This window comes from Catharus ustulatus, chromosome 8 (assembly GCF_009819885.2).
Source record: "Catharus ustulatus isolate bCatUst1 chromosome 8, bCatUst1.pri.v2, whole genome shotgun sequence".
Taxonomy (NCBI): domain Eukaryota; kingdom Metazoa; phylum Chordata; class Aves; order Passeriformes; family Turdidae; genus Catharus; species Catharus ustulatus.
In genome coordinates this window covers 21013019-21465135 of record NC_046228.1, presented here as the reverse complement: position 1 = coordinate 21465135, position 452117 = coordinate 21013019, and the positions used below count along the sequence as shown (strand labels likewise).

The 452117-nt window shown below is 38.4% G+C and overlaps 4 protein-coding genes across 8 annotated transcripts; 1 reads left to right on the top strand and 3 right to left on the bottom strand.

The window, feature by feature from the left end:
• Positions 1-24583: 24583 nt before the first annotated feature.
• ADK (adenosine kinase) lies at positions 24584-299775 on the bottom strand. Of its 2 annotated transcripts, none has more exons than XM_033066656.1 (11): positions 299667-299775; positions 284654-284728; positions 265048-265101; positions 228756-228834; positions 175316-175488; positions 170117-170225; positions 102780-102950; positions 70404-70439; positions 64246-64360; positions 42881-42967; positions 24584-25760 (listed from the first exon to the last, which is right to left on the bottom strand). In XM_033066656.1, the coding sequence occupies exons 1-11, from the start codon at positions 299720-299722 to the stop codon at positions 25636-25638; spliced, it is 1080 nt and encodes a 359-aa protein (XP_032922547.1). In that variant the 5' UTR covers positions 299723-299775; the 3' UTR covers positions 24584-25635. The 2 variants fall into 2 exon arrangements, with proteins under 2 accessions (XP_032922547.1, XP_032922548.1); XM_033066657.1 differs by lacking the exon at positions 299667-299775 and adding an exon at positions 291266-291367.
• Positions 299776-299841: 66 nt separating this feature from the next.
• On the top strand, positions 299842-319620 carry AP3M1 (adaptor related protein complex 3 subunit mu 1). Of its 3 annotated transcripts, none has more exons than XM_033065478.2 (9): positions 299842-299938; positions 308577-308852; positions 309875-310046; positions 312357-312494; positions 314455-314540; positions 314842-314975; positions 315656-315863; positions 317185-317329; positions 318587-319620. In XM_033065478.2, the coding sequence occupies exons 2-9, from the start codon at positions 308580-308582 to the stop codon at positions 318685-318687; spliced, it is 1257 nt and encodes a 418-aa protein (XP_032921369.1). In that variant the 5' UTR covers positions 299842-299938; positions 308577-308579; the 3' UTR covers positions 318688-319620. The 3 variants fall into 3 exon arrangements, with proteins under 3 accessions (XP_032921369.1, XP_032921368.1, XP_032921367.1); XM_033065477.2 differs by lacking the exon at positions 299842-299938 and adding an exon at positions 299977-299994; XM_033065476.1 differs by lacking the exon at positions 299842-299938 and adding an exon at positions 300035-300183.
• A 3782-nt stretch (positions 319621-323402) lies between these two features.
• Positions 323403-381448, bottom strand: VCL (vinculin). Of its 2 annotated transcripts, XM_033065474.2 has the most exons (22): positions 380962-381448; positions 360333-360403; positions 354242-354392; positions 352316-352424; positions 349828-349950; positions 349421-349581; positions 343478-343568; positions 342570-342717; positions 341570-341723; positions 340401-340576; positions 338144-338334; positions 336611-336810; positions 335842-335970; positions 334653-334802; positions 333967-334075; positions 332668-332970; positions 331963-332087; positions 331479-331664; positions 328426-328635; positions 326131-326334; positions 324835-324939; positions 323403-324154 (listed from the first exon to the last, which is right to left on the bottom strand). In XM_033065474.2, the coding sequence occupies exons 1-22, from the start codon at positions 381127-381129 to the stop codon at positions 324008-324010; spliced, it is 3411 nt and encodes a 1136-aa protein (XP_032921365.1). In that variant the 5' UTR covers positions 381130-381448; the 3' UTR covers positions 323403-324007. The 2 variants fall into 2 exon arrangements, with proteins under 2 accessions (XP_032921365.1, XP_032921364.1); XM_033065473.2 differs by lacking the exon at positions 328426-328635 and having other exon boundaries at positions 380962-381447.
• Positions 381449-430581: 49133 nt separating this feature from the next.
• PLAU (plasminogen activator, urokinase) lies at positions 430582-438948 on the bottom strand. The gene is made up of 11 exons (XM_033066762.1): positions 438845-438948; positions 437182-437292; positions 436561-436603; positions 436285-436389; positions 435582-435747; positions 435231-435316; positions 434926-435115; positions 434175-434329; positions 433093-433233; positions 432370-432518; positions 430582-431543 (listed from the first exon to the last, which is right to left on the bottom strand). The coding sequence occupies exons 2-11, from the start codon at positions 437239-437241 to the stop codon at positions 431349-431351; spliced, it is 1290 nt and encodes a 429-aa protein (XP_032922653.1). The 5' UTR covers positions 437242-437292; positions 438845-438948; the 3' UTR covers positions 430582-431348.
• Between the last annotated feature and the right edge of the window lie 13169 nt (positions 438949-452117).

Below are 452117 nucleotides of genomic sequence, written 5' to 3'. Positions count from 1 at the left end.
CTACTCCTGGGTTTTAGTACTCCTTGTGATGGTTTTCAAACTGGACTTCACATCCAAACATCACTTTTCACCCAAGCGTAGCATGACAAAATACCATGGGATCCATCCCATGGGGTACCACGCAAGGGAGGGAAAGACAACCTACCTGAGATCTGCTCAAAAAGGCACAGCTAGGCATTCCCCATCTTCCCAAACTTGAAACATGACTGTTCCAGAGGTCCCCTCAACATCCTCTTCTCCACATCTTGTGGATGATATGTTGTGTTAGGTGTCTGTCTGAAAAGTTTTCTTAAAGTATCTGTTCCTGAAGAATGAAATATAAAAGTAAAATAATGAAAAATCTCCTTAATAGTGGATGGAAAATGACCTTCTACAATAAATTATGAAGGCCTTCCCTGGATGATGACTAGCAGACTAGTAAGGAAACAAAGTTTCCACAATAAAAAAGAAAGCATTAAGGTTTAGTGCAAGTTCTTTCAGAGTCACTTGCTGGAGATAGTGTGTAAGGAAGCTCTTTGGTGATGTTTCAGAGCACTGTAAAATTGTATGACCTACTTACAGAAAGCTACCGGGTGAAAATAATATTCCAGCATGTATCTATCACACCATAACCATTGACTGAGGTTTTAGACTTTTACCTGCCAGATGCAGCCTTTTAAACATAAAGAGGGAAATTGAAATGTGTAGTGACCTAATACTTGTTGGAGAATCCGTCAAGGTTCATGTATTATGCAGGACCAGCCTGTGATTTAAAATAGTTTTAAAATTATTGGAAATGTTATAAATCATTTCAGCACAATTTGTAGCACAGCATCACATTTGCAACACTATTCTGAATGTTGTGTCAACATTTCCATCAGAAACTTTTTTTTTTTTCTGGGAATTTTACAACTTGGTTAATGGTAAAAACATAAAAATAATTTCTTGAAACTGAAACTTGGCATGGTTGCATCCCAGTTCAGGAAACAAAACATTGGAGAAAACTTGATAATCTGTTTGGCCATTTTGAAATTATGAGTGTGTCATGAAGACATAAGTAATAGCACAGAGAAAAACCATAAAAGTCTCTGGTTTAAATAATTCCATTCTTTCTACTCAATTTAACTCTTTTAAAAAAAAATTAATTTTATAGGATAATATGTTGTTGGATGTTGTGTTCTGGTTTTTAACATATTCAAGAACCTTTTTTTTTTGCAGAGAGGCTCCTATGGATCTTGACATTTACAGGTGTACCTGATATTATGTAAACTGTGACATTAAGCACACAAACCTCTTTATACATGAATCATCATCCAGCAAACTCAGATCCACTATCACTGTAAATTATACTATTTTCCAAAATTACAACTTCAAAAGAGCTACATCATGGTAATTTAGTGCAGTTCAGTTTGAGATAGTGCATGTTACACTGAGAAACCTAAGTACCTGTAATACTTTGTGTCTAACTAGGAATGTCTAATATGTTGTTGTATTTTGGTTTGTCATCTAGATAAGAAATAATTTTGGCTTATTGTATGAAAACACCCTCAAGCCTATATTAAAAATATCTATGGAAAAGTAATAAGCCCATCAAGGAGGTTAGTGCAAGCAATAAAATTTACACCTTAGTATGTCTTTTATGGGCAGACTTTGTGGGATTTCTCTCCCATAACTCCTACAAACTGATGAAGTACAACTAATTCCCCCAAGTAGTAACAGGTGTCTAAACACTCATACTTTGAATACACCCATTCCACCTGCTAAAAACATGTCCTTAATATTAAAAAAGAGTATCTAAAATCAAAATAATTTTCCCATGCATTCTTATAGAAAGAATTACTTTGGCCCACTTCACTTTGTTCTATTAGTATCTTTGCTTTCATCATGTTTCAAATAATCTTATTATTGGGATTTTTACCCCATACACTGCCCCCATGGAAAAAGATACATAATTGCACATCCACATTGTAGAGTATGTAGTAAGCATATGCTTCTCCTCAAAAGTCCTTAGAATTATTCTAAAAATGCATTAACATTGCTATTTTTGGATCACAACTGAGAGAAAGCAAGAAGTTAAGGGCTCTGCATGGTCCAAGTTAAATTCAGTTCCCAAAAATCAAAATCTGAAAATTGCTGTATGTATGGCTGTGGTGTAAGACATGCTGGAGGCTGCTGCTTAAACGAAGCCCAGACATGTGCAGAACAAATTCATCAGTGTACAAAAAAGAACACCAAATTAGAGTTTGAACACTTGCTTGAAATCAGGAGGAAAATTCTTGTGCATGAAATTACTGCCATATTAAGAATTTCCCTGTGAGGGCTTTAATCACTGATGCAGTTCCATTAGAACTAGTGGGGCTGGTACATATTTAGAAACAATTATGTAGTTGTCCATGTTGGTATGGTGACAGATCCCTATTTATCTTTGGAGCTGCTGGAGGGTAAAATCTTGGCCCTCATCAAAGTCTGGCAAAATGTCCTATGACTTCAACCAAGCCAGGATGTTCCTTCTATTATTACCACACAAAACCACATATTTGACTACAGTCACCTGGAAATTGCATCCCCTGCCATATGCTGAGGAAAGAAATGACCTTGGGGAGAAAAGTCATCCTAGGAGTGCAGCAAGTTTTGCCCCAGCCTCTACAGTCATCCTGAGCACATCCCTGCCCATGAGCTGAATGTGTAAATTCTGTACCTCCACCACCTCCTCTGCTTAGCTCACCTGCCAGCAGCTTCCCTGCAACCCTAACCTTCAACCTCATATTCCTTCTGGACTAAAACAGCCTTTTCTTTTTTTTTTATTTTATTTTTCACTTGTGATATTTTTCCCCAGCCTTTTATATTTTAATTTAATCTGAACAATTAATCCATGAAATGAAGTCTACTCCTCTGCACACAAGCAGAATCCTTCTTGGTTTATGTATGAAGATATGCATTGCTGCACACAACAGAGCATCACAGCCCAATTTAAGCACTGTAGATTATAATAATATATACACTCATATATTTATATACACACAAAGTGAGTAACCTGTGGGCATATTTTCTGATCATCGCTGTCTCATCTATTACATTTAATAAAATTGAATAATCATATAAAATAGTCTCCTGCTGCCATTTTACTGATTTGGGTGCATTTTAATTCCTGAAACTAGCAGATTATAAGGTAAATGCTATAGCAGTTTCAACTCAGGAGTTGTAATTGGCATAATACTGTAATTTGGAAATAAGTGTTTGTGGTAGATCAGCTGTCATCCCACAGGGATGGAGACAGTGACTGTTTATAATAAATCCCACATGTTCCTTTCTACTCTGGCAAATATACCACACTGCTATATCAAAGTACTTTACAACTCTTAATGAATTAGTTCCTGTAAGACCTTTGTTAGGTGAGTGAGTATTATTTTTCTTGTTCTCCAACCAGAGATAATACCAAGCATAAACCAAAGTGGTTAGAAGAGGACACTGGCCTCAGGAAAAATCTGGGCACCTGAGTATTTAAGGGCTCTATTCCAGCCACAAGAGATGGAGTTTCAGAGGTCCTGTGCTAGGCAGGGAGAAGTAACTGCTGGCCTGTTAATGCACACTTGAGACCTTTGCAGGAACGTGTCTTTTTGCTGCATTAACTGTGCTACATGTTAAAGAAGCAATGGGATGTACAGAATTTGGGAGGAAAAGGCTAAAAGCGAAGAAAGGAAAAAGCAGGTGGCTCTTAGACACAAGAATGATGGTGTCATTCATATACACATACAAGTACCTCATAGTACTTGATGTGGAGGTTCTATTTATGCATGATAAAGGATTAGTAAGTGATTAATAGATGTTTTAATAAGTGGCAATCAGTTGTTATGGGTCCAATGGGTCAATAGGGTTTTTTACAACAATAGCTCATCATCTGAAACACCCTTCCAATGTATTTAACATCTATATGCTTTACATTGAAACACCTGCTAATCTTGTGTTAAACCTCCCAAATGGAATCTTAATATAACGTGTGACTCAAAACAAATTTGCTGGAGAAAAAAGGATTAGCACCTAGGCTCCACAGTAAATTGTTAGTTATAGCAGTACTGGATTTAAGTTTCTCCTTTTGCCATGTAAAAGGCACCGATATGACGGGAAGCATTTTGCTGCTGAGTGCAAGAATGATATTTTCGAGGCTAATCCCAAGAGGAGGGCTGGGATATTGCTGGACTCTACCAACCAGCATCACTGAACTTGATACAGCCTTGTGTTTTTATACACATTTATGGTAATACCTGGTGAGGGCAGCTGATGAGATAAAGGATGAAATCGAAAATGAATAAAGATCAGTTTGCTCAGACGTAGTGAAAACTGCCATAATCAGGGGCTGCTCAGGTCCTTCTTGCTACTGTCCTGCTGTTTTTAGGTAGTCTGGTGAAAGGGGAGGATGCTGATGTTTGCAGGGGCCATTTTAACACCTCAGCTTGTCTTTGTGAGCTTTAAAGTAATTAACTCTCCAATCATTACCGGTTGACTTTGTCGACAGGTTTAGGTTTCCCTCCTGCTGTTCCCTTTGGGGATATTGGGCTGTCACTTTATGAGAGGGGGGATTCATTTTAAGGTTCACACCAAATCCCTTTCACAGCTTCCCAACAGTTCACTGTGTTTTCCATACTGCTGGAATATTCTCTTGTCTCTGTTTTAATGAACATGACTTATACAACTTTTTCCAGATCCAACTGGATGAGCAGGGGGGAGGGAGAATGGGGGAAGCCTCTCCAAGAAGGCAGGTAACACACTTGCTAAACCGTTTAGACGAAAAGAGGACCATCCTCTGTACTCAGAAGTCACTAAAAGGGACTGCAGAGGCAGTTTTGCTAAATAAAGTTACTTTGAGCTGCAAAGGGATTCTGACAGTCCTTAATGTTACTGAAAGAATCCTCACAACTTCCAGCTGTGATATGGGTGTACTATATTATAGTTCAGTTTTAGCCAGGGGAAAATTTCCAGATCTGTAGTTGCTGCGATTTTTTATTGATGAAAGATTGCCAAGAAACATGGTGAGAAAAGGGTAGGAGAAATCTTGACCATATTCTTGTTAATCCTATTCTCATCCAGTTTCCACTATACATGTTTTCAAATCCTGATAATAAACTGAAGAAATATTAATGACCAAAGAGCCTTCTACCAGCCACATAATTTGGAGAGTTCTGATGATACCCAAGTCTTCATGTACAACAACACCAGAATTCTAAGGAATGTCACTGATAGGCACAACAGCCACTTTTCAAACTCAGTGGACAGGGAAAACCCTCATCTACTGCAAAGCTGGCTGGAATACTTCTCCTTCGAACTTCTGCTCAGCATCTCCTGGAACACCAGCATTCTCACTAAGGGTGGGAGATTGGGAAATAATCCCTGTGTCAAAACAGCTCTGAAATTGCTGAGCCCAGGCTTAGGAAAACCTTAGGTCTGCTCTGCAATGCTTGGAAATTGAGCAACATCCACTCTAGTCTTTTCTTTTTGCAGCTTGAATCAAGAGGAGTTTGACTGGTGTCAAGGACCACACTGCTATCTCCAGCTGGATTTTTAGTGGTGTCTGTATGATGTTTTCTTTACTTTCTTTGTTGGCAGCATTAGTTGTGAGGTTCCTTTTCTAAATAAAGCTCTGACTGCACAAACAATTTATTTCAGTCACTTCCCATAGCTGCCGGTATTGCAGCAACTCAAGCTCTGTTAGCTAGACCAGAAGGCCTGTCAGAGTCAGGTGGCAATACACCACATCATTCCAAATTCCCTTTCAGGAACCTTTAGATCTACTCAGTGCTCCTTTAAAAATCGCCACTGGCTTGCATGTGTTGGGGCTCCCAACCTGACTAGCTCTGGTTGTTAAAATATCGTCATGCACAGAAGGATTTTGTATTAAATGTCCTTTGGGAAGGAAAATCTGAGTGAAAAGGGATTTTGAGGGCAGGAGAGACTTGTTTTTCTCTGTCAGGTAATATGAAAATGTGAAGTAGAAGCTAGCAAGAACTAAGGTAATAACATATCAGTGTTGGAAATGTGAAGTGTCTTCTTCATATGTGTAGAACTACACAAACTGTCTTCTCAGAGGTACACAGGAGAGGTAGCTGATGATTCATCAAGGTGCCAGTTGCATTGTCCTTTGAATGAAGCCCTTTGCTTATTTAATTAAAAAAATTAAAATTAAAGAAAAAGGGAAGTTCTACTTCTCAGCTGATGGCAGGACCTGGGCAAGCGGTGAGTTTGTTTCCTTAGCGCTGGCCAGAACCCCTCTGTTATCCTGATATTATTCCCCTTTGTTATTCGATATCCCACAGTGCCAGCTAAGTCAGGAGTTGTCACACTCCTCACTGGTGCAGCAGGATACAAAATAGCTGGGGGTGGGGAAGAAGACTGGAATGGCTAGGAGGTGGAAGGGAAAAGGCCTTTTTTTTGTGAAAACAGTAGCACCAGCTGCATCCTGCAAGTCGCTAAATTAGCCAGTCAGTTGTTTTTCTTTTAATTTTTGTGTGAATTCAAGAATAGGTTGTGGATGTCTTGGCAACTCATGAATGAGGCTCTTTATGAAAGAATTCACCTTGCAGAGGGGCTGCTGTCAGATGCACAAGCCTCTTTCCATTAATTAAGCTGCAGAACATCCCCTCTTTTTTTTCCCCCATCCCTCTCAACGCCTGGATAATCAGACCCTGTGTCTTTCCATAACATCCACCACTGCCTCTCTCACTCCTCACAGTATTTCACCCACTCTGTTAATTCTGGGCTGCCAGATTTTTTTTTTTTTTTTTTTTAAACACAGCTTATTGCTGCTAAGTGAGATATCATGCTGCCTGAGCTAATAACTAAGATGAATATTCTGCTTCACTGCAACTAGTAGCATTCTCTATGCATTATCTTCAGCTGAAGGGCGGCCTTAAGAGCAAAGTTGGATATTTTCAAAAGCTCAGCTGGGAGTTAATCAACTCTCATTGTTTTTCGACAGGAGCTGCATGCTTAACTTGCATCCAGTGAGTCATCCCCTGGATTGTCACCCACACACAAACAGCCCCACAGAAGGTGCAAAGAACTTTTCAGACATGCTAGAAATGACCTGCCATTAAAAGTGTGTAAGCTAAACTGTGTCGGGTTAGGGAGTGATTACAGATGTAATTATGTCTGAACAGACAGTCTGGGGAGAGAAGGTGGACCTCAATTAGCTCTCAGCTTTGCTGTGCTCTGGACAAGATGTGTGACTGGAACTGAATGATCTTAAAGTTTTTAGTGGGGATATTTAGACATTCATGTGTATATGTTTATGAATTTACACACCTGCTTCAGGGAATAATCCCAAATCTTATAAAAAATGAGGAGCTGACTACCATACCTTAAATGTTTGCATGTTTGGGCTTAATTTTGTACAGCTGATCTAAAATCCCAGTCATTAGGAATAGAAAAATAAGTGTATGGTATTAATGACAGGCTGTTATAAATGATCTGCTCGTTTTCCTTCACTTCCAAGTAATGCTGAACATTAATTTCCTGCAAATGAAGCAATCTGAAGTAGAGCACACCAAATAATTAATCTTTGGAAACTCTGGACTAAATTAAAATAATTTGAAGTTAAATAAAGAGCTCATCTGTGGCCCCAGTGCTCTTTCTGGGAAGCAAGGGATACATAAAAGAATCAAAAAGAAAGCAAATACTGAGTTACCTAACAGAAAAGGAATCTACAAATATATATAATAAATTCCCACATTACATCATAAAACTAACTTTCTCACAAATGCTATCATTGCAAATGCCAAGGCACATAGGAGACCTTTCAATTAGTAGTAGAAGTGAATAAGCAAGTGGGAAATTATTTGCATTGGACATATGCATTTTCTATTTTGGGGCTTGCTGACCTGTTTGGATTTTTTAAAAGATATTACCAAATTATCTATTATACTAGAGGTCTCCTTATATTGGGTGTGGTAGAATTTGAAATATCATTTAAATGGTAAACTAGAAATTCTCTTTATTAATTCATGCAGCATATTAAAGAATGAGCACTCACAATAAGCTTTATGCTTTTATTAGCAGAAGTTGACTTTTTAATTCAATGCTGTAATTTGGTTAAAGTTAAAACATAAGTAGAGTTGAAGAGTTATCTTTAAATTGAGAATATTCAGGTATATAAGAAAAATAATTCCATCTTTACTAGATTCAGGAAAAATGAATGTCTATATTTCAGAATGGACAGTAAATAAGCCTACTAGACCTTTGTTTCAGAGTTTCACTGGTCTTATTTTTTTCAATCTTTCCTTAACTGCAAATCTACAGCTATCCCAAACTACCAAAGACAAATAGTCTAATGGGAAATAATATGGGTGAAGAGATGAAATACAGTAGTGGGCAGCAGGATCTTTTGAGTTTTAAAGGCATAGCATTGTATCTAGACATGCTGAAAGCTCCTTGCTACAGTTTTCTTGTTTGTAAAATAGCAAAGATATTAGCCTGCCTCTTGGCAAAGCTCAGCAATGCTCCTGTCTGTATAAATGCTGAGGATTATTAGAGAAGATGTTCAGCTTGGGAGTGGGGTTCTGAATATAATGATGAACCCACTCAATTTCAATTGCTGCATATGAGCTTCTTTCTTTTAACAATTAACCTCTTAGAAAAGAATTAACACTGAGTTTACATGTTGACTCTATAGACATTGGATAATTGCTTTCAAAAAAATCATCTATAAGTCCAGGAAATTACATTTCTCCTTTTGCTTCTAAAATTACAAACTTCTGACTTCCCAGCTGGTAATGCAAGCAATCAAAATCAGGTCTCTCGAGTGCAGTTGCATGACACACATGAACAACAATCTCATTTCATAAAGAATTAACCCACAGCCAGCTACATTAACTGGCTCCAATTCATGCCACAAAGCCTGCCTGATCCAAGCACTGGAGTTCCTGCTTTACACAGGCAGAAACGTACTGGTGAAATACCAGCAAACCTTTTTGGAGTCCTACCCTAACAAAGCTCCCTGGCAGAGGGAAAGAGCTTGGAATGAAGCACCAAACTGAAACCCAGAAGCTTTGGCTTCATTTTCTGTCTTTGTTACAGGCAGGCTGCCTATCAGTAAGGCAGTCACTTAACCTCTCTGAGTTTCATCTTCTATCATACAGAGACAGTAATACCTCCTTTGTCTGTCTTTTTGATCTAGAGTATAAAGAAAGTGACATTATTCCCCCCCTCCATCTCAGCTAAGACATCTAGGCACTACTGTGATTCTAATCAGTAACAGCATTAACTACTGTTTAAACAGAAGGACCTACTTCAGTTTGAAATTTCCTTGATTTTATCTAGTTAAAAATCTCCTCATAATTTCTCTGATTTTTTTTCCTTCCTTTTTGAGAGAAGGTAGGAAGAAAGAAGTGACTTGTTTTGGGTTGATGATTTAGTTCTGTAAGTGCTCCAAGTATAGGGTCATAGAGAAGAATCAGAGAACATAGATCCAAATGAGGAAAGCTTGGTAAATTTAATTTCTTTCATCGGGACCTCTCCTTAAATTATGTTCTTCAGAGCTTAAAGATGATGTGCAAATGAAAGTCCAGAGCAAATGTGTAACTCAGTTGTGTCCTTTTCTCAGTGAGCTACCTTAAAGTGATGTGGGTGGAGGTTCCCTCAATACATTCCCAACATTTCAGGGAATACACACCTTGCAGCTTTCTGATATTTTTTCTTGATGGTCACTCTAAATCTTTCCCTAATGTGTTTCAAGCCATTGCAACCTTAATTACAGTCCTAAATCAGCTGTTCTTAGTGTTTGCTGCAAATGGGTATTTAGGTAAGCAATTGCCATATTCCTCACTAGTAACTGATTAAGCAACCTGTAGCCCCTTTCCTTTCTGTTTTGAAAGTTTTTAATTGAAAGATTTGAACAAACTACACCACATGCAGTAGTGCCAAAGACTGCTACTCAAAGGGTTTTATGGTACACTGTCCTGTCTAGAGAAAGGTTATTCCTACATCCAGAAGACTGACTTTGCAGACACATGTACATGTGTGTGTTTGAAACTTCTAGACTGACAACCCTTCAAATCCAGTTGCCTTCTCTTAGGACAAAAACATGAACTTTATTTCTTTGATTTGAGAACTGACATCACTGTGATCTCCATTATGAGTATAGCAATATTAAAGTGTGTTGTTCCTTACAGGCAGGACTGACTGCTTGAGTTGAGTGACTACATGTTGACCTTGGGGGAGTTGCAGGGGTATGTGTTTCCTTGGTTTTTAAATTCATCTTTTCCAGGTTGTGGGGAAAGAAGCTTTTAGACATTGCAAAATACATGTGGATTTTAGCAACAGTTGATTTCAGAAGCATCTTATATTTTTCAAGACTGTTTTATGAAATATGAGGCTTAGTAGAACATTTTTTTTAAGATCAAAAGATGTGACAGTTCACAAAATATGCAGTGAAGGAATAAAATCATTCCCCACACATACCAAGAAGCACCACTGCCTACCAGAATCCCCTAATAAAGGTTCCTTTAGCACAGGTCCAGCAAATTTGCACATACTCCATGCTATGCACATGCTTCAAGACAGACAGGTGTCTGCCAGTGACAAAAGTCTGTCTTCTCTCCTGAAGAACTGCAATGGAGCAGAGCAGTCATTGCTAGTTCAGCACAAAGGAGGCTGTGTGTGATGTGCAGCCCAACTGAGGGGCTTGGGAGGAACTCAGTGAGAGCTGGAGCTGGCAGGTTCCTCAGGCCTCCAGCCTGTGCTCCTGCTTCTGCCCAGCCTGTCACCGTTCCAGGTACAAGGCTCTGTCACATGGGCAGCCCTATGGCTGGGTGTAAGAAAGCAGAGTTAATATTTCCTATGGCTAGACAGAGTTAACCCTCCCCAGAGACAAATATGAGCACTTGTGACAGAGACAGATGAGTTACATCCATTCATGGAAAGAAAAACAATCTTACAATCATGCAACTGAATTGTTTCTAATTAATTAATGATCTATATTTCATACTGCTGAAACAGAATCTGAGACACACGAGAAAAAATTCTTCATGTGGCCCATCCTAATGGTGCCAAGGGTGTTGAGACACAGATTCCCTTATTAAAAAGCTTTTTTGAGCTTGTAACTCATCCCTTAGTTTCATTTTCTTGTTGCTGGAAACACACAGTGAAAGGCTGGTACCACAACAGGGAGCAGCAAGGGTCAGTGCTCCCTGCACCCCAAGAGCCAAAGGGTATCCCAGGGCTGGCAGCCAGGGAGCAGGGAAGGGCAGAGCCCAATATTTTAACTAAAAGCCAAACTCACCAGGCAAGTCAGCAGGTCCCAGGTCAGGCCTGGCAGGGTCTGTACTGGGTCCAGTGATCCTAGGCAGGGCCAAAGTCAAGGCCAAGCTGCAGAGCTGGGGTGGGCACTGGCCTGGCTGCAGCTGAGCTCCTGCTCCAGAGCCCAGGGCTGAGCTGGAATGGGGCCCTGGGGCTGGGCTGGGGTGCTGGGGATGCTCCAGCTAAGACTGCTCAGGGTTGTTAATGCTCTCCCAGGGAGATGCACTGCACCTTCAAGTTTTCTTGGTAACTAAATGTCATGAGCAGTGCCATATATTGGCCTGCCAGATAGAGCAGGACTTTAATGTAACACAAATAATAATCTGATCCTACAAACCCGTGTATATGTCATTGAGATCTTATTACAGCCTGGGTAAGAGGATGCTGGGTGTTTGCACTGATGAGGCTATTTCAGTATGATAAGCTGCACTAAGTGGGCTCAGTTTTGCATCAGTGGAGTGTATTTGCATATTGCACTGCCAGGGAAAAGAAAACCTTACATTTTGCAAGAGTTTGCCATGTACAAAAATGCCACTGCAAATATCTGAGTATGTGAGCAGGTCCCATGAAGGCAGTACTCCATGGAAGGTGCTAGCAAGCAAGGGTATGCGACATTTCCAGGATTTGGGATGTTCAGTGGAAAACTCATCTATATACTTTCAGGACTTTTTACAATATCCATTGCCTTTTGATTTATAGCATTTCGCATGGAAAAAGACTGGCAAATATTTTCGGCTATAAGAATTCAAATAGACTTTTGAAAGAATCATTATTAGAACCAGCCTGAACTCCAGCCAAATATTCCTATTCTCTTTCACTTCAACTCTTGATATATGCTTTCCTGCAGAAAGGAAGCCTGGAAAAAGTGGGGCTTTTTTCCCTACCAGTTGCTGATTTCCAAGTTTGGTGTTTGTTCACTTACTGTTTTTGTTGTTAGGTTTCAATTTTTTTTCCATTTTATGGGCTTTGAAATAGACAGAAGATGGCAAAATGTATCTTATATTTTCAATTCTATTATGTATTTTGCATTTTTGCCTTAAAATTCTCCTGTAAGTCTAATGCAATCTTATTCCTAAATTAATACAATTATTTTAAGCCAGGACCTTGAAAAGCTGGCACTACATGTAAAAATCTAAGAAGATAACTTCCATATTTAAAACCAAATTACTTCATAACTCTATAAAATTGTAGAGACATGCTCATCCAAGCATAAGCACACATATTTTTGGTGCAATGATATATGCTTTATATATAGGCTATTAAAATAATGTAAACAATCTAAACAAAGCAGATTACCAGCAAAACATGCAGTAACAAGTTTAAGATTCCAGTTGTGTTCTCTAAGTAAGCTGTGAAGAGTCATAACATGAATAATTTCTCTCTGCTCCTACAACATTTGTGTTCAACACTTTATCTACCGAAGTGATTTGGAGGACGGGGGAGAGATCCCAAGGCTCCAAGATTGTTTCTCCAGTGCTGGGGTGTGAATGCACCTTTCACTGACGCTGGACGAGACTCCCACATCCCTTCAAAGAGCAGCTCTGACAGAGACACCAGTGTGGAGGGTGCCCTGGAGTTTAAGCAGAACCTCTGATTTAAACCAAGAGCCCAGTTGAAGCACTCATCCCTCCCTGGGCCATCCTGGAGCAGACAGAGGGGACCCTCAGCTCAGGCAGGACTCTGCCAGCGCAGAACAAAGTGTTACCTGCAGGCACCTCAGGGGGAAGGAATTCATAAACAACCTCACCCAGGAGCCGAGAGTGCCACAGTAATGAAAATGAAAGTGATTGTAAACTGTGTTAATGCATGGGTAATTCTCTCAGCAAATAGAACAGAAGGCACACAAACATTGCTTTGGTAAGTGGTGTAGAAAAAGCCTGTCAGCTATAGGTGTCAAATATACCCTTTGTAGTTTCACTGAGGTATTTTGCAGCAAAACAATCAAGACAAATATGTAGATCCCAATTATGGGACAAGAATCTTCTTGCATTGTGGTGCTAGGAGTTCCCTGCCAGTTTGCTATGCAACATTCAGGTTTTTTATACTGTGCTGGGACTGAGAGATCAGATCCCAAGTAAGATCCCAGTCCTGCTGTCAGGTGTGTTTGTGTAGCCTTGAGGGCACAGGGGCTCCATGGGTGAAGTGGAATCCCTTTCCCCCCTTAAACTGTACATGTCCAAAAAGACCTTCGTGTTTAGTTTGGGTGTATTTTTTTCTTTGTATTCCTATTTTTAGTTTTTATTTTTGTTTGGCTGCAACGGTGTGCTTCACTTTTGGCTGATCAGCTTCTGTGCTTTAATATTGATGACTCTGTAGCTGGACTCCTCAGGTGCTCATCAATCTCACATTGTGCCCAAACACAGGGTCCTCTCCATCCCACACCCACCAGAAGGTTCATCAGCAGGTGCTGAGTAGCCTCATGATTTTGTCAGACCCCCAAAGGTTTGGAAAAATAATTTGCTGGACCACCAGGCAACAAATAGCAGTTACATCTGGCAAGCCTAAATCCAAAGGCGAAAATTATGGGATTTAACGCCATCAGGGACCATTCCACACCACATAGCAACTTTCTGACTTATTCTACACTTCAGCAAGGGCAAACAGAGAGGAGGGCCCTGAGAGCCCCGAGTCCCCTCCTGGCTGTCTGGGCTCAGCTTGGAGCCTGCAGAGCTGAAAGCTGCCCCCCTTCCTTTGCTGGCCTTGGGCACAGCCAGGGCTGACACCCCTTCCTATGGGACCTGGTTCTAAGCTAAGTCCCTTCCATCAGGCCCCATCTGAGCTAAAGCTCCTGCTGTGCTGCAGCCATGCCTGTCCCTGCCTTTGGACCCATTGCTCTGACCTGGAGCTGACTTCCAGCCTGGTCTCAGAGCTGCTTCTCATCAGGAACATGCCTGGTGTTCAGAGGGCAGTGCCTGATCCTTGCTCCCTGCACTGGGCCTGCCTTGCTTGGCTCACCTGGGGGGCTGTGGGACAGGTGAGACCCCTGCCCTGCTGGCTGGGTTGGTGTGCTCAGCTTCCAGCTCACCTTTCCTTGCAGAGAGCCAGCTCTGGCTGCTTCCTGACAGGCTGTTCCTCTCACAATCTCCACAGCTTTTAAAGACTGATGATCTCAGCAAAAGTGTTAACCCATTTTCCTTTACAGAAGAGCAGAAATGGTGGATTCATGCAGGAATCAAACCTACCACTAATGATACTGAACCGTGGAAGGAGAAAATGAATAGTCTTACATTGTTTCCACTCTTCCAGGGATAAGAATGCTGGCCTGGACACTTTGGGTGCTCTCCTTCTTAGACCTCCAAGCCTTCCTATACACCTATAGAAGTGTCCTGGAAATGATACCATGAATTTACAAGCAGAAGAAAATAACTTGTGTGAACACTTAGAACTCTTGGAGTTCAGTCGGTCTTTCAGTTTTGTGCCCTTCACCCCAACATTGTTTCACACAGGTGCCATGAGGAGTATCACTGCACAAGCAAGTGGCATGAGACTGAAAAAAAATGTTAAAAATTGCTCTTTGAACAGTCAGTAAGACAGATGGGATCTCTGGAAGCTGTGGTCAACGCATCAGGATCTTCTTTTCTTCTTCCCCTTCTTTCCGCTCATGCCTTCCTCCCTCTGCCCCTGCTGATTTTGCTGGAGACTCAGCCCCGTTCCTGGAAGAAATCCATTTGTGCTTACTGCTAAACTCTGCAGCAGCTGCTCAGACCTTTTCCTACCACTGTGTTGTGATGCAGTCATGATTTTACCAGAAAAGTGGTGTTCGCCTGCCATGAACCCGAAAGAGTTCAACACTGATTAGGAAGGAAGGCTGGCTGGCAGGCAGGCAGCATGACTGACTAAGCCTGGTTTCCTTAGGAACCCGGACTGAAAAAGTGAGAAAGTAAGAGCATGTGTGTTCTGGTAGGCAGTGAATAATCCATTAAAACTCTTAATTAAAAATTTAAACATGTGTCTGCTAATTACATCACCCTTCTCCTGCCCTCAAAAAGCAGCAAATGAGCATGGTTGCACACCTGCCTGTGTGTTTATTTCCTTAGGATGCTGCTCACTTGCTCAGAAACACAAATACCAGCTCAGGTAGCAGCTGCCATTGCAAAAACATTCTGGAGAAAAGTGATGACAAATATTTTCTTTTTGTTAATGAATGGCCAAACTGTTCACAGAAATCCTGCTCACTGTTGCTGCACGTCCTGAATTCGCTGATGTTTTTTACATACCAATCCTGATGCTATGAGTTCTCATCTCAGGCAGGGCTATTTAATGCCAGCAATACATACTTGACTGAACAGCTACCTGAAGACCTGTGAGAAGAGAAAGAGATGGGCTAAATGTTTTTAAAAGCAGTCTGCAAGGATACGGAATTGGGCATTGGGCATAAGGACATGGGCATTGTCTGTAAACTCCAAACTTGCAGAGAATGGTCTGCCAAGGCTCTGGACTCTCTGGAGATTGTGAATCCTGCAGGGATAGTGTGGTGCTCCACATCTGAAGCACACATGGAGTGAGGAGCCTTACCATAGCAAAGGCACAGCTGAGATTAAGTGTTATCCACACAAATGGGCACTCCTAGCAAATGGAACCCGCTTCCCCCTCTGTAAGTCACCCTGCAGTGAATCTCCTCTGGTATACGTAGCCTCTTCAGCTGCTCTGAGTTGGCTGGGTTGCAGCCACTTGACATCAGGCCACAGCCTCTGATTTGGGAAGGCTGTTTTATTCACTGCCTAGAGGAGTAGGATCATGTTCAACATTGCTGTTGTTATTTATTACAGTCATGAATTTGGCAGGAATTAGCCAGATTCTGGCAGGTAGCGTATGTCTCTGTATATCAGAATAACTGTGCTGTCCTATAGTGGGTACACTGGGTGAAAAATCAATTCCCTGCTTTTTGGCTCCTGTCAAAACAGCAGAGGCCAGAGCAGGAGGGCATGTGTGTCCACTGGCACACATATGGACACTCTCACCAGATGCTCATCCTTGAGACCTGCCTTCAGACCATGGTCCTGCTGTGGCACAGACTGCTGAACCTCTTAGGGAAGGGTCCAGCTGGGATGTGGGTTTGTTTCCTGGGGGCACTGAGAACCTTACTGGTACTTCTCAAGGCCCTCTTTGACTGACCTAAAAAGGACTCAACAGACAGCAAGAAACTCTGAACTCCTACACCCCGACACTGTGCATCACTAACAAAGCACTGCCTCAAGAATGAATGACCTTATGAGGTTATCTTTAAAGTGATATTTTAATGCATTCTCTGACTGTTTAAAAGCTTCACAGATGATGTCTGGGGATGACGTACTGGAGAAGGCTTCATTATCCTCAGGGGTACAGGCAAGGAGACGGCTGCTCCACTGCTGAGTTTCCCATGCTGAGCTCACATTCATCCAAGATGGCTGGAGCCAGGCAACTCAATTTAGGGGCTGTCAGAATCACTGGATGATTTTTCACTGAAGTGAAGCATCTGTTATTGCAGGGTAAAGTTATTAACTGGCCCTTCCTTTTAAAAAATGGAGGATTGTTAAAATCTGAGGTATATGCAGAGTTTAGGATGCCATAGGGCAAATCTAGGAGCGTGTGAAATCCCTAAGCAAGGTTAATTGGCTCTAGGCAGAAGTACGGGGGCTGGCAGGATTGGGCTCTCATCACAAGGGAGGGAGCCCAGAGGTGCAATTCAAAAGAAAGGCCTGTGTTAACAGGGTATCAGCTCCCAGTCCCAGGCTGAAATTCCCTGAAAGCTCATCTCTGCTCCTTTTGCCCTTCCCCAATTTGACAGGAGTGTGATGTGAGTATCTGTGTGGTTTGCTGGACAGCACTGCCCTGCTCCGTGGGGTCAGGGCAGGGGAGCTGGGATGAGGGAGAGGTCAGTGAGGCAGGGTTTGACACAGGCTCATCCTCTGCTAAATGCCCTCAGGTCACTCTGCTGGGCAATGCTCACTCTGCTGACCAGGCTGAGCTTTCTGTGTTGCTTTTGCCCGGCTGGAAGCCGGTAGTGGCAGAGCCCTTGAGGACAGCCTGAGGCACTTCACTTGTTTGTCCTCTCCAGCCCAGACTGATGGCACAGAGTGGAGCAGCGTGGTGGGGAGAGCCAAGGCACAGGCACAGGGCCTGGGTTTCTGCAGGTCAGCATCACCACCCTGCGTGCTGCAGTGGAGGAGAAGCACCCAAAGCTTACACCAAAACCTCTTCTGGGAGTGGGAGGATGTGTCCACAGCTGCGCTGCCCAGACAAAGCTCAATTACGTTCCATTTGTGTAAAGAATGAGTGTGTTCAATCCAAAAAGAGTAACAACCAAAAAGTCATTTCATTGAGTAGCAAGATCATCCACCACTTGGGAGCACCCAGAACTATTTACAAAATGTTTTCATACTTCAACAAGGAAGAGGCTGCATATTTCTGATTGTGGAGCAGAAGGCAATCCTATAATAATGCCTCATCTTTACCAATCATTCCAAATTATTCACATGAAATATCCTGCTTTCTTTTTTGGACTGTAATGAAGCTCCTGTTGAACCAATTATTCACTAGCTATTCATGTATTGTCAAAAAGGAAATCGCAGAAGCTTTGTCATTAGGAATAAGATTTGATTGGCAAGACACATAGCTTTGGGGTGGGTTTGCTTATTCCACCTTTTTGCTCTCAAGCCATAGCTTTCAGCTGGCAATTTCCACTGCTATAATCTGATGGAAAGTGATAAAATGCATCAGACTGCAGTACTCAAATGAGAAAACACTCCAGATTAGTAGGAATATAATTATGTTTTTCATGACATTGATTTTTTATTTTCTAACTGATAAAAGTAAACAACTAAGGGGAGGGGGGGGAGTGCCAAAAACCAACATTTAGACTTTAGTGGGATAATTAACTCAGCAATTAAACATATTTTGTATGCAGCATTTGTCCTCCAGAGCACACAGCATATGTGACGTTTGTCCTTCATTCAAATTCTTGCTTCTTGCAATCTTTTTATTTCAGGAGTGGCAGCCAGTGGGAGTCCTGCATGAAGGCCCCTTCCATAACACTTGCCTTTTAAAGTTGAGTATTCACAGCTAGGATTTGGAATGAAAGGGGCAGCCAAACAGAATTGTGAAATGAGCAGAATTGAGAGGCAAGAGGTCTGTGCAACAGGAATTTGTGTGTGTTTTCTTTTTGCCAGTGATGTTTGGAGGGAAAGTAAACCAAGCCCCATGTGATGCTTTCTGCCCTGTGTGCTCCCCACCAGCTGCACAACTCTGCTGTGACTGAGGCTGCAATGGCAAATGCCCTGTGCTTTGCTCCCACTTGATATCACAGCATTGGGATGAGCAGGTTATATCCATGGAAAATTAAAGAGCAAGAATTAAAGCCAATTAAATCAAAGAGGCCAATCCTAGGGCTCCCTGCTGGTGTAACAGAGTTGATTTCTCACTACTGTGTGAAATACAGGAAGAGACATAAGCAACAATGGATTGTTAGAAATCTCACTGGCCTTTTTAGCACAGGATAGCTCTTCTGTCCTCAGTTCATCAAAGAGTGAGTGTGTCTTCAGGGAAGCTGATTTTCTCAGAGTTTCTCTCCTGTGATACAGAGGAGATGTCCTTCCCACTGCCCCATCTTTATCTCTTTTAGAAAAATGAGGTCATTAGGAAAACAGGATAAATAAAACATACTCCTTGTGACTTTGTAGGCGGGATGAAGAGGGACAAGCAAACACTGTGTCAGGCAGAGGTGAGCAGATCTGTCATGCTCAGGATGACACTGTACTTCTGCGTGTCAACAAAAACTGCAAAGCTGTAGCTGATACTGTGCAAGTTAATACCCAAGCACACTACAATTATCTTTTCTCTTTGAGACAACAATATGTGAGGCTTTCTTCAGGGCAGAACTCTGAGCCTCAGGGAAACTCAAATAACCTCCTACTCTGTGAGACTCCCATGGCCCAATTTAAGCTGTGCTGCTGCTGCAGGGTAGAAGGGCTAACTTCTGAGCTCGCATAAATTTCTATAGTAAACACACTATGACAAGTCATTCCAAATTAATTTCTTCCTTTCCCAAGCTGAATTTGCTGGGTTATGTGCTAAAATCTTGTTTCTTGCTTTGTCCTGAAATGTTGTGGTGCATAATAAACATCAAGTCTCAAAAGGCTGTCTTACTGCTAATTTCAGGCAATGAAATATATTACATACATATTCCTATTACATGCAAAACACCCTGTATCTGGAGCACAGCCTACCCCAAATCCAGAATGTTCATCTTGTGAAATCTGTCACCATTTATGGAATGCAAAAGTTGCACTGACAAATGCTTTTTACTATCAGACATAAAATGTGTTTGTTATTGTACTGACCTTGGGAGACAAATAGGGAAGCTTTGTCCTTACCCTGCAAGACAGCCACAGCAGCTGGCTATGCTTTAGGACAGGCCAGACTAAAATAGGTCTGTCCATGTGAGTGGCTGATAGAAGAACCATGGAAATCCTGCAAGTTGAGTGCCATTAATAGACCCCCAAGTAAGTAATATCTCTGAAAATGAATCCCCAAGTTAGATCAATGATTTAATTTATAATTCACTGATCCACAGATATGACAACAACAATCTAATCTTTTGAAAAAAGCTACTGTGATTGGTAACTGACTCACTCCTTAAAAAACCCCAAACCTACTCTTTTTATAAAGCTAACTGGGGCAGGAGATGTGTTTGAACTCTGCCTTGTCCTCTGGAGGGACACTGTGTAGCCAGGGCAGCATGGCCTTCTCATCACTTACATTTGGTAATTACCATCACAGAAGAACAGCCAGCAAATATAGAGGGGATGAGGGAATATAACTATTCCCAGGGACCCAAAAAATAGGTGTGTTCCAAGTAGAGCAATTTTTAAGTACAGTGAAGTGTTACTTCTAGCATGGATATGAAAAATAATAGGTAGAATGAGAGGTGATTTTCAAGCTGAACCTTTTTTGAAATATTCTCTCATATACTGTTATTATTCCACAGTAATGCTTCTTTTAGGGCAATATTTTACACCAATGTTACCATCTCCATGGCACCACAGACAGGGAGGCTTTCTAAGCACACAATTTCTCTCATACTCAGTTTAGGAGCTCTTCCATTTCTTTATGCATTTACACTGCACCACTGACTTGAGATATTTGATCCAGAATAATGATAATGCTTTGCTTTTCTTCATTCCAGCCCTAACTCAACCTCCTTTACAAATGTCACTCGGGAGTGCCAGGGCCTTGGGAGGCAGAAAGCCCAGCCAAAACTTGTCTGTGAGCACCTGGCAAAGTGAGGACCTGAAGATAGATGCACTCAATCCTTCTCTCACTTGAGAGGCAGCTCAGGTCGACATGACTCTAAACTTTGGAGATGATCTGCCTGCTAAGCCACAGCACATTTGTGATTTGCGGGTTTCCAGTTTGACTTGGCTTCATTTTTTAACTTTTGCATTTGGCAGCTGACGGCTATTAACTGTCACACTCCAATAACCAGGGGGTAGTTAGAACAGCATTAAATATTTGCACTGTGCAGCAAGGCTATACTTCATCTCAGCACACATGAATCCCGTGCTCTTTTCACACTGGAAGAAAACCCACCTTATTGCTATTCAAATCTATCCGTCTCCCTTCCATACTGCCATTACACATGCAAGGCTCGTCAGTGTCACTGACACAAAAAACCCCTCGTGCTTTATGCCAACACCAGCGACACCTGAAAAAAAACCCAGATACAAAGGAATTACTGTTTTTAAGAATTTTGTTTATTTGGTCTTCATTTTCTAATAAGGTCACTTATTCCATGTCTTCATAAAGGTATTTCTCCTGCCCTGCAAGGCTGCACAAGGAGCAACTTATAGATAGTTCTATATGAAAAGTGGGTTTTGGTCACTGAGGTTTCTGAGGTTTGTCCATTTTGTATGTCCCTGGTTAAATTATGAAGCTTTGTTTTGAAGACAATTCCGGCCCCCCCCCACCTTCCTCCCCCATCTAAACTGCCATTTTGAGTCTAATCTTTTAGGAAATATCCTACATAGGCACTCCTTGTGGTGCGCTTTTAAAAAAGCAAAATTTATTTTGGCCTCTGCAGGAAGCATTTAAAGCACATAATGAATAATGTTTGACACAGGAGTCAGTTAGCAGTCATTTTAGATTAATAACACTGCCCAGAAAAAAACCTTGCAGGGGATTAGACCGAGGGAAAGATGCTTAGGCAATAACCTCTGAGCCAGCTGGTTGCTGAACTATTCACAATAGACATAACTATCTCTGAAGGTCTTAAGTGTGAGAATTATCTCTGGGAAGAGAACAATGAGTTAGTGAGATATAAAACAATAGTCTCATGCTCTAACACAAGCAGTTAGCACTGCACATGTTCTCTTCTCAGTTAATCTGCAAGACTTTCAGACAGTAGCAGTTGGTGCCCAAATTAAGACTTCCTCCTTCCCTTTGATCTTATGTAAAAACTAATGAATTGTATAATCTCCAACACCTCTGAAATCCTGCTGGTTAAAGGGAAACTCTCCCTACCTTTCCCATGCCTGTCTCAATTCGCTAAATGGGAGCTATATTTAACAGCAGGCCAATCACATGATCACTGAAAAGGAACAGCACAAGGATCTGTAATCCTAATGCTCTGGAGCTGTGATTGCTATAAATCCTTTGCAGAATGATTTCCTTTAAATCCCAAACATGTCATCACACTTTTAATTAACATTTCTTTATAAAAACTGTGGATAAGACCCTTTAAATTAAAGATTGTTCCCAGACTTGTCATCTTAAAACAGTGTGCATTTCTATTGTCATTTTCATGTAGCATATTTTATTTCACTTTCATATAAGGAAAGCTTTTTACTTCCCCTCTCCCCTCCTTTGCCTCTCCTATCTTAACCCTCACACAAGTAGTAACAGCTAGCCCTATTTTTCAAGGGTAAACAAATAGGTCTACATTAGTTCACACACAAGAGAGCATTCAAATATTCAAAAATCCAGCAATGAGCACAGGCAGAGATGTGGCTGATACTGCCCTACTAGAATTATTATTATCACTTTCACTTCTCATATTTACCATCTAATTGAGCTTATCATCTTTACAGACAGAAAGAGATTGAGAGAGGAAAGTGATTTGCCCAAAGTTAAGACAGTGGATCACCTGCAGAAACAGAAACACAGCCTTTATTTCCTGATTCCCAGCTCATCATTCTGTTCAGCTATTTAGCACATGGCTTTCAGAATACTGGACCTGTTTCTTTGCCTGTAAATCTGAGCAGCATTGCTACACACCTGGTATTTAAACAAACCTAAAATGCTCAATGCTGGGCTCAGGAGATGCAGTTTTATTTCCAGCAAAGGGAAAGTTTTATACAAGTGAGGGATGCTTTGGTTGTTAGCTAGTAGGAAATGGATTTCCAATATTTGTCTTCCTGGTAGTAACCCAGGTAAAAATGCTGTGTTTGAATAATGGCTCAAGTTCAGTGACAGAGCCACTTTTGTCATCCCATCTGAGATTTGAGACCGTGGCACACATCACTGGCAGACAACTCTTTCAATGATGTTTTTATGAAAGCTCAGTTTTTTAACACACCTCTATGTGGAGTAAGCTGGAAAACAGAGGAAGACTATTTGTGAGAGAGAATATTAAGGGTGACAACATTATCCATTGTACAGATAAACCTCCCCTTCAGCAGTAATAAGTAGGAAAGCAATACAGATCCTGCAAAAAATCCAGAATGAAATTGTCAGGCAATCTGACAGCACAATCTGAAACTATTTAGCATGAATTAGCAATATGTTTCTAAGTATCTATATAGCATCCAAAAATATCCATTGACAGATACTGGAGAAATAAAGAATGGCTAAATAGAGCAGGTCAGACTCTGATGCCCTTCTATGAATTGGGTAGCAGTTTATTCCTCAGCTGCTCCCACTGGCTTCAAATTAAGCTTTGTAGCTGACACTCAAAGCCAAATGTCAGGAGCCCAAGCTCATTGAACAGATCAGTGGAAAAGCTCAGAACAGAACCTCTGACTTGCCTCTTGCATCCTGAACTGAAAACAAGGAATAGAGGAATGCAGGAAGGCAGGAAGGCAGGAAGGAAGGCAGGAAGGAAGGAAGGAAGGCAGGCAGGGAAGGAGAAAGTCTCCACAATGTTATGACTACTTGCCTTTACAAATCCTCATTTTCTTCACAGTATACAAGTGTCTTGTAGTTTAATTGGTAAGATAAACAATATTTACATACTTATATTAATTTTAAATGACCCATAATTATCAGTCCAGAACATTGGTAAAGTTGTTTCAAAAGGAATGGAAAGTGTCATGGGTGTAGAGCAAGAGGAACAGCAAATTTAACCACCACTGGGGTTTTCCTTACTGACAGGCAAACTCATGTAGTAAGAGTGGTGTGGCATATGTGACCATATATTAAAAGCAGGGACTGCAACACATCCATCTTCAGCCTGTCAGTTTTTCTTGATTAAAACACATCCCATGGATACATCAAGTTAAGAAATTAGAAATTAACTATGGGATGTAAAAAATCACATTCTTCTGATCAACCCATAAAGCCTGAAGACCATGCACATTGCAGATTCTTAGTTTTATTTCCCACTCTATTTTCACTCCAATATATTAATTTCTCTTCCTCTCACCTATGCTAGAACATGAGAAACGTACAGCCTAAAGCTCTTTTGAGAGCAGCACTATGGTGAAACCAGAGCAGTCGTATTTGCACGAAGCTGTTCAGGAGCAGGGTGGCAGAGACAAGGTCTGTACGTGGAGCCTTTCCCAGGTGTGAGGCAGGGGCTGTGCAGAACAGGGACTCACCGTTCAGTGCCCTGCGCTCGCGGCACTGCAGCTCCATGGACCCGCCGGGATCCGCACAAGTCGCTGGCTGATGTACTTCCAGGAATCCCACACCAGGTGATCTCTAAGCTGACAGAGCCTCTTGTCCAATGTGTCAGATTGGACATTGGACCCAATAAGGGAATTGGGATCTCAGCCTTCATTCCTCTCCATGCTCTTTCCAATACACAAACTGCCATAACAGCATTCAATCTCTGTGCATCCTTTTCTCCATCCTGGGAAGCAAAGTGTGAACCCTGCAGTGACTTAACGTTCTTTGGTGAACCCTAACCTTTAATTTTTCATCTCTTCTGTGGTACAAACACCAATCTGATGTTCCCTCTCTTCCTTATTGCTGAGATCACCCTTGAATACCCACCTGGAGACTGAAAGTCGTGTATAAAAGATTGAGATTTAGCAGGTACTGTGGGTTAAGCACCCATGTCTTGTTCCCTTTTCAGTAGGATACACGGAAGACAGACAGACACATACCAAAACAAAACCAGGAGTTACTGTATGACAATTTTTTATTTATCAGTATCAAATTACATAGCAAAGTAATGAATGCAGTGTCAGATCATCTTTTTGAATACTGTAAATACAAACAAAATCCACCATATTGCTTAATTATCCAAAGTAAATTAAAAGTTTAAAAATGTGCGTTTCAGAGATTCCATTTGGCATATCCTGTCAATATATCCTGCAAAAATATTTCTGTACCTCATTTTCATTATGTGTACCTTAATGCAGCCTCTAGAAAACACACATGGAGGAGATAGGATCTATCTGTATGTTTATTTTCATCACCAACTCACACATCTGTCCTGAAATCACTGAAAGTACCTATCTGCTAGCTCACCTGACAGATAAAAGTGACTGTACCTATAGACCTAGAGATGTACTGACAGATAAAAGTGGCCAGACCCAAAGCTACTGCCATCAGTGCAAGATGGCTGAATGCAAGATATCACAACTGTGGATCAGGTCTTGAAATTACTGACAAAACAGTGATGTACTTTCATGGAAGCTGGACTATCTGATAGCCAGATCTTGTACACTCCAATATGAATGGAAATTCCTGGGACGTTTACACCACTCTTTACACAGGTCTGACTCTACTAGATAGATAGAACAACTCCCTGTTTATAAAGTTAAGTTATGAACAAAGTCAGGTCTGTGGATTTCATGTAAGTTGAATAGCATTTGGCCACAGCTGGATACAAACTAGATAATTCAACAGAAGTACTTTAATGGTGTTAATCAGCAGTGTCATTTAAATGGGACTTCCTTGGAAACTGTGTAAATAGAACACTTTTTCCTGATGGATGAGATAATAAGCTTTACTTAGCACTGTTCCCAAAAGTTAAGACTACTGAGACATGGTAGATGTATGAAATGGAAAACACCATAGAAATATATATCTTGTTTAGAATACAATGAACAGAAGTACAGAAGCGTTGATGCAGGTACTGGAAAGGTAAGGAAAGGGAAAGAGGAAAAATTTAGGCAGCAATCCCATGGCAACACAGAAGTTACTCTTGATCCCTCCAATTCACCACTATCAGTGGAAGTCAGGCTTCTCTGGGAAGGTGCAACCTGAACGCTTGATAATTACGCTGGCTGCGTAATGTCCAGCCCGGATGCACTCAGTCACCGGCCGGTCATAGACGAGCTGGGACAGAAAGCCTATGGGACATAGTGGGAGAGAAAGAGAAGGAAGAAAATGGTCAGATTAGTTTTTTGAGTGTATCAGTTTGTTACAGGGCAAACCACTGAAATCCTGGCCTGCCTGTACGTATCCCTGCAGCCTGGCCAGTTTAGATTGAGAATTGCACTTGAATGACCTGCAGGGCTGGAGTGGTGCCGCTGCAGCTATTTCTTTGTGAAGTCTCCATTTGGTAGCTTCCAGTAAATTAAAGATTATCAAGATTGATCATTATTAGTGTTCTCAAAATGATTTTAACAGAATTCTTGTTCTCTTCTTTATAGAGATAACCCTTTACTCCTCAAAGAACATTTTTAAAATGAAGAGGCAGTTTTCCCTGCTGAAGAGAAGTCCTTCTGTTCTTACTGACTACAGCTACAGCCCCAACACAACTGTGTTCAAGCTTCTTTCCAAAAAGGAGAAAGGCATGTAATAGAGAAACATAATATTCAGAGTTACAGGTGCTCACAGTGCAAGGAAGGTGAAAAACTTTTACCTGATGAGGAAAGTTAGATGACATTTGTTGCCTTTGATAGTGGGACATTTAATCTAAAACTTCACAAGAGTGGGTACCCCTGAGCACGTGCAGATACCCTCCAAACAGCAAACTGTGCAGAGAACAGAACCAGGCACCTCTCAGAACCAGGGCATGTGGCTCATGGCTTCAGCTGCCACAGCCTGGAATGCACAGCTTGGAAACCCAGCAATCACCAGGAGCTGAGTGCTTTGAAAACCTGAGCACCTCCTAAATGAACAGAGCTAGGCAGTCCTAAAAAGCTACTCAGAGAAATTTAGTACAAGTAGCACCAGAAGTTTTATGGATTGAGTCCCTCATTTCTGAAGCATTTTGTCTTGGCTGAAGCTATTGTGATCAAAAGCATGACAGAAATTATGGCAGAGGTGAAATATGTATTTTAAATTTGGAAGAGGTTTTCAAGATGTGAGAAGTAAACTTAGTATCTCATAATTTAAAACTCTGTCATTTCAGAGGTAATATTTTATTCACTTTTATCCTGTTTTTAATATGTTTCAGATGTATCTCTCTTCCTCATCCAATCACATAAGGAAAGTGAGACTTGCCCAAGAAAATCAGAATTCTAGCAAGCTGAAAGATGTTCTTTTTAAAGATTTCATCCACCATTTCAAGTTTCTGTCATGCTCAGGCTTTGGGCCTTGGCAGTACAAATGTAGTCTTGAAACCATGTCTCTGCTAAGTACTGTGTAAAACTCGTAAGTAGCAACTTCTGACATATTACAAATTTTGATTCAAAGCTGATATGTTTTGCTAGCTTGCTTCCATATTCACTTTCTCTATTCATCTGGGTTACTATTGAGAAAAGGTTCCACACTGTATTGTGATGTTGTCATTTAATCTGTGCTCTGCTTCTAAATATTTCCTTTTTTTTGGTACACTACAGCATAATTTTAGAAGATAATATTTCCTCCTATGCAATGATGTCTGCTCTTTGGAGATTAAATATCATGTAAAACAAGAAAAATAAGGTCAGATTAATGAAGGATAATATTGGTGAGCAAAAGACCTGTTTTCATGAATTACCAATAACTATCTTGACTGCTTGGTCATGACTGATAGTGAAAAGAAGCCTAATTGATACACAGTTTTTCCTAAACTGCACCGAATTGGAGAAGAGTTTGAAACCATAAAATCTATAAATCAAACACTTTTTATTGGAATAGGAAGGCCATAGAGAGTAGGCAGATTAATTAAAAAGGGAGAAAACTCATATGTTTCTGACAGCAATACTTTTCTGGAGAACTACATATAGGCTGGCATTTCACAGATATTGACTGACACTAGCTGGAAAAAATGACTCCTTGACCAACAAAGGGTAAGTCCATAAGCACGAATGAAGAAGACAGGAGTTATCAGTATACAAAGATAAGAATCTGAAACAGGAAGAAATTGTGCTGTGAGTGCTATCACTGATGGCAGTCAGCGATGACAGACAACACAACTGTGGCAGAATGGTCCAGCTGCAATAGTTGGGTAACAGTTGAGAAATTCAAACAGCATGCCTGGCAGAAATCAGATAGTTTCTGAATAACAAGATGAAAATGGTCTGCTCTCCATTAAATTAACATGCATTCTTAGGAGAAACTTTCTTGGATACATGGAGGGTGTCAATCATTAAATTTAAACTGCCAGGGAGGCAGGAGCTTGCCAGTGTGCTTCTGGGTGGTTAAAACTTGAGAGAAAGTTGTAACCATATGTAAAGGAGGCTGTTCAGACAGTCCATTTCTGACTCAGTATGTATGAAGATGCACTGGGCAGGTCTCCAAAGGCAAACATGGGGCTAGTTTTGTGCAGAGCATGAATTCAGAGAGGTTTATACAAGAAAGAACAACTATCCTCTACATTTATGATCAAGGCATCTAACATACATGAAGATGAGAAAAATCCACAGAGCAAAGCACCATAAAACATGAATTACTTTTCAATATCAACTAGACTGACACTGTCATCACCTCCCAGGCTCATTGTAGTTTCAAGTTAGTATGAGTCTTTTGTCTTCAGTGAAGCTACTTCTTATTTATTCTGATCTAAGTGAAAGCAGAGTCAGGTGAAAAAACATCTTGTTCTAATTGGGGATAGAAATGAGAGATCTCTGTGATTTGAGAGTGTTGCAGAAATGACATTAAGTACAGCTGTCATATATGAGATATGTAGAAACTGCAGTGGGGAGTTTGCCCTCAAACCATTCTCTTGTCTGCTGAGTTTCTCTTAAAAGGTATGTGTTTCATAGATGAAATGGAAATAGCAGTATCTGACACAATATCGCATCGAATGACAATACAAACACACATATCACAAACACAACTACATCACACAGTAAGACTAGGCAGTTGGCAAAGCAGACCCCAAGGGAGCACCAGAAAGCAGTATTGTTTGAGCAGAGAAGCAAAGAGCTCTATCAGGTTGGCTGCCTTAGCTGCAGAATGTTCTTTTTAGTTAATGCAGTAAAAAGCAACATGGTCAGAATATAACTCAGAGTTTGCCTCCCCCAGTGTATAAGGCACGGTGATGCAAACCCCATGAGTCATACTCTCAAGGCATGGATTCAGATCTGAGTTCCAGCTGAAGAAGTTACTCCCCCATCTGTTTTTCACCATGTTGCTTTGCTGCTGGTATAACCTGATACCCTGTCAAAACGAGCCAGATCACTTTAAACAGTAGCTGTGGAGCAGGGGATCTTTGCTAACCCAGCTGATTGAAACTGAAGTGGGTTAGTGAGCCTCTAACAGCCCAACCAGCTAGCAGGGCAGTGGAGGGAAGATGAGAAGCAGTTGAAGGCTGTAATCTCTTAAGGTGCCATGATTGGAAATGCAAGAAGATAAGTGAAAATGGCTTCAGACTTATTTCACACTCCTCCTACAACTTCAGAGACCAAAAGGGTAGGATTGAACTCTGATCCTGTATCACAGGCTGGGATCACAGACCTAGATCACCCCAGCACATACTAAAGTAGCTCAGCTTCATTTCTGTATGGTCTGAACCGGTCCCTGGCTATCACTGCAATGGAGTGCAGAAAGCAGCAGCAAATTTTGGCTACACCACACAGCCTCACTCAAGTATTTTACCAAAACAACTTCAGGCAATACTGTTTACCATGCTCTAACTGCAGCTGCTCTGCAGTAGCATTTCTGCACTGCTGAAGCTGTGGATGGTGTTGCACTACTCTTGTCACACTAGAACACAAAGGCAAGAGCCAAACTCGAGGCTTTCCCATCTGCCTCCTGCCCCGTTATCCAACATGCTCTTTCTGGAGTAAGGGAAAAGGCAGTTGCAGGATGTCTAGCAGGCCACTTTGATGTGATGAGCCATCTTGGTAAGCTTTCAGAGTAGACTAGAATGCCTTTTGTCCTTCACAGGCATGGACAGTAGCCACCATGGCGAAGTAACCACCTTGCACCTACTAATGATGAGAACTCTGGAACTGGGTCCAATTCATCCCACTGATCTTCCAAGAAAAAAAACAACTTTGTTTCAAAAGTTCCTTTAAACCTTGGAGTGGTAAAAAATGTATTTGCATTCTTAGATGATAGAAGAGATTATAACACACCAATAGCTATTTTTGGCCCTTAATTAAATCTTTTCTGCTTAGTAGAAAAAAAGCAACCCTGGGATCACTTTGCTCTGAAAAGTGTGCCTGAAATAATTGAGTTAATCTTTACTATCTCCAGCTTCCTTACTATATATTGTCAAAGACAACATTTGTAATTGTTAGGGCTGCAAACAGAAAGAGGGACGGAAAAGTGAAGTTGCTTTGATCCTTTTTGTGCACCCAACCAAATGGCAAAGTCCTGTAAGCCAAGTGCCAGAAATAGGGCTTGAGCCCCACAGCCAGACCCAAACTGAGGCCCTCACTGAGACCAGCTCAAATCTCTTTGGGGATGTCAGTGTAAGTTGAAAAGACACAGCAAGACAACCCACTGACTGACACAAAAGGTGTTGTCTTCACTCTGTTACTCCTTAGAGGTGAGTGGCAATTAAAAATTATTAAAAGAGAACCAAGTCGATTTTCTAGCAAAACAGATATTTCAGAGGCAATTTCACTGAAATGAGTGATTTCTTTGAAAGTTTTATTTTCAGATTATTAGCGGTAATTCTGAATGAACATTTAGCACTAGTGCAGTCGAGCAGGAATGTGGGAGTCCGATAGTGGAGATTTAAAACAGTTCTGGTCTGCTCCAGTAATGGTTTAACAACACTTAAAAACAGCTCATATTGAAGCCAAATGTTTCATTTCAAATTGTACACTTGACAATTAATTTTAATGACTGTTAATTACTAATGCTGGCTAAAAATCCATTTATAGCCTCTGACACCCAGCTTCCCCACTATTCGTCTTTCTGCAGTTTCTCTCACACTTCAAAATTATAAAATGCCCATGGCAAAATTATTTTTTTTAATGCAAGAGAGAAAAGCTGAAAAAATCCAGTTATCAAATGCATCAATTACAAACAACTACAAGCTGACCCTGAGTCAGAGCCCCTTTTTGCTAAGTGAAGTTCCCAGACAATTCTGCTTCCAGATGAACCCTGAAACATATAACCTATGCTAGACAGGCCATTCACCATCAAAATTGTCCCAGCTACAAAAAGGATCCTGACCAGTTTAGCTGACTCCTCTTTTTTTTGTATTTAAAATTTCTACAGCCTAATTGGTGAACTGCACTTTAAAAAATGGTATTATTCCACCATGGGGACAGTTGCAAGCACCTTTTCACACTCTTGTTCATATACAGAATTTATCACAGTTGCTGGGACTCTCATCTATTTTTAAGTGATCCCACTAGATTTCCAGGCCAGGAGTGTGGGAAGATGCAGTTTTCAAGAAATATTACCCAGTCCATGTAAAACCTTGCAGCTGATATGATTGGGGTTTTTTTGAGGTCTTTTAGCACTGTTGGAGCAGGGTAATGTTGTAGCACCAGCCTGGTCAGTACTAACCAGGTGATTGGCAATGCTGCTGCCAAGAGCCAAGCAGCCACCCTAGATTTTGTAAAAGATGTTGGCATCAGTTGATTCTGCAATGTAGTCACTGAACGACTGTACGTCAACATGCTGAGGTTTCTCCTTTTTTAATTTTGTGGCAGATGGTGGATATTACAGCCAAGAACTGTGGTAAGCCAGAGGCCCTGCCCATTGCTATCAAACCAAATGTTGGCTATTCTAAATGGAAACGTTTTTGATTAAGGGTGGGATTTGGCTTCTGTTTTCATGTCTTTTGGCACTGTGGTCTGACACATCAGACTTACAGTATAGAAGACAAATTAAATGTAAGCATCTTCAAACACTCTATATTTCAACCTTCAAGCACTTTAGCACTTTCTTTCTCAAAATTTACTGTAAAAATGATTCCATACATGCATATATATATAAATACAAATGTATATGCATAGAAACGTGTGTCTTTTTTTTTCTCCCCTAAAATGAAATGGCCCTGTGCTTATACAGAACTGTAGTGCCAGGCTAATTACAATCGAGAGAAAAAAGGTTACCAACCCTTCCGTAAAAATGGCCATTTAAGATGTATATCTAACAAGTGGCAACCTTGAAATCTCTCACTGGAAAGAACATTAGAAAATCCTTCTTGACTATACCACTGGAGGAAAGTTTTAATAAAAACTAATTAAACTACAAAAATCTCAAGTGGTTAACTGATTTTAGGGGCTAAATTTCTGGCAATTCTAATTATCCTCTTGTGGCTTCACTTAGTGTTTCACAACCATGACAGATGACAATGAAAAACTGCAGTTAAATTCATCCTCCCTGACACCATGCTAAGCACTAGCTTCTCCCTCTCCAAGTAAAATCAATACCATGTTTGAGTAAACACGTTTACAGCTTTATTAGGATGTCTTGCTTGTTCTGTAACAGCGACTTGAAGCTGTGGTAGCAAATCGACTCAACTCAGTTAAACCTAGAGAGCTGAGTAAGAGGCTCATCGATAAGGTTGTTATATAAATAAACTGCAGGAGACCAGAAAGCTGGAACAAACAGCTTGGTAAATGTCAATATTTTTACTTCCAGAGAATGACAAAATCATGAGATCACGACTAAAATGTTTCAGAAGTCTATATTTACTTTATTTATAAAATGGTCACGTGCTAAAAGCATTTCACTGCCTGTGTACAAGAAACTTATTCTTTTATAATCAGCAGCATGAATACTAAACTGAGCATGTTTTAAGAAACGCAGTGATATTGGTATTGCTATGCCTATCCCTCTTGTTTTCCTCTTATTTATGGATACATTTTCAGTGCATTGAATTTCTGTAAGGATCACTCAGATGGGTGTACATCTTCCTCAGTCTGAGGTTATACAGTCATTTATGGACTCAGGCAAATAATACAACTTTGCATTTACTAGACAACTATGAATAAGTGAAAGGCGTTTTTTCAGTTTAGCAGCCTTTTCCTGGAATGGAGAGGAGGTGTTGAATACACAAAACAAAAAAAGAACACAGTCTCTAAAGCTTTAAAGCATTACATATGGAAAATGTTAATGAAAGATTTCTGCAGAAATGTGACGATAAAAAAGAAGAAATAAAACTTCATTACATCCCTGTTACTCCATTAGGAATCAGTTACTCAAGGCTGAATAATTTCATTGCACTGCACATGATTGCCACTGTTTGGCTCTACTGGGCCAGCTCACTGCAGCTCAGAAAACAAGGTGTCATCGCAGTTTCATAGTTCCCAGGGCCTGTATGTGCTCAGGCCCACCTGAGACTCCCTCTAAGGAAAATCAGCATTCCTTTGATGCTTGCATCCCAGTAGGAATGGTGTATGCAGCTCTGTACTCCCGAAGGCTGTGTCATGGATTGAGAAAACAGACCCTGAGGTGAAGCCTGCTTAGATTGATGTGAGTTTTTCTATCACTGCCCTGTGCCTTGACTGCACACTGTCCAACTGCTGAGAGGGAACAGCTCAATGCTGGAGCTTTGTTATATTTTGTTATAAATATAAGCAGTATTTTATACTCTGACATCCTTCCACATTAATCATCCTCAGTGGACTGTATTTATAACCTGTTGCATATCACTTCTATTAAATTCCCCAGCACATCTTACTGTCCAAGAAAAGAATCATTTCAGTCTATAATACGCTCCAAGAAAGATGTGATAGAGGAAAATGATCACATAGTTATAACTTCTCATGGTTTGGTCCTATTTTTCATTTTTAAGTTCACATGATGAGCGTTGGGGAATTTCCTCTAGGATCAGAGTCTGGTTGCCTTAGGCTTGTCTTTGGCAGCCTCCAGGGGAAACGTGATTAAAAACCCCCTCCAACCTTACAAGGAGTATCCAAGGCACTGCATGTGCCAAACCAGAAACAGGTATTTTCACTGGAAGTATCTTCTCTATTTGAAAAAAAAATACTTTCCATGCTGGTATTTCTTTTGGTTTGTCCTAAAAGCATTTCCTAGAAGTGTTCTTCAAAATCTAAAATTCTTCTTAGCAATTTTTGAGACAGAAGAATGAAATAAGCTTTCTTCTATTAGTACCTGTGGAAAGTTTCTGAGTCTCAAACCAGATCTGTTGCACTGACACTAAATGGTGCCAATTACTAAACATACTGTGTGGAATAAGAGGAAGAGAAGTGCATTAATTTACTATAGATATAATAAAGTTCTAAGGAGAATAAAATGGAATAATATGTCTCATCCTCTACTCAGTTTTTAGCATATATTCAAGTGCAAAAAAGGTTGCACAAATGTAACTTTATAGCCAAGATTCATAAGCACAAAAGTTAGGAGATTTGAAGTTGCATTTGCAGAACAACCATCTCTCAGGAGAGTTTTATTTGCAGGTGTGCTTCCACACAGCCAAGCCAGCAGTATGTAAAGAGCATCAAAAAGCAACACCCAGTGCAGTGGGAATATGGGAGCTAGGCAGCCTGTGAATTTCCTGACTTTTGTGGGCTGAAATAGCCTACCCTAGCATTATATTCATAATGCTCCTATTTTAATACAGTGACACTTAACATCTTTTGCCTCTTTAAATATCTGTTACAGTTCTGGACTGATAGCAGAAATTTGCTGATCACCAATAACAGTAATGTCCCTTTCCACTGGGTCAGAAAGCAGTGTCAAATCAACCCACAAGCACTGCTACTACCATTGCTCTTAACTCAAATCACGTTTTTTCTTTTAATTCCTTTTACTGCAATCTTGCCATCTTCACACGTCAAGTACGAGCCCATTGCAGCGTGGGGGAAGTGAACAAATTCTGGGAGACTTTGCCATGTTGTTATATAACAGAGGAACTGTAAGTGAGAGGGGACCCAGCTTGTGAGCACCACGGCCTGAGAAGTCCTTATGGTCATTGTGTCCATGTCCTTAGCACCCACTGAGGCATGTTAGATGTCAAACAGACAATGTATTTCAGTGTATTTTTGTATTTCATTGGGTGGTGTTTTATCTCCTGCGAATATAGCATCAGCTTAATCTGACACATCATTTCTTAGGGGACTATATCCTGCCCTGATTCCCAGGGGAATGTTCTTGATGATCCAATCTGACGAGTGCCTCTGTCTCTACTCAGAATACATTAAAATAACACAAAAATATTGCCAACAGTCTGCAAGCAAGGTAATAGTAACTCATTAAAGTAATTTCTAACCTTCCACATGAACGTTTTCTTTATCATTACATGATTTTCTAACACATGACACATTAACATAAAATGAAATGTTATGAGGGTAGGCATAGTAGGCATGACAAAGTATTTTAAACGGTGATGATTTGCTTTGAGGCGTTAAGTCAATTTGTAATTGTCCCATAGCTATTACAGCAAAAATTGGAACTTTGTAATTGGTTTTGAAAATATATTTTTAACACAGTAGGTTTGTTTTTTAAAGAGTACACAATCTATTTGACGTTTATTTTTCACAAAACCTGTCCAGAATGTCACTGAATTTATGGTGAGGTAAATTAGGCCTTTTAAAAGCCAATTTTGCAAAATATTAATCCTCTTGCTGTGTACTGAGGCTCCCTTAAAACTGACGGTGTCACTGACAGGAAGAGAGACACAGAGGCTAAAGGAATCAGCTCCTGCTTCAGCCTAATTAGAAACTTCTGAGGATTTTTAATTCCATACACTGATCCTTTTAAGTGGATATTTTGCTTCTACATGTTATTTAAGAAATGACAGCAAGTATACCATGCTTTGCCTTACTTTTATTCTACTATGTCTTTTTCTGGATTGCCTTTAAATGGAACAGGTGAAAATGTGAATTACTATATTTACATTACTATATTATAAGAATACATATGTAATGAAATGAGGAGGAACAGTTAGAGACCAAGAGAAAGGTAGCAATTAAAACAATGAAAACAGTATAATCACAATTGCACTTGGACAACACATGCAAACAGGTTTATGTATAATGTCAGCACAGAAGTGGGTATTCTTTCCAAAGAAATAATTTTAAATGGAAATTGGTAAACAAAGTAGGGAATTAAAAAGAAACCAGAAATATTCAATTTTTTTTTTCTGAGTGATACCTACTTTTATGGTTTTGTTTAAGTAGCTGCAATTCAAACTGTTGCAAATTTCGAAAATGAGCCAATACTAATGTTGAAATTACTAGCAACTGGCTACACTATTGATCAGAATAATGATGTGCCTCTAGCTGAGAGTGAGAAAAAATCAACTAGGAATGTATAATCTGGTATCATATAAACTTTCTAGTTTGTAGAAGGTCAGTTACAGAGATAACGTGGTCCTCTAATAGGCTGGGTTTATGTGGGGTGTTTATCTGACAGAGCTCTGAGTGCCATCAGAACACAGGGGTGGTAAGTCATGGACATGCTGACAGGTTATCCCCCAGCAAGCAAAGATTGATGCCCTCTCTGCAGCTCAGCTATTATAGTCCTGTATGCTGTTTATAAACCAGGAGTAGTAAAGATGGGAAAAATGGGCTGTCAGTCAAAGTGCTGATGACACTAAGTAAGTATTTTTATTTCAAAGCTTCCTATCTCATCCACCATGATCTCAGTAACAACAGGATTGCTCAGAGGCAATTAGCCACCAATGTTGTTCAAATGAAAACTGAGTGCTGCTTTCTGTTACAACACTTATCTTTACTTCAAAGAAAAAAACAGAACAATTCAAAGTAGCATCCCCTCTCTCTTTGCTGGTAAAGATAAATTTTGTAGCAAAAATCAGCCATTACAAGTTACATGCACATACATATTTAATTGATAACACCTAAAAAATATCCCTTGCTCCCAGCTGGCAAGTAGCTCTGCATCTCAGAGTACCGGTGCTTTCAGAAGGGAGTACTTCACAGCAGCGACATTTTATCCACTGTATTTCTTTCTATCAAATGTGATTAAAAAATGATGACAACTTCCCAAGGTATCTTAAACAAGTATAAAAACCTTATAAAAATTAAAGACTGCTGTAAGTGGATGAAGTAGCTTCTGATATCACGTTTCTGCTGTTTAGTAAAGAACTGTTCCCAGCTCCTTGTACTCCTATTTCAACAAATCTGGAATGTTCTAGGGGTGGTGAATACTGGAGGGAGAGCAGCCCTTACAGCATAGATTTATACAGAGAGGAAATACAACAAAGAGAAATACTAATTTTTAGTGTAAACAAATTCTTCCCCAGTCTTCAAGAGCCCTAGAAATCCATTAAGCAACTTTCTTTTTAATATAGTCACAAGCTTACTCATAATTTAGTGTTCTGAAAAACCATTCAAATCTGTCTCTGCTGAAGGCATTATCAGATCTTTGCATGTTTAGCACTCCTGGAACAGCCATATAGGAACCATTCATAAGAGCTTATTTAATTTCTCATATGTGCACATGCCTCTGTCCCCACAATGCCTGAACAAGAAATACATAAGGGACTTATTAGACAGAGTCATGGGTACAGTCCCTCTTTGCCCTAGAACAGATTTATTGCAAGAAGATGGAATTCCCACTCTTTGAGCTTAATTTTAAAATTTGGAACCACCAACATCACCCTCCAAAGGTCATGAGTTTGGATTTCCAGAGGAGCAGGAACTGGCACCTTGGAACTTAATACCTACAGGATTAAAACTCATAGGAGCATAACACAACTTAGGTGGGAAGGGACCTCTTCAGGTGTCTTGCTCCAGCCCCTGGCTTAAGGCAGGGTAAACTCAGATGATGTCAAATCCCATCAAGATTACTTTTTTATTTTAAAAATCATTGGATTCCTTCCATAAATGATGGATCCTACATAATAACAGCATAAGAATTATTATACTGGTTTCAATTATGTTTCTATTTTAATCAATATTATATTTGTTTAAATCCACCAGCTCCAGCCAAGGTATTCCAAAGCTATCCCAGTGTGTTCAAAAAACAAAACCAGACCTTTTTTCAAAAGGTTTCTGAATCAAACACTTAATAGTAGAGGAGTAATGATGACCAACTATTCTGTGCACTATATATCCTCTGTAAACCTGTGTTTTTATTTCTTGTACTGTAGTTTTATAGATACACATAGATGTATATGTACATGCATAATATATTCAAAGGATGTTTCACATGAAATATAGTATTTCAATACTTCAATAATGTAGAAGTATATCAAATATTACTTAGCTCTGAAATCAAAGCTGGATGTCAGTCTATCAAAAATCATTTGCATTTACCTCAAGAACAGAGGCTAAAATTTGAACAATGTGAGAACCTTTAGGCAAACTCCTACAAGTTTAAGGTCTTTATCTAATTTGTAGAGACATTTAGATTAAGATGGAAAAATAATGCTTGGAATTAACCTTTCTATTAAAGATGAGGAAATGGCTGAGACAGTTTGGCTCAAATAGAATCAGAAAGAGGGAAGTATCCTCAGTAAGCCCCGTGGTCCCTAAAGAGGAGATAAGGATGCCATGAGGCCCACTCACACAAGGACACATGAAAGAGGACGTGCTGTTCTCCCTGTCTCTACCAGAGTAGTTGTCTGATAGCTGAGACAGGAGTTGGCCATGTCATAAGGCTCATGCTGGGCTTCACAAGAAAGAGAGAAAACTGCTTATTCTGTAAGAACATGCACCAGAAAATCGTGACTGTAGCTTTCAAACTCTAGCTAGCAGCTTTATGAGATTCCTCAGCACATGAAAGCTGCCAATGCCATTTTTAAATTGACAGGTGGTTTGAGCCATTGACCTCCCCTTTGATACTGACAGAGGCAAATTGCTATCAGCTCCTATCTGGCACCGTACAATGCTTAATGAAGAGCTCCTTCTACCTTGGGATTTCTTTTCCTTCAGAATGGTATAACATCTTTATAACATGGTGATAAGCAATACCCGCTCGCTGCCATCATTCTGTCACTGCCTTATCATGCTACTTGAAAATGATTTGTGGTTCCATTTCATACTCTAGTACTTTTCATGTAGTGTATGACTAAATCATCGCAGATTATTAAGTCAATATATTTATATTGATGGAACCTGAAGAAACATTGATTTTACACCTTCTCCTATTCATTTGTTATGAACTCTGTACTCAGTTCCAGGGACGAGACAGATTCTAGGGGAGAGATTTTGCAGGGAACAATGGCAGCAACTATCAGAACAGATGCTTATTGTTTTCATTAGTTACGGTGGCAATGACAAAGGGGAGTTCAAACAGAAGGCAGGCCTGCTCTGGCTAAAGAGAGCAGGATGGCATAAAGGAAAGCACACGATGCTAAAACTGCCCATATTTCAGTCTATTTATTGCCATTAAGTACGCTTTGGTTATCATTACTGCAATGGTTCAAACTGGGGCTGGCTAGTAATAAATAAATGTTAATTTAATGAGCAACAGAATGCTCCCCAAAATCTACAAACTAAGGCTGTAATTCCATTAAGAGGACTCTTGTGACATAAGCCATGTCAGCAAAGCTCAAGTGATTTGTCAATGTCATAAGAACCTGGAGGTGGAATTGCAACTTTAATTTATGGGTATTTCAGGGATTTATAACCAAGTATCTGTGGTACTCCTGAACACCACAAGAGGTGCTGAGATTCTACAAAGCAAACCATTATTGCTTAAACTTGTAAAAGGTAGCAGTGTTGCTGGTAAGCAATAAAAGCAGAACTGTGTTAGTGTTGTTTAGAGAAGTGTTTTTAGCATAAAGGTACCTGCAGCAATTCTAAAACCCCGTTTCTTATTCATGCACTGCACCAGCCTGAGTGGCAGATGACCTGCTGCCTGCAGTAAGAGGCAAGAAATTCAGTGATACTCCTGGTGCCAACTTAATAAAACCACATTTCAACTGAGGAATGTGGTTTATTTCTTGCTGCTAGCTGTTGGGGTGAGCTAGTTCTCCTCAGAGGCTGGCGGCTTCATGTTCAGAAATGCTGAACTTGTGAATCAACTGACAGAGCTACAAGTGCCCAGAAACTTCATGTCTCTAAACTTTTTCTTGACTTTAAGATCTCAAGGGCCTCTGTAATTAGACTGGCTCTAGTAAAAAAAAAAAAAACCCATGGTTTTTTTTTTTCAACATTTACATGGAGAAACATATGAGGGGTGATTTGCCAAGTTGGCATAATTATTGAGAAGGAATTTCCCTGCAATCTGTGAGTTATACCTCTGGAAGAGAACGCCTCTGTGAAAGACCTTTCAAAATATGATAGAGTCTAACAAACCTGACCTCCTAATGCAAAACAAATCTTGTTTAATGGCTTAGTTCTCATTATATCCCACGTTCTCCTCTCAGCCAAAACACCTGCTCCAGAAAAACCACTGTTCAGTCATGTTAATGTACTGGTTCCAGAGAAGTATGGGAAACTTTGCCATGGGAGTCTTGTTATTGTTGAATAAAAGAACCAGTTTTCCCAGAGGGGATATTGTAACACTGAGTGAATATTTTAGTTAAGGGACTAATTTTGAAGCATTTTACTACAAGGACACTAAAATCAAAACATTACATGTACTGTTGCTTAGGTAGTAACAATTGATAAAAACCTAAATCAAAGAAAAAAGCAGAAAAGCACTGAAGAGAATATAACTTTCCTGTTGTAAAAATTCTGTCAGGACAGTAACACTGCAGCTGGCTTGGTGCTAGATCCAATGCTAGAAGATACATGTGTTGAGCAGCATTACCTACACTACTGCTGCTAAGGAGACGTTCAAGAACTTCTCCTGTTCCAAATACACATTTTGAAAACACATGAAAAATGTGGCACAGATAAAATACAGACATCTCCCCCAAATGAAACACAGACCAAATCAAAGCCTTTCCAGTCCAGTATCCTATTTCCTACATATGGGAAGGAAAATTGAATGACTCCTTGAGGGAGACCACAGTACACTAAGACTAGAATCAGCTGTGTATCTAGACTGTTATGAGCCCAAATTCATCCACCTGGACCAAACTCAGGAAAATCTATTCTCCGAGGAGGATAAATGATGAATTTATTATTTATGGTGTGACAGAGGAGAACCAAGATATCCCAGAAGCCAATGGAAGAACTATGTATATTCTAGCTCCTGTTGCTTTGAGTCACAGGAGAGAGAAGCATGGTGCAACAAGAGGCTGAGCTCACACACCGACCCTCAGGTAAGTGTCTGACTGCAAGGACAGCTCAGACAGATTTGCCAAGGCTGAGCTGACTTCCATTCCAGAGGGAAAATCAGCTCTGGTCCCTTCTCTGCTAGTGAGGGAGAACTGTGCAATGCACTGGACTGCACTCCACTTGTGCCCCAATAAAAAAGCATTTGCTGCTTCAGCACTGTTTGTGGGGGAACTGAAGATAATACACATCCATAAGCAGGGATACAGGACTTTTGTTAAGATTATCCCAAATGCACAGGATCTTGCTGTATCTTAACACTTAGAAGGATAAGGGAGAGTCAATGTTTTTGAGTATGTCCCTTTACCCTCTCTTACACAGCTGAGCATTGTCCACATCACTTTACCCCTTGGAGAAAGAACTCTCACAACTGACCCAAGATCAGCCTGACAGGATGTGCCCCAGCTCCTTACACTGCTGGTGGAAGGTAGTGGTTTGGAATAGAGACTGATCTGGTTTATATCACCCTTTCCATTCAGGATATTCAGATTAAAGTCAATGTTTTAGCCTTTCTACAGAAAACCAGCTGCTATGGCAGTACCAGGGAAAAGGATGTTATTTAAAGAGGAAGGCTTTTGAGAAATCTATTTTTTAATTTGATCTATTATATTATAAAACAGTTCTTAAAGTCCTGATTATTTAGTTGCATTATTCTTCCTGCAGCTAATCTAGGAAAGAACAAAATTAGGATTATTAAAACAAAAGTCCTGATTTCAAGAGGCCTAAAACCAAACAATGGAAAATAAATACAATTTGAGATAAACATGGCAAGACCTTTTCTCTCTTTTTTCCCTTCCCTCACAAGAACAGCAGCTTTCTGGCACAGTTGATACACAGAGCAAATGTATACAAGGACAAGCACTTGAAGATGATCTTATTTATGTTATAGTCACTGTTACCTACTGGTTCAAATTTAGTCTTGTTTGTGATTTAGGAACAATAGAGAATGACAAGCATGCTCTAAAAGGTGTATGAATAATACAACCTAATGTGTTTCCCTCTACTTCTGTCCTTTTTGATTCATGAAAGCACTGAAATAATGAGTAAAACATTCCTATTCTCAGACAGTTTAAATATATACTGAACATTTATCTTTGCTTTAAATGCTGTATTAAGTAAGGATGGAATTACTCACATGCTTAAGATTAAGCTTATGTTGAATATTTTCTTGAAGTGGGACACAATTCTGAAGCTTTAATTTGGTAACACACTGCTTGTTATCCTCTTCATAGCTACAAGACTGAGCCCTGCAATTCTATTTATAAAGTCTCTTTTGTAATATTTCCAGTAAATTAGTGACTAATGGAGCCCCTTACAGCTACTACAGACTGGATATTAGAGCCTTCAGGATGCAATAGTGCATCACAGAACTACATGGATGAAGGTTACAACAAATGACAGAAATCTTGGATTAGATTGAGTTTTGGCTTATATTGAATAATTTTTTTTAAACAGGCATAGACATAACATCCTCTTTTTTCCTTAGAGCTTGCGCCAAAAAAAATAGTAAGTTTGCAAATGGATATTAAGCAATGCCAGAGATTTTTGGGGTTTGTTTTAACAAATTAACCCTTTGCGTTCTTTTCTGATGTCCAAATAATTGTATTGGAAGCAGATGTTCTACCAAAATTTACATGATCAGAGACATTATGCTCACTTATTAACATACTGTTTAATATTCACTACAACCTGTTTTAAAGAACAACAATGTGTTAACATTTAAGCCAGGAGGGATTTCTGTACACTGTATAGTACTTGATGCAGCTTGTTTATGCAACAGTCTGACAGATACAATTAATCTCATGAAAACGACCAGAATACAGCATCATGGCATATTATTTTTGAAGTAATGGAACACACTTTCCCTTTCAAAGTCAGAACTTAATTAAATCATATAACTTCAGGATGCAGAGAAAAGCTGTAAAAGAATGAAGCTTGTTCTGAAGGACAAGCTGAATGAAAAAATAGTAGATTTTATATAGAGAGAATAATAAGATAATCTCCAAACAACAGAAAGAAGTAAGAAATACCTCCAACAAATGCATCTCCAGCTCCATTGGTATCCACAATTTCACTCTGATCACTCACCAACACAGGGAAAGTAGTCACTTCATTTTCTGTAGAGAAAGGGAAGAATAAAACATGAGTTACTTGGGAATCTGACTTTGAAATGCACAACAAACAGGGAAAATCAAAACAGTTCAAAACTATGACCTTTAGCATGATAATTCGGGTAAAAATAGATTTGGTTTATAATTCTGTCTGTATTTACTTCATCAGGATATGGGAACACATTCAAACAAGCCATAAGTTGTGGCATTTTCATTATTTACTTCCAGCCTCATTTATTTTCTCTACCTCCTAATACTAAGGACAAGAGAAAAAGACTAAGGGAAAAAAAAAAGAAAGAAAATTAAAAAGTAAATCAGAAGGAACAACATAAACCACCTGGGCATATGGACAAGACTGAGAAAAATCCATCCTACCAAAACCAATGTTTTCTGCTAGTGGCAAGAAGGTGAGATAGCCTCCAGAATGGCCAGTACAAGGCTCCAAAAGATCAACAGAAACTGCTGCATTGTTAAAACCAGAATAGATGTGAATTAACTGAAATAAAGCTGTGAAATAAAAAGCAAAAACAAGCAGAAATCAAAGTGCTTTCAAATTGCACCTTTTAAAAAAATCCATACACGCAAGAAGCCTTGCAACTTGCCATCTGACTAGGTTTGGTTTCAAGATTTCACTCTCTTCTTTAGTATTTATTTTAAAAACCCCAACTATTTCCTTCAGCTCCCTGCCCTCTACTGGCACTCATTAAATGCATTGCAATAGGTGGATACTCAGCATCTTCACCTCCAATTCACTGCCATACCACAGTTCAGCATAATTACACCACTTAGGTATGATAACTTTAGAGTTCCAGGGTTATAAATTTAATATATGCCACTAATTAATCAGCTATGGCTTTCCAGGTGGTAATGTCATAATGACGTGATAAAAATATAATTACCACCTTGTCACAATACCTTGTTAAAGTGTAAATTACCCCTGTAACAGAGCCAATGGAAGTTCTGCCTCTGGTAGTCAGTATGCATTAAACTGTCTCAGAGCAAACAGATTGTCCTTTGGCAGACAGCAGGAATTACAAAAAGGGGAGGGGGAAGAAAATCCTGTCAACCAGTGAAAAGAAAAACCATCAGAGCTGTTTTCTTTTAATTTTTGGTAAAAATAGAAAGAAAATGGGAAACAGAACTTTCAGTAGCTGAAACCTGGAGAGGAGTAGTTTCTTCACTGTCCAGCAACAGAGCAGATCATAAAAATCACTCTTACACTGACATACACAGTAGCAAACAAGGAAACCTAGTTTGGAAGGCGTATAAAGAATTCACAGTCTCAAATCAGGCAAGTCTGTGTATGCTGCAGAGGTACCAGAAGGATCCTGGTTTCTGTGAAATGCAGTGTATCAGCTCTACTGCTCTTCACCATCTGCTACTAAGTGAACCAGGCAGATATAATGATGCTGCCTCCAGAGGGAACTGTTGGCTGGCCCACCAGGAGGGGAGGGGAGCATTAGCAACAACCATCCATGAGAGGCAAAGGAAAAAGGGTAATGAAAAACATAAGATGAATATTCCAATTAAAGAACAGGTTTCAGTCAGTTCTCAGAGCATCCTACTCTCTACCCTGTTAAGAAAGCTATTTAGAAATGTGCTTCAATGCTGTGTTGTGCTCTTAAGATAAGTCTTCAAGAGCAATGTTTTTTAGTAATTTTAACAGGATTCATTTGAATTGGAAATCATGAAAGAGAGGTCTTACATTAAACTCTGCCAGACAAGCAGAGTGTATTCATCCATTTCACAAGAAGGTATATTGATTTGCTCTAGATAATACTAAAACAATGAACAATGTGCTAAGTCTGTTGAGGACACATTGTAATAAACTAACCTGCTCCTTTCTGAGGGTGCATGGGCACACACAGATGTTCTACATTAAATGCACAGCAGACAATTGGATATGCATACAAATGTCTGTGTTTGGGCACAGAGAGTGAATAATGCACATTGTATTTTGAAAGCTGTAAATGGGGTGTGGCATCAAGTAAGATTCTATTCAAGCAAACTAGCACAAATGAAAGTTCTCATCATCATCTTTTTCCTTTCTTTTCCTCTGTCTTGACTTCCTCCCTCAGCTCCCTCTAGTATGTGCCGGTAAGTATTGCACCAGAAATTCCTATTCTATTCTTTCTGTAGTAAATACAATTGTAAGTAACTGACTCATTCTAAAATCCCAAATACATTAGGAAAATCTTCTGGTGTACAAATTTTTTAGAATTTTTTTTCTGGTCACAGTTTTCCATGTCTACCTGGGTAATAAATTTTCTTTCTGTAACTTCCAATATATTTTCAAGCAGAGCAATAATTGTGTATTTTGAAGTACTGAAGTTTAAGAAGGAGCATGGCTTTGGAGCACATACTAAATTACAAAACATTAGCATCTGCACACATCCAATATGTTTGATGTTGGCAAATTATCTTTCTTTAACCTTAGAGAACTTCTACCATAACAGAGTCAACTACACTACAGCTGACAATAGTATATACTGGAAGATCAACAAAAGAATACTGAGGTTTGGGTTTTTTATCCCTTTCCTCTACAAATGAAGTCAGTTAGAATTAAAGCTGTCATTAAATTACATTGCAATGTCTGTGTAATAGCACCAAAAGAGCTAATTTCTCTTACTGATCTGTTTTGTAGCAACTAAACACAACAAGATGAATCACGATGAAGCAGAAGTCTCCATTCTGAGTATCCTTGTTTTTGTGAATTTAATGTTTTTTTAATTTCATTTTTGATCCATTATGTTACAAAACTCCCAAATCCATCATAGCAAACATTGAGACACCTTGGCTAAGTGCACTGGTCATCAGTGGCCTTGCTTTTCAAAGTCAGTTCTCATTTCATTCATCATTCTGAGAGCTTATGAAAGAAAGAATAATTACATAAGTGTTTTGAAGTCCAAGTGCTGCTGCTCTAGGCATAAAATCCTGTGTGGTATATTTATGTAACAAATATCTTCTGTGATACAACATATTCCACTTGGATATCATTTCCTGGAAGCCCAGAATTGTGAGTGCAAATTGCAACAAGGTGACTACAATTAGGGACATATCAGAAAATAAGCTTTAATGAAATCTAAAATTCTGGGGCTTTGATTCAACTTTCAGTGACTTTACATTTGTCAGGAACTCAACTCTTTCAGAATGACATAGAAATAATCAAACCCAGACATTAATGTGACTTCATAGACTGAAGATATGGTAAGTTCACAGATAAGTCAGAAGGATACAGCTCATTGGTAAATGGAGTTATTGTTAATCCCTCACATTACATATATGAAGAGGTGAAATCTCTGTTTTCCTAGGCAAAGATACATGCTAGCATATCTGGCTTAACATATTATTGTAGGTAAAAGTCTGGAGAAATAATAACTGAAGAGCAATAGTAACTGAAAAAACCCAGTGCTCCTTCCATTCTAACACTCGTAAGCTCCCAAATGAATACAAGCCTATTTCACAATGTTAGCAGAAACAATCGAACTCCAATGATAGGTGTAAATACTATAGGTCTGTCTCCAAACCAAATTAGAATCACAGACTACATGTCTACTCGTAGTACAGTAATAAACACCAGCAAGCAATCATTACATCCAATTAGGCTGAGTACTTTCCTTAACTGGGTCATTTACCAGTCTCTCTTGCTCTTAAAAGTAGATTAAATGTGTAAACTTACGTTTAATTACCTGTAACAGAACTCTTATGGGCAACATGTTGGAGTGTCCTTAATTTTAAAATAAAATGAAAGGAAGAAGGTAGACCTCAAATATATACAAAAAAGGTCTAGCTATTTCCTCAAATAATCTTTTGATCCATGGGTTGGTAGTGGTAGTACAGATGCTTACAAGATGGAGTCACATTCATGTTTCTTTTGTGAACTTTAACTTGTAAAATAAAGGAACAAATGTGGAACAGAATTCTGTCCCATCTCCTCCCCACCTCCACCCTCCCTAACTTTCTTTAGATCAGGGGCCAAAAAAAAAAAAAAGATAAAAAGAAAAGAAAAAAAATGAGACAGGAAGAACTTAACAGAACATAGAAACCTGAACTCAAAACCTATAAATGTGTCTGGGCAGCTGTAAGGTAAGAATAAAGAAAAAAGTATTTGAAACCAGGCCATGTTACTTAGGATGATTTTTAGCTCTCACCTGCCTCCAGAAGGTAAACCCCAAAAGGCTACAGGCTCTAAGTCTCTGTATCTTCTTCAGCACATCAATACATCTTTAAAAACCCTCAGTATAGCAATACTTTCTCCTGTTTTGTTCAACAGTAAAATTACACTGTTGCTCTCCTTCACACAATGATACTACAATGGGTAATGTACATCAAAGAGATGCTGCAGCTCCCCCACCATCAACACAGCACTGTCCAAAGCTACAAGGCAACGTGGGGCAGGGCACTGAACCCCAGCTAGCAATCCCCCAGACTTGCAGTGATTATGTACTTCAAGCCTGGCAGAGCTGATGCAACCTGTCCCTTGTACGCAAGCAGAATGAGATCCTGCATTTTCAGGCTGGGACTTTCAGCCAGCTCTGGATGGACACTCTGGCACTCCTGGCACTTTGTGGGCGAGTGTTCAGCTGGCCTTGTTTTGCACCCCAACACCTCCTCCCTCCACCATCTAGGTCTGTGCACTGTGGGCCTGGTGCTGTAGCTATGTAGGGCTTGTCAGAAAAAGAAGGGATCTCTTTGTGCCATTCAATGCAGATACAGCATGACAGGCAAGGTTCAAGTCAGCCACATGCTTTGGGATCTTTCTATCAAGTATTTAATAGTACACAACAAATGATGCTGTATTCTGTATGTACCCAAGAAATCTTTATAACTAACAATGTAGAAATTTATCCTTTATTGCTATAATAAACAAATGACCCTGAACAAGTTACAGAGCAGTTGTCATTTATAAGGCTTTAATATGTCTGTGGTATGATACAGGTAATACAAATATTAATTGATTTCCATAAGAAAAAACCCAATTAATGGGTCTCTTTAGCAATGGAGCTAAAATTCTCTTTGCAGTTTGCTAAGCAAAAGTGTTGATCAGGATGCAAAGTGCTGTCCCTTAGAGACAGCTAGTTCATTTTCAGTAGAAACAGAGAAAGAATATGATGGCAAAGACTTCAAATCTCCTGTGGCTCTAGTCATAGTCCCACAGATACCCGTAGGGGAAATGACAGTGTGCAGACCCCATTTTCCTCTGTCTTAGGAGGTAAATGAGACTTGTCTTCCCCTTATAGCTCTCATCAGACATACAAATTGTACCATTATCTGGTCAAGAGCATTTTGATTCAGAAGTCCTATTTGTAGCCTCTCACTGAAGTGTGATTCATAAGATTAGAGTTAATAGGGGAAAGAAGGTTCATCTGAATCAACTTGTACACTCATACACATCAACTATTAGCAATGATGTAAAATTAAACACTATTTTTGCATGCAGCGTGTATCCTCTGAACCTACACCCAATTCTGTCTGCAATCCTGTTAATTCAACAGCAGCCATTTTAAATAACTCTTGATTTATACCAGCACAAGATTGGACCCAGAACTCTGTATATAGTTACAACAATTGTAAGAAATGCAACAGCATTGACAAATGGCTCATGAACATCTTCTATAGGCAAAACATGGTTTGTTTACTTTATTGAAGGTGTGGGGCACGCTTAAATGTCATTATTTTCTATATCATCACTGCCAGTGCCAAGAGTTAAATCTCTACTTTATTTCTCATATTAAATAATTTTTAGCACTAGTAAACAGAACACTCTGCTTAAAAGATGGAGAAGCAAGAGGTCAACATAAAATACTAGTTCTGCTTCAGTTTGTTGCTAATAAAACATCTTAAAAATATATATATGTGCATATATATATATATATGGAAAAACTGCCCTAAAGAACAAGCTGCTGAATTTTTCTGGCATGTGTCACAATGTTTAAGGTTTAGAATGGCAATGAACTCTGTTGAAAAAGCCTTACAAGCACACAAGAGTATTGCCATTTGCCCGCCAGGCACTGATTTCAGAGGCAGCTGAAACGGCGCCCACTGAACTGCCAGGAATGCACTGCTCCAGCTCAGCATGGCTGCTGGAGACATAAGGTAGAGCTCAGAGCTCAAACCTCTCCTCTAACTTCTGCCCAGCCTCACATAGGGGTTGAGGACTCGGGAAAGGGGGTGAAGTCACAGGCATCAAAATCAAGAAAAGGTTCTGCAGGTATGCACTGATACAACACAATGGCTGTCTGGAAGTACTGTGAAGAGCAGGAGAAATCAGTCCTGCAGACAGGAGAGATGGCTTACAATAAACAAAGCCCATAAACTGTACGATCCTGGTCTCTGTGAAGAGCAACCTCTACCACAGTGAGCTGAGCCACACCAGTGAGCACAAGGTGACACAAAACCACATCTGGCCTTGGACATTAATCAATGTAAGTATCTCTCCCTGCATGGTAAATCCTACATGTACTGCTTTGGGCACTGTGCATCTTACTTGATCCTCACATGTAAAAAATCAAGCCATACCCTTCCACCATTAATTTTTGAGCTGTGTATGTGAGTTAGAAATACAAACAAATCTATTTCTGTTTGTAAATAGATAGCCAAGGCTTGTAATCACACACAGATGATGAGAGCTGGAATGCCAATGTCCAGGGTAAGGAATGTATCACAAAGGTGTGTCTGGGTCACAGTGACATGTTTGGCTCACAATGTTCCTCAGCATGGCTGTGGGGACTGCAAAAATGAAACATCTCTCAGCTCAGAAACCAGACTGTGTGTGCACTCACTTACTGTTTGCACTGACCAACACACCAACAGGAAACATCTATGCTTGTACTCCACTTCAAGGTATCTACAGATGTGTTTTAAACCACTGCACAGCTAGGCCACCAAAACACTGTCCTATGGGAGACTCTTGACAAGTATCAACCTATAAATCACGTCAATGCCATTCCTACTCAAAAGCTTAGCATGGCATTGGCTAAAAACAAAACAAAACCAAAAAGAGAGAGAGAGAAATACACATTATAATTGGATTTTCAGTAGGACAAAAACTGTATTCTGCCTCACATTTTTCATACATTAAGCATATTGCCCTAGCGGGGTAAACACACCTGTCAAAACTTGCAAGCTTTCTTAGCTATACCTCAGTTTCAGAGTGGTGAACACAGAAATCACATCATTTAAATAAATGCCATGTTACATGACAGCTTTTTTTATGCTACATGATAATCTGAGAAGCATGGTTTGTCAGTGGAGGCAGAAATGGGCCCAAGGCACTTCTATTTCACTTGAGCATCAGTAAGACTGAAAAGAGAAGGAGTGAGCATTAGGTCACTACAGAGCAGCTCTGAAGGAGATTTTTCTTCTGGGAGAATTTATATTTAGTTTCATAAATAAAATCAGTCCATTGGAATGACAGAGACAGCCTTCCCTAGATATATTACTAAAAATAAGTTAATGTATATATCTGCTTCTCCTTGAAAAAAAAATTATTTGTTACTAGCTGAACATTGATGAGGTAGCTATACCACAAAAATTCTGCAGCACTGCCTTTAAAAATTCAAATTACATGTAGAAATTTCAATTTTTCATCCTTTTATCTCAGAGCTCAGCTCTAGAATTTTGCAATATTTTTCCTTCTCATTCTGAATTTGTAAGCTTCCTGTTTCCTTTAATTAAGATCTCCCAAGGCTACTTATTTATTTTTGAATAAAACACGCTTACTAAATGAATTTTATCAGAGTTTAGCAGGTTTTAAATCTATTTAGAAGATGTCACTTTAGTGGAGGCCAAAATTTGTTCTAATGTCAGTGAGAAAATATCCTACTTTTAAAATGCCAGTTGAAACAGAGAAAGTCTGCTGTTTTAAATGGAATTCTTTTAAGGGTTATACCAGTTGAAGATAAAAATCTGGCCCAAAATGAAGGAGGTTATTTTTCTCCCACATTAGTTGCAGATAATTTCTTAGATAATTAAATACCCCAAAAGTATGATCTCTCTAGTATCATATTATCAGTTTAAACGCATTACCTAACCATTGACATAAACAGGATGGTAAATCTACCACCTTTTAAAAATAATGTGACCCACATTTTGATGTAAATTATGCACCCCTGAATTTTTACAATTATTGACTACACTGTGGATTAAATTCATTTCCACACAGTGACTGTAATAGCAGCTTTGACAAAGAGTTTCTGGCAGGAGCTTTTGGATCATTGTTTTGTGTAGGAAGGCCTTTAAAGCATGGCAGTCCCATATGTGCACCCATAAAGGTAACCCAAGGCTTTATAGGGCATGCACTGTCATTCAATGTAAAACCCAACGCCACAAAGTCAGGCTGCTTGACAAATCCAAAATAAGTAACCTAGCAGAAAAACAAAAAATTTCCAGCCTCTCTTTCTGCAGTGTGTTGTCAGACTCTGCTATCACTCCTGGTTACTTTTCCTTAGAGTATTATTTCTCTAGTATTAATTTGCTGAATAATTCAAATTTAAGTCATTCCAAAATAATACCCCAAATGAAACACTTATCTTTTTAGAAGCAATAAGACATTTAAGATTAATCAAACATCAGTTGGTGCATACAGGTCATGATCTCTGTAATATGTATTATTCTTGTATTGTCAAGATGACCATCAAGATATGTCTTAGAAGAAAAAAAAAAGTCCTGCTCTGAAGAGTTTCCAATCTGAAAAGCAAGGTTGCTAAGCAAGTAAATAGATGTGTATAAGCACAAAAAATTGACATTCTGCTGATACAATTAAGTTATAAAAAGTTATGAAGAAAGGCAAGAAGCAGATACTACTTTAAAAACTGCAGAGGTAAGCAGGAAAATATTCTGGTTAGCCTACAGAGTGAGATCATTTGAACTGCAACTCAAAATGTGGGAAAAAAAATGGAAAATGCTTGTTATTTGTTCCTTTTAGAAGCATTTCAGTAGAAAACATATACTTAATGGCTATTTAGACAGTTTCACTGCTTTTTTTGCCAGTTTTTCCTGGAGGAAATAAAACCAAATTTAAAAATGAAAGATGTTAACATTTTTAAAGAAAAACTTTCCTTTTTCTGTGGTAACAAAATTAATACCTGTAACTCTCAACTTGCCAAATCCATCCTTTCACCAAGCTTCATCTTTGCCTAATGACTCTTCCTCTTTCCCCACATCCTTCACCATCACCTGTTGACTCTTGCTGATTAGAGCAATGACTGAGGTGTCTGCTGCTGACCAGGAGGCTAATTGTAGCCAGTGATCCTAGCACAATTTGGATTTTTTATGCTAACAAAAACTTAGAAGGCTTCACTCTTCTTCCACATAACTACAAATCAGATCTGGTGGCTGCTTCTCAGTGGCAAGAGTTGGGAGCAGGAAGGAACAAAGCTGCTTGGGAGCAGACTGATGTTTGGAGCAGGACTTTCTGCTGAATGCACTTGTCAAACTCAATCTTTGAGCCTGTATTGATTTGTTCATCCAGCCTCTTATTTCCTTTCTGTTTTAATTCCTACATACCTGCGCATTTGCACATTCAGGATGAGACAGGAAGAGTGGTGCTCTTCTGCTGTAGCTCTAAGCCTTCTGAGCAGGTCTCTGGTTCCCTGTTAACCCAGGGAGTCCAGCAGTGCCCTGCTCCAGGGACACAAAGTCTGTCCCTCCTCACCATGGATCTGATTCCAGCTAAGGCTGTGCTTCAAGCCTAACCTATTCCTAGAGTTTGGCTTTGGCCTTGAAGAGCCAAACCTCCTTTCTCTTTGTTATCAACTTCCAACATACTTTAATTTTTGTATACATTTCTCTCAGCTATTTGAGATCACAGCTTCACATACTCTCATCGTCTAAAGCAGGGCAGTGTCTCCTCCAGAAGCCAACACATATCCAGTACAGACATCTAATATGCTTTACTTTGTCCCTCCAAACATCTGTTTTGACTGCACACACACAAGACCATTTTATGTTTTCTGTATGTTACTTTTCACAACAAAACAACTCTGCCCTGATTTTTGAAATGCTAAGCTATCTAGACAAGCAGGAGATCAAAAACAATTCTTAGGTTCTTTTATCACATTTTGTTTTAGACAAATAAAAATATCAATGCAAAAAGCAGATATTTATATTTCATGATGTGTCAGAAATTAAAAGAAAATTGCATTTTTAACTTTCTACTAACGAAAGTCTTTTACTGCTCACAAAAGGATTTTCATATTTTTGTAGCAATTTACAGCAGACAATAGGTATTGTAACCTAATGCACTGTAATCATGTAATTTTTGACCAAATTGCTGTTGATAAATAATGCAAGTATTAGGTTATGAAATTTTTTACAATTAGGTGACTAAGAAAGCTGTTTATTGCTTTCCGTTATACCCTCTGTTAATAAGATCGTTGTTGCAGATGTTCATGTGTGCTGCATTGATGTTTAATGGTGCATGATGCTCTAGGTGGTTCCCATAACCTTGCTTTGTCTACTATGAGCTGACTCAATTGATATGATAATAGAGAAAAGAGGTCTGAAACAAGCTGGGCTGTACTGGCACAATTTGCATAACCTTTAAATTTGCCATTACTTGATAGCCAACTGCTCCTAAAAATTCTTATTCAGTTGTCAGCGACGACAACGTACTGTACAAACAGCGATCTGCAATTGGACAGGTGCGGAGGGAAGAGAGGGCATCACAGTTTATTGCACTGTTGTATTCTATCAAGAAATGTACTTATTATCAAATTTATAAAGCCAACAATTTGGAGTAGAGTTCTGCAGTTCCATTTTTGATCAATTGCTATTAGACACGACGCATGGCCTGGCATCTTTTCAGGTTCACAGTACAATATCACAGTGTCACATTACAAGGGACATAAATATTTGGTTCCATAGACTCCTCTCTGATTTAGTTTTGACTGCTAATCACTGGGGCAGGCAGAAGAATCAGGGCGGATTAGGAGGGCAGTGGGGGGCACAGGGTAGTGGACTACAGCAAACAAAATCAGCATATGCAGCCTCCCAAACTTTACATCTGGTCTCGGACTACTCTGTGCATTCTTTTCGAACAAGCATTAGTGTTGTATCATTCAGGAGGTATAGCCAAAACATAACAATATAAAACCAGTCCATGTTTACCCTATTCACTAAATCTGCTGTCTGTATATACTCTATGCCAGGTCAGCTTACTTTACTGTCTTTATTATTCATAACAAAGAAAGCAGTTATGGAGAAAATAAGACAGAGTCTACTTTCATTCAAATGGGATCAACTACATAACAACATAAACATTATTTTTGCCAACCAGAGGTTTATATCTTAACTGCCACTTCACAATCTATAATAGGCCAGGTCACTGGTATCAGACTGACATGCACAGTCTACTTTTCACATAGGGCATTTAAATAATTTCTACTTCACATTATGTCTAAAACCTACTGTGGAAATCACTGAGCTAAACTGATCATAAAATCTCACAATTCCACTTTTAGACAATTAACCATTTCAAAGCATTCCAATTAACCTCCTACATGCCCTCAATGTTCATTCTAGACATTTTGTCATCTTACACAAAATAAATTTCAAGCCCCTGAAGTCAGGCAAAGCAGGACTCATTCAAATCTCCCCTTTGTCTCCTTTTTCCACTAGCCAGTATCTCTGTTCTGTCCCTCCTGGAGCAAAGGATTTGTTTTCCATTCAGCCATCTATTTCCCACAACTTTCACTGTCTGAAATTGGATGCTACAGCAGAGAAACTTCTAATCAAAGGGTCAGTTCCTTCAGTTAATTTCCATCCAGGGACACCATACATACTCACATTTTACTCTCCTTCCTTCTGTGCAATTATTCTGTAGAGACTATTTGAGCAGGTGAAGATTAGGGGCTTGAAAACATAAGTTCCACCATTTATGGCAAAAGCATGACATGGATAGCTACAATTTAAACTTTTCTACAATGTTCATTCAACTGTAATCACAAGATGGGAAATAAAATCTCTAAATTAAAGATGATGGGCTACCAGAGTCTGTAGGGCACCTTCTGAGTACAGATTCTGCTGTTCAAACTCCTCTGTGATGATTTGTTATGAAGTGAACTGCTGCCTAGCAAAAAAACAGGCTAACACTGCCAAAATAATGGAAAAAAGTATCTCCTAGAGGGGATAAACTGCCTTGGTGCCAGTGGTCAAAGAGTGCTGTTCTTTGTGCCCCTCACTTCTACCACACCACAAGAGCACACTTCCAGGTATAATGTGTTATCAAATCTTTTAGCTTACACGAAACTTGCTTTCTCTATAATCTCTAGGTAGACTACAAAAATTGAATCACAGATTCCAGACAAGGTACAACATGCAAAAAGACACACGGATCAGTATAATCCATTAATATTCATGAATGTTTTAAGTTCTCCATGACCATAATCAATAGCCAATGAAGTTAATGAGATCTTTCCATTGATTTCAAAAGACACAGGGTTGAGCCTCAGAGACAAAAACATTGCATTCTCTCAAGCACTCCAGCTGATAACACACACTTTGATAATTTGCCTCTTCCCATCCAGAATTTCAGGAATCAACAAGTGATGCTATCTTATTTCAAACTGGTTTTGTGGAATGAGCAATGTACCATGATAAAGGTCCATACGGAGCATATAGTATCTTTAATTGAAGAGCAGCCAAGGCCACAATAGTTACCTATGTTGTTAACACCAGTATGAAATCCATAAATGAGACAACTGTTATTTATTTAAGGAAATACAAAAAAGGGCTGAATGTATCATCCTCCCAAAAGGTTGAGATTTTGTTTTGTTTTAACTTTGGGCCCCAGAAAGCAGTGACTCTAACTCTTATGTCTTCTAACATATGCAAGCTGATCCAATAGATTTAAACATTGATAAGCAGAGTTTTTAGTTCAAACTGGCCTTGACCTTGGGCAGTGTGACATTATCTGAAAACCATTAATGGTCTGAAACTAAAGGAAAAGCTCATTAATAAAAGCAAAACCATACAAAGGTACAAAGGCAAAACAAAAAACCCAACAATCCCAAAACAACAAAAAAGGGAAGTTTTATTAAAACTATTGATCCTGACCTAGGGCACTACAGACATTGATCTTCCCACATCTCCACAGGAAAAAAAAAAAGTTAAGCCAACAAATTATTGATCTATTATGAAACCTGCTGAACAAGCCATACATTTAATTTCTTACAATGAAAAAAATAATCACACCAAATTAGGATATGGAGAAAATCTATTTCTCAAAAATTATTGGTAAAAAATACTGTTGGATTAATTTAATAAAACAAACATCCTGTTAGTATGATTCAACCCTAAATGTTGGGAGGTGAGAAGTGCATGCACTGTAAACCTTTAAAGCACAGGTTTCAGATTTCAACTCATTAAAGCATATGTTTTTAAGGAGAAATGGCTGGTATCCAACACTGAAAATTGCAGGAACATCAAATGAATGTACAGAAAAGGACAATGATGAACTTTAAACTTAAAGCATAAATTTAATTATGCTGCTGACTGTGGGTACCTGTTCTGGGGTAGCATCTCCTGCCCATATAAACCATTTCTGAGGGAGCTCTACAGTGCAGCACCTTCTTGTGAGATATTTAGATTCACTTGGGATAGTAAAAACAAAAGTTGAATGGGAAGAATGGCAAAAGTGTCCAAGATTAATGGACTATAGAATTCTTTGTCAATCAATGTAAAAAAAGTGCCCATTTAAAAACAATCTAGCTTTAAATACACAATGATGGGCTCTAAACCACAAAACTACCACACCATAAAGAAAATTTGAAGTAATAACAGGTAATTCTATGAAAATGTCAGATCAATCATAAGTGGCAGCCAGAAAAACAAGCAAACTGTCAGGAACTATTAAGAGAGAAACACAAAACAAAGAAAACAACAAAATCAAGCCACTTTGTAAATTCCTCAGGACCTTGCCAGTTGAGCATTCTGGTCTCCCATTCACAAAGACTAAGCAAAAAGATGCAGTGAAGGTTGGCTCAGAGTGTCAGAATTATGGATCAAAAACAGAACAAGTAAACAGAATACAAAAAGAGTCTGGAAAAAAGACTAGTGCAGGGGAGATAAGCAAGAGCTCTTCAAAATCAGAAGTAAAAAGATATTGTGCATGGAATGATTATGGACTGGCCACTTGGGTCTGAATCCAAACAAATAAAGGATTTATGTGTTATGTATTATGTGTTATTTCTTTACTTAACACAGACTCTGTGGCACTCATTAGCACAAAGACAACATCTCTAGTTCACAAATCACCAAGTAACATTTTGCTGGAGTGTCACATGGAACTATTACTCCAGATTTGCTCTGGTTTTATCCTCTTTTCCAAGTTCCCACTGCTGTACACTGGCAAACATCACATTACAGACAGACCTTTGGTCTGTCTCAGTCCTGCTTTTACTCTTTCACTCTGTATTGCCACTCCAGTACCATATCATTTCTACTAACTAAGCACTGGATTTGTCTATTAATGGAAGAATGCTTTTTAGAATTACAGTATAAAAGCTGAATTCCTAAATGCATATATCTGTATTTGAGAAACAAATACAGAAATTCTTCCGTGGAAGAATAAATACAGTCTAGTTCTAAGAAATGGAGTAGGGGTCCATATTTATTGTCCCTTAACAAACATGCATTTTTTCACAGCCTAAGGGGTAATTCTTCCTCAGAACTGTAGAATGTAAACTCATTGCAGCACCTAAAATTGGAGCTAGGTTTGATATTCCTTACTACTAGTGATTATACTCGAGAAAGGGATTTCCCATCTTCACTCTCAGTTTCTGGGTTAAATTGGTGTATTGACACAGTAGACTAGAGAAGACATCCTTTTCCCAAATCAATATGAAATTACTGAAACACACACATGTGCCTATTTAAATATGCATATACACATTCCATGAAGTGCAGCATTTGGTACACTTTTAAGTTGAGTCAAGATACCTGTATCCAGGAATTTAGGTTTTAATAATGTGTTTCACCGGTCCAATAAAATGCTCAGTCTCCCATTCCCATGCAGCATAAAAGCATGAGTGGTCTCAGTTACAAAAAGGTATTACCAGCTTTGCTATTCATTAATCCCTATCAACAAATGTTAATTATTAATTTAGATTTTGTGGTTTCCTAAGACACAAATAAACTGATTATTTTGGGCTTTCTGGCTCACTTTTTAAGCCATTAGGGAACTAAAATGTCCTTTTGTTACTAAATCCACTTTTGTTTTAGAGATTTTTCTTTCTATATTTGAATATAAATGGATAGGGAAGAGTGAAAGCAACTAATTGTGTAAAAAAGAGAGCACAAGGCAATAAAACTCAGCTACTGTTTCCCTGGGTTCAAGGCACTGCTCCGGTTTGTATAAATGCATAGAAAGCCTAGTTAACAAAAAAAGGGCTAGTCAAGGTTTTTCTGTCTGGAAGGCCAAGCATGAAAGCTCTAACCAAGGAAAAAAACCAAAACATATTTTCTTAGAGAAGAACACATTACACTCAGTCACTTACAGAAGAGGAGCTGCAAACAGACCCACCATAAAATGTCAGCAGTGTCAATAGTATTAAATCTATGTTTTATAGATGGGCTTACAGGGTAACATGCTGGTGTGTGATTGCAGCACAACCTGACACAGAAAATCTTCTGACCTCTGTTTAGAGTGAGCTATATGCTTGAACATCAGCCCTGTTTATTCCCCTCAACAAAGCTTACCCCATCATGCTATTACGATCTAAGAACAGCTCTTCAAATCTCTCATTTCCACAACTGTGATAAAACTTCTTAAAGAAAAGTTTTTAAAAAATCTCCTAAAATACTTAAGATCTAGCACATACTTACAATGTAAAAGGAGTTTTATAGTTCACAAAACATACTATCATTTGTCATTATTTTAATTTAGATCAGCTTTTAGCTCTATTCAAACATAGAAACTTTTAATTTATGAGCCTATCTGCATATATTACCATAAGAACAGTTGTACTGGGTGACACCAACATACAGCTCAGCATTCTGTTTCAGGTAACATGTAGAGGCAAATGCCTACTATTTCTTCAATATCAAGAGCTTGGTAGGCAGGCTCCAAAATTTGGTAACATTGCAATTTTACTGTGACATATTAACTTGGCTGCTGCACTGCACTGACTTTAATTTATGGGCGAGATCAAACAACAATGATAACAAATAGAAATCTACAAAACTATTTCTGCATGCACTATGTGGTAGGTGCGCTAATGAAGTTTTATGATGAACCTCTCTCTTTTTACCACATTTGCCAGGACTGCTAATAGATTCCCTGAAATATCTCAACTAACGCGTCCCAAAAATGAAGATTTAAGTGGTTAGTAAGCCTGACCTGAGCTGGCTTTAATGCTTGAATCCATAGAAAAATCCATTTTTATTGCCATAGTCTAGCAAATGAGGTTATTACAAACATGCCCTTAACCAGAGGTGGTCCTGCAAACATCAAGGGGGAAAAAAGAATGGAAAATTCTATGTTCACCCCTGAACATGCCAGATTTCATCATTCATAACTTGAAAAATGCTGAAATGATTTTCTTTAAATTTGGATTGTTTTTCTTTCCTCTATTAAAGCTATAAAACAAGCCAAGTTTAAAGTTTGTAGCTTTAGCTGTTCTTGAATTATGCAAATATTTCAATATAAAAGCATTTTTCATTGCTGAACTGATTTTGCTCAGAGTTTCTGGAGATTTCCCTTTGGGTCAAGACCAGTCATAAAATGTATCTGACTAAAAGTAATTTGTTTAAAACTGTTATGAGCAACTCTGTAAAAGGGATAGCTTTCTGACAAACATTAGAGCACACACATAGATAGGACATATATGTTCCTGCCAGAGCTTGTGATTTTTGGTGTATTTCTTAAAAGTTCCAGTGGCTGAAATCAGGAGACTGCACATGTTCATTAACTTCCCCTGCTCTCTGCTTAGGTATTTCTTGTGGTTACAGAAGAAAATCTTGAAATGTGAAATGTATCCTATAAGCTCAGTAAAACCTCAAAATTCAGTTAAATCCAGAATCTCAGGCCTGCTAAGAAGGAAATCATGGAACAAGGCTGTGGTAGTGGGATCAGAGTCTTGATAGCCAAGTAATTCCAGGACATCTGAGGAGCATCTGCTCAAGAAATTAACCCAATACTGTTCCTCAAATAAACTTTTTTTTTAGCAAGTCCAAAGATCCCACTTTCAGTTACCAGGCCCTTTTCCTAAGCGTAATCCTCAGAGCTGAAAGGTTTAAGGTTTTGTCACAGGTGTCTCTCACAGGCTGGTTTTTCCAAGAGAGTTTTATCAAAATTCAGTCATGTTGGGGATTACAATCTTTTTGACCGTGCTCATTCTTAAGGTCACTGAGAAGGTCCAACACCTCCAAGTTTTTCAGTAAAAAGATGAAATTCAACATCATCAAAAAATGCACTTCTGGCTGCCCAGAGAGGTTGCAGATATTCCCAGCCCTAGAAACATTAAAGGTCAGGCTGGACAGGGCTTTGAGCAACTTGTTCCAGTTGAAGATGTTCTTTCTCATTGTGGGGGGTAGGACTAGGTGACTTTTAAAGGTTCCTTCCAACCCAAACCATTCTACAATTTTATGACATGGAGAGGAAAACCTCATACCACAATCATTTGCTTGTGCTCAGTGGAGTCTTAGAAGGCGACAGTTAATTCAGTCAACACTTCATCTGCCACAGCTCCTGTATGCCAATCCTAAACACTCCTTTCCTTCCCTCTTAAACACACTGATCACACTCAGCTTGAATTTGAGCTTTCCTCTTCCTTGCACTGACAGAGAACAGGCAGGAAGGGGAAAGAAAAGGGGCCTTGGGGCTGGAGTACTGATGGAGCAGATACGAACAGACAGCAGGAAGACCCAATGCACTCCATGATAAAGACGGAGAAATTTTTCCTCTGAAAACACAAATAATTCTGACAGCCCAAGAAAGTGGACTGACAAATGGGAATGGCTTGGATTGAGACTGCCGATGCAGTTTTTGCTGTTTCCATGATCTGCTCCAGCTGCCTGGACCTCTAAAAGCCGTCTGTCAATCCATACCTGACTGCCCACAGCTTGTGGTCTGTTTGAGGTAATCCACCAGTATTTTTGGTTGACATTAAAACAATGTTGTATAAATTGCAGCAATTCATAAGATGACTAAAAATCTTTGTAGTATGGCTAGGCCAGATTTTTGGAGGAAGATGTTTTTTCAGCTGCGTCAGTCTAAGCTCTCTCTCTCATATGCAAGAACTGTATTTTCCAATCTGTTTGATCAATCTATTCTTTTGGTAATAAGCTGTGCCTTTCTGCCCTGTGCTCTGCTCCTAAAAAACCTGTTGATACTTCCATTCTCTGGAATGTCCAGGAATCAAGAACTGTTGCCACAGTCCTCTCTACATGCAAAGACCCACATGTATCTGGCCCTCTTCACAATATATACACCTCTACCCTGCCCCAGAAAATGCATGTCACATTCTCTGCCTGTTCATGAACAGCCTGGCAATCTGCAACAACCCTTTTTATCCAACTTATTTCCTCTCCTTCCAGCCCAAACAGTATCCAAGTATATGCCCTCACTATTTCCATAACCCGATCCTCATCTGACCTACACATAACTCTTCAAAGAGGTGCACCCTCCTCCTGCAACCCAACCCCATGGCTGCCTTGGCTTGGAACGTCCTTAACAGAGCCTCTGACAGAGCAAACAGAGCTCTGTCACAGATGTCCTGACAGCCTCCATGCTGCCTGTCATGTTTTCCATGCATGGGGGCAGGGGGAATGGGAAGGAGGATGGGGGTGGCCATCTGGCTGTGACTGCTCACAGAGCGCAGCCTGATCCAAGCCAGACACGCTTGGCCCTCCTGGTTGCCAGGGCACTGCTGACTCATACCCACCTTGCCATTGGCCAGGACCTTCAGGTCCCTTTCCACAGTGCTTCTCTCCAGCCTCTCCTTCCCCACTCTGCACATACAGCCAGGGCTACCCCATCCCAGGTGCAGAAGCCAGCACCAGCCCTTGTTAAACTTCATATGGTTGGTGATTGCCCATTTCTCTAATTTGTCAAGGTCTCTCTGCAATCTGTCGAGGTCTCTACATAAATATGTTGTTCAACATAATAAACATGTTGTTCTTATTATTGTTAACCTGGACAAAATACAAAGCAGAAGGTATGAGCAAGCATACCCAAATCCACAGCTGACTTTGCAAACACTACCTTAATCTAGGTGCAAGCGCTTTGAGACTTTACCCTTCCCTCAGAAAGGCAAGATAAACAAGTACACACAGCCTGCTTTTTCAAAAATTGTACTGTCATGCATTACAAAAAATAAAATAATTTTATACTGGTAAGTCCTAAATGTAGTAATTATTTTAAAGATAATTTAGAAAATTTTATACATTCCACCGCAGGTTTTAATCTAGACCTAGTTTGTTCTGAAATAAGTGTGTTCGCAGCACTCTGTGACATTCTGTGGTATCATCATATGCTAAATTAAGGGACACATTTTCCTTCTTTCATTATTATTTTAATGTGAGGAGGTGGGAAAAAGATGGTCCACACCAAAGGAAAAGGGGGAAAACAATAACAAATTGTTATCTCTTTCGAGAATTGCCCCACAGGCCAAACATTTTTATGTTCTTAATCATTATTAAATGACTTAACATGACACACAGAGCCTGGCGAATGATTGCATCCTGACACAAGAACGAATTACAAATGAAATGAAAGATCAAGCTGTATTAGAGGACTGCCTCTGGGAAATGAAAATCTTTAATTCTCTTTTATTATTGACATTTATTTGGCTGCCATGAATAACAACATAGCAAAGAGATTCAGCTATGCTTGTGCATTGAATAGCTTATCCCACAGCTCAAAACTGCCTTAACATTTATCATGTTTGCTTTTGTAGCTGACACCATTGCATACAGTCTCTATCCATCTCACATTTATCATGCATATAAAGTGCATTCTCTAATTTAAGTTCATTTCATAGCGAACAAACAGCTAAGATTAGCAAGTGTCAGTCCTCAAATAAGCTCCTGGTTGTACAAATATCAAAGAAGGGATTAATGGATTTGTTAACAACTCCAGTTTGAAGAATAAAAAAAGTTCTCAGTGAAAATTAAATAAGAGCACAGGAGGGTTACATATAAGATTTAGGTTTACTACATTATTACTAGCTCATGTATAAAAACATTTTTTATGCTGCTATTTTTCAGTCAACTGTACAATACTCAAGTGGAGTGCCTCCACATGGGCCATTCACATTAGGCAGCAACTTTCTAGAAGGAACGCTTCCATCCTCATTCAGTGAGATACACGTACTCAACTCTCAGTGATTGGTTTCTATTTCCTTTAAAACAGTTTGTAGCTAACAAAACAGGGGGAAGGAGCAAACTATTGAAGAAACCATTCAAACTGCTGCTAGGAATGATCTTTATAGCAGTGATACAACTGCTTAGTGCCTAGCCCTGAAGCCACAGTCTGAAACCAATTCTGATTTTGAGGAAAATATTCTATGAGTAAGCACCAGTCCCTCAGGTGCAAAGCTTCCTCTACTTCACTTGATTTCCAAAGGAGGAATTCAGTCCAGCCTAATAACTTACCTTGTGAAGGAATGAACTACTAAAATGGCTCGCCACAGCACATGTTTTTAATAGTTTTATTTAGTCTAGAAGCATAGGTGGACAGAACTAAAGAGACTGTCAAAAGGTAGGCAGTCATGTTTATAATGCTTAAATCTATGTGTCGTACATCATCCGTTTAGACAGCAGAAACTACTTGTAGCCCTGCTAGAACACCTTTTTCCCACGTACTCTTTTGAGAATTGAAGAGCAGATGACTGAGAAAAGCTAAAGTGAGACTTTCTGCTCAAAGCAAAAAAAGCCTGGAAATTCACTTAGTACTGGATTTCACTTCCTCCTCTTTGCAAATGTTTAAATATACTACACTGTTGCACAGCTGTTCTCAGCAGGCACAGTGTATTCTTGTTTGCAGCAAAGATGGCTACACTGATAAAATCTCAAGTCATAAAAATCTGAGTAAAACCAACTGGATCAATATTTTAAATCTATATTATAAAAATGTTCAGAACTAAATTATCAGGCATTCTTGTGAAATAATAACTTCTTAAATTCAGCCTCTTGAAACAATTAAAAGCATAAAAGATGAGAAACACAGAGTGACATCAAAAGGCAAATGCTCTGACTACCATTTAAAAATTGTAGAACCACAACTTGTAATTGATTAGCTGGAATATTTACTGTGAGCAACAAGGGAGATTAGAAGAAGATACCTGTAGCCAGTATAGTGTCATCTTTGCCTTGGGTGAAGACTACGATTCGCTGCCTTTTAGTGTTCACCTTCGGCAGGGCTTGTGTCTTCCGGGCTATCTCTTTAATGTCTTCAGTCTATTAGGAGAGAGAAAGAAAATTCTTGTTACAGCATACTGGAGTGGTGAGAACTTTATTAGAAGATCAAAGATTTATTTTCTTACAGCTAGGTATAAAATAGACTTTACTGTCAGTAGAGGAAGATTTTTAAAAGGTGGAATACTTCATTCTCCAAAGGGTTTATGTAGTACTATGAAACCATTGTTTTCAATCTTGATAATAACAGTTCAGCTATCCAACCACTGCAAAACTGCAAAGCTAACAAAGGAATTACAGAGCATTTCTTAATGAGCAATTAGTGGGTTTCTTTGCTGCTGACTGGATTCTAACCATACCTATCAAAAAATTAAAGATAAAATTGGTAAGAGAGTACTTCAGATGAACTCTGAGGCTGGTTTTCATCCAATTTAGCCAGGTTTTATACTGTTGTATTACCTCTGACTTCAGCACACTTACAAATATTTTCTCTAACTTCCCTACAGTAACTGGTCCCATCAAGCAAACTGTACACTGTACACCTGAGAGAGTGTGCAGCCCAGCTCCCACTAGCTGGTTGCATAATTGAGATGCAGGGAAGCAAAGGGCAAAAGGTATATTCAGTGGGGCACAGAACATGATTTTCCAATTTTCTAAAGAAAGGTTCACCTGCAAAAGTTTCAGAAATCTTTGCTTTAAAAGGATGTTGTACTTCACTGTGCATGTAGCTAGGAACAGAGAACATGGCAGACTGAGTCAAACCTCTCATTCATCCAGGGTCTTACATGTCTGGAATGTTTAAATTAATAACACCGCCACTTGCCATTAGAATATTGTAATTTCTATTCTCACAGTTGCCCTATGATCTGAAACAAAAGGATTTCGATTTCTAATTGACTTAGTTTTCAAGCTAATCTATAATAGGTATTTCTGTTATTTCTATTAGCATCAAACCCTTTTATAATGCCGTATGGGAAATATTGGTTCTCAGATTTATCTCAAGTCAGTAAGTTCTACACACTAACTTCGGTGTACGCAATCTATTTCTTGCCATAATACATTATATATATGTATTTCATTTTTGAGTATGTATGACTGTAATTATTCCCCTTGCTGTTTACTGTATCCCACTTTTCATATCTGTGTTAAGTAACACTGTTTTTTCCCCCAGTTTCCTCTTTGTACAAGGAACTGTACTGAAACATGGTAGGGCCTAGCCTTGAATACGTGAAAACAATAATATTTTCTGCATTGGTTTTTGTACTCTTTGTTATGAATCCAAACTTGCTTTTTAACACTATTACTATTACAGACAGAGAATATGTCTGGGTTATATATTTACTAGCACCCCTTTATGTGAAAATTCCTACCTCTTCTGCAACACTTTCAGCCTCTCTCTAATTTCTTCCCTAAAGTGGGTAATCAGTGAACATTCGGCAAACATGGAAATAGTTCCCCTTTATTTATTGGTCTCTTCACCTCTTTTTAAAATTCTCTCATACTTTTCATTTCCATATATGATACTCTCACTTGTGTAATTTTTTCCCTCTGCTTAGACAGCTAATAAAACTTTTAGAAGGCAATGTCTGCTAACAGAGAAGAGAAGAACTGAGGGCAGTAACAGGGGCCATCTTACCACCAGTTCTCAGAAGGCAAAAAGTCTCTTAAAGATGCCACAGAAAAAAATTGAAATTGTTGCTCTTCTGTTTTGAAATGTTTTTTAAAGAGGTTTGTGAACAGTAGGTATCAGCTGGTGGCACAAGCTGCTGAGTATGGGATGGATGGAGAATGCAGGCCTCCAGGTGGGTAATACACAGGCTTACCAAAGCCCTGCCCTACACAGGTTAACCTCAATTCTGAACTACTTCAGGCCTTGGTTATTAAGAGATCCACGAACCAGAAATTGCAATAAAGCGTCATGAAGATCAAAGCAAACATGGGAGAGGTGTCTAGTTTTTGCTACGTAGGAAGTGGCTGCTAGTGAATTTATTAGGCACACTTTCCATGGAGTAAAGCAGGCACAGAAATCAAAGAGTTTGAATATATTTGTACAATGTATTTACAGGCACGATAAATTTTAAAAGGAAAATGATGAAGTTATAATAGGAGAAAATGGCATGATCAAGAGATGATTTCTTCAGCTTAAGGAAGAATAAAGATTAATTTAGATGAAGAAAAGAGGACCCCAAGGAAAGAGATTAGTGAAGAGTGATGGTACAGATGAAATAATGTAGACAGGGAAGAAAAGTAAAAAGCATATATGTTTTCAGTAAGAACTTAATATATAATAAGCATGTAACAGAAGAAGCAAAGTTTTTAGGGAGAATAGGTAATTTTTTCTAAAAAGCAAAAAATTCAAGACAGAGAGGTTTGGCCACATCTGTCTGATTGTGCAGACTTTAGAAATAACTGAATAGTGTCTGCTGTGCAAATTATCTTGACCATTTTTAGCCAAAATTGCTTCCCATACTAATTTTTTTCAAAGGAAGATAATAAAATCGAGCTTCAACATGAATGTTAAGGAGGCTTTAACTTTTGCACGGTTTTTTTTTTAAGGTACAACCGTGACATTTTACAGTATGTGAATATTTACAGCTGAAGACTGCAGAGGTACTAATGCCCCTTATTTCATTGTCAGGCAAACATCATCAAATGTGGCCATCTCCAATTTCTCTTCAAAATAAATAGCAAAAATGTATAATCTTTGTTTAGCAGATTTTACCTGCCCATTTACTGAGTCTTTCTTACAAATCCTGTGCCTACAGACATGGCTGAATGAGACTTCACTGGTTTGTGGTCCTAAAGCCTCTATACACACCCCAAATTCATGGGATACTCCCACATACTCAGTTATATACTTGAACTGATTTAACAAAGCTGACATACAAATCTCACTAGAGCATGATTTGCCTGTTGATGCTGCACCTGGAAAACCTCACATGTGGCATTTATTGCAGCAAGTAAGTGGGATATATGCATGTGAAGAAAGCATATCAGATATCCCAGGATCAGACAAAGGCATGTGGCAAACTGCATCCAGTTAGAGCTGCTATCAAAGCTTTTCTGACTTCTACCTCTGAACAGACACCCAATGGCTGGGACTGCCACAGCCCTGACCTAAACAAGCATAATTCCTTTGGAAACAGTGGACTTGTGCAGTGTAGCTCATTAACTTGAAGACCTAAAGCTGGTCCAGGGTAACAAAACTCTCTCTAATATCATTCCCCAATGAATATGGACTTAGAGGAGACTTCTAACGAGAAGTTATTTTGCTTGCATGGCAGCTGCTACTAACCCCATAGATATTTACCGTCCCATTCATTTCATTTACTTGGGTTGACAAGTAGAACTGCACCCTAAGATATATGTTTAAAGTAGTATTTTGTTTTCTTAATTTCTACATAGAAGAACCAGGAAGTTACCTTTTTGTAAAAGCAAAATCTCATAAGCCTTTGTTATTTGAAAATCATTAGAAATGTCATTAAAATATACAGTATGTATATATATACACTATAGTTTTAAAATGCCATAAAACACGAAATTCACCAAAAACCCCAACCCTACAGTGATGCTCAGAAAGAGATAACATCAGAAGTAATTTTCTATTTTTGATTATTACAGATAAGTGTTGGTCAGGGATAAAGTAAAGGAATAATGGTCATCAAATATCATGATTGATTTTACACAAATACTTTGTATTCCAGCAAAGTACAATGGAAAACTAACTGTGGGAACGGTTCAGCATAAAAATTAAAATTCCTTTGAATGGAATTTCCCTTACAAAGCAAAAACCAGATCTGTATCATGGAGGTGTTGTCTCTCACCTATAACAAGATTCCATTTTTTCAGAAAAGATGTGTATTTTACTGAAGTTCTCTTAATTGTAACTTTTTTTTCAAAAACTGTTTCAGATACATTGAACTCATTCCATGTGTAAAAGATGAATTTAGTATACAGAACTGTTGGAATTACTGAGGTAGAACCAAAACCACAAACAAACAAACAACTAAACAAAAGAAGCTAGTTATCAATTGATTCTCTATGCTAAAAGATTTCTGATTAAAAAATAAAAGCCTTTCCAGGTGGCAATTCAAATGCAGCCACCAGCAACTTTTAATCACTTCTATGAAAAACATCCTCTAGATTTTTTGCCCTGGTCAATCAAGTCCTTTTGTTTAATTTGCCATGCTTTACCAGTTTTCTATTCTCCATATAAAAATCAAGCTTTTGAGAGTTGCTGGAAATTTTTCTTGGTTTTAATTGAAAGGCTAATTGAAGGTCTTAGAGTTCTTTCATAAGATGCTTTACTATCAGTGTGATTTTTTTTTTTTTTTGCCTCCACAGCACAATAGGAAAACAAAACTGTGGACACTTATCAAGTTTTACTCCTCTCTGTCAGCAAACTTGATGTGTGAGTCGTTGCCAAGCAAGGGAGTAATAAGAGATAAGATCATAATCATTGTGCACTTTACTGATATGCTGTAATCAAATGTGGCAGATTTAGGATGTTCAGGAGGAACTGTGCTAAAATCTCTAAGCAAGCACTAATGGAAAGGTTAATACGATGGTAGTTAGCAGACACCAGCAAAAGCAGTTTGTCACTAGAGCTGAATTTAAACCAGGCACATTCAAAGTCTTTAGCTCAAGGGGGCAATAAAAATATAGAATGGGTAGACTTAATACACTACTTCCTTTCTTTTTATTGTCTAGCTACCAGAGGGTACCAATAATTTCTTATGCTTCATATTTTGGAGGCATCTGTGAAATTCATTCATTAGCATAAACTCAAAGTGTATTTTTATGCCTAACAATACAGATTATACAAATGAAAATTGACAGTGATAAAAAGTCTTGATTTCTACAAAGCAGCCACGTGAATTTGGGAAACATAAAATGAAATGGGACAGCCCACAGTTTTAATAGCTAAAACAGTGATGGCATTGATGTACCTGCTGGTGTATGGTTCTAAAGAAATCTAAATTGTAGAACAAAAGCTGTCAGTCTTTCCCTCTTTTTTATATGCAACCAACCACACACAGAAGTGGCACATTCTGTAAGCGGTGTGGTTTGAATTGCGCGGCTTCTATTATTTATGCAAAATGGGTGTTGAGCAGTCAAACTCCTCTCTATTCTTCTACACTGCAAACAAATCAATTAAGGTGGGTTTTATTCCAGGGAAAAAAAAAAAAAAAAACAACCAACATGTAAAAGGATTTATGTGTGTTTGGTTCTGCAATTTAGATTTCAGTAAGATCACTTACTATCTGCAAAATTAGCACAAGCCTTGTCACATTAATTATAGTATTTAAAACCTGCCTGTTTGAATTGGTTAGAGACCAATAGCTGATGGCTCTTCAGATTAAGCTATCTGAATGTAGCCAATGGGAGGTACTAGTCAAATAAATACCTAGAGAAGATGAAGTCAAAAGCTCTGAAAATCACTGTAAAATCAACAGTGTTTACTTCAAGAAAGTAGAGGATCAGGCATTTTTAGAGCTCAGATGGAAAACACCAACTCGAATATGTTTTGATACTCATTTTCCACACTACCTTTTCTAAAAAGCAGCTGTTTGTAGAAGCATGGTTTACATTAATCAGTACCTAACAATTTTATACACAACCTTTCTAAAATTCATTTGCATAATGATAATCCGCATATGGCAGGGTTTAAGTTATTTAAGTGGTGTTATATTTCACTATTTAGTCTTGCTTCACCACTGCTTTAGCAGTGAATCCTTCTGGAGTGTAATGCAGCTAATGAGGTAGCTTTTTAACTGAACAAACTGACAGGTCCCATATCTGCAGAGGCAGCTTGAAACCGTGCCCAACCTCTCGGCTTCCCAAGAGGCTTTTCAAAATTCAATAAATAACATCTGTAGGCGATGTTGGGTGCAGACCTAGCAGAGTGCGTCATAACACTGAGCTGGCAGAACAAAGAAACCATGACGACTGCCAAGTTTCCATGGCAACCGCTGCGAGGCTTGGAGAGTATAATAGCACATCAATCATTGTCCAAAAGAACTTCATTATCAGCAAGAAAAAAACCTTTAGGATCTGTTTAGTGTGCAATTGTGGGTTAACTCACCTCAAAGCCTTGCTCTCTAGCAAAAGCGGCAGCTTCCTGAAATAATAAAAAAAAGAACAGTTAATTATAAAGTGCTGGATAATGAAGAAATAACACATTTTGAAACTCATTCAGCCAGTTTTCCTTTTACACCATTATCTCAATATAGCCATATACAGTTGTTCAATTCTGATAGTCGCACCAAAAGCTTCCCCCTCTTCCCTCAAGCCCAACAACAGTACAATGTCAACACATTTCACAAGTTCAAATAAAGAAGGTACAGTATGTTTTTTTCCAAGCGAGGAAAGTTACTTCTGCAGATAGGACTTGAACTAGGAAACATCCCTCAGACATAATTTTAATTGAAATTGTATCATAACTCTGTTTATGTAAGGCACTTCATGGGATATGTGTTATCAAGCCATTTAAAAAAAGTCATTTGTCATCTACAGTGCATTAAAAAACCAGGATCACTAAATGTGTTCAGATCTTTGTGGCAGAATCAGATGAACATGTAAAAATACTCTGATTTCTTAATCACTGCTTTAAGCAATTTAACTATTTTTAGTTAACTTTTCCTGAAAGAACAGAGGAAACATCATGGTATCAGAATGTCCTCATGCTTTATTTATGTTAACTGGTGCAATTAAAAATCTGTTTTGAAATAAAACCAAGGGGATGGAAGACAATAGCAATCTTTTTCCCTTACTCACTATCTTAACATTGGAAATATTGCAGAAAGCCCTTGAAGTCTTTATGTTTTAACTTGCATTCTTCCAGATTATCCTTGCCAAGTGATATTAATAGAGAGATAATCTTGAGCCAAAATGGTGAGTTGATCTAAACAGAAGTAACAACTCTACCAAACCAATCCTGTGTGCCTATGAGTGCTTCAGAAAACACATAGCTGTGGACCTACATGATCTGTCAATTTGGGGGCAATAGAAGAATTTGAAGTGGGTACAATTGATTATAACAACAGTAAGTTGAGGTTAATAAAATGTGATAAGCTGAAAAGCACAACTCCTCAGGCTGCTTCACTGCAGAAACATAAGGCTGACCGGGTTACCCTTAGCTGATGTTGACAGAAAAACTGAATCATGGTCCTGACAATTGGGTGCGGGCAAGGTTAGCCACTTTGACAATTTACTTACAATTGAATCCCTTCTTGTACATCACACAGTCAATGACATTTGCTAGCCTGGCTGTCAAGAAGGAGTGTAGGGTTCAAAGATATCATGCAGTGTTTTCCTAAACCAGCATGTGATTAACAAAGCCTATGCTCGTATGAAAAAAGGAGCCTTGCACGCTTCCACTCTGAAGTGATGCACTTACAATGAACTGCAACACAATCAAGAGAGCCTCAAATGGGACCAAGACACAGAAAAAAAAGTAAAATAAGCTAAATAAGGGAGTGATAAGGGGGAAGAGAATAATAAACTGACTAAAAATTATGCCATGTGGCCAAATAATTTTTTAACCTCAGGTTTTTGGTCATGCAACTGAAATCAGAAGTTACACTGATCTGTCCGAAGGGATTTCTTTAAAATCCCAATACCGCAGGACATTAACATCTGTGTTAAACCATTGTCTGGCCAGGAAATTGGACACTGGTACATGAAATAAAAACTCTTCCAGTGAAGTGGTGCTTTCTTGTGTGGGAGACTTTGAGAGAATTCATCTTAATTTTCTGTACTGGGGCATCCATGCATAGCACATGTGTTTTGGAAGACCTGGCCCTTCCACAAGAAAGGATAAACAATTGCACATTTATTTAAAAGTATCTCATCTTCAGATTCTCCTGTAAGAGCGTCATCTTTTAGCCTGGTCTGCTGCCCAGCTACATGAATAATGGCAGCCAGCATAAAATCATAGATTTTCCTGCAGTTGACCTCTAATCTAAGGGTGCCTGAACACGCCAAAGAACAACAGCAATCTTAATTTTCTTCTCTCCTATCAACTGAACCTTAGAATGACTCCTAAGCAGCTTATTTCAGTAAGGATTGTGCCTACAGTCCCCTAAAAACCAGCCTCTCTCAGAATGAGATCCCTTTAACAATTAAGGCCTTTCCGGTAAAAAGAATTAATAAAGCTCAAAACACACATTTACAGTTGGGTGTTTGCAAAACGCTGAGAAATGTGAGGCAGGCTGTGATTGCCAGGGACAGTTCAAAGTAAATTAACCAGATAAAAGCGATGAGAACCTTTTAGTATCTATTCACAATAACAGTGAGAACAGGAAACAAGCAGAACCCATCTGTGCAGCCCTAGGGCACCTCATACTGAGCTTCACGTCTCTAATAAAGTAGTCAGGTTAAAGTCTAAGTGGATGTAACATGTGGAGACTGCTTGGGTTACAGCGGCCAGCCGGGGCGTTCCCTGATGCAGGTGATAATCAGTATGATAATCACTGTATTTACAGGCTTTCCATTTTATATCTGACATTGAAAATCACGAAGAAGGAGGGATTAAGGAAATAAACAACCTACACAGAAGCTTTACTGCTCTCCAGAGAATGCAGCATTTTCATTCATGCGTGACATGCGACAACAGCAGAGCAAAACAGCGACAGAACAGAATTTTCTTAGGAGGCTTCATTTCACATCAGGAGTTCTTTCAGTTTTGATAAACTTTACACATTATTCATTCATTACTCCAACTCAGCATTTTCAGAGCTGTTTTCTGTTACTGCCTACAGAACATTTCCTAAAACCCTCACCCCACCTTATCACTGTTTCATACTCAATGTATTAAAAACTCACACTCCTTTTTCTATACATTTTTTTACTAACTGTGACAGAAAATTTATTGTTGCACCACCTAAAGTAGAAATGAGATTTGTTTCTGTTTGTGAAATGTCATTTGGCTCATGCTGTTTGGGGGAAAAAATCCTAAGTACAATCATGCTGACAACACCTGTGTGCAATGCTCCTTAATGGGAGTAACACGATGTCACCAAAGTTAACACACACCCTCTCTTTGCACAATAGTGAGCAGTTTACACAGGAAAGAGAGATTAATTAAGGAGATAACAATAAAAAAGACAACTTCCGTTAGTGCTGGCCTTGCTGTTATAACTGGCTTGCTAGCTGAAAACTATTTCCATTCTTGCATGTATTTTACTGCTCTTGGAGTTCCAGCTGAAAACTATTTCCATTCTTGCATGTATTTTATTGCTGTCTGAGTCCCAGCATTCAGTAAAAGGAACTGTTTATAATCTACACACAGGCTAATTTTAACAGGACTTGTTAAAATCCTGAGCCCTTTTATCAGCAGCAGTACAAACTATTTGTTTGGAAGTAAACAGAAACATACCCTCCAAACACAGAATCCATCAGCCTCTGCAATCCTAGGAGTAACATATAATCCTATGTTAGCTCCCTGTGTTAGAATACTTTTATGATTATAGAGTTAAGATTGCTCAACTTCAATAATTGCATGTTCAGTTTGCCATGAGACACAGAAGGCACACAATATATTGAATATTCTTGATGCAACCAATTTTTTTTGTTGTTAGCACCAAGGTTTTATGATTACTTGATCAAATTACAGCCAAAATGGTAACAACATGCATAGGGGGTTAAAATTAATTCATGTAGGCCAACATAAAACTCAAGCAATTGCAATGAACAGCATTTCAAACTATGTATTGCCAAAATTAGCTGATAAAGGCTGTTTCAAAAAAACCAGCAACATTACTATCTACAATATGCATTTTAACCTTTGTATGGAAAAAAAAGAGCACTAAAAACTAAATTTGCATTTCATTGCCGAAATCAACATTATCTCATAAAGAAATGATAAAACAGCAGGACAGCAATGATACCCTTGCACACTGAATGCATTTCCTGTAATTGCACAAAAAAGCAAATGCAGGGGACCCTGAAGATAATCCCTCCCCTGCCATCCTTCCTGGCGGGGAAAACATCTCATGGAATAACCTCAACTCACATATTACAGTACTACCCCTGGATTTGATTTACTGCTTTTAATTGGGAGATTACCGACAGGTTTTGAGGGAGTTCCTACTTCATTAACTGTAAACTTCCTGACATGCCCAAAATACACCCTATTCACATTTTCAGGAATACCATCCTCCTTCCTCTGCACAGCAAGTCTGTGACGCAGAGGGTTCAGCCCAGCCCACGAATCAATGCAATCTCAAGCCTGCACACACACAGAGCATGTGTAACTGCACAGGAAGGTCCTTGCAGCTCACTGCAGAGCAGAGTGCAGAACAAAAAGAAATTAAGAAGTAAACTTGTGTGGACTCGCTCAATGATAAATAATAAATGACCATGAGGACCATATACTTTGTGTCTGCATTAGATGGGACAATTCCTACTGGTAACAACCACGTTTGATTGTAATTTGAATAGTACTTCCAACACTGTACCTTAAAAGCTTTGCTAAAATCTTCTAAAATTACTTTTAAGCATTTCCTTCCTTTCCTACATTTCAGAAGTATGGATTGTTAGTTTTCTTCTATTTACATTGTTTCCTTGAATACACTGAATGCTACTATTGCCTCACTCAGGTAATTCCCTTTTTCTTCAGTATAATAATTTACTACCATTTATCCCACTGCTGAGTTCATCTCCAATCCTGGTGTAAATTTGTGCTCTTTGTATCCTCCCTTGCTTTTCTACAGATTGTACTGTTTGTGGCAACAAAGTTACTTTCACAAATCTCTAACATTAAAACCCTGTTATCTAAAAGGAATGGGTGACAACTGAAATAAACAAATGAAGATATAGGGAGGATTTTGATAGAAGTGATGCCACAACTTCATTTGGTAGGTCTCAAAGTTGGTTTAGATTGATAATCTTTCTTAGAGGTAGATGCTGAAGATTCATATTTCTGAAATATATATATTTTTTAATGATTTCCTAAAGTACAGCAGACTTGTAAAACAAAATCCAAAACCAAACAAAACCAAACAAAAAAAGAGTGTATTATTTGTCTGTCTGCACTACAGAGACATGAGTTTTTGTTGTAATACAATCACTAAGATTTGTAGTTTACCTTTCCCTAAGTAGGCACATTTGTCCTTCTGCCTGTCCCTAACAAGGAGCTTTCTTATACAGAAAGCTATATTCTTGTTTTCAGAGCTATATTCTTGTTTTATATACATCATAGGTACTGAGAATCTCTGATTTCAGTGGCATCTGTTGTGCCCTGTAAATCTGAGTATGAGGCAAAAACCAGATACTCTCTTTTGTTAAAATCTCCCTTCTTGTTTTCTTGGAAGATAAATAATGAAGAATGAATTATCAAGATCACCATGTTCCCTTCTTTTGGTATTTCCTTCCTAAAAAAATTGTCACAGTGCAGGAGATAAGATAGTTTTTAAAAAAGAGATCTAGTGAGCTGGGCCACGCCATGTTTTCTACTCTTCCAGCTTCAGGCCAGTTTATACTAAATATGACCCTGGAAACAGGGCTTAAGGCACAGAGAGGACAATGGATTTTCAATTGTTGCCTTTGAATTATAACAAAGATGTCGTAAGTACATCCAGTAACTTCACAGCAGAGCTGGTGCGGTGTTCTTTCATCAAATCCACGTATTTAAAGCAGCTCATGAATGTGCAGCAATATGATCTCTCTTTATACCACTTTTTCATGTATATGATTCACAAAACCACACTAAGATAAATCTGATTTTATTCCCTGTACCAATTTTAGGGAAATAATAAATTCATATATACACACAGTGAGAGGTATCACAGCAAACCCACAGTTCCTAACATGGTGAATTAACAGCATACAAGAACTACAAGTACTTTCATGCGATGCAAATAGGGGTGATGTCAAAGCAGTGGTAATGACAATCATGACCTCCCTAAGGAATTAGAGGTAGATTCTGCTAAAGACTGCAGATCAGCTGAAAACATGATTTCAACAAACGGCTGCTATTATTCTGGTACTTAAAATGAATGGATGAAAAGTCTACAGGACCCAGTTCCAGCTGGATCACTAACCTTTAGTGCCAACAGTACATTTATTGTAGTTAGAGGTAAGATACATGTGTTCGTCTTCAATCAGCGCTAAATAGCTATCAGTGCTTACTCAAAACACTGCAGATAGTCCTACCCAGTGTGTTATGTCATTGTAGTGTGATTTAGACAGCCATTACTTTAAGGTCAGCTATTACTACATTTCACTGTGTAAAGGCAATACAAGCTCATATGCCTTTATTTAAAAAGGCCATTTATAAAGGCATTAAGGGCTCAAAGGTAAATGTAATTTCATGCTTTTTCTTTTTTTCTTTTCCTCAGAGATAGTCGCTTTAATGTGGGTCACACAAGAGTTTGAGAACAGAGGACAAAAGAATCACACACTATATTTTCTGAAACAAATGGTGAAATTCTGCTACAGCTGAGCAAGTTGGTGCTACACTTGGGGATGTGTTACACTGATGTAATGCTTCAATATTATTTTTGTTTGACAGCACAGAGGACTAATCCTTGGTTCAGTCAGTAGTGTAAACCTGTTCATGTTTTAGAGATCAGTAGAAGTGGTCAGAGAATGGACAGACCTCTCACACAGCTTGAGAATCAGCACTGAGAACCAGTAAGTATCCACCCCTTGCTGGTTATTACTGAAAAAACCACAGCTGGCATAAATTGGATGGGCAGATTATCATAAAAGAGCAGTGAGGGGTTTTTTACCCCACTTTCCTTTTCTTATGAGCAGTATTAGACAATTTTTATTTTTTTTTAAAGGATAGATGGTGAGAATTCATGTCATATCCTAAAACATTATTTCAGCTTGCTCCTGAAATTCTAAAGACACTGGTAAATAAATGTACACTGCCTACACCCAGTAGCTGAAAATATAAAATAATAAGAATCAATTCAAGCGAATAATCAGAATAAGTATAAACACCATATGGGGTTAAAGTTGTAGTATTCAGAGGGAGTTCTGGCAGAGTACCAGAGGGTTTTGTCTGAAAAAGCTTAGTGTGAAAAGAATTGAGAAAGAAACATATTTCCTGTCCTGCTTGGGTTCACCCTGGAGTGTCTGTATCACGTACAATTCATTAATATTCAAGCTATTTATTCTCCTATTCAGGTTACTACCAGAACTACAGTTCCTGCCAGAATCTTCTGTGGAGAGAATCACCGTGAGTCAGAGCTTAATGCCGTGACAGGGTCTGCGGCGGCTGCAGCAGGGATGTGCCTCTGAGCCATTTTGAAATGTTATGATGGATAAAGTGCTATTACTTACATCTCTATCCTACATCCTCACCTAAAGAACTGAACTACTTATGACTCTGTATGTGTCTTTCTCCTCACATATTACAAATCCAATTAGTGAACAATACTTTACACCATTTCTTGATACAAACATGTCCATTTCTACCTTAAAAATAAATGCATCATCATCAGAAGTGAGAAGAAAAACAGACACCCTTTCCTTAAGTACCACTGAATAGAATAAAAATGAAAACAAAAATATTAATAGCTAGAAGATAAGAGTTTTATTTGTATATACACATAGGAGATGTGTGGGGTCTTTTGAAGTCTTTAATACTTTTCATTGAATGCTTCCAGTGCTAACTTTCTGGCTGGAGGGTGACAAACAGAAATAAAAGATTTCATCATTTTCAATGAGGCCTTCTATGATTGTAACCACTCAAACTAGCCTGAAATCAGACAAGACATTCTCATCTAGCAATTTCAGATGAAGAGAATAATCAGATACTCTGCTAAAAGTGCTAGGATCCAGCAGGATTGTCTCTCGTTCTGGTAAAAGGTTAATGTATTTTTAGCAGCGAAATTGAGTTGTTTTATATACTTTGTTTAGTGTGATGTCATGCACAGCCATTTAGAATTATAACTGAGGCTGTTGCATGGGGAACTCAGTAAAAAGCAATCGTTGTGTCACACTCTTCATGTGCTGGGCTTACTCTGCCTGTTAACTCCAGCAAAAAAAATAAAGTTGCTCACTGCAATCTTCAGCAGTAACAGTAAATTTTAATTGATCTTCAAATTACGTATTTTACCCTTTCAATGACTTTCAAATCCAGTTGACTTTAGGATCCTTACTGGAGTTTCTTGTGCCGTTTAATGCAAATTCAATGATATCTAGGTTCAAGATACGAATACTAAAGATGAATTTTATTTTCTGAAATTTTCAGTTTTAGCTAAGTGTAGCTACTTTACAGAAGGAAAAACCTAGTTCTCAGTCTGTGCCAGCAGTGCTCTCTCTCAACATGGTCATTACATGGAAAAACAACATTTCAATCTGACCACAGTTAGATCACTGTGGTCCTGAGTGAAGAACATAAGCTCTAATTCCAGATGAGACTAAGACACTATTTATCATCTTGGACAAGTTGCTAATTTCTTGGATCAATTTTTAAAAAATCCATTGAAGGTAGAATTTAATTTTTTTTGACCATTAAGTGTTTACAGATGAGGGAGTTTGGTAAAGTTTATTTTTCTATTAGAAGCCATCCTGAACTCAAGACAGGCTCAAACAGATCAGAGATCAAAAGAATAGTCAAATAATGAAATTAAAGGGATATGATTCCAACATATTTTAAAATGGTATTACACAAGACATGCAGTGGTTGAGTTTGGGAGGGGCCTCTGCACATCATCCACAGAGTCAAACCTCCACTCCTCAAGCAGTGTCAGCTAAAGCAGGCTGCCCAGGACCACTGGGTTTTGAATATTTCCGAGGATGGAGTCTCTACAGCCTTTCTGGAAAATCTGTTCCAGCATTTGACCACCATCACAGCACAGCTTTTTTCTTACGTTTACATGAAATCTCCCATAGTTGAATGTGTGCCTGTTGCCTCTTGCTGTGTCACTGCCCACTGCTGTAAAGAGCCTGCCTCCATTGTATTTACTGCCTGCTGTTAGTGGGCACTGATTACAGCTCCCTCAGCCTCCTCTTCTGGAGGCTCAGTCTCCCCTCATCATAGAACCTCAGTCATCTCTGTGGCCCTTTGTTGGCATCACACCAGTGAGTCTGTCCTTCTCATGCTGGGAGCCCAGAACTGCACCCAACACTGCAGCTACATCCCACCAGGGCTGAGCAGAGGGGAGGGAGCACTGCCCCACACCTGCTGCCAATGCTCTCCCTAACGCAGCCCGTCATGCTGTGCTCCTTCCTTATGCAGGCACATCACTGCCTCATATCCTTTGTTTTCCACTGAAGTTCTGAGGTCCTCTTTTGTAAAGCTGCTCTCTACCCAGCTGATTCCCAGCCTGTCCTGGGACCAACATTCCTCCCCAGGTATGAGGACCTTCCATTTCCATTTGCTGAACTTCATGAGATTCCTCTGTCAAGCTCCCTGAAATTTGATATTATACTGTGATTTTTCTTGAAGAACCGGGGTTCAGAATTCCTATGACAAATGAAGCTACAAACACACTGAGCATACCATTTTTCTTTTAAGACACCACACTTGGAAAAAAAAAAGGAAAAAGAAGAAAACAATAAAAAGAGGTAAAATAAAAGGTGAATGAATATGCATTAATTACTATAGGAAAAAAATTTTGAAATTAGATACTGTAATTATGGAAAATTACATTCCTGCATCAAAGATCAGTAATCTTTCACCTAATACATTACAACATAATTATGACAACAATTTATTTGTCAAAAATGCATTATAAAAGTTTAGCAATCCATTACTCCATGGATACCTGCACACAGATCCCCTCCTTTCAGTGTGATCATTTGCCCCACGATGCACTGGATAAGCAGCAGTAACACTGATATGCTGATAGTGGTGGTTCACAGTGGATGTATTCATAGTGGTTCTGCCTGTAGGGTATTTGCCTTCCCCGTTAAACCAGCTTTTTCTACACACATATATACACATACATGATTTTCACAAATGAAAAAATGACAAACTAAATGTGATCTCCCTCTCTGAAATTCCCTATGTTTCAGTTTGCCATATGCACCCATTTTCCAAGCCCTTCCCTTTAAAACAGTGGTTTTCACAAGCAACTTTATTCACTAGACCTTCAGCTAGGAAAAAACAAGGTGCCTGCAATGGAATCCCAGCCAGTAAAATATAACCATTTATTGGCACCTTCAAGTTTTCTGAGCACTTGAAGATTATGAAGACCTACAGGTATAATTTGAGATATACTGGTTATAGCAGCATTCAAGTTAAATAGTACTGATAGATCTTTTTGTTACTACCAAGTTATTTTACCTTGTTAATATAGTTGCAATAACTTATTATCTGTTTCTACTTCAAGATATAATTTAATATATTCGCTAGTTATAAAATATCAAATTATAAATACATTTTGTTTTCAGCATAATGACTGAAGTTGTTGTACAATTTGCTATGTTCATAAGCTAACACAGATAACTGTTAAAGCCAAGCTGAAAAATAAAATTTGGACTCAGTCCACACAGAAGAGAAATTAAAGATTTGGTCAACATTTGAATAAAAAAAATCCTGAGTTTCAACTCAAGAGCTCTCTAAATCTCTGCTAAGCAAGGACACTCTCCTAGTGGCACCAATTGTATATTCTAAAGGATCATAACAATCTATCATAGTTTTCAATCAATAAAATTTTATAAACTTGGTACAGAATGATACAAGAAATTACAATTTCTGATTCCGCCATATGTGCATTCTCCACATACTTCCAGACTCAAGGAAAATTTTTTAAGCCTCAGCTATCTTCAGAATAGTTACCATTTAACCTCTAATTCTATGACTTCAAAATGCTACATTTATTTTAGGATTCGTCTCACAACTATTTTTTAATTACTGAGATAACAGATTGACATTAAATTTTAGTATGCATTTATATATTTGTTAACCAATAGTATATGCTTAGTATATGTAGGCAAATGAACCTGAAATTGCACCTGATACTTTTCTTATTTTATACATGACAAGTGGAAGACTACAAATTATTCTGAAGTTGAAATTTGTAGTTATAGTAATAGTAATTCAGTTTTGGACAGGTTATTTTTAGCTAAGTACTTGCTCAAGCCCTTCACTGCAGATTTCTCACACCTCTGAGTGTTTTGAAATATAAATAATCTATTTTTTCCCTCTGTCTCTAGCATTACATTTTTGTTTAAATATAACAGAAGTTATTTCAATCTATTTAGTTTGACTCACACTTTCCAACACAAAGAATTCCTGTGATTTCTTCCAAGATGCTGTGTCTCTTCCATTTTATGCAAAATTTGAAAAGAGCTGTAGGGTTAGCTCAGTGCTGTTCTTTTGTTCAGATGCATTCTGATTTGGGCTTTAGAAATTTACTTCTTTCTCTTCCATTGGTAATAAATTTTTTGGCCAAATACCAGATAACAAGTGAGTGGGAACATTCCAAAGCAGTAGTGCTATACTCTCAGAGCAGAAGTAGTGGCAATAACAGCACACCAGATGCTGCACTGGAGGTTTTTTTTTGAAGACAGTTATTTATGGATTTTATGAAGAAAAAATAGGCTGGGGCCCCTGAAAAGTGGCACAGATTTGTAGAATCTCCTTGGTTTGAGGTTCATTTTTTTTTATAAAGAGCTACAAGGAATGTAGTGGTCACATAATATACTAAAACCTAATTATGTTATGAACAAGTCAGAACAGATATCCAGCACTAGCAAACGTGCATACAATTTCCTAATTCCTTACCTCTTGCCAGGTTTTTATATCATGCATGCTCCTCTTTCATTCAGGTTAATCAACTCTTCTGAACTGTGCTTAAAGAAGCCACATATGATACCTACCATACCATGTTTTGAAAATCACCATGCTCTAAAAGGCATTTTGATCTTAGGCTCAGACCATGAAAATGAACAGTTTATTTGGAGACTGCATGGCTTACATGGCAAGCAGCGAACAGTTTGCAGAGGATACTGTGCTAAAAGTGTCACTTTTAAAAAATAATATTGAAGCAGTTCTTTACAAACATGGCACTTGTCCAAAGCACATATGGAACATAAATATAACTGTAAAATTTTATGCACCAGATTTGACCAAGGTCTTAAGTGCTAATTTATATTTTCTCCATTTTGCTGGAAGACTAGCTGCATTTGATAAAGCTACTTCATAAGGACTCTGTTCTAACATTTACACATCACACATCTGGACTTGGAAAAGGATTTTGAGAAAAAGAGCCAACTAATGCAGATCTTGTTTATGTTATGTGCAATTACTCTTGTGTCATGAATCTCCCTGGGATATCAGAATGTGCTGAAGACACCCAAACAATATGTACTTCAAATAAAAGTGCAAAAGCCTGAGTGTTTCTGTTCCTATCAACGATCTTGGTACACACACAACCATGAGAGAAAATTAATGGTATTTGTATTTTCTAACAATATTGCATTTAATTTTTATTAATTATTTGTATGTAATTAGAGCTGCCCTCAGCATCTGAAGATCTCCATTTGGATTGTTTTTCTCTCACAAGTTGCTCACTGCAGCCAAGGGAACTAAGTGATGGCAGTTGCAACACTCAATTCAGTTACATAAACACATCTTCCTTGCCAGATTCCCCTGCGGTGTTCCCATTTCATGAAGTCAGTCTGTAGCATTTAGTAATGTACTGTACCAGCAAGTTTCTTTTCATGTCACAAAAGATTAGGTCCTCTGCTCCTGGCAGCAGAGCAGCATGTGTGTGAGCATCACACAAATGGAATCCACCCCACACCAGGTGGCTGCACCAGCAAGAGAACAGAGAAGAAATACAATACTTGACTAGCTACAGAACAAGAACTGGATGTCAGATTTTAGCAGGAGAAATACAGCCTTCACTCAGAAAATAAGGCAGATTTATTCCTAAGCCTGTTGCAGTGTCAACAACCATGAGTGTATGTTATACCTTCAACCATACACAAGATGCATGTGCTTCAGTCTGTACTGAGTGTATTTGTCAGTAATAAATAGTGCTCTGGCCAGACTGCCCCTGTAGATGTAAACAGTTACACTTTTTAACATCACAGCTGGAACAAACACACCTCTGACTATGAAAGCAGTGTGTGGTAAAAGAGGTGACATAGACAGAGTGACCTAATCCATCACACAGCCTGTCAGCTGCAGGGATGAGGGACCTCTGGACAAAGTTCCCCCCACACCTGCCCATCAGTGTGAAGTCCATTGATTTGCCAGGTCTCACCTTCCCCACGGATAGGTCCCTGCTGAAGGCTAGCTGGGACATTAGAGAGAGTGGCTGTGTGTCTCTGCAAGGATCAGGCACAATACCAGTCTCTGGGCATGTTTATAGCAGGCAGTGGAACATCACAGAGGTCTCAGAACTACCTGAGCTACCTGGCTGGGCTGGTAATTCATGCAGAGTCATACAGCTGAACGGACTCTTGAAGCACCAGCAAACTGAATTATCCAGTTTTGCAGGTTGCCTGTCCTGGGTCAGTTCAAATGTCATTGGTTGAAGAGTATACCTATGCACTTCAAGGATTAGTTGTAAATTCCATGTGCTACCTAGATAAATATGAAAACACTGAGAGTTTTTTTCTGAGAAAGAAACATAGGAGAAAGGAAAGAATCCAAATAAAGAAACTGGAGAGCTAGAATTACTTATTAATGGTTAAGAATTACAACACAATGAAAGAGGCTTTTTTGATCCTTTTACACAACTCTCAGCCAACACTGAAGCTGTGTAAAAAAGTTTCCTTCCTTCTTTCTAACTTAAGACTTCATCTTCCTTTGGGGCTCTCTGATCAGATTAAAGAATCTAAATAACAGCACTGCACTGTAAAGCTGGAATCTGAAGCACCTGGTCTACATGTCCAGTTCAAGGGTTTAGGGAGGTTGGAACAAATTACTCTTCCCTACAACCACAGATAAATGTAATACCTAACAGCACCATGTCCACATCCCTACCCAGCAAATTGAGATTATTTCTTTGTGAGAATTATTCTGACACTACACAATGCAAGGAAGATAAGATCAACCACTACATGAATGCAGATCAATTTTACTTTCACATTTTCACATGGAATTGCTAAAGGCTGGCTCCAAGTGTTGACATGTTTGCTCAGTAATTCATGTGCCACACTTCTCTTCAGTTAAATAAGAAAGAAACACTCCTGTTCTAGCATAAGATTGTCCACAAGTGGATACAATACAAATCTGAGTTGAAGCTGTTGTGCTTAAAATGATGTGCTCGCAGTTCAGATTAATGTTTCAGTGTAGACAAGTCTTTATCAAAGGAGAATGACTGAAATGGATTAAGTCTGCAGTCCTGCAACTGCTTTTCTTCAAGTATCCACACTCATAATTGTTATACATATTCAGGTTAACTCACACTGCCAGACATGGGAAAACCCAGCTACAAAACAGAGCGGTCTATGTGCGTGGTAAGAGTTTTCACCTTTTACTTGCCCACAAGCCATACTGAGGTAACCCACCACTGCCCCAGTGCTGACTTGGGAAATCTAGTACCTGGCTTCTCAATTCTAATGGTTAGCGAGCTGCACACCAAGGTATAGAAGTTTCCACCTAAATTCTTCATAAATCTGCCATTCCTAAAGTAAAAGAAGCAGTAAGTAAAAATCACACCACTTCCTGTGATGTTATTTTATATAATACTAACAACCTGTAAATAGCCAAAGGATAGTTTTATTTACGAGTTAGCACTTAAAATCAGAGGAAGTGTCTTCCTGAATACCACAAGTTATTTTCTTGAAATATTGCAGATAAGTACCAATATTTCACAGAAGACTACAGGTTAAGTATATACTAGTGGAGTTTCTTTTGATAGGAGCCAGTGAAGCTTTTCTTGCAGCTTAGTGGCAAAGGATTTACAGTACTAGGTATGCTAACAACCCAAGATCCATTTGAAACATAAAATGTTCTGTAAATAGTATGTTAATAATATAATAAAATGTTCTGTAAAAAATGTTCTGTTGCTGTTTGTTTAGAAGAGAGTGTGACACTCTCAACTTCTTTCAATACTCGTGCAGAAAATAATCACAGTTCAGGTGGCATTTGGGTATTTTTGTATTTCAGAACTAGCAAAGAAGTCTGGTGACATGGTCATCGCTATGGTAACTATACTTTTGTAGTGAACATTGAAGTAAGTAGGTACATAAAACATGTATAAGTTGTCACTCTGTAAGTTACTGTTGCCCTGGGGCTGCAATAATTTCCTTCCTTTAAAATCGTTAAATCTAGCCATAAATACTTGGTATCTCTCAATGTCCTATTATTTCAATAAGATGACAAGGCTCCTCGTACATAATATAGTGCAAACACACAAGCACATCAATTTATCAAAACAGGAACTTTCTGAAGAAGTAATTTATTGGCCTGTAAGTAGCAAAGTATGAACAGGCTTCTGGCCTGAATAAAGAAAACCACTTCCAGGTTTGCACTCAGACAAGACTGAGCTCTTATGGGTTTAAAATGCTAAGGCAATTTCTCCATCACTGGGAAATGCAGAGCTATTTCCAGGAAGAGAGCTACATTGGATCTTCTCAAGTTTTCCCCTCATTCTTTATTTCCTCCTCTCCTCAAACAATCCACCAATTGCTGAGATGTGGAATTAAAAGACAGGCTGGACCCTGCCTCCTCCAGCAAACATCAGTAGTGTGCATAAAAAGGTTTTGGTCCCTCTTCTGTGTTCTGCTCTTCAACATAAAAAATGTTTGACCTAAGGTGGTCCTCCTTTTGTCCCAGCAGAGCAATATAACACCATTGTTATGTCTTTCATGCACAAGCTTGTTTTGGAACAGTGAAGCCCAAGCTTAACACGCAGCTTAACACAAGCTTCTCACACATAGCGACAATGAACTGATACTCAGAGAAAGGAAGCACAAGTTGTCTTCCAATTTAGAGCAGCACTGACTCTGCTGAGCAAGGGACTGGTCTGCTCATGGCTCAGCATGAAGGCAGGCACCAATAGGTCAAGTGGATCCCTTGGGATCATTTCCTTGGCTTACATTACATGTATGGCTGAGAAGTCTTATGCTTCAGAAACAAAGGGAACAGTGTTCTAGGACAGCTGCATCAGATCATCATATCGAATGGATTAGGATGGCCATGGAGACTGGAAGGCCAAGCCAGCTATCAGTGATGAGGGAAGTGCAGCTGAGTAAGTCTTTTACAGAACATATACTAGCGTATGCCCAGCAACTGGCAAACATCAACAGACACCCTTTTAAACTAGAGAATCCCACTGCTGCAAGAAAAAAAGAGAAAAGGCGCTAATTTTATGCATGATGAGAAAGCATCCACTTTAATGTATCATTGATTTTCTGGTCATCTGTCTAATGCCAATACATTAAGTCCTGTTTTTCACTTAAAGCAAATATTTGACCTCTGTTTGCTATGAAATATATTTTATCAAAACCTTATATACTTTGAATATACTTTCTGAGTGTACAAGAACTTTATTTATGAATCCTTTGACAACTAGGTCCTTTACCACAGATACTCATTGGCTATATCCCAAAGGGTTTACCAAATGTCATAAGTAATTATCGTTTGAAATTCGACATTCAGCCTGTATTCAAAGATGGAAATTTGTACACAAACTCTTCACAACTACTTTACCTAATTATATCTGGAGGGACTACAGCAGTGCTGGGAGCTCTAACATGGGATCACTGAACTGGTAGTTACCTATCAGTCCTTGCCTCATGATTTTATAGGCTGTAACAATTTATCACTGGGAAAGAAGCTCAAGGACTGCTTTTTGGTTTCTTACTTTTAGATGGACTGTCTCTAATTAACTACATCCCTAATTTAAAAAAATCATGTGGCCAAATCCACTTTTCATTAAAGTACCCCCATGTCTCTGCTGCCTTAGCTACACTGCACAGAGGGAACCTGAGACAGAAGCTACAAGTCTAGAAAGGGACAGTAGGGAGCATGATCTCCATATTCCTCCAGCAGTAAATTCCTAGATCAACTCAGGCCTGTAATGTGCAACTTCACACTAATAAAACTGCAAATCACCCCCTCACAGGCTTCATTCAGCAGTACTGCTCTCACTCCATTGTGCTGTTTTGCTAGTACGGAAGGTACACAATACAGGTTAACAGGCAGGTGCATTGTTGCTGTTTGCTCTGTTACATTTGGAAATCTGTTCTTATGAGTCAATACCAATAAAAACTATTTAAGGTTGGTACCCCTTGAAAAGAATACAATTTTTGCATTGCTGTGTAATCCTTGGTCTTTCGTTTGGAGTCAATGTATGATGTTTTTAAAAAGCCATTATTATAATGATGATAATTTTAACAATAGCAACACTATTAATAATTCATAATAATAAGGACAATAATAATAATCTAGGATGAAAATTTACATCAACTCAATATCCAGTAAAAATCAGGGTATGAACTGATAACTTCAGAATTAAGACCTGCAAGTATGCTGGAAGAATTTTGCAATCCACAGCTTGAATATAAACTCAGAAAACCCAGGGTTAGGCTGATACTGAAAAAAATTCAACCGTATTAAAAGGTAGACAAGCAAGTTACTCAAACTTTAATTCCTGCTTGTCTTGATTCTACGAATGAAAACACTCAGGAAAAAAGTCCAATGTTCTGAAAATGTAATTCCCAGCTAATTTACTTCTCCAAACACTAAAATATTTAGTAGCAACAACAGTTATTCTACAGTTTTACTAGAGGATGCCCTATCATTAGTATTCTTAACAGCAGGACTGAGACACCTCCCCAGTACACAGTTCCTTCATGGAGCTCCTGTGCTGACAGAGGACCACGTTAACAAAAAGCCACCTACTTCTCACAAATCTTGCATCACACAATCCCTGCCACATTAAAAACTAATGTGGAAATGCAGGGAAGCCCAATCTCCTTTCCCTTTGCTTCCCTGCATACGAGTTAGGCATAATTCAGTTAATGTATTCTTAGCCCACAAGCCTTCCCTCTGTTCTGCTAGAATTCAACAGTTGTTTTAAAACATGGGGACTACTACTAAAAGTTGCTGGAAGTATTCATGCAGAAAGCTGAAAAGATTGACAGTGAATTTTTTTACTTATATAGCAAAGACTAATTTGTATTTTACGCTGTTTCAGCACTCTTTAACTGTTTTCTTCAAAATCACTGGCTCAGTGGCACCATATGGAGCATGTTGAACTTAAGGTACCAAGAATGTGTCCAAGATATATCTCACTCCAGTGTGTTAAAACATTCCACCCTGCAGCTGTCATTATAGGAATATAATTCATACCCTAAAGTTTAAAGAAAAACAGTGTAGCTTACTATGCTTACAAAAATACAAGATTCTTTTGGTTCCAAGTAACAGTCAGTAAATGGAAAACAGCTAATCTTAAATACTGCTGTCTTAAATATTTGAAATTTTAACTGATCATGGGCTGCTTTAATTGCGCGTGATATTTAAGACTGAAAGTAAACAAAAAAAAATGGAAAAGAATTCCTAAAAAAACCATAGTAAAGGGACTTGTATATCCAACCTTAGCACAGACCATCATTACTATCATTTTCCATTCACTGGATTTATTTTAGAAATTGATATATGAGATTACAAAGAGAAAACCTTAGCTACATTTTGTAATGGCACTGAACAAGTGTATCAGTGTTATGACATTTCACCTCTCTCTGGCCACTACTTCTGCAGTCTTTGTCATCTCTTTAAAATGCAAGTTTCTCAGGACAAGACATACCTCTTACTCTGTTTTGCACAGTATACAGAACTGCAAACATCAGCTATAAAGTTAACTGCTGTAATAATAAGGCTGGGAGATAGGCAAGAAAAAAAGAACACATGATGGTCTCTTAGAAAATCTGTCTTGGAATGGACACATGATTCAAATAGTCAGTTCCCAAGACAGTAATGCAAGATGCCTTAGAAAAAGATCCACAAACTCCCATTTTTACATGCCAACCCATCATTTAGTCTGTATATGGTATGTTTCAGATGAAAATATTTTAGAGAATTAAAACATTGTATTGATACAATTTCTCATGGGCCTTACTCTGCAAAGCCAGGAAGTCATATGAGGCTCAGGGGAAAATGTTTCAGCAATCTTCTAAGGTTATCTCATGGTAGCTTACTGATAAATGGCAAACTCCTGTGTAAGGCTTAATAGCCTGCAGGCTTCCATGGGCAGGCAGTAAGCTGTGTGTGCTGTGCCACCCGCAGCCAGCACTGCCAGCTCCCATTTACAGCCACCAAGGACCAAGGGCACTGATGCACACCTGAGCACTGCATGCCTTGTGGCTCCAGCCTGTATAACAGGAAGGAGAGATTTCATATTTGCACAGAGCTTACTGGGAACATGGAAAGGGTTTTTGCAGGTTAGTTCATTACAGTGAGATGGGAAGCTGGGGTGGTTCAGAGCACAGAAGCTGGCCCTTGGGAGACAGCAGTAACTCAGACTCAGTAATAAGCACTACCAAAGACCTCGGTATGCTTTCATCATAGCTGAGACAGGTAACATAAGATTCACACAACTGCTGGAAAATGTGGAATTGAAGTAGGAAAACACTGAAGAGCTATACAAAATTTGCACTCCAGGCTGTGGCTGGGAATGATGTGCTTGAATTCAGAAAAATGAAATGCAAGAAATACACAAGAAAAAAGATTATAAGCTGCACCTGATTATAAGCCGCACTTCCAGGTGTTGGCAACTTCTTGGGTTACAATCCAGTGTGATAAAAGGTATCTATTCTATCATCATCTGTTGAGGGTGGGGACAGTGATCCTTATCTCAACGGCAGATATTCTGTTAATGGGCCATCCATTGAAACCAGGCAGGGCATTGTTCTTTGTCTTTTCACAACCCATCCTTGCTCCAGCGAGTCATTTTCTGCTAATGGCCATTGAGTCCCACTGTGTGACTGATTAAACTACTGCATCCCGTTGGAAGTTGCTCCAGCCAGGGGGAAGAGCCCAACATTTCTTACCAAGATAAAAACAGAGGTTTTGGGACACTAAGGAAGTCCCTTTCTCCACTGGACTCCAGAGGAAAACCGGATTTCTCCACATCACTACTGGACCTTTAGAGGGAAACTGCACCTTCTGCAGGAGCACTGCTCCAACTGAGCCACATCTGTCACTGCAGGAGGATGCAGCCACCATTTAATGGGACTGCTACCAACACCCTGCCTGACGGGGTGTCAGGTTGTACTCTGACTTTGTCAGGGTTTGGAGTTTGTTTCTTTGTAGTACTGTATTTCTATTTAAATTTCCCTAGTAAAGAACTGTTATTCCTAATTCCCATATCTTTGCCTGAGAGCCCCTTGATTTCAAAATTATAATAATTTGGAAGGAGGGGGTTTACATTCTCCATTTCAGAGAGAAGCTCCTGCCTTTCTCAGCAGACACCTGTCCTCCAAACTAAAACAGCAACTTTTTGTTCTTTGTCCATATATAAGCCGTACCTGGTTATAAGCCGCACTTTGGGTTCGGACCAAAATTTTAGTCAAAATGGTGCAGCTTATAATCGTGAAATTACTGTACTTAAGGAAGAGCTATGAAAAGGTAAGCATTGCAACTTACTCTGATGTCAATTTAAATTAGTAATGGGGTTTTGGAAACTTAGCATAGACAAAATTAGCTAAATTTCAAATAATTTTCAAGATGAATTGGATATATTTCAGATCTCCTTTTGTGTATTTTATTTACATGAAGAATAATTTTTCTTACTTGTAATCCCGACAAGGATTTAGTGCAGAAGATCTTATTAACAAATGAAAAAAATAGCAGCACTGAAAACATTTTTCAAATCTAATTAAAAAAAAATTAATTTGAAACATTTCTACATATAAGTTACCCAATTCCCTGCATCTACAATAACACTCAAAATCATTACAACATCATTGCCTGTACAAGATATAAAAATAGAAAAAATAGGGGGTTTGCTTTGTGTTTCATCATATGAGATACATTTCTAGAAGTTGTTATTTTGAACAGTATCCATAAGACAGAATGTCTGTATAGCATACTCCTGAATTCAGCACTTTCCTGGTCTAATAACATTGCTCAATAATCTATTACCTGCTCTCTTCCCACTAAATCTATGCAAATGTCCTCCAAAGTAGGTAACTTCTGTTAATTTATGTTGCAATATTTCACACAGTGCATTTTTCAAATTCAAGTAACAATAAAGAGAAACTTATTTATGAATAGCAGAGGTGAAGCATGGTTAAAAAGTGATAATTGACATTTTTGTTGCTAGAAAAAAACAACTCAAATGAAAGAGGCATAAAACAAATCCGTATGGCCTGAATAAAGACCCTCCCCTAAAACACTTGATATCTTTACCTTAAATGAAAACATAACTTTAGGACAGATTACCTTGTCACTTCCCTGCAGACTCAAAAATTATCCTAAGAACTCTGCTGAAGATGATGAAAACACCCTTAACACTTTGATCTTGATTTTAGCTTGTTCTACTTCAAATATATACATGTACCATTCCCCCTGGGACAAAGAATTCTTGTTTGAAATATTTAAGAAACTCATCTGCAAGTAAAGTTAATATGGACTCCTGAAATACAGGTTTTCCATGGGGTCTAAATAATGGGTCCAACCTCCCATCATTCTACACTTCACAATGCTGCTAAGTGTGTCCACCCACCACTCAGAATGCTTGTTCAGAGAAGGGTTACAACTGGCAGCAGAAGCCTATGTACTTCTGCAGTTCTTTTCCTGAGTTTAGATTCTAGAAGCAAGGAATTTGGTTCCAGATGATGAGAACTCTTTTTTGAGCAGTGAGATTCAGTAGTGTGACTCATTATTGTAATTCACATATACCAAGATGCAACTCCATCCAAATCTGGCATTTACTTTGATGTTCAAATCAAATGCATAGTGTTTGGCAACTGTATATGCAGAATTTAAATTGACTGATCCATTTATCTGAAACTGGTATGTGTCCAAGACCACTCACAGATGCAATTCTCCTGCTCTAGTAGAAATTCCAAAAGGAAAAAGACATGTTAATCATAGCTGCTCCAAAATAACACATACAGCAAATATTGTGTGTTAAGACCATCTGACTGCCCATCCATGTTTCAAAAGAAGTTAAGAAAAAGAAGGTAAACTGATGGTAAAGGATATCTGTAATTCCATGAAATTTCAGATATTTTTCCAGTTGCAGGGAGATCCTCCTTGCAGAGCAATCAGAACTGCCCCAACAACACATTTTATGGCTACCACTTAATTTCTCATGAAAATTCCAGTTATTTTTTTATTTAAAATAGTGTTGCACAACCTGGAGAGGTTGACAGTCTGATAGACAAGATGAATATGCCCTGGTCTCTCAGAAAAACTCTGGAGCAGAAATATGCTTTATTAAAAGAAATCCTAAAAATAACCTAATTCTGTGAGGTCTCTTACTTGCCAGGGATCAAAAATAATGTCCAGAGCTTGGCATCTCAGATTTTCTAAAACAGAATCTTTCAGAAGGGCAGCCATAGAGAAAGAGAAACAAACATGCTGTTGATTGGTGCCTGCAGACTGTTAGACTATAACAAAACGAAGAAGCAGAATTTCTCAAGTTCTCAATAAAAATAGCGAATTTCCCTTGAATTGAGATCCATGAGCCCTCAGCATCAGAAAAAATTAAAATAAAATTCCCAACTCCAGAAATACTTGGGACATTTTCAAACAGCTTATTCAACTAGCAAGACTATACCTTGACAACAGCAAAGCAGGTTGAAAAGTATCACAAAGGAGAAGTTAGCTGGGGATCCTAAGGATTTTCCACTGGAATGTGTACCATCTTGCCACTGCCTTCAAGTGAGTTTCTCCAGTGCTTAAGGTTTTTGGTTATTGAAAGCACAGCCCAGCTGGGGCTGAGCTGCAGCCTTACTCAGCTGGTGGGACCAGCAGCAGATGCTTTGCAAGGTGGAGAGGAAGTCCTCCTCCTTAGCTGTGGGTGAAGCAAGAGACTTTCTACTTCTGAAATTATAGCCTTCAAATAATGTAAATTGAAGATAACGAACACAACTGTTTGTAGAATTTCATGTTCAGAGAAGAGGGTTCCCCTCTACACTGCTAGAAACATAACCAGCAAACAAGTTTATGTGTTTCAAAAGTTCTACTGCTTAGAAGTATTAGACTACTACAGTTTTGTCCTGCAGAGGGAAGCTCCTGCACCTGGAAACCACCTCAGCAGGGAAAGCAAACTGACTCGTGAGTGCTCTTTCCCTGATGTGATTGCATGTGTTGCTGGTTTTGACACAGAATATGAGGAATCAAAAAAGGAAAGTCTGAGGACTTAATCAGCAGCATTTTGACAATGTTACCTACCACATATGGATTAGCAGTAGTTTTACTAAAGCACAGGTTTAATGGATCATTTCTAAACTAAAAAAAAAAAAAAAAAAAGTCAAATGTAATGACTAGGAGGGATAAGTTCTGTTAACTTAGAACAAAAAACTTAAAGAGCAAAGCAATTTCTCCACATTGCTTCCCTGGGAGGTCAGTACTTAAACAAATGCTATTATAAGTCAGAATATGACCATTAAACCTGAAAATATAGCTTAAGGACATACTTTGATGTGACTGCAAAATTCTCACCCAAAGGCTGTTATAAATGCGGTGGCTTAAGTTTATAAATAAGACAAGGTTTAAGAGATCAATTAATGCCTTTGGGAAAACCATGGATGCTTTCATCTATCTTTCAAATATTTTAGGTATGCTGCAATATATATTTTTCTATTTATTTTACAAGCTTATTTCCTGCTTTTAGGAAAAATCTGAAAAACATTTTAAATTAGCAAAATATTTTTGCAACCCTTACATATATTTATGCCCCATTGCATATACTTCATAATACAGGGCACAATTAGCTTTCAATTCAATGTCATTGCCTCAACTCTAAATCATAATTTGAAAATAAAATAGAGAGTTAAATCGGTAATAGTTTAGCATAAATCCATTCTAAATACCCCCAATGTGTATGTTAGTGCATGAAGGAAAAATCTCTTTGCATTGATTTACTCATACATAGCAACTTTTCTATAGTCTTAAGGAAATATCAGTGGGTTAAATTTATTCTTATAAAATCTACAGAAGGAATCCCAGTAACAGAAGATTATATAGCTAATTGGAAAGAAGAGAGGGTTCAAATGCCTAATTTTGCTCTTCCTTGTTGAAGCAAGTCAGAAAAATGAAACTAGCTAATAGATTTATAATGAGATGTGAAACTCTCTTGAGGGAATAAAAATATTGTATGAGCTATATAAACAGAGTGAAGGAAGGTGTTGACAGAGAAAGATAACATGAGAGAAAGAACAAGGCTGAAACTGCAGTTTTGAAAAAATAGTGCTAAGCAATCGTACAGAAAAATAGGTTAACATAATAAAGATATTGCCAATTCTATTCCAAAACCCCCAACCATATTTTCAAGATTCTGAACATCAGCATGGACCTACTACTGTCTCCTTAACTATCCTTCCCTCTTCTTCCCTTTCAAGAACTCTTTGTTCAGACTCAAATTTCTAAGTACAGGAAGCATCAGTCGATACTATGAAAGCATCAATATATACTCTTTAGGTTAAAACTGTCTCTTTTATATAAACACCTCTGTCCAAGAACATTTACAGCTAACACACAACTTATCCATGCATAATAACATTTAAGTCAGTCAATGGCTGTTTCTTTGCTGAATTGCCTGGGAGACCCTAACAGCATTGGCTGCTTATATCTGATGAAACAGAGGTTATCAGGCTTTCTCTTTAGAAGTCCTTTGTACCACCATGCATTACCCTCTCATCTAATCAGATCTAGTGATTGTGTTGTCTGAGAAAGCTGGACCAGCTCAGTGATTAACAGCAGTCTGGCCCACAGAACCCACTCCTGCTCTGGATGTAAAATTGCTAAGTCTGAGTAAAAGGGGTAGATGACATCATGTGATAAGGGCAGGTGAGAGAGGCCTGCATCAGCTCACACTTAGATGCATGGGGATAACATGGCAGTGCAGGTTACAATCCACTGCAACAGGGGGAGAATCTCCAGCACATGCTGGCATAAGAGGCTTTAGCATAACTTAACAATACTCTGAATTAGAAACTGGCTACATCTCCCCCAAATAGGGCTTGAAATGTGGAGGCACTGAATAACCTTAGCTGGATTGAAAAAAAAAAGCTTTATTGTATTATATTTTTCACCTACATTGTTATCTGCAAATATCTCTGTGAAATTGCAAAGTTCTGAATTTGCACTGATTTAATGAAGTTTTTGTGAACACTTCAGCCTCTATTCTTCTTTTTTGTACAAACTGCGTAACTCAATTTTATTCATACTCTTATTTTTGCCCTAGTGATCTGAGTATTAAAAGGCATATGCAGTTTACCTTTAAAAGGTTTTCAAGACATATGTTAATATCATACTGAAAACTGAAAGCAAGGTTCTGCAGGTCTTTTCCTCCAGACAGGTGAGTTTTGTCCAAAATGTATTCAGCAGCTGAAGACATTTCAGGACACTTAACTGAAGAAAAAAGTTAGAATTCAATTTTGCTTGTTCCTGGCTCTGCTCTTGCTGTATGACCTTGGGCAAAGAACCTTTCAATTGTCCACCTGTAAAACAGTCAAGACTACACACCCACCTTATTGGTTTATTCTGAGCTTTAATGTTTATGAAGTGCTATGAGATGCTCTGGGAAGTGCTACAAAGTGAAAAGGGTTATCAATCATTGTCAGTAAAACACAAGCTGCTGATATACAGTGGAATCTGCCTGCCTCCCTCAAAGGACATGTTCTGTCTTGTGCTGCATGTTCTCCAGTATTCACAGTCTTAAAAGTGTCTCAACACTGCATAGCATAAGGAAGGATAAATATCCCTAAGCATTCTGAGAGACTACCAGAAAATATTTTTAGTTTTAAGAAGTGAAAGTTGGAAAGTATAAGCTTTGCTTCTAAATACCTGCTTGTTTCCCATAACAGGAAACAAGAAAGACGTTTTTCGAGATATGGTTCCTAAATTGCTTAAATAGCTAGACATTAGCTGAAAGCAGCACTAAATATAAATTTAAATACTTGGCTCTCAATTTTCCTTTCATTCATAATGTACTAGGTAAACTATACTAAAATAATTACTTGCTTATTACTCATGAATTTCAGTGCAGCAGCTGAGACAATATAGATAAATAAGATGATTAATTGAGACAGAATGAATCACAACAAAATATGTTGTTGTAAAAGGTATGGTTAACTCCGCAGTGATTCATATCATTTCAGATAACAGGGCTTTTATCAAAAACGGCTGCAAGGTTGGGAAATGATTTAAAAGCATTTTATCTTAGAGAGCCACTGCAGTTCACATGGGAGGGAAAAAAAGGAGGAAAAAAAAGAGAGGAGAGAAGAAGCAGCAGATTCAGTGTCTGCAGCTGAAATCGCCTTGGGCTGTTTCAGCATCCTTCCCACAGCACATCTTTACAACATGCCACTGACATTATCAACCTCCCTTGTGCTAGAGACCCTCTCATTTTTCAGATGGCCATAATATATTAGATATTCCACTACTGAGAAAGTTAATTCTACCAATTAAGGAGCAATATTACAACACCATAGCCGTCCTATAATTGAAAACACAACACCTACTGCAGGAAATAAGCATCAAAAATCTACAAAAACATCAAAGAAAAACAGTATTTATTTTTCTTCCATTCAGAGTTACAATTTTTAATTCCCAGGCTCTCTCCAAAGACCTTGCAGAAATCTTAAACGTAGGATTTATTAAAAAAATACTATCTGTTTACTGCAGTTTAGAAAAGCAAACACCAGCATAGCTGACCTTAAAAACCTCTACCTGTTAAAACAGAAGGGAAGATGAGATGTCTCCTTACAAAATTTTTTCCCATGTGTATTTAATAAACTGGGTCAGAATATCTGACTACGATTTTTAACTGAACCACAGACTCCCTGTAGGGAACTGTGCAAACCTCAGTCTCTCACCCAGCCTAGGAACTGAAGATAATTACCCTCACCTGTGGGGCAAGTTTCTGACAACGGAAAGCACAATGAAAAAGAAAATACCTGTATATAGACAGAAATGCAAAACACTAACATCCAACTTAATGCCATTTAAGATGATTACTCTTTCTGTAAATTTAATTCCAAGTGAACAGAGATGTAGAAGGTAAAGGCTGAACTCTTAAGGATGACAGTTTGCCCACAACCAGTGACTGAAAATAACCTCAATATAGCCCATGTCCAGTAAGAAAATGTTTCTTGAGGCCTCTTTACATAACATAGATGTAAGTTAGCTGTACTAAAATGAACCTCTTTAGGACTCTCAGTTTCAAATACCATCTATTATTTGCCTTTCAATAATAATTTCCAGCATTCAAAAATAATTATAAATGCTTACTTGAAAATACTTCAAATAGAAACATCACTTAGTGATATTTATGGCATGACTAGCCATCCTCTGCTATGCTCCTCAATTCTTAGTCCCATCTGATACTGAAAAACAGACTGAAATGTTGGTCTCCCTTTGATTATTTATTGAAAGTCAAACAGTACTTTCCTTCTTTCACACACCAAATTACATCTGCTACCTAATTTTTTCCTGACTCCTATTTCTTAATTGTTTCCTCAAAATCAGACAACTCACCAGCATGAACGGACACTCGTGGTTGTGGAAAGCTATCTCCTAGGTCTAGAAACAGTAGGAATTGCACTGTGTAAATTCAAATCAATTCAGTTGTGCCATTATGAATGCACACTAGTTTGAAGAGAATCACCATGAGGCTCATTTATCTTACAGAAGTGATTATGTCTCATTCAAGATTCTTCTGGGCTGTGGGCACATTCCTAAGCCTGCAGGTATCAATCTGATCCCAGCTGATAATGCAGCAGAGGAAATCTGCAGGTGGAACTGAAGGTTGTTCTCAGTGTCATTTCCTAATGTAATATATCAAATTATGTGCAGTGAGAATTTACAGCAAAAGGAATAGATAAATTTGTTTGGAAACAAATGTAAATCCTAGTGTGTTGAACACAGTTTATGGCAGAAAACTTACCAGTATTTCCATTCCCTTCCTCAGTTAAAATAAGCACAAAACTACAGGCTGCCTGCAAGTTCAAAATAAGGAGCACGCTAATCTCACCAAAATCCCATCAAACCCTCAGTTTTATATTTACTGGTTTTCATTGCAATTGATGAGATTTTTCCATGTTACTGAAGAGACTTGCCTTCATAAGGGCTTACAAAGGATATTAAAGGTTGTTGTCCAAACCACCTATATTTGAAAATATTTTAAATAAAGGTGGCACAATGTACCATTCCAGTACAATTATGAAGAGGAAGTGATGACAAGACCCAATTGATATCTTGCTCCATTCATCCCTTTAAAGCTCAGGACTTCTAACTCTAGAACCACCACCACTAAAGCCACTGTCTTTGCTTCTCATAATGCACAAGTCTTGTACACAACCTGCTTTCTTTTCAGCATACTGCTGTCACACCAGCAGCAATTTCTCAATGGGCTCACAGATGTTCTGTCTTTGCAAAACTTCAGTTTACCATCCTGCATTTAAATTGTTCAGACACTGGGTGTTTAGAAGTAACAGCTCGTTACACTGGAGAGCAAGAGGATCATTTTTAAAGAATAATTCTTATCTTAGTTTTCTTCATTATTTTGTACTTCAAAAAAATTCACGATTTCTCTTCTACATAACCTCCTCAACCTCTACTGATTGCTGTACACTGACCACCACAAGTTACATCAGTGGCTTATAGCTTTTGTTGTAAAGCATTAGATGAAAAGCTCAATATGTCTATAACTCCAAAGTTTCTAATTCTGAAATTTTTCAGTGATGCCCTGCCTACACATAGCAAGAGAATCCAGAAGATCTTTACCACATCGATATCAATAAATATTCCTTTGAGTCATGAACTGGTGCCAGATATGAAGATCGATCATGTGAAAGCCTTGCAGTGTCCCTTAAATTCTGAAGAAACCGCTATCCAGGTGCATATGCAAAAATATACAGACTGTTTCCCCAAGGCAGCTCCTTTCCTGTGATGCCACTGTAACTCTTTTGGGGAGACTGGAAACTGAATTCAGATTCCTGTGCTCATTATTGACTTTGATGGGTCAAGTATTCCATGTACATCAATGTTTAGCCCTGGCCAGGAAAATGCCAAGTGATATATACAAATTCAGTCTTCTTCACTTGCCTAGAATAATTGCTGTGTAGGACACTTTTACAACTCTGTGTAAAGAAGTTGCCTTCAAAGCTTTCACTCTTTTGACCATTCTGTTACTGAAAGTTACTCTGAGTTGTAAAATATGTATTCTAAGGTGAGCTTTTAGAGCCGAATTAAGCAGCAACTTGTGACAAAGCCGTTTTCATCAGGAGATAATTGACCTTATTTGAGAGTTAAGCATCCTGAGGCAAAGTAGAGTGTGCTTAATCCTGGCAGGTTAATTATCCAGTGATTATGGTAGCTTGGAAGGTATTACTGCTAAGAACCATTTGCAAAATGACACTATTAAAAAAACCTTAATTTAATAAAAATTAAAAGCAATGACAATAATCAAGTTCTTCAGTCATGTATTGCTAGATAATGACTGCAGAATGGCCCTACTTGGTTAGCTGCAATGACCATATAATTATTCTTTTTCTGAATGTTCTGTACTAAATTTGTCATATGAAGTACCGTTAATAAATAATAAAAAAATCAAGACAAGATGTTTAGGTAGGTTATAAAAGAGATTTAAATAAATTATCAAAACACCAGTGGTCAGTGCTGAAATTGATACATATATTGAGCTGTTACCACAGCATTCAGTGTCTAAACTGCAGTTAAGGGTATGCTGGCATTTACATTCAAAACTAGAATATTTATTCTGAGAGGTTTATAACTTGCCCATTTTAATTACCATCTGGCTGAAACTTGAAATAACCAATCTCCATTCAGATGTAAATTTTTAAGTAGAAGATGTAATTTAAAATCACTTTGCCAATTGTTTTTAGTTTAGGAATGGCAGCAATTTGGAATTTTGCTGCACTTGGATGTTTTTGTATTACTCAAAAAATAAATAGATCAGTGCTTAACAATAGAATTTTATTGGACTATAATGGGAAGATAAATATAGGGAAGAATAAAATTGTGTCTAAGAGTATTGTTTGTACTAATGAAGTAACAACAACACAACATAGTAATGCCTTGTTTATTTGTTAACTTATACACTTACTCTGATGGAAAATGTTAAAAAAAAGGCAAAAGGAAATCACAGCAAATGGACAAAAATTTGGTGTTGGCTAGCTGAAGTGGTTTGTGGCCCATCAAGATATACACAAACACAAAAAAAATCGTGAATGTGCTTGTAGCTGAAATTCATATGGGAGGAAAGAAAAAGCACCAAAACCAAGGGCAGAAGCTAGCAGAAGGCAGAACATGTCAGACTGAGCTCTGAGTTCTGCAACTACCATATGCAGAGAGCAGAAATACTAACAATGAGAAGACACAGAAGCTACTCATCAAAGCTAGAAGTACATCATGCCAAGAGCATGGTTTCAAGTCACACAGAAAGGCAAGATAATGAACCACTGCAAGCAGCATTTCAACAGCTCCAGAGCAGCAATAACCAGCAGGAAGCTGAGACTAAAAAATGACCAGGGTTTCATGATTAGTGTAAGTAACAAAGAGGCTGGTACTCTGAAGTATTATATATGTTGTACCACCAAGTTTAAAGATGACCACTTAAGTTTAAATAGTAATCTTTTATCCTGAAAGACACCAAAATTCAGAAATAGTATACAGAAAATGCAGGGAGTCTTTCAACTTTAACAAACACAACAGCACTACACAATATTTTTGACAGCAGGTGAATAATACCATAACAAACTGAAATGACAGGAGAAATTAACCTAGTCTGAACAAAACTTCTGAAAAGGGAGTGCCACCTGTATCACGGGCTATTGCTTATAAAATACACAAATGCACAAAAAGTACCAACCTATGAAAAATAGCACCTAATGAACCACTACTATCTGAATTATCCCAATAGGTTAGTGGAGCAATATTAATGTAAAAGACCCTCGCATTTTAATCCCAGAAGTTTCTGTGAAGGGCTTCTACTCCAAAATTATCTAAACTTGGTATTACTTAATCTGTGAAATCTGACAGGAAATCTGACAGGATTCTATGTTGATATCATACTGCTATTAAATAAAAACACTCAATATCATCTTTGTGAGGACTGTATCAACAAAGATGTACGAAGGTAACAGTTGGAAATAGTAAGAACATGTCTGGAAAATACTTTTTCTGTATAGTTAACTTTAGCTAACAAGGTTTCCCTTAGTCCACTGCATTTAAAAACATTGCCATTTTCTTTGTTTTAAAAATAAGTATTTTTAATTTTTTCAAAGTCATATATCTGTAATGATGCTAGCCCCTATGTGGACATGTGGACAATAGTTTAAAAACTGACTTGTGTTGGGGCAAGTCCCTGCGTCCCAATCAGGAATAACCACTGACAGGAGTAAGTTGCTTTTCCATTATTTTCCTGTACTCATATAGTTATCTTGAGTGACAAACCCACATTTCACTTAGGTGTGTCACATATTTCAAGGCTTTTTTTAACCTGTTCCTGCTGAGAAAACTAATAAATATTTAAGAACATTTTCTACAGTGAAGAAAAATCAAAAATTATGAGGGAAATCTGAATTAATTTGGTCCATTAACATGGACTTCAGGCAGCATTTTATGCAATCTGTCTGCCAACTTAAACAACAAAGATAAGCGTTCCTTTGATGGGCTGCCACTCCATCTACCATAAAATCAATGAGAACCTTTTAAATCAACTCTCTATTTTTCAGTTTTCTCCTCCCACTTCTCCCCAAAGAGTCATCTTCATCACAGAAAATGCTATTAATAGCAGCATTATGGGTAAGGAATCAAGTTACAGGAGCTCAGTGGTAGCTCTTCGTATGTTTTCTTCCAGCAGAGTTAAATTCAGGGTGAGGACATTATGCACATGGACAGTTATTACACAGCAACATGTTGGGCATTTCCTGCTAGAATGAGCAAATTGTAAACCTCTAACAGGTCAAGTGACATCTTAGGCATCTACTGAAATACCCCAGTCCAGTGACCACAGATTTAACTTTCTAGTGATACCTCACATGGTCAAATTCCCTCTATAAAAAAAGGAACACCATGAATCACAGAATCATCAAGGCTGGAAAATACCTTCAAGATCATCAAGTCTAACCTCTGACTGACCATCACCCCCCAACTAGATCTGCAGCACTAAGTGCCACGCTCAGTCTTTTCTCAAACACCTCCCAGGGATGGGGACTCTACCACCTTCCTGGGCAGCTCATTCCAGTGCTTGACAACCCTTAAAGTGAAGAAATTCTTCCTGATATCCAGCCTGAACCTCCTCCTGCCCAGCTTGAGGCTATGTCCAGGGAAGCAGGCTCTGGGACACAAACACCTAAGTGCAAGAGATACAAATACTCCCATTACTCCCTTAAGACTTACCGTTTCATTTCCAAAAAGAACATCCACGTAAGGCATGACTTTCATCATCGGCTCCTTGTAGAACTGGCTTATAAATGGTGCAGAAAGATTCAAGCTGAAGATCTTGTTGTTGGCAGAAGCCTGAGTAGCCACTTTTAATACTGCTTCTGGTGACACTGTCAGGAAGAATCCCTGCAAGCATCAAAACAAATCAATGTATGTTACTAATTTTATATTAGGTAGCACAAGAAGCACGCTATTTCTGTAAAGTCTCTCCCAACCCACATTTGTCATACACGTGCACAGATAAAAACTTTTGGGAAATACTGCCTTAAAGATATCAAAGAGATGACAAAGAATCTGCATATGCCTAGAATCACAGCCTTTCAAAATGAATTGTAACTCCTTACCTCCGCATTCCATGGACTACACTTTCCCATGGCAGCTACGACTAATGTTCATATCTTAAAATGTGATGTGTTATAATTATACATGCCCCTTTACAGTACTAGAGTCAATCAGACTGTGCTGCTTAATTCCAAAGTCCAGTCTGATGGCTCTATACACAGCTAGGAGATTAAGGAGACCCTTACCTTGAACATTAGTACCTTGTTTACAATGAAAATGCTCACTTTGTAGTACTTGTTACTGCTTTGCAGAAAAAACCTAGGGGTTTTCATGCTTCCACACAGGGATTTTATTTGCCCCCTTCTTCCAAAAGTACTTTTCTTCACTCAGAACATCAACGTTTAGGTAGTATCAACTTCCAGAAATCACTACTTGTCTTAACAAATTGTAAATGTTGATTTAAGCGCTATGAACAAGGTTGCCATTTTGAATTCAGCATTGCAGATGGTTACACGTTCCAGTAAAGATCCCCTACAGTTTCTACTAATCTACTAATTAAACAAAGTCTCAGACTTTGCACTAATTAAACAAATTCTGCATGTTTTGTTTCTATAATTCTAAAACTTATTTTACTAACTGTTCTCTAAACTCAGCGAAGAATAGTAATTTTCAAGCATGAGGAGCAAGTGTTAAACTTAAGGCCAGAGATAATATGTCTAAGACACAGAGAGAAACAACTTTGAGGAGTGTCTGACAAATAAAACACCATCTCAATCCTATCTATAACATCACCACCATGACACTCCAAAAGATACAATAGTGACACAGTCTTATCTTCCAGTTTTCATCCATATGATTATGCCTCTGAATCACAGAATAGCTATATTTTCATCCTGCATACTTCAGTTATCAGATCATTTTAGGCATTCTAATCACTAGAAAAAATAAGTCTACAGATTAAAGACTACTTTGAGAGTATATCTGTTTATGTCTCCTTACTCCACAATGTCCAGTCTAAAAGACACATGATTGATTTCAAAATCTGGGCATGATTTGCTAGTTGACAATCCAAGTCCAAAGGGCACAAGAATCTTATGCATTTTGTGGAGCTAGTCAGTACCCTGAAGGACTGGAAGCCTATAAACATCCAAGTTTCTTTGCTAATTTCACATTCCAAAGAATTAAAATGAACAGTTTATATAACTTCTCATCTCCATACCAATCTCTACCATCTTTTAGCTTTTTATTTAATGAACAGAGAGATGGATTTTTTAAAAAAAAAACTGGGTTTTTTTTGGTTTTTTTTTTAAACTATATTTTTTTAAAAAACTGTTCCAAACACAAAATTAAAATCTCTCAAGGGTGACGTGTTGCCAGCTCTGGATAGACGACAGATTGCTCTACAGTGGTCTACATAAATAGTAACCTGGTCAAATAATTAGGCTTCTTACCAATTTTTGGCTGAAAACTTCAGCTGAGGTAAAATACATCTGATTGTAATTTAAGGCACAGAACACTATCCCCATGAGATTTAACTCAGGCCTGCATCCAACTCTCTTTTCCTTGGAAAAGGCAACATAAAAGTGCTGAGATACAGATAGGAGAGTTTGCTTTTTAGATCCTGCAAAGTAAAGGCCAGGAAATCTCAAAGGCTACACCTCTGTCTTCTGTGTTTCTTAAAAATCACTTCTGCCATTTAGTTGATTCTTCCATGGTTTTGTTTATATTTTTATTTAAATAACTGTTTGACATTAAAACATTTAGAAATTAAGAGTTCTGTGTATGAAAACTATTTTCTGAGTGTAACATTTCTTTGCAAAACAAAATTGTAGCAGTAAAATCCACACAATGGACTTAACAAAGTAGGGAGAAAATAAAATTTGAACAGATATGGATTTAAAGAAGCTTAATTCAACCTCCCTCTTCAGGTATTTAAATTGACTTTGACTCTACTTTTAGTGGATTTCCATGCAGCTATGACCAGTGTAATTACAGTTGCCTAAGCTTAAATTATAACCACAGAAGCCACTGGCCACCCTATTGTGGCATGCTACAATTGTGTACAGGAACTAATTCCCCTAGCAACCCCAGGCTTTCTTATATCTCACTGGGATTCAGAGCAAAGTTGCCGTGTGACTTCCTTAGAAACTCAGCCTGCAGGCTCTTGCAGCTGCCACTGTTTTTGGTCCAGACAGATGTATACAAAAGAATGCCTAAGCCAACTGCTCTTACCTACTCTAACAATTAACTGTCAGCCAACATTAGCTTTGAGTGGAAGAATAAGATTATCCTGTATCACCAGTATAAAAGACTTTGTATTTCACCAGTAGGAAGTTCTATTCCCACTAACAAGAAGGTTAAGAGGCTCCTCAGAAGGTATTTTATACCCACCTATACACCTTAGACTACTACAGAGAGTTTTGGGGTCCTATTTACCCTCAAAACCCAAAGGTACTTAAAAGAACCATGAGGAAAATACCCCTAATCAAAGGATGAGACAATTAACAAACAAATTGCAACAGTCTGGAAAATGTACATTGCATAGAAAAATGAAATTACTGTGTATGTATCTATCTTTGTGAAAGAGGGGATGCTGATGTGCAACCAGCTCAATAGGAGCCAGCAATGTGCCCAGGTGGGCAAAAAGGCCAATGGCATCTTGGCCTGTAGCAAGAATAGCGTGGCCAGTAAGAATAGTGTGGCAGTGATTGTCCCTCTGTGGGCACTGGTGAGGCCACACCTCAAGTACTGCCTTCAGCTCTGGCCCACTCACTTCAGAAAGGGCATTGAAGTGCTGGAGCGTTCCAGAGAAGGGCAGCAAGGCTCGTGAAAGGTCTAGAAAACTTGTCTTGCAGAAATGGGCAAGGAACTCGGGATTGTTTCCTCTCAACAAGAGGAGGCTCTTGGGGGATCTCATTGCTCTCTACAACTGCCTGAAAGGAGCTTGCAGTGAAGTGAGCACTGGTCTCTTCTATGGCTACAGAGAGGACAAGAGGAAATGGCCCAGAGCTGACACAGGGGAGACTCAGATTAGGTACTAGAAGGGATTGTTAGGATAATCAGGCACTGGAACAGGTTGGCCAGGAATGTGGTGGAGTCACCACCCTGGAGGTGTTTAAGAGGCACCAGGATCTGGCGCTGGGTGATGTGGATAAGTGGTTTTGGTGGTAGTGCTGGGTGGATGGTTGGACTTGATGGTTTTAAAGGTCTCTTCCAACCTTGATGATTCTATGATAGAAGGACATGTGACAATTGGGCAGTGCAGTCACAGAAAGTGAAAGACAGGAACACTGTATACTAAGAAAACCTATAAAACATTAAAAGCTATCAGATATATTAGCAACACAGAGCATTCCTTTGGCATGTGCTGACAGAGTATAGCAGATGCTACTGCTTCATGATGTGCTACTATTTTCTGCTGCTCAAAATGTAATGAGTGTCTTTTCTGTGCCAGGAGGAAGGTACCATTGTACCACAAGCCAGAGAGCAAGGCTGAACCAAAATATACACCAGGAAAATAGGATGGTAGGCTGAATTATATACATGAATGATTGTATGTACACATGCACAAAGCAATATCATTCCAAGGCACTGAAAGCAGCCCTTTTATTTAAAGACATACAAAGGAAATTTTTATTTCCTTTAGTGGGGAAAACCTCCATTTTCCTTGTGGGTAAAAAGAAACAAAAAGGAAGAAATAAGAAAAATATATTCATGTATTGCAGACATATGGCTATAGGAGATACAGCCACTTGTTTGTAACTTAAGAACTTCTAAAATTCAGTAAGATGTACACAACAGCAGAAGACAAAGTCAACAGAGAATATCATGTTAATGTCACTTCTACAATATTCAGGAATTCTTTGATGCACCTTATAAGATATGCCAGGGCACTGTGAATATTGGATAGTCTTTCATATTCATGTCTTCTTTTTTTGTAGACACTAGCATTACCAGAAGGATTTGGTGAGTTTACACACCAGTAATTTGTCTTGTAAGCCACCTCTCTCATTTTTATCACACACACAGACCCAAAAGGTTTCTTCTGACCTACACTAAGCTCTTACAGCACCAGCTATAGCAGATGTGAAGTCAGCAAATTAAGGGTGTCAGAAGTGTCAGCAGCACAGAAATAGAGTGTTGAAGAGGTGACCTCATGAAACCAGCACAACTCTGGCTTTGGTGAATGCAATTCTGTAAAAGGTGTTCTGTCCAAGCTGAGAAGCCTGGCCTTACACTGAATTCGTGCTCACAAATTTGCCTGGATTACATATATAAAATGTTTGCACAATCAGGATCAAGTTGTTTTTTTCCTGAGTATTTCCAAACAAATGCAGGGCAAGATGATAACAAACAGCCTTGCAATTTGGTATTTATTACTGTTTAATAGTAAAGAAGCAATATTGTCTCAAAAACATGCAGTTATAAAAATTAGGATTTCTTTCAAACCTACTACCTGCTAAAATGCATTTTTTTCTTTCTAGCTCTTTGACTTTCTTTGCCACTCCCATTTGCAGAGTGGATTACATGAAAACAACTTTACCATATGAATGACAGGATTTTGAACCATGGTATTCTGAGCTGATTTGGGAATGCCATTTGCTAACAATGTAAATCAATAAATCCTAAGTGTGAATCAAAATATTTAACTTTCAGAAAAACAGATACAACAGTCTGCTGCCATTTAAGACAAATTATATTCTGCCAACAGGAAAGGAACACATCATTTAATCCAAAATTATTTTATAGCAAGCATTTACATAAAAATGCAATTATGATGACATCACATTCTCATCCATCTAAAGGGTGGAATTTTTCAGCCACACAGAAAGCTTGACAGTTATGTAGTGACAGTCCTGATAAATACCATGATTCAGGAAAGCCCTACAGAAATCATCTAACTTCAAGTGTGCTGGCAGTTCCAGTGAAAGACAGTGAGTGAGTGCTGAGGTGCCAAAAAAACTTGCTCCATTACATGACAGACACAACCAAGTCAGAGCTTTTGGACCTGGTTAAGTCTTGTGTATTCTGCACACAAAGAGAGCTCGAAGGCACACACTTGGGCAGAAGAGTCATCCTCAGCTCTGCTCTGCCATCAGTCTCATCTGCTGCAGCCTAACTAAAGTACCAGGGCTTGGAAAGAGTGAGGCTGAACACATGGCAATTCCTGAGCTGGAGAATGAGCCACTAGGTAACTACTCCAGATGGAATAACTTACACAAGGCTTCCAGGTGTCCTTACAACCAGAAGAGTCTGAAAGACTTTTGTGTTCCAGCCTCTGAACTGCCTGAGCACAGATGGGGTGCAGTCCATGTCCCACCCACTGTGAGACATGGCAATGAAGTCATCTTCCCTCAGAACAAGAACCAGAAGGAATCTTCTTGAAGAGCAAAAAGCTCTTCATCTGTCTTAGTATTTATGTGAGTTTAAAAGAGCAGGGAGCAATTTAAAAACTAGCTTCAACATTGAAACATCTGAGCACATTACTTGGAATGTGCAAGACTGTCAAGTTAGCAGATTTATTGACCCCTTACCTCTCGAATCTCTCAGTTTTGAGCATTTATACTTGCAACCTGTTTCTGCTTGAATTTATTGTAAAATTATTTTCCTTACTGAGCTGCAACAGAATAGTCATGATGATACAGATAATAAAATACTCACAGTATGGGGGAAAAAACCCTCCAGAAATAATTAACAAACCCCTACAAATTAAATAATCAACATGACCTTTACTAATAAAGGTGCTTGTGGCTTTAAAGTAGCGTTTTACTTTCTCTAGAAAGGACAAAAGCTCTTTACAACAATCCACCTGGGAAACATTCGGGCTGTAAATTAGTGAAATACACAAACGTTATTTTAATCTATGTACCTGCTCTTCCTGTAAAAGGTAATTTAGGAATTCAGAAAGTACCTAGACAGTATCAATTGCATTTCTGACCTATATTTTATCCCAGTGATAAATCTGATCTCAGTGATCAGCAAGCAGTTACTTAGTGAAACAAAACCTGCTGCTTTTTGTCCAGTTCCTACTGGAGACAGTTGTTTTAAATCAGGAAGCAAGGACAGCAAGAATGCAACAATTTCTGTGAGTAATTGTTTTGGCTTGTTCCTGTATGCCTTGTTTATTTTTATGAAAGTATTGCTTTATAACTGGAAAATGACTAAGCCATAAACTATTGTTTTATCATTTTGAGTGGCCAGTGTTTCTGTTTTCCATAAAAGCCAAGTTTCAAACAGTTTTCAGGAACATAGGAAAAAACCTAACTGTCAGTAAATGTGCTTATATTGACCGTGACATTTTCCTCTATGATGGTGCCAACATGTCAGAAGGAGAGGATTGCTTTCAGACTTGAACAGCTTCTTTGTTGCTGAAGTGAACTCTCATTGTTGCCATATTAGTACCTATCAGTAGCAGAAAACTTTTAATATCTGGCATTGCATGCTAAAGAAAACAATTATTTTATGCATATATTACCAACGTATTTTTAATTTTAACCAGTTTGGAAATATTTTTCAATTCTGATTACTATTGTTTAAACTTAGCACTCTCCAGGAGTAGTTTTAAGCCATGTTAATGACAAAATAATTGTGTGACTTTACTCAGGAGATGTCGATGAGTGTAGATGAGAGCTTTAACAATGAGGCACAACACATGGCACAACACTGCCAGAGAGCAGTAACCCACTTTTGGTGTAGAGAAATGTCATCCCAAATAAAGAAATTCTCTATTTCCCTGAAAAGTACAAAGTTAGTTAAGATCTTAATTCGTCTCACCGAAATGAGCTTAAGAATTTGGTTTGGCAATGCTTCCCCAAGTTGGCCGCTCTGTGCAAAAACAAAAACACCTCTCAAATATGCTCATTCAAATTCAGTGTATAGTTTTACATGAGTTTATTAAGCTCAGGGAGTGAGATGTATACGTTTAATTATACTGAATTTTTAACAAAATTTTGAAGGAAGTACTAAACATCATCTGGGAGATAGGAGCCCAGAGATTTTATTACTTTGATTAATAATTCAACCGCTTTTGCCTCTGTTTATCCACTTGCAAAATAGTTATAATGATAAATACACCTCCATTGGCAGAACTAGTGGGAGGTTTAATTACTTAACATTACTGAAATGACTGAAATTTTGTGTTGAAAGGTATTATAGAGTATAGGGTATTACCATCAATAAAATATAAGTAAATCAAGCCAGCTATGATAAAGAGCAAGTCACTTCATTTCTCCTAGTATCCCAGAACCACTTTACCACACTCTATTTTTCGTTGAAAATCAATTTAATCTTTACTGAGAAAGCCATGTATCTTAAAAAATTGTTAAATTCCTGATTAAAGAGAGAAACCATTTCTTTCACCTTTCATCCTTCTAAAATAACTCTTTATTTGATTTGTCTAACTCGTCTATTAATATGAGGATAATTTTGTGTTTAGACCAGAAAGTAGACTTGGACATAATTGTTATTGTTTAATTAAACAATATCCAAAAGTCTAAAATTTGGCATCAATATTATTGATGACATTTGGAACAAAATAACTGGTTTTCAATCTTAATTGCCAAAATTTGGAGCACAATCCCAGGATCCTTGTCCTAGCAAATAAGCACTTCAAAAAGCATAGAATAAGGTATGGCTAATTTAGCCCTCGATGATAGAGCAACATTTGCTTTTTTGTATATGGTTAGTTCCATTAATATAATGTGGCATCTCATAAATTATGTAAACATCAACCATATGTTGAATTCATTGAAGTTTGGTGTGTACATAATATTTACAGTATATTAGTAAATTGAGAGAATCTATGTAACTACAAATGCATAGAGAATTTCTAATTCTCTAGACAGTTAATCCTCAGTTCGAAAGCTCTCTAAGTAAATACTTTAAACAAGCCCATTTCTTGCTTATTAAAATAGCCTTGAACAAGAAGAGAACAAATAGGAGTATTCGCTTAATTAAATGTGCTTCTATCAGCACAATGGTCTGTTTTATGAATATAGGTTAAACAATCAGAGTGAAACAATGACTGATATTAGTAGATAATCACCACTGACTGACTGGGTGTTAAAAGAAAGAAAAAAGTCTCACCAAGCCCTTGCTCTATACCAGTATATACTGCTATACCTGTGGCCTCAGTGTCATGACCCCAGGTGATGCAGAGGAATGCAACAGTCACATAACATAAACGAACACAAGAATGAGTCCAGTGCCCTGGACAATAACTCCATCTCACAGATTTCCCTGTCAACAATGTGGCTGAAGCATGATTCAAAATGTTGCACTTCAATTCAGGTTTGAAAGCAGATACAAGGATAATGAAATATAGGTATCTTTCTCCCTAAGCACTCTAATACTGAAACACTTCAGCAGAAACCTTTCTTCCCTCCCCCAGCTACCTTTGAGATCTTGCAATTTATAAGAACATAGCAGCATGGGGATTAAATATTAATCAAAGTCATTACCATCATCGTTAGAACATATTTCAAGAGCCCCAAAGAAAGAGCATATTATTTCACTAATAAAGATCGTATCATCAGAAATATGTAGCATGGTAGGTATGAAGAGGAAAAAAGAAATGATCAAGTGGTAAGTCAAAAGATTTCTGAAGCTTATAGCACTATTCCAATACTAACTCATCCTTTAAATGAGTCTGTTTAAACAAGGCAGACTCACCAGGGGCAAAACTAAGTTCTATACAGAACCACAGACGCCCACAGTATATTTAAAAATTGTAACTTTGCTGAAGGAAAAAACCAACCTACGGAAATAAAATAAAATTTAAAAAGAGGGATTCAAACTCCATCAATAGATAGTGAAGTTCTGGAGCAGCTCCAAAGCTTCAGCGGAGATCTGAATTGTTCTGGTGTGCAATAGAGCTTTCCAAAGCACAACCAGGGCACCTGAAACCAACACTGTTCACAGGATGACTTATTCTTTGCATTAAAGAAAGGACCAGCCTTATGAAATACTAGGACTTCCATTATTTGCAAATTAATGTGTAAATGATTAATAAAAAAATATACCTCTCCCAGCCCTCAAGGTACTTCCTAGCTGATTTTAAAGGGCCTGCACATCCTTATGCTCACTTTCATTTTTAAGCACCACTTTTGCGTAGAAGTAAGTGCATAGTGCAACAAAAAGCTCAGGAGAGCTAAAAAAATAATTGGCATACTAATAAAGGATGTACTTCTTTCAACTTTCAGCTTACCAAGTTATGAGAAAGTGTGTTAAGTATTTCTTTCAAGTATCACTCTTTTCACAACTCTATCCTCTGAACCACAATTCCAACAAAATGTCTTTCACAGCAAATATAACATTTACTATGAACATGCAATTAGGTCCTAATCGCTTGGATTAATTACCACATCAGGGTTTACAATAAAACATTTATTGCTCACACTTCCACACATTAAAATTAATTATTTAAAAGAACATTAATGTTATTGCTTAGCCTTTTAATTTTCATTATAGAAAGACTCTTACATGGCTTTGTTTCTGAACACAAATAAATGAGGGTCAGGATCTACGCTAATTCTAATAATTATTAATATAGTTGAAATGTGGACAGTTGCTAAGCTCCAAATAGAGATACCTTCACTTAAATTAATTTGGGTAATAATAACTGCCTGTAGAACACTTTGAATACAACAAGCTAGGTAAGTGCTTTGCATTAATTATTGTAATCTGAATAAGTACTTTCTTCAAATTCCAAGAGCGAGCAGCAAACATCCCTAATTATTAGCTTTTTAGAGTCAAATAATACTTACATTCAGTTTCTGTTTCTAATGAACTTATAAGCTCATACCTCAGAAACCCACTTTAAATAGGAGGACCACTACTGCAAGCAGGGAAAGTAGTGCAAGTCTTTTACTTCCAGATCTTATAACCTCAGGGGAAACTTCCCTGCTAAGACATTATTTGCTGTAATGACATTATTTTTGTAATGTCATTATTGGGGGAGTAAGAGACTTTAGTAGGTGCTTCACTTTGCACTGCTATTCAAGATGCTTGAATACCCTAAATTTTATTTTAAAATATTTTTTAATATTTTCCCTGCTTCTCTACCTGAAATGGACTCCACTCCCATCACATTATTTGCCCACCTTCAGAGAAAATCACACTCCAGATATAATGAAATATGACAAAACAAACACTTTTTTTCAATTTAATTAAGAATACAATCTTTTAAAAAAAGTTTTAGATCAATAAAAGATCAGGTTAAATGGTCAGCCTATGACAGACAACTACCCTTTCTTGATGCAGAATATCAGTGAGTTTACAAGTCAAATGATTTTGAGAAGAGGAAGCCCTGAAAGTCAATGAGCAAATACCTGTGTTCCAAGAATGTGTGACAATCCCTTGAGTTGCCTTGGAAGTATAAGGCAGCCAGGGAGCTCCTCACTCTCCAGGAGCAGCATCTGAGTTCAGCAGGACACAGGTGCCTTGTGTGGATGCTGTGCTGTGTTTAACACCAAACATTCACCTGACTGTGCACTGACAGCACTACCCATCTAAAATGTGCCATTAAAAGCACTCCTGTGGCAGGGTGGGGCTCAGGGAATACTGACTGAGGCTGCTCAGATGTGCAACATGATGAGATTTCCCATAGTAGGACTATGTGCTGCTAATTTTAAGAACACTGTGCAACGTTACACATTTTTTCTGAAACAGCAGAAACATATGGGCGCTATTTTTTAATGTATGGCAAAAAAATGGATTTTGTAAAATGCCATGTAAATGAGAATTTACAGTTACAAATCACTTTACAGATAAAAAACAATAGTGCAGAATACAACTATCAATTAAGAAATCACTGCTAACTAGTAATTTAAGTGACTTCTTTGGACTCATGTAAGTCTCCAAAACTTTTACTTTATGGAAACAAGGTTATATTCAAGGAGAAACTTCCAACATGGCAATTCTAGTTTTAGAAGTCAGACCTAACCCCCTAAACCAATGACTCTTCTATTTGTTAGTGCCCAAATTAGTTTCTGTGGTTTAATTCAATTGGTTTATTTTTGAAATGTTGAAGTGTATAGGGAAAAAGAAGAGATTCATATGAGTTCATGTTCTTAAAAATGGTATTTAAAATTATATAAATCTAACTGCTTTTGAAACTCAGGCGAGTTTCAAAAAGAAATTTCACATGGAAAAAGAATTTTCATGACAGGGATCAAACATTAGAACATCCATGGAAGTATTCAAAATGACTGACCATAAAGCAACTGTAAATTTCAAATTTGCTTTAGCAAACCTCTAGGGGTCCATTGCAATGTGAATTAGTGTAAAACACTATGATATACTAGATCTATGTGTACTTGAAATGTATGGACAAAATTATGTGGAAAAATCATACCGTTTCTGATGTCCCATCAGCTTCTAAAAAGTATTTCAAAGCAGAGCATCCTAGGTGGTACTCTAACAATCAGAAATTAGCTATTTCACCCTGAAACAAACACCACAAAAGGCATACACTTTGCAAACAAACCACGTAGATGCATTAGAACACCTTAGAGTCTGAGATCCTTCTGCAGCCCTTCCTCTTCACATGGAGCATCTCTGAATTCCAAATTATGAACTCAATGTGATCTTAATAATGCCTACAACCCTATATGTAGACAGTCCTTTGAACAGGAATGAGCTCTGTTACAGAATATTAATCAGAATATTAATTTTGAAAAAATGTTCCCTGTTCTTTTTTACCCTTTACTTGAATCTTTGCCCATTCAATTTGTATCCCTGAAAACAGAAAGAATAAGAAAAATAGATACTAAAACTATCATAATGTATTTAACAGTGTTAACTTGTGTGCTAATTTATACACTATAACCACAATTTCTGGATTAGACTATCACTGAATAACTTTGACATATTTGAGGCACATAGCAAAGACAAACACAAAAGCACTCCTTTTAAAACCAGCATTTGAGCTCATGTTTCAGTGCTTTTATAAGAAAATGAAGTTGGAATCTCTCAAAATCACCTACTTAGTTCAGAGAGTTTAAATCCCTTCCTTATGCTAGATAAACAGAATTTCTACTTTTTAAACTTCCAAACAAGAACATTTTGAATCTGTGTTACAGAATAACCTCCTTTTAGGGAATGAAAATTATTAGTCCATGTCAAAGTAACATGCAGCATGCATTCTTCAAACATGGAAACATGGAAAGTGTCTGTCTCAAGTTTTTGCATCTCTATCAATGACATTTCATTTCATTTACAGAAAAGTCAGATGATTCTGTACTTACTGGAGCTTTCTCTCTCTTCAAAACAGCTAACTGTGGAAATCAAGGATTTCCTTTTTACTCCTGTCCCTACAATACCTCCTCATCAACATCTATGGTCCAACCCAGTCATGAATCTAGTAAGAAAACAAAGCTAGTAGAGTGGTATCAAACACTTCTGTAAATAATAAGAAACAGAAGTGATGATGGTACCTTGAAACCAGCAGTCATGGATAAATTCTTCACATTTCTTCAATTTTATGATGTTTAGAGCTCTAATTTTCTTCAGTAAAGGGAGTCAAGATACAAATCAGTCATTTTCACAAAACTCTGCCCTGGAGAGCAGTATGTATATGATACTATTTAAAACACCTTCTGCAGAACAAAATTAAGCTTAAGAAGTTTCCTTCTGAAACACGTTCAGAACTGGTAAAAATGACAGAAAAACTTATTACAACAGTCATGTTTATCCATAGAAATAATCACTGACAATCAAAGGGTTAAGTAGTTGGCGATGACATGAACAATAGAAATTTTTTTTTTTACAAGATTCCACCCTCATTCCAATCTCTACCAAAGCATCAATTGTAATTATAAATTTTCACTAAAGATGTCAGATTCTTATGTTAATCTCTGCACAATCTGACATTGCCATTCTTCCACTTGTATAGATGTGAACAGTTATCATTTTGTTTGTATGTCACCACAGACAACATAATCAATAGTTTTCATATCTTTCTGTTCATACTTTTTGATAAAATGAATTTCGTGAGTGCTGCTTACTTTTGTTCCACTATGAAACTTGTTACTGCTTGAATAGAGAGTACTTAATCTCAACAATAAACATTATAATGTATGATGGAGCAGTCAAGAGAAAAAAAAAAGTTGCAGCGGTTTTTTTTCAGTCCCCAATTTAACATAGTCTGTCCTTATCAAATTAATATCTAACAACAGTGACACGAAAGCAGCACAATGGATGGCTTTGTTCACTTTATATGTACTAATCTGAAGCACAAACTGCCTTTCACTCCTTTTCCTTTTATGTTCTGTAATTCTGTAGTAAGGAAATCTAATTTCATCAAACTTGAAGCAAAAAATTATATCTGGAAATAACTGGTTTATAAAATATTATATGTCAGCATCAATGATTTAAAGAAGATACCAAAAAGACAGATTGCTTTTTTATTGTTTCCATATGCAAAGAAGAAGGCTGGAGAGCTGTTCTTTCTGACCTGTCATTCAGGTGAAAGAACCATGTAGGCACATTCAGCTCTTCCTGCAGTTCTACAGCACAACTCTCTCACCTCTGAGCTCAGTCAGCACAGTTGTTCTGTACCAGAAACAGGCAATGGCTGCAAATGACACTGATTGAAAAATTGTTTGTCATAGGATAGTGGCTCCTGTGCAAGTAAACTTGATCCTTACTGTGCTGAGGCATTTACCTGCTCTTCATGGATGCTACTTTTAAAAGGATAATTTTTAAAATCAGTCACCAGAGGCACAAACTGAAATGCAAAGAAGGAGAATAAATTTCACGCTGCCATAGACTTTACTCCAGCATTTACAAATGAGCACCACTGCACCAATGGTGACACTGGTCTGGATTTTTATGTTTGCTGAACTTGAGTTTAGACTAAACTGACTTTCTTCATATGCAGTCAGATGGGAAGTTTCCCTTCCAGGCACCAAAACAGACCAAACTGCTCCAATAGCAAGAACTTCTTTTGGATATAATGACCTAGGTAAAGTTTGAGGCACTAGCTTCACCAAATGAGTGCTTTAGACACTTAATACCCAACAAAGAGCATCCAGATCTTCTGCTGCCAGCACTCAGCTGATTTTATCCAGTGTGAACTAGAACCAGTTAAGAGTTGGCTTCATCCACACCTTACCAGCTTACAACTGACATACATAAATCATAGAATATGCTAATAACAATTACAGTAATTTCACGAATACAAGCCGCACCAATTTGACTAAGATTTTGCTCCTAAACCGGAAATGCGGTTAATAATCAGGAGCGGCTAATACAACCTCAGAAGTGCCAGCCAGAGTGCCGAGCCGAGCTGCTGCAAAGTCGGCATTTTGCGATTGTTACAAATCGCTACTCTGTTGCACCGCGGGTGGAGCCTGGCTCCCTGTAGGCAGCACGGGGGGGGCGGGGAGAGAGGCGGGAGAGCTCTCTTTCCTCCTCTGCCACAGCCCAGGGGAGAAACGGGGGGGGGGCCCGGCGCCGCCATTGCCGCGGCCCGGGGAGGAGAGGGGGGACCCGGGCCGCCCCTACCGCGGCCCGGGGAGGAGGGGGGAAGCCCGCGCCGCCATTGCCGCGGCCCGGGGAGGAGAGGGGGGACCCGGACCGCCCCTACCGCGGCCCGGGGAGGGGGGGGGAAAGCCCGCGCCGCCATTGCTGTGGCCCGGGGAGGGGGCGGGAAGCCTGCGCCGCCATTGCTGCGGCCCGGGGAGGGGGGGGGGAAGCCCGCGCCGCCATTGCTGCGGCCCGGGGAGCCGACAGGAGCCCCGCGCAAGCCATTGCTGTGGCCCGGGGAGCCGACGGGAGCCCCGCGCAGCCATTGCCGCGGCTCGGGGAGCCAACGGGGCGCTTTGTCCCCGCCCGCCGCCGCCGCGGCAGGAGCGGGGAAACTCCGTCCCTGCCTGCCGCCGGCGCCACGGGCGCGGGAAAGCTCCGTCCCTGCCCGCCGCCGCTGCCGTAGGAGCAGGGGAAGCTCCGTCCCTGCCTGCCACCGCGGGGCAGCGCCGACCCGGGGTGACCGAGCCCAGTGGCAGCGGCAGCCGGCCCCGAGCTGCAGCACCGGGCTGGGCCACCTGGCCCCGTCAGCGGCCCCTAGCGGGCCGAGCCTGCACAGCCTTAGCTCAGCCAGTAAACCCCGCCCTCCCGCGGTTCTGTTACTAATTGCACGTGGGTCCTCGCTGCGAACGACAAAGCGGCTTATATTCGGGTGCGGCTTATCTATGGACAAAACCCGAAATGTTTGCCAACACCCAGTGATGCGGCTTATACTCAGTGCGGCTTGTATTCGTGAATTTACTGTACGTTTAGTCAGAAGTAATTACTGTTAGAAACTGCAGGCTGGCCTTGTCTAGAAGCAGAGAAATTTCATGAGTCCCCCTTGAACGAGAGACTCAGGCCTGTGAAGCTTATGCACTTAACTTTGTAAACCCAACAGGACTCAGGTGTAAGTCTAATGCACATCCATAACCTTGGAGTAATAATACTTCAGGCTGCTGAAACAGCAGACTTCAGAGACCGGTTTGCAGCACAGCAGTACTTCTGTATATGTGTAATAAACAATCTCTGAAGCGTCTTCTGACCCTATTTGCTCCTAACAAACTGCATTCACATGCACAGGAGTTGCAGAAGTCCTCCTGTGAACTTGCTTTTCTAGCAATTTGCTCTCCACAACAATTGCTTACAGCTCATGTACCCTGCCATATCCCTGGCCACTCCAATCTTGGAACAAAGGAACTTTAGAATATTCATTGCTAGTAAGTCTCTGGAAAATATTCAACAATTTCAATACTCTGATACATTTTAGAATACAGATATTTAACACCACTGATGATTACCAATTTTCCTCAATTACTACCAGAATCATTCTATGAGGACTCTATTCTGAGAAGAGGATACAGATGACAAGGAGAGTTTTGAAACTTATATAAAACATCTTCTGGATGTCTGGCATTTTGACAGAGCAATACTTTGTCTGCTCTTCTGACTGCCTGCTACAAATTGTGCTCGGATATTTTTCTTAAATATCTTATTTTTCAAAAGAGTGTGTTGTGAGGAGACGTGTACCTTGGTTTTAATATAGTGAATTATGCATCTATTCAGAGATCATGCTCTCCCCAATGAACATCCAAGCCTGCTAAAAAAGTCTGCCAACATACTGTGAAGATCTGGGAAATGGCACACCCTCACAAATGCCAGATGTAATTCTGCCCACAAGAAAAGTCAGATGGATTCCTCCAATAAATTCCTACTTCTTTGTCTGCCTCTTGGTTGATATATGATACCACTGCAGATGTATCCAATTTTATTAAAATTTGTCCCATCAGTTCTACTCCAAAAGCAGAATTTTCAGAGTTACCCTGAGTTTGTGCACATTTGTTACAAGTTGTTTTTAAGCTGAAACCCAAGTGTTAAGCTTTATTCCATTTAGTTCAGCAAGGTCCCTATCTGGTCAGGCAGTTTTCTGTATTTGTGGGTATAAAAAACAACTGTATTTTTCTTAGAGTGCTTGGATATTTGAGCTCCCATCCCAGTAAATTTTTCATTCAGCCCTGAAACTGAAATTATTCTGTTGAATTCGGCTAAATTTAAAAATCTTTGTAAATAGTGGAGCTCAAGATACAATACATCCCACGGGACTTTGTGCAAGCCACAAAGATCTCATCACAGCTAGCTCTTCAAATCCTAGCAGAAGCTTTGCTAAAAAACTAAACTGGAGAATAAGTCATTAAGTTTAAAACTTAATATTGAAAGCTTTTCTTTAATGAGTGGCTAATAAAGAATTTCACTATGGAGATACTGATAAATCTATAATTACAGGTATCACTCAGTTCCAAAGACATCCCTAATGTTAATGAGTACACTAGAAATTCACACAGTTGAAAGCCAAAACATTTGTGTCTATAGTCTTTGCTCAGTTTGTCACTAATAAAACTGAGGACTGCTCTGAAAACCTTTTGTCCAAAAAACCCACCATGTATTAGAAAAGCATCCACTAGAAAGTTTAATAAAATGACAATTCAAAGTAATTCTGAAAAGGCTTTTTGAATGAATATTTACTATAATTTAAGCATGATAATTTGCAAGTACAGTAATTTCACGATTACAAGCCGCACTGTTTTGACTAAAATTTTGCTCCCACACCGGAAATGTGGCTTACACTCAGGAGTGGCTAATATGTGAATAATTTTCTGACATTTCCAACCCCGGAAGTGCAAACCGAGGTGCCGAGTCGAGCACCTGCCAGTAAAACCTGGCATTGTGCAATTGTTACAAATTGGTTACTCTGTTGCGCGGTGGGTGGCTCCCGTCCCCGCCTGCCGCTGCCACGGGAGCCGGGGGGCTCCTTCCCCTCCTGCAGCTGTGGGTGCCAGCGGGCTCCATCCCCGCCTCCCACCACCGCCACGGGTGCTGGCCGGCTCCATGCTCCCCTGCCACTGCGGTGTAGTGCTGGGCTGGGGCGAGCAAGCCCAGCAGCAGCAGCAGCCGGCCCCGAGCGGCAGCGCCGAGCTGGGCCACCTGGCCCCGTCGGCAGCCCCGCGCCCTCATGGCCCGAGCCGAGCCAGTAAACCCTGCCATGCCGCGATTCTGTTACTGTTTGGCAGTTTTGTTGCACGCGGGTCCTCGTTGCGAACGACAGAGCGGCTTATACTCAGGTGCACCTTGTGTATGGACAAATAATGAAATGTTTGCCAACACCCAGAGATGCGGCTAATAGTCCGTGCAGCTTGTAATCGTGAAATTACTGTAGTCATATATGCTGGAGAACAACTGCATTTGCTACATATTCAAGATTTTCCTAGAGGGAACATTGAGGAGGCCAAGTCAAAATTTTTTGAACTGGGAAGTATTAATACTTGATATTGAGCTAATATTATAAAATCTTACACTGAATTACCCATAAAGACTGATGAAATAACTCCACATAAATCAATTCCCCTCCTTTCTCCACACCCTCAAAATACAGATATACAAATATGCTGCTTGTTCTGCACTGCTTCATATACATAAACTAAGCTTTTAATTCAACCTGTCTTTCTGTTGTATTACTATGCTTTAGAAAAGCTTGTGTTTTGTTTCTAAAAATGATAGTTTTGGCATTATGCCCACATTACTTAGGATTCTGAAGATATTGTCCACAGTCATCCTCCCACTTCCAGTCATTCATTTTGCAACTAGTGTTTGCAGAAGCTGATGATCTAGAAAGTCCCTTGTGATAAGATGTTTTTACTCCACTTTCTCTATTCTCCACTGAGGGTAGTAAATTCTATTCTATTCACATTTAAAGGAGTACAGAGTATAAAAGTTAGTGATGCCCACGGGAAGATACTTTTCTGTATGGGACAAAGAAGAGATGAATATTGTGTGAGAAATAGGGAGATAAATTTTAACATAAGTGTGAATATTAATTGGGGTTATCATTTTTGCCACTGCAGTGTCACAACTGGCCTTGTGATAGATGACTCTTAGTCTGCATATGAAATTAATATACACTAAAAACTTTATTAATGGAAGTATTAGTTACTCCAAGATGATAACACACCTTGGATCTAAAGCAGATACTGCTCAAGAGCACACTGTGGATAACTAAGTATTGTTACATGAGGACCTTTCTCAACTGAGAAAAATACAATAAAGATTCTAGACATTTCAGTTCTTACAGAAAAATGTCTAAAAACATATTGGGCCTTCCTGCAGAAACAGAAAACCTCTAAAAGGGGCCTTCAAAGTTGGCAAAATCAGTAAATTTAATCTATCCACTTTCTTCTGACCTTTAAACCTGACCTGAAAAAAGTGTTCAGCAACATAAATTTGATCTCTAAAGGCTGCTGCAGATCTCATTTTCTGCTGTTTTTCCATTAGGCATTTATGGGACTTGCTGGTGTTACAGGGGACTAGTAAAATGTCAAAGTAATCCTGCAGTTCCTGTGTATGAATTCAGCTTTTCCCTATGAGATGACAACATTTTTTTTGTCTGCCAGGGTTTTTTCAGATACTGGAGTATAAGACTAATACCATAGGTGTGACGTTATTTTTTTTTTTCATTTGGTAACATTAACCAGATCTAGCAGTTCAAGTGTTGAAACAAAAGAATTCTTTCCTGAGCCAATAAGGTGGCTTGGTGCACATCTGCACTAATTGAAATCACAGCATGGTTTTTCAGGACAGGAATTGTATCCAAAGCATACAGAGGATTTGAAGATCTTGGTTGTGTGTTTGTACATTCTCACAAGTGCAGAGGAAACCAGCTGCTTCCATTTATGAACTGTGCTGATACATGTGCCTCAACATACCAGTGACATAATGTGCAACTTAGCAAGCTAAAGATTGGCCAACTGTTTTAACAAGGAAAAGGAAAGGACAGGTACAGAAGGCAAGACAACAGAAAAGAATTCATAATAAAGACATCTAATTTTCAAGTAACACATTCTATAATTTATGCTGTAATTCTCAATGATTAGAACTAGAGGATAAAAATAACTGGTTATTACATCATCCTGTCCTTTCTCCACTGATAAGGGCCCTTGACTTCCAAGTTCCCTTCTCCCATCTTTTTGGCTATTGAACTGGTTTTCCATAACACAGCCACCAACTTCCAACCCAGATTCACTTTCCACTCATTTTATGATATAGTAAATTTTGATGTAAATTCTTCTTTCTGAAGTGCTCTTTTTCTCTTGACTTTGCTAACTTTTCCATTTTAGATACTATTAGCTAACAACTCCTTCAGTATCCCTTTTGAAAAATCCCGTTCTACAGTACTGAACATGGTTCTACAGGTGGGTTTAACATATCCTTACACCACCTCTGCCTCCAGTCTGTTGTAAGGTATCATTACGAAACACATTTCAGCTAACAGTGGAAGGATTTTTTTTTCCTTCTCCTTTCTCAAATAGAGGAAGTCCTGCCTTATTCTATCCAAGCTGAGATCCCTAATTTCAAACCACATTCTCAATTATTTTTTAATGTTGTCACCTGAATTCTTCTAATAGTTTCTCCATAAAATTTCTTTTACTTATTAGTCACACAGCTTAAATTGAGCAGACGTCACCTTATTCCAGCTGTTTTTGAAGAAGGAATACAAATAATTTTCCATTCATCACCTTCCTGAATCAAATATTCAGGATTTGGCTTCTCTTCCAGGCTTTGATACCAATCTTAAATCAGATTATCTGTGAGCATGCACTCTTGCTACACTTCACTTTTGAAACAATTTGCTACTGCTTTTATCCCATTCTGTCCCACAAGCAGGTGGACAGCTTCCCATAAGCTCTCCTTTTCCAGGGCCATTATAAAACTTTCAGCACTGGAGATTCTGGGAATTCTGGAATACTCAGACCAACATCATTGCAATATTCTTATTTTTATGCGCTGTCCCTACTGCACACTCTGCAACAGGAAATATTTCTTTGAGTAGCATCCCAGCAGGGCTTGGATCTGTCATTGGGCTCCAAGGCACTACAACAATAGGATGAAAAAAGAGTAAGTTTGTATGAAAAGTTTATAGAGAATGTTCGTGAGACAGAGAGGAAAGAGCACAGTTCTGACTGTGTTTTACTCCGTGGAACTCACATAATACTGAGTCAGTATGTCTATATGCTGCAATTGTAGTAAAACAACAGAAGTTATGGAAGGGGAGATAGCTGCAATTCTTTTGCTAAACTGCAAAAGTAAAAATCACTTGTTATTGATTTAGTCCTGGAAAATCATAAAAGCATTTCTATTCAATAATTAAATACTGCACAGCAGAGGGAGTTATACCAAAGACATTATTACAAGAGAAGTAAAATTTAGTTCAATCAATGAATTTCAGTGTCAACAGAAGAAAATTATGATTGTGATCACATACAGTCATAAGCATTCCTTTGGAAAAAAAAATCATATAATTAAAGGTGCTAGTTTCCACATCAAATTCCACTTTGGATGTGGTTAAATTCCAGCTTGGTTAAGTATTTCCTGTCTATTTAATTTCATCCTGTAGATCCAGCTGCACATAGTTATTCCACACTTCCTGTTCTAAACTATCACACAGTGCCATTGTGAGTTATTGAGCTTCATTCTTTTTGATTCTTTATATGATGTATCAATTACATCATCTAGAAAGTGCTTTGAGACTCTCTGAGAAGTCACCAGAAATGTCAGGCTGTATCTCTAACAAACAATAGGTAGTGCAAACATTCAAAAACCCCAACTTTTAAAAGGTAGTATAAGTAAAGTAAGAATTGCTAGATTATGCAAATTATTCAGAGTGACCGAAAATAAAAGCCAAATAAAAATTAATTCCAGACAGAGTTTTCATCATAAAGATGCTGCAGTTTCTATGACAGTATTAGAACGGAAAAAACCAAGGAGATTTAGAAGTAATCATACAAAATTTAAAAACTGATAAATGTATTTTTCTGTATTTACTCCCTTTTGCTTTTTTGCATTATATAAATAGGTGACAAAACACAAGTATGCCCTGTCAATCACTCAGTAATACCCTAGCACTCTTACCAGTTCACAAAGGACCAGAGAAGCTGAGTCCTCAGATAACACCTGGTCTAAAAGCCTTAAAAGTATTTAAAAATACTGATCAATATATAAAACTGCACCACATATAATCCCCAAAGGAAATCATTTCACTTTCATGTTATAGTAAGAAACAGAAATAGCAGTCCTTGACTGTCCAGATTCCACAGACTTGATAAACCTGGACTTACTAAACAGGTTGCTGCTATTTACAGTTTCTAATTTGGGATTCAGTCAAATAATCCAGTATCAATTGTTTGTACTATTCTTCTACTTCCTCTATAAGTCAGGACAACTAAGCCTCTCCAAACTGAAATCTGAAACCAGGACCGTTTGACAATCAAAATGGCACAAGCCATCCTTTAAAATCTTATATGGCTGTATGTGTGGGAAGGAAAAAGAAATAGGGCTTTAGCCATGGATGTGGTAGACATGGTAACAGGTGGCACTCAAGCCCATGACCAGAATTACTGGTGATTCCAAGCATTCTCCACAGGCACCTCAAACATGCAGCACTCCAAGTCTGTGCATGGAACAAGAAAAACATTTTTGGAGGACATGAACGTATTGTCAGTATGGATAAGCAAAGCAACAACACATCTGAACATCTGAATTAAGAATAAAACATTCATCCATCCACATGGAAGCTGTCCCATAACTCTTTCATCTGTTCCAGCCTGAATAACAAAGAGGATAATTTACCTGAAGATGGTCCTAATTCCCATCACTTCAAAACCTAATTTCTGATTTTGGATCTGGAACGTGCTTTAGGAGTTTGGGTCAGGCATGTTGGGAAGTGATGTCCATTTCTGCACTGAAGCTTCAGTACCCAAGCCTCTGTGACCACATGGACTCTCAAGAGCTCAATTACCAGTGATGCAACTTCAGCAAACAAAACCCTCTCTTGGCAGTACGACAGTGATGAGTAAATTCCGTGACACTCACATCAATCTATTGCTTCAATCTTTCCCTTCCTAAAGACTGACTGAGATTCCACAGTAAAGTCCTCAGGGTAGAGGACATTACCTTAGACATCACCTGCAATCACACAATCTGCTGATGGGCACGTGATTCTTGTGGGGAAGTAAAAAGGGCATGGATGTAACTTCAGCAGAATGCAGCCTCCTGATGCTGATTGTTTATTAAAAGGAATGAACTAGTTAAGACAGGCACCAGGACATCACTGCAAGAATTCCGCATGAACATTTTATATAAATAATATTCTAGTTGGTAGCTACCTTTTCCCCCTGTAACCGACATATAGGATCATAGAACTTATTCTGGTTATAGAGTACAGTACTTATATAAGGTCTATCTACACACCACTGCCATCTCCTCAAAAAACCTAGCAATAACAGCATTTTTTTATGACATTCTAACAAAGAGATTTCCTCATTCAAATGGTTTGAGCCAAATTAATGTGTCTCAAAACCTAGACAAACACAAAGAACAAGATATGCTGCCTGTGGGGTATCCTAGGCATAGTGCTCAATCACAACCAAAGGGCATCAAACAGTTTGGACGTGGTAACAGTACTGGTGGAAAATCCATTTCCTACCAATACCAAGGACAGCATGTTAGTAAGACTAATTAGTAAGACACATTAGAAAGACAAAGACTTGCTATGATTCCTTCAGCACATTGCAGACTAATGACCCACAATAGCAAAAGACCTATTGGTTTTACAATGCAGATCAATGCTTATATGCAGTCAACAGCTTTTCTTGACTTCCGTTATACAAATTACAAGTTGCTCTGGAGAAATGGCAACAGCACACTAAGTAAATGTAATTTCTCTTTTGTTTACACTTCTGTAAATCATAGTACTAGAATATCAATAAAGTTTCTCCACTCAATTGAGGAGAAACGAAAGAACTTAATACCATGAGAAGTTGCAAACATGGAAATACCTGTCAATTAATCCATGAATGTAAAAAAAAACCCTGGACACACAGAGACACAACCTGGGAGACATCAGCTAAGCTATTTTCACATTCATCCTCAAATCAATTTTACTGCAGCATACACATAATGTTTCACATCAGGATAAATTATAATAAAATTTACTTTATTCTTTCTAAATGTATTTGCTGATGTAGAGAAACATAACCAAACAATGAGTCTCCATTTAGCAATGGAAACACAGAAATTATATTTGCTTTTTTATTAAAATAACATGTGAAAGATGTATTACAGATTGAACTTCCTTTTGGAAACTTTAGCTGCCCTGGGAGACAACACAGCCTATAATATTTCTTTACTAAGAATATCCATAATAGTTTTGGAAAGGTCTTAAAATAAAATCTAAAATATGCATGAAATATATGTTTTTCATGAGCTCTTTTTTTCCCCTGTCTTTTCCTTATGAGCTCTAAACTGCCAATTTTAATGTTTTAATATTTAATTCAATTCACTTAGTCTTCTCACCCTTTGCCTTGTAGGGCTTAGGAGAGAAAGGTTGAAAAGTTAAAGAAAAGGGGAATTTATCTAATTAAATGGAAATCTTTTAATGATGTTATGAAACCACTCACAGCAATGTTTTAGATTTGCTCCTGCTGTTGTTTGAAGCTGTGGTGTTAAAAATGCCCTGGTTAGAGTTACAGACTGTTCTAAAAAACTGTGAGGAATTTATGTAGGATTTAAAACAGACACATGCTTTTAAAGTCGAGAACCTTCAAATACTACAGCTAATCCACACAATAATTCAACAACCAACCATGCTCAAATTCCTAACAGATACCATATGCAACCTGTAATAAAAACTGCATCAAGGTATTTCCAGCAATAGGATAATTTCATTTTCCACTTAAGAGCCCTATTTACTTTTAATTAACAAACTCTTATAAGGTGCATGAAAATTATTCTACCATTTTGCATACAACACTTATACTGAAATGGTTTCTGAAGATACTTTACTTTCTGAAGAGTTTGGGTTATTAAGGAGATTCATTATGAGAAAATTACCAATCATTTATCTAAATATACTTGACAAACATATACCATTACAATGCCTTTTCTTTTCTGTAACTACAACAAAAAGAAAGGACAAAGTGACCCATCTGGTTCAGAAGTAGCAAAGGTATAAGTCAAAAAGCAATAAGGAAAGCAACCTCCAGAGTTCAAAGTCATGTATCCTGTAATGGAAAATGGTGCTTTGACAATATAGGAACACACTGTAAGGATACACTGAATTTAATGGTTTAGCCTTTACATTTTTCTATCTACTTTTTCATTCTAATATCCCCTCTCTGAACATCCTCTTCTCCTCCCTGAGGATTACACATCTTCTGGAATTGGACTTTCTCACAGGACTGTGGTAATAAAGCTGAACCCAAATTCCTGTAGTAGTTAAAAAAAGGTACTTCATACAAATAACAGGATGTAATTCCTCTTTTGACTGTCTCTTTAGTTAAGCAATATATTTAGCTGGCTAAATAATTAGGCCATTGCTAAATGTGAAGATTTTTCAAATGTGAATCTAATTAGCCTAAGTAAAGAAGGTATTTCATGGGAAATTATTTTTTGCCTTCAAGGAGATGATTCTACACTCAGTGAAATTGTGTCATCTTATTAACACACAGCTTGTCTGGTATAGGTCATGAATGATTTACTCCTGTACTCTGTTCCAAATTACAGATTCAGTAGCTCTTGAATACTAGCAATCTCTACCAAAATTCTCAGGATTTCTATTAAAATGCTAGATTTCGTGGAAGCAAAAATTTGACAGTGTGAATGTATTTTTAAAAACCAGTACAGCATTCTATTATGTCAAATGAAAAATTTCTTTAAATAAACAAATTAATTGTTCAATACTATGATGAGAACTTGACGCTCTTAACTGAGGAGGTTCAACTTCAGATCAGTGAAGTCCATAACTGCTGACAGCCACAAGATATCAGAGTACCAGAAGACAAACACAGTTTCCCCTCCACCCCCCATTTCCTTAAACATTTAAAGAATATCTGACCACTATCAGATACAGAGTATTTGGCTAGGTGGATTTCAGCACTGCTCTACTCTGATGGAATTTGTTTTGCAGATTTGAGCAGTTGAAAAGATTTTAATGTATCCTTGTGCATAGCAGCCTTTTACTCTATGAACAGATTATAATTCAACACAGCACAGCTATTTAATAAACACAGCATGTACTAAACAAAGTATTTAAACTCTTCAATAAAATACCAAGAGCTCAGTGGTAATTCCTAAAGATGGCATAAATAACAATATGACTATACAACTCCAGAGAGAAAAAAAGTCTTGCACTGTCCACCTGAGGTAATCATAGCATTCTGCAGCAACATAGATTCCTCCTCATGGGAGCATAGGAAAAAAGGAAACAAAATGAATAAACATGACAAAAAGTTAGCTGTCTTGATAAAATCACTTCCATTTAAATTCACTTGATAACTAATGAAGTGGCCTAAATTTTGTGTGCTCCCTACTGCTTCTGACTGGCCACACGGAACAATTCACAAAGCCTTTTTTGGACTGTAGAGTATAATTTCCTCTGTACTAACACTTAGACAAACTGCAGCAACTTACTAGTGTTCACTGAGTGGAAGCATGATCACTCCATCTTCCTAAGTCTGGTGTTCAGATCTCTTAAAGAAATTATTTGGGAGATAATGCTGTGCTTCAGCTGTGACTTCCCCTAATGAACTGCTTTTCAGAGTCCAAACTAGAATTAAACAATTCTTACTCTTACAAATTAAACATTTCAATTAAAGTATTTCTAAATTATTGCTTAATTCTAGGTTTGAAAGCTGTGTTTTTAAGTATCTGTACGCTACTCAAAAAATGGTGCTTTGTCTTTATTTTCCTGAAGTTGTTTTATGAACAGATGAAGGAAAAATGATCATAAAATGAAGTAATTTCTAAAAGCAAAATTATTGACTTCAATTGAAATGCTTTCCTAAGATTTTTAATTGCCCTAAATTTGTGAAAAACTACCCAGGAGATCAACAAATTCATATCAATGAACTGCATTATACTATTGAGAGAACCCTTGGCCTCAAGCCAGGGAGAACAAATAGAAAGGGCCATTTTCACTTGGCTGCAAATTATCAAAAAGCTAAGAGAAAGCTATGCAGTTAAAGTGACATGTTTGTATGGTGGGAAAAAGATCAAATATTGATCGTCCAAGCTGAGGTAATTAGAGCAGTTGTCAAGGAGATGTGATGCATGTCGTTAGCCCTACAGAAATGCATCTTTGTTTTATATTGAGTGAATTAGCTGTTCAGCAGTTGGCAGTGATTTTTTCTTTTCTTTCTTTAAAAGGCTATACACCATTCAGTAGCAACATATTCTCACAAATCAGATTTTTAAAAAATAAACATACACAAATAAAAGCTTCTAAATACTGAAAGTTTTTCTACCTAGACTGTTATGGCTATTTTGTCAAATGCATGTGTAAAACATGCATCTTCCCATGCTTTATACCAGTGTAAAACCTCCAACTGTAAATGGAGAGAAAGACACATGGCATGGAACTGAAGTACCTTTTTAGGTTTTATTAGAACCTTTCCACCTCACCCAGGCAGCAAGTCCTTGCAGATTAATGTCAGTCCACAGAGGATTGGAAGCTCACACCATTATGGACAGCACAGGGACCCATCTGCTGGAGCTGGTGCCACTCACACATTTCATTCGGCAGTGAAATGGTGCCCCTTGGCCAGCAGCGAGCCCGCGGTGCCGAGATCTCCGAGTGCCTCCCCTCTCTTCCAGCAGCCAGAGCCCAGCAGAGCCCAGGCTAGCACAGCACCTTCTGCCATGGCCCTGGCTTTGTCAGAGCTCAGCCCTGGGACACTTGTGCCAAGGAAGGCCAGAACAGAATGTGGCACCTTCTAGAAATGCACAACTCTGCAGGGTTACCAGACTCTTCACAAAGACATGGGCCAAACCAGCATCTGCAGCTCTGCAAACTGGATTTATACATCCCAGTCATCAAATCTGTATCTATCCACAAGGAAGATCATTAGGGACAGAACATGCAGCCTTTGTGGCAACTGCATGGGTCTGGTCTAATCTCTTCAGACAAAGAAGTGTTGTGTCTGGTAGACATTTACTAAATATCTTCACCTACTGGCCTAGTGACAACCCCCCCCCAATCCAATTCCCCCAAAAAAATATCCCTAAATGACAAAAGGCGAGATGTACAAAATCTCAATTCACAACTGCAAAATACCAGGAAAAACAGCCCATGTGACACCTAACTGGGAACTTAATTTGCTATCTCAGGGGTTTCCCTTCAGTGTCATACAACTATTTAAATGGTTTCGTACTTCCAGTTGTACAATTGTCCTTAGTTGTGGACGGCTTTGTAAAACTTCCCACTTGGGTCAAAATTTGTCAGTGCTGGATGTCTTTTTTAAGCTAAAATAATAATCTTTCCAGGAAATGTTAATCAGAGGATTTGAAAGGAAGGCATGAAGTAGCTCTGACTTGAATTCAATTCTCCATAGGATGACAAACATGTGAGGACTATGCTTTATCTTAATGTGCTGCTAAAATATTTTTTTGAATAATAAAGAGTGTACGATATGAATTTGATCAAATCCAGCAATTTATTTTTCCAAAAACAAAGTCACCTCTCAGTTCTATCTTGCAGACATTTCTCTCAAAAAAATCTGGTCTGGAAACCATCTGAATAGAGAGTACAGCAAACAGCCACCTTCCAATAGAATACTGAACTAAGCCTCAAAGCCTTGCTTCCTTACTATGATGATCCCAGATTTTTATTTTTAAATACTTATCACCATTTTAAAGCTTCAATAATGATAGATTTTCATACTGTTTTCAAGAATTCAAAAAATTTTTATAAAGAGAAAACAAAACACAGCTGCTCAATCCACCAATAAAAAACCTTCAGCCTATTAATATACAAAATGAAATAGCCTGTCTTTACTGCTTTCCCATGTCTTTAGTTTATTCCAAGTAATTCAATAAAAATAACTAGCTTTAACAGAAGCAGACCAGGTACTGGAGTTGATACTTTTTCACAAGCCTCTGTTCTTTTTAAGCAGAGCTGTACAGAATGCACAAATCTTTTGCTTCCGTTGGTCATTTACTCTTCCCTACACAGAATCAGATTCCTGGAATACCTATTTGCTGGAAACAGAACACATTTTCACCATTTAAGTCAAATACTATCCTTCTTATAAAAGACAAACTAAAGTAAAATCTTGAGCCTAGTACAGTATTTCATTGGTCTGGATGCCATGGGGCTCCATAACATGGCTATGCTTTATAAAGATCTACTAAAAAAAAAAAAACAATCAGATGTGAGTTTGAGAAATTGGGAGCCATCGGACTGTATACTGTTAAGGAGACTTGCCTGTGTGACCATCCAGGAGTCACTGTGGCAGTCATACCCACAGCATCTCTGCTGCACTGAGGCCCTTTGCAGCAGGAGGTTCCAATGGGACTCCCTGTTCATCCCACACACGGGCAGACAAGGTTTCCTCACCAGCTCCATTCCCAGGCTTCCCACAGCAGAGGCTCAGATGACCAAATCCTTCAAATAGTTTAATCTTGTTGCAATAACTAAATAACACAATAACAATTAGAGCTGGTGCCTCTAAGCAGGGACCATGGACAAAGGAATGTTGGGTTTTTATACCCTCAGTCCAAGCATGGGAAGGTCTGGGGTCCTCAGCTCCTGCCGTGTCCCTGAGTGACCGTCCCTGGCTCAGACACGGCTCCCTGAGCCCTTCATCTGCCAAGTGTTGGCAGCTCATGACCTCTTGGTTGGGCTCCCACCCAGAGCTCAACCTGCAGCTCCCACTGCAGCTGCACCCCGAGCTACTGCCCTGAATGTGCTCCTTAATATCCTGCCTGATAAATACTGAAGTACCTATTTCACATTTGCATTCCCATCATAGCCAAACTCAGAAAAGTCTTTTTCATTCTTTCTGTCATTAGAATTTGGTTAAAAATATGATGATACCTAAATAAAAGCTATCCCTCAGATGATGAAAAATTGCCCAGAAGAAAAAGTTCTTGTTTAAATTGTTGCAGAATTTTATTTCCTTACTATGTATAGAAGGAAAATATATATTTTTATTTGCCATTAGAGTAACAACTTCCTTAGTTCATCCTAATGGAGCCCCAAATTTGATACACCATGAAAACCAAAATAAAAGCAACTCAAAAGGCCAAACAAATTACTAACCCAATAACCACAGAGCACAGCTCTAATATTCCACTTTCTTATATCACATACTTGGTCAATACTTGTTACAGCACAATGATTCAGAGTAGTCTTGTCCTTCTAAGACAACATTTTCACACATACTGCATAGTGTAAGGTGATACTTATTCTTAAAGAGACACCAACATTGTCCATCAGGAGCAACAGTGGTAAAAGAATCATGCCACTAAGAATATTTTATAGAAACTGCCAGCTAAATGTTGAAAAATGCTGAATTTTTTATGTAACCAACTGCATATTTACTATCTTGATCAATAATTAAAGTATACTTGTCAGAATACATAAACAAGAAACGTGATTTCAAATACCTTCATTTATTATGTTTGTTTACTTGCTTCATTCAAAACCTGATCATATTTACTCATCACTGAAGCTAAGAGTTTCAACAGCACAGTAAATACCACACATTGTGTTTAGCATAATGAGACCTTTAGATCTGCACAGTAATTCTGTTTCAGTACCAGTGCTGAAATTAGGATTCGTCTTACAACATAAGTCAATTTTTTGGCCAACAAAAATGTTGTTTCAAAAACAACCAGCTCTTTTATTAACTACAGGCACAAGGCAGTTGGCCTCTGAACAGGAACAAGGGAAGGGCAGAATTTTCCTCTTCATGTCCTGCTCACAATAGTAGACCTTTAATCTTATGTGCTGAAAACTGCATCAAGCTCACAAATCTCTCAAAAAAGAAAGCCCAGAAATGTGCCCTATCTCCATCTGCTTAGCAGCAAGGACAGACAGTTCAACAGCTGCAGGAAAGAAATCATAAAGTGGCATGCACTGCCCTTTAGTGGTTGTAGAAATCCTCACCCATAAAGTACACAACTGCTACATTATCACTAAGAGGAGCATACCTCACCGTGCTTTTCTGAAAAAATCCCAATATGTGCTTCCCAACTCACATTTCTCAAGAGCATGAAAACCACTGGTCTCATTTCAATGAAACAAATACTCCAACAGAAAAGGATTTCAAGGGATATGTCTAAATGTGCCATGGTTTCTGACTCATCCAATTGCAGAGCAGGATAAGAAAAGAGTAGACTTGAGAAAACGGGAAAAGAGAAGAGTTGAAATTAAAGAGCAAAAATTTATTTATTCATCCTTGTAACAGTGGACACTCTCAAGGGCCTTTAAAAAAGATACTAACTACTTCTGAAACTATTCTTGATGACCATCAGTATTACCAGGCACCCAAGTAGCTGTAAGTACTGAACCCTAAAACTTCTCTTTCACATTTGTTTTCCACTCATGCCTTTAGATGGCCAGTGATAATTGCTATTTGACTTTAACAGAGTATGTAATGCTTCTGTATTCTTCCACAGTTATTTTTTGTACCACCCACAATTCCAAGATTGCAGGAAACAGCAGCATGAACTCTGAAAGACCTGATCTCCTCTGACTGTCTACAGGTCAGTGGTTGCCACAATTTCCTCTGGTTATTGTAAAACATTGAAAGGTTTAATAGAAGTTTAAAGCTCATTTGAGGGAAACACTACCACATCTAGTAAAGAGGGAAATGAATTTAGCTTAATTTTAAGGTCTTCCATGGACTAGTTGGTCAGTCATGACTGTCATGTAAATTTTATGTTCTACATGTGAACAATACTTCAAAAGTGTACTAAAATGTTCTAACATAAGGGATATATTTATCATGCATACCAAAAATTCAGTTCTGAAAATAAGGGCCTTCATATCAGTTATCCAAGGAATTAGTATTGAAGACTACTGAATTTTTGTCTGAAATCTTTCCTTAACCTTGCACAGGATAAATGAGTGAATGCCATCCTGTATTTTCCTCAAAGCTACAGTGAAATAATGTTTTTTGTGGAAATCCTAAGCGTGCATTCAGAATTACAGAAGATGACCTGTTGGCCCTGAAAATACCAAAATTGAAGTATGTTGCAGATAGAGAACATGAAACTGCTGCATCTTCCTGATGATTCTTGTACTTCAAAAATGGTCACTTAAGTCTCAATAAATTTATTCTGCCTTTATCAACATAAAGCCACTCAGCAATTCACAGAATACCACAAAGTACAGTGAAGAAAACAAAGAGGTGTATCACATGCATTTTTTGTGGGGAGAAAAAAGAGGGCTGGAGAAGGACTGCGTGTGTCAGATTATAAGTTATGACTACACAGTATGAATTTGTTTATTATATTATTAGGATGGCATACAATAAAAAATATCCACTTTTCTAAAAAAATGTGTTATTTCTTATTGTTCAAATAAGAGCAGATTAGTAGTCAAAGTCTTGGCAAAAACATTTCATATTCACTCTGTGACCATGCAGACCATGGCACAAATTCACAGGCCCTGTAAGGCAATTGTCACCTGATTTCTTTTGGTTTTTCTATGGATTTTCCCATAGTGTTACTCCATGGTTATTTTACAGTTTTGAGTATGGAATTACCTTCTACAGTAATTATTATGGATTTGGTAAAAAGGGTATGCACTGAGAATCCAGTGCAGTTGAAAATTCTGCTAGCTGTTTATTTAGTTACATATCCTGCCAGGAAAAGACCAAATAATACGAAAGTCTTCAAACTATTCTTGTATCCCATGTGACCGAACACTAGAAAATGTTTTAACTCCATTATGTTAAATTAGTGTTCTAAATCTACATCGTTCTACTGCCTTTTTTTCTTACATATCTAATACATGCTACCAAAATGAAAGGCAGTTTTATAGTACTTTCCCAAAGAAAGAAGATGCATTTCCTGTTTACAAAGGAAAAAAAATTATACTTTTACAAAACTTGGATTTTCTCCAGCTATCTCTTGTACATAATAAAAATTTAGATTTTGCACAAAATGGATTTTTAACAGCATAGCTTGTTCAAAGATGGAATGGAATTTTGTTACTTTTTTTCTCTTTGAACATCTTCAAAACTCAAATTAGTAGAAGCAGCACAGTGAAAAGTAAAGCAGTTTTCTTCATGCATTAATGTGCTATTGACCAGCAAATCAAGTAAGAAGATAAGACAGAGCAGCTAAATAGTCTTTAAAACAAGCACCTTAAAAATCATTATTACTAAAAGTAATTATTTGTACTTTACAAATGTATCCATTCAGTTATTTTCATCATTTTTACAGAGGTAGCACAGTGAGGCTGGACTCATTCTGTTTAAAATCTGCAAAACCTGGCATCCACTGTATTGTACTGGATACAACACTTGTGAAACAGAGACAGCCAGTTGGGAGCACTAGACAGAAGGGCTTTGGCAGAACTTAGTTAATGAATCCAGGCCATGACATCCAGTGGAGCACTTGGAGCACCTAAAGAATAGCAAGGAGTTAAATTCTACAAGCTTTAAGTTATTACGGGCTGCTTTCCAAAAAGCGTGACTTGCAATACTTGAGCATGCAAGCCAGATTTCATTTCTGGCTCCATCTCACAATGCTGTAATAGTTTAATTCAGTTGAACTAGAGATTCTCTTTTACTATAAAAAATAAGAGCTAGAACAATATAAGTGTTTCATTAACTGCAGCAAAATTAATTAGCAATTGATGAGAGAAAGGAAAATCAATAGTGTCCTGCAGCAATTCTGCATCTATGTTGCTTCTTGCAAATTCTGCTGGCTGCTGAAAACCACCCAATGATAAAGGATGCATTTTTAAAAAATAACATATTATTATATTACGTATTATAAAGTTATATTATATATATAAAAATTACATCACATCATATAATATATATAATGTATTATATTTGTTTATATATAATATATATTTTAATATAAAAGTACAGATATATAATATAAAAGTATATATTTTTTATTATCTTTATCTAAAATATGTGTTAAGTCTAGTGTATATGTGATCAGGAAACAAAGTCTTCCTTGGCTTTCTTTATGACTTTGCAGGCTCAAAGCACCAAATCTAACATTTGCTAGCATAAACATATAATGAGATAAAAATTAAATGTTATTTCTCATGTCTAAAAAGTCATTCTAAAAATTACAATCAGATTTCTATTATAATAAGGAAAAATTTGAAATTGCATTCAAAAGAAATTGCAATCTGTATCTGAAGTAGATATTACCCTGGTATCTTTAGGAAGAACAAAGTTTGAGACTCTGAGGGATTCCAGTTAGAACAGAAAGACAGACATCTCTGTGTGTACCTGTACACATGCACGGAATAGATCTGTACTCTTGCTCATATGGCCAAAAGTTCCTGATGGTGACATCTCTCATACAGTCATCACCTCTTAGAAGCACTGCCCAATTAACTGGTCTTGGGACAGCACAGCAGAACTTTGATTTTTAATAATGTTACATATAATTGGATTTTTACAGAACATTTTCTTGGAAGATGCCCCTAATCTCTTCAAAAATATAATTCATAGATTCCTTTCTGAGCACATCATAATGAAAAAAGGCAGGGATGGGACCCATGGGTATATCATATATGTAGCTACTAGAAAATACAAATGGAAATTTTGGTTGAAAAAGTTATCCCTGGGGCAAATTGTCAACAACAAGGCAAATCATACTAATATTGCACTTATAACAGAGCCTGAGAAGGTTTCACAAGTGTTACTGAATTAAACCAAACAGCAAGTTTCCACGCCAAGGTTCTGCAAAAAATTCTAATTGTACAACCAGGAAGCAAGGTGATTTTCATGGCTATAGACTCAATATTTCATATCAAAGACAAACTTTCTCTCATTCCCCTCTTCCTCCTAATAATTCTGGAGAGAACACTTACATTTTGCAATTAAGAGAAGACTCATATTACTTGCTTCCAACTTTGTCACCTTCCTCGCCTTTCTCATAATCTGAACATTCAGTCACATTGAAAGCATTGACACCACACCAGTGCTGCTTTGTAAGAACTTTGTATATGCACTGAGAACGGCAGTGAAACAACTCACTTTTTCGTAAAAATGAATCATAAACTTTATTATTTACTACTACAAAGTGATGGACATTTGAAGTGCAAACATCTCTAATTTAATTTATTTAGCTCTCAAATGTCCTAATGAGCTTGTGCAAAACCCACTGCTTTGTTTTAATGAAAAAACCCTAAGGGCATCCTAATAAGCCAAGCTTTTTATGATGAGGTAAGAGGTACAGCACAAACAAGCGTGGGTAAAACACCTTCCTCCTGCTTTTCCAGTCACATGCCATTTTCTGCTACCTACTTCACAAAATAAGCCCCGAGATAGTAACTGAAAATGACTGAAGAACATGTATTGCAGAAAATCTGTTGAACAAGAATGAAACTGATTGCCATTCTTAGAAAACTGAATAGGCAAAAAATACAGAAATTACCTGATTTTTTTCTCTTCTTTTTTTTTCTTTTTTTTAAGAATTAGTGGGCACTCAAGTCATCTGCCTCTAAAGGATGAAGAACTTAATTTATAGTTCTAAGAAACTGCACTTTTTTCAGTTGCATTTTAGTAGTTTAAGCAACAAAACCAGTTCCTTATGTGTAGAACAATAACAGACTGATTTTGCTGAAGTTAAATAAGACTTAGCCCAACTTTCACAGAAACAAAAACAGACCATAAGGCACATTTTGTATTTTGTTTTGCATTATGCTTCTTAACCTGAAAATATACAGGAAGAATTACAGCCCAGAATTTCCTCATGCAAATACATAAACAAGGTGAGGAATCTTCCCCCTTCCCCAATCAGAAGTTTAATTCAGTCTCAGACTGAGTGAAAGAAGCAGGTTACAATATCATAGTTAACAATTCATTTAAATAAATTTAAACAATAATTACTCCGCAATCATCACTTATTTACAAACATGTAAATGCATGTAATGTAGTTATGTAATTAATCATAAAACAAATATACAGTATATAATATTGTAATTAAGTATAGATTTATTAATGACACATAACACTTGTAACTAATTAATGCACACAGTTAATCATTAAGTATCCTGCTAAGTGCTTATTAGGGTGTTTCTGCCCATGGACATCTGATATTTTTTTTTGTCAGTTGCCTGATATCTTCACATTTCAAAACAGCAAGGAACATAAAGGAAGGTAAGACCTCTGAACAAATTATTTTGTAAGCTGAATATTCAGATTTCATTGTGCTACTGTTTTACAATTGGACATGACCCAACAGGTTCTGCCTTGGAATGCTTACAATCTAATAATTTAAAATCTCAAAAGCAGGAAGTTCTGCTAGATTCAGATAGCTTCTATTTTTTTGTTAGAATAGACATGTTTTTTTCTTGTAATATATATTTGCATACAAAAGTAGTTATTTTTCAATGCCAAAGCCTTTTATGGACTGAGGAAATTTTCTCTACACCAGAAATGCGCACTAACTCATGAAACCCAAAGCTTGCAAGTCATCCACACTTGACATATATAGAATTTAGGGTAGTTGTGCATCCTGTGCAGATGGGCTGCTGTTTCCTATTAATAATTTTTTATTATTTATTCATGTTGCGGTAATGTTCAAAGTCTCTTATCTAGATTGCAACTTCATTATAGTTCAGGTGATCTATACATAAAGGCTGGCTCAATTCCTACCCTAAAATTCTAACTTCAGAAAAACTGCAAGTGAACAAGATACAAGGTACAAGCAAAGTAATTAAGAGCACAGACAAACTTCCTATTAGTTACCTACTGTTTTTATAACCTCCATAAATTCCCTATTGCCTTTCCATTTCCTCCTCTGTCACTGTAAATAATGTAACAATTACGTCTCTTTTCTCAATTTCATGTTTTAGCTACAAGAAAAAAGATTTTTAAAAAAAGAAACATACTGCACTGAATCAGAATTGCTCAATTTACTTAGTGCAGCATTCCTCCCAGGGATAGTTGTACAAATCTCTCACAGATATTTAGCAGCTCCTGGTAGCTCCTCCTGTTCAAGAAGGGATGATGGTTATTGCCATGTATGCCATGGATATGTCATCCCAAACTCTGGAGTTTGGCCACTTGCTGTTCCTGGGGTCTTCTGAACACAGTCCTACCCCAAGAACATTCCTCTGCCTTGCCCCTCCAGGGCACACCCTGCCTAAAAGTTGTTTAGGGGGTTACACTTCTTTCATATACACTAAGGTTTGTTTGGAATGTTTTCTAAGTGTCAGCTTCATCACCATTAATATTTTTGCTGTGATTTCACATTTTAAGCTGAAAACCTATCTTCTGTATTCCTCACTTGCCCATTTTCCCCCATCACCTTGCTCCTCCATCCCTGTCTACAAGTCCCCTCTTTCTGCCTTTGTTAGTCAATAACTTGTCAGCATTATAAAACAGTACAAGTGTCTGGAAAGAAGAAATGAAGCTCAAGGATCGGGAGTACAAAGGTATCCAAACATATATTTGTATTTCCATCGGCTCTGACACCTGCACATGAGACAGGGCTTGGTTTTAACGTGTTTTCCTGTAATAGCAGTGAAAGCAACAAAGGTCCTCATTACCTAATCTCACTGGTTAGTGAAATCTTTACTAATATCTTAAAATATCAGACAGATATTGGAAAATTTATAACCAATGCATCACATACCCTTTATCAAATGCAGAAGACTGGATCATAAAAGATTAAGATTTTTTTATTTACTAAGTGAATAATTCTGTAAGCTTTCAAAATATTTCAATTAAATCAGTGAAGCTTTTAGCAGAAAACTGGATGAAATGCAGTTGCTTAGTATGTTTAGGTATAGCTGCTTAGGTATGTTAGGTAGCTTTTTTTTGTTTTTAAATTATATTTCCAATAATGATACTTATCCTATATTTTTTAATATTTTATCATGAAGGGAACTTCTACTACTGCAATTACTGGAATAAATCTTGGTGGCAATAATGTGTAATTTATATGACAGTAGCTACATGATAGATGTCCAGAGTATCTGAGATCAAAACACTGAATCAGTCAAGAGCACATGCATGTCATTATCTTAAGAGAAACAGTATGCTCTGTTTCTACTTCTGAAGAAATGATTCAAATTTCAATCCAACAATCTGAAATTTTACGTGAAAACAATTAAGCTGCTTTTTCACTATGAGAGAAAACAGACATCATGAATATCTAGCAAGCATTAATTTCTACAGTGGTTTCTTGGTGTTTTAAGGATTTTTTTTTGTTTCAAAAACAAACAAACCCCCTGAAAAACCAACAACTTCATGATGAGCAAAGGCTAACAGATGACTAAATTTATCATGTTCAAATTGCCCAGAGAAGTTTATCTTGACTGGGACCCTGAAGAAATAAATACATATACATTTATGTCCCAGTTAGAAAACAGGATATCAATGCATTGTGAGCAGTGCAACACAATCACTCATACAGTAATAAAGGCACTATAAACAAAACATATTAAAACTTTCTAACAGAAACCAATAAATGTGTGAAGCACAATAGATTTTTTTTTTTTTTAAGGAAGGAATGCATGCTGTGGGACTGGCACATTGATCTCTCACCAGCTGCAGAGCCCCTGGCCAACCTCAACATAAGACAGCATCAGATGAGTAACAGGCACTTATCAAGCCTCTTTGTCATGCCCTTATGGTTTTAAATCCCTGAGCTGAGACAGGACAATAAATGAAATAGAGTTAGAATTATATGGTTGATGGTCAAAGACACTGATAAAAATGGCAAGTCCATTGAGCAGTGATAGCTTCACATATACAGACAATTCTACCAGTGAAACATGCTTTAAAGCATGCTTTACAATTTCAGGGACGCTATTTCACTTTAACTATTATAGGTATCTTTCTAAACCACATGTGTAAATACAAGCCACAGGCATATGCTCACTTTTCAAAAGGAATTCAGCGTACCCCAAACATTTTTTATTTCAGTAACAATTGAGGTGCAACAAAACAAGAATGCTAGTAATATTACCAGTGGAGGTGGAGGGCAGGCACTGATCTCTTTGCCCTGGTGACCAGTGACAGGAGCTGAAGGAATGGGCTGAAGCTGTGTCAGGGGAGGTTTAGGTTGGATATCAGGAAAAGGTTCTTCATCTAGAGAGTGGCCAGGCACTGGAACAGCTCCCCAGGGAAGTGATCACAGCACCAAGGCTGCCAAAATTTAGAGTTCATTGTTTGGACAATGCTCCCAGGTACAAGGTGTGATTCTTGGGGTGAACTGCGCAGGGCCAGGAGTTGGACTTGGCTAATTCTTGTAGGTCCCTTCCAACTCAGGATATTCTATGACTGTAGCTTTTGCACATCTCAAAGTGGAATGTTCTGTTGCCATTACAGTGAAGCATCTGAAATTAATTTTGGATTTTAGCTTCCTTGTGCTGAAGATTTTTCCAATCACTGTTTTTTGGCATGGGCTGATGGGCAACATGTACTATTTGAATTAGTGTTATTAATTGTATTTGCTCTGCAAAAATAAATATTTCACCCCAAAAGAAGCTCTGCTGGATGAAATAACGGAGCTTAAATAGAGGGTAGTCTGTAGCTCTCCATTTTTTCTTATATAAACTGCTCTATTTTCCACATAGCTGTGCATCAGGTGTTCACATCCATATTATTCTACCCAAACTCCAAACTTCTATGTTAGCAACTTACTAGTTCTACTGAAACCAGAAGTAGCATGGAAACAAGGAGTGGTAGCACAGCTGCTCCTATGAGCTCTATACCCAAGAAAAGTTTTGCTACAGAATAACAATTTATTATACATTTTTTAATGTTCCAGAACATTCTGGAAAACAAGCCACAACTTTCAATACTGAGCACAGCTATAATTTTGCAAAGATACATCCAGTCCTACCTCTACCAATGGCCATAAGTGGACACACATAGGGAAAACAGAGAACAAGGCATGCTGCATTTTTCACTTTCCCTGTGCAATCTTTCAGCCTCCGGCTGTTTCCAGCTTAAAAAATTTCCTGAGCTGTCTTTTCTCATATAAGGCAATACTCTGTGGATCCATCTTTCAAGAACTCATCTTCTAAGCAAACATTTTGCATCTACAAACACCTTTGCCAAAGCTGTACCACATGTCTACTACCTGTATTTATTTTGAATCTGATTTCCACTAGCTTGATTAAGTAACACTTTAATCTCACCTAGTAAGAGAGTGAGTGAACAGTTGATTCTTATTGTGTCCTCTTACACCATGAAAGAATTTTTCAGCTTCTGCAGTTTCCTCCTTTCAACTGTTACTTTTCAAGAAAGTGTCCGTCATTCCTCCTCATTCCTTATCTTTGATTACTGCCTTTCTCTGAACTCTTTCCAGTTCTGTTACAACTTTTTAGAATTGACAGAATTACCACCATTACCCAAGGTGTGGATTTCTCTGATGACTTAATGAGATTTTGTCTTCTGTACCTTTTCCTCTGGTCCTTGCTTTATGGTTCTTAATTTTTGAATTGGGTTTTGTTAAGTTTGCTTTTGTTTTGTAGTCCTGTTGGCCAGCTGAGAACCATGCATTCCTTCCTAATGCAGACAGAGCTGGATATTCCTCACCCATAGGTTCGTTGAGCCCTTCTGACAGCATAAATTTGATTTCCCTTTGCAGAAGCCATACTGACTTCTCCCAAGTGAATTATATTCAGCCAGGCATTCATTAATGCTGTTTTATTATAGTCTCTACTAAATTTTCCTAGTAAAATCTCCATCTTACATGCATGTAAATTCCCAGAAACTTCAGGGATTGCTTGAACAACAGAATTATCTCTAATAATCTAAACTAAAATGTTGAACTACTTGCTAGGAAAAATATTAATACAGAGATTCCTTTGTGTATGCTTAGAATCCTCAGACAATATGTTCTAAAAGACATACCTTTTTTCAAGGAAAGGAAATAATAGATACGTTTTTATCTTGACCTCAGATAAGGTGGTAATGGATACAGTTGTCAACCAAACCAACTGAATTTTTATAGCCTAAACATATTTTCAGTTTTAACTTTCTGCCCCTCAAAATTACTTCAAAAAATATCTTTTCAAAGTAGGGATATGACTGATAAAAATATTTGCTACCGATGTGAACTGAATCATACATTCTTCTCTATATCAACAAACAGGAAGGGAACAATTTGCCTCTACATTCAGCTACCATACTACCTATGAAGCTTGCATTTTCTGGTAGAAGAATGAAATGTAATTATATAATCTCTGATTGCTACAAAGCTGTGGCTTAAAGTCATCTGTATTTATTAAACAGAAAGATACTGGGAAAGTCAGAAACAAACATGACCAGGATAACATCTATCAGTTATCAATAAGGTAAAAACCACCTAAAGGCTTACTTAACAACAGCTCTGATAAATCAAACCAGTAGTTACCAAAGGTCTTCTCCAAAAAATACTTCCTTCCTCACAAAAGGAATTTTTTGCTTCTCACATGGTGTTGCTGGCAGTTTCACGCTGCTCATGATTTCCCATGGTCAGATGAAGGCTGATGAAGCCTGCTTTGGCTGGGGAGCTGGCTGTGCACAGCAGTGACCCAGCTGGACAAGTTCCTTGTAGCAACCTAAGTGTCTACCTGTTCCATGTGTCTAACTGCATGGGATCTTCTGTGCACACCAATGGTTATCACAGGACTTTTAATTCCATTAAGCTCTCAATGGAGGCTCTTGCAATCTAATTTTCCATGTGTTTTGTGTTAGTCACATTTGCAATTACCCAGGTTACCCCCACCTCCTCATTACTCCTCATTACGTTATTATAATTGTGACTTGACTAATTGAAACCATAGGTGCAGTTTCAGAGCAAGACATAATTTTCCTGTAATAATGCACAACTCTCCCTTCCTTCCTTCCTCCAGTGGAACCATGGGAAATTCAGAGACAACACTTTTCAGTAAAAAGCTTTTAAATATTGATCATATGCAAAAAGTCTACTGATGAATTGAGGAATCATCACTTTCTTACCCTTCACGTCTCTGTTCCTCAAAATATCAAGACAGAAATGTGATGAATAGACTAAAGACATAATGCCATCTCAGGAAGGCATCACACAGGAGACACAATGGAGAAAGGACATCTACCTTTGTATCTCACATAATTTTTGACTTTCCCAGGGGGTGGATGAGAGCATTTCAACATATGCCAGAGCAGTGCTAATTGCTGCTCTAACGCATGGTGGTTGCCTTCTTTCAACAGCTGTTCTACAGCACAGAACACAGAGTTGAAAGTGCTCCATCCTTTCAGGCCCAGATGCTCCCATCCCCTCCCCCCAGCACACTTCCAGTCTGCACTTTGGGAAAGCCGTGGGGAAAAGCGGCTCAAGGGGCTTGTTACACTGCCTTTGAAGCTGAAGATCTACTGCAGAATGAATGCACCACCACAGACCTGCCCTAACAGATAATGCATAAACAAAGGCAATTCCAGTTTTATACAGAATTTTTTAAAAAAACCAACACAACAAGCAAAACCATGTAATATTAATGTTATAGAATTATGCCAAATAGCAAAATTATAATAAGCACATTTCTTTGAAATCTTTCAAATTTAACTTCCTGTGTTTATAACAGTTTTTATTCAGATACTACAACACCATCTACCCATACCTAAATAAAAAGGTATTTTTAAGACTAAGTAATACATTAGTATTTTGGAAATCCAAAATAATAAATTACAAGCATAATTGTATTAGAAATGGGAGTCAATAAATGTGCTTTACACAAACATTTTTTTCATTGTTAAAAATGTAAGTGTGATGGCGACAGACCACAATTACTTGCACACTTTTACTACCAGCACTGCTAGGGCAAGTAACTCCTAAGCTCTACCTTCCCCTACTGCTCTTCAATATCTCTAAACCATGACTAGTTTTATAGAGAAATGTTTGTGGGTTGCTCAGTGATTGGCTTAAACCCCCACATTTATTTTCTGTTTCTTTCACTCAGCTCAGTTCCCTGTTTCACCTCAGAGTGCAGCCCGACAGATTATATTAGTACAGAAGTGAAAACATGAATTCAGGACAGGAAGAACATGCTTGGGATACACTCTCCATAAGCAAGGTACAGAAAATTCCTAAATTTCTTTAGACATAGATACACTGCTTGCTTCTTGTTCTTAAAGATTAAGACTTTATTGTCTGCCATGGAAATGCAGCAAGCACTCTTAAAAATAATGAATTTGCACATAGCTATACAACCACACTATGTCATGTAGCAATTTTTTTTTTTTTCAATGACCAGATGAATTGATACAGAATTCACAGCTTAATTACTGTTGTGGTGGGTGCAGACATTTTTCTAAAGCAAACCACCTATATGACTGGCATTTGGCGGTGGACAGAGAAAGTACAAGTAGACTGCACTGCTATCCCCCCTCAGCTAGGAGGCTTTCAAAGCCTGCTGATCCTCAGGACAATCCTGCTGCCCTCCCTCCACTCTGCTCCTTCACACCAGCCACAGGCTCATGTTTTGCCATCCCTGAAAATTACTCACACCCAGAATCATGTTTCCTTCTGCTTCTTAATGCTGTTTACTTCAAGTTGGAAGTCACTCTTGGGGATTCCTGTAACCTCGAGTATTTACAGGTTAATTGGCCCATGCATCTCTGTTTTTTTCTATGCTTGCAGAACCCTGCTTTAGCTGCCATCCCTGCCTGGGGTGTGCTCCTCCCTGCTGGCTGCACAAATTTGGATTCCTGCCTTCCCATGCAAACCAAAGGCCACACCTCCCAAGTGGTCAGTGAGGAAAAAATGCATCACCTTCTAATCCTCAGGCCCTCCCATATCAGAACCTATTCATCACACATAAAGTAAAAATTACTATTATAATAACATTCACAAGACCAGTGAATACACTTCATCCATAGTTCTAAAGTGACGGCAAACAAATATGGAGATGAATGCAGTTTGGGAAGACAACATCTAAATTCAGACACTGGAACTGGAGTGGGGAAGAACTGAACTCTGAGATTTCTTAAAGCTCCCATAGTCTGAAACAGATTTGCACATGTAGTTTGTACACACAGGGTACATTCAAGGTTTCAAGCTGACACTAGGTTTTCATGGACAAGTTTAAGTATTAACTTCAAACCATTTCTTTAAAACATAAACACTAAAAAAATCATAAACACTGGAAAAGATAGTCTTACAAAAAAGGAATATAGTATAAGTTGTTGCACATTTCTAGTTAAATGCTGAATGCTTTAAGCACTGTTAGAAACATAAAGGCAACATCATTTTAGTCACTAAAAGAGGTGTGGAAGTTGTTCTCATCTCCAGTATCTGAGTGCTATTATGCAGTATATTTTGGAACGTCCTTAAAATGAGGCAGATCGGATTAACTGCACTCACAGGCATCACTGAAACCATAAAGCAAACAGCAGCTCCAGCCAGAGCTCTGAAACTATTTTATAATTCTGAAATTATCACTATCGTGTACTTAGGACACACTTGCTCACTACATTATTATTTTACAACTAGTTCCCCCAGGTACTGGTAGCTTTCCAGATAAATTAACTTATAATATGTTATGGGAACATTGTTATTTCGGGTCAACATTTTCAATATGAACTCATTGTCTCCATGAAGCAAAGAAATATTATAATCCATTAATATCTCTTTCAACAAAAAGGATGAAATCTTCCCCTGGTTATGCTGATAAACACTTTGGTGTCAAAACTAAGTCTCTTTATCATGATAACCTAGAGTAATGGTCTGCTGCTCCAGGCACTTTACTTTACAGATGAAAAATCAGTTCTACTTTCATGGAATTAGATTAATGCCATAACAGGAAATACTTCTGGGGCTGAACTTGCTTCATGCCTTCAAAGCTGGCTGTAAATTTAAAATACTTCCTGAACTCAAAAGATAAGACAGGAGAGAAGGAAAAAGAAAAACAGTGAAGTGACCTTCTTTCTGAAGAAAAATATTGCTTCCTGAAAAAGCTGTCGAAAGCTACTTGCTAAGGGCATTGTGCCCCAGAAGGCCCAGGGCAAGTCTGGTTTAGTTGAACATGAGGATACTGGGTATATATCAGACACTTGCCATAAATCTGTTCCTTCCATAATCCTCTATGATAAACTTTTCTTTTTTTAGTCATCTTACTTGGCAAAAGCTGGAGTAATAACTTTCTCAGCTTCTCACAAATACAAAACAGCTTGCTATTTTATGTACAATATTTTTCAAGGATTACAGTTTTGCAAACTGAAAAATGCTGACCCCAAGCCTGAAAATTGGATTTCAATGGCGAAAATGGACAACAAGCAGCAAATTCAGTAACATCTTTATACATAAATAGCCTTACAATAAAAGATGTAAGGCACTCTTAAGAGGAATTTAACGTTTATAGGAATAGAACCTAAAGTCTTATACAAAGTATTACGATAAAGGCAGACTTTAGGGAATTCTGTGGTAACTTTGTCAGGACAGGGAAGGTTTTCTTTAGTTCCCTTTCCCATTGGACAGTATAGACTAAGGAGTGTGGTATACATTTGATGTGGTATATGTTTAAATGCATGTAATATCACATCATTAAAAACTAAGGATCATATATCTTAGCAAATTTCACAGTTAAGTACTAAATAACAGTAACATCTATGTACTCAGAACCTTGAGTCAGAAAATCTGAGGAAGATAATATATGTGATTTCCATCCATTCTAGTTCAACAGTTGTGCCTGCTTGGGCCAACATTTTTATGGATCATGTAATCCTTTTTGCCCTTTATGTTTATTGCACTCAGTACATTCCAGCAGCTGGAAAAAAACTCCACTGACTCTCTTGGCTCCCTGTTCACACTTCCCCTCTGTAACATTACTGGTCCAAAGATGCATGAGTTTAAATCTCTATTCCTGTGCTAAGGCACCCTTCACTTGCTCATGAAGCAAAATTATTAGTTCGAAAAAGTAAACAGAAAAGGAATTTTATTGACAAGCTCAAACCTAAAACCAGCACAAAAGGGAGAGTCAGCTACCTTCTTGTAATGATTCATGTTCAGGCTTCCATGCCAGGTGTTGAGAACTGCATGCTATTTCTGAATGCCAACTTCACCTCCAGGTTCAAACAGGTAAATAAAGAGCCCACCCACAAATCACCACCAGCCTTCAAAGGTCGTACCACATCCACAAGATGCATAGCCTGCAGCTCACTACTCTCTACTCATCTCTAAGCATCAATTTAATCAGTAGGAAAAACTACAGAGGTTTGCTAAAGATGAGTGGGAGGTGAGAGAATGCTGTGAAAAGGGCACATAAGTAATGCAACCAACTGAATTTTATGACAGAACTGTGTAAAGCATGCATTTACACATTTCTGAGAGATCAGCTTGAAGCTGAAACACACACACAGCTGTTCAAATGTTCAGAAAGACTGTAGCAAACCAGATGCTTTTCTTTGTAGATTATAACTGAGCTTTTCACAAATTAGAATTGGATACATTATTCTGTTAGTATTTTCTGTAATACAAGACTGGATGCTGAAAAAAACCAGCACTGCAGCAGGACCTAACATACAAACAACTCCACCTTTGACCTTACAGTAGGTTAAAAAGTCCAGGAAACAGAAAGCAAAAAACCTCAAAAATCTATTTTAAGATCTCCCCACTATGAGCTGCACCCTAAATACCTATTATTACCCCTGTATAAAAAAAATCCATTCATAATACCCAATTCTCAGAGAGATTTTTTTTTTTTGAAGGAATTAAATATTGTCACAAGTGCTCTTTTTGCTTTTAAGTCCCCAAGATCAAGTACTTCCTCCTGAATACCTTATGCTATGGCAGACACACGCTGCAATTCAGGGACAAACAAGTTTAGCACCAGGGAAATGCAGGATTTCAGACTGGCCTTACTCAAGTAAAATAGTACTTTCATAAAGCACATCTGAATAGTACTGAAAATATCCTGAAAGAAATTGCAGGTACATTGCACCAGTTAATGCAACAATAAGACTACCTGATTCTAGGATAAAGCAAACTTGCTGAACAACACATCACTGGCATTTAACTCCTTTGAAAGCTGTATTGATTGATGAAGATTGTTAGGGAGACAGAACTAGAGCTTAGTCTTGTATGTGTTTTTCCTGTCAATGTTTTACTCCTAAGACATATGGAGACCACAGTATTCAAAGGGAAAGCATAGTATCACACCTGCATATTTATCTTAGGTAGCCTTATGAGCAGAATATGATTTTTTCCACTGATTTCTAAATATTTAATGCTGATGCATTACTAAAGAATAATAAGAGCATTGACTTCACAAGAAAGTGAAATTAACTTAAATTAACAGTGGTTTCATCTATGAAGTGGCAAATGTATGAAAAAGTCACAATTAAAAGTAAAGACAGGATATTACAGTGACAACAGAAACACACAAAAAAAGAAAGCAATAATAAAGAATCAGTAAACTCATTTTCTCCAGTGATTTTTTTTTTCTTCATGGGTTGGGTTTGGCTTTCCTTTAGAGATGGATTTGTTTTGTTTTATGGAAGACTTGCTGAATCTGAGACCTTGCATTTTCTACAAATAAATCTGAGAGTTTGATGTCAGGATTGCTGATAAGTAAGGTTCCTACAATAGGCAGGTATTGTGCTCTGTGATGCTGGTACAGGACACCAGCACTCCAGAAGTGCCAAGTTCCCATAGAAATATCTACAAAGCTATAGCTAATATTGCACCTCATCTCTCCTTCCACAACACTTCCTTGCATTCACAGACATCTGTTACTTTTCTCTTTCTTTTCACAGCACTGACATTCCTCTTACTGCAGACTGGGCTGCAGACCACACATGGAAATACTGAGGCTATACAGGGCATAGGTCACTTGAAAGAAGAACAATTTGAATCTACTATATAGAAAAATATGAATTAAGGACATCCATTTCAGTAACCTATTCATTTGTTTTTCCAGAGTTAAAAGCATCATTATGAAAGGATTAAGCTCCTCTGTGAAATGGATATGCCACGTAGAAACTTCAGTGTAAGACTTTAGCCTAATCTATTTTTCACATGTGAAGGAAATTTTTAAAAATTAACATTACTCCTCTTAGAATGTTGCATGTGTTTAACAAAATGCTGCTTTCTTACACCTACATTCACCAGAAATAGAGCAAACATTTCAGTCTTTTCATTAAAAAAAGCCACAGAAATACTGCTGTCCTAAACCTCAAACCCTCAATTTAATAAAAGGAAAGCTTTTCAAGCCTAAGTAGAAGCTGTATCTTTTACTCCTTGAATCTCTCACTGTGAAGTTTATTACTTCAATTATTGTAATACATCAAGTATAGAGTAAGACAAGATCCATAAGCAGAACATGTGATCACGACAGGCACCAGCTGTAACACTCATTCATCTACTGGTGTCTGTATTTGTTACAAAAGGGGTGGAAGACTTCACTTGAGTGAGCTCAAACAATCCTTTTCTGTCCCACATGGATACCACATCAATATCCACTTTTGTGAGAGACTAGTCTTCCAGAAAATATTTGTTTTAAAAGAAAAGAACTGGAATACTCAATTTGTTTGGTATATTTAAGAAAATACTCTCCAGATTTTCCCCTGAGAACATATACTTGTATTTACGAGCAGACTTGTACTACAAACAGTGATTCACAGGAAAAAACAAATCTTGAGGTGGCTAACTATTAGCCCTTTTTCTGGATGGATTTTTTTTTTTAGTATTTCAGAGCTCATTTCTGAGTGTGAACATTACCTTTTGGAGTGTTGTGCTACAGGGGTAAAGGAAGAAGACTGTCAGCTGGATGCATTTTGCTGCAGCAGAAATGTTTATAATGCAATAATATTCAACCTAGAACAATTCATCTCCTGCTAATGTAACTACTCTGAATGTGGATGCTGACAAGCTCCATGACGAGACTCCCAATTCTTTCCCATAGAATTATGTGCTTCAAAAGGACTGAGTAGCTTTAACATAACTGCTTAGTAGACATGTGGGATAGTGTTTCAGCTCACCCTGTGATGAGCCCCAGGCAGCTGTCCCACACCAGGTTCAGTAATGCCAGGGCACAGCAGCTCAAGTGCTATTCTGCACACTGTGTGTCCGCCCTCACTCAAGGTAAGTAACCTACAGTGACCAATGTGAGAAAACCTGACCTAGCAGCGTAAATGTGCACAGTGTCCTCGGACAGTAACACAGGGCCCTTCTAGGGAACACTCGGTCTCACTGCAAACATTGGACATTAACACTTATTTCACACCAGGTTGGGTGTGCAAAGGTTATGCTGACAAATGTATATTTGTAATTCAAGAATAGAAATAAAAAAGGCGTGAATGAGTTTTTGAGGAGGCAAAACAAATTAGCAGATCTGTACAGAAAAAAAAATTTAGAACAGGCTCTCTTTAGACAGGGCACAACACAAGTATGGTTTTACTGAGGTCCCACTAAGACCATATCCAAAGAAAAAGAAATTAAGTGGGCAGAAATATATCCCGTTCACACTTCACAGAAGCCACACTCAGACTATTTAAGAAACAAGCAACCCTGCAAAAGAGCATGCCACAAAGCATCACTGAATGGCTACCACATCCTCCTCCTCTTCCCACTATTTCCTTTTGAAAGTATTTGCTGATTACTTTGTTATATTTATCTATAAATCTAACCTTACAAATAATAAGTGATGTGCACAAACAGCCTGTATGAGTCAGACTATTTGGTGCTATGAAAACATGAAATTATTTTTTAGTCTCATTTTGAGCAAAGCTACAAGCAATTGCTAGGGTTAGGTGTAGGAGGGTGGCAGTGTGATAAAATTCTTTTCAGGCTACAACTGATTCTTTGCAAATGAGTGACTGTTCTGGCATTAAGCCATGTGTAGCAGCTCACATTTTATAATTACCAAGTTTGTTTTGCTGTTTTGGGCAATTGTTTGGTGTTTTCTTTGTTGTTTGTTTGTTTTACCTTACTGCTACTGGATGTACAATAGTCTTAGGCTTTTTAAAAAGTCAACACTTTTGGGAGATACCCACATATGCAACATTTTGTGAGTTGTCTAAACAACATAAAACAAAACCACAAAATGACTTGGAAAAAAAACCCCTTCGCATACCAATGCATAACAATAAGGAAGGAAGGAAGATTGATATTCTTTTTTTACATATGGGATTTTCAACTTCCTGAAAGCTAAACAACAAAACCCACTTACAAACAAGCAAACTGCTGATCAGAGAGTCTTTCAGTTTGCCCTCTTCTTCACCAGCAGCAGAACCAGACATACTGACTCAGGCCTTAAGGCAAGGACTACTCTCACATGCTGGTAATTGATTCATTCATTTCATCTTTACCCTCCCAAAAGCTAGATGAATGATTTTCTTTTCTTCTATCTTTTGGTCTCCAATTCTCCATCACTATTTAAGAAAAGAAAAAAAATAATCAGATACACCCTCAAAGTTTACTTTTTTGAGAAAAACTCATTGCTCAGCAATTGCAAAAAAGTTAAATCCAGGAAATAATTCTAAATAAATTATGGTCATACATCCTCAGCTGAAATACAGTGTTCAGCTCTTGGGAGTCTGAAGCAGGACTCTGTGATTGCAGGCAGACCTGGTGTATGAAACCAGAGTAAGGTAACCACAACTAAGAAATTTAGAGCCAGGATGCCACAATTACGTAGCATTATATAATTAAAAGATACTATGTTTTATATGAGATTGAAAAAAACTGAAGGATAATTAATACAAAAAAAAAGAAATACAAATCTATGTACACTAGCTATATTAGGGCCTATCCACATTGCAAAACATATATACAGCAAACTAGACCATAATAGAATTATATTCATTAAGGTTGGAAAAGATCTCCAGGATCATCAAACCTCATCTCCAACACAGTTTGTACTCCATGGTAACTCACAGCAAGACTATACCTGGAGCTTATCCATGTTTTTAGAATGAAAGGACATCTTGCTGCTCCCTTAATGCAGTGCACATTCAACACTACTCATGTTAACAGCAGAGTGACTGCCATGCTGCTGTTGCCTGGCTTCTGCAGGCAAGCCTTAGGACTCCACAGCCTTTGCATCAGCCTATTCCACTGCAAAAGTGTTTCCTCACAACCTGCCCACACTAATGAGATCCATATGGGGTCACTGTCCTTTCGCAGAACTGCTTACTCCATGTCAACAACCTCATACAAAATCACTCTTTCTAGAATCCACAGCTAGCTTCAAGCTTCAGGAAGGATACAGAGAACAATTGCTCTGTGTCTCTGATACTGATCCAATAAAACTACCACATGGCAAGTTCAAAATTTAAAAATTCTACTTCATCCATACACTACTTAAGTGTATGACTTGTTACTCCAGGAGGCCACAGAGGGAAAAGTTCAAAAACTTCTTTATATGTTAAATATACTTGTAGAAAATTGATAACCTCAAGAACTCTTGAGCACATGCCTTTAGCTGAGAAGACCCTGAGCTGCAGATTACTGAAAGCTGAGAGTGTATTTTGTGCATAATTCCCTACAGGATGGCTATGATCCCCTACTCTTCCCTTAGCACTTCCTGTACTCTATCAGCTCACTCAAGAGTTGTAAATGTTGCTCTTGCTTTGTTCCACAGTTTTATTTCTCATTTACATTTCTGTTTTATTCCGTAGAAGAAAATACTTTAAAGAAAATGAACAGTATCTAAACCCAGTTTTATATATGTTTGATTATCTAATGAGAGTGATATTAAAGGAAGGAAAAGAGTCTATGTAATAAAAAGCATTGATTTAAAGTAACTAGAAGGGCTGAGCCTAATTCTTGTTTTGGAACTTAAAAGGAAAATCAATGACAGTAACTTGGTCCAAACCATACCCGAACATTTGTATTAAACTATGTCCCTGTTAGTTTAGAGAGCACCTTAAACTATCAAGATCAATCAGAGCATAAAGTACTCCTGAACAAACCATTGCTCAAAGTAGCCCAACTCCCATTTAGCTAAATCCAATTGTCAATAGTCCTGCTATATCCCAGCTGGAGCAGCATGGCCACCTCTGAAAGCAGCCTTATCCAACTGCTTTCAAGCCAGCCATAAACAGCTACAACTGCATGAAATATCAGCTTGAAAAGTGATAATAAATGTTGTGCATTTCATAGCAAGTTAAGTACTTTTCATTATTTCTGTCACGTACACCACTTCTTGGAAGAATTCACTTAAATCCACAGGAATTTCCCTAACTAAATCCATTTTGACAAAGCACCAACTTGAAAGTGTGCTTGATTTTGCATCTGACTTGTTGTATCTGAAAATTTATTTTCTGCAATGAAATTATTTTTGCTTTCTTTTTTAGGATTAGCTTGCTGGAGTCAGATGACAAGTTATATTTTTATTAAACTCACTAACATTTATATTAAAAATTCAAATATCCATTATGAACATACGACAGTGTTGAATAAAATTTTAATAAAATTTTAATTAGCAATTATGCAGCATAGCCAACATAATGCATCAAATATTTGGGTAATCTTACTAGCACATCCTCTCTTATAAAAGAGATATGAGATGTATATAACCAAAGTATGAGCAAAACTGGAGAAAAATTACACTTAGATTTACAGCTGCATTTGAACCACCAACCACAGGCACTCACATTAGCACAAGGCACATCAAGCACTGCTGGTCTGGGGCTCCTAATGCCAACAATCACTGAACTTTAACCACATATGTCTCCAGAAAATGATTTGTTTTCTTTATTGTGCTTAACCAATGTTACCCTCTTAGGAAAACCACACTGTAAACCGAATGAGGTATCCCACATCCTAACAAAGTATCTTCAATATGTTGAATAAAAACATGAGCAGCATTACCTATGGATTCTAAACTCTCTTATAACATGCTCTTGGCCTCTTCTCATTTTATTTCCTTCTATACTGTGAAAAAAGTCACACCTCCTATGTATGACAACTGCTGCAGACTGCACCACTACAGCTCTTTAGATGATTTATGATGTCCATGACTCAGTTTTAAAGGCCCATGTGACTGTGGGCTACCGAATCCTGCAGCTCATCAGCAGGAGGGATTCCAAGAATGACAAGATGAATTTTTATATTTTACATCAAATTACGGCAAGCAACAGAAATCTTCCATGTGACACAAGCAAATTAAACTATAAAATAAATGACAAAGTATAGAGAACATTATCTTGAAGGAGATTTAAAAAAAAGAATCTCTGGAGACTAAACCAACCATCCTTGCAGTGTAAGCCTTCTGCTTCCATACACTTAAAATCCAGGATTTTTTTGCAAAATGGCAGCAATCTTTTAAATGTGGCAAGTCAGAGGGAGTAAAGATGACAAAAGAATGAAATCCAATTTTTCTGGTCCATTATTACCAAAACAGCAGAGAGTATCAGGGGGTTGAAGGATCTGTGGTACTCCATTATTTGAAATATTATGCCAAACAAGGCTATACAAAATAAGACAAAGGCAGATCAACCATATGTGTGCTATTTTACAATGAATTTTAGACAAAACCCCACTTTATATCAGACATTACAAGCTAAGAGCTTTTGAAAAACAAACAAACTATAAAGTTCAATATAAAAACCAGTGTACTGAGAAATTTTGGGAAAGCTGTTTTCTCATCAGAGGTTTTGGTAATGAAAAAATTTTATGGCAATTACAAAGCCAAATGAGTCATTAATAATAATCCTTAACATCTGGGAAGAACTGGGTAGTTTATTATAATATATTCTCAAACATTTGTGGCAATAAACATTACACAGAAGATGAACTCACAGTGTTTCACAGGATTTCTAAAAGCTTTTCATTGTTTTTAAACAAGAGATTTTAATTTGGGAACCTCTTTTATGCCTGCTCTAAAATTTCTTATGCATTTGTCGTATCAGGCAAATATTAACTCCCCCTGATTTGTACAAGGCTTATTTTTGAACCATCATCCATTCCAGGGCAGTCATCATTTCTGAGGATTGCTAGGCAAACTTGTCAGTGAAGGCAAACAGAACTGCAAACAAATAATACTCATGTAGAATTCACAGCTAACATACTTTATGCATTTCATCAAAATTCCATATTTAGCTAGAGCTTTTCAACTTGAAAGGACTGGAAACACATCCTAGATTTGGCCCAAAGTCTGTACAGGATTTTAGTGCAAAATTTTGCCTAATTCATAACTCAGTTTTTCAGTGTATTGAGGTCATAATAAGTATTTAATCTTATTTCATCTAAAATAATTAATGTACATAAGCAAAACATAAGAGTACACACAAAGTAACTGATATTTCTTTTTGTTTAGCTGTGGGCTACTGCTGCCCTTCTGGTACAGATGAGTCACTCTGCAACACTAATTTTTTGCCAGTGGCCATATCAACAAACCAAAGTTATTATTTTGATCTCTGTTTTCTTGCTGTACTAAAACCAGAAATTGAGTTCCACTGGACATTTTAAACTGGCAAAACCAAAACCACAACCACATAATTATATTCAAGGTTTTTGGGGTTGTTTTTCTTGTTTTAAGAGTCTTCCAGCTTCCTGCTACTGGAAGCGGTTTTCACGAATTCCATGCAAAGATATGTATTATTTTCTCTTAATTTTAAACCTAGCCTATTGTTAAATTGAAAATTCAAAACAAGACAGTACTGTAAAACTGATGCAGTATTAAATAGTGTCTACTTACAATATTATGTTGGTGACTACTTTTAGCATTATAATATACACAGTACTAATAAGACTGAAAAGACAAGATGATGACTGAGCTTAGATTTTTGGGAAAAAAACCCCTCTTACTGTAACAGTACTGCCTAATTATTGCTAGGAGGAGGAAAAAATTACTTTCAAAGTTCCAACTGATTCATCAGTTGCATATGCACTGATACATTTATGAGTAAAAAAAGAGCAAGCAAGAGCAACATCCAAGGTTTGCTCCATTCTAACCTAATGGGGCTGAAACGAGGATAATGGGAAGAAATGTGGAAATACTCCTCCTTTCTGGCAAATGTCACTCAGCACCAAAATATCCTGAATTCTGTCCAAACGTTTGAACTATTCCTCTGTATGAGTAAACAAGGAGGCAAGGATGACTCTGACAGCAGCTCAAATATATATTGACTGTGATACAATTAGAGCTTTTTAGGTATTATGACCATTTATAGCCTACAGCTAAAAAATGGAATTCATGTCCTGGGTAACATGCTGGGTGTTGTCTTCTACATGTAGAAGTCTAAATTCATCCTGGAATTTTCTACTTACTTAGATGTTATTACATTGTACCATCAGAATTAAAACATTCGCCTTTAGGGCAGATGTTAATTGTTGAGTGGCTTTCTAATTGGTAACACAAGTTTAAAACAATTACAGCTTAACAAAATCTATTTTCAAATCTAAAACCAATAGTTTGAACAGTGTGGAAAACAAATTAAATGCTCTACCATGGTAACATGGTAGCTCTAACATGTAAGTTGTATTCTACTATATTATCACAATATTTCTGAAAATAAAACATTAAAGCACATATATTCTTTTTATGCAAAAGAGAAAGACACTACATTATAACATGCCCAGGAGAATTTCTTCCCCAACATCTAAAGATTTATACTTTTCTTTTTAACCTCTGACGCCTTTGTCTTATTTTTCATTATTGTTTCCATTTCAGTTCTCACACTAGGTCAAAAAGCAAGAATGAGAGGTGCAAGCCACAAATCTTTTGAAGTTAAAAGCTGCAATAGTAAATTATCAGTTCAAAGTCCCTCCTAGTCCAGTGTGGCATCCCAAAAGCAGCCACACGTGGATGTCTAGACAAGACTAAAACAAGAGAAGCACATACAATACTCTTCCAGCTGCCAGCTATTTTCAGCAGAGAAGATTTCCTACAGAGATCTGCAGCTGCAGAAGTGAAGTTCTCTTCTGACACTCTTTCCTGTCAGGTCAGTGGTGACATGACTGCTAGCGATAAGAAAATCAGCAGACACAATCAGATTATCCATTAATTAGTGAAAAAGTCTCCACAATGCTATCAATCTATTACTTGGTAATTTCTAGATAGAATTCTAAAGCGGTTTTGCTGCTCTACCCCTCTCCTCCAACCTCTGATGTCACTTATCAACAGAGCAGCCAATAATTCCATGTTTTTAAAAGAAAATTGAAATTAACTTTCTTACAGATGAGATCAATTCAATCTAGTGCTGTAAAAAACCCCAACAAGACAATTGTTAAGCCTGTAACTCTACATTCCATAAAATAGGATATTTGGTTGGGGAGCTTGACTGAAGTTTAACATAAAATTGATACAGTAGAGTGACTGAATAAAGCAGAGAATATGCCTCCAATTACAGGGGGGTTTAATAGCCTTTTCTGATATCTATCTACTAAATCATAATATTGTATGTTTTCTGTTGTTACTTTTACCACTGTACAACACTGGTACCAACTCTGCAACTGAGCAGATTACTATGACATTTCTACTCAAAAGAAAAGAAAGATGACACATGCTTTCAATTTTACTGACATAATTTTATCATCATACGGATAAAACTAAGTACTTATTAAATTCATATTTTGAAGGTCTGTAGGCTTTGTGATAGAAAGAAATTCAATGTTTTCAAGATAATTAGAATGTGATTATTTTATTTGATATATTTACCATTCTAATGTTCAAACACTTGACTCTGCTGCAATACAAATTTCACGATATTTCACAGTCTAAAAAAAAATTTAACATTATCTGCTCCTCTTCCATGAACTACATTTTCTACTTCTGCTGTTACTGTGAAATGCATTAAAGGCAGGTCACATGATTTCCCTCATGTCAACAAATGATGGCTCAATTAGGCAGATAAGAATCTCCAGTCCTCAGCAGAAACTCTCTTCAGCCCATTCTCAGCAGTATAAAGAAGCACTTAGGGACAGCACTGGTTCTGGGGAATGAATACTTGCTATCCTTTATATACACACTCATTGAAAATTTCTTTCTTCAGCAAAAATGAGATCCCTCATACTGTTGAAAATTTCAGTCACTTCTGGTTTGTAATTTTTTTTCTACATTCAGTTGTAGTTCATGATTAAAATAAATAAAATAATGAGGAATTTAAATTTTAGTACATTGCTCTATTAATTCTCAATTGGAATTTTTCCTCTTGGAAATAAGCTATCTTAATAACTAAACAAATAAAAAGTATTTTGTTTTTACTACAGTCCTCAAAGGACAGGGGAAATGTATATTTAAGGACCAAAGTTCATTCTTACCTTATTTAGCTGTGATCAATGACAGTGTGCACAACTGTAAGTGCCAGTATAGTCCTGGGTGCCCTCAGAAGATGACAAGGAAGTCTCTGCTTCATTCCAATTACTTACACAATCTTCCATATCTACTACCTGCCACTGTTTTGCTGAATTTCTTTACTTTAACCCTACTGTGAAGAGAAATTGATGAAAAATACTGTGGTGTCTCATGTCAGGTTATGCAGAGAGCAAGACAGAGTATTCAGTACCGTCCTCTTTCTTCCATTTCTTACATTTGCCTCATTCTTTCAGATTTTATAACTCTTTATAATGCTTAGCCTTTACTTTTCACAAAACACCTCAATGTTGTTCAGCATCAATTATACTCCATATGGTCTTAAAAAGACATGTTCAGAGGCATATGCTGAGGCATATTTCATGATAAATACTGTTAACTGCTGTTTCCCACCATTTTCAAATTTGCAGGAAAGTATTGTTATATTTCATCTGGCAATATCATAGTTGGCAAAAACCATTAGGAGCAGTGGCATTCTGCAAAACAACTTCCCTACCTTCAGCATAAAAAGTGGTAACAAGACACATCTCATGTACACATCTTCAAGGGTGAGAATTGTTAGCCATGTACTAACCATGGGAAACCTTGTGACGTAGTTTTGCAATATTTATGGACCATGAGGCCTGAGTATTCATGGTGAATACTATGGCCAGGTGTTTATCAAATTATTTTGCTCAAGCAGTTACACTACTTAGAAACATAAAAAACCACACTATCCTTAACCAACATATTCCTGCCAATAGAAACATGGTGCAAGTATGATTGGGAAGGTGAGAGCACTTCTGCTGGTGCAGCAGCTGTTACAAAGTGGCTCCATATCAGGGTGCTTATGCCAGAAAGAAGTGTAAATCCCCAGGATGGTTTTCCACAGCAGCTGCATCAGCAAAATCCTTCTATTATGGAGAAACGCTAAGGGCCCTTATCTTTTGTTTAAGTCAAACCCTTGCAAGGATTAGCACTGGTGTTTTTAGCTTGTTCATATTGCTAAAATGTTGTTTTATCTGTCAAGCACTACCTGCTACCATGATGGTCTGTATATTCCTTAGACAGAAATAGTGTCTCACATCTACTTCTCTAAATTAAAAAATATTCTTCAAAAACAGCACTTACTACTTACTCAGAGAATGCAATATTTCCTTGAGCATTCTATCCTTAATTAAAGGAAAAAGAAAAGAAAAAAGGAGGGTCTTCTTTCTTTTGACCAAACCAGACAGTCTGAAGCACATTTACCAAGGTGACCCGGTGCACTGCTGATTGAACAGCAGCCTGACAACCAGGAGGATTAAAGCCACACCACAAAAACTTCTCAGTAGCTCCCTTCAAATGAACTTCCAGAGCCTGCTTTTGGGATCAGTCAACTCCTGTTTCAAATAAACCTGATAACAAACAAAGCTGGCAGGACTCAGCCCTTCTGCCTCCTTAAGGGCCAAAGAATTTATCACAAAGTTGTAAAAAGCCCAATCTGCAAGGCATACTGTTTATGTGTTTAATATGTTAACAGTGAAAATCCATGCAGAAACATTTTTGCAAAATAGTTTTTTTACTCCAAGTACACAATTATCAAGTACAAGGTAGCACAAAATTTTCTTGACAGACTTTTAGGATATTGATTAGCTATGCTGTAAAAACATTTTTACTTTCTAAAAATTGTTTGTTTCTTGCAGAATCAAAAAGTAGCCTACAGGTTCCTATCCTGTTATTTCAAAGCATCCATAGTCTACAGTGAAGATCAATGCCCCTCATACAGTTTAAGTTTTGGGATAAGAAGCAGTATATTTCAATCCCCTTGCATTATGTACATGCATATTTTAACACTCTATAATTTCACTGCAAGTTACTGGCTTTGAAGTATCATGCTCAAATGTTATCACTTCAGTGCTCACTTCAAAGCAAATCATTCATCATAACCACTGGAAGAAAAAAAAAATAGTTTTGTATTTAAACAAATGCACTGTCCTTATTACACAAGTAAACAATAAATGAAACTGTAATTTTCACTTCAGACCAAGTAGTGAGCTATCATAAATAGCTGAGTTCTAAAGTTATGCACAGTCTTGGTTGTTAAAAAAATAAACTTTCTTCATGTAAAACAGAGTCCAGTTGCTGCAAAATTTGTGTGTTTTTTTAATGTAAAAGTTGATTACATAGACACAAGACATATTTCAGGGTTATGTAAAATATAACATTTCCTCATGGTAACGAGATCAAGTCCTTTAGAAGAAAGGAGGAACCTCACATTCCAACCAACTGTACACAGAGTGGTGACTATGAATTTATGATAAATTTTGGTAGAAAAAAAAAAATCCACAAATTTCAAGTTTTGGTCTTTAGAACAGTCTTTAATTATTTTTTTTAATGTTATCAGAGAAGTACTGAAACAAAAATCAATACAACATAGTACCAATATTGATTCAAAGCTTCTCATGCCTTGATTTGATGGTGCTTTAGTTTGGAGATTTTGCTCTAAGAAAGTTGACATGGTAACAGACAAAATTCTTATACTCTCATAAGGAGAACATCGAATAAAGCCTGACATGCAAGAGAAGCTACAGTAAAAACTTTCCTTCCAACTGACTCACTTCACCACTTAAGATTATGAAGTCTTCACTTTTTAATTTACATTTAAATAAGTGTGTTAAATCTGTCCAGACTTTACATATGACTTGAGAGTCAGTGTCCCTAAAGGCAGAGGCACCTGGGAGCTGAGGTCTCTGCAGTGAGCTGTGGGTGGCACAGCAGGTCCCTGTCCCTTGTGAACACTCAGCACTCCCCAGCCTGCTACAAAGCCTGATTCAGTCTTTGCAGACAAGTACCTTACAACCAAGAGACTGATTTAGTATTTCAACAGATTTACATATTCTAATAATGAAATAAAAGCATGTCCTTTCCCTTCTCCTGCCTCCTCCCCCCACCCCTGACTCTAAAAAGCAATATACTTTTAAAAGGGTAATGCAATCACAACCATTATGTCAATGAAAATTACACGCTGGGTTTATCTCTGTAGGTATCTGTCAAACACAAAGCGTGCACAACATCTTTGGAGTAATAATGATGTTTTATCATTTTAATTACAAACACTTTGAAAAAAAATCCCTAAAGCGTACCAATTGGGGTGGTCTGAATTAACAGTAGCTTGATAGCCCAAGGGTAGCAAAAATAGATTGAGCTACCAAATTTCATAGTAGTTATAGCAGCTGTCTTCTTGCCTCAGGGAACCTGGGTATTTAACAAAGCAGACAGCTTGGCATTGGCATCTGATTAGTAATGTGGGTTTTGTTGGACAGAATACGCACAGTTCTATTGTTTCACTGTTTGGTTCGGAATTCGGACAGCTATGGCATCATTTAGTTTTTATAGTTAGTTTCTGTGTATTCACTTGCAGATATTGTAAAAGGTTATTTTCTCACTTATCACTTGCTCCAAGTAGGGAATATTGTCTTGAAACGAGCAATGAAACATGACAGGATTTAAATGTCAGGGTCAGTTGCCTTGCTATTTCTGCACCAAAATTTTGTTGAAGCAACTGTGTAAGTTTTTCTAATTGGGCAGAAAAGTGAATAAGGTGAAATCCTGTTCTCCCCTTATCACAGAATTATTTGGAATTCAATATAATTGTAAAACATCATTTATTCTAGCCTAACTTTATAAGGAAAAAATTCTCTTCACAAAAGAAGTCTCAGAGGTAAAATCCAACTATTGGGGTTTCTGGAAGATGGGGATTGATTTTTATTTTTCTAATCCCACAGCAGCCTGACAGTTTGGATAACTACTGGGGTAAGAGAATCTCTAGTTCAAACCTAATCTGATTAATAGTAAAAAATCTCAGTTAACATGCTTTATCTAAAAAGGTTTGATCTGGGGACATAACCTTAGCACATACAACAATATTACTCCGAGGTTTGTGTTTGAACTTCATACAGCCAAAAAGACCCCCCACGTGGCTCCTCTCTCTTTCATTCTTTAAGTATACATCACAAATTATTGGGGCTTGTTGGCAGAGTTCAAATCACTGAACTCATTGCAAATAGTCTACTTCAGCTAGAAGTACATTCTTTTACTCTATCAAATCCATCTGAGGTAATAAGACTTGATGTTTTATTCAACAGAGCTGAGGAAAATTGTTGCACAATAGGTTAATTCAAAATGGCAGCATAGAAAATGCATCTGTCAGTGGGGATCAAATTACAGGGCAAGCTCCTCTCAATGCTTAGAAAAACAAGTCTGCAGTTCTACAGATTATGTGCATGTGTGTGTTTAAAGGGGTGGGAAAGGAGCTAAATATCTGAGCTAACCTCCAATTAAAGTCAATCATAAAAACAGCCAATTTAATGAGTACGGATTTCTTTGGGTAATTATAACACCAACCACTTTTTTTCTCCCTCTCTTTTAAATCTGTAATTCTGCCTTCTTTTTATTGCTTGCTTTGTCATTAATCGCCTCAGGAACTTGATTTCCTAGCAACAGACTCTGCCACCAAACATTTGGCTCCTTTTCAACATTTTCTTTGTGAAAAATGGCACTGCTATTGCCGCCTGGCTGTTGCAGCTAGACTGGCTGTGTAAGTGTTCTAATAAGGCATTCTTCTAAAAAACCACACCAAAATCACATGATAAAAGGAGCGATGACTGAACTTCACTAATTACTGTGCTGAAGAATCATATCTGCAATTTAAAGGCTACTGGGGTAGGAGGAGAAGGACTGAAAAGGAAATATGTATGTTCCTCAGTTTAAAAAAAATAATAACATAGAGGTGAACATTTAGAACTAAATATTTTTACTATGTTAGACAGATTCTCGTTAATTTTATCCTATGGAAACAGGAGGTACAACCTCCATGAAAAGCTGATGACATATTTTTCTGCATAAAGTACAAAGCATTCACTTCGAAGAACGGCATTTTGAAGACCAAATTTCACAACAAAAAATAAGAAAAAAATTTTGAATTCAGTTTTTCACATAAGTTACTTGAGAAAACACTAACAAAATAGTTTAAGCATGAGAAAGTATACCTGAAATGGTAGCATAATGCACTCCCCTTCCTAAATATACTACAGGATGACACAACATGTGGTTGTTTAGACAAAGGTTTTTTTGCATTTTAATCAAAGAAATAAAGCTGTAGATTTCTGTATTTATGAGAAAGAAAGGTTTTTTTTCCCCATATTTGTTTTGGAAGCCAGTAAATGGCAGATTTGCTTCTTGGTTAGATAGACTCTATCATCTCTCCACAACAAATGCATCCCACTTCAGCTATGACTTCCAGAAAACACAATGCCTCAAGATGGTAGGTTTCAGGAAGGGGATGTTATCCCAGGCCATCAAAAAGGGCCACAACTAACTGTTGCTATCTGCACCTTCTTCCCTGTGGCTAAGATATTCAGTATGGTGCTTTCCTGGCCATAAAACATATTCATCAGTGTGAGAAACAGTTCAGCATGTCAAGTGGCGTAACAAACTGGTGCCAGAGCACCACGGCAAAAATTATCAATGGGAAACTCTTGTGAAGTTATTCAAACAAGTGTCCTCTTTCATGGATATTTTGCTTCCTGCCAGTATCTTGTTTCCTATGATGCACACACAGACCTAGCACATCTCAAAGGAAAAAGCCTATCACAATCCTTTGTAAATTATCATACTTATCATAGCAGTGAATTACAATAAAAATGCATTCCCTGAATACACTTCTAAAAGGAATAGACAGTACAAAAGAAATTTCATTTATACTTACATTGTTATAATAATCAGCATTTTTTCTCAAGCAGAATAGCCAAACTCCATGTGAAATACTGTAGAATGTTATTTAAGCTTTGCTACTCATTGCTGGCATCAAGCTTATGTTTTGACAGACTCATGTTGAAACCAGATAATTCCTCCATCAAGCCCACTACACTACCACAGTAACTCTCTGCTTAGACAAGCACTTAGGTATTAAAAGAAAATAAATATAAAAATACCACGGTGTTTGTTGAAACAGACCAGGGTGGTTGGAGTTTTAAAATTTTCTCCAGCAGATAGGTGTGTTGCATTGGGTTCATTATGATTGGCTGTAATAAATGATACTTCCTCCTGGAAACTCAGCCCAAGTCTAGAATTCCTGATCTTCATCAGAACTGTCATTATCATCAAAATAAACTACACTTGATATTAGCTTTGAAAGTACAAAAGATGTGAAGGTGGTAAATGCAATTCAACTGTAGGTTAACAAATCTAGGCAGCATTAGAAAATTTTATACTCAATGTGCTACAAATGAAGGGCGTCATCACTGAGAAACTTCGAGTATTTACTATGCAGAAGTAAGAGAAGAAAATAATTTGAACTTTTACAGAAATTTTATGAAATACAAACAGCCAAAAAGCAAAGATTATTTTGGCTTTTGGAAGCTACTCTACTGATCCATTCAAGATAAGACTCATGTTACCACAGATTGGGAACACAAGTGCAGTCAATTCTGCTATTTCAGATGCTTAGTAAAGCAAAGTGCTTGGGAAAGAAAAAGAAACTAAGCAAGAAAACCCAACTGAAGCACAGAAGGAACTTTCAAGACTAAATACATTACTTCAGAACCAAGAAAATCAAATGGCAGTGTTCTATCCACCTCTTAATCACCAACTGCAAACATTAAACAAATGCAGGTGTTGGACTGAAGGACAAACTGAGTAAAATCAAATAAAAGGCTGAAATAAGGATGGCTAACTGGAACAGGAAAAAAAAACATATCTGGGAAGCCACCACACTTGTAAACAATCACAGGGAGAAAGTTAAAATTCAGCTGTCTGTATGAGCAAGCTGTATGTATCAATTGATACAGTTAAGATTTCACAAGTCCAGCTTTTAATGAAGGAAAGAATTTTCTCCTTTCCCATTTTCTTCCCACTATGGAAGAACAAATGCAAAATTTCTTACTTATATACAGTAACACAGAGTTACCCATTGGAGTCAATTGAATAAAATTCTCAATTTTTTTCTGTTCTTCTAAGTAACTTTATCAACAGATTTTTTTTTAACCAAAACCACTGACAATAAAAATATCTTTGCATTTCAGGCCTTTGTAAAATAGGTAAATTACCAGCTATATACTGCAAGTTTCATTAATAATGTCAAAATGTTTGTGTGCAATGTTAAAGAAACTGAACACCAGCAATTCCCACAGATGCCTCTTAAAATAAGACAAGGTGCACAAACACGGAGTTTTATCATCCAGGTTTGTAAGATGCAACTCTGACACTTTACAAATTATTTCCAAAATGCACGTCCTGACAGCAAGCACAATTCACAGAACAAAAAAAAAAAAAAGGAAAAAAAATTAATTTGCCCGTTTCTCCCCCAAATTTATTAGTTTCATGTTGTGTCCCATTCACAGTTCCAGAGACTGAATGACAGTGTTTAGTGCTATCATGACTGACTCTCAACTTATTGTGAAATAAGGGAAATGTCTGAGGAAGAGACATCTTCCAGCCTCAGTAGGAACCAAATAAAATCCCTCACAGTGAATTCTAATCAGACACCAGCAGCACAGCTAGCTGATCCACAGTGAAATGAGTATGACAGACTGGAAGATATTGTGTCAATGGTAAAAATTACCACAAGTATAGGAATTATATCTGGAGAAGGGAAAGAAATTGCATAGAGTTTGACAGTACATGCAGCCTATCTTAAACGATACAAAATAGAGTAATTTTAAAGGATTAAAATACACCTTTAAAGTTTACCATCTTTGAGAAAGCTGGGGCAGCCTCTGTATTTTGCTTCTATCTGTGATTTACTGGGTCCTATTCTCTGCTAGTCTTTCTCTAATTTGTCTGCTGGATCTGATTACCAGATGGCTAAAATAAATGTATTGTGTTCATTCATAGTAACAGAAGTTGTCTTTAAGGGTTCTGTCACGGCTTCACTATCTTCTCCTTTGTACCTACTCCTCCCTCTGTGAATTAATTAGATTTCAGAGCTAAGTTTCACATGAGGGTCCTTCTGCTGAATGCTGCATTGAAAAGCATATTATCTATTCTAGGAAGCACATTCAAATGACCACAGGATACCAGAGACCTGTCCTAAAGCAACAACTGGTCAAGTTCTGCCCGGAAAATAGATTGTTTGATAATCTCAGGACATGGATTCCCAGAATAAGTATCTGCCACTGACATATACTCTAATGCAATCCAAGAAATAGGTGACAGTTGGATAGAAAGAAGGAAATGAAAAGCAACACATGAACAGTGCAAAGTCAAGGAAGGTAACAAGACTGAAGTGAAGACAGACATGACAGACATTAATGACTCAGAGCTACCCTCTACCTCAGGAGTGGTAATTGCTCACTACATGGCTTTGCTTAATCTGGCAAATTACTACAAACCTACAAGTAAAGAAGCTAAATGAAAGAAAAGGACACGAACACTGTAGCATGAGGAACCATGGACGGTTCTCCACTGTCTCCTCTCCTTCAGTGAAGTCACATATGCAATCTATCTAAAGTGATAATACTGTCCTAGAAATCTGAGTTGAGCCCATCCTTGAGTGCTTTTGCTGTACATGTGAACAAGGCTCTTCACTCAAAACATCTCCTGCTATCATACACTTCCCTAATCTGACTTTCATATTGTAAATATATAATACCATTTATTAGCACTTCAATGTAATTTATTTATCCATTATCACATGCACATCTTGGATCTTATTTTCAGTTAAGTACAATAATTGTCTGTCACCTAGTCAAAGTTTGGGTGTTATAGAAGTGGCATCTGAGAAAAACAGCTTTTAATATAAACAAAAATCAGTGTAGTGAATCACCTAGTCAAAACTTAAGTGATCAAACTGACTGAACACAGAAGAGTGACTTCAGAACTAAATAAGAGGAAGACTTTATCTTAAAAAATAAAAACCTGTTTAGCACTTTGTGTGATATTTTATAGTTTCCTGAAGCATCTCCACTAAGTTAAAATTTTCCAAATTGTACATTGGAAGCTTCATCGGGAATTATACACAAACAAGGGAAAATTAAAAAAAATACAACCCCAAATTGGGTGCAGTAAAACTTTTGGGAGTATTTGTCATTCTTCTTGATTTAAACTATACTCTTAGCCTTTCAAAATTTTTCAGCCAACAGCAGTAATTCCCAAGCATGGCATTTGGAAAATAAAGAGCTCAGAACATGAGAAAAAACAGCAATAAAAAATTAGTAAATAATACACCTACATATATTTTAACCACAGCACAAACATATGGTCATAACAGCGGGATTTTTTTCCCTTGTACACTGAGAAGGTTGTAAGTATTTTTTGACAGTTATAAAGGGGCAGTCTAGGCCATACACAAGAATCAATAACAACCATGTAAAGCCTACAGCAATGCACACTAACTGGCTGTAGGAGACATTAACACTACCTAAAAGAAGTAACTGTATTTTCAATGAACTTGTTCCTCCTGGATAATCAATTTTTTACACTTCTTGCCAGCTGTTAGCACATAGCTCAGGTAACAGAATGGAAACAGCTGTCATACAGAATCCAAATATTACATGCATGTTATGAGGTTTTAATCTGTCATAGATGTTTTATGTTTGTTAATTTTGATCAGTCATATCAACTTGAGAGCAAGATGAAAACAAGTTCACCACTGCTATTTAGGCAAGACATAATCTAAAATACATTTATCTGGCTTGATTCATTCTGAATGGTAAAAAAAGAATACTAATTGTAAATCTACTATAGCCCCATCCTCAAACAGCCCTTTATTCCACAAGCAAGATTTAATCATTAAAATCAGTTTGCCCCCCCACCCACATTTAAGAGATTTGTCAAAATCATTGTTTCTGAAATATTGAGTTATAAGGTGCCACAGTAATTACTACGGAATAAATAGCAATTAAGATTGTTCACACAAATAAGCTCAAACTGTTTTTAGTGAATAATTATGCTAATAGTGTTTTTCTACATAATTCGTGCATCCTTCACAACAATTTACTAGAAAATGTGAAATGTAAATTTGATGCATTACTACAAAAGCTCTGAAAATATGTTTAGTTCTTATGATTTTTCCCATCATTTTAAGTGAACATACAACTAAAACATACTTCTGTATTTGTACATCTAATTTTGAAAAAATCAGACTATGCTGAAATTTAAGCAGTCATTTTCTTCCCCTGTCTTCCTATAAACTCATTCAAAACCACATACAACAGACATACTCATTACTTAAACTTCAGGATACTGTAACACAAACTTTAACAATTTGAGAGACTGAACTTACTGCTATATAGTAAACTTTGGCCTTTTCCACCAACTTCCAGTTCTTCTCCAAATCAAGATGCTTCTCCTTCTTGTAGCAATTAGCAGCAGCAAGGTTAGCTACAAGAGACCTGAAAGCGATTACAGAACAAGGTATTAGACTTTCTGTAAACACCACTACTGCAAATTTCTCACAGTGAATATAATTTTGCAAAGATCCTAAAGAACATAAAAGTGATTAACAAAGAGCACCACAGGCCGCGTATAGTTTCTTTTACCATTCATAAAAAGTAAATACTATATTTATATAATAGATTAAATATAATTTAAATCTTATATTAAATAATGTATTCTAAATCCAGCTACATAGTTTAGGTAACATATCACTTTTATATTGTTCAGGTGCCTTCACTTGCTTTAAATCAACCTTAGTTTCAGTCTGTTATCAACTCCCCCCATATGATTTAGCACCTGCAGATTTTCATTAAAACTCCTCTTGTACCTAACATCTAAAGAAAAGTAGTTACTCTAGTTTATCTTCTGAAAACTATTTTCCCTCACTAGAAGCAAAAGGTTGATGGATATGTAAGTCTTGCCAATATAATTTTCCAATGAATAGTTATATTATTTTAAAAGGGGCTTGTCTGGGTTTTTTTTCCCTCCATTAGGTTCATATTTTCCTTTAGCAAATAAAAAAGGGTCAGCTTGCTACTTTTAGATGATGAACTGTTAAAAAAACTTTGGTTTAGCTGTGGATTACTGGAACACTACCAAAAACTCATTTGTACTTCCTTCTTTCCTAACAAGTTATAACACGAGCTGTGGGACACAACTTCCATTACCAAGAACAAAAATACTTGTATCACATTGCCTCTGTTACCTCTTGCCTCATGCAAGATTCATTATATTTTAAATCGTCTTCTTCACCCACTCCATTCAGCCTTTATGACACACAAAAAACTTACAGATGCACTCCTAAAGAGAGGTCATAAAAAGACCTCTACCTCTCCACTATGGCTACCATGACCAAATTCTTCTATGCAATTGCATTATGAAAATGCTTAATAACATGCAATGTTTAGAGAAGGGGCAGTGGGAAACAGACTATTTCCATGCTAGCATACAGAGCTTTAAACATAATTTATAGAATTTAATTAAGTCACTGGATGCCCTTTTAACATTAACATATCATTATTTTGTGATATCTAAGTGCATTAGCTAGATAATTAATGTGAAATTACAAATACAACATTTGGCTATTGAAAGCTTTGGCCTTCTCAAGGTGCATGCAATTGATGTTGTATGCATCATCTTCTTCCATACAAGTGGCTCCCACAATCCAGAGACAGCAGTGGGAGCAAACTGCTCATCTGCTTTCACCAAGGTGTGCTTCTGCCTCCAGGCTCATGTTCAGGTGTTAGGAGGTAAGAAAAGGAGACATTCTTTACTCAATAAAAAACAAACAGAAGACCAAAAGAAAAATTTTATGGCAAGCAGCTCTCCTAGTAAACTTCCTGAAGTACTCATCATCGACAATCCTTGTCAGTTAAATAGATCATGTATATAAAATGACAACAAAGTTAGACTAACTTTATCTGAATAGGTCAGAATTACAGTTCTGTGTTGTTTCATCCCATGAGCAGACTTGGGGCTTCTCTCTTTAATTCTAATATCTAAATGCAATGAAAACTTATGTACATTTGGAAAAGAAAAAAACAGAAAAAGTTATGAACAAATACACCAAGCCTCTACAGCATTACAAGTAACAGGGCAACAAGTTTCATTCTTCATGAGTATTATCATTTCAATGCCAAGAAATCCACTGGAGAACCAAGTGAATCCAAGAAAGACATGTGCATAACTGTGGTAATTCTCTGTAAATCAAACTTTAAAAGCAAATTAAATCTTTCAGTTTTGGCAAACCCTAAATATCCATCAAGGACATAGTTCGAAAAAAAAAAATCTTGTCTGTCTACGTATGTTGCTAAGTGAAAAGCAATTATGTTCCAGAAAACTGAGCAAAGACTTTCTGTATGTTTCCTTTCACTTACCACATGCCCCTGAAACTGTAAACCCAGCTCTGTGTGTCTACATCCAACTGTAGAGATGCTCTGCACATATGGGTAATAAAAGATTGCTACACTGACGACAAAGCATCAAACTTTTCCAAATTAAAACTGTAAGTCTGACAGCACTAAGTTAACATGTGGGGCACAGACTAGGTAATTTTTTTTTTCAATGAAATACAGTAATTGGAGACAGCCAGAGTGCTTCAATTGAAACAGCTTAATGGAGACACTGTGCATGTGGTTATTTCTAAGCAGAATGCACAAATCAAAGTCATAGACTATTACAAAGCATAGGTATTAGTTTAGAGTTTAATCATGTGTTAGGATTTTCTTGAAAAGCTCTGAGAAAACAAAGCATATTAGTATTGCTAAACTAGAGAATGCAGGGTGGTAATCACACATCAGCTCAGAACCCTTTCCTGCAAAAAGCTAGACAGAGTTAGCAGAAGCAAGAAACATATCAGGGCATCTGGAACATAAATATACACAGCTACTTCCTAGGAAAACCAGGAGTGCTACTAGCCAGCTCCTTCAAAAGAGACAAGAGAGCTGAAGAAGGAAGTTAGCACATATCTGAGCTGGGACAAGAGATTAATCAATACATAGTGCTACCAACTGGGGCAAAGTTGAAGTGATTCTTACCAATATGGAAAATGGTAAAAACCAAAGAACAATCAGAGGGTAATCAAAGACTGAGAACAAACTTGCTCTCACAGGATAGACAATTACACAATAAACCCCTTTGCAGCAACCATCAGCCATTTAATTCTTCTCCCAAGGAAGATGAACTCCCTGCCTCTCTCGAGCATTGATTGAGATGAAGCCACTGTCTAGTACTTAAGCAAATATTTGACATTAAGAAAAAAGAGTGGTTTATGCTAGCAAACCAAAAATACTGCTTATTAAGTCAAAGAAGTATTTGCAGACCTTCTTATGAACAAATTTACCTAAACTTTTAAATTCCATTGAGATGCATATGTTTTTCTTGAATTCATACTGTGTACCTATTGACAGTCTTGACTTCAGTTTCCCATCATGTTATCTAGAAAATGATGATTGCTACAGGATATATAGACAGACACTATGTGCCTGAAGAGAGAGAGAGAATCACAGAGAAAAAACATCTTTATTGCTTTTCTTCTCTTTGAAAAACTGAATATGGATCTTGGAGACGAAGAGGGACGTATGTAGACATAATTAGTGTCAAAACTCCAGATGAAGATGAATGAACTCCCTTCCTCCATGGAATATGTACATTCATTCATGAGAGTAAGACATTATGTGCAACATTAAATTGGGAGGGACAGGTTGATAAGCTGGAGGACAGGGCTGTCTGTCATTCAGTGCATCTTCAACAGCCTGAAGAATTGGGCTGGCAGAAAACTCGAAGGTAAATACAAAGCCATGCAATTATACACAACATTATAGGCTGAATGTTGACAGGATACCACGCAGTTTTCCCAAGAAAGACTGGAGATGCTGGTGAAGCAGGCTTGGAACATGAGTCAGCAGTGTCCAACACACAGCAGGTAAATCACATTCAGGGGGATACGAGCAAACATACAGCCAGGAGGACAAAGGAAGTTACGTATCCAGAATGGAGGAAAATCTCTTCTCCACACCTCATCTGGAGTTCTGTGTCCAGCTTTGAGTTTTCCATTACAACACACTGACAGAGCAGTGATTCCAGCAAAGGGCCATCAATATTATTAGCATGCTGGAACACTTAAATGCAGAAAAGCTTTGGGTGAACCTTATGAGCAGGTACCTAAGAGGAGAGTTTCCTGCTTCCTTCAAATATCTAATGGTAGTTGACAGAGAAGATGGAGTCAGACTGTTCTTGAACACAAGAAAGAACAGGCACAAGCCAGCAGAAGGCATACTTCAACTGGGTACCATCAAAATAACTTCTCCCATAAGAAGCAATCAAAAGTTTGAAGTTTGCCCAGAGAGCTTTTGCAGTCTTTACCCTTTGTGATATTCAAAACCCAGCTGGACACGGCCATGAAAACCCAGATCTACCTTTGAAGCTGGTCCTGCCTTCTGCAGGGGTTTGTCTCAGATGTCTGCTCTAATTAAAATGGTTCTAGCGTTCTACATGCTACATGGAAAACACTTTCTTCTCGGATTCTCATTTCAATTCATGTTGCAGTCTTTTCTAATTCTAGCCAAAACATTCACAACCTTCTCTGGAAGTATGGTGTGGACTTTAATTATTATAGGACTGCTATCTCACCTTAATAAATTGTACTAACTCCTGATACTGCTTTGAAAGAAAAAGAGCAGGTCCTCAGGATCAATGGCATTGAAAGCCACAGAGGGAAACCAAAAAGGATAATGACAGATACTTTCGTCTTATTTTGAGCCAAAAAGAAAATATTCTTCAGGGTAACTGACACCATTTTCATTACTGATTCAGTATGTAGTATCAACAAATGTAAATGCGGTCAGAAATCAGAGAGGGTTGATGTGTGCTGCTATCTTCTCAAAATTAAGGTTAACCTGATTGGCCGGCTTTGAAGCCTCTAAAAAATTTTGAGAAGGTAATCAGCAAAGAAGTAGAACACAAGTTCAAGAGTTCTGAGTAAAGGGCAAAAGACGAAAGCAAAGGGCCATGGTCACGAAAAACAAATTTAAAAAGTAGCAAAAGATAAGAATTTCTCAACAAAAAAAAAAAAAAGGCAAAAAAAAGCTTTTTTCTGTATATAATGAAATTAACCCTTCCAATCTGTCTATATGCTGACAGCTATTCTTGCTAAACGCAGTATCACCTGAAGTATATTCCACACTTGCCAATCAACTATAAGCCTTATGCACCAATGCACACAGGCTGCATAAACATACTTGTTAACCAGCTGTTGTCTCCCATTTATTTTCTCTTCCCAGAGCAAGTGGAAGCTATCAAGTTCAGAAAGCAGTAGTATATTAACATTTCCCACTTTCTGGCCATAATACAACTGCTATTCTCTAACAGTATATTAATACTGCCCAGCCTTAAACTATGGCCCAGGCAAGCCTGTGTTGTCTCAAACCTGTGCTAAAGCTTTATCATTCAAATCACAATTTTTCAAGTCGGGATACTCCAAGCAAATTAGCCTACATTCACTATGCCAACTGCATTTGTATCTTCAGAAAATATCAAAGCTCCTGACCTGTTATCACTAGTGATGCAGGCAGCACAGGTTCCTGTTGGCTCTTCACTCTGCTCATAATAGTGGGCATCCACATGAGCTTCCTCAGCCTTCTTCTTCAAGATCTCTCCAAATTTATCTTTGCCGATGCACCCGAAGAAAGTTGCAGCTTTGTGAGGTTTCTGAATCATCCACTGCAGATTGGCAGGAGAAGAAAAAAAAAAAAAAACAAAACACCACAAAACAAAAACAAAGTTAAAATATCTGGTATATTATTTTTGCCATCTTTTCTCTCCACTCACCATATTTAACTCTGTGCCTACATTTTGACTTATAGAACACTTGTATGCCTGAAGTAAAAAACATCTTGTACAACAAAGGAGGGAAGAGCAGCAAAGAAAACAACATTTACCCTTAATGATCCCACTGAGCCTGTAACACCTAAATAAAGGTTTTACACCTATACAACCTAAACACATCTAGCTCATTATAAATAAAGTAGATTAATATGTCTTTACAAGGTATACAAAAAGAAGTTCCCTTGCTCAAAGAAGTTGCCTCTATACTTATATTTAATCAAGCAACATATGGTATCTTCAAAGAAAACTTGTAGAAAATACAAAACAAAAAGGAAAAAATAGCCCACAAACTCCCCCAACAAACAAAATAAACAAATAAAAAGAGATAGCACATAAGAAAAACAAGAGAAAAACATTTGAGAAACATAAGCAACATTATGCAACATTCATAATATATATAAAAACTAAGTGGTACTGAAAATAACCATTAGTGTCTACCATTTAATTGCATGCAAAAAGGAAATGCTCCCTCTTTACATTGTTAAACCACATATGAAAGTATCTTATCTTTCTTTACTAAGAGCCCTTGTGCCACTGGAATTGTGAAACAAGAGAGTAGATGCACTATGTTGCTACGGTGCCAGATTATTTCATAAAGCTTCCCTTTTATTAATAAAAAATGTATCATTCAGCTGTAAATGTAACTCCATTTTGTGCTAAGTTTAAAAAAAGCATTTATCAGCAATGTGAAATCAAGAGTGAATCAAAAAAACAAATGTGAAGAAACAATCATAGGCCCTACTCTGCTGGTGGTGAGTCAGCCAACTGAAGTCATTACAATTCACTCTAATTACAGTCAGAAAGCTTATCCACTCAATCTATAGTATGAATTAAAGGCTAGAGCAATTTTCTGCTATACTAAAACCCTACTTATAATTGTTTCCTAATCAAGATTTAAATAAATGATAATGTCTCCATTACAAAGCAGCATTAGTGGTAGCTGTGGGTTGTAGAAAGGTCAACTAACTAAGTTGCAAAGACATACTTAGTCACATCTCATCAAGAGAGGAAAAAAAAATAAACCTTTAGTCATGTAAAGTCTTTATTATTAAGACAATGGTGGACGAAAGTTGCAAGGTCTCTTTCTTACAGCAATTTTGAATAAAGTTTAAGGAGCAAAAAGATTTTATCATCAGATGGTGGCAGTTAAATCTCTCATTCATGAAATGCATACGCTCTGCTTATCCATTCCACACCACTCTAATATAAATTAAGAAAACCCCTAATAAGAGAAGTAATACATTTCATAAAAGGATCTCAATGATATCCTTGTAGTTGACACACCTTTGCACATACATAATACACATTTTCACAGTGTTCATTTAGGATGTCTCAGGAACAATAATCCTTTCTATTTGGAGGTATGATTAAGTGAAACAGATTATTTAAAAAGATGAAAACTGCTGTGACCAACTGTAAGCAAATATGGAACAAATTTCCATGTAGGTAAGAACAGAAGTACCTGAAGCATTGTACCCCATGCTTCACTGTCACAAATAACAAGAATTAATAGAGATCACTATGAACAAGATTTATCAAAGAATCAAAAAACATAAGACTTCAAATCGCATCTTAGGCTTACAACATTTTATCAAATTATGTTACTTAATATATAAGTCTGGCAACATTTATAGCAGTAGTAACTAATATTTCACATAGAATTCCCATTCAAGTATCACAAGTTTTGGCTATTTGGCACCAGCTCAGTTCACATTCAGATGTGATACATGCCATATATAAGCTGCCACAATTGAGATTTTAAATTTAAGTCAAGTTATATTTGAGAATCAAAAGTCATGATCCAGACTTTCCTGAGCTGAATCTCTGTATGTGGTGCAGATAATTTCTTCCATCGGCAGTTCTATTCATATTCACAATTATTTTTAAAAAATTAAAATATTATATAGTGAGAGGATATTCCCACTGTATAGGTATTGTTTTCATTTGAGTATATGAGTTAAGCAACACTGAGGAAGATGGGAAAGCAGTTCAGCAGTGTTTCTGACCCTCTCATCACACATCTCCAGTCACCAACACTCCTTTGAATGATCTGCTGTTATTCCTACAATAATGGCAGTGAGGTGTTGCAGAGCTCCTCCAAGCTGATACTCCTCTCCTCAGCTAAAAGGCTACATATCAGTAAGGGCAAAAGCAGGCCTCACATTACAAACTTGATGAAACTGAAGGACAGCAGTATCTCTGTGGTACACCACTGAAGTTGCACCTCATGGAATGAGCTGCAGCAGGCGTCTTTTGCATACAAGCGAAAAAACAAGAGAGGCTCTTCAAGGCAGACACTTGAGGACTTCTTTTTAATTTCACCCAGGCCTGGATTTTAAGTTTGAATAACCTGATATGCAAAAACAGGCTTCTCTGGGCTAGTTCACACGCTGTTGTTATTAGTGACTCGGGTTAAAACACTCTAAATGGGAATGGGAGTCAGTCATGACGAGATGTTTATCATTGTGAAGCAGCCATGCAGCATTACAGCCAGTATCATATGCAGGCGAATAACAAACTGCACATATTAATGCCAGGTATATGGTTCTAGAAACTGAAAATTAGTTTTATAGATTTATGTGAAATACAAGATTTAATTGAATGAAAAAGACTCTAGATAGAAACAGAAAATGACCGAGCTCAGCAGGAATCAGCATAATGAGTTAATTATCCAAGGTTTGGCTAGGCAGAGAGGCAGCTACTAACAAACTGTATTGACAGTCTGGTCAGGAAAGGTTGGCACCTGGCCACACCATGAATCCTCACCAGCACCCAAGGGAATTTGAGGCTGCTAATGGACCAAAGACAGAAGTGTCAAAACTAGGAACTTATCAGGAAAGAACAAGACAGCCTCAGGAGTGGGATACCACAGAGGAAACTCAAGGAGTGGTTTATGAAATCTAATGTGTTTCTCTGCTCTAAAGTTTTCTTCTGTCAACACAGTTTGGACATCAGGTACACACAAGGACAGGCCCTGACCTTTTCCGTTAACATAAACATCTGTGACAGAGAAAGGAGCACAGGAAATAGAACACCTTTCAGACTTTCTCTTGAGTTAAACAGATTGTATTTTTGTTGTATGCACTCTGATAAATGCAAAGAAAACTTTCATTTTTTTTTAATATTTATTCCTTGCCTTTAGCATAAATCTGTCTTAAAATTCAGCTGATTTCAAAATAAGCATAATCTAATATGAGGTTACCATATCCCTACAGACACATTATTTCTTACTATCAAATACTGAGGCCAGCACTTGCAAAAGAAGTCAGCACCCTGGCTGCTCCAAGACACACCAGAGGGTGACAAAATACTTCTCTCCTTATTTTCATGGGGCTAACGTGAACTCCCTTGGGTTCACAGTAGTAGGACTTATCTGTTCATGTGGGTTTTGATGCTCAGAGTTGAAGAGGATGAACTCTCTGGCAAGCTTTAGCTATCAGAGAAGTTGTAAGAACCTTTGTCTTCCAGGGAGTGGGTGGTAATTGCAGAGAACAGTACCATCTTTTCTTGCAAGATGTTGAGATGCCAAGAAAAATTGGTAACAAGAAAAGCTTCTGAAGAGTTGTGACTTTGTGAGACTGCCTGGAGTGAACTATGGTCCTACTCTTTCACATCCTCAGACTTGAAGATGTGGTACACCTATTTCCCACTTTTGTCTGAATTGAAAACGGCTTTTGGAAACAACCTTTCTCCTGAATTACAGAAGCACTCCTAGAAGCACTTCTAACACTAGAAGTGACTTGACTTTGACTGGATACTCAGTGCTGTCTTTTGAGAACCAACACCCCCACAACAATCCGTCCCTCCCCCCAAAAAAAAAGAAAAGGCTCCTTCATATTATGTGAAAGAAAAATCAGTGGTCTTACACAATTTGAGGAAGAGGAAGTTCTTAAATTTCAATTTTCCAGGCTTACACTATTTTTCTTGAGAATGCCATGCTTGTGCCACAGGAGCAGAGTCCAGTATCCCTTATCACAACACTCTATCTGCATTTAAAGCTTTTCTTTGCTGTTCCTGCAAAGTTCACTGTAGAGGAGGACCCTACTAATTTACCTCACCATCTTCAGTTGCAAAAACACTTTCCCTGCAAAAGGAGAGTTTTCTTCTGCTGGGTCTCGGTACACATTACCGTAAGACTTAAAAAAGAAACATCCTACAGATGAATCTTATAGACAGAAGGGTATAAAGCTGCTATAACAAAGATCCTTCAAAAATTATTTCATTTAACTCTAACTCTCTGCTTTGCTGTAAGTGCCACCATTAACTGGACAACACTGATAACTGGAACAAGGAGGCTGATGAAGACACTCACAACCACATTGTTCTCTGTCTGAGCTCCTGAATTAATTTTTTAAGTGGCAGCTAGTAGTGCATTTCCACATCTGTCAGTCATCTTAAACAAGCAACGCCAAAGCATCTAAAGCATTGCTTAGACTGACGTACCTTCTGCACATAGGAGTTTTCAGCTGTGGACTTGAATCCTAAATCCCTAGGAACTGACAACACAACAGGAAGCATTATGCCCCTTCACAGTGAAGGATCTTCAAAACTCATTAACACTGAATACAGACATCTGAAGTGCATCTGAAGTAGGTTATTTGAAGCTGGACTCTTCTCTGCATGACCTGTCAAATCTGATCTTATTTTAAATTGCAGTTCACAGAGGAGAGGACTCCAAGGACCTAAAATTAGCTAAGTTTAACATGCCTGCTGAAATTTAAACTAAACAATGTGAGCAACTACTCATAAAGTGTTCTTTTTAGTAAATCAAAGTAGGAATGGAGTATCTTTTATTTTCTGTTCTAAATTTTTTCGTGAGTTCATATACTTTCCAAAAGATGTTATCTGCCTGTTATGCCCTTCATCAAATGTGTCCCTGGTAGTCTAACCACCTATATATATATATAGTCCTTTAAATCCCAATCCATTAAAACCCCTTTGAATTACTTTTAGGAATATTTTAGATGCTAAAGGAAATTAAATAACTCATCTTAGAAGGCCATATAAAATGAGAAAACATGGATCAAAAATCAAATCATGTATCTTAAAAATTCAAAAGCCCGATAATATGCAAAGCAATCCCCAAAAAGGACAGTTCCAAGTGAGTGCACTTATTTCTTGTGTATGATATGATACACCTAGGGCTCAAAAGGAATGCAATAGCCTGCTACCATTACAAATACTATGTCATTAAAAATCCCTACCGTGGTGGGGTAACACCCAGAAACTCTCTCAATTCTCCCTCTTGGAGGAATAAAAGGGAGAATGAGAAGCACCAACACTAAGAAAAAAAAGGCAAGGCTCAAGAAGAGATGATGCAAAGACATTGATTCATTATCTTCCAGCAGCAGATTGATGCCCAGGCACTGTCTAAACCCATGGCTACCTGGAAAAACATCCTCTCCCTTCCAGTTTTATTGCTGGCCTGGATTATCTCCTTGGTCAGCTGTCCTGACTGTGTCCCTTCAAAACCTGTTTCCCTCTACACAGTCTACTTGCTGGGGGCAGTAGAGTGAAAAAAAATAGAGAAGGACTGGATGCTGTGCAAGCATTGTTCAGCAATAGCTAAAACATTGGTGTGTTAAATAACACTGTTCTGGTGACAAACCTAAAGCACAGAACCACATGGGCAGCTATGAAAAATTAACTTCATCCCAAGCAGACCCAGTATACCTATCTCCATAATCGCTGTTAGGAGACCACAACAGCAAGAGCCTGGAAAGCAGATGAGTTACTACAGTTTGCTCCAATACCTTTGCAATATTCTTCCTTTCTCTTATTTTCACTGATGGATTTTTAAACACTGCAACAGATATTAACACATAATGGCCATATAAGAAAAAAAAAAAAAGCTTATCTTTATAAAAGCAGGTCTGTGTATAGGAGTCCCATGTCCTGTAATTCTTCCATTAGCTGAAGTTGCCAAATCTTGCATGAGGAAGTGATATTGTTAAAATGCATGACAATATCCTCAGGCAACTCACAGTCAAATGAGATAAAAGTGATATTTTTTTTAAAGCAAAAGACTATTTAAAGCCTTGCACTGTGTCTAAATCTTTTTAGCATTTGGTTCACCATGTGCGATACAAATCCCTGCACAGGAACTTCCATTAGTTTTAACATGGTGCCACAAATGCCTTTTGCTACAGTTTTTCAAATTAAGATACCTATCAAAATATTAATCATCCAGGAGCAGTACTTCTACATTTAAAAACAAATTCAACAAATTGCCTCTTATAAAAAAAAAAAACTATAATCCAAATAACTATTTTCAGTCCTGCTATTCTTCTGTATTCCATTTCCTATTTATCATTGCTCTTCATCTGCTTGTTCACTGTTTTATTTTTAGTCTAGCTTGTAAGCTTCTGGTTGTACAAGGAAATACAAGCATACTTTCTGTAATTAAACATGCAGTAGTCATATTCCAAAGTTTCAATGTGAGCAAAAGCAAGTGCTCTTTTTTACTGCACCCTTTAAGTAACACTTAATTCCAATACATCTTACTCCATCACACTCCTATGCTGTATTTATAATGTTACAGTTCTGCCTCAAATACCTAAAGTGCTGCAGCCTCTCTTCTGAAGGTCAGTTTATGTTATCTGAGGCCAAAGGCAGAATGTTTCCTGCAAGGCCTTACAAGGCACACAACTGAGACACAGCTGGCCTTGTGTCCTTTTCCCATTTGAGGGGCAGAACCTGAGACATCAATGACTTCCCCAATGTCTGATCTGATGTGTCAATTCCTGTCCTCAAACTTGCAGTCTCCCCTTCCCAAAACCAGGTAAAAGATGACTTACAGAACAGGGCTGGTCACACCAGTTCTTCATCACTGTCACAGATGAAGGCTACCACAATAGAAAGAATTCCAGATTTACTGGAACTCTTCTGCAGCTATTTCAGTGTATACAGCATTTAGTTAAAAATATCAATATTGTAAAGTTGTGCATGAAGTCAGAATTAAGAGTATCTTTCTCAATAAAAGAAATAAAAGATACCAACATCCTCCTTGAAGACTGGGTGTGAAATAAAAGTGGCAAACAAAGTACAACATAAAGTCTTGCTCCTCTCTGGTCAGAAGCACTGGTGTTCATATGTGAATAGAAGGATATAAAAAACATGAAAATAGAACATCTTACTCAGGCATAGTAAGACAGACTCACCGGGGCAACTGTAAGGTACCGTTAACAACACCTCAGCCTACTCTATTTGTAAAGAATTAGGACTTCAAATAGATATAAAAAACTCATAAGGAAATTCAAAACACCTTAAAATTCTCCAGTGTAAAACACTGTATATGTATTTAGGTAGTACTCTATAAGTGAAGCTGATGTTGCAAATTGACATTTTTAGGATATTTTGTGTATGATTTTGAAGAGTAACACAAAACTCCCTTTTCAAAATCCATGCATATGTCAGCCACACTTCCCTGATAAATGATGTGCAGTCTCAATGAATACACCCACACTCAGAAAAGGACAACAAAAAATCCACAAGTGAAGAGACTTCTTTCATTGTCTGGCAGCATAGAATTCACATAGCACAAACTGTAAACAGCTGCCTATCAGCTTCTATCAGCAACAGTATCAAAAACAGATGGCAAAGGTCAAGTCAAAGTTTATTGACAATGATGAACTTGGACAACCTCTATTAAATTACTTCTTCCTTTAAGGTGTATGTGATCAAAGCAGCAGAGAGATTTTCACTCAGTCACATAACAAGCTATTTGTTGAGATTGAAACATCTGGTCAATATCTTCTAACACTGCAATTTCATGCACAGTTAGCAATAGGGTACATTTCTTTTCTTCTTCTTACAGGGTCCATAAGGGTGGCACATATGGCTGATCATTTCATTCAAAAAGGATTCAATTCCAGGCATTACATACAATTGTCTCTATGCTTTATAGTATTTTTAGTCTACCTACCATCGTTTTCCATCATCACTGCTGTCTGCTCTACTCTTTGCTGTAAAAGCCCACAAATATGACAGAGCACTTAAAGCTTAACAGCTTTTGACTACTGGAGTTAGAAAGCAGTTAAGGCAAGGGAGTTTTTAAAGTGGCAGGTCTTCATCTATCTGTTGTCAAGAATTCCCACTGCATTAAACTATTTACCAAAGCTCTCGTAACACAGATTATAATTTTTGTTGCAATAGCAAACCTTTCATTTTTAAGGCATCCCAGAGCAATTTGAAATCACCCTTTTTACTAATTTATAAATTATTATACATTTTACAAACACAACATACATCTTATTTCAAGTAAATGTATGCTAATTATAAACATCTGATGAAACATAAATCCTGTTTCTCAATCTGAAATAGGAAAAAGACACAAAATGCTATCTACCCCAAACACTAAAAAATGCTTGCCTTTAAAATTATGCATCCATGTTGCCACAGCAACAAGTACTGGATAATGTAAAATGTTCTTCACCCTTCCATTTCGAAATCTTTTTGGTCAAAAAACGAAGGAGGGCTAGTTGCAAGCCTGCCTACACAAAGTACATTTCAAAGAATTTGTAACTACTACTAAACAACCTTTATTTTTATTCAGTTAATGTTTGGTTTCTACACCTTGTTCCCACAGTGACTCACTCCAAGTAGTAACTGAACCTTAGAAGTTTACCTAGCAGTTATAGGAAGACACCTTTATAAAGTTAAATGTTTACTCTTTATAATGATGCATCATGCACAGATGTTGCACCAAAGGTACGGCATGGGCCGGGAAAGAAGGTAAATAATCTCCATGAGGGAAAAATGTACAAAATGCTTGAACAGAGATATCCCTCAGAGATGTCACTGAAGATGTCTCAGGAGTGTGTTGACTTTGGCACGATGGCATGTCTTCAGGAGATCTATTCTGAAGAAATGGGATATGTAACCTAGATCTAGCAGCAACAACAAAAATCAGGACAGTCCACTAGAAATGGATGGGTTTCATGTAAACATCAAGATATGGCTTATAGGTAATGAGCATCTTTTCAGGTTGCAAATATGAACCTATATATGAGCCTGTCACTCCATGCCACAAAGAGACAATCCAGTCAGGAAAGCAGCTAATCACATCCCTTAGCACTCAGCATTGGTGTAGAAATTAAGTAATTAGCCAGATTCTAACTGGGTTTTTTAATAAAAGTTCAAAACAGGAAAGGTTTCAGGAACTCCAAACAAATTCAGAAGTGATGGGATTAGCTCTACTGAATTGCAATATTTTCTCAAAGAAACAGAAAACCATCACACCCAGTAGCAAAGAGTGTAAATTCAGCCTTCAACTTTATTGTGTCTATTCAGTAAGGCTTATAGCATTGTGGTGGAGCATTCCATCTAAGTTGATATGGAGCTTTTTTCTTCCAGAGTTAATAAACAAGCTTCTCCAAAAGAGAGGAAGAGAAAAGGCGTTTTAAAAAAAGATTAAAATATGGTGTCTTCCCTGTTACTTCAAGGCTTTCTCTTACGGCACTAGAAGCTCTCTGAATGACTGAGACATTGGAAAGGTGTTGAGTCAATCCTTTTAGGAATTTGTATTTCAGGATTGGGCTCTCCTAATTGTTGTACCATATACTTCATCCACAGTTCCACATGGAAATGCTCCCCCTCCATGATTCAATATTCTTAAGGAATGATCCCTCTTCTAAGAAAGAAAAATTTCTGCCTCAGGACAGGTAAATCCCAGAAAATTCCCCAAGTGTGACCTCCAACCACATTCAGTTGGAAATGCTCTGTGTCCACCAAATCTGTGCCTGCAACAGACCAAGCTGAGATTCAAGAGGAGTGCTGGGTCCACAGTGTGCATATGAACAATGCTTTGGAGGAGAACCCATACGTGCCCTCACAAAATAATAAAACTGCCATAGTATTCCCAATAGGAAGTACTCTCTCATAATTAGAATGTTTTGTTATGGAAGCAAATCCATTAAGTTCATTGCTATGTGTACAAATATAGGTGCCTTTAACAGTTCAGAAAAAGAACAGGAAACTTTGGATAAAGAATTCACTTTCACATTTCTAATTACCTTTAAGCTTTTTTATTCTGGTATCAGCTACATACAAAATCAAGACAGGAGATAAGCTACACAACTCCTTTCTTATTGTTTCTTGCTACACTAACATGGGGAAGTCTGCATAAATTGCTCCAGGAGAAAAGGCATGGAAATTTTGTAGCCCAGTGCTAAAAACTTCTTCAAGCACTTGTGTGAGGTGCTTCTGCCAGTCACTTAGGGGAGAGATGCTGTGTGGCTCCTCTGCTGTAGTTCATGTCAGCCACTCACATAAACAGATGGGGCTTTATTCTAGCCACCAACAACTGAACAGCGAATAACTTATTTTTACTATATCTTAAGCATATAAATACTGTATTTTGTCAGTTCCAATCACAAGAATCTCCTTTTGTAAGTTTTGTCCATAATGTCTTCAGATTTGCTGCAGTGGTAGAAGCAATACCTTTACCAAATTGATTTAAGAGGGTTTCTATTTGCTACAAACAAAGACATCCCATTCTGATTCCCAAGATATATTTTAAAAAATAGCAAAATAGAATTACTTATTAAAGCTTTTCATTTCTTTTAAACCAATGTATTTCTTGCCTCATGGTAATTTTTATATTTTATTGTAACAAATCTATTTAAAAAAAAAAATATTTTAACTAAATGTATCACAGAAGTCACATATAATTATTTGCAGTTGAAAGCAGCACTTGACACTACCTGTATTTCTTTGCACATAACTCAAACACTCCAGTAAGTCGAAATAATTTTCGCAGAACAGATAATTTAGTTGCCAACTCCTGTGTACTTCTGAAAAAGAACTGCAAATTGCTCTTAAATTTGTTTTTTTCCTGAATTCAATCACAGCTAAGGCACTTGACACTTGACTCCCACGAGCAGCTCTGCCTCAGCACTGAACTCCAAGATCTAATCTGGCAGGAGTGGAAGGCAGAGGAAAGCTCACAATTACTAGAATTCTGGTTTGATTTTAAAAAGAGTTAACTTTTTGGCAATTTGCTTAAAAAAAGAAATCAACAAAAGCCACAGCATTGTACCTGATGAACTTCATCTTATCTTTTGTACAACACGATATATTCACATCTAAAATCAAAATCCACAAGAAAGAGGAAATACATACACCAAACACTGAGAAGATGCTTTGCTGGCAACTGCACATTCCTGATCTGGTTAATATTCTTTGTGTCAGGTGCATTTTGAAGTTAACAACTTCCTTTTCCAATTTCTTCTGAGAATTTGAAAAGCCCTGGCCCACTTGGGATCTCAATTAGTTCAGTTTTTACACGGATGTCTTGTGATACTCGTGGCAACTGATCCTTTAACTATAGGCAAACACAGTATCTCTGAAAATGTGTTTGTTTCTATCCCCCAACTTCACAAATTTTGAATTTTTTGGCAGGGGGGCAAGGGGTGATCTGTATTTTGGAATGCATGCTATTGATGAAGATTGTACTATAAGGGTGAAATGTGGATTCAAAAGGCAATTTCAAAAGGCAAGAGTTGGAAGGCCTGCCACACAAGAAAAAGCAAACCCAAACCAAAACCCAAGAAAATCCTTCCCTCAAAAAATAGAATCAGTAATATTTCCAGAAGGCACTGTTTTCCAAAACATACTCTAGGACTAGAGTAGCTTCTACTAGTATCACAGACAATAACTATTATTAAAAAAATTTAAAAATTTTAAAAATTGAAAAAGCTTGTGGCCAAAATTTGGTGTGATATATTCTGGGCTGGTACATGTTATAGAGGACAGTCCAATGCTATTGAATGAGACAGAAATCCTCAGCTGCATTGGTAATATAAGAAATTTGGTAAATCTGATTTTATAATAAATATGTCATAAAATATCTCCATCTCAGCACATGTAATAGTACATGTACTTTTTAAAGAAATATTTTTATGTATGCTTTATAGAAGAAGATCAAGAACAGTCTAAGCAATAATGTCCTTCAGCAAACTATTGTCTTCTGTTCAGGGGGCATTGATGCTTTCAGCAGGTAAGCCAACAGCCCCATATATCCAAATTTTGCTTGCACAGGGTGCAGCCCATGCCAACTGTGAACCCCCAACATCCAACATAGGAGACAGCTCATACTTCATGTGAAACCCTAACTGTACATGCGTTATTTAATTTCAATCTATAATTAACTTTCATTACTCCAGTATTTTGTATCATTTTCTGTACAGAACAAAATCTATTACAATGAAAGTTTATAAGTATGACTGCATTTAACTTCACATCCATGGAAAACTAAAATCAAGGGATTTTGGACTTTTTTATAAGTACCTTGAGATACTTGCCTTCTCAGAAAGGCAAAAACTGCAACATCATTTTAAGGATCCCTTCTGGAGTTTTTTTTATCTTATCATTATTGTTAGCTGCTATATTAATAGTAATTACATCATTAAATGATTTCCCAAGGATAACAACTTGTAATTCCATCCATTTATTCTCTTTTGAGGAACACAATAGATTAGAAGGCTGTCAAAATGATAACCTGACATAACATGCAAATTTGCTTTTTTTAAATACAGCATGCAAGATTTGGAACTACTACTTAAAACAGAAGCACTGAACTAGCTACAGGCACAGAATGCATGCTTCAGGCAGACTCTGTAAAAAAAAAATGCTAATGCATTAGAAGATATGACTCAAAAACAACAACAACAACAAATCTACCTAAGAGGAGAATCTGTCAATAAATCAACTAAAAGATAAGAACAAATATCAATATTGAAATATACCAACTGAAATGAACATAACACTGTTTCCTTTATGCAAAAGCTAAGAAGTTATTATACGAAAGGTTAACTCATTAGTCCCTATTTTTAATTTTCCAGAACAAATCCCTAACTGTTTCAGATACTTTTAACCTAAAATCCTATTTTCTGCTCATACTTCTTTTGATGGAATGTGATTGATAGCAGGGGGATTATACCAGTATGGATTAAAAGAGAATTTTGTCCTATTATCCTAATTCTGTTGGTAAATTGTTCATTGCTTTACATAGTGTACTACTATTCAAAATTAAGTCCTCAGGATGGAATCACATTGCTCTGTTAGTTGGCTGTGAGGACAGTAATGAGTAACCATAAAACAATTTGAAACCGAACAGACCAGATCAATGCCAGATGCTGGTATGAAAGTTTTCCTATACATATGATTTCAAAGGCAGCATTCACCACTTTTTATTTCTAAGAAAATACAAACACACATTTCTTTTTGCCAGTTGAGGTACAGAAGCTCCTTTTATTAAATCAAAGCAATTTATTATAAAAAAGAACCAGTTGAAATTAAATTAAACCATTCAGATATTAACAACAATTATTTCTGCAGAACCATTATTTTAACAACATTCATCCCTTTAGTAACATGACATAACCCACACTCTGAAAAATGCCATATTAATAAAACCAATTGGGGATAATACAACTATGTGATTACTCTTACTTTGAGGCAGTCCAGAAGGACTGGACAAATTGCTACTGAAAGCTAAAAGCCCATGACTGGCCAGTAGCAGCAGTGGCCATGTTTATGAACAGCAGATATCCAGGTTTACAAAGAGCATTCCTATATTCACAGTTTATTTGAACACATTTCAGTGTACAGCAGGGCCCTATGGATAGATGATAGGAGATGAGCAGGATGGATTCCCTCTCTAGGGCCTCACTCTGCAGGCAGAGGGAATGGATTGTGTACAGTCACCTCATCACATCATCTGACTAGAGACTAGTTACTATTACCACCACTGCTTCTATTTCTACCATGATTATTTACTTTTTCTTCTGCCATTTTTAATTTTACTATTATTTTCCAGAAAAACAAATGCAGCTGTCACAAAATGACAGGCTGATTTTTGTAAGACCAAAATCTGTTATGTACTGGTTTTCAGACTAAATTAAATTTCAGAGGAGCATGACCACCATCACCAACTTCTCAGAGGGCCTGACAACTATTTACATATAAATTTAGCCTACAAAGTCAAATATTTCTAATGATGAAATGCAACATGGTAATGAAAAGTCTTCATTTTCAGATCTTTACAGTTGTCTCCTGGAAGTGCACATCCACTAGATTTTTGCTATACAAATAAATTACAGAGAGTAGACAAGAATTTCCTCATTTTATTTCTACAAACCACTTAACAAACCTTGATTTAAAAGGATCACTTGATCCTACCATGGACAAAACACAAGGCAAAACCTAAACAACATCCTCCTTTCAAAGCATAAATTAGAAATGAACCCAAATTCATCTAGTTCAAGTTGATATCTTCAATAGCTGCTCCTATTCCACCACCACTCCCAAACCAATAGAAAGTAACAAAGGAAACAATTAGCTTACAGCTAATCTTTGTTGAAAGACTCTGTGTCACTGCCTGGTGTGTCTAAATCCAGATTTATTAACTCTTAGGTTGCTTCCTCAAACAGCAGAAAAAAATGCCAAAGTGAGGATTCCTTCTGGATTTAGTAATACTTAAGGCTCACCCTTTAAAACAGTATTTTTGATGTCTTGTCTCTCAACAACTCAGTTGCAGCCCCAGCATATCATCTTCTAGAACTTTTTATGTGAGCCAAAACAAACACTCAGTTTTTCCAAATGTTATCTGTTAAAATCCCAGTCTAACCCACTATTTTAACATTTTGGAAAGGTTAGGATGACAAATGTAAGAAAACAATGCTGCTGCAGTCATTCCTGCAATTAAATGACTTACAGCATTAATCATGTCAACTTTTTCTTTCTTTCTTTCCTCTGCTAAAAGCCAAAAGTAGAATTCTTAAGTCAAGAAATTGTATCCAATGTCTTTGCTAATCCATTTTAACAATTGCTCAAGCCAGAACAAAGATAGTAACGTTAAAAAATGAGAGCTAGAGATACGACGAATCTTGGACTGCTTCAGAATGAAGTTTTAAAAAGATAACTCCAATAGTACTGTAGGCTGCACATTCAGAAGATACCAATGTACAGAACTGTAAAAATTGTTTTTACCCTGACCTTACCAGAGATCACACACATCTAGATGACTCGCAGTGTTACAATAAGCTAACCTTCCACTTCCCCTCCTCAGAATAACAAAGCCAAACCAAACCTCCAACAAAAAACCAAACCAACCAAACAAACTGATAGAGAAGTCTAAGCTTACTTACAAATGCTTCAGATTCCTTAAAAACCAAAACAAACACAGTAATCCCCTTAAATTGTTACTAATTTGTCCACATTAAGCCAGTTTGCACCTACCATGTTTAGGATTAGCAAAATGCATTTCTGTACACTGAGGAAGAACTGAAAATGAGAAAAGACATTTCAGGCAGAATTCTACAGTACATCAATGAATTGTGGCAACTGGCAGTGTGCAGTAACAGATCCCACTTAGAGAGCCTTAGTGACTTCTATCAAGTGTGTAGAAATCCACTAATTTATGGAATTCAGACTCTGCACATGAAATTTCACAAACAAAAATCCTGAGTTTTGCAAAGATGGAAACTACCTTAAAATAAAGAAGCAGTTATAACTATAGCACATATGGCTGAGCATTATAGAGTCACTCAATATTTTGTCACTTTAACAGCATAAACACATCTCAAGATGTACCTTCTTTATTGTAACACACAGCTATTGTACAATCACCTCATTATAGCAGGGGATTCCTTCTTACTCACAAGTGTGTCACTGGAAGGCCATGCTGACTTAACTAATTTCCCCAGTAAAAAAAAAATCTACTTTTCTGTCTGGGAGAGTACACCACCCCAAAGCTTCCTACCATAGCTACCTGCATAACAACTGCAAATTGTTCTACCTTGAACGACCTATTATTCCAAGACAAGGTCTCCTTGAATTGTACTAATGAAACAAATGTACCTGGAAGAGAACCAAGCTATTGTTACTATTACATGGATAAAATTTATTCAGTCAATCACAATAATTTGCTCCTAGGCAGGCATGTAAAATAGTTCTGCTTTCATCAAGACACACAAAATCTTCAGCATCCCCCTGGATAGTTAAATGAAAGATGAGCACTGGGAAGCCATTATAAAGCAATTTTCCATCCCTATGTTTTCTATCAAACTCCAGTGAAAGCCTAAAATTTGGTTGAGAAAAGATGGTAGATAACAAAGAACTCAAACAATATTATACCAAAAAGAAAAGAGATTCTGCATATTCAAACCAAGCAATAAATATTATACATACAAATATGTGCTATTTATTGTATTCTGAAGACAATGTCTACCACAAGGCACAGTAAAGATGAAATTGCACCTTGTATTTGGAAAACAAAATTAAAGTTGACCATCTGGAAGAATTTTTTCACGGAAAGGGTTATTAAGTATTGGAATGGGCTGCCTGGGGAAGTAGAGGAGTCACCATCGCTGGAGGTATTCAAGAAACAGCACAGCAATTAGAGCTACAGTTTAGTTGTTGTGGTGGTGTTAAAGGTTGGACTCAGTCTGGAGGTCTTTCTCAACCTTAATGATTCTATGATTCTAAATACGCAGTCTGAGATCTGGTTCACTCAGTAAACCCTTCTACATGAACACTAACAGAAGCTATGATTTGTCTTCTAAAATTGCAGGGTATACTACCTACTGAGAAAAGAAAAAACATTCAAGCCAGTCTATCTACTCATTTTTTTGTTTCAGATCATGCTGCACTCAAGAAGGCATTCATATTTATTTTCAGATATTATTTGAAGTAACAGATGCATGGCAGAGAGAACAGGTTACAGAATTTCCAGAACAGCCAAAATAACTGGCTTAGTTTGTGCTTGATAGTGGGGCTTAATATATAGACAAACAAGAAAACAAGAACTCCAACTACTCATAACTATCTGACTCAACATACAGAGCATAGGAAAAAACCAAGCACAACACTATTAACACCAAATGGAGCAGCAGAAGGGGTTTGAATACATACCTCAGTGGTTCTCTTAATTAAAGTTCCCAAACTATTTCTGTGAGTAATTCTTCATGAGGTTACTATAAGCATGTTAGACATCAAAATGGCTAGCAGAAACAAGTCAGATTTTTCTTTATAAGCAACGTTCCAAAAAAGTGTCATTTCAGCTTATTTAATTGCACAAAGTAAACATGTTCCTTTTACATCTCACAGAACCAGAAGCCAGTACTTTTGTCATGCTATACATTCACCATACTTGTACAGCAAATATCCGAATTTAACTGATCTTCTAATAGCTCTGCCTCGGCAAATCAAGAGGTTTCAGCAAAGAATAAAGTAAACTAGTCTATCACACTAATAGTTTGGTTTTTTTCCTGTGAGTCTAATGATCACATTTCAGTAACCAACGAACCAAACACAGTTTAATTAATTCCTTTACTGCATTAGGAAGTTATTCTTGTCTTGACATTCTGGCATAGCTCCCATTAATGTTAATGGAAGTTATGCATGCTCATCACAGTGATAATGAACTCTTTCCAATACATGGTATAGAGTCTGCAGGCAAGTGGGAAGATGCTTTGACAATAAATTGCACTTCCCAACTCCAAGACAGAAAACCTCTATGCTTCAGACCCTGGGCTATTGATTCACAGCAGAGAACAGCTCTAAGTGGGGACAGTCATCCTAACTGCTGGAAACTACTTCTGTTTGCTTACTCTGAACAGCTTAACTCTTTCATTTGAGAGCCACACAGAGAAATGCAAGAGCAAGATTTTTGTCCTAACTTTAAGCTATTTAGATATAATAGCTTAAGTTCAAGGCATTAGAGAGTATCCAAAGAAGGGCTGAAAAGACGGTGAAGAGCCTTGAGGTGAAGCCAAATGAGGAGTGGCTGAGATCAATGGGTGTGTTCAGCCTGGAGCAGAGGAGACTGAGGCAGACCCCACTGCAGGTACAGCTTCCTGGGAGGGGGAGAGGAGGGGCAGGCGCTGATCTCTGTTCTGGGGTGACAGGGACAGGATTTGAGGAAATAGCCTGAAGCTGTATCAGAGGAAGTTGAGGTTGGATGTAAGAAAATATATCCTTCACCCAGAGGGTGTTTGGACACTGGAACAGCTCCCCAGGGCAGTGGTCACAGCATTAACCTGACAGAGCACAAAAAGTGGAAAAGTATTCGGACAATGCTCTCAGGCACAGGGTGTGACTCTTAGGGGTGTCCTGTGCAAGGCCAGGAGTTGGACTTTGATGATCCTTGTGGGTTGGTTCCTTTCAATTTAGGATATTATGTAATTCTGTGAACTTTGAACGTAGTAAGAAAACACAACTTGTAACTTTGAAGAATAGGAAAAAGTCATATAGTGGGACAAAAATTACAATATATTCACGTGGGTGGATTTGCAGCTCTGAGAAACCAACTTCAAGTGCAACACACAAACAGAAAAAGATCTTGAGGAAGAAGTACAAGAGTAACTGGCAGGGAAGTAGCTTACCATATGAGAAGTCTGAGTAGATTTAGATGTCATAATGTTCTAGACACAAAATTAATTAGTTTTAAGAGTTTGATACTGAATTTATTTTGGCTAATAGAAGCTTACCCGCAACTATACTTTTTTTTTTTAACTGCAATTTGTGCTGTCATTTTGTCCATTTATTATTTCTTTAATCTGAAATACTGACAAGAGTAAAATGAAGTTATATATCAGGTGAAAAACTGTGTTTAGATTTCTTAAGTTTAAGTTTTCAGAATAAATTGTACCTAATAGATTTTTAAATATTTCATAAAACCTGTAATATCCATGTTCAATTTTACAGCTACAGTCTGTATAATCTAAACTCAAGTTATTTTTAACACTCTGAATAGAACACTGGATTGTTTTCAGCCACAAAAGAAAAGTTTCTTTGAAAGACTGCCAGAAATACTTCTGTAGCTGATATGTAGCTGACACATTAACCTGCTAAATGTTTGTGGAAGTACTAATGACTAAGCAAGGAATATCAAAGAGAGTGAATAAAAGAACTAACAGCTGCCAGCACTTGGCATTTCCATTCTGCTATCATAGCTCATATGATTGGCAAAGGAAGTTACACCCACTTTATAATAATAATACCACATTTGGCAAAGACTTCTAGATGGAAGTGTTCCAGCACTCACTTTTCCAAAAGGTGTTGTATGATTCATTAGAAAGATCAAAATAAAATATACTACTACTGTAACTGCAGTACTGCAGAGAATTATAAAATGAATGCATCCAGATCAGCAGTCTGCTAAGATATATAATCACTATTATTTTGACACGGATACACAATTTACTGTCACCTGATTTTGATCTCATTGAAAGCATTCAGTTTAAATATATATTAATGGCCAACTGACTTGGTGTTGAACGTTACTGAAGAATGGATTTTTGGATATTATGATACTATGAGAATCCAATTTTAAATAATCAATTCTACATTAGTAAAGATAGGAAAAATTAACATTTCAGTCGACTATTTATTAAAAAAAAACGTGAAAATTAATATATAAAAGCTACTTACAGCTTTCAAAATCCCCCAAAGATCCCAAGTAGCACAAAAAGCAAGTTGGATTTTATATCTTACTTTTATTATTGGTCTAGTAAGTATTCAGCGTAAAATGAACCCTGTAATGATCAATATTCATAACTTATGTTAATTTTGCCCAATATGCTGTGATCATGTAATTTCCTATGTCTTCAATATTTAATAGATTTCAAGTACTGACTGTAAATAATAAAGTGATATTTAGAAAAAAATACTGATTTCAAAATATATTGATGGTAATGTGTAGATTACAGAATCATTACTATGATGATGACAGAAGTATCATTATAAATCAGAAAAAATGAGACAAATATTGACCTTAAATCCAGTGGGGTTACCAAAAAATCTAATTAGTCAGCCATAAGTAGTTTAACAGATTAGGCCAATATAAATACAATTTATATAAAATGTACACTCCCTACTAATACAAGGAGTTTCTTTTCAGCAGGTGAACGTAAACGCTATTGTTCACATAAAAGTAATTTAAAAACTAAAGTTTTGAATCTAAACATAATAACTTTTAAAATCTGAAAATACTAGTTCAACATGCTGTTACAAAGTTCACAAAATAATGCTTCCTTTAATCCTTCTTTGTGGAACTTAATTCAGAAATACTGTCTTCAGAGTCTTTATCTGACTTAAGATATAAACACAATCACAGTAACATAAATATTTAAGCAAATGAATAAAGCAATTCCTGGGGGGGTGGGGCAGGAATATATGTTTCATGTTCTGATTTTTCAACACTCTCCTGTTAGCAAGCAACAGTCTAGGGATCTCTTATCCTCAAAAGCACTGTCAACCCCATGAGCTTAATTAGCTCTTGACTGGGATGAGATGGGAGAGTAAAAATGAGCTACATATACAGTAATTTCACGAATACAAGCCGCACCAATTTGACCAAAATTTTGGTGGAAACCCGGAAGTGCGGCTAATATTCCGGGGCGGCTAATCTATTAACAAAATTCTAAAAGCTGCCAACACGGAAGTGAGAGCCCGCGGCAGCCCCAAGCCAAGCTGGAGCCCGGCCGGCCCCGGCTGAGGTGGGAAAGCCTGGCAGAGGCGGGGCCAGCAGTGTGGGGGGCGGGCGGCAGAGCCTGAGCCAGCAGGGCGGGGCAGGGAGGGCGGCAGAGCCCGGGCCAGCAGGGCGGGGGAGCCCGGGAGAACTGGGGCTAGCAGTGCAGGGGAGCATGGCAGAAGCAGGAAGGCCGGCGGGTGGGGCTGCCTGGCAGCGGGGGAAGCCCAGCATAATCGGGGCCAGCAGCGTGGGGGAACCCGGCGGTGCGGGGGCCTGCAGTGCCGGCCAGGGCGAGGAAACGCGGCGGCGGTGCAGACGGGAGGGGGCGGCCGGCGAGCGTGGTGGCGGCGGCGGCAGCCCTGCCGGTGGGGCGAGCGAAAGCGGCGCTCGCGAAAGTGCCGCCCGGCGAGCGAAAGCGCCGCCGCGAGCCGCGACCCGCGACCCGCGAAAGCGCCGCCGCGAGCCGCGAGCCGCGAGCCGCGAAAGCGCCGCCGCGAGCCGCGAACCGCGAGCCGCGAACCGCGAGCCGCGAACCGCGAGCCGCGAACCGCGAGCCGCGAACCGCGAGCCGCGAGCCGCGAACCGCGAAAGCGCCGCCGCGAGCCGCGAAAGCGCCGCGGGGCGGGCGCGGCGCTCGCGAGGCGCGGGGCGAGCGAAAGCGGCAGCGGGGCGGACGGCGAGCCCGGCGGCGGCAGCCCTGCCAGCCGGGCGAGCGAACGCGGCAGCGGGGCGGTGCTGACGGGAGAGGGGGGCCAGCGAGCCCGGCGGCGGCGGCAGCACCACCCGGCCAGCCCCGCCGAGCCGTGGTGCTGAGCTGGGCCACCCGGCCCCGTCGGCAACCATGAGCGGGCCGAGCCTGCCTGGCCCTGCCCCGAGCCAGTAAAGCCCGCTATGCCGCGATCCTCTTACTAATTGGCCAATTTGTGAAAGCTGCGCACGGATTCTCGCGACGAACGAAAGTGCGGCTAATATTCGGGGTGCGGCTTATCTATTGACAAAGACAGCAACATTGTCGAGGCACCGGGGGTGCGGCTTATAATCCGTGCGGCTTGTATTCGTGAAACTACTGTATTTATTCTACACTAAGCATTTGTACCATGCATGATTGCTAATGTAAAAATTGGTAAAATGATAATTCATATTCACACACAAGGTCCACAGGAGATGAGAGACAGCTTTACCCCTTGTTGAACACACCTAAGGAAATGAGTCAATCCCTCTTTCCATTTAGAAGTGACCAACTGCCTCTTGAGTAAGGCAAAACCATGGTGAGGTTACAGAGGACTGAGTTTGATGGCTCTGGAAGACTCTGCAAGGCACAGTAAGGCTGACACAGAAAGGCAGAAGCTAGCTAAGCAGAATCAGATGATCAGGCATGTGCTGCAGGGAGGGATTGGCAGCAGCTCCCACCACTCACCCCATCCTACTCCCACCACTGCTGCACACTCCAGTGTGCCGTTCTCATGCCAGTTCCAGCAAGGGCTTCTCCCAGAAAAGCAGCAGCCACTCCATGGGAATGTATTTACACAATATTTGTTCATGATACTGTGCCCAACAGCTGCCTACATTTTGCTTTCCTGCTAGTTTTCACCCACACTTCACACACCTTGTTTTCTGCCTGAGTTCCAACACTGCAGGACATTTTGAGCAGGGAGCCACAAAATTTCAGGTGGCAGCTTTACAATGAGCATTCTAAAATAAAAGCCATATTTATGTACCCCCACCAACTTTTTGACCACCATCCCAAACCCTGAAAAATCAAGAGTATTTCCTGAAATAATTTAACTCTTAACAATCATTTTAAAAATAGAAAAATGTCTTAAATAAACCAGTGAAGATTTTACACCATGCACTACCAAGTTTTTATCTGTGCACTTAGGAAAGCTTTGGAAATGTTTATTCCAAAACAGATAATAACATCCATTGCAAGATAAAAATTATGTTGCAGATTGAAAAAATGAAAAATAGCAGAGTTCTACTAAGGAAAACTATCAATCTGCCATTTAATTAAAACTATTACAAATTTACATGGTTGATGAAGTAAGAATATGAAAAATATACACAAAAAAAAATCAAAATTTCAATACAGCTACTGGAAACATGACCAAGTACCTCAAGTATCATTTCTCACAGAAAATGTCTGCTTTGGATACTTATAGCTTTTTGCCCACAGGTATTAATTGGCATGTAAAAAATTATACGATACAATAGATTGACTACTGATACAATAGACTGACTACTGAAACATCATGTACTCCCAATACAGGGAGCAAGAAATAGCTCAAACTTAAGGAAAGGCAAAACATGACATAGGTAAATGAAGAAGTGCAATGTGACTTCAACATCATGCAAGACTACAGGCATTCTTCTTGAACAGCTGAGTGAAACATATGGAAGCAAAAGTGAGAAAAAATGCATGGACTTCCTAAGGGTAGATCATGTCAGACAAATATGACATTTGTCTTTCATATTTAATATATCTGTGCTTGACTGAAGTATTTGATTTAATGCTGTAGAGGGAAGTATTAATGAAGCTGCAGAAATAGAAACTGGTAGTACACAAATCTCAGGAACTAACAGGCAGTGGTGCCTGGCAAAGGGTTATGCTGAAATAAGGATCATGAGGCTTCAAGCAAGTTATTGCTGCAGCTCCTCCAGGATCAGTCCTAGGACAGATTTTACAAAACACTAATAAAAGACACCCCAGAACAGTACAAATCAGATTTACTTACAAAGAAGCTCAGTAAAGAAGAAAACAAAAAAAAACCCTTACAGAAAAACAAAATTACTTTGAGACCTATTGAACTATGAAAATAGAAGTGGTGTGAAATGTTTTCACATGAAATACAAGGTCACATGCTAAAATGCACAGTAAATACACAGGTTTATTTTTTGGAGAAAGATCTGGACATAATAATTAAGCAGAACCTTAGACAACCTGAGATGCCCTAAAAGACACTATTTCTGAAATTACAATAAGTAAAGAAACAAAACAAAAACAAACAAACAAAAAATGGGAGGCATTTCCAATATAGAGAGTGAAGCATTAAGTCAGTTGCAAGCATCCCTGTCAGGACCACAAGCAGAAGCAGTCTGATCACTCTTTTCAGAACAGAAAAATAAAACCTGAATATAACCGGGAGATGATAAGAACAAAGAAGGTATAAATGGATTCTAAAATATTCTAGCCTTGTGTAGCTTAATAAAAAAAAGGATAACAAGGATTTTATACTTCAGATGATACATCTATCTACAGTGAGATTACTAGGTCAGTGAATGAAGGGAATGCAAAAGGTGTTGTTTATCTTGACTTCAGCAAGGTTTTTGACAGCTTCTCTCACAACATTCTCAAATGATGAAGTATGGTCTCTGTAAATGGACCATGAAGTGACCTGAAAACCACCTGAGCTTCTAGGCTGAAGGTACACTGAAAATACCTTAGGTCCTTAGAAACTTTTAATTAACACACATTGAGAAGAAGTAAAAATAATAAAGGAAGAATAAAAAAAAAAAAAGAAAAATCAACCAGCTTCCAATTTCCAGCCCCCCCCACACCCCAAAAAATGATCAACTTTCCATGAACACCAAAGTTTAAAATTTTTATTAGAATTTTTAAAATGCCTATATTGGGAATGATTTCTGCAATTAAAGATAAAACCCTAAACAAATAAGCACCAGCTAAGAGATGATAATTTTCAAATGTAAACCTGCAAAAATGGAAACATTTAGAACAGATTATGTCACCTCTCCTTGAATTCTAGGTCTCATGATCACTGTATGTAAGAAGCCTATCTTTTCTTGAATTTATTTCACTTTAAATCATCTTCAGTGCCCCATTAACTCTGGCATATCATAGCTTCTGAGCAATTGATTTTATGGCAGCAAACAAGCAAACACACTTCCAAATAAACATTCAAAACCTACATAAGTTGAGGGGTTTTTTTTGGTTTTTTTGTTTTTTTTTTTTAACAGATTAGCAGGTTACCCATTTAGTATATGACTGTAATAAGGAAGTATCAAACAATTTATAGCATGGAGTAATAACTACTAGTCATTATCAAATGTTTTGCATACACAAGAAAATAAGTATCTGCGGACTTCATTTTAAAACTGTCTTCTACTGAAGGGCATTCAAATACAGCAGTTTGTGGAGTTAGCCTGCCTTCTCATTTGGCAGTTTTCAGTTGTTATCACTAAATTTCCTCTCTTGCAAACAGCAGCTGTCCACACAATACACAAAATTGCATTGTAATTATTTTGAAATGGCAGGATTTTCTTACACATTTGACCTATGCTGGCATTCAACATATGCTCTTTATTGGCTTTTAAAAGTCAACGTACTTGAAACGTTGTAAATGGACTACTGTAAAGTTAAGTGAAAATCTGAAGGTACTACTTGATCCTAATACCCTTCTGGTAAGCCTTCACTAGTCCCTGATCTTAGAAAATGAAAACACAACACAAAAAAACTCCCCTTCCCTTCTCATTACACTTTCATAAAATACAAGTAACAAGCAATTTCTGAAATGGCCATTGCAACAATGACATATTGCTTCTGAATTTAAAACTTTGATAACAAACACTTCAAAAAATGCTGAGGCATCTACCGTAACATACTTTTCCAAGGAGAATACATGGATACTTCAGTTACAGATGACGTGTTATTCACTTCTGCTAAATCAGAGAATTAATTCTGCCAAATACTTCATTTGGCAACATCCTGCATGGAAATATGTCAGAAAAGCAAATATATTAAGAGCCATAAGCAAAAACACCCTGCAAGTCAAGGAAAAAAAAACTACCTTGGGGGAAAAACAGAGTTATATTTAACTGCTAAGAAGCCATGGGACAACTATATTTCACTTGAACTGATAACACCAGAGATGTCTTTTTTGACAACAAACATATAGAAACTGTCAGTTACTCTGTCTAGCAATCTTTCATCTCATCTACAATTCTTTGTAGCCATATTTTCAATCCTAAAAGAAGGAAACAACTTCACTTTTAAAAATGTTTTGCTTTACTAGAAATAGCTTCTGTCAGGATTTCTTCAGTGTGAATCCACACGGAAATTTTCAACTCTATATGCCTAAATAACTGAAGTTTGGTATTGAATATAGTGGCTGCCATGTTCAACAGCATTAGATAACTCCTACATCTATTGACATGGATTGGAGATAAAATACTGAATGTCAACACTGAAAGCAAGGTGCTCACTCAGCAGCTCCGAGTGTTTCTGTGTGACCATTTAACCACAAGAGAATATGAAATCTTTCATGAGAAGCTCCTGTTCTCATGTACAGCATAACCAATGATAGTCTCTGACACAACTGAGACTGGCTGTATCAGTCTCCCTTTAGCCAGCAGGACAGAGGATTTAAAGAACTGGCATCACAAAATTCACTTCTCATTTAAATAGTTATGGTTCTTCCAGCTTTATTGTTAAGAGAGTGGAGACAGAGGGGCACGCTCTAATCATTTCATACTCAAAATATATCTGCAATTCCAAATACAATTTCAGACATTTACTCAGCTCTACAGAAGACACCTAAATGGTTCACAAGACAGTAGTCAAAACTGGAGATGGGAAGAACAGTTAGATAGCAGAAATGCCCCTGTACCCTTGTGTGAAGATTAAAAGACCTACCAAACAAAAAGCACCGGATACATAAGAATGGTACTTTAGGCAGAGTCTGCAAAGACCACGAGAAAAGGCAAAGGGAAGCCAGGAAGTGGCAGCCATCAGGCTCTGCCTGTTGGTCAGCTACCTGGAAATGTGCATTTCCATGACTCCTCAGGATACAGACATCTTAAGTAAAATCTAGCAAACGTGCAGTATGAAGATTTCTGAGGTATGCCACCTAGTGTTATTCTTCTAAATTATAAGAAATAATAAAAAATTATTATTAAAAATTCCAAAACAAGTGGTCAGCATTCTTTGTAAAACTCAGAACCATTCAAAAAAGTGGTCAAGTCAATTTGGTTTCAATCTATGATGAATCTAAAATTCTTTTTTACTTAGTTCAAGAACTGAAATCAGTAAGTCCAATAGAACTGTATTTGAATAATTTTCTGTGTCATCAGGTAACCATAACCAGAATTAATACTGTAAAAATAATTTCTTTTTTAATCATCTTCAGAGCTAGCTCCTGTTCTGGGCAAATGCACAATGGTAAAACCCCTAAAAGTTTCTCTTTTTGCAGTAGCACTGTGGGTTTCCTATTGTTCACATTATAATATTCAGTGCAAAGTTGAGAGACTCATGATCTTATGCTCTCTTCAGTTCCTTCTCTACTGTAACTATACGAGTAAGACACTTTTTATCAGTCATTCTCTGCATTTCTAATGTTTAAGACAAAAGTACTCTAAAACAACATGAAGATCTTAAATATAATGTATTTAATCACTTTGATCTGGAATATGGCCCTCTTAGAAGAAAATAATAAGACAGCTTTCTTGCATGCATAAATAGATATCCCTACTGGATTTTACCTTCTTAACTGGCACATGAAAACCATGGGTCTTGGAAAAATAGAAGAAATAAGATTTACTCTAACCTGTATGCAATGTTCTTAAATAATATGTAATTTTACTACCTTTGAAAATGTTAGTTAAGAAACAAAATTGATAAAATGAAAGTAAAAACTGCATGCCACTGTTGCAGTTTTGCACTGAACTACCAATAACACACACGGAGAAAGACTGGTGTTGAAAAATTACTGCCTGCTAAAATGGATTTAGTACAAACCAGAATGCATAGTATAAAAGAAAATTGATCACTACGTACAGAGTGCTATAAATGAACACAGGGTTTTACAGATAAACATTAACAGGGTTCCTTCCCCTTAAGAGCATATAATTGAACTCAAATGGGATACTGTGAATGACAATTAAGGATTGTGAAAATGAGCAGAGACATTGTTATTGAAAAGATGGATACAGAAAGAAACAACAGAGACTTGCATACTCCCTGCCTGATTCCCTGCAAAAGCCATAATTTGCACACTGCTATTGTTCTGATGGCTGTATGGATTTGTCCAAAGGAAGGATTACATACCTGTAATTTAAAGGGTAGAAACTGACTATTAGAATGATCAGGTTTGATATTTCTTTTATTAATACAGAACACTAACAGAAAAGATAAGAATTCTATAATCTATGCAGTTCACTGCCTAAGTATGGCAATATTTTTCATCCCAGAACAAATGAACATAGTTATAGCTTGCATTTTGTTTATCTTCTGGTTGTGGTGGAACAGACTGAAAGCTGTTTGACACACTCAAGGAGATCAATATAGATGAGAAGACAAATGACCACCAGCTGGGTAGAGTACATCACAAATGCAATACACAAAACCCAGAAGAGAACAATCAGAAATAAATGACATGAAGTAGGAAATGGTCTGTCAAAAGACAATTTTAGCACAGTTCTCTTGAGGGTCCTGAGGCAGTTCACAGATTAATTCATAGAATAAAACTGTATGTGAACCTTTAGAAGTAAATAGGATAGCTGGGGATATTCCTTTGTCACTGGCAACAGTGTAGAATTAAAAAAACATCAAGCGCCAGGCGAGGTCATAGGCACTCCAAAAGACAAGTGAAGAACATTTTGATGCAAACACTGCAGTTCAGAAAAATCAAGTAGATGCTTTTCGTAATTTTAGTAACATAAAGCTATTCTCTATTCCAGAATCCATTCCAAATGTACCAGCAGACAAAGAACTGAGAAGATGATCAGAGACTTTCTAATAAATTACATAAAAAGGGATAAATTCAAAGTTTTCTTCTAAAGTTAGATACTAGACTGAGAGGAAAACTTTGAGGGAGCAGATGGCCTGCTTGTTAATACACATGATCACCACTAAAGAAAAATCCTCAAATACCCCAAGAGAGGACAGGAAAAAGGTAAAGCATAGGTAAATGTACAACCATCAAACCAAAAGGGCAAACCTGAGCACTGAAGCAGTCAAGTTGTTTGAGAAGTACTTGAATAAAAGCTGCTTTGGGGGTTGTTTAGGGTTCATTGCTTTGTTTGGGTTTTTTGACAAACAGGAAGAAAACTTGAAGTAAGTAGGGAAGAAGAGAAATACTGATATAGCAACAAAAAGTAGTTCTTTTCCAATAAAATCAACCTAACTTACAAGCTAATGTTCAGGTACCTAACAGAGACAAAAGGAGATGTATACAAGCATCTGAAAATTTTTGAGACAAATAATAAAGTATTTTTAACTGTTCATTAAGTTGTTGAGTTTCAAACGTCATTCCTTGACACAAGAGGAAAATCACCTATTTTTGAATATCCTCATTTCTTATCCATGCGATCTGAAAAAAGGTGTCCACCCACATGTAACAATATTACAGTACAGAACAATCCAACCACCAAAAAGGAAAAAGAACACTGCTGTAGGATCATCCAAAAATCTGCAGTTGTCACTTATGATGCAGAAGGCAAAAATTAAGATGAAAGTTATGTATACCATTATAAAACGTTGTTAGTATCTCTTTCTGTAATTGTGTGCAGATTTTCACACATTAACTTTTCTCCCTAATATCCAAAAGAAAAGTATTGAAAATCTTCTCATCTGAAAATAGATACGTATGAAGAAAACAAAAATTCATCAATAGTTATCTTAAAGATAAATTAAGCTAGAAATAGCATTCCATATTTAATCTGCCCTAACAAAGAAACATCTGAAAGGGATAGCTAGGGCCAAACACAAACCCATATGTTTAGGTAGCTAATGCTCTTGCAGTGCACCTTCATAAGCATTTATTCTGTTAGTGATAGTGCATCTGTTTCTGTTAGAGCTTCTGGTTTAGTAACTAGGAATTAAACACCACGAGAGTCACATTTAACTACACAGATGGGCAAAAGAAAGCTGTAAAGTGGAAGCAAGTATGCATTACTGAAACATGACACTACAAGCAGCAAAAGTAATGCTCTCAACTTTTGTAACACCATTACAGTCAGTGCAGCATCTAAACATCACATCTCGCTACTGCTCTTGCTTTAAGTCTTTTCACGTAGCATAGGTCCTGAAATAACATAAAACTTGAGGAAAAACTGGAGTGCTATTTTAACAAGATTTTCAGTAACCCAGATTATACATAATAGAAAGTAGATGTTTAAAGAAGAAAGGGCTTAGAGGTGCCACTATACCAGTATTATTTTTCATATATCTGAGAGAGAAAAACTGCATTTGGTTTGTGATTCCAGATTGTCTGATCTCATCATAGAATTCCAACCATAATGCAAAATATTTACTTCAATGTAGAACTGTAGTGTACCACTTAAAAAAAATTTGAAGCAGGTATGACCAATTTCTTCTTTTGATAAAATGCAGTGACAAGCTGATAGAAATTTGTGGATTAAAAACCAGTTAATACACAAGAGTGATGAAAGCAATGCTGTCATTTGCAATGTTTTTGTTTATATTTATATTCTTTTTGAAAAGAAAAATTGAAATACGAGCAAGTTTTCAATGAGTTTTACACAGAAAAATTGAAGAGAACACAATACTTCTGCTAGAAGCAAATCACTGAGACAAAGAAGTGCATTTAAATTAACCACCGAGAACAATATACGTATTTAGAGGAATGGGTATTGAAATGTCAATTCCTTATGCTATTTAAACATGTAATAAAAGCAGGCTAAACATTTCAGTTTCATTCATAGAATCTGTTTTACAGCATGCTACATAAAGCGAATCTAAATCTATCTCTTAATTGTAGCAGATGCAAAATTAGTGAAAGCATATCCTTTAGTTATTACAGGACTACACTCATGTCCATAAATACTGGTTTCAAGTGACAGCTGTATTATGCAAAATCTTCAGCTATAAGAACCCTGATAGAAGCCTCACTGCTTTTATTGGGTAATAAAACGCAAGTCACTCCAGTGGAACCATTAGAAAAAAAATTTTAATATGTCATTAACACTACCTCATAAACTAAATTGTTGATTTGAAAAGGGTATGAGGCAAACAGCCCACATTTCCTGCTGGACAATTTACACCTAAGGATGCTGTAGCACAGTACTTGCACTTTTTACAAGATGACTTTGCTCCTGTTCTTATGCCACATGCACTGTATTGGAGGGACTTGTCAGGAAATTTAATTTCTGGAAGTAATGTAACCCCTAGCATTGGACAAGCGCTGAATTTCCCTGTAGTAGCTGCATTACTGACGATAATACTCCTTAGGCCTACATATTTTCCATTTCTACTGTGGGTTTTCCATCTGAAGCTTAACAGGATGCTGTTGTAATAAGATTTTCTCTAAGCATACTTGCAGTACATATTGTATCATTACCTTATACAGGTTTATAATACTTTTAGGTTTGAAAATACACTTGTTTCCTTCACTAAGTATAATTCCTTTCCTCTTTTTCACTCTTTCCCAACAGTTTTCCAAGTCATCTATAAAACTCGTACAATTTAGTGAGAAATACATTTTCTTGGAATTTTTTGATGTTTTATATAAAAACATAGTAAAGTCTCAATAGCTTCTGTGGCCTAATTAAAAAAACACTTTCAAATATGGTATTTGCAACATTTCTACAAACACCCAGACACAAACACAGGAAAACCTGCCTGCTCCACGCATGCGCATACACAAAAAGAAAGCCAGAAGCTCTATTTAGACTTCTGAATTTTGAAGTACCTCCGCTACTTTTAAAATTGTTTACTGAAGCTAAGAGTCCACTCAATGCAGTGAGTTACAGAAAGAACTTATAACATTTATGTACTTGTTTAGAGCTGCTTCTGAACCTCTGCTCCTGCTAACGCGGTCATTTGAGTGCACTGTGTCTCAGCTAGGACAGGCTTAACCACTTCGAATCATCTTCCCAGGTGGATACCACAGACTTTTCACCTTCCTCATTTAAAAAAGTGTATTGCACATCCATTTGATGCACACTGGTAAATGTGTATTAAACCTACAAGTCTTCCTCTATTTGTCAGTATTAATATTGAGTTTAATATATGGAAAAAAAATCCTATGAATAACTATGACGCCTGAAAACAAGCATAAAACTAAAATAGCTTTATAGTGATGAAGAAAGTGTTCCATTCAACATCTATCTTTTCGTTTTTATGTTCCAGATCCCACCATTTCACAATTCTTGCCACTAATACAGCTGATTATGGTAACTTAAAATATTTTTCCATCTTGCAATTAAGAAACTATTAAATACTGGGACATGTTAATAACTCTCTCTCATTACCACATTAGAAATCATTATTGTCACCACACAGTATAATGTAATGCTGGATTAATATAGTGGAAAATTGCTAATCATATAATAACATTTCAATGTTTTTATTACATTAGCAAAACTGATTAAGAATAAAGTGCAAATAATAAATAAGACAATTTTACAAGCAAGGAGAAAATTACAAGCAAAATGACAGCCCTGAGAATGCTGCCATACCCAATAATATAAATATCAATTATGTTATGCTTCTGGCTAGAATTTAAAATACTTCAGAGTTGCTGATACACAGCACTTTTGGAAATTAAATCTATTCTTCTATGTCTTAAATAAAACTATAAACTGTTATGGTCTTTTCTAATTGCAGTGGAATTTGCAACCAAATGAGAATTATTTTAAATTATTTTAAAATAATTCCAAATGGGAATTATTTTAAATCATCTACAATTTTAACTCCTGTTAAATTGTACATATTTTTAAGCACTACATTACAGCAAGAAAGTTAACAGATAATTTCAAGTTTTGGCTAGGAAATAACCATGTAATTTTTATAATTCCCTGTAGCATATTTAGATACTACACTTCTGACTTCGCATGCATGAAATGGAAAATGCCAACAGGATCCCATTTTTGTTAACATCCAAGCAGTTTTTTTTCCAAGAACTTTCAAGCAACCACAAACACTACTTTTAATTTAAAACATCCTTTTTGTAGCATGCAAGTTCCAAAAAGCATGATGAAATATGAGATTACAACACAAAAGCCTTTCCCTTTTATCAGGCTTCATCTTGAATACTCTTACAAAGTATGAAAGATTTATTATAAATGGATTCATTAGTTATTTAAATATTCTGAACAGTGCATATTGCTTCAAAAGCAGTTAACAGCATATATTCAGATGCTTCTGTAATTCCTTTTGAAATAAAGAATGCAAAACAATTGTAACACAACTTCTACTAATTCTAGCAATTCTACTGTAATGCAGCTCACAGACTCATGAATTTGAACTTAATCTGAATAAAGTATAATTTATCTGACTAAATCTAAACATAACTAGAACATTTAAAAATAACAAGATACTTTAAACCTTTATTCATTTCATAAAGATGTTTTTGAAGTACTAAAAAGAAGACAACATTGCAAAGTGTTTCATTTTCTACCTCTCGGACAATAACACTAACCTAATAAAAGTGAAATTTTTGTATCTGCTTGCTTCCAGTTTTGCTGATAGATTCATATTAAATTCCAGTGCTAACGTTGTTTCCACTGACAGTACACTTCACTATGTACCCTCAGACGCTGAGTCCAGACAGTTTTTAGCACTCAGTTACTCGAGCTCCATGGAATGCCAATAGCCACTGTGTATTGTTCCCTGTTGTTAAATACTCTCTTTTCTCACTTGTTTTTAAATTAGAGAAGTAAGTGGATCATGAATCCAGTAGATTGGGAATCTCATGCAATTGTGCAGAAGGGTATCTTTGACAAGACTTTTGTCAAGACTGCTCATGATGAAAATGCATCTTCTCATCAGAGAGACAGACCTGAGCACATCCAAGAGTTTTGCTGCAGATCATCTACTTAGGCTGTTGAGAAATGGCAAAGGACTTTGTGAATAAGGGTTTCCTCTATTCCCAAGACTGCAGGGACTACTTCAGTATTCCTTGGACTGATTACTGGTTGTCATAGAATGGTTTAGGTTGGAAGGGATCTTTAAAAGTCATCTAGTCCAATGCCCCGACACATCTTGAAGTAGGTCAGGCTGCCCACAGCCCCGTCCAACTTGACCTTAAATGTTTCCAGGAATGGAGCACCCACTACTCAGAGTTTCATTCCATCATTCTAAAAATTTTCATCCTTATATCTAGTCTAAATCTATCACCTTTTAATTAGAACACATTATTCCTTGTCCCATCTCTACAAGGCGTACTAAAAAGTTTGTCCTCCTCTTTCGTACAAGCCTCCTTTAAGTACTGAAAGGCCACAATAAGGTCTCCGTGGTGCCTCCTCTTCTCCAGACTGAACAGATCCAACTCTCTCAGCCTTTGCTCACGGGAGAGATGTTCTTCCCTCTGATCATCTTCATGGTCCTCCTCTGTGTGCAGCACCCGAGGTGGGGTCCCACAAGAGCAGGGGGGCAGAATCACCTCCCTCTACCTGACGGCCACGCTGCTCTTGATGGAGCTCATGGTGCTTTTGGCTTTCTGGGCTGCAAGTGCACATTGTTAGCTCATATCCAACATTTTCTTACACTTCTATCAATTTCCTTCTTACCCTATCAGATTTGGCTCAAATGGGTAAAGCCTCTTAAAAAAGATGGCTCTTGAAAAGTTTTTGGTGTTTCATAGGAAGGAAAGAGTATTCACTGACAAAGGCATAGCTGAGAGTGTGAAGCATCACAAAACACTAGTGAAACTTCATTTTCTGACAGAGGAAAAGAAAAAGTTTCTCTATATTTTTGTTCTTTAAACTCACGGAGATACGGGTTTTCTATTAAACACTAGAAACATCAGGTATTTCCAAATGTGAATATGTTCATGATCCCTACATCCCGTTGGGAAATACTATGTTGTACACTGCTAGGTAACCCTGACAAATGCAGAGGGAGGAGTAATGGGATTACAGCTGTCTGTAGAATTAAACCCTGTATGTGTCAATTTTTAAGTTTTCAACTTTGAAGATCCATTCTTGCAACACCCAAATTAAAAAAACTGAAATACAGATAAACCTAACTTAAATGTCAAAAAAGGACATTTGAAGTAAAACTAACTTTAAAATTAATTGCTATTATTTGCTAGGTGATATTTTTAATTTTATGTTCCAATTCATTTTCCAAATGAGATATTTGAATACTCATCTCTCCTTCATTTCAGTTTCATCACCAAGACTTCTTTAAGAAAGAAACCCCAAAGCTCCAGAACGGAAAAAACTTACCCCGACATTAATGATATTAAGTTATATTACATGAGCAGAAGCATAGTATCTGCAGACTAGGATTAATTCCCTCATGAAAAACTGGAGTAATGCAATTAAATCCCTAACTTATCAAGGTGGTTTATATTTTGGCATGGGTTTTTTACAGTTTGTTCATTTTTATCTGAAGCACAATCTCAAAACAATGTTCCTCTGAAGAATGAGGTGATACTTCCTCAAATTCACAGGAACAAGGGAAGACTTAATAGCAGGTACATAGCAACTCATTTATTCTTACAAAACAGATTTGTAAACCAATCATTTTCTATTTACTCAGATAAAAACAAGTATTTAAATTATTGATATAATACATTTTTTGTGTCCCAAAAAATTTTGTTTTTTGTCTCAGTTAAAATTTCAGAGTGTCTAGAGATTCTGCCCTCCTATAATTCAAAAGCATTGATTCAAAATCAGTTTGCCCATATAATCCCTGTTTCAAAATCAGAGGTTCAATAAATCCCTAAATTATTTTGTCATATAGAAGATGGATGTTTTCAACTTACACAAAGAAAATATTACACCATAAAAAGCCCAACACCCAAACAAGTTGGAACAGACATTAAAAGCCTGAGTTTACAAACTGAAGCAAAGGTATCCTAGCAGGATTCCTCACCTTAACTGCATGATGTCTAGGTAATGCACCACATGCCACAAAGAAGATCAATTAGAGAGATGAAATTGTTACAACACCTAGACACACACTGCACTGAGGACAGCAAGTTGGTACACAGGGAAAAGCTCTTACTTGTGCTCACAGGGTATTTTATTTCCTATTAAAGAAACATCAGTGGCCTTGAAAGTGAAGAAAACATCTTTGAACAAAAACATCCATTTGTTTTGTTTCATTATCCAAAAATCGTAAACATATGAGTATATGCAAGTTCAGTTGTTATGATTAAATAATTATGATTATGATTAAATAATTCTGCTCTAGTATCACAGATAATGTCTGTAAGGAGCAAGCTGACCCCAAGCACATTTTGGAGAAATTTTATAGCATTGTGGATCAATTCCAATTGTAACTCTGAGTTGTTATTGGAAGTGTTTGAAAGACAGGTTATTTCTTCAGATAAAGCTGACTTTTCTCTTCTAGTACTTCCCCTCCCACAATCACCTTCATGAGAAATTGATGGGTGCACATGCAACGCAATATACTGAGAGACAGGTATAGAATGAGACTCTAAAAGGTCAAAGAGAAGTAGGTGAAATAAAACTGCCTGACAGCATTCTACCAAGCAATGCTCCACTTCCCAAGAAACAAATACTTTTACCTTCTAGCCCAACCACAGAGCTAAATATTTCTAAAGGTACAAAAACAAAATCCAAAAGAGCCCAAACAACCCAAACCCAGAAGACTTATTTTCCCCTCAGCTGCCTTTCAGTCTTGTCTGGACACTTTACTATGTTTATCTTAACTTCAGATGCAAGAAAAAAGGCATCTTACTCCATAGAAAGAATTAAATAAAAATGGTTGTTATCATAAATAGCTAGTGAATAGTTACCTGGATCTCAGTTACCACTGAAAGTTTACAGGTGGTTCAGAAGATCTGAGGTCACAAATTTTCCTTGCAAGAAAATTTCTGGGGCCTGATCACCAGAAAAAAAGTCTAGGCCATATTCCAAAATGATATAAAATCCTCAAAAAAATATATTGCTTTACACTGACTTGGCTTATTTGGCCTCTGATAGGATGCATACATTAGAGTTCATACCTATAAATTACTTCCTTCTGCTTCTAAATTTGATTATTTATTTCCAGTTGCAATTTCCAACAGTTCCCCTGTTTCTGTGGAGGACAGTCATCATGGGAGAGGTAGAGCAGTGAGCTTTGAAATTTAGCAGCATGCTCTGTAGCCAGTCTCAGTATGCAAGAGTGTGCAAAACTGCAGGCTGGAACTGAAACTTTCAGCTGAACCTTAAGTTGCCATGTTCTGCACCAGAAAACATTACTTCAAGCTTTAGGTTCTTTCCAGGTATACGATTGCTAGTTGGAGTAACAAGCTTGCAAATCTCAAATGAAAGACCTATATCTGTCACAGTAACAGCAGACTTGTAGACAATAAAAAGCAAATTTTAAAAGCTCTGTCCTAGACTGAAGATCTTAAGCTGTACGTAATTTTTAATGAAGTGTGACATTCAACTAACTTCTAGCAAAGGTTTCCTCTTGCCATTAGTTCTACACTAAATTCAATCCAAATATATTGATTTTCATTTACAGTAATTTCACGATAAGCCACACCAATTATAAGCCGCACTTCCGGGTGTCAGCAACTTTTCATTCTTTGTCCATACATAAGCCACACCTGATTATAAGCCGCATGTTACAATACAGAGTGTGATAAAAGGTATCTACTCTATCACCATCTGTTGAGGGTGGGGGCAGTGATCCTTATCTCCATGGGAAGTATTCTGCTAACGGGCCATCCATTGAAACCAGGCGGGGCAGTGTTCTTTATCTTTTCACAACCCATCCTTCCTCCAGCCAGTCATTTTCTGCTAATGGCCCATTGAGTCCCCCTGTGTGACTGATAAAATTACTGCATCCCATTGGAAGTTGCTCCAGCCAAGGGGAAGAGCCCAACATTTCTTACCAAGATAAAAACAGAGGTTTTGGGACACTAAGGGAGCTCCTTTCTCCACTGGACTCCAGAGGAAAACCGGATTTCTCCAGATCACCACTGGACCTCCGGAGGGAAACTGCACCTTCTGCAGGAGCACTGCTTCAACTGAGCCACATCTGTCACTGCAGGAGGATGCAGTCACCATTTAATGGGACTGCTACCAACACCCTGCCTGACGGGGTGTCAGGTTGTACTCTGACTTTGTCAGGGTTTGGAGTTTGTTTCTTTGTAGTACTGTGTCTCTATTTTAATTTCCCTAGTAAAGAACTGTTATTCCTAATTCCCATATCTTTGCCTGAAAGCCCCTTGATTTCAAAATTATAATAATTTGGAGGGAGGGGGTTTACATTCTCCATTTCAAAGAGAAGTTCCTGCCTTTCTCAGCAGACACCTGTCCTCCAAACTAAAACAGTAACTTTTTATTCTTTGCCCATATATAAGCCGCACCTGATTACAAGCCACACTTTGGGTTCGGACCAAAATTTTAATCAAAATGGTGCGGCTTATAATCGTAAAATTACTGTATGTTCAGATTCTTCAGAAGCCTTTGATGCTTCCTGCACTGACTTAAAGGAAATACACGATTATTTCACGTCTGCATACCGGCAATATCCGATAACCTCCTGGGGTTTCATGTGAATTCAAACTACCATGGAGAAGAACGCAGAAGTCTGAAAGACTCCATACAAGACAGCTCACACAACAAAGATGTCACTTCCCATTATAAGGAATTACCAAATTTACTGCTACCGACAGTAGCAACAGCATTTGGATCCCTGAGCTGTGAGACAAACAAACAACGAAGACGACTGTGGCAAAGTTGTTTCCATCTTTTTATTACTCCTCTGATTACAACCCTAATATTAGCTCTGTTAAAATTAATGTTCACCCGCATTCAAAGCCAAACTAATGCAAAGGCCAAGTGGAAGAGCTCCACAAGAATGGCACAAGATGGGCATTTCTTGGAATTGTCCTTCAATCTGCTTCTAAAACAAATTCCTCAGAAGTGAAAAGCTGTCATTCAATGGGAAAGATACCAAAGTATCAAGTGTCTTTCTTTTTAATCTTCCCTTATATCTAAATTTTATTTCATACTTCTATGCTACATGTACTATTATTACCAAAAAAAAAGAAAAAAAAAAGAAAAAAAAAAGGCAAAAAAAGCATTCTCCTTGAAAGAGATGCAATTACCTACACTTCAAACATAACTCTATGGATCCCATGTCCGGCCATAGCATTCCCAAGCATACTCCAAAACCAAAGCAAAGAAGGACCAGTTTAGAACTGTTTATAAGATACTCTTTCCATAAGGACAGTGGAGACTGCTGCTTGTTGACAGAATAAGCAGCACCTAACAAATTCTGTACTAACAAAATACCAAGCACTATACGAAGAGACATCAGCTCTTGCCTAAGCAGATCAGGAAAATGAAAAAAACTTTCTAGTAATGGCATCTTGCCACTGCAGTCCAGGTCTCACTGTTGTAAAACGAGGGGTGTTTCTACTTTTCTGACAATAACCTGGAGTGGCTCCCTTGGAAAAAGGGATGCTCCCTTCTTCAGATCAGAACAAGGGAAGATTACAGACTCCTAAGAGGTACAGCGAGCTTGTATTAGAGAACAAATCCAAAGCAAACACTTGCAGAGATCTCAGGGTGAAGAGGAAATTGCATAGAATTTATCTAGCGACAGAAGCCATTTCAAGCCTCTAGACTACAAAGCAAAACCATAAAAAAGCCCTAAAAAGAACAGAATAGGGTGGGGTTTATTTTAAAACTTTTTTATTTTAGCTGCCGCACCCATAAAATTTAAAATTATAGCTTTAGGACTGGGAATATTTGGTGCTGTTTGCACACTCACAACAAAAAAGGCCTTGAAAGAGATCATGGAAAGTGGAAGAGGTCACTTCTTATTAAGTCAGACACAATATAAAAGAGGACTTCAATGTCAGTGGTCAGAGAGTAGCTCAGACCACAAGTTAGAAAAAAAATTTCTCTCTTTCTTGTGTCTTCGATGGAATAGATTTATATTTTAATAGGCAAAAGCCTGCTTTCAGCTGTCTAAAACCGTCTTTAAAAATAGACAATTTTCATAATGCTAATTTAATAATAAAAATCTGACAGGAACCCAAGTCATGTGATGGTCAAATTCTTCCCCTCCTTCTAAACCTTCCAGAAAAGAAGAAAGAATAATTAAAACTCATCTTGATATGACTAACAAAACAGTTTATCCATATGTCTCAAAGAACAGATAGGAAGAATTACAAGATTTAAAAATTACAAGAGTAAAAGAAAAACAGAGAACCCAAAATGCCAATTCACTCCATCATGTCGCAATTAAAAAACAATAATCTCACACGTTATTGCTTGCTTGACTTGGAACACACACAACTACTATACCTAAACATGGATAATAAAGCATGCCATGCCATTCTCCATTTTGTAAGGGAAACTGCTTTGGAATTTAATTATTAATCTTTAAATTGATTCTAAAATTTAACTTGGCCACAATATTTAACAAAAGCAAACCTGGATACCAAGCTTGTGCTGTCTCACTAATTGCTCTTTAGAGCTTTTTTCATTTGCAAGAAAAATATTAGGCTATTGATACAGGGGTCTCTCGGAAATGTAGCTTCTGATGACCAGGTCACAGCCACCTAATCTTAAAAGTATCTTAATTCTCAGTATCTTCAAATCTTTGAACTGTATATAAGAGTTAAATAAAATACCATTAAAAATATCTCACAGACACAAGCCTGCTTTTTTTTTTCTATTTGCATATATATTCTGAATTTGTGTGTACAGTCAGATTTTAAAACAGAAACCTGCTTTATTTTTAGCAGGGCAGTTTTGAGTCATCTAGTCTAAAATTCTAACACAGTTAGATTGTCACAGAAAATCACACTTAGTCTACTTCACAGCAGCATTCCCAGCATAAAGCTCAAATTTACATTATGTATGTAAATTTAAAAACTGTCATTGCTACAGTTTTTTAAATCATGTTAGTTCTTCTGAAAAAATTATATGTGTCATACCTAAAGCCATTATCCAACCAAACCAGAAATAGTGTAGCAGAAAGAGAAAATTTTCCTTTGATTCCTGCCAACTTGCTCTTATTTGTGACCCATCAGTCTCAGCTCATTCTAGACCTCTGGATCCTAGGATATGCTTGGTGGAAAACAAGGCATGCAGTTTCTTACAAAATTACTGCAAAGAATTTAAAAATTAGATATATCTTCACCAATAGTGATGGCAAAATTTGATAAGGTGCCAGTTTAGGGGGGCATGGGCCAGATTGTAATAAAAAAAATTAAAAAGGTTATGAACCTAACTAAATAGGCAGACAAATGCTTATGTGAGACTAATTATTTGAGAATAATTTATTTGGTAGAAAACCAAGACTTTTAATGTATCATAAAGCACGCAATTGTTTTAAAAATGCAATTAATGATACAATTAACTGTTAGATATAATTATAGCATAGGTATATTTCTGCAGTGTCAATGTCTTTGCATTTATTTCCATTCAATAAAGTTTTGAAAGTAGTTGAAAAGTTGAAAACACTTCACAGTGACTTCAATAGGCAATCCCTAAAGACTTAATCATGCGTTACCATCTTATGTCATTATTAAGATGGGAGTAGGGCAGATTGTTATAAGCAGCAATAGCTAGCAACTTCTCACAGCAATTTTAAAAGGTAATGCATGTCACCATGTTATCAAGGTAGCTGCATTTCACATGTAATAACCATTACCAAAATTAATTAGGGGCTCAATTACTGCAATTAGACTAATGCTGAATCTTGGATTAACTCACTCATAATGAAGATATTATACAGAATATCTTTAGGTATATTCATAAACTGAGGATGCAATAATCTGAGATCAAATTCCCTCTCACTACAGTGCAGGGGCCCACACAGACATAGCTGGATGCCAGGGAATGATCCAGATGAATTTCTGTAATGTGCATCCCCCAGGGAGGAAGAGCTGATTTCCTGGGTTCTCAGCTAGGTGACCAGCTGTGACTCATGAGAAGGAACAGATTTCCACAGGAGAGTTTAGTGGTGTTTAACCAGCAGCCTACCAATCTCTTTCCCAGGAACCCTTGCCCTCCCTGCAGGAACAATTTACTGGCTCATGACGTATCTACTGAGCTACCAGAGGTGACAGCCTGGCAAATGAAAATAAACCAGCACCTATGTTCTCTCAGTATTCCAGCCTGCAGGTTGTAGCAATTCAGCAGCTGTTAAAGAAAAAGCTGACCCATTTTGAGATGAGAAATGCTAAGGCCACACAAAAGTTAGCTCTTTTCATCCATCACACCCACTGTAGTCTCTATTTGTACACAATGTGTTTTAAAAACTTGAACGATGAATACTAACAATGTTAAACAATGTCAACAGGTTTCCTTTTCCATTTAACAATAATCTACTGCAAACTATGGAATTAATCTACAGTCATGAAGAATTTATTCTATAAAAGACGCATGAAAAAGGCAGAAAATCCTAGCTAATCTTAAGAGTTCCAGCGAGCTCTCAAAAGCTGCCTTTAAAAACCAAAATCCATTTATTTTATTTACAAACTAAGAATATGAGATTACTGATTTCAGGCTGTACTTTTAAAAGACAGACTAACCAACTTAATTGATCCTACAGCTCACTTATACCACTACAATGACAATAAAATAAAGATGTATTCTTAGGGTTTAAAAATAAGTGACAACACATTAATGCTATCATTAGGAGAACAAGAGAAAATAATTTTCTTGAATTAGTTTATTTTTCAGACTGTAATGTCATGAAGAAACTCAGTATAATTGGGTGTAGTCATTTCACTTCAGTAGGATCTCTGAATTTCACTCTGCTTATAAAGGGGTATGTAATATAAAGTATGTCTTCTATAAGTAAATACCATTCTTGCCCACAAAGTCTGCATCTAACTCCTAAAGATGCCTTAGTAAATCAGAATAGTCTTCTCATAAGAAAAATAGAACAAATAAAACTGTGTAGAAGCAAACAAGTTAAATACTTCAAACATTGTTCAGTTAGCCCTGACAGTCCTGTGAGAATGGAGGAAGAGTGAAAGATAGATCCTTAGGAGTAGGATCTCACATAGCAAGGAAAAGGATGCAGAATGCAGCTATTACACATAAAGGACTCTTCCTCACTCACAAGTGGAAAAAAACCCTCAGTTAAAAGCAGAACACAAGCACAGCACTTGAAGTGAATAACTGCCAGCTTTCAGTACTTTATGGGTACAATACAACAAGAAACTAAGTGGAGCTGCTGCATATGTTTTTGTGCTTTAACAAATTCAGATTGTACATGAGCCATATTTTTCCTCTTCAGGTCTTGTGACCATTTTGAATGGAATCCCAGCAACGTGAGGTAAATATTCTGGTACATTTTCTACTACAGTTGAGATGACAACAGGCCTAATCCATCCAAATACTATTTTGCAGCAAGAAAAATAAAACTGTGAAACTCAATACATATCAATGAGATCAAATTTTACAAAAGTTTTTGGTTTTTTTAAGACTAGGTATACATACCAATAACAAGATAACCTACAGGTCTACTCTTATGGTCAGGGTGTAAGTGAATTGCTAATGGAGTAGTCCTAGGATTAAACTTCTCTATTGGGAATTCACTGCATTATCCTGTATCTTTTCTTTGAACAAAGTAGCACATAATGCTAGTCAGTGCAAAAGTCCCTGAATCACAGTCTGCTGAGGTGATTGACAATTTGCCCCTTTGAAATCATGCTCAGAATCCTAAAAAAAGCACTACTGTAACTCCTGACAAATCAGTCCTTACCTCTGTGCACTGTTAAAAAAATTAAGTAAACTCCTGTATTAAATTTCTATTCTGATAAACCTCTATTACCTGCATCATATCCATAAGAAAGAAAAAGATATAGTAATTTATTACAGGTCTACAATGTAAGTTAACAGTAATCAAAAGTAGAAAATCAGATATACATCCTCTTGAACTGAGCACAAATCATTGATGGAAGGAAAAGAATGGTTTTAGACAAGAAACCTGTAGACACATCTAAAAATGTGTAAAGAACTTATACCAATACATTTAAACTTTCTGAGGCAAGCACGAGATCTCCAGGAATAGTATATTATAAAACCTACATGGAGTTCTTAGCTAACAGCAAGATTGTCAGTGTTTGTGTTAAGACAGGGCGGGGGGAAGTGTACTTCCAACAGGAAGCATTCCAGAGATGTGCAAGAAGCCTCTGTAACTTGGCATTTCAGATTTCCAGGGCAATTAACTCCCCACTGTATCTCATCACTTAACATTAATTAATTGCTAAAGATGTAGTTATGTAACTTATTGAGCTGCTAAGGATAAAACAGCTCCCGAGCTCCCAAGGCTTGAGTGGCACGCCAAATTAATATCAGTGAAGCACAGGGATTTACCCTCTCTTCTGAGACTGCCAAATCACGCACTCGTTCTCCTTCCAGTGTCATCTAATGGGAGCAGATCACATAAATGTCAGTTAAGCCATCAGCCCACTGCTGCATGGAAAGTTTTATGGGGCAAAAGGCTCTGAGAAAGCCCCATTGTCATTCTGCACACAAACATGTTGGAGGGTTCACATCATGGTACCTTTGGAACCAGGTCCCCTTATTGTGGCTTACTGATACTTCCAGATTTTTGCTTCTTCAGAGGAAATCCCAGGCTGTACTAATTACTGCATTAGCTAGAAGACAGCTTAATTTTCAGGATAAGCACAAATTAGGGAATATGTTAATTAATACCACTCATATATAGCATGTCTTATAAGTTAAAGGTGGTGTTGGCTCAGGGAAAAACAGAATCAAAAACTGAGTCTGAGTCCCCTCATTCAGGTGGACGTTAGCTTAGAGACAAGTCTAAATTCCTGATTTGCTTTTGAAAAATCTGAAAAAGTTTTACAACTTCAGAACATGATGTTAACAGAGCTGAAGAGGCACGTAAGCTGAGTCCAGCAGCAGGCAGATGACCCAGAAAGAACCAATTGCCACCATTTATATAGTGCCTTTTGACTCTATGTGGGTGACTGATGTTTGATTACTCCAGAATATGAAAACAGTTTCTAATCATTTAAATAAATTACACTTTTGGATGGAAGAGCAGAGGCTGCATATGTATGCTAAAACTCACTCAAGCACACTGAAGAAGAGAGAATTTCAAAGTTCTATCTGAATGGATTTAGCAGTAATGTGATGGTACAACTCCTTTTCCTGGTTTTCTGAAATACGTCACATCCAAAATCACTTTAAAGATAGTCTTCCTACAATGCTGGCCATGATGCTGCTGGCCAGGAGCAAGATCTGAAAAAGCAAGTGAATATGGCTCTGGTACATCAGACAAGTCCAAGGGACCAGCAGCGAACCACTCAATTCCACACCAAAGTGATGCACATAAGGACACTTGTCTTGCAGTGCTTAACAGTTACCATCTGTCTCACAAAAAAGTCTGTTGTCAAACTGACAATGGTGTAACTGGAACCATCTCATTTTTGAGAGGACAGATTTAGGAACCTAGCATTGCAGAATCTGTAAAGCTGCCCTAAGCTCTTTGAACCATCATTTTCTGACCATCCTGATATTTGTTGAAATTATATTCCCAGGTCTATAAACATACACAGAGTTGTATACAGCTACTCCCAGTGTACAGAAAAAAGCCTCGCTATCAGCAACCTCAACAAGTCAGGTCCTCCAGTGCACTATTGAATCTTTCATCATCATCTGATCCATAACCACATGTACAATGGACGGGCTTCCTTCACAAGCACAAGGAAAGCTTGACAAGTTCCCAGCTTTGTAATCTGGGGGGAAATTTGCTTACCTTTTTGCAGAGTTTGTCATTAGGATAAAAAGATTTTGTTGCTTTTTTTGAACTGTCCACTGACCTCTAAATAAAGCCCTGAAAATCATCTTAGCTACAGCTGAGTGAAAGGTCTGGCAATTTTCTTTAAGACATTAAAAAAAAAAAAAATCTAGACAGCTCTCAAATGTTACAAAATTTCTCTGACATGTGTACTGATCAGTTGAGGCATTACACCAGTTTCCCAAGCTGCATGTTTTAATTCTGGTGAGGAAAGGCTGTCTGCTCTGTAACAAGCAGGGACACATCTCTGTGATGTTCGACACAGACTGATTTGGAAACACGCACGAATGACAGAACACGTTTGAGAGAAAAGTAGCTCAGCAAACTCATGTCACTGGAATGTGGTATTGTCTGCTGTGACACTATCAACAGGACATCATCTCCGCCAGAGTGGGAATAGCCACTGCTTATTTCCAAAGAGACAAACTTAAATGACTGTTTTTGTTAGCTCAGAGGCATGTTTTGCTACTCCTTCAGCAAGTACACATCTCGTTGGTTAGGACTGGTCACACAGAGCACTGAGGACAGGTGTTACAGAAATGCACATAACTGGCATTTAAATTTTAGTAAGGTATAAATACAAAAATTATCTGTGAGTCCCAGCTCTTCGTCTGGTTTATCTTCTTTCACATGGAACAGGTTTGAGAAGCAGGTATGTGCACTTGCAGGACAGGACATGGTGCTGACAAGAAGACCACACTGAGAATGTTATCCCAGGACGTGGTACAGAAAGAAGCTCACACTTCAAGATTTCTTCCTGAAGAGAAGGTAAGGCTATTACCCCTAAGTTTATTAAACCAGACCAAACAGAAAATGGTTTAGAGACCTTTTTTGTACATTTTCTTAAAAGCTGGATTAAACCACTGAAAACATTGGAAACACATGTTTGATGGGGCCAACAAGCCCATATGAGCAGAGCTGCTTAAGGAATGAAAATGAAGCTGCTTAAGGAATATCAAGTGTATGGCCAAAACTAACTCTGAGGAATTTAACATTCTGGTCCAAATGGTTCAGAAAGCACAAAACCTACCTCTCTGAACAAAATAAAATATTACCCATTTCCTTTTGGTCAACAGAAAGATACGGAACACTAAATGTTCTTTGCTTCACTATGGAGGAGTAAGAAGTTGTTTAGGGGACTGACTTGCAGTTTCTAGGAGTGTTAGCCCAGAAAGCGTTTTTTGAGAAAGCTATTCATTGTTTTCTTCATTGTGATTTTAAGTGCACAATTAAGCAGAACATTTCTAGTCAATGGCATGATTTATTTCATTAAAAAGTGACAGTTCCTGCAAAGTTGCACCAACATGAAAAAACTGAAAGCGTGCTTGAGGTGACCCCTCTGATAGCCTTTCCATTATCTCTGTCCCAGTTATACATGTTCAGCACATTCTGAGGCCTGCTCTTAGGCCAAGTCTTGCTTCCTGCTACGCCACCATCTAATCTACTGCAGAGAAGTAATCCAGAAATTCTCACAAGTCAGGAAAGGATTACATTCATTAGTTATATGCTCATTTATACAGAATGATAGAAGACTGAGGAGGAAATCACTAAAGGACCGATGGATTGCTGTGTTATGGATTGTGTAGATTATATTCTGTAAATGCTGTTTAGCCAAGGGTACTTCTTGGCAAACAGGTATAAACTTCATTTTAAAAGCATGGAATCAGTTGCAATGGAGCTACTTAGATGTTTACAAGACTACAGCTCATGTTGCTAATAAAATGCAGTTCTGTGCTTGCAAGTATTCTTCACACATAAATTTTTAATTTTACATATTATTTTTGGGTTAAGCATGAGGTGACCCAGTAGACAGACATGTTTAATATAAATCCAAGGTTTGGTAATTACTCACATTACAAGTTGTAAAAATTTAAAATACTTCTAAATCTTTAGAGAATACCGCTTTTTATAAACAAGCATGAATTTGTTTGCTTTTCAAAGCTAAATTCTCAAACTTATGAGTTCATTACATGCTAAAACGCACAATCCCTTTAGATTAACAGAACAAGTTAATCATAATGGAAGAATGAAAATTTGGATTAATTTACAAGCCCTTGAAATAGAGGATGATATTCAAAAAGTGTCATACTTCCCTGACGTGAATTCAAAAGTTCAACATAATTTAGCATATTATTCTCTCAATGTTATCCCTCATTTAAAAGTCACTCCAATCAACACTTTATTAAGAGTAAATAAAGACATACTCCAGTTTAAAGCCAAGCTTCTTCGAGTATCTAATGACAGGATGTAGACTTTTCCCAAAAATAATGTACAGCTCATAAACAGAAAGATTACAATTAGATAGCAAGAAGCAATGCAGAAACAAAAAGGGAATTATGATGATTTTCTCAGGTGTGACTATACAAACATAACTGTGAATTCCCAAGAGTATCTATATTAAAGCTTCCCAAATTTTCTAGTTTACATTTTCCCTTTACCTGCCAGTCCTACCAATTGAAGTTGAAATATGTCAAGCTACATAGCTTCCAAGTTGACATTGCATCAGCAGTAATAAAACTTGCGTAATGAGAATTTCACAATTCTACCAAGGATGAACAAACAACAGAATATACAGGACTGTCTAGTTGCTAAGTTAAATCCACAGCAATAGTAGAATTGCTAGAATAGAAATAAGCTATTAAGAATAGGACAAAAACCAACAGCACCCATTCTGAGGATGAAGACTGTGGGATTCTGTGTAAGAACTTCCAGAGAAACAAGAATGAAAATGTGCTGTTTGTTGCCAAGGTCATGCAGTTTGAAATCCAAGTTATAAAATTCTATGAAATTAAACCTGAAATCTGGCACTTGTGTTAGAAAGATAAAACTTCAAAGACTATTTCTTGCAGTTCTAACCTCAGCACTCTAAAAGCAAAAGAAATGCTGATAAAAATCATGCAAATACAGTCTGGTCAGCAATACTTGCCCTCTCTGCACATGTAAGCTATTTGCTTTTACATACTTTAAAGTCACGAGGCCTATTAAAAGACACAGACTTTTTTTTCCTTTCCAAATCAATGTCTATTGTTAGATGGGCACAGGTTTAACTAAAACTACAGAAGGAAGCTGAGTAGTAATAAAACACTGTCTCTACAAATCTGAATTTAGTTTGTTGGCAGAACCCTAAAACAATACATTATTTATGAACTTCATGCAGTTACACGTATGGATATTTTATAGATTTAATATAATGGAGCCAATCATTTGGAGAGATTGCAAGAACTCAGATTAAAGCAAGATGTCACATATCATACTATATATAAAGCCAAAATTTAATGAGACAAGTAAAGGTCAGAGAAGCACACTGCAGTTTCCATTTGATACCCCTACACTTCTTGTTAAGCATGCATCACAACTTCAAACATATAGCAAAATTAAAACTTAGTATAAAAGGATAATTCTAATGTCAAGCAAACAGGGAAGTTAAACTTTGGTTTCTATTCCAGAAACTAAAGGATTGCAATTCAGTCATCCTCTTTAGTCCTCATTTTCCAAAATATTATCAAGCAATTTTTAGTGAGTGATGTCTGATCAATTGAAATTCATCAACAAAGTTATCAATGTGTCTTATTGGTGGGTTAAGGGAAAAAAAAAAATCACCCCAACAACTAATAGTAACTTAGCACCTTTAGGAGCACATTACCTGCGTTTTTACTAATTATCTGGATTCCATCTGTTTTCTGTATTGTACTGCAGACAGGAAAGCCTTTTTTAATTCCTTTTACCCTCTTCCCATTTTTTACATTCTGTGTCTATTTTTCCAGCAAGTATTGAAGTCTCAAACAAAAAGATACTTCAAGAAGACCTTTCTTTAAGGTCTTATAATTCCTTAACCTGTCATAGTTAGCCATCTTTATTTCACAGGTGAACAAATTTACATGCAAGAAGGATTGGAGTTGACAAGGAAAGCAGAGTGGTAAGGAAGAAACAAGAATGGGACAGTGAGGGAATACAAAATCAGAGCAACATGGGGATTTTTATACTGTTTTTATCTTTCTATATTACTCATCAGTTTTTCTCTCAGTTTTGTCATTTCTCTCACATTCTGTCTGCACTTTCTTCACTTCTTTCTGTCACCATTACTCTCCTAATATTAATTAGTAATTCCAAGGCATAATTTGCTGTTAATTTAATCTCATTAAGGAATGACTAAACTGTTGTCTCATTTATTTTATCCTTTCCATTTTTATGCCTGCTACTGTCATTTCTGGAATACATCAATCACTTTCCCCCTGCCTCCTTTCATATCATGACTCAAGCCATGATAATAATGATTCCCTAACTCTTTCCAGGATCAATTTAAACAGCTTTAAATATTCCAGAAAATGTGACCATGAAAACCTTTAGTACTGCTCTTCAATACTTTCACATTGTTCTTGGTACTCTCTTTCACCATTAGCAGGTATTTTTAACAAATATTATTGTACTTATAAAAGTGCTTATATAACACACTTTTGAAGAGTGTGATATTTCTGATTTTCTGCCCCTTTGTCATTTATCTTCCACCCTCTCAATGTTTATCCAATAGTCTTCTGTATTTCTTCTGCAACAGAAGAATTTTTCCTTTTACAAAGCTTTCCCTGTAATGTACGATGTGACTCTGCTTCCATATTTCATTTTGTGGAAATATGTCTTCACCATTGTACATGAGAAGCATTTCTACAAAAACAAACAAACAAAAAAAAAACCCCAAACAAACAAACAAAAAAAAACCAAAACAAAAAACCACACAAAAAAACACCAACAAGACCTTTTCTATATGTCCTTCATATGTCCAGACCTTCCACTTTTTCTGACCCTGCTGAGATACCCTGTCCACATAAAGCTTTCCTTGGGCAGTTGATAGGGCCAACTTTCTGATTTTAATGACGCTCTCTAGCTATTGTTCAGTCCTGCAGAGTGTCACACACTGTCCTTCTGCTCTGCTGCAAGACAACATTGAAAAAATATCAAGATGCCCTTTTGTACCTTACCAGCCAAATTCCTCCTTCACGGCTGCACTTCACATATTCGCTTTCTGTTAATATGCTAGAAAAAAACCCATAAATTTTAACTTTGCTCTTCACAGCTTAACTGTAATTCTGGTTAATTCTTTGTAAACTTCTAAAATCTTCACTTCCTTTATAGCTGATGCTGCTTTAAATTGTAGTTCCAAGCCCCATGATTTAAGCGTCATTTTCTTCACAGTTTTCTTCAGATTCAGAACTTCTTCCTATTGCTTCTTTCTGTGATTACTATCTCAAATTTTTCACACATGACAAATAGAGTATTTCTAAGACTTTTTTCTTTTTTTCATAAAGAAATTGCCTTACCCTGCTCAGAAACAGAGAGCATTTCTTGCGTAGACCATACTACCTTTGCAGGTACAACGGAAATATCCAAAATCTATGAGCACATGTAACAGATGATGATATGTTCATACACCATGAGCAGATGATCACCAGATGATCACCATACACCATGTAAGCAAGCATCTGACAGGTTTATTTTTCATTTTTAAACACATTATATACTCTAAAGTTTGCCCACCCAATGCCTTTGGGTATTTTTGTTTCCACATAGTGTTGCTTTTCTGACCTTTATAGAGGGTCTATCTATCTGAAACAAACAATTCCATAACCTTGAGCTGCTTCCTAAGTTCTTCCTTTTTGTAATCCAACCATTTTTTTAGTTGCACTTTTCCTATTACACTCCTTAGTAATAAACACTTCCCACGCAGAACTCAACTTTTAAAAAAGCAATTTGCCAGACTTCAGGGCCCATTTTTTTATTTCCAACCATTCTACTCAGTTGCATTTCATTGTAGTCAGGCTTCCAGAGATGCCTTTCTTTAGCATGTCATTATTTCTCACCAACTTTTAAACAGCTGGAGCAAACTCTTTAAGGTTTTAACTCTCATTTTATAGCACACTTTTCCCATAATGTTGAGAAATTAATAAGAGCTGTATTCTTAGGATTTCTTTCTCTCATCTTCTCACAGAGAATCCACATTCACTCCCAGTGTAGCTGCCTTGGCACTCTGAACTTATTTATTGGTCCTTTATTTCTCAGTCACCAGATAAGCTTCCTGAAATAGTGTTTATTATTCTCCCACTGCTTTCAACAAATTAATACATATTTAAGTTGGCTCTCTCTAAGGTTACTTACACAGTCATTCTCTCTAATAAGCTGATAAATATTGCAGCAAAAACTCTTCCAGAATTTCTAATTTAATTTTTGGTTTACATTTCAACTACTTTTTTTCTATCATTGCATTTTTTTTTCTTCTGCTAAAGCTTACAGAATAACAGCATCTTTCAACATTTCCAGAATTCACTTTTTTTTTCCCTCTCTCTCACTCTCCCATCTCTCTTTTTAAAGTCTTTTAGTGATGTGATGTTATTCATGCACAACTGTTTAAGTTTCAATCGTGTTTGAAACAGAAACTAGGAGATGACAAACCTTCTGGAGAAAAATACAATTCCAGATGGCAACTGGAGCTGAATGAGGCTCCCAGCTCTGAGCCAAGATAAAGGAAAAGTTCACTGACAAAACCTATCTGTGTAAGAAAGGCACATTGACACAGAAATACCTACATTTGACTGATTTAAATTTCACCTATTTCCTTGACTCTATATGGGTTCTGTGTACTTCATAGTGTAATTATTGAACAATACCTGGACTGATAGATTAATGACAGTTATAGAATGAAACATAGTTTACTAATAAATCAGCTAATGCCACAGAGGTCAGTCACTTCAAGGAGAGATGGTATTAAAATCCTTGGCTCTTTGAACACTTCAAAGTTTAGAAAACGCTGAGTTTATCAGTTATCAGAAGCAAAAAAATTGGCTTGACCCCACAGCTAAAAAAATAGCTCAGAAAGCCAACTGTATTTTACAAAAATAACCATTTCAGAATGACAACGCTACATACATTAAAACATATGCAATTTTTTTTTAATCCAAAATATTTTCAAGATATTAGGGGTTTCATAAAATGAAAACTTGAGTAAAATAGCAACAGCTATTTTATAGAAAGGAGCAGTAATTACAACAGTATTTTTTTCCCTTTTGTGAGGGGGGTGGTGAGCAACATTTATTGTAATTTTTTTTCTTCCAAATGTGCATTTAATGCTATCTGGCAGTCAGTTTTAATTATATAAAGAGCATCAAAGTTAATATGCCAGGATCGTTAACAAGAAGGTCCTAAGTACCATTTGTGTATTTTTAATCAGAATTTTTGCATCTCTCAAAATATGAAAATGTGCACCCAGGTATATGCTTGACAGTGGTGTGACAAAAAGCATACTTTAGTTATATAAAACCTAATATACCTGAAACCAAATTCATCATTACTGTTGTTCATCCCACCCATAGCCAGAGACATTCCTGTTGTATAAAAGAAAGTTTTATGCTTCGGTCTTTTATGGACAAACTTTGAAGTTCTTACAGGATAAATGTGGTTAGAATCACAGAACAATGCAGACTAGACAGGACCTCTGCAGTTCTCCACTCCAACTCAGCAGTCAAAGCAGAGACAGCCTCAAATTTAGATCTGCCTGACCAAAGGACTCATCCTGGTATGTTATCAATATCTCCAAGCACAGAGACTCAACAACTGAAGTGTTTAAGCACTGTCATTATGACTTTTCTCAGTGTAAGATTCCTAACTGCAGCTAGCGACCTTGTCCTCACCTCTTCTCCTTCCAGCACATATTTTTGACAAAAGCTTTTCACTCCTGATACACTGGAGCTGTAGCTGTAACCTTAGCAAAACACTTGTGAAAAGACTAAAAAGCACGACTACAGAACAAGTCAGACAACACTATCAGCATAGGCTGAGCAACAGAATCACAAGCAGCCACTGAGCAGTGGGCATGAGAAACAGACAACACAGAGCAGATTCAAACATAACACCTGACATTATCAATAATTCTCTGCTAAAGGAAGAACAAACCTGGGCCACTTTAACGGAATTTTGAGTGGAACCACCAGCATGATATTCTACTTTGAACTTTTTCACAAGTTCTTCGAATCTGTTAAGAAAAAGTAGAGAAAAAAGTTAAACTGTGCAATTTTTTTTTTTTCTAAAACAAGACATGAAGATTAGAAGTAGATGACATCACATTACTTGAAAACAAGAAATTCACATACATTGACTGTTACACATAATGCAAGCTGGAAACATTCCTTCAGCGTTTGTCCAAATCACAATGCAAAGTGTGACATCAAATTCAACTCTCCACCTAAAAGCTGAGAGTGGAGTAAACACTTGGAGGGAAAAAATTATCTGGAGCATAAGCTTGACTGTAATGAACTGTTAGAGTGGTAAAATATATGCTTGAAGAAAAATTACATAAATGAAGATATTCAAATACTTATTCCACCTCATTAAATTTTACATTCTGTTTCTAGCTTAAGAGAACATTGAGGAGATCTGGTGCCTAGTTCAAAATTAACTTAAACCAAACAACAGTGCTATATTTTAAGATCTCATATGAAAGAGTGTATGTTGACAGATGAAGAACGTTGAACAAATCTAGCTGTATGTGAAAAAACTTGGTAACAGAAAAGGTGAACTTTCAGACCCTTCAAGCCATACTACTATGAAAATAGAGAATTCTCTGTCAACATTCAGGAGTATATTAGGTTTGAATACTAGAACAAATATTTGAATTTTTAACAGAAGTATCTACCCTCATATTTCAAATCCCACTTTCTGGTTAAAACCCAGTGGACTGTAAGGCACTGTTCATTGCCTAGAATAGGTGTTGCAGCTCTGATCAGAGGATACAACCACTCAAGAACCATCTCCTCTCTGGTCACAGGCTCTAGAAAAGGGAACTAGAAAGAGGGATTTATGGAGACTGCAGAGAGCCTATGCACAAATACTGCATCATGCCTTTAAATCCCAAGCTTACTTCAAAATGAGTGGCTTAAACAGCAGGATAAGCAACCTCAGAAGATGTTAGACTCAGAAATACTTCTGCAGGCAAGTCATTTGTTTGCAGATGTGAGATTCAAAATACCTCCATTACCCAAATTAACAGCATTTATTTGTCTTTAATGCCTATTAACTTCACCTTCAACAAACAGTTGCCCAGTTAGATGTATTCCAATATATTTTAGTGTGTTTAGCATCTTTTTAAGGAGTGACACATCTTTATTTCCATCACAGTGCAAGTTGAATGCTATCCACCAACCCTACCCTTTCTCTCCTCCTCACAACCCCAATCTTCTTATATTATGCAAACAACAGCTCTGGGGATAGATTTGTCAAATAATGACTTGTTTGGTTAAAAAGGTTTTTATTTTCAATACCATCTTATTAATAAGAGCATTTTTCTTTCTACAGTACTTTCCATTTAAAGTGTTTGAGTAATGAGCTACTCACCCCTAGTGAACTACCAATGGGCACACAATTAGAAAGAATCAAGAACTAAATTACTACATATGCTTTTCACAGTTATCCACACTACTAATTATCCACCAGTTCTAAGTCAAGCAATTGAAACCTTAAATGATAGCAAGTAGCTGAAAGTGGGAAAAAAAATAACAAAACCCAACAGGTTTCTTAACAATTGCTTTTCAAGCAAAGACAAACCATCGTGAACCAATTAAGTATTTTGGCAATATTTTTTCTTTAATCTAATTGACATTTTTGCCTTCTCACTCAATTTAAGTATGTAGTCTGGAAGTCACATTTTTTTTTTTTATTCCTGTATATCTATAAGCATGCAAGTTGATATTTTAATTCTTTTACCTAAATGAACTTCAAAATGTTTCCATGTCCACATTATTTAATGGCATGTTAAACCTTGTAAACACAGCATACTTCAGCTGAGCACCTATGTAAGCAGCTCTATGTCTAGGTAAGTATGTGTTTAAATAATTATTTTGTAGTTCAAATAAAGGATAAAAGTGGCACTATCTGAAGTTGGAGGAAAAAAATTGGAAACTGCCATAAAATACCATCTGTATCATAAAAATTTCAAAGTGACAGCTATGTAATCTAATAAATAATCTGAAGAAATTACTTACAATTACTTAGCACAGTAAGATGAATTATTTCAGATTGAACATAAAAACACATAACTCATTCTTTTCAAATTAAGATGGTGAATTTAACATCTCTAAATATCTGTTATATAAAACAATGAGTTCATACAGCTGCAAGAAAAGTAGATTTTGCTGGTCATTTTCCATGACACATCAGAAGGACAATATAAATTCTGTTGGTTTAATCCACAAGAGCCTGAATTGCATCAAGAATGACCTCAAAATTGAGAATGCTCCCAGTTTTTTATCTCAAGATGGAAAGTCAGATGGACGTTTTTCCAAATGTCAGCAGATGGCACAGGCAGTGTGTGAACACATCCTTTGTCACTGTGTGCTGCCTGCCTCACCTGCAAAGAGAAGAATCATTCCAACTGTAGCAACTGCTCCAAGGCTCGGGAATGCTGCACAGAGCTGCTGTGTGTGCTTCAGAGCTAAGCTGTTATCACACTTAGGATAATTCAAGAAAATTAGAACCTTATGAGCACAATGGAATATTATTTTTGCTTCATGTTCTGTAGTTGTTGGTTTTTCTGTTTCTAAGGCTGTTCTGTGTCTGAGAACTGTGACCCTTTTCCTGACCTTGCAACATACCATTATCTTAAATAACAGAATAATAAATCCCACAATCGGCACCATATAAAGGGGCCCCTATTTTTAGTACCATGAATTTGTCCAGCACATTAAAGCATATTTTAACAAAAATAGGTCTGCATTTGCAGTAGTATATGTTTTCAGCTGTGATACTGCTGATCACCCCTAGCACTGACCAAAGAGGATATGTTAATGTTTTGCTCAGTTACAGTAAAGGTAGTAACACTTCTGTCAGTTGCTTTTTTTCCCTTTCTTCAAAAGAGAATGTACTCCTAATTGAACTTGATACTGAAAGGTGAGGCTGTTCACTAGCCTCACTTTTGACAGCATAAATGACTATTAAAAAAAATTAGAAGGTGGTAGTAGAAGAAGCTATTAGACAAAAGAACCCAAACAAAAATGAGGCTATAATCTGCCTTTCTGCGTTTTTGGTTTTTTTTTTTTTTTAATAAAATATACCTCCTTACTTCAGGATGGAGGCTGATTTTCAGAAGGCACAGACTCTTTCCTTACATATGCCATACCATTACCTCAAACTGGAGACAGCTGTTAGAATTTCCCCCCAGTAAACATCACTGCTAACAATTCCACCACCCTGTTTGACTCTCAGACCATCCATAACACAAGCATCACTAGCCACTTTCTCTGTGTGCTTTTACTAAACTATGTGCAAACCTTACACTATTCCTTCTCATAGCACCTCTTAAAAAGCATGATTTACTGTACTGAAGAGAAAAATGCACTCGCTGTAATATCTAATCCCTGCAGACACCTGCAAAGACGATCTGTGTCAGTTGCCCCTCTGAGCAGCAAGAGCTGAGGCCTCTTGCCCTACTCTCCCACAGCCCCTTCTCAGTCTACGCAAGCAGAAGTTGCTTCTCTACATTCTCAAGGCCCTGCAGAGTGCTATACACTGAACATACCATCCTTCATTCGGTACATTCAGATTTACAACAGCCTCCAGGCACAAAGCTGTCAACAAAAATAGCTTTTCTCTCACTAACCCATGATATCATCCAATGTCCAGTTACTAGAATTTTCTGACTATTAGCAAAACTACTTTAAATCTTCCTTCAAACTATCTTTCACCATAATGTCATAAAAAAGTCATCAGCAAGGCTGTGTGATTTCCCGAGGCTACTCTCCAGCCTAATAACTGGCAATCCTCTCGTGGATCAATACCCATCTCTCCTAACTTGCTTTATACACAAATTCTGAGGGTTTGGGAGCTGGGACTGTCTTCCTGTTACACAGATACACTCATGTTCCACCATGGTTCCAAAATCAGACTGGCAAGAAAAATAAGCACATAAAACATTCCCTACAATCAAAAGCAAGCAACACAAGGCAGTAGAGCTACCCTATGGAAAATTAAAGCAATTCAAGTAATCCTGTTAAGTTTTATAATTTATATTATCAAAAACCCTTTTTGAAGAGTAAAATGGCCACAGAATACCAGTCTTACATTGAGAGTGCACCGGAAGAAAACATTCCTGATGCATATAAGCTAGTAATCTGCAAGAAATGGGGAAAAGTAATCTCTTGTTTTTCAGCAGAGTAGGTTGCCGTGGATATCTTTTGATATATCTGCTTATTACCTAAGATGTACTCAATAGCACACATCAGCAGGAGCTACACATAAAAAAATCACCTGCCAAAAGCAGTTAGAGAGAAAAGTAATTTTTGCCCTTTAGAATGACAAATAACCAGATAATGACAGCCTGAATGTAAGACAAAAATCAGGTTATTTTGTATAACAATAATAAAGTATTTCCATTGGATTGTATATTTTGTTTGGTGTTATAAAAATCTTCAAAACCACTAAGATGGAAAGCTCTTAAATAATCAATAAAAGGCTGCAAGCTGCATGTAAGTCTGTAACTGCTTTTCTTTAAAGGTATGCTGGGGTTGGGGATGCAGCCATTGCTGATACCTCTAAGACAGGGAGGTGGACAAGGATTTGGTATGTTTTTAAAGTACTGGATGAATTTTAATTAGATTTTAATTAAAAATCATAATTAATAGTGATTCTGACACCTTTGCCAGATATTTATTTTTACTGGCAAGAAGCACTCATATTAAGACATGGCAATAGCTTTAAATGTTCAGCTGTGAGGAGAACCAGACTAATACGCTGACAGTTAGATGTTTGATCCTTTTAATTGCATTTTTTTTTAAATCTACTTAAATCTTCAAATTAAGCAACCTTTGTCCAATTGCCTATGAAATCACTCCATAAATTAAAGAAGAAAGCATGTAAGAGAGCAAGAATCATATTTTACAACCTGTTTTAGTAATACTAAAAGCTCAGTAAAACTACAAGAACAACACCAAATATTATTTCAATTTTTAAGGAAACCCTCAAGGAATAAAGCAACACAAACACTGAAATAATGCCAAACGTGCATCTTGATTGTTTTGCAGGGCATGGCAGAAGTAGTTATGTGTACATCTGGACTAGCCTGTCATCTGTCACATTCTCAGTTTCATCACAGCCTGGGCCAGTGCCAGAACAATGCAGGCAGCCACACCACCAGGCAGATGGGGCACATGTTGTTGAAAGACAACCTTCCCTGGTCAGTGTTAGCAGGCAAGCTGAAGCCTTCATAATTTCATCCTAAGAAAAATCTAATTTACATTAAAGAAAAAGGTCTAGTCTTGAGATTCAAACATGATAATTAAAACAGAGAGTATTATTTTCAAACAGAAATAGAAGGGAGAATATTTTAGAACTAATTCTGTGGATAAAAAGACAAGCAATTCATATTTTAAATCTCTAAATATTTCTCTACCTTAATTGTATGACTCTGTGTTCAAAGTTAAAACCCTAGAAAGGATAGTTACGTATATGAACAATTTCATCCTTACTCTTTGAGATATAAGGAATTAAGATTGAGATACAGATATAATTGGTTGCTCTTACTTAAAATTGAACCTGAAAGAGCAAAAATCCCCTTTTGAAATGAGGCACAATCACAGAGGTACATGAGAAAACTTCGTAACAGCTGCTTGGCAATGACTGACTTTATGCAGAGCTAGTTCTCCTTATTAGTTTGGCACAGAATTAAAGAGCTTGGGAATGGGTAAGGGAGTAAAGGGGAAGAATGAAGCATGCTAAGAAGGAAGTATTGCAGACAGGTTAGCACCATAGACATATAACACAACAGAAAGCTAAATTTGTTAGGAATAGGACTGCCACAATTGAATGAAGCAGATCATCATATTTTTCTCCTTTATTTACTAAAGTTCACAGAACGGTGACTCTTCATGGAAGCATTTACTGCTGCAAACTAGAATTTCACATAAAGTATTTTACTAATCACCTCATCCAAACAAACACCAAATGAAAAAAGTCAGTAATTCCAACCAGGTTAGGATTATGAGTACCAAATGTTAATATATGAAAGAAGAAAAAAATGCATAGGCAAATTGCAAGATTCATAGCTTTGAAATATTTTACCACAAATGTTAGTGAGGTTGAAAAAAATGCACTTAAATGTCAGTTTGATAAAAGCCAAAAGAACATTTTCCACATGTGTTTGCATTTAGGCATATTGAAACAAGATGGAAGAAGTAACAGTCATTCAAATCTAAGGTTAAAACATCAGATCTTAAGATCATGATTTAAAGAAATTTCTCAAAGTTGTTTTTTTTTTTCAGCAGAGGCAAATTTATGCAAGTGTCCTTGAAAAGCACCCCCTTATTCAAGATTATCTGGATCTCTTCCTCCACATTATCTCAAAAATATATATAACTATACTCAGAAGTATCAGCCACAAAGCAAGTTTTTCTGTTAGTATTCTACAATGGTGTAGGCAAATGAAAAAAAACAAATCCCACAACCCCCACCTTATACCACTAGATTATTAAAAGATCACACTTCTGATTCTGTTACTAAACACTACAAATACATACACTACAGATACACTGAGCACCTCTTCAAACCTTAAAATTTGTGTATAATATATAATTACTGTAACATCCCTCCCTCTATTAAGTTTCTATTCAAAATATTTTAACAAGTTTCATGTAAGAGGAGGAATCAAGAACACCTAATAAAGAAATTCTGTCACTTCAATAATTCACGACAACTGCATGCTTTCCTCCCACTGTCTTTCTGAAGGAAGACCTTCCAAAACTACAGCCAAGACTCAAACATTTTGTGGATACATCGAGGGATTTTCACCATAATATTTGTTGCAAAACACCACAGGCAGAAACAGCTCTCTGCCCTTATGCATAGCCAATAAGGATCAAAAGGCATTGCAGGCAGGGAAAAAAAATGTAGCACTCAGCTTCTTCATCCTTGGATGCACCAAAGTCTGTTCTGGAGCACTAAGGAACAAGATCATTTCCTTTGTTATTCCTCAGCATTACATTTACACTTGCTCCCGATATTCCCAGTATACATCTGGCAGCTTGTGTAAAGAATACTACTTCTAAAAAAACCATGTCATTTTCTGTTTGCTTCTCAGAAGTAGCGTGGGAAGAATACGTGCTTTATGAGACCTACCAGTACATTTTTCATGGCCAAATTTACTTGCTAACTAAACAGTGAAAGGGCAAGTTGTTGATCATATTACAAAGCAGTGAACTTAATCCTTTTATCATCAGCATGTTTGATCTACAATAAAAATGCAGGAACAAAAGTAAACACTAACTGGTTTTGAAAGTAAGAATAGATTTACAAAATTAAAAGCAAATTAGAGATCATAATCCTAATTATGCAACAAATACAAGAGACTGCAATAGCTGCTTCCCACTTGGCACAGTAGAGACCAGGTGTTAACTGTCAATAAACCTTTAGTGAATCCTAATTGAAACTGCTGTTTCACAAGCATCAACTTACTCCAGCTCACATCAAAGTGAAAATTTGTTTAACTTCATAAAGTATTTGCCAAGAATATTTTAATATTAAGAGTATTTAGTCATCAAGAGATCTGAGACCGTATCTTTGCTACAATTTAGATTATCTAAAGCTGTAATACAACTCACATTAAACTGTAATGAAATGACAAAAAAACCCACCAAAAATCCATAGACACACATGGTAGACAGAAATGTTTTACCATAGAAATTTTACAGTTTGTACTTTTATCTGTAAATGCATAAAATTGTAAAAAATGTGTTAGGTGCAAAGTTTAGGTTCCAATTTAGAGCCAATAACACATTAGAAAGTTTTGCAGAGCTGTTTCAAAACCAATTATAAACTAATTGTTTCCATGCATCATTCAGATCAAGAAATATTTAATCTAAGTAATATTCTCTATTAACACGAAATCCAACATAATGGTGACAGTTGTTAACCACAACCTAAGCCAATGTTTTTTTCGTTACAATAATATAAATGGTTCATGTCAATGCAACTACACTGCTAAAACATCTCTTTTTTTTCAACCTTTGTGCTATTTCAAATTCTTGAAATTAGTAGCCAGTTAGCACATTTAAACCAGGAAAACATTAAAACAGATCAGGGGATAAAGTAGACCAAGAAGACAGTATGCATCCACTCTAAGCTCCTATTAACATGCAGTGAACTCTTATCACTTTCCTCATGAACAAATAATGAGTGCAGAAAACCCTGCTCTGAGCACAACCATCAGTAAATAGCAAGAGATATTTCCTGTTTAGTTCTCTTTATCCTCCCTGTTTCTCAGTACAGTTCTGTCTTCAATATACATTAAGACAGTCACCTACTGATAGCCAGAAAAATCTTCCATGCTACTGCAGTTAAACTGACTGATAATTACACAAGCTTATTTATAGGTTTTGACCCCAACACTCCTGTCCCCAGTGAAGACACTTGCCAAATTTCTAAAGTGTCAAATAATTTATCTTGACTCAGTCCAAACCTTGTGAGTTGATTAGGAGCAGTAAACACTGATAATATCAGAATCATTACACTGGATTAGTTTTGAAGCATTTTGTAGACTGACCAAAGCAACATGAGAAGATGAGTTTAAACAATATAACCTGAGGAGTCAACACCTGCCAATATTACCAAAATTTATATCTCAATAAGGTAAGAAAAAGTTGTTGGGTTTTTTTTTTTTTATCTCAGTACTCCATTTATAAAGCAAGAGGAAACCCAAACAGTTAAATAATCAATGGACAGTAAAAATAATTAGCTAAAAAGGAAACATCCTTTTGCCACCAAAAGAGAAAAGAGTCTTCAGATGTGCAATCTGATTTCCAAGAGAAAGTTGTGTAAACAAAATAAGACAACTGTACAGATGGTAAGTGGTGTTAGAAATACCAAAGGTGACAAAAGACTTGATACTCAAGCTATTCTCTAAAACATTCCCTTTATAGAATAGTCATTTGGGAGTCTGATATTCAATAGTTTGCCCTAAATATTTGCTTTTTTTTAAACAAACTAATCATCTGCACTACCGAAGTCTGAAATATCAATAACACAAAGACAAAGCAACCAGATCAACAGCTTTGATTAGCTACTCTTACATTAATTTTTTCACTTGAGTATTGATATTTTCATCTCCAGAATAAAGCCTCCTATGCTATATCAACACAAAACCTTCAAACCTTGAGGGAATAAGCTGAAGAAGAGACTACAAATTGCACACAGGAAAGTAAAAAAAAAAGAAACATAGTCTTCAGTAGGGAGAAAAGCAAAGATGCTAGTTAGTCCTTAAAAATAATACAAAATGATAATGAATTTGGAGTTCTCTCAAAAGCACAAGCTTTTTATAGTGTTCCTCTACTTAGGAATCTTTTCAGGAGTTTCCTCTAGAACTAGGTAACACATTCAAATTTTAGAAAGTCTATGATGTTCTGAAGTAGGAAGCAACTATATTTTCCTCTCTGTCTCTTAAAGGTGACTGTTTTCAATTAACCTTCTTCCTCAAAAATGTTTCACTATTATACCATTACCAGGTTCTTCATAAGTCTTCTAGTTTTTGAGATTTTCATATACATGATAATACAATAATAGTAACAGTGAGTGCATGCATATTCTTACAGGGAGATTAGTCTCCATTTCAGCACATTTTCTAGCTGAAGTTTTAGTTACTTGACAGAGTATCTCCTGCAGAGATTAGCCTATTATTATTTGCTACAGACCCTCTCTGAAAGCAAGCCCATTTTCTCCAGATGACTCATTAACAAGCACGACAGAATGAAGTGTTCCAGCCTGAAATGCCAACAGCTAAAAATAACTCATCCCACAGCCTATGACAATTCAGTCCATCTCCTCACTCCATAGGCACAATCTCAGAGGGTCACCTTTTGGGGGGGAAAATTAGCATATGCAATGAACTGGGGAGGGCAGAGCAAGGCACAGGGGCACCAACCTAACAAAGAAAAAAAAATCCAAAGCTACTGCACAGCTACAAGGGGATAGTATAATTTCAAAAATTCATGTTTTACACAGCATAAAAAAGGCTAATTTCACAGTAGAACAATTCATGGACTGAAAGGAAAATTACAAATACTTGACACAAATAAGATAACCCTCAGTTTTGCTCTGAAAAACGTAATTTTGACTTCCCCTGTCTGCATGGACCCTGCCACTACAACACTAACAAGACATGTTTGGTGACACCCTGTGTTACTCTTCATGCACTTATTAAGAAGCTTATGGTCAGCTGTCAGCTTGCACAGAACCCCAGCAGCTCTTTTGCTGAACAGTATTTCTAAAAAGACAGCATTTTGTCAAAGGAGATGTGCATTAAAGAATTTTCATCCACTCTCAAGATGGCTGCAATGAAGAAGGAAGAAACTCACCTTCTTACCCTTAGGCCTGCAAAAAAATTAATCTCTCTTTATGAAGTACAGAAATACATTACAGACCGTGAAATCATAGACTGCCTTATGTTAGAAAAAAACTTTAAAAGTCAACTAGTTCAAGTCTCCTGCAATAAGTAGGGACATCTTTACCATGAGCAGGTTGCTCAGAGCCCTGTCCAACCTCACCTTGAATGTACTGCAGGATGTGGCCCCTCTCCTGACCCCTTCTTGTGCGTCGTTCCTGTGCTGAGGATCCCAGAACTGGATGCAGCACTCCATGTGAAGTCTCACAAGGGCAGAATCTCCTCCCTCCTTGACCTGCTGGCCATGCTGCTTTTGAGGCAGCCCAGAATGCTGTTGGCTTCCTGGGCTGTGTGCCCACCATAGCAGGCTCATGTTCAGCTTTCCACCTGCTCATGACCCCAGATCATCCTTGGCAGGGCTGCTCTCAGCTCCTTCACGCACTCCCCAGCCTCTATTGATAGCAGGGGCTGCCCTGACCCAGGTGCAGGGCCCTGCCTGCATTGGGCCTTGTTGAAGCTCATCAGGCTCACATGGACCCACTTCTTGACACAGAAAATCCCACGTGGATCCCCAGTAGCCACACACCAGTGAAGGTGATTTTCCTTGTCTGGAAAGCCACTGAAACAAAACACCTATGCATAACTACCTGGTAATTAACTGTCTCACCGTTACCACTAATTTGATAATAACATTTTCTTCACAAACCAATTCTTAAGAAAAGATTGGAAAAAATGGAGTTTAATGGAGAAATGTCTAGAAACAATATGGACAGCTGAACAATGACTCTTCAACACAAATACTTAATAATGCTTGCTGTAGTTCACAGTCTTTCCTTCTAGTCTCAAATACTAGTAATTAAGCCTTTGAACTGACTAGATGTGACACTGCTTTATTATTGAGAACACTTGGGTGTATTACACTGATGTTGGCATGGCTGAACTGCTTGCAAAACCACATTTGCTCCTATACCCAAGGCTGGCCAGTGGTTGCCACACTACAGCAATAGTACCCAATTCAAAGACAGCTCAAATGTAGTTTTTGATGGCCTTGTGAGATGATCCACAGGGAGCATTATTGAGTAGACAGCTTAAAGATAGTGTCACTACCTACAGATGGTGGGTGACTCCCCTGCAACCTTGAATATGCCACTGTTCACAGGCAAAGTCAAACTTTTTCTAGCAGAAACTTCTTAGTTGTGGCATAGGAAGAATGTCTCCAATTGAGCAAGACTATTTCCCTCTCCAATGTTTATTTATTAATTCTGCAAAATAGTAGAAGTATAAAAGCCTCCCTACAAATGCTTTCTGACATTAGAGAATGCAAAAAAAACGACATTGAAAAACCAAACATATTTATCTTCTCTCTAGGTAAGAATGACTGAAGGTTTTCTGCAACAGAGCCATTATTTGTATCAAGACCATATACAAATCAGTAGCAATGGAAGCATATAAAAAAAAAGTTGAACTGATGTAACTTACATTTTCTCACTTTGAAGTAAGAAATTCAAATGAAATTTCAACCAAGGTGAATTAAGACCAACAATTAAACCCATTTTATATATTCTATTTAAATCCTTCAAAACCTAGGCTTTTAAAAATATGTTCTTAACAGGTTATAATAAAAGTCACAGTCAAATAATAAATTTAAAATCAGACTCTACAGTTTTAATAAGTAGTTTGATATAATGGTGAACTCTAATTTGTTTGCTTTTCCTAGTGAGTAGGAACAAAGCAGCTTTGAATCACAAACAATACCCTGCAGTCAGTAAAACTCATGAGGTATTAATTTACAGTTTCATCTGTGATCAGTTAAACTGAATGTGAAATCTTAAACATCTTTTAAAAAAACACCACAAATAGCTCAATAAGATATTTTTTCAACAGTGCTTTAACAAAAACCATACATTATTAACTACTATTGTCAAAATAGAGCCAAATTAAAGTTGTATTTAAAGCCTGCATTCTAGTAACTATACAATCGTGAAAGATGCTAGTATCTAAGAAACTGATACAGAGGTAACCAATAATCTTCAAAAATCACTTCACTGACTTTTAACTCATACAAGAATAATAATAAAAGCAAAAGTAGTATTAAAAATGCAAAAAAAAACAATTATCAGAAAGAAGTATGTGTGTGCATATACATAAAACCCACTGCACATATGTATGCATGTATCTAGATCACAAGTCAAACACTTGGGAAAAAAGAATCGTGTGAAAATTCAAGAAGTTACACAGAAGACCAGAAATCAATCTTCCAGGAGATTGTTCAATTCTGCTGTACAGAAACCTGTACAATTTTCACTCTCTTTTCATTCATAGGCACATATCCCATCTTCCACAGTGTATGATGCTCTATGCACAAGGACATCTTGTCATTTCAGAGTCACCTTCTGTTCCATATTGTGCTCTGAACAGTACTACATAAAAAATAGTGTATGATCATATTGTCAAAGACCACTGGCATGGAGATACCTGCACATTATCAAGACTAAAGAATTTTGGACAATCATACTGCTGACAGCTGCTGTCACCTCAATGGAGAAGGCAATAACAGCCTGTATAAAGATGAATGGTCAGTTTTACCATAAAACAAGGCAAATTACTTCAAATCACTTTCAGGGATAATGAGGAGGCACATCCACACTGAAAATACTCCCAAAAGATCCCTTATGTGTCATACGATCATCACATTGTTACTGGAACTGATATTAACTATGCATTTGTTAACTTGCAGAAAGAACAAGTACATCCACAAAATGAAAATATAAGATATTGCCGGACAAAGATACATCCTGAAGACACAAAGTATTTAATATTCAGAGAAGTTTCAAAGACCCTTTCTTACCTCCTCTTTCAGTTTTACATGCAACAACACAGAAATCAGACTTGGTTGGCAAAGGTTATTAAGCTAAATCAAGTTTGTACAAACTGAAGAGCTCTAAAAGGCTGACCTGAAAATCTGGAAAAAATGAACTGAAGCTGCTGTTCATCTGAACACATGATTATTTTAATATGCTTTAAACTTCTAGGACAAGAAAATGCAGCAGCAATGGCAATGACAATCAAGGCATCATACACCTCAAATTAAGATTTTAGAAGACAAATAACTCTATTTTCCCAATCCCTTAATGCAAACCATCCAGATTTAAGAATTTAATGCATGCATGTTATCAGTAGAAATCTTGAATGTGGACAAACCAAGAGCTTATATAGCAAAACAAAATCAGTCCTGGTCATGACTTTTTTTGTTCCTGAACAGGCAGAATCACAAAAAAAGTATTTTTTCAAATCACTTTCTTTGAAAACATGCATGTTATCCATAACAGCAGGCCTGAGGATAGCAACCACTATCCATGTGTTCTCTTATTCCAGTTTTCAAGTAACAGTTTCCAAAATATTTTTCCCAACCTAATTGCCATCCTGCTTTTTTCTCCAATAAAGATACATCAGAATGTAACTTACTGTCCTCTGAGCAAGAAAATTTAACTTTGTTTATTATTAAATTTAATTTCTATTTAGTATTTTATTAAATACCTGTTCAACTCTCTATTTCTGAGGAGCACAGAGGCTTTTAAGTGATCTCATTTGCAGTCCTTGTTTTGTTAGCTGAGCTGTCTCTTCTATTTAGAAGAATTTTCTATTTGTCTGTTTAATGTCTTTATTTGGGAGCCCTCTTGGAAACCATATTAGCTCTGTGTGGCTTTTTACTGTTCAAGGTAACTGCATCCTGCAACTCAATCTTTTAGACAGTCTCCAGGTGGCAGATTTCAGTCATTGCTGGGCCCTGCACAAGGAGAGGGAAAAGAGAGTGCACAGACGGCTCCTTGCCTCATTGATAAGGGCAGCAGATAGGTCAAACTCCTATGAAGAGTTATATACGGATAAAGCCATTAAAAGTCTGAGCAGAATTTACACATTTAATTTGTAGTTAATCATTTCAATAACATTAGAAGTGAGGCAACTGCCTGTATTAGATAATTAGGTATAACATTCAGAACAAGCACCATGATCTGCTTAAATCTATTATATTATCAGTGGTTTCAGCTTGTAACAATAATCTGTTCACAAAGAACTAGATTCAGTTATACTTCCCTCAGGAAAAATTAAATCTTCTGTACCACATTATTGATAAGAAAGTATTTATGTACACTGTTTGGCCTAGTGACTTTCTGTATTTCCCCCTACTTGAATGCACCAATTTTTTGGTTAATGCAGTAAATCTGTTGTATTAAATCTGAACCTGATTAATGATGCACTGTATCAAGCTAAGTAGAATTCAATTAGTGTATAATTGATTAGTGTGTAATTGGAGCAGAGCTCTAGATTTACCAACATTAATTAGAATGGCTTATTACAGATAATTTATGTTATCATAATATAAAACAGAAAATAGAAGTACTTGGTTTATCAAGAAAGCTTAACTTAAGATCAGGTGGACATCCTCAGATTAGAGAGCATACAAACTAATGCCTGTGGAGCTCTTCAAGACACGTAAATCATAACAAGCTAAGTCTTTTAAAGAAAGTTAAATTGCTGATTAACCTTTTACCCTGGATTTCCTAAGCAATTAGACTGTTCATACTAATTTACTATAATAGACCATTCTAACAGAAGAAGGTACATCTACAAAGCTGCTACAATTAAACATCAAATCCTTTCAGCCAGTACATAATATTGTCAGACTGAGAAAAAAGGATGATTATTACTCTCAAAAATGACAAGCAAACCAAAATCCACCTCAAAAAAACCAAAACACCTTTAAGGTTGAAGTGAAGGTTGAAGTGTACAAAGCATATGCATTTATTAAAGCAGAAGAAGGAAATAAGCAGCAGCAACTCAGCTACCAGACCTCATCCATATTTGCTTTAAACTCCTTTGGATGGTTACTCCAGTCTAGACAGAGGGAAGAAGTGCACATTCCCCTGAGTACACTGCCACAGTAATTATGTTCATTATCTTGCATGCTAACAACAAAGATATAATAATCTACCAGTGAATAATTCATACATTGCCAAGTCCCTCTATGATGTTCATTACTAATGGCACTACTCACAATGCAAGTTAGAATGCAATGTTTAAAAAGATGCATTTACTATATAAACAAAATCTTGCAGTCATTTTTACCTCCTTCACCACGGCCTTCTTAATTTTTTTCCCCATCCCTGCTCTCAAATTCTGTACTGGTCCCTCCAAAGTATTTTTATAAGGTAATAAGTAATCTAATTACACACATTATTTACTCACACAGCTTAGCAGTGCTGCTCTCTCCATATACAAGGTATTAAGTGAAACATAGCGAAACATAACAGGAATAAGCATAATTGATCACAGTGTTCTGATTTAGTTTTTGCATACTTGGGAAAATCCATTCACACTAAAACACAAAATCAGATTTCTGCTGAAGATAATATTGAATTAGTGCCTGTCAAAAACATGACTTTGGCAAAATCACACACCAAAATGATGAAACTGATATGAAGTTAATTCAAAGCATATGAATCACACTTCAGGACCAAAAAAATATTTAGCAGAAACAGTTGGTTCTCAGGCTCCCCTTGCACATTTCCACAGCCATTAACAGAGGATGCCAGGTAGCCCAGCCCTAGGAAACCTTAGGCTTAAGTAAGGCACAGCACTAACTATGGAATGAGCCCCCTGTAACAAAGGGCACCTTCACAAACCTGGGTCTGTGCTTGGCAGCATTAAGAATCTAAGATAAGTCACAAAAAACTCAGTACAAAGACATTCAAATTCAGTTGCACAAAAAGCCATGCAAAGTTTAAGAGCACCCTGTGGACCAGAGGTCCCAGCTTACAAGCACGAATGAAAGAACAAATGAATGCACTTCTTGCCATTGAGTAATCCAAGGTAACAGAATTAACTGCCTCAAATGGCTAAAAATTTCCAATAACTTAGTCATCTACACTTGTAATCTGCTATTTAAGTTGTGTGAAGACTGTTATACTCCAAGTTAGTGCAATTTCACTTTGATTCAAAACACAGTGTACATTTCCACATGGCCCAACTGTATTTGCTGGCTCCACAAACTAGCCACAGGACTGACAGTTTACCCAGAATATTACCACCAGTTGTAATGGTTTAGAAACAAAAAGAGAGTTCAAGTTTTACTTTCACACACCTCCCACAGCTGTTGCTCCTCAGGGTAATTTCACTGATATCTTTTCGAGCTTTCTAGTATACTGAACTTCCTAATTTTCCTAATCAGCATCTTCTGAATCTAATATGCTGGCATATCATTCTCACTTATTAATAGGAAAAGCCTTTTATTTTGAAGGTTTTATTAAACAGACATAACCAAATCTTGCCAACCAAATCTTCAAAGTATACAAAAAAAGGAAAGAAATGCAATTGTTAAAAATGTGATGGTATGTGGAAACACATTTTAACAAGAACTCTAGAAATATTCAGGTATGTTTGATTTTTAATAGGTTACAATGAAATGATTCCCTGAACAAACTGTGATAGCCCTCTTATTTTTTTCCCAGCACTACTGTCAGTCTATTATATACTTTATTATACAAGTACTCATGCTCCAGTTGGTCTCTAAATAAATCATCCTCATGTAAGTAAGAGAAACTAGTTCCATTCTTAAATTATGAAATTTAGATCAATTTTCTGGCACTTTAAATCAATGTAACTAATGGTCCAATTTCAAATCAATTTGATGCATGTAATTTACAATAAGCATGCACATCCTTCCTCTGAAAGGCTAACAAATGAATTTTACAACGACCACACCATGACTATGATAGGAATTCAAACAAGTTAAGAATGCTCAGCTATAAAGAAAAAAAACCCAAACAAAGCAACAAGAAGACACAAGCCTCTACCTCCAAACCTGTGAAACTTAGCACACGGGCAGCACATAAAAGGTCAAAGTGCTGCTTTCACCACAGTGATCCAAATGTACTGTCTGTACTATCCAGCCTCTCTCATCCACAGAAGTAGGTCATTTTTTTCTTGCCTGGCCTATTGACAATTTGAGACACACTGGTGTCTGAAGTTTAAGAATAGAACTGATTTCTCTCTCTCCCTCTCTAGTGATACAATAGCAATACTCACCAGAAATTCCATTTCACTGATACCTCAAGATCTGGTAGACATCGAAAAACCCAAAACTATGACAGGCTGAGGAACAGTCATCAAAAAAATTCAAATCCTATACATTAGAGAATCCATCTAGATGCTCAAGTTCTAACCTCAAAAACAAAGTCACAAAACCAATTCCAAAGAAATAGCTTAGTAGTCTATCAGTTAAAGAAAACTGAAGATGATTTAATAGGCTTCAGAGCAAACAGCAAGAAAATGAAAACTAAACCTCAGAGAGGACAGTAGATGCATCATCTATCAGCTTCCTCCTCCCTTCTCTCAAAACTCAAATCACTTTCTCTCATTTAAGTCAAGAGTCAGAGGGTGGCAACTTCCAAACAATGTTGCCATTTCATTCACTACATGGTGGTACAGAAGCACAACTATCCCACATCTTTCTTTTGCTACTACCAACGATTTTTTAAATGTTCTATTGCTATTTAATATATAATCTGTGAACTTTGCTTCACTTAATTGATTTTTCAAGCAGCAATTACTCTCACATCTTAGTATTGCAAATGAAATTAAAAATAGAAATGATACCAGAAAATCCTGCAGTGTTGGTAAAGTCTCTATTAAAACAGTTTGTGCTAACCCTAAACGTAGAACTTAAATTGAACTGCAAAAAGAGGAACAGCCAACTATTACAACTCCAAATTCAGTTCCTGAAGAGCAAACTTTTTATAAATCTTAACTGCATGAAAACATCCCTAAGCTAACAAACAAGCATTATTAACAGCCAGTACACACATTCCAGTCCAGTCCTGATTTCTGTCTTTTCTGTAAATCCAACATTGGTTGTTATTCTTTTCCAAGAACAGTGTGAACTCTTCACCACATCTTCAATCATTTATTCTTCAAATAAGATAAAAGCTTCAAATGCATTAACAGCTATGATCTCAGCAGCTGCAGTCCCACATTTGAAAGGTTTAACAATGCCAACATAAGCATGCAGATAGTTTGTGGATAGTAGTGCATTGCCTCAAGAAGTCCTAGATCTAAAACTCATTTCAAGTTCCTATACGTGGAGCCATGATGGAGCCAGACAATTAGCTGGCTTTAGGAGTAGCCACACATTGCATGAGTATTTCAGGGCAGCTGTCACACTAGCTCTTGCCTGTTCCCAGAGCCTGAGTTCACAGCAACTGAGGCAGATAAGGCATGCTCCTGGAACATTCTTTTTTGTTTTGTCCAAAAACAATTCAGTTTATGTGCTCACAGAACACTCCGCAATGGTAAGTGAAATAGGTGGGGACAGAGGAAAAAAATTAGTTCAGAAGAAGAGGAAATCCAAACTAGATGCTAATGTCAAGGCACCTACAGAACATATTATTTCAATCTGTCCAGACATCACCCAGATAAGTGGCATTCCAAGTCTGATTTCCAGAGCTGCAGTAACCTATAGGTAGCATTATACATCAGGCAATCACAATACTTCCCCTCATCTCCCAAAACCAGCCATAATCTCACCTTTCCACTGCAAAGTACACAGAGCAGGCAAGGTTATAGCAAAGTATCTGCTCCCAAGGTAGGGTACTTGGAGCAAATGACTTCCACTCTATCAGCACCAGAAAGGATTAGGCTAACACTACCTTGCATCCCTGAAGACCAAGCCCATACTGCCTCATTCCAAACCCATATTTACATGATGAAAGAGCAGGAAGAAAAAGCAAGTCCAAATGAATTCTTCTTTCTGCTAAGAGAAATTGAAACATCAAGCACAATTTGGAAAGCAGTAAACATACATCTTGGCTAACAGAAATTTGCATATTAAGGTATAATATGCTAAATACACTAATTTTAGGTTGTTTAGAAACACATATAACACTTTGAAACAATTTTTCAATATAAACACTAGTTGAAGTCTGCACTTAATTCAATCAAATGTTCTTCATTAGGATCAAAGTTCATCCAATTCAACAAAGTTGTTTTAAATAACGCCAAGTACTCAGAGACAAGTCTGATGTAATACGAGAAATTTCCCTGCTCTGTTCCCTCTCATTGCATCTTTGGGTGCTTAATGCAAAATTTAACACCTGCATATGCCCTTTCCTACCTCAGTTTATTAAGGACTTCACAAGGTAAAATAATTCATTTCATTAATTGTCAACATACTGCTTGCAGAACTTTCATTTCTTCATCCAACCAGCTTGCCAATTTCAGCATGCTTCATCTTAGATCAGTTTGCATGCCTTAAACTTCCAGACTGGTTTGATCTTGGTTAGCTTCACTTTTATATTAAAAACCACTCTCCAACAGTCTGCATTTTCTCCCTATCAAGGCTGTTGTCAACTCTGGGACAACATCCCTAACGCTGAAGTTTTTATGGCAGAGGAGGCAAGCTGTTCCTGGGAGAACGCCAAGATTTCCACCCTCCTCTTACTTGTGCATGTGCCTCCACACAGTGAAAGACAGAGCTCCCCCAGACAGGACCAGCCACAGCAGAACTGAAACAGGACAACTACAGCAATTCCATCTTACAGAAAAGCGGAACAACAAGGTAACAAATTAAAGCCAGCTTACAGATTTAACACAACTAGTATATGGAAAACAGATGAAGAAACCAGGATATATTACAAGAAAAAAAAATTAGAGGAGCAGTATAAAAGGGCAGTTTTCACCCTCCTTAAAATGCATCTACTAAGGATTCTTACTCTTGCAAGACAAAGAATTTGAATAGTATCCCAAGATGCAAGAGGTGACACAGGGCATTAAGGTGTAACCCTGAGTTCTAACTGCTTTTACATAGGAGATTGGAAAAAAGAAATGACAGTTGGGAAAGAAAAGTTTAAATACATGAATAACTGGGAAAAAAAAATGGAGAAGGGACTTCTAATAATCAGCAAAAATTCATTAATTTACACTACAAAGATATTGGAACCCAAAAACATAAGGCCTGGACAGACAGTATCTTTTAAAAATTGTGTTTATTTATCAAATGAAGCTGGATGCTCTCAAACAATATCTGCTTTACACAATCTATCACAACTACTGTACATTATAAATTTTGAAAAATACATATATTACTACTACATCTTTATGTTGAACACCCTATCTATATTCACAATCACACTGACTAAAACATGAGTTTGTGATGTGTTACTTCATTACACTCAAAAAATGAATCTCTAGTAATAAGAATTTAAGTGAGGCAGACCTATGACACACTGAACATGAGAACCCCATGTGGAAGGTACCTAGGATTTCATATTCCTTCAAACAAGGGTTCATTCTGCTTCACTGTTCCATACAGAAGCTGAACAGTACAGCAGCAGTCACATAGTAGAACATAATGACTCTTCCACATGGAAACCAAATAATCAAGGAAAATAAGCCTGAAAAACTGAAATGTATCTAGAATCACATACCTAGCTACAATGATTCAGAAATTTCATTCCAGTTTGACATTGACACTTTTTTTTACAGCCTGGTCATTTTTGAGCCTATAGTAAAACAAGAAGAATTTGAAAAAACTGAGAGAGGTGAATAATGTAATTTTTTTCCCCCACTGTTAAGTAACATTATTTTATAGTGACTTACAAAAAATGTGTTATAAAGCATGATCAATGAAATCATAAAATACATTAATCAAATTCCTTTAATACTTCACAGAGACATGACATTGTCCAATAAACATCCACAGAAGACTTCCAATTTTTATTTACAAGAACACAGATTCTTGCAGGTATTTCATCTTGCAGATAATTTTAGTCTGTCCCAGGAAGAGGGGCACAAAAAAGAATGCAAAGGTAATTTTCCCATTTTTTCTTTCTGAAACACATCATCTTCAGGTATTCAAGAGATACAAGAAAAACAAAAATATATCACAATAAAAGAATTCATCTAGCTTTGTACATGGAATAAGATTATCATTCAAGATTTTCACTTTTAAGCATTTTAGGTCCTTTTCTATGCTAAGCAATTTTTAAAAACTTCAGCCAACTGGAAATTAAAAAAAAAAAAAAAAAAAAAACAGAACAGGATCTAGCTGCCCATTTGCTTGTATCAAGTGGGAAGAGTTATGTATTCTATTAAACTATTTAAACATAAAAAGGGGGATTCAACTAGAATTATATCTTTCCTCAGCCCTCAGTGCAGGAGGAATGGGTCCATTATTCAAAATCCTTTTAGATAATGTCCTAGACATACTCAGGCTAACACTTGCATCTCTTTTCAACTTCTACTACCTACAACATCTCCCTGCTTCAAGTAAGTACAGCCTTCAGCCCAAGAGACACTCCAAGTAAAAGATCAATGCCACTGTCATAAAAAACTTTCAGATGAAACTCTAAAGTATGTTGGTCAGCTCCCTGTAAAGTCCTGCATTTCAGCTTCCAGCAGGCATACTCCACATCTTCTCTTGCACCCCTCCTGGCCCCAAGAATCTCCATTTACACCAAATAGTATTGCAGCATGTGCCTAAGCCTCTGAATTTTTTCCCAGACTTCTCTCAGAAATTGTCAACACTTCAAGCCAGCTCCTCACAGTTTAATTCCATCCTGCCTTATCCCAACCCTGTTCTTGATCAGAGCTCTAGAAAGAGAATTACCTTCTCTTTGGGAATTTAAGATACACAACATTACCTCACATACACTTACTGTCACCTCAGAAGTTTAAGTTGCCTTTGATTATGTCTGTACTAGACAGGGCTAACATCTATAACAGCAAGTGAAGTTTACACAGTGAAAGAGTTGATGGGTTGAGACAGAAAAGAGAAAAATTAATACAAATCATATGCAATAATTGTATCAGAAAAAAAAGACTGAAATCTATGCCTGTTAAAACAGACTTTGGGACAGGTTGTCTGACAACAAAAAGAAGCTTTAAAAAAAAAAAAGGAAGTTAGCTACTCTCATATTAGAGAATTCAAGTAATAAAATGAAAATTAGAACTCCAGGATAGACATAGCATAAACAAACTAAGGTGTTTCAGTTGCAGCTGGAGCAAGCACACAACTTCTGATTTCAACAAGTACTGAACATATCCAAGAAGCAGCCTCTTAATACACCTGCTGTAGGTAAAACTGCTAATAAAGAAGCCTGGTTTCTTACCAACGCATATTCTATATTTGCTATACCATCAGTCTTACTTCTCTGCCATGTTCCTGAAGCCCTATCACAGTGCCTTCTCCCCCTGATTCTTCTCCCACCTTCTCCAGCCCAGCTGTTTGGCTGGTGAGAAGGGAGGACCTGCTGATTTGTGGTTTCCTGCATTGAGGTTGACTGGGCAATGCCCATAGGCTGTTCCAGTCCATCAGGCATGATCCTGCTGCAAAAAAATAAAAAGTCTGTATTCTACACCCCTTTCCCTACATGCAACTCTCTTATTTATCAAGCCCCTAACTCGCCTGAGACTTTCAGTAACTTCTTATCCTACATATTTTCTCTTCCCTGTCAAACAAGGTTCTCATATTGCCCGCTGAGCTCAAGAGTTATTGGAGACAGACACAGAATTGCTCAATTGGTAAAAGAGGCAGGCTGTAAATACACAAGAAGGTGTCTTGCCAAATCTCATAATTTCTTCTGAAGTCAGGACTGACAACAGCAATAGTTTTCTTAGGTTCTAGGGACTTTCTTTCTTCCCCTTCCTCTTCTCTCCCAGGCCTCTTAAAAAAATTTACTCCAATTGCTCCAGACAGATCGAAATATGTGAATGAAAATGGAAGGCAAATAAAGAGCAAGTATAAAAAAACCCCATTTTTAAGCCATCTTATAAGAAAATTGGAGTGTGTTTTCAATTGTTCATAGCATATTCAAGGATGAATTTCAAAAATTTCTAAAGCCCATTTTAACACTCAGATCTCTAGCTTATCAAACTGCAATCTTTAAAAGAAAGCACACCTTTTCAAGTAGTTATTTACTTCTTGAAATGCAAATTTATAGGAAAAAATCATTTTCTCCACCCTCAAAAAAACATGAAGGGCTTTCAAAAGCTGATTTACCTTCTCATTTATACAAGGTAATGCAGTATATTTGCATAAAACAGTCAAAACTTTTTTTTTTTGTAATGTAATAGGTAGCTAACTATGTAACCCCTGCCGTTTTAAAAGACAGTCCCCTCGTTAGGAAACCGTTCAAAGTGACAATTTCAGTAACTCAGCATCTCTTTCTGGATAATTAGATGTATTATGAATATGCAGATTTCATACAGCTGATTGGCTCAAATGTATCCCATTCCTCAAGAACATCACCTTCCCTACAAACAACTGTATTAAGCAAAGGCAGGCTGTCATCCAAACTTGTATTAAACATTCATCTGCAAAGCTCAAATACAGATCACTCCAGACAGAATTACACGTGCCCAGCTTTCAGGAAGGTACAGGTTGTGGATGAGTATTTTACTACTGCTACTGTGACCTCTATACATCGGACTTTCTTGCAGCAGATCTTCACAAAATCTTTTGGGGGGGATAGGGGTGGAGATTTCATGCCATCCACATTATCACAGAAAGAGAGTTAAATAATATAACAATAGCACCATCCAGTGGCTGTATCTTCCCTTTGAGATATTCATCATTCATAACACTTAGTGTGAAGCCACTGAATCAATTGTAAAACAGGTAAGTAGGGTACTTCCACTTGTAATCACAGTTTTTTGAGCAGCCCTCATCCTGAGAATATAGGGATCTTGTAGAAAATGCTGTACTAGCAAAGAGTTTGAGAAGAGCAACTGCACATACAAATAACTGGGGGCGGGGGGGGGAGCGGAATACTGAACAGATTAACAAGCATAAATAATAACAAGTGTATAACTTGCCAATATTGCAACATCTGTAATTCAAGTTTATTCCAAACTGAAACCTCCTAATATATTCACTGAAAGATGATACTTTGACGCAAATTAGGTTGCTTCTTTTTGTTTTTTAGGCAAAAATTGTTCAGTGTCTTCTCAGTACACACTTTAAAATTAAAGACCCAAACAAAAAGACAACCCCGGCCATTTCCACTAAAAATATACTTGAACAACAGTACCCTGTGTATTTTACACCCTCTAGGTTTTTTATTCATATTAATTTGAGATTTTCCCTTCTATTTACTCATTTGATGTCCCATTTCCTCAGAAAAACAAGTATTTTATATATTCAGTACCAGAGTGGTAACCTTTAATCATGGTAAGCACCTGTGGGAGAGCCAAAAGAAATCCAATAAAATAATAAAGGGGGAAAAGGCGGTTGTACAGTAATTGCCAACTGCAATAAGGAAATATTGGTTTAAAAGACATACGCAGGGTGTTTTTCTCAGAACAGACAGCAAAGAAACAGCCACAAAGTTTAAGAGTTCAGTGTCCAACACTTCCAGCTTAGGAAGGATTCCCATAAAATACATCAAGCACCAACACATGTATTTGGACAATTATGATGGAATGATTTTCTCTCCATTGTGAAGTGGGATATTTACACTGCAAAGTTTTAACAAAGCTGTTGTTTGTTTCTAAACGTTTGCATAGCTGCTGCTGGAATTTTAATCCAAACTTTTTCTTAGAATTCAAGAAATCTGTACAGGACTGTGTCAACAGATTTTGAATTGGTAGGCTTATTCACTGCTGCATACAGACTGATATATCACTGTTGCTGAGTGCTAGAAACGTCAGCTCAAGGGATCACCTACTTTTCTAAAAGTTCTTGTAAATTAATTCAGAAGTTTTTCTCCAAATAACTTGCCACTACAGTTTAAAATCACAGTGTTAACTGCTGGAATTGCGGAGTCTGTTTAAATACTCAATTTCAACTTAATGCACCCAACATATTTTTGCACTAACACTGAATTTCCCAAAATATTTTTTCCCATATAGTGGAAGATTGTGATTCGGTTTTCCTATCTTTGATAGTCCAATAATGCACCTGCAGACATCCCACAGAACTAAATCAAGAACAAGCAAGATAGGAGAACGTATGCGTATTTAGGATTTTTTACACAGATCTTAGAAATAAGTACAGTCATTTCACGATTATAAGACGCACCATTTTGACCAAAATTTTGCTCATAACCCGGAAGTGCGGTTTACATTCAGGAGCGGCCAATATATGAACAAATTTTGGAAATTTCCCAACCCGGAAGTCCGAGCCCACAGCAGCCCCGAGCCAAGTCGGAGCCCGCCTGGCCCTGGGCGGTGGGGCAGCGGTGGCGCAGCGGCAGCGCTCCTCGGCCCCGGGAAGCGCGGCGCTGGCAGCGGCCGGGCACGCCGCTCTCCCGCTTCCTGGTGGCAGCAGCAAGCGGGGCCAGGGCCGCTCCCTGGCAACCGCTCCAAGTAGGGCCAAGCCAGTAAACCCCGTGATCCCGCGATTCTGTTACTAATTGGCAACTTTGTGAAAGTTGAACGTGGATCCTCGCTGTGAACGAAAGTGCGGCTTACAATCCAGTGCAGCTTATCTATGGACAAAGAACGAAATGTTGCTGACACCCAGAGCTGCAGCTTATAATCAGGTGCGGCTTGTAATTGTGAAATTACTGTAATTGAAATTAAGTAATGCCATTATATCAGCTACTGTCTGTAGCTCTCTTGTTACTCCCCTCACAACCAGAACCAGTGACATCAGTTAGAGTCAAGATCAGGCCAGGACTGACATACTGGGTGCAGGGTGGTTCAGATGCCTAGCTGGCACAAGGAGTTTATGTCCATCACCTCCCACACACCCCTGCACTTGCCTGTGTGTTTCAGCTGCTCAGCAGAGACACTGGCATCTGCAGCTGCAACTGCACCAGCTGACTCATGGGACCAGAAGGTACCACTGAATCCCTTGCAGCAGCTGCACTCCATCTGTGATCACCGGTTTGGGGACAGAAGCTGCAGTGTGTGTCAGTTGCTGTTTCCATTTCTTGTAAACAAGGTCACCTGATCATACAGCCACAACAGCATCAGTGCAGGAGACCCCCTTCAGAATAAGCAGATGGCTCCATCACTCAGGCACACAGCTTCTGAGTGTGCAGCAAGTTTCCCACACAATTTAGAGCCAGCTACATTCCCTGTTTGCTTTGGCCACAAATCCATAAAATTACAATCTTATCTGGTACAAAGGTTCAAGAATAAATCAATTTAGATGTCTGAGAGACGATTACACGATACAATGATTATTGAGCTATATAAGTATGTAGATCAGATATTTCCTGGCAAGTCTTCAATGATATTCATGAGCAGTAGGAAAGCAAAACAAGTTTATCTCCCTGCAAATGCAGAACTGCACATCCATACCGGACACATATACTTAAGACTGCAAAGCAGGGGCTTCCAGATGTCCTGATTAAATCAGAGGGTCGACTTGAGGTCATGTATTCCATCACACTACTAAAATGGCTTAAGTCTTAATATTTTCCTCATACTACAGGCTACTCTGTCTACTCTATGCTTTTGGTGTAGGGGTATATGAGTGCACAGAACCTTACCCTAGCAAAAACACACGTTTTCTTTGCACACAGCCTTGTTCTACACTGCCCTGGCTTCCCTGCTCAGAACCATTGCCCTTTTACCCCCATCACAATTCCTATGCATTCTGTAATCCACCCAACTCCCTCTACACTGTTATGGGCAATAGCTCTCTGTTCCATCCTGTAAGCAAATTCTTCAGTAAACGAAGCATCACACCATTACAAATTGTGTAGTAAGACTGCACTGTCTCTTCATGACATCTTACTACTTCCAAAGAGGAGGCCAGACAAATATCTGCGAGGAATGACAAAGATGCATCTCTAGCTGGATTGGGGGATTGAAACTAAATGCTCTCTTGAGGTCTTTTTCTACAGTTCTATGAAAGGAAATGCAATTAATGGGCAGCTACTAAATTATTTTCACACAAGCCATTTAATCTGCTCTGATAGATGACCACCTTTAAAATAGCAGATTTCACATTCTGAGCACTAATTGGTACTCTTGGGGCTAAGCTTAACTCAGAAAAGACTGAATGGGCAATAGAGACTTATCTATTCTCTCAGTTGCTGACAAATGATACAGCTTATTTTATGTTTTATTTGTGGTGCTTACATCTCTAAATGAGGATACTTTTAGAGCTAAATTAGCAAAGAGAGTGATACTGCATTAACTGCTTTGGAAATGGAATATCTGATATGATTCTGCCATTTTCATAATAGGGTAACAAGCAGGATATCAGTGGAAATTCTCTGGAAAGTCAATTCTAAAGAGTTTGACTAAAAAAAAAAAAAATTTAAATGAAAAAATTGAAGTCCCAGCACAGGAAAAATTTATACCATGTTATTCATTGCACCCAAATGTCAGAACAGGCCTATGCTACAATAAAGCTCATTACCTGACTATTTAGGAAAAATGCTGGCATTATATTTTAAGTCTCTCATGGAATTATGACAAAACAATACACAGAAAGTACACATATTTTATTAATTTAAAAAGAGCAGGCAAACACAAGTGCCACCCAGAAATAAGCCCTATTCTTAAAATCCTAAGAAAAAAAGCCTGAAGCTCTTCAAAAATCAAATTAAATGTCTCTGCATTTGAAAATTCAGTTTAACTGTATCGTCTGTTACAGTAATTTTTTTTCATGAAAATGCAAAAATATTGGAAGTTTAAATTCTCCATTTACTCTCAGGATTATAAGAAACAAATACTAATAACTAAAAAATTAGTATTTTTATTCTCTTTGGCATTGGGCAAATTTAGATAATCATACCAGCAACATGTTAAAAACCAGAACAAAACCAAAACTGAGTTTAGAGAAGAGATGATTACACTCTTATTCTGGGTTTTGCAATTTCACCTAACCAGTTAACATTGAACAGTTAACATTCACCCCACTTAACAGTGAACATGGAAGTTGTTTGTGGTCTGTGTCACAAAAAAATCCCACACAAACCCCACCTTGCTCAGGTGTATTGCATCTCAAGCTCAAACTGCATGCACATGGAATACACATTTCTTACCTCCACTGCTTTTAGAAAGCCCCAATGAAAGTGGTAAGCCCTCTCACCTCAAGCTTAGAAGTGTTTAAGCAAAAAGATAACAGTGCACTGTCAAGTCCTTTCAAGGAGTTGAAAGCTTTAGACATTTCACACCTTTTACAACAGGTTTCAAAGAGCTGCCACCAAGGTGGCAGCTGCTCAAAGCGCCCCCTCGGCTTGGCTTGGTATGCCCGGCACCGACCGCACCCTTTGCCGGGGCTTTCAAACAGCACATCCTCTTCAACAGCTTTGATGTTATGTCATTAAAATCAGAACAAAATCCGAATTACAACTGGATCTGCCAAGAGAAGATTATCTGAAGGTTGTCCTTCACACACAGTATACTTAAGGCAAGAAAATTAATGTAATTCCATAAAATGGTTGGGTGGGTATGAGCTTTTATTCTGATTCTGGTGCTATGTCTAGAGGACTGTGAGCAAAAGACATGTAAGAAATACAGTAAGAAAATGGATTAAACACCCCATGTTAAATTCTCACTCTGTTTCAGAATATGCAGTTCTTGCAGTGTAGCTTTCAGCTTTTAGTTAAATAATTACTCCAACAGCTAAAAACCATCCCACAGCAATCTTTAATACATTCTCTAAGAGACACCAAGACAATATATCTTCTAATTAATAATTTCTAAATTTTAGGAAAATCTCAAGTTTTGTACTACATTGCATAACACAAAAATCAATACTCTCAAGACAGATCTTGTCCAGTTCTAAACTGTGCAACATAGATGCAGAAACCTTAGCTATCTTAGCTAAAAAGCAACAATTCCAGGAGATTCTGCATGTTCTGTAGCACAAGACTACACCTTATTCTAAGAGTGCCCCTCATTCTCCATTGGAAAGAAACCACTACAGTGACAGAAATATGCATCAGTATTGGAAAAAAAAATCATTCTTCATATTCAAAACTCAGTCTTCAAATACATCTGCTGTTGCACACAGTCCTGTCACTACTGCATTAGCACCACACTTCATCAATACCAGGAGTCAGTGCAGTTGAAACACGAACATCATTTTTTAACGAGTTGTAAAAACAAGAAAAGTGCCAAGAGAAGTCATGAGGGAAGTCTCCTTCTGGACAATCATATGTTACTGACTGCCAAACTGCATTTCTTGGAAATGAACGCCAGGAGGACAGGAGGGTGCAGCCATCCTGTGCTGTCTGTGAAGCCTTTGCTACGAGCTCTCAGTGAGAAGCAAGACAGAGATTGACAGGAGTTGATTACTTGAACCTTCTGAGTCTGAGAGTTCAGCTCAGGACTGTGGGTAGTTTGCTCAGTCTGTGAAGGAGGGTGAGCTCATGAACAGGCAGCAAAAGGAAAAATGTTATTTCCTTGCTTTAAAGCATGTATGTCTAGCAGACACTGAGGAACAGATATCACTGTCAGGAATGTTATCAGGAAGAAGAGCAACCTGGCCTCATTAGCTCACTACACAGAAGAACCAAATAGGTGGTCCATGTCAGTCCACCTATTCCTGAATAAATTGCCAAAGTAAGAAATCGTTATGAGAGATCAATTTAACTCAATAACCAGCACTGTGAGAGTTCCTGTAAGCAATGAAATTTGAGCTGGAATTACCATTTGTAATATTACAAAACATATTTCCTTTGAAGGATCTTTTGATATCTCTTCTGTACCACCTATGATACAGCTGTGGTACTCAAAGCAGATGACACAAGAAAACCTCTACTGAAAGTAAGAGAAGAAAAATTAACATATGAGATTAAGAGCAAAACCACAGAAGAACAGTGAATCTGATCAGCACTAGGAACTCATAAGCAAATAAAGTTTGAATCCTTTAGCAGCTGTTTTTACACCCCGTATGTCACATATGTGACAAAATATTTTGGATTCTCCCCTGCCTTTCATATCTATCCTTCTCTTTCCCCTCCAGCACTCCTCCTTCCCACTGCTATGGAAGTGTTGTATCACACAAACAGCCTCAGATGAGCATCTCAGGCTACAAAACCAAGCTCCTCAGAGGAACATAAGCCTTGTTCTTAACTGCCAGCCACAGCTATTATCAAAAGTTTTCTTTTCTTTTACATCAAATAAGCACTGTGCCATATAAGAATGAATTGACACTGATTTCCAGGAGCTGTTTAACAATAGAGACTATTCTAATAGAGGCTTTAAAGCCACATAGCACAAAGTTGGGTTTTAATGCACTATAGACACAAAAGAACACCAAGAGAAGCAGGAGGCTCAATTAAAACACTGTACTAATATATAAGCACAGTTCAAAAATACTGATGCAATCTGCTTACCACTCTGTACAAGTATTGTGTTGATTACTTATTTAACATCTCCAACAGCAGGATGCAAAATGAAATTATACAGTAAAACTAACTTGAAATATTTTATTTTTAATTTAGGCATATGTAAAGACTGCTCCATGAAAGAAGTTAAAAGTATTTCTGCTATGATTTAGAACCTTAATGTTCAGAAATTTTACGCAGGACTGCCTGTTACTGAGAATTTCTATATTTCTATACTACTAATTTTCATTGGTGTTGTAATTCAAAATAATTGCATGAAGGGTGGACGTGCAGAAAAATGAAGAAAAAAATTCAGAGAGAGGAAATCTTTAACAGAAATTCTGTAGCTAACCATAAATCACTCTTTTTGTACATCTGACTCAAGCTTTTATGTGTGTGTGTATATCTCACACTGAAGTGATAAAAGAATTCTACAGAAATAAAACTGCAATTTAAAGTAGTTTCTACAGAGGGAGCCAACAACTCAAGGAACTGGATTAAGAAAACATTCCAGATCAGCACTGAGCTCTTGCCAACCATCAAGTTCATTCCTTACATTTACAAGTTTCTCAAATATCCATAGCACTACATCCAGATTCGCATTCTACAGAATTCCCAAACACCTAATGAAAGTTTAATTAAAGAGGTGCTTAATCACATGTCATGGAACAATCAGAGTCAATATAAACAGAATTTTATTTGCTTTGGGAGAAAGTGGCAATTTAAGAGACTAGTCATTATAAATTACTATTTATTTATTTATTATGAAGACAAGTTTAAGAGTTTTCCTGTGTAAAAATCTAAAAACATTTGATTCTGTAAAAACGAGTATCAATTGCACAGTAGAGATTTTTATTGCAGTTTTCAGACAAAATTCTACACCAGGATACAGGTCAATGAGATACTTAATCTTAAAAAACAAAAGAGAGGAAGAAATCTAAAAGTTGTGTAAAGGTAGGAGCTGGCAAGTTTTTTCATTAATCTGGGCACCTTGCTATAACTGCCACAACAGTTTTCCACATTAATTCATTGCCAAATCATATTTCATAATATATAATAATCCACTCATATGTAATTACAAGTGAGGTATATTATATCAAGTAACCCAACAGCTGTGACAGATTCATATATCACCTCATCCACACAAATCACCTATACTGTCAGCATATGCTGAGAAGGCCAACAAAAGACTTAAAAGCTTCATATTTCTCATATTTTACTCTCTCTTCCCCCTACTTCCACCAATTTTCTACCCTCTTTTTTAGCTTTGAGGGGAAAGAAGATGGATAAAAACCAAAGGTATTTTAGAGAGACTTCAGCCCAACAGGACAAACCCTAAAGCCAACACATAAGGAAGGATTTCTGCAAGTGTTAGCGAAGACAAACCGCCCCCTCTAGTGGCACAGAACACTCGGCTGTTCCCAAAAGCTGCATCCCTTTGGTGACCCACAGTTCATGTCTCTCTCCCTGCAAGCTGAGCTATATCAATGACACACGGTTGCACTCCAGTTGTGTTTGGAGTCGAGTGCCTCAGCTTTTGTACTGAAGTACTGTGATAGACAGTGACTAACACGGGGTAGCCCCCCACCCCCAAACACAATGAAACTGCTCTTCAACATTCCTGTGACATGGTTCTAATCCCTTTGACATCCTCTAGCTCTCTAACATACCTAGACTACTTCTAAATCCCTACTGTAGATTTCTCTACTCTTTCCCAAGCATCGGAGGCCCCCTGCAGTCCCCAAACATCCCTTTTATGACTCCAAGATTGACCCTTCTACTTAAATATATATCATTATTACCTAAGCAAAACCAGAAAATATAGACACACCACCTCCTGCCAGATGTTACAGGTAAATCAAAACTCCATCAGTCACCCAAACAGCTGCCCTCAAATTTAAGAGTCCCTGTCTCCCTTGTTCAGTTTCACTATGAAAAATAGCAAGTACGCAGGTAAGAATGAAATCCCTCTCAGCTATCTTGAAGCAGGGCAACACATCTGCGCTCTCCTTTCTGACCAATACATCAAAAACTGACTGAAGAGAAAGAAAGCTGATATTTATCTTCCTCCTCACTTCAGTGTCTTGATCTCTGGAAAAAGAAAGCTTATAAAATCAGAAACAATGCAGATGCCACATTTCTTACTCTCTCCTTCAACTAACTTTCAAAAGTGCCCCATCACAGCCAAAACTGCCTAAACAAAACAGTTTATAAAACTGTTCAACGAGCAGTCAGTCAAAGCAGCACTAAAACAAGTGTTCTGAAGCGTTGCTTACAGTTTCAGTGGTACTACTGAATTCCAAATAATGTTTTTAAAACTCACAATGACTATATTTTAGTTGCATATATTCATACAAGCTAGTCACACTACCAAAATTTGGCCAACAGCCCCTAATTTAATAAAAGAAAATAATAGTAAGAAATCCCAACTCCTCTGTCAACACTTAATCTACACAGTGAAGATGGACTGTCTTAAAGTATTCCTGCAAAAATATCAAGACAACATGGATCACAAACCATCACTTGCTGCACCTAGCCTGAATTTATTCTCCTAAAAAGCTTTTGATAAGGAACCATAATTTAAAAAAAATTAAAATCAGCCTAGGCAACAGCATACACAAGTCTATACTTGGCTAATATGACCTTCAGTTAAAGCCATTCAGTCCAATTCTGAGAATTAAAAATAGAAACAACTCTTGTAACAGGACCATACAATGGGTCAAAAGAAATATTTCTGTTTGTCTCAGAGTTTATATTTTTTTGTTGTTCTCAGGAGGAGAAAAAAATATATGCAGCATTAAGGTTACACCAACCTTATTACATCTGAGTTTCCTTAGCAGCCCTGCAGGACTCAGAGTTGAGGGGGGTTAGTTGGGTTAGGGAAGGTGGGAAGCATCTGCAGGACATCCCTTGAGCCACAAACACATACTTCCCTTGTAAAACACCAATGCTAACTGAAGGTACCACCATTCCCCCACCTTTGTTTTTCCCACTGCAGAACAGCAAACTGAAGACAAGTGTGTTGTTCATATGATTCCCTACAACATGGGCATGCTTGGCTTGATAACCACTGTTGATGGCTCTAACTAATCTGCTGATTTTACATGAAAACAGGTTGAGTCATAGGACAGTACCCTCCACCCTTCAGGAGGTACATTCAGAAGCTGATTGGGGTGGGGAAGGAGTAGGTATTTCCAGCTAAATTCTGAAAAGAATGCATATATGCACAAACTTAACAGCTTTAGTGCTAATAAATTCCAGTTAGACAAAAGAAGAGTACACAAAATGAAAAGAAAAATTCAGAAGGCAGCTACAGTTGAAATTTAAAGCAGGAAAAAAAGGTGATCTTTCATACCTTAGCGCTTAAAATAGAAGTTAAGGACGATGCCATGTCTGTAAACCAATGCCAGTTTAGTGGCTGTGCTTATCTCTCTAGCTAACTAAGACTCAAGGACTAAAGGATTAAACCAAGTCAGGGTAGCAGGTTCAGTTACCTTTGGAGATAAGGAATTCATTACTCCACAAAATTTATGTTTTTATGAACAGTTATACAGAAGTATTTCTGAGAAACTGAAGGACATGTGACAGTCAGAGAAATCACCATGATAAATTTTAGATGAAGAATGCCAAAAGAAGTCTTCTTTACTACTAGGGAAGACAATATAAAAGCTGCTGGCATTTCAAAGACTGAAAGATAAATTATTTCAGCTAGGAGGATTTTGGCACTGAACAGTAATATGTAGAAACTAACTTTGTATTTGACTTAAAATGTTAGAACAGGGTCAGGTGAATACCTTAATTATAAGGGCACTGAACCTAAGAACAAGTTTGTATCAGCAACAATTACCCTACAGTTAAGTTGTCGTGCATGTTTCCTAAAACTGGCATTTCTTTTAAATATGAAAGTCTAATTAAACGTCAGAAAAGGTTAATTCATCATCTAATAACTCATCCATAAGTTAAATCAGAGAATTTAGCTTGAAGGACTGAAAGTGCTGCGAAGTTCAACAATGTGCAATCTGTTGTGTTCACATGGTCCAAGGAGAGGAGTACACAGCATTAGATAAGTTCCAAAGGTCTCTCCTGAAAACAACGTGACAGTGACCTACAGGAGTTTTCCCCTGGTCAAGTATCCAGTGACATTCAAGATGACAAGATGAGTGGCAAAAGCATGTTCAACCTCTTTCATTATACCGAACAACATATAAATCATCTCAGGAGCTACTGCAGTGTGTACAACGAAACACCAAAGAAAGGTTTCTGTTGCAGCTGATCCACGTAAATCTTGACTTTTACTGAATTTTCTGTATTAAACAAAATATAATCAAGAACTACTTTAATAAAATTAGTTCAATCCTCCATTTAAGAAGTGACTATGCTGTAAACATATCAATAACAAACATGCAATTAACTGACATACAATGTACCTAAAATAAAAAGCTGAAAGATAACTTTACTTCTAACATCAAAAGGTTCAGTTTAATCAGTATCTATTGAACAAATAAAGCTTGTGTACACAGTACAACTTGTACTGTCCAAAATACAGCCCTGCATGTGATTTACCTTGTGTTTAACCCCTCTGCATGCCAGTACTTTTAACACTTCTAGCTCATAGCATCCAAAATGGGTTAATGGGTTAATCATAGCTATGCTGCCCATCAGTGTTCTATGATTAGAGAGTGTGCTGTGCATAAAACCAATCTTATCTACTCTTCAAAGGCAACGGCTGTTGCCTGTCTTTTGCCTGGAGCTCATTAAACAGTTTTAATGTCACAGGTACATTAGTAACTGTAGTAATCTAAACTAAATGTCTTTTTCCATCCTCTGAAAGAACATGGGACATTTGGTTAGTAATTCAATCACTAAAACTAAGGCTTTTGGAAAAAATTCTTTTCTCCCATAGGAATTAAATCCTTGTTATAAATTTCTACTGCTTGAAATCTAAAAACAAACTTTTAACATGTGACAACTTGACAGCTATAGATACGAATTTCATCTGAAACAGGTACACTACCATACAAGAGGATAAACTGCCTAAGTCTCCTGGGTATATAATGAAATAATGCAAAATAACACTAATGTAATAATGGAAACAGTAATGTGCAAGAGCCTAAAGCGTAAAATAATAAGGAAAAAATAAGGGGTGTTCTTTTTATAGCTAAGCATGCAGATGAACACAAAATGGACCAAATTCCCCACTATCTCTACCCTGAAAACAAGAAATATAAAAGTCAACCTACAAATATGTATCTAATTTAGAAATTAACATAGTCATTTAGGATGATCATTTAAATGGGGTATTTAAATTGCATTAGAACCAACTGCAGCTAATAAAATAATTGTTTTAAGAAAATAATGTAAAAGATTTTTAAATCTCTTTTTGCAACAATTTGTCTCCAGACAAACTTTGCAATTTACAGGAGACAATACTAAAGAGCAAAAGCTAACATTTTTACTTGAGGTATTTAACAATAAGACATGTATATACATTAAAAAGTACATAGGTAACATGCATGTATATCACCACAAAAAAGCTTACAGTTCTTTGTGCTTCTCCTCTGCCAAGATTTGGTCATTTGGCTTCAGCCCATACCTTGGGGGAAAAAAAGAAAGAAAAAACAGAAAGGAGTTACTCATGTGAGAATATGGCCATAAAATGTAGTTTCATAATTTCAAATTATTAAACTATGCATTTGTCAATTCAGATACCTCAAGTACCGCAAAGACAGTCACAAAACTTTCTAAAAACTTATTACATGTTCATAAAAGTAAATTTAACATCACACACAAAACTTTGCTTTATATCATGGCTTCAAAGTCTAGTGGATACTTCGGCTATCTACCAAAAATCACTGTATTTCATACCATGAACCATAAATTGATCTTATAATTTGAATCTGAGAAAACACAAAAGGGAGGATTACAGACAACAGAAACACTAAATGTGGTTGTAATGTTTCTTCCTGTATTAAATAAACTATTAAAATAAATACCAAAATAATTTGTAGAGAAAAATACCCTTTAACCACAAGCTATATAGGAAAACTTCTGCAATCCATACAAGCGACTTCTGATAAAAGTGAGCACTTGAGAGAAAGAAACTTTCTTTGCTACCTTAACCTAACAGTTGATTTAACAGAATAGGTTGCCAACACTGCCTGATCAGAGGGAAACAAGAATGCAGCCACTGCCAGGGCAGCCTTCTGCCAGCCATGCTGCAGCCTGCACTGTCACTCACTGTGGAAAACCTTTAAGGAGTGACCTCACTTTTGTTCTGCCTCAGAGCAAAATCTTCTGTCATCTCAAAATAAATTGCTACAGTATTCTGTGTAGTTTGGATTTTTTCTCTTGGATTTGGTAGGTTTTTTGGTGGATTGGTTTGTAAGAGAGTCACTCATCATGGAAGCAGCTAGAAGTGTCCATTGGACAGCTCCGCAAACAGCTATCTGCTCACACTGCAGAAGGTTCCCACTGTCTCTCTGTGCTCTGTTGTTCCTTGCTCTAGACAACTGCAGAACCATAAGTTAATCCTGCAAAGGAAAGATTCTGGTAACAAACAGCTATACTCACGCTATCTTGCAAAACAATTTCTGTTTATAACAAATAGGCATATTCTCAATTATTATGGCACTTTCTGATGATACTCTCTGAAACTTGTATTTTCAGCATCCATTTAAAATGCTGATGCTGGACACATTCTGAAGCTCACTAGTGCTCGCTGCATGCAGACATACAAGACACTGACTGACTAATTTTTATTGTTTACAAACACAGAGACTGCCCCAGGTTATTTGCTGCAGTATCATACGGACTGGAATCCATTTATCCATTTTGCTGCTAAATCCTTGGTGTAGACACTCCCAGTCAGGATACAGTGAGGTTCATCCATGTTCTCCTCCCAAGTGCAGGGCTCGTGTTTGACTCAGAGTAAGCAGGGTTTTCTGTACAGAATCAGGTCACTTGTTTTAATTGCCCAATCTTCTTCATACTTTACCATCCTGTCAGTCTCTAAGACACCAATTTTTACTGTTACAATCTTACATTTACTTCCAACAATGTTTTCTGTAATCAACAGCATCAGGTTCTTTTTCTTATATGGAAAAGGGTCTAGCCCAATACCAGTCTCTCCATAATGCTGCTACCTTTCCCCAATATCTCCATTTATGATGTCTTAATAAGCATTTCATTGATAGCAAATACTCATGTATCAGAGAAAATGCAAGGAGTTTCCAGGAAATTCTAAAAGGAACATCTTTCAGAAGTGAAAGGACACTATCTCTTCTTAAAAAACTTGCAATCTGACTTAAAATAACATCAGGCTTTTGTCCAAAGCATTTATCTGTCATAGGCAAATACACTAATATGCAATCCATTTTGCAAATGGAGATAATTTTGCCCATTAGCAAATATACCCACAGAAAGTCACAGACATTCTTCACTAAAAATTAAGCTGTGTGCTTTTCCTCTTCCAGTAGTCAGACTACTTCAGCTTCAACTGAATAGAACAGAAATAAAATCTATCTTTGAGTTTTTCAAAGCTTCCAGAATCCTTGTTACTACACTTGGGAAAAACCCAAACAAACCCTGTCACTACTTAACTTAATAAGTCAGCTACTACAGAAATCATGTAACATAAGGGGAATGCTGCTCAACAGATGTGTGATTTTGGGTTATGTTGCAGACATACCACAGAGGGGCTGGGAGGGACACAGTTGCTACCCCTAAGGTTTGAAGAATGGTTCCTTTGGTGAACCTTAGCTTACACAGTATTTTTCACCACCACCATCTTTACTATGAAAACGTTTTTTTAAAAATCTTTTTCCTTGATTCCGACATTGCTTTGATAGCAAGTTGTCAAAGAAATCTTCCCACAAAGGGGGACATGCTTGTAGAGTTCAAACTTCTATCAGTAATTTGTGCATTAAGATATATATCATATTTCATACACAGCTCCTGAACTATTTAATAAATTTAAATGTGGAACTAGCACAGTAAGCAGCTTACATAATATTTTCCCAACATTTCTTACTTCATAGACAAGATTGATAAGCACCAGTTGGGTCTTCCCAACTGATGAAAGTTAGATTTGTCAGAATTTCTTTAGAAAACATTTAGGAGTAACAATACTAACAATAGCTAACAATACTAACAATACTAAGTGCAAAATTGAAGCTAGATAAGCAGTCAAAAAATTTAAAATAGGACATTTAAACCATCTAAGTAACCAAAACAACAAATTGTGTACGTATTGCAGATTTAATTGCCCAATATTAAACTAGTGAGTAGAAGAAAAGGATATATGCTATGGAAGTAAGCAAAGGAGTGATCACAACTTCATTTTTTCTACTCTGAAATTCAAAGTCCAACACATCCTAGAACACAAAATAATTATTATTTGTCTCAACTATCCAGCTATAAACTGTGATAGTTTCAAAATGTTAATACTCTATTCAGTACTGCTTGAGGTCTTACTTCAAAAAAAGGGGGCTTCAGAGTAAAAACTTGCAAAAAGGTCTACAACCTGACTGTAGGTAAGTGTCAAAACACACAGTACCTTTCAAAATTATACATTTAAGCTTTGGATTTGTCCTTCACAAACACTTCATCTATTGCAAGAGCAGTCAGTGTTCCAGACACCCCCCTGAGAAGGGCAGCTGTCCATGCAGCTGGGCAGCAAAGGGCTGGATTGCAGCAATTACCACAGTGCCCAGTTGCCCGTGTGCACGGAGCTCACAGCTGCACTGCACACCCGGCCTCTGAGCATCACAGCTGATGGCTCCTGACAGCCACACACCTCACTGCACCCTGGGCAAAACTTCCAGGTTTGACAGCAGCTTCTTCCCCAAACTCAGCTCCTCATGAAGTTTCTTCAGCCATAACAGCTTGGTTTAACCTCTAGATGTCATGGTACCATGGTTATTCCAACATAGTCAATTCTAACCAAAGCTTAAGTGTCCCAACTCCTGATTGGTGTTAACTAAATTATAATTCCATCATCCATCTCTAACGGCAGTTTAAATTGTAAGTTTCACAGTGCCATACATTACCTTTTTGTGTCAAGATAATCCTTTTAGACAGTATTCTTTCTGACCTTACAAAAAGACATGTTTACACATTGAACTTACAGGACAAATAAGCAATCTCATGTGCCTGGTTTGTACTTCATCAAGAAACATAGGTGCAACTAATTACAAATTTGCAACTATAGAAATCTCAAATATTTTTCCTCTCCACAAGCCTGGAAATAAAGCAACAGACACAGATTAAAACATTATTGCAGGCATTCTGAGGACATGGTATTGGGGAATCAGATGGTGTTGAGGAAATGTACTCTAAGTATATCTAAATATACTCAATGAAAAAAATGCCAAGGCCACTTGGAACAGCTAGAACAGCTAGAAGTACAACTCTGACCAATACATTCTATTTGGTTACAGTGGCAAAAAACAGTGGCATATTCTTAGTTTCTTCATGTACATGACTTGCCTAGCATTCAGCTGCAAGTTTATCACCTCATTTTCAATTTCTGCAGAAATGTATCATTTTTATTATATGCCTGTTTTTCATTTTTTAAGCACACCAGAACTTTGAAGTTCAACTTCTGCAATGCACTTTAAAGATAATTCTTAAATAGTAATCCTACAACTCCAAGATTTTTTATTTCCCAGCTCCTAATACAAGACAGAATGAAAATTCAGGTACTTGGACAGCAACGAGCATTTTTACAGTAATATTTTTAATGCAACAAACAGCCATAAGGCACAGTTCCCTTCAGGCAGCATCCAATTTCACAAAGCCTTAACCAAATTAAAAGAAACACAGTCTGCACTAAATATGCACTGCTGATAAACTCCAAACATATCAAGTTCAGATCTACTCTATCGAAAATTTCCTGGCAAGATGGTAAAATTCACCTGTCCAAAAGCCCAAAATGAAACTGCTGATGAGCAAAGAGGTTTAAAAAATAGCAATAGATCTTCACAGCTTGAAAATTAAGTCACCTTTCAAAATTTCTGACTTGAATCCACCAATCTAAGCAAAACCTTCTATAGAAACAATAAGTACAGTAATTTCACGACCATAAGGTGCACCGGACTATAAGGTGCACTTTTTTTTTGCAGCGAGGCTCCATCCCCAGCTCCCTCCGTGCAGTTGCTGGCCGAGGCTCCGCCTCAAGCCGGCAGCCATTGGCCCCGGGGCCCGCCTGTACCCAGCATGGGCGGTGTCACGGGACCCCAGACCCGCCTGTATCCAGTGGGGCCGGGGCATGGCCGCCACCCCTCCGTGCTGCCTCTCCGGGGCCAGGCTATGGCCAAGGCCCCTCCGTGCCGCCTGCACAGGGCTGGGGGGTGCCTCTGGAGGGGCTGTGCCGCCTGCACGGGGCCGGGGGGTGCCTCTGGAGGGGCTGTCCCGCCTGCACGGGGCCAGGGTGTGCCTGTGTAGGGGCCGTCCCGCCTGCACGGGGCCGGGGCGCGCCCGCCGCTGCTCCGCCCCGCCTCCACCTGGCAGCCATGGCCCTACCGGCTCCCCCCGTGGCTCGCAGCTCTCACTTCCAGGTAGGCAAATTTTTTGAACTTTGTCCATCAGATAAGGTGCACCAGACTATAAGGCGCACTTCCGGGTTCCAGGGAAAATTTTAGTCAAAAGAGTGCGCCTTATAGTCATGAAATTACTGTAATAATTGCACAGATATCAAAGTGAAAAATCAGCATACATATATATGTGCTGCTTGGGCCAGAAGAGCCAAGATGAAATGCAGACCACCCACAAGAATGCATGAAAAACTGTGTATGGATGACAGTAATATTCTGATTGCTATTTTCAAGAATACTTGTGAAGAAGAGGAGACTAGAGACAAAAGTATTTTTCTGCATTAACCATCAATGTGAGTAGTCAGCAAAATAAACTATTTCCATTATAAGAAGCTAGGACAATAGAGCATCCCAGGAAGCCCTAAATATATATCTGCACAGACATTCCTCTACTTTGGTTGATGTATAAATAAATACAAACTTCTTGCCTCAGTACATGGCTCTGACTAACCTTGCTCACCTTTAAATGCACTTGGGCTTGCTATTCCATAAGCTTATGGTATTTCACATGCTTTGATGCACTCAGTGCTTTAAGTATTCCCCAGATTGATTAAAAATTCAGTACATGAAAGGGCAGATTTCCAATGTGTTCTTTGAACTTTACAGAAAAGTCATCAAAAAAAAGAACACAGTGTGATTTCTCCATCAGACACCTAACACCCATTGGTTGCATTAACTGGACAAGACAAGTAGATTTTATTTATACTAGGCTATGCTTCATCAATAAAAGAAGAAACCTTTTAAGGCAGAAGCATTTCTTCATAAATTTTCAAAGAAGTCATTAAGGAACCTTATGGATTTCTCTATAGTCTTATTGTATTTCAGATTTATCTGAAGAAGGTTGCATAAGAATGATTCAGCAATTGTGTTACTTCAAATGCCAAGTGATGTTAAGGCTACCTTTACTAGTCTAAAAAAAAAAAAAAAACGGAAACACCACAGTAACACAGTCCTTTTTCTTTTATTTTTTTCTTAATTATTCATCTTGTCAAAACTAGAACAGGCGTCTTTGGGACAGTGTGTTCACATGTCCTTTTTCAGAGTATATTGACTGATTTCTATGCAGTTCTCACATCCCACGAGATCATCCAGGTCAGAAACACAGCCATGTGTGAGCCTGCTGCAACAGTGCATCCTCATGAGCATTTACAGGCCAATGCACACAGCAAGCCCAGCTCACAAAATACTTCCAACACATCAGATTTATGGGGGATGGTACAGAAGGTCAGCCTGTTTCTCAAGTTCCATCTGCAATTTATCAAACAGAATAAGTAATGCTGCTGTAAGTGCTAACTCTATCTCTTCTGACTTGATCTATACACAGATCAAAAAGCAGTAAGGAAACTGCTTTTCCTACAGTAGTAAAATAGCACTTGAAGCATTTCTGTATTTGTGACAGCTGCTTAGAAATTTCATTTAAATCTAATGTAGCCTTACTTTTCCCATTAGCCCAATAATCTTTCCCATGCACACAAATACAGTGTGAGTACCATGGCTTGTATGTGTTTGGATCATTACTTTGAGCTTGCTAAACCAGATTCTAGGGCTGTGAATTTTCTAAATCCAGACGAAAACAAAAAAATCCACAACCCAGACCACACCTGGTATGTAAATATAGTAGCCCAATTCATCATGGACCAGATGAAACCAGTTAAACCAAATTAAAGTTTTCTGTAACTGGCAGATACAAGGACTTTAGTCCAAATATTTAAGACATGTTTTTTCCCTCCATTTAAAAAAAAAAAAAAATACAAACCCAGACAGTAAAGGCCTCTGATTCATATTCTGAAGTCTTGCTGTCTTGCCTGACTTGGACTGGTTTTACTCCACCAGTTTAATACGTTTACTTTTTTTTCCCCCTGTAGATTCCATTGTTGCTTAATCTCCCAGTTTCACCATCTGAAATGCAGCACACTCTCCATTCCCTCAAGGTCTCTCCCTCTCTTTAGCCTCTCTCATACTCTTTAACAGGGCAGTTGGTCCTCCCTATATTTTCACATTCCTTCTTGGCCTCAAGCTGACAGCAAAACTGAGACCTTTTCTACACTAATTCCCGGGTTCAGTGACAGTTCATCATTATTCACTGTTACTTAGGGATGATCTTGTAACAGGTTAGAGCATTTTAGAAAAGTTCTTTACTGAATAGATACTGCTTTGTTGACAAATCTTAAAGTCCAGATTGCCATCTCTGCAAAACTGAAAGAGTAAAGACAGACTGTATTATAGCAATACCACCCCAAAGAAATCCTCTTTCAAAAAAAAAAATTCTAAATTTTGCACTCATACCAAAAAAAAAAGGAAACTGCTTAAAACACCTTTCAGACATTCCTTTGGGAAAATACTAGAACTGTGAGAGAATGCATAAATCAGATTAACTTCAACGTGGATCAGTGCTAGACCCAGCACTATGCCACACATCCATGAGTGACCTGCATTAAGTACAAAAGCTACTGATGAAATCCACAGATGACAGCAGACTGGCATGGGTATGCCATGACAACAGAGCATTCTAGCAGACAGACAAGACTTCAGAAAAAAAGTCAAATAGGTAAATTAAAAACATAAAAATAAGGGTGGGGGTAAAGGCATCCCACAGAGTAGTAACTTAGAGGAGAAAGGAGGTATTATGAACTGCAACTAATTCAATCTGAGCTTCCAACTCATACCAAACATTTAAGACAGCAATGAGCTACTACAACACAGAAATAGGAATGAGTAAACAAACAAAACAAAATTAGCAAAAAGACCCCACAGTGAGCTGTCAGTCTCACTAATTATTTCATTTTCTTCCACTTTCAAACAGAAAAACTTGTAGCCAAAGTGTTGTGTTTCAGAAGAATAAATGTAGGTAGGAGTAAAGCACACACTAGTGGTAGTAGGAAGGAAACTTGAAAAAATAGCATAGATACTTCTATCTTTACCTTCTACAGAATGTAGAAAACAAATGACTTCAGAGAAAATAAAATACTTCATATTTAATAGAAAATAAATTACTTCATAGTTATCAATGATAAAGAATCAAATTTGGTTTGGGAAAGGGCGTGTACATTGACTGGCAGAGAATTATACTGCTTAACTAAACAAAAGCATCTGCTTAGGGAAAAAATAAACTGCAATTCAAACCACGGGTACTGGGATTTCACTTTAAAAAGTTCCAGACTTTAAACCTTGCTATGGGAATAGGTATGTCAGAGCTGAGAGAATGAAGGACCATCTTGGAGAACCCTTGGAGCAAATTTCTAATGTTTTCCTTTTTACTCAGTTCCTGTCCACTATTATGACTGGAGTTTTAATCAGGTTGCAACACTCCCTATACAAACCCCTCCTTTTCAGAAAAAAAGTTGGAATTTCTGAGTGAAAGGGATTCAAAAAAATAACAGCAGATCTTTTTTTAATACATCACTTATTATAATAAAATGGATTATAGATTTAAATGTCAACATTGGATTAGCTTAAAATGACACTACTGAAAACTAAAAGACAAAATACAGTTATTCATGTCATAAATTAAAGCATTTTGTTTCCCCAACTTAATGCATGGATATGATTACTACTTTAAATATAGAAAATACTAAGTACAATTTTTTTAATGTTTTTTTCTTTCATCCTTGATCAATATTTTCCTAGTTGTTTCTGAATTATTCAGTATAATAAGGTAAGGCACCCCACTGATAATATGGTTGGAAATCAGGACTTTAATCAGCTATTAATATTGTAAGACAGATTTAAAAGGCTTTTGAAATTGAAGTCAAAACAATAATAGGTTTAAATGATTAAAAGGGATTAAGAAAGCCAGGAAAGTTCAAAGCCTGTTAATCAGCAGACTGTGAAAAACTATGATCATTTAATAGGGTCAGCCCTATCACTCTGGACTTAAGCATATAGAAGTAGCCTTGTCAAAACAGTTTCCTTAACTACAAACTAGGGAGCTAAAAATTTAAGACAGCTAAACACTTGCTGTATACAGATATAGAAAAATGTTTTTCAGTCATAATTTCTAAAATATCTGACTACAAGTATCATTATAAAAGCTGTACACACGCTATAAATTTTTTTTAATTGGTACTCTGAATTCCAGATTCATTCCACCAGTAGAAATACATTTTGTTTACCTTTAGTAACTTTATCAAGGGATAAAATATTAATTCAATTTGTGCAGAACTATAGATATTCTCCTTACAGACTGAACTCTTAACATACTCCATTACTATCGCTCTTTTGAGACTTGAATATTTAAGTCACTTCTTTAGTTTTCCTAGTTCTTTTTGCATTGTTCCTGTTCTGAAATTATCATCTAACATTTACATACCTATTTTCTTCAACCAGAAATAAACATTCATTTGCAGTTTAATTCATGTTGATTATGAACACAAACCAGTTTCCACAATCATGTGTTAAAGTATTATTTGCATAAAACTTACTGAAAAGCACCAACAAAGTAACATGCACATAATCTAAACTGAAGGGCTCCTTTTCTTTTCCTAGTTACCCATAGTTATTTGCTATTATCACTTTAAAATTTATTGTTCAGACCAAGTTCTACAACGGATCCTGTCCCCACTAGTACTGAAAATCCCAAAATACTTCCCCTGCTCCATGAGGAGCTCTGCTTTGAGAATTTTATGCATACACACACACATATATATATCTAATTCAGAGAAGGCACGGTAGTGTGGTTGTTCATGTGTCCCTCAGATTGACCTTTTTCTTCTAAATGTTGATGATTTCTTCTAAACAAAGACTCGCTGTTTGCCATATCTGAATAGCACTGCCATTACACTTGAAATTACACTTGAAAACAAACTCTTCATCGTCTTTTCAGAGAAGGCAGACTTTTAAAAAGCCATCAGGATGAACTTCAATAGTCTCTACATCTACAATAAATACAGGTTAATACTGAGAACACACTGACAAAGGCACGTTGCTTTTTACACTGCTGCAAACACAAGACCATGCTGGGCTCCATTAACACAAAGTACATTTCATAACCAAATTACAACTCTGTCCCCGTACTAGATCCAAAAAGAATATATGAAAATAGAATCTCTAAAATACAATTATTTTAGTGTCTCAGTACAAAGAAATAAATGCCACATCAATAAAAATCAATTAGGACAGAGCAAATGACATTTATTCGTCAGTGAAGACCTCACAAACCACAAAGTCAGCCCACAATATTACCTCCAAGCAACAAAATCCTCCAAAAGGAAGGAACTGAACGTTCTGAGGCTGTGTTGAATTTTGATTGATGATAAATACTTAACTGTCTTCAAAATGCTAAGAACTGACCTTGTCATCATTCACAGGGAGACATTCACAGAAAAAGACTGGTGTATCATATTTAATAAAATCCACATTTTTCCCATTTAGAAATTACAAGGAAATAAACAGCAAGTCTTACATATCAGTTAAAACCTCTCTTATTCCTTTAAAAAATATAGTTTAAAATGTATTCCATTTGCCTGTTAGACAACTTATCAATGTGTTTCTGCTTGTGACAGGCTAGGCTGAAGTACTAATTTCATATTATTATTGCAGCCTAAATGAGTCTCAGTGCTGTCTAAAAGCTACATCTCTCTCACCATCTGTCTCTGCACCCAAGAGCTTAATACAGGACAGTTCAGCTTACAGAAACTTAAATAATTAATTGTCAGGGAATTCGTGTACCTTAATTTACCTTCTCTACAAATTATTTTTAACACTGTTTAGAGCAAACAGAAAGCTACAGACAAATGTTACAGCTACTGTGAAATTTCAGCAATGCTGAAAGAACATATCCAAGCCATTTAAGTTACCAGCTTTCTAAGAAAAAGAAGCATATGGAAAATGGCAGGAAAAGTTTTTTTTACTGCACTGAAATTTTTGATTTTATCCTGAAAAATGGATGAGCAATACCAAGATGGAAATCCAGGGAAGTGTTCTTGAGAAATTAAGCCCTTGCTCTGCTGCCACTGAGGCATACCCAGAACTGCAATTACTGCTTCTGGGAAGAGCTGTTCCTCCCTTTTGCCTCAAGACATTGCCACTGCTTAGTATGTATTAATTCTTCACCCACAGTGGTACCTGCAACATCAAGTCCAGACATGCAAGGGTCTGGCAGAGGAAAAAGAGACTGACTGAGGTATTTGGACAGTTCCTGTCACTTTAGGCCCAGTTGAGTGTTTTGTCTCAAGACTGGCTGCAGAATTACATACAGAACTTGACATGTCCTGAGGATTCCATTTAGAACTTCACCTGCTGTTAACACTGCCCCATATGACATCACAAGCACATTTCAAAACAGCTTCAATGAAACACACTGTAAGATGATCTGGCAAAAGGGGAGTTATTGCAATCAGATTTGGGGAAAGATCTTCAATCTCTTTTCTACACAGTAGCTATACAAACAAACAGTCAGGAGATGTGAGATTCTGGAACACTTTGTCTCTTTTGCAGGGAAACCAGGGAAATATTAATGGTGGAAATCAGAAGATTTATGTTTGTAACTGTAGTTCTTGACACAGAACAGCTAAGGCATGCTAGCCTGAAGCCATGTAGGACACCAGTCTTAATATTCACAGGTGAGACGGTATGCAGCCTTTACTTGGAATGGTCTGGAAGTGAATTTGGGTATAGTTTCATTTCTAATGGAGAAAGCTGACTGTACACTTCCAGACTATAGTGACAGCCTAATGTTACAGTAATCTTTACTGGCTACCTTCCTACCAGTGGGAAGTTTCTGTTATTTAAAAAGAATAAAACCCAGCCTCAAGACTGAAGAAATAAATAACTTCAATAATACAAGAACTGAAAAAAAATGTTCATGGTATTGTTTATATTTCTGTGACTTCATGCTACTGTTCACTTGTTACAGCTTGTCATGTCTGACAGTCATATGCTCTCCTTCACACTTCGTCCTGTGCACCTCAGATTCTTACACTGAAACTTAAATCACCTTTACTGTCACAAAACAAGGGAAGAAATAAAAGAAAAAAAATTACAGGAACAATCTGCTAAAATAATCACCAAAAATTGTTTAACCACTAGCTCCCTAGTATTCATGTGCCATAAACCCACAAGTTTCAAGTAGAACTAAAAATGAAAATAATCCGTACGCTAACATATTGAAGAAAGGAATCAAAGGTCTGTAAAATTAAAATAATCTGTCCCCAGCTCTGCATTTAATCTGAATTTAAAAGAGAACTACAGGCTTCATAACATCCTGAAGTCTACAACACAACCAGATATCCAGTAAATTGGAATACTGATGATTCTGCCCTGACAAAAATAACGTAAAACACCATTTAAAACACCACAGCTAGTTTACCCCACTACAGCTCTTGGCTAAGGGAAAACAAGAACACCAGTAATTAGGAGGAAGACAGGCTGCCTCCACCCTTTCCCTGTGGCTACAGCAGACACCACAAGGCCAACACTCCAAAAAGGAACAGGACAAGAAGAAGCAAAGCACACAGCAGGCCTGGGCAGAGTTCTGTGCTGAAGAACAGAGGCACAGGATCAGGGATCTTCAGTGGTATAAGCACCTCATACCTTAGGTTACAGATACCTGTAACACTGATGTGGTATCTGCACTTTGTTCAGGAATAGCCTGATGAAATAGCAAGTTACTAAAAAGAAATGTTAACAATTAGTATTTAATTTCAAAAGAAAGGACAAAGTCTCTCTCCTTGATTAATGTAACTTGGGAAGAAAAACTGTTGAGATTGCATATTGCCTGACGTGAATGAAGCAAAACTAATCAAGTAGTAATGAGTAGGATAATTTACTTAAATATCTATTTGTTTTAAACTGAAGTTTTTAGAAAGATAAAGGTATTCCAACCACCTCAAAAAATGTTATCACTAAAAAGCCATCTCTTCTAAAAGATGACAGATAAATTTCATCTAGAGTAAAAAAATCTGAGATTATTTCAAACAATCACTAATTTTTGACTGGGTTTTTCTATTCTTCAAGTCACAAGTGATCAACCAGTTTCACTTTATTATTGTAGTAGGAAAAGCCCTCTAATCTGTAGTATGCTATTGAAAATTTTGGGTTGGACAAGCAGGATGGGAATGGAAAACAATATTAAAATCACATCTTAGGAATCTGTAACTAAAAAGAATGCCTGAAACCGTATCCAGAGCATGAATCATAATTTTTGTTTACTGTATCCTAAATAAAAATCAACCCTGTAATCGTGCAATCTAGAAACTCTAATCTGCAAAGCTTCTCAGTACAAACAGCAAGTAACACTTCCAAAGAGAAAGTTTTACCATTGAGTTTAGGATGGATTCCAGTTCTCTACTGACAAGACCCAGTTTTTTCCATCAAAGATATCTTCAACAAGGGTCTTTTCATTTAATATTATTGCCTAATTAAAACCAGAGACACTTTGTTAATTCATAGACCTCTTTCACTTAAAGCTCCTTGTTTGCATTGAAGAGGCAAATGGAACCCATTATTTCATCATTTGCCTTGTAATGCAAGTCACAAAGTTTTGTTAAACAAATTTTCACTTGTAAGCGAAGTGGAAAACACAGATAAGCTCTGTGTGCGTGTGTATCTGTCATGTGCTTAAGGTTATTCTGAAGAAAACAATTAGTCCATTAACTAGATACATTCTACTGACATGCATAAAATCTGCAAGTCTCCTGAAGAATGGGAAAAATAAAAGAATAATTCATTATTTACAGTTTATTACTAAACAAGTATTTAAGAAAGTGAAAACACATAATAAAGACAAGAGTGGAATATTTCCCATTCATTAACATCTTACATTCTATTTCACAGATAAATATGTAGTTAGAAGCTCCTCTATAAACACTGCTCAAGCTCTATATTTCCTGAAAACATCAAAGCTCTCCATGCAACATTGTCACTCCTTAAAGAGATTTTTCAAACGGTCTTTTCTATATGGAGTGTAACTAAAATCTTTCACTCATTTAAACTACATATTCTACTAAATGCGCTAGGAGAAAGCATTAGGGTTGTAAAAAGCTTCAATTGTGTTATCAGGAATACTACCAAATTTATAGACATATTAGTATGAAGAGGACCTTCTTAAGACAGCTATCATTACTGTAAGTTTTTGCAAGCAAACACTGGAGTTTTTATTATTTACCAGCAGTCAGATGATGCAACTGGGCTCAGCAGTTTCAACAATGTTCCATGTTCAGACCTTGAGATTAATTAAATGGACTTCTACAGATACAACTAAAACCACAAGATAATAATACAGCACTCAGCTGTTCATCTTCTCTGCCAAATGACACAATGCACAGATACTTTCAGGATTAATCTTTCACAAGAATTACTGAAACAATGGACCAGCATACACCCAATTATCTTCTGCAGAGGGAGGGGCAAATTTTCAGGGAGAGGTTTTAAAGTTTTTACTATTACTTTCCATACCTTCATCACTGTACAGACAGTATACACTAAATCCAAAACACACAGCACTGCAACACCTACTAGAAAGAGAATTAACCCTGCCTCAGCCAAAGCCAGGACAACAGGCAACACAATTCCCAGCTCAAAGCAATACAAAACCTCATTTACCTCTCCCCAAGGGCTGATGAAGAACAGAATTTAAGTTAACATTAATGAAATTGAAAAAGCTGCAAGTCTGAAGAGGGGAAGGGGTCCCCACTTAAATCTAGCAGCAAAGCCCATGTTTGCAGCCTGTGCATTCTTAGATACTGCAACCTCCTAGTACAGAATCACCATTTGTCCTCATTTTTCAAGCCCACTCCAGCATTAGTTTTGGGGAAGGGTTTATTTTGCTTTAAAGGCAAGTTTGGTGAACACAGAACCACCTCTGATTGTCTAAAAGCTATTTAGACCCTTGGCCACTTCATGAGAGTTAACTGCATGAATGGTTTTGATTTTTTTTGCTATGCAATGTTACAAAGGCTTCTGTTAGACAGGAGCAAAGGTAACAAACTGAAAATGTTGAGAATAACACAAGCCACAGTTTATACAGACCAATCTAAATTTAACACAAGTAAGCAGAAGTTTTTCGTCATTGTCAACTGAAGCTGCCTTGCAAACTTTTTTTAAATTTATAATCCAAATTGCCACAAGAGTGGAAAAAAGATCAAATATGTACATCTTCTTCACTTTCATCATGGCAAACACTAAAATAGCTTCACACAAGAATGTTTAATTTACTACATGTTAGCACTGTTCTATTACAAAAGTTTGTGCTCAACTAATTCATCAACTTCTGCCAGTACTTTGCAGTGAGGAAAGGTAAAGGATGCTCACACATCTTGGGACCTCCAGGAATGACCCAACCACTTCCAGTGCTACAGTTAAGTCCACAGCACAATACATGAGATCCATACCCACACTTGTGAAATTATGGATCACAATGACAGCACTTCTTCCTCCACTAAGATATTCTATTTTCATATAGCAACCATTATCACCATTCCAAAGACCCCATTCATTCTTCCTTTCCTGTTTCTTCAAACCTGTTTTTTCCAATGAAGAGGAAAAATAATATAAACCCTTTTCTTGACTTACAGATAGTTTGTATTTACGCCAGAGATTGCAGGGAAGAGAACTAAGGAGCAGATGGTAGAGGGCATGACAGTTATAAAAATTCCAGTCTTTACTGAGCATCCTCAATGAACTTGTGCAAAGATTGCCACAGATCCCAATTTTAGGGGGGAAAAGAAAACTAATACTTGTCTGCTTGGACAACCAACAAGTAATCACACAGAAACTTATACTCCTGGACCATGACAGTGATAAAATAGTCAGTCTGCAGGTTATAACTATAATGGAATTTGGCAGCCCAAGTGGTAAACATACCTCAACTGATGAGATCACGGCTCTGGTCAAGAGCCCAGAAATTAGTGAAATACAGCAATATGAAGCTTAAAACTTGCTGTGATAAATAGAACATATATCCTAATTTTCCCCTATATCTCGACTCCTTTTCAAGAAAACAGACTGAAAGATATTTACATGCTTATACAGGTGCTAGTAATTATAGATATTTCCCTTGACTTCCCTCTTCCAGTTAGGTAAGACAGAAGGCTTCATATATTGAGAAGTTTCAGGACTGGTACAATGGTTCTGTCAATGTCGATTTGTTCTGTCAGCACTGATTCTCTTCTCAGCTCATGCAACAAGAGAAGATTTATCCATACCATGAACACACATTTCTCAACCACTAAAGTGCACTTGAGGTGACAAGTAATGCCCAGACCTCTACAGCCTAATAATTAACTATAACTAGGTAAACTAAATTCAGTGTCAAAAACTGAATATTTGCAAAACAGAGTGCTCTAGGGAGAGCAATAAAACACATGCCATCTCCTAACTTTCAACAGCAGAACATTGGAGTATTTACAGGAGTCAGCAGTACAGAGTTTAGTGTCTCAAAATGTCATTGGCATGTTAATCAGAATTTCTTTGCCCATTTTAGCAGAGTTTAATATATGTAGTGTAGATTAAATTATTTTTAAATGCCTGTCGCAGTTAGAAAGTAAAAGAATCATTCCTGTTAAATGTCGTGGGTAGAAGTGACTACACCAAAAGCTTTAATGAATACCTGTTAGGAAAGTTATTTTCACAGATTAGCATAGCTATAGTTAGCAGTTCACCCACAATGCATTAATTCTTCTTCTACTCCTTTCCCTCTCACCCCTAAGAAGCTGCTCTTTGAGCAAGTATCCACATCTTGATCAATTAAACAAAGACACTCTTAGGTAATGGAGTTGATGCAAATGAAAAGGAGACCAAAAAAACCAAAACAAAACCACATTTCTGATATTTCTTTCATGCAGACACTAAAAAAAACCCAAGGACATATGGTAGACTATATTTATTTCAAGACTTCTTTCCAGCTCTGTAAACAGAAACTAAAGTGGTTTGTGGCATCACTGGTTTTCAAGAGTGCCATCAACATCGCTAACACTTTTCCAGATTGTCTCCCTGAAGAGAGGCAAGAAACAGACCCAGCAATCACAACTGAACAGAGGCTAAAGCTTCTCAAGCTCAGGTAATGCCAGACTGCTGATATGGTCTGAAAAGCTCAGATGGGCATAGTGATGTTCTGTTGTGATATAAATTAAAACGGCCTCTCCTAGGAAAGGCTTAAAATCTAGGAAAGGCTTAAAGCCCTCCAAAACTTGTCAAAAGAGCAAAAGACATTGGAGATCAGATTAAACCAAAATCCACTTTGAAAGCAAAATGTCATGGCTGTGCTAACAAGCCATGGCAAAAATACCCACCCAGCTCTTCAACACTGCTCATTTCCTCAAACCAGTATTACATAGCAGCAAACTGTTTAAATCTGCAAGGGGTAGGATTGCATTATATGTTTCTTTTCAGGTTTATTTATAACATGGATTGTTATAAACAACTAAATATTATTAAAAAGACCACTTTTTATACCTCCTTATGCTGTTTCAATTTGCACTTTCCTAACAGAAGTTACAAAAATAACCTGTTTACAGGACTCATTTTAATACTGTAATTTCACTGACAATATACATCAAGTCCTTTATTCTGAACAAAGGCATGTATTCTTCAAACTGAATGTATGAGAGGTGGATAAAGTAACAGAAACACTGTAAAAGTTAAAAGTATAAAATTGTTATGGGGTGTTTACCTAAACTTCTCTTATTTTCCTAAGCTACCTGCTGGCCTGATGGCCCCATTAAACATTGCCATCCAGTAGAAGAGGTAAGAAACAGACTCAAGTTTGCCAAGATGCCAAAAGTTGACACTACATGGCTAGAGATGGGTGCATGTCTTGTTTGACAAGAAAAAAGAGAGACTACAAGGATCAACAATTTCTCTTTCAAATGTTTCACAGTCCTGAAAAGTTATTGCACCTCCCTGCAGCATTTGAATAGATAATTTTATTCCAGTAGTTGTTCTACAGCTACAATTTCTATTTTATCTCCCTTCACAAGCTGAGGAAGCGTGGGATCTGATTCCCATTTCAGGAAGTGTTGCAAAAGGTAGTTGGACCTGGAGTAGAAACACTGTTGAATGGACTTCTCTGCATACACTGTCAAACAGGGAGAGGGATAGCAAATTGGGTGTGGGAGGAGGTAAACAAGCTCCTCAGGTTTGAGGTTATTACCAGAGCTATCCCATTATCAGCAGATTCCCCGTGAAACTGCTGGGAGAAGACTGCTTATGGCTTTCAATAATGCAATACCCCACAAACACAGTTTGGCAGTGAAGAAATGCTCACAGAGTATATGCTGCTCCAGGAGATAATTTAATTTGTCTGTCAGGATTCAAATTTGAGTACATAAGGCTTCTAAATTTTAAATTAAATTAAATTCTGCACAGCACATCACATCCAGTGAAAAGCACAATGCATCCTGAAAAAATTCAGTGCTGCAGTAGAGATCCCATCATCTCTATTATGTCAGCAATTTATAAGGATTAGTAGGGGAATATTGTTGAGCTGGGAGTAGGCCATAAGTTATTTTTAGAGACTGGCTTTCAAGTTATTTCAGTGGAAACATGAGGCAGAGAATTATATGAGAATAATTTACTTTTTTAAATATTCAAGACAAAGACCTGATTTCTAAAGTTCCAGGTGTTTGAATTTGACACAGTCCATTACATTCTTGTCTTTTGTTTCCAGCTTACATGGAGACTTTCACTTAAACAAATCCTAAGATAAAATTCGACTGATGAAATATCAATGATAAATTTTTGCTATTAAAAGCATAGTATTTGTGGCTGAAAATACATACTCAAAAATAAAAAACTCTGTACCTGTTCTTTATTTGGTGATGTGAAACCTAATTTTGATGCAATATTCCCATTAACAAAATAAAGAACAATTAGAGGAAAAAATTATTAACACTAAAAACTAAAGAAAAAATTGCAAGCACTGTGAAAGATCAAATCAACTTACAAAGCAGAGAAAAAAAGGTAACAATAAAAAATGGAGCCAAGCAGAAAGATTTAAAAGAGCAACTGCATTTTACACCTCTGGAAAAGATAGATCTCTAAGCTGATTCAAGAATGAGAAAGCCTAATGCCAATTAAGCAATCCAGCAATATGGTTACATGGGTGGTAGCATAACAAGTAGGCTTAAGCAAGATAACAGACAACCTGATAAGAAGCAGTCCTGTTCCTGACTGATAAACTGGAATATTTTTTTAAAAAGGTATATTTGCACAACTTTTCTTGGTGTGTTACTGAAATGGCCCATCACTGAAGAAGAGTATAGCAACAGTAAATCAAAAGTAGCACATGAAGATTCATGCAAGAGCTACCTAAATCTTGATGAAACTGATAACTCCTTCCAATTAAAAACCAACAAACACAGCATGAGGAGACTAAATAAAATGATAACAAACCATATGAAAACACTGAAGGTTTTCATGTATACCACCACCACCACAGTTTTGTAGAGTAAGAACAATTAAATGACAGATACCATGCTGCCTACTTCCAGCACAAGGCCAGAATCCCAGAGATCATCATAAACACAGCATTACACAGGCAGGTAGCCCTCCAATTATTTATAGGCATCATTCTGGAAATAAAACTGACATTTAAAAAAGAAAGGTATCAATGCTTACTTGTCAAGGAAGTCCTTGTCCACAACTGCACAGATATCAAGCAGAGGATTTCCCATTCCAAACAGGACATTTTCACTGTAAGAGAATCAATTATTTCAAGTTAGCTCTGCACTGGTTTATTGTGTCTAGTATATGTAAAGACATTTTTTCATTAGAGAGGAAAACAAAAAAATACATATTTTGCCCAGCACAGTAAAAACACAGTGACCTGGCATACACAGAGAATCAAATTTGAGTAGAATCCTATAGTGATCTTTGATCAATACACAGACTGCAATAATAAACATGTTATTTTGTTACTATATTGTTAAATTAATATTATTATTCTGTTAATGTTCTGCTAAACTGTCACTTACTCAGATAAAGAATTTAAGCAGCATGCCACATTCTGGAGTTTTAAAGGATGACACTCAAGTGGTAATACCAAATTTTAGACAGGGGGAGCATCACACCAGGGTAATAAGAATTTCACTGAACCCACTCAGTTGTTGAGTACAAACAAATAATTAACAATTTAAGTATGTTCTAATAAACTGCAACAAAGAGACTACAGATTCTACATTGTCAACCATTTTAAACAGTGCAGCTGTCTATTGGTAGGTTGGATGCACTTTTTAAGCAATTTTTCATTGCCATGACTTCCTTCACATAAAAAAAAGATATAAAAAATACTGTAAACTGTATTTTTGAGAAGGATAGCTTTAACTTTTTTTTAGATTAATTCAGAAACCATGTGTTACATTTTCCTGAATAGTATGTACTTGGGTGATAATGCAGTAATACCAAAGGATTAGATACGTGGCCTAGTGTCAAGTAGGAGTGAAGGCAGCTGTTCTCTAAAACTACATCCAAACCCATCACATTCCTTGCCAAACTAACACCTACTGTCTCCAACCAGCAAGGCACAGCCATGCTCCGGCTACCAAAGGTAGCTTCACTATGACCACCTATACAGGGTTTGTGTGGCCAGGTTTTGGTAGCCAGGGGACTACAGGGGTGGCTTCTGTGAGAAGCTGCCAAAAGCTTCCAGCATGTCCAGCAGAGCCAATCCCTGGTAGCTCAAAGATGGCCACTGGCCAAGGTTGGGCTAATTAGATATGATCGCTACACCTCGGTGATAACAGATTTAAAAAGAATGAGAAAAATGTTATTGTGCAGATGTAATGCAGCCAGAGAAGAGTGGAGTGAGAACATGTGAGAGGAACAGCTCTGCACACACCAGGGTCAGAGGACGAAGGGGGGCAGGAGGTGCTCCAGGCACCCGAGCTGAGGTTCTCCTGCAGCACACGGTGAAGATCATGGTGAGTAGGATGTGCCCCTGCAGCCCATGGAGGTCCATGGGGATGCAGAGATCCCCCTGCATCCCATGGAAGAGATCCACACTGGAAAATGTGGGTCCCTGAGAGGAGGCTGGGACCCCAACAAGAGGCCTGTGCTGGAGCAGCCACCTGGCAGGGACCTGCTGATCCATGGAGAGAGGAGCCCACACTGGAGCAGGTTTCCTGGTAGGACCGGTGACCCTGTGAAGGGCCCGTGCTGGAGCAGCCTGCCCTTAAAGGACTGCACTCAATGGAACAGTGACCCATGTTGCACTGTGGAAACCTTGATACTGAGAGACAGCAAATCATGCTTTAAGTATCCTAGTTTTTGTAGCTTTAAGGACAGTCCTTTAGACCCCGTTTCACTGTAAATGTGGAAGAAGCTGCTTCATGAAGATGAAGCCAGAAATCCAGCTCACTCACAACTGGGATAGTTAACATCTGCTTAGTAAAAACCTGTAAGACTGACTAAATACTTTTGTCAGTGTGACAAATAGCACAGTTAGAACTAGCATAACCATAAGTTACAACTGGCTAGAAGACAAGAGCAACAGACAGATGACAGTTCAAAAAACACAAGGATAAAGGGAATTGCAGTTGAAGTCACAAGACAGAACATTCTCTCCATTGTACAACCTAAGTATTGCATAAGTAGTACTGTAGGACAATGAATGAAGTCACAACTTTTCAAGTGCTGAATGCAGATCTGTCCCAAGCTATATGTCCCTGTACTTAATGTTTACCTGATTCTCACATTATATTAAATTCTACATATCAATAGATTTATAATTACACTTATAAAAAAATATATAATGGATAACTTCTGCATAAGACAGGAGCCAGCACTTTAATGGTCAGTATGCCAGAAAACAGCAGCTGTATTTAAAAAAAACAATCTGAAATACAGCTGACATGCAGAGGTCACTGCCTATGAAGAAGTTACCACGTTCAATGGAAAAGCAAAATAGAAGCTACCAAACATTCAAACAGCTGTGGGCTACAGAATCTGCAGGTCAATGTGTTCAAAGCAGCACAAGAGCAACTTTGTGCAGAAGCTCTATGAAGTCAATAACATGCATACAAACTCCTCACATGTCAGCAGCAGCAGGAACTAGAACTTTCAGTGCCATTTAATCCAGGCAGCTCTTTATATGACACATAAGTCCTGCTCATTCTCAAGCCTTCCTTCTCCCACAATATTTTATAATCATCTCCATTCAGCTATTCCAGAGGCTCTATGTAGGGCACCATTTGGAACCAAGTTTTAAAAGCCAAGGTAGCTATCATTAGACTGGTAAATTCCAAAACATTCCACTGAAACTTCTGGGCAAACTATCCCCAAATTCAGTACAGCTGTTTCTCACAACTAAATGTACAACAGCAGAACTTGACAGCATTTTAAACAGATAAAACTTTGAGTAAATTAACACTGATTGCTGTGAATAAACCAAGTTATGTGTTATAAATTGTTTACCTATTTTTGCAAATAACCTAAGCACATAAGACAACATATACTAATCTCTAGCTCTGTGTCTTCAATTAATACGTATTTCTATATTTTTGGTTCTTTCACCTAGGTGTTAGAATTACATAAGTCCCATGATACTAAAACTTCCATGCTCAAAAATATATATTAACATTCCATTGGAAAAAAAAGAAGAAAAATCCATACAATCATTAGTACTGGGGACTGGAATTGTGTCTGTCCTTAACTGCCACTGCATTTGACAAAAATGCCTTCACGAGCAGAATGGAAAAGTTTAAACAATTTCTAAGTCACAAATTTTTAAAAGCCAACAAGCAGATATTTAAGAGGCTGGACTCCATCTCAGAGATCTATTTAAACATAACTGATTCTGTGATCCCCACTGTGATCAGCATTTTCCAATACAAGCTTTGTGAACCGATCTGGAAAGTCCTATTGCTACAGAGGAAGACTTGACTGGGTAAATTGTTAGCATGTTCAACCTGACTAACCCAACACTGGCTACATTTAGTGCCATGCAAATCACCCTTCCCTTCTGGAGGTGCTGCAAAGTTTCTGCACTGTTATATTATTGCACTTCTTGTGGCACTGCATGAGGTACACAACTACTTGGCTACAGTTTAGCAAAAATTAGTTGGTTTTTTTTGTTGTTTTTTTAATCTCATATACTCTGTAAAGCCATGTAAGCCTCTGCAAAAGCATAAAATAAACCAAACATTCATGACTCTGAAGAATGAAAAATTATGAGTCTCCAGAGGAAAAAAACTGAGATATTAAACTGGTACATTCTCACCAAGCTGAAACCTTTAACAGTAAATTTGAACCTTATAGGCCTTATGTTTGTTATTAAGTCACACTGGACATCAGCAGTGGTTAAAATTTCAGTGATTATTTCCAACCAACTAGGGATAAAACATAGTGAGGAAGCAGTAATAATTTCCTGAAATTTGATATTTCACAATACATAAGTTATTTGGGAACACATCTCTGTCACAGACACAGAACACATTTCTGCAGTCCCCAGCCTCCTTGACTCTTCCCAGTCCTTTCTCTTTCACTGGATTATTGGTATCATTCAAAAAGAGATGTTCTTATTTAACCCAACAAACCTACTACAAAAAAAATCTGGAGTTCTTCAAGAAGCAGGTGACAATTCCTTCACCTGCACAAATTAAGGACATAAATAATTGACTATACAGTCAGCATCTCTGTGTGTATATGCATACAGACACACAAAGAACAAAGTATATATATGAACAAGATATATACTTTTTAAACTCTATACTACGAATACTACATATACTACTATACTACAAATACTACTCTATACTACAAATCCAAAAGTTGTTTGGACACAAAAATACACTGTCCATTTAGCATGAAAAAAGAAAAAAAAAAAAGAACAGTAACTACAGAAAACTCTGACGTACATCATATTTACATTCATAACTATTGACAAGCAGCAATATATTTTATGACTTGGGCTTTTAACTTAGGACTACATGAAGCTGGAGTAGCAATTACAAGTTCAAGCAATGTAACTCATTAAGTTATAAATAAATCTTCACAAATCTTCACCTGTTAATTAGGCTCTGTGTTCAGACATTACCAATATGACTGATTTTACATAAATGGCCAGTGTTTCACACCCTACTCTTATCACAAATGACAGAAGTAATAAAATTAAACCAAATAGGATAAAAACAAAACACACCCAAACAAATAAAGAACCAACATCATCAGTACTGAGATACCCTTGAACCTTTTTTAAGGTTTTTTTAATTTACTGCAATTGAATGATCTGGAAAGCTGTGTCCAATCTCATGCTCTACTGCTGCAGGCATTTTTAAAAATATGGTCCTGATTCAAGTTGGCTGCTGAACATGAGCAGTACTATATCCAACTATCACACAATATTGTTATCATCCCATGCTGCTGCGCACTTCCGTGAAGAGCAACATCAAAATATCAGTGAAAGCTTATTATTAGTTACTGGCACAGAGACAGAGGAATATTTTGGGCCTTTGGATACTGGCAAGTCAGAAAGCCTTAAACATGACTGAGACATTTGGGTGTGCAATTGCATGGCAGCACGCTCTGTGTCTTTTACAAATACAGATATGGTATTATAAGATTTAAAATATTAGTATTTCTAAAGGGTTTCACTATGCCCTTTAAAGCAAGGCAAAACAAAACGTGTTAAGCATATCCATTTCAGTTCAAAAACCCATATAACACTAGATTTGAACTAACCAAAAGTTATTTCTATGTGTAGTTAAAGAAAAACAGCAATAGTACCAGATTTATAGCGCTTGACTATCTATAAGCTCTGGACTAAGAGCATCCTTCTCTCATCCCACATACCCCTGTAACATCATTACAAGTGGGATGATACTTACTGTTAACTGTAACTCATCTAACACAAAAGTACCTTAGAACTATTATTTCATCCTCCTAGAGTTCAGACAATTTTCTTGCATCACTGGTCAGCAAATCACTTTAGCATATAGACCTTAAACATACAAGGTGACCTGCAGGACTGCTCACATGCTTTCCCAACATAGGTCTTAAGCAAAGACAATATTTGGTTAAGTTATTTACACTGATTTAAAGGAACATCTTCAGTGAAGATTCCATTTATTATGAAACTTTCGTAGTCTTCTCAAGTGACGCATTCCCAGGTTCCAACTTTGAAAACAAGCCTAAAAGCTTTGGCCTTATGTAAGCAAGGCTGCCGCAGAAAAAACTGTTCCACCACTACCCAGCTCCTCACACAGCTGCACTAACTCCACAAGCTCCAACAGTGAACTACCACTGCAATTTCAAAGTTACCGTCTCGGTCAGAAACAGTGTAAATGAAACCTGATACACCGAGTTTGGAGGGTGGAGAGAAGAGATGGGAGAATTGCCTTGAATTACTAAATTGAACTTGGAGTCTGTCATTTTAGCTATTTCTTTAGCAGCCGAAGACCTGATCAAAGGTTACCGATTCACCTCACAATACAACCTCATCTTAAGATGAAGCCTTTGGGGAAGAAAAACTATTCACCGTAACGACTTTGACTGGATGGTTAGTTACGGGTTTGTCATTCTCCAGGCTTTGCTGACAGGCTGGTACCACCACAGCTCCAACAGCCTGCCAAGAGCCTAGCCTGCTCTTAAGACCCTGCTTCTCGTTATTGGGGTTTCTTTTAAAATCTGGTTCCAGTCACGGCAAGCTACAGCGTGGGTTTAAGGTCCCAACGCGGCTGCCGGAGCCCCTCGGCACGCGTCCTCCCACGCCCACGGGCGGCACCGGCGGCGGCCGCCCACGCCCAGGGGCTACCTGTGACAGCGGCACGGCCGCCGAGCGACGCCGCACGCAGCCCCCGGCCACCGCCCCGCCGAGCACCTGCGGGCCCGGCCCGGCGCTGCTCGGGGCTCCCGATGCCGCTGGGCACCGGCATCGCCCAGCGCCGGCAGCAGCCCCGGCCGGGCGCGCCCACCTGCCCGCCAGAAGCCAACGCGGCGCCCCGGGAGCGCTGTCCCCACCGGGCTGAGGGGGCCGGCAGGGCACCGGCGCGGCTCTCCCTCCTTCCTCGCCCCAGGGCAGCGGGCGTGCAGCCGCCAAACCAACTCGTGGCACAGGCAAAGGGATGGGACCAAGCCGCCTTGCCCCGCACGCTGATTACACAGCGGGTAGAAGAGCCCGGCTGCGGCGGAGCATCGCGCCGGGCGCCCCCGCCCCGCCAGTGGGAGTGCATCAGCACCCGCCGCTCCTTTCTCCGGGACGCAGGGCTGCGGGCGCTGCGCGGGGCTCGGCATTACCTGAGAGTGGCCATGGCTCCACGGCCGCCCGCGGCGGAGCCCCCTGGCAGCGGCACCGGCACTGTCGCCTCTCCGCCCGGCGCCCGCGCCTCAGCCGCGACTGAGCGCCGGGCAGCGCTCGGCCGGCCCACCGCGCGCCCCGCCCCGCCCGCTCGCGCGTCCCGCCATTGGCCGGGCGAACGGCGGGGGCGGGCCCGGGCCCTGCGCGGCGCGAGGAGCCGCGGGGCGCCGGCCACGGGCGCCGAGCCCCGGTTCGGCAGCGCCCGGTACCGAGCGGCGCCGCCCGCCCGGCACCCCCGGGCTCCTCGGCCGCCATCTTTGGTGCGGGCGGAGAGCGCGCGCCTCCCACACACCTCCTGCTGCTGCTGTCCCCTCCGCCAGCCCCGGCGGCGGCTGTGGGAGACTGACAATTGATAAAAAAAAAAAAGTTTAGTGGCGGTAGCACAGAGGTGCGGGGCTCCAGCCGCACCGCCCACAGTAAAGATGGCCAGCAGAGCCCCGGGCAGCGCTGCCCCGCGGGTGTCACGGGGCCGTGGGAGCCGAGGGGATCCCCTGCCCCGGGTCCGCCCTGGCCGCGGGCTGGCGCCCTCCTCGACACAGGACGGATACACCCTCGACACGAACGCGTTCCCATTCTTTTTCTTTAACTGTGCGTTGGGTCGGACGCGAAGCCGCCCCGAGTGCCCTCCTGTGAGCCTGCCTCCCTCCGGGGCCGGGCCGAGCGCCCGAGCACATCGCCTCACGCCGGGCTGCCGGAGTACCTGGCAGCCACCTGTGGAACGCAGCGCTCCGGGCGCCCAGCCGGCCAGAGGGCACGACCGCCGACACGGGGAGAAAAGGGCAGCCCGTCATTGCTTACCCCCCTTTCTTACTCGCCTGACACTGGCAGAACTGCTCTATCAGAAAGGGAAAGCCGCGCTAAAGCCAGGTTTCTATCGTCACTCCTCATTTGGCTGTCAAAGTTACTGCCACACTGTGCAGATTTGGCACTTTGTTAACTTACTACCACCAGAGAAACACTGATTCATGAAACTGAAGTCAATAGGTTGTTTTTGCCAAAAGTGAATCCCACGCTGTCAAGTACTGCTGTGTCACCTCTAACTAAATATTTAAACTTCACAACTTCATAATCCTGTGGTTATTAGTCCGAAGTTTCCCTTCCTTTCTACAAAATGAGAATATTGTACTCAGAAAAATTAAAGCCAAATTTTCCATCTATTTCTGATTTTGGGGTCTCTCAGAGGAGATGATGCCAAAATATGACACATTGATGAAGGTCAAGGACCTGCATTGTCACATGAAAATAACAGGAACACTTATGTTCAATATGTGATGTAGGACAAATCTCCTAGGTTCTCTAAATCAGACACTCAAAAACAATCACCACTTACTGAACTCGCCACAAAATTCTCATTATTGAAGTGCACCAGGGGTCCTGAAAAGTCAAATAAGAGTGGGAAACACATCCATCCTCTTACTGTTATTGCAAGACAAGGTGCAAGAGGTCCTCAAATCCTGAGGGAGGATTTGGAACTCTATTGAAATGCAAATACATAGATACATAATGGCTGTATTCTCTGATTCATGTTGAACAATTTATTATGCCTAGTTTAACAGTTTCAGTGCTTAATAGCCAAACCTCTGTTTTGTAACCTAGAAGGTGGAGGAGGAGGATCCCATCACCAACAAATAGAACAATAGCTACATAACTTGCTATTGTATATAACTAGAGAATGCAACTGTCTTCTTGGTTCTATCACTGTATTCAAAATAATAAAAACTTTTTTTTAAATTTAGTCGTCTGATTTCAACAAGCACATAAAGGTATGTAAAGAAAAATAGATATAATACTTCAACATGAACTGTATTTACAGTAATTTGCAACATACAGCTGCATATTATGAATAGTAAGCTACAGAGTAAGAGGCCAAATGAGGTGCCATCAAACGTTTCTGTATTTCACAACTTAAGCAGATTTTCTCTAAAAAATATTAACATATTTTCGTGGAATAGCATGTATAACACCTCAATATAGGTCAATAGCATTTTATAAGCTTCCAGCTACTCCCTATGCCCCATCAACTTGCTTGTGCTATCACACACTCACACGTTCTACTGCTACTGACATCTTTGAGACACCACCTACCCTTACTGTCACTTATCACTGGGCTTTTAGTCATTTGCCAGGTCATCATAACCCTATAGACATCATAACCCCACCTAATCAAGTGAAGAAACAGCAACCAGGGTATCCCTGGAAAAACGGTCAGTTATGACTTAGGGTCATTCAGAGATTAACTTAATACTCATGCCCCAAGTTCAACTTGCAGTCCCATCATGTATGTGCTGGGCAGCCAGCCTGAGTTTGCTCAGCCTTCCTGACTCCTGACCTTCCAAACTCCCTCTCCTTGTATGGGGCAGCTGACCTTGCCTTCACATGTGATTTGGCCACAGAAATCCCTAAAAGAAACACAGAATTCACAGCTTTTGCATCTAAAAATATATAATGCCTGACAGGGTCTAGCCACAATTTCTTGACTGCTTTTGTTACTATACAAGAGAGAAATCTTCATGACCATATAGTTTCCCTATATATTAACAACTTCCTCAGGTGATTTCACTAACATGTTTCCTTTCAAGCACACTGTGAATTCAAAATAAACCGCCCCCACCTGATAACATAACAGGCAGGCATGAGAGAACATTTTAACCTGTACCTTATAGAAGTGATCCATGAAACTCTACATTTATACATTATATATTTGTAACTTGAGTGTCCAAGAGCTAGGCAATCTAGGCCTTAGCCTTGGACTAATGTGTTACCTTTTACATCACAAACAATCGGTATAAATCTCACAGTTTATGAAATAGAAATAAAAAGTCCTCTATTAACCCTCATATTTTCACTCAGTTTCTTCAAAGTACAGAAGCAAGGCTGATTTGAGATAAGCTACCCATCTGTTTGCAAGACAGAAGGGTGACCTTTCATGCAATAGCCCCAGCAGACATTATAAAATGGGACTAGTGAGCAGCAAGTCCACAAAAACAGCATTTTGCAGAGCTTGCAGATATCTTCTATTATAACAGTTGTTTTGGGAACTTTTCTATAGAGAGAATTTAATATCTTGCAACATAAAATAAGATGCATTTTAGCTTGTATGGGTTCTACTTGCAAAATATTAAAAATCTTTTATTATTATAAAAATTCTGTGACATCATCCCATTTCATGTAGCTTCACAGTGTTCAGCTGTAAAAGCAAAGGAAACTCTATATATCTGCTAACTCTTCAGCATATTGCAGACATCTATACTTTCTTCACTTTTATTCTAATCAAATAGCATAGCCCTTGAGACAGTTACAACTGCTTTGTGCCACTGAAAAGGAAAAAAACCCCACAACAATCTTTCACTGTAAATGAAATCCCAAGGTAGTATAAAGCCAGCAAGTAGCTTTATCTTACCATATCCTTCAAGTGCAGAACAGCTTTTACTGTGGTCAAACAATCATTATGGAAATTATTACAGTTCCCAATGGGAAAAAATTCCTTTCCCTTTCCTGAAATCTGAGTAATACCAAAGACTTCTCTCCTTCACATAAAATGTGTTGATATTATATAAACAATAACATTTTGTGCTATTATATGTTATATGAATAATACATTTTTAAGAATCAATTTATGTAAATAAAAAATGAACAGCCTTGAAAAAAAAGGTTGTGTTCACATTGTATCTGCAAATTCAATTTACTTTTTTCAAGAAGATAAGGTTTTCCAATATATTGTCAGCAAACAGTAATTAATGACCTTTAGATAGCAACCCATTCCCTGCTTCTGAAACTGGTTTTGTGAAATATTTGTGTACCATGCCTGTGCAAGTAACTACTAAAATTCAATATCACAACCTTGAATCACAAGCCAGAATTCTGCTCCCAAGCTTTCCACATGAAATATACCTTAGCAACAGCAGAATAAGCCAAGGTCTTGTTCTACAGAATTTCACATTGCTGCACTAACACCATAGTCAGCTAATTCTACATTCATTCAAGTCTCTTTCCTGGGCATCTTCTTTGTCTGTTTATAAGCAATATTAGTAGATCCAATGAGGTGAGTAATCCTACACAAACTCTTCCTTTAGCTGAAAAAGAAAGAACTCCGATCTCAGGAAAACTCATAATTTCAAGATTCAAGATGAAATAGGCCAATTTACACTGTCTCCTCTCTCCCGGGTAATCCAGCTTGCAAGCAGACCCAGGGACAGGGCTATTCCCAGTGACTGAGGGGAGGCCTCCTAGCAAGGCAGAGCTGCACCTTTCTGCAGGGTATGATGTCTGAACTACTTTTGTGGGTGTGACTGCCGGCCAGGTGGGCTGCGGGTAACATCAGTAAGGAGAGAAAGGGAGCTTGTCGTCCAGAGAACAAAGAGCCTTCACACAACCTCCCCTTTCCTCAGGTTACACACTCCCTACCATAAAGCAAGGAATTACTTCAATTAAAAGGATGAAACACCATAGCAAGCTTCTCCAAAACAAGAACACAAAACTGTGGAAACATGACACATGCTGTGCAAAATCCCAGAGGGTTACATCAAAGGCCAGGTGAAGACACTTGTCACCGGTAATCTGAGAGTTACACATCAGAACAATGGAAACCAGTGCCTGCACTGTAAGAGCACAGTAGTTTCCATGCTGCAGGTCATTCCGGTTTTGGCTATATTTCTGTCAACACAGCTTGGAAGGGAAGGTAACTGCTATTGCATCCTAAATAAAATGAGGAAGGTCTGTTGCTAGTGTCCTCATGAGTACTTGTTTGTCTGATTTCTAAAGGGGATTAAATATTCAACTGAAGAAAAAGTCTACTGCTTTAATTCTGGGAACAAATGCAGCAAACTGCTTGAGTTTCAGATCTTTCTTTGACCTGAGGACATTACAAGTACCAACATGGAAAGCATACCTGTATGTGCAGATACAAGAAACAGGAAAGTAAGAAAACTATAACCCATATAGTCAAAAAACTGAAATTAATACAAATGAGGAGGAAGGTGAAATTAAAAAAAAAGATAAAACATAAAAGAGAAAGAAAAATTACTTACTAAATTCTAACTGAAAGCTTTGTCACAGCTAACTTAAAATATTCTGAATCTTCTTTTATTCATAAAGAGTTGATGAAAGAATAAGCTAAGTTAAAAGTCAGCTTATGAAGAAAATTAAAAGTGCGTTAAATTAGCAACATTTTTTACAGCTGCTAGTATCAAGCTTTCTCAAATCCAGTGGAACAGTAATGACAAAGGACTGCTTTTGATAACAATTATGCACAGAGTATTTGATAATTTATTCTTAAAAGGAAGAGATGTCTAATAGTAACAGAAGAGGAGGAATACTGTACTTTGTACTTCTAGTATGAACTATCTGCCAAACTCAATGCTTACATTGTCTTCAGGTAGATAAAGTGATTTGTTCAAACAACTAGCCACGTCATGACTATTCAATCAATACAGCAGCTGCAGAACAGCCAGAAGGTCATAATGCAGCACAGGGGACTTGACAAGTTTTTGTGCAGAGGAAAAAATGAAATATGGATATGTATTTCTATACAGACACATACATATAAGCTCAAACATTTCTAGAGAAAACGTCCGAATTCTTTCGTAACAGAACCAGGCTGTTAACAGAATCTACTTGCGGTTTTCACAGACTTCCCTAACAAAACCAAATATAAATGGACACAAATCCTTAGTAATTCTCCTCTAAAGTAACACCTCATGATGTTTCTAGCAAGTTGATACTGCCACTCAGTGACAAGCCATTTGCAGTTTTGCAAGCCCATTTTCTGTTCAAACAGTGCACTTTACACACATACAATGATATTCTACTTCACACAGCAGAGATGCAGTCAGAAGCCCAAAAAACAAGGCAGCACACATTAATGGCCTTGCCTAAAGCCCATTGGTTTGTAGTGGGGATTTGCACCCGTCAATAAAGACAATGTAAAACCTGCCGCCCAGCAGATGAATGTCAGCACAACACATTGTTGAGCTGGGAATGCCAGTTTGGGTCTCGGGCTTTGTGTGCTGCTTACTGGGTGGCAAAAGCCAGCCATCCTATACTGCATTCAAACTAGTATAGCTCCCTGAACCCAGTCAGCTCTGCCTACCTCATGAGGGAGCAATATTTGCTTTTCTTTATCTGAAAAGATCAAAAGGGTCTAAAAATGTATCCATGAAACTTCTATAAAGCCATTTTGAGAGAGAAAATGATGACCAAAAAAAAAAAGGAAAAACAGGGAAAGGAAACATTTGCAACTGTTGATGAGGTATGGCTTGTATTAAATTTTTTATGTCTTTTTTATTATAAATTGTTTTTGTAGTAGTCACAGGAAAGGTTGAGGTTGATATCATATGGAAGGATAAATATGGTACAACCATTCTTGTTGAATCCATTAGACATGGTCTTCTGAAGACACTGGAGAGCCTCAGATCTCCATGTTGAGAACAAGGAATTGTTTTCTACAATCTCCTCAAATTCTTGGCATAACAAATACAATCTTATTTAGCCCCAAATTTTTCAAGTGATTTTTCACTTCTTTACTAATCTATAGCAGTGCTTTGCACTAACAACTGAACCTCGTTACAAATACAGCCAAGTCGTGGAACCTTGACCAGTCTAGTACCTTCCTTTGCAGCTTTTAAATGCCACAACAGCACTCAGCCAAACACGTTCTTGCCACTATGTTCAAACGAGTGTTGAGGTTTGCCAAATCTAGTCCAACCACCAAGTGCTTCACGAGTTCAACCTGTGGCACAGAGCACACGTTAACTTTATTTGACCGCCAGTTAATTACAGCATTTCTCCTCTTATGAAACAGAGTTGGAGCCTATTTAAACTTCGTCTTGAAATAACTTGCAACACAATTAGCATATGCAAGTTCTAACAACATTCCACGTGTTTTACCTATCATACCTTACAGGAGTAGTATTTGCAGTTTAGTCAGTCGTTACCAGAACACATCACCACTGCCTTTCATTCCACTGCAACCTTTACATTTTTAACTCAGTACACCAATAATATTCTGAAATTTTAATTTTTTCTCATGTTTCAACTTAATGTTTCCTTTAATAAACTCTGCAGACAGAAACATCACAGGTGCCAGTTTCTTGCCTCATCTTGCTTTAAGGCCATGGAGATAACTGTTGCTTTTTGACTACAGCCTTATCTTGCCGCCTACCATTTATTTGCTTTCAGAGCTCAGTTACATCTTTCCTCTTCGACTATCTGCAACTGAATTTGTCAACCGTTATTAAACTTGAAAAGTCACTTGGTTGCCAAAGAAGCAAGTACCCTGACTTTGACAAATTTAATAGGATTAGTTCTTTCAACAAGGACATCAAGACTGTTCTCATCTCAGTACTAAAGTACCTCCCATTTATGCTATATTTGAGCTAGTTATTAGTTATCAGTTATCACCAAGATAATTTTGGACCTTTCAAGTCTTATGTCATTAATTCTCTTCATATACTGAAACACTTGGAAAGAAGTCGGCTATATCATAATTATATTCATATCTGAATAATCCTGAGAAAACCTGGAATGGCACCAAAAAAACCTGCTCTACAGCCCTCAGTACTCAGAGTTCTCATTTTGACTGTGCATCTTCCATTGAGAAACCTTACCTTTTTCTGCTATGACATTTAAAAATAAATGACTTATGTCTGTGCAGGCCATCATTCAGATGGGATTCAGTCAGTGCAATTGTACTGTGATCACAGAAATGAGGAAGTGTACTAAATCGCACAGATCATTTCAATATGAAAATATTTTTAAAGATTCATGTGTCTTGAATAAAATGTAACTGCTAACGTGGATTTTCAGTTTCCTGTCCAACGTGGACAGAGACCTGCACGAGTATTAATCGGGGCATTTTTCAGAGGCTGTTTTCCAAGGGGAGGCAGACGGAATGACAACCCCAGCTGTGCTCTAGTACGGGGGCCATCGCTGCGGGCAGCGTTCCGTTTCACCGCACCCCATGCAGATGCTCCGCAGCTCATTCGCACTGACCGACCCGACCCCAGGGCACAGCGCGGCCCCTGCCCGGCTGCGGGGAGCCCGGTGCGGCGGCGCCCCCGGGCACCCGCCGGGCCCGGGCAGCGACACCGCGGCAGGAGCCGGGGCAGCGAGGCGGGACGGCCCCGCCGCCGCCTCCACGTGCGCCCGGTGCCGCGGCGGGACCGCCCGCACCCCCCGCGCCGCCCGGCCGAGCACAGCCCGGCGCGGCGGGACCCTGCCCGGGGATTCTGCCCGCACCGCGGGGACGGCACGTGTCTCGCCCTCCGCCGCGGGCAGCACCACCGACCCTCCGCCACCCGCAGGGCTTTCTGGAGAAGCAGAGCCCGTCCCGGCACCCGTTACCTCAGCTGCTTCTGCTCCAGCTTGAGCTTCTTGGCTTGCGGCTCCCCCGCTGCCATCTTCGCGCTGGGCGGCGTGCGGCGCGCTCCGCTCCCCTCGGCCCGCCCGCCTGCCCCGGCCCGCCCCGCCGACCGCGCCGGCACCGCCACCGCCGCCGGGGGGCGGGGGCGCCGGGACGAACGTACGGCCGCGCCGGGCGCCTGACGGGGCGGGGAGCGGAGCCCGCACCGCCCGCTGTCCCTGCCCAGCCGCGCGCTGCCGCGGCGCCGGCCCGGGTGGGTTTAGCGCCGGGCTCCTGCCGGCTGCCGAAGCCGAGCGCTGCCGACCAGCGGTGAGGGGCGGCCGTGGCAGCGGGGCCGGCGGGCCCGGGGAGGGAGGGGGCCGTGCTCGGGCGCTCGGCGCAGGCAGCGCCCCGGCCGCCCGCGCCTCCGCCGGGGGGCGGCCCCGCGCCGCCGCCGGGCCTCGCCGCCATCTTGGCCGCTGCCCCGGGAGCGGGACGGGCCGTGCCGGGCCGGGGGAGGTACGTGGGGCGCGGGGGGCCCGGGCCGTGAGGGAGTGGGGCGGCGCGGTCCTTGCTCGGAGGACCGGATCCCTGCTAGGCGGGAGCCGCCCGTGCCTGGTCCCGGCCGCGCTGGTTGGCCGGCGTCGGGCAGGGGCGACATCCCCGCCAGCGGCGATACCGGGAAGCTGCCCCGCAAATCCAAGACTTTCATTTTAACCCGCCCCCGTTTCCGTCCTTCGGTACCCATTTAAATACCAAATCGTTACCGTGTTTGATTACCGCCCCCCTCCCCTCCGTTGTTCTGGGCTCTGACGGCGGTGCGGAACCGCCCGGCGCGCAGTGAGCAGGGTCGCCTCAGAGCCCGTAGCGGGGCTCTCAGGGGCGCAGGGATGAGGGGGCTGCGCGCCGGGAGCGCATTCACTGCGGTGTCAGGGCAGGCAGCGCAGGGCCTGCGGGAGGGCCGATGTGGGAGCCGCCGCTCGCGGCAGAGCCCGCAGCAAGGCCGGCCCGGGAGGGGCTGGGCGGGCGGGGAGCGGCGCCGGCTCACCTAGCTCGGTCTTCAGCAGCATAGCTGTAGCCGTGGTGTTTCTACTCGTGCTGTGCTCGCTTCATTAGCAAGGGGCCCGGTGAGTGCGGATCTGCATAATACGCGTTGGGAATAAACCCGTTATCATCCACCCCTGTGCGCTGCACATCGTTCCTGCCCTGTTCAGTACCCAGCGGCAACTGAATGGAGGTTGCCGCTTCTTTTCTTTTGTTTCAGTTCAAATCTGCTTTGAATTAGTAATGCACTTACCATCTTTCCCGTACGATGAATGGTTCGTACCCATTAAGTGTTAATCCAACTGGAGGAATAGTGTCACCAGTCGATGTAGCTTTTCTATAACCAACCAGGCAAAAAATCATACTTGGATGATGAAAATTTGTGTTCATAACAAGCAGACTGCAGTATAGGAGAGAAAAAGGTATTTTGCAAGAAAAGCAAAACCAACTTCAGTAACTCATTCAGTGATGGAAACAATGTTTTACAAAGGAACTGACTATGCCAATCACGAGAATGATTCTGCTGCGACAGTTCCCAGCAGGTTTGAATCGTACATAGCTTCTCCTTTATGTATTAAAGAAAAAAAAAAGGAGAGGAAAAAATAAGAAGAGGAAATGTCTGAATGATATTTCTCTGTAAAAAAATGTCTTGGGTTTAATATGTTCCGTGTTGGGTGCTAACTCAAAAACAGAAGCAAACTTTGTACTTTTGGAGGAAGAAAGGGGACAAACAGATTCTTTACTGTTTGTGTGCACATATCTGAAAATTCCTTGCAAATGGCATATCAAACTTGAAGAATATTTCATGCCCTCTCATGTTTGATTTTGCTGGTTTTATCCAGAAATTAAATTTTCTGTTGTGCAAGACAGCTAAGTCCCAGTTATTCTTGCATATAAAGATCTCCTTACATGCAGAATCTTTAGTATAAACCTTGTCATAAGGATTCAGAAAAGAGAAATTGAAGTCCTTGAGGTAGAGAAGTCTGAACAGTAGATGACTGGTAGCTGTACTTCATGGCTGTAATAATGGCAAGAAATGAAATGTCGATTTGTTTAAAATGTTAAGTTCCTTCCTCTTATATCCCTTTAATTTTCCCCATCTTACAGCTTCACATCTAACTTTTTAAAAATTGATACAAAGAAGTTAAATATTTTTTATGCTTATTTAACATAATGTATGAAAGGTAGCCTTTTAACAGGAGCTTCTTAGAATAAGAGTATTCATGAGACTCGTTCATACAGGATAAAAGAATTAGAGTGCTGCTTTGCTCTGTCTTCTTGGAGGAGAAGGAAGGTACAAGTAGTTATATGCTTTCTGTCTGCCCTCTGTGTTTGGACTGGTTGGGGCAGAATGCACATGTTAGAGAATGCACACAGCAGAGTTCCAGTGGTGCTTGCTGGCTCTGATGGAGTGTTTCAGTAGTGCATGGCTCTTTGGCACTGTGCTTGTCCTTTCTGGAACCTTGAGTGCCTGTTCAAGGAGAGCCTGTGAAAGAGAGCAGTATAAAGCTGGTAGCACTGTTGATCTGGCCTGTCAGACTTACTGGAGGAGTGAATTGGGAGAGCATGGTGAAAAAAACATCTTCACAAAGAGCTACTGAGTTTGGGCTTTGATTTCCTGTGATTGAATCCTGCTGCCTTGTCCATTTAGAGCTTTTCACGGTTTGGCTGGAAGAGGAGCCCAGTATTATCAGTATTTTCCTGAAAATACTGTGGACAGTAAATATGTGACATGATACTCACTTTATCTGTGTCCATTCGGCCCTATCTGTCTATTCAGTACTGCTTTCAGAGAGTGAATTCTTAAGTCGTCCCTTAGTAGTCCTAAAGCTACTGATTCAGATGTAAGTTGTGTTCGAAATGTTCCCTCTCCAAGTAAAAGTGTAGTTTTAGCAATGAATTTTTAATTGTTTTGGTGTAGGTTTTTTTCTAAGGAACTCTTGCTTTTCCAGCTTTTACAGCAAAGCTTTCTATTCTTGCAGGTCCCAAAGGGAACTGCAGCTATTCAGAATCTAATATTTTTTGATTATTCAGAATCTAATATTGTTCTGTTGACAAGAGATGGAAATCTCTTACCAGCAGTTAGAAGATTTATTTTGGAACTATATTGAACAGAGGCACCATGCAAGTGTATTATTGGAAAGCTCATCAGACAGTAGATGAAGTGCTGCACAAATTATCATGCAGGCTGTAATTGCTACTGGTAAAAGCACAGAGGAAGTTGCAAATTTTGTTATGGATACCAAACACTGATTTAAGACAACTGCAGAGTATTCTCAAAGGACTACTTCCTTTTAAAACAATTTCAGAAAGTTACTAACAGTATTTTAAATGAGAGCAAAGATAAATAAATATATGCTGAACATCTGGGAAGCAAAGCATTTAGTCTTTAATAGGGATGATCTTGCTGATAAAATATGTCTGAATAGTTGTACAGACACAAGTACTTCATGGTGTTGAGTAGATACAAAGTTTTGCTTGACTAACAGAGCGGGGACAACAAGCACTTCTTAAAAAAGGTTGCAAAAATGTTTTTACTTTGATATGCAGATACCTAAGCTGTGAGCGTCTTATATGTAAAAAGATTCATGACATTTGAGCAGCATCGTTAACACACACAAACAATAATAGAAGCATTAAAAACCCTGTGAAATTATAGAACATTCATGTTTTAGTAAACCTGAGACTTCCAGATTTATCATCTTGAATCACAGCTAATAATGATGTGTCAGGTTGGTCCTGCCAATTATACAATATTTCACAGCTGACATGTTGGCTGTGTTGAAAGTGTTGTTCAGGTATTTAATGGGACTTCTCTTTATTAGGTTTGCTGGTTTGAATGCTAGTGAATGGGGTTGGGGAGGTCAGGAACACATTTGTGGCATGTTTTGAATTTATGGGAAAAAGCTAAAGTACTGACTAGCTCATTGTGACAAAAATACTAGCTTTAAAATAGAAATAGAACTGCCTATTTTGGCTTATTTCTCCAGATTACTGTAAGCATTTGATTATTTTCCATTCACTTGTCACTAGAAGTTCATTTCCACAAATACATAACAGATACTCAGACAGTCTACCCCCACTAATCCTTCCACCCTTCAGAGCAGCTGTGCCAAATTCAGGGAACACTGAAGCTGTGGAATACTTTCCTAGTGATGGTCCTATTTGGAGCTGTTTTCAGTAATTAGTACTAGTTCTAAAGGGCATTGCAGAGGTCAGTGATAAATTCCTCACTTCATGGTTTCAGAGCTTTGAATGTAACTCAGCTCAGTGTTATGGAAAAGCAGCTGTTGACAGTATTTCTGCATTAATTACATTTTAGAGTACTTAATTGTAGTTAAAGACAAGCATGTGCAATCAGTCTTTTTTCCCATGCTCGAAGCCTCTTTCTTGCCAATGAGCTCTACTTTTGTCTTGTGAGCCTGCTGTGACTTTAGTCCAGATGTTTCCGTGCCAAGAATTTGAAAATCAGTAACATTGCAAATCCAGATTTAGTCAAAAGGAAAGTTTGAGAAATGGAAACACCTCGATGAAGGCAATTAGTTAAAATACTGGGGTTTTTCTGTGTGGACTTCAGATTCTGGTAGGATGGAAATAGCTGAGAAAAATCGTGGAGTTTTGCATGTCAGAGGAAGGATGGGAAGTCTGTGAGAAGCTGCAAAATTGCAGGGCTGCTTGTTGCTGCAGAGCCTGTAAGGTGCCTTGCAGTCAGGCAGTAACATGAAAGGCTGTCAGTCTACTGAAAATGTGCTTGAACAGTTTGCTTTGGCCTAGATGCAAATAGTGATCCACGGACACCTTCAGTCTGCTCTTAGGTAGAGCAGAGAGATGGGAGGCATGTCCTTTAGAATAGTCCTAGAAACACCTTCAGTACCTTACGTAGAGTGGTTTTGTGCTGATGTCTCACAGTGGCGTCTGCATACACTGCTACATGGGGAAGGGTCTCCTGATTCCTGCATTCTGATGATGTACTTTTGCTACTGTTTTTTAAAACTTAGGAATTTTGTTTCAAGACTTTTACCCTCAGAGTGCTGCAGCTCTTAACCCACTTTGCTGTTGGCCTACTGATGTGAGGAATTTTAATGGTATTGGATTGATTTCTTATGTTCAGCATTTGTCAATCTTTTTTTGCTTTTCAAGTCTTATGTTCTAATGAGACAAGAAAGTAAGGTACTGAGAAATTAATTCAGGGATCTCTACATGTCTGAAATGAAATCTGGCATTCAAAAATAGAGTAACAGGGAAATCTTGTATTTGGAGCAATGTAAGTAATTTTTGTTAAATAATAGTTTATATATCTTGTATTGACATTTTTATAGTGTTACCAGTTCTAAGATATTCAACATAAAATCCATCTTTAATCAGCTGGTGCCAATTGCTTGACAGTGTATGGGATAAATCAAATTAGTCTTGTGTATAATAGACTGCTGTCCTCAGTGCTATAAGAGTGTCTTTATTCTAGTCAGCACTGGGAAGTGTACCAACTGAGCTGCCCCCTGACTGACAGGGCAGGGCTTGTGCCTCTGGGGCTAGCTGCTCTGCACTTAGGATGCAACAGAGAGCTTCAGTTCTCCAGAGCACTTCAAATTAGCATACTGCTAAAACTTGTGAAGGAAGAAAGGAGTATGTGAGAGGATTTGAAGGGAAGTCTTACGCTAGAAGCAGCACATGTGTCATGGGAAATCCTGTAATTCCTATCTTCTTACATCAAAGGTAGGGTAGGCAGCCAGGTGGGATCCTGGTCCCTTGGATCAGTTTGCTACTCTGGTTCACCACAAGACCACACAAACATCCCTATGAATACAGCTGGTACTGAGGCAGCTTGGGGCAGATGAGTAAAGAAGGGCAGTGGCCAAGTGCTACCTCCCCTTCTGGCTACCCATGCCCCCCCTTGATTGCATTTCACATCATGGTCTGATATCCTCAGTGGAACTTAGGGCAAAAGAAGGGGCCCTGCTATTACAGTCTTTTGGTGCAACAAAGAGCTTGCTGTGATTGTGTGGTCTGCTGCACAGCTGTGCTTGTTCAAAGTATATTGTGACAAATGCAGCCATTTCTGATCTGTAGATGAATAGAATATGGATGAACATTAACAGAAGCACAACTGCTGGGGCTTACAAACACTGTCACACGTGTCTGACACTCTTTGTCAGCATACCATTGGAAGTTGCCTGCTGTCCAGGATAGCTCCTCCAGAGCAGGCTGTGCATCAGCTGCTCTAGAAGTGGACTCTTACCAGGGCTGCTTGTACTGGACTCTCAGATGCAGCTTTGTGTGCATTTAATAGGAAATGGGTCTGATATTTGTTAACAGTTATGCTATTGTATCGATTTTTAAATGTACAGAGGTCTATTCTAAGCTTTATAGCTGAGCACCTTCATATGTGTGGGCAGCCGAGGTGTTGAACAATACTGACATTCAGTGGTTGATTACACTTGCTACCATTGTGTGACTATCCAGGAGATTTTCAAAGGCTTTAATGTTCAACACTGGCTAAATCCAGAACATGTTTACTTGAACTGGATTAAAGCAATTGTGTCAAGGCTCCTTTATAAAAATGCTGTGCTCACAGTATTAAAGTTGTCTCTTTTTTTAACAAACTAAATTAGATATTAATTTGGTCCAGGAGGGGGATAGTAGAAACATGCAATAACACTTTGTAGCTTTGATTCCTTAATCACTTTTAAGCAAATTTGCAATCACAGTTTCTAAAAGAACTTCCCTTTACATTCCATATTGGCTTAGCTGAGTATTTTTGTCCACCTTTTGACTATTGGTCTTTTTTTGTCAGCTACTAAAGACAGCATGCTCTTGGCAGGAGGTATCTGAGACCTGGCATGGCCCCAGCGAAGATGAGCACATTGCTGTCATGCATGTGAAGGAGCAGCTGGAGTTTAGAATTTGAAAAGCTGGATCTTTTCAAATTCTAAACTCCAGCTGCTCATGCTGGATTTGGGCTCTCTTCCCACATCTGCTGACTTAGGCAGAGGGAAATAGCATGCTGACAACCTTCTTGAGCTGTCCTTTTTCACCGTCTTTGGTGAGCTTCGGAAGACATATGTTTGTTTTGTCAAAATCTGGAGGGCCAAACTATTTTTCATTGTTACATGTGTATTGGTAGATGACTTAGTACTCTGGGTAGTGTAGATTCAGACACAGCAACACAAGCTCACTCTGGGTAGAACTAAGTGCTTATTCCAGTATTTTGGAATGAGATTTAGTCATACAGTGTTTGGACTTGTTAAAATCTCTGTGGGACTGGGCCATGTGCATCTAGAGGCTTCCATGCTATTTTTACATTAGTGTGCCAGAGTTAACAGAGAAGGAGCAAATTTCATCTGCATTTTAGGACAAGATCCTGGCCAAATATGGTAAAAATAATGAAGACCATGATAGGTTTTTGGTAGGTGTGTTTGGCTTCTCTTGGACGTGCAGAGTGGATGACAGTTTCAAGGTGTGGATACCCGGTAATTGTCTGGTCTCTCCCCAGTCATTTTTTAATTCCTCCAATGACTAACTTTCAATTCTACATTTCCATTGCTATAATCTGCCCATTTCCACCACATGCCCTGTGCCACCTCTAGCACTCTCTGACAGTGTGAAAACCTGCATTAGGAAGCTGATCTGACCAGACATTCCTTTTGCTGGGTCAGTTTCTGACTGGACCATTCTCCTAATGTAGATAATTGCAGAGCCACAGACCTACTCAAATCAATACCTGAGGGGCAAAAGGGGAGAACAGCCAGTGCCAGGGGCAGCTTCTTCAACTACAGATGGATTTATGCTTGACATTGAGTACCAGGTTAACTTCACCTTGAGAAGCTGCTGTTGGTTTGTTTTCCAAGCCTGAGTTTGGACTGGAACTTACTTTTGTAAGAGGATCATTATGTTGCAGGTCAGCCAAAGCATTGTTTCTGTCTCATGTAAAGGCTGAAGTGATAAACTGAAGTCTGCTAGCATTTGTGTCCTCTGTAAATGCAGAGATAATAGTCTATTCATTTTACCAACTACTTAGTTCACTTACTATGGCATTGAAAGTTGAGATATAGACTTGGAATTATTTGTTTTAATAGGCACATAAGCTTCTTGCCCCATGAATAAAATGAAGGATCAGTGGCTGAGGCATGGTATTTGTAAATGTTTAAAGAGATAAGAAAAAAGTTACATTCCTTACCTGCAGTTCATACTCCCCTATTAAGTAAGTTTTTAAGTGAAAAACATTTTATGTAAACATGTTTCATGCATGCCAAGCACATTTGAGGCAATTTTATTAATGAAATCAGATTTAAATGGCTAGTTTTGTGTACTTTTAATGAATTCCAACCCTTTACCCAAGTGCAACTTGGCATAGATCTTAAGACTAATCTGCCAGCAAGTAAAAAGCACTTTTCTAGTTCAACAGCTGAAAGCTGACAAGCTAAAGAGCTGTATCTTTAAGATAGAGCAATTCTAAATTATGTGGGCAACTGCCAGGTCAACTGCAGTGCCATAGGAAACTTTCTGTGCAAGTAACTCTTTCACGTCGGCAAACACGTCTGAGCGAGTGCCAGCTCACGGGAATCAGCTTTTCTTTAAGAAATAAATTGCAAATATCACATAGGGATGAAAGTGGGAAACGAGGGTACTTTCTTAATGCTCGCATTATGATATATATTAGCAACTTAGTACAGCGCAAATATTTTTGGTGGAATGTTCTTCTAAATAAAGAAAATGGAATTCAAGGAAAAGCAACAAAGTAGATACTTTTCCTAAATTCACAGTGCGTGCTAATAAAGAATGACCATCATAAGAGAGGAAATCTGGAATAAGAAATGTCAATCCACATACCCTTTTGTTTATTCTAACTTCTTTTAATGTGTTTCCAACAGAAAATGATCCACAGCCTGTTTCTTATAAACTGTTCTGGTGATATCTTCTTGGAGAAGCACTGGAAGAGCGTTGTGAGCCAGTCTGTGTGCGATTATTTCTTCGAAGCTCAGGAGAAAGCAATCGATGTTGAGAATGTGCCTCCTGTCATCTCCACTCCACATCACTACCTCATCAGCATCTATCGGGATAAAATCTTCTTTGTGTCTGTCATACAGACAGAAGTGCCACCACTCTTTGTAATTGAATTTCTGCACCGAGTAGCAGATACTTTCCAGGTCTGACACCATTCAATGATTTTAAAATTCAGTGTCTGAAGGGGGCCTATGGGGAAGCCAAAGAGGGATTCTTCGTCAGGGACTATAGGGATCGGACAAGGAGAACTGAGTACAACCTGAAAGAAGGGAGATGTAAGCTAGATATTAGGAAAAAAAATTCTGTTCTGTGGGAGTAGTAAAATAGTGACTGGAACAGGTTGCCCAGAGAGGTTGTGGATGCTCCAGCTGTGGCAGTGATCAGGGCCAGTTGAATGAGGCTTTGAGCAACCTGATCTAGTGAGAGGTGTCCGTGCCCATGGTGGGTAGGGGGGGGATTGGGATCACCCCTTAACATTCTGTGATTCCATGATTCTAAAATAACTTCAAGGGATGTTTTTGCATAAACTTCTTTTAGAGAAAGGTAATAAACCCTTCTGTCAGTGACTTTTCTGTCTGCAGTTTTACAGTCAAGTATTGGTTGATAGAGTTGATCAGGTTTATAGAATACAAAGGAAAAAGAGGTTTATTTTGTGCACTCACAAGCACCAGAACCCAAATCCCACTTTGTAAATGCTGGGTTTCTTTCTGTAAGGTTTTGTACTGTTCGTGTTATGTAGATGGGAAGAAGGAGCATGTAGTCAGGCAGCATGCACTCTGTAGTGAGGAAAAGGCTGCAAAGAAGTCACTTCTCCACCAATTTCACAGATACTGTATGTAAAGGAAACACTGTGAAGATTGAGCATTGCCAAAAGATAATATCTGTTTTACAAAGAGTCTTGTAACTGGAGATGTGTTAATGTTCACAAGTCAAATAGTAGTACATCACATTCCATTATTTCACTGTTCGTGCTTGTATTTATTTTCAGTTAGGTGATAAATATAACATTAACAATATGATGCCATCAGACTATAGAAATAGTTTAGGCACTAAAATGCTTTCATATATTGGAGGGTTTCTGTAAGAAAAAAATAAACAAACTTTCTTTTGCAAAGCATTCTAACGAATAAAAATCCTCTCTCCTGTAATCTCTGAATTTGTTTAGGATTACTTTGGTGAATGTTCTGAGACGGCAATTAAGGACAATGTAGTAATTGTGTATGAACTTCTAGAAGAAATGCTAGACAATGGCTTTCCACTGGCAACAGAATCTAACATACTGAAGGAGCTGATTAAGCCTCCCACAATTTTGCGCTCTGTTGTCAACTCCATCACAGGTATGAAAATGTATTTCAACAATGGCTGTTTCAAAAAAAAGCCTCATCATTCCTCGTAGCTAAAAAGTAATATATTAGTGTGAATCTGTAAGGTGAGGGCACTGTCCTGCCAATTCCTATCAATAGGAGTTTAATATAAACAACTCCCTCCTTATTTGCAGTTTATGCCTGGCCCCTTTGCTGTCCTCAGAGGCACTGCCTGGTTCAGCCACAGCTGCTGAAGTCCTTCAGGGACAGCAGCTCCTAACAAAGTCAGGACATACTGGAGACAGGTGCTCTGGGATTGGTACAGAGCTCACCCCAAGCCTTGAATAACTGAGGGGCACTGGAGAAGGTTAAGCATTTTGTAAGGAATTCTTACAGGAAGGTATATAATAGATACCTAATAAATCCTTGACAGGTGGGAACAGATAGCATGAAGGGAAGTAAATAGCCTGTCCTCATCCTCCACCTTGCTTCCACCACCAAGCACATGGATTCATATGGATTTGATTTCACAACTGATTTCAGGCTGTTGTAAATGGGTCTGTCTTGCAGTGATGAAGCCAAATGTCTGTCAGCTGAGCTGGTGGAATCTGCTTGTCTGGCAAGAGGGTGCAAGGGAGGTGAGCCATGAGGTGTCACATGGGGGCAGAGAGACGCGAGACGGTTGCTTGTACATTGTGTTAGAGAAGGGGAGTAGTTGGGCTGCAGGGCCACACACATAATACTCAGAAGAGCTGGTCTTTAAGGTACTAGATATGGCTTAGTCTTTGAGTATAAATTTCATCAGTTTTAATTCCTGTTATTTGGAGTTTAGTTAGATTTTTTAAATGTGGATTGGGATGCTAGTATCTACACTTTTGAAACATATGAGACGAATGGACTTGATGGACCTCTGTAAGGAGAATTAAGACTCCTGAAGCCAAGGGTTGCAGCATCAAATCCTCTTGTTTTATTTAAAGCCTTATTAAAATTCCCTAGGAGCCTAAAGTGCCTGCTCAAGGCAGCCTGCATCTTGTCACTGTCAGCAGCTCAGCACTGAGCAGGTGGAAGCAGCAGCCTGGGAGGTCTCCTATCTACCTGGCCTGGCAGCACTGATGCACCCTGCAAGGCTGCTGAGGGACAGACGCAGCAACTGCTCCTCTTCAGAGATGCAATGGGAATAAAAAAATGCTTGGAACTCCTCACCCCTGCATTGTAGCACATACACAGCTGGACTTTAGGAAGGAGTTTTTTTTGAGTAACTACTTCTACTAGTTCAAAAGAATGAAAACTTCTGTTTTCTGCCTGCCAGGCTAGGGCCTGCCCAAGCAGGTTTTGTAGAAATGATACCTGCTGGCCACCAGCTTCTCAGTGAAGCTGTTTCAGGTGGCAGGACACACTACCATGTTCATTGTGCTAAAGGGTACAAGTCAGCATGAGCTGTGACCCTGTCCCAAGACCTACTTCTAGCAGAGGGAGTTGTTTCCACTCTGCTGGGATTCTGGATCAGTCACCTAAGCCTCAGAAGTGGTAAGATCTTTTTTTTTTTTTTGGTCTTTTTAAAAGTGTCAATTTACTTTATAATTAGGTAGCTCAGGAAGCCTTCCTCTCATGCTGGATGATATTGAGAACCAGGAGCCAAGCATGGTAGGCAGGGACAGTGGCATCATTGGTTGGGAGCCCAGAAGTTGAGGCAACAGGTCGGGGACAGGATCAGATGATAACAGGTCATCTATATCTCAGTGATTGCCAGTGACATCCATCAGAATGGGACAGGTCAAGCCAGAAAGTCCAGTCTGGGCCAGGGTCTGGGTGGATTTGACACATGGTTACATATAGACATGGCTGTCACGTTGATGCAGGGTAGCTCAGATGAGTACCAAGGGTACCTCAGCCTAACACCAGCTCCAAGCAAAGATTGTAGGAGCCTTTCCTAAGGCTTCTTACACATATTTCTTGCTAATGACTCTTACTTGTTAATCAGCCCTGAAGTCATACAGCTAAAACTCTTAGGAGAAGGGGACAGCAGGCTTAAAGTCCTCACAGGGAGTCATGCCTTGAATCAGTGGTGAAATCCTCCACAAGATCTAGCCCCACATCTACTCCCAATCAAACCTCCCGCTGACTTGAGCACTGTATTTTCCTGTGCAGGATGCCGTCTGAAAGCTGTTGAGTCTGGACACATGGCTCCAGTGCCTTCAGATCACCTCACGGATAACATTCTAGGCGTCCAGGCTCTAGCCTGCAGTTCTTGGGGGCAAGCCTTGCCTTGATTTTTAATTTTGGCCAGTTGAAATATTCCTTTTGTAATGAATTACTGATTTTGAGTTCCTTTTCATTTTTAAGGCAGTAGTAATGTGGGAGACACACTTCCCACTGGACAATTATCCAACATTCCTTGGCGCAGAGCAGGAGTAAAATACACGAACAACGAAGCCTATTTTGATGTCATTGAAGAAATCGATGCGATTATAGACAAATCAGGTAAGATGCCTTGCAAACTAATATTTATTTCTTGAGTGTGTTTACATGCAGCTAATGATGTTTTAGAGAGAATACACTCCAACCTTCTTTTTTTTTTTGCATATGTTTTATATACATGCATTTATATCTTGGGTAGAAATATTCAATTTAAAATTATAAGCTTAAGTGTATTTCTTCAGTTCATCTTAAAACAGCAACATGCTCTGGGCTGCTTTGAGAACATTCACAAGAAGTATGTTTTCTGTTTGTATATTGATTATCTCATAAGAGATATAAAAGGGAAAAATGTCATGAGAAAATTATATCCCTCCCATTGTTCTTTCAACGATGAAGGCCCTCAAGTAAGCAAGACAAAATCCTTCATTAGCTTTCTGGATAGCAAGATAAACTTGGTGCAAAGTAGTTGGACAGTATTGTTTTCCTTATATTTAAACAGGAACCAGATATTAGGAAGCATAATAATACTCCTTTCTTTTCTGTGAATGAAATGTGTAATTTTCAAATACAGAAGTCTTTATTCTGAGATTTAACTTTGAGGAGGAACCTTATAACTTGTATGCCAAAACAAAGGAAAATAATTACACAAAAAGAAAACTGCAAAGCTGTGGGCAGGAACCTGGTGTTTTGTTCAGTATAGGTGCCAGCAGTTAGCAAGAGTAAAGACTGCAGGACACCCTTTTGTGGTGGTATGGGGCAGGGAGCAAACCTCTGATTATTCATTCAGTGCTGCCATTGTAGCAGTGTCAGTGTTGGTTTGGTTCTGTACACCACCTCAGCAAATGCTTTAGCCATCATTGAAGTGGATAGTCATCAATAGCTATTGTGCAGCTCTTACTCTCCCCATCTTGAAGCTAAAAGAAGGCAGCCCTTATAGGGTCCTTATGGAACATGCTGATGGCTGTTGCTGTCCTAGCTGTCCTTTGGATTCCCAGGAGTAGTGTGAGGGCTTAGGCTGGGAAGGTACAATCAAGACTGTGGTGAACTTCTATGTGTACTTCAGGCCAAATCAGTGAGCACTGAGTGTTTAATTTCCTACCAGGACCTGCTGCAGTAGTCATAGCTACTCTTTCTGCTCTGATCCCTTGGGGACTAGCAATGCAAGAACCCTTCTTTATAGCCTCACTAGGACTAAGGTAGATGAGGTTGTTCCCCTAGAATAGGGAAGTTATCTTGTTTCATAGGGATGTGGTCGACTGCTTTAACCTGAAACAGGATCTCTTCTTTTCAAACAAAGTATAAAGCCACCATTTCTCCTTTCTTCTGCCAAGATAAGCCAGTTTCTACCTATCTTCTAAAATTACCTTTGCATGTGGAGCTAATTAATTAGTCCAGAATCCTGCTTATGCCTTTCTGTACTTAGAGGGTATTTCAGGAAATGAGTATTTCCTGGCTAAAATGCTTGGTACTTTTGCTTGGGGGTTTGGGGTTTTTTGCTATAGATTTATTTAACATCAAGATGAATATTTTATTTCATTGTTAAACAACCTTTACTTGTGAAAGCCAAAGTTAGCTGGAACATTATAGCACCAACTTACTGCATTGTGACATTAACTGTTTTGATGTGCTTCAGCTTCCCTGTACCACTACACAACTTGCTAGTTTTCTGGAGAAAACTAGTACAGGGATGAAAGGTACAGGGGTGAAAGAAAAGATTCAGGGCTGGTGTGTTATGAAATTTTTATTTGCTTATTGCTGGCAACCAGTTCAAGCACATCCAGTACAAGTCCTGTGTAACAGCTGGCACCAGTATAATTAACCAATTTGGGACAGGCTGTTTGCTCTGGCTCTGTATTTTAGTAAGCTAGCCAGGACACAGGTAACTGGAATGACCTTTCTTAGCTGGGCTTGGCATGTTGTTGAGTGTTGTGCAAATGTCATCTGTGCCCTCTAGCTGCACTTCACCACATCTGTTAGGCCTTTCATAATAATGTTAAGTCAAGTGTCTTGTTTTTCCCTGCAGGTTCCACAGTCTTTGCAGAAATCCAAGGTGTTATTGATTCGTGTATTAAGCTCTCAGGAATGCCAGATCTTTCTCTGTCTTTCATGGTAAATTCAGCCTATATTTTGGAATCTTAATTGCTCAGGATTTATTTTTCTTAGTTAAACAACTTTAGGATCACTGTCACTATTTCATGTGTTATTCATATGAAAAGTAACAAGTTTTGCATTACATTGTAGAAGCTGCATTGTTCAGTAGCTGGAATGTCTTTTGTCTGTGCATAAAAATACCCTCACAGGAGCTGCTGTACTGGGTCAGATCAGAAATCCATCTAGCTCAGTAACATCTCTCTGATAATGGCTACTCAGAGTAGCTAGATGTCACTTACCATTTTGCCACTCCTTCCAGAACCCAAGGCTGCTGGATGATGTCAGCTTCCACCCGTGCATTCGGTTCAAACGCTGGGAGTCTGAGAGAGTGCTTTCGTTTATTCCTCCCGATGGGAATTTCAGGCTGATCTCCTACCGCGTCAGTTCCCAGAAGTACGTTTCCATTCCCTCACTGCTTCTCCAGCTACACCACCTGCTGCTCTCCACCTGAGGAACAGCACATTCCTCCTTCTCAGGGGGAACATTTGCATTGCTCTGAAGTATGTGCGCTCAGGTTTTGTCTCATCTCTTGCTCTGTCCCTACTAAAAGAAGAAAACCATTTTTCAGTGACCTGCAGATACTCAGCAATAATTTTTCAGTGGAGTAAATCACACATGACAGCAATACAGGACTATTCAGTCCTAGTAATTGTTGTTGGTACTAGATGCTTTATGGGTAAGTCTCTGTGGACATGGAGGATTCTGAGCTTCATGAAGAGAGTTAAGCAAAAAAAGTCCAAACTGCAGATCTTTGCCTGATCTGACTAGTGGCTCTTCTGAGATTTGACTCAGTGAGATTACTTAAAAAAAAAAAAAATCCCAGATTAAGAGAGAGTAGGACAAGGTATTTGGAAGAAAATTAAGTAAATATATTTTTCCTGTGATTTTCTGCTGATAAAATCATTTCAGCAATGATACTGAAGAGCAGAGTATCACTTCACTTGTCACTTCTCAAATAAACCAGTTCTAACTTGAATACCTACCAGAAACACAAGAACCATTTATGAGAAAGTGCTTTAATTTCTGGCAAAGAAGTAGCCAGGATGCATTCAGCTACTGTCTTCTCTTTTCAGCTTGGTGGCAATTCCTGTATATGTGAAGCACATGATCAGTTTTAAGGAAAATACTTCATCAGGAAGATTTGATGTTACCATTGGACCAAAACAGAATATGGGGAAAACAGTAGAAGGAGTTGTCATGACAGTTCACATGCCAAAGGCCGTACTTAACATGAACCTCACTGCTACACAAGGCAGCTATACATTTGACCCAGTTACTAAAGTAAGTCTTGAATTTTTATTTATTTAAATATTGTAGATGGTATTACTGCAAGTCTCCCATATGGCAGAATACTGGAACAGTGTTCCACATTTGGCAGAAAACTGTGTTCAGCATAGATTTGTTAATTTAAAATTTACCTTTAAAATTTGCTTTTCAAACTTAGATACACACCAGCTCTGATTTCTGACTTTGGCAGATCCTTTTCCTTCCCTTCCTCTCTTTTCACACTGATCTTTAACCAATTAATATATTTCCTTAGTGGATGCAGCAGTATTTTGCTGATAGTTTCAGCCATGATATATTTTGCAATAAATGTTGTGAAAACATATTTTTCTGAAGAAAATGCACTACCCTTGAAAATGGGTACACAGAAAAACTGTCAGCAAGAGATGAGAAAAATTTCTTCCAAAAAACTTGCCTGAAGATACACAGGAAATAAAAAGTGTCTGAAAAAACTTGTCTTGGGCTCCTGAGTCCTTGCCTCTGAGTTGGGGTTTGAGACTTATCATAAAGTCCCTGAAACCTTTTAGTACCCAGGAGCCATTTGCTGATAAGCAGTTTGAGCCAAACCATTCTGCTGCCTTTAATACCCTACTCTAAGCTTTCTGCTGCCCTTGGAATATCTGAGTCAGCAATTGATTAAAATTGTTAGGGAAAGCTCTCCAAGTAGCAGTTTGTTTCAAAAACAATAGACCTTGATCATTTTAAAAGAAAATCACCTACAAACAAACTTAGAGTGTGCTTTTCTCTCTGCAGAAATTAATTTTACTGTGGTTTTATCAAGAGCTGGGATAACTGGTGGATTGAAATTGCAAAAATTTTTAAAAGCATAGAGAATTTAGGTTTTTCTGTATTTATGAGTTTATGATAAGAATAAACAAACCACCTCTTGTGGGCGAGTAAAGGACCTGCTTGGTTCCACGTTCCTCCAATGAGTGTTAGAAACTGGAAAACAAGTGAGCCTTGAGAAAGTTAGTCTGGCTTAGACATCTCCTTTGGTCCAGTGCCTTGCTCCTACCCCCCTCATTCTTGTGTTTATGTTTCTATGGTCTTTGTGCTGGTTACTGTCTTGGCTTCGTGGATCCAGCTGACCCAAGGGACATCAGGGTAAGGGAACAAGATGTTCTCAGTGCACAGACCCAAACTAACTGGGTGAAAAAAGACCCCTTACCTGCAGGAGCCTTCTCCCAGCTAGTGAGGTAATTCTCAGGGCTCCCAGGCTACTGTCTGTATCCAGCCTGCAGACTAAAAGCTGGGCATGAACTTGACCTTACGAGGTTATTCCCTAGGATATTACTGCTATTCTCTCCTTCTTCACAAGGTGCTAACATGGGATGTGGGCAAAATTACCCCTCAAAAGCTACCTAACCTGAAGGGCATGGTAAACCTGCAGTCTGGAGCCCCCAAGCCAGAGGAGAACCCAAGTTTAAACATCCAGTTTAAGATACAACAGCTTGCAATTTCAGGTGAGTGGGGAGGTAATACATGAAATTGGTGCTGGCAGAACAAGTTGGTGTAGGAAATTAAGTGGGAAACTCTTAATCATTTAATTAGATGCAGATCTAAAGTCAGGTTGGTCCAAAATGATAAAGTCTGATTTACCCAAACCTGACAGTTACCCTTGCTGGAAGATTTCTTTGCTGGGAATTGTGAATTCCCAATTGTTTTGCTCAAGAAAGACTGTGAGAATGGATTTTTCTTTGTTGACTGGTGCATTAAACATGCAAACGTATCCTTTTAGTGAAGATTAATGGATGATGATTTAGTGTGTTGCTCCTGACTTGCTTTAGTCCTGTACCACTAAAGCTCTTTCTAGTGGTCATAAAAATGTATTAATTTTGAAGAATGCCCTTCTTACTCTTTGCTTCTGGAGCTGGTTAGTTTTTCATCTTTGAAACAATCTGCAAGTAAAAGCAGAATAAAGCGTATAGGATAAGTGCAAAAGTAAGTTTAAAGCAGACAAGGCCTCAGTCTGCAAGTTGTCCCTGTGTAAAATGCTTTTCCAAGCAAGCTTTGCAGGATTAAGGCTCTAAGAGTGCAAGAACTCACATTCAGAGAGGAGGAGGATGACTGAAGGCAGTTGATGAGAGTTGGTGGTAGTGCACGTGGTACCTTTCTGGATAGGTACCAGGCTATGGTCTTTCTGGGCCCTGGACTATATGGAGTAAATAACAGTTCCTGTGTAAGAACAGAATCTTGCAGTTTCCTCTTAAACCAGCTTAAATCTAGCAAGATAGAGCTGTTCCAGTGGCTGGACACCAAAGACAACAGACCTCTGAGAAATCACAGAACAACCTGAAGCTGGAGGTAATTAATAGCCACTGGCGTTCCTCAAGGAATAGCAGAGAGATTGCTGGTTCTTGCAGCTACAGCTTGGGGTGAAAAGAATTCTGAAATTTGTCCTTTGCTTCATCTCCATGATGGGAAAGCAGTGCAGTGTACAGGAGCTGTGGAAGATAGACTTGGTTGTTCCATAGCTCATCTCTTGGAAGGAGGATGTTGGCTTATGGAATAGAAGAGAAACAAGGTGCTGCCCTGCCTAGAGAGCTGTGATTAGGTGACAAGAATGTTCTCATCTACTGCTTCAAACCAGATGAAGTTGTGAAAGAAAATGAGCTTCCTAACCAATCCTAATGTGCTTCAAGACAGCTGGATTTCTAATCAGACCGCTGTGCTTCCTAGAATTCTGCTTTTAACTTTGTACTTGTCTGTCTTTTTTTCAGGTCTGAAAGTGAATCGCCTAGACATGTATGGAGAAAAATACAAGCCTTTTAAAGGTGTCAAATATATTACAAAAGCAGGAAAATTCCAAGTCAGGACATGAGATGATGCTAAGAGGAAATTCCCCTTAAAATAACAACTGCTTAGTGACTTATGTTGGTTAGGTGCCAATTAATTAATTAATAGACACTGATTAGTTTGGGATCAAAGCATTTGTGCACAGCAGCTCTTAAAATGAAAGCATAGCTTAGTTTTTCTTAATATGGCTTTAAAATAAGGTACTTTTTTTTCTATTATACTTTCACTCTTTTTTTACTGAATTGTTGTGCTGGTGAATAGTTTGATATGGACAACCCACAGAATGTTGCAAACACTACACTGCCAGTCAGATACCAAAGCCCTGAAGTCAAGCACATTCTGAAGGCCAGACAGGCCACTGGAAAAGTCTCCTGGTGGCATGTTTTGCTGCTGGAGCTGCCTGCAAAGAAAGCTCAGTTCCACCCACAGCCAGCTGCAAGCTGGCATTCCACAAAGCAGCATGTAATCCCTTCAGAAATAGAGAGCAGCAGTGAGAGGGGCAAGGGTCCTCCCGGGGCCTGCGACATTCAAGTGTCACTCCTGAAAAAGCTTCCGATGAAGTAAAAAATAATTTCTGTGTTGTTTACAAGAAATCGCCTTTCTTAAGAAGCATTTGCCTTAATCAGCTTTCATTTCTGCCATCTGGAGATGAGCTGATAAAAATAACATCCTGCATTAAATCTGGGAGGTGATTGTTGCTTCAGTAATCCACTTTCTTTCCATTCAATCTCATCATCCACATAATTTTTTTTAAGAATACAGTTGCAGAGAGTAAGATCTATTTTTTATGTGAAGCCTTTGCTTTGATTTAGATGTTCCACTTGTTTGAAGTGGATGCCACCAGATCTGTGCAGTGTGTACCTTCAAGTGTAGCTTTTTAGATAGCACAATAGAAGTATCAAGTGTATTTAATGGTTGTGTGCTTTAATGTTCTGAAATAAAGGGAACTCTACTGCAAGTATGTCTCACCTTATGAAATGTTCATGCTCTTGTAAACGATTCATGATGCTCTGAAGCAGGAGGTATGTGATACACTATTAAACAATGACTATTTGCTACATCTTTACTGAACTTGATCACTGTGCAGCTGCTTAGAGTTTTAAAAGGCTGTTAGGAGCACAACAGGTAAGGTCCCTTTCATATTTCTTTTTTTTAAATGGAGGACAGCCAGAGCAAAGCTGAACTTCTTTTTGTATACCAACAGAAACATTTCTCTAAACCAATACATACTGCAGAGTAGCTGTCAGGTTCCAAATCATGCATTTGATCAGCATTAATTAAGGGTGGGATACTGGAGACCCTCTGTTCCTCTAACCTGTTTGGTTTACAAATCAGTAAGTAGGTAATAGCTTTGCTTCAGATAAGAGTAGGGACCAAAGTCACTTAGTCAAAATTTCAAATACTGGGACAAAAAATGATCCATGATCCTGGAAAGAGGAGAGCAAATCCATCTGAACCCTGGCAGTAAGTCAGGAAGAAAAGAAATAAGCATACAGTCTCTGTTTGTAACTTTGAGAATATCATTAGGGTAAACTTGGCCATAAACAACCATTTTGAAATTCTAAAATTACAGCAGATAAAACAGCACTATGAAGACCCAGCATCTAATAAGACCTTCCATTTATGTAGGCACACCCCTGGTTATTAAAAGCTACCAACTTTTTAGTCTGCCTTTTTCGATTCATCCTTCAGTTCAACACTCATCCTACAGTTCTGCTCTGTGTTTCAGCAAATGGCATCCTTCAGTTACTGTAATTGTAGAAGAAATCTTGTCTTCAGAGGTAACTGGTAACATCCTAACCTGAAGGCACATTAGCAGCCTGGAAATGCTGTCCCATGGCCTTTCAGAGCTGACACCCTTCCTGAGCTAGGACATGAAGTGCCAGAGCTCCAGTCCTGACCCCAGTGCTGCTTCCCACATGTGACTGAACAACCGCACCTGCTCGAGCACCTGGGGCACCAGAGGGGCTTGCACAAAAGCTGTCGTCAGGGGAAAGCCCAGCTCATCACTATAACTCACTGTCAGCAAGAACTGCACTCACCTGCAGGAAACCAGTCTGGGCACAGAGATGTGTTTTGTCAAGTAGTTTTTCTTGTACATGTGCTGGTTCTTTCTGTATCTCCAAATAGAGGAAGCTCAACTGCAGAGCGGGGCCTGTGTTCCTGGTCTGTTTAAAAAAAATGTACCAGCACATCTCTGAAGAGTAGAGTTTAGAGAATCAGGATATCATTAGCAAGGAATTACACTGCCACGTTTTAGTCTCCCCTTCTCATGTCTAGCTCTGGGAGTGCTGATAAAGGTGGTTTCTTGTCAGGGTCTCATCTTTTTTCAGATATGGAAAGAACTGTGTGAAGAGTACAAAACTGAATTTTACCAATTATTACTAAATGCCAGGTACCCTCTGGCACTATGGAGCTATGTTTGGTCCTACAGCACCAATAAACATTGGTTCCACCAGGTCAGAATATTGTGGGCTGGTAGAAATTTTTAGCAAGAAAAAATGTTAGTAAGACGTTCTTACAGTGATAGAGTGAAGGAAATACAACAGTGATTTCACACTAACCACCCTTGCATTCAATTAAAGAGGTAAAATTCACATTAACAAGTTGCCCGTCAGAGTACCGGTTCTTCCCTTACTGACAGAACCAGGCCAACCCCATTTCAAGTTTTCATAATACAGCAGATCACTGTCAGGCCTCAGGAAAATCTCTTGTTCTCTCCCACTGAACACAGCTTCCAGTAAATTCTTTAATTACTAGTTTGACAGGCTCAAAAGACAAAAAAACCTTTGTTTACTGTTCTGCTGTTTGAGAAACTTTGCACTTTCTTTCTGTTCAGAACACGTAGAAACAACTGTTCTTTTGCTTTAGCTTTTTGCTGCTCTTCCTGTTACAGCATCATCCACTGTTGTTACCATGAACACTCAGAAGCTGATATTTGTACAAATGCGTTTTTATTGTTTTAACAGAACCAAAGAACGGTTGAGAACATTAGACTATACAATACATTTTGGTTTATAAACAAAGTTTTATAGTGGTAAAACATTTCTAAGTGACATTCATGGTCTTGTTCAAAGTTTTGCTGCACTTCAGACAAATAGTGTTCAAAAATGCAGTAATTGCATAAGGTGGACAAGTATCTCGGCTTCTACAAACAGCTCGAGAACTTAGAGCAAACATTCTGGAAGAATATCAAAGGCAACCATGATTCATAACTCTCCTGCAAACATTCCTCAATAAACAAAAAAGTGATCTTTGGCATAAACAATTATGTATTAAAGGCATTAGTAATATTGCATTAATATCATTCAAGCAACTAAACAGTGATGCTAAAATAATCATAATTAAAAAAAACATCTCACAGAGAAGCCTGGATGGTGGGAGCAGGATGGGGGGATGTGAGGAGCATTGAAAAGCAATACAGGAAGACTATTTAGAAAATCCCTTTAAAATAATCCCTACATATTCAGTGTTATGTACTATTAAATAGAAATTACTACATTAAAATTATGTTAAAGATCTGATAGAAACCAACCAAATGCATCCAGGTTAAGGCTCTGGCACCCCTTCCTTCCTCTTCCTGTTGCAGATAACTGCAAGAAGAGAATACTAAGGAAAGATCCTAAGTACCAAATATTTCATAATACCCAGACACAAGGAGCAAATTCAAGACGAACACACGCCTTCTCTTGCTGAGGTCAGTTTGAGACAGTTGTATTATCAACAGTTTAACTTCCCTTTTTAGGTAACAGTGCAATGAAGGGGTGAAGGGGAGAAGGTCCAAGCATAGAATAACTGTTGCAAGCAGGTAGAGGACAGCTGACTGTGCTGTGTCTCTTCCTTTGAGCTGTTAAGACTGAGAAGTTTTTCCCAAGGACACTTCTATTCAAGCTGGTTTGATTGTGCAACAATTCTCAGCAAATTAGGAGGGTATTATGAGGTCAGTGCTGATTTGGGCAAAAGTCTGCAAGTATTCCTTGCAAATGTAGAAACTCATTCTCAAACAAGTTTTCTTTTCTATGGGGCAATTAAATGAATGCATATGAATATATATATATGAAGGCATATTTAATTATGGAAGGATAAAACTTCACAAGTCTATTTTGTTAAGGGGAGTGGGGGGGGGTTATTGTTGCTATTGTTTGGGGGGTTTTTTTTAAGATAAAGTAACACTTTGTTCAATTCAATTGAAAAAAAAAAGATTTTGAGACTCCTAACTCCACAAGCAGTAAAAATAATGAGGTATGTGCAGCATTAGGAACCATCATTTGCTGGTAGCCACCAGCTTACCTAAAGAGGGTTTCATGTCCCTGCAGAGCTCAGGTTTCAAAAAGTTTGTGCATTGTTGGAAAGAAGAGCAGTGAGGCTAAAAGTATTTTTAAACTGGATATCTTTATCTTTTAATTTTTACCTTGAGCAGCTGGAATAACATTAGATAGAGGGAAGAGGGAAGTAAGAATAATTGCATGTGCTCATTTGGTTTTCAAAAAAGAAAGCCAGCATGTGGCATTTTCTAGTCCTGGACATGCATCTAAATTAAGAGAACCAGGATTTTTCAGCTCAATACATTGCTGAATTGAGCAAGGGAAGAGTTCCATGATTTAAGATCTCCAGCCATAAGGCTCAAGCTGTCAGCAGTGTGCCATTAACATCATCTGCAAAACCTTTCAGTACAGTACAAGAGATCTGGAATGCCTACCTAGGGTGACAGGAGGGAGACAGAGACAGCTCCAGTTTCTGTTAAAGTACTGTTGCCAGGCAAGAATCAAAAGCAAAAAAAAAAAAATAGTATTTCAGACATGGAGTTTTAATCCTCAGTTTACAACTGTTCTGCTGCCCCACCTTCCCTCTTTTAATCAAAAACTTCATATCTTCCATCATTTCTGCATGATTTTAGAATAGCCAGATAAAATCCTGTTGGGAAGTTGAAAGTTTCTGTATCCATGATTGTCCCTAAAAACCTGCCAAGTAACCAAGTGTCCTAAACTTTCAAGATAAGCTTAAAGTGAGGTCCATGTTTTATATCGTCACATGGAAACTACTGGACTATACAGTGCATAAATGAAATGTTTCTGGGAGTACAGAATTCACTAAGAAAATCTTGAAAAACAAAAAAAATTATAACAACTGTCTCCTGTTGGCAGCAAATTGGAGGTGTTGGATATCAAATGTGTTCCAAAGACATTTGAAATGCATTATCTTATAATTCATACCCTTAGAATGGGGCATTAGCATAAGCTAATCTTAAGCTCATGTACACAGCACCTTTTGCTGTTAATATATCTCTTCTGTTTCCAAAAAAAGGCATTTTAAGTTACAGAAAACAATACTAACATGGCAAGTATTTACTGATACCATGGGGTCTTTCTGACCCAGCGAAGAGTGAATCCAGCGTCTGTTCTTATCTTAATGGATGCTGCTTCAGCTTCTCTCACAGTTTCCTTCACAGACTGCATGAGATTCTGGGCATTATGAACCAACATCTCAGTTGCCTGTCAAGAAAAAGCAGCATATTCAATGTTTCAGTAAATACCATGGTGAGGACAGTAGCATGTAAATTCTTTAGGCACAAGGACTCCCAATACAAATGCATTAAGTCTGCTGCCTGATACTAGGAAAACAAAAGTGAAGTAATAGTCTCTGGGAACCAGCAAGCACTATCCTGACTCAAAACAATTTTCCTGTTCCTCACCGGGTATTTGTGCAAAATCTGAATACAACCTTAATGTAACTAAGTAGAATAACCTCTCTCGGAAGCCAAAGCTACGGGATTTCTCCTGAAAAGATGCATTGGGAAGGTAACTGAGCTGCAGGGACTCGAGGTGATGTTGGAAAATGAACGTTTCCCCTGGAATCCACCCGAGGGCGCCCCTGCCCCTTCCAGGTCCAGCCTGCCGCGTCTGCGAGTCCTTCCCTCGGCTTTTTACTGGGCAAAGCAGGAGATTAACAAGCTGGTCATGGCAAAATTGGAACCCGAGTAGCTTTTTGGCTCGTTCTTCTATTAAACGGCAGCATTTGAGCCAGAAACCAAGGTGTTGTACTAAAGTTACCTTCCCTAAACAGCTGAGGTGAGGTTCAATATCAGAACACATCTGATACAATAAGTTGTATATTTGTCCCCATAAAGTGATCAACAGTTCCATGCTACCGTCACAGTCTTGGCATCTCTTACCTGTTCTGACTCTTCATCACTGATATTAGTTCTGCCCAGCATGGTAGCTTTGACAGTGGAGAGAATTTTCAGCTGTGTACTGATGGTTGGGATTCGCTCACAGACCTAAGTAACAGGGATAAAAACCACTTCATATTGTAAATTGAACCAATACTTTATGCATCCCTTTTTTTCAGATAAACGTTTTTATTTTCTTATACTATTAGAAAATGAATATGCATAGAGGTGATCCTATAACCTTCAAAATTATCTGATAAAAATTGGTAGGATATTTGAATCTTATTTTACCTGCTTTGGAAATATTTGGGATGGAGCCAACATTTTTCCATTTTTCCTGATACTCCTAAAATGTCTGCTTGGTTAGGAATAGCATGACACATATATATATTTGGCTGAGACTGAAAAACTTAAAACTGTTGCATTTCTGGTACTATTCTTTGATACAAAGGAATGAGTGAATGAAATATAAAACAATGCAGATTTTAGACAGATCAGTATTTGTAGCACAGTATTTTTTCAAAAGTTCTTTCAACCTCAGATTCTAACTTGACAGAATATATATTCACATAAATATATATATGTAGAAGAATAGTTTGTAAGGATAGTGCAGAAGGCAATATCTCCCAATGAATTACAGTTGTACTGATTGCCAAGAAGTGGAGACAGCCTTGCCTGTCCAGTGAGGATGGGTGTTAGAAAAGAGTGGGTCAGCTAATCAAGAGCAAGTTGCAGTTGGAGCCTAAGAACCAGGGTTTGCTGCAGTTTGGGATGGAGTCTGCTGGGTGTGCTGTGAGAAGGAAGGGACATACAGTTGTGCAAGGGACAGACAAGGTAAGATGTTGTATGAGGGAGAGGTGCTGGGTATGGGACACGTTGGGGTTTAGCCAGCCATGCAGAAGGAAATTTGTAGAGGGAAGGAGTCAGTACTGTGTGGAGCTGCCTGTAAGAAAAAGAGTCAGTGCTGTGTGAAGCAGTTAATGAGGAAAAGAGCCAGTGCTGTGTGGAGCTGCCTATGAAGAAAGGGGTCGGAGTTGCCTGAGAGAAGTCCACTGAGAGAAGGCATAAAAAGTTTTTAATAAAGGACTGATGATGGTGTCAGTCCAGTCCATCTTGACATAATTGCTACATACATATATATATATATATATTCCCATGGGACCTAAAAACACAGACCTTGACAAAACTTTGCAAGCCAAGGGAAGGTACCCATGATTTCCTGGCACAAGTCCTGCGCCCACCCCCACTGAGAGGGGCACAGCAAAAGCAGCATAGGAGGCACTGCCAGGCCCTCGTTACCTGCAGGAGGTTTGTCCTGATGCGCTTGTCCGTGCACTGCTTGGCCACCTCCTTGGCGAGCCGCGTGACCTCGTCGGACGCCTTGGCGATGTCCTTGGCGCACTGGATGAGGGCGCGCTTGTTGCCGCTGCCACCCCGGACCAGGCGTGACATCTCTGCCATGAGCAGCGCCATGCGCTTCGCCGCCGCGATGATGTCGTTGCCCTGCACAGAACAACATGGTCACTGCTGCTGCCAGCCAGCACCGCACGCTGCGGTAGGAACGCTCAAAGAAGGTGAGGATGGAAGAAGAGGTTTCTTCAAGGAACAGGGAAGTTCTGTACTAACTACAGTGTTTCTGACTTTTTTTTTTCTTTCAACTCAGGGAAAAAAGCTCACTTCAAAACTGTAAAAAAAGTTGTAAAGTGTTAGTTTGTCCATGGAATGAGTTACTGCTCTGATGACTAGATTTTAGGATAAAGTATGTTATTAGCGTTTGGAATTTCAAATTTTCCCCCAAAAGAGACTTCTTTTAAAGTTAAAAAAAAAATGTGCCAAACAACCTGTTAAACCAGTTGTAGTCGTAACAGTTGAGCATGAAATTTTCAGTGGCATCTGAAACTGAAGTTGTTAAAGCACAGCTATGCTGCTAATAATGCTAAAGGATAAATGGAAGAGAATCTGACACATAAAACTTTTGTCACCAGTAATGTAGAAGTGAGATGCAATTTTACTTCTTTAAAAGCTATTCCTTGAAAATAAATCGTTTTGATATAATCTCTCTATAAAGCCTCTAGGAGGTAAGAACATGGATTATCAAAAGATAATCTAGCAATATTTCTTATATTAAAATCAAGATTTCTTATACATGAAAATTTAGTCACAGAAATACATCTGAGAAACATTTGATATGTGAATTAATTGTGAGCAACGCAAACCCATTTCTTACGCACTGTTCCAAAGAGAAACCTAGTGCAAGGGAAAACAAACCTAGCTGATTCATTGTTAGTAGTCTGTCAGTACATTTAGTATATTTCTCTTATTCCCCTTCATAGAAAGTTGTTAGTCAAAAGAAAACTATTTGGTGCTTTGAAATATTCCTATTGTGTGGATGAAATAGTTGCAGAGTGAGTTTAAGTATTAGCACATGCTTTCCCTGGAATAATCCCACAAGTAATGACCAATGAAGTTCAGGGCAAAAAATTACACATTGAGAACCCAGCTGAGCCAAGGTATCCTCTGTCCTGTGCACACACTTCTATGACTCACTACAAGCAAGTTGAAGATGATATCCCAGGCATTTCACAGATACAGTGACCCACACAGCTGAGCTATTCGTTACCGTGGCCTATTAACTAAACAGTTTGCTACTATAACCAGTTAGGATATAAATGACATAACACAAAGCTTTTCCATGTTTTCACGTAGAAGGATCAGTGTTTAACAAGTTATCCAAGCACCAGAATCTGAAAAGGACAAGAACATTTTTAAAGCCCTTTTTATTAAATGGTTTAGTATAACTAGCTAGGTAAGTACACACACACATACATATGCACACTCCCCTAACGTTTGTTTGTTACGGGACACCAACCTTATTTTTTGCAGCATGCTATGAAAAGTGCCCAGTCTTGCAAACATTTGTGCTTAGACAGAAGACAGGCTACTTGTGAAAGTCTGAACCTCATTAGATTTCCACTGGTTTCATATAGACAGGATCTCAATTCAGCAGCTAACAGCATTCAGTGCAGCTTCTTCAGAAAAGAATTCTCTCAAGACCAGCATTTGCAATACAGCCCAGTGCAAGCCAGCAGTCAGGCAGTCTCTTCCATAAACACTGCCATACAAAGCCATTCCTTGTTGGAAGGGATGTTAATTGACGGCATCAATTTGAGGCCAAGCACAATAGACACCTTAAATGACTTCTTGAATTCTGTATACTTGGCTGTATCCGGAAGTCATCAGGAAACCATTAACCATGGCTTCCCAGGTAGCCAACGTGAATGGAAAAAGGAACCCAAGGGGAGGAAGACAATCCCTATTTACAATTTGAAAACTGCCATAACAAAGAAGACCAGGCAGATGCAAAGGGAGAGGAAGTCTTTGAATATTAATAAGTGACCCCAATCAAGCTTCAATCCGGCACTGACAAACAGATCTAGCAAACTCGTGAAGCCACTCTCAGTCCTTAAAATGAAGTGCAGACACACTTATTCATTCAGGATGGCGGGGCCCAGCAGGGATCAAGAGTGGTGCAAATGTGTCAGCGTTCCAGGTGGCCGGATGCACGCGGATCAGTCCCTGGGGACTCAGGAGTACCTTACTAGACCACTTGGTTGCTTCCCGATGTAGAGACTGAGCAGCAGCCAGAATGGGCTGGTTAACGGGCTGATTGGTTGGCATTAACAGCAGCTCAGGCTCGTAATCATCTTCAATGTCATAGGGGAGAGTGAATTCAACATCTGCATCATCCTCCTCATCTACATCTACACCAGCCTCAGCCGCTTCATTAATCACAGTCACATCAGGCTTTGCAGGTGGCAGCAAGGGTGGAGAAACAGGGGACAGTTAGTACAAGAAGCAAAATTTGGTAGAAGAGCACAAACTCAGCAGTTTTAGTGACCAAAACATCCTCTTGGCCTCTCAGGATCTGACAAGGCAGCTCTAGGATCAGGTCAAGGGGAGGACAGGAAGGAATATCAGATTAGCAGAAACAAACAAACAAACAAACAGTTCACCTGTGAACCAAAGTTACCAAAAACAGTAAGAAGTTACAATTCAAATATGCAGCAACATTTTCCATCTGAGCATTCAGCTTCTGCAGACAGAGGCTGACCCACAGAAAAACATTTTACTGACAGGTGAACAATTAAATGAATGGCTTTTCTGCTCAGTGAAAGCCCTTCTGACTGCACAGGAGCAGGCACAGCAGCTGATGACTGTGGTGTTGGTGCAGATACAAAGCTTTGTATGGAAGCCCATTCATATGTGTGATAAGAGCAGATAGCAGCAGAAAAGCCACTGACACTGCTTGCTGTAGAGTAAAAAAAGAGATGGGATGGAAGACACTGTAGAATCAAGTACTGAGGTACCACACTGAACATGTAAAAGAGCAACACACGGTTGGAAAAAAAGAGATGATGTTGAATGCCATAAATATTACAATTCTTAAAGAAGACTGAAAATGAATGAATTAACAAAGAGGATTGTGAAGCATGTGATACTGTTTTGCCACGATATGTTGTATCCATTACCTTAAAAAAAAAAGGGAGGGTTCAAACAAATAATGTTAACAAATAAAGTTCTCAAGGAAGAGGTATAACAATATAGGCATTAATAAGACAGCAATATTTCAATACCAAAGTAGTCTACACGTTTACTAACTGTCTTTCTTCAACTAAAGCCAAGTGTGATAAAAGTAAAAGTACCCTTATCAAAAGCTGTCTATTTGCAACTGTGTTTTGCCTAAGATATAGCGTTTTATATCAACAACAACATGCAAGAATTTTGGAAGTTCTAACACTTGTAAGGCCACATCAACTGACCTTCAAAGGCAGCTTTTATTTAAGTCTTAATCTAATGAAAAGTATCTAAATACCTCTCATTTTCTGATTTATTCAAATGAGGGGGAAGCCAGGCAAACTAAAGCAATAGAAATTGTTCAGCTCATGTTCCGTGAGAAAAATGGAGTACATGAAAGCCCAGAAGGCACTCAGTGAAGAGCAGATTTGTAAAGAAGGAGAAAAAACAGATTTGCATTCTTAGAAGAAAGAACAATGTTATCAACATTTTTTTAAAGACTAAGTACTTGTTCACCCACTCCTGCCACTTTACTACAGGTAAAGTACCAGTAGACTGAAGTGATCAGCAAAAAGGCAAAAGACAGTTGACACACAGTCTGTTGGGACTTGACATAAGCAAGACCTCATAGTTGTTTTTCCAGGTCTAGGCCGTATTCCTCAATTCCATCAATCCTTCTTCCAACTGACCAGGTGAGTATAGAATCTACAGGTGTTTTTTTAAAACTTCTTCACCCCAAACAGACTGTGAGAAAAACTGAGCTCCTATTGCTAAAATGATGCTGCTAAAAAAGAATTGGAAGGACAATTGCCAGGCTAACTTACTGGGTTTTTTAGTCTCAAATTAAAGAAACAGCAATGAATACAGAGTTTTATAATCTAAAGTCACTGAGCTTTGAGGTCTTTCATAATCAGCAAGGACTTTTAAGGTCTGCTGCTTGCCTTTGCATTATTTAATTTACAAGGCATATAGTATATATATGGTCAAAGCATTTTATTACCTACTCTGTATTGTTAAGTTACCAGTTCTGTGATTCCAATGTCAAAACACTTTTAGGAAACCAAGATTAAAGCTTTTAGCATCAAAATTACCTTCTGAGATCACTAATACATTCCAGTAATGTCCCTTTAATAATATAAAAATGTGTTTGGTATATCCAGAAGTATGGGGAAAATAGAGCTTTGGATTTTGGGTAAGAGACACCCAAACAGATTTGCAGAAACTTCTTTTGTATTTTATTTGTGCTTGCAAAACAGACATTCCTTTAGCACAAAGCACTGAAGTTGATTCTGTAAGCCATTCAAGTTCATCTCCTTACCACCTAATTTAGTGCAGAAAAGGGTGAGATTATAAAAGCCAAATTCTGACCCTTAAATTTAGCTAAATCTGTGAAGTTCTTACTCAGCACTCAGCTTCTGCCAGAGGAAAAATGTAGCTCTTGGGGGAAGGAAGGAGGAAAAAAAGCAAAATAAAGTGATATTAGCATTTATGTGACCAACAAATTCACACTTCTTTGTGATAGCACTGAAATGGGAAGGAAATTCAGGATTTCAGCCTTAAAAGCAAATGTGACTCACTCTAAAAAAAGAATGAGACCAGGCCACTTATATGTGTTCATTTTTCCCATCATAAATGCATCAGATTAACTGCAAACTACCTTTGCAGCTTCTTCCAGAATTAAGACAAACCAGGTCATGATTCCTACAGCTGGGATCTGCAACATCCATATAGACTTTTCCATACAGATTTTTTAAAGTCACTTAAATATAGCAACCAGCTTGTCAGCCTGCACAAGCATAAGTATTAGTGACTCTAGGCAATACCAGCACCAAGGATCACAAACACCTTAGCATACAGGGCATATTTGTGTTCCCAGGGGTGTGTTAACAAAGCAGTCTAGCAATTCTAAGCATTGTTGACCCTAGTTCACTCTGATCTTGAAAGGGTTTCTAATTCCTCCTACAGCAGTGTTTTTACTACTTAGACACTGTCATAAGACAAAACACACTGATCTTGAAAATAAAATTAAAAGAGAACCCTTTTAGCACAAAACACTTACAACAATTTCTTACCTTGCTAGACCATTTCCGGGCTTCATCATGCAACTGTCTAGCAGCCATCATCATGGGCTGATTGATTGCTTCTCCTGCCTTTTGCTCTGGGAACTCTTCATCCTTTTCTTCAGGTGGTGGTGGTCTGGGTGGGGGAACCTCACCCTCTGGTAGCGGTGGTTTTGGAGGAGCAAGTTCATCAGTCAGCTAAGGAAGGCAAACATCTTATTGAGTGCAATGAACGAGAGCAAAGGTGAACAATGCTGTCATGGCAAGACATGGTATGACCTCAATTTTTCAAGTGCTTCCTGTTAAAGAAAATACCATGTTTTAATCTTTCTTTTGAATGCTGGATTGATATTTTTTAGACTTGAGGCTACTTGTATGCATGGCTGGCCAGACAATACCTTTTGTTTCTAAGGAATAATAACCTACCTAAGGAATTTCAGTGTAATCCACACATCAATGACTACTGTGTATTTTATTACAAACTACCTACACTTACATGAAGGTGCTCAAGGTCAGGAGGAGGAGGAGGAAAATCTGGTTCCTGAGGCTGGAAGGCTTCTCTGACTTTGGCCACAGCTCCCAGAATTTTGTATCCAGAATCCAAGAAACTCTTCTGCAAACCTGAACAAAAATTCCATTACCAGTTTAATACCAATTTAGTAGAACTTGGTAATATTTAGAACACTACTCCCAAAAATTACTTCTATAATGTACTGTGCCAAGTACACTTACATGTGTGTTTAAAAACTACCAAATTGCTTACAGCCAACTTGCATGCTCGAAATGTTAGTGTCATATGCAACATGCATACAATAAAGCCTTGGCTGAGTAATAATCACTATCAACAGTCAAAGTAATTGACTGAACAACTTTTAGAATAAAAAAAACTACTTAATATTTTCTTATATAAAGTAGTATTACTTAAAACTAGTAACAAATGCTTTTAATTAAGAACACAAAATTGCATATCATACTAGAATGCTGAATCATTTTCCCTTGAATATGCCAAAGGCCTTTGATTGCATTTTAGAAAAGCAGGATGCAGCAGTTAATGGTGTGAACTTGATTTCATCATTCTGAGAAGTGTACACCATATTTACATAAAAGGAGATACACAGCTGTATAAGAAAAAATGAGCACTACTTCACATCATTTCCAGTCAATAAAAGGCATATCTTAAATTAGCTGACTGAATCCTTACCAGGATCAGAAATGTTGCCTGCCACAGCTTTAGCATCCATTACCATGGGTGATATAGTTTTGCTCAGCTCATCAGAGGCTGCTTTAACAGCCTCCCTAAATTTAGGGTCTTCAGAATTTTCCACCTCCCGTTTTGCAACCAGCAGGATGCGGTTTGCTCGTCTGGCAATGCTGGTGGCACCAGCTACCAGCATCTGAGGTTGCATGTTGGCCATTGCAACTTTACATTTATCCAGGTCCTTCTTAATGGCTTCTTCTGATGCATCCAACAGAGATTTAGTATCAATGGCTTCATCCACCAACCCTAGAATAAAAGTTAAATATATTTAATATTCTAGTTTCATCTGTGGAAAGAGATATTTGGTGTTCCAGAGACAGTTCAAAACCAGAAAAGTATTTTAAAACTGGGGCATGGGGAAGAGCAGAAGAGGACATGGAAATCAGACCAAAGTACTACTTCAATTTAACTTCTGATTCTGTTGTACCTCTGTGACAGTTACCATGGTGAAGCTTGCTAATGACACCCCAAGCTCTTACTCCTCTACCATGGAATGCTTCAGTCAAGAACTGGCTTACACAGTATATGCAGCAGAGATTCTTTCTTCACACTAAATTTCTTTAAGCATATTCAGTACTTTTTGCACTCTCTCATTCATTCCAAAGGAAATATCCCTCTGGATGTGCTTTTCACATAAGGGTGATTCAGCAGTGAGATTTAAAATACCCAGGATTTAATTACTGGGATGAAGGAGGAGATAGTACACAGTCAGCTGCTCAGCAGGTCAGTGAAAAGGATCTGCACTTGGGAAGGACTGAAACGTTTCAGTGCCTCAGCAGGATCAGGAGCTTTGTACTTTTCTCTGTGTTCATTCAGCTGTTACAATATTTTGAACAGGTTTTCTTTCCTTCAGTTAATTATCTGTCCTATTTCAACATGCCAAGATTACACAGAAGAAAACCTCAAGTTGTCATAGTGATATACTGCTAGAAAAGTAACTGCAATAAAAGTGATGGTATTCTGATTTTCCCAAAAAAAAAAAAAAAAGAACTAAAGCAGGATTTGCTTTTCTACAACTCAGTATTAACAGGTAAGAAGCCATTTTGTAATCCTTAACATATACATATATCCTGTAACATATACATATTCCTGGAATCAGAGAGTGCATTCCCACTTAATTTATTTTTAATCAGTCATTATTCTTTGCATGTTTCATTTTTCATTAATCCAAGCAGAATGGAGAAAAATCTATACAAGCTAGTTAGGCACAGGTAGGATCTTCAACAAAAATTGCTACTTTACCTGTCATTTTTTCTACATTATCAATCCATTGATTTTTCATGGTCTCAAAATGTTCATAAGCAGCTTGATTTCCAGGATTTCTCAGGAGGATACGAGCTGCTGATACTACCTGCCAACAGAAGACATTTTTAATTTTCAGTACACATCAACATTACACACATTCTTGAAAATGCTTTTTTTTTTTTCAGGACTGGATGTGTAGCTCCACACTTGAAAACCTAGTTCATTAATTTTACTGCAACATACAGCTCCTTAAACATCTACCATACTTCTGAAATGAGTTGGCCCAAATACTTTTTTCTGGAACTTCAATTACATACTAATTTATCTTAATGATAAATTATCTTGAAACCGCTAGAGTACAATACTTATTACACTACCAACATTTAGATAAAAGTTTATTTTGGGGAAAAAAAACTATTTTTTCCACTTACATATTTGACTAAGCTTCAAAATCATTTTGTTTCAAGTATAACCCACAGACATTTCTGTGTAAGAGTTGAAGAATAAAATATGTCATTTGATCATTTTGTTCTACTTAGTATCATGTATAGAAATAATTGCCATTCCCCTTCTAGGAGTGTCAGTACTATGTTCCTTGCTGGTATTAACAACTTTCTCTGACAACAGAAGCATAAGGAAAATTGCCCAGAAGTCATGCCCAGCCCTTCAAACGCAGCAAGCACCTGTGGGGTGAGTTCCCTTGCTGATTTCACTGTCGCCTGAATGCCCTCCACGGTAGTTTTATTGGCAGTTCCAACTGCAGCTGCTTTTTCTGCTGTAGCTCCCAGTCTAGCAGCATGGTTTTCAAAGTTTGCTGCTCTTTCATCAAACACCTAGTTGTTAGAAGAGGAAAATAAAATATTAAAAGAAGACCTAATGTCCTTAACAGAATACAATTCCTTCAAATTGTCAGAGACACCTTCATAACATCCTCACTTAACTCATCCTAAGAGGATGCAAAAGGACACAAAAGCTTTGAAGGCATTTGGTTTTTTTTAATCTTTACATTACCAGACTTGCTCCTTTACTAACTCAATGGGACAATTAAGGAGATGTATATACACTTTATAGCTTCAAGGTGTGAAGTTCCGTAATTCCTGATGACTACTGCTGCAAGAAGTACTCTAATAAAACTATCTTAGCTCAGAGATTCATCTTCAAACTCATAATATGAAAGTAGCTATATCTGAAAGATAAGTAAGGGGATTTACACTAAAAATTCATACTGGAAAAAAAATTCCTTCCTTTTACAGTCCTTAGATATTCAAGAAACAGAAAAGAAACTCTGACAAAAAGCTATCCTGCAATAATGCTGAATTCTTCAAGGCCTTGGGAATTACTTTGATTATGTAGCCAAAAACCAAAATAGCCAAACAGAACTGCCAGACACATTTTAGGTACCTGATGTGCAGCCAGTGGCTTCCAAGTACAAGAAACAATATCCAGCAAGAGAACAGGTTTAATCTGTTGATTAATTCTGGCATGAATTTGACTATTGTAATCAGTTTATGTAATGCTGAGATATAAAAATCCACCCCTTAGTGTGTTAGAGATTTTTGCACAAGAATTCTGTATCCCACTGACAGCAATGTGGTACCAACAACAACAATGTAGGGAGACATTTTTGCCATTTCCTGAAGTCAGGGACAGCACTGTTGCCAGGGTTATACCATTCAGTCTCCACATGTCTGGACAGATTTGCATAGTAATCATTATGTTGTCAGAATTAATAAGCATATATCACAAATTTGAGAAAAAAATACCAATTCATTTTTCAGAACACTGATTTATTTTTCAAAATACCAATTCAGGCAAAATTAAAGAATAACTGAAGCTTTATATGGAAAGAAAAGACCACCTGGGTATACTTGCCTCATCTCTGTTGGGAGCATCAGAGGGAGCAGTGGCTGCTACTGCTAACAATTTAATAGGAGTTGTGGTGTCACTAAAAACATCAGAAACTTCCTGGGTCATTGCTTCTTGCATCCGTGATTTAAGATCCTTCAAAAAAGTGGAAGCTCATTAGCATGTGAAAAAGGGATATAAAGTTGTAGGGGTTCAAATCCCATAAAACCTTCTCTTGGGAAAAAAAAAAAAAAGCCTGTTCCAATGGCTGACATTAAGATAAAATTACCTTAGAAGTATGACCAATTACAGTAATTTCACAACCATAAGGTGTACCGGACTATAAGGCACAGCCCCCGGGAGTCGGCAAATTTCCCAACTTTGTCCATTACATAAGGCGCACCGGACTATAAGGCGCACTTCCGGGTTCGGGGGAAAAATTTAGTCAAAAGGGTGCACCTTATAGTTGTGAAGTTACTGTAGTCCCCTTTTACGTAAGGTTAAATATACAAAGCTTATATACCACTCCTTGAAACAGCATTAGAAGCTATGAACAGAATGATTTGACACTTTGCCCCTCAAATTTGCAATGCTAGCATGCTATTTTCTTTTAAGAGAGACTCAAATTTTCCTTCTAAACTGATCATCTGAAATTAACCCCTGTGGCATGATAGCAAGGCCTTTCTAGAAAGTTTGCTTTAAACACCTCAGCGAAGCAAGCAGGTCTGTAGCTGCACTTCTGTTCCCATGCATGCCTCCCACACTCAAGGCTTGCTCAGAGGAGTGAAGTCCTTACCTTCAGCGAGTCCTGGAGCTGAGCAGCAATGGCCCTGGCCTGGGGGGACTCGCCCTCCCCTCGAGCAGCCAGATCAGCCAGCTGGGCAGAGAGCTGGTCCACGCGGTCACACTTGGCCAGCAGGTCCTGCCGGTACGGGCCCATCATGACGTTGGCCAAACGCCGGCCTTCGGCAACCAGCCCGCGGATGGCAGCCTGGCCTGCAGGGGACAGGGCATTGGCACTGTGCCACAAAGAGTGGGAAACCAGAGGCACCACCCAGTGCTGCACATACACGAGCACATGTCAGAATTCTCACGGTTTTAAGAACACTTGACTAGGTGGCAGAAAAAGATCCGCGCAGTTTATCACTGAATAATTACAGCTCAAAACCACAGAGGAATTAAACTGTCTCCAGTTTCTTTTTCCTTAATTCAGTAACTCTGGCTAGAGATACATCCTTTTTAACTAGAGTGGTCTGACAAAAATTAACCAAGGCAGTTGTCAGGTATTTCTAAATAACTGGATTTGTTGACTCCAGCAGAAAGCACTTGCAAATTCCAAATACTGCAATTCATCTCCACATCATTAGAAGGTGAGCAGCAAGAGCGGAAGACAAATAGACAACATAACTTAAAAAGCCAAATGCCCTCTCCCAGAATTCCAGAAGCCATAAGTAAGAAGTGTCAAGCAGTCTGAATTGGAAGGGACAGTGGGGATAGGGAACACCTTACAAAGCCTCCACAGTATGTTGAAAGCTTTTCTGTAAAAAAAAATTATTTTTAGCATGGGTAATTTCCTTCATTCCAGATGCTTCCTGATCATTCACAGGAACGTAATTCTCTGTTCTTTCAATATTACAATAGCATTATTCTTTTAAAAGAACTTATCATGTATTAAGTCCAAAGACCTACTGAAGAATAATTTTAAACTAATGCTAACCCACAAGTAATCCAAGTTTGTGATCAAGCTTAAAATTACTGAGGAAGTTGTCACAATGCCAGACTATTCAAGAATCAACTCAGCACCACTGCCATCTTTTATGTTCTTAATTTACTGTTCTTATGAGTATCCTGCCAAGTGCCAGCAACTCCTGAACCACCGTTATATGCTCATCGAGAGCATACTGGGATTATCAGATCCCCTTTCTCTGTAATTATTAGCAAGCTGTTTAGATAACCCAGAAACCATACATGAAGTGATACTTTTAGGTCAGATTTATGAGTGTTCTTCTCTGAAGGACTTAATTACTCAATTTGCTGGAGTAGGTATTAATTCAAATTTGAGATACAGTATTTGCATAATGAGAAAAGCAAGAAGCAATCTTAAGTTTGTCTTCTCTACATGTTCTTCCACTCTTTAGGAATGAACACAAAGAGAATCGTGGACCAGCTTAATTCTGCAAATGCAATCAGAATTTAGATATAAATCTTCAAGTCTCCACACCAGTGAAGATTCAATGCATCCTCAGCATCTCAGGAGCAGTAGTGTCCACCACAAAAATTAGTGACAGGTTTAATTGTAAAAATGGGGGAAAATCAGAGAAACACTTACCGACTCCCCGATCAGCAACTGTAGGATTGTCTATCCACCTTTGAGCCTGTTCAATCTTGCCCTCCAAATGGACAGCTGCTTTAACTGGCCTCGTATTAGCTACAGCCCTGTTTGTTTTGGACTGTAAATTCTGAAGTGATGTAGCTATTTGCTTAGCCAAAGCACGGGCCTCAGGAGAGTCACCTTTCCCACTAAGGATTAAAAATAATAGAAGAGTGTAGTCATATAAACATCATTTACAGATTATCTCAAATTCAGCAGGAGGACACAGTATTTTTAAATAAGGCTGGTATTTTTAAATAAGGTTCAATTTGACACTTGGGTTGAGAGTCTGAGGAACAATTCTCTACTGTGGTACCTGGACATTACGTACATTCAGCACAGCACTGAGGTGGGGGAAGGCATAGTACTGCCATTGCCAATACTGGTGTAAGAATTGATTTCCCATTGCTGTCTTATGAGCAACTGCAATCATGCCACACAGATTATAAGCAGAAGATTAAGCAGCCACAGACCAAAGGCTATATATAAACTTGACAAAGGTAGCACATTAAGACCTACAGCAGCTAAACCTCAATAAAAACTTGATTAAAGCATCTAACTAATGAAGTAAGAAAAATATTTACTGCTATATTGCAACCAGCCATAGGTGAAGATGACAGTTTGTACAATAACCGTTTCTCCTCTTCCATTGTCAACCAGCCTCTTTGCAAAACTGAGAAACAATTTCTGAAAGTCTTTTGTACAATTTGCAGTTACAACTTAGAACACTGACAGCAATGGAAGTGGTAGATATTCCACCTTGATATTTACTAAACTGCTAAGCAAAACACAGTGATGACATCCATCTGCATAAATAAACTGATATTTCTTATTAACATGTTGTTTTGACAATACAAACAAGCTCATTTTTGGCTTCAGCTTCCCTCTCAAATATGCCACAGGCAGCAGAAAGAACATACATCTATGTAATACATCTCTGGCTACCTTTTTTTTAAGTACAGTAAATTCACGAATACAAGCCGCACTGCGTATAAGCCACATCTCTGGGTGTTGGCAAATATTTCGGTTTTTGTCCATAAATAAGCTGCACCCGAATATAAGCCGCTGTGTCGTTTGCAGCGAGGACCCGCGTGCAATTAGTAACAGAACCGCGGGAGGGCGGGGTTTACTGGCTGAGCTAAGGCTGTGCAGGTTCGGCCCGCTAGGGGCCGCTGACAGGGCCAGGTGGCCCAGCCCGGTGCTGCCGCTCGGGGCCGGCCGCCGCTGCCCCTGGGCTCGGTCACCCCGGGTCGGCGCTGCCCCGCGGTGGCAGGCAGGGACGGAGCTTCCCCCGCTCCTACGGCAGCAGCGGCAGGTGGGGACGGAGCTTTCCCGTGCCCGTGGCGCCGGCGGCGGGCGCAGACAAAGCACCCCGCCTCCTCCCCGAGCCGCGGCAATGGCTGTGCGGGGCTCCCGTCGGCTCCCCGAGCCGCGGCAATGGCGGCGCGTGCTTCCACCCGCCTCCCCGGGCCGCGGCAATGGCTGCGCAGGGCTCCCGTCGGCTCCCCGGGCCGCGGCAATGGCGGCGCCCCCCCCCCATCGGCTCCCCGGGCCGCGGTAATGGCGGCGCGCCCCCCCCCCCGTCCTCCCCGGACCGCGGCAATGACGGCGCCCCCCCCCCCCCGTCGGCTCCCCGGGCCGCGGCAATGACGATGTGGCCCCCCCCCCTCCTCCCCGGGCCGCAATAATGGCGGTGCAGGGTCCCCGTCGGCTCCCCGAGCCGCGGCAATGGCGGCGCGCCCCCCCCTCCTCCCCGGGCCATGGTAGAGGAGGGAAGAAGAGAGCTCTCCCGCCTCTCTCCCCGCCCCCCGTGCTGACTGCAGGGAGCCAGGGCAACACAGTAACACTGTAACAATTGCGAAATGCCAGCTTTTACTGGCAGGTGCTTGGCTCGGCACTCTGGTTGGCACGTCTGGGGTTGTAAATGTCAGCAAATTATTCACATATTAGCCGCCCCCGACTATTAGCCGCACTTCCGGGTTTCCACCATAATTTTTGTCAAATTGCTGCGGCTTGTATTCGTGAAATTACTGTAAGCTAGTGCAAGCTAGGCTTTGAGATAGAAATCACTAGGCTGAACAACTAACAAAGGTTTATTTTAATGATGATCAATATTTAATATTTAATATTTAATGATCAATATTCTGATCTTGCTCAGCATTTTGAACTGCACAAGAAAGTCAAATAAAATAATGGTGATAAAACAAATACTTACTGCCGTCGCAGATCTGACAGCTTGGCTGTCAAAGCAGAGATTTCCCCCAAGGAACGAAGGATATCATCTCTCTCTTTAGGCTCCTCACATAGTTCTGCAACTTTCCTTGCTTCATTCATAATTCCCCGAATATGCTCTTCTCCTTCACTCCCCGCATTAGGATCTGCAAGCCAATTCTTAATAGAAAGAAGTTGTGTACAAGTGAAGACAAAAAGTAATGTTTATCCTATACATGCTTTTATAGAGAAAGAAATAGCAATAGAGCTCTCAAAACTTTATTTAACAGACAAAACATCTCAAAAGCAATTTCTGGTTTTTAGGTACCATTAAATTATTCTATTGCCTCAGTTTTTCTGTTTTGAAAAAAAATGTTCGACTAGACAAAATCTACCCAAAGATTTTTACATTCTCTCTCCTCAACATTTGCGAGCAATATTTTAGAAGCAAAACCGAATCACTGCCTTTAGGAACTGATGATGTGACTTTCAGAAAAAAATGAAAACAGATGGTCTTGAGCCCAGGGTGGTACTCTCACAGAGCTCTCTCTAATAAGTCCCATTATCATTTCATTTGATACATATGTAATATTAATGTGTCTTTATATATTGATAATAGACACATTTAGATAAGGTGTAGATATAGAATGCCCATTATTTGATGACCATCATAATCATCACTGGGTAAGAGACTGACCATTGAGGGATATTAAGAGTAACAAAAATAAAGGATCAACTGAAAGAAAAAGTAGTTTCATTAACATAATTTCACTTGTCATTAATATGAAGTTCTAAATCCTGAACTCCACTCCTAAAATAGAGCCCAAAGAAAGGGCTCTGGTTTTATGCACAAATAAGTCTGTTCAATCTGAAACTCTTCTATTCTTTTCTTTAGTCAGATTAGTTAATATGCAAATTCATGTTCCATCATTTTAATTTAATAACCTTGAAATTTCTAGTACAGCCAAGTAAGTTACCATAAAGGATCATCATCTGAAATAAAACTCCCCATATGCTGTAAATTACTGAATTTAAAATTTTTCTTTGTTACAACAAGTAGCCCCTCTATGTTCTTCCTATCAAGTAACCATGTTGTGTTCAGAAGCAACTACAGCAGTTCAGTACACCAGCTCTTCATCACATTGTGAAGTATCTGCTAATCACTAGTGGTACCTGAGCAGCATCAATCTTCTTAGCAATTGCCTGCTTGGAGTTGGTCATAGCCTCCAGCTTGCGGGCTGCATTCTCCACTTTGGCAGTGAGCAAGTCCAGGCCCTGGGACACCTGCTGGGCTTTCTGCATAGCCATGGGTGTAGCACCCTGCCCTCTGCCCAAGACAAAAACAGCACCACAGATTCAGCTCAGTATTTTCTAGTGAAGAGGGAGCTGTTTACAAGTACTCCCAGGAAATATTGCAAGCAATACAGTATTTATTCAGATTTCGTTTCCTCCTTAAGGAAACAAAAAACAGAAGAACAGAAGAAGACATAAAAACTAAGAGTGTATTTTCCCTATTCCAAAATGTGACATTGAGCATCCTCAGAAGAATAAACTTTTTTTTAATTATCAAAAAGTAAAGCCATTTAAGGATAGAGTTCCATTAAAGTACCCAGGACAAGGCCTCTTCTATTCTCATTTACAGACTGTTGTAAAGAGTCAGAATCTGCAAGAGTTAAAGCCTCGCCATATCTAAGTGAGGACAGCAAAAAAAATAAATAGGAAAATAAAATAGCTTAGCTGCCTCGATCATGTGGCACACAAAGTTCAGCAGAATTTGCAAATGAAGGATAAATAACCACCACATGTGATCTAACATCCCAGAAAACCCCTAAAAAGTAGAATATCCATGTATCTTACAGTAATTGGGGTATAGCCTCTTTGGAGAACAGACTTAACAGGAGAGTTTAACATTTCCTTTCTGCCCAATTTGGAGGAAGGTTATGCATTATACAGCAAGCAAACTCAGAATTATCTACTTGACCATTTCTGATCATCACATTATATAATTAACATTTCTCTTATTAAAACATTACTCTTATCAGAGAAGAACAGATTAAAGTAATAAAGGTAAAACACAGCCCTGGTCTGCTTTTCTACAGGTTAGGAAGTAACAACTGCAGAAAAAACTTTTTAATAGCTCATGGGAAGTGTCCATGCCAAGTAAGAGCTTTACCTAGCCCGGAGGTCAGCCAGCTGATCAGTCATTTGCCCCAAGGTTTTGCACGTGCCCAGGATCTCTCTGCGCTCTTTGCCTGCACACAGCTCTCCTGCTTTGCCAGCTTCATCAAGGATCTGCCTTATAGCCTGTTCACCAGCATCCCCTGAGACACAATGTCAGTCAGTACAACAAACCAGACAGGTTTTTTTCTTGACAGGTACAAGAAAACTACTACATGATATCATGTCACGTGAGCTGCATTAGGTTCAGTCATGAAAGTACATTCATCAAACACAGATATACACCAAAAAACAATTTACATCAAACTTCTAAAATTGTATTAGTTTGGCTTTGATTTCAGAGGAAATCCATCTGATAAGGTCTTTCAACATCCAAATGGAACAGGCCTTTATCAAGTTCTTTTTACTTTAAAGACATACAATGATAAACAAACCCCTTATATAAGTAAAGGTGATCGCAATTAAGCATATTTATGGCAGATTTTCCTACTAAAAATTCTATGTCAAGACTGAAAAAACACTGAAAGAGATTCTGTTAGGGAAATCTCAGTTCATAAAAATCTGAAAATACAAGAGGGATCTTAAATATTAGCCATGGCTGCAGTTAAGTACTGTTCAATTAATAAGTCTTTGGGTTTACTGCTGGAATTCAAATTAAGAACATGTATGTTCCATAGAATACATATCTTTTAGACCACTGAGAAGCAGTAAAGCTTCCAGGTCATTAGACACAACTTGTTCAATTCCCAGTGTCTAAAGAAAGGAGTAAATATAGGCTCCTTCAGAATTATCCACTATGTAAAGGCTAGTAACAGTTAAAGACCATTTTGTCTTAAACATCAGAAACAATAAGACCTTCAAAAATCAAAATATTTGATGCTGCTGTTTGTGTTTAAATATTACCTGGAGGTGCATTTGGATCTCTCAGCCAACCTTTTGCTTGATTCATCTTTGAATCTATTAAGGCTAAAGCTCTCTTCATGGCTTCAGTGTCCTTTACAAAAGAAAAATCAGCAAAATTATTCTCAAAGGAAAAAAAAAAATCAAAGTACAAGTAATCAACACAACTACAGCTGACAAAGGTTCTATAAAGCAGAGTCTACTTATAAAAACACATTCATATAAGCAGCTCAAAACCCATTTTCAAACCAGCAGGTCATAATTGCTTCTTTCCAGTTAGAACAGACATTTCATTTCACTCAAAATGCAAAAATTATGCATGCAATTTTAGTGGGTTTCTATTTCTTTCTTTACTAGTGCTTTAATTTCTAAAGTTGGAGCTCTAACAAGCACACATCTTGGAGTTAGTTCCATTTTACATCAGGGCACATAGAAGAGTTGTGATGTAATTGGAGTATCCATATCTGGAAATTGGCCAGTGAATTTTATTACTTACTTCAGTGTAAGAGGCTGCACATCTGCATTTCTCACCTGCTCTGCTGCTTAAAGTCCAACAGTAACTGTTCTCAGGAAAATAACACTACCAGCTAATTTCTGAAAGTCTCAGATATATGGAGCTGAATGTCTTTGGAGACAAACACAGGTATTTACACATGATTCATTAAAACTCTGAAGTCCTCTGCATCAAAGAAGCTGTTTCTTTCCTTATTATGCCACTACTTTCCAACACCTCTGGCTGCAGAGCAAACAACTTCCCAGTTCTGATTTCTCTACAGTCTGTACATTGTTCATGTGTCATCCCTCCACTAGAGGCCACAAGTTTTCCATCTTACATAAATGGAAGGACAATGAAAACAGTAACAAGTACCTAAGTAAGAAGCTGAGGAAAAGCAAAACCAGTTTTTTACCACACAAACCATTTGAAATGCATTTAATATCCCATGATTGGTGCAGAGATGATAAAAAGAAGCCTGGTTCTCACACAGCATCTGAATCAGACTGCCCATGTCCAATGCTTTTCAAGAGGAGCCTACTACCATCAGTATCTTGATATAGCATGTGCTATCCTGACAATGCTAAAGAAATACCACCACATTTTTATGGAGTTGTTCATTCTGCACACTTAGTTTTAAAGATACAATGCTGAATATTTTGACATGTTGGTCTGTCAGCTATTCGTAAGGTGCTACTATATAATCCAGCAGTCAACTTTCTAAAATGTCATGTAATGCAGTTGAATGTTTTAAAGTCTCTCAGAACACAGCCTGAGAGAGAAAGCACCAAAAGCAGAATTATTTTCACCTGGATGACCGGGTTTCAAATCTAGAAACTGAGTCTCCAAATTTAGTTAGGACCTATTTGAAAAATCTTCCAAAAGGCAGGATATGCAGCTAGGGGTGGGAGATGGGCACATTATTTCAAAAGTCATCTTCTCTATAGCTCAAGAACTGTGCATTCAGTGTATGATAAGAGACAAGCAAATATTCATTGAATATTCAAATGTGTACATAAATGTTACTACCTATGAAGGCAGATGTTAGTGTTTTGTGTGGTTTATATCGGGCTGAAGCCACTTGAGTTTGAAATGAATGGTCTAGGTCAGGGCTGTCTACCCCAGAAGTAATTTGAAACAAGGAACTAACTGAAGTTTTCAAAAGGCAACAGATGTTTCTTATTGTGTAATGAAATGACAAGAGTGGGAGGAGAAAAGGAGTCGGGGAAACTGTCTTTTCCCCTCCCTTTTTACTCACAGGCTTTTGTGTTGTCTCAGCTGCCTGCAGAGTTGCAGTTTCAGCAGAATTATACAGAAGCCTCTGAATCTAAAGTCTAATATCTGAGGACAAAATCATGGGTGTTCAAGCTTTTGCACTCATGATTTTGTAATTGTCAGCACTGCTCCAGCAGCAACAGGATCCATCTGTCCTGACATATGAAGTTACATAACTGGATTGCTCTGCAGGGTGAGTCTTGCTATCCCTGTGTTCCTCTGAACTCGTGTTGGCAAAATACTGTCCCCCTTTTCCTTCTGAAAAAAATCTGGTCCAATCCTAGCAAAGCAGTTGAAGTGTTTCAAGACAACTGCTCTTAAAGCACCCATTTCCCATCTGCACAGCCCAAGGAATGCCTGTCAGCTACGGCCAGATAAGGAGCTTTCACAGCAGTGAGCTGAGTAATGCAATAGAAAACTAGAATGTATCCTTAAGTAGGTTTATTGGTACAGCACTTCTGTGTCTGCTAGCGCTGTGTCTGGCGTCAGACACTTGGAAGGCAACAAAGGTGAATCCATACTGAAAGGTCTGGACTTACCAACCAATTCAGGCTATTAAGAAAGAAGGAAGACAAAAGCACTCAATCTGAAAAAATACAGCAACTTACTAAAGTCTCACTGCTTAAAAGTGTCTTGACAGTCCTGATTTCTGTAGTGGTTTAAATACTTTATTCCTCCCCTAAACAGCTAAATATGTTTAAAATTTAACTCTTTGGGATTGTCTAACAATGCAAGCATGATTTTTTTTTTAAATCCTACTGCTCTTCTGGAAAAAAAATTTATACAGTTTTATCAGTAAAAATGGATTCTTGTGCTCCTCTCCCTGCCAATAGTTTCCCTGTTACCAAAAGGAAATTCATTTTAAAATTCAGCACTGTTACATTTCCAGAAGAGATATACAATTTCAGTTAATCAAGTTAAACAACTAGGGCAACACTGTCTGAAGGGAAAAGAGCAAGCTGGATTTTTTCCAAACCAATTCCTAAAGCAAATATTATTTAAGACACTTCTGCGCATAATTTCTGGCACTACCAAGAATTTTGAGTTTATTCAGAGAGCAGGTAGTATTGGCTCTGCTATGCAAAACTGCAAAATAAATCCTACACAACTCCTTGCTGGATGTAAAACACAACCTCTGACTCAATAAAGTGGTCTAGTCTAAGGATATCTGCATTTCATGACCAAAGAAGGCAATGCTGGAGGAAATAGGCAAAGCCAGTGTTCTGGCAAGATAGATAGCTTAGTCACCATTCAGGGTTCAATCCTGCAAGATATTAGATATTTCTCAGCTTCTTACAACTGTTAATTCCCTCCAATTCCACAGAAATGAAATATGTTTGAATTGAGTATTACTTCAAAATCATTTCAAAATAAACACTAATGATATACAAGAGAAAATTTAACTTCTCTGTAAAACAAAAAATTCAAGGAAAAAACTTCAAAGCTATGAATGAAAAAATAGATACAATTTTTTTCCCCAAGATTTTATCCAAGAATAGTATTTCCATTCTAAAGCAACCTACTATTTTTAAAATCCAGTGTAAACAGAGATTATTGCAATCCAGTAATAGTAATGGGCAGAGTCCAGAAAGACCAAAGTAGTTTACCTACAGCTACAACTCCCACAAAACCTCCAACTTTGGCTCCACACCTTGCTCATTCTCCACTATCTCTAGACAGGCTGTGATAACTCAAGGTATAAATAACTCAAGATGAACAATAAACATAAAATAAAGTCCAACATCAGCAATAGCATGTACTACACATACAAAAATACAAGGCTGGGCACCCCCAAACACCTTAATTTATTCCAGAAAAGCATGAGGAAAATCCTCCCTTTGACCACCAGGCACAAAATGCATGCAACAGTGACCTTAACTACAACTAAATAGCTCCTTCATCTCCCTCCCAGCAAAAAAGAAGTAACTTGAAGTGACATAACTTGATTGCTCTGCAGGCTGAGTCTTGCTATCCCCCAAGTTCCTCTGAACTCATGTTGGCAAAATACTGTCCTCTTTTTGTTAGATATGTGTGCAAATATAGGATAAGGTATGTAATAGGTGGCTATTAGCAAACAAGCTTCTGCTTCTTCATTCCACTGCATTTTTGAATTTGAACGCTTTGTCATCACTTGATTAATGCCCAGTGCTACAGTTCCAAATCATCAGCATATCTTAATTCAAAAACAAAATACAATTAAAATTTTCTCAGTTCAGAACAGAATGATACTTTGATTATACTAATCCACACAACATATTCATGTATTAAGCATAACAACCAAAATTTTCCATTAGGAAATGCTGCTAATATACCAACTGTTTTCTTAATTAAATCCTTTATTAATCTGCCTCACCAGCAATATGATTAAGAATTTCCTAAGCCCAAATTGCCAACTCTTTCAATAGACATTTTTCTTTACCACAAAAATTTCCAAGTTTGCTGTGTAAGCTAAAACTATTCATATTTCATTAAATACAGGAAAGCTTAAATCCAAAAATAAAACTGAATTGAAAAATACCCATAGAAGACTGTACTGAAGGAAGGCTATGGGTAAAACACATAGACAAAATTCCTGACTTAATAAAGCTTTCTGGATATGCAGAAAGCTCATTCCTGCATGACTGGAGCATTTATTTGTCACTACAGACTCATAAATTGACATAAAAGCATTCAGCAAGAATGTGCTGTAAAATCTTGCCCTAACTCTAATCAGATTCAGAAAGTCTTAACGCAGATCAGCTTGCAATTACCATTCTCAGTGACAGCCAATGCTACACACAGCTAGACAGAGCTATTATGATCTTTTTAAAACTGTGTGTACATCCATAAGTATCAATGCCAGTGTCACAGCTGGCACACAGAGAAGTTGCACAGCACACAGTCTGCACACAGCAAAAAATCCCACAGACATGCTTTTTTTGGGTTTAGTACAAGGTAGAGGTGGAGGGTGTGGAAGAAAGCTTACCTTCTAAAGGTGAGAAAAGGGTAAGAAACAGGACAACAAAAACAGAGATGCATACAGTAGTTATAATAAGGAAGTGATAGTGACAAAATAACTAAAGAGGCAAATTAAGGGTCAAGTGCCAAACAACATAGGCCAAAGTGATTTTATGTCCTGGTTACATCAATGTTAGATTTCCTGCTAGACTTTGTTTACTAACCAATCTGGCTTCAGGTCTCAGTGAGTTTTTTATGACATTTATGCTTATTTGTTGCTCATAGCATTAACACTTGAAAAAATACCTTCAGCAATTTACTTCCAAGTACTCAAAAGAACTTGGCAGGAATTTCAGATATGCAGCTGCATTTATTTGTAAGCCCACAACACTTATGATTCTGTCTGTCAGACCTGCTTTACAGTCTTCTAGACACTTCAGTAGCTTCAGCATCACTTCAGAGCAGCATTTGTCTCCAGGTAAGTGGTTGCAGTTACTCACACAGCTGAACACTGAGTTGTAAGGAACCAATCCTGACCATAAGCCAGCTTCATAGGCATCTCTTACCCAGAAGGCCTCTTCAATCTAACAGATTTCTTTGAGAAAAGACGAACACCTCAAATTTACTCCCACATCCAGAATAAAAATGGGGCAGGGAGAAAAAGGGCAGGTGTTCATAGAGGAATCCCCCAAACTGACTAAAATTTCTCAATTCCAAGCCTTTTGCACAAGGAATATGACAGTAGCCTATCTCTTCTAGCAGGACCTAGAAGGAAAATCTCAATCTCACTTATGGATGCCTAGCTACAAGACCAGTTGAATGTACAGAACGATAACTTTCATTATAACTCTCCTATGTCAAAATTATTATGTAAGGTAGTTTATACATAGGGAAAATGTCCTTCTCTGAGTGGGATACACTATATTCCAGGACTTCCTAATGATGCTGAAACTAAAGCATAAATAAAACTGTCTTCTGTTTGACCACCGAGTTGCACTAAACCACCTTCAAATGCCACACTAGTTGAACTTTGCTTATTGAAAGCTCATTTTGAAAGATACATGAATATATTTATCTCTGAATATATTTGACCTTGAAGAGATTATACATTGCAATTACACAGTGTTGCAAAACTGATGCACACATACATATTTCAGTGGTCTCAAAAGCACAAGTTTAAAAGGGCAAAACACAGTAGACATAAGCTAGGCTTCTACATACAAATGTAGATATGAAAATACCTTGCTTGCCCAGGCATCTTCATCCCACGAAGTGAGTTGCAATACACGAATTATTTCATTTATCTCCGCACTCATTTTCTCTACTGTGAAATTGCGATTTTTCAAGGCCTCTTCTATTCCTTGGCTTTTAGAATTTTTTGTGGTTACAAAAATCTTCATAGCTGTGAAAACACCAGAGATTAGAAAAAGGTGTATGCAAGACAAATTCGTGGTTAAGTTAACCCTCCACTGTATTTCTATGGAACATTTTCTTTTGCATGGACCTTTTTATCGTAGTTTTAATGCAAGAAGCACAGATATTTGCAATTGATTAGAGATGTCAAGGTTAATTTTAATAAACATAAGCCATTAGAACACCAGTTCAAAACAGTAATTCAGAATGGTATTAAAAACAAAGCAAAAAATACCTGAAATAAGTACTGGCAATAGCTCCTTCACTGTATTCATGGAATTCACCAGCATAACCCTATGTTCCTGATGAGTTAATTCCTGTTGTCTCTCATCAATCATTTTGGCCATCTTTGTCATTCCTAAAGGTTAAAGTAATTGAACATTGAAACACTTGAGATTTCTAAACACAAATAAGGCATAATGATTGAAGAAAACTATATTGAAGTTTAAAACTTTTGTATTAGCAGCTGTTACTTTAAACACATTTCAGATACTTCAGAGAAATCACCTATTCAAAACCTAGCCACTATGTAAAGTAGCACTACTCAAAATTCTTTATTTAAAATCCTATTAAAAAATAGGAAAATACTTGAAATTACTGTTTTAGGACATGAAGTCACATAATGAACAGTGGAAGCTGATTTAAGGGAGGAGGAGGGGGGAGGGTGTCATCTTTTCTGTTAAGATTTGATCCATGCCTTACGTGAAGGACAGGAAAAGGAAACACCAGGATTTCGTTTGTTTGCTTGGAGGTTCTAGCAGAGGTCAAGAACTGTATTTATTTACACTTCATATTTGCTAGAAATATTTCAGTACCCTAGAAGCCTGAAAATAATTCAATTTATTCTAGAGCAGATCTATTTTCAATAGCTAAGACTTGCAAGGTTTACCACACAGTGCACATGGAAACTTCAGAGACAGCTTCATAAAAACTTAAGATTATTTAAATTGGTGCTGTTGTGGTCCTACCCTTTCTCCTCCAGGGTATAAAACTGGAAGGAAGTTGCATACTCTTTGACTGAATTACCTTCCTGCTGGTTAGCAACTTAGGCATTTCAACACTGCTTTCATCACATCACTGAAGAGTAGTAGGATCCTCACACTGACAGCACAGAGAGGCAAGCTGTGCAGAACCACATTTCCTTTTAAATGACAAAAGCCTTAACAGGTAATCATGTTCCCCTCTCTACTTCCAGCATAAAACCTATAAGCACTTCCTTGACTTTAAGTGTATCTGCTCATACTGTTATTCATACAGCACTCACATGAAAGGTTAAGTGCAGATGCCCATTAATATAACCACAAGGAACAAGGACTATGGGTATTATGATTTGTGGGCATGGGCTGCAGATGTTGAGCAGCAGCCAGTTCAGGCAGAGACAGAGCTTCTACAGCATTCCAGAAGCACAAGGCTCACTATTTATTCAGAATACCATGAGAAGATGATTTGCAATAAGAGTAACAAGCCTACATTTCACTCTAAGAAACTAAGACACTTACTCAAGATCTGTCATACATATACAGTAGCAAATTACGTCTTTGAGGTTCAGTGAAGAGACCCAAGTGCTTGTAACTGAGCCCAACAGTGCAAACTGAAGTTAGGGAGAATTTCCATTTTAAAGATATATAAGATAATAACCACAGAGAAACTAGAAGTGTATATATCAGTAAGGCAAAGAAAAAGTTTCAGGGATAGAGAAAATTTCCTTTTGTTTTATCTTTTCCTATTCAAAATGAGGCAAAAACTATTTAATTGAAGGTAATGTCTGATGGGAAATAAAAGCTTAGAGAACACTATACCTCTATATGGAACTTAAAAGTTTTTCCACATCTAAACACAAGGTCAAGTATACACATGTTAAATAAAAACAGGATAATGTACAAACATGCTCTGTGCCATGACAGCTTAGTCATTTCATTTATCACCTAGCCCCATTACACATGTACTTATAAAATACTAACTAGATTCCTGCTGGTTTTATATAAGCATTCTTTAGTTCAGTGTAATCCACATCTTCCTACACCACCACATGTTGATTTTACAGAATGCTTTTGCTAAATACCTTAGTTACTTCATGCTGAAGCTAAAGCATTTCAAATAGCAGATGACACAGATTAATGGCAGGCTTCCTCTAGAGGAATACAGAAATAGAGACAGCAGCTCCTCACTCACCAATCACTTCCACCACTGAAAGTGTGAGTTAGCACAGTGAAGTAAGGAGCAGAGAAGGAGCATCAAAGAGTAAACAGAATTTCCATAACAGCTGGGTTTTTGTTTTATACTTCCAGACAGCTATTTCTGCAACCTCATTAAGAAGTTAATAAATGGCAGGTAGCTTATCCTATTCCAAGAAATTCCTACTGGGCCTAACTATCTCAGCCAGAGCAGACATTTTATCAGTTTAATGGATTTTATATCTGTGAGTGCTTAGTTACACAGCTTTTTCTTTTTTTTTTTGTTTTATCCTTACTAATGCATGCTTACTTCCTTCACAGTATAAGAAATGTGTATCATCCATGCACACGTATCATTTACCAACATATTCTGCATTCTTAAAAGAGACTCTGAAAAGAAAGTCATACTTTCCAATAGAAACTTCCAAATCAACTGCTTTACCATTGCCCCAGTGTTCAAAATTTGGGTGAGGAAGGTGCTGGAGGGAAAACAAAGTAGTGGATAAGACTATACTTAGTACATTTATGAAAGTCTGGAGCAAATCAAACCTGGCCCTAAGTTCTTCGTGTAAGTCACCAGATCCTCCATTGTCTCTACCACTTCTGCCACAGTCAGATATTCCAATATTCCTTTGCAGACACGGATGATTTTACGGACCTAAGAGAGGAACATTCCATTATTTCTTAGGTAAAGCTAAGTAACACTTGAATTAGAAATGCAAATCTGTTACTAGAACAGTTACAGCATTTGCTAACATGACAAATGGGCAATTATCAAGGTCTGAGATCTTGAATAACTTACCCAAAATGCCATTAGTCCAGTGCTGTCGTGGCAAGCCAATATTTAATCACCTTTCCACTACTCAGAAATGCAAAATCCTACTTCCAATGTTTTCACTTTGTATGATAAATGAAGGATGGCATTAAGAAAATAGGTTAGAAAGAACTGAATCTATGTATGCTGTCATGCTTGAAGTTTTTCATTGCCATTTCATCAATAAAATATTCAGCTGAAATCACAAAGCAAAACTACCTAGAAAGCAGACTTCAAGCTTTTAGAGGAAGTATCATTCACCATACAGCTTCACATATGGATAAGGCATTACTGAGCATTCCAGCAGGGAAGACCGATCCAATATCTAAAACTTTCCAGAAAAATCTGTCAAGGCTGCATTTCATTTACGTCTGGACCTCTGCCTCAGCTTAACTTTTTTTCAGTTCACATTTGATTCCAAAACAATTCTCAGTCAGTAAATCTTCTAACCTCTGAACCACATTACTTCTGACATCACTACATACAATCGTTATGGAAGAACAAGCTAATTAACATTTAATTTGTATCAACCACATGCAGTGTTCACCACCTAGAAAAAAAACAACAGGTTCCTCTGAAACTCATTTCAGTTTGTCCCAATGTTACTTAATACTGAAACATAGGACAGACACATGCCAACTTCAGTACTGGGGAAAAGTCAATCATTCCTGACTAATGGCTTTCTTTTCATTGACAAGGAGTTGTCAGGTGAGTCCCACAAAGCATTAACTTCACCAAAGTCCATTTCCTAAACACTAGAAAGAGAGATTAAAAGCTATTAACCTCCTTGAAAGACCTGTAATGTTTCTATTAAAAACCATTTCAGAGGAACATGCTAACAGTGCCATGAGCTGGTTAAATGAGACAAAGATAGCAAAGAACAGCAAGAAGAGTGACAATTCCATAGGTTGACAAATTGTTGCAGAATTAGGATTGACATAATCTCTAAAAGCATGAGCTTTATTTCTTCATTGTAGCATGATCTTGCTTATTCAGAAATGAGCAAGACTCCACATTCCCAGAAAGAGTATCAAAACTATGATTAGCAACCAAAAAATACCCAAAACATGATATTTACATTTCCTTGCAATTATGGCTTTTTTTGTACATATGAGGATGGACAAATAGCACTTTTGAATCAGTTTTTGGCTTGTGCAGCAGCCAAAATGCAGCAACTGTTAGATTTATCAGAATACATCTTCTGCCTGACTAGCCAGACAGTTCAAATTTATATTACCTCTCATGCCCCAGGGCCAATTAAATTGCCAGAGCTAAAAAGCCAGACATGTTAGAAAGTGGCCAAGGGTTTTTCAATGTAGGCATACAGAAAAAATACAAGGATCAGTAAGAAGAAGGGTGAAGGGAACACAGAAAAGCATCAGGAAGATATCAGACAGTTGACAAGATCTGGCCTTTTTAAGCAATAATCACAGGCAACACCTAAACATTATGTCATGCAAAAATGCTCCTAACAAAACAGAGCAACAAATCTTAAGCTCCTTCTGACAGAAAGGAATGCAAAATATGCTTCCAATCAAGCTAAATGGTCAAAACCTCATTCATCTATTTAATAGTTTGGTTTAGCTTATTTAGTTAGGAGGACATTTTAATTAATAACACTGTTGTGCAGGCACTTATGTCAGTCATGCTGGGATTCCTACCTCTGCTTCATCGAATGTCAGGAGCAAGTCTGATGTTCCAGAAAGGATTCCTCTCGATCCATCAATGAGATAGTCACGAGCTGGTACTGAGTAAGGATCTGCTTGCAGCATCTGGGCTGCCCGAACCAGTTTGGTGCAGGCGTTCTCCACTCTGTGGAAAGCCAGCAGACAACATTTGCTGATCAGCCTCTGTCTGTATGACAACAGGCTGGAGAAAATGCTGGATTTATTTTTAACTTTACCATCTGTAGCACTGCAAACAAACTGATCATTCTACACATTTATAGTTTAAAACGCAAGGGTATTTCTTCTATTTTTTTTAACAAAAAGTTACAGCAACCACACAGCCCAGTTTCTCAGAAATCACACAGTCTTCCCATGTAGGGAATATCTGAAGTACCCCTTACAGAGCACACAGCACAGTGTTTATTAAGGACAGCTCCCAACACACCAAAATACCTTACATTCTTCAATGGCAAGGGCAGGGAACAAAACAATTATTCTTTTATGTTCACAATCAAAGTAACTGTTAACTTTTATCAGCATTATATAGGCATTGTAATTCAAGTAACAAAAGCCATTAATAAATATTAAATGACACCTACACATTAGGACAAAATAACAGTTTTAAGAAAGACACTGTGCTCTGCTCATTGAAACTGTAGTCTAGGTCTTCAGAATGTTAACACTCACAGAAAGAGCATTTCAAATACACACAAAATGTAGTGGTAAGGTACAGTGTTCAAATGCAGCTTGCAATTCCACACATAAAAGCAGAAAGATATTTTTGCAAGATATTACAGTATGTAACTGCAGTAACACAAAAGGTATTTACAATAATAAAGTGATGAGCTCTGAAATTAGGTTCCATCTAACCACTTAACATAATTTTAAAATATCAAAAATTGGAAGACTGAAATATTTTGATTTTATTCTCTTGTAATTACATGGTGACACCTTTGGAAAATAAAAAAAAAAATCAGACTTTCCTTTCACGGTAGCTAGGCTACTCATGACTAGTTATTGACTACACTGACTGCACTTTCCTCCACTGTGTCCCATTTCATTTAAGTGTAGTGTAATACTTAATGCTCTGTGCATGTGAATGCTATGTGCTCATTCAATAACATGAGGTTCCAACAAATATAAAAACACCTATTACAGCAGTGCTACCTCTCATGACCACTTTGGCATGCTTGCCACATAGCCCATTTTCTACTGACCACTTGGGCACACTCTTCTATCATACTTTTATTGAAGTGGTTTTGGAAAGTTAGACTTAACCCCTTTCCACCCCCCATGTTCTTTGCTAACATAAATATTAAATTCAGATGTAACATTAAGTTCTAACAGGTAGAAATAAGACCCATTACAGGAAAACACACTTTTGTCCGGAAACTAAAATCTTCAGCTAATAGCTCCCTAGAGCAGATCAAATTGGACCAGCTGCACTACCATAACCTGCTCTTTTTGGAAGACATCTGCTCAGCATATCAGATGGCAAGGACTTGTAACCTAAAAAAGGCAGAAGGACTTCAAGGCAGAAAGTGGAAATGGTCTGCTCATTACTATGCAATGCACTTAGTTGTGTTATCAAAGTCAACTGACTTGACTAAATTAGATTTCTGTGCTTGCTTCTCACATTTATTCTTTTCAACTCTGCCAAGAAAGGGATTAAACAAATCACCTATTCAGCAGCTCAGAGCTATAGGCACAGAAATACTTAATTTCCCACAGTTTAATTTAATGGTTATCTGTTTAATACTAATAATTATCTCAAGGCTGGCTTTTTCATTTTTTAAGAACTAACAAATGTATATTATACTAGAAGTCACAATAATTAATGAAAATAGTGTTTCTGGATATTCAAAGTTTTCTTTCACAGTTTTAGGGTTAAACCTCTTAAAGGCAAACATGAATAGTATAATGCCTATTTTATATAAACTTCCCAATACACTCAAAATACTTCAGGAGTGTAAGCAGTGGTATTTGAAAATCAGACACATTTCATCCCCTGCAAAGCACACATGCTAGGAAGCAAAAGATTAGGAAGAAAAGGTATTAATTTACTTCCATTAAAAACACCCAACGAACCAAAACAACACAAACAAACAAAGCCCCTAAAAATGCAATGAACCACTTGTTCTATCACAAGAAACAAACATGTTCAGAAGTTTTAAACAGAAGTTCATTGCTATGGTGAAGTTTCTAATCTGTGTATTATATCACAATATTTAAAAAATCAACAACACATCTTTCAAAAAAGTATGTTCTTGAGGCAGGATTACAATGAAGCTATCTTAACACCAGCCAAATTCTTTGACACTGGTAACGATATTTCTAACCATACCACTTTAGGTAGTCAATCAACTTCATCACTGTTAAATGTATTCCTTACAAAACACGAGGGAAAACAAGTAGCTTATGCTAAACTATCATTTTAGTTTCTGTTTTTCTGTTCTGTTTTTCCCTGAGTTCATCTTCCAGTTTAACCAGTACAGTTTCGATTACTTGCAGTTCTAGAAATATAAAGTAAAAAGTTAATATTTTACACTAACAATTTGTTAATGCAGGTACCAGCAATGCAGCTACAGCTTGGCTACCAAAATAATGTTAACATAGAATAGCAGTATTGCTTGATTTGTTAAATGAGCTTGTGCGTGCAAGTTAAACAAATCTTTATTCTCAGTGTAAACAAATAGTGTAACCTTATTCTTTGCCTAGAGACTGCAGTTCTTCACTTCTTTACAAGAGAAGCTGAACAAGTAACAGGAACACATTGCAAAACATGTGATATAAATTACATACATTACTTTACTCCCTGGTGATTAAGACAATTAAGATAAAGAACTCAGCATTTTTTAATTCTAAGTCAACAGTTCCAATGTGGTTTATGTCAGTAGCAAGTGAAGGGATGCATGATAGCTTTTCAGCAGCCAGAAAGTTAGTTTGTTGCACAATCATACTCCTACTGAAAAATTTTACAGATTACCATAATATATATTTATTATGAACCCTCAATGCTAGTATCAAGTCTTTCAAAAGAGTAAACAGATCTCTCCATCCTCCAAGACTGGTGATCCTTTTGAATGGAGGAAATATGAACAGGGAACGCAGTGCTAGCACATGTGCACTGCTTCTTACCCATCATTCATGCACCAGTACAAATTCTGACAGAGCACTCCCTCAAAAAGGAATGCCAACTCTTGAACTAATACTTTAGAAATAAAAATTCCTTCTCAGAAAAACAAAATCAAAAAAAGACCCTCATCTGCTTCAATTCTTGCATCCAAATTCTGTCCTTCACAACAGTAAAAGATAAGGCTCTTTTTGAAGTTCACATGTGACTACCATTTGTCCCCACAACCAAGATATCCATGACAATACACTCCCCATGTTAATAAGAAACTGTTAACATGTACTAATTCATTTTGATATAAACTCCAGATTAACAAAAACCGACAAATAAAACACGTTATCATTCATAAAAACCATTAAATGATCCCAATTCATGTTACTATATTTAGGACAGCAAGTACCCTGTCAAGTGAGTGTCATTACTCCAGCAGAGAGCTTTGATTCTCATTTTACATTGTATCACAGCTCATGCTGTCATGAATTGCTGCAGAAAAAGTTCTTGTACCCAGCATAAAGTGGTACTGTTCAGCAGTGCTTGTGTCCTATTTCTACAGTAATTTAATTATTGAAGTCCTGCACATTTGCATACAATTCATCAAGAAGCAAGAAAAAAGCTTTGATCTCATTTCATGAAATAAACACTCCCCTCAAAAAAATCGAATCCCCCTACAGCCACACAAGATCACACACAAGGAACACAGCATGATAAATACTGTGGTGGATTGTATCAAAGGCCCATTTAGCTCAGTATCCTGTCTCCAGTAGTTGCTGCAAGTAAAAGCCTAAGGAAGGTTAGGAACAGGATAAGCAATTATCATACTTCCTCGAGGCACTCTCCCATCCTTCAACTATTTTCAGTTCTTGGCACTTCCTGCAGTTTGCTTATTTGATGACCCACAATGGACCCCTCTAAGTACTTAGCTATTAACGTCCAAACCCACATAAAGAGTTTTAACAGTACACAACTGGCTGTACAAAAAATTTCTTCCTACTGTTGGCTTACAAACTGCTAGCTTAAAGCAATTCCCCCATCAAGTTCTGTACAGGAAAAACACAAGTTTTCACCTTCTCCTTGCAACTCATACTTCCTTTGACATTGTCAGGGTTTCAATCCCCTCTCTATCACTTCTGCCAGGCTGAAGAGTTCCAGTCTACTCAGCTTTGCCCTCATACAGAAGTAATTCTATGCCTTGGTTCTCCAAGCCCTTCTATGAGCTTTTCCAGTCCTACTACAACCTTCCAAAAATTGTGTGACTATCAGTACACGCAGTATTCAAGCTGTGGAACAAAAATATATAGTGACGTTTGGATCTCTCATTCATTGATGATAAACCTAATGTTCTATTTACTTTTTGACCATTATAAAGAGATAAGGATGCTCTTACCAATGTACAACAGCTCCAAGACCTTGCTCACTATTAGTAATAGTCAGTTCAATCATCCTATCTGCCATTAGACTTGCTGCTCTCCCAAGCATGCATAATTTCAGATATTTCAAATTAATTTAATCCACACTTAATATCAAGTCACATCAATTAATAAGGTGCTGTAATTTCCAAGAGTCATCCATTAACCCCTCTGCCCTGCATAAGACTTGGGGTCATCACTAAGTACTTTTGCCTCACAAGTCAGCCTGGTCTCCAGAACATTTATTAACATGGCAAAAAGCACAATCCTGACCAAGAGCTCCACAGTCCTACTGATTTCCTCCTGCCATCATCAGGGTTAACCACATCTTTTCTTCCACTTTCAATTTTCTCTTTTTCATACAAAAAAATTCTCTAATTACCCTGCAGCTACTTCACCTTCTTAAAAGCCTCTAGATCCTGTTAAGTTTAGAAATCACTGCATACTGTATTACCTAGACTACCCCTTCCTCTGTTTGTCATATTTCTAAGAATACCAATACATTTGTAAGGTAGAATTTCCCCCCACAGAAACACTGTCAATTCACTCAAAGCACACTATATATAGGTGAGGTGTCTCTGCTCTCTAATACAGAATTTCTAGTCATTTATTCCAAAAGTACATCAGACCTATACATCTGTTCTCCAAATTTCCCTAGAAAATTTCTCAGGTTGTAGCATCACTTTGATTGACATACTGGTGGTCTCCATTGACAGACTACTTCACTAATAATTCAGCTACTTCATTCTTGAACTCAGGTGCTAATATCACCTGGTCCTAAGCATTATTTGAATTATTCATTTTGTCAACCTACAATGCAATAAATTAAATCCTTATTTATTGCCTACCTAAATGTTCTCTTTAGACATCACCTTCCTCCTCCCTTTCATTATTTTCCCAGTTGCCTCAATGCTTTCTTGTTTTGACTGTCTGCCTGTTTGATGTTTGGAAATAACAGTAAAAGACTCAGTAATTCTGTATACACTGGACAATGCTAGCTAGCATAGAGGTTCCTACAGGCAGTAAATTGTAGGGGAAAATTACTTCACTGGAAGTCTGTCAGGTGGCAATAAGCAGCTTGGGAATTCCACAACAAGGGGTGATGTATCATTTTTAAGGCTTAAGGCAACAGAAGGAGAATTGTCCTTTAAACCAAGACATAGAATTAAGAATGTCTGCTGTAAGGGGTCTTAATGTCTACTAACTACACTATCTGCAGTAAGTCACTGCTCTTCAGATGTCTTAGATTTCTGAGCAGTTATGCTATCAGCTGACTGACAAATACACATTTTCCCATCAGCCAAATAAATAGAAAAATATTGAGATACCACATTGACACTTTAGGCAAACCTACAGGAGCAACAGCTAGGTACCATTACTACCCTGATTAATTTTTATTACTATTTTTAAAGAAAAAAATACAATATATATGTATTCATATATACAGACTGTAACAAGACAAATCCCTGCTGCCAAAGAGGTTGTTCTGACATTGGAAAAGGTTTCCTGTATGCACAATACAAGATTTACAATTAAATCAGTTTACTTGATAAATGCTGGTGGCATATCCCTTTTCAAGATCTGGTCTTCTGTTGTCTGCACAGTCTCTTTTCCAACCTGCAGGAGAAAAAAGACATACTTAAGAATGAAAATTTCTATGTCAAGGCCAGATAAAAGCAAATAGTAAAGCAGCAAAACTGGTTTGTACTAATGACAGTTCCTTTCACCAGGCTCTTGTTGCTGTGTCTGTCTTTGAGATCACTATATATTGTGCTTAACTTAATGCTTTAGAAATCATAAGTTGCTTCCTATCAACATCTCTACTAAATTAAATGGGGGGACACCAACACACACTTCTCCCTCTTCCTACTCTTCATAGAGACAATACTATTTTTTCTGCACTTAGTCGTAAAAACTTAATCTCTTAAGTTTTTCCTCTGTCCTAATCTTCACAAGACAGAAATTAAATTCAAAGCTAAAAAAAAATTATCCCCTTTTTCTAGCAGCTTAGTCTATTAGAAAAATGTAGTTAATTACTGAGAATACACCCTCCATCCACACCATCCTTTAGGCAAAAAATAATTATGCAGAAGCCAATAAAGAAAGAGAATAAGATCTGGAGTTTTCTATACACTAGCTCTTGTGTTATACAATAGAAGTCTTTATAATTGGTAGCTGACTCTCTGAACTGTGAGATCACCAACTTGACAAAATATTTCCAGCTCCTTTGTTCACTGTATTTTCCAGCTGAATAAGCTATTCAGAAAGGCATCACAAAGCAGAAGGTCTTTAAACCAGACACCACTTGGTGTTAAGAGCTGCCAGACCTGCTCAAGCTAGACAAGATAGCCCTGAAAATCCCTGATCAGCTGGTGCTGAAAGATTCAGTGGGTTTGGACAGAAGATGTAGTGTGTCAGTATGCACAGCACTTGCCAATTCTAATAGTGTACAGCCTTCCAGAACCACTGTTTCCTTGCAAATTTTTGCTGCTTGCCAAAAACTGTGTCCTGGTCTGCTCCTTTTCAGAGGAACTTCACAGAAGTACATTGGCCTGAGTATTTTATTTGCCTCAAACAGACTCAGCCTAGCCTCCTTCATTTTTATTTTTTTTAATCTATTAGTACTACACTCAGAATTAGTCACACAAATAATTAAAAGTAATCAAAGAGCAAAAAAAGTTAAAAGATCTTAAATTTTGTGGTAGGTTTCTGTCCCTTGTGCTCACAGTAGGTTCACCAACTGTCATGCACTGTCCTAGTGCACAGAACTGCAGTGTTGTTTTGACTCCTGAACTTCATGGTAATGCCTCAGGAGCATGATTCTAAATCTATCTCATGACCCACCAGAGAGTATGCCTGCTTTATTCTAATTATTTCCATTGCACTCAGGAAATACATTCTTTATATTTCTCCCAAGTTGGCATGGATACGTGCACAATCAAGATAACACAAAAAAAAAAAAAAAAAAAAGAGTAATTCCCAGTAACTCTGGATTACACATCATTAGATAAAAGATTCTCACCAGGTAAAAATGAAGAGCAATACTTTATTTACAGGAACCATGCCCTCAAGATTTATTTTCCTGAAACTGTACCAACCTGTATATAGTTTGTATACTACAGAAGTATAACTTCAAAGAAGGCAAAAAAATAAAGCTTACAAGGTGGGTGGCACTTCAAGTTGAAGGTCACTTTGATATTTTATATTGGCCAGGCGTATTAGACCATACAAAAAGCATTTCATCATTCAATCTAGAAAGGATAAGTATCTTCTACAAAGGGATAGATCTAGGTTCAGTAGTCAAAGAAGGATTATCAACTACTTGTAGGCAAATATATATCTATGTCTATAGATGCACATATATATACATAGACATTTTTTGCTCTAGCCAGTAAAGTAGCTATATAGCCATCTTTAGACTTCAAATGGAAGTAACATATAGGATAAGAGTCAACTCCTCTTCTGTTTGGAGGTTTTCTGTAGAGATTTTTAACTTCAAAAAACTGTCCTAAACTCCAGTGACATTTATCTTCCAAGTCCATCCACATCCTCACCACACAGAAGGGACACAAGACTTCAAGCAGCTTCAATAATGCCTCAATTAAAAAGGCCTACTACATCTATAGTAAAAAGAACTTTCAACCTTGTTTGAAGCACCAACACAGAATACACTCCTGAATCTGTTTAAATATAAAACTTTGTTTGTGTAGCTGTTATTTAACTTCTCCAGTTGTTGCTCTTTGCAGTTGTAGCCAAAGTATAGAAACTGTAGAAATGGCATATAAAAAATAAGTATACTCCACATAACATTTAACAGGAAAAGTCTCAAAACAAAGATACAGTCACAAGCAAAAATACATATCCTCAAAGTTTAGTGGGTTTGCACTTCAACTTTCTGGTTAGGGGTTTTTGTTGCTTTGTTTCCTACTTAGTTTTCACAAGATCCTGTTTCTTCAGATTGAACTCTACATGGCCTAAGCAAGTTTTGGACACACTGCAGTGTAACACACGGTAACAACTACCCTCTCCACAATCCAATACCAAGAAAACAAGGTTGTTGGTTTTTGGGTTTTTTTTGCCTCGAAGATGTAGTATCCACCATTCCTTATTTCAGACAGGTAACTTGTCCAGCTTCACACTAATATAAAACAATTATATGAGAAACACATTTTATTTTTAGCTAACAGTATACATATAGAATAAACAACAGGATTCCCACTCGAGTTTTAGATATTCTTACCTCCTAAGGTGATCTTTCCTTAACTTACTGGGAAGTGACAGTAATACAGAAGCTTCTGCCATTACACAACATTGGAGTGGCACCTACTCATGGTTCCAAAGAAACTGCCCTAACACACTAAAATAACCATAATTTCAACACTGCACGTTACAGAGTAAGGAATGTTCCCAGGCAAACCTTACCATAACTGTTTCTCAGTTACAACTTCTATCCATCCGTATTCATTTCCAAACTCCTTGGAGATTAGAGACAAATCAGTTGAATAAAGAGTGAGCAACTTTTCCTTGTTGCTCCCTGCTCAAAAAAGCAGGGAACAAGAGGCAGACAAGTCAAGAAATGTAAAGGAAATGGGGGAGACAAAAGTCAGAGAGCATATACGGCTACTGAAGAACTTTCTAGGAATGTAGCTATAAGCAGGAGGAAGAGGTTGAGATTTCCTGCTGCATTTAGCTTTTAACCTTGTTCATAAGTCTCTTGCAAGCCCTATTTGCCACTGATTAGTAGAAAACCAGTATGCTTTCAGCTTTCTGATGTGGAGAATTTTCCTCTTGGAAAAGAAAAGGTTTTCATCAAGCCAAGTTTCTTCCTTATAAGCAGTTTTGCAGTTGTCATGTCTGCTTCTACTGCAGGAAAAATAATACAAGGTGCCTTGCCCACCTTCTTAGCCTGCTAGATATAGCAAACAACAGCTGTTCAGTGAGAAGGAGAAACAATTTCATCTTCTGTAATTCTATAAGAGTTTGTTTAAACAGACAAGCACCCAGTAATATCTAGCCCTTTTTACTTCTGCAGCTTGAAAGTAAAAAGTGTATGTATCATATCAAATAAAACACACAAATATTTAAGATGGGAGTCCAAAGTTTATTGTTTAAGGGTCCTTTTACTTTATTTCTTTTTTAAACTATGATTCTTTTGAATACCTCTGTTGACAATACCAGTTTGACAATTAGCCAAATGCTGGAAGGGACATTTTCCTCACAGCTTATACGATTTCCCCTGTTAAGAGGGAAGATGACCTTAGAAGCACAAGTTCTTGCAATGTTCCAGAAGCTTCATTTAAAACATCTGTCATTTTAGCAAGGAGCCTGAAAATATTCCCTCATCATCATCCAGTGAACACATAACAGCCCTGGCTGTTACCCCCATGTCTCCCCCAAGAAATAAGCTACAGTATGAGTTTTGCTTGACAAACTCAAGTGCCACACAAAGTGTATACTGCAAAATTAACTTCACCAGAGGACAATTCGACAAAAATCCACTCCCTGCTTCATGCATTTTTCCACGTCTTGCAAGCTTTCAGGAAGGACTGTGACAATAGCAGGGGCATTAAATCTCAAATCAAAAACGTCTTATTCATCAGTTCAGTCCTATCAAGTTCCCTGCAACTTCTTTGCCAATTTATTTTTCACACAAACATCTAAAGAAAATTAAGTATTTGCTTTAATCCTGCAGTGACAACAGTCTCTATACTGCACAGCCACATCTAGAATCCACCTCAAAATGGAATTACCAGGACTTTTCACACATCCTACATTTTAACAAAGTATAACTGAACTAGATCTCATGACTAGAAACAAAGAATCAAGCTAGAAGCAAGCCAAAATTACACCAAATTTATGCTAATTCCTTGCTGGCATAGATGACATTTATTTCAGTTTGGACTGAAAAAATACAATGTGGGCAAAGAGAAATAAATCTTCATGAAAGAATTTTTAATTCATGTTACATACTGAGGGGTCTTACTCGCACATGAGGAAAGTGAGATTCATGATATCCAGTTGTGACTCCTATGCCTTTCAGAATTCACTCCTTGGACAAGGCTTGCACAATGAAGGCCTAGAAATGAGGCCCTTTACCCCATACTGATTCAGAGACCAGTTTGTCTCAGTGGCTTCAGAAGTGGCAAGGGCTCAGTAAATATTTTACAATTGCTCAGTTTTCCTTTTGTGAAACCAGACAGAGCTCAGTTACATGGAAAATGTTTTGGAAGAAGCTCTGACAGGAAAGAGAAGCAAAACAGGACTGGGCTGTTTACCTTTGCTCTGGTCAGTCACAGTATTTTGATTGCAGCCCACACTGTCTTGACTTACACTGTCAAGATCAGTTGTTGGTATTCCAATCTATTTTGCTCAGCTCATTTAGAAATACAGGTGTTGGAGCAAATGTTTATCATGCCCTAACCCTTGGATGCTACAATCCATGTGGTAAATCTCTCAAAACAGGATTGTGCACATCCTGGCTGCACCAAACTTTGCCAGATGAAAGTCAAACAGCTTTGGGGTACACAATGCAACTGTTTTGTCTCATCTGAACTTACAAGTCACTCAAAAATTGTCATATACAACCAGCTTCTAGTAAAGACAGGACTTTTGCAAACTCTGAACAGAAAAGTCAAGCAGTGTTGAAGTCTTTTTCAAAAAATCAAAGGGAACAGGTTTACAGGTAACTCCTCACAATCTCATCCTTCTCATTTAATACAACTGAAAAAGTGAATCTTAAACTACAACTTTTTTTTAAATAAACCTTTGTTTTTCCTTCAAAGGCTCTCATAAGGCTTTAACAAAGAAAATTTCCAATTTCTTCATCATTCCACTGATCTTATTTATAATTCAAAGCAAGATATGTCACTTGCAATTAGTGAGTTTACCACTGGTTTAAGAAGCTTTAGAGTTTTCTACTTTTCTGTAGGGGAATAGGCCAATGCAATTAGGAGATGGAAAAAAGTCTAAAGAAACATGCAGCTAAATTCTCCTTGTGACTCTTGCCTGAAGTCAGGCATGACACTAAAGAGGACTGCTGAATCATAGCCTATTCACTTGTCCTTTCAGCCAGCAGTGAAGCTGTGTCCTGACTCCTGGTTTTCTCCTGATTGCCCTGGAGACTGCATTCCAGCCATAGCAGGGTACAACTCCAAAGTCATCCGGCAAGCAAATTAGAACACACCAGCCATCTGGTCCCCAACAGCAGCAAACTGACCTACCTGTCTGCATTGATGATTAAGAAAAATTTAACTGGTTTAAGGCTGAGGAAATCCTGCTGTCCAGATAAAATACAGAACTATAAAACAAGAAATATATGGAAAATAGAAAGCAACATCATTTGGATAGTAAAATACTTCATGCTGCTAATACCTACTAACTCTGTTACATTATAGAGCTGAGGCCTGGATAGTTTGGCTAATTACAGGATTAACAGATGTTAAGTAAACACATCCTGATTTATGTGGTATTTTTTACAGAACTACTATAATTTGGAAATTAGTTCTTTTATCAAAAGAAAAGTTTATTTTTCCAAACCAGTACTTCAAGTTAAAATTACTTCAGGACATTATTACTCTACTTCAGTCAAATAACATAATTCATGTAAGTCCTCTCTGACCCTTAGGTATTTACAAAACTCACCAGGAAAAATAAGATACAGCAAGTGTAGTCTGCAAATGAGATTGAGAGCTGCAAACAGCTACCTTTACAAGAAAGCCTAAAGACAACACCAAATATAAGACAGCATGCAGACTCCAAAACCTCTTCCAGCTCATTTCCACATACTCAGATCTGCAGCCAAGAGTTTCAGAGCACTTAGCATAAATCCTGCTGCAGGTATATACACATATTAGTACTGTACTAAAAGACAACATGACTTTGGAGCTAAGTCTTCTCATTATTCAGATGCTAGTCTGAAAAACAAGAAACCCAACAATATGATTTTGCTGATAGATTTCCACCATCTTTAACAACATGCTAGTATCTGCATGTTGCAAAGGATTTGGATGGATTAGGATCTCTGTCCTGCCCCAGTAATTGAGATGTATCCTGTCCTCACAGCATTCCAAGTGTTAAGTCAAGTAGAAGCATTCAGAAAGTTTACTAATTTTGAGCCTTTTTGGCCCTGTTGGCAAGAGAGCAATAACAAGAAGTGTCACCATAGGAAGTGTGCAGATCATATCAAACAGAAGGCATATTTGGTTCCAGATACAGCAGGGCTGCCAACAAGAATCTGTGATTCTGATACAGATAAATATTGTACTGTAGCATCTCCAAAACAACCCAACTTACAGCTGAGTCTACCCAGTCTGTTTTTTCCTTCATCAGAAGGATAAAATAACTTATTTGTTACACAGATCACAACATAGATTAGTATTCCATTTATCCACGTGTTGGCACAGATATTCAAGAAGCTGAAAAAAGCAAAGACAAAATGTGTTCTCTATTTCTTCTTGAGTAACTTTCAAAGGTAGAACAGTAATGCAGTTTCTACTCTTCTGCATCTGAAGTTTACTGCTGTAGTAACTGACTATATCAGCTACAGACAGATGTGCAATATAAGTGCCTTAATTTCCCTTTGTCATTTAGTTAACTACAAAATCTGTTGTTATCTTTTATAACCCATTTTACTTGTTGAAAACACTGCTGATTTGACAGGCATTACTACCTACACAAGGCATTTTAATATGCCACAACTGAAAGTGTAGGATAGCTACCAGGCCCTGAACCTTAGGATCTTCATTTATTATATGCTTGTACTGACTTCTGAATACCAGACTGTTCAACACTGATTTTCCCTCTAACACAGGAACAGTGGCACCACTTCCCTTATCAGCTCCCTTCTAGAGCATCAGTGGTTCCAGAGAACAGATTCTTTTTTCCTAAGTTCATGGCAGGAATGGTTTCCAGCAGGAAAACAGACTATATAAGCATAGGAAAGAACAAAAAAAAAACCTAATCTAGAATTCCTTTACTGATAAAGAAATATTTTTCACTATGTTTTTAATATCTTCATGTACTCACTAATATATGATTGAAGCAACAAACTCACAGCATTAAATCTTTTGACATAAGCTCTGCCACAAAAAATGTATCCATCAAGACAGATGCTACACAGTGTTTCATAGAAATTATCCACCTTCTGTAGCACACTGGACGATTTGTTTTGTTAAGTCTCACTTTACTCGATTAACAGCTAATTCTACTGTGCACTAAGTTCATGGTGTAAATCATTGCTCACATGTTAAATGCAATCTTTTAATTAGCTACAACATTATCTAGTTACATTGAAGAGAACTTAACTAGATATGGTAGGCTGTTTTCCAAGGGATAGTACTCATTTATAGCACCATTGAAAATGTGTCAGAAACTTGATATCATGTGATTATTTTTCAGCTTGATTTTGCTTTCAGTGTTCAAGACCACTTACACCAGCTCTGCAAGGAATTCAGCATGTAGAAGATTCTACTTACCTGCGGAGTCACCACAAAGGATTTGCAAAGTATTAAAAAGCAGCCACTCAGCAGAAAGAGCTGCTAAAGAATATTAAAAAATCAAAGTAGTGTCTGATGCAGCATTAATTCCAAGTTACACTCATTCAGCTATTAGAATTAATTTTTAAATCTAATGCTTACTATATGTTCATATAACAAACCATTATCACTTTTAAAAAAGCTTTAAAACTAACTAATTTCAATAACATTTGCTATTTCTTTATTGACTCATACTAAAAAACAATATACTTTGAAGAGACTAAGGGTTTGGGGCTTTTGTAGTAAAAGCTTATAAATTATGGCATAGAAACAAACCTTCCCAGTGTAGTCCAAGTGTTTTACTACGGAATGACATAACCAATAAGAGTAGTGTAATCCAATTACTAGTTGTCATTGATTCTCTTGAGAATTTTTATTATTTAATTAATTCCACAGATCTAATTTCTCTCTCAGAACAATTACTACTTTCCATGCATCTAGAGTAGAATTTACTCTTAGCCACTTTTATAGTCAGCATTCAGCTGTTAAAACCTATTTTCCACCATTTCTCTATGCTCACCCAATTAAAACATTACAAAAGCATTACTGCTACTCAGTTGATTCTGCACATGCTTGACAGCATAGACAGGCTTTATCAGTAGTAGCTTCACATTAGAGCTATACTCAATTCTCTTTTGAAACCATGAGGGAAAATTAGGCAATATAAGCAAGCAACTTGAAGGTTACAGTCTAGTGTCACATAAATACATAGGCTAAAAAACTGCTTCTTTAGTAAAGTTCCCATGATTGGAAAAGCTGGTCAAAGCCTGGGTTCACCTCTTGGCATATAAAAGGAATAAAACTAGGCACTGTTAGTTCAGAAGTTTTAGAGAAGCAAAGCCTCTATAAACTGATCTTAAAAACAAATATTTAGATTTGACATTTAATCAAAAAGAGACATGAGAAAGTTCAACTTCTTTAAAACAGTGGGGGTTTTTTTCTTCTTCACTGCAATTTGTTAGCATTTTAGAACTCCATCATGCCAGGCACTCTACAAACACACAATATCATCCATTTAAAGTACAACAGTGCCACATTAACAAGGCTGACAAATCAACTCCACAATAAGAAAAACATATTAAAGGGTCACCCATTTCTAACTGTTAAAATCCTCTTACAAGTTTAACAGACATTAATGAAAAAGTCTTGAAACTTGGTGAAAAATATACTACAGATGAAGTTTCAGTACTAGCTACAATAATGTAGTTAGGAAAAGAAACATCAGTATTGCTGCAAATCCAACTAAAAGTAACTCCTATAACAGGAAGCTACACTTGTCCCCAATATTTTGTCCTATTTGAGGAAGGTGCTCAAAATTTAATAGCAACAGAGTAGAACTTTTCTAAACAATCATTATGCTATGTTAAACAGAAATAAAAGGATTTGGGCCATCTAGCAAGCTAACAGGAAAATCTATCTGGAGAACGGAATTGCATCCAGTTGTGAAAGCAAATGCTAGATCCATCAAGTACACAAATGCCCTCAGTTTATGACCTCCATCGCCATACAGTAACCAGGTCAGTTTTATATATTTTGGTGATGCTTATAACTAAAAAGCCACATGCAGAGAAGTTTGCAGTTTTGGACAAAAAAAGTGCAAGACAACTACATAAAATTCTGCTGCAACATTGTTTTGAAGTGTTAGTGACCACTTCAGGTTCACAAAATATCTTTAGCATTTCACTACTGAGTAACTGGACAGCAGGCCAAATATTCCAGCTATAACCCCCAGCCCCTCTCCAAATTGCCAGAGCAAAGTTGTTATGCAAGAAATTCACTTGCACTTGGACAGCTATTCCATGGCTTTGATCTACAATCATCACAGATGTCAAGCTGGTAAGAGGAGAAAAAAAAAAATCAGATCAACAAAAAGAGGTCTTCCTGGTGCATGGGCAGTGGGCTAGGCTCACCTGGTCTCAGCTCAAGAACCACTGGAATCTAGCCTGAGAGCCAAGGAATGCAGGTTTTGCCAGCATTGTACTAAAGAGAAATTAAAGAAGTGCAATGCTATTATTTTTTTTTTTAACTCAGAAAAACTGAAGTCTAAGTGAAACCTACCTAAAATTTACTGAGGTTCCCACACACCATGCTTTGATTCTTTTGAGAAAAAGGGAGTATTTTATAGGCGTGGCAAAGACTCAAAGAGCACTTCACTTGCTACAGTTAAGTGTTTTGGCAATTACTAGCATTTGACAATCCATTTTTTGTCATTCTATCAGGGCAACCTAAATAAAAAGTGACCTTTTTGCTGTTACTCTGCAGTTCGAGAGAAACCCCATTTATTCATCTCTGTTGTTCAGCACAACTATTGTGCTGCAAAAGCTGCAAAGACAGCTAGGCTTGTGAAAGTGATTTTTACTGTAGTCCAAACACTAGTCAGTTTAATTTGTTAGCTCACTTTAAAACCTATAAGAGTTACGCAGTAATTTTAAAGATGCAGTAACAGAGCCCATTAAACACTTGGAAGAAAACTTCTTGACAAGCGTAAAAACAGAACCTTTTGAAGACTTAGCTGAAGGGCAAATAGACACCTGTATGTGCATTCAGAGGTTGAAATGTGAAGCACCTTTTGTGATTTATCTTGAACAAAGTTACAAAAACCCCTATGATATTGATAGCAAATAGACACACCAAAACAAGTTAAACTTCCAGTAACTTCCATTTGGGTCCTTGATGCAGCAATCTTTTTCTATTGATAACTCTTTAGATAAATAGTCAGTGCACCACACACTTTAGTATTAAAAACATGAATGCCTGTTAGCAACTTACAGAGTTACAAGAGTTTAAAGAGGAATGGTGAACATGAATTAACACATTAATTTTTTCCCTCAGTTATGTATTACAATATCCCATTTTGCACTGAAGAGCTTAACCATTCATTGCTTATGAACAGTTGGGTATCATTTACAAAAAGTCTATTTGTTCTAACTAAGTTTGTAACCACCAGGAAACTATTACTCCCAAAAACACTCACAACATCTCTGTGCCTCTCATGTACTGACTATCAGACTAGCTGAAGTCAGTTTCTGCTCCTTCTGACAAGTATTTGTGCAGGCGAACAAAACAAAACCTGCCTAAGAGAACAAAGTCTTATTAACGCTTCCCTCATCTAAAACAGTTGCAATATTCAGCCCCTTCCAAGTTCATGGAAAGTTTGGAAGACAGAAGAAGCAACTTAGCTGAAATAAGTTCTAGATTGCAGCTTTTAACAGCTCCCGTGCTTGACAGGAAGAGTCAGACTTCTGAAACTGAAGAGCTGATAGCAGGAAAAATGGTTGAAAGATGAGAATGGACAGGAAAGTTGATAGGGACTTTCCTGGCTTAGCCTTTAGCAAGCTTCCCATTTTGATGCACCCATTCAAAAAGAAAGGCTGAGAGCATTCATTAGTTTGCCTCCACAATGACTTAACTAAGGTGATCAGAGTACCTCTCATGAGTTCAGGGGTGCAGAACTCACCACCGTTTCTCATACTGCTACGATGGGACTTCTGTGACTATATTCATTTATTAATTTAATGATCACAGCTGTTTTCTTGCATGCTTTTCAGCATTTAAGGAGGGGCAGGCTTGTGTCTAGCTCATGCTAAGGTTCAGCTACTAAAATGAAGTTCAAACTGAATACCATTGTATTTTACCATTCCCACAGACACAGGTTAAACATTGAGCAATGAGACTGGAACAGCTGCAACATACCCAAATATTTTAAGCTGTATACACAGATATGTGAGTATAAAGCTTGCAAAGTTCACCAAAGCAGTACTTTCTCAGCTCTGTTAGTCTTAATTTTATTTTTGCACCATAGTATCTGAGGAAAAACGTTAAGCATGATGCTTGCTGAAATGAAACCTTTTTAAGCCATCACAAAAAAAAAATCAGTTTAATATGAAAACTGCTTGTTTGTGCTTTTTCTTTCACAGACTGACCTCTAATTATCTTTCGTTGGCAGGTACGGACTGAGGAGTCAAAGGTAGGAGGTGCTCTGCTGTTAGGGAAGAATTGATTGGGAATGCCAATGAGAGATGGAGTGACCATTAGATGGTAGAATTAAGAATCCTGAAAGGAAAAAACTAGACAAATCAGAATCTGAGTCTCAGAACCAACTTCAGCTTCTTCAGGGACCTAACTGGAGAAATCATATAGAATACCCAGAAAAATAAATTCTAGAGAGCTGACTGATTTTCAGGGATCACCTACTCCAAGCTGGTTCATCCTGATGAGCAGGAAGACAAGTAAAAGTGGCAGGAAGCCTGCCTGAATGAACAGTGCTCCTGCTAGGAGGAGCAGAGACATTAGCTGAGCACACAGGGATGGGGTCCATCCCAAAGCGTATCTAGAGCTGAACCTAGTGAGGGGCATGAAAGACAAAAAATGCTTGTGTAAATACAGCAGTAAAATAAAGACTAGGTAAAATGTGGGCCCACTGTGGGTGTCTGACCACACCACAAAAAATCATGTACTCAAAGACTTCTTTATATCTGTCTTTTCTGAGAATATCTGCCTTCAGCAACCCCAGGTCCCCAAGACATCCTGAGAGCTGGGCTCAAAAAAAAATTTTTATTTGCTGAAAGAAGCTCAAGTTACATTTGCTATTCTGTGGGTGTAACCATGGATGCAAAATGCAATGTAACATTATTACAATAGGTCTCTTCATAAGTATCCTAAGCCAACACCAACAGAAACAGCTTGTTTCTTTTCTCCATTCTTTACTGAAGAAACCCAACATGAATCATCAGTTTCCTACCCTACGCATGAAGTCAGAATACTGGGAAACTGTTGACATGTTTCCTCAGTGACAGAAACGGTTAGATATCATCATCAACCAAGAGTCAATGAGTTGGCAGTTTCAGAAACTCTGGAAAGGCTTTGATAATGAAGAGGTTTTTGGTTTGTTGCTTTTGTTCCCTTTCATTAGCTGCTATTGTTATCCATTGTTCATTATTCATGTTGCAAATAGCTCTCCTGAAGCATCAGAACAAACTGACTTCTGAATAAGAGGTATATTACAAAGTGAGTTGTTCAATATATTTGACACAAATCTTTAGTTCTAGTCTCAGGTACACTTTATTAGGCAAAGTAAGCAAAGGAAAGGTTTGCCCCCTCTATTGATTCTCTAGTCAAGTCTTCAATATCCTCACAGATGCACTAGGGCCTGATTTACTCCAAGGACAAACTAGACCTACTTCCAAGTGTTATACCCATCAGGTCATGCCCCCATTCCCCCCATCTCCCAGGTCAGTTTTGAGCTGCTGGGACTCCAGGCTTGTGTTTGTAAGGGATACTTATTGCTGAAATAGGTGTAACTGAAAAGATTCAGCCTTCATTTGATCATTTCATCTCCCCATGCAGCAAGTCATGTTGTATCCACAAAGTATGTTCTGAAATGAAGGTAGTTGCAATATTCATTCATCTGGTCTATTTCCATGGCTCAACACAAGTTGTTACCCTAGACTCCAATTACAGGACAATATTTAGAGTAAATTCTCACCTCCCGCAATAAAAATGAAGGAAGCAATTAGACAACTAAATTACAATTAATGTAATGGATAAAATTTAACAGTTATACAGTTACCAAAAAAGACTTTACTGTTCAAATTCAATAACAAAAATACTCCTACAGTTTTGTTTAAAGATAAATGTCAGGAAGGCTATCAATTTGCAGAAATTAAGAACTCTGGTGTAGAGAAGTTGTGTATCAAGAACTGCTTCCCAACTTTCAACTAAGTGATAGACTATAATTTATGCCACTAAAGAAAAAATATTACATAGCAAGATTTCTTAAAGTCTAGGTTGCAAATCTGACTTGTTTTTCAGTGTGAGTAGTATCAAGCCAGTAAGACTTAGCAAGACATTGCAGTCAGAAACAGGAGTTTAGCAGAAATACACACAAGTCTTCAACAGAGAAGCAAGGATTAAAAGCTACCATTCATTGTATGCAAAGCCACTACCAAAATTAAGCAGTACTCAAGGTACTCAAAACTGACTACTATTGGCCTACTCTTGCCTTTGAGAAATCATTTGGCATCATTTCCAGTAACTAGCATTGAGACCACATCTGCTAACACTTTTAAAACCACTGTTTGAATGTTTAAAACCACCCCCCACCCACTCCTCTCAAAGATTTGTTTCATCCAAACTTCAACTATATTGGGAAGGGGAAAACACTTCCAACTCACTCTGTTCTGAAGGTACACATACACATTTCTGAACCATGTTTCGTTTGGTTAATTTCTTATTAACCTCTAAAACAAATTTCATATCTACAGTCCAATATCACTATGTGGAAAAAAATATCACCTTGTTTCAAAGTACAAAGAAAAACTATCACTCTCTAAAGTTACAAGGTACTGTAAGAAAGAACAAATTGCTAAAAACACCAGTCCTTAACATGGGTTTAACTCCTCCCACACTGGTGTAATTGACTTGCGCAGAAAAAAGCATTTACTAAGTTTTTCAAAGCAGGAGTAGTGTTGACCAGATTCTTGGCACATGGAATTTTTTAGTCCAACTGCTACTTAAAGACTACCCATTCCACAATAATAGTCTCAGTTTTTATGTCCAAAAAAGCAAGCTGCATATGAGGAGACAGTCACCATTTCAATGCACGTTTAAAGGAAGAGAAAACAAAAGATTGCTTTTAAAGCTGATGGAGGAGACTGGAATACATTAAGGATCCAAACACAATAACAGAACAAAGATATTATTCCATTCAAATCAGAAACTAATTAATCACATATGTAAAGATGATTCCTAACAGATAAAAGAAAAAAAGTTTATGATGTGCTTTTGTTATTACAAAGCTGCTTTGTCTGATTAATCACTCTTCTCCCAGCCTCTCCCATACACACACCTAATGGGGTTTATCCATCTTCTCAGAGCATATGGCCACAGTTCCCATAGTATATCCCACAAATTATGCCCAAAGAAATTGCTGTACACTGAAAAAAGGATGTTCTAATAAAAAAAAGGAAAATTTTCATTATTTGTCAAATACTAATCACCATTTGCTACTACTCACAGATAAGACCTAGAAAGCTGTAGTGAAAAGACATTCTCTCATGAGAGCTTCAAGCCTATTCTAGTGCTCATTCACTTGTCACTAAGTTTGAGTTCTGTAGAGTTCAGATGATCTGCTATTTTGACCAGCTTCAAAATGTAACAATATAATAAACTAGAAATAGAGAGGCATATATCTATACATATCCCATGACAAGTTACAAAGATCAAGGAAAAATGCAAAAAACACAACCCTCTTGACAGTCATCTTTTGTGCTGTGCAGAAAATTCTGCAAGGAAAAAAGCTTATCTTCTTCCTTTCTTCTCCATCCTTTTCCAAGATATATAAACATATTGCAAGCTAATTTTCCCCCTCAAAAAGAGAAACACTACACACAGTTCACAACAGTTCACTTCTCTTTGTAACCTGAGTAGGCAAGTCAGTTATGCCAAAAGAAAACTTAGGATGATAAAGCTGTTTTACCATTCACTCTCCTCAACAGTCAGACTATTTCTCCTCATTCCAGGTGTTTATCCATGTATTTGACTTTTGCTGCTGGAATCATGACAAGGATTTCAAGGCAAGCTGCATTCTTCACAAATTCATTTAAACAGGTGATTTCCAAGCTGGTGGTTGGCAGGTGTCAGTAGGCAATTTACAGCCTGTCCAGGGAAGATGGATAGCCCTTTCCAAATGTCCCTGCAACCCCAGGCAACTTCTCACCTGTCACAGGCCCATGGATATGCAGACAGAACATGCCAGTGGCTTCTGGTGATTGCTGCTTCTTCCTCTGCTAAGATGAGATAGTGTAGCTACAGCAGCTGAACTAAACACAACACTCCCACAGTTAACTTCTTTGTTTGGTTTAATCTTTTTGTCTCTGCCAAAGTATTGGTATCAAGTTCCTTCTGTTTTAAGAGCTGTCTGGGTAGTTTTAGTTTTGCCAAGATGGAGTGGGCTTCAGCTGGTGATAGTTTAAAGAGACTGACCTCCCAACTTTAGGAGGTCACAAAACCTTTGACATACATGACTTTGACCCAGTACTACAGGGTCTTGTTCCCATCACGTACAATCTCAGTCAAGCTTACTCTAGACTGGATTTATTTACATCTTAAAATAGTACTTGGCACAGACCTACTTAAAGGAAACATCTGATAAACCCTGACTATGAGACAAGAGATTTATAATTTAACAGACCCTTCCTGATGATCAGCCTGACCTAGTCAGGTCTGACCTAGCTAGTCACAATAACAGATACAGAAAGGTGTCAGTAGTGCTTTATAAGCCTCCAAACCTCAGTAGGTAAATAAAGCCATATCATAACATCCAACAATGACACCTTATCAAGAAATGTGATCATCAACACTTTAATAGAGAGCAAAGCAATTTTTCCCATTAAAAAAAATAATATAATGGTGACTGGATGCATATTGACACTTGTGAAACATATAAAAGGACAGCACAGAGGATGGAATGGCAGAAGTTGCATCAGCAAATAGACAAGCACTGTTTTTTCAGAGTAGATCTCTGTTCTGAAGCATCTCAGTCACTTCATTTGTTACCACTAGTGTCTTAAATCTTCAAGTATGAGCAATTCATAGGAGTATCGCTTTGCTCAGATGGCCCAAGCTCTATGAAAATGAAGGACACAAAAACAAGGTAAGTCAAGCAATTGGTCTCAGGTAAAGAAGGTCAGATCTTTCCAACCACTGACCTGGTTCAACAGCCCAGACTCTAAAAACCAACACCTCCGTGAGCTGCTGAGCCTTCTCCCATATTTTAAACTGCGTGCTTCCCAAGTCCCTTCTGCTATCTTAATTTTCATGCAGAGAATTACAACCCAATCTGTCACACTCAGCAGCTTCACCCATGGTATTGTTGGCATTCGGCAGAGCAACAGCAACACAGCTCTGAGGCAGCTCTGTCTGAAACAGCAGAGAGAAGTGACCAGAGTGGGCTATGCCTGTACTGACAGAATGCCAGAATCCATACAAGGCAGTATGGAGCTTACAGAATAGAATTTGCTTTCTCTGTTTGGCAATAACATGTGTCTGAACAAAAATGTCCATAAATTCACTACTGAAAAAAAACATTTTTTTTTTCCTCCATGCATAAAGCCACATAAATAATGTGTGTGATTGGTTTACCATTTCTGCATCATCATCAGCTATCCTTGATAAAAATCTTTAAAGTAGGTTAAAAGTCTGATGAGCTCTTAAAAAAAAAAAAAAAAACAACAAGAAAACTAAACATCTGGGGGGGAAAAATAAAGCCTGAAACAACTAGAAAATCTCCACATGGTTCATTTCCTCCCTAGGAATTCTGACTAGTTAAAACTCAAAATTTCATTTCACTCTCCTCTGAACTAAAAGGATAGTTAGCAAGCTCAAAATTATTCCATACCTATTAGGTAGCCTTGATTATTACCCACCACCAGCATCACTTCTGGTGGCTTACATCTTATAGCTAAAAGAAACACTAAGTGCCAACCTTCGCATAAGAGGCACACATCCACTACAAATATGAGCCAATAGAAACATTAGGACTTTCAGTTAAAAGAAGGACCAGTTTAGCACAGTCATAGTCTTGTGGTATCTGAAGCCTCACCCTCAAATTCCTGGCTCCAGAGTTATCTGTGTAAAAAAGCTTCTGATGCTTACCTCCACATTATATTTTTCACAGGCAAAAAGGACTTGACCCCACAGTTAAGAAATTTCATCAAAATACTTCTAAATAATTCAAGACATTGTGCAAAATTGTTCCCCAACAGAATAATCAAGATGCAGTGGAAGCAAACTGTCACATATTGCAAACAGAATGCCAAGTCATTATTTGGTATTTTACTACAAGAATGACTAATTTGTAAAGATTTAGTAATTTCATTAACTTTAACAATGACTTGGACTATTTCTTCTCCAGGATTACTTTACAATTAGGTTCTGACAAGGAAGCATCTCCATGATAGGTCTACTTGAGTGTGCAAACTTCACATTTAAAAAGCCATGTAAATTAAGACAGCTTCAGGCAAACTTTAAAATACAGCATAACGATTAATGACAGAAAATACAGAAATGCATGCCAAAGCTAAAGCTCTCTTATAGAGGTCTCTAGCCAGGGCATTGAGGAGGAGGACCCCCTTTTGACTAATCTAATAGTCCTAATGTAAGACTCTCATATCAATCAACCTCTGTTCCATCTTGATCTCAGGAATGTTCAAGTTATTGCACATGGGTCCTTCCTTATAGCCATCTCCCAGCCCATTTCCTCTCACAGTACATATTCCAGGTCTTCCACAAGAATGGGTCTCAAAACTTCAAACATTGCTACCAGCAATTACATACAGACACAACAGGCAAATCAATTACATACAGACATGATAGGCAAATCAATCAAATATTTTCCCAACTGCAGAATCCTTACTATAGGTTGGGTAGATGGAGAGTAATACTGCTGTATATGAAAATTTATCACTAAAAACTCCCTGCTCCTCAGTGCTTTTCTTAATGTACTTAGTGATACTCACACTACACTAAGAACCCTGAGCAGACAGTAAGCAGCACTAGGAGCCAGCAGCTACAGTTCTCCCTGGCTTGCGTTGATAACTCCATCTTTGCTGTCACCTGGGAAGCCACCAGAAGGCTCGTAATTCGAGAACCTGCCTGCACAAATTCTCCTGCTCCTGTGAAAGTGCTGTTGCATAAATCACCTTTACACTTCAGAGTGATGCACTGGAAACAGAGCTCCAGATAGGAAACAAAACTTTAATTCTGCATTTTTCCTAATGTAGACAATGCTGTATTTTAACATATCAGGGCATCTTGCTGGTAACTACCATCTCAGATTACACCACCTCTATTAGCTCTCTGTGAATAAACACAGAAAAAAAATAACTTGACAATCTTTCATTTATCTAACTAGAAGAAAAACAGGCTTCCAAAACAGTCCATAATGAGAGAAGAGGTAGGAGTAGCGAGCTGCAGAAGGAACTTAACTCTGTTTCTGCATTTCTCTAATAAATGAGACTTTGCCAGATCAAGTCTCTTTTGATAGAAAGGTGGTGTGGGGAAAAACTGTCACACAACCCAGTGTTACAGGGTTAGCTCAGAGAAGCAAAGCATTATTCCAACATCTTCCTTTCAGGGAAAAGTATTTCATACACACAGACTTCACACTCTTACAGCCAAAACACGTATTATTACATCTGTGAATTGCTGCAGAACAATTGTTCTTCATAAAAAGATAAGTGTCTGCTATAGTCAGCAAGAAGCACGAGTATTCTAGACGGTCTGTAATATTTATAATCATGGCGACCAAGAGACCCAGTTACACTGTAGTAAACTGCAAAACCTCAAAGTGGCAAGTTATTCTAGCAGCAGCAAGTACTACAGGCCAAAGCGTTCTTAACACATCACGTACATTAGTCATCCTGACAGCTTCTTATGCCCACAAGCCTCATGATTTCAGAGCACTAAAACATTGGTTAACAGTGACACAGTATTTTAACTTGCATAGCCATTCATTTTAAGGCAAAGTATACTGGCAAGGGGTATTTCTTGACAGGAGTTACTACGGAATTTTATAGGATACAAAATGAGTAAGTAACCTGTGATGTTAAAAAATGTATCAGTTCAGTATCTGCAAACAAGCTTAACAAAGGTGCAAGGTAAGTATTACCGGGTAATTCTTAATGTAGTAGAAGAGTAGGCAATGTCACAGTGCTTTCTACATCAAAGAAAATATTTCTGCCCTGCAACAGTTCGTTATTCTTTTGTTGACTATAAAAGTGCTAATACGACTAAAGCATTTCAAATGTATTAGTCACTTGCACTTCTCACACTGCAATGTCCATACTGCAAGTACTCAGATCTTAAAGAGATAAGTTATACATAACAGCTTTCAAGAAGTCGAGAGAGTCAGGCCAAATTTCCGTTACCTTTAGCAAAAGGTAAATCATACTCGAGGCTACGTAACACGAACAATTTACAGCTCCAGACTTTGCCTGGAAGCCACAGGTCTGTCCCGCCTCAGCTCTTGCACTGACAAGGAACGGCCAGCCTGCACCAATTTAAAAATGAAACCCAAATGGTTGGGAGGTTTGGGCTTTGTTATTGGTTGGGTTTGGGATTCTTTGGATAGGCTCACGACAAGTAAGTATTTTGCCTTTTATAGCGCATACACTTAAAATAGGAGTTTCCTAGGCAGCAAAGAACCACAGAGCGTATCAGAGCCATCTGTGAAGCGTTTCGGGGCGGGTATGAACAGTAGCAACTACCACGCGAACTGCTCTTTAATGTGATGCCGCTCCTCAGGTGGGCAAAGGCTTCTTGGCTTCAAGACGCCGAGCAACTCGCTGCTGGGACAACTCGCCGCTGCCCAGCACTGCTCTCCCGGCTCCTTCGGCGGCCGGAGCGGGAACAGACGAAGGCGGCTTCCAGGCGGGAGCCGCAGAGGTCCAGCCAGCGTTCCAACTTAACCCTTTCCCGGGCCCCGGCACCGCGCCCAGCCGCTCCTGGCGGGGCGGGGGCCGGGACACCTGTCCGCTACAGCCCGCGGCGAGCGGGCGCCACCGGACTCCCAAGTTGGCCGCGGCGGCCAAAGTCGCTCCCAGGAGAAGGCGCGGAGGAGGCGGGCCAGCCGCCGCTACTCACCCGCACCAGGTTGCTGACAGCGGCCTGCACGGCCGACACGGGGGCGGTGAGGTCCGGGATGGCCTTTCCGTCCACCTCCCCCTCCTCGTGCATGATGACCAGGTGGGAGATCTGCTGGGCCACCGGCTCCAGGATGCTCTCGATGGTGCGCGTGTGGAAGACGGGCATGGCGGCGGCGGGGCGGCGGGGCCGGGGCCCAAACTCGGCACAAACTCCGGCAAACTCTGTCCCTGCGGACTGGCGCCCCACAGAGAAAGCCGCGGCCTCCGCGCAAAGAGGAAAAGAAGCAAGAACAGGAAACCAAACGACCGCTCCGAGCTCCCCTCGTCCAGGAGCGGAGTGCGGCACACGGAGAAGTGGTTGCCGACTCAGGCTCGCGGAGGCGGGACTCGAACTCGCTGCCCTCCAGCCACCCACTGGCAGCGCCCACCGCGCACTGGCGCCGCTCCTCAGCCAGGCGGCGGCTTTTCAACCGCCACAGCCCTCCCCTCCCGCGGCTCCCGCCCCCGGCCGCCTCTCCCAATGGCCGAGCCGGGGCCGCCGCTGCCAGTGGCGCAACGCCGCGTCCATCAACATTCCAGAGCCTCCTTCCCCCTCCACCCCCCGTCCTTCCCGCACCACCCGCCTTCCCAACCCAGCTCGGTTGCGCGGGCGCTGGTTTCCCAGAGCCCAGATTACGTCAGACATTCTGGTGTCCATATAAGGAGACGATTAATGCCGGGGTGCCGGGATAGCGGGGGGCGAGGGCAGTGGGATTCCTGCGCCACGCCCGCCGCCGGCGCAAGTTCCCTCCTTTGGGCTGAGGCGGAGCGTCACTGCCGGGCTGGGCGTGTGGGGCTGGGCACCGCTGGGACGGCCTGGCCGAGGGGAGGTGACGCTCCTGGCCGGAGCCGCTGTGCCCGGGCGCTGCTTGGGGCGTGCGGCTTCGTGCGGGGAGCGCGTTCTCTCCGCAGCCGGCCCTATGCGGCCCGCCCTGGGCGCGGCCCCACACGCTTCCGCCCACACTGAGGGAAAGTGGCGAGAGGTTGCAGGCGTCGCTTCCCGCCCGCGCTCCCCTTCAGGTGGGGAGGGCTGTCGCTGCCGTCCCGCTCCCCTCAGGGGCTGAGGGGACATGAGGGAGCAACGCTGAGGCGGCGGCGGCGTGAGGGGCAGCACGTACGGGGAGAGTGAACCTCGGCTTGGGTTTTACCGCTGTGACTGGTGGTAACAGCGGGAGCTTGTTTAGGTACACTTAGGTGAGCGGCGTGGTATCGGGAGGAGTACAGACCGTAGTCACAGAGGACATAAATCCTCACTTTGCCATAGCGCCGCTGCCGGAGCACAGCTCCGGGGTGCGAGCGCAGCCCGCCCTCAGGCGCGCCCCGGGCACGGTGTCCTGTGCCACTGGTAGTACTTGTGGTAAAATAAAATAAAATAAAATAAAACGTGAGTAAGGAGTTACGCTCTGCACTTCTTACTTTCTTTGATAAACTAGTACAGGTTCACGTTTGGAAAGTTTTTGCTGGGTTGTAGGTGTTTTAATCCTTGTGCTGCTATTTTAAGCTATAAATCAATGTCCCTGTCAGGCGAGGTTGCACTCTGAAGTGTTCCAGAGCAAACAATGTGTTTTCTGTGCAGTGTTTGAACACAGCCACTCCTACCAGCACACACAGGGACTTACAGAAAGAGCAATTAAATCAGTAAGGCTGGGGTGAGCTCAGGGATCTCTGTAACTTGCACCAGCGTTGTCATGGTTGGAGCTCCAGGGACAGTTACAAGTTGTAGGCCTAAAACGCTATGAAAAACACATTTTGTGCAAGGCTAAGAAAACAACACCTTTAGCTCAGAAGTATTTTTGTTTTCTTTTGTTTACTGTTCTCATTTAGTGTGATGGAAATTGTGTTTCTCTGTGTGTATTTATTAAATCTCCAGTGGTAGAAATCCTCGTACTTCCACATTGTACAATCCCACTTGGTTTGGAAAGAGGTATACCAGTAGGCTCAATAACAAGTAATCAAATTATGCTATTGGCATGCAAAACATAATTACAGTATCAGTCTTTCAGCAGTAATGAGTGTTTTAAGTTACTTGAATTGTAAGAGTAGCTTATATTGTTTGCTATTGGCATACACATGCCTAGCAGTACCTCTTTCACATACTGTGGATCAGTAATAATAAGAATAGATAAAAATCCTTCTAAACAGCAGTGTGCAGGATCCAGGAATTACAAAAAACATTTAGTCCATGTCTAAATATTCTGCTAAATTCTGTTTTATGGAAGTATGCAAACTTAATAAATCCCACATATTTAGGCATTTGTGGAACTTGTGCATAAGCAAAGCTCCTTGATTAAAAATAATTGCTTTAGATTTAGGATTGTGTGTACTGACTTATGGCTGAAATATGCATGTTTATGCACATGACTTTCAGGGAAAAGTGTTATCTGATAATTTTAAAAGGCTCGTCTGGTGGCTCAAATAAGTACAGTTACTACAGGCAAATTAGAATACAGAGCAGGTGGAAACTTTTGGTGACCTCCTGAAATTTTTCAAGCCTACAGCACCAAAATCTGTACTTGTATTTGGGATGTGTTGGTGTGGCTGCCTAATTTTTGAAGCCACATCCAGCAAAATTCCATGCAATTAACAGCAATATATGTAACACTGTTTTTCTGGTTGTTGGGAGTTTTTTTGGTTTTTTTAAAGTACTAAATTTACAGAGTTTTCTCTTTCCTTTGCAGTATTCACAACTGATGTCATATGAGTGGCAGCTTTGAGGCAGGTAATTTTTTCAAAAAGTTTCTTTCCATGATGTTGTTTCCCCAGGTTCAATATTAATCCTTAATTCATTGGGTCCTAGTAGATGGTTAGAAAGTAATGATAGATTTGATAAGCCCAGGATGGAAATGTGTGATTTCTTTTGTCCTCTTCCAATATGGTATTGCCTATCAAACAAAACCAACAAAGGGATGCAAAATCTCCTTTCCTTTCCACACACTCCAATTGTTAGCATTATTAAGAAGTAGTATCTTTTATTAGTATGAGTGATGACCAGCATCTCAAGTAAGTTAATGCACTTTCAATGACAGGCTTAGCTTTTAAGGCATTCTTTCCATGTCTTTTAGTATTTCATACAAACTCAGGTAAGTCCGGTTAAACCCATTTCTGCAGAGAACCTGATGTCAGCAGACTCTTTTGCTTACAGAAATCTCCATTGTCTTTAGGGGCATAATGTGTCTCTGACCCAAACGATCAAATAAATTCTCCTTTTTTTACAAGGCTTTTAACGAAGCAAAGAAATTCTCTTTACTTCCACTGAAGTAAGTGAGATGCATGAATACAGAAGCAATAGGCTTGGGTGGAAAAAGGGAGGACACTGTGCGCTTACAAAAAGCGTAGCTGCAATGCAGCCTCTGCCACAGTGTGTTTTGGGGAGTTCTGTATCCCATGCTCAGGGTACGTGGCACTGCAGCTGTGGTGGGAGCAGTGTAACAGCTGTGTGCAAAGTGCTTCATGAACTTGCAGTTGTCTGCAATTATAAGGTGTTTTGCTAGTATTGATACTTTACTGAAGTGAACGTGTCTGATTAGCTCGAAGCAGTAGCCTCCATTTTACAGTAGTTATTTTCAGTACTAGGTACCTCAGCAGAGAAGAGTTATGCTTTCTAGGCAAATACACTTGGCTATGATTAATCACTTTTCCCTGGAATCATCTGATCTTGTTCCTTTACTGCACTAACTTCTAACTTTGCTGAAGAAAAACTAATTAGCTACCTGAGGAAATTTGCAGAAATGCTATATTCATATATTGCATAAACTGGATTGTATAAATGTCTTGATCCTATGAAGATTTAACCTTATGTTGAAATTTAATAATATTCTGAAATTTAATAATTTAATAATTATCACAAGCTGATAAGAGAATTATCTGGAGAATTGGAGGCTACTGTTGATCAGTGAACATTCTGCATTTCCCTCTTCTCAAGCATTAATTCTGGGTAATCCAAGGAGTAAGCAATGGATGGTTGAATTTTAAGTAAAAAGGTTTAATGTCCACCTTAAATGTTAAATTTGTCATGAGTTTGTTGTACAATGTTATTACTATACTAATAGCTCTAGTGTGTAGGTGACTGGCACAACAGGAATAAATGTCATGCTAATAAATGACAGCCTTAGAGAAAGAAGGCAGATTACTAAGGTGTTTGACAGTGTAACTTCACCACGATGGCCTGTCAATGTGCCTTGCTATTATTTAGATGACTTTTGCCATGAAGCCAGGTTAGGTTCTGTTTAGTTCTGCATCTTGGCTGGCTGGCTAGGAACTTCAATGACACCAACACTTCAGAATTTTTATACACTGACTCATCATCAGTCACTATCTGAGCTAGATGGGAGCAGCCTATTACAACTGGAAAATTTACATCACAGTTGTCATCCAGCTCCTGAATACAAACTTTGTTCCATCGTTCCCAGCTGCCCTTCTATAGCTGTGTTCTGTTGCTGTGCAGACATAGTGGGGCTTAGGTCAGCAGAGAAGGCTGCTACCAATTCCCTGTCTCCTGCAAGGGCTTTCTTGCTAGAAGTTCTGGGAAACCAAGAGTGCAAATATAGTTCATGTTTTTCATCTTTTTGATTATTCTGTCAACTGCACTGAACCCAAAACTTTTTTTAACTACACTGCATTTTGAAGGGGTTTATTGTGGAGCAAGTATCGCAACAATTGTAACAAAAAATTCAAGGAATGTTTTTAAGAATGTGAAATATGTAGAAAAGAAAGGTAAGCATAATAAATACATATTCTTGTGTATTTATTCTAGAAATTGCTAACCAGGAATGAGGTTCAAAAAACCATTTTTCTACTTTTCTTCTAAAAAATTGCAGTGAAAATATATTATCATGTACATGTAAAGCACATATGATAGTGTATGTACAGTTAAAATTATACAGTCTATTCACAGTAAATGCAAACAAAAAGTCTTTCTACTTTTTTGCTAACATTGCTATTAACCTACAGTAGACTTTGGTGTTTCATGGAGCAAAAGGTGGTTTTCAGAAGCTTGATTCAGAGCTTGTCAATATAATTCACTACCTGGTAAACAATCCTAGTGCTTTATTTGCAGTAGGTGACCATTTTAATTGTCTAAACATGCGTTTTGCAAATAGGGATTTTGGCTAATATTTATGTCATTTCTACACATGGACACAAGGAAATTGAGGCAAATAAACCGAAGATGTCAAATGTGTTTAAGTTAATAATATTAAACCTCACGTGGATGTTGTCATTTGGCTAAATGGCCTTTGCTGCTCCATGATTGCTTTCCAAGAACACGCTTTGTGAGGGCAGTAAGGCTCTTGTTATCAAGTAGTTCACAGAGCTGCTGCATCTACCAGCTGGGAATGTGGCACCTAACGTCTTTTGTGGTCTTGGTGTATTTCATTAAAAAGAAAAGGCTGGTTTAAATTACTCCTGTTGATCAGTTTAAACTTCCTGTTTTACTTTGCACTTATATGGACAGATATCTCAGGTGAGATGCCTACAGTAAGTTCTCGTATTTTTATCTGCCTTGCAAGAAAGCATCAGTCCTTTATTAAGTATTTAATAATACAGGTATGTTCGATTTCATTTCAAGCACCTCTGTATCCAAATCAACCTCCAAGATGATGTAAGCAATACTTGATTTTTGGGGGGCAGGGGTGCAGTTCATCAGGGCCTTTTCAGGGTTTTTTCCCCAACTTCTAATATTAGGTGCTTGTACGTATCAACTCCTTTGCTAGTGGTTCCTTGCATTGGATTCAATTTACTCAAGTATTAAAGCGTGTGTGTGTTGGGAAGTGTAAGTTTGGTCTGAAATTTTAAGTGTTCTGCTGGTTTGGAGTCTCATAAGTCATTTATTTCCCTATTGAAGGATGAGCAGACTTGGTGGGTTCTGCAAATCTTCGTATGTTCAAATTCACCACAAAGTCAAAGCCTTTAGAATGCTTCTTAAAAAGCCACTGGCTGAAATTGGGAAGTACTATATGGAGTAATAATGAACTCTTTCTATATATGCCTGTATGTGATTGGTTTTTAACTGCATAATTGTAGAGATCTTTAACATTTTCATAGATTCTTTATGGCTTATATAATTATCTGATTTAATGTGCAAGCTGAAGATTTGTAGCCATATATTGGTAGATATAGGAATTTACTGGCATCAGCAAATAATAAATGGCCAGATTAGACTTCAAAGAGAAAATGCTTGATAGCACTTAATTTTTGTATCAGTTTATAAACTGCCTCCATATACAGTGGAGGTATAAATCCACAGAATAAATATACTTTTTTGACATACTTTTGAGTTTCTTATCTGTGTTGTGTTTGATAATACGTCTTGACTAAAACTAAGACACTTCTGAAAGTTCCTCAGAGGAGCTTCAAGTAATTACAATAAAGAAAGACAATTAACCTAATGCAAAAATACTTCCTTCTTCCTGCCCCCAGATCTTGAACTTGCAGTTATTTTCATATAATTGGACCTTGTACTTAGTGAAATTTCAGTAGGACTCATTGTAAGATTGCTTTGTGAACTTTTCTTCTCTGTTCCACATAAAATGCAGTGGCATTACAGAAAGAACAGTGTGTATTCAACACTGGCAGTCACGATTTTAAAGATCACTAGGATTGTAGTGAGAGTTTTATCTTTCTGCAAAGGGAAGAATCCATAATGGCATCAATTCATGCTACATTACTGGGCTTGGAAACCCTGTTTTCATGGCATGTTACATAAATTTTGGTTTAGAATCTCTTCAGTATACCAAAAACATGATCATCTTTCTCTTAGTCTCCTCTATAGCTAGATTCCTAGCTATTAAAAATCAAACTGTGAATCTCTTATCCATAGGGAAGATCCCTGTGCTTTGCCTTGCTTTCTTGTAGATGTCAAGCATTAGTGGCATTTTGCCCCATTCCACAGGTGACATTGCCACATCAGTACTCAGAGATAAGAATGAGAATTTCATAAATCCTGTCCTAAAGGAGTTTGGCTATAAGCTGTTTGTTCTGTTAAAATGTTTTAAAATAGTTCCTATTTAAGGCATTGTATGCAATACAATAGCATGTATTCAGTGTACTTACACACTAACAGTTGATTAATAAAAATTGTAGCATTTTTTGAAATTAGAAGCTGTTTGGGTTCTGCTGCCTTGAAGGTGCTGAAGGATGAGAAGCAAAAATTATGGGCTATTAAGTTTGCTGCAAATGCCCTAAAATGCCAGTAGTGAAATGAAATTCCTGCTTTGGTTTTGGGCTCTGTGTATAGAAAAATGTCTCTGATGCCAGGCAACAATATTTTCCATGTGAGTTCTCCACTGTTTCATACTGTGTCAGCACTGCCAACTCAATGGTAAAGTTTGTGCAAACTAGTGCTAAAAAAGGGGCAATAGCCTCAGCAGTGTCCCACTGTGCAAAGCGTGCTGTGCTTGTGAAATGTTGCCTCCTGAGACAAACTTTCTGCCTTCATCACAATTCCCCTTGCAAAGCAGTTAGCCAAGCCTAGACTCACATTTTTCACTCATACTGTATTTGATTTACATCAGCTGAAGGAAATGGTAATGTGCAACAGTGACTCTGGAATTTAAACACAAACCCACAAGGGATCTCCATGCTGAAGGCCAACTTCCAAATATGGGAGAAGAGAAGCAGCCGTAGTAGCCTGGGAAGACATCCTCAGCACAGCAAGGGACAAAATAGTTGGAAGTATATGAGCTTTTTGGAATTTGTTCAGAAAGGTAACTGCTGTCATGTTTTAGTCAAAGTGATGGAATGAAATACAAATACTGTGTTTGCAGAAAGAAGCATGGTTTATGTTAACTGTCTAGGGTCTGAACAACAGAAGTGCAGCTATTTTTTTCAACTCTATTTTAAAGTATGTAATAGTGCACTTACTCCAGATCCAAATGCGTATCTAAACTCTGCCAATATCAATCTGTTAGGATCACAGTTTAATCAGGAAAACCCATAAGAAAAACATTTGTGAGGAAATTGCTGGGGCTCAGTGCCAGGTCTGGTTGAAATTCTGCCAGAATATTTTCTCTCAATAGAAATAAATTCACCGATATTTAGGCCCCACATTCTGCAAAGTCTGATTCAAAGTCTTGAGAAGAGCTTTTAATATACATATTGCCCCAAAGATGTAAAGGCTCAACAGATTCTCTTTGCTGGTAGATTCACTTGTATTTAGCTGTTGCAGATTTTTGAGGCTTCTGATTTCTGAGCAGCACTAGCTGCATGTCAGCCAGGCACATAGAAAAGCAGTGACCTCCAGGCCAAAAGAGTACAGAGCCAAAGCAGCAAGGGCAACTGACAGAGTAGGGGAGTGCAATGTGGTTCACATTTGTAGTAAACAGGGCCACTGTTTACAGAATTCTCTGTAAGTGGTACCCTTGTTCACTGGGTATACAGACATATGTATTACAGATAAGGCTTAAGACCTTTTGTTAGCACGAGGATAAATCTGGCTTTAAGAAACAAACAAGGAAAAATGAGCCAAAGTCTTACAAATTGAAATGCCATTAGAAAAGGTTTCCTCTTATGGATGTGGGCTTCTTATAAAGGATAATAATTTGTAGGCTATTTTTCCTACTGATTGTGAAAGAAGTATGTATTTTCTAGAATAGCTCAGGCAAGAATGGCTGTGAAAGACACAGGGCGCTTGTTGTCCTGGGACTCTGTCAAGGTGAAGGTGGGAGTAATAGATTCTGTTTTTCTTTTTGAACTCCTTAAAGGAAAAATCCTGTGTTCTGTCAGCAAATAAGAATTGATTGCAATGTGTTTCAACCTTTTTGAACTGACTCTGCTGTCTAAACAACAATTGAATTTGAGTTTCTTTATGGTTATATGGTGGTCCATATAAGAGTATGTCATTAGGTAAAAGCATCAACAGTTTTCAGTTGACAAAAAGTGCAAGTTGTAGTGGAAAGAACTCCTAAATTTCAAGTCACAAGTCTCTCAAATTAGGATTGTATGTTAAAGTTGAGTCATAGTGATTCTGCTACTGTGCCATCAGTAAAAGATTTATCAGGAGTGCTACTAAATGACACCCTTGTCTTCCAGAGCTGTTCAAAACAGGAAATGTAGCAGCTTGGATAAAAGGATAAAGTTGGTTTTGCCTAGCTGAAGAGATTTTGGACATTATTCTGTAAGAAGATATTGGTGTGGCTGCTGTTTGGCAGATGTGTTTTATGCCTCAAAAGGTTTAAACCCCAATGCTTGATTTGGTTCTGCTTTTCAGCCTCCATTCCTGTACATGATCATGGAGTCCAAAAATTAATTTGCAATTTAAAAGATTCCTCCTCCCCAGTACATTCTAAAACTGTTCAGACTTTAGTTGAAGAACTAAAAAAAAATTTAGAAAAGAAGGAGCTACATATAGCTGTAAATTACAAAATAAGGGGTTCTGAATGTTAAGTGCTTATAACTTCAGTGTAAGCACTTATATATTTTCACTATATAATCATCAAAAAAGTTATTGATTCCAAAAGCTTATATGGAAAAAAAATTCAAAAGCTTTGTACACATTCACAAATATACCCATCAGGGTCTATTAAATTCATAGACACACTATTTCTAGTTTAAATCCCAAGCTTTAGATTTTTAGCTGAACATATGTCCTTTGGGAATTGTTATTTTTTTTCTTTCCTCCCTTTTGTACTCTTTCATAGACATTTACTGTTGACCACCATCAGAGTCAGGATACTGTGCTCAATGACACACATGGCCTGACCGGGCATCTTCATGTTCCTGTGAAATGGTTCTACTTTAGCACCTCTATTCATGAAAGAAGGACCAAAATTTGTGTCAGGGTAATAAGAAATTTCAGGGTGATAATGTGTGATATGAGAATAACTTGTTATCTGCTGTTGCTGTTACATCCTCTTTTTTGTGAGTTGGCTTTTCCTCTCCTAGAATTGACTGGTCTCTGTTGCAACAAAGATATATATTGTATAAACACAATACTGTTCCCATTTGATAATTAGTGATAGTGTGAGGAAAAACAATCCATGCTGCGTCATCATATCCTGGCGCTATGAACAACCAGTGATCTGAGGAGCAGAGCTGTGGATCAGGTCATGGAGTGGGCTTGCATCTAGTCATGGGGCAGGGACTGCTTGCTGAACAAACTTTTAAATGCAATGCATGCTTTTATCACACAAATCATGAGCTGTAAGAAAAGAATTGTACGTATATTAAATATATGCACATTATATATTAAATATATGTACATAAATACCTCTATTAATGCATGTACTCCCATGGATTGATTAATATGCTTATTGCAAAATGGCTAAGGTTGGGAAGGGATCACAGATGAGGTCATCTGGTTCAACCTCTCTGCTCAGGCAGTCTTCACAGAGCACATTGCACAGGATTGCGTCCAAATAGTTACTGAATATCTCCAGTGAGGGAGACTCCACAGCCTTTCTGGGTAATCTGTTCCATTCTTCCTCATGTTCAGGTGGAACATCCTGTGTATCAATTTCTGTCTGTTGCTTCTTCTGTTTCCCAGCACCACCAAGCAGAGCCTGGATCATCTTTTCAATACCCTCCCTTCAGATACTTACAGACAGGGGTCTCTTCTTGAGGCTGATCAGGCCCAGCTCCCTCAGCGTTTCCTCATGAGAGAGATGATCCAGTCCCTTAATCATCTTTGTCACCCTCTGCTGGGCCTGCTTCAGGAGCTCCACGTCTCTTGTGTCATGGGGAGCCCAGAGCAGGACACAATGCTTCAGATGCCCCTCATTAGAGTAGAGGGCACTCTAATCACTGAGTAGAGGGGCAGGATCACTTCCCTCAACCTGCTTGCAATGCTCTTCCCAAGATGCCCCATGATACCCTTGGCTTTCTTGTCCACGGGGGCACACTGCTGGCTCATGAACAGCTTGTTGTCCACCATGATCCCTGAGATCCTTCCCTGAAGAGTTAGTTTCCAACAGATCAGCCCTTAGCCTGGACTGGTGACAGTATTTATGGCACTCTCTGTGAAATATTTTCCTTGCATCTCCTTTATGTAAGTTAGGAGTAAGCTTACAGCATCTCTCTTAAAACAGAATCCTGGAAACAACTTCCCATGGCTTCATGCAAGCCTATTTTCAATCAAAATGTCTCTAACTAATATAGGCTAAAAATGCCATGTGTCTTTAATTAGGTTTGCATTTCTCTTGGAGACTGGGAGCAAAGGCAGAGAGAATATAATGCAATAGAGACTGGGAAAATTAGATCTGAAAATGAGGTAAAGAAAACAGATTCTGAACACAGGACTGAGATGGAGAAAATTTATTTTAGGAACATAATTTAGGCATTCTACTGACAAGACTGCTTTGAGTAGCTGAGAGATTTAATGAAAGGAGCTTTTATTTTGTCCATGAAATGACAGTGAAGGTGCTTTCTATATTTTAATTTCAAAGTAATGATAAAGGAGAGGAAAAACATGGGTCAAAACTGAGGCACATTTTAAGAAATTGCACATGCACACACACATCTGAGTACATACAGTTCACGTGTTCACAACAGAAACCCCTTGGGATGTCAACTTCCTTCTGCTGCTGTAGGAAACCAGTACCTCTATAACTTTCAGGAAGAGTTTAAAATAATATGGCTAAGTACATTTCCAAATGTGAATTTGAGCAGGGAAAGCCATTTGCTACACTACGTGTTGTCAGGAAAGCTCTGTACAGGCAGTGAGTTTCTGAGGACTAACTGTGGTCCTTGATGGTTATGAAGTGTACCACTGTGGCAAACTGCTTTCCAAATCTTGCAGCGGAGTCAATCCTGGAACAAACATAGTAACCTTCACCACTGGACACTGATGTCTTGGTCTCCTTTTAACTGTCTCATTGCAAAATACAGGAGTGTTAGTTAAATAGCTGAAGTACAAACAGAATCATGGTTTGTGGATTTGTGAGGCTCAAACCCTAAGAGCAAGTGCCCTTTAAGTGGCTATAGAAAGGGCTCCAATACTCTGGGGACCCCTTTGATTGTATGTCCAATGTACAATGCCAAGTGATATAAATATCAATTGCCACATGTTATGATAGGAAATAAACCTGCCAATGAAAGAGCAGATGTCATTGCATGAGGTCTGTCTTACATGGAATAGGAAAGAGATTATTACATCCATGACACTGATCAGGGTTACGCAGCAGATAGTAAGATCATTGAATTTGTGCATTTGTGGTTAGGCTGTAAGAAAATTTAAGTTCTATTCCACACTAGCAAACAAATGTTTGTTTAGTCTACTTAAAAACAACATTAGTCTTCTTAAAACAACAACAAAAAAAAAGTGAGTGCAAAAAGAACATGAATGTATTTTTAAAGAAAGAATTATATCCCAGATGCAAAAATCTAAAGCAGATATGCTGATTTTCTAGTCATGAGATACGTGTCCTTTTTTTACAAAGCCTCTGGTGGGTGGAAGTAGATGAACAGAGATGCTGTGTGAGTGGAGGACCACTTTGCACTGAAATCCAGCAGATCATATGGAGCCATGCAGCAGGCTACTCCACGGACAAGGAGGAAGTGGAAACACTGCATCCTGGCTGCTGCCATTCTGCTGTCTCCGCCCAATAAATAGGAATGAGTGGAGTTGCAATTCAGATTGTGTGTCTGAAAGAATATTAAGAAGTCATTTAAAAAAGAGCAAATAAATCTAGAAAAAAAAATACATTTGCCCCCAAAAAACCCCCAAACCCACCTAAAAATCCCCCACCAAACTGAACACACAAACAAACAAGAAAAGCAAAGTCCACCTGACCCACAAACAGCCCAATAGGCTGAATCTGCATAGCTTAGATCTGTCCAGAGTGTCAACAGTCCAGGGATGAAGCTGCAGGAGGTGCATAAAGGCAAGAACTTGGGAGGTCCAGGAGCAGAACGAGAGGGAGTGTGGACATGCAGAAAGCAGAGAGAGAAATCCTTAGTAAATGCACAGTAGAAGAACAACAGCTGCCAGAGGCCAAGGGTTGAGGTGCTTGTCCCACAAGAGCTATGTAAAGAATCTTGCCCAGCACCTGTCCATAGTGTCCCAGGCTCAGCCATTCTGTGATAACATCAAAAGTCACTAATATATATTAGGAAAAAAGAAAAAAAGATAAAGAAAAAAAAATGACAAGAAAAAATGAAAGCAAATAAAAGGTGGGGAAAAAAAAAGGAAAAGAAGACAACAATGATAATGATGACATTCATTTGGAAAGAGTCATTTAGGAAAGATTCAACTCTGGCACAAGCTGAGACCAAAATTGAGACCTAAGAAGCAGAGTAGCCATTATGATAAAATAATTTGGTTTTTTACGGATAACAAGACAACTTAGAAGTGCATGCAAGCATAAACTGAGTTATATTCAAAGTGGTGATAATTGCCTCCAATGAGCTATGAGCCTGCTATAAACTGTTAAATACTCTTAAGTTATGGCTTACTTTGAGACATTTAAATGTACAGACACTGCAGGAGCATCCCAGGGAATTAACCATGCAGCTGATAAAAACTACAGAATGGAGGAATGTGCTTCTTTGCTTCATATCCAATGCGTGTCTCTCCTGCTTCTCCCAAAATCAAAGGAGTTTTGTTTATTTCTACTTTACTATTTCTTTCTACTTTTACCTTCTGATCTCTGTAGACTGAATTTCAAGCAAGTCAATACATGGGAAATAAGGTGTCACTGCCCCCCTCGCCTGCAAAATCAAACAGATGGCAGCTGACACCTTAGAAATGTATTCTCTCACAGGTGCCATGGCCAGAAGATGGCTCCTAAGTGGGGGAGAGGTAATTTGGTGCTACTGCTACTGCTACTGCAAATGTTTCCATATGTATGAAATGCACCAGAGCTTTATGAAAATCTCCAGGCTGTTTCTCTTTTCTCTTTTGTCTTTCCCAGCTCACATCCTACAGCCACTCCGAGTTCAGACTTCTTAGTATTCCAAAAGCAGAGAAAGATACCTTCATTTGAGATAAGAAATAGAAAGTACGTACAGTAATTTCATGATTATAAGCCACACTATTTTGACTAAAATTTTGGTCCAAACCCAAAGCGCGGCTTATAATCAGGTGTGGCTTATATGTGGACAAAGAACGAAAAGTTGCTGTTTTAGTTTGGAGGACAGGTGTCTGCTGAGAAAGGCAGGAACTTCTCTTTGAAATGGAGAATGTAAACCCCCTCCCTCCAAATTATTATAATTTTGAAATCAAGGGGCTTTCAGGCAAAAATATGGGAATTAGGAATAACAGTTCTTTACTAGGGAAATTAAAATAGAAATACAGTACTACAAAGAAACAAACTCCAAACCCTGACAAAGTCAGAGTACAACCTGACACCCTGTCAGGCAGGGTGTTGGTAGCAGTCCCATTAAATGGTGGCTGCATCCTCCTGCAGTGACAGATGTGATTCAGTTGGAGCAGTGCTCCTGTACAAGGTGCAGTTTCCCTCCAGAGGTCCTGTGGTGATGTGGAGAAATCCGGTTTTCCTTTGGAGTCCTGTGGAGAAAGGGGCTCCCTTAGTGTCCCAAACCTCTGTTTTTATCTTGGTAAGAAATGCTGGGCTCTTCCCCCTGGCTGGAGCAACTTCCAATGGGATGCAGTAATTTTATCAGTCCCACAGTGGGACTCAATGGGCCATTAGCAGAAAACGACTCGCTGGAGGAAGGATGGGGTGTGAAAAGGTAAAGAACAATGCCCTGCCTGGTTTCAATGGATGGCCCATTAGCAGAATGTCTCCCATGGAGATAAGGATCACTACCCCCACCCTCAACAGATGGTGATAGAATAGATCCCTTTTATCACGCTCTGTATTGTAACGTGCGGCTTATAATCAGGTGCAGCGTATGTATGGACAAAGAATGAAAAGTTGCTGACACCCGGAAGTGCGGCTTATACTCAGTGCGGCTTATAATCGTGAAATTACTGTACTTCCTCTGTACATTTTCCTAGGAGCATAGATTCTTACTCAGGCTTTCCACAGGAAGGTAGCAGTTGCCATTGCACAGACCACTAACCTCTCCAAGTTCAAACAGACTGTGGTCAGTCCCGATAGTTTCAGAGAAAGCTTTAAGAAACCCCACTTAGGAATTCCCACCCATGGTAGGGGACTGTGGGTGTTCTTTTTACCCCAATAATGTGGCAGTGAATTCTTCCTGTTACTTTTGTTGTAACCTGATATAAAGCAAACTCCTTTTGGACATGAAATAGTGCTGGATCAGAATTTAGATGCATTCATTCCCCTACATATGAAAATCCCATTAGGGTGGGATTTCACAGGCGGCATGATTCACATACTGGCAAAATGACATACATAAGTATTTGGATTTACGAAACTGATCAGCTCACAAAACTCCCACTGTAATCTGCAAGAAGTACAGATACAACATAACGATTTGAGTTTTTGAGTAGTAAATATTCCTATCTTTTTGCTGCCAAAATTTACAGTTATTAAAAAAATGGAAGTATTGTTTAGCAGTAATAATATCAATTTATCTGCTCGTGGATTGATCTCCATGGTTGTGGATTATCTATTTTCTCTGCAAGTAATGGTATTGCTTATAGCTATTGGTACTCTTTGCAAGTTCATTCATCTCTGTATTTTTCAAAGCATGGTTTAGATATTAGCTAATATGTAGTACTTTCTTCTGAGGTTGGCATGGGATAAGTCTTATTTTAGAAAAGAAGGAACTGGGACCTTTTTAAAAATAAACAATTTTTCCTTCTTTAGTAGGGCCTGAAATTGCTAAGTCATATTTTTAGGCTTAGTCTGTACTGGCTCTTTTTGAAATATTTGAGAGCACTATCTCTATCTGTTTTTATTTTGTTTAATTTGACATTAACAGATTAATTACATATCAGACTCAGAAGTGTCAAGAAGTGGTCTGAGAATTAGTTTCACATTCCAATCCTTTTATGGGTTTTAGCCAATGGTCTTGGATACATCTATGAATAAGCACCTGATTTGCAACATCCCAAGGTGTTCAACACTGTTCTATTCTGCCAGCTCTGGGTATTCTAAGCTAATTTTTTTGACCTCTGCAGTAGACTCTCAGCTCCAGTAATATGCATGGCTGAGAATCAATTTTATCAAATTCTTATCTATAGGTGTTAGATTTCAGATAGAGACGATGTGATGCTACTGCTTATGTCTTTTTTTTCTCTGAGCTCCCATTCTTGAAATGTTTGGCATAGTTAAAGCTTTTTTACATGGGGGTGATTTATTTGCTCTGTGTAAATTACACTGTTGTAACACTTCTGCATATCTCTTAAATGTTTATATGTTTATATAGTTTTATATGCAAACAAGACCAAAAAAAAATGTGGCGCTTATACCTCAATCTTCCATAGTTTCTGCAAAGACCATTATTTGACCCAGATTTCCTAAGTATTTGCCCAACTTAGCAAAATTTTATCCAGGTCCTAAGCACCCAAGGAAATAACTTCACTGGAATCCTCATGTCACTGAATTAAGTAATAGAATGCACACATACTGTAATAGAACAAGGAATTTACCCCTGAACTTCAAAGAACTTCTGTGACCAGGAAAAAGATCTGGAGACTATGTCCCTCTTTTAGCATTACCCAGACTAATGAAACAGAATTATATTTTTAGGTGTGTGCACATTATTCCCAAACACATTCAGTCTAGACTTAAACACTCTTGACAGTCCAGAGGTGCTCCTGGATATTGCAGAGGGAGCTATGAAGCAGAGCAGAAACTATCCTTGGATTGTGTACATAAACACTTGTAATGTAACTTAGTCTGGTTAAAACTAAACCAGCTTCTTGAGCCAAATAAATTTCTTCTTCTTCTTCTGTAGAAGTTGCAGGTAGTAGCTCAGCAATAGGTAAGGTCAGCAGTGTCTGACCACAATAAATAGTGCTATGGTAAACACAGTGCACAGTCTGTGCTGGCTAGAAAATTGCACAGAGCTTGGTGTGCTCGAGGTTGCTTTGTGAAGAGCCATAAAGGAGTAAGTAATGTATGGGAGGCTTTACAACTGTGGATGGAAGTTGGGGAATATCCATTCAGTTATGAGTGTTGCTGGTGAGTTTTAACATCTTCCACAGTTATCTCCCAGGGTTTGCAAAACTTTCTGACACTCTGGAAGTTGAGAAGCAGCTCAAGTAGGACTCTCAGACAGAATTTATATAATCTGTGATATTCCAACATACTTTTTGGTGATAATAGTCTATTAGTGTTGCAAAACTCCTATTAGCATTCTGCTGAGAGATTATCATATCCCCTTAGTTATGTTTAAACCCCTGATAGGAAGCACCAGAACAGCAGTTGAGGGCAGTGCAGCCCATTTGCTAACAGTTGTCACAACATGCAGATTAGAGATGTAAACTTTTCCTAGCAGATCGTTTATGCAGTCTCCCCGAGTAATTCTAGGAATAGTCTGCCCACTTCGAGTGGGACAATATTCATTTTCTATTTGCTGAAGAACTGGACATACCAACTAGCACACAGAAGACCAGCAGAAACACCGTGGAAATTGTATAGAGTTACTATGAAAAAAATCAGTAAGATGGTGTAAACTAATATTTTATTTATGTGTTGTCATCTGTAAAGACACAAAAGCCTTGCCTTTGTTTGGAAGTAGGCCTGCAGACACTGAGGCAGAGGAAACAGTACAACTTCCAGTTCTGTAGGAGAGAGAGCATCCAGGTGTTTTTCTCTATCCTGGAGTCATCTCTGCTCACACTATCTTTTGCCCTTTTTCTTGTGAGTTTATCTTGTGCAGGAACACCAGAAACTGTGACTGTGGTTTGCAGATCAAACAATGCCCTATATTTCCTATGATCTGCAGTGTTGCAACAATGCGACAAGGTCAAGTTTTTGAAGAGCAACAACACAGGGTGTGCAATTCACTGTGAATGAGATATGAGTTCTCAGTTCAAAGTATTTCTATGAAGTAAAGACTTTTACAAAGAAGTAAAAATAATTCCTGTGTGTAAGAGCTAGTTTTAAATCCCCTTCAAAAACAGATCACCTTTAATCTGTTCGGAAATACAGTTGATAATTCTTTCTGGAGACTCAGTGACAGGCTCCCTTCACGCCCTGTGTATCATCCCTCCCACCTAGCCCACTGACTAATCTACTTGTTAATAGCTCGCAGTCTGAAACAAATTCATCACTCACATCTGTATTGCTTAGGCTGTAGCTTTCTCCTGGACCTGACAATGGTGGTGCAAAAGAGGCATTAAAACTGAATACAAATGCAGACAACTCTTCACACCCACCAACTTCAGGGTCAGCCAGATAAGCTTAAAAGGAATTCCCCTGTGACCGCATCATCTTCAGACACTCAGTAGTGGTTCTTGTTTGATTGCTGGAGTGTTGTTCTCACGCTTTGCTTTGGAGAGGCATAATTTTGGCTGCTTATTATCTGATGAAAAAAATCTGCTTTCATTACATCAGTTTAGGTAATTTTCTAATCACAGCTAATTTAACATTCAGGGTTTTTTTACTACAATTTCAGTTTCTGTCTTAGCATTTATATTACTATTAATTGAACACTAGTTCTTGAGTTTTCTAATTATTTCATGTCATAAAAACTCTTAAATTATTATGCCTAATTCCCGTATCTCGTCTGGGGGGAAAGCTCAGAAATGGGGCGCTCTAATTCTAAAATCCCAGACAGTAGTTCAAGTTACAGCCCTTAATTAAAACTCTACTCTTAATTACAACACTATTTAATTTTTCAGGATGCAACTGACTTTCTGTTGTCCCCATGAAATGTGGTAGTACATTAATGTATTTACTTTGCATTTACATCTTTATTAGTGGCCAGCACCAGCCTAGAAAGGGATTCAGAATTTTCTTCTATTTAATGTCAAATACTTTTGTACTATGGATAATGTCTATAAATCTATTGCAAAGGAAGTTACTGGTAATCTGGTGCCTTCTGAGATTTAATAAGCTCACAAATTGTGAGATTATTAAACATACCTTATTACAGCTTGGGAAATGAGCTTTTCTGAGACTTTCAGTGCAGAATGCTGGAGTTCATCAATATGAGCTCTACTTCTGCAGAAGTTCCTGGTTTTCATTGGGGCCTTTAAGGTCCTACAGTGCTTCCCTTAACAAATACTGTCAGGGAAGCTGTATTACCTTCTCCATCTTCAGCTTAAAACTGTGTGATGGCTAAATAGATAAACTTGTATGGTATATATCAATCAATTTTATGATGGCTTTTGGAAATATTTCTTTGAAGTGTCAGGCCATTTGATGGTAGAAGAGAGTTCATACTTTTTAAAGGACTGTCTTATAGTGCAGTTCAGGTCCAGAAGGAATTATGAAGTGGCTTTGGAATGCTCTGCATTTGCACATTGGGACCTATCTCAAATCTTATCTGCTTATAAATAAAATGCTATTTTTGACAGCTACTTATACATATTTTGATTGGAGAGCGAAAGCCAAGAAAAGTTTTCTTCCTGTTCATTAATTCCTTGCAGTAAAGCACTCAAGTTAGGAGCTCAGATTAGGAAAGATGAAATGTGACAACCCTTGTAGACTGTTTGCAGCCTTGGTATTCAATCAGGATAGAGCACATTCTCAGGTGATGTGCATATGATGTGCAGATACTATAGGAATAAAAGCAGAAGATTTCAGTTTTTCTCACCAGTGTTCATAGGTCTGATTAGGAATAGTCCTTAAACCAAACCAACCAACCAACACCCCCTACCCTCCCCACCCCCTCCAAAACCTCCAAAACACACACACACACACAAACACACACACACACAATCCAAGCAGATGTGCTTGGGTTTTACCTTTCACTTTCAGAAGTAATGAAACTCCTAGTATAGAAAGAACCAGGTATATTTTGCTTGGGACAGTGGCTGTAGTGGATTCATACACAAATTTAACCCAGGCTTTGGCTTGAAGCTATCTGAAATAGAGCATCAACAATTAGGAGGCTGTTGGATTTTAAATTTTGTGGGACACTGAGTTATTACACAGAATCCCTAGATTACTGCAATCTTTTGAACAACCACTGATTCTAGTAACATGTGTAGACAACTCAGGAAATATTTCCTCCAGATTTCTTGCAAGGGCAGTGCATGCTTATTACAAGCTTTCTCCCCATCAGCACCAACTGTGATAACAACTTAATACAGTTGTCAGAAATGTTCTGTATTTCTGTATTTCACTTGCTGTCATACACAAAAAGGAGAAGGATTAAAAAGCAATAAAGTTGAACATTGCTAAAAAACCAAATAAAATCCAGTTTAACAGCAACTAAACCCACAATGTTTTTACCATCAGGCGTTTTTTGTTTTAGTGAAAAAAAGAGATTTGGGATCTTGTAGCATCAAATCCTAGCTTTTCATTCCACTAAGTGATCTGTGAAAATACTTTCTGTGATCTAAAATAAGACATGCAGACCGGAAGCATAAAGATAGCTTTTCTGTGGGAAACCAAATGCAGATTCTGGGCTCCTTGAGTCAGGCTTTTTGCATTGTTTATTTGGAAAGACCTTGGTTTCAGTTGTTCTGTCAATGTAAGTCATACAAGAAGAAAATTCTTCAATGTGACAGCTACATGGAAAAGAATTCCTTTTCTTTACCCTGTTTCACTTGTTACCAGCTGTGTAACTGGCCAATGCCAAATTATCTATCCTGTCCCTGAGAAAAGCCTTGAGGCAATAGTTGCTAGAGATATTAAACATTGGTTTTTTCCTTTTCTTTTGACATAAATATGATGTTTGTATGCCTTCCAGACTAATCTATTACAAAAATTTCACCAAGATTTGCTGTTATGCTGATATGCTCTGCCCCTGTGAAAAAGTCTATATATCAGAACTGAGTTGCTGTATTTTTTCCCTGAAATGTTAAAGACTGGCTCAGGGTCAGGAATGCCCATCAAATAGAAGAGACAGAATAGCCTGTAGTTCCTTTTGGAAAGCAATGCTGTCTTGCTGCCATTACCTCTGCCAGAATGTTACAGGCTGGAGCTCTAGTGTCTCTCATATGGCAAAGTGAATTGTTGCCTATCAGTTACATCTGCTGTATGTCATAATAGTTGTGGGTTATTTCTTTGGGGAAGAAAATGAAAAGTGGGAAAATGAGGCATCTGTTAAAATTCCTAGAAAAGTACTTCTTGGTTGGTACAGAGATCAGGGCCCTTGAAGACCACTCAGGAATTGGCTCTAATTCCCAAAGCTCAGCACCACACAGCCCTTCAGTGGGCCACGGGTCTGATACAGTGCTGAGAGCTTATAGAGGCTCTGTGTGAGTGAGGGGTGTGCTACACCCCTGCTGGGCATCAGGCTGAGGAAGTGCTGGGGAGGTCACACTGCCACTAACTGTAGGAACAGTGTGGGTATGAGGAGTAGAGTAGGGTTAAACCTGTACTGTATTGGTGCAGTCTCCACTGCATCATGGTGTAGCTTCTGAATTGTGAACAGTCAAAACTGCCCTCCACCGGTTTTCTGGCTTCCTCACTGAATTGGATACAGCTAAACTATGCTCTCTCTAGTGATTTTCTTGATTCTTGCAGTTGTACACTGCTAGGATATTTTCTTAATCTGCCACATTCCTGAGGTAAATAAATCCTTCTTCCCACTCTTCAGCCCTACTGTATCTTCCTTGATAGGGAATCTTTTATGTCAAACCCAAAACATTTTCATAGCAGATCTCATAAATGGATGGTTATATACTGCTGTGGCTCTTTTTCTGTATGCATACATTTAACTTCCCTACAGTATTATCAGAGCAGGAACCAAATCTCACCATGTGATCTTTATCTGTACTGCACCTTTTTTCTGATTCTTGCAGAACTAATACTAGTGTGCACAGTAGTCCAAAATATTGCAATTGCTTTGTCTTATCTCTCAATGGTAATGGCAATTTCTGCATTAAACAGAATTACTGTTGTTAATATTTTTTCTGATATATAAATACCATGATTTTATGACCCCAGTAGCCAAATATTGTTTAAATTCAGATAAGTTTGACTCAAGAAATTTTAAAATCTCATAAGACTGAAGAAATTTGAGAATGTTACATAAATATATATGTGTGTATATATATATATATATGTACACCTTATACAAATTTACAATATGTTGCTTCATTTCACTTTTAAAGAGTCATCAGCAAATGTGACTGTCCCAGTGCTCACTGGTATGATCCTGTGACCAGCAGGAGGGAGAAGCATGGCTTAAATAGAGACCTATGCAGATATTTTCTTCTCTTCTAGAAAGCACAGCCTGCTGCTCCTACTCTGTGATGTCTTCCTTATAGTGGCATATTTCTTGACATTACCCAGAGAGCACTAATATTTCTTTCAGGTAAAATAAAAACCGAGAGTCCAGAGTTTTGTTGTCTCTTTGCTGCTCCACTTCTGATGTTCTGTCTATTTTCAGACAAATCTGAGCCTCCATGGCTGAAGCAGGTTTAGCATTTGCACAGCTCAGAGCAATGAGTCACATCTTGGTTCTGTTCAGTAAAGTGCATAGAGTACATCATGAAATACAAAGTTATTTCCAGACAGGGCCCCTCTCTGAAAAATGTTAACAGGTGGAAGCCCTAGTAGATAACTTCATGTCTGCTCTTCAAGAGAGGGTTATTTTTACCACCAGCCTGAGTTTGGTGAGTGCAAGTGTACCATGCAATGATATACAGAAAGCATTTATAGCTGGAAGGCTCTGGAGTGCCGTGTCCCTCCCCATTTTTAAAGCAGACGAGGCAAACAGTCTGATAATATGTATGCATTTGTGTATTCATAACACCTACATGAGGACATGATTTAATTTCTAGGCACAGAAATAATTTGATCACTTAGAAAGAGAACTAGGTTAGGAATAGAGAGTACCCAGTACCAAGTCCATTGGTGCTTTGATAAAAAACAGTGTAAAAATATTTTTCTTTAAAATGCAGCTTATCTTTGTGAGGTGACTCACAGTAAGTTTACAGCCATGTAAACATGTCTAGCATTTCATATGCTTTCACATAAAAAGTCATCTAAGAAAAAAGGTATTTTTCTCCATTCATTTTTTGCTTGAGGAAAGTTTATTAATTTATAGCTTCTCAGAAATTTTTGCCTTTTTTCCCAGTGTCTAGCTTTGGTTTTTTACACTTGAATAAACGCATGCCCATGAAACTGAGGAACTCTATGAAGAAATCTGAGCTGGTAACTGAGTGCAAAAGTCTTGTCTGTTGGCTGCTTAGCTGAGGAAGAAGAGATTTGATCACTTGTGGAATTCCCCCTGCCTCAGCCCATGTGAATGGGCAGTGACCTGCATTCTCCCCCTGGCTTGGCAGCTCTGGTCAAGACTGTCACAGTGACTTCAGTGCTTTTGGCAACACTGTCTACTGAAGTACTTGGGGCCCACCAGTGTCCCCTGTGAGTGTGGGATAGCAGTGTCTTGTAAAAGCTTAATGCATTCCCGGAGTGCTCCTGAGAGGAAGGATTCCGGCTTTGCTCAGGTCCAGCTCTGTGGGGAAGGACTGTAGGAAGGAAAGCCTGCAGCAACAGTGTAAAATGCCAAGTCCCATTGTGGTGTAAACAGAGTTTAGGTTTAGAAATTAAGAATTCAGTGATGAATCACATGAACTTCCCACTTACTGAATACATTACAAGTTTTTAGAAAATTCTGCATTAGTAATACTATAAAAATCTGCTTTTATTGGATTATGGATTGCATTGCATATCCACAATTGAAAAAAGGAAGGTTGTGCCCCCCCACATGCTTCTAGCTAGGCCACTAGTATCTCTTATTGTAGGAGAACTGCTCTGTGTATTTTCATGTCTTGGTCTTTTCTGAAAGACCCAGTTTGCCAGAATGCCAAATAGAGGCATGTTTTTGATGAGTATCTTTTCTTTAGAAACTGGGCTGAGAGCCACAGACTTGCTTCCAGTGAACCACCAAACCTTCTTTTAATTTGATGACCTCAGTTGCTGTTGTATTTGGATGAACCCAGGCAAGTTTATATGTGAAAGTGTCTGTCTTTATTTGCTAATCCTTTGAGCTATTCAGTCTTTTAAAATCCTTGTCTTTTTAGCCTTAATAGGGTTACATCTCTATCCAGACACTTTCTATATTCTGTTTTCAGGACTTCAAAAAGCATTTCAAGGCTCTTCCTGTATTTAAGATTATACTGATAACTGCAAAGAAATTTTTAAAGCAAAGATTTTTGCAACACGGACAGCATACAATAATATTTTTTATTCAGGTATAGATGTGCTCAATAACTAAAGAATATTGCTTGCATATATTAAAATCATCTTTTCTAAGAAAAGACATGAAGCATGTAGTCAGGTTATCTGATGTCTTGCTTAAAAAATTCTCCACCAATAAAACATGGACTGAACATGGACTTGCAGAATGTCCTTTCAAAAAAGGAGAAATTATTTAATGATTTTCAAGGTTACATAACTGGAGTCTGGAATACAGGACAATAGCAATGGACTGGAATAATGTGCCTGACTTCAGAATAGTCGGTGCTTGATATAAGCAGGGTTTGAGATGTGTACAAGAAAGTTCTGTGCCATGGGCTCTCAGAAGTTCAGCAGACTTTGGCACTGCAGTTTTCCTTCCAGACCTGGGCAGTCTGTGGTCACCATTTCTGCAGAGAAGTGAGAGTTTTCTGAGCCAAGCTGCTTCAAACTCTAAGTACCTAAACTTCTCAAAAATTACTTCTCTGTTTATGATTAGTTTTTTTTCAGTTTTCAGTTCTTATTTTGTTTCATCTTGAAACCAAGACCTTTGATGATTTCAACAGCCAAAAAAAAATTATAAAGAAACAAATGTAAGTATGGTTATTAAATCTGGGAAGTTCTACAGACTTTCAGTGATGCTTAATATGTTCTGACAAGTATCCACATCTTTATCTTAAAACTTGTTGAATCCAGATGGTGATCGTTAACTCAGCTGAATTTTAAGAAAGATAGTGCATGAAAGGGATTATTTTCTTCCTTTGTTTTTCTTGGTTTTAGTTAAACAGAACATAATATATGTTTGCATTAAGTTCTCAACAACAGAAGTTGCTGTCTTTTACTGAACAAATTGCAACTTTCAGCTACTCATGGAAATTGCTCATAGAATACTCTTTGAAGGTCATGGAGAGCCAAAAGTAATCAATTATTCTGGAAATGGTATCTGGGAGAATCTGAAATTGCCTGAACTTGTCAGCATAAGGGACTCTGTGCTTGCTCAGTGTGAAATAAAATATTCACAGCTACCATGAACAGTAGGAGATACAAGATACTTATTTTTTTCTAAACTTCATAAAGTATTTTAGAGCACTAATATTGATGCTGTACTCTGGTAAGGTGGAAGGGTGGCAGCATCTATGTCTTAATCTGCTCCCAAATTACTAGGTAAAATCATTCCTATGTCTTAGCAGATATTAAAAATGTATTAGGAAATATCAGAAATAGAGAGGCAGTTCAACCTTCAACAGAGTAGGTCTGCATTTTTCTGTGGTGGAAGACAGGGGTTCAAAGAAATTACCCTTAACCTTTTGGATTCCAGAAAGAACTGCACTGAACATGGACTTGCTTTAGTTTAAAATCCCTTGTCTGACAACTGCCCCTCCTCCTGCAGGACACAATGATGTTTACAGGTCCAAAAGCTACAATATCCTATACAATCTGAAACAATTCTCTGCACTTACTGTCGTCTCTATCATGGAGATGGATGCTAAAAAACTTGGCAGTTTTCTCTGTGAAACACAGTATTTTGAATAAGTTTAAGGTTTGCTAGCAGATGCAAACAAATTCCTGAGAAGCAGAGCCTGACCTCTCTAGTGTGATTTTTTTCTTCCTGTGTCTTATTCCACAAACTTTGAGAAAATGCTTCCACTTATCACAAAGACTCCCTTGTCCAGAGGAAGAGAGAATGCCCTGGTTTCCATGCACCCTGAGGGGCTCCCTGAAACACCCCTGTGTTGCCCTGTCTCAGTGGTGTCCTGAGAGCAGCCCGACAAAGCAGAACATCGGATTCGTTCCAGGCACTGCTGGCTGCCAGCTCATTGTAGGACTAACTTGCAAGGAATGTTCCCCTTGGCAGGCAGCCTCCTCCAGGCATCAGTGCCAAATGATATCAACCATAATTGTTACTATTTATGATTTTTCTAGTTGCTTTTATGAATCACTGCTAAGACAGCTAGGTTATTCCAAAGCTTTGAACAACTTGTTCGGTGGAAAACCTAATAATATGTAAAGGATAGTATGAATTACTTTGAATTGAGTCTACAATTTTTTGAGCTGAGAGATAAAAGCATATTCTCCTTGAGCTGGGAGCTCCAAATAAAAGAAATGCTGAGTCTTAGAACTCCAGCACTGACACTGTCTTGCTATGTGCCCTGGAGAAGTTTCTTGAATGTCTCTCTTTGTTTTCATTTACTTACACTTTTCTCTATATTCTGTTAATTTGCACTTTTCCCCAGCTGATTTCAAACTAATGTAAGCAAGCAGGTCCACATGTAAATAAATATTTCAGCACTGAAAATAGTGTCATCTCAATGCAATGGGTCTGACAGTGTGTAAAACCCTGAGCTGCTTGGTGTGTGGATGAAATATATAGATAAAAATGGTAATGGTAATTCTATTTAAAGTGCAGAATTCTATTTTTGCCTGAAACTAACACACAATTATAAATATAACAACTCTGTCTCATTTTGCTTTTCCCAAGTAAGCAAAATGCAAGTATATATTAAATTCCTGAGGTGAACAATGCTGTAAGTGCCCAACAGCTCTGATTCAGGTTTGCACTTCCATAAACCCTGGGCATGCTGTCACAGGCATTCTGGAAAATGTTGAGTGAAACAGCTATGCATGCACAGTAATTCTGGCATGTCCTAAAAGCAGGTGACTACTGTGCAAGTACAGTGTCATATGAATGCAGGCAGTTTTTATCAGGAATTCCCAAGCAGAAATTTATTTGTCCTTTTCTATGTGTTATGACTAAAGCAGGCACAAAAATCTGTTTTCTCTAAAAGAGAGAACATTGTATGCAGGGTGCTGGGGGTGGGTGGGTTTGGATGTCCGCGGTAACAGCAGAGGAAAATAAGTCTAGTCTGTGGTGCTGAGGAATAACCTTCTGTAGCACACATGGGCTAGGAGAGATTTCTGTGGTAGTACTTGAAGGTTTGTGTTTTTTCTCCACTTTTTGTGGTTGACTGTGGGAGAATACAGTATCCACCTCTTCTTTCATTTCCAGTGTGTTTAATGCCTCTGCAGTGATGTTATATAAATAATACTGCTTTTTAAACTTCCATACTGTTGCTGAGTGTCAGTAATACTTATGACAGAGTTTGAGCTTTTCATTGCTTTTAGTTGTTATTATGTATTTAATTCTAAATATAGTATTGCATATTTCATTTTGCAAATGAGAAGTACCTATCAAACATCACTGTTTATACTGGCAAGCTTGTGAAATATACTATTCAAGCAAAATATAATGTTTTTAGAGATATCACAGGAGTGCAAATTCTAATGTGGGCATATCATGCAACTGCATATATCCCCAAAAATGTGCATTTTCAGCAGATCACCCTAAGCTACATGAGGAAATGGACTGTTAGCCAGTGTAACAGACAGACCACAAATATGAAGCATCTGGAGACCCAAGCAAGGCAGCACAGTTATGTTATGCCATCAGAGGTCATGACACTTGTACAGAAATAGAAGGGCTGGTGGCTTGGAAGCAAGAGGCAGAAGGTTTGAGCTGATTAGGGATGCCCTGCTGATGCCAGTGTTTCCTCTTGCCTTCAGACAGGCACTGTGGCACAACAGGCACAATGCTTATCCTGCTTAGAAAAACAGGATATTTCTTGGTACAAGGCATGGAGACAAGTGGAAAAATGTTGAGGTACAGTGTGTAGGTCACTCCGAGGAAAGGAGAGGGTAATTTTTTTCGTGTCTCAAATAGAAGACTGAACTCTGGGGAAGTCACTAAAAAGCTCTGAATGTCTGCACGGGGGCAGCAAGCAAACTCTCTACAGCAGCATTAGAGACTGCACCCTCACTCCTGGTGTCCAGTGCAGCAGTCTCCCGCTCACATTGCAAAGATCTACAAGTTCAGTTGTTTGCTCTCCTGACCCAAGCCCATAAATGCACAGAAATATTTTTTTATAACTTGTTTACTTTATTCCAAACTCTAGTTAGTACAAAACTCTGAAAACACGGTTTTGTGGACAGCCTATGAGATGCTTTATTATGATGTAGTTTCAGAGATGGGAATCAAAGGATTTTTGGCATAACCCTGCCTAGAAAAAGTTGTAATACAACTGGGAAATCTTCATGTTGTGTAGACATGAATTACAGATCATTCAGAATGGGTCTAGACATACTGGCATTTTTAGTAGTAACCAACCATGAACTTGGTTTTAGTCATTCAGGTTCCTCTTTCTTTTTTTAAATCTTTGTAATTCTTAGAAAACAAAATGCAGCCAGGGGAAGGATGGCAGGGAAGTAGTGGTTCCTTTGGTCAATGCTACACTGTAATGTTTTTTTTTTCCTGTCTTTTCTAGTGAAGAAAAGGCTTTTCAAGAACTTTGTTCCTCCACCCCGGTAGTAATGTTTCAATTGAATTACCATATATGTTAATTTTCAGCAGTCATCTGGCCCACCCAGGAATGTGAGTCTTGCATTTTCCCACTGATCTTAGAACTAAAACTTTTCCGTATTTTAGCTATACTGTCAAAGTATATCTGTAGTGTAATCTGAAGTGCAGATCTGTCAAAGGGTCAGCCATTTAATTATGACTAGTTCTTATTTATCAGTTGTTACTGTAAATGTTTTGTCTTCCATTAATTTTCCTCTGCCCTGAAGAAAACAGGCCTCATATCGCAAGGTGTTGGCGTGTGACATTATGTACAGTCTGTTCAGGTGTGTCTTTTTCCCTGATAAAGAGAGTCTTTCTGCTGCTTTAGGCCTTAGATGTTCTCTGCTGATGGCTGGGACAGTTTTGAGTGCACCAGGATAGCAGTGGTCAGAGCAATGATTTTGCTTTAATGGTGAATTTCTGAAAAGCCATCCAAATGCCATAGTGACAGACAACTTTGAAATACATATTTAGCTTATAAACTTTAAATGAAGAGCCTATCTGTTGTTCCAGAGCAAGAGAAAATCTTTAGAAATCAATTGTAGCAAAGCAAAAGGTTTGATTTATTGGTCTTTCTCACTTCTGCCTCTCATATGTTGTTCGTAGTAACCACACTGTAACAGAACATAACACTCTTTTTTATTATTATTTTGGTTTTTCTTGAACTATTATGTTCTTTATAGAACATATGTATCCTTTTCCTAACGTTTCTCACTAGTGTAATTTCTCTTTGCATCGTATTTCATTTTACTGTAAAATTATTTGCATCAGAAGTGCAACGCTTGTTGTGCCACAGCGCTACTTCTTGTTTCCATCTCACAGCCAACTAAGTAGAAGTAAAAGGAGAATAGGCAGGATACAGACTAGCCTAAGTTTCTTAGGTTTCTATTCAAAGTGTATTTGGAATCCTCATTGTGACAAGCACTGCTGAAACGTGGTGGATTTACTATGGTGATGGGGAACTGGCATTGTTCTGTTGCACTTGGTTGCCATAAATTGTTGTTTTTTCTAACACAACACCTTTGTACTGGTAATGCTGCTGGGCTGTCAGGGGCACTTTGTAAAGAGCATCTGCTGGAGTCTCAATGGGATGTAACACATGTGGCTTTGTAGTCATTAGTATCTAGCAGTTTTTAGCAACCTACCTGACTGCATTTTGGTCAGTAGAAATGTATGTTTAAATTTATATATTTTTAAATTAATGATAATGTCTTTGCTTGCTCTTGATGATTTAGGTATTTTCTGCACTTTAAATTTTTGAACTATTGTCTAGCAGGTAACAACAGCAGTTAAATACAGCATTTTTAGAGCACAGACTATAAGGCACAGAATTCCAGCCTGGAACATCTGGCTGATAAACTGTGTTGTACATTAATCAGCATGTCATGGTGATCAATGACAAGTGCTAGGCAACTCCAAAGCAAATACATCACTATTTCTGTCTCTCCAACCAGAGCCCCTATATGTGCTGTAATTTGCTTACACCCAGTAAACTGTAATTTCCTAGTTGTATGGAGAAGCATACAATTACCAATGGAGAATGGTTCTGAGGGGAGAAATCTGAATGTACTTCGACACTATAAGTTGAAACATTTTGAAATAATGTTCATAGTTTGGGAAATACATTTTCTCTCAATTAGGAGATACTGGTTTTCACATTGATGAGACAGCACAATAACTCTAAGTGACATTTTCTTCCAGATCCTCAGAATCAAGTTGTCATGTGGTTATTGTCTGATTAGAGACTTGGTGCTTGTAGAAGGAGCTCTACTTCCATTTCATCCAGGAAGGCAAGCAACAGACAGCAAATAAGTGTGTGTGGTACTTGGACATGAGACGTGTGCCTGTACACAGATGTCAGATTAAAGTAGATGGGTAAGACCAGTAAAGGTAGCTATAAACCCCCAAGCAGTGAAACAGAGCTGCAGTTTGTTGTTTTTCTTTATGATTTTTGTTGCTCCCCAATGGCTGAAGATTTCTTGCTATGTGAGGTGTTAGTCCTGGCAAAAAAGAATAGAGTTGATATAGCTCTTTAGTTGCTGGGTGCTCTTGTAGTACTGATGCACGTTCTGACCTGTAGAACACAATGTTTCAATTCTGATTGTAGGAAAAATTCAGAGTTCTATTAGCTCTGATTTTATATTTTGTCTGGTAATGGGCCATTGTGTTTTTCAGCCACTCAGCAGTGCAATGCTAATTCTGGATGACTGATGAGCAATGCTAGCTCATCTAGCTAAGTTTACAATGCTTTTATGCTGAGCTGGGGCTTTCTAGGCACCAGCAGAACTCCTTTTTGTTGCTGCCTTGTGTACATGCTGCTGGGCTGCAGCAACACCAAATTTCAGATCTAAAACTCTTCTGACTGAAGCACAAGTAAGGAGTAGAAGTCTGGAAGAGGGAATGTTTCAGTTTTTGAGAAACTTTATTGCCTCCTTCAATGACCAATTAGATAAACTCGTTTTTCTGGTGGAAAAATGCTGCAAGTGCTTCTATTATGTGGATATATTTTGTTGGTAAGGCCCAAACTTGTAAGGAGAGCTAAACCATGTGATGGCTGGTTGATTACTGTGGTTAGAGATGGTACTGGGGGTATGGGAATTTAGAGAAGTGCAGCACACAGCTGAGCCTGTTGTGGCTGGGGCATGAAGTCAAGGGCAGTATGTGTCAATCTGCTGAAGGAAGTAGAATGAAGGCATGTTCATGAGATATAGAAAAGGGAACCAACCCTATAAGAATTTTCTTATTTAAGGTTTGAGTCACACCACATTGACAAAATTTCTTGCTCATCTCAGTGGTTCAGCTGCTATTATGTCTGATTTTGAGTGTGCATGTGTTGCAATGTCTAATGTAGGGAGAAAAAAAGCATTACAATCACTTATGTATCAAAAATTATTTAGAAGGTAATGATACTATGGAGCCTGATGAGAGCTTTCAGGAACACTGAGTTCAAGGACTACAGACATTTGTAAGTGTAGTTAATAAAAATTACTTGGAAACATGGACGGTGATTAGACAAAGCAGCAGTATAAAATTTGCTCCAAATCAAGAATCTTCCTCTGAATTTCCTAAGACTCTCCTTAAATCTGTGTCCATGGAATTGATGTTGTCTCTCTCCTAGGGATCTTCAGCAATCCCAAGGGATTACTTCAGGGTGAGCTAAAAAATGTTCTTGCATTATTTACCAATGACTCACTGGTAACCATCTGCCACTCCTCTTCCTTGAGTAAATATTGGCAAATGTTATTGCTGCAAAAACAACAGTCAGCTTTACATCACAGCTTTCTCAATACTGGCACAATGGCTGTGCCAGGATAAGGTAAAGTGCTGTTCTGAAAGCTTTAAAAACCTTCTGGGGTTTCTCACATAATGCCAGTCAGAGTAACCCTAAAACTGTGCCTTCTGATGAGGGGAAAATCAGGACTAGGGTCAGGAAATCACAAAGAATCTATTCCTCAGTTGTTGCAGTTGTGTTAGAGGACTTGATCTGTTTTACCTTGGCAAAGAACAGTTTTATAGCTGGAAGAATAGAGCACAGACAGATGATGGTTCTGTGGCGCCTTTTGGGTTCTCATCTCTGGGAGAAGTTTTTGGAAGCTAATGATGCTGAGTGTTCTTGCTTTGTTCTGCAGGGCCGTGAAAGAGGAAACACCCCTCATGTTCGTTATTTTCGTGCTGTGAGATGCAGTTGCATTTAATTTCTATTTTCAGCTTCTACTTCATCTTCATTGCAGAGTTGTGAAATCCTCTGTGACCTGATGCTATATATAAATTACTCAAAAAGTGGCATCATGATATAAAACAGCAGACAGTACTTTTTTCCTAGTTCTAAGAATTGGCCTGGTTTTTTTCAAAGAAAACTGGAATGTTTTTGCTGCATTCTCACTCAGTGATCTAAAATTATATCTTCATTGATTTGGCACTTACCAGCTTTCCCAAATAAGACATTAAAATATCCTTAATGGATGTATTTTTGTGGCTTAGTAGCTGACTGGCTGCTGCTGTTTGCTTTCAAGGTAACCTTTCATGTTTGCTACATTTTCAGAATACTTTGACTGTGTGCCCAAAACCACCAAAGACATTCATCCTGCCCTATCTAACTGCAAAGGCTATTTCAGCCTCTCTCATGAGCAAGTGAGGTTGTTGTAAGAGGAAGATTTGTCTAAGTGGTTTTTTTCTCTCTAAGCTGGTACTTAATGCACACCAAATCCTGTGCCTTGCTGCTTCATGGAGGTGCCTTGCTAAACCTGGGCAAGTTAGCTTGGCTGCTGGAAGCAGTGCAGTTATGTGAGTGTGTGTGTCTTCATCCTGGCTAAAATCCTCAGCTTTCTGTCTGGCCTGGTCATTCTGAATAGAGTATCAGTCAATGAAATGATGCCTAGCCAACAAGAGGAAAGAAAATAGATTACTCTTTCATATTTTCTTGTGTTATCCTGGTAGATTCTGGTGATTGGGTATTGTGTCCTTCCAAGCTGGCTTTTCAATGAAGAAGAAATCACATGTGGAAGTCTACCACATCCTCCTTGCTACACACAAGCCTAGAAAATAAGCTTTTCTTCTAAGACTTAAAACTTGCTTCCATACGAAGAAAAAAGATACTTAAAAGACAGCGGTAATATTGCTAGCTAACATGTAGACCTAATTTGTGGAAATTAGTTCTTCAGTACAATTACTGGTTAATGTGAAAATTCTTAGAAATAGGCAGGAGATATTTAAAGACTGAATTATAACCTGCTGGTTGACTACAGCTTGAAAAGTAGGGCTACAGACATGGTGTGTGAAAAGCCCATTTAAAACAATGCTCTACCATATTTAGAATTCTATAGGATGAAAATTCACAGTAAATATTCATAATCTATATTCAAATATTAGATCAGGAATTTAGATTGTCCTGAAATCTTATATTTTTACAAAGGTATGGGAATTATTTTCCTGCTTTCATTGCGGAGGGAAAATATCACTAATTTTGAGAGTTTGAATGATTCTGCAAGGCAGAATTAAATATGCTGGTCTAGTTCTCATTTGGGTGAGCATGTAAAAGTGAAATGCAAGTGTTGGTTGTCTTAGAGTCACTCAGATTTGTCTTCTGTTTGCTTAAGATTCCCTGCAGATTATCTTTAAAATAAATTTATTTTGAATAATCTCAAATACAGTTATACAAGATTCAAGTATGGTAATATTGTGTGCAAATCCCTCCTCTCACCTACCCCACCATCCTGTAAAATCACAGGCTTTTTTTTGTGTGAACCATGGAGCTTTTTCACTTATTTCTTTGTGTTGTTTAAGGAAACACCTGAGTCATGACATTTATAATTACAAGTTCTCATAGCTTTTCTTATTCCAGTTTGGATGAATGTTATTATTTCTAATTGAAGACACCATTACATACCATTGGTAGTTCACAAAAAGCCTATTCAGCTTGTTCTGCAGTACAGTATACTTGTTGACTAGGCTACTTGTTTTAAATCAGGTCTCATCTCTGGCCATGAAAGAGATGCTTAGGTGAAGGAAGACAAGAACATTGCAGGTTCAGAATGGAGGCCTGATTTTATTTTCTATACTTGACACACAAGCACCAGGTGAGGACAATTCAGTTGATTTAATTGCTGTGCCATGATCTTTCCCAGTATGATAATAAACATTTAGCAGCTTGGTGGCCCCCTCACAAAGTTACGTTAGGAAGGACTCTAAGATTTCCTTTGTTGGGGTCATGGATGAAAAGCACCTTTCACTTCTATGTACACAGAGAATAGGAAATAAAATAACACATCTGCTGCACAGCATCTTCTGGCATCAACATTTGCCTTCCTGTCATCATGCAGGTTTGCATCAGAGCCATTTCCCAAAGCTGTCGTTATCCTACGCCCACTGAGATCAATGTCTATTGAAGGAAAGTGAAGACAGCTTTCGTACTCAGAGCTTGCTTTGATTGTTGCTATAAAAACTTGTAGTCCCTACACAAGAATAACCACTCATGAAATCTAAATACTTCATTCCTTTTGGTTTAAATGTGTTTTAGCTGGTTTGTTTAATTAAAAAAAAAGTTACTTACGGCTAACCATGAGTGTCAGAATGTCTTTATATTAATATCTATCTTTACAACCAATATGCCATTTTTAATGTATTAACTCCCCTTACAGATTCCAAATGTAGAGTCATCTCCCTGCACTTCTCCTTTGTGTTGGAATTACCTGTTTTAGTGAGTTTTCTTTCTTCATACACCACTAAGCTTAGTTTCCTTCTGAACATACGAGCAACCAGCTAGGTACAGAATACCTGACACTGTAATATTGTTCACTTCGATTAGTAGTGCAGCTTTTGCAGAAAATTCAATCAAAGCATCAATTTTAGACTGTGATGATGATAATAAATTCCCTATTTAAAAGAATTTATGCTTTCATGCTTTTCAACATGACATTTTAATTAATCAGTAAAAGTGCTAAAGAAATAATGAAGTGGTTTGAACCAGAGAAAGCAACTGTCGTCTGCTAAGTACTATGTGAAAAAAAATAGCAGGACTTACCAGATGGATGCAAAAATTAATGTGGCTTCCCTGAGTTTGTGGTTTTCAGCTTTTTTATTTTGTATTTCCATTTGTCCTAGGAATGTGTGACAAAATGAAGTAACACACATCATGAAAGTCCAGTGCAGAAAGTTAATGCTTAAGTTGTATAATTACAGTCAGTAAGGAATGTGATTTGTAAGTATAATTAGTTCTTACTGAATAGTCTTCCACTATGCCTTGAAATGGGAGTCTAGTCCAAATGGGAATACAGATGAGAACCTACACAAGGTGTAGCCCTTTGATTCAGTCATGGCTTTGAGAGACAGAGGAGATGAGTTATCTGACTTTTCATGATGTACAGGGCTTCCAATCCCAGTCAGTCTCAGAAGCAAAGCTGGAACCAGAGGCATTCCTCCCTCAGTCAGTGACTGAGCTCCATTTGTTGCTTGGAGCAGAGGAAGGTCACAGTCAAGTTGATGACTTGTTACTAGTCCCCATGAATCTGGCAGTGTTGGCTGTTTGCTTCTGGTAGATTCCACTGGAGTGCAAGCACTGTCTAATTAGACATGAAGAGATTTGCTGAATTATATTCCCTCTGCTCATTCGGTCGATGCTCCGAGCAGGAATCTTTTAGCAGATTTTGACGCTGATTCATGGGACTCCAGCTGATGAGGGAGAAGGCTGTGCATCTGGTGTGCTCAAGGTCATGTCATGGGCTCATGTGTTTGTGGGAAAGCACTGAGTTGCAGGCAGCTGCCTGGAAAATGTGCACTGCTGCCACGTCAACTCCTTCTGAAACACCATGAACAAGGCACTGCAAAGATCCAGAGGAGAATCCCAGCGCTGCAAATACATGGAATGCACACTGAGGCAGAAGTGTGAAAGTGCATAAGCTGAGGTCTGATTGAGTGAGTCATCACTCAGAGCAAAGAGACTTGACAGGTCTGAATGAGGAAAGGCCCGGAGGGGCTCTTCAGAGAAAAAGCACTGTTGCTACCACAGTTCAGTTCCTTACCAGCCTCGTGCTGGAGCTGCAACCTAGCCTTCAAACTGCGACTTGCAAATGTTTGCAAAATATAAACTGCATAAGAAATTCATTCTTGGGTGTTTTGTAGTTCTGAATCTCTTGCCTGAGTATTGTCTTTGCAGGAGATTGATTTTGCTGCAGTATATTTCTATTTCACAGCAAACTGGACTTTAGGGTAAAGCAAGTTGCCAGATTCTGCCTCTGGAAGGAGTGCATGGAGCCTGTCAGGTTCTGTGGGAGCTGCTGACATTGAGATGAGGGCTGAATATTTGGGCTTGATCCTGAAAAACAATTTTAAGTCCTGCTGTTTTATTCATTGGGATATAATCTAGACAAACAGGATTTGCAGAGGATTTTATTTCTTATTTCATGTGACATTCATTAGGATGTATTTTATATTTGGTAAAATAGTTGTTTGAAAAATGATGTGCAGCATAAAAACCATCTCTGAATTTGGCTCCAGCTGGGGAAAACACATGCAGAGGAGATGGAAAAAGGCACATAATGAGAAATCTGACCTTAACCTACTCTCTTGCTGGGTTTCATGCTCTTTAACTCAAGAGATATCCATAAGTAATAAAATTTTTAAAACATTTAACTCACATTTTTGAAACACTTAACTTAAATCACCAATACATTTGGATAAATATGTTTAGCCATTTCTTTGCAACTAACAGCTGCCATGGTGTTTGGTTCTCCAACATTGCTGTTAAAGCAGTTGCAGGCTAATTTATTCTACACCTACCTGAGTCTTGTCAGTTCTGAGTAGTCAAGCAAGTCAACAGCTTAGTTTTTATTCCTTTCCTGTCACAGAGGCAGAGAAATAGCCCTGCTGCTGGGCTTGTTCAAAGATGAAATTGCTCTGGAGTCTCATTAATATAGTGAATCAATATGTTCTCCTGGACGGGCATGTTTTATGTACTTAGTCTCTCCTCCCTAGGAAGACACTATTATTTAGGAATTGAATCTATCCAGCAAACTAAAATTAAGCAATTTCCCCCCTCTCTTTATATATTTTTCTGGCTAAAAAGTATTCCAACCAGCATTCTAAATTATTCAAAACTCTGTAGTCTGTGGAATTTTCAATCTGATGGAAACAGCTGAAAAATAAAAACCACATGCTCCACTGGCTCTGCATACAAGAGTCTGCATTTTAATCCAGAGCTGCTGCATATGCTGTAGCATGTGCCTCTATCATTTGGTGTTGACATCTGCATTATGATGAGAGGAATTACTCAAAGCCAAATTACTATTCAGTGTGGTAGAGTGAAACAATGGAAATGAGATTGCTAGAGGGGAAAATATATGCAACAGCTTGTATAGTTAGGGAAGAAAATTGGATTCATTTGCTGAAGCACTGCTTTCCTCTTTAGCAGAGTTTAACCCCTTTACAACAGCAAAAATAAAGCTGTGACATGTTTCATGACAAAATTAAAATACTTTTTCAAATGATAGAGTTGTAATATTTATGGACCAAATCAGAAAATATCCTGTAAGTAGTAAATATTTTGTTTAGACATTCATCTACACTTCATTGGTACAGTGGGAATTATTTGCATCAAAAAGGTGAAATACAGCCAAAGGATTACTACCTTTCCTTTTACTAAGTTGTAAATGCACTGATTTTCCTTTTTTTGTTGTAAAAGGAAATTTTCCTTCAATGAATACATGTGGATCTTTAGTGAACCTTGCCCATGCATTATGAATATTCTGCCATGTATTGGTGAGCTTCATACCTCAAGCTCAGGATATTAATTTCTGTCCCCAAAATAATTTTCTTCCTTAGCAAACCCAGCCAGTCTGACTAATAAATACTGAAATACAGTATAGAAGTAGTGATTGGTTTCTACAAGTTTGTGTTGGTCTATACCTTTTTTTGAGGTAGAGTCCCAACCTTCTTCAGCTACCCGGCCATTTAAAAGTCCTAATAAAATTTCTGGAAAGTCATCCATGCCCTGTACTCTACTTCTGCAGAGAGGTTATGGATTCCTTCCTGTACTTAAAATTATCTACAATAGCCATAAATTAAAGAGTTTCTCTCTAAATTTTGGTCAGAATTCCAGGTTTGCCCATCAAATCTCACAAAACAAGATGTTTAGAGCACACCATTGTTTTATAACTCCTGAGCAAAATTTGCATCCATTTTTGAAAGGTTTATGGCAAAGTGTAGCTCTATCCTAATTGCTGCCTCTGAATCCCCCCTCCTTTTTTTTTTTTTACATTGTCCAGTTATTTTACAGGGGACTTTCAGTATGTCAGGTCTGAGAGGTGAGAGTGTTCCCATTTAATTTCTTTACTTCTTGAACTGTGTGCCAGACCAAACACTGGCATGTGGACACATTTTAACTGGTTGCTAAATAAGCAATGGATGCTTGTCTTCCTCCTTGAGGGCTGTTTGCTTACCTGCAATTTAACTTCACTTCTAACTGGTTGCAGTAACATCCTTTATATGCGATTACAAGAGCTCACAAAATTCCTTATTGACCACAGAGATAATTTTAAAGAGACATAAAGAACTAGAAATTCAAATTTAAGACCTGGGACAAACTGAATAATGGTTTTAAGACTGACTTTACTTTTATTAGTGTTAGATTTGTTAATGTTTTGAATCTTCATTTATACAAACAAAACCCCCTTATTTTCCAGCAAGAATGATGGGTTTTATCAATGTACATTTTCAACAGAAGAAACAAAGTAATTGTTACAATTTAATGACTACTTGAGAAAGAATTATGATCACTTATTTGGGAGTGGGGGGAGGTGGAGAGGAGCACTGGGCTGGGCTGGGCTGGGCTGGGCTGGGCTGGGCTGTGATAAAAAGAAAAGACAGTAAATAACCAGATTCTTAAAAAATCTTTTACTCATGCGCCTTTTTTCTTCTAGTGCAATTCTGCACTTTCTTTGGAATTTTGCAGCTTTCTTTCAAGGGGAAGCAGAAGGACAGGCACTGATCTCTTCTCTCTGGCTGCCAGTGATGAGACCCAAGGCAATGTGTCAGGGGAGGTTTGGGTTGGGTATTAGGGAAAGGCTCTTCACCCAGAGGGTGATTGGGCACTGGAACAGCTCCCCACAGCAGTGGTCACAGCACCAAACCTGCCAAAGTTCAAGAAGTGCTTAGACAATGCTCTTGGACACGTGGTGTGATTGTTGGTGCTGTCCTGGGCAGGGCCAGGAGTTGGACTTTGATGAACTTTGTAGGTCCCTTCCAACTCAAGATATTCTATGATTCTATGATTATAGTAAGAAAATTTGTTCTATATATATTTACATAGTATGCCTCTTAATGTAAGGTAGACATACTTACCCAGTGGATAGAGAAATGTTGCAACTGTTAAAACCTATTTTTAGAGATGGACAAGCATAGAAGCAAAAAGGCAGCACACAAGTTAGAGTAGCTCTGTGGTGAAGAGACCAGGAATGCTCTCCAAAGAGTGCGGGAAATATACCCCTGGCTCTTGGAATGTCTGGAACTACTCCTGAATATCTGATGCTGAAATTTGAGAACTGAATATTTGATAGCTGAAGAGTGATGTATCTGCACTGTGTTCCAAAATATCTGAGGAAGTTATCAGCTATGAATAAGAAGTTATCATGCTTTGAAAGACCCAGTAAGCTTTGGTGTCAGAGAGCTAAAAAATCAGGAGCTGCCCATGATGAAAGACACTTGGTAGAAGAATTAACGTATGTAAGCCAATAAGGATGTTTGCACTAAGGTACAGAATTCTGTTTTCATACATATGCTAGAAGATATCAGTTCTCTGCACTTGTTTATCCCAGTGACACATATTGAGTATCTCCCATTGCTGTGGCTTTAATAACCTTCCTGCTGGAAGGCTGCCGCACAGAGTGCAGCCTGGGCAGTAACAGTAGGAACTCCCTTCTTCAACAGGGCCTGGGACTGGCAGCTGCTTAACTCCCATCTTTTGCATGAGAGAGATCTTTCCTGTGTAATGCAATCTTGAGTTTATGTAGCATATGTTAATAGGTCACATGAATCTTGTTGAGGAAATTGATTACTTGACTGTTAGCTCTCGTTTAATTCATAACTGAATGCTCTAGAAAGACTTTCATGTTGAATTATCTTCACATTCTCAGGTAGAATTTATCCTTTAAGAAAAATTTTAAAAAGCTATTTACTTTAAATCACCAATTTTTGCAAAAGATATCAATTCTATAAATAATTTTTGAAATCACTTAAGATTATGACAATTTTTTGCTTCTTCCTTCAACTTCTAAATCAATACTGGTTGCCACAGCTTGGTCTCATTTGCTGTCAAAACACGATACATCATATATCTGTAGCAGAAATAACTCCAAAAGGAATGGAGGATTTGGCATAATTTCAGAATTTAAGTGATGCATAAGGAAGATCAATAGTAACCTGAAAACTGGTTAAGTTTTTTGTGCTGTGCTCTTGTGATAGTCTAACAAAGTAAGTAACAAACCTATTTAAATGTTACAAAACCTGTTTCTAATGAGGGTGAGTAATTTGTGAGAAATGCAGCATATCTCAGCATTCTGACTGATGTCATGTTTGTTTGCCATCTGCAAAATGAGATTAAATAAGTGTTCTGGTTTTTCATTTGCTTCTGTTCCTGTTCCTGTGTCAAGAAGAAAATAATCTTTAATCTTTAATGGAATGATTAATTAGAATTCTTTATCTTTGCCATATATCTTATATTTCTTAAAAATATGTTTATTTGATAATTTAGAGCCTGAAAAAGTTTCTTCATCTTACAATTTTCCGGTCATGGATGCTTTAACAGTTTCTTGTTTCCAAGGTGCAGAACAATAATGTAATGGGTCATGGGTTTCCTAAAGTTTGGTGACAAGTGATAACACAAATCAGACAACTGTAGCAAAGGGGTGTGCAGACTTGTTTGTTAAACACACTCAAGTGCTCTCTGGCTGGAAGCTCTGCTAATCTTCGTGTTACATCTATTTTGATATGGTAATGCTATTTTTACTTTCAGAACAGGGCAACTTCTTGAACAAATTGATAAGATTTGTCATTTTAGCTGTGCATTGATTCTTGAATAGATCACAATAATTAGTCAATGTAAGATCAGTTGTGTTCTGGAAATGTTGATGCAGCTTCTGGTGGCAGCATGTTTTCAGAATTCACTTGACCGTGCTTTGCTTCCCTGCCTGAAGATGTCAGTTGTGAAAAGTAAATTGTAAACAAATTTTTACCTATTGTCTGAGTGTGTTTGCATTACCTTAAGAAAGTAGTTAAGGAATGAGTAGAAACTGTGTGGGTGTTGTCTTGAAGACGAAATTTCAAACGTCCAAAATCCAAGAGATTAAACCAATCCAAAGCAAATTCACTGTGTTGTTCTGACTCAGGACAGCAAAGTACTTCTCTCTGTGTGTAGCAAGTGACAGAAGCGGTCGGGAGAAGAGTCAGCATCTCTCAGGCCAGAGCAGCGAGTTTGCTCCTGCTTAGACGTGGCCACACAGCCTGAAGTCAGTATTTTTATAACAATATGGGAATTACTGCTTTCATAAGCAGGGGTTACAGCCTCGCACCACTGCTGATGCCCGGGATGTCCCCTGGGGAAGGCACCATCCCCTCTCCACGGTGTTTGTATGACAACACGCACGGCTACCGCAGCCTGGGCTGCCCGGCTGTGTCCTCGCACGCCCCGCTGGCCGGAGGCTTCCTGCCATCCCCATCCCACCGCTCCCATCCCACCGTCTCCATCCCACCGTCTCCATCCCACCGTCCCCATCCCACCGTCCCCATCCCACCGCTCCCATCCCACCGCTCCCATCCATCTCACCGCCCCCATCCCGCCGTCCCCATCCCGCCGTCCCCATCCCACCGCTCCCATCTCACCGCTCCCATCCCACCGCCCCATCCCACCGCTCCCATCCCGCCGTCCCCATCCTACCGCTCGCATCCCACCGCCCCATCCCACCGTCCCCATCCCACCGCCCCATCCCACCGCCCCGATCCCGCAGCGAGGCACGGGCGCCTCCAGCGGACCCGGCCGCGTGGACGCGGCGGGAGATGCTCCCAGCAAATGCTCTCCAGCAGCAGCACTTGGCGGGCGCTTTTTAATGATCCAGTGCTTTAGAGCGGCTCAGGGAGGATCACTGTCAGAGCTCCCACTTAACACAATTATAACTGTTACTCTTCTTAGGTAAGATTTAGTATTGCCGCGTTTGCTTGTGCTTTGTGTGCCAGGTTATCTTTGCCTGTGCTGTTTCAGTCGAACTCGTGCTTTGTTGGAGAAAAATGGTTATGTGGTATAGCACACTGTTGCAGGTTCTTCTTAAACACTTTTCCCGCTGTTTCCATGCCTTCCACGACTTCCTGTGAACGTGACATGAAATAACTTGCTTTTGTTTGATTTTGGTTTTGGTTGTTGGGGTTTTTGGTGGTTTGGGGTTTTTTTTCCGTTTGTTTGTTTATGTTTTGTTCACGAAGTAACTGTGTTTGTTGTGGCAAGGGGTTCTCATAGGGGCAGCATTCCGGTCATTCTGCTGCTGTTAAGGGTGCTCGCATTACCTGAAGTCTAGGTAGATCAGGAAAATGCAGAATTACAAATGTCAGTGAGGACTCATAGACTTGTCTGGCAGGGTCACAGAAGTGCCGGGTTATAATACGTAAACGGCTGAGTAACTTCTGTTTGTCCCACGCTCACCTTTTATCAGTACTAGGGTGGAAGAGGGCCAAAGGTTATGCTATAAATAAAACCACTTCACTGTGACTAACATGCTCAATGAATTAATTGCCTGTGCATTGGCTGCGAGCGACAGCGTCTCCTTTTCTGAGGCTGCTCCCCCATCTAGCGGCAGGTCTGCACCTCGGCTGCCGGGAGAGGGATAGAGATGCACCTCCCCGGACCTCACTGCCCGCCTTAGCACATAACTCATGGATTTGAACAGCAGCAAGTGCGGCCCATCGAAGTTGGAGCCTATCTAGACCAAGCAATAAGAGATATTTAATTTTTCTGCAGATGTTCATAAAAGCTTTAATAGAGAAGAATGGGATTTAAATCAGGGAAGCTGCCTTGTCTGCTGGAGCTTTGTAGATTTGTGAGATTATTTCATGTAAAATGAGAGATGAGGCTGGCCCAAACAGTTATTACTAAATCTGGAGATAAGAATTCAATCACTCTTGTAGACCATTCAGTATTAAAGGTGTGCTTGTCAGTGCTATATTTACATTCTCTTTTTAAAACATTATTTCTCTAATCACTCACAAGTCTTCAAATTGATCTGATTACCTATACCTTTGAGCTGAAGACTTCTACATTTCTTTTCTGTAAAACTTAATGTATAAACCCTGTCCTGATGCATCTTTGTTTCCATACCAAGATTCTGTTACTCAAAATACAAGGCTAAATGTTCTGTTTGGCAGGCAGGTTTGTTATTAACAAAAATTAGCCATTGGTTCCTGTGCAGTGATTCTAACAACATGGTTGGGTTACTGGTAACCTTCTATGAGAAAGCTCCTACAGAAATGCTCCTTGCCAATGGAAGAGCCTGGAGACTGTAATGTTAGTTGTAGTGTCCAGGCAAGTTTAACAGATACCAGACAAAGAAAACCCAATAATTACCTAGCGTCTAATCTTGATCTTCCCTACAGAAACTAGAATATACCAGCAGATATGGCTATTTTCTCATTCAGGTTGAATGCAGGAGCTCAGATGCTGGAGATTTGGAGGATTCTTTGGGATCAATTCAGTAAAATACATTACATACATATAAAAACTTCAGGCCTGGACATTAATGTTTAGTAGGAAAAAGCGTAGCAGAAAATCGGTTGTATTTGTGAAACTTGAACCTTGTTACCGCAGTCTTTGTAGCTGTAAAATTGTCCCATCAGGAAAAGATAATTAACTTACTTGAACTAATGTAGTGAAAACTATAATACTTCATTATACCTGTATACTTGTCTCTTTATTTATGCTGACACAAAGTCTATCAGTGTGAGTGCCAGCACAGGTATGTATAGCCTGGCCCTGCAGTCTGGCATGTTTTCGTTGAGATTCTGTATCTGGTTCCAGAGAGTTCTTTAAACATTGTTGCCTCCTGGCATTTTCAATGTATTAATAATACATCTTTCTGTTATTATTGCAGGTTTGTTGATATAAAAGACTGCTGACTAGATCACAGTCAGGTGACAAGCTTTGGTTTTAAGCTTTGCCATTCGAAGCACCCATAGAGTAGCATCCTTGGGAGGCTGAAATCCATTGCTTCTTTATCTTCTTCCACCACTTACCCATCTTATGTGTTTGACAGCTCTGTTGCCTCTGAACAATCAGTATTTTTCCTGGCCATATGATTGTTTTCATGCTTGAGGAGGACATATGTGTATGTAGCCTGGTTTCAGCTACAGAATATAAAAAATTCTCTTATTTATCTCTCCAGGTAATCAACAAAAGACCTCTTGATGCTGTGTGTAGTAAAACAAGACTGTTGTAAATAGAGGACACAGTTCATGTAAGACAGAGTGTTCTTAGAGGGCAAGAGATTTAATATTTAAGATAAACCTAATTGCAGTTATTTTAGATGGAACTGGGTTGTTCTGGAAAATATTTCGAATTTTTCTGTGTATGCCTAATTTGAAATTAAATTAGCAATTGCTTGTTCTTTAAGGGGATACATAAAATGTGATGTCAAATACACCTGCTCCCAAATGCAAGGTGTCTAAGGAAAATAATTTCTGAGATAAATCTATTCAATTTGAATGGCAGCTGCATAAACCCCCTTGCTGTCCTGCAATATTTACTCATGTACGGTCTAGCAAGTTCTAGAGCAAAATTTGACTGAGATGGTCACAGGCAACTGTTCAAGGCAGTCTTTCATTTGCCTGGGGCTGCTGTTAACACAGCATGTAAGCACGTAAGCATGTTTAAAAATAAAAATATTATCCAACCACACAAATTTGCAATGTGTCAGACTTTGCAGGTGCATTTGAAGATGAAGGAGTTGGAACATTAGTGAAGATTTTTTTATCTTGGGTGCTAACATGCTGTTGTAATGCCAAGTACATGCTGTGATCTTCGTGGAACAGCTGCAATTTCAACAGCTGCAGTGATGTTCTGGTTTGTGTCACTTGGAGATCTTTGTTTTAACTTAGGATGAAGTTTTGCGCCGCAAGGCATGAAAATTTAGGGAAGAGCTAGTGGTAAGTAATTCTTAACAACTACTGTTGATGTTATGAATTTACTACACTTGAAACATCCCAGCTGTGACTAGCAGAGACACTTTGGTTCATTTCTAATAGATGTGAAACTGTCTGTGGGTGTGTAAATGTGTCCATCTGGTTTTCTGGAATTATACTGTCACCAAACAGGCACCAAATCCCAAAGTGCTCAAGTCTGTGACTGGCAAAGTCTCGTGATTGCCTGTAATTTTCATCTTCTTCCTAATTGCTTGTTACAATAATACTGAGCTTTGGGAGATTTTATCACACACCCAGAGGCCTCTAGCTCTAAGCATACTGAGGTAATTCGTGTGTATGATGCCAAGTCATAGCATTACATACAAACCACTTTTCAGTTACTCAGTAGAAAAAATAACATTTCCACTATCCAATGGGGGATAATAATTTTACTCTCTTGCCAGTTGCACGTTATTCATTGACATTATTTTGTCCAGTGGGACATGGAAACAATTAATTTTATTCTAGTCATTTCTAGAATTACTGAAGAGTCACTGAAAAGTTTGCTCAAAACTATAGTTATTAGTCTACCATTAAGAGGTTTTCCTTTAATTGTTAATTCAGAAATCCAGACTGTTTTCTCTCATAGGACCCATTTCTTTCTTTTTTAAAAAAGATGGGTAAATTGTGTAATATTATTTCTAAATTTCCCTGCAATATCTGTATTTTCATGTAGTCATCTCAGTCACTGAGCATGTTCCTTGATTTCATAATAAAGCAGAGAACCGGAGGTTAGATGATTTCTCAAAATACGTTTCAGTTGCATTGCAAGAGCCCAAACCAACTGTTTTATTTCTGTTTAAATTTTTCTGGAAAAAATTCCAGTGGATGAGGCTCAACACAACTCAGTTCCATTTATTTCATTCTTCACTACTCTTACCAGTAGAGTAATTTCATAATATTTCAGTTCAGTTTCCCTTCCTGCAACCAAGATTATTGCTTTTCACCCCATCTCCGGAAGACGCAGAGAACAGTTTATTCCCTTCTCTGCTTCAGCCTTTTCCATTTTGAAGAAAATGTCCCTTGTAGATTTTGCTTCTATGGATAAAATAAACTAAATATTTTCAATCTTTTCTCCTTGTCATGTTTTGGACCACTGATTACTGTTGTTGTCTCATCAAGAAGAATGACACTTAAAACAAAACACAGCTGAGTGTTTGCCTTGTCCTGAGGTTTGCAAACTGTGCTCTGAAGTATGTGTCAGTATGTTCACAGTTTTTTAGTCAATACTGTTGACTTAAGTCCAGCCTGTGGTCTGCAATGCCTTCTGGATCTCTTTTAATACCAGTCATCACTCATCTACTTCTGTGCGTTTGGTTATTCCTGTTCGTCTTCGTTGTCTTGTTCATTTTCAGTGTCTCTGGATTGCTGCATTCACTCTGGATCCTGTTTGGATGCTGGTATTCTCACAGCCTTTTCCAGCTTCAAAGATCATTAGTGTATCCTACTGGGCAGATGCTGCCTAAGTCTGAATGAATCAACTTGTTGGCTGTAGCTATGGATGTGCACACAGAACTGCATACTGCTCATGTGGGTCTGCATTGTTTTCATGCTTGGCTTTTGCGTCTGCATCTCATTTAGCTGTTCATTAAGTCCATAGTCCCTGTTCCTTCAAATTCATGCATTTCCATTTCTCATAGTTCCATTTCGTTCACATGCCAAAAGGTTAAACAGCACAACCCAAGTTCTGTTCAGATTGTCCACTTGTATACTGCATGAGATGTGATGGATTTGGAAGGGTTTGGCAGACCAAGTTTGAATCCAGATTTTCTCTTCAGTATGTAGTGTTTCAAATATGTCACTTTTTAAACTTCAGCTAAGATGGAGATATCTGAAACTTGAAATTACAAGACTGATGGATACAGAAAGATTTTATTCTCTTTTTATAGATAGATTCTGTACTCATTAGGCCTAAAATAAGAGCTGTGGTTAGGTGTCAGAAGTGAGCCAAAGGCTTAGTGACAAAATAGTCATGTTGGGTTTTTAGTTCAGGTTTCAATATGCACAAACAAAATCCTGTCATGCATACAATTCCACATGGAAGTGGTGTAACACGTGATGATGTATTACATTTCCTCATTCCTTAGTTTATTTTAAACTGATTTTTTTTAAGTGCTTTGAGTCATTTTAGTTTCACTTCCATGAAGAAAGCTTCAGCTATATAAGGTCAAGTGGTCTGTTTATTCAGGATGCATCACTTCCTTCTCAGAGCTGACAGGTTAAACAAGCTTCCTATGTGCCCTGGACACATTGGATACTGCTTTGTCCTCTTTATTTGATATGTTTCTTGTGTGGAAGTACTGAAGATAAGCAGGAACTTGAGATCATGTTAGTCATGCCTCTAAGGCTTCCGAGGGTATGATCTCTTCACTTGGGCTGATGCCCACCTCTGAGCTGTTTCTAAATACATTTTGGACTCCTATACTGCTCCTCTCTGTTGCCAGCAAATACCTGAAATCAGTGAACCATTCTAACTAAAACTAGCTTTATGATATTAAATTTTATCGTGCATGTATGTTTGTACCCAGCAGATACCAAATATCTTCCAAAACCATTCTCTGGTCATGCTCTTGTCATTCTGCAGGGGTGTTTGCCAGCCTCCATGCACACTTCTCTAGGCTATTTCTCTCCATCTTCACCAGCACCTCAGCCTGGATCAACACCTGCTCACTCTTTAACATGGAAAGAGAATATTTCCTGTGGAGTCTGTTGCAGGAAGAGGAAATTTTGCAAAACTGTGCTCTCATCTTCATCCTTCATTTTTCCAGGCTCTGATAACTGGCCAAGCAGCTGATAGTGTAGCTATGGGGCCAAAATCATGCTGAGAACATTGAAAGAGACTCTATAAAATGGTATAGCAGCCAGAGCAGAGGAGTACGTGTAGTGTATGTTTGTCTAAAGATTTTTGTTGGAATAACTTATCCAGTATAAAGAACAAATAAGATTGCACACCCAAACATCATCTAAATCCTCTCTGTTTTCAAGATCCTGTCTTTATACTTTGCCTAGAGTTTCCTAGACTTCAAACTGAAGGAGACCTAAAGGCAAGCTTTATTTATCACTCCTTTTTCATTCTTACTTATATTCATAATTATGGAAATAAGTTGAAATTTAAATTATGTCTCTGCGTAGAAAAAGCCTAGAGAAGTTGATGACAAATGTGCTGTTCATTGCAATGAAATCATACACTATGGCCATAAAGGTATTTATATTCTCCACCTGTTGGAGATTCACTGATTCAAGTATTTTGATAAGTATTGATGTGGAATACTGAAGTAAGAAATTTGTAGCATGCCAAAAGATGTGCTTAAAACCCAATATATTTTTGTCTACAACTGTATTACCATTGCTTACTTTGGGCATGAAGTATTCACTGCCAGCACTGGTCAAGCAGTCTTGGTAGCTGCTGTAAAAAGAAGCAGTGAGGAAGTGATTTTCTTCTCACAGTCTCCAGTCTCCCTGTCTTTCACATGAGATCTCTAACTCATTCTTCAGAAACAATGCAATTGTAACCAACTCCCCGCACACACTTTAATTAGGAGTCCACAAACTTGCCCCGAGTAGCTCTACCACACACACTGGCTCGTTCTGCTAATAAATTTGTTTGCAGATCCCAACCACAAGTTATATTGCCTAAGAGTTTGCAATCCAGCTGTGTCAGTAATCATTTGGTGTTTCAGTAGTGCTTGCTGTCCCTGTCCAGCCCAGGGCTATCAGGGCATTAATCACAGTACAGTCACACGCTTGTCAACTCTCGCTCCTGACACCTCAGAGCCAGGCAGACCTGTGGGAAAAGGGAAGTACTGTCCCACCCATTTTATAAAAGGGACTGAAGTAGAAGGATGCAGGACTTAATAACAGGTCTGCAAAGAGTGGAGATGTTACGTTACCTAGTTCATCTGAACTTGAGTGTCAAGGACCAGACCTTACCAAGGTTCTTGTTCCAATCATTCCATCACCAGTGTGTAAAGTTCATGTACCCAGACTACACAAAGCTACAGCTGTAGTATCCTTTTCACAAACACTGATGTGCTTTTTGGAAAAAGAGAATTTAGTTTTTAGTATATCAAATACTTCACTAATCAGGAAGTTCAGATATTTGTATTTTACTAAGACTACAGTCAGATTGGAACTGAATGACAGTTCTCTTTTGAGTTGTGCCTTTCTATTTTCCAGAGAGGAGAAACACACATATAAGAAGGGGTTTTTTTAATGATATTTAACATCCATAATACAAACAATAAGTTAAACACAGTAAAAATAATTAAATAAAGCTTGAGGTTCCAGCCCTCATACAAATTATTAAAATCTATAAAATAATCCAAATATACAAAACAAAGGCAAGTTTAAAAAAAAAAAAACCCAGAATAAGTCTTGGAGAGAAAAAAAAAAATCACTATCATAGAATATCAGTTGAATGAATGGAAATAAATTTCTGACTTTTGATGCCTGCAGCATTCAACAAATTCCAAGTCCTTAAATCTTCTCTGGTTAGGTGTAGAGAGGTTGCATAATCAGACTTTCCAGAGGACCCAGACACCTTCAATGTGTGATCTGGAAGTCCAGCAAGTTTCCAATTTGCCTTCTTGCAGGACAGTTCTTAAGTTAAATATGTTAAGAGTTTGTAATGCTGACTCAGCTACTACTGGGGGTTTTTTTCTCCACTATTTGATGCCAAGTCTGATCACTCTCTCAGTACTGGTCTTAACAGGTTAGGTGTGTGGGACTTGAGACTTAGTATTATTCAGTACAATGAGGGGAGATTTTAGACTCCAGGTCACGTATAAAATGAATACTTGGAGTTAAGTAAGTTGAAACTGTATCAATATTTCCAGAGCAAATGCTGGTTTATAAATGAAGTAGACAGCTAACTTGCTATGCATAGTACTGTGCATGGGAATACTCATTTAAATGTTAAACATGTTAGCTTCCCACTGAGTGGTTTCCAGGTAATTCAGAGTAGTAAGATAATATATCAACCATCTCTCTGCCTCATGCCTCAGGAACACTAGTGTGAGTGACTGACCACACAAACATTCAAAATGAAGGCCTCTTATGACATTCAGGTCTTCACTGTCCTGGTGTCAACCTAGGCTGAATTTTGTTCACTTCAGTCCAGCTGTAGTAAAAAGGTCACTTTGGTTCAGGAAGAAGACGACTCTTGGCATCTAGCCCATTCATGTTGGAGTAAATCCAGTTAAGGTATTGAGTAACTCTGGTGTAAACACCAGGCTTGTTTTCCTTTGCACAGCCATCTCCCCAGCTGACAATTCCATAAACCATCATCCTGCCATTGTGCTCACAGACCATGGGGCCACCGGAATCTCCCTGACAACAAAGAGAATACATTAGGTCATTTTCTGCAGATGGAGCCTTTGATTATTGCTTTTCCAGAGTTAAGCAAGCTAGTAAGGACTATGAGCTAAAGCTTTGATCTTTGAGAACATTGCTTAGATGGAACAGAAGGTTTGGCATCTGCTGTGACTTGAACAGTCTCCAAAGCTGAGGAGTTCTCTAGCTCCCCCTATCAGGATACCAGGAGAATAGTTACCTTGGAAAACCACCCTCCCTCTCCATCCTAGGTTTATAAGCACAGATATTAGACTGATGATACAAGGTTCAAGGCCAACATGCCCAGTTCCACATCACAGAATCGTCTCCCTGTGCATAAGGTACTTTTACACTTGAGGATGCTTGTTCTTTTCAGTGGCTCCTTTGGCCACTCTGCTCAGTAAGGTGCAGGGAAATAAATCTAGTTTTGAGGAACCTGGAGGAGCTCAGTGTCCCCTGTAATCTACCCTTGCAAAGCTATAGTTTATGCACAAACTGAGATTAGAACAGTTTCTATATAGCTCTGATGGATATATATCAGTTATTGCTTGAATAGATTGAAAAATCAGGCCTTGAGGAAAAACAGTGGCTAAGATAATGCACTTCTTGCACCTCCAAAGGAGGCAAGGCCTGGAGAGGGGAACACCTAACTCTGGGTTCCAGCTTTATTCCAGATGTTTGGCCACACTCTAGGTCAACTCCACCTGACATCGTAATTTCTGGTTACATTACAGACTCTTGGTAGAATTACAAGATCCAACTGATCCATACAGTAGTGTATGTGCATTTGAAATCATTTAGAAAATAAACCAACCAATTTTACCTTGCAGGCATCCGTCTGCCATCTGGGATCCCCAGCACAGACCATGTTGTCAGTAACTCTAACATAGTCATAGTATTCATTTTTGCATTTTCTCTGTGATATTAAATTCACAGTGGCTGACATCAGTCTTTGAGCATAGAAGATGTCATCTGCCAAAAAAAGTGTATTTTATTATTTTCACCATCCAAGGCAAAAAGAACCAAGAAACACCCCATAACACAATTTCTGCACTTAGAACTTCAATGGAGAATGGTCATGCTAATCTTACTCCCACCTTATGCAAACCTTTTTGGTTTGCTTTTACTGTTAATAAAAAAGTTTCAAAGAGAACAAGTGTCCCAAATACAAAATATGAAGTTGAGTTTTTAGAGAGAAAGAATTTAATAATTTTTGATGGAAATTCTGCACAGATACAATCCTTTTTAAATCCTCTCAATTTTTTTTTGCTTCAATTTTTTTCTGCTCCTCATCACATCAGGAATGATAAAAACTGTGGTTTACATCTTGGCTTATTTTATATGGTTGACAAGCAAGAGAAGCATCAGATAGGAAATGTCATAGAAGAATTAAAGATGATAGCAAAGATCATCTTCAAGAAATGCACATGGAATACATACTATAGAAAGCAATCTTTTCTTAATACTTCACAGATTATGGTGTAAAAATCATCGCATTCCCACCATTGTGGAAGACTAACTTTGGGAAAAGAAGTAATTCACTTACAAAAATCTTGTTTTCCATAGCCAGCTATTTCACACTGGGTATTTTCATTTAAGTACAGGTTCCTCTCTGGCAAGCAGACTGTTCTGACGTACTTGGATTCTACTGCACACTGACCAGAAGTTGTCTTTATCCTTACCAAAGCTATGAAGCAAGTCAGAAAATATATAGTTAGATTGGTAAAGCATGTTTTCCCACTCATGTTCTGACACTTGTCCAGTTCTGTATTTGGTACAGGTAATGGGAAGAGTTGCAATTATATTTAGCTCTGGTTACACATGGCTGTCTTCATTGCTTTTGCAATGAGTCATTACTTAATAACAACAACATTAGTTTCCCAACACTAAAACTGACAAATGTTCTGACTTGAACTTGCTTCCTGAAAGGATAGGGTCTGATAGCTCAGGTGAAAGAATTTTCTTCAACAGTATCTTTAGAGGTTTTAAAACATCAACTTTCTGACTGGCTGTAGAGGGTGGCACCCACTACCCTGAACGACTTATGAAGAGATTCTTGGATATTCTTTACCTGCAGCAGCAGGAGGAGAAACATGGAAGGTGTGGTAGAGTTCTAAATGTCAAATGCAAGAGTGGCAAGTTGGTTCTGTTCAAGTTGCCAAAACCCATCTCTGACTTGCTTTAGATATAGGCCTGTGAAACCCAGACTTTTATGAAAGTCTGAATTAATTCAGGATCATTTTCTGTTAATGAGGTGGCTGATACAGCCTTTCCATGGTGTATGATGAAACCCACTGTGCATGCATTTCTTCATCATTTACTATCTACACAGTCTGTTCTTTAGACACATAATAAAGTGACAGAAATGCAATGCTGCCACCAGTGCTTGTGGAACAGCCATGACCTCCACAGGTCCAGAAACTGACTGCCAGGTAATGCATCTGATATGTGCCACAACCAAAACTTGCACAAATGCAAAAAATGTCAGCACAGGCCTGCATTTTTTCAGGCTGTTCATGTTCCCCTTCTTCCCATCTCTGCTTCTGCTTCTTTTAGAAGATGTATGCCACAATTATGTAGCCTTCCCTATCCCAGTGTTTTAAAGGCTTATATTAAGATGACACTTACCAATATCGTTCTCATTGCCACCTGTCTCATCTGTAAAGTCAGGGTGAGAGATGATCTCATCAACCATGAATACTTGTTCGTTATCATCAGTAACATTCAGTATGGACTTTCCAAGGAAGACTTTGTAGGCAGATTTGTTTATTGGCCTTCTTGTCCTGCATGAGAAGAGAGATTGATGAAGGCTACTGATTTCTGAGAGTAAGGTCAACAGCTGAGTCCCAGTTCTGTTTCATATTTATTTTAATGCTGGTAAGAAAAAGTAAAATTTAGTCTGCTTTGAAAGTTGATCCAATATTCTGAAGGAAGGCATCCTAATTTTACATTTGAAGGGATTAAGATAGGTATTCAGACATTTTGAAACATGCCTAACTAGTTGTTACTAAAGGCAGGCATTGGCCTTAAGAATTCTCTGCAGGATGCCAAAAGGATCGGCTTTCCACAAAAATTCAACAGGAAAAACACCCGTAGATGTATTACACAGCCCATCATCATCAGTACAGTTATTAAGTTTGGGGAATGGCTAAGGTAAAAATAGAATCCTGGGATCAATATATACTGAATTGTTTAAATTGCATCCCACCCAAGCACATCTTAGTTCATTCTGCTAGATGTGGGCTCCCAGAGGCTTAATATGTCTATTGCTGCTCTTGTTTTGTTCAATCAAAAGAACATTCCAAAGGGTTGCTTAGGGAGCATTGCACCAAGAAATCAGTTGAAGAAAATTGCAGTGCCCATGGAGCTGGAAACTTACGGCATGTTGAAACAGTGCGCTGCTGTGAGCACCCAGCAAGGGTCGATGAGGCTGCCACCACACAGGAAATGGTCCATGCCCCTCATGGTTTGGAAGATGCCAGCTATCCAAGGCTGAGACTCAACTTCTGCCTGCCTTCCACCAACAATCTTGAAGGCTTTGCTGATACTCCGTTGACCACACGTAGGCCCTGTGAAAAGAAATATTTTGTTCAGATGTTCTTACAAATAAACTCCAAGCCTGTGCTATTAGGAATAAAGCTAAACAAATAAAAAGCCAATTGTGTTGAAATTAATATTACTTACCACACTTCTCTATCTTGCAAGGTGTTTCTTGAATGGCAGATCCCCTTTTGGTGTAACACCAGGGCTTGCTCCTTCCATTTGGGTTTCTAAAAGATAAAAAGAACATTCTTTTCATAAAGAGTTTTAAAAAACCAGGTGTTCTGGGATTGAAAAAAACCTCTCTGAAAAAACCCAAATATTTTGTTGCAAAATGTGCCAGGGAGAAAAATGCTTTGCAAAGTCACACTTCAAATAACATAACAGACCTGAATTATTGACTAGAAGTATTTTTTTAAAAACATGTTTCTCACTGAACCATCTCTGGGTCTGTGGTAATAGAAGTTATCACAGGAAGAGTGATGCTTTTCTTACCTGCAGTAGCTGTGTTTGCCCAGCCCAAGGTGCAAAGCATTCTGTAAGTAAGCATGGTAACGACCCCTCCTAATTAGCAAGGGTGAGTTCCACGGCAGACATTTGTCTTCTGTTGCCATCCCTCTGTAGTCCTCCCCATTTTCAGTGTAGCATGTGCTGCCAGTGTCTGACAGAATAAATCTTTTATTAGCAGCATGTTCGTGTTTATAATTTTTTTTGTGATAGACACGGACAAATCCTCCCAATGAGGAAAACAGTTCTTGCATCACGCTCAAAAAAAACATTCAAAATCTAGACTGACTAAATATTGTTATTAAATTTGCTCTGTATGGGTTTTAAGCATCAGGTAGCTTACACATTAAAGCATTCATATTAATTCTCTAACAGTTTAAGTGACCTTCACAATCTAAGTTCTTCTGCTTCTGAACACTCACAAGCAAGTTCATTTTTTCCACCCCAAACTAAAAGTAAGGTTGAAGTAAATAACCTTAGTGAGGAGGCAGGGACAAGAAAAAGTAGAAATCATGATTATGCACCAACATTTACTTGCTTCTCCTCATTTAGTCTGTTAGCATACACTGTAAAGGCTCTGCAGTCATGTTTCTGGGTAATACTTTGACTTTACATTTCTTACTAATTCTTTGACTATCTTTTAGACCTTTCTAATAAATTTAGTTAGCATTAAGGAAGATAAATACTCTACCTAGTTCACAATGAATCCCAGTGTATCCATCTGGACATATGCAACGACCAATTCCACTGAAGAGGTAATAGGTAATGCATGTTCCTCCATTCAAACAAGGGCATTCTGCAAGTAAAAGACATCTCTAATTATAGGCAAAACATTTGAATGCAGAGGTGAAATGTAATTAAAAATTAAGTTCTAGGTGTTTCAGTATCATTAGCACTCTTATATGAAGGTGTAAGTATAGGATAATAAGGGTTTTTTAGGTTCAAATAGAACAGGCCAGATGCTTACCCTTGTATTCTGATCTGCGTTTATATAGCTTCCAGCTGTAAATCTACATGAAAAGAAAAAGTATTTTTAAGGAGGCAGTTCCTTTTATGTGGTTTTATAATCTTTTCCCTACTCTGTTCCCCACTGCATACCTTCAACAGTTTAGGTTTTTGCATGTAGCTACCTGCTGAACCTGCTCTGTGGAATCTGGGTATGAATGAGAAGTGGAGCTCTAAGCAAAGCAGAATGGAAAAGGAAAACCAATCCCATGTCATGTGAGCAAAAACCACCAAAAAAACCAAGCTCAGAAAAGCCCCACTGAGCTGTGCCACTGCATGAGGTCGACATTGCAATTATTTATGTTGTAAGAACCTAAGCAGCTTTTAATGGTCACTGTCCCTAAAACAGGGAAGGAAACCTCACCCTCTCCACAAGCAGTGCAGCAAAGATTAACATTCATCAATTGCCCCTGTCATTTTGGTGACCTTGATGCTTCACATTTGTGCCATAGAATAAAATCCAGAAAACTTATTCTACAATGGATTCTCATTCTGTCCTTCAAAGTATTCCCTCTGCTTTGCAAGCTGGGTATGCCTTTCTTCATTAATTAATAATTAGGCTTTTGATAAATTTAAAACTTACAGACTCTAGTCCTGTGACAAGTGTGCCCAGGGTTACTGTGAGGAGGATGAGTAACTTCATGTTGTTAGTTAACTTCTCCCTTTGCTCTTCTTCTATCTGTATTAGTTGATTCTGTAAATAAAAGAGGAATTCAGTGTCATGCTGTAGCTTGCAGTGTCAGCTTTCTTGCTTCTCTTGTCTTCAGTTGGTTTCAGAATAAATTACAACACAACTGATGAAGAATTAAGCATTTACTTTCAGTGGGATATCTGCTTATTATTTCCATATATTAAATTAGAGGTTATATTTTGAAGCTTTTTTGGTACAGGCAGCAATACAACCAGATCTTTTTTTAAGAGCACAAATGAAGCAGGGAAACAGAAATCAGAAAAATCCATACTCCATTTTCGCAGTATGGACTAAAAGTTAGAAATTGGCAGATGTGTTTAGCTGCTGCCCAACTGTTTGTACCTATTTAACTGCCCATTGCTATCTTCAAGGAAAGCACTAAGCATGCAGCTTCAGGGTGGGAGAGAGAAAACTCCTTTTTCCAGTACCTCTGTAGTTAGCAGTTGCATCTTGATGCTCAGCATTTAGGTAAGCCTGGCCACTTGCCTCTGACCACTCTGACCACTGACAAGTCTTGAAAGTCTGCTGGTGATGTTGCCTCACTTATTTACAGTATTAGAGGTTTACAACATATTCTGTCTTGATTTCTTATATGCAGCTGGATTTTGTAGCCAAGCATACATAGCAATCTTATCAATGGCAAATAATTATCTTGTAATAACAATGAGGGTACAATAAAGTCCCATAACTATTTTTTTCTTTTTTAAATTGTGTAAGTGATGGGAGTATTTTTTTAAAGCATTCTCACTTTTAGAAAACTGTAAAACTTGATTTTTAAGAGATACCATGGGAATCTCAGTTATATTTACATTAGCCAAAAAAAACAAAAAAAAATGGAGTAGAAGAGGATGTACAGAACTGAGCTGCTGCTGAAGACCTGCTCCACACTGTACCTGCTTCAGGTTTCTGCACTGGACTAATTCCAGTTTGGTCCTGCAGACTGAATGCCTGCTCATATGTGAATTGCACCTTCTAGTTTGACTTCATTTGGAAGAAATGGAGTGCAAGTACTCTATAGCTCGTTACTGAACACTCCTAACTCACATTAAGTTCACACACCCATTGGTGCAAACCAAAACCTGGAGTATAAAGATAATTGGATTCGTTTGGAAAGAAGACATTATACAAATGAAAATACTAGTGCAGATACGACCTTTGCGTGTAAGCAGGTGCCGTAATACAAGAAAGTAAACTATGCTTCAGGTACTTGGCTGCGCATGGTTTTCAGATTCAGATGAAATTTCAGCAGATATACTTCCTTTCATCGTTATTAAGACAATTACTTTTAGCATTTTTGACAGCAATGCAAATAATTTATTCTTTGTTACTATAATTCGTTTCTCAGACCTAACCTCTGCATCACCAACAGCAGCACTGCTGATTTCTTTAAAAATTCTGACATACTATAGCAAGTAGAACTGACCTTCCCCGCCGCTGCGACACCGCATCACAGCAGTTTTTACATTTTTTAAAAATTTCAATACAATTTTAGGGACAATCTATGCGGCACAGGTGCCTCTAGCTGCGGACCGCGTTCCGGAGGCACGGCACTTACCGGCGCGGAGCTGCAGCGGCTGGCGAGCACAGCGCGGTGCGGGGCTGTACAGGCAGGGCCGGGCGGATCGGCGGAGCTGGAGCTGGAGCTGATGCTGGAGCTGATGCTGCAGCTGCAGCGGCTGGCGAGTCCAGCGCGGTGCGGGGCTATAAAGGCAGGGCCGGGGCGGGGCCGCTGCCGCTGCCCTGGGGCGGCTCCGCGCCGCCCCCTCGGCGCTCGCTGCGCCGCGCTGCGAACAGCGCTGCGAACAGCGCTGCGAGGTGACTCAAGGAGGAAATCGTGTGTGCTGCTGCTTAGTTTCAGGGAAGGGGAACACGGTTAAGGGGAGCAAACAGATTTGTGCGGGGTGAGATTTCTGGAAGGGGCTCCTTGGATCCCCCACGGCACTGAGCAATTCCTTAGGGACATTTATAAAAACAAAAGGGAAATATGAGAGAGAGCTATGAAAGGAATGACTAGAAACATGCCTGGAGTCATGACAGAATGATAACAATGATAACATGTATGTATATATGCATTGGTAATAAACATAGAATGACAATGAAGCATGCCTAGAGATACAAGCAAATGTGGTGGGTTTTAATCCACATGGTGCTACCCATAATGACAGAAGCACAAGTGATTTTTTAATTAATAGAGGATTAAATTCTTTCAGGTGTGGGTTAAACACAGCCCGCTGGGAGGGAGTATTGGGTCAGATTGTACACTTGAAGCACTGGGTGTGTTTTCAGAGAACTTCAGTCTTCAGCTGAAACGCAGGACATTGGGGCGAGTGGGTGCCGTTCTCGCACCAGCTGGAGTCTGGACACGGGGCTTACAGCGGCTGCTAAGCTCATCTCCTCCGAATTACTTACGCTCCCTTACACTCCCTGAGAAAGTGGTCATGGTTTTTGTACAATTTCTGTCTCCCAAAGAAGTATTCAAAGCAGCTCATTTCATGAGATGAGGATGGAGATTTGAAATGACAGATGTCTAAGAATTCAAACCCAGCACAACAGATAGTCTTTCCTGGCCCAGTTGAATGTGATTTTTTTCACATTATGCCGTGATGTTATAGAAATGCAGTAAATAACAGCAAACCAGTGCATAATATTTGTGGGTGTATTCATAATTTTAGCTTCAGGTAGTGCACGTGACTAAGGTGAGGTAGCTCTCCACAGGCTGTGTAGCTGATGAAGAGCAGCTTCTTTAGAGGTCAGGTCAGAGAAGGAGTTGACCTGAAATTCCCTCAAGAGAAACGTTTTCATAACTCAACAATTCAGAGCTTAAGGAGACTACCTTTCTATGCTTGCCATGTAGCAACTGATGTAACTATGGCTCAGCTTTCTTCTTTCCTCCCCATTTTCCTATCTGTGTCAAGTCTGTGGTATAACCGTGCCTTTATTTAGGTACTGTCTGCTTACATTCTCTATTCCTTTCTGTTCAGATCTTCAGGCTCACATCAGAACAGATCTCACATTTTCAGAAAGCACACTGAGTTCACTGAATGGCAGGAGCTGAGTCAAGAAAAACAGGTCAAGCTGCAAGTCTGTAAGTGAATGTAGGTAAGGAGCAAGCCTTTCTGAATTTCAGGAGAGAAATTTGTCTCACATTTTATGGTGACTTAATTTATCAAGAAATTAGACTCTCTAAGAAACAGGGCAGAAAGTATGAGGGTAGAATCCCCATGGCACTTTCTTCATTTCAGAAGAGTGGCTATCAACTAAACTTATCTTAAGGAATCAATTCTGCAGAGGAGGGGAGTAATCCAGATTTTAAAAGCAGTCTGGAACATTTACTCAATTAATTTTAATACACCAACCTTACACATAATAAATGAAGAAATAGATCATGGTTTGATTCACCAGGGAGAGCAGGGAAGAGCCTGCATGCAGGAAGAGGAGGACTCCTCTGGCCTGGACAGTACTTCTCCTTCCTCCCCCATGCTCCTGAGAAAGAGTCTCTAGGCCTCCCTCAAATTCTCCTTCTGGAAAAAAACCCTAGAGCAACTGTGTTTCCTCTTTTATATTTTTGTTTCCTGGGAAGTGTGATCTGTTATCCTCTCCCTGAACCTTTGACCAAGCTGTGCAGATGCCCCCCGTTCCTCATTTTCTCCCTAAAAGCTGCAGGTTCATACTTGTTTTCCAGATCCAAGAACCAAAATCTTCTGTTGTCTTCACTCTGACACAAGATACAGCAAGATTCACATCTCTCTTTTTCTACCATTTGTCATATACTCAAATTTTACTTGAAATATTGCACTTCTTAAGTACATCTGGAAGGCCCCCAGGAGAAGTGACTTGGGCCATGGTGTCACTTTGTTTCAATCAGACTAGTGACAGCTAGAGGTCAGAAATTTTGATGTGTTTGCAGTGCTACTTTAAAGCTATCAAATTCCTTTGGTCTAAATATTTGTACTACTTAGATAGGTAAATGACTAATGGACTAGACTGAACTGAAAATGTAATTTCGTAGAAAGATATCCAAGCCAGCTGCAAATAAGTTTGTTTTGGTATTACAAGTAACCTCACAGCTGCATTATCTTTAGGAGCATTAAATGACTCCTAGGGAAGCAGAAATGGATGAGAAAATTTACAGTGCCTAGATTCACTGAACTGGCTGGTGACTGGCACAACAAGAGCTGAAGTGAAGTTTCAGGTGAAATAAATCCTTGGAACCTCGTTATGTGCCCTGCATAAGGCAGAGAGCTTGGAAAATCTGTAGCATGGCATTTCTGCCATGTCCTCCGTCTGACCTCAAAGCTGGAGCTGCCAGCACAGATGGGAAATGCACATGCTCAGGGAGTGGGAGGGATGAAACAGGACCGGTTCTGCTACCAAGGGATTTTTGGTAGCTTCAGGGTCAGCATTTGTTCTCTATTGCATGTCTCAAGACTTTTGAAGGGCCTGGTTACAGGCCATGTCTTCTCTCCAGGATAAGATTGTGATAGGACAGAGGAAAAGCAGGTCTTTATAACTCAAAGGCAAAGCTGTTTGAGAAGAACAGTGAGTAAAGTTAAATGCCTACTGCAAGACTCTCAGTGGAAGTGGAACTTACTTGCCCTGTAGATGCTGATTATGATAAGTCACGAGGCTTAAGAGAGAAACACTTATACAGACTTAAGACCAGTTTTGTATTTTGAGAGCCGCTTTGTGCTTTCCACAGTTTATTTCCTTTTCCTTTTACATACCTGTGATTTCATCACTTTCGTCTCTTACCAAAATTTGACAGAGGTGTAAACAGGATGGAAGGAGGAAAGACTTCTGAAGAAAATGAGGTGGTAAAGGAAGTGCTAAAGTGACCTGGTAGAAGGCACTTTACCTGATTAGTGTGAGTACAGCATCTACGGGAGTAAATACTCCTCACAAAATCTCAAGTAATTAGCTCATTATTGTAGTCAGGGGTGGTAATAATAAGGCTTTATATATTTGTCTTGTTTGCACCTGGTTATATAACAGAGTAAAGAAAATTGATACACCTATTATGAACTCCTAATGTGATTTGAGTAGCACTTCTCTAAAATAGAAGTCAGATACAGTGGATCTAACCCTGAAGAACAAGTAGTATCAGACCGACAGCCAGGCAGTTCTTGGGCTACTGTGATTTTGTGTTTTAGTTTTCAGTTCCAAATAAAAATCTTGCTGATTCTTTTAATTTATTGTTGAAGTAACTTGAATGTTTCAGACTAATCTGCCAGCCTGACTTAGCAAATTTAGGAAAGATAACATTCCATTCCAGCTAGATGAGAACGCTGACCCTCAGAGAAATACAGGGGTTTTATCTCATGGTGGTGCACTGAAAGAGATTGTGAGGTTTGCATTGTTCTGCAGAAGTTGCTGGGGTGGAAGCATTATTGGTTACAGTGTTCATTTTCACAGCTGATGATAAAATATTAAATATTATAATATTTAATTAATATAAAATATTAATACTCCAGAGAAATACCGTCTACCATACATTGATTCTGGTGGCCCAACAGTAAATCCCAAAAGGCTAGAACTCCCAAGGAGTTAAATAACTCCATAAGTATTAGTAGCAAGAACTGCTACAGAAGTGCTATTCTACCAGGAAAGTTTAGGCCTGAGGCTTTATATTTTGCCTGAAGTCTGGTGGTCATGTGGTGCATGTTCTGGTCCATATCCAGTGCAAGTAACATCAGAATTAGTCCTTTGACTAGTAAAACGTGTTTTGCCAACCAAGTCCTCTCTACTCATGGTACATTAAGAATGGAGAAGTTTAAATTTGCATGTGAGCAGTTATGTGTGCTTAAACCTCTGTCAAATTAAAGAGCAGGGTTAAACCACACATTGAGTATTTGCTTAGTGATTAAGAATACAGAAGCTAAGAAAACACCTAGAAGTCATGCCAAAAGATTGACATGAGTTGTCTTTATAAAGATAATAGCTTGCTGTTGTCAGTTTTGTTAAAGAAATTAGTTTGTCATTGAAAGAAGTAGCCGCAGCTATGGGTATAGAATTAAAAAATCATAGCAATATTTACCATTGCTTTGTGTAGTGGAATGCCACTTCAAACTGGAAAAGGATTTTAAGTCAATCAGTGAGTGTGTTACAAGTTTAAGGGAAATTTTCCAGTATAAAGTTAGTTTAGGTTATTTTGTCTTCATCTTGAAAAACATGGGTACTTTTACAGTAAAACATTTTGTATTCGCTCTCAGATGTTATCCAAGTTAAATTTTTCAATCAGTTTACTTCTAGTTCTTGAGATAATAACTGGAATTACTGAATAAACCATTAGATTTTGAAATAAACAAATAAACAAATAGATTTCAAATGTTACGTTATCACTATTCATAAAGTTCAAAATATAAAACTCACTCTTTAATCTTATTTTCTCAAATTACTGTTTGTATGAGTCCCAGGAATTTCCAGAGTAGTTGATTTGAAGTTGAATGTGATTCATAAAAATTCTTCTACTTTAATGACTCTTGATTACTTGTCAGTTGTTTGTGGTTGAAATCTGAAGCAAATGGTGATCTCATTTCCTTTAGGTACAATTCAGCTACTCAGGATTTTTTTTTTTTTTCCTTTTTCCTTACTGCCTACTGCTTTTCCTCTTATCTCTGTTGTCTGTGTGCCTAGAAGTAGCAGAGCATTCTCACTTGAGGGCCACTGGACTCTCTCAGATGCCTGTGGGCACTTGAGGCTTTGCAGGCAGTGGGAGTAGCCAGGCTTTATCTGTGAGCTCAGGCAGTGTCACCTTGAGTGCGTGAAATTCCCAGACCTTCTTCTTTCATGCATAGAGAGCAGCTGCCCCACGAGTGTTCTTGTTTTTGTATACAGTGATTTGTTGTTTCAGTGAGCTGGCCGGATACGGATATTTTTCCGAACAGTGATGATCACATCTGAGGGCTTCTTCATCAGCTTGATATGCACCTGCTTTTAAACTATGCTTTGTATCTCATCTGGCATTTATGGAAATTCATTGATTATGAAAATCAGCGATCTCTGGCATTTGATCAAATTGCTCATTTGAGACAGCTAACATCTAAAATTTGAAGATTAGTTGAGCTACAGATCTTGCATCCAGATCATAAATACTTGAAAATTATGTTTGTGTTTAGGTCTAGGCGTTTAGTTAAAATCACAGTGCTGATAGCACCGGGGGAAACACAAAAAAGATTTCTGAGTCTGAAAGTAGAAGGCAGAAAACAAATAACAGGGGTTTTAGGGAATCAGTTGTGCTTCATTTGGTGATCTTAAATCTTGAAGTAGAATATTTTTCAAAGGAATCCTTCTTCTACCCTACCATTTACTGTTCTGGAATAACACATTGAACTCCAACATTGGAAATTTACAGAAATAGCTGATTTTGGACTATTATTTCTGCAGTGCGTCAGTCAATCAGATGCACATTCCACAGGAAACCCAACAAACTGAAAGCATGCCAGTTAGCATATTTCTGGAGGAAAAAGATTTGCTAAAGTTTGGAAGAAAGCAAATTCTGGGGATTGACCTCTGCAAGCTGTGTCCCAGTGATGGTGTATCCAAGGAAGCAGCATGCTCTAAACCCCCTGTGCAATCCAGCCCAGGCGAGAAAACTGGCACTGTTCATCTCTGTTAAAAGCTGCCTGGGAAGATCATTTAGGATTCCACTCCCTCTAAAGCATTAATTCTCTAAAGAAATTCAAGATAGAGGAAAAATAACTCTTAATGGCATTAGTAATGGACTGCAGAAGCTCCAAAGAGAAAAAGGCAGCTCTGTGAATTTATAGTTGAAGGAAAAGGTTACTAAATGCAGAAGGATGGTAAAGAGCCCATAAAGCAGTACTGCCCAGTGTGGCAGGCAGTCTCAATAGACTTGCTAGTGAACAGCTGTTGAACAATTCAGAGGATAAAGAGTTTTAAGGACAAAAAATAAGTTGCTTCCTGGGTGCTGTTGAATAACCACATTCTTCCTGCATAAGCTCATAAAGAAACTGCTGAGAAGAAAGGAGAAACAGAATTAACTTGGGTACTCTTGGGAAATAATAGTGTGTATATCGGGTACTCTAATAATAGTACTTATCTTCCCCCCACCACCACTCCTTTGGATGTTTTGTCTGCATTCTTCCTTTTTTTTAGTTCGCTTCCTGTAACTTATTTCTGGTATGGACACTGTGCTATTTTCCCTAATCTTTGTTTGCTGATTGTTGTTTCAAGTTCATAGGCTTTAAGTAAATACATATCTAAAGAAAGCTGTGCTTGCTCCCCTTATCTGTCTTTAGCAGTTGCAGACTTTATGGACAAACGAGATGGATTTAAAAAAGATAAAGAAAAAGGGACATGGCAGAGCCTTCTCATATATCATAAGCCCAACAGAAAAACAAAACTTTTAAAAATATGTTTTGTTTGCAAAATTGGCCTTTTTTATTCTTTGTGCAAAGTCTTCCGGAGGGAGGTTCTGGCACAGAGTGACCTATCATCAGTCCCAGCAGGAGTATTCCTGCCAGAAAACTGAAATACTTTTAGTCTCTCCCCTCTGTCTCCATGGCTTCTTCTTGGCTGTACTCACAAGTTATGCCATGCTGTGATATTGGTTGCAACGGTTGGAAATTACAATGTTTTCTTTCTTCTGAAACATAAATGTGTTTTTGGCCAAAATATGTCAAACTGAGATACAATAAAGTCTCCATCATGTGGAGTTATTGGAGTGTGTCTTCCCATTGTTTCCCAAGAGGTGTCAGGAGTATGCTCACTTCTTTCAGTGAGGGAGACCATCATTTACAGGTGAGATGAAGGCAAGGTGGAGAGCAGACTCCATGCTAATAAATCTATGAGGCTCAGCATCTTGGGCTGGCTGCAAGCTGGTACTGTTGTAGTCATGATCAGAAAGGTAGGGAGGGAAGTGGGGAGATGGGGGAAGAGGCAGTGTTAAATGTCACTTGCAGGGAGAAGGGTAAGAATAAAGTGTTGCTGGCAGAAGTGGAAAACATATTGCTGCAAAAAGTTGAAAGATACTTATCCATGAACGTAATATCAAAAAAATTACTATGTAGACAATGTAGATTGGCCACATGAGTTATTCACGTGGACTCAGCATCCAAAGGATGAGTGTGAGAGGATAGGCCTAGAGGGCCTATAAGTCATGAGGTGCTCTAAGAGTGAAAACAAATTATGTATCATTGACTCAGTGAAGAACAGGCATAAGATACAGGATGACTTGATTGAGATGCCTTTGCAAGAGCATGTCTGAGTGCAGACAAGAGAAGCACAATTGCAATTTTCAAGGCTTCTGTCAGGCAGAAAAATTACAAAGAAAGTGGAAGATGGTTGTTTTGGACCCCAAAGGTGAAGCTCTGGTATAACTGAGTTAGATCTTATGAAAAGGTAATACCAGAGAGATGCTTGAATTTACTCTTTGACAGAGTTTACAGAAAGTTTACAATAGAGATGTAATATTACCCCCATAGAGATGGCAAATTAGTTTGTGTTTTCAAGTGAAAAACAAGGAAACCAGAAGAGAGCCATTTCAAAGTAAAAAATGTTGTGTTAGAAGAGTATGAAGAGATTCAGTGAAGAAGAGGATTGTAGAATGTGTCCAGTGATGTGTAAAGGAAGCTTTCCAAGCCCAGAAAAACAAGGACAGAACTCTGCCTGTGAGCAGTTCTGTGAGAATACTTTAAATTCCATGCAAAGGATGGAGAAGATTGGAGGAAGCCTAAACTGTATTTGGAGGAGAAACTCCACTGTTAAGTTTGTATTTGGTAAGCTCTAAGGAGATCACCATATGAAGGGAGTTGCAAGTATCCAGTGGGATATTGTTAAAGTAAGACTTAGTGTAGGAAAGAATTGGATTTTCCCTCATGGTGCCCAGTGATGAACAGTCCTGGTGCCATCCAATAGGAAAGCTTTTGTGAATTCCCATGAGAGCCTATGTGAATTCCCCTGAGATAAATGGAAATATCTAACATAGTCTGTGTAATACAATTCATTATATGGAACTGCTTCTATGAATAAGCATTACTCAGTGGATATAAGGAACGTCAGGACAAATCCTAGGTTACTGTATTATGGTGTACTGAATATTGCTTAAAATCACCTTGTGCTGCACTTAATATTATTTAAAAGAAAAATAGCTTAGGTAGATGTTAATTTTCTGTTCATTTCAATGGAATAAGTCCAAAACACCTCCTAAAACAGAGATGTGAACTTCCTTCTGAAATGTGTGTTTATAAGCTCGATTGCTCCATAGCACCTTTATACTGCTTTAACATGGGTCAGCATTTGGCCTGTAATAACTCATTACAGTAATTTCACGATTACAAGCCGCACCATTTTGACTGAAATTTTGCTCCCACCCTGGAAATGCGGCTTACACTCAGGAGCGGCTAATATGTGAAAAATTTTCTGAAATTTCCAACCCCAGAAGTGCAGCCGAGGTGCCAAGCCCAGCACCTGCCAGTAAAACCCAGGATTACGCGATTGTTACAAATTGGTTACTCTGTTGCGCGGCGAGTGCAGGCGGGCTCCGTGCCGGCAGCACAGTGTGGGGGGGAGGAAGGCGGGGGCTCCGTACTGCGATCCCCGCGGCTCGGGGGGGAAACGGGGGGCTCCCGCCCCCACCTGCCGCCGCTACTGCCGCAGGAGCAGGCAGGCTCCGCCCCCGCCTGCCGCCACGGGAGCAGGGGGGGCTCCTTCCCCTCCTGCCACCGCCGCCACGGCAGCGGGGGAGATCCATCCCCTGCTGCCGCCACCACTGTGGGTGCCGGCAGGCTCCATCCCTGCCTGCCACCGCGGGGCAGCGCTGGGCCGGGGCAAGCGAGCCCGGCAGCAGTGGCAGCCAGCCCCAAGCGGCCTCGCCGAGCTGGGCCACCCAGCCCCATCGGCAGCCCCGAGCAGACTGAGCCCGCATGGCCCGAGCCGAGCCAGAAAACCCTGCAATCCCACGATTCTGTTACTACTTGGCAACTTTACTGCATGCAGGTCCTCACTGCGAATGACAGAGCGGTTTATTATCAGGTGTGGCTTATGTGTGGACAAAGAACAAAATGTTGCCGACACCCGGAGATGTGGCTTATAGTCCATGCGGCTTGTATTTGTGAAATTACTGTACTGTTTTCTTGTATCCACCAAATTATAGAAAAAGCCCCCTGTAGAACATTTGTTTCAATGGGACAGCTTTTCCTGTAAGCTACCTGGTTATTCAATTGTCTCTTGGGCCTCAGACCTGTTTCTCTCTCTAGACGGTCTCATCAGAAAAATATGCCTCAAGAAGGAAGATGTTTCTAGTGCAGGCACTGAATGCAATGATTCTACAAATGTACTGAAGGACCCTTTTAATGCTTTTAGTGGGTGGACTCTCATGGGACATGAGGACATCAAATAGCTACTTTAGACATTCTGAACCAGGTCAAGCAAATTTTTTTTAATGTTTTCATGCCTAAGTTTGATACATACAGAAATTAAGCTAGTAAGCATGATGATTTTCAAGCTAAATTCCAATAAAGGCAATGTAGGCTACTAGGTCACTTGCTTCAGATAGTTTTAGGTGATTAATTGCTATTCCTCTGCCTTTCATTCTTCGCCTGTGTGATTCATAATGAAAAAGGGATTTATCTTGTCTTTCACAGTATGGTGATGTATTAGTAGGTGATTCCACAGTAGTATTCAGTGCCAGGCAGCAGTGTTTCCTTTGAACCCAAAGCATGTCACCACATTAACATGAGATCATTCCTCAGAGTGAGGTTCATTAAACTCACAGCGCTACCCAGTTATGGTTTCGCAGCTCTCAGTTCTGGAGCAAGATAATTTGGCACACTTGGACCTCTGTGTTTCTGTGCATTGACTTCTATCTACAGCCATGTATGGCATTTTCTCTCCAGCTGCAGAGACTGATTCCTTAAAAAAAATACAAAAGAGGAAAGACACAATCATTTAAGGAACATAAGAAAACCGCAGTCCGAGCATGTGACATCCAAGTCTGTGCAAGCATATATCAAGTACTAAAAATTGAAACAATTTGTGTAAGTAACTTTGGACTAGAAAATGGCAAACTTTACCTTTAGCACCTTCAAAAAAACCCATATTAAACTATTAGAATATAAGCTCTACTACATATGTATGTAGTATTGACAATTCAAAAGGCAAGAGAAATAGTAAAAGCTATGTTTTGTTTGTTAACAAATGGCATGGACATTTAACAGCAAGTTCATGAATTTTAAATAAGAAAATGAAAGTAGATACCTCAACATCTGGTGCAACTAATTTATAAGACGATTTCCTCAGATGTTAACTGGACCAATGCTATTAGAGACAGCACAGCCCAGGAAATGTGACTCACCAGAAGTGCTGAGAAACCTTTGATTTGACAGGTAGTTCTCTGAATCCTGGCATGAAAATTACCGTCTGAAACAAGGGTAACACTTCTTTTAAAGAAGACTTTCTAGGAAAAGAAGGAGGCAAGAAGCAAATCAGCTGGAAGTCAGCATCGTATTTTCTTTTTAGCTCTTGATAAAAAAAGTGTAAGCACTGCTTATGCTGTTACTCTATTTCAAAGCCCTGGAATGGTAGATCTTATGAATGGCTGAAGGAAACAATGAACTCCTGAGTTCTTGTAAAGTATGATTGTCATCTCTACTGAGACCTATATTTCACAGCAGGGCAATTATTTGCAGCACACAGTGTTAGATTGTGGCTATGGGAAATGCCACGGTAAATGCTTAGAAGCTGCAGTTTTAGATGTATAGGAATATTGGGAATGTGAGAATTTCTGACCTGAATTTTTGAGTTTGCTCTACTGGCAAAAATAATGTCATGATTCCTTCACCACTAAATCTAAGCGAAATTTGAATGTTTTAGAAATTCATGACAGCAATTCATGGCTTATACAGTTGCCTTCTTATTCCACTACTCTCCTTTCGGACAAGCTTCTTCAGAAACCTAGCAGTACAAGTAGTCAGATATATTTTAAATAAGCTCTCAAAGGAGAACTTGGAACTGGGCTAACAATGAGAAAGCTAAACAGAAGTGTCGATTACTTACTTAATCAGCCTGATTTTGTGCATATTCCTAGGACTTGACAAACATCTAAGCACAACTTGCCAAAACCTTTGCTAATGGAAATCACAGCAGAAGAGTCACAAAACTGTAGGAGAGTGCCTAGTCTTGGCGGGGCTGCAGAAACAGCTCTGCTGTCCCTTGTACAGCTGAGGTGGTTTGGACTGGCATGCAGGCATGACCTCATGATAAACTCACTGATCCTCAGTAGGAATTAATCATTTGGCTACTTGGCAGCCAGTGGTCTATCACCAAGAGGTAGAGACTGCTGTCTTCCTTTTGCATATCATAAGGGCAAGTACATTTATCAGCACTGTTGACGAGAGACTTCGCAATGAATTTATGAGCTGATTTCTGTAATTTCTGATAATAGTACCATGTAAAATTTCCCCACTAGTAATTTATTTGTTTTGAAGATTTGTAATATTACAGTGACCTAAAAGTTGCTTGTTTTGATTTTGTCTCTTTCTAAAAGTGTTGTTCAGCCAAAGATATGGAACTCTGACTCTCAGAAAGTTTGAGCTATCATGACTTCCTGTTAAGGAAAAATTATCCTAACCAATAAGATATCCATTCTACCCATGAATGAATGAATTGTTATTCATTCTACCCATAACAGAGTGCTTTGCCATGCCATAGAAGAATGACATAAAGCAAGAAAAACATAAAGATCAGCATGTTTTCTCAGTTTTCTTTTGAAATAAATCCCTCATTTTATCTTCCTAATAAAAAATATTGTATAACACTTACAAAATGTTACTGCATTTGAATAACCTAATTCAAAGACTATGGGATGGAATAGTGCATTTTGAACAAATGTTACACAGACTGCATGTGTTCTGAGATGTTTCTGTCTTAAGTTGTGAGGCTGATTTTCAGCTAACCAGCCAAGCAGTCCTTGGAAATACTACAGGCAGCAAGAGTCCCGCAGGAAGTGGTATTTGTGATTCAGTCAGCGGCACCTTGCCCACTGAGTCAGCGTTGAGCCAAGGTCCACATGCGATTCTAGAGTGTGGAATATAAAACTGAAGTCATGACTGCTGCAGCCACTGGGAAATTCACTGAACTATTGACGAGAACAGGGATATTAACCGCAGCATCCCATATTCCAGACAAGGATATTTACAACTTTCCCCCGCTTACTTCACTGGGAGAATAATTCTTCAAATTTTCTCTAAGCCTTGTACTTTTTTCCTGCACATCCTCTAGGCATGTTGGAAGGATGAGTGCCACAACTCAGATGAACAGTATATCTTCTGTGGGCTATGCTGGAAATGCCAGGTGTGGCACCGGCAGTTTTGCAATTCCATGACTTATCCCACTTGGAGATGTCAGTGGACACCATCACTGTAACTTACCTGAGCTTTTCTAGCTAGTTCAGTTTTGCAGCTGGAGGGATGTTCTGAGGTATTTGCAGTACATTTCCACTCTAAGATCATGACCCACTAGATGGGCACAGTGACTCAGAACAGCCTTTTCTAAACAAAGTCTTAATTCATGGGTAGGAATTGAACAAACCTCAGTGAAGTTTTAACTGAAGATGCTCCACATATGCGATCTTTCTTACTGGATTTCACATGTCTAATAGAGAATTGTTCTCTACTCATTAGGTTTTCTGGAACTTTCTTTTTTTTAAATCCAGTTTTTATGTATACTTTAAAATGTAACAAAAACAAGTCTTCAAAACAGATGTTTAATGTCATTCATCCACACACTAATTTATGGGAAGATTTGTGGCAGTAAATTTTGGTATCCAAATTTCCAAAATAATGCCAGAAGTTGCTGTGAAAAATCACAAA

Excerpts from the sequence above, each read along its gene's own strand:
- AP3M1 (XM_033065478.2), top strand. The coding sequence starts at position 308,580 with ATGATCCACAGCCTGTTTCTTATAAACTGTTCTGGTGATATCTTCTTG. Across the intron at positions 312,495-314,454 it reads TGCGATTATAGACAAATCAG|GTTCCACAGTCTTTGCAGAA; the intron begins GTAAGATGCCTT and ends TTTTCCCTGCAG. Across the intron at positions 314,976-315,655 it reads TACCGCGTCAGTTCCCAGAA|CTTGGTGGCAATTCCTGTAT; the intron begins GTACGTTTCCAT and ends TTCTCTTTTCAG.
- VCL (XM_033065474.2), bottom strand. The coding sequence starts at position 381,129 with ATGCCCGTCTTCCACACGCGCACCATCGAGAGCATCCTGGAGCCGGTG. Across the intron at positions 342,718-343,477 it reads AGATCCAAATGCACCTCCAG|GGGATGCTGGTGAACAGGCT; the intron begins GTAATATTTAAA and ends ATTGTGTCTCAG. Across the intron at positions 341,724-342,569 it reads CTGGCTGACCTCCGGGCTAG|AGGGCAGGGTGCTACACCCA; the intron begins GTAAAGCTCTTA and ends TGTCTTGGGCAG.
- PLAU (XM_033066762.1), bottom strand. The coding sequence starts at position 437,241 with ATGAAGTTACTCATCCTCCTCACAGTAACCCTGGGCACACTTGTCACA. Across the intron at positions 436,604-437,181 it reads TTGTCACAGGACTAGAGTCT|ATTTACAGCTGGAAGCTATA; the intron begins GTAAGTTTTAAA and ends CTTTTCATGTAG. Across the intron at positions 434,330-434,925 it reads GCGCACTGTTTCAACATGCC|GACAAGAAGGCCAATAAACA; the intron begins GTAAGTTTCCAG and ends CTTCTCATGCAG.
- ADK (XM_033066656.1), bottom strand. The coding sequence starts at position 299,722 with ATGGCAGCGGGGGAGCCGCAAGCCAAGAAGCTCAAGCTGGAGCAGAAG. Across the intron at positions 284,729-299,666 it reads CTGGAGCAGAAGCAGCTGAG|TGAAAATGTCCTGTTTGGAA; the intron begins GTAACGGGTGCC and ends ATTCTCTTACAG. Across the intron at positions 70,440-102,779 it reads TTCTTTTTGGAAATGAAACG|GAAGCTGCCGCTTTTGCTAG; the intron begins GTAAGTCTTAAG and ends TTATTATTTCAG.